Source organism: Xenopus tropicalis, chromosome 5 (assembly GCF_000004195.4).
Source record: "Xenopus tropicalis strain Nigerian chromosome 5, UCB_Xtro_10.0, whole genome shotgun sequence".
Classification (NCBI taxonomy): Eukaryota; Metazoa; Chordata; class Amphibia; order Anura; family Pipidae; genus Xenopus; species Xenopus tropicalis.
The window spans coordinates 90,338,863-90,879,434 of NC_030681.2; the positions used below are offsets into that span (position 1 = coordinate 90,338,863).

At 37.8% G+C, this 540,572-nt stretch overlaps 6 protein-coding genes across 27 annotated transcripts; 4 read left to right on the forward strand and 2 right to left on the reverse strand.

Moving 5' to 3' along the window:
- The first annotated feature begins 69,345 nt into the window (after positions 1 to 69,345).
- Positions 69,346 to 175,215, forward strand: impg1 (interphotoreceptor matrix proteoglycan 1). Its single transcript, XM_031902889.1, has 17 exons — positions 69,346 to 69,581; positions 89,554 to 89,775; positions 92,185 to 92,351; positions 94,339 to 94,367; positions 97,646 to 97,716; positions 110,386 to 110,462; positions 113,055 to 113,204; positions 115,405 to 115,463; positions 118,342 to 118,362; positions 119,605 to 119,834; positions 122,356 to 122,429; positions 123,857 to 124,547; positions 156,494 to 157,305; positions 158,647 to 158,863; positions 162,313 to 162,523; positions 170,063 to 170,123; positions 175,052 to 175,215. The coding sequence occupies exons 1-16, from the start codon at positions 69,515 to 69,517 to the stop codon at positions 170,106 to 170,108; spliced, it is 3,144 nt and encodes a 1,047-aa protein (XP_031758749.1). The 5' UTR covers positions 69,346 to 69,514; the 3' UTR covers positions 170,109 to 170,123; positions 175,052 to 175,215.
- An 8,156-nt stretch (positions 175,216 to 183,371) lies between these two features.
- On the reverse strand, positions 183,372 to 305,812 carry myo6 (myosin VI). 12 transcript variants are annotated; one of them, XM_031902672.1, is made up of 37 exons: positions 305,577 to 305,812; positions 275,896 to 276,037; positions 272,782 to 272,851; positions 264,325 to 264,398; positions 261,523 to 261,652; positions 260,757 to 260,862; positions 259,473 to 259,528; positions 258,498 to 258,595; positions 255,057 to 255,221; positions 250,882 to 250,962; positions 248,836 to 248,844; positions 245,892 to 246,072; positions 242,584 to 242,728; positions 232,316 to 232,473; positions 230,474 to 230,565; positions 226,177 to 226,249; positions 225,471 to 225,598; positions 224,543 to 224,638; positions 222,694 to 222,864; positions 221,021 to 221,059; positions 218,116 to 218,209; positions 213,634 to 213,764; positions 213,378 to 213,455; positions 211,972 to 212,101; positions 211,063 to 211,153; positions 210,105 to 210,255; positions 208,388 to 208,596; positions 208,202 to 208,280; positions 207,167 to 207,324; positions 200,367 to 200,408; positions 199,913 to 199,942; positions 196,023 to 196,061; positions 194,543 to 194,646; positions 191,526 to 191,657; positions 190,337 to 190,363; positions 185,384 to 185,602; positions 183,372 to 184,294 (listed from the first exon to the last, which is right to left on the reverse strand). In XM_031902672.1, exons 2-37 carry the CDS (start codon positions 276,010 to 276,012, stop codon positions 184,095 to 184,097), a joined length of 3,903 nt encoding a protein of 1,300 aa, XP_031758532.1. In that variant the 5' UTR covers positions 276,013 to 276,037; positions 305,577 to 305,812; the 3' UTR covers positions 183,372 to 184,094. The 12 variants fall into 12 exon arrangements, with proteins under 12 accessions (XP_031758532.1, XP_031758531.1, XP_031758534.1 ...); XM_031902671.1 differs by having other exon boundaries at positions 275,896 to 276,040; XM_031902674.1 differs by lacking the exon at positions 199,913 to 199,942 and having other exon boundaries at positions 275,896 to 276,040.
- A 15,218-nt stretch (positions 305,813 to 321,030) lies between these two features.
- senp6 (SUMO specific peptidase 6) lies at positions 321,031 to 365,680 on the reverse strand. Of its 4 annotated transcripts, none has more exons than XM_031901493.1 (24): positions 365,263 to 365,680; positions 362,296 to 362,386; positions 358,705 to 358,768; positions 357,183 to 357,325; positions 356,241 to 356,345; positions 353,754 to 353,771; positions 353,526 to 353,596; positions 352,975 to 353,126; positions 350,288 to 350,666; positions 345,493 to 345,725; positions 343,876 to 344,043; positions 339,373 to 339,406; positions 338,321 to 338,512; positions 335,377 to 335,603; positions 334,559 to 334,662; positions 332,354 to 332,470; positions 330,889 to 331,008; positions 330,578 to 330,670; positions 328,573 to 328,964; positions 327,235 to 327,335; positions 326,474 to 326,562; positions 324,690 to 324,758; positions 324,449 to 324,599; positions 321,031 to 321,571 (listed from the first exon to the last, which is right to left on the reverse strand). In XM_031901493.1, the coding sequence occupies exons 1-24, from the start codon at positions 365,294 to 365,296 to the stop codon at positions 321,362 to 321,364; spliced, it is 3,357 nt and encodes a 1,118-aa protein (XP_031757353.1). In that variant the 5' UTR covers positions 365,297 to 365,680; the 3' UTR covers positions 321,031 to 321,361.
- Positions 365,681 to 373,983: 8,303 nt separating this feature from the next.
- filip1 (filamin A interacting protein 1) lies at positions 373,984 to 469,819 on the forward strand. Of its 8 annotated transcripts, XM_031902130.1 has the most exons (8): positions 374,173 to 374,188; positions 385,020 to 385,075; positions 424,791 to 425,057; positions 436,176 to 436,349; positions 437,309 to 437,487; positions 462,603 to 465,408; positions 466,856 to 467,077; positions 469,512 to 469,807. In XM_031902130.1, exons 3-7 carry the CDS (start codon positions 424,797 to 424,799, stop codon positions 467,060 to 467,062), a joined length of 3,627 nt encoding a protein of 1,208 aa, XP_031757990.1. In that variant the 5' UTR covers positions 374,173 to 374,188; positions 385,020 to 385,075; positions 424,791 to 424,796; the 3' UTR covers positions 467,063 to 467,077; positions 469,512 to 469,807. The 8 variants fall into 8 exon arrangements, with proteins under 8 accessions (XP_031757991.1, XP_031757988.1, XP_031757989.1 ...); XM_031902131.1 differs by lacking the exon at positions 385,020 to 385,075 and having other exon boundaries at positions 373,984 to 374,188; positions 466,856 to 466,913; positions 469,512 to 469,819; XM_031902128.1 differs by lacking the exon at positions 385,020 to 385,075 and having other exon boundaries at positions 373,984 to 374,188.
- A 10,163-nt stretch (positions 469,820 to 479,982) lies between these two features.
- Positions 479,983 to 497,459, forward strand: tmem30a (transmembrane protein 30A). The gene is given in 7 exon segments (NM_203802.1): positions 479,983 to 480,234; positions 485,054 to 485,167; positions 486,141 to 486,248; positions 492,733 to 492,820; positions 493,613 to 493,756; positions 494,783 to 494,992; positions 497,080 to 497,459. Coding segments are annotated over 7 exon segments (1,098 nt in total). The 5' UTR covers positions 479,983 to 479,994; the 3' UTR covers positions 497,274 to 497,459.
- A 6,983-nt stretch (positions 497,460 to 504,442) lies between these two features.
- Positions 504,443 to 510,328, forward strand: cox7a2 (cytochrome c oxidase subunit 7A2). The gene is made up of 4 exons (NM_001112728.1): positions 504,443 to 504,475; positions 506,337 to 506,426; positions 506,544 to 506,628; positions 510,108 to 510,328. The coding sequence occupies exons 1-4, from the start codon at positions 504,458 to 504,460 to the stop codon at positions 510,164 to 510,166; spliced, it is 252 nt and encodes an 83-aa protein (NP_001106199.1). The 5' UTR covers positions 504,443 to 504,457; the 3' UTR covers positions 510,167 to 510,328.
- Positions 510,329 to 540,572: the final 30,244 nt, after the last annotated feature.

Consider the following 540,572-nt stretch of genomic DNA (forward strand, 5'->3'; position numbering starts at 1 on the left):
AAATCCTCCAATATAAATGAGTAAGCAATCATAAATATGTCATTCGGATGAAACTAATAAGCAGGTAACTAATGTACAGCATTCCTACACAGTGGAATAAAATATAATATTCATTCATTATTCACAGTATGGTCAATGAATATACCATACACAATAATCCTGCTGAGTAGAATGAATTGAGCAAAACCTTGAAATTCCACTTAAGATTTAATATTTAGGAAAGTAATATAAAAAACATTTTGGGAAATAAATAGTCTAACAAACACCCTTGCACACAACATTCTTCCCTATGTTGCCTATAGCCACAGCACCTCACTGAACATCTGAATGCAGATGCAGCACCATACAATGTGTCTCATTTGCATTCTGTTATTTAGTGTGGTTCTGGGGTTACTGTCAGTATATGGCAGAATGAAGTCTTTTAACTCATGCGTTCTGGAGGGGTTGAATGGAAAAAAAGTCACCTCTCGGAAAGAAGAAAGATGTGTGCATAGGCCCTAAGTGTGATAAGGTGGGCCTCTTCCTGAAATAATTTCTTTCAATAAAACAGGGTCAGACTGGGGTGTCTGGGGCCCATGAGGGCTTTCCCCTAAGGAACCCCCCACTCACGTCACAGACCTTCATCCCCCCAGTTGTGAAATTCCACCCCACCCTCCTGTGCTCTGCATCGCTCTACTTGCAGCCTATTTGCACGGTGAGGGAGGAGCACCTGGGTCAGAAAATGTGCAGGGAATGGGACTGGGTCGGCAGGGTTCAAAAGGGCCAGACCCACAGGGTTTTTTCGCGGTGTCCTGCTGGCCCAGTCCAACCTTGCTATAAAAATAGGCAACACTGCAAAGAAAAGTGCTCACACCACCACATTCAGGTATTTATCTGTGACTTAACTGTGTTAAAAAATCATTAAAAAGCATTCAGTATCTATGGTTCACACATTAATCAGGATACAGTCCCCAAAGGGGTTCATTTTACAATCCAAAGACATGCATAAAGATTTAATCTAAGACTACAACGATTAATTTAAAAAGTCCCAAAATAAACCGAAGGGAAAAAAGGATTACTTTTACTAATATTGAAGGCAGCCTTTTCAAGGGAAGAAGCATGTCTTCAGATTATGATATATCAGCACAGCCTGTATTGACATATGCTTCATTATATTATGTTCTCATTAATCCTATAAAAATGATTACCTTTTAAATTATAGACAGTCTATTTTAGCATATCTATCTATCTATCTATCTATCTATCTATCTATATTTTCTATGTCAACCTGGAAGACATTCCTTTTAATCAGTAGCCTACATCATAGTAACATAGTAACATAGTAAGTTGGGTTGAAAAAAGACATACGTCCATCAAGTTCAACCATAATGCCTATATATAACCTGCCTAACTACTAGTTGATCCAGAGGAAGGCAAAAAACCCCATCTGAAGCCTCTCTAATTTGCCACAGAGGGGAAAAAATTCCTTCCTGACTCCAAGATGGCAATCGGACCAGTCCCTGGATCAACTAGTACAAAGAGCTATCACCCATAACCCTGTATTCCCTCACTTGCTAAGAATCAATCCAGCCCCTTCTTAAAGTTATATAATGTATCAGCCAGTACGACTGATTCGGGGAGGGAATTCCAGAACCTCACAGCTCTCACTGTAAAAAATCCTTTCCGAATGTTTAAATGGAACCTCCCTTCTTCTAAACGGAGTGGGTGCCCTCGTGTCCGTTGGAAGGACCTACTGGTAAATAAAACATTAGAAAGGTTATTATATGATCCCTTTATATATTTATACATAGTTATCATGTCACCTCTTAAGCGCCTCTTCTCCAGTGTAAACAGACCCAACTTGGCCAGTCTTTCTTCATAACTGAGACTTTCCATACCCTTTACCAGCTTAGTTGCCCTTCTCTGGACCCTCTCTAACTCAATAATGTCCCGTTTGAGCACTGGAGACCAAAACTGAACAGCATATTCTAGATGGGGCCTTACCAGCGCTCTGTAAAGGGGAAGAATAACCCCCTCCTCCCGTGAATCTATACCCCTTTTAATACAGCTCAAAACCTTGTTTGCCCTTGCAGCTGCTGCCTGGCATTGCTTGCTACAGCCAAGTTTATTATCTACAAGGACTCCAAGGTCCTTCTCCATTATGGATTTGCCTAGTGCAGTCCCATTAAGGGTATACGGGGCTTGCATATTTTTACATCCCAGGTGCATGACCTTACATTTATCCACATTAAATCTCATCTGCCACTTAGCTGCCCAGATTGCCAGTTGGTCAAGATCCTGCTGCAGGGATGTCACATCCTGGATAGAATTGACTGGTCTGCAGAGTTTTGTGTCATCTGCAAACACTGATACATTACTCATAATACCCTCCCCTAAGTCATTTATGAACAAATTAAACAAAAGTGGACCCAGTACAGAACCCTGAGGGACCCCACTGAGGACCTTATTCCAAGTAGAGAATGTACCATTAACAACCACCCTCTGTACCCGATCCTGTAGCCAGTTTTCTATCCATGTGCAAACGGCTTCACTAAGACCAATAGACCTTAGCTTAGAAAGCAGTCGTTTGTGGGGAACGGTATCAAATGCTTTGGCAAAATCCAAATAGATGATATCTACTGCATCCCCACTGTCCAGCTTCTTACTTACCTCATCATAAAAAGCAATTAAATTGGTCTGACATGACCTGTCCTTCATAAAGCCATGCTGATTACTGCTCATAATGGCATTCTCCACTACATAATTTTGAATGTGATCCCTTAACAAGCCTTCAAATAACTTGCCCACCACGGATGTCAAACTTACAGGCCTATAATTGCCAGGCTGAGATCTTACTCCCTTTTTAAATATGGGAATGACATTCGCCTTCTTCCAATCCCTAGGTACCATACCTGATGAAAGCGAGTCTGAGAATATCAGAAACAAGGGCCACTGCAATTCTGCCCCTAGCTCTCTCAGTACCCGAGGGTGTATTCCATCTGGCCCAGGTGCCTTGTTTACATTTATCGTGTGTAACCCTTTAAGCACCATATCCTGTGCCAACCACTGTGTAGTTGGAGCTGAGGCAACAGTGAAGCTATTGGGTGGGACTTGGCCCACTGGCTCCTCTACTGTATACACAGAAGAAAAGAACTGGTTAAGCACATCTGCCTTTTCTGTATCCGCTGTAACCATATTGTTATTATAACTCAATGGGGCCACACCCTCAACCTGCATCTTTTTACTATTAATATACTTAAAAAACTTTGTGGGGTTAGTCTTGGCCTCGGCCGCGATGCGCTCCTCATTTTCTATCTTTGCCTTCCGGATTGCTGTTTTACAACACTTGTTATAGTGTTTATAATCATTAAACGCATCTACTGTCCCCTCTGACTTATATTTCTTAAAAGCTTTCCTTTTTCTCCCTATTAACTTCTTTACCTCAGAAGTTAAACTTCTACTTTTTCTTATTAATGGAATAAATTGAGAACAGTAATGATTTAATATCATTTTAAATGACAACCATTTCTGCTCTGTGTTTTTATCAGAAAACATAATGCCCCAATCTATGCCCTGAAGCGCTGCCCTTAAGGAGCTAAAATTTGCCTTCCTAAAATTCATTGTCTTTGTTGCCCCCGTGTAAATTTGTTTCCTGCACCAAACATTAAATGAAATAACATTATGGTCACTATTACCCAGGGGTTCAACCACTTGCACATTTGCTATACGTTCTGGGTCATTAGAGATCACTAGATCTAGTATAGCATGGTTCCTGGTTGGCTCCTCAACAACCTGTGACATAAAGTTGTCATGCAGTAAGTTTATAAACTTGTTCCCAGTTACTGTCCTGGCAGTACTATTGCCCCAGTCAATATCAGGGTAATTAAAATCCCCCATTATTATACATCCCTTTAAAATATCATTACAGGGAATGTTATATATGTTTGCAGCTTATTTCACCCCATTCTTAATATTTATAAATATGAGTTGACCTTACTTTTTACAGACCCTTTGCTAGCATGAGCCACCAAAATGCCAAATCCTGGTCACCTAATCAAAGTAAAGGAAGAACTGAACATTGGTGTGCACCAGTGAGTCACTGAATCCCATTTAGTATTTAACCTATGCACATGGCTTAAAGGACAAGTCAACCCAAAATATAAATTTGGCCTAATAATTGCCTAAAAAATATTTGTACGCTGAAGCTGGTATTTGCCACGCTAGTGGATATCTGTTTGTAAGGTTTAGGAGTTCAGTAGATACTTGGAAGGGCAGTTCGATGTAATCTCTTCCCATAAATGCATTAAAGAGGTGTTCATTGTTCTGTCCTGTTTAATTAAACCAATATTAAAATCCATATTCGATCAAAACAACTGATAGTCTTTTATATATACTCTGAAATAACTGGTTTTTAAATTGAAATTAAGCATTGCAGCATACTAAGGAATAATGTGAGGGTAGGGGCAGTATTACCTTCAGAAAATGGTCATAATTGTGGTTTTGAAACCTCTTCAGTTATTACATATATTTTTTTCAGCTATTATACAACAATTCCTGGGTTCATTGAAGACTCAGACAATTCAATTTAAAACATTGTTTAATATTGAAAAATGCACTGTACTTAAAGTATATGTGGATATATTGCCGTACATTTGCCCATTGAGAACTAAGCAATTAATTATTTCATACAGTATCTGTATGAGTCATCCCCTGGATGCAGATATTAAATTCACATTCTTATCTCATATACAGGATGTTATTAAAAAATCTTTGACAATTTCCAGCTTTTTCTAAGAAGGTATAAGTAATATGTTTTATTCATAATAATTGACTATGAACAAGAAAGAAAGAAAGAAAGTGAAAGAAAGAAAGAAAGAAAGAAAGAAAGAAAGAGAAAGAAGAATGGATGTATTTCCAGTTTGAGGATCTTGTCAGGACAGAAGTCATCTTATTGTTTGAACATAAATTTGTAGATCTGACTTGTTTGCCCAACAAATTTCTTATCCAACTTTTTCCAGGTGATCAAATAAATTATAGTAATATTTTTACAATGATATTGTTCACATTCCAAAGACTTTTTAGTTCCGTTGGTTTCAGGTAGTACATCAAAAACATGGACAAAGACATTTTTCAGTTGCTTTCTATTTTTTACTTTTTCTTTTTTTAAAATAAAGATGTATTTATCTAATATGGAAGTGGAAAGTTTCAAGTTGTTGCAAAAGAAAGTGAATAGGCAGGTAAAAAAAGGAAAACTGGACTTGTGCTTTATTTATTCAAATGATAAGCAACTGACTGTAAACCTGAATCATGTGTAATGCAATAAAAAAAGATACACAACATCAACTTTAAGATCCTTTCTTTTTACAACAACTAAGTAAAAAATATCAAAATGTAGTTTTGCCATTGTAATTGTGCTTATTATTGTTGGGTTTTAGACTGATAATTCTTGATTATGCTTTGGGTCATCTTTTAGCAATGTTGTTATTGTTTGTTTATTACTGTTTGGATCTCCTGTGTGTATTAATGAATTTAAAATGATTAATTCTTGGCTGTGATTTCTTCATTGTATTTGTTTACTTACATAAATAACTGCCTATGTAGTAGTGAGTCTTTCTTTGCCAAAATATCTCTACAACTTATGGGTATAATATTTTTACCCAATATTATTATTACATATTGATATGATTAATATAAAATGCATTCAGCATCAGTTAGGAGATGAATCTATTTTCACAAGCTTAGTAATTCAGCCAATAAATCAGCCCCAGTGTGCTAAATAAGGTAAGAAGGTTATTGGAGATAATATGTGAGTGCAGACACTTTGAATTAATGTGAAAGATGTTTAATGTACAGGTACATCCTGCATAAACCTCAAGTTAATCAAGAAGAAGTAAAAAAGACTCATCTAAAGTTGCCTCAGTAGAGGAATAAATTTACTTTAATATAGCCATGGATCAGTCCCCAGATCAATACTGCTATTGCACTTACAGTATTAATAACAGCAATGCTGTGCTGTGTAAAAGGGAGGCAAACCTTTAGTGAAATGAACCTTCCATTGCAACTGGTGTTTGGAGATAATCCACAGCATCACTCTTGTTGTAAAAAAACACTTAAGCAACTACAATTTCTAATCCACAATATCTCTTGTAAAGTACCTAGTCTAGCGTAGTCAGCCTAACGGAGATCTTCCATATCCTTTTTATGTTTAGGCACCCTTCTGTGGATTCTCTCTCTTTCAGCAGTAGGCTTTTGGCTAATGACTAACAGCACTAAATGTTTTTGATGCTGCAACAGTTTTTAAACATAAAGAAGTACCCTATCCTCCTGAGGCCACCAGACGGCCAGTGCAAGATCTTGAGGATTTCTCCAAAGCATTTCAGTAAAGAGTCAACCTATTATGTGATTATAGATTACATAACCACAGGAATATATTTTACCACTGCAATATAGCACTTCAATTTGCTAGCCTGCCTTTGCTAGTTACAGCACCTGAGCAATAGAGCTAATATACTGAGCATGGGCGTCCGCAGAAAATTTTCCAAGGGGGGGCAAGTAAGCTAGCATCATCCTGCAACAGATAAATATATATATATATTTTTTTTTTTTGCAGGATGATACTAGGGGAGGCTAAATATGGCCCATACACAGACTGACCTACAGCTAATGTGACACTTAGTGGATTCACTGCTGACGTAAAAAGTTAACCTCCCAACTACCTCTTGCCGTTCCCACTGACTCCCAGGGATACTGTACAAAAGTGTGGGTGGGGGTGCTTTTTTTTTTTACCCTAAAATGTTTAGTATTAGTAGTAAAAGTATTCATACGCGCACTTCTGTTAGGGGATCTGCAAACATTTGTGTTTGGGATCAGTTAGCTTAAAGGGGTAGTTCGCATTCGAATTCACTTTTATTTTTAATGGTTTTTCAGTTATTTAGCTTTTTGTTCAGCAGCTCTCCATTTGGTATTTCAGCAGCTATCTGGTTGCTAGGGTCTTATTTACCCTAGCAACCAGGTAGTGATTTAAACAAGAGATGGGAATATGAATAGTTAAGGGGCCTACTTGGAAAAATAAGTAATACAAAATTATAATAATAATAAAATTGTAGCCTCGCAGAGCAATATTTTTTGGCCCCCATTTGAAATCTGTATAGAGGCAGAAGAGAAAGGCAAATTATTCAAAAAAATTAATTAGGAAGACCAATTGCAAAGTTGCTAGGAATAGGCCATTTTATAACATACTAAAGGTTAACTTAAAAGTGAACCACCCCTTTAGATGTGTTTATGTTAGTTTTATAGCAAGAAAGGCAGTGGGTACTGACTCCCCGTATTTACAAACCCAGCACATTATATGCCATGAGGAGCAGTGGGTACAGATGGCAGATATTCAGGCCCTGGCACTATAACACTGGCACTGATACACAACATTGGCCCCACTGTAACTTACTATAAATGAACAAAACAATGACAAAACAAAAAAAAATAGTAAGTGCAAAAAACAACAACACATATATAAACACACAATGAGCTTTTTCAGAGGGAAAGAGTTAACTTACCCTCCATGTGTTAGGGTAGGGGATAGATTATAAATTAAACAATTTAATGTCAGCTAGTGATTCTTTAGAACTGTATAGTGCCTGGGTGTAGTGCCTGGGTATAGTACCTGTGTATAGTGCCTGTGTATAGTACCTGGGTATAGTACCTGGGTATAGTACCTGTGGGATGAAAACTGCAGCAAAAGTTGAGAGTTGGTTCTTAGGTAAAGTTACAGCTGCAGATTCTTCTTTTCAGTCTTTATTTCTGTTTCCAGTTTGCAAAATCTCCCGATCCCTGTGTGCATCTGTGCTCTGATTGGTCAATTTTACTGTCTGTCAAGGAAGCTGTGCTCTGATTGGTGAATCCACAAGAAGAAAGATCCAATCGGAGCACAGCAAAAACGGGCTTGAGGGGAAAGTGCAGAAACGGAGTAAGGTTTTTGTTTTTTTTGCTACTTTTCCAGGGGGGGGCAAGTGCCCCCTCTTGCCCCCTTCTGTGGACGCCCATGATACTGAGGATGCTGTCTAGCTGGTTGTTCTTTTCCCTGATGGAGTTAAAATGCTAAAAAACACAAAATGGTGAAGACAATGCAGAAAGGTCGAAGCTTAAAGGAGAAGGAAAGGCTAAGTCACTTGGGGGTGCCAAAATGTTAGGCACCCCCAAGTGACTTACATGACCTACCTTGTACCCCGGGCTGGTGCCCCCATTAGGAGAAAACAGCACCAGCCCGGGGCACCTGTAGACACCGCTTCCTCCTTCCTTTGCGCGCTGCTGCCGAAATCCGTGGGCCGGCGCATGCGCAGTAGAGTGAAAAGCCGACTTTAATGTTTAAGTTCGGCTTTTCACTCTACTGCGCATGCGCGCGCAAGCGAGGAGGAGGCAGGTAGCGCCGGCAGCTGCCCCGGGCTGGTGCTGTTCTCTCCGTACGGGGGCACCAGCCCGGGGTACAAGGTAGGCGTTCTAAGTCACTTGGGGGTGCCTAACATTTTGGCACCCCCAAGTGACTTAACCTTTCCTTCTCCTTTAAGGCTTTCTGTACCTGGTAAATTCTTGTAATAAACAATTTGTTTTTATTGACTTGTGATATTTGTTAGTATCTGCCATATATCCTGAATATTACAAAGGTGTAAGTGGGGTACGTGCACCTGAATTACAAGTTTTTATTACTCAGCCTCTACGCTAACATAGATAGTCTACTTGTGGTATGGTTATGTTCCTACTTCTCCCCCTGTGGTAATATAGTCACCCTGTGTATTTCTGCTAATACCTCCTTAAAACGAGTTAAAAAATAATGGAGGACGAAAAAGATGCTGTCAGAATTAAAGATGGATGCCATGCATATCACCCATGAAAATAAAAGGCTTTGGTTATACCACTGGGCTTCTCCTTCTTCTCCATAAACACTGATGATATTATTACTGCATTTGTCATAACATTTTAAACAAAATTGAAAATGATAATAATTGCACAGAAGAATGTCACTTTAAATGAAGCTAATATAGTTAGGGTTCCTGACCGCCGACTCTAAATGTAGTAATCCGTGGGAGCCCTCCTGCCAGGACAAAGACGTATATACGAGAACAAGAAGGACACGACCATAATGGAAGTTCAAACTTGTTCAGTTTATTCGTTTTAACTTTGGCGCATGCAGTAGGGGGGCAGTAGGGGGCGCCGAATGGGGGCGGCCTCGGGGCGCGTCATTTAGAAATCCGGCGCTGCGTGCAGATACAAAGGAATCATTATAAAAAATAGAGTAGAATCTCATTATCTTCAAGGATGGCCTTTTACATAGGACACGATGAGTAGAAGAGGCGTTAGTACATAGATACAAGATAAAGTTGTTTTTGAAGGCTTATATTTCGTAAGGTGCAAACTGTGCAAGGGCACTATTTGGGAAAAACAACTATTATGGGATGTTCAAGCCCTGCTGTTTGCTGTTACAAAATGGAGATACATTTCTAAAATGGAGTATGATATGCTAAGCATCATAGTGTATCAAAGTATCAAAATACATGCAAATATGAATATATGATTATATGAATATGAGAGTATAGGATATTATGTCAAACCTCACAAATATGGGAATATTTAATATGACAGAATTACTCCTCTGAAGAGCATTTGATGTGTGGTAGATGCCAGGAGAAAAGTTCAATGACATTTTGATTAATGTACTTGGTAAATGCCTGTGGTGCCTTGAATCTTGCATCTGTCTACTGGAACTACATACATTGGGAACGTTTACTGAGGAGAAAACCATAGTAATTTAGTAATTTGCCACTAACAGGTAACAAAAGTGATTGCACAATAAAGAAGTCCTTCACTCAAAAATGTTTTTTTTACACAAGTTTAAAAGTTATTTGTAATTGATTGCTGATATGTTTTTACTATGCACATACAAACTAGGGTGTAGAATGTGACTTTGCTTTCAATTTTAGATATTGCCCTGTTTACTGCAAAAAAATTACAAAAGCATACATACTTCTTAATTAAAACAATAGTTATTTATTGACCAATGAAGTATGCTAACCTATTACTCAGCTTGCTGGCAGCATTATTTCTGGATTCAGAGCCAGGAGAACAGAGAGTTTAAAAAGCCAGACAGGTGCTGCCTCAGTAGCAATTACAACTTACAAAAAACTATAAAACTGTTAAAAACTTGTTCAATAGTGATGGGTGAAATAATTCGCCAGGCAAGAAATAACATGTGCAGCAATTTTTTTGACACACAACATTTTTGCCAGTTATAAATTTTTTGCCATTCCGCGAATCTTTTAAAAGAAATTTTCAGCAAGGCCAAACAGCACAGATTCGCTCATCACTAGTTATCAATGTACGTTGGAAAGTTGCCTAAAATTAAACTTTTTTTTGACTGTGGAAAGAACAGTTTTTGGTTGGACCCCAGTTTAGTTGAAAAACGTATATTACGCATTTTGTATTTTCTGTCGTTAAAAGACCAGCAAAAAAAAAATATATATAAAACCTAGTATTGTATATATTAATGCCTCCTTTAAAGTCATTTGTGTGTGTGTTCTTTTTTATGTTGTGTCTTTGTTTTCAGCTTTGGTATCCGCCATTTTTTTACCTTTGATCAGTCTAAACCAGTGATCCCCAACCAGTGGCTCGTGAGCAACATTGTGTTCACCAACCCCTTGGATGTTGCTCTCAGTGCCCCCAAACCAGGTAGTTATTTTTGAATTCCTGACTTGGTGGCAAGTTTTGGTTGAATAAAAACAAGATTTCCTACCAAATAAAGCCTCCTGTAAGCTGATAGTGTGCATAGAGGCTCCCTAATAGCCAATACTAGCCCTTATTTGGCACCTCCATGAACTTTTATGGTGCTTGTGTTGCTCTCCAAGTCTTTTTACATTTGAATGTGGCTCACGAGTATGAAAGGTTGGGGATCCCTGGTCTAAACTCTATCTAAACTCTACTTCACTACTTGAGTTAGGGGCCCACTAAATAACTCTTAAACATAATCCAGGTATTTTATTTGGTATTTTATTTACAGGTCCCTGAATTTCAGCACTTTAGCCACAGCCTTTTGTATTGAGAACACACTTATTGAACTTCATTGCAACGTTTTTTGATTTCTAAAATAATTTAGATGGAACATATGACATTGCAATGTAATAAATAATGAGGCCTTTCTGGACAGGTAGAGTGATGATCACCAAGCTGAATGCAGTAGTTTTGTATAAAAAAAGAGTGACTATGTGTCATCACTTTGCAGAGTAAGCACAATTTGTTTTTTGCAAACAAAACTTGAAAGAGGCCCTACACATTTTTGTTGAAAGGGTATTTCCCATGTAGTCTTTTAAACAAAATTCACAGTAAGTAATGATTCCCTCATTAACATTTATGAGATCAGCTGAAAATGATGATTCATGAAGTTTCTATCTTTACCTACAAAGCCTTTTGCAATCGTTCCTGCCAGTATGATTTTAGGAATGGCATCACCTCCTTCCACTTGTTGGATCTTCTGGAAATAAATATGTCAATGAAATCTTTCATGTTATATATCTTTATACTTAATGAAGTGCTACAGACACAGTTGGCAACAAACATCTTATTTCCTAATATCCTGCTGCTTCATTCTCTTTTTATGTTCAGGAAATTTAATGTAAATATAAAAAAACATCCCAGCTATTTCTTGTAATTGCCTTGTGAATTATTTGAATACATATCATCAGAGGCTTCATGAAATTTATTGATACTTTCCTTTTGAGGCAAGATTTTTCAGGAACAGTCTGTTAATAAAGGAAGTTTTGCTTTTATATAAACACTGTCTTATACAGACAATGGAATGTATGGAAAAAGTAAAAGTCACAATAATCATATTCATATAAACTAGTACCCATTCAATAAACTAGTCACCCAAAATGAGTATTTCTTTTAGTGATAACAGAATTTTAAGAGAAATGAACATTTTATTAAACTTGTGCTACATGCCATTTAAGAATCCGCTATTTAAGTTCAAGCAAATAAATGTAAAACAAAACAAAAAAATCAACGTATGCAGATTTTTCCTTAATATCACGGAATGTGGCATTTTAGCCTACAGCCTGTTGCCCCATCTACTGCATATCAACCCACAGTACACACCAAAAATAACTGTTTGTTGAAACAGATGTATGCATTCTCATAGATATTGAACAAAAGTACAAAAGGTATCGTAGCCATTATCCAGAATGCTCTGAATTATGATAGGGCCATCTAACATAGTTCCAGTTTAAAGGACAAGTCAACCAAAAATATATATTTTTGCATTATAAAAGTAAACATAATTCTAAACAACTTTGCAATATACATTTTGTATACATTTCCAATGGTTTTTGAGTTATGTGTATTTATAATTGCTATTAGAAGCAGTGTTTGTCTGTCCTTTTCTATTCTCTGCCCTGGTGGCTCAGACTGTTGAAACAATGTAACACAAGGCAGCAGACTGACAGACTTGACTTGCTGGAGGAGACTGACCTTTGCAACATTGTTTAAAAAGTAACAACCAGGAGTTCAGCAAGTGCTGCTTTCAATAGCAATTACATTTACAAATAACTTTTAAAGCACTGAAAATTTTCACTAAATCCACATTGGAAAGTTGCTTGAATTTATGTTTTCTTTTATTAGGCAAAAACTTATTTTTGGGGTTGACATGTCCTTTAAACAAGTAATTCAAAATTGATTTACTTTTTCCTGTAACAAGTACTTTGTTCTTGATCCCAATTTTTTTTTTCTTTTTTAGCAGACTTAAAGTATACAGATCCAAATTATGGAAAACTGGAAAACCCCAGGCCCCAAGCATTCGGAATAATAGGTCCCATAACTGTATATACTGTAGTATTGCCATTTAAGCAGCTTTAAGTAGCTACTAATCTGCTTCCTCCATACACATGCAAAACACATGTTTTAATTTCTTCAATCACCATGAGTAATTTAATGCTAGTCTGACCAACTGATTTCACTGATTTTCCAAACACATGCTAAAAACTTTAAATCTATGGTTGGATATACTTTATAGGTCCCATTCACAACTATTTGCACAAGAACAAATAATGTGCGTCAGGTGGGAGAAGCTTCATTTCATTTGTTTGCATGGAAAGATCATGCTAGAACTATAAACAAGTATCCGCATAAATGAATACAAGAAAGCTAAGCAAAAAGCAATTGAATCCTTACTACTTCTGTATGTGCTTTAACAATCCAGCAATAATCTACCCTTTCTAGCTATAATGCATTTTAATAAATGCATACAAATTGGATATGATTATGGGGCTTAGAAATGGTCAGTAGAATATTTCCTGGGTGGTATCATAAGTAGTACCAATTTTAATCACTTCAAGATTACTTTTCAGTTTATTTCCTGTATCAGTTCCTGTGTACCAAGGTCAGTTGTAGACTATGGTGAAAAACTGTAGAAATAGTTTGAGCAGTTTGTACTCATTTTTGTTAATGCCCAACTATTAAACAAACCATAATACACTCTGTCAAATACAGAGCAAAGCAAAGTCTTAACAGAGCTGATATGAACAATCATACCCTAGATAGGAGACTGACTTATTCTAGGCATAATTTGGACAATGAAGCAGACTTACATACTGGATATGAATTTGAAACAGTCAAACCAAACACATATAAAAGTGCAGTGTGCGATGAAGCACTGCTGTGATATTATCAAAGTAAATGTTCTCAAAGCTCGTATCTTGTATCAGTCAAATGTGAAACATCTTTCCCTTAGAGTTCTGAATATGAAAATAATCTTGTTTTAATCATGCATCCGTCTCCTTTGCTGGATAAATAGATGTGATTTAATTAAACAGAAAACTGCACAGCACTTTACTACAAAGTACAGATATATCCTTACTGGTTTCTGCCACTTATAGGGCAGCATGGTGGCTCAATGGCTACCTCTTCTGCCTTGAAGTGCTAGGGTGTTAAGTTTAATTCTATCACTATCTGGAGTTTGCATGTTCTGCCTTTGCCTGTTTTGATTTTCATAAACATAGAGGCAGGTTAATTGACCTTATTGTATGGGAACCTTAGATTGTAAACTCTAATGATGCAAGGACTGACATGATAAATAATCTTTGTTTTGGGCTACATACCGTAAATGGATCAACATGGTATAAATAATGGCTAAAATCAGTAGTAAATAGAGGGCCAGTAGCACCAAACCTGTAATAATTTTGCTCCTCAATCAACTAGTAGTTAGGGAGGTCCTTGGGCAAAAAGATTAAACTTGATGGATGAGTCTTTTTCAACCTCATTTAATATATTACTATGTTATATATAATTGGTAACCAGGGCCTGAATGCTACATGATTCTTACCACAAAAAAGCCTTTTCCTTGAGTGAAACAATGCATCACGGACAAAGACTGAAAAAAATAGACAAGTTTGACATCTGTATTACTGAAAGATCATGTTCAGAATATGTCCTGAAGAAAAATAACACAAGCAATGGTTAGCATGGGTTTATGAGAGATGGAACTTGTCAAGGAACTTGTATTTGCTCTTTATGATGAAACAAGCAGAAAAATTGACAGCTGGGATTTTGTATAGATCTTCCTTAAAACTGCAAAGACCATTGATGCCACATAAATAATTGCTATATAATTTATGATTCATCGGTCCTGGGAATATGATATGTCACTGGACAAAAAAACTAGAAGAAGAATTATATTCTAGCAGTAGTTATCATTTATTCATCTTCTAATTAAACTTAATAGCGCTGAATCACAGAGGTCTTCATTGGCACAGCCTTCAACAAAATAATTAACAAAAGATGATATTCATAAACTAGTGGTTGGGGGGTTTTCATAGCATCTAATTTTGCTGGATATATATGCAATTTATCTTTCATATTATGCCATTCCACAGAAAGGCAAGGGGCAGCAAAATCCAGAAAGTTTAAAATTATGCAAAGGCCATCTCCCATAGACTACATTTTAAGTTTTCATTTTTAACAATGTATATATAAAATATAGCTCTTACAGATATGTTCTATGCTCTTGGATGAAATGACAGCAAAAGTTACACACTAATGGTCATTTTCCCCATTTCGCAAATCTTTGCAAAGATTCACAAATTTTTCAGCGAAGCGGCGAAAATGACAGTGTTTTTTATGTGTGTTATTTTTTTGACATGAGCGGCAATTTTTTTGACGTGAGCGACAATTTTTTTGATGCGGGCAACAATTTTTGCCAATGGCAAAACACAGAAATTCACTACAAATCTATGCCTGGCGAAAAAATTTTGCCCATCACTGTTACACACTGGTAAATACTTGTGTTCTCTGAGTATCCACCTGCAGGATAAAAGGTGATTTGTCTGCCAAGCACACATTTTCTATATGTGCTGGCAGGAAAAGCCTCCAACTGCAAAGCGTGTATGTAATACATGGTTTGCAGTTAGAGCATTTCCCTTTGCATCAGCAGCTTTTGCTGGCTCTGCAGACGGTTAGGAGTGATGAAAATCACGTTGCAGGACCAACCTCCAAGCAGCAGACACAATCAGATCTGCGTCTGCTGCTTGGAAATACGGAATTTAAATGCAAAATCCATGCCTGATGAAAAGATTGGCTCATCACTAGTCTTTACCCATTTCAGTATTGAAAAAATAGTCTGCAAGAGAAGTCAAAAATTAAAAATACACATCTTTATTATAATCCATTAAAAAATCATGCCCCATGTATGCAGCCTAAAATACTAAATTTACTTAGATTTTTTTCCCAGTTTGGCTATTTATGTAATTTACCCATTTCAGCTCTAAAACTCACAGGGAAAAAACTAAGAAAATAAGAGTACAGTTTTATTCCAGTTTTTAACCCCATATCATACTGTGATACATACATTTAGCAGCTTCCCTAGGGAGCTGAATTGATGTGAAACAACATGTTTTACATTACAACTCAACTACATAGTTCACAAAATGTATCTCTAGTTACCAACAGTTGCCAGAAGAAACTGGCATTGATATTAGCCAGGATCAAAATTCTCCAAGAGGACATTTAATAACGTTTGGAGTTAACTGTCCTAAGAAAAAAAAATTCTCAATATAATATTAAAGAAGAATGAAACCCCATTAAACAAATATGGGCCCCTGCACAGCCCTTCTCCAACCAATCACATCACTGAAACGCCTATGTAGGCCTATCCTTCCAAAATTATTTGCCAAATGCAGAGCTGAGCAGTGGGTTGCCTACAGTTTTTGCCACCAACACATCATGTCTGAGTCTCAACAGATCTCATTGCCCTTCAAAAGCATGAGCACTGAAAGCATATGGGTATTTAGTGTGCATACTCCTGCTTTAAGGTCAGAGCAGAGAAGATTTAAATAAAAAGGGCATGGCCTGTCCACGTGATTCACAGCTCTGCTTTCTATTTTTAGTTAAAAGGGCTCAAATATGAGTTTGGGTGATGTAGCTGTAGGAAAAACTGTTAGGCACCTCCCAGTGGCAGTATTCACTTACCTGATACCCAGGGTTTGTGTTACCAGAAAACTGTACCGGCCAGGGATACTTCTGCATTAGCACCATGGAGCGGCACAAAGAAAGAAGCAGGAAGAGGATAACTTACACAAAAGTACACCAGGCCAGCTCAATTTGCTGCTAACAGGGGCCCATCGGATCAGCTAAGTGATTGCAATTACATTTTATCTCTTTTAACCAAGAGATACCATAGAAAACATGAGTTACCAATTCAAACATTCAGAACAATATCTAATACAAGAACCTCCGTCAACAGTATTCTCACAGCCAACTCTCCTTGGACCACTATGAACAGACTGAACAAGATTCTCAGACCTCAACTTGATGGTTCCTGCCTGTATTAACGCAACAAGACCAGAGAATAATAACGGACTATAACATGAAATGCCTGAGCAGACTGACTTCATAACCTTTTTTACTTTCTCTACTTTCTCTCTTTCTAGTTATTGTTCTAGTTAATATGACCTACTGTCTTCTTCTCTTATACTTCCATATACACCTATCTTTAACCTTGATTGACTAAGTAGCACCAGGCAGCACACCATTGCTATTTTCTAGCCTGTCAACCAGTAAAATGGACCCAGGAAACATCACCAGCACTGAGAGGCCAGGACTGGCCCTCACCGATGGGAACCCCCATATACTGATGATAATGGTTAATGTTTTCATGCACTGCTATTTTGGTATGACTAATACTTGCACAGACATTGCATAATTTGATTTACTCTTACTGTCAAATAGGAACATAATATGAGTGTGCTGTCATGGTTTGCAAAAATCAAAATGAAAAAAAAAAACAAAAAACATGAGTTAAAAGAACATTTTTACCCCCCAGTGAATTAACCTTTCCTTGTCCTTGAAATAATTATTTAGGGAGTTTCTCATGTTGAAAGGATTATTTGTACAACTGCATTATATTAGTTTACCAAGTAATATTGAATGTTCATACAATCTTATTTATTATGAGCCTGGGAGATTTTTAAAACTTGGAAAAGCTATCGAAGAGGGCAGTTTATAGTTCTTCATAATGTGAGATAATGTATACAATGTTACATACAGTGGTACATTCGTAATCTTGGTAATTCTGCCAGTTGGTCATACTCTCTACAGCAGGGATCCCCAAACTTTCTAACTCGTGAGCCACAGTTAAATGTAAAAAGACTTGGGGAGCAACACAAGCACCATAAAAGTTCATGGAGGTGCCAAATAAGGGCTAAGATTGGCTATTAGGCAGTCTCTATGCACACTATCAGCTTACAGGGGGCTTTATTTGGTAGTAAGTCTTGTTTTTATTAAACCAAAACTTAACATTAACTGTAAAATTAAATGGATGAATACCTTTTTAGGAATTTAAAGAAAAAAGAGTCAATCACATTATAAGCAAATAATTCTAATTTTTAAAAATAATTTTCTTTTTCTCTGTTATAATAAAACAGTACTTTGCACTTAATCATTATTGGATGCAAAACAAGCCTATTGGGTTTATTCAATATTTATATGATTTTTTGCAGACTTAAGTTATGGCTATCCAAATTACAGAAAGATTCCTTATCCGGAAAACCCCAGGTCCCAAGCATTCTGGATAACAGGTCCCATACCTGTATGAAGAAGTAATTCATAATGAATTAGATCTAGAGAAACTTTCTTTCCACAAAAATATTATCACCTTTTATAGGGAATTTTACCAAAAAGCCTCTGGAATTACCAAATAAAGGAGTATAGGTAAGTAAGTGTTTATTTAAAAAGGTTAACCCTCTATGGACCAACCATGCATATTTTAAGAGATAATAAGCGGAAGGATAAATCACGACCCGTGATTGCTATTTTTTTTGCATGTCTGTGTATTTTTGTATGTATTTTAATTAAATGCAGCATATATGTAGTCATTATAAATGCTTTTAAACATAAATGTATGATCCATATGTTATTTATTTCTGTTCTAGGTTGATTTTTGTTCCAGTGGGTCAGTATATGACCTAGGGAGCACAAAACAAATATTCATTAGGAGAAAGATGGACTTCTTACATCTGCAATAAGGTATTAAAGGTAGGTCACATGTGAACCTCTATGATTAACAAATATATAACATATTAGATCAAAAGCCTAAAAATATTTATATTTCCACTTTTGATTTAAACATGTTTCATTCAATTATGTATTCTACATGAAGTAAACTGTAAGAAATGTTTGCAGCAAAAAAAGTTGTAATTTAGTATCACTATTATTAGAGTGGGTATGTGAAGATTTGAGATTTTTGAAGCTTTTTTAAAGCTCCTTAAACTTTATGTTGTTTCCTATCTCTGTGTAACAGAAAAGGCTCGCAGTATAGGCTGTTTAGTGCCTTTCTTTAGAGTGAAACCAACAGTGCATTACTCCTTGAAAATGTTTTATATCAGTACAAAGTGGGCATTGCAATTTCATTACTAGTGTTTGGTGCGTATAAATGGAATCATTTAAGAATAAAATTTTTAAAAAAAAGCAAACCAAAACTGAGTGGTAGAGAATGCCTGGTAATTGCTTACTAATTTGATTGCATTTGATCCCTATCGAAGACAGCAGCCAGCATCCCTAGCTTATCTAAACAGCAGTCAACTCAGAAAGACTCAAAAAACAGTAAAGTGCATAAATACCTGTAAAACACTTTATAGGGGCAATATTGTCAACATGTGTTCAATGAATAGGGCTTGTGCTGAACATACTGGTTATTGTTTTGTTTTTTTTTCAATTAGCTTTTTATTGATTTTTGACAGGTATATAAAGGATACAGAAAGGTAAAGGAAGGAAGCAACGGGTAAGTATAGTTTACACAATAATAGTAATGTATATAACATGACTGGTTATTGTTAAATTTTACATTGTTCAACAATAATATTAGTTCAGTTAGGATTTAGAGACATATTTTAATGATAATGAAAAATGTACTCAGTATTATGTGTAAGAGATGTTCTTAATACAGAATCGTAATTCCCATTGAAGATAGTTTTATTTTGTTTTAGAGGTGTACTCCAGGAAGGGAGGTTCCCTGGTTTCTTTGATTAAGATCTATATATTCAGACCAGGATCTCCAGTTTTGGAAATGTTCAAGTATATTTCCATGTTTATATGCAATTAACTCTTCCATGTTTTTAGTTTCTTCTATTAAATGAAACCACTCTGATATTGTTGGTGGGCCTATTGTTTTCCATTTTCATGGAATGATTGCTTTTGCTGTTGTAATAATATATTTGATCAACAAAATTGTTATTGTTTTATTTTTCTTATCATATAATAGTAGTATTACTGTGGAGCTAAGTTCAAGTTCTTTTGGAAATATTTTCTCAATTACTTCTTGGATAAAATTCCAATAACAATCTAGTTTTTATCGTACCATAAATGTTCATATGACCCCCTTCCTGCGTTGCATATATGGTTATTGTTTAGCTAAACGGAGCAAAGAACAAGACTAAAGCTGCTGCATGTTTGGTCTTTCCAAGGAAGATTAACAGAGCACATTAAATTACCTGTTCAGCTCAAAACTCTATCCATTACACTCATCAAAAACTAAACAATGTTCAGCACAAGCCCTATTCATTGCACTCATGGTGAAAAAAGGGGTACTCAATATTATCAAACTTCTTTGTTCAAACCAAAGCCTTTAGTAAGGAGTTCAAAACTGCAATTATAATGTAATAATGGGCAATTAATTACTCATGTTGCAAATTTTTGTCCATATTGCAATATTTTATTTTATTTTATTTTACTTTTTTTTTACATTTCCCATTTATATTAATGATCTGCTAAATAAAACCCCAGGCATATTTGATTGGGCAGTATTAGTACAAACAATCTGAAACAAACTAATATGGATGTGTAATGAAAAGAGCAACGTTTGCTACAGGTCTAATCGCTTATAACAACCAATCAACAGGAAGTGTTTATTGTTCACCTCTTTAAAAACATTTTATTGGTTTATAAAGATTACTGTTCATGAAAAATCTTATGGGGTAAGTATGCAATGTAGGTAAATATTTTGTGGATGAATCTGAGAAACTGGTAAAAATAGTATTTCCTTATAAATACCAGTTTCGCTTAGCTATAAAATACATTGCAGAGCGCAATTACTAATTAATGAATTAATGATAAAAATTCATAATTAATTTATCTTTACATTTAACATGCGCAGCTGGCAAGTCTTGTCAAGCAAGAGGATATGGTATTAATAATAAATTGTATGGCGGATATATATTCTTGTTTATCTGAACATGATCACTGTAGAAACAAGATTGCAGAATGATGATCAAAGAATTGTATTTAATATTTCATTATATTAAATGGCTTTTAACATCAAGCAGGGAAAGGAGACACAGGGACAGTGTGAGGGAGGAGTGGCGCCATTTTAGGCAGCATCTCTCCCACCTGCCCTATAGGTGAGATCATGGTAGTGACCTGTGGGGGCCCACTTGTGTCCATAGTGTTTACTTGTCACAGTGGGCGGTGGAATGCTTGCTCTGGGGGTTCACATGCTCATCTGCCCCCTACGGTGTTGGGTGTCCGGCATGCCAGGCAGCCCAGGAAGTGGTATAGCAGTGGTTTTGGGCAAGCATTGCTTGCATATGGTTCTTTTCTCAAAGTTGTAAAACATCTTGGTTGATAAGATGATGTTAATGTACATGTATTTTAATCTGTAATTAGGGCTCAACCCCCTTCCCTATCCCAAAACCTGGATGTCATTATTTGTGTCTTGGGGAAAAAGGGTTCCAGAAAATGGATATATGCATAAGGTAAGTGAAGGGTTGAGTTGGTGGTTATCCTTCCTGTGGGGGCTTGAATCCTCATGAAGTAGGATTAACAGGAGGGACACACAGCCACACAATTTTTCCCATTAAAAGTTAGGGTGGACCAAGTACACCACACTGTAGGCATCATAACATCTGCTTCATATGTATCCATTGTCTTAAATAAACTTGTATAAACTTGTATATATTACTTTCTATTGGTTGCATCCAGTATTTTGGTTTGTGTCTGGTTGCTGGCTTTTAGCAGGAGGATTAGGATATTAACTCTCATGTATTGTGACAAGTATCATACATATTGGTAAGCAGCAGCTAGATGAACCCTACTGTATGTATGCTTTGCCCCTATAAATTCCTTTAGCTCAGATTCACATATTAAGAAGTATATAGGAGCAATCTGCTGCAAGGTCCTTTAGGGGAGCAGCAAAGATGCAACTGCAATTGCAGTATTTAGCAGTGATTTTTTTTCTACTGTTTGTTTTTATTGTTTCATACATCTGTTGGCACCTTTTCAGATTTTGTTGATTAATTTTACAAACAATTAGGTTCAAAGTAAGAAACCAAAAGCAATGAAGATGAAAACATCTTTATAGTTGAAAAGATAAACATCCTTGTGTACTTAAGCAAACAAAACTATAATTTCCTGTCAGATTATACACAAAAAAGAATGAAGTACAGAATAGTATCTCTGACAAATTATTTATGAGTATGGGATCAGTTATGTAAAATACCTAAAGGATTCTACAATTTGAAGCACCATTATAAGCTACTTACAGCATTTTAACATAAGGATTGTTTTACCAACAACATGGATTCATACAGCTTTACAGTATTATTTGCGTAGAATTATTTGTTTATATATAGCATTATTGTATTTCCAGATATTGGGTTCCTGGATAATAGATCCCATACTTACTTTTCCATATTTACATTTTTTTATATTTACTGAGCTAATTCAACAGAACATGGAAGTGATTTTTGCTGTGATCTGATAAAAAGATTTGTTGATCAGATCTGTAGCTTTAAAAATATTGAGGTTTAACTCTTTTACTGCCAAGCACGTATGGCATACGTGCTGGCAGTAAAAGGGCTTAAACGCCAACGACGTGTCTCATACGTCGTTGGCGTTTAAGCGCTGCTCTCTGCAGCGGCGGCATGTGCCGCCGCTGCAGAGAGCTTCTAACAATGACAGCCCCCCCTGGGCAATGTGCCAGGGGGGCTGTCATCAGGGTCCTGCGAGCCGATCGCTCGCAGGACCCTCCAGGAAGCAGCAGACGCGATCGCATCGCGTCTGCTGCTTCCTGCTTCCTCCCTCTCCCCCAGCGCCGGCCCAACTGAGGAAGGAGGCAATCGGGTCTTCAGGAACAGGTAAGGAGTTTTTTTTTTCTTGCATTTACACACTTTTACACACTTATACGCACATTTACATACATTTATACACACTTACATACATTTTCACACACTTACAGCACACATTTTAGCATTTTTTTATTTTTTTTTTTCATTTTTCACACTTTTATACACTTATTTACACTCATATACACACTTACACACTATCACACAACTTTTACACATGTACACACATGTATACACAAACACTTTGGTTTTTTTTTGTTTTGCTTTTTTTTTTTTTTTTTTTTCATTTTACCACTTTTTTTTATTTTCTTTTACCTAAAAACTGTTTATTTTGACAGCGTAACTATTGGATCAGATATTCTGGCCACTAATTACACTGTCATGTAACTTATTTTGTTGTTTCACTGATTTGCACAATTTTTGTGGTTTTATCACATTTTATCCCTATATAAGTGTTCCTGATCTGTTTTTAGCGTAGCTTTGCCAGGTGTAACTTTGGTGTTCAAAAATAACTTTACCTATTTTGAATTCATCAGAATGTGTACTTTCCAAAAATATATGGTTTTCTGGGGGTCACTGTATAGTTAGGGGGGGTTACTGCACATAATACACTGACAGGGGGCTCTGTGTGCAAAAGCTGAGCTGGCAGGCGAGAAATCCTTATGCGCTATTTTCATTTTGGGTTCAGTACATACCGCAGACTTTGGTATATCTATGCATATTGGGCATCAAACTGTTCAGTAGGCCTCTGGTGTTCCTATTTGGGGTGACTTGCCTTTGTACGCAAGAAATTGTGTGAGATAAATGCGGCAAATTGCAACATTTTTAGGCGATTTTCTGAAATGTCATAAAAACCGATAATTTTAGGAAAGCTTTGCGGCTTGGTACTTTGGTGTAGAAAGGACTCTTTACCCTTGTTGGATTTGTCAGAATGTGTACTTTCCAAAAATATATGGTTTTGTGGGGGTCTCTGTATAGTTAGGGGAAGTTTTGGCACATAATAAACTGACAGGGGGCTCTGTGTGCAAAAGCTGAGCTGGCAGGCGAGAAATCCTTATGCGCTATTTTCATTTAGGGTTCAGTACATACTGCAGACTTTGGTATATCTATGCATATTGGGCATCAAACTGTTCAGTAGGCCTCTGGTGTTCCTATTTGGGGTGACTTGCCTTTGTACGCAAGAAATTGTGTGAGATAAATGCAACAAATTGCAACATTTTTAGGCGATTTTCTGAAAAGTCATAAAAACCAATAACTTTAGGAAAGCTCTGCAGATTGGTACTTTGGTGTAGAAAGGACTCTTTACCCTTGTTGGATTTGTCAGAATGTGTACTTTCCAAAAATATATGGTTTTGTGGGGGATCTGTATAGTTAGGGGAAGTTTTGGCACATAATACACTGACAGGGGGCTCTGTGTGCAAAAGCTGAGCTGGCAGGCGAGAAATCCTTATGCGCTATTTTCATTTAGGGTTCAGTACATACCGCAGACTTTGGTATATCTATGCATATTGGGCATCAAACTGTTCAGTAGGCCTCTGGTGTTCCTATTTGGGGTGACTTGCCTTTGTACGCAAGAAATTGTGTGAGATAAATGCGACAAATTGCAACATTTTTAGGCGATTTTCTGAAATGTCATAAAAACCGATAACTTTAGGAAAGCTTTGCGGCTTGGTACTTTGGTGTAGAAAGGACTCTTTACCCTTGTTGGATTTGTCAGAATGTGTACTTTCCAAAAATATATGGTTTTGTGGGGGTCTCTGTATAGTTAGGGGAAGTTTTGGCACATAATACACTGACAGGGGGCTCTGTGTGCAAAAGCTGAGCTGGCAGGCGAGAAATCCTTATGCGCTATTTTCATTTAGGGTTCAGTACATACCGCAGACTTTGGTATATCTATGCATATTGGGCATCAAACTGTTCAGTAGGCCTCTGGTGTTCCTATTTGGGGTGACTTGCCTTTGTACGCAAGAAATTGTGTGAGATAAATGCGACAAATTGCAACATTTTTAGGCGATTTTCTGAAATGTCATAAAAACCAATAACTTTAGGAAAGCTCTGCAGATTGGTACTTTGGTGTAGAAAGGACTCTTTACCCTTGTTGGATTTGTCAGAATGTGTACTTTACAAAAATATATGGTTTTGTGGGGGATCTGTATAGTTAGGGGAAGTTTTGGCACATAATACACTGACAGGGGGCTCTGTGTGCAAAAGCTGAGCTGGCAGGCGAGAAATCCTTATGCGCTATTTTCATTTAGGGTTCAGTACATACCGCAGACTTTGGTATATCTATGCATATTGGGCATCAAACTGTTCAGTAGGCCTCTGGTGTTCCTATTTGGGGTGACTTGCCTTTGTACGCAAGAAATTGTGTGAGATAAATGCGGCAAATTGCAACATTTTTAGGCGATTTTCTGAAATGTCATAAAAACCAATAACTTTAGGAAAGCTCTGCAGATTGGTACTTTGGTGTAGAAAGGACTCTTTACCCTTGTTGGATTTGTCAGAATGTGTACTTTCCAAAAATATATGGTTTTGTGGGGGTCACTGTATGGTTAGGGGAAGTTTTGGCACATAATACACTGACAGGGGGCTCTGTGTGCAAAAGCTGAGCTGGCAGGCGAGAAATCCTTATGCGCTATTTTCATTTTGGGTTCAGTACATACCGCAGACTTTGGTATATCTATGCATATTGGGCATCAAACTGTTCAGTAGACCTCTGGTGTTCCTTTTTGGGGTGATTTGTCTTTATCTGATCTTTATCAAGAAATTGTGAGAGATAAATGCGGCAAATTGCAACATATTTATGCGATTTTCGAAATGTCATATAAATCTGCAAACTTAGGAAAGCTTTACAGCTTGGTACTTTGTAGCAATAAGAAATATTTACCCATTATAGATTCGGGGGGATGTGTATTTTCCAAAAATATATGGCTTTCTGGGGTGAATGTACTTTTTTTGTAGCATTATCCCACATAAAGGATGTAAATGTGTTGATTTTGCAGGAGCTGAAATGATAGATCATATGGGGGTATGTTCCCATTGGGGCCCCTACATGCCACATACTTAGGTAAACCTATACATATTGGGCATCAAACTGTTCAGTGGACCCCTGGCGTTCAAATTTAGGGTGTTTTATCTTGGTACCTAACACTATGTGGGAGATAAGATGCTGCAAAGTGGAAGCTTTGAGGGGATTTTTGGAAATGTCATCAAAATTGCTAACTTTAGAAAAGCTGTGCGGCTTGGTACTTTGGAGTAGAAAGACATGGGTACCCATTTTAGATTCGGGGGAATGTGTACTTTCCAAAAATATATGACTTTCTGGGGTGAGCGTACTTTTTTGTAGCTTTATCTCACATATAATGATGTAAATGTGTTGATTTTGCAGGAGCTGAAATGACAGAAATGACAGTATATATGGGGGTATGTTCACATTCGGGCCCCTACATGCCACATACTTGGGTAAACCTATACATATTGGGCATCAAACTGTTCAGTGGACCCCTGGTGTTCAAATTCAGGGTGTTTTATCTTGGTACCTAATGCTATGTGGGAGATAAGATGCTGCAAAGTGGAAGCTTTGAGGGAATTTTTGGAAATGTCATCAAAATTGCTAACTTTAGAAAAGCTGTGCGGCTTGGTACTTTGGAGTAGAAAGACATGGGTACCCATTTTAGATTCGGGGGAATGTGTACTTTCCAAAAATATATGACTTTCTGGGGTGAGCGTACTTTTTTGTAGCTTTATCTCACATATAATGATGTAAATGTGTTGATTTTGCAGGAGCTGAAATGACAGAAATGACAGTATATATGGGGGTATGTTCACATTCGGGCCCCTACATGCCACATACTTAGGTAAACCTATACATATTGGGCATCAAACTGTTCAGTGGACCCCTGGTGTTCAAATTCAGGGTGTTTTATCTTGGTACCTAATGCTATGTGGGAGATAAGATGCTGCAAAGTGGAAGCTTTGAGGGGATTTTTGGAAATGTCATCAAAATTGCTAACTTTAGAAAAGCTGTGCGGCTTGGTACTTTGGAGTAGAAAGACATGGGTACCCATTTTAGATTCGGGGGAATGTGTACTTTCCAAAAATATATGACTTTCTGGGGTGAGCGTACTTTTTTGTAGCTTTATCCCACATATAATGATGTAAATGTGTTGATTTTGCAGGAGCTGAAATGACAGAAATGACAGTATATATGGGGGTATGTTCACATTCGGGCCCCTACATGCCACATACTTGGGTAAACCTATACATATTGGGCATCAAACTGTTCAGTGGACCCCTGGTGTTCAAATTCAGGGTGTTTTATCTTGGTACCTAATGCTATGTGGGAGATAAGATGCTGCAAAGTGGAAGCTTTGAGGGAATTTTTGGAAATGTCATCAAAATTGCTAACTTTAGAAAAGCTGTGCGGCTTGGTACTTTGGAGTAGAAAGACATGGGTACCCATTTTAGATTCGGGGGAATGTGTACTTTCCAAAAATATATGACTTTCTGGGGTGAGCGTACTTTTTTTAGCTTTATCCCACATATAATAATGTAAATGTGTTGATTTTGCAGGAGCTGAAATGACAGAAATGACAGTTCATATGGGGGTATGTTCACATTGGGGCCCCTACATGCCACATACTTAGGTAAACCTATACATATTGGGCATCAAACTGTTCAGTGGACCCCTGGCGTTCAAATTCAGGGTGTTTTATCTTGGTACCTAATGCTATGTGGGAGATAAGATGCTTCAAAGTGGAAGCTTTGAGGGGATTTTTGGAAATGTCATCAAAATTGCTAACTTTAGAAAAGCTGTGCGGCTTGGTACTTTGGAGTAGAAAGACATGGGTACCCATTTTAGATTCGGGGGAATGTGTACTTTCCAAAAATATATGACTTTCTGGGGTGAGCATACTTTTTACTAGCTTTATCCCACATATAATGATGTAAATGTGTTGATTTTGCAGAAGCTGAAATGACAGAAATGACAGTTCATATGGGGTATGTTCACATTGGGGCCCCTACATGCCACATACTTAGGTAAACCTATACATATTGGGCATCAAACTGTTCAGTGGACCCCTGGCGTTCAAATTCAGGGTGTTTTATCTTGGTACCTAATGCTATGTGGGAGATAAGATGCTTCAAAGTGGAAGTTTTGAGGGGATTTTTGGAAATGTCATCAAAATTGCTAACTTTAGAAAAGCTGTGCGGCTTGGTACTTTGGAGTAGAAAGACATGGGTACCCATTTTAGATTCGGGGGAATGTGTACTTTCCAAAAATATATGACTTTCTGGGGTGAACATACTTTTTACTAGCTTTATCACACATATAATGATGTAAATGTGTTGATATTGCAGAAGCTGAAATGACAGAAATGACAGTTCATATGGGGTATGTTCACATTGGGGCCCCTACATGCCACATACTTAGGTAAACCTATACATATTGGGCATCAAACTGTTCAGTGGACCCCAGGCATTCATATTTAGGGTGTTTTATTTGGTTACTTTATGACCTGTAGGAGATAAGATACTATAGACTGGAAGCTTTGAAGCGATTTTTAAAAAAAATCACAAATTTTGATAAAAACCAATAACTTTAGGAAAGCATTGCGACTTGATAGTTTGGAGTAGACAGACAGTTGTGCCTATTCTGTATTCCCCAGAATCTGTTCTTTCCAAAAATGTACAATTTTCTGGGATAAACCTTCTGTTAGTGGAATTTTGGCCTTGAAATCCAAAGTATGCAGTTTTTTTGGAGCAGTGCTTTGGGAATTTGGTAGTGTACTGCTGGGAGTTTTTGACCTATACAAGTGAGAAATCTCCATAAAACTATATATATTTGGTATTGGCACATTCAGGAGACATGGGACTTTCCAAATCAGTTGTATATTCGTGCATAAAATAATTTTTGTTTCTAGTATGTGTGATTATATTATGGAAAATTTGATTTTTTTTGCATTTTTAGACATTTAGAAGCCTATATCTTGTTACAGAATTGGAATTACACAAAAATTCTACCATATTTTGAAAGCTTAGGTTGTTCTGAAAAAAACGATATATTGTTTTCCTTGGTAAACTAAAAGTCCCCCCGAGGAAAGGCCCCTAAAGTGAAACAGTGCAAAATGTTCAAAAACTGTCTGGCAATACAAGTTCCGCTTTGACCAAAATGGCTGGCAGTAAAAGGGTTAAAATGGACTTGGCATTGGTGTTTCTGCTACCACACAGCTTTTTACTTCATGGACAATTTGCCAAACACTTTAATATTTATTTTTTGGGTCTCTATATTTTACAATTGGATCAATCTCATGGCCCTAGTTATGTTTGATGAAACATTTAATGGATCAATAAAAGCACGAAAGTTGTGCATTCTGTCGATTAAATATAGATTTTCTGCATATAATATGCACAAACTGTACCTGTAAAACATGCAGTTTAACTCACCAAATTGCTGTGAAAAAATCTCTAGTATATATTTTATCATTGAAATTCCTCTCTGACCTTTTGAGAAGGCCACAAAGTTTGGAAGTTTTGGGTGCATATGGTCAGAAAATGTGTCCTTTGCTTGAAAATGCTTCTGGCAACATCAGTTATGCTTCTGTCATTGACAAATACTCTCTAAGTTCATTCAGTCAAATGGCAAGGTAATCAGTCTTGGTCCTGTGACTTTAAGGCTAATACCACATTCAGTATTTTCTCCATCTTGTTTTTAAAGTGTGGTCTAAAGTTTTAAATGGCAGAAAGATATATTATTTAGAAAAATGTTATATTCCATGTGCTGAACAGAAAGCTTGAGACATAGGGGCTGATTTACTTACCCACGAATGGGTCGAAATGAGTCCGATTGCGTTTTTTTCGTAATGATCGGTATTTTGCGATTTTTTCGTATGTTTTGCGATTTTTTCGGATTCTTTACGAATTTTTCGTTACCAATACGATTTTTGCGTAAAAACGCGAGTTTTTCGTATCCATTACGAAAGTTGCGTAAAAAGTTGCGCATTTTTCGTAGCGTTAAAACTTACGCGAAAAGTTGCGCATTTTTCGTAGCGTTAAAACTTAAAAGGTGCAAAGTTTCGCGTAAGTTTTAACGCTACGAAAAATGCGCAACTTTTCGCGTAAGTTTTAACGCTACGAAAAATGCGCAACTTTTTACGCAACTTTCGTAATGGATACGAAAAACTCGCGTTTTTACGCAAAAATCATATTGGTAACGAAAAATTCGTAAAGAATCCGAAAAAATCGCAAAACATACGAAAAAGTCGCAAAATGTTCGTTTTCAAGTCGGAACTTTTCCAATTCGGGTCGGATTCGTGGGTTAGTAAATCAGCCCCATAGTGTGTATTTTTAGGCAGTGGAGGAAACCTTCCAGTAAAGCTATAAGAATAAAAAAAATTGTGGTTCCCACAACCCTTGTGACATAAGGAGAAAAATAATGAGAAAATGCAGTTTGTGAATATGCCTTTGTGGTGCCATTAAAAAGAGATACCACAGAACCATATTTTAGTTCAGTGACTTTTACAGCTTTTTTTATTTTATCCAGTATATAATTCCTGCAAGAGAGGAGAGAAGTTTATAGACCATGTTTATGATAGCAAAACTTTAGGGTCCAGCATATCATATTGTTAATGTTCAATGAAGTTTATGAAGATTTTCCTTTTCTCAAAAAGATGTACCAACTGCAGTTTCATTTTAATAAAAAAAGGTGTATCTTGGGGGGGGGGGGGTTTACTAAAACTCTATTTTTTCAAGTTTATATTTTTTAAAACCACGAATAAAACTAATTTCCATGATTAGCAGTCATTTATGAAAATATCCAAACTGAAAAAGAGTTTACAAAAAAAGAGTTGTTCAAAAGTCATCAAAATTGCGTCAAAAAACCCGAAAACCTCTAAAACCACGTAGCAAAAAAAGATCTTCCAGTTGTAAAAGGAACATTTTTTTTGCCATTGACTTTTATATGATCTCAAAAGGTTTTATATGGTGTATCTATGCATTCAGAATTGTCAAAGTTTTCTCGCATAACAAAACGCAAAAAAAGTGGGGTTTTGGTTTGGTTTGGTTTTGGGTTTTGTTATCAAAAACCCCAAACCAAAAAAATCAAGTTTTAGTAACCCCTGAGAAATTCACAAAACTTAAATTTTGCCAAAATGTACTGGAGTAAATAGAAAGGTGAAATTAAGTTGCAGTTGAGGTGTTTTATACATTGCTCAACATTGTTTGAGAAGCTCCATTCCATTCTGCAACAACTGCTTTTCATAGAAAAAAATATCCAAAATTGTCCAATTACACTTACCATCCCTGGAGAGCACACTCCAATCAATTTTTATTTTGGCATACAATAAAGCTACAGCAGTAATCTATAGAAAAATACATTAATGCCAACATTGACTTATCTTCTGAACAAACATTTGCTGGATTGGTGCACTGTCTGAGGCTCTGAAGCTCAAACTATGTACTTTATGAAGTACTTGTTGAAGAAGAAATATGACAACTGTCTCCTCAGGCACAAAATAAACTGGAATATAGGGGGAAAATTTAAGTCCAGAGACTGGTCAGGCTTGAAACTGAGAAATAACACGATGGTGCATGAAATTTCCATTTGCATTTACTGGAAAAAAAATAATGCAAGAAAATAAAACATGTTTGACAAAAATGTAAATATTTATTGTTGAGACACGGTGTTGTTCAAAATAGACATTGTTTAGGGTTACTAATGTAACTTTTAGCCATAGGCAATACTTGATGCTATATATAGAGAGAGAGAGACAAACATTTTTGTATTAAGTGAAAATGTATGTAAAACCATTGCTTTGGCCCATTTTGGGAACCTCCCCCCCCTGAAATGTTGGATATACATAAATTTTCACTTGATAAAAAACTTATTTTAATTACGTCTCTTTGTTGCTGCAGGCAAAAAAAACATATTTCACCACAAAAACATTTTTGTTTGCTCATCACTATTTAACTTGTGTATTGAGATGGTTGCTAAAGGCAAGTTCTTAGCATGAATACACCTTGAATCTAATGATTAATGTCAACTGTGTTTTGGGTCTGAGAATATTAAAGTGAAGTTTTCCTTTAAAGAATAGATTTCAAACCTCTGGGATGTCAGGTCAGTATATTATGTATCAGGTGTCAGAAAGCCATTTGATATATCATTGTGGTGATGTTTAGATAAAATAATCTCCAAAAATATTTTTATATGCATTTGGCTTTCTGTATTAAGAAATGTTTGCTACATTTATAAAGGAATCCCATAAATAAATTATAATGAGCATGATTATTCAATTGATCATCTGATTGGAAGTCCCCTTAAAGCAAGTAACCCCAATGCATTGACAATGACAAAACCCATATTCAATATTTTTTCGATAATAATTGTTACAAAAACAAGGTGTCAGTATCACATTTTGGCCAAAATATGTAAGCTCACATGCCATGCCAAGGCCCCTCATTGTCCTACAGTGCATATTAGCATTCTAAGTCTGTAGTGCATTTCAAATCATTAGTTGGTAACAATGTTGATTATGACAAGGGGACTCTTTAATTGACCCTTCTAACAGTGTAATCTGGCTGCTGATCCTTTGGATCCCCTGTCATATATCCCCTGCCTTTATAGCTCCAGGGCTTTCCTTTTTTAAAGGCAGAAAATGTGTGCTGGCAATCATTTTCCTACTTCTCCATCCTTACATGTTACCTAAGGTAAGTAACTGAAAATCACCAAACTGCATGAAATTAAATAATCAAGGGAGAAAAGGGTCACAAGTTCATGGTCATACTTATCATAATAAATGAATTGATTCAAATGTAAATGAAATGTTCACAGCTATGGGTCAAGCCCTATTTTACTTTAGTTCACCTAAAGTCTGATACACAGATTTGTCCTGTTCTACTCTGTTATTGACCTCTGCTAACAGTATGGCTATGCTAAGAGATGCTTGAAATTCATTCACATTTATTGCATACAAGTAGACTGGGTGGAACTGTAATATAGCCTAGACTGAGGCCTAGTAGTAATATTATTGGCAAGGGCTCAAATATATAATAAATTTATGTCATATCACAGAAGGGCTTGAAAAACTTGCAATAAGAAAGTGCTGAGTGGTTGAAGATATATTTGCAATCCAATTAGAAATGCACACTTCTGCTACACTGTAGTGAGAATATGTGATACTAGCCAATATCAGAAACCAGTGGCTTGAGACCTAATAATTTTGTTAGGAATGGTGGGTTTCACTTAGTCTACGGCCACACCAAGCTTATTTTTGGCCCCTGTGTTCCCATTACTCTATCCCTGTGACTGCCACTTTGTTGGACAGGGTGCAGGCACACAATGTATTTCAGCAACAAAATGTGAGGATATGCATCTTGGTGCTGCAATCCACTCCTTGTGCCTGAACCCAGGATAACAAAGTGACTCCAGGTGCAGGATAAGCTGATTGGAGCATATTGACTGATTCTTGGCCTGTGTTTATTTGCAGTCTGCGAATCAGGCTGGTGTGGCAATAGCCTTAGACTGCATATAATGCTATAAATACATGATGCACCTTGTCCTTACAAGGACTGATTCAATTAAATTTGACCATTAGAACAATGTTTCTGTGCACTGTTATAGCAGGAGCACCACTCTTCAAGTCTCCTAGTTCAATCTTTGATGGGTGGGGAAATGTTGGTTTTAAGATGGCCCTACATGTACTAATAAATCTGTACAAAACTGTGTTTTTTACTATTTCTGGCAAATATATGCTGCCCAAGTGATCCCAACTGATATCTATGTACCATGGATATTGGCTGTTCTAGCTACAGCTCCTTTTCACTTCCTTCTGTTCTGATGTTCAGGCTGTTGGCCCAAATAAATGGAACAATAGAGGAGTTGCCATACTTGTATGACCTGTGGGCCAATTGGTCTGATACATATGGGATCGGCCCATGTATGGCCAGCTTTCCTCTTGCTTTATCAGGACTCAGGGACATGCTGTGACTGACAGGTTTGTGTCTTAGCAGGAATGGCAGGAAATTATGTTCTTTGTGGCTGCTGCCCAATCTTTTTTTTTTTTTTTTTACTTTTAAATACAGGCAAGCAGAGAACTGTTTTCTCAATTTCAGCTTTTATATTCCAGGTTATAACTCAATTTCAGGTTATATTACAGTTAATGTGCTTTCCACTAAATCTAGGTGAGATTCCCAAAAAACGCTGAGCAGCCTTTACTGACCTGCAATGTTTTAGCTTGTCACAAACACTCCTTCAAGTTAAGTCCATCTCCATTACCAGCGACAGTTTAGATTCCTTAGCTGTCTGCCAGATGTCTGCCTTTTTATCACTCTGAATCTCTTGTTTCCTTTACAAAAGTAAAAAATTCTGGTCAGTTCCAGGTGTTTTTGCCAAATATTCTGCATCTTCCTTATTACTTCCAACATGTGGATTAAGTCAGTCATTTATGAAATGTGCAATCTTTTTCTGGCATTTTTTGCTATTTAGCCATTAAATAAACAGCCAATGGGTTGAAAAAGAATTCTACATTCACTGTATAAATTATATAAATCTAATTTCCTTCATTCTTTTGGGAATCAGAATTAACGCAAGCAGATAGGAACCAATTTGCTATAACTGGTATTAAGGAAAGCTTTGCATCAACCCCTAAATCTAATATATATGCCAGAATGTGGGACCTGATGCCCATGCACTGGCTACACAATTATAAGCAGTGAGGAGAGATGGGGAATGTGAGGAGAGCAGTGATATTAGAGAAGTACAGAATAGAAAGAAAAGGTGATTGCTATGCCAGAGGCACAGAGGTAGGGCAGGCAATGTATGATTGATAGCTGATATTTTTTTAATGGGGTTATAACAGGTATATATGTTTTAATTTAAAATAAATAATTGGGGCTTTATGTTTAATTTTAGGAGGACTTTTATTATGCAGCTTTTTATGTCTGGGTACAGGTCTCCTTTAAAGAAGAAGGAAAGGCTAAGTCACTTGGGGGTGCCAAAATGTTAGGCACCCCCAAGTGACTTAGATCGCATACCTTCTACCCTGGGCTGGTGCCCCTGTACGGAGAGAACAACACCAGCCCGGGGTAGCAGCGATCGCTTCCTACTTCCTTTTCGCTTGTGCGCGCATGCGCAGTAGAGTGAAAAGCCGAACTTAAACAAGAAACTCGGCTTTTCACTCTACTGCGCATGCGCCGGCCGACGGATTTCGCCGGCAGAAGAGAGAGGAAGGAGGAAGCGCTCACTACAGGTACCCCGGGCTGGTGCTGTTTTCTCCTAACAGGGGCACCAGCCCAGGGTACAAGGTAAGCGATCTAAGTCACTTGGGGGTGCCTAACATTTTGGCACCCCCAAGTAACTTAGCCTTTCCTTCCCCTTTAATGTCAGCTTTTCTTAAGACATGCACTTTATACTGCTGTCATGCCAATTTTAAAGGCACTTGGAACTCATTTATAGATAACTAGGGTCACATGCAATCTCACACATTCTTACTCTTAAACCAAGAGGCCTGTCTTCTTTAGTTTTACCCAGGTATGCTTGGGGGCCACTTTGTGGCATGAAGTGTTTAGTATAGCCACAATGGTTGTGTCAATTGTTTTGCCACACGCTACATACAGTTAGTGATACACCCTTTTTTGAGTGTTGGGAGGTATGCAGTGATCTTTCTGGCATGTCTGGGGCAAATTCAATAATCTGAATCCATTTCTTAGTTCCATTTCTTGTATGTTTTATGGTTTTATTGTTTTACTGTGAGCTGAAGCTGGCAAGGTATGTTGAATAGTGATAAGTGAATCTGTCCTGCTTCACCATAAAAAAAGACAGAGGGGATTGATTACATTCCCTGCTCCCCTGCTTTCCAAGAAATTTAGTATTTATGCCAATGCATGTATTTTTACAGCCAGTGTAACATCTATACCAGAAATAATGGACATGGTGCATCCCTAGTATTACACTCTAAACTCACTTTTTGATAAAGCTGCCCCTTAGTGTTATATTAAGATAGGCAGAAGGCATCAAAATATGTTTTCTGTAGGTATTAAAAGAAAAACTATACTTTTAAAATTAAAACAATGCAAAATGTATATCATAATGTTACCTAATTAAAATCTTAACTAATTGCCATACATATAAGTAAATATTGCCCTTTCAATCTTTTACCCTAAGCCACCATTTTGTAATGTTCTATGTACCCCCTCAGAGATCACCTGACAGGAAATTATTCAGATGCTATCTGCTAACATGGAAGAAATGTGGGGGTAAAAGACTGATCTCTGTCTATTCTTTGGCTGATGTATCATAGCATGTACAGTATTTGCAAGCCTCATATAATCCAGGAGGGGGGCTTTAGTATTTAAAAGGTTTTTTCTGTTTGGGATTATGCAGTGTAACGTACTATGATAAAATGTAATTTTTATAAAACTGGTTTATTTAGATGAAGAAATGTTTTACATATGGACTATTGTATGTGATATATGTTTATAGAGAACTGTAATGTTCAGGGGTATAGTTTCACTTTAATAGTCGCCAGTGTTTTCATGGTTTAGTCTAGGGCCACTGGTTCCAGTGATTGCAACATTAAAAGGGGGCTGTCACCCTTAGAATTCCACATTCTAGTTTATTGTGTTAGTTGAGCAAAACAAACTTGCCTTACACTATATACACCATTAAATCTTGTTTCCTTTAGCCTTTTGGAATCAACAATTAAAACATACAGGCAGGCACCATTTTGTGGAAACTGTTATCGAGGCAAGCTTTGCATTAGCCCAAAATCTCATGTATGCACCAGAAAGGAAGGGGGGGGGGCTGATGTCCCAACCCATGCACAGGCTACCCAATTATAGACAGTAAGCTAAAAAATGGACAATATGAGGAGGTCAGTGACATAAAGGAAGCCTAGAAATGAAAGTGAAAGTAATTGCTATGCTTGAGGCATAGAGGCAGAGAAAGCAACTGACAACTGAGATTTTTAAATTAGTTTATAACCGATATGGGTTTTGTGATAAAAAAGGAATTTGGGTTTCATGTTTAATTTAAAAGGGACTTTTATTATAAAGATTTTTGTGATTGGGGGACAGGTCCCCATTATGGCTATCACATGCAATAATGTACTTGACAGTCCCTTGCTTTTATACTGGCTTAGCACCAGCATGGTAATGCCTCTATGCTCAAAGTGAGATCTGTGCAGAGTGAGAAGTTGGAAAGGTAGTTGTCCACAAATTCTTAGCAATATATATTAAACACTGAATATATTAATATTTTTAGGCATGTTTTAATGCATTTTTGTCTTAGTATTAAAAAGCCCTTTCAATGAAACTTAAAACTGTATAAGTAATTGAAAGAATTTATGTTCTGATCTAATCTATATCACAGAGCAATACTGAAGTGAAAGCTGAAAGATCTAACCGCAATTTAAAAATATGAGTCAGCCGGCTTGTTGAACACAGTTACAATAATGATGTGTTCCTCTGATGGTACTTGAGTGCCATGCACTTTAACAGAGCATTTATGCTGAAAAGCATTATGGAGCATATGCTCTTTGATGACCTTCTTTCACCCATGAATTGTACTTTTCAATAGCACTGATTGGAACCACTTTACAAGAAAATTCCCAATGCTTGCAACTGTGATTTATTTTTTTGGGGGGACTCTCCAATCAACAGTACTTTATGGTTTATTGTTTTGAAGCTCCTTAAAGTGAAAGAGTCCAATTCTCCCTAGATAATGATTTATGGGAAACATAAGCAAACATAAGGCTCGGAAAGATTTGTATTCATGAATGCTACAGAGTATGTCACCCAATACAACATAGCTTTTATGAAACAAACTAACAAAACTAAGGGGCGCATTTACTAATCCACGAACGTCCGAAAAGCGTCTGAATGCGTTTTTTTCGTAATGATCGGTATTTTGCGATTTTTTCTTAAATTGTCGCGACTTTTTTGTAGCCGTTACGACTTTTTCGTAAATTGTAGCAACTTTTTCGTAGCCGTTACGACTTGTGCGAATTGTCGTGACTTTTTTGTAGCCGTCGTGCCGAGTACGCAAGTTTCGGATTAATTCAAGCTTCAGTATCGTGACTTTCCTTGGGCCAGGTTGGAGCTGCAGAGTGCCATTGAGTCCTATGGGAGGCTTCCAAAATCATGCAAAGTCTGAAAGGTTTGCCCGCCGTTTACGAGCGCTCAATACGAAAAAGTCGCGACAATATACGAGCAAATCGTAACGGCTATGAAAAAGTCACGACAATTCATGCAAGTTGTAACGGCTACGAAAAAGTCGCGGCAAAAAATACGAAAAAGTCGCAAAATGTTAGTTTCCAATCCGAATTTTTCCCATTCGGATTCGGATTTGGATTTGTGGATTAGTAAATGTGCCCCTTAGACAACTATCAAATAATAAAAAAGATCATATGCAATAACCCAAAAAAACAAAATGATTGTAGAACTTTAGTTTCATAAATAAAATAGATTAATAATTTATTTATTAATAAAATAAATATGATCAATTTAGTTTTTGGGTGATAACACACAGTCCTTTATTTATTTATTTATTATTTGTTGTACACAAACATTATTTTAAAGTGTTGGCAAAAGTAAAATGGCAAGGCTAAAATGTTTTTTTATCTTAAAATTCAATTTTAATATAATGTTTATTATGGGATTGTTTATTATGAGTCAATCTTCAGTTTTTCAAAAATTTCAGCAGTTATCTGGCTGCTGGGGATTTACCCTAGCAACCAGGCAGAGGTTTGAATGAGAGACTGAACTATGAATAGGAGAGGACATGAATAGAAAATTATGTAATAAAAAGTAACAATAACAATAAAATTGTAGTCTCACAGAGCAATCACTTTTTGGCTGCCAGGTTAGTGACCCCCATTTAAAAAAAAAATATATATATATATAATAAGAAGAAGGCAGTATTCAAAAACTATAAGAAATAAAAAATAAAGACCAACTAAAAAGTTGCTAAGAATCAGCCATTCTATGGTATACTAAAAGTTAACTTAAAGGTGAACCACCCCTTTAATTTACAAAGGCAAGTGCACAGGACACATTGCCATGTACCGTATGTTACCCATAATACAGTGTTTTACTAAATATCACCAGTCCTGTGGGCATATGCAAAAAAGCATGTTGGTAATTTGCACACAAAAGTCTTTGTTAGCTGTTTCCAGTATGCGTCAATGATAGCAATTGCCTGTGATTTACTAGGAACAAGTCAATTACATGTGTTCATGGAGCACATAAAGGAAACTTTGGAATTAGTTATGGACCAATTTATGGACCAATTTCATTAACCAATGTATTACACTATGCAATTATATTTTCCTGGCCATCCCCTGGCAGCATAACATTTGGGTTTATCCTCTACCATACTGTCAGGACACAGAAGGGTTAATAAAGCAATGCATTAAATACCCACCCCTTCCTGCCCTCCTCAGTCTTTACCTGATGTTCTGGACAGACAATGAAAGGGTGGGCATGCTGCCAGGGAGGATGGCCAGGAAAAGAAAATCTCGGTAAGTATGAATTGATTTTCTCCTTTCCTGGCCATCCCCTGGCAGCATAACATTTGGGTTAGTACCCAAGCAATTGACTGGGTGGGAATAAAGACAATATTGTGCTGATAACAGAAGAAAGTTTATTCAACTCCAGCCACTGCCTGGAGAACTGAACGCCCAAACTGCGATGAAGCAGTAGACCTAATATCTAACTTATAATGTCGAATAAAGGTATTAGAGGTTGCCCATGTAGCTGCCCTGCAGATTGCTTCAGGTTGAGCTCCCGCTTCTGCTGCCCAAGACGATGCAATACCCCTCGTCGAATGGGCTCTGATTCCCTGAGGCACTGGCTCCCCCTGCTCCTTGTAAGCTTTTTGAATTGCCATGACAATCCATCTTCTCAAAGTTGCTGTTTTTGCTGGTTGTCCCTTTCTTGGTCCAGCTGGAATGACGAATAACCTATCCGTCTTTCTCACATTCTCAGTCTTCTGTAGATAGATCTGTAAACAATAATGGACATCTAAAGACTTCCATGCTGCCCCTTCTTGGGCATTCATATTTGGGACAAAGGCTGGAAGAATAATTGGTTCATTGATATGTAACGGGGAAACTACCTTGGGCAAAAACTGCAATATTGGTCGAAGAACCACAGAGTCCCCTTTAAAGACTGTATATGGAGCTCTCGCAGATAACGCCTGCAACTCGCATGCTCTCCTAGCCGATGTTAAGGCCACTAAAAGGATGGTCTTGAGTGTCACGTCCCACAGCGAAGCCTGATCTAATGGCTCGAATGGTTTCCCAGTGAGAGCCTTCAGGACTAATGGTAAGTCCCATAGAGGAGATAAAGATCTAACAGGTGGCACAATCCTCACTGCTGCTTTAAAGAACCTAGAAACCAAGGGTTCTTCAATAAGCCTTCTCTCCAGAATAGCAGACAATGCTGACAACTGTACTCTCAGAGTGCTCAGGCTAAGACCCCTGTCCAGGCCTCTTTGTAGGAATTCAAGAATCTCTGGAGTCGTTGTATTCCAGGGGTCTATGCCCTCTTTAGTTGCCCAATCTCGAAACACATCCCACGTTGCATAATATCTTTGAGATGTATTCGGTTTCCTAGACTTTAATAAGGTATTAATGACTGCCTGAGAACATCCCTGCTGTGCTAGCCTTCTCCTCTCAGCCTCCAGGCCATCAGACTCAACCCTGAAGGATTCGGATGCCACAGGCTCCCTTGGGACAACAGATCCTCCCTGATCGGCAGGGAAATTGGCTCGCCCTGGACCATCCTCCTCAACAGTGGATACCATGGCCGGCGCGGCCAATTTGGTAGAATTACCAAGGCCTCCATCTGAGTGTAAAAGATCTTCTGCAACACTCTGAAGATCATCGGGAAGGGGGGAAACACATACGCCCACAAGCCCGTCCAGTCCTGGACTAAGGCATCTGTAGCCACTGCCTGGGGACAAGGAAACCTGGAGAAGAACCTCTGCACCTTCCGATTCTGTATTGTCGCCATAAGATCTATTGTTGGGCAGCCCAACCTGGTGGTGACCCAGTTGAAAACCTGGGGATGGAGACTCCATTCCCGACTGTTGATCCTCCTCCTGCTGAGTTGATCTGCCTGGAGATTCAACATGCCCGGCACATGAAGGGCTGTAATGTCCATTAGATGGGCCTGTGCAAATGTCATAATAGGAGTCAGCTCCTCCATCATAGCACGACTCCTGGTTCCTCCTTGTCTCCTGATGTATGTGACAGCTGCCACATTGTCTGAGCGAATCCTGACAGGGAGAGAAATCAATTTGTTCTGGAAAATCTTCAGTGCACAATTTACTGCCCTCAACTCGAGTATATTGGATGGTAGATGAGACAGATCCCTGCCCCATCCTCCCTGGGCTGAGAAGTTCTCTACATGAGCTCCCCAACCCAGACCTGAGGCATCTGTGTAGAGTTCCACATATTCTGGCTCCCGTAACGGAAAACCCCTCCTGAGGTTGACAGGTATTGACCACCACTGCAGATTCTGCTTCAGGCTCACAGGCAAATGAATCTTCTGATTCCAGTTCTTTGTCTGACGATCCCACTGGGTCAGAAACTCCAGTTGGATTGGGTGAATCTGCCATCTTGCCCACTTGACTAACCCAATTGTGGACGTCAGGGTACTTAAATACCTCATAAATTGCCTTGCAGACACCTGACCGAATCGGATCATTGCTGATGACATCTCTGTCACCTTGAAGATTCTGGTTAGAGGAAGGGAGATCATCTCTATGTCTGTATCTATTTGAGCTCCAAGATACACTAGTCTTTGCGTTGGTTGTAAATGACTTTTTTCTCTGTTGAGGACCCAGCCAAACCGTTCTAGAGTAGCTGCTGCTATGTCTCTGTGTCCTTCCAAGGTATCTTTCTCTCTGGCGACTAACAAAAGGTTGTCTAAATATTGATATATTTCCAGACCCTCTTCCCTGAGTTTTGCGATGACAACTACCAACACCTTTGAGAATGTCCTGGGGGATGTGGCTAACCCAAAAGGCAGGCATGTAAACTGCAGATGTTGATAATCTATGGAAAATCGGAGGAACCGCTGATGCTCTGTGGCCACTGGCACCTGTAAATAAGCGTCTTTCAAGTCGATTGTGCAAAGCCAATCCCCCGGACGTATTGCTGCTCTTATGGTTTGTATTGTTTCCATCTTGAAACTCTGTATTTTGAGGTAGTCGTTCAGACGTCTGAGGTCTAATATTGGTCTCATCTCGCCCGATGCCTTTCTTATTAGAAAGAGAGGAGAATAGAAGCCCTTGCCTTCTTCTCCCTGAGGCACATGAACTACTGCTCCCTTGGAAAGTAGATCTGTAATATACTTTTCCATCACTATCCTGTTTAAAGGGGAAACTGGAAAAGGAGTGTTGATAAAATTGTGAAAAAGAGGTTTGTGGCAGAATTCCAGTCGATACCCTCTCTTCACGACTGAGCAAACCCAAGCATCCTGTATCTCCTCTGCCCAAACCTCCCAAAACTGAAGCAATCTTGCCCCAACCTTGGGAAGATGGACTAACCCCCTGTCATTGGGACTTCTGCTGGGACTTGGGAGATCTTGGGTTCTTGTTCTTATTGCTTCGAAAAAGACTGGACTGTCCTGCTCTCCAAGAAGATGAACGAAAAGGCTCCTTACCAGGCCTATATGATCTGAAATCTTCTCCGATCTGGTCCTGGACAGAACAGAAGAAAAAAAAAGACTTAGAAATGATTTCCTCTAATGCTTTACCAAATAGCATCTTCCCTTCAAATGGTAATTTGCATAGCGCATTCTTTGAGGCTGTATCTGCGAACCAATATTTAAGCCAGAGGGCCCTCCTTGCCACTACAGCTAAAGCCATTGATCTCGCTGATAATTTAGTCAGATCTCCTGCTGCTCCAAGACAAAAAGCTGTGGACAATTTTAAATCTGCCAGGGATGCCAAGATTTTTTCACGGGGCTCACCTCCCCTGGTCATTTGCTCTATATCTTCTATCCAAATGGACAGAGCCTTAACCACTGACACCAAGGCTATAGAGGGCTTGCACATGGCTCCTGTTGTCATATATAACTTCTTAAGCTCTGACTCCATTCGCCTTTCCATCGGATGCTTCAATGCTGAGACATCATCAATTGGAAGGGCTGTCTTCCTGGATAACCTGGCCACCGGCGCATCCACAGTTGGAGGACTATCCCATAGTTCCTGTGAATCCGGAGGAAAGGGATATAGCTTACCAAACTTGGCCTCCACCGGCACCCTCCTGGACATCTTGTGCCACTCTGAACTCACAACATCCTGCACCTCCTTGTGCACTGGAAAGGTGTGCTTTTTCTTTTTGGCAAAAAATACATTAGTCGCTGACTGATCATGCTCCTCTAATGCTAATGCACGCCTCACTGCCTTAATAAGGTCTGGTATATATTTCATATCAAAGAAGGAAGTTTCCTCTTCCCCTTCCTCTTCAGATGAACTTAAATCTGACTCTATATCCTCAGGCACATCAGGCTGATTTGACTGGATTACAGAAGGAGCCACTTGAGCAGTTGTTGCTTCCTGAATGCCTAGTGAAACAGCCTGCTTAATCCAGGCTAATATATCCTCCTGTGACGTTTCCCTGGATGTTGATGGGGTCTGTGATAAATCTATGACTGGAGCACGCTTCTGTGCTGGTGGAATGTCTGTATCTCCTTCTAAGATCTCAGCCACACATTCCTTGCACAGCCTCTTGTTTGGAAGAGCAGGCTTCTTACAAGCTTTACAGGGTCTGACATCCTTATCTTGTGACCTCTGCCTTTTCCTGGCCGTCTCTTCAACAGGGGTAGTATGCCTACAAGCGATAACAGCCATTAATAACACACTTTTTTCGTTGCAGTACAACTGACAGGAACAGAACTCACCGAGTAGGAAGGGGTGGGTATTTAATGCATTGCTTTATTAACCCTTCTGTGTCCTGACAGTATGGTAGAGGATAAACCCAAATGTTATGCTGCCAGGGAGGATGGCCAGGAAAAGAAAATCTCGGTAAGTATGAATTGATTTTCTCCTATTTGCATCCATAAAACACAGCTCGAACTTTATCTTGTGAGAATGAATCCGAAACCTGTCTCCAGTGTTGTAGGCATTGATATTCAGATTTGCAAATGCATATCTAGGTCTCATTCTTGGTCTCATATAATAGTTCTACAAACATCTACTATACAAGATCTACTGTACAAGATTGCAAAAAAAAGTTTTTAATAAACATTTGAAAGGCGATGGAATGCTCACTGATTATGATTTGCAGGTATGATGGTAAGATTTTTCTGTATTTTTATTGTCATTGATTTACTACATTCCCAAATTAGATGGTGGAACACAAGAATATCAAACACGGCCTGGGAAAGTTGGAAAAGATATATCATGGTACTAAAATAAACAAAAAAAAGTTAGAGATTAACATGGCAGTATCAGAACCTGACTGCCATTACCAATGTTGCAGTTGCAGTCAGGACCATGGTAGAAGCCAATTTCAGAAAATCCAGTATGCAGTAATGAAGTGCGGGCCAGCCCGAAACCCATGGGTCGCGCAGGTACGGTCGACGTACACATCAAATATGTGGACGACGGGTGGGTGCGGGCCAAGCTCTTCCTGCCACCCTCCCCACCAACAACCTAACTGTACCCTTCTGACTCCGGCACCGTCTATTTATTGGGGGCAGGAAATGCACAAGGAACCCTCACAAAATGATTGCAAGCTTGGCTCCAACTCTACAAATATATAAGGGTTGATTCACTAAAGGTCAATAAGTGTTATTGCATGCTTTTTTGATGCGAAGAAAAATGCGCGATTCATTAAAGTATTATCGCATGCGCTAAGTTGCATATTGTGTGTTAAATATCGCGCAACCAAATGCGTTAATTTAACGCATTGCATTAATTCTCACGCAGAAATAATACTAACGCATGATTAACAAACACTTAGACGCGCTAAATATCGCATTAGTCTGTGCGAAAATTAACACCTACTTGGGGCAGGCGGTAATTATAGAAAAGTACAGTTCATGAGCTTTTGGCAACACAATAAGGGCTTTGCAGTGTGATTTATTCAAGTATGTGTTGGCCCTAGAGTGATGCTTCCTTCAGTTTGCAGGGAAATGGTCATTTTCAGAATAGTAGTTTTCTAAAAGTAATGGCATGTATGGCTAATATGCGTTTTTTTGCACACGGTGACAATTTGTTTGTGCTGCGTAAATTAGTGCGCGTTGCGCCAAATACTGCACGAAAATAGTCTTTGCAGCTTAAATAAGGCAAACAGCATTGTGTCTAAATTAAGGCAAGTATCCTTTTAGTGAATCATGCGTTAAGACGCAAAATATAAGACGCAATAACATTTTTAACACATGCTATAAATAGCACTCGTTTTAACGCACCTTAGTGGATCAGCCCTATAATGTTTATTTTTAGTTTATTTTTAAAATTTCATTTCTAAAAAGTTGTCTAAATGGTTAAACAGCTACACTCTTCTATAACACCTGCTCCAAAATCTACTAATTCAGATCAAATTGTTATACATGTATTTTATTATTTTGCCTATCTTAATTATCATATTACTCATTGGATAGCTCCTCTTTTTATTATGGTCCAACAAATAATTCATTGTTTTTATTTCATTTTAATCTATTAACAAGCTTTCATAATAATTTCTGCTTCTAATATATATTCCTTTATTTGTCCACATTGATCTTTATTATCCTACTGAGAACAGCTACTTATTGTAATGTATTTACTCCTACCTAACCTCAAGGTCAGAAACTCTGTTTTTTATTTTCACTGACATGGCTTCTTCTATTAAGATAATTTCTCTTAAACGAAAAGTCATGGGAAAACATGATGTGTTTTTTTTTAAAAAGTTAATTGAGCTTCTCCTGCAGAATCCTGCATTGAAGCCCATCTTTAATTGAGCTTCTCCGGCAGAATCCTGCATTGAAACCCATCTTTCAAAAGTGCAAACAGATTTTTCAATAATGAATTAATTCACAATAGAACAAGGTTAGGGTGGGGGCTGCATGACACTGTGCCTACAGGAGGTTGGGAATGGTTTGAGAATAGTGATGAGCAAATCTAATCTGTAGCACTTCGCTGAAAAATTAGTGAAACGGCAAAAAATATGCATAATGCGGCTACTGCGCAACCTTTTTGATGCTTGCGACTTTTTTCTGCCCTGTTTTTTCTGCCCTGTTTCGCTTCGCCTAAAAATTTGTGAAATGACAGCAAAATTTGCGAAACAGTAAAAAATTTGCAAAACGTGTTTGTCATGTGATGTGGAAATTTGCTGAGAATCTATGCCAGCCAAAAAAATTTGCTCATCACTACCAGCGACTTTCAAAGAGATTTTCAAGCCTTCATCCCGTGCTAAAAGGAATACTGTCAAGGGAAAACATTTTTTTTTTTCAGTTCATAAAGCTTCTCCAGCAGATTCCTGCAATGAAATCTGTTTTTCAAAAACACAAACATGTTTTTATATTTTATTTTGAAATTTCACATTGGGCTAGCCATATTTTTAATTTCCCAGGGTGCCACAGTAATGTGATCTATGCTTTGATAAGCTTCAGTCACACTTTACTGCTGAGCTGCAAGTTGGAGTGATATCCACCCCTCCCAGCAGCTGATCAGCAGAACAATGGGAAGGAAGCAAGATAGCAGCTCCTAGTAGATATCAGAATAGCACTCAATAGTAAGAAATCCAAGTCCAGCTCATGACTATTTACACTAACTTATCTACACTTTTACAGGGATATTGTCATCTGAATAAAAAGAATACTTTTGGCAAAAAAATTTAATATTGTATTAAAGAATATTATTTTGTGTTTTTTTACACTTGCATTGAGGAATACATTTCCTATATTGGTATTCCGCAAAACACAAGTCCTGTCTTGCTTTATGGCAGGCACCATCAGGGACATTTTAATAAATGGGCAAAAGGAGCACTTGCCCAGGGCCTACCAGCACACCTTTTATCTGAGATAACTTTTGGCAAAGAAGCGTCATTTTAATCTACTGGATGAGCTCTACAGTATGGTTATTTTGGTTTTTCTTTGCCTTTTTTTGTGGCATCACCATTTCATCATTTTGTTGCTAACAGGGCTGTTGGTCCAGGGTGGAACACCTGGGAATCATGTCCACTCATCATGTCAGTACCTGCAGACCATTTCTTCATTGCCTGCCTTGCTATATTAAACTTTACAAGATTGAGGGTTATTCTATCACAAATTCTTGGTCCAGTGAGGGCCCACCAATTTTGCCCAGAGCCCACAGGTACCTTAAGGTGGCCCTGGGCACTATAAATATATACTTCTTTCAGGGTCATGACCAGCATTCCACAAGACAAACCTAGATAAAATACCATCTTTTTAAACATTTGCCATGCTGCTCAAAAGTGCCTGTGGCTGTTTTAACAATGGAAGTGAAAGAGATAAGGAAACAGCTGTGGGAACAGAAACATTTAACATTTTCCATACACTTTTCATAAGTTTCAACAAAATGAAATGACAAATAAAAGGGAAATAATTGTATAATTACTCTATTCTTCTAAAAGGTAAAAGGTATTATCAGGAAACCTTTGTCCAGAAAGCTCAAGAAAACAGCAATATAATTTCTTGTGTTTCATATTCAAACAAACAAGCTAGGATAAATAAAAGTTTATAAAAAAAAAAGTTAGTAGTCTTAAGATAAGTTGTTTCATATTATGGAAACAGGAACAGTATATGCCTATACACAAAGTAACATAAGCAGCATAAAAACGATGTGCACTGAAATTGTATACTGTCTATTATTTTTAATATAAAAATAAGTATCTTTGAGAGAACTAGACCCTAAAAATGAATATGGCTAAAATGCTATATTTTATATACTGTATTTACTGCAAATTTTGTCTGCAACAGTCACATGCTCAGTGTGCTCTGAGTAGCTGCCAAAAGCTGAGCTTGTAGCAAATTATCAAGCAGATAATAAGGTTCATCAAACTGTCATATAAACTGATGCTACAGGGCTGATTATTAAATTCTAATGCTAATTTCACTGGTTTCAAGCTGCCATATAATGTGAATCTGAATAAATTACTAATCAGCCTTGTATCATGACATTTATATTCTATATATACAGTGTATTGTGAGTCGGTCCCTAAGCTCAGTAAGTGACAGCAGCACAGAGCATGTGCAGGGAATCAGCAGAAAAGAAGATGGGGAGCTACTGGGGCCTCTTTGGAGGAACAGATCTTCCCTGCTAAAGGGCTGTGGTCGCCTTGGGCTGGTACAGAAGCCCAAAGCCCAACATTTCTGCCCTACTACTTTAATTAGGCTTTAGTTCTCCTTTAAGCTGGCCATACATTGGAAGATTTGTTAGTTTGGAGAGGTCACTAAATGAGCAGATCTTTCTCAGATATACCAAGCTTGATGTGGGCAATATTGAGATTATCTGATTGTTTGGCCCAAGGGTCAAACCATTGGAGCACAAGAAATGTAAACTCCTGGGTGTGAGAACTGCATCGATGATCCAATTCAGTCCTCGCCCCAAGGAGATTTTTAAACCTGCCAATTTTCAGAATGATATGAGTTGAGCAGAATGTTCAGAGGGCCTCTACACAGGCCAAAAAGGTGCCAAATTAAAACAATATGCAAAAGAGTTTTTTTTATTGAAACTCTTATTAATTTGAACGCATGTAAAATGTGGGGAAATTAATTGATTCTCCAAACATTTTTTAATAATGCTATAGACTGCTAAACAATGATTTAGGTAAACTTTTATTACAAACAATTAGTAATTAATCTAAAAAATATGTTCTTCATAAATTAAAGATTAAAACAAAAAGGGGGGGGGCATTTATCAACATTCAGATTTTCGTGCTTTTAGAGTTCCACGAATGTCAGTGATTTATCAAAAGACCCAAACTGAAAAAGCATAGATGATAAAAAGACGTGGAAAAAACAGGAAAACCTTGACTTTTTCATATTGTAGCACAAACGTAAGCATTAAAAAACCCCGAAAACCTCTAAAAAAATGAAGAAAGAAAAGATCTTCCAGTTGTAAAAAAAAACACCTACCACTGACTTCTAATAATTTGTAACAAATCGTAAAAAAAAAAAAAATTCAGTGACAAAATCATATTTTGGCGCAAAAAATATGAATTATGAAAAAAAAATCAAACTTTAGTAAATATAGTGTTTGAAACTTAAAAAAATTATTTTCCTTACTATATAACGTGGGCTAATAGAGCTTGCACTCAGGTAGGGGGAAACAATAGTCATTTCCCTAAAAATTCTCAGAGCAGGCAGCCATGCTGGGCGACATGCATGTGCAGAATGAGTGAGTCTCCTGGCTTACATGTGAGGTAGGAGTGATGGAAACGCCATCTGGGCTAAACCGGTCACATGCATGTGTATAATTAGTAATTTGGGGCACTCGCTCATTATGGCCATGCAAATGTCCCACATGGTAGCCCACAGCAAGAAGTGCCTGCTATTGCGGGTGACTTATTGCCTACAGGGGGCATATGTTTAGAAATAAACTATTTCCCCAACCGAATGCAGGAACGTAAGCACCTCTGGTGGGGGGAAACAATGTTTTATGATAGGTAACCTTTAATTTGTTCATTCATGTAAGGCATCTTCTTTTGTTTTGTTTTTCAATTTAAAATATAAAATTTATTGTAAAATGATTCAAAACTGTTCTTATCAGTCTTGTTTAAAGCCATTTCCATTCTAAAAATGATATTGCTGTTCTAGAAATTTGACATGACAATGAATCATTCTTTTACTTTGAATGCAATATGCTCATTAAACACACACATTAATCTAAGTTAAAATATAAAATAAAGTATCTATACATAATTCAGAAGACATAGATCCTTTCATTTATCCAGGCTTAATAGTACTACATAAGGTTAGGATCTTCAAGCAGGCCGTAATCAACGTGCTTTGCACTATTTACTTTTACAATGTAAATTCTGCTTAATGAACAATATTACATGGCAAACTATGAATTGTTGTGCTTATTTTTTGCGATTTTTCCATACCCCACCCCCTTAGGGGCTGAGCTTTTAAGGCTTTTCTTTTTGTATTCAGAGGTAGGGTTATTCACTCAAAAAAAATATTTTCTCAATATGTGCTTAATTGTTACTAGTTCTGTGGGGCTGTTCTGAAAATCAAAACAGTTTATGCTGCGTGTTATACCTGCAATGTGAAGAAACAAATGGGAATTTCCCCTGTATAGGAATGCACTGAATAAAGGATTCAGCTGGGATTTAGCAAATCCTGCAAAAACTCCTAGGGCTGAACTGAATCCAAATGTTTAGCCAAACCAAAACTGAAACCTTAAAATTGTGTGTTTACAGCTTTGAACAACTGACAGCAACATTTTTTTTCTCTATATCATCATATACAATTTTTTGATCTATATTTTGTTTAAATTTGAATATATACATAAGGTTTCAGATCTGATTTGATACTGGGACATTTGTAGAGTTGGTATCTGGCTGAATCCATAGAAACAGCCATAGAAACAACACAGTCGTATAAAATTGCTCATATAAATTAAATAATAGCACTAATAAATAATGATAATATATCTAAAATTTTATGTGTAATTCAATCTAAGCATACAGATGGGCACCTCTTAATCCTTAGTTAAGAGAGCATGCCAATCAAAGCTTAAGATGATTTTCCCAGGAATTGAATGAACAGCAAATAAACAAATGAAAAAAAACATGATCTTACGGTAATGAGTAAAGGAAGACATCACATAAAACAGACATGCATGTGGATGAATGCACAAAAAGACTTAAACACATATAGTGGTGGAGATAATAGCAATTATCTCTCCTGCCACCTGTATACATGAATGCTGACTTTGACTGGTTGTTGAGTTTCTTCTATACCAGGTGGCTGGGCAGATAAGCACTATTATCTTCAAGAGCAATAATATATTGTGTTCTGTTGAAATAAAATACTACACAATCCTGTTTTTCTGGTTCTCAAGGTTTGAACACCCTGCCTGTAACTTCTTTTCGTACTTACATAATTCTAAAAGTGATTTTAAGTATATTTATCAATGTTGGTGGTAAAATAATAAATTGCTTAGTTTCCATCACAAAGCAGGGGTAGACATTCAGCTATACTATGTCCTACCCCTTCCTTTAGTAATATGATAAATAACCAAACACTAACAAACATCAAATGGTTTCTATTTTACAAGGAACAATTTATATATTATAAACTGTGGCAATCAAATATTATTCATCAGAAATTAATACATTATTTTCTAAGTGTCTACCCATTAATGAAGAATACTTTAGAATTTGTCTTGACTCAGGATCTTATTCATTTCTCATTAATGCCTTCCTCATGGACCCAACAGTGCCATCACAGGAAAATTTTTTACTTGACTAATGCTAAGTATGTGGAAATAAAAAAGCATATGCAAACACTCATTTTTCTACAGTCTCTCTCTGTTTGACAAAGCCAAAGCATTCTGCCTCATTGGAAGCTGAAAAAGACAACTGTGGTTCATAAGGAGATAAGTATAGTGCACAAGTGCTTCTTCATTTTGCTGATTAATGTAGTAGTCAAATGTGGTCAAAACATTATTCTTATTCCTCCTCAACCCCCCCCCCCCCCCAGTGAATCCAGAAGTCCTACCACATGAAAATAAACAGCAATTCCAGCAAGTGACTCAGAACACAATACATTTATTTTAAAAACAATTTGTTTAAAAATACAATAAATTAACACACAAGGGTTACAAAAATTGAAAAAAAAAAACACTAGGATTATAGGGCCCTGCTTGCATGAGTTAAGAATCTGAATCAAAGTATAAACTGGAAGAATTACTACTCTCATCTTTTCATTTACTACAGTCAGGTTCATCTAACAGATAATTTACTATTGACAATAATTCAACTGTATTTTTCTCTTTTGGAAAATGTCATCGCCTGGCAGCAACAATACAGATCAAACACGTTAACAATTCATGTAATGCAAAACCCGCCCCATATAATGTAAAACAAGTACTGTCGTGCTGCAGATTGTTTTTATTGTTTTTAGGGCTTTTTTTATATTTATTGGCACAATAATATATTTTCTGATAATGTGAGTTGACAGAATAATAGAGTACGAGCGACATTTTTTCTTTTATTCTCTTTTATAATTATTTTGTCAAAATAAATCAGTTGTAATTGTACATTTTACATTGTTAGTATTCTGTGCGCTACAAACAACTTTAACACATTCTTCCGTTGTGTTACTGATTATATAAGGAATTTTTAGAAAATTTAATAGACAAACTGCACCATACTGTCATTTGGATATTTTATTGTGGGCCAAGTTAGCCAACCTCTGTGAAAAAATATAACTTTCAGCTTTGTTCATTTAACAGTTTCTTACACTTTTTCATGTTCTGGCTGATTTCAATGCATCACAAATTACAACAAGGTTTGATTAAGATTAAACTGCAGCATTTCAAAATACTTATAGTCTTTACAGATTTAAAAAAATATATATATATTTTAAAATGTTAAAATGTTTTGCATTTCTGGAGACCCCTTGCATTCCATATCAACCAATGGGATCAGAGCCCTCCCCCTGTCTATATAAGGAACTGTCAGCTGTCCAGGCAGCCCTTGCTTCGTGGGTTTGTAGCTAGTGGATAGAGAAAGAGCATTTCTGAGAGAATTTAGCAAATTTAATAAAGGAGTTTGAGTTTATTAGTTAACGTTAGTACTGACAGATGCTGCCCATGTTTGGAACAAAATGCAAACAGTTTTAGCATAGTGCTTCCCCAACAATATAGGGTAGTGTATATATTGTTGCACAGAAAAAAACCCTAAACTGCAAGGTAACTTTCAATTTACTTCAATGCACGGTATCAACAATCATCACACAGCCTTTCCAGACTCATCAACCTTCTGTGAAATGGATCTACATTCCACAGTAAGTAATCTGCAACACAGCCCTTAATATAGATATGTTGCAAGTGACTTGCTGTGTCAATGCCCATGTTTGCATTTAGAAGTCATTCCAATGCATTGGCTACATAAACTTTTTCACAAAAAGTTCCCTCATCACTACTAAAAACCTGTAGCTTGCTCTGGCAATCTGCAAGCTACAGTATTAATATTCCATTGTATTAGGAGTGGTTGGAGATAGTCCCTAGCCCCCTTATATTTATAACAGATATGTGTGCACATAGGGCGATAAATCCCCATTTAATGTTTATACAAAAATACAATTCTTTGTGTAGTGTCATTGATCATTAGGCTCAAGACTTTTATATTTCTAGAGAAACATCACTTTGCTACTAAGCAGCATGTTTTGTTCACCCATATTCAGTGTCATCCCAATAGAACTGCTTATTACACCCTTTTTACATGTAAATGACCGTGATCATTTTACATGCTGTATTTACTGAACACATTGGGAGGATTAACCCCAAGCCCTTTCTATCATTTGGTTCTAACCATTCAAAACTGAAGTCATATTTCACAGGTTGTAACAGTGACAAAAGCTGCATCAGTTATAATAGGTTCTCTGGATGGCCCACAGTGCAGGGAGGAAGGCAGTAACAGGGCTAGGAGGAAGCAGGAAGCGAGACAATAGGTAGGGGAGAGGAGACACAGGTGTAGCGCACAAGAGAAGTGGCGCCATTTTGGAAGCATCCCTCCCACCCGCTTTATAGGAAGGGTTAGAGTAGTAACAGGAGGGGACTCACTCGGGTCCAAAAGGTTTTGTCACGGTGGGCAGTGGAATGCTTGCCCTGGGGGCCTATGGCCATGGATTGTTACAGCTGAATAGCCGACTGGTGCTGATGCAGGCTCTTGTTGGGCATGGGTCCCGCAAGAGGGGTGACAAGTTGGTTACCTGGTTCTCACTTGCCCATCTGCCCCTTACGGGGTTGGGTGGCCGGCATGCCAGGTAGTCCAGGAAGGAGTATAGCAGTGGTTGCTTGGGCAAGCATTCCTTGTATATGGTTCTTTTTTCAAAGTTAAAAAACATATTGGTTGGTTGATAACTTAATACATTGATGATGTTAACATAAATGTATTTTAATCTGTAATTAAATCTGTGACCTTCTCTATCCCAAAACCTGGATGTTATTATTGTGTCTCGGGGGGAAAGGCTTCCAGAAATGGATATACGCATGAAGGAAGCTTAAGGGTAAGTTGGTGGTTACCCTTCCTGCGGAGACTTGATGCTGCCCTTGTCATGTATAATTCCCAGCCTTTCCCTTAAGCGGGGGTACTTTTATGGCATGACTGTGCTTTTCTAGTGTTAACTCAAAATACAACTGCCTCATACCATGGAAGTGCTCTGCCTCTTTGTCCATCAGTAACCATCATTACTACAATAAACAAGATGCTTTGTAAATCTGGCCCTTTCTAATTTCTGCAGGTATATGGGAATTAAAAATAACTTCAGAACACTATGCAAATCTGAATGTATTGTCCCTTTACTTTATTTTAATACTAAGCTTAGCCAGAATCTATAGCACTTATTTTCTGACCATGTTTTTTCTTAACCAAAAACATACAGAAAAAACAGAAGTTATTTATCTTTGACAAACTAGATACATTTGAACATATTATTATATTTCATAATATGAAAAAATGTTATTCGTATGTATTACCACTGTGTTAATTTTGCATGGTAAGCCGTGCAAACTTTTTCAAAGTAAGACAATGGTGGACATGTGTACAGAATTATTGCAGTATTTTACATTACAGTGTCAATTACATGCAGAATAAAAATCAATTCTGTGCTGTACAGTTAATTTATTTTCAAGCACAAAGCATGCATAACTAGATGAAAAGAAATATGCTTAGCTATACTTAAAATATTTATTAAAACCCAATGCAGGTAAATCAATGAGCCAATTTTACAGTTTTCCCCTAAGTTAAGAAACACAAATAATATTACTCTATGGGAACATGGATCAATGTGAGCTAGAAAATACAAAAATACTTTACTCTTGCATAATTTAAAGTAGTAGTGTCTTTGTGCATCTCAGAATAACTCTTTCCTAGACACAGCCATATAATGAGGACATTGGAAAATGCGGATAACGGGGATAGAAATAATTATGTCCATAATGAGAAGATATTCTAGAAAACTGAAATAGATGAGGGTAAGCAAATTTAGCATGAAGACCAATATGCTGAAATGCAAGAGAATACTGCATAAAACTTTGTACAGTCTATCCACCACTAAACCCCCAAATCCTTCTCAGTTGAGGAGACCTCCCCCCCCCCAAAGTACAGATGTATGTATAAGCATTCATGTTATTTATTAATATTATTATTATATCATAATTATATAATAATCAGTCCGTCAATTCTTGATTACCCTATTCACCTCAACTCAATGTCCGGATAACTTAAGTGACCCATAATTACAAATTGGCCTATTCTTGAAAACAAGCATGATTTCTTTAATGCATGGAAAACTCCTCCACCATTTTTAATATCAGTCCATCCTTATTCACAGCCTAATTTAGCTCTCCCATGCTAAATGTTGACTGCCTCATCATCCTGCAGTTGTTCTCCATCCCCAGCACCTCCCAGGTCCTGCTCTGTAAGTAAGTGGGTACTGAATTTCTGACCAAGAGACCCCATATCTCTAGTTACCTGGTCACACTGAAATTAAATGACATTAAATTACAATGGGTTCAGTTGCTAGACCATAAATTCACAAAATACCTGTAGAGGTAAAGCCACCTTTGTCTATACTATCACCATTCCCCTCTACTATGAGATATTTAAGATTATTCGTTTTTGGCTTGATGAAGATAATTGTTTCACTGAAAACAACTTAAGATCAGGGATCCCCAACCTTTTTTACTTGTGAGCCACACTCAGATGTATAACGTGTTGGTGAGCCACACAAGCATGAAAAAAAGTTCTTTGGGGGATGCCAAACTGTGTCTCTGTGCTTCCAAAACTTGCCCCCAAGCCAGAGATTTGAAAATGGGCACCTACTTTGAGGCCACTGGGAGCAACATCAAAGGGGGTGATAAGCAAGATGTTGCTCACATATTGCCATCTTGTCATCTCACTATGGCTAGGTGAATAAAATAATGTAATGCTATGTATTATGAGAAACAGTAACATCAAAAAATGAAAGTGCTTTAAAGTCATTATAATATAATGCACTGCAGCACTCCAAAATATACAGTATGCAATCTAAAACAAATAATTCTTGCTTTAGCTGCAAACTTAAAAAAAGCGTAACTCACTTTGTGCTTGGGTGTTTTTCTACAGTCAAGTAAAGTTGCCCCCAAGGGGGATTTATAGTATGAGCATAATTTTACACTGTGTACTCACCCCTATGAATAAAACATCTATAATGGAGATTTATGTGAAATCACAATGTCAATGTAGAGGTGTCAATAAAAAAAAGGCTGATCACTCTAAGGGTCCCCCAGCCATTGGACGGCAGTCCCAGCCTAAATGTCAGTTAGAGTGATATTTTGAATCTTTGGAGACTTGAAAACTCCAGATCTATAGCAGGGTCAATGCCATGATAATGATTTTACATATCTGCAACCCTGAGCACAGTAATTGGGGGTCTTGATAATAGCAAAGCATAGCTACATATAATTTATATTTTGTAACAAAAAGGATTGCCATATTCACAGCGATAGCAGAACACACATGGGGAAATGACAATAATATACAATAATGTATTATATTATAATAGAATAAAGCTAGAATATTTTAGAATTATCTCACATTTACATTTTGTTATAAAATTCAGGCACACATTTTCCTAATTGCTAGGAAAACTGGGTTTGTGCAGCGTTTGCTTAATTGCACTTGTATTAGTAGAACTATACATTCTAGGGGTGATAAAAGAGGTAATGAAAATAAATCAATGTTTCTTTAATTGTGCAGAATATTATTTCAAGTCAGGAACTCATATTATATATTTAAAGTAACATTATTTTTCTATTTTTTGAAATCTCACTTTGAACCTTTTGGCACACTTGCAAATGGGAAGATATGAAATACCTAGACAAAAAAAAAAGAAACTGTTTTCCAAACTGTTTTTGAAACTTTTCAAAATGAAAAGAAAAAAAATATGTTTTCATACTGTGTGAATATGTAGTTAATTGCCGATATACTCAGAAATGTGGAAAAATTGTATTGCTACTGACAGATGCTAGACAGCCTATTATTTTGCCTGAAACTTATCATCACCTTTAATGCACCAGTTTTGTCAAGTTGCCAAAGTGGGAATATTAAATAGATAGAACATATGTTTTTATTGTCTCAGGCAGCCAGTTACAATCAAAATTGTGCATGCTCATTGATTTTGTCTAGTCTCTGCAGTAACTTACACAGTGGAAAATGTTCTGCCTTCATTTTTTTCGTTACACATACTAAATTGTTGGTATTATATTCTAGTTTAATCACATATGTTATGCAATAGCCGTTAAAGGGATTTGGTTGCAATAACAATACAGTTCAAATTTTTAGCGAATTTTTAGTTAATAAAAGTTGTGCTTTGAGTTTATAATAATATATACTTAATGATCTCCAAAGTAAAATATGATATCTAATATGTGCGATGGTTTACTGGATTAAATATACTGTATATATATACAGGTATAGGATCCCTTATCTGGAAACCCATTATCCAGAAAGTTCCAAATTACAGAAAGACTATCTCCCATAGACTCCATTATAACCAAATAATTCCAATTTTTAAAAATAATTTCCTTTTTCTCAGTAATAATAAAACAGTACCTTATAAGATATAATTAATCCTTATTGGAGGCAAAACAAGCCTATTGGGTTTATTCAATATTTAAATGATTTTTAGCAGACTTATATGGTATATGTATGGAGATCCAAATTACGGAAAGATCCCTTATCTGGAAAACCCCAGGTCTCGAGCATTCTGGATAACAGGTCCCATACCTGTATATGTACAACATTTGATACTCATTAATATTTCTAAAACCTGCAAGCATTTTACTGATAGCAGTTTATGACCAGCAGATGGGGTGAGAGTGAAGGCTGCTTGTAGTACTGTGGAATACAGTACAGGGAATAATTGTACCCATTTCTGTGCAATAATATACCCATGTAACCCATGTTCTACTGTATAGCAGGCAGAAAAGCATCTCATGAGCCCTTTTGCAATTCACTATCTTTTTGTTCTTTGGGCCCTGCCCTACATGAAAAAAACACAGAAGTTTTTTCACCCTATCAATACAGTGCTGTTTCATGAGTGACATGCAGGGGAGGCACATAGGCATGGTAAAGTTGGCAAAGTTATGGAGTACTGAGGGTGGGGGCTGCATTTTTTTATTTATTTATTTTTTTGGGGGTGGGGGAATACTGGCCTTCCTATATTTTGTCTTTCTTTCCTGTTAACCTAATATTGGCATTAAGTGTAACTGTCAGCAACCAGTTTGATAATAGCACTAGCCAGCGGGCAGTAAGTATAAGACTGCCTTACATCTACTGGCGCTGTGCTCCTTATACCGAATGTTTTACAAAATACTCGAAGACCCTGAAAACAGACCCTAAGTACTAAGAGGGTGATAGTCTCTACCCACAGGACCTCAACACCCTCCCCAGTGCTACTCTTGGTAATATCTTTAGTGCTTGGCTGTAATTCGGCTTTACATAAAGAAAAACTCTTTTTTTTTAATCCCTTTGTCCCTCCTAAAATGGGTGTAACCATCTACATTCCCACCCAGTCACATGTTGCATCCCCCCAGGTCTTAGTGATACCTTGTATAGCATACTTTTCTGTACATACAATTACCTCTAGCTCTCCCATTTTGCCTGACAAGCTCTGTGAATATGCATGCAGACAGAGGTGGCTACTACTTTTTTGGTCTGATGTTTACATTATTCATAATTATTGTATATATAAGTTACTTATCCACAAATATGTGCACAAAAGCTGTTTCTACAACTTTCCTAAAATTAAAAAATATTGCAGTTTACAGCCCAGTAGCTCTAAGATGCCCAGAATTAAAAAAGCTAATATGAACAGGATTGCCTTTAGAATAATCTAATATAGGTATGGAACCTGTTATCCAGAATGCTAGGGATTTGGGGTTTTGAGGAACTTTCCTTGATTTGGATGTCCAAACCTTAAGTTATTTAAACATTAAATAAAACCAATAGGATTGTTTTGCCTCCAATAGGGATTAATTATATCTTAGTTGGGATCAAGTACAAAGTACTGTCTTTATTACAGAGAAAAGGGAAACCATTTTTAAAGGACAAGGAAAGGCTAAGTCACTTGGGGGTGCCAAAATGTTAGGCACCCCCAATTGACTTAAATCTCTTACCTTGTACCCCGGGCTGGTGCCCCTGTTAGGAGAAAACTGCACCAGCCCAGGGTACCTGTAGTGTAGCGCTTCCTCCTTCCGCCTTCGTTTTGGAAGGACTAAACGACAGGCGCATGCGCAGTAGAGTGAAAAGCAGACTTCTCTGTTAAAGTTTCGGCTTTTCACTCTGCTGCGCATGCGCGCGCGAACCAGGAAGGAGGAAGCGCTGCAGCTACCCCGGGCTGGTGCTGTTCTCTCCTAACTGGGGCACCAGCCCGGGGTAAAAGGTAAGCGATTTAAGTCACTTGGGGGTGCCTAACATTTTGGCACCCCCAAGTGACTTAGCCTTTCCTTCTCCTTTAACATTTTAAAATATTTGATTAAAATTGAGTCTATGTAAGATATCCTGTAATTTAAAGCTTTTAGGATCTGGTTTCCACATAACAGATCCCATGCTTGTACCAAAATATGTTTAATGGAGAGACCCCCAAAACATCAGACATATATTTATACATTTACATGGCTGATATTTTACACTCTGCAAGAGTGAATCTTAATTAACATTTTCTACATCTTTCTCCTGAATAAACAGACCACAAAATGTACATTATAGATAAGCATTTTCTTTTTGACATTCCTGCCCTGACTCAGTGTCTAAAACCCTATTGTAAAGATTATGAACATTTTAAGATGGGTAAATATATGTTTGTAATCAAAACTAGCTAACCCAACAAACGACTGCTAAAATAGTTATTTTACACCATTTCCAAAACTACACTTGAAATTTGCAATTTGCCTTTAAACTTATTTTCAATAAATCCACAAATGTCTAGTCATTTATTAAAACTTCCGATCTGAAAAGGCATAAACCAAAAAAATAAGGAAAAACACAAAAAAGCATGCTTTTCGTATTGTTGCACAAATGAAACAGTCAAAAAAACAGTAAACCTCCAAAACGATGAAGCAAAGAAATATCTTCCAGTTGTAAAAATGACACCTGCCATTGGCTTTTACATGACCTTGACAGCTTTTAGATGGCATACTTTTTCTGTTGGATTTGTTGTAGTTTTGTCGAATTTTTGCACAAAAAAACACGAATAGTGGAAAAAAATACTACCTTTAGTAAATGCCCCCCAGGGCAGGAAGTGTGGAGCCATATTCAGTACAGAGTTGAAAGAGCTTCTATAGGGTGCATGAGTTCCATATAGTGACACAGATCCAACAATGGTCATAATGGTCAAATCTCCCCTATTTGTGGAATGCAAGTTAATCTGGTACCTTTTTTAAAGGTGTATTTTTCTGCTTAAAATACATTAGAGCAGCGGTTCTCAACCTTGCTAAGGCCGTGACCCTTAATACAGTTCCTCATCTTGTGGTGACCCCCAACCATAAAATTATTTTCGTTGCTACTTCATAATTGTAATTTTGCTACTGTTATGAATCGTAATGTAAAGATCTGATATGAATAAGTATTTTACACTGTTATAAATTGAACATAAGCATAGTGATTAATCACAAAAACTATTTATTTCTAATTTCAAATAAATAACATTTTGTCTTAAAGGAGAAGGAAACCCTAAAAGTAAAAATGCCAGGTTTTATAATATAAATAAACTGAACTTATTGCATCAGCCTATTGCACCAGTTTCAGCTTGTCAATAGCAGCAATGATCCAGTCAACTTTGACTGTGAATGGGCTTCTGGCAAGTGCAAATGGGGTGTCAGGTAGATTTGGAAAGTAAGATGAAATTTTGTCTGCAAGCATGTGCAAGTGTTCCCCCCATAGACAGTAGCCCGCACACAAAGTGCCCCCAATTGCCTCATACACAGTACCCCCCATAGACAGTAGACCCCACACACAGTGCCCTCATAGAAAGTACCCCCAATTGCCCCCATAAACAGTACATTCCATAGACAGTAGCCCCCACACAAATTGCCCCCAATTGCCTCATACACAGTACCCCCCATAGACAGTAGACCCCACACACAGTGCCCCCATAGAAAGTACCCCCAATTGCCCCCATAAACAGTACCCTCCATAGACAGTAGCCCCCACACACAGTGCCCCCAATTGCCTCATACACAGTACCCCCCATAGACAGTAGCCCCCATACACAGTGCCCCCAATTGCCCCCATAGAAAGTACCCCCAATTGCCCCCATAAACAGTGCCCCCAATTGCCCCCATAAACAGTGTCCCCAATTGCCCCATAAACAGTACCCCCCATAGACAGTAGCCCCCACACAAAGTGACCCAATTGCCTCATACACAGTACCCCCCATAGACAGTAGCCCCCACACACAGTGTCCCCATACAAAGTACCCCCAATTGCCCCCATAAACAGTGCCCCCAAAAACAGTACCCCCAATCGCCTCATACACAGTACCCCCCCATAGACAGTAGCCAGCCCGCACAGTGCCCCCAATTGCCCCCACAGAAAGTACCCCCAACAGCAGACCAGTGATCGTCGGCGCCTCCTTCTCTCCTATGCCGCGGCAACAGGCACTACTATAAGGTTGCGCCTCGTCGCTGACGTGTGACGTCATACACATGGGCGCAACCTTATAAAAGGGCCTGTTGCCGCGGCATAAGAGAGAAGGAGCCGCTGGCACTGGTGAAGGTATGTTGTTGCGCAGAGTGTGCATTCTGCGTAGGGAGCGGCGGTACTGTCTGGGTGCCCCCCTGGGAGTTGGTGCCCTACGCAGAGTGCGTCCCCTGGCGACCCCTGGAAGAAGCTCATTCGACCCCCAAAGGGGTCGCGACCCCCACGTTGAGAACCACTGCATTAGAGTTTTTGGGTGCTTTTTTGCAGCAATTTTTTGCTTCAAATTTTGTTGGTGGTTTTCTGAAAATATTTTCCAATGGCAAAATGTGGAATTTCATTGCAAATCCATACCTTGCAAAAAATTTCACTCATCAGTACCTCATGAAACTGGTAGGGCAACTTGAGAGAAAACAAACCTCAGTCTCCATTGTCCCTAAGAACATCACCTATAAAATACACTTACTGCATAATAGATTAGCAATTAGCTCAGCTGCAGACTTGATGGTTATGCAAGCAATACCATTCTGAAGCGGCATTAGTCAATACATAATTGCCATGTCTTGGAAGGAAATGTGGATTTGTAGCCTCCACATAAGTGCTGCTTAATCTAAAATATTCACTTCAGATTTGATCTCTAATAAAGGAAAATAACAGAACTACTGTAGAAAATTATAGAGAAAAACATTATCTCATATATGAGAATATGGCGGCCAAATTAGGGTGGTTTTCATTGGTCAAAAGAGGCTAAACATTAGATATGGTTAATTTATCTATTATTTTTACAATAACTTTTTGGTGCCTTAGTCCTTGGTAGATCTTCCCAGATGACACAAGGCTAACATTTAGATTACTAAACTAAGTATAAGAGCGCACACCCAAACAAAAATTGGGTGGGGTGCTGGAACACAGGAGTCAACCCATTTAGTTACTCCATAAATATTGCGGTAAATTAAAAAAGGTAACCACAAACTCCAATAGTAAAAAGTAAAGAATAAATGTATTAAGCACAAGAAAAATTATATAACAAATAAATACAAAAGCTGTAATGTGTTTCGACCCATAAAGGGTCTTCATCAGGGGAAGAAAAATAAAAAAAGTGGCTAGTAAGATTGATTATAGGCTTATTAAAAACCATGGTAAATTTAAAGATGTGAGTCACGTGTGATAACATATTTTCCCATCATTCACTGGTATACAATGGTAAATATTCAGAGGGAAGGAGCTCTCAAAGAAATCACAAACCTTGGGATAAATGCCTACATTCTGTTTGTTTTATACCCTCTGAAATGTGTCAGATCACAGAAATTCAAATAACATAAACTTGGTTTATTCAGGGGGTCACTTAGGGAGCTCAGAGAAATATGTTATTATATTATTATTCTGTACAAAACAAAGGCACTACATGTCATTGTTTGAGACAATTCCCATGTTTCAATTGTTAACTGGTTCTCTGAATGTTTTATAACATGTTCAGTTTTTCTATAATTTTTAATGCTGCAGATTATTTCTAACACCATATTCTCCTTGGGCTAAAACCAATCAAGGTGTGTGATTTTACCTTGAGGCATAACCACTGTAGACTGAAGACATTTTTCTTGAATAATGAAGCACAAGGCCCTACTTCTGTAAATCAGCAGGGTATGTTGTTTCATACATCCGGCAGCAGAATTTAAACAGTGGCTGTTCATAACAATAGTTTCCTTTCTGAATGGTGAAAAAATAAATAAATTAAGCAAGTACGAGTTATTCATGCGGAACCTCTTTCATCCTTTCTGCAGGGTGACACTTTGTATTCTGTTCCATCTACGCATCAGGAAAAGACGGATTGTTTGTAATTACATGAATGCCTCAACAGATTGATATGTAATGCAATTTCTACAGAGACAGAGAAGAGACTCACTGTGGATATGATTCATCCCATTACCTATAAAGGTGACCAATTCATTTTAAGCATTTTTAAAGCATTTCTTACCCAGCATATTGTTATGCTTAAAACTTTGATGGTGCCTCATTGAGCTTCAACTTCAGTAATGGCGAAAATTTTAAATTGAATTTGAATATTTATAATTCACATTTGCACAATAGAAAGCTGCTGGATACACGGAGTATTCCTATTGGCCGTCTCTTTTAGTAACTTTCTTTCATTCTACTAAACAAAAGGGATGGTTGAAACTTCTAGGTGACAGTCACAAATCTATGTGTGAGTGCCTGCTGCACTCTTTGGTATGAGTTACAGAGAAAGAAGACTTAACCAGCAGATTAATTATATTATATTAAGTGGCCTGTTAAAGAATCTTACCAAACTGGAATATATATATCAGTATTTATACCAGTAAATATTGCCCTTTTCCTTGAGCCACCATTTTACAATAGTCTATGTGCTCTCTCAGAGATTACCTGACAGGAAATAATGCAGCTCTAACTGTAACAGGAAGAAATGTGGGAGTAAAAGACAGAACTTTGTCCTTTCATTGGCTGAAGTGACCTAACATGTATGTGTGCTCTTAGTTTGTTTGTGTGCACTGTGAATCTGTGGCTCTTAGTAATTAAAGGAGAAAGAAAGGTAAAAACTAAGTAAGCTTTATCTGAAAGGTCTATGTAAATACAGCCATAAGCACTCACAGTAATGCTGCACTGAGTTCTCTGTCAAAAGATTTGTTGTGTCTGTTTTCCTCTGCTAGAGACACGCAGCTCTATCCCCTCTCCCTTCTCCTGCTCCCCCCTCCTTCAAGAATGCTAAGAACTCGCTCCCCCCTTATGTGCATCTGAGCCAATCAGCAGGAAGCTGACTCATATTCTGACTAACTGAGCATGTACACTTGGGGGCCGATTTACTAATCCACGAACGGATCGAATGCGTTTTTTCCGTAATGATCGGTATTTTGCAATTTTTGCGTCGCCGTCACAACTTTTTTGTAAATTGTCGCGACTTTTTCGTAGCCGTTATGACTTGCGCGAATTGTCACAGCTTTTTCGTCGCCGCCGCGAAAAAATTGTACTGTCGCGCCAAGCTTCAGTATCGTGACTTTCCTTGGGCCAGGTTGGAGCTGCAGAGTGCCATTGAGTCCTATGGGAGGCTTCCAAAATAATAAGTCGGAAAGGTTTGCCCGCCGTATACGAGTGCTCAATACGAAAAAGTTGCGACAATTCGCGCAAGTCGTAATGGCTACGAAAAAGTCGCGACAATTCGCGCAAGTCGTAATGGCTACGAAAAAGTCGCGACAATTCACAAAAAAGTCGCAAGGGCGACGAAAAAATCGCAAAAAATACGAAAAAGTCGCAAAATGTTCATTTCCAATCCAATTTTTCCCATTCGGGATTCGGATTCGTGGATTAGTAAATCAGCCCCTTGGTCTGGGTCTCAGTGCAGGAGTGAGGCATTATGAGAACTTTCTTTACCCAGCTCAGCGTTTTTTCTTCCTGTTTGGCTTCTGATCATCTGAACAGGAGAAATATGGGGAGACTTAAGGGCACTATTGAGACAACGGAAGGTATGCCTGCAGCTTGAGATTAACTCTTAATTAGCCTTTCCTTCTCCTTTAAAATGGCGATTTTCTATTTAGAAATTCCCAGTGGCACTTTTTTTTTTAGGAAAATGGTGTATTTGTATTAGAGTTTCACATACAGTATGAGCTGTTCTATGCAATATATTTTTATAGAGTCCTACATTGTTTTGAGGTATAGCTTTCCTTTTTCTGTACTCCTGGGACATATTCACTCCATCTCTGCTAGTGAGCTTTAATTATCATTAGGCTGTATGTAAATATTTTTGGCAGTATTTATCTGATGCCCACTATAACTTAGTTCCACTGTTGGATCCTTTGGTAACCTAGCAGGGCAGTCAGACTCAGAAGGTTAGTGCTGAACTGAATCCTATGCTCACCATCACATGTACACTAAGGGGCAGATTTATCATGCTGTGTAAAAAATGACAACAAAATTCGCCACACATAACCAGGCTTCATAGCATAAAAAATGGTGTAAAATTGGCAGACTTCTCCAGTTATTTTACACATCTTTTTATGCTGTTTTTTCAGTAAATTTCATTGTACACAGCATAATAAATAGACCCCTTAGTGCGCCCAGTAGCAGTAACCCAAAGCAACCAATAAGATGTTAGATTTTAAGCAGGTGACCAGTGAACGCGTCTTGCTGATTGGTTGCTATGGGTTAATGCTCCTGGGCAAACTTAGTGCCTTTTAATACATGACCCCATAGATTTTCAAAACCTGGAGAATTGTTTTGCTTATCTGATGACCATCTTCTTTATAAAACACTGTGCATGAAGATATTCTCAACATTGTCTTGGCACATTTTATTGAAGACATTCTTGTTGATTTCTCTGCCCCTATGCATCCACATCCATATGAAAATCAGATTAGCCCTTGGGCCTTCAGAGATAGTAGAGATGATATAAGATTTGCTCAGGCGTAAGTGTATGTTAGTCATATATGTTTAATTAATATTTCACTTATGTATTAACTGCTATACAATGTTAATGGCAGCCATATTTTCTTAAAATAATTATCAGCAGTGGATTTTCCATTAATTATAGCTTACAATTAAATGCATCAGAATCTAGGGACAAGCCTACTCCTTGATAGCTCTCTGCTAACCATTATGTTTATGATTAGCTGCTTCTTCTTTGATTTTATGCAAACTTGGTGAACAGAGACGGATAAAAAAGACATATTTTGAATAAATTTGCCTTGTGAGGGAATAATCACTTTAAATTATTCATGGAACAGTATTGCCAGGAATATGTGAGCTCCCTGTCTTTTTCATAGGCATTTGTAACTAATATTGTAGCCAAATAGTTTCTGTATTTTGTTGTATTAAAAGAAAACATGATGGCATGCAATACAAATTTAATGTCTCATGCTGTGAAGAAAAAATATTAAACTGAAAACACATAGAGTAATGTTCTCTATCTGGTCTGAACGTGAAGAGAAATACAATATATTTCACGCCACTCTAAGCTTTTTATATTGCTATGAGAAGTGAAATATCTTTCCATTCTATTGATTTGTTATTAAATGATAGATGTGCCCACATTATAGCCTAATACCATTCAGCAATTATGAACTATTTTCAGTTGTTCTATTTTTATAGCTCAGTCTTCTTTAAACAATAGCATTTTACAAACTGTTATTAAAATGTGAAAATAGCCGAAGAAAACCCCATACCTTTCTAAGAAGCATAATAGTTTATCTTTTTAGGGGCTTACTTGATAGTGGTTCACCTTCTTCCTCAGTGACAGTAATAAGCAGAGCATTAGCTGATATATCCAGATATACTTTTAGCCTGTACTATCACCCCAAAGGGATGTTCTTGTGTGATAAAGACTTTTTGTTCTTGAAGAGGTAGAAAGGGCAGTTTATCCTCCAACTAATTTCAACTGGGATGAACACAGTGATTGATGATATTGGCCCTATTGTGTGTGAACAGAGACTGTAAGCTCTGCTGGTGGAATGTGACTATATACCTGTTTTACTCAAAGGTTACTGAACTGTCACTCCTACAATTTATTAATGACAAAACAGTATAAGCAAGCCAAAAATATACAGGAATCTCTTTATGATAACAAATAAAAGACTGGTGTAGCTCTAATATGTGGTATCTGTAGTAATAAATCAACTGTGTTTTTTTTAAGACAGTCATCTGACTGGCTTTCTCAACTCAGAATGACTTGTACAAAGATCTTCCTGCAATAAAAACCCTGGAATGTTGCTCCAGTCAGCACAATCTGTTTATTATAACTAGCATGGGTTCAGAGATCTCAGGTAAGGTATTGTGGCACAATTGGAGCTATAAGGTGTTATCAAACCGTCCAGTGAGAGGTGACAAAACAGCACTGAATTTAGCAGAAAATAGTGGGCTTATTTATCAATTTTCGAGTTTGTGAATTTGTTATTCTAAATCGAATAAATTTGCACATTGAATGGTCATTTATTTATTAAGAAGCAAAACTCATTGGAATGAAAAACTCGAATATATTGAAAAAGAGAGTATGGCTTGACTTTGCCTATGACAACTCCCATTGAGTTCTATAGAAACTAGCAAGCTTTTAGATGGCGAATTTTTACAATCGAGTTTTCAGGTTTTTTGCACTTAATAAATACCAGACATTGAGTTTTTGAACCATAACTCGAGTTGTGGAATCACAAAAAAAGGTCAACTGTTGATAAATCACCCCCTAGATGTTGCACCACCCAACTCTATTCAAGCTTGATTTTTTGGTTTTTACATATATTGCTTCTTTAACACCTCTTTTGAACCAGTCGTCCTCCCTGTCCAAAATGTGAACTTGGCAGACTTCAAACATGTGTCTTTTTTCTTTAGAAGTAGGTACACAGTTTCTGGGCCTCTGGCTGCCCTAAGGTGGTTTGTTAGATGCCCCCCCCCTACCCATTGCCAACCTTTTGGAGCTTCAGCGCAGGTTGTAGGCCACTTTACTAGTACAAAGGTCAATTGCACTCTTTGAACGAGAAGAACAAAAATTGCAATATAAAAAAAAGTGGAATTTCAGCTCTTAAGGGGGTAGTTCACCTCTGAATTAACTTTTAGTATGATATAGACATTAGTATTCTGAGATAATTTGCAATTGGTCTTTATTTTTTATTTACTATTTTGTTTTTTAGTTATTTAGCATTTTGTTTAGCAGCTCTGAGGTTTGGTTTTTTAGCAGGCATCTGGTTGCTAGGGTCTTATTTATCTGAGCAACGACTCCATGGTTTAAATCAGAGTCAGGAACATGAATAATAGAGGGCCTGCATAGAAAGATAAGTATTATAAGGTAACAAAAACATTGTAGCCTCACAGAACAATAGTTTTTGGCTGTAGATGTAGTAGAGGAAGGCAAATAATAAAAAAAAAACTATAGCAAATAAATATTAAAGACCAACTACAAAGTTGCTAGGAATAGGGCATCTTATAACATATCAAAAGTTAAGCTAAAGGTAAACAATCCTTTTAAAGTTACCAGGAGCGGATTTTTGTCAACCCTGGTAATGTGTTGGGCATTGTCACTTGAGGCAGGATTCTAACCACCCCTAATAACAGTACAGAGAGTTCTACACAGCAAATTTTCATTAGTGCAAGGGGAAATCCCACTGCCTTGGAAAACATTAAGGGGTATATTTATTATGCTGTTTAAAAGTGCAGTAAAACATGTTGCACGTAGCAGCCAATCAAATGTTTTGCTTTGGTTTTCTAACTGTTGAGATCTAATTGCTACATCACCGGTAATGCTTCACCGCACTTTTTACACAGCATGATAAATATACCCCTTTGTGTAGAAAATCCGATCCAGCAGCACACAAAAATAGTGAGAGCTGTGTTTTATTGTGCCACAAATGGGCAATGTTTCAGGCTTACCACCGGCCCATTTTCAAGCCAATCAAGAGAATCAATAAACGGCTGGTGGTAAGTGTGAAATGTTGCCAATAAAACACTGTTTTAGCTACATTGGTGTGCTGCTGGATTGGATTTTCTACATCTTCAAATGTATAGTTAGTATCCCTCTGATTTCAGTTTTATTTTTAATTTAGGGCTTGATAATGAGTACTAGATTGAAAAGACAACATATACGCAATAGCATTACTATGAAGATGATTTTGTATCTTTAGATTCAAGTATTTTCACCTGTCTGCTGTTCAGGTATGTGACTTGCACGTGATTTGCACCTTTTTTTAGTTTTACTAATAATCTTCCACTAGGATTAACACATGTCACTCAAGCAGGTTAATAAAATGCAGACAGCCCTTCCAGCTGTCCCCTAAGAAGGATTATGTCTGAGCATCAGATAAACAGATTGTTTCGGAAACAAACACGTTTGTCATGTGGTCACTCTTGTTACAGCCAGAACAGAGCATTAGGAGACCAGCCGAATTTGAGTGTTCCTCCATGCTGAACTGAATGGCTTGCCACTGACATATTTTATGAATTGAAACTTGGAATTTACTACAGTCACTTGCCTGGGAGATTAGTAACAACATTTCTGACTATTCAACAGTAATTATGGTGTGCAAAGGGGGACTGGTACTAATCATTATTTACATATCTATTCACTGTTTTGAAAATAAAGGTAAGTAACCAATAATTTGCACCAAATTAAAAATATCTTATTTATATATATGCACAGTGTATTTATTGATTATATTGACTGGGAAAACCATAAGTAATTGCAATGTACATTGTATAAGGATTCATGTATTCTGTACATAAGTACTGTACATAAGAAAGTTTTCCATTTAAGAGGATGATTTATCATATGAACAGGAGACAGTTTATATATAATTAAAATGATTATTAATGATTTAGGCAGCCTGGTTAGTTGGCTTGGATGTCCTTTAAACAGCATAATAGTACATTGCTGCAGTCTTTAGTGTCAATGTGACCAAATAATCACTACAAATTAAATACAATAACTCTTTTAAAGAACATCTCTTAACTAATCATCTGAAAATAATGGTTAAGATGTACATGCATAGAGCTAGATATATCTACTGCAAAGCATTGCTTCACACATGTAAAAAAGTCTCACCTCATAGCAATACATTTGTTAATTTGTTTCTGTTTAAAAATATAGATACATTTGTTTGCACAATAAATATTACATCTTTAATTATAAAGTAAATATATAATTCTACTTACAATAAATGGATAGATTTTTTTTTTCAAATTGTATATTGTCTACTCTAGATGGTTATCTCTTATACAAGGTGCAAGATAAATTATTATAATAAACATTTTTGTACTGTCTACTTTACATTATATATTTACTTGGTAAATTAATACTGATTTGGTCCTAAGACATCAGTAAAGCGCTCTGAATTTCAGTTTATAAGCCTCATTGTATCGTTTGTCCCTAGAGTGTGACGTAGAGGTAATTTTTCATATTTAAACCATTTTGTCAAAAGACAACAGTAAATGACAAAGGGGAACATGCCATTATTTATGAAACATAAATTATATTCCGGTGGCGCAAAAAGTCACAATTTTCAATGTTATAATCATCGATTTTATAAATGAGAAAAAGCGTTGCATGTTTTTAATCTTGTTATTTGGCCTTCAAGTTGAAAAAGCAAAATGCTAAAGTGACATTTACTGTTTTCCTGATATGTTGTTATTCTGACTGATATGAAGTAAGCAAACTATAGGCAAGATAATTTGCTACGGAATACACAGACGTTCTCTAAAGTATAATTAAGGTTATTAGTAACGACTGTAAAGCTACCTCCAAGTGATAATGTAGAATTTAATGAAGGCATGCAGTAATGGGATGTGCTGATGTTTCTCAGTATATTTACGTTCCTAATGTTTCAATTTGCTATCATTAGGCTTTAATTTTTATATAGTAGTATAAGAATATTAAATTAGTATAATCTGAATACCCAAAGCAAATTCATTTTTGCATATTTTTTTCTATGTAATTTCCTAAGGAAAAGATACTGAAGACCTTAACTATTCAGGGCATAATGTACCATATGTAAATCTATGATTTTTCCATATATACTGCAGGTTATTCCATGTATTTTTTTGCAGAAAATCATTATTTATGGATATCATATACTGACTCCGAATTCCATCATTTTGCAAACAAAGAAATGAGATTTGTGTCATTCTGCAGATTTAGCTAATCTGGTGAATCTCATATGTTAAGAAGATTACAGTGTCAGAAGCTGTTAGCGACTCAAAGCAATTGGAAGCCAATTTTAAAGACCTAAGAAGCTTTCAATGAAAGTATCCAAAAGGTCAACGGAAATAGCATTAAAGAAAATAACAACACAATCTGATATGTTTTATGTAAACTGGTTCCCTTCTTATATAAGGATTTGTACTTTCATCTGCATCTTCCCCTCTTACACTGGTACTGTGTATTGTAAAGTTTGGCCTACAGCCTACATACTTCTCTTTCCCTTTCTACCCCCAAAGTACTTATTGAGTTTGCTAAAACCCCATAAAGCTGTTAGGTTTTAGTTTCTTCACTTCTAATATAGTAATATTGTACTACATTGTAAGACAATTTGCAATTCTTCTTAATTTTTTATTATTTTTAGTTTTATAATTACATGTATGGGATCCATTCATTATGCAGAAAGTTACGAATTACGGAAAAGCCATCTCCCATAGAATCCATTATAAGCAAATAATTCTAATTTCTAAAAATGATTTCCTTTATTCTGTAATAATAAAACAGTACCTTGTACTTAATCGCAACAAGGTATAATTAATCCTTATTAAACGGAAAACAGTTCCATTGGGTTTATTGAATGTTTACATGTTTTTTAGTAGACTTAAGGTTTGGAGATTTGAAATAAGGAAAGATCCCTTATCCAGGAAACCCCAGGTTCAAAGCATTCTGGATAACAGGTCCCATACTCATATTTAAACTTTTGTCCAGCAGTTCTCCACTTTGTAGTTTCAGCAGCTATCTGGTTGCTAGCATCCAAATTACCTTAGCAACCAGAGAGTGGTTTGAATGAACAACTGGTACAGGTATCAGACCCTTTATCCAGAAACCCATTATCCAGAAAGTTCCGAATTACGGAAAGGCCATCTGCCATAGGCTCCATTTTGATCAAATAATTCACATTTTTAAAAATGGTTTCATTTTTCTTTCTAATAATAAAACAATACCTTGTACTTGACCCCAACTAAGATATAAATAATCTTTATTGGAGCCAAAACAATCCTATTGGGTTTAATTACTGTTTAAATAATTTTAATAGCAGACTTAGGGGCACATTTACTAACCCACGAACGGGCCGAATGCGTCCGATTGCGTTTTTTTCGTAATGATCGGTAATTTTGCGATTTTTTTCGGCGTCTTTACGATTTTTGCGTAAAAACGCGAGTTCTTCGGCATCTTTACGAAAGTTGCGCAAAGTCGCGATTTTTTCGTAGCGTTAAAACTTGCGCGAAACGTCGCGCCTTTTAAGTTTTAACGCTACGAAAAAGGCGCGACTTTGCGCGCAAGTGTTAACCCTACGAAAAAATCGCGACTTTGCGCAACTTTCGTAAAGACGCCGAAAAACTCGCGTTTTTACGCAAAAATCTTAAAGACGCCGAAAAAATCGCAAAAAATACGAAAAAGTCGCAAAATGTTTGTTTCCAATCGGAATTTTTCCAGTTCGGATTCTAAATCGTGTCTTAGTAAATCAGCCCCTTCAGGTAGGGGATCCGAATTACAGAAAGACCCCTTATCCGGAAAACCCCAGGTCCCGAGCATTCTGGATAATGGGTCCCACACCTGTAAATGAATAGGAGAGGAGCTGAATAGAAAAAATTAGTAATAAAAAGTTATAATAACAATACGATTGTATTGAAAAGTTGCTTTAAATTGGCCAATCTATAACATACCAAAAGTTAACTAAAATGTTGTGTTGTGGAAATTACCTAGAAAGTTCCATAAAATCAGTGGGCATATTGCACTTATCTTCATTTGTTTCTGCTTTGGGGCATAAGAATGATCTGCTAGATGCTTAGCTCTGTTTCAACACTTTTAAAAAACAAGTGGACGTTGTGTATACAGAAGTGATGAGAAGTGATCTGTCCCGTTTTACTTTGCTGAAAAAATTGTGAATCTTTGAAAGGATTCACAAAATGATGAAAGATTTGCGAAACGCAGAAAAAAAATTGTTGCTCGCGTCAAAAAACTTGTTTTGCATGTAGTGTTTTGATGCACATGACAATATTTTTGATGTGAGTGACAGTATTTTGTCATGTGGCAATTTTTTTCCGTATCAGATGTTTGTGCCTGTTTTTCAAAAAAAAAAAAAAGGTGAATCCATGTGTGGCAAAAAATTTCGCTCATCACTAGTATACAGTAGTAATTCTTATGAACCACTAATGAACGTAGAATAGATAGAAAAATATCTCTGCCAGAACCTGTTTTTACTTATTGATAACTGTTTTGGGGTGTGGGAGATACATAATATGAAGTTTTGTTTACTGATACAAGGCTAGATTCTTATGATATTCTGTACATTGCTAATCTGTTTATGTTGCTAGTAAGCAACAATGCAGATTTAATTACTTATTGCAAAAGCATCTATTTTGGCTTTAGTCCTATAGCTCAAATTGCAGCATCATATTTAGCACAATGGCTGTTTTATCTTATTGTTGCTTCACAGCACATTCAATCTTTTCAGACTCTGGGGGCATTATGCATGATGCTGTAGCCAGAAAATAGTTAAAAATGGCTACATTATTGTTCATAACACTTTAGGATCATTTTTGCCCCTCGCAGAGATTAAAGGACTTCTTTTACCAAACCTGATATAAAAAGAAATGGTATTTCTAAGCACCCAATTGCCCTTAGCAATAGGTCCAGGAGTCTCTAAACTCTGCTGCTCTACAGTTTACAGTTATCTAAAGCAGGAAATGTATTGATTATGTGTCAGGTCATATTTCTAACTTTGAGTAATTGCCATTGTTTCAAAGTACTAGTATTAAGAACAGTGTGCCCCGGATACTGAGTACATTGTCTAATGAAAAATTCAGTGATTGATTTATAAACTTTGTATGTCAGTTTAACAGCCTCGTAGTTGCTAATGGCAAAACTGGACAGTTGTGGGTTGTGAGGTGTACCAAATGTTTGAGTTTATATTTGCTATCCTTGAGCAACACAAAATCAAAAATAAGTTTTTTGTGAAAAAGGTTATTAAAGGTTGAAATTGCTGTTTTTCTGCTAGTAGTCTGTGGTCAAACACATGCATTTTACTGAAAAAGCATTGCTGAAGCCAAATATGTACGTATGCTTCTAAATTAAAGATGTGCTTAACAAATTCCAGATTCCTTCTTGTGCCTAACAATACCTCATTGTCCTAAAGGGTGCATCACAAAGCACACAGCAGGGTTAACCTACTAACAATGGGCAATAACTCAGAGAAATCATTTTATAATTAATAAAATCATCATTAATAAATAACCCTAGTGTACCAAAAATGTATGATCAGCAAGCTCAGACCAGACTTGCACTTTAACCAGAGAATCAATATGTCTGTTTTAATACAGACAAATTCATTAGCAAATCAGTTATTCCAGGGGCACCAAAAGTTGGGAAAACCAACTATTAAGATGACATTTTTGCTGAAATCTTACAAAATATTTACAATGGAATACATATAATCTGCACATATTTTAATGATCTGCAACAGTTTGCAGGCCTAACTTTATATTCAGGTATACTGATGTGCCTGTGGAAACCAAGATCAGTGTTATCCTTGTGCTTTCTGGGACTCTTTATGGATGTCAAAGATGGACAGTGAAGAACCAGGACAGCATATGTATTTGCTCTCCGATGTTAGCAAAATTTTTCACTCCAGTGTATTTGCATGGAAAAATAAAAATTGCAAGAAAAACTTCCATTGCCTTCAACATATTTTGCAAATTTTCATCAGGAATTTTTCTGCAGACCGATTAACTCATCACTGGTAGTCTGCTAAACATGGTATCAGAAGATACCATTGTCAGGTTTATGAACTAAGTAACTGAGTAGTTCTGTTATTCCTTAAGAACAAAGGCCAAACATTAACTAGGTACAAAGTACTCCTAGGAAATATTTTCTGTACACGCGAGAGACTGTCCCCTAGTTTTCTAGGGATATTTTCCCCAATCATGTGACATTGCATAGTGGAGATTAGATCTAAAGGTGGCCATACATGTTTAGCATTATTTTACACCACCCTGGGAATAATTCCGGAGGTTAAAGGAATACTGTCATACTTTTCAATGCATCAGTTAATAGAGCTTCTCCAGCAGAATTCTGCATTGAATCAGTTTTTCAAAAACACAAACAGATTTTTTTATATTTAATTTTGAAATTTCACATGGGGCTAGCCATAGTCTTCATTTCCCAGTGTGCCACAGTCGTGTGACCTGTTCTCTGATAAACTTCAGTCACACTTTACTGCTGAGCTGCAAGTTGGAGTGATATCACCCCCCTCCCAGCAGCCAATCAATAGAACAATGGGAAGGAAGCAAGATTGCAGCTCCCAGTAGAAATCAGAATAGCACTCAATAGTAAGAAATCCAAGTCCGACTTGTGACTTCTCCAGGTACATTGGAGTGAAACATAACAGTATCCCTTTAAAAAAATGCCAAGAATCTGTGTTAAAAACAAAATATAAAATTACAATAGCAAATGCTAAACGTTTTTAAAAAAAATTAACAGTATTTTAAGGTACATAATGCAGTTATAGAACATAAAGCACAAGGTTGAAGGGAATTAGTACCACACAAACACAAGAGGAAGCTAAAATTCTGGAAAGTTTTCTTTCCAAGGACTATTTTGCATTTAACAAGTTGCGATCAAGGAATAGTTCAAAGTCAGGAAGCTGCAAAGTGTTACAGTCCCTAGCAGTAGATAGCCAGACATAACAGAGACACATCAAAGTGAAAGTTTCAAGTGTGAGTTCTTAGAAGCGATATAGAGATTCTGGAAATTGAAATTCCAGTTGGTTATATTTATTGAACTCTGTCTCAACTGCCAAGCCATACAGATGTTTTTGCATTATCAATATTAATCTGTGATTTATTACTATGTACATTATGTTAGTTTCAGCAGCCAGCAGCAGGTATATGACCAGATGTACAACAATACTGTAACTTCTAATATGGTGTAGAATGTTATTTTCTTAGCACTCTTCTCAATAGTCTTCATGTTACATTTTGTGTAGTTTTCAAATTATTTGTGTTCTTCTTCCTCTTCCCAGCTTTCAAATGGGGTTCACTGAGCCCAGCAACCAAAAAACTATTGCTCTGTGAGGCTGCAATTTTATAGTTACTTTTTTTTACTTAACAAACATGCAATTCATAAAACAGAAGGTGGGTCTTTCTAACATCTTTAATTTAAAAATATGCTGCTTGTCCTAATCATAATTATAACTCCCCAATATTCGCAAATGGATCTTATAATATGAGATGGTCACTATGCGTAGTCGTGTGTGACTATAGTGTTGACGATAATTTTGCAAATGTAAATTTGCAAGTGGCACAAACAGCGTGTATTTTTCTCAAAAGACAACCACAGCATGAATAAAAAGTTAAAATTATGCTTGCACAAATAAATGCATGAATCTGGTCTAGCTTTTAAAATACAAATATGTGCTAGTTTCCTGGTTTTGACCCTCTGGCTTGTTCATGAGTTATGAGTTTGTCTCATGATTTTTTCTACTTTTTTTCTGACCTTAAGGTAAGACCTGGTGACTGAGGGCCACATACTGGTATCCGCATATTGCATTATGTGACAATATGCTCCTTAAGACAGTACAGTGCATTATCTTTTATAGCAGTTTACAATTCTCTGTGGCAAACTGCAACACGCTCTATTTCACTCTTTTTTAAATATATCCCAATGGGTTGTACCAAGTTAGACATAGACGAGAAAAAAACAGGTGTTTTTATATCTTTTCTTTATTAGATTCAACAGGACAGGCAGAAACAGTTTTCAGCAGCAATTACATTTTTATTAAGATCTATGAGAAAGTTCCTTAAAGTTAAATTTACTTATATATTGCAGAATTTTATATTTTACTTACCCTTATAACAGTTGGAAATCAGTGTAACACAAAAAAACAAATTACTTATTAAAATAACTCTCTATAAACAAAAAAAAATCATCTACTTAAGCACAGTGGTATATCTCATAAAAATAAATAAAAACAATAACATTATTCCACAAGCTGCAGATACATAAGTGATAATAGCTTTTACATTTCATAATCATCAGCCATTACTAGAAACTATAAAATATCACCATTAGGAAATAGTAATGAAATCATACACTCAATGCAAACATACCTACATACTGTTAATCCCCAAAAAACTTCTTTGGCCAGGAAAAACCCATTCCATGATATTTTCCACAATGCGGTACAGGATCACTGTGCGTGGCGGTTGTGTGAGAATATAGTTCTGTTTTTCTGCCACCAACGTGGCGGCATAATGCAAACGCGGAGCAACGCAATTTGCAATCCATATTTAAAAAGCTCTTAAGGACAATCGCAGCATTAATAAAACTTTTGCAATTAAGCTTGCACATTTGATGCAGCAATTCTGTCTGGGATTTTAAATATAAACATGCACAGGGCAAATATACTCACTAAGTGAATCATTCCGAGATGAGCAAAATTTATAAATAAGCCCTACGTCTTTTTTTTTTTTTTTTCTTTATCAATATGAACATGAAATAAGGCACTTGATGGTTTGTGCCTAGGGCGGTAACTTTAGGGGGGCAGCCCTAGCCTGCCTATATGGTAAATAAAGCCATGATGTCAGATCCAGTGATGTAATTGCGCATGAGCCAACAGGCTCCCACGAATCCAGTGCCTAGGGCAGCATCGGACCAGAAAACGCTACTAAATATGAATGTGCTTAAAATCAAATAACTAATAAATATGCAGCCTTTCCCCTTCCAGCTTTGGTCTAGCTATGCTTACTAGTCCCAAATGTTTTTTTCCATTCTCTGCTGAGCAATAATATATTGAATATATGAATTTATATATTGAATAATAAACCTCTATTATAAGTGAACAAGGAGTTACATAACCATATTAAAACACAAGGCACAAGGTGCTTTTATGCAGGTCATGGAACTCTTCATATTTTACAGCAGGGGGTGAATAATTTATTATAATACACAAGTTTCAGTAAGTCAAGTAACAAAAGTTACATCACCGAGCATCGATTATAACATCATGATGACATCACTAAGCACCATTTATAAGAATATATTTTACAGGCAATTTTAGGCTCTTGTGTATTAAATGGATATCATTTACAGCATATTTATTGCTCTTGTGTATTATTATTATTATTATTATTATTATAAATATGGTTTCTTGCATTTTGTGGGTTTTATATTATTGTGTTATGTGATCAAATATTAACATGGAATCATTTTTAGAAAGTTGCAAATGACAACTATGAAAGTTAGAGTGGAAGTAGCCCCTGCAGGTAAAGTCTTTCTTTGGTCCATGTAAAAATGAACTGACCCTAACACCTTTGTGCAGGCATAGGCATAAGTATAAGGTGCCCAGTGACTGTCACTTCTACCCTGGATGGGGCTGCCAATCAGGAAACTGCAGGTGAATTTGCTAGTTTTCTCACATTTAATTGTACTGATTTTTTATTTTGTTGGTCTTCTTGTCTTTTGTAGACATTTTGTAGAAGATGTGTGGATATTACCAGCCCTATAGGCAAACTACATTCCCCCTATATAACATATTTCTTAATTAGTTAATGCATACCAGAATTTCCTACACTTTCCTTGCTGTTCTTATACTTTAATTTCTAATTTAGCTAGAACTGTATGCTTTAATCACACTGTAGCTGGTTTATTCTTTCTCCAAGCTGAAGATGCTGCATTGAAAACAGCAAGTACTGTTATTCACTCCTGACAAGTTAAATTGCCTGGGGCACCAACGTGTCCTTGCTTGATCTCTCTTTCTGTCAGTAATTTTTTTTTAATGTTTTGCAGAATCTTGGGAAACTTTGAAACCATTTCATATATTCAGCTGAGAAAAAAACATGAAGTATTAAATGTACAAATAGAAATTTCTGTTCCAATTTAAAACAATTACTACGGTCCTATAACATTTTCAAACTGACTGTATTCATAGAATACATAGATGAAGCAATCCCAAATGTGCAGCAAAAGTATCTTGCTTGGGAACAAAGGGCCCAAATGGATGTAGCTGCACAATAGGTTTTAATTACAGAAATATCTTTTTAGTAGGCTCTCCAGTTATTGCTTTGTTTCCTCACATTTCTACATAATGCAATCATAATTGGAGCAATCTAGAGCAGGACAATTTAAATACAATGATAACAAATCACTTATCACAATGCCATACCATGTTTCATTGGCGGTATTATTATTCCCCTGTGCTGAAAAGAAAATGTCATTACTTCATTCTCTTTTACCACATGCTTTTATTGTGCCACGCAGTTCTCTGTTTCATCACAATCTAGTTTTATTGCAATTGTATCATAAATTGTTTCTGTTTGTTAAGGGTCACTTTTTGTTAGATGTTTTCATTTGAATCCCATGCCTGTGTCACTGACACTGGGGAAGTTGCAGGAACTGAGGATGCTGGGATAGAATAGAATAACAAAATTCTGTAAACTTAACATAATTAACAATGCTGTATAAAGCATTAGACCTACTGTATGTGTATTTTACTGTTGCCACTGCCTTGTATTGCACTCTCCATCTTTTGAACTAATTATCTAACTCCTAAAGGATGTTGTAAGCCCATGTTTCTCCTCCTCAGCAATATGAGAATTGGTAATTTGTGTCATTCCTGTAATTGTGTTGTTGTACAATGAGTTTGTTTAGGGTTTAGTGCAGTCACCAAGTGGCACTGTGGAGTACGGGAAGCTATACAAGGGGAAGAGCAGTGGGCTACTTCCTCTTTGATGAGAAGAAAATGTAAATGATGTCAGGGAACCCGAGAGAGTACCAAGAGAGCAATTAGTTAGAGACAGGTTAGCTTTGGAGAGCTTGCTGTAGATGGTCAGAGTTTGTGATAGGCAACTTAGTTGAGCAGCTGAGGTTCCAAGAGGCAATAGAGGGTTCAGTGCCTTGCCATTACCTTGCCCAGATAGGGACCCAGTAGAGAAGGGACTAGGTTAAGTAGGCTCTAGTACCTCGAATGCAAGGCTAACCCAAGTGCTAAAAGCCTGCAGCATCCCTGACATGAAGGAAGAGACAGGGAAGAAGATAGTAGGCAAGGACCCAGCAGCCTGAAATACCTTATTCTGTTTTATATTGATTGCTGGCTAATTGTTCGGCAATTTCCATTAAAAAAAACTGTACTTGTGATTCTTAACACAGTGTTCCTGAACTTCATCTGGAAATTTGTGTGACCTTCCAGTTTATTTGCTTCTGAAGTGTGTTTTACAAGTCCCCTTTGTTGCAATGGTAGTGTTTATACAATGCGGCTAAGTATTCTCAGACTTTACTGGGCACCAACTTACAAATATCTCTTGAGCAGTTTTTGTATTTTTGACCACTGTGGCTATTATTGGCAGGGCTGCAATTGATTTCTATCTTTGTGGCAAAGATGAACAACTCCATCTTTACATTTAATATACATGTTAATTCATATTACCAAAAAAAATCTCTTTGTTCTGATTAATGCTTGTACTATTAAGATTAATTAATAATATGTATTCCACTGTTTTGTTCAAAGTCACTAACTAGATTGCCCGACCCGCTCTTACGCTAACTTTGGCGTAAATTACTGATTCTTTCTTTAGAATCCTTTTACCATGTAATAGTCCTTCTACAACTGAATGGACAGTAACAATATTTTGTCCTTTAAGGTGGCCTTAAACATGCGATTCTTTTGGGTTTTCCATCAAAATATCCAAAGAGATGGATATTGTAAATTTAGTCGTCCATGGGTATTTTTGAATGTCAGATTAACTCTTTTCATTTTTGGAGCCAGTGTTACTGCATGTATTTGGGTTGTGACAATTTATAGGTTTTTTGGAGGCCCGTAGCAGGAAAATATATACCTTTTTAGGGGAGTTATTGTTCATAAGGTGGTGGGTTCTCACACAGTACTTTCCACGGATGCCCAACAAGCAAAATAAAAAATTTTTCAATTTTACATGGTTGCTAAAAGTTACTCCCTATGTATCCCATTTTATACATTTATAATGGGGTTCAAAAAGTGAAAGAAGCGATAAATGTCCTTCTGGCTTCTGACAAGGCACGCAGCAATTTCTGCAGTATAATATTCAGCTTAATTCTGCACATAGAAATTTGGCTTTAGGGATAAAAATGAATCTACAGGAAAATGCTGTATCTAAATTGGGGATTACTTTACAACACAGTTCCAGAGAATAATTCATATAAAAATCATCTATTAAAAAAATGTTGATCTTTTCTTTGCTTCCCACATAAACATTGCAGGGATATATTTTTAGCTGTAACTTGTAGAGGTCACTTTGGCAGCTTAACTATAATGTTTATAAGCATTGTGTCTCAAAGAAAAGAGGGGGCACCAGGATTTCTACAGTTTTTAAGTCTTTTTACAGTCTTTAATGACTTTAACGTATTTGGATTAAGAAAAAAGTAGCAAATTTTACACTGTTTCACATATTATTCTGCACGCGAACCGGGACGGATTCACTCATTACTACTCACGGGGAATAATCTGAGAGTGTATATAACTTTTAAACTAGAGGTTTAACTCTTGTGCAGCTATTCTGCCTTTGAGTTAGTTTTTTTTTTTGCCTTTGAGTAATTAAAAACAGGGACTTACATGGGGGGGTGGGGGGTTCAGATGTTGAGACCTTTAGAAGAATTTTAAGTAATGGGGCCCTATGGACAGAAATACAGGACCTGCCAAAATTACCCTCCATGCTAGTGAAACAATAGCTTTTTGTTTGCACAAAAATTAACATATATTATTATTATTTGTTATTATTAACATTTATTTATAAGGAGCCCGCATATTCCGCAGCGCTGTACAATAAATGGATATCATACATTGGACATACAAAGTAACATATAAAGCAATCAGAAGAAAGCCCTTCCCAAAAGAGCTTACAATCTACAAGGAGAAAGGGTTGAGACACAAGGTGTGGGAATGGGCATGACCAGAGTTGTGAGAGGTGTGGCACAGGGTATTGCTTTTAGCAGCACACTGAGGTTATGTTAATCTAGATTAGGGTAAGCTTCTCTAAATAAATGCATTTTTAGAGATCGCTTGAAGGCAGAGAGATTGGGAGAAAGTCTAACAGTTTGTGGGAGCAAATTCAGAGAAGGGGGGCAGCTCTTGCAAAGTCTTGAATGCGAGCGTGTGAGGAGGGAATGAGAGAGGAGTTGAGGAGCAGGTCAGTAGAGGAGCGTAACAAGCGGGTTGGATGGTACCTAGAGATAAGTTCAGAGATGTAGGGTGGGGCAGAGTTATGAACTGCTTTAAATGTGAGAGTCATTAGTTTGAATTTTATCATGAATGGTAGGGGAAGCCACTGCAGGGATTGGCAGAGCGGCATGGTAGAGGAGGAGCGGTTGGAGAGGTGTATGAACCTGGCAGCAGTATTCATTATGGGGACAGTCTTTGGAGGGGAAGGCCAATTAATAGGGAGTTACAGTAGTCCAGGTGAGATATGATGAGAGAGTGAGTCAGAATTTTGGCAACATCTTGGTTGATAAATTATCGTATTTTGGAAATATTTCTTAGGTGAAAGTCACATGATTTGATAAGTGATTGTATATGAGGAGTGAAGGACAGGGCAGAATCAAGGATAACCCCAAGGCACCGGGCCTGGGAAAATGGGGTGATGGTACAATTGTTAACTGTTATAGATACCTCAGGAACAATGTGGGCGTTGGATGGGGGAAAGAGAACCAATTCAGTCTTAGAGAGGTTTAATTTAAGGTAACGTTGGGACATCCAAGTGGAGATAGGGGACAGGCAGGAAGAGACATGAGTTAGAAGCTCTGGGTTGAGATTAGGAGATGAAAGATAGATCTGAGAATCATCAGCATAGAGGTGGTACTGAAAGCCAAAAGAATTGATTAGTTTGCCAAGTGAGGAGGTATAGAGAGAAAATAGTAAGGGGCCCAGGACAGAGCCTTGAGGAACCCCGACAGAAAGAGGCAAGGGAGAGGACGATTCACCATTGTAAGAGACACTGAAGGATCTGTGAGATAAGATGAAAACCAGGATAAGGCAGTGTCACGAAGGCCAAAAGAGCGGAGAGACTGAAGGAGAAGAGGGTGATCCACAGTCTCAAAAGCAGCCGAGAGATCGAGAAGTATTAGTAGCGAGTAGTGTTTTTTGGCTTTAGCCGTTAGGAGGTCATTTGTTAGTCGGGTTAGAGCAGTTTCGGTGGAGTATTGTTGTCTAAAACCAGATTGTAGGGGATCCAGGATGTTATTGTCAGAGAGGTATAGTGTCAGTCGGTTGTAAACTAAGCGGTTGAGTAGTTTGGAGATGAATGGGAGCAGAGAGATAGGTCAGAGGTTAGTAGAATTGGAGGGATCAAAGGAGGGTTTTTTCAGAATAGGGGATACAAGTGCATGTTTCAGATTCCAGTAGAGAGCGAGAGATTGAATAGATGAGTTAAGGCTTTGATAAGACAGGGGTTGGTATTATGTAGAAGTTTGGTAGGAATGGGATCAAGTGGGCAGGTAGTAAGGTGGGAGGAAGACAGCAGTTTTGAGACTTCCTCTTCAGTCACTGGGGAGAAGGAGCCAAGAAGAGACTGGGTAGCATGTAGGGAGGGAGGGGAATGGTTATGGGGATTTAGTTGTGCAATGTCACTTCGGATGGTGTCAATTTTATTTTTAAAGTGCTCAGCAATAGCTTGAGCAGTGACTGAAGCACACGGAGGGGGCGGAGGAGGGGGCAGCAAAGAGTTAAAGGTAGAGAAGAGTTGTGCAGGTTTTTTGGAGAGGGAGTTAATGAGTGCAGTGAAGTATATAATTGGATAGAATCTATTACAGTTAATTAAAATATCTGAAGTCTTTTTCAATTTGTGTAATAAACATAACTTCTGACCAAGTAACTTAAAAATAACCTGAGTTTTCCTGAAACTTAAGTGTTAAACAAGACATAATGTAGATATATGTATATATAGATAGTTAAACCCCAATACTACAATTAATTCGGCAAGGACAATTGACTATTGCGACAGTCTGTGAAAGTGTGCCCAATCTATTAATTCATCACATTTCCAACATCTTAAGCATCTGTAATCCAATACTATCCTTCTCTTATGGGATTCACACTGTCAATAACCTGATACCACAACTGATTACAGAAGGCTTGTAATAGATAAATGTGCTTGATGATGTTGGTTAGATTGATTGCATTGGTTGGATTTTTGTTTGATCCTATATTAGACAGTATTACACATGATAAATATGAAAAAACAACTCATTTTAGAGTATTTACAAATCATCATACTTTCCAATTCTATATATCTTCTATATAAAAAAATCCTTTCAATTTGTGTTTCAATGATGAGCCATAATAGCTTGAATACCCATGTATACCGTTTTTTAAACCATTTACTTCACAAAAACCTGTATCATCCACCAGGTTGGTCCATAATGGTACTCTACCTATATGACTGTAATTGTTTAGGGCCAGGTACATTTTTAACAATGTTCTATCCCAATCTGGCATCACAACATTTTTTCTGTTATTCTATTCTGTGAAATAGTTACACTAACACTTTGCTGGGGTTGTTGAATCCCAGTGGCTGAGCTTGTAGTACCAGTACACAGTTTGGGTCGCTAGAGGCGCAATGTGCTTGTTAGAACTACATTCCTACAACAGTGCCAGGAAGTATTAACCAGCCCCACTTCTTGCTTGCAACTATAGCTGGATGCAGAACTATAACTGATAACAGTGCCAGGTAGACCTTAAGATCGACTCGGAAGTTTATCTGCCCGTGTGGGGCCTAAAGGCCTCCCTAACCGATACCTGGCCAAAAATTGGGCAGATTTCAATCAGAGAGGCTTGATTTTTCATCAGATTGGCTCATTGATGTGGTCCTCGCTACAACTTTTCCTAGGGTCAAATGATTGCATTAGCACGATAATGCCCACCCATATTGCCAAACAAGCAAATCTTACTGTTTAAGGCCATCTTAATCTTTCCACACCACCCTAATTCAACATATAAAACCTGTTTGCTCAGGCAACTAGTGAACAGAGCCAAGATCTCTAAAAAGCTGTTGATTGGTGGAAGGCTTCAGATAGAATTAATCCCCTCTCCTTGCCAGAGTGGCCCTGACACACTTCAACCTTAACACCAGTATTAAGTTGATATTTATTGATTTTATTTTTAGAAAAATAATCATCAAGAAAGGTCTAAATTACTCTTTGTGGTGTATAGCATGCCAAAATCTTATTTAAACCATTACAACATTTGCAAAATGTACTATATAGAAGATTCTTTTTTGACCATCCAGGCAAAGTGCTTATGGAATTGAATCAAAAGCATATGGAGGGGGCGGTAGAAAATGGAAAAAGTAACTTGCTATTGTGTATACAGTATTATTAAATACTGAGATATACTATTCTGAGAGGTTTATTGTATTCAGTATATTATCATGTATTTTCTATAGTCTAATTATAATATGAGAGAGCCATTGGTTGCTTGCCAAAGGTGAATTAGAAAATACACTTAATGGACATTTCCACTGCACTGCTTGTGGCACTGCCTTGCTAATAGTTGGGAGGCTCGTGTTATATGTCTCTCTCTCACATTTATTGTAAATGCCCAATTTAAGTCCAGAAAAAGCACCTTCATTGTTGCTGAGTTTATGAATCACAAAACTTTTTCCTTATGCACATTTTCATTTCCAGCTTAGCATTAAAAATGCCTGCAATATATTATACTGTAACCCTATCTTGACTAGAAAGGTCCAGCTAGATTTAAGATTTAAGAGCATCGGTTACATTAGACCAGGATGGGCCTTTGCTATTTGGAAGGATTGAAGGGGAGATGTAGTGCAAATTAAATTTACTTATGCTGTGTGCTAAAATAATAAAATAAAGGACAGCAGAAGGTTCTTGCAGCAAACAAACATTACTAAATTTATTGTCCAAGACAAGTGCAGTAGGGTAAATATACTCACAAATCCACAGAGTATAGAACAAATAGATAATCAAGGTTAGTGTAAAGGCAGAACAGAGACAGCATGATGTGACATCATGTGGATACAGCTTAGGAAAGTTTGTTCCAATGCCTCATGTGGCCCAAATCCCAAACAGCACACATGGATCAGGGAGAAGACTATGGAGGTGATTCCCTCGTCAGTACTGCAGTCCCTTTACTTAGCTAAGCAGAGCCTAGGGGAGAGCTACTTGTAAGGGGATGAAATAGAAAATGTATTTCATTAATGTAAATGGTTAAAACTATGTGAAGGGCTAGCCAGCAGGTGACATCAAGTCCACCTGGAAACCTATATAAGGCTGGTGAGCCACCCCTGTTAGTGTAGACAGAGAGGGTAAGAGTTACACTAGCTTGTCCCAGGGTCCCCATCAGGAGTTTTGGGCCCCAGTGGTGCCCCAGTGATGATAGTGCACCAGATAGGTATTGTTAGTATGTAGGACTAGGGTAGTGGCCTGGTAGGTAAGGTGTAGAGAGACAGGGGTCCTGGAGGCTTATGTGAAGAGAAGTTGTGACAAGTGATTGTGATTGTTTCCTGCTTGGTTTACTCCAGTCTGCCTTGTGCGCACTTTAATGAGTCTGTAATAAAGTCAGTTTTGTTTCAATGCGCTTCGTGTTAACATGACTGCTGTATTCAGCAAAGGCCTACACTGGTTCCAGGGAGAAGAGGTAACAACACTGGTTACCAAGTTAACATACTCCTTGCTATCAATCCTTGTTGGCGCATAGGCTGCTCTTTATAGCTAAATCTATCGATCTTATGAAGAGGACCGAGTTGCCTCAATAAATATACAGGAGGTATTGGCTCTATTCTCTGGAATGCTTGAGACCTGGGGAATTTGAAATCACCAGACCTTAAGTCTGCTTAAAATCATTTAAACATTAAATAACCCCAATAGGATTGTGTTCTTCAGTCAAAAGCAATTTCCTTTTTCAAGATGATCAGGGTTTCATCTGTTAATCAATGGCTGTTCTGGTTTCTTAGTTACTGGTGATTCTTAGGGATCAGTTCTGCTTATCTCTAACATTTGTGACCTACATAATGAAAACATCTGAAAAGAGGTAACAGTATTGAACCATTATATATCCGTTTTTAGGTGTCTATATTGAGTAAGTCCTTCAAACACAGAGTTGTCCTACTACCAATATGCATATGTTTCCATGTGCCTACACAACATGTGAGCAGCTCTTTCTTGCTCTTGATAAATTCAACACACACATCCTTTATCCACTGTCGCAACTTGGCTGAAAGATAGAATCACTTCCTTCCTGAAGTTAGTAATGAGGACAAAAACAAAAGGTTTTTTGTGGACTACTATCTACAAAAAAAAAAATTCCTAAAATTCTTTTACATGCAATTTTAATTTACTCTGTGCACAAAATGAACATAGTGTCGTCTTTGTTTAAACAACAGATAAAAGATGGCTGAACACAGGAGACCCAAAAACAAACACACTGCAGTAAAAACTGGAACTTTCTCAAACATTTTTATATTTACTGAGTTGAAATAACCAGTATGTCATGATGCTTGATCCAATTTAAGCTCCCCTAAGCACCATGGGATTAGAAAATTATTTTCAAGAATTTACTCTGCATGGGTGCCTTTTGCTATTTTCTTACTTTACTAATCTGTGTCTTGAGAGGTGCAGTATCATAAAAATCTTATTTGAGAACAAAAGATAGTGTTAAAAGTTAAAAAATTGTGTTAAAAGTAAAAAATGTTTTATAGAAAGGTTGTTTACCTTAGTTCTGCAATACATATGAATATATGTAGTGAATAATGTACTCCCTATTGTAAAATATAAGGATATTATTACCTTAATTAAGTTACCAAGAGGTCCCACGACCATACAATAGCTTGAGGCCCAAGGCCATGGTCATGGAACCTGTGAAGGCCAGTAACATCTTTTTTTTATTGGACTGCTCAAATTATAATTGCTCAGGGAGGACCCCTCATAGTTATTCTCTTGCTGAACTTTCCTAATTTGTATTGTGAGCTTACAATTACCAGCAGGCCTCCCTAAGTAGATTGTAAAGGGAACTGGTACTATAGTTATTTAACTCAGTAAAGCTTTTAAAAATCTTTGATATGCAAAACTCTGGAAAGGGATGTTTGTTGCAAGCTGTCAAAATATAATTGTCTTCAGCATGTTTGTGATGCCTCTCTCACATTGCAGAGTTTCAGGGTTTTCCCAGAAAAAAATATTTTTAAATACTTTCTCCAAAAATTAGTTCCAGTAAAATTGTACAATGCATAACCTGGGTAGATTGAGAAGCAAGCAGGTTTACATGTATACTATGACTAGGGCAATCACTGACTGTGGTTAATCTCCAATTAACATCTCAACATGTTATTGTAAGGATATTCTGTTAAAGATTATGCATTAAGATACAGTACAAACCTGTTTTGGTCCCATAAAGCCATACTGGAGTCATGAAATAATATCTCCTCCATGTGAGGCATATTGATTACAGCTTTGATTATGACTTTGGGAGTCAGTCGAATGAGATTTTATTCCATGCCTTTAATATTGCAAAGGTCACTGAACACTGTTCATTTATTCATAGCAGCTGTGTGATACCTGCTCCCACACATTAACTGTATTTTTTTTTCTATGTATATAAGTTGTTTACATAATAGAAGGACATTGTCTGATAAGTTCTTGAGTTTTTTTGGAATTAAAGATTCACGTTTCCTTTCCTTCCAGTTACATTTGAACTGTTTTATTTATTATTTTTATAAAGTGCGGCCATTTCTACCTATATTCAACTTAGTTACATATAACAACATTTACTATAGTTATGATGCACCAACTGAAAATAGAGCTTGTGTATTTCACAGGGAGGGAGATAGAAATCATCGCAAGATACACCGAATATTAATTATTCGAGAAAAGGAATCAACTACAATATATACATGCAGGGTCAGACTGGGGGGTGCAGGACCCACCGGGGCTACTGCCCCAGGGGCCCCGCACCCGCAAGGTGCCTCCGCTGGCCACTGCCCCTACAGGGGCCCCTGCCGCACACCCCTAACCCACCCCCCAACGTCCTCCCCTGAACACGCGTATGTGAAACTCGTCAGGGGAGGACATCAGCAGCCAGGGGAATCAGCTACAGGGTTGGGTCTGGGCCGCTGGGGCCCACTGGGTATTTTCCCGGTGTCCTGGTGGCCCAGTCCGACCCTGTATACATGTATGTATAGTAGCAATGTCTGCTTGTATAAACTAATAAAAAATATATTTGAGCACAGATTTTTGATTTGCATAGGCGTATTTACAACCCATTTATTATATATGTCTAGTTTATATACATCATGGCAAAGTATGAACATAGTGCAAAATATCTTAATGCTTTTACTCTTGGTATTTATCATTAATTCAAATATAATTCCGGTATTTTCAGAAATTATTTCGAAATCAGTACATCCTGGAAATCATATAACAGATACTCCTCCATCAAAAACATCTGTGAAGATACCTAGAATTTCAACTATACGAAGACTCTTTGATGTAAAAAGACACAGAATAAAGAGATCGTCGGTTTTCCCAGCAGGAGTTAAAGTATGTCCCCAGGAGTCCTTAAAGCAAGTCCTTGACAGTCATCTGGCATACTACAAACTAAGAGGTAAATATATTCTATTTCTCCATAATTGTGTGTGTACTTTTGTATAGAACATGATAAGATTCTTTCTGATTTATTTAAATATGTGAAGATATGACGATTTATATGTTCAGAAAAAATAGCTATTACAGCCTACCATTTCTTTTGTAAAGCTATATTTTTATGCAACTATAGATATTTAAAATAGTTTTGTTATTATTTCGTTTATGTATAACTGATAGGACAAAAAAAGAGTAAATATTATGGGGTTTTTTTTAAAAAAAAGTTATATTTTTATATATTGTTTTAAACTGAATTGAATGGGGAACCACATCAAAATAATTGCTTAAAATATTTGCATTAAATGCATTGATCAGGGGAATACAAGAACTGAAGTGTATATTAGTTGTAAAGCAAAGGGCTGCAGAGCAGGGTGGGTAATAATAAAATGCAATGTGTGTGCTGTTTTTGTTGTACCCCGGGCTGGTGCCCCTGTTAGGAGAAAACAGCACCAGCCCGGGGTACCTGTAGCGACGCTTCATCCTTCCTACTTGCGCTGCTGCATGCGCAGTAGAGTGAAAAGCCGACTTCTCTGTTAAAGTTCGGCTTTTCACTCTACTGCGCATGCGCGCACAAGCGATACAGGAAGGAGGAAGCGCTGCAGCTACCCCAGGCTGGTGCTGTTCTCTCCGAACAGGGGCACCAGCCCGGGGTAAAAGGTAGGCGATTTAAGTCAAGTTGGGGGTGCCTAACATTTTGGCACCCCCAAGTGACTTTGACTTTCCTTCTTCTTTAAATAAGTTTAAACCCAGTAGGATTATTCTGCCACAAATAAGAATTAATTGTTCTAGAACAAAATCCAGGTAACTGATATCTGGCAAGAGGTTGTTAAGTTGCTTACAGAAATACAGAAGAAAAGCATCTAAGAAAAGCAGTGGGGAGGGGCTGACATTCATAGGGGAACTATGGCCTTCCCGTAACTTTCAGGATAATAGAGTGTTAAAATGGATTGTAAAATTCTATTGTTTCTACCTGCATATCTGATGATTGAGCTATTAAGGTTAGTGGAGTGGACGAATGATCTTTCCTGCAATTGTTATTGTAATGTGTATGGCGGCCTCATATCTTATATAGGCTTTTAGGTGGCTTTTGGCTGGCCCTACACATAACTTAACTATTTCTATTCTAAAACAAATGGTTTGCTTTACCCCTTTACAGATTTCAAGATTCTTGCATGTATTTTTCATAGTCAGTGTACAAAGAGATTTCAGGCACACTTTGGTCAATGAATTCTATCCAGCATATTGTAAAAAATGAATATGATAAACAGCATGAGGGAACTTTGTTTTTTGTAAAATGATTTGGCTAATAGAACCAATAGTGGTTGTGTTATTATCTTAGTCTGTATTATTTAGAGTTGTCAGAAGATCTTTGTCTAGTGGCACCTTGCTTTCCAATGCTACCAGATATGGGTTAATGTACAGGTTTTACAGAGATGGGTTACACATGAATATTTAAGAAGACTGGGTGATGCTGACATGAAAAAAAAATATTCATGTACAATAAAAGTTGCCTATAGGTCATGTTGAATTTTTTTTTTACTGATAGGGCTGCTTTTGTAAGTAATTGTTACTTGAAGTTACTAAACCTTACTGTTTTGCCAACCGGACTGTCCCTTCTCAACCTGTCAGTTATAGCTTCTAATGCTAACAAATATGGCAGCCCCCCCTATACAGGAACACAGGCTATCAGATAGGTAATGTGAAAGCATCAGGCAGTAGATTTACAGCAAAATTATAAAGCTTATGCAAAGACAATGTTAGGATAGATGTAAAAAAAATGCAATTTCTTGTGTCTTTAAAGGAGGACTATACCCCTAGAATGAATAAACAGCTGATTGATATTAATAAATATATCCGTAATAAATATTGCCCTAGTACATCTTTTCCCTTGGGCCACCACTTTGTGAAGGCTGTGCACTCCCTCAGAGATCACCTGTCAGGAAATAATGCAGATCTAAGTATAACAGGAAGAAGTGTGAGAGTAAAAGACAGAACTCATTAATTGGCTGATGTGACATAACATGTATGTGTGCTCTTGGCTTGTTAGTGTGAATCATGTGTGTTTCTGTGAATCATATGTTTCCAGGGGGCAACCCCTAAAATGTCAATTTTCTATTAAGGATTACCCAACAGTACATACCAATAAAAAAGTAAATTAAAAATGGTTTATTTAGATGAAGCAGGGTTTTTCATATAAGCTTTTTTATGCAATATATTTTTATAGAATAGAGATATTGTTTGGGGTATTAGCTCTTTAGCTCTGCCAATGTTTGGATGTATAGTATAATCTTTATCAGTCAAATCTGTGTATATCAGTATTATTTTGCAGTGAAAAAAGGTTTACCCTGATATATTTTCATTTCATTTACAGTTTGTCAGGAGGCAGTGTGGGAAGCCTATCGGATCTTTTTAGATCGGATTCCTCAGACAGCTGAGTACCAGAGATGGGTAGATGCTTGCCAGCAAGAATCCTTTTGTATTTTTGAAATTGGGAAAAACTTCAGCAGTTCCCAAGAGCATTCAGAAATAATACAGCAGGTGAGGTCTCAACTTTTTTCCACGAGCATAAGGTGAATAAAGTCACTAAATATGATAAGACTATCCTCCATATGTAATAAAAGGCACAAAGCTTGCCCAAACACGGTAACCTATAGCAACCAATAAAATGTTTGTTTTGAAATGAGTGCCCAGTAAATGCTATGCCTTTTTATTACATAACTTCATACGTGTGTTATTTGTTTAAAAAGATATGCCCATTATTATTAGAACAGGTCCCCCACGCATTCCAGATAATAGATCTTATACTTAAACCATGATTGCTTTCACAGCATCTCAGCATGCCTTACATATCTCATTGTAAGGAAAACAGGGACCCATATGAAGGTTTTTTCTTTGAAATTCCCAGGTAATATTTTATATTGTATGCAGTAGATACACACATTTAAAAAATTCAGCCAGTCATACTATATGGAGAAGGAAAGGAAAGGTAAAAATTACTGGGTGTGCCAAATGTTAGGCACCCCCAGTGACTTTAATCGCTTACCTTTAACCCCAGGACAGTGCCCCTGTTAGGAGAAAACCACACCAGCCCAGGGTACCTGCAGTGAGTGTTTCCTCTCCCTTCTTTCTTCTGAAACCTGAGGCCGCTGCACACACAGTAGAGTGAAAAAGCCAACTTTTTTGTTAAAGTTCAGCTTTTCATTCTACTGCGCAAGCGCATGAAGATAGAAGAAAGAGGAGGAGACACTCGCTTGCAGCTACCCATAGCTGGTGCTGTTTTCTTCTCACAGGAGCACTGGCTCTGGGTAAAAGGTAAGAGATTAAAGTCACTGGGGGGGTGACTAAAATGTTGGCACCCCCCAGTGATTTAGCCTTTCCTTCTCCTTTAACTTCAAACTGGTCTAAATCACAAGGCAGGAGTGGTGCCTGGAATTTCCACTGAGTTTTAAAAGGGGATTAGTGCCCCAGTGGAGAGAGAGAGGTTAGGATTAGTCCCATAATTGACCAGATGGTCACAGGAATGGTGCTGTCAGTTTTGATTAGTTTGTCAATAAATGTTGTACAGTTTGAACAAGATGTTATGTTCTTTTAGCATTCAGCAATGTTTATTCATTTATTCGCTGACCTCCTTCTGCTCATATATTTCTTAAAATCTGATGTCCTTGTACCGTTTTGCTTACCCACTGAAAGCAGCATTTTGTGAGATTATAGCTGGCCAAAAAGGAAAATTAAGTCATTCCTCATGTGAAACAACTAATCACTCACTAGAAAGCTTAATACCTTTTAAAACTGACTATAAAAATATTATTTGGATGTTATTGGCACTCAGATTTAGTAGAAGGAGGGTGCAGGCAGGGCTGGAAGGCTGCTCTTCGGATGACTGCATACACAGACATTCATACAACACACAACCCACAAATGGATTGATATTGTATCAGTTGTAAAATGGTCTAATTGCCAAAAATATGAGCCTGAACGTGTATGCAGCATTTTGTAACTGGAATATAAATTTTTAAAAAAATGCTTCTGCTGACACTTTAAAACTTCTAATTTAAACTGTTCATGCAGGCTTCACATAAATATCTCTTTTTGCTATAAGCAGATACATGGCTATAATTGCACTTTTTCGTTTATGGAGTTTATATATTACACTGAAAAAAATTGAAATCTAAAGAAACGGCACTATGCCTCCATACACTGGCAAAATGCTGATCTGTTTATAGCTTATAATAACATTAATAATGCATTTATTTGTCATACTACATAACTCAGGGACAAAATGATAACACTGTGAAAAATATTTAGGCAGTAGCCTATAATCAGTAAATTAATGTTAATATCTTTGCATATTTTGAATAAATCACTTTGTTTATTCCAAAGTGCTTCCCAATAAAGTCTTGTTTCAGCAGGTTAATGTAACAAAGCACCTGCCTTGTTTTCTGTAATTATTCCTTGTTACTTTGGATGCTGATGCTGAAATGTCTGGTGTATTTTATCATAGCAATAATTTGTCTTCTTTTTCCAGAGAGTGAAATATAAGACATTTACAGAAAGGTAGGCAATGCAACTTTATAAACCAAAATATAAATCTTGATATGATTGTTTTTTATATAACAAAGGATAAATACAGGTATAGGACCCATTATCCAGAATGCTCAGGACCAAGGGTATTCCGGATAAGGGGTCTTTCCGTAATTTGGATCTCAATACCTTAAGTCTACTAAAAAATCAATAAAACATTAATTAAACCCAATAGAATTGTTTTGCATCCAATAAGGATTAATTATATCTTAGTTGGAATCAATTACAAGGTTCTGTTTTATTTCTACATAGAAAAAGGAAATCGGTTTTAAAATTCTGAATTATTTTATTAAAATGGAGTCTATGGTTTCCGGATAAGGGGTCCGATACCTGTATAGGAATTTGGATAATTCCATTATTTGTGGGGTTTTTTGTATTTTTAAAAGTTGTCAATTTGGATATATATTGTCAAGTCAGAGTGTTTGTACCCTATTTGTGTTTTAAGCAAATAAGTAATTTATTTAAATGTTGAGTTTTGGGTTCTCATAATCCAATTTTGGCTTTGGAACTCCAAAGCCTATATTCATGAATTTCTGCCATCTACAGATACCATATTGTTATAAAACTACAGTATACTATATCCCACTCTCTTGCCATTATTTCTCTGCTTTACTTAATGTCATTTTTACCATTCCCAGGCCCCCTTTTCATTTCAACCTACTATTTCACTCCAGCAACAAACTCTCCTCTCTCTTATATTTTTTGATGTTCCAGCTGTTTCTCCTTTTACTCTCCCATATCACCCAGTTATGTCCCTTTACAGGAATAGAAAAACATGCATTAAATAGGAATTCATAATTACTGTAATTTACTGCTTTATATTTTCATAGATTCTCCTTATCTGAATGTAACTAGAGATCATTTACAACGTAGAAGGCATGGTAAAAAGTATAAATAAGGATAGCTATCTGCCATGTTTTTGCCCTTTTCACACTAGTTCAATAGCCCCTGGTCTCTTTCAAAGGATAGAGACCTGTGACCACACCATGAATACAGTGCTGCCTGTGTTCTGCAGTGCTGTATTCATAAGGGGTGGTAGTCCACCCCCCCTGCCCCCAAGACTTCCTTTAACTTGAGCATAATTCAGACTGGCACATTAGGGGATGGTGCACTTCTTAGGGTTGATTCACTAAAGTGCGTTAATTATTATCGCATGCTTTTTTGCGTTAAAATCGACGCGTCAATTAGCGCGCAATTCACAAACACTTGATTCACAAACACTTTGTGAACGCTAAATATCACATTAGTCTATGCGAAAATTAACACCTACTTGAGGCAGGCGGTAATTATAGAAAAGTACAGTTAATGAGCTTTTGGCAACACAATAAGGACTTTGCAGTGGGATTTATTCAAGTCTCTGTTGGCCCTAGAGTGATGTAGCCCCCAGTTTGCAGGGAAATGGTTATTTTCAGTACAGTAATTTTCCGCAAGTATTGGCATGTATGGCTAACATGGCGTGCGTTTATTCGCACAACTATTTATATGCACTATTTATATGCTACCATTTATATGCGGCGACTATTTATACGCGGGCGTTTATTAGCGCATGTACCATCCAATACCGCATGAAAATAACGCATGCAGTATTGCGTGTAAATTAACGCAAGTATGCTTATAGTGAATCCTGTGTTAAGTCGCGAAAATTTAGACGCGATTACATGTTTACAGCACGCTATAAATAGCGCACGTTTTAACACACTTTAGTGAATCAACCCTCTTTTGTCTAAGGTTTTTTTATATGACTTTTACTGCCTCAGAATATTATCTCATGCAATTTACATAATGCATTGCTGCCTGCCAAAAGGTTTGCATCAGGCTTAGTAAACAATATGAGATAAATCCTTTAGATATTTGTTTTTAAACAGGTGAAAAGTAAATTCCCTTGCATGTGGCGTGGTTACTTAAAGATGTAGTTCACCTTAAAATTAATTTTTAGTTTGATGTAGATAATGTATATATCAAACATGTATATATATGTATATATAGCGAACCCAGGGTGGCACCCTGCTTCAGCTCTTACCTCGGGTGCAAGGTAAATGATTTAAATATCCAAAAAAGACCAGCAACACCGAGTTATATTCCAAAAAGATCAATCGTGTATTAAAAATGCATGAACAGCCAATGTTACGTGTTGGTCCCCATTGGGACCTTTATCAAGGCAAGAAAGGTCCCAATGGGCACCGTAACGTACAAGATTGATCTTTTTGGAATATAACTCGGTGTTGCTGGTCTTTTTTTGGATATATATATATATATATATATATATTGTTCAGCTTTTTATAAAGCAGTAGATTTCAGTTTTGGAATTTCAGCAGCCATTTGCAGCCATCTGCCATCTAGCAGGCAGGGAGTCTGAAAGAGAAACTGAAAGATGAATAGTAGATGGCCTGAAAAGGAATATAATGAATATAAATTAACAATAACAATAAAATTGTAACCTCACAGAGCAAATGAGAGAGGCAGAAGAGAGAAACAAATAATTTAAAAACTATAATAAATGAAGACTAATTGAAAAGTTGCTAAGAACAACACTTTCTATAACATATTGGACCTCCCCTGTAAGGTCCCTGTTTCATAATACACAATAAATGTTGTGCTGTCCTACATTTCTTCGGTGAGCTTGGATATACTAAGAGATGTACAAACACTAGTCTGACAGCAGCATTGATGATTTATAGAGCACTTAATTCCTAACACTTGTTGAGAAGTGCCCGTTAGATGCATATGTTTGAAAGCAATAGGAAACAATAATCTTGTCTATATTCTATCATGCTTTCTACTAGTTTTTTTCCCATTAAAATGTATACAAGATGTCAAGAAATTTGCTTTAAGCATAAATAGAGATACAGTGCATGATCTAATTCATAGTTTACTTGACTGATTTTCAACAAGTTCCTTTCTTGGATTTCTACCATTATACACTCTTGTAAGCCGCCAAGTAAGTGTCTGATGAGAATTTATCTGAGTACGTGACAACCATAAAGCCAGTGACACGGCTCAGATATTTCTGCCTGACTATGTACTGCCTATCTTAACAATGAACTATTTGCTAAGCTCGTCAGTATCAGGGATCTTTTGGTATTAGTGTTAGAGTTCTTTCTGAATTCAGAGCGTGCAGTTCAATAAATCTGGCCTATGTTATCCTCTAAGTCAGTGCAGCTTCTCTTATGCATAGAGTGTGCTTTTTTTTTTTAGTTCTTTTGTAATATCTTCAGTAACTACAGAGACTGAAATGACATATTATTCTTTAGGAAAGATGAAATGATTACAGAAACCACTTTGTCTCCTGCTGTTATTGAGGATTCATCTTTTTCTACAAATGGTAAGTAATCAGAAACCTATAAGAAGAAATCAGATTGTGGAATTCTTTTTTAGATTCCATTACTGCTTTTATTCAAGCTTTAAGTTTGGAAATCATTGACTGTAAAGGTGTGAGCTGTACCTTGTGTTACAGTGACTGCCCATCGCACCCGATCAGTAACTATATATGTTTAGTGAGTTGCAAAGTATTTACACATTGACCCTTAAGGTTCTTAATTTACTGGACAACAAATCCTACACTGAAAGTTTGTAATCCTTTATATAAGCACAAAAACTCAAACTTCCTTTTTTAAATGTCATATTGCTTTATGTTGTCATAAAACACCACTTCTGTTTTAATGTGACCTTTCATTTGGAATCATTGAAGCACTGAAGCATGAACCTTCACCCAGTCTTCACAATTTTAGCAATCTGAAATAGGTTCTAACTGTATTTTACACTATCCATTGTTCCTTTTCTTATAACAAGAAACTGAGCCCCTGCTGATGGAACTCATGCCACATGATGCTTTCACCAGTATAGGTCAGATGCTTGACAAAAGGTGATTGGGTCAGAAACATTAGCAACTCAAAATTAAATAAGTATTAAGTAGAAGATCTTTGCTGCAAGTGTACTCCCTCCAGTGGAATACATTCTTGCTTAATTGAGGCAAGGTGGTGCCTTGTGGGGCTTTGTAGTACAATAAAAGAACATGAAACTATATGGCTATTTTGGCTAATGTCTGTTGTGCACCAGAAAGGAAACATGTTTTCACTTTACACTTGGATTTGTGTTTAAGCAAAATATATGTTGCAAATAAAAGGTAGATAAAAGGTTCAGCATAAGGACTGGGTGATATGAAAAGGTTCAGCCGAAAAGTGCCCTATTTTGGATGAATGACCATTATTAGTGTAGGTGACCCATAGGGTTAACATGTCCCTATGGCTTTAAACCGTACAACTTCCTTAGTCTGTGCTGTTACTGGGCAAAGACCCATGTATCAGTTTATAGTTTTGCCTATGTGTTTTATTGGTTAACAGGGGTACCACTCTGATATAGTGCTTAGCAGGGGGATGGGCCTGCCTCTTTGGCTGCATCTGCTGACCCAGGTAGAAGTCCACTGAGCCTGGGATCAACAGGGCCCCAGTAAAGTGAGTACCCTTGAGGCTGCATCTAACGCTAGTGAAGTCGGGGAACAGGGACCCCGTGAATGAGGAATAGTAAGTGCACTTTCTAGGAAAGTGAGATAGTAAGATTAGGTAGAAAAAGTAGTTTCGGCTCGCACCAGGAGAAATTAGCTGGAAGTATTCTTCCATACAGGCATTGTTGCCTTAGAGCAGGACCACAGTTGAGACGCAGGTATCAGGTCAGTTTCTATCCCTGATCCATAGTTGGCTGTGAGGGATCCTTGGCTGCTAAGGGACACCCTGAGGATACAGATACTTGGCCAGGCTACTCTCCACAGGGAGGACTCGCTGGTTGGTAGTCCTTACCTTCCCCACCCTCAGCTGAGGTGGGCTATACAGGGGACACCATATTTTTCTACCTTCTGTGCAACTGCCTGATATCTCCTCTGTGTAAGTATTGCTATAACCCTGTGAATCATAGCCTTAGACAATAAACAAGTTATGATCTGGTTTACCACAAAGAACCTTCTGGTGCCCATTTGTTATGCTGCACTGCACACAGTTACAGTGGGTCGTAGTTGCACTACACCATAGCTCCGTTTGGTCACTTCCACTTAGCGAAGGCCCATCCTGAAGGATTGAGTCGCATGTGCCCCATGCTCTAAACCTACACTAGCCGTGCTGTTGGCTTGGTTACAGCCAAGAAGGAGTTACATTAGGAAAATCTATGTTCATCAGGTTTAGTGCACACACAGGATTACAGTAGGCACAGATCTAGGTCTAGGTGTCATACACCTATTTCGAAGTAAAAATCCTATTTTTTGGACTGCAGCTATAAAGACACGTGAACAAGCTATTTACTGTATATTGGTCTTGCCTTTATAAAATAACCTTGTGCTTTTCATTAATTGCAATCAGTCAGGGACGGACTGGGCCACCGGGACACCTGGAAAAATCCCGGTGGGCCCTGGTCCTAGTGGGCCCCAGCGGCCCAGACCCGACCCTTGCCGGCGCTCCCCCTGCCCGGCTGTTCCTCCCCTGACACATTAAGTTTATGCTCGCTCGGGGAGGACGTCGGGTGGGGGCCCCTGCAGGGGGGGGGGATTAGCGGACGGCCGGGGCACCTGCAGGGCCCCTGGGGCGGGAGCCTTGGTGGGCCCTGCAACCCTCAGTCCAACCCTGCAACCAGTTTAAAATACCTGCAGCAGTTTGCAGTCATATGATGTTCCATGTGTCTTTCTCCCAAAAATAAGCAACAATGCCTTTATAAAAACTCCCCTATGATGTTACCCTTCTAAAACATCTATTAAAATGATAAATTAGTGCACCCTAGTGATGGAAATATTATTTACTATACTGTACTTATACTGATCTGTTTTAGGCTTTTTTCATAGACTACATCATTAAAAAAAAAGAGAAAGACAGAGAGAACATTTTCCCCATAATCATTTCTAATGACTGCCATTTTCTTACTTTCTTTCCACACAGCTGTTCACGCTGTCTGATTTCTTTGCACATGCTCCATTCTGCTTCTCCAAATATGCTGGATTTTATGCAAGAAAATCAATAAGCAGCAACTTATTCATGTAGTGGTTAAAAAATAACTAACAATGATCATTCAGAAATATGCAGTAGTATATTGATATTCTAAAAGACCTAAGTGGCCTAAAATAGGAAGTAATGTAATAAATTCTGATTCAAAGAGTATATATTATGTAATACATTTTTTTTCATTATGAATATCTCATCTTAGTGTAATCTGTACTCTTTAATGCTAGTTAAGGTTTAAATCAAATCTTTATTCCAGTCATTAGGAATACACACATTAAAGGAATACTGTCATGGGAAAACATGTTTTTTTCCAAAAGGCATCAATGAATAGAGCTTCTCCAGCAGAATTCTGCATGTTTTTCAAAAGCACAGCTTTTTTAATATTTAATTTTGGGATTTTACATGGGGATAGCCATGATCTTCATTTCCCAGGGTACTACAGCCATGTGACCTGTGCCCTGATAAACTTCAGTCACACTTTACTGCTAAGCTGCAAGTTGGAGTGATTTCACCCCCCTTCCTTCCCCCCCCCCCCCCTAGCAGCCAGCAACCCCATCTGGAATTATAATATTATAATATTCCAGATATCTGTTTTGCAACATATTTATATTTTTTTACTAATTATTACATTTTCATATTTGTCTTGTACCTGACAAATTAATGCTTGCATTACATCATTTTATTCATCAAGACAATGTCTCCCGAAAGGCTACTGTATCTGTTTTCTTTAACACTGAACCTTTACTTTAACCACTTGTTCACCTTAAATCAGTATGAAATTACTGTGACACTGTGCTTGTGCTGAACTTGTTTGTAGCAAAAATACAAACGTGAGGATTTGTGGTGCATGATATAGCCTGGAGTTTGACTGGTGGTGAAAGGGTTTTCCCTCTCAGCCAGGTAAATAAGAAAAGGGGTGGCTCTTCTCTGTAATGTAAAGGGGAGATACTTCTCCTTGTGTTGCCAGAGTTGTGTGTTTGTGTGTAGCTGATGTTATACTGGGCTGATTCTCTGCCTGCAGAAAAACAGTGGCTGAGAATCAGCCAAGAATCAAAATCCCTACATTGGCATCAGCCCTCTTCCTTGCCTGCACCGGTACCATTGTGCACCCAGATATTGGGTCCCTGCACCCTGGCCAATGCAATGGTGTAGGCAAAGAAGGATAATACCAGCAAAGGGGCTGATTCTTGGCCTGCATTTTTCCACATCAGCCTAAGAGTGAATCCCATGGCTTAAGGTGCCCATACACCTTAAGTTCCACTCGCTTGGCGCTGTCGCCAACCGAGCGGATCTTCTCCTGATATCCCCCAAATAAGAGAATCCAGGCTAATTCGATCTTTTGGCTTGGGGCCAAATGATCGAATTATTATGTCGGGTATAGGTAAAGTCGGTCCGGGGACCACATCAACGAGCGGATGCGGTCCCTGATCCGACTAGATTTTTTAACCTGCCCGATCGAGATCTGGGCAATTTCAGGCCAGATATCGGTCGGGCAAGCCCGTCGGTAGTGCCTATACACGGGCCGATTAGCTGCCGAATCGGTCTAAGGGACCAACTTCGGCTCCACTTCTGTATAGTTGCGCATGCCACTGCTCTTTATTCTGCAAGTGTGTTCAGCAGTTGCACTAACTGTGACAAATCATCTGCAATTGCATCAGGCGCAACCTCCCCTTGCAAGCACAATGACACTGGAATTCTGGGAAAAACATTGTACTATGGGAAAAATGCTAATTGCTAAATTACTAATTTGCTCTAAAATGCTCTAAATTGTACTTTGCTCACTGCACTTGCGGAGGTAAATTACCCCTCTTAAGTGTTCACTGTGAGCTGTGAATAACAGAGACAGGTAGCTGCTTGTTGTTTTCTGTTGCCTAGACCTTTTAGGGGGCACTTGTGAGGGAAGGTACCCTAACCCATATAAGGTAGTTCACAAACAAAGAAGAAGTTAATTTCTGTATTGTGGCCAATGAAGCCTGTCAAAAATGTCTGACAAAGACCTGTAAACAGACTGTATTGCTGTATTGCTATGTAATAAAGAGAAGTAAAAGTCCTGTTATATGACAATATTGGTGTCCCTGTCTATTCTCTGCTCAGAAATCCTGCTTGCCTTTCATTACTAAAGCTAATTTTCCCATACTACTAATAAAAATGCTTTTATGAATTGAAAGGTTTCTATCATATTTTTCTTCCTTGCAAGTTCCCTAAGTCTATTCTGCTACGGCTTTTTATTTAAACTATGAACCACTGTAATTCAACTTGTCTGGACTTTTTTAGTTAATGAATTTCTTTCCTTAGAAAGCTTTCTATTAAAGGCAATTCAATTAGAAGTACCAGTTGATTAGATAAAGCCTAATGGGGAATTAGCAATGCAGTTAAATAAGAAAGGCCACTTGATTAGACAGACTCTAATATGGTAGAGATGGGATGCCAATTCAATCAAATGGAGAAGTTCACTCTCATAGTAAACAGCCTGATACTTTGTCAGCAATTTTTTTGCACAAAGACCAAGTTAAATTCAGCTTCTTGAGTGTGTGCGGCCAGGGAGGAGATAGTTCCCATGTTGGTAAGGGATGGCATAGCCTGTAATGTGAAGGCATTACCTCTGGAACTCTAGCCCTGAATCCCTCCGTAGGGAACACTCACCCACTCTCTTTAAGAAAAAGCTCAGCTGTTACCTTCTGGAGCACTAAGACATTATCTTGCCTAGTCCTGCGCTTAAGGGCAAATGCCCATACCTGGTGCCTCCTACCTTCCGCTTTGTGCCTGTATGTTACCCAACCACTTAGATTGTAAGTTCTACGGGGCAGGGACCTCCTTCCTACTGTGTCTCATACCACATGACACTTATATATATATATATATATATTTATATATATTTATTGTATTTATTTATTATATCACTTGTCCTCCCTGTGTGTAATTTTGTATTCTGTAAGATTGTACAGCGCTGCGTATCCTTGTGGCGCTTTATAAATAAAGTTATACATACATACATACATACAAGGATCCCTGTCAGAGTGCATGTGGGCAGCACAATGGGTAGTTGATATTAGCTACTCTTGGCTGGGCATGCAAATACTGGCAGCTGATCTTTCTCCTGTTTAATATTTTCTGTACAAAGCATTGCTTGTATATATATTAAATCTGAGTTGATGCACATGTCTCTGTTTTTATAAATGTATAAGTACCCAACTCACAACTTATGGAGGGATTGGTAATCAAAAAATTAAAGACACCCAGTAACACAAAGTAAATGCCAGGTTGGCAAGATAGCCCAGCAAAGAAATGGTTGGTGGAAATCACAGTGCCCTGATTCCCACTTTTCACAGCTGACACATGATGCCATGATTCATGAAACTGTGGTAAATTTCGCGAATGGGTGAAAAATTTGTGACACAACTTTTTCCTCACTGACTTTTTTCGCCCATTTCACAAAATAATGTGCCAATGGCGAAATGCAGAACTTCGCTGCAAATCCATGCCTGCCAAAAAATTTTGCTCATCACTAGTGGTGTGTAGACATACTGGTTTTGCAATTGTATGGCTGTGTATCTGCTCATCCTTATCAGACTGGGGGCAGGGGTGTAGGAAACATTTATTGGTGGAGTGCACAGCAAGAGACTGGGGACAGAGCAGGTAGGAGGTTTCTGATGGGGCAACGCACCGCGGGATGCAGGAGGTCTGACTTGATGGTGGAAGGAGCAGAGAGTGGGATGGCACTGGAGACGCAGAATTCAGACGGTTTGGGAGGGACAATTAGTAATAGACCATTAAGGGCCAACAGTCACAGAATTATCAAAATATGTGTTGATGGAAAACTTGAAAAAAAGCTAAGAGAAAGTTTTACCATATGTATTAATAATACCCTTGTAGTTTTAACCAGAATATCTGTACATAGTTTGGGCAAGTTCAGCAAGGATCACTAGGTTAAGTGCAACCTTCCCTACCAGAAACATATATAGTAGCCAATAGACACCTATTAGAGAAGACAGCAGGGTTACTGGCTCTTGAAGGAATCTGGTAAACACCTTGCTGATGCGTCAACATGTCTTGCCCATTCCTTTTACTTTCTGATTTGGCAAGGGCCATTTTTCTCTTTTCACAGAGAAATGTTTTAACCTTTTGTAAGGAACAGTTTAAACCGTTTTTAAGGAACTTTTTTAAACAATGACAAAAACAATATTATTATTACCAGCTATTGGAAAAATGTTACTTTTAATCACTGTGTGTAGAAGGGTTGTGGTCACAACACTACTGGAAAGGAAGAATCTATAGCAATCAAGGGGCATGCCACTTTTTTTCTCATAGATGGCTGGGACAGCAGTGAAGGATGGGTTTGCTATAGTTTTTTTTTTCTAGGGACCTGAAAAAAGAAAGAAAAAGACAAAATAAATTATTCTCCAAATAAACACAGATTTGTAAATGAGAGTTAACTCTATCATGCTTTCTGCTAGCCACCAGCTACTTAGATAATTTAGAGGAAAATGTTATCCTGGTTGTAAATGGGACCTATGTTGCATGAATTTTGCCTTGAATTCACTAACACATGTGAGGCATGTACTACTCGCATGGAGCAATCTGATACTACATATTTTAATTTGAAATATAAGTAGCTTGTTTTATATAAAGAATTCTTCATTGACAGCAGTAGCAATAGAATCTGGAGTTTATAAGCAGCCAGATGCTCCTGATAGAAAATAAACATAGCCATAGTTATAAGTATTGTATACTTGTATTTCCCTTTTAGGTATGTAAGTCTAAAAATAAACAGTCAGTTTGTACCATCTGCCTTTACTAACAATGAAGCTGAAATTTTCAGACAGTAACTGGTTAATATGTTTCTTAACTGAGTTATTCTGAGTCACTTGGCAGAGTTGCTTCTCCTTAGTGGTAGGAGATAAAAGAAAATTAAAGTATTTCCCTAAAGTCTTTCAGGCTAGATTTGATTACCTAAAGTACAGATGGCTGTTTATTATAATGTACTTTTTAACTATATTACATAAATTCCATTGATGTCATTGCAGTTCTGTTTTTATTTTACTGCAATCAAAAGACAAAACATTTTTATGGATTTTACTTTACACCCTCATAGTGCTGTATTTGCCACACTACGCACCGGACCTAAGTGCACCTCCAGTGTGCGTAAGTTATGTCACGTGCACAGCTGCGTGTGACATATCTTCTGGTTATGTGTGACATCATTTCTGCCGCCATGTTACAATGCGCACTATGCCTCTTACCCCCACAATTCTACAATTCTACCACCAAATTTAGAACTAAAATCTCAGGCAAGGGCCACCCTTCTAAAGCTGCTGCACAGGCGCCGGGGTGTCTCTATATAAATACGGCCCTGCTTCTTTGGCATTAATGTGGCCATACCAAAACCAACCTTGGGGGTTATTGGACTGATGAACTTTTCCTACAATAAACTTATGCACTATGCAAGATGGATGTGTCTCTTCTATATTTAATCTCTATAACAGGCTTATCTTTTAAAAAGTTTAGGCTCATGGCACACAAGGAAATGGTAGGCAAGGTGCCACATCTGTTTTTCCGCTTGTGATTTACATTATTACTTGTGGGAAATCATTTGGAGGAGATTAGTCACCCACGATACTGAAGATTTATTGTGTACCATGAGCCTTATATGTAAAATGAAGATAAGGATTATGGATTTACTTCCTGATAATATCTGGGGCCTCCTGTAACTGGCTTTGCCAAATGCTGCCTGCTAACAGTAAACAGCTTATACCTATTGCATCTTAAGTAATGGTCTACGAAAGTCATATTAGCACTGCCATCTTCTGTGTGGCACCTATAAATAAAGACAGTTGTTTTTGTTTTGTGCTAATATTAAATGATTTAAATAGATATAAACAAGTCTGGTGTGCCCACTTTATGACATTGCTATTAAACTACTGTGTTGCTTGATATTTTTCTTGCTAGTTACATGACGCCTAAATATACTGTAATTTGTTGTTTCTCCTGCTTGGCATATTGTTTGAATATCAGAGGAGAACCATAGGAGGTGACATTGCTAAAGGGCAACACAGTGCACAGTGTAATCACAAGATTACTATGGCTTTTGAAACTTACAATAAAGATATCATAAAATAAATATTATATAATAAAACATGTATAAAAATTAATAAAACCGAAAGCTGACAAGCAGTATATTCTATTAGGTACATCAAATATAATGTGAAAAAGAATGTTTTCTCTCTATTCCACGCAGCATGTCCATTATGCTATATTGTCTGTCTGACTGAACTAAAAACAAAATCATGCAAATGACTGAGGTTGAATCAAATTGTTCATAAGAAGGTCATTTGGTTTGGACAAAAGCAGTCTAAAATTTTATAAAGCTCAGCATAGATTCCTGAGAGCATGTCAACCATGAAAGCGTTCAAATATTTAAATAAGAGCACAAGAAATAGCACTATATTATACACTTACAATGTACACATACAGTGCTGTCCTTTAAAATGTCTTCCATGGCTCAGGAGAACATTCCAACCTCTGTCATTTTTTTTGCAGTTGCGTCAAAAAATGTTATGGTGTCAGAAAAGTTTTGCGTGTCAAAAAAGTTGTGTTTCACAAATTTTTTACCGTTACGGGAATTTTTCAGAAGTTTCTGTAATTTTTCGGCTAAGCGAAATGAGACAGATTCGCTTATCACTAGTTACAGGTTTTCTTCTCATGGAAACTGTAAGGGAAGACCAGCTTCCATAGGCTTTCTACACCAACTTTGCACACTGCACAGGTCTTCTTTTGCTCAATTTTTTGGGCACCATTAGATATTACTTCAAGGCATTAAACAATACATTTACTACACAGTATTGAGAATATTTACTTTATTTTGTTATGGTGCACAGGCATGTAATAAGTTATAGTCAGTGGCAATGCTCACTAACAGGTATCTAGTACCCCATAATATAAGACCCTCCCAGTGGTATGATGCCCCTCTTTTTCCCTAATCCTGTCTACTTCCCTACACCTGCAGGTGACACCCAGGGTAGTAACCCTTCTGCTATCTTTGTTGGAGCTACTGGCTGCTTTGCTTACTGTCCACAGCCTGAATCCCACTCCTAAAATGAGCTATTAAAGGATCTAAAACCTAGCTAGTTTTATCTTCTTCTACTATGTTTTGTCAGCACTAGCCAACTCCTTGCAACAGGACCAGCGGGTTACTGGGATAATCTCTTAAGGGCTCTGGCACACGGGGAGATTAGTCGCCCGCGACAAATCTCCCTGTTCGCGGGCGACTAATCTCCCCGAATTGCCATCCCACCGGCAACAATGTAAGTCACCGGTGGGATGGCACACGCTGCGCAGGCGATTTCGGCAAATCGCCGAAGTTGCCTCGCGAGGCATTTTCGTCGATTTGCCGAAATCACGCCGCCACGTGTGCCATCCCACCGCGGGCGACTAATCTCCCTGTGTGCCAGAGCCCTAAAGGGACTCTACATAATTAAAGATTAGCAAAAGCTTTAACTTCCTACAATATTATAATTTATTTATATGCAGAACATGTTGCACATCCCTTCCTGTTCCATTTGAGACAGTGTCCTGGTCAAAATCAAGCTCAACACCCCTTTGATACAAGGTAACAGTGCTAACGGTTTCAGTTAGTGTCTCTTAAAGTGCTGTAAGACAGACAATACTGGAAAACATTATTCCCAAACATAAACCTAGGTAATGAAAGTATGCAGTGTTCTAGAAAATATCTGTTCAAAAATGGATCCATTTGAAAGAAGTGTTAGGTGCAAATATTCCTTCATGTATAAAGATGTTATTACAAGTGCCCTTGATCTCTATAAAATAATGTATCATATGCATTGTTTGAGAAACTGCTATGTGCTGTGTGTGCCTAATGTCCCCCAGGTCTGGTTATTTTCTCAACCAAGGCACTTCAGAAAGTAAGCTGCAGAGTTTGAAGTGCAGGCAGGGATGTTTAAAAATTAAACGGAGTATCTTCTAAACCTTGACAGATGCATCGTGTTATGCTATTTAGTAATAGAACTGCAATTATTATAAATGGAACAAGAAAAACGAACAGTTTATGCAGTAAAATTGTTTGTTATTGTGTACTCTTTCTGCAGTCTGCTATTATGAAGTGTCAGACAGATTTTTGCTCTTTTATATAAGAATAATAGCATAGCTGTTTGGTGGACATGAATGGCATTTTATAGTTTCCAACAATACTCTGCAAATTGTTTGCTTTCCTTTGTGTCTATTTTCAAAAGGTTAATATTTTTTCATAATTTCTGTTTTCAGATCTTACAAAACATTTAGAAGAGCATATTGTAATCCCATTACTACCTGCAAATGTCTGACCCTTTTGAGTCTTCCTAATTCCAACATAAAGCTGTTTATAATGTTTTTATATTTTGTTACTGAATTCTTTCATTTTTATTTAAATTCTTTCCACTGATCTGTGTTTTTCTTTGAGTCTGTCCGTGAGCTTAGTTCAAAGTTCAGTTGTAAGTGTGACATTTCATTTAAAGGTGGATTTCACCCAAAATAATGTTTACTATAGTGGAGATGATCCAATGATAAACAATAAGTCATTTTGCAGCTGCTCTGTAATAATGATTTATCCCTTCACTGATGCCTGTCTCTAACCTGGCATTTGGATTACTATGGATACTGCCCCAGACAAACATAGATCAGTCTATTGTGGTTGTTTTTAATCACTAACTATCCTCTCAAGGATTTTCTTGCAGACTTTTCTTGGTGATTACTGTAAAAACAGTAAAATAGTCTTACTTGGAAACTGTGTTGATTAGGTATTTCTGAGAAGCCTGAGCGTGCTCTTTGTATGGAATACTATTATCGGATACATGACAAGGGGACTCCTCAATTTCCCTTCGCCTTCAGCCATCCCTCTGAACCCCATTGTTACATACATTAATAAAACACCAGGAGACGGAAATGGGTAAAAAGAGGCCACAGCATTTATTTACATTTTATCAAATAAATAGGACCTTGCCAGCCTCACCCCAAGGCAATATTCAAAGCCAGAATTCCATAAGAGATCGCTACTATGCTCTGCTGTTCCTTACTGAAGACTTGAGATCAGCACTATGTCATTATATCCACCACTGAGTATTAGGCTGCCTCTACCTACAGAGAGGATGGCCCCAAACTCTGCTACCAGCAGGAGCTGCATCTCCCACCATGAGAGAAGTTCAGCAGCCCTGCTGCCGGTCCTGAATCTGCAGTGCCTCGATGATAGGAAATCCAAGCAGGCTGTCACCTAGCACAAGCAGTAGTAGCGTCTGTATAAATCAACCCACCGTGCAGTCAAAGGAGAGAAGCTCCTTTCTCCCTCTTCTAAAATTTCCTGTGCAGTACTCTGGCAAGGTCCTACTGCTGCTGTGACAGAAACAACTTAAAATACATTAACATATATCCACTGTTTTGATCCAGAGGAAGGCAAAAAACCCAGCCTGAAGCCTGTGCCAATTATGCCTCAAGAGGGAAAAAATTCCTTCCTGACCCCACCTGGCGATCGGAAAATTCCCTGGATCAAGGATTTCACTTTTATTTAACATAAATAATACCATGCAGACTCTCACATTCATACTGTATAGTGTTACCAAAACCACAATATAACAGTGCATATAGGAAAACATTCACATTCTGTTATTAACAGATAATATGAGAGCATAAAAAAGAAAATATCCTGGCATTTTACAAAATATGCAAAAAAGAGGGGAGGGTGGGTGGGATGTTTCTACCTGTTCAGAAGATAGGAAGTGAACTCCTTCTTTTGTGACATCATATCCCTATCCTTCTCCACCCCCAGCCCAGCTTTTTCCCTCCTTAACATACTGCTTCTCACCCAATCACAGCTGCATCTGATTTTTCAATCTTTAAACATAAACCAGTGTAATCTGGCTGCTGGTCATTCGGATCCCTTGTCATGCAGCCCCTGCGTTTATAGCTTCAGGGCTTCCTGGTTTTGCATAATGAGCAAGAGTTTAAATAATTATTATTCTTTCTTGTAGATCTGTCCATGTCGCTTGAAACCTTGAATGATACACTTTTAAATGAAATCATCAGTGACACAAAGGAACCTCTAAAGGTGAGGAAATCCTGAAGCATGTGTTTAGGTTAATCAATATTGCCGTTAGGATTCTTATGGTTATTGTCAGCATTTTTGCTCCAAGAATATCCATTTGTTTCATAGTTATACAAGCTCACCAAATGGCTGTACAATAACACATGCCTATCCAGAATTCCAAAGTAATTGTATCCACTGCAACCAATGACAAAATTTTGCACTCACCAACATTAGGTGAAAACATTTGTTGGAGATTTTGGCACAGTTTACATAAGCATACTATATAATAGAACCCTGGAAACTAAGGTATAATCCATCTGTCTCTTATGGCATGCAAGGGTAATGGCACTGAAAATCTTTCTTAGCCAAGTGTTCCCTTGTAGAAACAGTGGACGCTTCATTACCTATCTCTGGGCCCATTTTACCACATACTACAGGACCAGAAGCTTAATTACGATTTCTGTTACCCTCCCTTAGTAGTTTGTGCCTGAGTAGTAGTGCATAATTAATATGCGACTATTCCAAAGCATAAGCACAAGCCTACTTCTTTCCAAATATTATTCTTTGCAAGGAAATCATTAAGTTCTCAATAAAAGATGTTCATCCTTTATCCAGGGATATACTCCACAACTCATATAGCCTGATATCTATCACTTACAGTATATTTCTATATTGAGTCTTATAAACTGCTGTTTTATAAGGTTTAAGTCATTTGGCCAGATAAGTAATCACAATAAATTACAAATATGATTATATGATTTATGAATAGTATACCATATTTGTCATATAGTATACCATAATATCATAGCCATACCAAAAATGCAAGTAATTCCATGTGGTACATTAACTCATGGGACAATTACACCTGTGTTCACCTATTGCAATGGACATGCAAGTGAGTCAAATAAGTGGTTTGTTATTTTATGACAGTCAACCTCTGTAAGGCTACATATCAGTCCTCTTGTGGTTTTGATCTCACAGGTATGTGAAGAACAATTGATGGCATTTGTCCTCAATGTGGGCCCTACAGGCTGACACAAACCTTCACTGTTGTCTCCACAGATACAAGAGAGCTACTATTTGAACTTCTTAAGATAGATTTTACATTATAAGATATCTTTAACATTATATCATAGTTTCATGGGATCTTTTACATCACAGCAGACAATCTGATTTGATCTACAAATGATAGCAATAGATGATGAGAAGAATAAGGCAAATTACCCTACACAATATCTTATCTACAATGAAAGATAGATGGAAAGAGGGGCATTGATAACACCATACAATGTTTGAACATCTAAAACATAAAAATCATACCATGGACAACAACTTTCAGTAATTTATACCAAGTAACTAAATTATATAATAATTATAAATGGGGTAAGCTTCCTAGCCACAATTTCCTAGACATAATATTTGATGCTTAAGATACATTTTGAACAGAATGTGATTTGGATTAAATGAAATCAAGATCAATTCTATGTTGAGCAATGCTTATGTTTTTCTATCCAAAAGACCCACTTACCTTAAGCTGAACAAGTCAACATTAAAAAGTGTGGAGAATTGTAAGCTGTGCATCCCATCTCCCTTAATTAAATTGCTTTCCTCTGTAAATAAGCAGCTTTTTCTATATACACTTGATTTAAAGGAGTCTGTTCATGATAAGAAACTATTTTGCATGTTTTAAGAATACAGATTAAAAGCACAGTAACCTTAATGTTTTTCTTAGCCTAACCCTTTTCCTACTAAAAACATAGAATTGACATCCCTGCCATGGGGTGTTACAGAGTTCCAGTTCTACCTTTATTTGTAATAATGGAAAACCTACTATCCTGGAGTAACACCAGTGGCTGGAAGGGAAAATAAATGGTGCCTGGTAACAAAATGAAGGGGTTATGTTGGCCTTAATTGGCATCCTTCACTTCTAGCCACACCACTAGTTTAAAATGAAGTTCTGTTCAGCTGTAAAATAACATATTGCTAAAAATGGCCATAGATATTACATACTGACTAAAATGTAATTGGGAGAGCGCCTTATTTGATCTTTGGCAACAGGTTTGGAAGATCATGGGACTATGTAAGTAAAGTAAGTTACACCTTTATAAAAGCAAGGGAAAGTCTGATACAGGAATATAATTATATCAGTAGAGATCTTGGTGAATGAACAAAAAAGAGCAAAAGAGACCACATTTGTATCACTGTGCTTTTTTATGAAGTTATCAACATGAAAAAATGGCAGTACAAAATCTAGTGATCCCAATAATAAACAAACGGGGAGTAAAACAGCACATCATAATATATACCACCGCAGCTAAGGACAAAAAGCATGCAGGAAAGTAGATTTACAGGCCAAATGAGAGTCAACCTGACATTTCAGCAATGGAGATTTTCACTCACAGTGACAGGAATATAATAATAGACTTTTTATACAGCATATTGTTTGTATAGAAAAAAAATAAAAGGCAAACATATTTATAAATGCTATGTTAAAATCAAATTGTCCTCAACATGGAAATATAAATCTAAAACGATCAATGCATGCATTTATTGTTCCTCTCATAGTGGATAGTTCTGAATTGTTATAAAGAAAACTTTTTTCTTATTCTACAGGAGCTTGAGGTAACAAACCTTGTTCCTGAACAGCCAGTGCAGCAGATTGTGGAATTCACTGTTACCCTCACTAACCAGGAATTTACAGATGAACAAAGAGATCCCAGTTCACTACAATACCAAGAATTAACCAAAAGTTTTCAACTACAGGTCAGTTTTTTTCATATTTTCACAATGTAGTAGCCAACAGTATAGCCAAGTACACCGACAATTGCTCTTAGATGTATCTACCACTGTATCCCCTGGATGCTACAGTATCTGTGACCAGCAGCATTTTCTTGTAAAGTACCCATCAACTGGAATTTCACTGAGCTGTAGTTCCTAAGCACATGTGAGGTAAAAGGGGATGGATTGCACTTGATGATAGAACACTTGAGAAAGGCCAAGCTGCTAGACCAAATCCAAAGCGGAAGAAGGATGATAAATGTATCCTTCTTGTTTACATAACCTTTTGTAAAATCCTCTTTGCTTTGACTTGAGTCATGAAGTACTGTAACTGGGAAGGGGGAGATGGGTAAATGTATTGCTATGACTGAGCATGTACTTGGACTGGTAACAGTTTCTTCATACAGAATAATCATATAAATCAGATGGTCCTTTTTAGTCAGATAAGAAATATAAATATTTAACTTCTGGTTAAAGGACTAAAGTCAAATCATTTTGCTTGTTATGTGATTACTTGAGATTACTTGCAGATTTTGAACTTATATAACCAGGAATTTATTAATTTATATATCTCTCCAACACTTTCTATGTAGTGAGCCATAAAGCTATCATATTACATGTTTGAGGGCTGGGTTATTATATGATAAGGGGACTCCTCAATTGCCCTTCACTTTCAACCATTTCTCTGAACCCCATTGTTACAAACCTTAATGAAACACCAGGAGTCAGAAATGGGTAAAAAGAGGCCACAGCATTTATTCACATTTTATCAAATAAATAGGACCTTGCCAGCCTCACCCCAAGGCAATGTTCAAATCCAGAATTCCATAAGAGATTGCTACTATGCTCTGCTGTTCCTTACTGAAGACTTGAGATCAGCACTATGTTATTATATCCACCACTGAGTATTAGGCTGCCTTTACCTACAGATAGGATGGCCCCAAACTCTGCTACCACCATGAGAGAAGTTCAGCAGCTCTGCTGCCGGTCCTGAATCTGCAGTGTCTCGATGATAGGGAATCCAAGCAGGCTGTCACCTAGCACAAGCAGTAGTAGCGTCTGTATAAATCAACCCACCCTTCAGTCAAAGGAGAGAAGCTCCTTTCTCCCTCTTCTAAAATTTCCTGTGCAGTACTCTGGCAAGGTCCTACTGCTGCTGTGAGAGATATTTAAATACATTACCATATAGCCACTGTTTTGATCCAGAGGAAGGCAAAAAACCCAGCCTGAAGCCTGTTCCAGTTATGCCTCAAGAAGGAAAAAATTCCCCCCATGGCGATTGGAAAATTCCCTGGATCAAGGATTTGACTTTCATGTAATATAAATTATACCATGCAGACTCTCACATTTATACTGTATAACATTACCAAAACCACAATATAACAGTGCATACAGGAAAACATCCACATTCTGTTGTTAATTTACATTATGTTATTAATAGATAATATGAGAGCATAAAGAAGAGAATATCCTGGCATTTTTTTTGAAATATGCAAAAAAGAGTGGAGGGTGGGTGGGATGTTTCTACCTGTTCAGAAGATAGAAAGTGAACTGCTTCTCTTGTGACATTACATCCTTATCCTTCTCCACCCCCAGCCCAGCTTTCCCCCTCCTTAACTTATTGCTTCTCACCCAATCACAGCTGCATCTGATTCTGCCAATCTTTAAACATAAACAGTGTAATCTGGCTGCTGGTCATTCAGATCCCTTGTCATGCAGCCCCTGCGTTTATAGCTTCAGGGCTTCCTTTATTATTATAATAAAAATCATACAGAGCATTCAATGAAGTAAATAGACAGTTGGACACCCCTGATCTAATTAACTGAACCAAACGATTCAGTGGTAAATAAAGTCTCTAATGTAAACAAGACATAAGACCTTTGCTTATAGTGCATGTGAGGTGGCTGAAATGAAGAAAGGTGGGGATATGTAAGATGATGCCTTAAACCAAAAAGTATTGTGCATGCCTGACATATATTAGGGAATATGGATTTTTGACATTATATTCTATATATCTAACATGCTATCAGAGAAGCATATAAGTTAAAGCAGCTAAAGCATTGCTTTTAGCAGTAGCAGAGCATTATCAGTTCCTGAAATGTGTATAATTCTGTGCTTTATTTTTCTGCTCTGATTAAATGTTATAAGAATTATTTTTAAAATACTAATATCTGTTTTTGTTTAGATGGAAAAGGTGTTTGAAAAACTCCCAGGCTTCAAAGAAATATGGGTCGTAGGATTCCGGTAAGGTTAAAATGAATTAAATTGAACTAGTATTATGTGCCCAAAGTTGTGTCATACATTGCTGGATAAAGGTGATAGGGCATTGGAATCAATGTGTTAAATATAAGAACCATGACCTTGTCCATCACATCTTTGCATTTGCAGTAGAGCTTGTCAGTCATATGTACGTTACACCAATGCAATGATTTCTGAAAAGCTCAGTACTCATTCACCTTTAGTAAATACAGAAGGTGAAAAGACAGATGACAATTGCCAAGGGATTAAGGTAATCAATAATGTGGAGCTGACGTATCCTAGCTTTCCCAGCTGTTGGATGGGTGGTATTAATATTGCTTTGTGATAAGTTGATAAAATTGTATTTGAAATGCAGTGGAAAAAAAATGACATTTTGCTCTCTCTGACATTTATACACATACTGAATGCATGGATCCCTGGTAATTATATAAATGTATTTGCCTGTATTTTCTTCTACTTGAATTAGTTGTAATGCTCTAACTCTGTCTTTGAATTTCCTACAATAGAAAAAAATGACTTTTTTTACATGGCTTCAAAAAATCCATATGTTTTATATTGCAATCACTGTGGAATTGTAATATGGGCCTATTATATATGCCTCAATAACAGGATCATCTATAACCTATTTTCTCTAGGCTGTGTTCCAAGCCATAGTGAAAATACCCTGCCATAGACAACACTGGGAATTGCCTTTGCTTAAACAAACATAGAGACAATTATCAGTAAATGATCAGCATTGTCTTTTTCTTTAGCTGTAACAAGTAGCTCTGTGTGTCTTCACCCTTGTGATACACAATTAGGCATGTAAAAGATGCAGCAGGATAATACCTGAAAAAGTAATGTCTGAAGAAAAAAATGTTTAGAAATTAGATAATTATAGAGGTGTCAAATGACTCCTCTATTTGGAGATATTGGCAACAGCAGATATCAACTGACCTGGGCATAGGTCTGATCTAAAATCAATAAGTGGACAGTGCACCATGTAGAGGCCTTGCTTGCTGGAAAGCCCTCTGATATTGCATGGTTTTATTGCTGTTAATAAAGCATTGATATGGTTAACTGTTTAAATAAATATATTCAGATACTATTATTTGCTACAGATCTCCCCCCTGGCACTTAGTTAATTAGCAAAAAGTATAAAAAAAAAAAACAACAAGAATCCTGAACCGCAAGATAGCACCCCTGAAACAAATGGCTCAAGATTTCTCTCTGTCCTTGGTTTTGTTTTCCTGTAGCTTTTGAGACTATCCACAGAACTGATGGGCAGAATACTGTTAGCAAATCCTTACAGAACACAAATTAAATTGCTGGGTTTCTTTCTTGTAGGTATTTCACCCTTATCAATGGAGACACAGTTCCATTATTTTGTTATCGAGATTCTAGAACATACATTTCTAATTGTTGGACTAATGTGAATGAATATTTTGATTCATATATTTCTATAGGATCCATGCTTTTATTAAAAATACAGAATTATTATGTGCAAAATAACAAGCAGTGTTTAATGGTTTAAAACAGCTTAATTGTTGAGAAATTTTAATGATCTCTCCAAATCTGACCTCCACATAATTAAAACAGAAAAATTTATGTTCTTATCTTCCCGTAGGAAAGTCCCTGTCCTTTTCCAAGGGACCATAAATTAGCACATTAAAGTGATCTGCTGCTATTCCAGTAATGGTTTTCTAATGAATGTGCTGTTTCAGTATGACCGAAAGGTTTGCCCGCACATAACAATGCATTACACTCTAACATAGGGTTGTTGCTTCTACAGATTATGGTGTGCTAATATTTTAACCATGTTATACTCAGACTCAGGCCATAGGCCATCTCTTAAGGTGGCCATACACGGGCAGATTTTAGCTGCCGATTTGAGTCCTTTAGACTGCTTTGCCAGCTTATCTGCTTGTGTATGGGTACCCCCGTTAGGCCTACCCAAACGACATCTGGCCTAAAGTTGGCCAGATCTCAATCTGGCAGGTTTGATTTTCTGTTGCATATGGGATTGCATTGTCTTGTTGATGCAGTCCTTGGTTCATTTTAATTAATTAGCCAGATATCGCCAAGCAAGTGTAGTGCAACGTGTATGGCTACCATTACTTGTGTTTAGCTCCAGTATCCAAATTAAGGTTTATAGACCACAAATGAAGGGAGTTAACGGCACCAATAAGGAATGTTATAGTAAACCCCATGCAGAACTGCCTGTAAAATGTGCATAATTTGGTATCAAAACCAGTTGCTGTTAAATAATTCTATAATGACATCTTTATGGGTGGGCTTTAAAAAAATATGCACACTAGATCAATTGGACTAAGCATTCTGCTTAGGAAACTCTTGTTCTGAAATAAGCCAAAAGTCTATTGCTTTCTCATCAGTACAATAACCTGTAACTTACCAGTGTCAACCAAAGAACCTTCTGCATAAACTTCTACACTACTGTGTTCTTGGGATACTGTACAGGCAATGTAAGTAAATACATGAAGATTGATGAAGAGGTGTATAATAGTTTATTCATATATTTTGTTGCTGCTGGTAATATTAAGTTCTCTGATTTACTCAGTTTCCCAAATTGATTCTATTCTTATATCCAGATTTGGTCACATACAGTAAGGGTACAAAAGGTAATCAGACACCAGGGAACACTTCTGAAAATCATGAATACCTAAGAATAGCTTTGTATTGATACAGTATCTAATCCAATATTATTTCAGAACTATAGCATATAAAAAAAAGGTGGCCAGCAAGTGTGTGTGTAGACTTCAAATTTCCAAATGTAACTTACAGTATTTAGTTCTATGTCTATGGAAAAACGTATGCTTTCATAATAACTAACTATACTGTTCTTCATTTATGCTACAAAATGAAGACAGAAGAAGGAAAATGATGGGTACGTCGCAAGAGGCCAACAGCATTTAAATAACACAATAGCAATTTATATGAAATTACCAAAACAAAAGCGTTTTATTCATATGTTACACAATGAGTAATGTAAAGTTAATTAGACTGTAATTTGAGAAGTCTTTTTTTGCATAGAGAAATGAACAGTATTCAGAGGATTCCAGCTATTTTAGGTAAAGCTGGGGTACTGACAGATATAGCCACAATTGCGCATAAGACCACATATTTACTATATAGCACAGTGGTATATAGCCCTGTCTTCCTGCCTTCCCACTGCAGCCAGTCATTATTACTTGATGTAGTTAGGAAGACCAGGGTAATAGAAGAGGGTTCTGGTCAAATATAAATAGAAATGGGATTGCCACAACTTGAAAGAAATTTTTGTACTTTAAGACTTAACATTTGGCCAAGGGTGCTCCAAAAACTTAGGGCCAGGGTAAATGCCTATCCTCCCAGCAGACCACTGGCGAGTTTTGCTATACACAAACTGATCTTGACCAATCGACCCCTGATCTGATCAAGTTGGCTGCACATTAATCCCTTCGGGCCAGTGATCATATGTATATATCTATTATTCTGCCATAGAATTTGACTGGTTTTGACTCCTACACAAAGGCCGCTTTTGGCCACATTGTTTTTTTTAATTGTCTTATTGGACTGTACTGTGTTAATTTTTTTTACTCATTCATTTAAATTTTTTCTTGTATGCATAAGCCATGAAAGTGTGTATGTAAAGAATTTACCAAACTCCCAACTGGGGAACCCAGAAGGATTCTTACAGTTTAATAATTTCACCATTTATCAATGCATTCTTGTCTGTCAGGAACATATTTCTGACAGCTCAGTAGACTACACTATACTTAATAAATACGCCCCAAGTGGAATGTCAGAGCACTGATTTATATATGGCTGGAAGTGAGTGGGAACCATATGACTTAAGGACGATAGAAAATAACTACCTTGTTCAAGCAGATACACTATTATCTTCCATATTAATATAAATCAGTTTCTTAACACTAAACTAATTTACTAAGTATTGTACTTATCAGTACAAAACCTTTATTTCTTCATGATAGTGCCTGTTTAAAGATGTGCAGCTCATATGTAACCTCTATGCTATTTATTCTTTAGTTAAAGGTTTAATAGCTCCAAACACTGTTTTAGCCTACTGAGATAAGAACAGCTCACTGTAATACAAACTACGCATACTTGCTTTTTTTTCACCCCACAGATCTGATAGCATTGTAGTAGGTTATGCTGTGGTCTTTGAAAGAAGCTTTGACTCTAAAAATAACATTGATGAGACTCCTACTATCACATCTAACAATGTTGAGAATGGCAGTATACAAGAGCCAAAAGAAATGTCATACACTGTGACAGAACTGCAGAACATGGTTGCTATGGCACTGAGGGATGATCAGTCTTTACCTGTGGACCTCCACACTCTTTGGTTTGCTGATGGTAAGTACATAAATTAATAGTGAATACCTCTCTTAAGTTAACTACTAAGCCACTAGAATTAACCGAAGGTCTAGGAAAACTACACAGGCTATACTCCATATGTAATGAAATACATTTGTCAGGTGAAGTAACCCAAAGCAACCAATAAAATGTTTGCTTTTAAGCAGGTGAGCATTATATACTATCTGCTATAGGTGATTAGACTAGTGGCAAATTAGGCACCTTTACTACATAATCCCCTAAAATTCTTGCATTTCAATGAATACATTTGAGTCAATGCATATCAGATTGCTCTTTATATAATTAGATCCTTTTACTTTATTGCAATGTTGTAGCAATGTTGCACTCTCGTGACAGAGGTAGGATATCAGACCATGTGTGTGTTGGTTGGTCTATAAGTAGTTAAAAGTATGATTAGACTGAAATGTTTTTCCAATTTTTTTTTTTTTTTTACTAAAACACATCAATAAATCTGTGTAAAAGGAATTACACAGAGACAACAATATAAAATAAATGGTATATTTACAGAATTTGTGTAATTGTATTGTATTGTTGAATCTATTCCATCCACTAAAAAGTACTAGGTGAGTGTGTTTTTCATGCTGTTTAAATACCAGTTGTTTAGACAGCATTCTGTGGTGCAGCATGCTGTATTTATATGATGTTTCTTTCACTCTATATAAATAGGCCCAATAGATTTCCACAAAAAATACGCTGAATCAGCCAAACAGCTTGTCATGTTTAATAGACAACACTTGAGTGAGTATAGGATTTTCTTCTAACACAACCCAGCAAATACTTACTGTACTTAAGAAATGTCTGTTCCATAGCAGTGTTTGTCTTGCCCATCATTCCTTTTAAAATCAACAAAAAATCAATCTGAAGCCAGCTTTATTTTGCACCATCTACTATATATGAAGGAAGAGCTTGTGCTTCTTTGCATATTTAAATCTATTGTAACCCATCTGAGCAAAATAAACTCAAGTGTTCGAATTTAAAAAAAATGTTTCAATACATTGCTGGAAAACTCAAGAAAAATATTCACAGGCATGAAAAAATAAGAAAAATGATTTTGCCCTGAACTTGACTTTTAATAAATTCAAACTATGGGGCAGAGTTATCAAAGTGTGTGAGTTCACCACAGAAAATTCCACCACTCTCTATTCATCTCTATTGGGGTTTTAGAAGCATAATTAGCAAATGGTGAATGCTAATGTTTTACCCACCACACTTTGTAAAATCTGCTTTTTATTCTCACTTTTGAATTTTTGTGTGGCAATCAATTGGTCAGTCCTGTAATGTCTATGTTTGCTCAAATATCTATCCAGACCCTTCCTAGAAAGAAACAAAATAGGTTAATTTGCATTTTACTGTGAAGACAGTTAGGGAAAATGGCTTGCAGCAGGGGTCCCCAAACTTTTTTACCTGTGAGCCACTATCAAATGTAAAAAGAGTTGGGGAGCAACAAAAGCATGAACAAAGTTCCTGGGAATGCCAAATAAGAGGTGCAATTGGTTATTAGCCCCTAAGTGGACTGGCAGCCTATATGAGGTTCTGTACTGGTTTTTATACAATCATAATGTGCCTCCAAGTCAGAAATTAAAAAATAAGAACCAGCTTTGAGGCCACTGCGAGCAATTGGTGAGTTGGTGAGCAACATGTTGCTCATAAGCCACTGGTTGTCACTGGCATACAGGGTTGTTTTGTCACCTGGGCATTTTTAGCTCCATTAGAAGGTGATAAAATGCTTAAAATTATTTTCCATTGACTTTGAATGGAAATTGCTGTTATTTAGCAAAAATCATTGAAGATTAATAGGAGTGTTCATAGTATATGCTAATGTCTTGTTTGCCAAAACAGACAAAGTCCCAAGAAGGTGCTGCAATTTTTTTGTCCACAGTACACCATTTCCCCAGAATTCCAGCATCATTGTGCTTCGTAAAAAATTGGTTCAACATTTTGGCCAGATAATTCAAACTAATACTTGAGCTAGTTAATAAATACATGCAATTGTACCTGGGTCAAAATTAGGGATGCACCGAACCCAGTTTTTCGGGTTTAGGGATTCAGCCGAATACCGAACCAAATCCGGAAACTAATTAGCATATAGGATTTGGAGTCGGTTCAGCCAGGACCATAGATTCGGCCAAATCTGAACCCTGCCAAAAAAGGCAGAATCCTGGCCGAATACCGAACCGAATCCTGGATTCGGTGCATCCCTAGTCAAAATAAGGCAAGACATAGGAAAGTATTCACATGCCCCTCAACTGCACACATTTTATGTGGTTAAATTACTTATTATACACTGAAGCAATCCATAAAAGGATCCTTATACCTAGTCAGTTAGAGGTGTAATATACAAGCCTCCTTTGTACCACTGAGCACTGTACAGCATTCTCCATAAGGTTAACAGCTGCATAATTCATTACAACATGCCGTAAAATTGCTGGTATTTTTTGATATGCTTAAAATATTCACTTTATTATTTTTTTTTTGACAATGTTTATCTCTGCTTCTATAGATCCAGAGAAATCATTTGGTCATTTAGAAACTGATAATGAATCTCTGGTGACCATACCACCATCCAAAATCAAGGTATATTTGTCTTTTTTATAAGTAGTTTTATACCAATAAAATAAAGTTAAGGATGCTATCAAATGAAGGTGTATAAAGAGAAAACAACTGTATAAACATCCTATATACTGTACATGCAAGGACTTGTTGGCATAATCACAGCAATGTTTTTAGACCTGTTTGGTGTCTTATCAAGCTGGCAAAGGACCAAGTAGATCAGAAACATCACTGTTATTATACCAATGTGGAAATAAAGGTGGTTTTATGTACCTTGACCATATAGTGAATGCCGGATGTCTGTTAAAATAAGTAATAATAAGTAATAAGTAATAAATAATAAGTAATAATAAAGTAATAAGTTGTTCCTAACTTCTCTGCATGGATACTTGCCCAGTTCCCAATTTTAATGCCAGTTTGGGCTATTTTTCTGCAAAGCCTGCAAGTGTCAATCCTGTTAACTGACAGCACAGTCACTAGATAGCACTGGGTGTTTCAATTGATTCCGATTCACTTTATTCACATTGAATGTAAAGCAATTTAGAGCAGTTTGTCGCCATTCCAAGGAGCTACAAAACACCAGTGCTTCAAAAATGTCAAAATCACCCTATCTGCTATTGCATAGAATCAAAGTTCCTCAACATCATTGCGACCTTTTTAATGAAAGGTAACAGAGGAATGGCTTAAAGGTGTCTCATGTACTAACCCTAACTCTATACATTTTAGAGTCACTGCTACAGGGAGCTTATTCTTTGTTATCCTAAATATAGGGGTTGCTTTGTAAAACAAAGACCAAATTAAGTTTTGCCTACCTTATCTCTTCTAGTATTATCAGTGAAAAACCATGCTCCTCATTTTACCACCTAAAAAAATAAGGGGGTCATATAACGTAAAACTAGCCTTGTTTGAGTACCAGCCTCCTGCTGAGAAAGAAAATACACATATTTTCACCTTTGCTAGTTTTAGTGCATGGGCTGTCATAACAATTTCCATCATCCACAGATCAATTTTCATACACTTGTGTCTGATATATACATAGTGGGAAAGGGCACTTAAAGTACAATCTTATTGTACACCGAATTCAATCCATGCTCTGCAATAAAAAAAAGTTACAGTTTTAAATTTCTTATGCAGTTTCTTATCTAAAAGAAATAAAGCTCTACAGGATATTTAATAGTATCTCATCTACTGGAAATGAAAACGGATCTCTTTAGAATATAGTTTCCTACCCAACTTTACATCCTGTTGCATTTTGCTGAAAGTATGGTAGGATTCTGAACAGTTACTGCTTTATTCTGCCTGTAGAAAGGCATTTTATGCATGCATGGGTGAACTACATCCAACATTAATTTTTATATATAAAGTCCCATCTGGAATCAAATGCAACACATTTGGATACACAACATTACAAGTTTCTGACACTTACTTGTTTGTTTCTCTTTATTTGGAAGGGTGAAGCTGTAAATGCAGAGCAGCCACTGGTTAATCCTATTGCAGTGACAACAGAACAAGATTTCAGCATTCCTATGGATTTTTCAACAGTACATGTGCCTACAGAAGGCATATCAACACTCAGTGCAGAACAATATCAGTCAAATGAGTACCATCAACTTATACCAGAAGATAATTTTTCAGATTCTTCAAACATTAAAAACAAAGATATATCCATTGATGAAGCATATGATTCACATATCAATGAAAATGATATCAATGACCTAGAAACATTGAATACAAATGTAGTCACCACACCAGATAATCAGCTGTCTTACAGCCATTTTACAGAAGCAGAACATATATCTTTTAATGAAGACGACCTTGTCTTGGTTTATTCAACAGTCGTACCTCATATTGAAAGCTTCACCCTAACTGAACAATCTGAACATAACGATGAAGAAATCCAAGAGTTTAATACAATAATGTTAAGCAACACAACAGATATAGAACTTTTAAATGTAAAAGACCTCCTAGAAATATCTGGTGATTCTTCACTATCAAGCACTGAAAATGCCCATGGTCATATAACTTTGGGCCAGACTGAGGGAGAGTCTTCTGTGGAGACATATATTACTCCTGCTTATCCTTTTGCCATGGACATAAAGAATATCACAGATTTTCCTTTGGTAGACCATTTGGCTGGAAAAGGTACAGTATGTGAACTTATTCTTCAGAATCCCACATTGGCAGCCTGTTGACCATTATTTACTGTTGCTCAGTAAGTGTAAAGAGTGTGGTCAGGCCCAGATTTGTGGCAAGGCCACAAAGGCCCGGGCCTAGGGCGGCAGAAATTTAGGGTGTAGGTGGGCGGGGCGGCCTAGGGGCGCCCGGATTTGGAATCCGGTGGCGGGTGTGGTGCTTTAGTGGCTAGGGAAGGCTTGTATGTTCTACCAATAATTGCTGCCTTTAGGTCATAATTATTACAAGCAGTGTAGCATACATTATGTTACCAATGTGTGTAAATTAAAAAAATATATGAGCCATGCATATTTATTAAAAACCTACACAATTTATTAAAAAACCTACACACACAATTGTAGGAAGCCTTTTTCATTTCATTGGCATTGAGAAAAGATGGTTAATAGACTGTATAGCATGGAAAATTATGTAACTCGCATATATATTCGAGAGTGCTGGTCCCTTACCAAATATATATATATATATATATTTGGTAAGGGACCAGCACTCTCAAATAAAAAACAACAAAATGTATTTATTTCACATATAACTTGTGTCCAACACGTCGGTCCACATTAGGACCTTTTTCCTTAAGTGGACGGAAACGTTGGACACAAGTGATATGTGAAATAAAGACATTTTGTCGTTTTTATATTTGAGAGTGCTATTCCTAACCAAACATAAGTATTTCTTTTGCCTTGTGCCTCAATAGAACGTTTGGAGACAAGTGCACATTTCCCAATTTCACTGATTTGATTTAACAATTAACAAATACGTTTACCTCCATTTAAAGGTGATTTCAATTTTCCTGAACACAACTTGTACTGTGCAAACTACATTAGCCTTTGGATAAAACCTATTCACAACCTGTTTTCATGTCATATATAGTAATTATAGGAACGCATCAGAATCTTATTCTCATGCATTATATAAATAGCAGTGATTTTATGGCATTTTCTGCCCTCTACTGTCAGTGGGGAGCCTAGGTAATTATATAGGCAATGGATAAAATTACCCTCTGTGAGACATCCTTATTGTACTTCTATATGTGTGTGCATAGTATGACTAGTAATTATATCCCTAGTTTCTTTTCTTTAAAGTCAAAGAACTTGTCACATTTTTCCTTGAAAGTGTTATTTAAAGGCATATTCATAAAGAACATTATTTGATAATATACACATAAAATAACATGTTATTCTCTCCTTTCTAAACATCAAACTGTACTACCTCTATTACTCCTACTGAATCACTTACTTCATTGCTGTTCAACACTGCAGGGCATAATTATGCAATATTCCTGATATGCCCATTCCCAGAATATAGCAAAATGTTGATATCTTGTTGAGCTCTTGGACAGGCTGAAAGACATATTGAAAGTGCAACCCTAGGTCTCCAAATGCAAAGCTCTGACATAGTTTATTGTAATTTTTGGACCACATTATGTGTATATCATAATCTGCTAAAGAGTAAGCTATTTTGTGCATCTTAAAGGAACAGTAACACCAAAAATTGAAAGTGTTTTAAAGTAATTAAAATATAATGTTTGCAACAGAAACGCTACTATAGTTTAATATAAATAAGCTGCTATGTCAACACGGGGGCAGCCATTGAAGCTGGGAAAAAGGAGAAAAGGCACAGGCACATAGCAGATAACAGATAAGCTTTGTAGAATATAATGGGGTTTTATCTGTTATCTGCTAAGTAACCTGTGCCTTTTCTCCTGTAAATGGCTGCCCCCGTGGCTACACAGAAGCTTTATTATATAAACTATAGTAGTCTTTCTAAGGAAAACACACCAGTTGTACCAGTACAGAACAGAATTACATTATATAGTAATTACTTTTATACACTTTCATTATTTGGTGTTACTGTCCCTTTAATGTGGGCTACCTGTTCCTTTGAGTACAGTAAAAGCCATAAGATATTTATGCCATTCATATAAAGAGTATTTAATTAAACGTTTAATACACTGAGCATGGCTACAGCTTAGAAGCAGCTTCTAGAAAAATAGTCAATTTTTGTCATACTGTAGCTACATTATGGACAATATTTTACCCTGCTATGTAATATGTTAGAAATACAATATTGGTAGATTGTATTTATTACAGAAACAATCTTTCATAGTTCCTTCTTTTTAATCTTGAATATAAAACACTGTATCATAGATTATTCAATCCTCATCACATTTGTATTTATACAAGATACTACAGATTTCTCTGCTGAACGGAATAAACCCTGTTGTTGACCTCAGTAGACCACATACCATATGCCCCTGCACAGCTCCTGCTGGTTGCATGCAAACTGTGCAACTGTTGCCTAAGTTACAACAGTCTAGCAATATATCACACACATCTGCATAATTCAGCCAACAATAAAATTAATTGTTTTTAAAAGAGAGGTGACATCACTTCCTCTGGTCAATGAACCATAAACATCTATTCTTGAACTAAGGGGTGGTAGTATAATGAAGTCTATTAAGAAATGAAAAGTGCATTTATCAACACAAACATGGAAGCCAGGGAAGCCATCAGAGGGAATGCAGCATCTATAGCTGTAGGGGATCCAATAATTTCAGGGTGACGGTATAATGAAGAGATATAAACAATTCATTTCATGATGCAACTATGGAAGCAGGCCAAACACTAGAGGGGATACAGGTTCTATAGTTGTTGGGGATCCTATAACTTCTGGGGCATTACAAGTCACATTTATACTGGTCCTTAAATAAATAACACACACACATTTCAGTGTTTTATGTGTATGTATATATATATACATACATACAGGTATGAGATCTGTTATTCAGAAACCCATCCTCCAGAAAATTCCAAATTACAGAAAGGCCATCTCCCATAGGCTCTACTATAAGCAAATAATTCTAATTTTTAAAAATGATTTTGTACTTGATTTAGCTAAGATAAGATAATTGACCCGTATTGGAGGCAATAAAATGTTTAAAATCATTTAAACATTAAATAAACCCAATAGGATTCTATTGGGTTTATTCAATGTTTAAATTATTGTTTAGCAGACTTAGGGGCTGATTTACTTACCCACGAACGGGTCGAATGGAGTCCGATTGCGTTTTTTTCGTAATGATCGGTACTTTGCGATTTTTTCGTATGTTTTGCGATTTTTTCGGATTCTTTACGAATTAAGTTTTAACGCTACGAAAAATGCGCAACTTTTCGCGTAAGTTTTAACGCTACGCAAAATGCGCAACTTTTTACGCAACTTTCGTAATGGATACGAAAAAATCGCGTTTTTACGCAAAAATCGTATTGGTAACGAAAAATTCGTACAGAATCCGAAAAAATCGCAAAACATACGAAAAAGTCGCAAAATGTTCGTTTTCAAGTCGGAACTTTTCCAATTCGGGTCGGATTCGTGGGTTAGTAAATCAGCCCCTTAGGGTATGGAGATCTAAATTATGGAAAGATCCCTTATCTGGAAAACTCCAGGTCCCGAGAATTCTAGATAACAGGTCCCATACCTGTATATATATATATATATATATCCTCCTTCAGAAAGCACTCACGGTATTGAGAAAAAAGAAAATATTTATTTACACAAAAATGTCTACGTGTTTCGATCCATATAGGATCGTCATCAGGACAAAGACAGGAAGTGAGGTGCGTGTTTAAATGTAGATGCTATCCAATCAGTGTATCCGTGTAGGTAAGCTAGTGTTACCCCATTATGTGCCCATAAAAAACACACAGTGTGTCACTATTGTGACCAGTAAATAAATCTATTTAAATATAAAAAACTCTCCAGTGTGTAACCAACATATCTATTTCATTTAAAACAATCAAACAATCAACAATCCTTTTTATAAATATATCCCCACTAAAAAGTGAAATAAAAAACATATTCAGAAAGTATTCAAATTAATCCCAAATTAATAGAAGTGTTAGTGCACAGAACTACTTAATATATAATATCACTAAGATCAAAACTAAATATGGCAAACAATGTGTTAAAAGCCATCAACAGAGTGACATATAAAACTCACGTGTTAAAATGTGATCTAAAACACATGAAAAAGATTTTTTGAGACCTATAGCGTTAAAACCATGAATTAAAAAGTAGACCGGTATTATGGGACCCAAAATTGTTACTTAAGGCTCAATACATAACTTAACAGTCCCATTTCACAACTTATCATTATACTGCAGGACCTATAAGTGTATAGCACCTAGCCACCTCCCTTTATTTAGTTGTAAAGGCATGGGCAACACATTAGCTAACGTGTCAGGCCCTATTACTGCCTAGCAATTCATAAGGACAAAAGAAATAGAGAAGCACATTAAGTGCCTTCTCCCCAAAACATAATATGTCAATACCCATTGCTGTAATATATAGATATTTAAAACTTGATTTGCCCTAGACAGTGTAGTATCACTAATAAACATCATATATCAATACCCATTGCTATAATGTGTAGATGTTTAAGACTTAGTTTGCCCCAGACAGTGTAATATCCCTAATAAGCAACATAATAAAATAGGACAATAATAATCCCATTCAATCACAAACTCTCACGTGTTATCAAGTCTTAAGAACAAATATAAACTCAATTGTCTCATAAGAAGCAGGAGAGTGAAAACATCTTGTTCAAACCGCATGGGGCAATGGTATCCAATCTTCGAATCCATTGGGCTTCTCTCTGTAATAAAAGTTTGGATCTGTCACCCCCACGTGTCAAGGGAGGGATGTGATCAATCAACATCACTCGCAACATTGGCAATGAGTGTTTATGCTGCACAAAATGTCTTGCCAATGGGCTATCAGAGTTTCCGGACGCCAGGGCTGCACGAATCACAGACCTATGGTTGTTCATCCGTGTACGGAACATGGTAATACATTTTCCTATGTAGTAAAGGCCACAAGGGCACATAATACAGTATATAACGTATTCAGATGTACAGCAAAGCCTGTATCGGATAGTAAACCTTTTCCCAGTATGTGGGTTGGCAAACGTGGGCCCTGTGATCAAACATCCGCAGGTCTTACAATTGCCACATCTAAAGCATCCAAATTTACCCATCCTCAGCCAAGTACCTGGCGATTCAGATCTCAAGTCAGTTACCATAAGCATGTCTCTTAAAGATCGCCCCCGTCGATGGGCACACACAGGAGGTGACATTTGGGTAAAAGGTAAACTGGAATCCAGTTGAAGAATAGGCCAGTTTCTCTTAATAATCCTATTGACATCTTGACTTATGGGGGTAAAATCACTTACAAAGACCATATGATCTGTTTGAATGTCTGTCCGTTTAGCTTTGGAGGCTTGACCCACAGCATTCTCCTTTGCTTTCTCCAGTTCAGCATTCAGAAAGAAAGCAAAGGGCTTTTAACACATTGTTTGCCATATTTAGTTTTGATCTTAGTGATATTATATATTAAGTAGTTCTGTGCACTAACACTTCTATTAATTTGGGATTAATTTGAATACTTTCTGAATATGTTTTTTAATTTACTTTTTAGTGGGGATATATTTATAAAAAGGATGTACACATATATCTATAATAAGGATATATACACCTGTTGATTGTTTTAAATGAAATAGATATGTTGGTTACACACTGGAGAGTTTTTTATATTTAAATAGATTTATTTACTGGTCACAATAGTGACACACTGTGTGTTTTTTATGGGCACATAATGGGTTAACACTAGCTTACCTACACGGATACACTGATTGGATAGCATCTACATTTAAACACGCACCTCACTTCCTGTCTTTGTCCTGATGACGATCCTATATGGATCGAAACGCGTAGACATTTTTGTGTAAATAAATATTTTCTTTTTTCTCAATACCGTGAGTGCTTTCTGAAGGAGGATATGTCAATTTGTGGTTAGCACCCGGTTTATATTTACTGCTTTGGTGAGTGCCGATTTTGTGACTGTATATATATATATATATATATATATACAGTACACACACACATAGGCATTCCTATATAGAGGTAGGGTGAGTAAGTTCAGTATTTTAATAACTTACTCAGCAATGTTCTTCACATCTCAATATAGCATCCTCATTCTATTAAATTACATCCTTTTATCTGTCTGTGCAAGAATGCATTGTTTTCTGTTGTTTTCTTTTGTATACATGTTTTTTCCCAAAGATACTCCGTGCTAAAGTGTCTGTGCCTGAATATGAATTGCTTAATCAAGACACCTGTCACACTGTAACTCCATAAAATAGTCTAGTAAACAAGGGATAGATCGCTGAGTTCTACAATAAAGCGATACAAGTTTTGAGCTAAGTTAAAGGAAAATGTTTCAGAGAAAGGCACAATGCTAGAGGATTTCAGCTGCAGAAGAACATTGTGGTGCAAAGGGTATGTGTTTGAGATGATGCTTGTTGGAGGAAAGGCGAGCGCTGAGAGACTTGCCATGGTATTTAGTAGGACAGCTGCAGCTGCGAGGAGCTACGCACAGTTCATGTTTATTTAATGTAGCTGTCAGGAGTTCCAAAATTGAATTTCTCTGCTGCAAGATGAAAGATTTACTGTAGCTGATTATGTCGTAACTTTAAACCTGTCATACCACCTATTTCTTCAAAAATAGCTTTTTTAACATATCAAATTTCTTTTGACTTGCTGAGAAACAGAGCAATAATTTTCTAGTTTAGAGCAAGCGAGAAACATCCTTGGGGTTATGTACATAGAATTGATGCCATAGTTTGGCAGCTATGTCCAGAAAACCACATAAACAAATCACAGTTAATATTTATTAAATTATTGCCTTACATTTATTGCAATATACTCCAAAGAAAGGTTTTAGCACTTTACCACTTCTTGTTGTGCAATATCTTCTTTATTAAGCCAGATTAACTACACACAGACCAACATTTCAGGGGGTCTTTACCTTCCTTTGTCAGCCTTACCAGTATTGCTGCAGGCCCTTAGTTTAACCACAGCCTAAGTCAGCAGAGTGCACTTTAACCCAGGGCTTCTTAAGTGAGCACTAACAGGCGCACATTTGCCATCCCACCGGCTACAATGTAAATTGCCGGTGGGATGACAACACGCATCGATTTTCCGAAGTTGCCCGAAGTTTCCTTGTGAGGAACGAATTTACATTCTTGCTGGTGGCATGACATGTCAGGGAGATTAGTGGCTTGCAAAAGTGAAGATTTATCGTGGGCAGCTAATCTCCGCATGTGCCACTACCCTAAGGTGTATTATTGGGCACAGGGGTGGGGGCATTCTGCTGATAAGTCATTTAAGTCTAAGGACTTAAATGTTTCATCTATCTATGGAAATCTCAAATGTCAAAATTAACAGTTCAAGCAAATCGGGATACGTAGAATTAGCCAAAAAAAGCAACCTTAGAAAGCATGCAAATTATTGTTTTCATCAATTAGTGTAAGCAGCTATTGAAGTTATTGGTAATCGGTGTAGCTTTTGTCTGCATTCACTCTTCTCATTTGTCTATAAGGTTGGGCAAAGATAGACTTATTATTTCCACATTTACTCCCTACTGGGAGATATTCATACTAGACAATTTAAAAACCCTTCTCAGTTTTGGTATAAACTGCCATTTTCTGAAACAGAATACAAGTGCAATTATTGTTAGTGCAGCCAATAGTCAGCTTCTCCCAAATACTTACACCAGATAGGATATGCCATTGTTTATTTAAACAACTAGAACACCATGCAGTTTCACAACTGATTAAAAGCAATACATAGGTTGCATTTCAACATCATTATTTCCTTCTATTTTTTTTTAATTGATCCTTTTAAGGCCTGCTGATGGCAATCCCAAAGTCAGTGCAAGCACTAGCATTCCTGTTAGCCGGGGTCAGAGAACACCAAGTTTAGGGAAGGAGAAGCTGTTTATATATTTTCTCTACATGTGTGGGTATGTGTGTTCGAGCAAACCCAAACACATGCCACATTTTTACATTTTGTAAAAATGTGTGTTTATGAGTGTTGTTCTGCTGTTAACATGTAGCTCTGTGGGCATTACATACAGTGACAACTTATCTGATTCATGAATTAAATGGAAATATACAGTGTTTGTTTCCACACCAGTCTGCGGAAAATGATGGGTTTTATTATATTCATCAAAACTATCAGCAAGATAAAAGCTGACAGACTGTATTTTGTGTCTGACAGATTTGGCTGTCAGGGTAGGGTAGCTTGGGAAGAGAAGTTTACTCAAGTGAAAAGATGTCATGGAACATTGGAACATTGAAAGATTGGAATGTACATTGTAAAATGGTTAATGCACCAGGTATAATTTCTGCTTGCAGAGTACTCTGATTTTCAAGATATTACATATAAAAAATTGTTTATGAATAATTTTACAGAGCAGACACGCTCCTAAGGGAGCAGCAAATATTCAAGTGTTTATTCAAAATAATCCACAGAGGTAGAAATGTAAACACACATCAAAATGGTTAAGTAGACTGGCCATTATTTTACCATTGCTGCATGCATCAGCCAATTAGAAGCATCACTGTGAATGGCCAAACACCACTAGACTTGGTACTTTACTAACCTTACACCCACTTCCTATTCCCCACATTAACATATTTTGGATAGTAAAAGTTGCAGAACTAGGAACTAGGCTAGGAATAACAATAGTTTAACATATATCAAAATGTTTGTAAATCAGTATGATATAACTATTACAACAATCTGAATCCATCCACACTTTTCTCGCCTTCTCTAAACTGGTATCTCAAGGCAAGTGGCCTTGGGTCTTGATATCCCAAAGGGAACCACTAACCATTCTAACACCAAAACAATGGGATCCTCTAAACCTTATCACTGTTCCAAGGCCCATCACCTGAGCAAAAGAGGCTAAGAACTTAAAACTTATTTATGCCCACAATTGCAGTGGGCTGCTTGCACTATTCCCTGTTGTCAGTTGCACTTTATAAAGTCACTTTCATTAAAGGTACTTGCATAAAAATATGCTTCTTGCTCCTCCCTATAGTTACACTCGGTGCTGCCTTATGCTGCTGTGCAAGCTACTGTGGAGCTACTGTCAGGGTCGGACTGGGCCACTGGGACACCGGGAAAAAACTTGGTGGGCCCCGGCGCGCCAGATCTGATCCTTTTTGCTGCTTCCTCTGGCCGCCAATGTTCTCCCCTGACGTGTTTCACTTATGCATGCTCAAGGGGGCCCCTGTGGGGGTGTGCTGGGGACGCAGCCGCCGGGGGCACCTTCCCCAGTCCGACCTTGGCTACTGTCACCTCTAGACCAGCTCTTGGGTTTTCAGTTGCACCAATAAAATAGGCCGGCCACTTCACTTGCATGCCAAACACTGCAAATGACAGCAGTAAACACAGCAAATGGTGCCAGATGGACTTAGAAAATATCACTTTGCTTACTGCACTTGCAGACATAAATGAAACCCTCTTCACTTCCTTTTGCTATGTCAAACCTCCAAGAGACTCTCAAAACCATTCCACCTTGATAAAAATGTAGAGATAGAAAGAAATAAACAAAATATTGCTTTGCATGACTTGCTGCCCCAAAACCAAAAGTATAACCTATTCCACCACCTTGGTCTGACAATAAGACCTCCCATTGTAGTTCTACATGAAAAAATTCCACTCTGTAAGAGCCTCCTTGACCATCTAGTCTGATATAATGATGGGGGGGGGGGGAGCAGCCACCATCTGAATATCAAAAAAGGAAAATAGTAATTACCAGCACAGTTAATAAACCCATCTATGTTTGCCATTACTTCACAGCTACAACCCCCTAACCATTCACAATAAATCAGTATCACATATTATATTTTCTATATTCTGCTCTGCCATAACTAAAATGTACTTTATGATATGGATACATTTGCAATTTTTTAAATAAATGTTTTGAAATGTTTATTGTGCAAATGCACTTAGAGCTGCCAGCACATTCATCTTAATACTAGTAAGAAACATCTACATATTTAAGCAATTTAAACCTTTTGAATATATGCATTTTAAATAAGGAAATGCAGAAATAAATTGTTGCGTTTAAAATATTTGGTATAGAGCTATGCAGTTCTTTTGTGAATATGTCAAACAGTATTTGTCAGTTGCCTTTCCTTAGGCCAGTGATACTTAACCTTGCCAGACTGTATACAAGAATATTAAAGCTATGGAATTCCCTAAGGAGAACTTTTCATTCAAATCACTGAACAGAAAACAATAAGCCATATCGTAAGATTAAAGGACAGACAGTCTCAAATAGGATATAGCAAGATAAATGGCCCTGGCTTGGGATGTTTTGCTAGCGTTGCCACAATTACCAATATTTTATACATTATTTTGATACATATTTCACATTATTTTGATAAATACTAGGCTCCTGCAAATATCTCATGAAGAATATAATAGAGAAGAGACTATTATATGGACACATATTACAATGTTACCGACTGCTCTTTTCATTGTTAAAATCACCACCTCCAACCTTTCCAGCCTTTGCATTCTGCAGTTCCTGTATTGTTGCTTGCAACTAAGCACAAAGGGGCAAGGCCTTGCTTAAGGGGTAAAGTAAATGACCCCTAATGTCTCTACCTTTTTTATATTATCAATCTACTGCCAAAGTATAATCACATATGGAGTATTACTTACCCCACAATTAATATACAACTTTTCTTTGCTCTATTATTATTCTCATTTTACCAGGCTACAAAAACAAGTCAGAAACCAGCCCTCCTTCAGTCAGGACTATAGTTCCCATGATTCCTTGCAGACTTGGAATTGAAACCTTGACTAGAGAAGAGCTAACTACAAATACTGTGCTTTAGTGGTATAACTAGACAGGGAACAGAAGAGAATTTTAAGATAGACAGTAAATTGTTCATGACTTCCTGCCCTAGCAGAGCTTACAATCCTATCACATTCGCATATAGTTAAGTCAATTTTATTAGAAGCCAATTAACCTGCCTGTATGTTTTTGGAGTGCCCAGAGAAAACCCATGCAGAGAACTAACAAACCCCTTGCAAATACTGTCCAAATCCTCAAAGTAGAACCGCAGCATTGCAAGGCAGATGTGTGGGCATCCCCTTTACATATATATAAAAAAGGCAACATAGCCTTGCAATATACAGCAACACATTAGTAATACCAGGATCAATATTATCACCCCTTCATTCCAAATATCCAGACTGCACAGCACAAGTCTATGAGCAGGTGAAGCTGCCTGTAAGCATTTGTGTTTCTTAGTGTTGCTAATTATAGTTACATTCTAATCAATTGTTTGATGTAAGTGTGTTGTACTCAAGCACAACGTATTCATTGGGGCCAGAAGGCTAAGTGAAATGTTTATATATAAAAATCTGTCACTAAGAAAATAGCATCCATGTTTATTGATAGTGTATAGTTTCCATTTTAAGGGTTAGTTAAAAAATAGTTAATGGATCTTCAAATTCCACTGCACAATCACATTAAGAAAAAAATAACATGTGTTTGTCCATACCTTTTGAGATGACCCTTACTCCATACCCTCTATATCATTTGCAATGAATCTCCCCAGAGACACTGTTTAGTTTTGGTGTAATGCAGTTAGTTAAGGTACAATATAGCCTACTTTATAAGTAGGGCTTTTGTAACTTTATTTTTATAAATATGCGTGCCAGTCTAATTTAACTAGCAAGATAAATGACCCAGGCTGAGGCTGTCTTCCATGTAAACCTTTGCTTTTTATTGCAGCTATATATCAGGCATGTTCTCAAAGTAATGAAACACATCTGACCTGGAGCTGCAGAGATTTCAGCACAGCTATTTATCTAAAGTATACTATTTTAAAGGGGAATACTGGAGGGTAGGTCTACCACTAACTGTGATTGGGGTCAGAGCGCTGAAAAGAAGGACACTAAAAAGCAGGGGAGGAGGGAACTGGGCCTTTATACCCTACTGGTAATGAAATGTATAAGGTATCACTTTCACTTGTAGTAAAGAAATATATTTCAGGTATAGGACCCATTATCCAGAATACTTTCCAAATAAGGGGTCTTTCTGTAATTTGGATCTCCATACCTTAAAGGTGGCCATACATGTAGCAATTTCCCACCCTCCACTGACGTTCAGGGCTGAATCATCTGATATGGAGGTAGAAACAATAGGAATTCTACCTCCTTCTGCCGATTCAGCCCTGAACATGGAATTTGCTCGGGCACCCTAAGTGGTGGCCGATCAAAATCTTTTAACCTTGCTGATCGACGATATCAACAGTCTTTTACGATATCAATCGCCTCCTTGAGCCACCATACACGCACCAAATATCGTACGAAACGAGGTTTTGTCCGATGTTATCGGTGTGTGTATGGCCGGCTTAAGTCTATCAGACAATTTAAATACTAATTAATCCAGTAGGCTTGTATTGTTACCCATAAGGATCCATTATGTGTTAGTTGGGATCAAGTACAAGGTACTATTTTATTATTACAGAGAAAAAGAAATAATTTTTAAAAATCTGATTTATTTCAGTAAAATTAAATCTATGGGAGAGGGCATTCCCATAATTTGGAGCTTTCTGGATAACAGATTTCCAGATAACAGATCCCATACTTCTCTTTTAATTATAAGACTATATAAGTCATTTTTAGTAAGTCCTGTTTTTATTATTGCAATGTGTACCAGGGATGCACATATGATGTGAGGAATAAGCTCACGCTAATTCAGACAAGGATATTTTGTCAGACCTTCCCCTGTGTATACATAAAAATATATGAATCTTATTAATATTTAGCACATAAACAAATGTGAAAGGTTGCAGAGCATTACACTCAACCCACTATATCAATCGTACAATTTGTTTTTAACCATGTATTCTTGATTTTAGTCTTCATTAAAAATGTTTTACACATAATTCTCAATTTGCAAAGAATTTGACACTTTGAGCTACTTCTCACATAGAAGCAGTGATTGGTCAGTATCTTCCCCACATCCCATTCTGACCTAACCTGATTTTCAAGATAAGGAGTTGAGAAATAATCAAATCAAACCAATCAAATTTCTTTATTTGTATTATCAGACTGGGTCATTAGTTGTAGTTACTGAACCTGAATTATAAGTGAACCTCAGCATACACACAAACCTATACTGACCTATCTATATACTCACATACATAAACCCTATATAACAACATTAATACTAACTGTAGATATTAGTATCACAATAGCCTTGGATACTCTGCTTGTTCAAGAACTCATCCAAGCCCCTCTTAAAGGCATTAACAGAATCAAATGGAAGCTCCGTTCCTCTAATCTAAAGGGGTGGCCTCTGGTGCACTCGTTTTTATGGGACAAAAAAACATCCCCCAACTGCCTATAATCCCCTCTAATGTACTTGTACAGAGTAATCATGTCCCCTCGCAAGCGCCTCTTTTCCAGAGAAAACAACCTCAGCCTCGACAGTCTCACCTCATAGTTTAAATCTTCCATCCCCTTTACCAGTTTAGTTGCATGTCTCTGCACTCTTTCTCCCAACCCTCTCCATCCCATATCCATCCCCTCTCTCTCCATCCCCTCCATCCTCTCTCCATCCCCATCTCTATCCCCTCTCTCTCCATCCTCTCTCCATCCCCATTTCCATCCCCATCTCCATCCCCTCTCTATCCCCTCTCTCTCCATTCTCTAAATCTCCTCCATCCTCTCTCCATCCCCATCTCCATCCCCTCTCTCTTCATCCTCTCCATCCCCTCCATCCTCTCTCCATCCCCATCTGTATCCCCTCTCTCTCCATCCTCTCTCCATCCCCATTTCCATCCCCATCTCCATCCCCTCTCTCTCCATTCTCTAAATCTCCTCCATCCTCTCTCCATCCCCATCTCTATCCCCTCTCTCTCCATCCTCTCTCCATCCCCATTTCCATCCCCATCTCCATCCCCTCTCTCTCCATTCTCTAAATCTCCTCCATCCTCTCTCCATCCCCATCTCTATCCCCTCTCTCTCCATCCCCATTTCCATCTCCATCCCCTCTCTATCCCCTCTCTCTCCATTCTCTAAATCTCCTCCATCCTCTCTCCATCCCCATCTCTATCCCCTCTCTCTACATCCCCATTTCCATCCCCATTTCCATCCCCATCTCTATCCCCTCTCTCTCCATCCTCTCTCCATCCCCATTTCCATCCCCATCTCTATCCCCTCTCTATCCCCTCTCTCTCCATTCTCTAAATCCCCTCCATCCTCTCTCCATCCTCTCTCCATCCCCATCTCCATCTTCCATCCCCTTAGTTGCACATCTCTGCACTCTCTCTTTCTCCACTCTGGATAGTTGTATTTTTGCAAATATAAAAATACTGAGTGGAGATTTCTATATATAGTAACTGCAATACATACTGTACTACATACTGTAATTTTACTTGGCAGTGGTGATGGCTCATAAAATGGGCTGTACTGCTTGTTGGTCCACCAATGTTTCTTTTTGTTTTTAAAAAATGCCAAGACTGACATATTCTGACAACATATTTTATAATGACCTTAGCAACCTATCCAGGTATCTACCCAGTTTTAATATATGGTTCCTAAATAGTTTTTCAACTATTGGTCCAATGCAAACGTATATAATTATAAAGTCAGTATTAGGAGTTGCATTTTGGGTTAACCAGCCCTTAATATACGCTACAGCCCTAAGAACAGGGAAGTCATCTAGGATGACTACTTCCTTTATGGTTTTTTTTTTCTTTTTGAAAAAGTAATTTTCAGTGCTCTGTGCTAGAACTATGTTCACAATAAATACATTTTTTACTTATGTTCTTAATAACCTGTTACTGGATCTCTGATAATTTTAGACATACCTTTTTAGCTTCCATGCCAAAGCAATACCTAATGATTGCTCTTTGACATGTACCCCATATTAGGGATGCACTAAATCCAGTACTTGGTTCGGAATTTGGCCTTTTTCAGCAGGATTCAGATTTAGCTGAATCTATGCCTCTGGCTGAACTGAACCCTTAAAGGAGAAGGAAAGGCTAAGTCACTTGGGTGTGCCAAAATGTTAGGCACCCCCAAGTGACTTAAATCACTTACATTTTACCCCGGGCTGGTGCCCCAGTTAGAAGAAAATCACACCAGCCCGGGGTAGCTGGGAGCACTTCCTTCTTCCTGTTTCTCGTGCTTGTGCATGCGCAGTAGAGTGAAAAGACGAATTTTAACAAGAAAGTCGGCTTTTCACTCTACTGCGCATGCGCCGGCACAGGGATTTCGCAACAGAAGAAAGAGGAAGAAGGAAGCGCTTCCTACAGGTACCCCGGGCTGGTGCGTTTTTCTCCTAACAGGGGCACCAGCCCGGGGTAAAAGGTAAAGGATTTATTCACTGGGGGTGCCTAACATTTTGGCACCCCCAAGTGACTTAGCCTTTCCTTCTCCTTTAAAATGATGGTGGTCACAAACACCGAATATGAAAAATGTTCACCACACACAGTTCTCTTTAACCCTTTCTTATACTAATTTGCATTTGCAAATTAGGATTTGGATTCAGTTTGTATTTACTAGAATTTTTCGCAAAGGATTCAGGTTTCGGACAGATCTGAAAATAGAGGATTTGGTGAATCTGTACCATATTTGTATATCACAAAGACAAATTGTGCTTTATGAATGTTCTAAAACGTTTACATGTTGGGCTTTCTAATGGCTGAGCACAGTTACTTGTCTTTGTTTGTTGTTGTTTTTTTCGGTGGACTCTTTAAAAGAAAATGGATCAAGTGTAATTCTTTTATTGAGATTGTATTTTCTCTGCCAGTTGTTTTTCTTCTGTTATGCCCATTGATGTGGGTAATGTAAAATACATTTCTCAGTAGCTGGTTATTTTAGTTAGCTACAGGTGCAAAGCAATTTCTTTTCAAATAACAATCCCCAACCTGTCTCAATGGATTAACCACAACTCCAATGTAATTACTTGAGTCCCAGTCCTTTGTGCCTTGTGCAGCTAGTTTTCTTGCATGTTTAGATTATATCTGAATAGAAAGGGAGCTTTCAAACTAATTTAACTTAAAGCATGTTAAATACTGACCCTAATTATACCCACCCTATTTAGATTCATTACTAAACATTAAGGTTGTGCTCAGAAACATGCATAATTAATATCCAATAAAGATGCACGCTTTAAACAAACTTCTATTTTGTCTGATCCCATCAGACTCATAAGCCCTGTGCCAGTGTGATGGCCTGTGTCTCTTGCATATAAACTTATATAATTGGCATTAGCCCCTGAGAACCACTGTAGATTGCGCCTAGAAACAAAATATAAAATATTTTATTTTTAAAATGTGTATAGCAAAACATTTTAGAAAACCATAAAGGCTCAGTGTAGCCGTGCCTATTGAACCAGGGGAACAGTGGAGCTACTACCACTTTCATATTCACTAGAGACAGTAGCGGTACCCTTGGCCCCCTGCGTTAATCACTGCCGTTCAGTTGGACCAAAAGAATAGGGTGCACATGTCAATCAAATGCCAAACACAGTAAATGACACCACAAATACCAAGAAATTACACCAGGTGCACAATTTCCAACAAAGCACACGTGCAGTTGCATTCATTTTGGCAAATCAAGCCTAATTGCGGTAAGCACAGCATAATTGCCCAGCACATTGTCCCCTTGCGACTACAGTGACACCGGAATTCTGGGGGGAAAGCACTGTAAAATGCTGAAACAAAAGAAACAAACTTGCAGAGAAGTAAACTATACTGTCTTTAAAACACCCAAATGCAGATGAATAGTGAGCTAATTTTTTGTCAGGCATGGATTTGCGGCAAAATTCCGCATTTCGCCAATGGCAAATTTTTTAGTGAAACTGCAGCAAAAATATGCAAAAAAAATTTGCGTGGAGGAAATAAAGTCCCATGCACAAAAAAAGGAGTTGGAAAAAATGCCCATAATGCATGTGGAGTGAGAAAAAACTTGAGAAAGAATGCCCATTGACTTTAATGTATTTGGAGTGAGGAGGTGCATGTTAAAAAAAAAGTTTCATGTATTTTTCAGAAGTTTAACAAACTTTGCAGCGGAACAGGACAGATTCACTCATCACTACTGATTAAAATAAATGGTGTATCTGTTAGGCCGATAATAGAAAATAGACTGAAGTATCTGTTACATTTGTACCTCTGTATAGTACAAAGGCCCCTCATAAAGTATTAGTGACTATATAAAACTAAAGCATCAAAGCCTGGGTTATATTTCCATTCATTGTAGCAGAAACCTTTCTACGGAGGTAACAGGTGCTTCAGTCTAGTGTATGCTTTGTTATTGTTATGTTATTGTATGTTAAGCTAATACATAAACTTATTTACAATATATATATACTTTTGTTTATACTACGTGAGATTACGCAAGTTATATTTTTTAATATGATTAAATGTTTTTGACACTTTTATACAACAATCACGCGCTGTTGTTTCTTAATGTATATTGCTACACATGCTGTCTATTTTTGGAACAAAAGCACTTTTTTTATTGGGGTCGGGTTTTACATGCACACCATTTTATGTGGGTTTTTTTTTTGCTTGACAAAGGTCACTCAGTGTGATCAAAATGTTGGGCAAAAATGTAATTATTTTTTTGTTTAATAGATGTGAGTGCTATGCTTTTGTTAATCTAAATGCATATATTCTGACCCTGTAGCTGCACTTTCTCTTTAAAGTAATGGAGAAGTGCTTCCAACATATATAGTACTTTGCAGATTGTATGTTTGATATATAATCCCTAGGGGATCTCTGTTTCCCAAATTGGAACTATAGATGCGCAATGCTCCAATCACAAAAGGAAATTCATTCAGCTATAATGCACTCACATCATATCAAGTATGCTGTCTTATCTGCCCAAGGGAAGACTCAACAAGATCCTAAGGCCACATACAAAATATTTAAAGTTTTCTATAAATTTTGTGTTTTATATCTTGATGGATTTTTCACACTAAACCATATACCACCTATGTTATAAATGGCACTTTGGAGCATATTTATCAAAATGTAAGTTTAGAGCGTAATACATGAAAACGTACCCATATTTTATTCATTCTTACGGGCTCTTTAAATGCGTATTTATCAGTGGGTGAAAGTTAGAACTCAGCATTTGATAAATATGCTTCTAAAAATCCCATCGGAATGAACAGATTGTCAATAAGTTTTTAAGTATTAAGCTCTAAACTCACATTTTGATAAATCTACCCCTAAATTTGCCCAGGTGCAGTACCTATTAGATGTTTGCTTTCAAACAGGTGACCAGTAAATTCTACCTGCTGACTGCTATGGGTTGCTATGGGCAGGGCCGCCATCAGGGGGGCACAGGGGGTACAGTTGTCCCGGGCCCGGGCGTTTATAGGGGGCCCGGCTGGGCGCTGTTACTGTTATCGCAGGTGTCCGCTGTTATGTCCCGAACTCTCCGCTGCATGTGCGCTTTTATAAGGTTGCGCTCTGTGCGTACTGACGTCACACGCACGGGGCGCAACCCTATAAAAGCGCACATGCAGCGGGGAGTTTGGATCATAACAGCGGACACCTGCGATAACAGTGATACAGCCCGGCCGGGCCCCCTTTAAACGCCTGGGCCCGGGACAAATGACAGAGTTACAGGATGCAGAAAAATTCTGGCGGCGGCTGCAAGGGGAGGGGACTGTAGGATGCTTGAGGGGCCCTGGGGGAAGGTGGGGGATGCTTGGGGGGGGCCTGGGGGAAGGTGGGGGATGCTTGGGGGGGGCCTGGGGCAAGGTGGAGGATGCTTGGGGGGGGCCTGGGGCAAGGTGGAGGATGCTTGGGGGGGGCCTGGGGGAAGGTGGAGGATGCTTGGGGGGAAGGTGGGGGATGCTTGGGGGGGGCCTGGGGCAAGGTGGAGGATGCTTGGGGGGCCCTGGGGGAAGGTGGAGGATGCTTGGAGGGGGCCCTGGGGGAAGGTGGAGGATGCTTGGGGGGGCCCTGGGGGAGGGAGGAGGATGCTTGGGGGGGTACCCTGAAGGAAGCAGCAGGATGCTGGGGGGAGCTGAAGAATGCTTGTGGTGCCCTGGAAGAAGCAGCAGGATGCTGGGGGGAGCAGAAGAATGCTTGTGGTGCCCTGGAAGAAGCAGCAGGATGCTGGGGGGAGCTGAAGAATGCTTGGGGGGGGGGCCTGGGGGAAGGAGGAGGATGCTTGGGGGGGCCCTGAAGGAAGCAGCAGGATGCTGGGGGGAGCTGAAGAATGCTTGGGGTGCCCTGGAAGAAGCAGGAGGATGCTGGGTGGGGTGAGCGGGAAGAAGCAGTAAGGAAGCAGCGGAGAGCGGGCCATTGTATGGGGGGCCCTGGCTACCAATGTTTTAGGGGGCCCTCGCTACCAATGCCTGTGTGTCCCTTGTATTAATGGGAGGGGCCATTGGGGGCGTGGGAGGGTGGGGCCCAGAAAATTTTGTTGTGAGGGGCCCCGCGATTTCTGATGGCGGCCCTGGCTATGGGTTACTGCTCCTGGGCAAACTTAGTGCTTTTTATTACATAATACCATTAGTCCATAAAATACAGGCACAAAAGGAATACACAAAACAAAAGACACTCAACAAGAGATACAAATAAAACTTAAATTCAATTTAGTTTTATGTTTTAGTGGTTTACACAAGCAAACCTAGAGAGAATACAATTAATTACCTAGGATTTGACCTTAAGTATGTGAATTAAAACAAAATAGAAGCAAGTTATAATAAGGGCACGAAACGAGGAAACTTTGAAAGCATAACATTCCAAATAAAAAATAAAGTGGAAAATGCAATTACTCTTTCAGCATCATGAGAGATTAACAGAAGATTGACAAGAGAGCAGAGAAGTGAAGTAAATGGATTTAAAATTATAACAAGTTTCATGTTCTAGGGCTGTGCATTGAATGACTAATGGGTAAATGTCATGGAGTAGCAGGACATGATTATATTTCCTTTCTTCGTGCATTTTGCTTCATATATTAATGAACAAAAATAATCTAATATTGCCCTTTTACTTTTCATAAAACCCCTATATCTCTGCTTGCCTGGGTGTAAAGTTTCATTTACAAATTAGCTTGGCCTTTTAAGATGGCAACAGGAACGAGTGCCTGCCTCATTTCGTTATTAGTATACATGGCGTGGGTTTGTGCCTCCTTTTTAAAGCGTGGTTGAATCAGAGCCGCGCATTTTATAAAGACATTGAAACTGAAAAAAGGAAAATTTTACCCCATGTATTTTATTAAAAAAAAAGAAAGCCAGATAAAAGGAGTCCTTTATTTTAACAATAATGCAGAAGGCTTTCTGTCTTTATAGTAGAACTTGCCTTTTGTAGCACTGAAAGCTGTGTTATGCAGATAATGGAGGAAAGTGACAGCTCTCTGTAGAAAAAAGTATGGGTTTGATGCTAATGCTGGGTTCCTGTGGGAGTGTGAAGTGACTGCTTTCTTCTGAGACAGTGTAGTGTTCATTGGCTTCTGGTCTCTATGTTCTGCCATATGCCTGGACAAACTAATTACATATTATATTCAGCAATAATGCTAGGCAATAACCAATATGCAATGAGACATTATTATTATTATTATTATTATTATTATTATTATTATTATTATTGTTGTTAATAATAACAATAATAATAATAATAACAACGACAACAATAATAATAATAAGTAAAACAATAACAATAATAACTACCCTACAACAGGAAATTCAGGATTCACGTTTGGGGCTTTATTCATTATCTTTAAAGACACAACATCAGATTTAAAAAAATGAAAAACCTCACAAACAATTGAAACCCTATCAAAGGCATAAAGTCCTGGGAATAAATTGTTGGAATGGGTGACCTCTTCGAGTATATCTACCAGAGAACGATTAATCAAAAACATGTAGTGGCGCATTTGTTTCACTGAATGGTGTGTTGGACAAGCAGACATGCTCTACAGAGGTTTTTTATATGATTGGTTAGGACTCAACATTTGCACAGTATCTGCACTTTGTTATTGAGCATACATTGTTTGTGACATAAGGACTCTTACTTATTGTGAAATTAGATTGAAACCATTTTTTTTACTATTATTTTTATTGAGCTGGCCACCTGAATGCTAAGCCACATTGGTTCCAGCAATGTAAATCCCATATAGTAAATGTAACTATTAAAAGCTATTGAGGCCTGTTGTGTTCCCACAAACCCAGCTATGTCTCAATACATAGCTCTCACTTCCTCCCCCATCTAGTAACTGGACTTGTCAGTTAAGATAACCCTGGGAAGGACTAACTCAGTTAGAAGAGGATAAATATACTACTATACTAGAAAATAATCCTATATACAATGACTTTTAATATAGACTGGAGAAAAGGAAGTTACTGTAGAGCAGTGATCCCCAACCAGTGGCTCGTGAGCAACATGTTGCTCACCAACCCCTTGCATGTTGCTCCCACTGGCCTCAAAGCAGGTGTTTATTTTTCAATTCCTGACTTGGTGGCAAGTTTTGGTTGCATAAAACTCGGCATAATGCCAAACAGAGCCTTCTATAGGCTGCCAGTTCATTGGCTACCAAATAGCCAATAATAGCTCTTGTTGGCACAGCATGTTAGTGCAGATTTATCAAAATGTGAGATTAGAGCTTACCACAGAAATAATCACCCATATTATGGGCTTATTAGAAGCTCATTTATCAAATGGCGAACTCTACCTTTTACTCATTAACAAATATACGTCTTAAATCCCATTGAAATAAATAGAAAGTGGGTGAGTTTTTCTGTGGTGAACTCTTATCTCACCTATTGATAAATCTGCCCCATGTTTTTCTGAAAGCCATAGAAAATCATATTCCAAACATAAATAATGAAAATTGCAAGTGTGTCTTTATTTCAAGAGGTCAGAATATGCAGATAGAGCAATTATTTCACACTTGAATTACCAGGAAAATTGTCAATGGCGAGGTGTCTTCTATAGGTACACATACCTACATGCATTGCTTATACTGTGAATGATAGGTCAAGGGAGTAATGTCAGCTTGGAGGATGTGAAGCTACTATGCCAGTTCTGCTTATTGATTCTTTCTACTGCATCACATGCAGCTTATGGCCCAGTTGTGATCATTTAGCTGGAGGGCAGAAAACAAAACAACTTTCAATCAATATTTATTGAACTTAAATCTGCATCCCCCATTGTGAAGTCCATATCCAGGCAATACACTCTGGGGTGTCTGGGGAAATGCTATTTAGAGGTTCTCTGTTTATATATCCATGAAACAGAAGGCAGAACTTTGACTCATCATTTTGATGTTAGGAACCACTAACAAGCTACTGTCCCTTGCTTTGATTTTTTCCAACAGTGCTCTGTCTGTCTTTTATTCTACAGTATATTACTGCTGGTCATTTTGCATTGCACCTTTAACTTTCCTACTTCTATTAGCATTCCCTGTTGGCTAAATCAACCTTTTTATGTAATAAAAGTTACACAGCTTGCCAGGTACAATAAGCCATGGCATATCCTTTTTAACAGATGACCAGAAAATGCTTTATGCTGATAGGTTGCTATTGGTGACAAGACTAGCAACAAACTTTGGACATTTTATTACAGAATTAAGTTCCAGGCACTTCAGCTTTCTCCTACACTTCAAAAACATACAGGTAGTTTCTGTAGTTTCTAATTAAACTGACCCAGTGGATATGCATTTTATGAATATGATAGGGACAATGTCATTGTCATTGCCCCCACCGCTTGTCATTGTGCGAGGTTTAAGGGGCATGGAACCCAACCGGGTTGCCTAGGGCGACCTGTCATCTTGGCCTGCCCCTAGATGCGGGTTGGGCTTTTTGTTGCCGAAAAAGTTGTGAGTTTTCCAAGAATTATTATGTGACAAAACTTCAACAATTCTGAATCCAAAAATACTAAATCCATAAATGTAAAACCTGTTGAGATCATGTAGAAGTCAGTGGCAGATGTCTCTTTCACAACTGCAGGAGCTTTCTTTGCTTCATAGTATTAGGTTTTCAAATAAAAATTAGAAAATGTTAACTTTAAGTTAATCTGTCCCTTAGGGTCAGATATATTATTAGTCAAATGTCAGATTCAGGCATTAAAAACGTAAGTGGTTTTCTTTGAATCAGTTTCTTGATGCATAATCTCTGTTAAAGGAGAAGAACAGGCATTTTGGCATTTTATTGCCAATAGATTAGCCACTAGTGCAAGCTAGAATTCTATATTTATTTTGGAGAAAGTTTTACCATACCTGAGTGAACAGCATTAGAAGCTCCCTCTGTTTAAGATAGCAGCTGCCATTTTTGGTTGGTCTCAGTAACTTCCATGCTGCAGCTCTGGCTTCTGTTAGTTCAGATTAGAGCAGAGAGGGGAAGGGGAGGGCAGATATGGGAGGGGGAGAGATGAGCAAGCTGTGCAGACTTGTACCGTGCCCTAATGGATTTTTTCTGAGAGAAGGTAGTCTGATCCTGAAGAACATGTGTACAAAAAAGAATGAAATAAATCCTGTGTTTCTTCTGATAGAGGACTCAGAGCAGCTTTTCTGTGAGTGTTTTATGGCTTTATTTACATTGACCTTTCTAATAAAGCTCACTTATATATATATATAAAGGCTGAGGCACACACTTATAGGGATAACAACCTGGATGCAAATCAGATAAACAATGTAAATATGTAAAAGATGCTGATGCACACCAGGAAAATTTAATCAAAAAAAGATACTTATTTTATTTAGATCATATATATATCTTATCCTTTCTCAAATTTTTCTTTGCATGTTTTTCATGGATTAATGGTGGGGGTTATATCAAAATAAATTTTTAAGGGTATAGTCACCCTCAAATGGCATTCAGCTTGCTCATTTCCTTCCCTTGGAGCATCTTTTTCTAATCTAAACTACAATGTGCGCTGAGCACTGTAAAAGTAATTTCCTTCAATCCAAGATAGAAGCGCAAGAGCACTTATGTGGGTAAAAGCCTGCTCCTTACTGCTCATTCAAAGAGCATATCCATCTGGATACAGCTGCACTCTGCACCTTGGGCTGGCTCACTAAATTGTGCTTCTGAATGACACACACTCAATTTTGGAGCACATGTACCTGCAATTCATCTTGGTACAGGGCAGGATGCAGAATGCAAACAACAAAATGGATTCTACCTATGTTTTTGTACTTTGCACCCTGCCTTGCACACGCTCTAGTAAATACTCCCCTGAATTTACTAAACATAGAGGGGGTGTTTTCTTGTATAAATATATGTGTATTTAATCATTTCTATAATAATCAGCAAGAGCTGTGATTATTCTGATTCATCTTGACTGGTCAAGCTGCAAAGAATCTGTTGTGCTCTTTAAATGACCCACCATTTTACTGCAATATATTATTTCTCCTTAGGGTTGAATATGTAAAATACAGTATATTCTCAGTATCATAGGAATGCTTCTTTTTTAATATATGGCAGCTTCCTTATGATTATGCCCAGAATTTCCTTTTGATCGCTTACTTCCCATTGTCACTTTCAATCAGTTTTGCATTAGTAACTGTAGGAAGATTATAAGTCCCAGGATTCTGTATTATACAGCTGAATGTGCTGCCAATAGCCCTTTATGATATCATTTCATGGAGAACTGCTAGACGTAATTTAGCTTTGCACAGACACTGCAGCAGCAGCAGCAGACATTCCAAGGTATGATAGGGAAAATAGAGTTCATTGTACATTGGCAAATAACAAATGGTGTGCGCTAAAGTTTTGGTTGCATTTCAGTGTTCACTAGGGCTGTGCATGTAATACAGATATTTCCATCTCTTTATTTGCTTTTGCATGTGTTAACATTTTTAATGTTTCTCCCAATCTTAGTGCAGTGGCATGGAAAGTGTGACCTTTAGTGGTAGCCATTAGTATTCATATAGTTAATCCTCAGTAGAAGAATAATATCCTTTTGTTGACAGTGTGACAGGTTTCAAAATTGGATCCTTGTTTCTATACAGGAGCTTTTTATTGATGTGGAGGAAAGCACTGTTAGGTCCCTTTGATGATGATGGGTTAAATGATTTCTCTTACATTCATTTTTTGCTCTGTCTCTGATTTGACTTTCATGAATATATAAACAAAGCAAATGGTAAATAATGCAAATCTGTACACAAAGGCTGGAAATAATTGCATAAATAGAAGAACTTTACACATTGCAGCTTAAATTACTTTGCGGCAAAGAGAAGTTTTTCTGTTTTAATGACTGTAGTACACTCTGGAATAACAATGGGAAGATGAAGGGCATAATTGAAAAAGAGATGAGCAAAAGGATAAGGCGAATTTAGAAACCCTATAAATTTTGTCGACATAAAAGCAATATTACAATGTGCATCTGGAAAAAAAGTGATGGCATGTGCCATTTTGGAACAAGCTTTGAGAAAAATCAGCATGTGGGGAAACTTTATGCTTAGATTTCAATGAATGGTCCTTTTACTTACAGTCCCTTGACATTATACCCTAGTCTAGTGTATTATAGAATCATGTGTTGTCTGAATGGTTAGGGCAGGGGTCCTCAAACTTTTTAAACATGGGGCCAGTTCACGATCCCTCAGATTGTTAGGATAGGAACCCAATAAATAGAAGTTTAGGGTCACCACCGTCTGTATTAAAATAGCCACAAAGTAAAATTACACCCCTGCATTTGTTCACGACAAATTATCATGCACAGCAACCTAATATTTATTGAATAAAAGCAGTGTCTAGTTTCCTCACTGTCACCTCCCCACAGTATCAGCTTTTCTCCCACTTTGTCCTCTGATCTTCTATATATGATGTCAGCTCTTCTTCCATTATCTCCTGGCCACAGTAAACAACTTTCTCCTCCAATACGTATAGTCACCTCTCCTTGTGATATCATCTGCTATTTGAAAAGTACAGAATCAGCTCATCTTCCACTGCATTCCCCCCTCTGGTAAATAGGGGTTTTGCACTTATCTGTAAAATCCTCCTCCATTCATTAAAATGAATTTATTTACATTTTAACATCACGGAAGGCAACTCAGAGAATGGTATGGGAAGGCTAAGGGGCAAGTGAAACAGATCGGATAAAATAGATTATATGGATGAAAAAATATAAATTAGCCTTTGTTGTCTCTGTATCGCCCTATGTACTTCCTAGCATAAGGAGCTATGCAAACTATCTGGCTTAATAGAAATTTAGCTTACCTCCCTAACCCAATGTCAAATGTAACTTTCAGTTATGTATCTTGTCAAGCATTGTGGGTCACTGTTCAAACCTTTTTTAATCACCATTACAATTGCCAACAGGGGGTTTCTATTTATAGGTTTATATTGAACATTTTAAAATCCCCAGTGCTTGTGTGTCTTCTGCAGACTGTAGTGGTGTCCATGCAACTATGTAGCAGGTACATTTTATAGGTGTTTGGTTTAAAATAGATAGGGTTAATAAGACAGCCCTACAAATATGACAGATCTAAAATAGATCTACTCCATGTCCTATTTGTAATGAATCCAGCAGATTGCTGATGACATTTGCTTGCAAACCAATGCAGTGTATAGCATTCAATATGAGTGGCAGATGGATTGTATAGTACAAGATCCACTATGAAGTGCAGGTATGGGATCTTATATCCAGAAACCTGATATCCAGATGGCTCCAAATTGAGGGAAAGCCATCTCTCATAGATTAAACAAAAATACAGACATTTTAAAATTGTTCCCTTTTTTCTGTAATAATAAAACAGTAATTGATCCCAGCTCAGATATCAATTATCCATATTTGAGGCAAAACAATCTTACTTTATATAGAATCCTAATTTATATTAAAATTAGTTTAGTAGACTTATGGTATGGAGATCCACATTATGGACAGAACCCCCCATCCATTAATTCCCAGGTTCCAAGTATTTTGCATAATATATCCTGTATCTAAAAAAGGCATCCATAGAAAAAAGTGTAATAATGACCTTTATCAGTAATATTTTTACTAGAAACACAGCACACTGAGACAAATTATAAAATGTTTTTTAGGTCCCTTGTGTTCCTTGCATAGAACTAAACTACACATGCATCTAGCTCAAGTCCATGAAAGGAATACATAGGAGCTGAAGAAAAATAGCAGTGCCACACTCCCTATTCAAGTACCTTGGGCAGTGTACTTTTTGTAAAAGAAGAGTACAGACTAGAGTAGAAGGTTAACCTTTTTCTTATTGAGGTTCTTAAAAACTTCACCCCTTCACCCCCCTTCCCTTGGTTATTTTGTTTGGATTGTCCATCACTATGCAAAGGCAAATGGTTTGCAGATTTTTTTCATGAACAACTTTTCTAATATTCTCCGCTTAAGGAGAATCTCAGCTCTTTAAAACTAAACAGTGAAATGGTGAGATGTCTGCAGACTTTCCAATTATTTAATCCCTAAAGACCAAGTGAAGGGCTGCTTGACATGTTAAATGGTATAAATGTTCTGTGATCTATGAGCTAGTCTATGCATCTATAGAGGAATGTTACCTTGACAAAAAAAGACTATTCTTCAGACAGAACATTTTCATTGTTCAGTTTTATTGATATCTTGATGTAAGGGACCTTTATAAAAGAATATCATAAATATGAAGAAAAGACATAACATTTTAATCCCAGAAACCAAAGAGTCAGATTTCACTGCAAAAAAAAAAAAGGCAAAAGTTGTGCATTGCATTTTAAGTGAAAAAAGTGAGATTAGTACAGGCAAGCAAACTGTTTAAAGTCATATAGATAAGATTTCATATGTACATGTCAGAACAAACAGTATGGCAAGCTCTTATACACTAACACTTTTAGCTGTATAGAAAGCAATATGTAAAATACAGCAAAAGGGACACCTACAGGTCATTTGTACAAACACCACAGACCTGTATTAGTTAATGCGAAGAAGCCCACCAACATCCATTAACAGCTATAAGGAAGACTAGTCTAAACTTCCTCCAAGCCCATGTGCAGGACTGATCATCAGTAACTGGAAACATTTAGTTGCAGTAATGGCTGCCTATGGGGGGCACACTGGTTACTGAAAGCAAAGGTTCATATACTTTTGCCAAACATAAATATATAACGTTGCATCATTTTCCTCAATAAATACATAACCAATCATTATGAATTTGACTGCTTAATTGAGTTCTCATTATCTAGTTTTAGGACTTTGGGTGAAAAACATATTTAACGGCATACTTATGGGCTCCAAATTTTCAAGCACCACTGTATGTCATATGCCCAGTATGACTGTGGTTATTATGATTATCAGGATGGTGGATGGTGGGTGGCTGGATATGCCCCATCCAGCCACCCATGTACTTGTATTGCCACCATCTGTGGAGGACAGCCAGACCAGTAATACATCATATTCAATATATAAGCAATATGCCGGTTGCCAGTCGCTGCTGGGAATCGTGTAATAATGGTACATAGTTACTACAAGATTTGATGTATTGCTGTAAAACAAGAAAAAGTTTCAAGGGCATAAGAGATTATACGAGCAACCCATCATATTATGTTGTTTTCAATGGAGAAAAGATGGAATGACAGAGAAGGACAATAATCAGGAATGGCAACAAATGCTTAATTGTGTGTGAAAAAAGAGAGAGAATTTTTCGGTTTTAGTAAAAGATGGGCGATTCCTAGACAGATATTGGTCTTGTCATCCTGACAGAATGTCATCATTAACTGTTCTATGACATGCACATTTCTCTTCTAATTCACATTTTAAAACCATCATTAAACATATAAATGTTATAAATGAGACCCATTTTCTGCAAGGTACTTACACAGACAGCGGCATACCATTCTATGCCAATTACATGTTAATATGTAAACACATAAAAGCAACAGACCAAAGACCTTTGCTTTTTCATTATATTAAAAGTGTCTGTATTTAAACATGCCATGGACACAAATGGGTTAGGATTGGCTGTATGTGTGTATTAGTTTAGATCTTGAGTTTACAGCAAAAGGAGATGAGATTGTTTTGCAGGTTATATCTCTCAAGTCGTAATGTTCTAAAACATGTATAAAAGCATAGTTTAAAGCACTGAGCCAAAAGTGTGGCGTTTTTACTAAACAATAGGAGGACTATTGGGCAGTATGCTTTTTAAATTTTGACTCATAAACAAAAATCTTCCGCACACCACTTACATACATGTTCTCAGAGGGTGCTTAACTTCCACAGCCGCTCCCAAGGCTTTTTTCCATGTATCTTTGCAAAGGGGAAGAAGCACTCTAGTCTGTCGGCAATGCCTTTAAATCATTTATTTGCAGAAATGGACAAACAGCACAAGCTTTCGGGGGGGGGGCCCTTCTTCAGGTGCAGTTTAAATTTTGACTTGCATTCTCCTTTAATAATGCTTTGTTGATTCCAATATCTGTAGCTACAAAATATGAATTGCTCCTAGTTCTGAGAAATGCATATAAGACATTTGTGTCCTCTCTATGTCACAATGATACAATCTTATTAATGTCAGTTAAGGTCATTTTGTGGAAAATCATCAAAACATTGCCTTGCAATCTTCACAGGCATCTTTTTGGAGGAAATAGCCCTCCGTTGGCACCCTTCTAAAGAACACTCTTAAAATATACAGTTGAATTGAAGTGTCTTATAGTATCTATTTGTTTTTAATTGAACAGAACACATTGGGGCTGATTTACTAACCCACGAATTCGAATCCGAATTGGAAAAATTCCGATTGGAAAACGAACATTTTGCGACTTTTTCGTATTTTTTGCGATTTTTTTCGGCGCCTTTACGACTTTTCGGAAATTATCGCGACTTTTTCGTTACCAATACGATTTGCGCGAAAAAACACGAGTTTTTCGTAGCCATTCCGAAAGTTGCAATTTTTTCATAGCGTTAAAACTTGCGCGAAAAGTTGCGCTTTTTTCATAGCGTTAAAACTTAAAAGGCGCGACGTTTTGCGCAAGTTTTAACACTACGAAAAAATCGCAACTTTTTGCGCAAGTTTTAACGCTACGAAAAAATCACAACTTTCAGAATGGCTACGAAAAACTCGCGTTTTTCCGCAAAAATCGTATTGGTAACGAAAAAGTCGCGATAATTTTCCGAAAAAATCGCAAAATACCGATCATTACGAAAAAAACGCAATCGGACGCATTCGGCCCGTTCGTGAGTAAGTAAATGGGCCCCATTGTGTTAATATCAACCTGGTGCTGATACCACTAACTACTGATTTTATTACTGCAGCACAACCTAACGATACCAAAACTTTAGACTTACCATGCTCAATACATTACATTATATGCTTAAGCATGTGTGAGCGTGGACTCATCATTTTTTGGAATTGGTAGCGTCTTAATAGTATTAAAGCAGTATTTTTTGGGTTTCACAACCAGGAAGAATGGAAGATCAATAGGAGTGAATCTGAAAAGAAAGATATAGAATTGAAAATAAAAACTATAAAACTGAACCCAATTACCCCATAGCATTTTCAGTTGTAAGATGGAAACTAAGTAGGGCTGCTAATACTTCAAAAATAAGTAAGGAAAAGAAACTGAAATGTTGCATAAATTATGTCACTCATTAAAATCCTACGGTTAATAACAAAATGGCATCCTCTTTAAAGGCAGCCCTTGGCAATACAGGGATGGCCTTTGGAGTCCTTGATCTGTATGGCTATTCAGTGTGCATCTAATAGTTAGAGGGATAATTTGCGTATATGTCGGACAGAAGTGCAAGAGAGCTATAGAGGGGAATGGGTGCACCCATTAGTGTACAGGCAGGCAGCATGTTAACCTGGAGAATAAATATGCTGTGTACTACATGGTGGATAACTGTCCTTATGCCTGCTACAAGTCATTCTGCAAGAGTCAAGGACACTAGGGGGCACATTTACAAAAGCACGAACGCTCGAGCATTCATGCGAAAACTCCAAGCGTATTTTCGCCAATTTTTTCAGGCGTCCGCACCACGTTTTTGCACGGCGCACGACTTTTTCATATGCCACACGACTTTTTCGGACGTTTGCACGAAAAAATCGGAAAGGTTTTACCACTGTTTACAATTGTTTGGTACGAAAATTTTGTGACTTTCGGATCACCAATACGATATTATCGTGACTAATGCGATTTTTTTGTAAGCATTTTCGTGATATTTGCGATCTTCCGAAATTTTCGTTTCCAATACGATTTTTTCCCATTCGTGATTCGGATTCGTGGATTAGTAAATGTGCCCCTAGGACAGTGCACTTTTCTTACTGCCTCAGTGTTCTTAAATGACCCCTTAGGTCTGTCATAGAGCTGTTGCTCAAGCAACCACAGATCTCCCCACCATAACATAAGCAGTTGAGTACAAGTCATGGTTCATATTATTTATGTTCCCTGTGATAATGTGATCAGGCTGATAGACTCTTGTTCCAATAACTGAGTTAACAGGATACATAAATCACAACTGACAGGCACAACCACACTATAAAACAGTTGTCATCAACAATATCATATAATCAAATAATAATAGGTACAACAGTGGCAGGTAAGAAAATGGACTTGCATGACATGAATTACAAAAATCTATTTATTACAAAATGTAAACATATATCCTGGTTTTCTTTTTTAAATGATATCCCCTTTGCAATGAGCCCTCTGTATCTGGGGTTAAAAAGACCTCAATGTCCTCTCTTAAAAAATGTCCAGACACTGTTGTTGATGGCACTGGCAAAAAAAGTTTTTTGCGGTGGTACATAAAAAATAAAGCATTTCTCCCAGTACAAATCGTGATGTAATGAAAGATTAGCAACTGATTGGGGCCTGATCTTCACTGATACTAACCGCACCCAGGCTCTTTAACCAACAATGGGCACTAACCAGTAGCAATAAATTAGGCAGAGTAATGAAAGTAAATGTTTTATAGGTTGTCATGGGTTAATAAAATTGGCCCCAACGTGTCTTGGGTAATGTGTTGTAGAAACACAATTTAGTCATTGAGGTCTACTTCTTTTACAAAACATATAAGCGCATTTTATGTATGATTTATGCCATTACATTCTAAATTTAATTTTTTTATACAGATAAGCTACTTATATCTGAGATGGGGCCATCAGGTGACTATGAAGAGGACCTATCATATTCTCCTCCCACCTCAACATATCCTGCTTCCATGTTCTCTGAAGACAGCATCTCACCTACAGTATCACTTTCTGCTAGTACCATTAAAACATCTGCATACATAGATTCAAATGATATACTCTCTACTACACCAAGCATTGGAATGCAGTTTGAGGGACCTACCATAGACAATCCAAATAAAAGCTCTCAGCTCACCGCTGCTTATGAAATAACAAGCCCACCTGTTGCACCAGTATCTTCAGAAGTTAGTGATGAAAAAACACTGACAACTTCACCTCAAATTATCATACCAAATAGTTCTGAAAATAATCAGCATATTACATCTGCATACCTTCAAGGTGACATGGCAACTCCACCAGTGACATTCACAGACATTTATAACACTAATGATCCTGATGCCATTGAACTGGGTTTCCTAACACCAGTTCTAACAGACCACAGAAGTGAAACTACCCTTGCATCAGAAAACCTAGTATTTGAAGTTACAACTGGGGTTGACAAAGCTACTATAAGAAGTACAGATGAAAATGAATATAGTACTGAAGATATATCTGGTGATGGCAGCCTCTTTAGTTTGACCTCAGAATCATCTGCCTTGGAGCATTCAACAACTGGCTCTGATGCTACAGTCAACAAAGGCAATGAACTTGTGGTGTTCTTCAGCCTTCGAGTAACAAACATGCCCTTTTCTGACGATCTATTCAATAAAAGTTCCCCAGAATATAAGGCACTAGAACAACAATTTTTATACCTGGTGGGTACATTTTAATTGTAAAAAGTAGAATATTCCCTCTTTTTTTCTTCTGACTCATTCTAGACTATAATTTTCATCCACCTGTCTTCTTTTGTCATTGTCTATGGTGGATTATCTAATGGAAGCTATTAAAAAATACAGTACAAAAGGTTTCTCAAACTAGAAGGAACAAATTAAGTGAATTGTTAAATGTCTTTTCAAAAGAAAATACAGTAATCGCAACGTGCCTCAGTTGTAACAAAATGTCTTGTGTTCCCAATAGTTAATATGTAATTACAGTACAGAAGTGATACTTGACAGGCAAAGTATTTCTTTAATTTAATGGAAGTGTCTGTGACTTATCATTCAGTACAACAGTAATTTGTGTAGAGATTTCTATTGTCAGAATGGTAGCTGTGACCTTGGCATGCATTTGCAGCATTGACCTCCAGCAGTATAAAGATGGGGTAAGGCACATGAAGCACCCTTCACATCTTAATTACACTGCCACTAGAGCCTTGCCCAAATCAATGAAGACAGCCATATTTTTCACTATAATAATTGTTATAGACTGTTATGCCCGTGTACACAATTGCCTCAGGATATGAAAGCAACGTCAAGGGGTGTAACAATAGGGAAACTAGACCTTGAAACTGCCTAGGCCTGGCTTCAGACTTTAGATAACCCAGCACTGCAAATACAATACAGGTATGGGATCTATTATCCGGAATGCTTGGGACCTGGGGTTTTCTAGATAAGAGAGCATTTCATATTTTGGATCACTGGACCTTACGTCTGCCAAAGATCATTTAAATGTTAAATAAGCAGAATGGGATTATTTTGCAACCCAAAATGAAACCCTTTCTAAAAATCTAAATTAGTAGCTTAAAATGGACTCTGTGCAAGATGGCCTTTCCATAATTCTTATGTTTCTGGATATCAAGTTTCTGGATAAGGGACACAATACCTGTATATGTTTACAAAGCAGTTCATCTTTTAAACATTTGGTGGGATCTTGAAAGATTTTGCTGTGAGGCCCAGAAATGTCCAATTATGTCACTCACTATGGCAGCTTACACTGAAAGCAAAACTCATTCCAAACAATATAGTTTGATCTCATACTGTTGTGTTTTAAAATGAATTACTTAAGTACGATTTCTGATATCACAAAATGACACTAGAATAACACCGATTCCAGGAAACATAGAATCTATGTAATGTGTCAGCAACATGAAATCCTATGTATGTTATGGATATCTGGAATAAATCCTCAAAAGATTTCAAGTACTGAGATAATAAACTTGCATTTTTTTGTCATCATTAATAATAATCAAGCATTTAAATGACTTTTCCTTTTTGCAGTTGCTCCCATATCTTCAATCAAATCTAACAGGATTTAAGGAAATCGAAATCCTGAACTTCAAAAAGGGAAGTGTGATTGTGAACAGCAAGTTGAAGTTTGCTAAATCCGTGCCCTACAATGTGACAAAAGCTGTTCAGTGTGTGCTGGAAGATTTTTGCAATGCGGTGCAGCTCCTCAATTTAAAGATTGATAGTCACTCACTTGACATTGAACCTGGTAAGAATATAAATGATGTTACGAATAACAGGATTAATAAGAACCCCATCTGTTTGTTAAAAATCATTACCAGGGATAAATCTGAAATATGTAAATATGAAACATTTAAATATTAATTTACCAAAATATTAATATTCTACATTCTAAAAATAAAACATTTTATGTTCCTTTCTCACATTTCTGGTGGTTTAGGGTCCAGAAACAACAGAGAGGCACAGGAACTTATGTTTGACCTAGTTTAAAAAGGAATAGAAGAAGAGTATTTGTTATCCAAGTAGGCTTCCTCTGCATTTACATTATCTTTTTCAAAAAGTAGCGAGGCTGCATCTGAGTGGCATATGAAATTGACTTTGGTAAAAAATAATAAAAAAAAGATTCCTAAACGAGATATCTTTAAAGAGTAGAATCAACCTTCCTCCATCTTCCCTTATTGCAACATCTAACAAGCACTTAGAAAATCTACCAAGCAGCTGCCCTGAATTGTGTTCTGAAGGGAGGTTTGTAATAGAATCTACTGCCACTGCTGCTCAGAGCACTGATCGGGCAACTCGTAATTGCTAAGTGTGTATTAGTACATGCAATAGAAAAGGTATGGCCAGTTTCACAGTCTTCTAGCACAAGAATGGATTTAGCCATGTGCCCTAGAGAAAATGGTAAGTGCCTACAGCAAACAGTGGAGAAGGGAGGCCGATGGTCTAGTGAGATGATAATAAAGGTAGGATCTAGAGGAAAGAAGCAGACGAGGGAGTAGAAGACACAGAGCATAAGTGCAGTGTGAAAGGTTGAACAAATGGGTAAGTCTAATGGAGTCAAAGAGAATGAATAATGGAAAAAAAGAATCATGGACTACAGAGAAAATTAATTAATGGATTTAGCCATGTGTCCTACAGTAAATAGGACATGGCTATAAAAAAACAGCAGAGAAGGGAGGCTGATGGTCTGGGTGAGAGGATAACAGAGGTAGGATATAGAGGGAGGGAGCAGGCAATGGAGCAGAAGACCAAGAGCATAAGTGCAGTGTGAAAGGTTGAAAAAATGGGTAAGTCTAATGGAGTCAAAGGGCAAAGGTGTAGCAGATTAAACATGAAAAGGGATATTAAGAATGGGAAGAGAAAAGAAGAAAGCAAACAAGCACAGTGAAAATACAAAATACAGAAAGAAAGAAAGTTTGAGTGAAAGTAGTAGATTTTTTTCCTATCCCATGGAAAGAGATAGTAAGAGAATATTTATCTCCCCTATAAATAACATTGTAATTATGTATCTTTGTTACAAGCCCGGTGGTAAACCTAGCACATAATGAGTCTAGGGCATCATGTCAGTTGCTAGTACCTGGTTACATCCGATTATAGCTGTGTCTGTATAAATATTGGAGACATAAATGTGCTACTGTATTTAAATGTAAGGCAGGCAATACAAAAGTACAAACTCTAATGTGATAACGCCCACTCCTGTAAAGAAGTAGGTGTAATCATAATTAGTACTAATACAAGAGTGACAAACATTTCTAATTGGTGCATACTCTGAAAGTTTGAAACTGAATACCTAGCAGTGCAGTACCAAGCGTTCCTCCTGCAGAAACTCACAAAGATGCAGAAATGGGGAAAAAAAACAAAGCAACTGACTGCAGTGGTTGTTGCACAACTTAAGTGTGTGGCTCCCTTGTTTTCCCATTGATATGCCTCATAAAAGACACTTACCTGATTAATAATGACCAGCGATAAAATGGAATAGTATAACATTACTAACATATCTTTAAAACGTAATGTTGAAAATAAAAAATGTTTGTTCAATATTAATAAAATATTTGCTGGCTAATCATGTTTTTAAAAACAGGTTTGAGCTTCATAACAAAAATAGATCATTGGAATGCTTAGTGTCGCAGTGCTTTGCTTCTCCAAGCAAATTGGAGCTTAATAGCATTTCTTTATTGTGCTCACTCACACCAGGGTTATCATTTTCCATATTCAATTTAAATTGTATTAAATAATCAGCCATAAATTTGTTGTTTGTCTCTCTGTGTGCTGTGCTGCTGTTCGATGATGTTAGAGAGCCGTACAAATGAATTAGTGGGCCATTTGCACAAGTTCAGCAAAAAAAACAATAATGGTTTAATTAAAAGGCTGAAGTAGCTCCAATACAGAAATGATACACAGTATATCATTCAATAATGCAATATAAATAAATACACTTTGCCAGGAAATCATCTCTGCAAATATTGATGTTGGTGAAGAGCAACTGAGCAGTGGGGGTCACCCATCCTCCTTACAGCAAGGTCCTCTGTTGATTTTAAGTGATTTTCTTTACATTTTTACATTAATGCTCAAGGTGTCTACTTTCATATTTTAACTTTTTTTTTTAAAGAGCCAGTACAAAAAATATATATTTATTTAAATGACCTGAACCTAACAAAAACTGAACTAATGATCTTTCCGTCTAAGCCCGGTCGATTCGGGGCGTTGTTTGGGGGTGATCTTTGACTCCTGTCTCTCCTTCTCTGACCATATTAACACCACTGTCAAAACCTGTCACTTTTTCTTGCGCAATATAGCCAAAATCCGTCCCTTTCTCTTTACCGCAACAGCTAGGCTGCTCATGCATGCTCTCATCCTATCCCGACTTGACTACTGTAACCTGCTACTAACCGGCCATCTTTCCCTCTACAGTCTATATTAAATACTGCTGCCAGAATTCTCCTCCTCTCATCCAGGAGAGTTCAGGCCCTTCCCCTGCTAAAGTCCTTATCGTGGCTTCCTATTAAACAAAGAATATCTTACAAACTTCTTCTCTTAACCTTCAAAACCCTGAATTCCTCTGCTCCTCACCACATCTCTTCCCTTGTGTCTCCATACGTTCCTGGCCGACTCCTTCGTTCCTCGCAGAGCGATCGTTTGGTTGCGCCCCCCACTACTACTGCTGTTTCCCGCCTTAAACCTTTCTGCCTTGCTACCCCTTACATTTGGAATGCCCTCATCAGTTTATATGACCAGCCTCATTTTCTGCTTGATATTTTGTGGCAACCCCTAAGTTCAGCTTCCCAACAGCTGCTCAGAGCCCACAGAGCATGTGCAGTGTCCTGAACAGTTCTAACAGAATCCAATATGAAACTTGAGGCTAGTGCAGTCAGTTTAGTATATAAAATAAGGCAGTTTTAGCCATATTAATTTTTAGGGTTTGTTTTCCTTTAAATAGCCAATTCCAGTAATTAGAAGGGATGCCTGGATACTTATGGCCATATAGTGCATCATACATAAAAGTATCAAGGATTAAAGAACAAATTGAAAGATTTTAAACAGGTATAAAATCATAAAAAATCTGCTCTTTATCTTCCAGTATTTCACAGTATCTACTATTATTTAAACAGAAAAAAGCCAAACAAAGCAAAAACATTTACTTCACTACCCTGAAGATCCCTGTAAAAGTGATTGACCATGTTCCTCTTTCTATTCCAGCCGACCATGCAGATGCATGCAAATTTATGGCATGTGACGAATTTTCAGAATGCTCAATAAACTCCAGGACAAAAGAGGCAGCCTGCCTGTGTAAAGCTGGTTACAAAAGCCTTGATGGGCTACCATGCCAAAGTGTTTGTGAGCTGGAACCAAACTATTGTGCTGATGGACAGACCTGCGAAATTGTCAAGGGGCAAGGAGCAGTTTGTAGGTAATATCCTGATGATCTAATGTATTTAAAATAGTCTTTGGTATGTTAAATTGCCTTTGTAATTATTGTTACAAACTGTCCCGATAGTGTACATATTCCACCTTTCTATAAGGTATTTTCCACCCTTGGGTTTATTCTTTCTTGTTTTAACTAACTAATTCATTTTTTGTTGACAAGTAAATGAAACATTTTTTTAATGGCTTTCAAATTTCTTTTTTTAATTATCTTTTTATTGCATGATATGCATAGAACTCAAAATAACATAAAAGAAGAGAGACAAATTAGAAAAGATAAAGTAACAATACATCAGCATAGGAACACAGACTATACCGGGAATGTCAGCTTTACAAAAGGGTTCCTTTTAAACTGCAGTAAGAAGCAGAACTTAGATGGGGATCACACTTCACACCATTGGAAGTCACGAGTCTATCAAGATCCTATTGCAAAATTGATATCCATCCCTTAAATTCCAATATGGCCCTCATCTCTCCCAGATCATAAAGTCTTATATTAAATGAAACAGAATTAAAGAGAAGGAAAGGCTAATAAAGAGTTAATCTAAAGCTGCAGGCATACCTTCAGTTCTGTCAATAGTGCCCTTAAGTCTCCCCATATTTCACCTGTTCAGATGATCAGAAGCCAAACAGGAAGAAAAAACCCTGAGCTGTGTAAAGAAAGTTCCCATAATGCCTGACTCCTGCACCGAGACCCAGACCAATTGTACATGCTCAGTTAGTAAGACTATGGGGCACATTTACTAACCCACGAACGGGCCGAATGCGTCCGATTGCGTTTTTTTCGTAATGATCGGTAATTTTTTGACTTTTTCGGCGTCTTTACGATTTTTGCGTAAAAATGCGAGTTTTTCAGCGTCTTTACGATTTTTGCGTAAAAACGTGAGTTTTTCGTAGCCATTACGAAAGTTGCGCAGAGTCGCGATTTTTTCGTAGCGTTAAAACTTGCGCGAAACATCGCGCCTTTTAAGTTTTAACGCTACGAAAAAGGCGCGACTTTGCGCAACTTTCGTAATGGCTACGAAAAACTTGCGTTTTTACGGAAAAATCGTAAAGACGCCGAAAAACTCGCGTTTTTACACAAAAATCGTAAAGACGCCGAAAAAATCGCAAAAAATACAAAAAAGTTGCAAAATGTTGTTTCCAATCGGAATTTTTCCAATTCGGATTCGAAATCGTGTCTTAGTAAATCAGCCCCTAAGAGTTAGCTTTTTGCTGATTGGCTCAGATCCACATTCTTAAGGGGGGGGTGGGTTCTTAGCATTCTTGAGGGAGGGGCGAGCAGGAGAGGGGAGAGAGCAGAGAGCTGTGTGTCTCTGGCACATGAATTACAGACACAACAAATCTTTTGACAGAGAAGTCAGTGCAACATTTCTGTGAGTGCTTATGGCTGTATTTGCATAGACCTTTCTGATAAAGCTTACTTAGTTTTTACTTTTCTTTCTCCTTTAAAGTTTATCAATAGTAAAGGAAACAGCTGAATTCAGTTTTACAAAGATGAAGTTTATTGAAAGGAAATGTAGTTCTAGGCAACTTTCCAATATGCATTAATTAGAAATGTTTTTGCATTTGAAATCACTGTCACTGCACACATGGCTCTGAGGCAATGTTGCAAGTCAGCTGATTAACAGAACTGAAGGAGACCCGACTCCTTGTTACATGGTGCTATCTGTGTGTCCAAAGACATTTTTATGGCCATCTATGAGTAGATTGTAGCATTACGTTTACATTTGTAATGGGGTCATTTACTAAGTGCAGTTCAGGATGCAGTGTGCTAAAAACAGGTGCAATCCATGCAAGAATTGCAGTACCTGTGATCACCTAATACTAATTACTACTACAGTGCTATATGTGTTCAGCATTTTGGGTTCAGAATAGTGAGTCAGGCACGCCTAGGCATCATTTATATATGTGTATAAATCAGGCCAAGCCACAAGAGAGACCTATGCTTACTTCCTGCAGTAAGCAATAAGGACTGTTGGTTCAGTAAGGGCAAGGCTGCCTTACACCCACTGGTACTAGAAGTGGTTTGTTTCCAATCTGATGGTAGATGCAGAGAGAATTATCGAATTGTTTGGGAGGGTGCCGATCCCTCCAGCATTGGGCCTCTCATTTTTGGAGTACTAGGGTGTGTGAGGAAGGTTTCCAATCAGTCTAGATGCAGAGAGCAGCCAGACCCTGTCCACAAGTGCTTCCTAAATAAGCACTAAGGGGCATATTATTGCACTATGCCCCATTAGAGTTCTTGATCATTATAGACTGATTTTAATTGATTGGGGATTTATCATTTCAAGTAACAAATGTGGCCATATTTGATTGAACAAATTGTGGCGAATCAATGTTTTTTTGAGCTATCATCTAGAAGCACTATAATAAAGCATTGATTAAGTAGAAAAAAGGGACTTTGTCAAGAAAATGGCTTGACATCTTAGACCAGTCGAGTTTTGAGGAGCCAGAGATAATATTACAAAATATTTGTTTTGTTGAAATCGATCAAATTGGCCTGTCATCTGTTCTGGAAATATTCTTAATTAGATCGCTGGGAATGCTGCAGGAAACCCAAAGGATTTCTCTTTCAATCTCTAATCTAATCATATTTATACACTTGGCTCATATCAGCCCTCCCACCCCCACCCTATATGGAGAGCCCATTTTGCTATATTGTGGATACATGTTTTCTGGTATCATGTTTTGTTATTTATATTCTCCAAAATAAGTCCTAGTGTAAAAAATGAAAAAATAAAGATTAAATAGACTCTTTTAACATGGTGACACCAAGAGAAGGATTAAAGAGCATGGTTACAAATGCAGAATATTGTGTGTTGACATTAAACCAGGAAAGACTAAAATATTTTATAGGAAAGCAAAGAGCAGCCAAGCCATCAGAGCGGTCTGAATTCTCTTATTTATTTGCACTGCTGCATCTCCTCTGACCTTTCTTCACTGCTGTTATTTTGTCATTTTCAAACTTTCACTAATCTTTGTAATAAAAAATACAACACACGGCATATACCATTTAAAAAATGATTGAAAGGACAGTCGTTGATAGAAAACACTTAGTAATAACAAATGGCCAATGAAAATACCAGCTGAAGTATATGTCTCCATCAATGATTCATAAAATTATTCCTCAATTCCCTGTCCAGAGAGATGAATGCGATGTTTGCTGCCTAACCTTGGACTATCACAAATCTTTTATTTTTTCAGCAAATAAACATTAAGAAGGATATTGTATAAACATAGAAACCAAAAATGATAATGAAATGGTTATGTAATATGGTACAATGAAGTAAATACAACATAAAAACCACAGCTGACCACTTACAGAAATCTTTTTGAGGTTTTTTATCTAAACCAACCAACAACCTTTGGCAAATTAGCCAGCATCCACCCAAAGGTAAATAGGCAGTAAAATAAATGAGTGACGGAAAGAGCCAGAAATGGTAGAATTTCAGTGGCATGCCAACTAGGAAGGATAGGAAAAGGCCTAAGCCGACCATACACTTGAAAATCTGCCCGTTTGGTGCAGTTGCTGACTCTTTCCCTGATATGCCCACCCTAGGGCCAAATAATAGGTTTGCAAAAATTGGGATACAGGCTACCAGGTGAAGACTGAATCAACAAGCCAATGTGGTCCCTGATCCAACTGGAAAATCAAAGCTGCCTGATCAACACCTGGCTGATTTTTTTAGCCAGATATTGGTTGGGTAGGCCCATTGGAGTGCCCCATACACAGGCAGATAAGCCACAGAACTGGTTTGAAGTGCTTAAATCAGCAGCATGAATCTAGTCCTGTGTGAAACTCTGTATTTTGGCATTAGGTAAAGTACTAGAAAGGATTTAAGTCAATACTGGGAGTCACAGAGGCCCCAAATGCCCCCTTACCAATCCACTGCCTATGGCATCTTGCAGCAGCCTCCCTGGCATTTGTCAGAACCCACAGATTTCTGGTCTGGGTCCAATAACTGGAAGCTGCAAGGGATATTTTTTAAATAACTGGCGAATGAAGAATATAACTGTGAGAAATGTCAAGTGTGAATTTTTGTTCTTATTTATGCTAATTTTTTTCCCATTTACAACTTGTAAAAACTATTTTATAATGTTATTTATTATTCCCAACATATTAGGTTGACAACTTCAATACAGGTATTAAAAAGTAACCTTTTTAGAATAAATGCAGTTATTCACAGGCCGTTTAGCACTCTGAGAAAACTTGCCTATAAATCTTTAAAAACCTCAGTTTGAAAAGCTTTGTTTTGTATCTATAAGGAAATCTTATGCTGGGCCATAAAAAAGCCACAACCAGCTGCAACCCGCATTCTTGCCACAATCAATATAGCAATCAACACTTTGGAGCTCAGATACTAAAGAATAAAATAAATGTTAATTGCCTATACATGTCCGGTATCAGACCGAAGCCATAATATTTCAATCAAGTTTGGTTCCAGATTGCTTGATAATATTTCAATCTATAATGTTCATGGTAAGAGCTAAAATTTAATATTGTGGAAAATCAGGTCTGATTGCTAAAGTAAGTATAAGTGTGTTTAAAGAAACATTGAAAGATCATTTACAAAGTGCCAGGCAGCGTGTACCCCATAAATACTGCACAGCCTGCATTCAGCAGCAATGTATTAAAGGGGGTTGTTCAACTTTAAATGAACTTTTATTATAACGTAGAGGGTGATATTCTGAAACATTTTGCAATTGGTCTTCATTTTTTTTATTATTGTTTGTTTATTTTTTTTATTATTTGTGATTTTTGAATTATTATGTTTGAGTCCAAACTGATCTAGAATACAGGCAGTGGTTTAAATGAAAGACTGGAACATGAATAGGACAGGTAAGTAGTAGAAAGTAAGTAAAAAAAAAAAGGTAACATAACTATAGAATTGTAGCCTCACAGAGGAATAGTTTATTGGCTGCTGGTCAGTAAACCACCCCTTTAATGTAGGACAGGTAACGCTTCTTTTGTCTGTGAGTTAAACACCCTCCCACAAAGGAATGTAGCTTTCTAAACATAAACAAATGTTAAATATGGCTGCCCCCACTCATCTTGATTAACAAATGAAGAGAAATGAGCATTGGCTATCATGTACAGCTGCATATTTAATAGGGCGAAAACATGCCCCATATCACCTTGATTAGACATACAGACATTCTCTTTAACACTTTCTTTGGGTAATCAGCCATCCATTGTTACTATGAACATTTTAATTAAATATCATTAAGAATACTTATCGGGAAGTTTTGGTATCAAATGTGATGGCTTCAGCGTTATACATGGTACGTATAGGCTACTAAAACTGCAGAGAGAGAAAAGCCATGATTTGCTCTTTGAGCCATTGTTCTCAAGCTGACAATGAAAAAGTCTTCATTATCTCAAATAACATGACTGTACTGGAATAGTAGCTGAATGATTTGCTCTACAATCAGGTGCAATTATGAGCCTCTTTTTATGGCTGCCATTTATGACTTTTGTATTTATTAATGTGTACCACTTAGATGGGTTATCTGCAGCTCTCCAGCTGATTCTAGATTTGCTAGTTGGTGGAAATACTAAAACTAGCTAAAACAGCTGTACTCATAAAATCTTATGAAACAATTTTCAGCAGATGTATGCGGGCCTGCCAATTCCAACCAATAGCTATGCACCACAGATATTGATCGGTTCATCAGTCGGGAAGATTAGAAAATTTCATCTGCCAATGCACTATATTGGCTGTGCATATTGCACTGGAAGATAAGGGAGTGAATTGGAGGCACAGTGCCTCTTCATTCACTTCCTGCTGTTCCATCCTCTTTATTCACTTCCTGCTGTTCCATCCTCTTTATTCACTTCCTGCTGTTTCATCCCCTTAATGCACTTCCTGCTGTTCCATCCCCTTCATTCACTTCCTGCTGTTCCATCCCCTTCATTCACTTCCTGCTGTTCCAATCATGCAGACTGTCAGCCTGAAGTACAAAACAAGTAAAAGTTGGTCATACTACTTATGGTAATGGTCCATTTGGTGGATGGGCTAATTGGTTGGACACCATACAGTAGGGTGACCAGTAGGGGTGCTGCTGCCATGAGGCAAGTTGAGAAACTCACTTCAGGCAGCAGCGCTCCCAGTGTTACCAGGGGTGGCAAAAGCCTCTTCTGATAACTTTAAGAGCCAAATTTTAGTTTTTAAAACCAGAAATTTGGCTCTGCTAGCTGGACCCCCTGCAGCGCTGTAAAGATAATTGTGGGGGACAGCATCAAAGGAGCATCCCCAGGAACCAGAAATGCCCCTGGTCACCAGATCACTTGAAAATTCAGGGACACGCCTAACAAATACATGTTGCAAGGCAGCACTGATGACATTTAAAACGCACTGCAATCATTTCAGCTCTGCTAGCTGGATTTTTTTAGACATGTCCCAGAATTTTCCAGTGATCTGGTAACCCTAATACAGGATCTGTCAGTGTATAGCCACCTTAATAGTTTTAGTTTCATACCACTGCCAGTCATTTCCTGTACCTTTTTTTGTTGTAGGGATGTATAGTGATTTGCAAATGACAAGTTACATTTACAACTCACTTTCAGTATTAAGGCACTTTAATGTGTCCTGAAAACATTTAGAAACTGCAGTATACCATTGTATTGGGGTTGTTAGACTGGAAAAAATATGTCTTTTGTTTTGCATACGTTTATATACAAAAATAATAGATTCTAATATGGCAGGCAGTGTTGAGCAACCTTGCAATGCCACTTACATATTTTCATAGTGATGTATTATTTCTGACTCACAGGTATGTAACCTATTATCCATTTTAGATGTCTCAAAGTTAAACACTGGTTTTACAATGGAGATCATTGTTCAGACATTACAGTACAGAATGTAAGCATCACTGTTATAATTGCTTCACTTGGAACTCTGGTTCTGGGGTTTATTCTCATCAAACTTGGAAAACTGTATGGAGGACACAAGCACAAGTCACAAAAGGAGTAAGCCACAAAAAGTTTTATTAAAAAAAAACACATATAAAGAGAACATGGTTGGATATCATAGCACATATACTCACACAGATTGCAATATTTTGTTATAGAGTAAATGTCAGCAGCCACAGACTCCTGAATTCTGGAAAAATAAGCCCAGCATTAAACCATGATGAAAGTATGAAAACACCTTATACCACTACAAGTGCCTTCAACAGTTCTGCAAGGGACACTGATCATAGAGAGCTGCACACACTTCAACACACGCAGCAAAGTGTTAGGAGGTAAAGGTGCCTGGAAGGTCACCTCAATCTCTTTTAATAATATATAATTGCATGCAGTAGTGTAGCTGCTACAGTCTCTATTCCTTTATACAAGACGTGAGAAATATAATGGTAATTGGCTTCTAATGCATCCCACATTTATGCTTTCAGAACGCTTTTCTGCGGAGCCTAGCAGCTTCTGAAGACAGGCTCCATTTCCCAAACCCTAGCTACAATGGTTTTTACTATGATTTACTATGCTTAAATATATGTATATCTTTTATGTGTTTTTCTGCAGGTCACCAGAAATTTCCTTTGAACCAAAACTGAAAACTGGAGTATGAAATTTTCTTTCACAGGTTTGCAATGCCATTTTTAATTTTAGATATGGTATGGGTTTTTGTCTGTTCTTATTTTTCCCCTGTATAGGAAAACTATACCCCTAAACAATGTTGTTCTATATAAAAATGTATTGCATATGTAAAACCCTGTTTCATCTAAATAAACCTTTTTCATAAAAATTTACTTTTTTAATAGTATGTGCTATTGGGTAATCCTAAATAGTAAACTGCCATTTTAAAAATGTGTGTGATCCTGAGGGAACACACAGCCCATCAAGAGAAAGGATGCAAAGGCAATATTTTCTGATAGATAGATATATATTCTAGTTTGGCAAGATTCTTTAACAGGCCACTTAATATGTTATAAACTGTTTCATTCTGCAGGTATAGTTTTCCTTTATATGCAAGAAATGTTGAAAAAATAGCATGTTTATATTAAAGGAACAGTAACACCAAAAAATTAAAGCGTTTTAAAGTAAATGAAATATAATTTACTGTTGCCCTGCACTGGTAAAAGTTGTGTGTTTGCTACAGTAACTCTACTATAGTTTATATATAATAAGCTGCTGTGTAGCCCCGGGGGCAGCCATTCAAGCTGGAAAAAAGGAGAAAAGGCACAGGTTACATAGCAGATAACAGATAAGTTCTGTAGAATACAATAGTGTTTTATCTGTTATCTGCTAAGTGCCTGTGCCTTTTCTCCTTTGAATGGCTGCCCCCATGGCTACATAGCAGCTTATTTATATAAACCATAGTAGTGTTTCTGAGGCAAAACACCAGTTGTACCAGTGCAGGGCAGCAGTATATTATATTAGAATTTCTTTCATACACTTGAATTTTTTTGGTGTTACTGTTCCTTTAATATAAGAAGAATAAACATGTCTCTATTGTGTTATCTAACCGCATAGGGGGGCGCTTATGCCATGAGGCAAGGTGAGAATCTTGCACCAGGCAGCAGCACCCCTCAAGTTACTGGGGTGGCAAAAAGCCACTAGCACTAGCCATGCGGCCCCCCCCTGGACCCCCTCTGGCGCAGGAAAGGTAATATATGGAGGGGTAAGGGTAAAAGGGGGCAGCATTACAAGACAAGAGCCGTCTCAGGGTGGCTCATGGATTAGAATCACTCCGACCCCATACTGAGTTCACGTTTTCAGTGTAAATGTAATCCTGACACTTGTACAGGTGCTGCTGAGCTTGCAATTCACTGATTTACAAAATAGCCTATTTATTTTACAACTAATGATCACAGAATAGAATTGGATTCAATTATTCCTTAAAATAACTTGCAAACAGTAAGCCATTTATCTCCAGAGCAATTGCCACTTAGAATCAGTAATGTGTAGATGAAGTATATTGCATTAAATCAGCAATCAGTTAGAAGCACTGGCTAGGATTTGTAATCTATAGATAACTACATCCGGTCAATCAATACATGAAGTGATTCACAATGTGCAACTTACACAGACTAAAGTTTAGGCACTTATAGATTAACTGACCCAAAAGGTTTGGACTGTACAGAAACATGCCGAGTGTCATCAGTCTATAGGGAGTTTATACATTGATCAGGCAAACAGAGACAAAAGCCGAAATAACTTGAGGATTTAAGTGAAACTATGAGAGAGAGTTTGCTATTTACATGACATTTAACACACAAATCTTAAACCTGACAGGGAAAATTAAATGTGGAATGTTGTCCTGATAGGAAAAGTGACCTCTACATCCTAAAACTGACAAAAAGGATTCCTTTGTACTATGGGCCAACCAGCACTGACTACTGACTGCCAATGGCTGACAACATTGACTTATTATGCAAACTTATTCTAACTTCTAATATTTTGTATCTCTCAAAGACAGACTCAAGCAAGTTTAGCTAAGGCATTAGAAGCTGATCATTCCTTTATATATATAGCAGCGGTTCTCAACCTGTAGGTCGGGACCCATTTGGGGGTCGAACGACCCATTCACAGGGGTCACCTAAGACCATCGGACCATCGGGTCACTGCATTAGGAAGGTTGAGAACCACTGCTTTATAGGGTCCTTATTGCTCTGACAAAAAATCTAGCAGTGTTTGCATCACAGATTTTTATAAAGGCTTTGCCACATTGTCAAGATCATGTGTCCACTTGTTAATATCATTTTATCAGGCTAATGAATTTACTAGAAAGACAGATCTATTATGATCAGAAACAATGGAATGAAGCATTAATTAAATATTAAAAGTATTTGTATTATTGATAGGAATGTGTAAGCATTACACAGTTTTCATTTTTTGATCTGCCCAAAGCCAGCCCCACACCATGGAAAAAGTGTCATTACCTTGTACAGTAAGGAAAAACTATCTATCATCTATCTATCTGCACACACACAAACACAGTATGTATTTAAATAATGGCAAATTGACAGTGAGGGGCAGAAGTAGTGGCACCCAAAATACATTAAAGTGACAGACACTGGGTAGTGGCAAATGTTAGTAGGATAGATAACTCTACAGTCACCCCAAAGCTTCTGTGATTTGTAAAGCATATTTTCCCCCTGTGCGATTAGTGTATTTTAAACAGGATCCTCCCCCCCCAGTCAGTATATATGAAAGCAGCAGACAACATTATTTTATTAGGAGGCATGCACTATTTACTACCTGACAAAAAGCCTTCATAAAAAAAAAACTGCAGGTTTCCTAGTGGAACACACTGCCATTTTGCAGAGCTATATCACTCAGGCTGTTTTTCTAGCCCTTGGTTATTTATTATGTAAAATGTATTCAATGTGACTTTGCAGAATCCAGACCAATTAGAAGTCAGCAGCTTTGTTAATTATAATATGGTAGTAGTAGATAACAGGGTCAGACTGGGGGGTGCAGTGCCCACTGCGGCTTCTGCCTCAGGTGCCCCTGCACCCCCCAATGGCCCCGCTACCTTCAGCCCCCCCCCCCGCAGGATCCCCCAACACTCTCCGAACCGTTTCCCAGAGCGCGCCTAAATTAAACTCACCTGCGGCGCATGGAGGGGAAGGAGACTGGTGGATCGTGGAAGCGCCCTGGGGGATTCGGGTCTGGGCCGCCGGGGCCTACCGGGTTTTTTCCTGGTGCCCCAGCAGCCCAATCCGACACTAGTGGATAAAATGTAAGAATAGTGGGGTTTTTTTTACATAAAATGTATTTTTGTGTATGAAATACAAGCTTGGGGCTGAATTTAGATTAATGGTGAGGTGTAGCAAAACGATATTAATGCTAAAAGGTTTCTTTTTTTTCAGTATATAGATAAGAGTTAAGGCTGAAATGGAAAATGTATACACATTCTAAGGATAAGCATTGCTTTCCTTGAGCCCATTACAATGAAGTATGCAGGGAAATATTGGCAGACTATGTATGGAAATATAGTTAGAAAAACAAGGTTGGTTTACTGTGAAGCAATTCTACTTTTTAAAAGATATTCCAAGGCTAGAGCAATGCAGATGAATAACAGGGACTGTGGTCAGGTTTGAAACAAATCTCAGCATGGCCTGTTGGAAATGCAGAGTACTATAGTTTTACAGCAGATTTACACTAAAGAAATTATTGTACTAAAAATTAGCAGACTTTTTTTCTCTACAAAGTGAAAAAAATCCCTTCACACACACACAAATATATATATATATATATATATATATATATATACACACACACACATCACAGAATGTTTGGGGAGACTGTAGTGTATATATATATACAGGTATATAGCGAACCCAGGGTGGCACTCTGCTTCAGCTCTTAGCTCGGGTGCAAGGTAAATGATTTAAATATCCAAAAAAGACCAGCAACACCGAGTTATATTCCAAAAACAATCAATTGTGTATTCTCAAGAAAGGTCCCGATGGGGACCGAAATGTAACGTTGGCTGTTCATGCGTTTTTAATACACAATTGATTGTTTTTGGAATATAACTCGGTGTTGCTGGTCTTTTTTGTATATATATTATATATATATATATTTATGCCTAGAGACAATGTTCTCATTTTATCCCATGTGGCTGTTGTATCCTTCAAGTACCTTGGTTGCCTAAGGCAATATTAATTTGACATAAATCCATACTAACAGCAAACCAGATAGATGTATTGGGTTTATTTAACACAAAGGGAGCTGTCATTGATATAAAGTTGCATCCACACTGGAGTGCAATCTGCAAAGTCCTTTTTCTCATTTCCTCATTATTCCAATCCACTCTTTAATCTCTGTATTTCTTCTTTTAAATATCTGTAATAAAGATCTTTTGTGCAGAGATCACATTCCCTATGCACTCTTTATTGCTTGGTAGTGCCAGAAGTCTGAATAATTAGGGTCCTTTAGCATAGTTACACAAATGCATTTTGTGCTAAACTTGATCATAGCCTATGATTAAGTGCACTACAGCACAAACATGTTAGGCTTTTTATGGACACGTAATGCTTAATATATATACGTTCTTACTTCATTAAACCATCATAGTTGAATTTTTTTTTTTGGAGTGCTTGTCTAGATTTTGATGACATGGTCCCAGTGTTTCAACTGGTGAGTTCATACCAATTGCATTTTCAAGGGATCATTTCCATATCACTTAGCTCATGCCCCAAACCAAGGATGTCAGCAGATTTGGTGATGTTAAGATTTGTACCACAAGAGGATGCAGAATGAAAGTTTCTGTAGTGTCAGGAGGCACACTGAAGGTAGATTTGCAGCATTTCATGAGGACTTTCAAGGTGGTTTGACATATACATTTTTTCCTTGAGGCCAGAGTTTAAAAAGATATCTTGTAACGCTTTCTACAATTTGGATCACCATACCTTTTTTGTTAATCGAAAAACATTTTAGCTTCCAATAATTCCAATAGTGTGGTTTGGCTACCAATAAACCTGTACTATAGCTGCAAGCCATTAGAAATTTATACCAATTTATACTATTTATAGTATTTATACTGATCCCTTTTTCTTTCAGATTGACCTCCCAGAACAAAGGAAGTTAACAAGATCTTTTGAGAAGAGATATATATTTTTTGATGTTGTTGTTTATTTTGTCTGAGAGAATGACACATATCTCATTTATTCCCCTGTACAAATGGTATACCAATTCATACATAAAGAATAAACATCTCAAAAAAGTGTCATTGCCAAATTGGGGCCCTGGAAAATTTGCAGTTCCACTAGTCCATGTCCAGTGAATCCCCAAACAATAAAAAAAAACAGAATCAGAGAGAAGGAGTTCTCATAATCGGAAGCAAAGTAACCTTTATTTATGACCTTAATTTATCACCACACCCCAACAAAAAGAAAGAGCATGCTGTTAATCTCCTCTGCTATTTTGTCTCCTTAATGCATATTATATATATATATATATATATAATATATATATATATATATATATATATATAGTCTTGCAAAGAATCGGCACTCACCAGTATTGGGCACAGGCTGGGTGCTGACAAAAATAATACATCAAACTCAACAGTAAAAAGCACTCACAGCTACAGCATCAATCAGGTCAGTGATTTATTTCAGCATACCATCTACGCGTTTCGATCACCACAGGATCGTCATCAGGATATATATCAGGATATATATATATATATATATATATATATATATATATATACACACAGTATATACATGTGTGTGTGTGTATTTTGCCATGTGGTATGCCAGTATTCATATAAAAAGAGGTGAGGGTGTTAGCCCTGTGTGGTTGCTCATTACTAGGTTACAGGTTTCAGCGGGAATAGAAACCAACCAATTTAGTATTGGGTTTATTAAGGCTGATCAGGGCAGCATGAGACACAATGCCTAATACACTTTCAAACATTTTTAAAACCATATTTGGAGGATAATGGCATACTCAGTAAGACAGAAATGACTAGGTTTCAGCATAAGGTCTCTACAAGGCCATTTAAATGTGTCCCTACAAATCATACAGGCAAGATTATATGGGTCATGTATGAATGCAGCTGCAAGTTCAGCCCTGCTAATATTACTAAAACACACACTTGCATGCATTTAAATACATTAGGTGCAACTGCAGCAGGCACAAAACCAACAGCAGTCTAAATCACGCCATGCATTGTGGGGACGTGATTATTTCCATCCAAATTTGTACTTTGCACTTAAAATTAGCCTTTTCTATTTCTAAGGGAAATCCTCCCTGAACCCCCTGGCACCACATAAGGAGAAAGTTGGAAGAAAGTGCCTTGGGAAACAATACAGACATTTATTTCACCAACTGAAAATCGTTTTTGCAGTAACGTATGCTGAAAAAGGGGAGAGAGATCTTACAGCTTGCCAACGCTTTCTGGCGTCAATAGTTTTTGTTTTTTTTTCTTTGCGTGGGTTTCTTTTGTATGAATGAATAATGCTTGCCACTTAAAACCTCATCTATTTTTTTTAAAGAACCAGAATGTGCGCAAGGAAAAAAAAAAAGCGACTGGTGCAAGAAGCCATGTGCGAGATTAAGATCTCCCTTGTGTTTTTAGACATCAGTTTCCATGAAGACAATCTTTGATAACAAATATTTCCCTAAGGATTTGGAGCTGTTTCTTGTTTGAAAGCAAACATGTCATTGGTTGTTATGGGTTAACAGAAGTGAAGCATTACTGCATTGCTATATAGCAAGTTAATGAGAACAATTAGCACCCCGGTGCACTTTATCAAAGTCAAATTAATGATATTGTATTATGAAAATGGATTTGCAAAATAATAAGCACTGCTATTTTAATTGGAGTTTAAATTAGTGCCCATGATATATATCTTAACCCTCTGGTTTTAAATGGGAGCTACAAGTGGCTGGAGATTTGAAGTTGAAAGGGTTAGATTACCTTTAAATGAACTTTTAGTATAATGCATATATATAATATATATATATATATATATATATATATAATATAATGCATATTTTGAGACAGTTTGCAATTGGTATTCATTTTTTATTATGTATGTCTTTTTTTAATTCTTTAGCATTTTGTTCAGCAGCTCCTCAGTTTTGCATTGCAACAGCTATCTGGTTGCTAGGGCCTTATTTACCTTAGCAACCAGGCAATTGTTTAAGGAGAGACTGGAATATGAATTGGTGAAGGATTATTTATAGATTATTTATAGAAAGATAAGCAATAAAAAGTACCAATAAAAAGTACCAATAAATAACTGCTGTATAGCCTCAAAGAGCAAAAGTTTTTCGGCTGCTGGGGTCAGTTACAACTAAAATGAGTCCGAAGATGAAGACAATTTATAACTATAAGAACTAATGGACACCAATTACAAAGTTGCTACGAATAGGACATTCTTTAACTCACAAAAAGTTAACTTAAAGGTGAACCACCCTTTTAATAGCAGGAAACCAAAGTATTTTATTAGTTCAGAAGACTGCAGGCTGCTGGGTAATGATCCCAAAGTTGCAGGATCTAGACTGATACATGTCGGCTAGAACTCTGTGCGTGTTTTGCAGCAAATATACTGTAAAGTGAGTTTCTGCTAATATATATTTGGCTCTCATAGAAACATTGGTTCATTTTTGGGAAATCGCACCATGTATAATAATAATAATGCAAACACTCAGTACCCTGCCAGCTCATGTCAATCACATCATTCTTGGAGCCAGTAATATCTCTCTGTGTAGAGATGAGAACGTACAGTACTTATCTGATCCCTAAATATAAGGTGTATTACATTTATATTACAAGACTATTAAAGAAAATATATAGATATTATGATACCATCTTAATGTAGAAACTATTAAAGCTAGCGCAGTTTCCTTAAAGCTACCAATAAGTCATGTCTGCAGTATCTGCTTACCAACTATGTTTTCTTATCTGTGATGGACTTTTTACTTTCTGTTCTCAATTTATTGACCAAATAAAATGACTTCATTACTTGTTATTTGTAAATGCATTTGTGTATTGGTTTGTTAGTCTTGGCCTAGAGCTTCGAGTCACGTGTGAGAATGGGCTTGCAGATATAATCCCTAGATGTCCCTGTTGGCATCACTGCAATCTTACTCCTTTAAAAAATGAATATAAAACTAGTCCTTGGAAGCCTAAAGATGTTGGGAGCAATCTGTGTGAGTTGGAAGTGACAGACAGATTAAAGGAATACTGACATAGGAAAATATGATTTTCTAAAGTGCAAACAGATTTTTTTATATTTCATTTTGACTTTTTACATGGGGCTAGCCATGGTCTTCATTTCCCAGTGTGACGCAACTATGTGACCTGTGCTCTGATAAACTTCAGTCACACTTTTCTGCTGAGCTGCAAGTTGGAGTGATATCACCCCCTCCCAGCAGCCGATCAGCAGAACAATGGGAAGGTAGCAAGATAGCAACTCCCAGAAATCCAAGTCTGGCTTGGGACTCCTCCAGTTACATGGGAGTAGGAGAAACAATAGGTTACCTGAAAGCAGTTCTAATGTGTAGCGTTGGCTCCTTCTGAAAGCTCAGACTCAGGCACAATGCACTGAGATGGCTGCCTACACACCATTATTACAACTTATACATTTGTTGGTTAAAGAATAAAAATTTTAAATGGTAGAGTGAATTATTAGCTATGTAAACAATGTAATTTAGAAATAAAAAGTACTCCATAAAAATCAATACACAATCCCATTAAGAGTGAAGAGTTTCAGAAGCTTTCTGCCCACATGGTACAAGTAGGTAGGTACAAGTAGTTGGTACTTACAAAGCCACTACGTGGGCAAGGCACCAAGCTCTGTCTGGCTGACGAAGCTTATGATTACAACTTTTTTTTATGAAATGCTTTGCATTCTGTGAATGAGCCCAGTACCTGAAAGCTAATCATTTTAAACCAATTGCATTTTTTAGCTCCAGGACCTTGGGACTTTTCCCCCAGCTCCGCACCGTACTTGCATAAGAACAGCATTCAGTGCCGCTTCAATAAGCAGGCATAACAGAAAGCATTTCATGCTCACAGAAAAGCATATCTTCTCTAAACATTCAAGCACATTTCCCTTCCCCTGCTTATTCAAGCAAAGCAAAAAGGTGAAAAGTTGTATTCTTTCCGACTCATTCCATTATCACTTTGCAATTAGTTTTTCCGGCATTATGCGAGGTTTCATTCTAAGCACCATGACACCTTTGTCAGGGAATGTGTTTATTTTCTAACAATACAGTACACTTTATGAGAGATCATTTCAGGTAAAACATAAATAAAAAAAATTTACAGCTGAGATCAAGTTTTAAAACCAACATCTAATAAAATCTATATTATTCAGGAGAGAACACAAAGAAAATTGTTCCACACAAATTAATTCATTTCATAATGTTGAAGTAGGTGATTTTACCAACTGAAAGCCAGTGCCATTTTATTCATGAGCAACGTCAATGGGCAAGTTAGTGGAATATATTTATCATGCTGTGTAAAAAGTGGAGTGAAGCATTACCGGTGATGTTGCCCTGGACAACCAATCAGCAATTAGATTTCAACAGTTAGAAAACCAAAGCAAAGCATCTGATTGGCTGCTATGAGCAACATCACCGACAATGTTTTACTCCACTTTTTACACAGCATGATAAATATATTCCACTAACTTGCCCACTAACAACCCTTAAGGCTGTGCTTGTTAATGCCACACTGCTCACACGTGTTTCTGATACAGATACCTTGCACTAAGGGCATGGGTCCCCAGGAAATTGTAACATACAATTTAAAGGGGTGGTTCGGCTTTAAGTTAACTTTTAGTATGTTATAGAAGGCCAATTCTAAGCAACTTTTCAATTGCTCTTTATTATTTTTTTTTTTTCTAGTTTCTGACTCTTTCTAGCTTTCAAATGGGGGTCACTGACCCCTGCAGCCAAAAAGCTGTTGCTCTGTGAGGCTACAATTATATTGTTATTGTTACATTTTATAACCTATTTTTTTTTTATTCAGGCCCCTTCCTATTAAAAGAAAACTATACCACCAAACAATGTTGGTCTTATATACTGTATGTATGTATATTATTATTTAAATGTATTGCACAAACAAGCACATATATGAAACCCTGCTTCATCTAAATAAATCATTTCATATCAATATACTTTTTAGTAGTATGTGCTATCGGGTACTCCTAAATAGAAAATTGCCATTTTAAGAATTAAGGTCCGCCTCCTGGGATCATAGGATTCACAGTGCACACAAACAAGCCAAGGCACACATACATGCTAGGCCCCATCAGCCAATTAATGGACAGAGTTTTGTCTTTTGCATCCACACTTCCTCCTGTTACAGTTAGAGTTGCATGATTTCCTGTCAGGTGATCTCTGAGGGAGCACACAGCCCATCACTAAATGGTGGTTCAAGGGATGAAAAAGACAGTATTTACTGATATATATTCCAGTTTGGCAAGATTATTTAATAGGTTACTTAGCATAATATAAACTATCTGTTGGTTAATTATTCATTCTGGGGGTATGGTTTTCCTTTAATACCACTCCCTGGTTGCTAAGGTAATTTGTGCCCTAGCAACCAGATAGATGTTGCAACTCAAACCTGGAGAGTTGCTCCAACAAAAAGTGCAATAATTAAAAAACTATAATAAAAAATAAAGACCAATTGCAAATTGTCTTAAAATATTACTCTCTACATCATACTAAAAGTTAACTCAAAGGTGAACAACCCCTTTAAGATGCTCCTTTGATGCAAGGCCAACATCTAACAACTCTAGCCAGCATTTTTTAAGAGTTTGCTTAAAACAAGTAATTACGTACAGGCAGGTTATAATTTAAGACACTTTTTATAAATGTAGATATTTATCATTAACAATATAAACTAATTCCCTCCCTTCTACATTGCTGATATCATCAATAAGCTGATGCAGTTCTTAAGATTTACACAGTGACACCCCAGGGGGGCTACCTTAGATGTGGTGAGGACAAGTCAAAGTGCAATGCATTCATTCCTTAAGTTGCCTGCTGTAAATTTCATTTTAACATAAACCTATCGGTGTTGCATTCAATTTCAACCTAATTTAAACACCAGTCTTGGTCTGAGGACTTCAGTCAGTTAAATAAGTGAATGTGTTGATAGGAAGGTTGGTGTAACTCATAATAACAAGTTATTGTTATAGCAAGAAATAACTATGGAGCCATACTGGAAGGGAAGAAGCTGGCCTTTACGAAAATGGCATTCAGAGAACACCATAAATCAGTGTCAAAAAGAAACCTCATTCAATCACATTTTCCTCACAAACACCAGGTTAGACAAGTTCTTTTAAGGTGCATATGAATGAATAAACAGTAAATGGCTGAAACAAATGGAAAGACAGAGCACTTGCTATCCCAAATGATTTCTTGGTATGTATTAGGCAGATGGCTGAATATGGAATGAACCATTGTAAGATACCTAAAAATACTTCAACATACTGTGAGTCTTTTATTTAAAAAAAAAAACATGTGGAGTAGCCATTGCTCCATCTGTATGCATTGTCAGTTAAAGTACATAGCACTTTGTTACCACACATCAAAGCGCAGTTTAAGACTGTTTAACAATGTACCCTACTGTATGAACTCTAAATATACCTTTCTGCTATTATGGGACAATATACCAGTCACATATTGAATCAGGAATGGTTCTAGGCCTCACTGCTATCTTGATACAAGAGTCAGCTCTTGAAATAACAACCCCTGCGTCAGTATCTTACCATACGGTGTCTGTTTTTCTCTCATTGCTTCCAGATTTGAAAATAAAACTATATTTATTTAGTTAAAAGCATCATATTCAAGCACTTAAAAGAACTGTCTCACTTCAAGCAATAGTACCAAATGCTTGATAAATGAGTCTATATCCCTGTTTACATTTTTTTGCCATTAGTCTTATTTGTGCTGTCATAACATACTCACAGTTGCTCATTGATCTATATGTGCGCTACATGGTCATACAGTAACGTTTCAATGACCAATTAAAGAAAAAACCAAATAAATATTAGTGGTAACAACAGCCACACACTTTTTACTACAGAACAGAAATCATAGAACTGACCTGCAAGGCCATAATATTGTAATAAGTACTAGGGATATGCAAACACATATGTTTCTACTTTAAAACAAAAAATTAGGTAAAATCCAAATCATTACTTCAATAAATACTTTTAGCAGTGTAGTATGATATTGTATATGTAATTATGTGTAATAAAGCTGGCCACACATAGAGCTCAAATTGATCAGCCAGGGCAGCCCCGACCTCATGTTTCCAAGCTAATGAATTAAAATCAAATTAGAGCTGCTTAATAATCTTGAAAATGACATGGGCTGATGGTCCAAACTGAGAAAGATCACACACTGATTCTAAATTAGAAGCGGTTGCACTCCTTGCGTATCCGGATTCTTGCAGAATTAATCATATTGCACACAATGCTTGTTAAACCATCTAATCAAACCATTAGATCTCTTTAGCAGGCATTAAATTGGAACTCCACACAAAAAATGACAGTTTGCATAATGAATGAATGTAGTTCTAGGCAATGTTACCATATACATTAATTAAGCCTTTTATAGTGGTAATGTTATTTGTAAATGTAGTTGATATAGACTGTTCCTTCAGACTCAGTAAACTGTAGCAGTATCCATTTCTTTCCAAGCCAAGACTCCACTTCTCACAAAGCCTTGCAGGTTAAAGGGGGAACTCTGGCTTCAGAACCAAAATTTGCCCTACGCAACACAGAAACCCCTAATATACCTATCACTGTAATATGTTCATTCAAATCATATGAATAAATACCATTTTTATATGCCGAAATCCAGGTGCAAAACCTTTTTGCCTTTCTGCATAATTTGAAGCCCTGGCAGGGAAGGAGGGACTAAAACATTGATGTCAAATTGATGACAAATTGTAACAACATCTCCACAGCATGCAGGACACAGCTTACAGACATGCTTTGCACTGTAAGGTTCCTTTCCTTACTGACATCACATGTGCAGGGAATTGTGGGATTTGGCGGATACAGGCTGAAGGCAGGATGAGGACAGTCAACTACTGTTACATTTTCTTTGAGTCTCAAAGTAGTCAGACAGATCAGCAAGAGAAAAGGGGGCCAGGCTTAGGTAACTGTTCCAAACTATATTATTACATTAAAAATCATGAAAAGGCTATATATTTTTGATTGATGTATACTGAATTTATGAAATTAAAATTACATGTACTTTCCAAAAAGCTTAAGTTGTGTTTGGGTGGAGTTCCCCTTAAGTGACGGACAAGGCATTGTGGGAATTGGAGGCAGTCAGGTGTAGCATGGCAATGGCCTGTATAGATACTGCTTTCAACAGCAATAACATTCACACATTATTTTAAAATCAAATAAAATAGTTTATTTTGGAAGGTTAAAATGACATTATGGAATTGGTTTCATTATTAAGGGAGTTCCCCTATAAACAGGAAGAGCTGATGCAAGGGTGATGTGCGTATCAAGTAGAACAAGCTAGCATGGAGTACAAAACTAGATATTAATGGGAATGTAATTTTTGCTCCTTCTAGCAATTCTTCAGCAGGTAATACCGGCTGCTCTGAAAAGCAAACATTTGGTTCTTTGTTATGGGTTACTAGTCTAGGAGCAATCTCTGCACCTGTTCTCACTGCCCCCCATGGGACGTGTTTAAAGTAGCACTGTCTACCAGTATTAACCAGAAGGCACTCTCAGAACAACAGGTAGCATGAAAAGTGCATCATGGTTTAGTGTTGATTTAAATACATTGCCTCAAACATCCCTTAGCACACTGAACAACTGCATTATATATGTAAGGCCTCGTTTTCAGATGCAACATAAATAAAACAGTCTATATTTTACTAATAAAAAAGGTGCCTGCAAGGGCCACTTCACTATGAAACTACAACTACACCAAAATAAAACAACTAAAATACAAATTACTGAAGCCCCACAATTAATGAAACCTGTTCACTTTATAATAAAACTCTCTATTACAAGATTATGGAATGTTTTGCTGCTCTTGCAGAGGCCGAGTTCCCTTCTTGTCGGCTGCAAGACAGTAACTAATATCCATTGATTGAGAACTATTTCAGTAGATTTTGCAGCATTGCTGTAGCGTAAGTTGGCCGTGCTTGTCTACTTTCAATCGCGTTGCTCAGGTACTGAATTCCTCCGCAGCGCTCCCATATCTCTTCAAATTGTCGAGGTAAAATCTCAGCTCCCCTTTTTCTTGTTAACCCAGTTTCTTCTAGATTCAGTTCACACATCTCCATATCATCCTTCCCTAAAAAACAATAGAACACCTTACATTATTTAAAGAATTCTTTGTGTGGTGCAAGCAAAATTGTTCGTAGGGTGTTAGACCAGTGGATTCATTTTCCATACATGCACTAAACTTTTGGGATGTGCTGTTTTTTGCTTTGGAAAAAAACAACCTTTCTTAGAGCCAGAACAAGGAGGAGACACAAGAGGTGCATGGCTAGAACATGCCTAAGGGCACATACCTCTTTGCCTACCCCTAATTCGGCTTTTCGAAGCTGTCTGGCAATGAAAGATGAATGACGAGCACATCGATTCTATCACACATTGTAATGCCTTCACCTCCCCCGCACACTGCTCCTCAGCAACTCTCCCCACCCCAGCTCATCAATTCACTGTACATTTAACATTTTCAGGGGTCCAGAAACAAATGGGGAAAATGTAAAATCAGGGAAATGCATAATGCATTATATTTATATTGGCGGGACCACAGAAAAAAACATGTAAAATGAGGGAAAACTTAAAATCAGGGGATGTAAAATTGAAACTCATATAAAATAAACTCAATAGGTTTGTTTGCCTCAAATAAGGATTAGTTATATCTTAGTTGGGATCAAGTACAAGGTACTGTTTTATTATTACAGAGAAAAAGGAAATAACTGTTAAAAATGTGAATTATTTGATTAAAATGGAGTCTATGGCAGATGACCTGTAATTCGGAGCTTTCTGAATAATGGGTTTCCGGATAATGGATCCCATACTGGTACAGCAAAATGCTGAACACTGTGCGTGTAGAATTCTCCCATAGTTATAGATACTGTGTGCCTCTACATCTAGAATGACCCTGTATAACCCTGTTATACAAGACAACTTGTGACAGTTTTTCTGAACAGGAAATCAGAGCTTATTAAAATATTGGGGTAACTGTTCTAGAATTTAAGATCTGTGTGAAAAGAAAACAAAAAATATTAAGAAAATGTAAAACACTAATGTTATGGTGTACAGTAATAAAAACTATAAATGAGAAATGCAAACATTTGTACTGGAATATAGTGTGTGTGTGTGTGTGTGATATATATATATATATATATACACACACAGATATAATACTCACCGGCTACCAGCATAATGGGAGGTTTGTCTGGATGAAGTTCCATCTGCCGAGCTATCCAGGGACCATCGAAATGTGCGTACCACCACCCTTTCTTCTTGTTCTGCGGATCCTTGTATTGGTCAGCAGGACGGATGAAAGGAATGCGGAAGTAACGCTGCTGCCTGTTCATTTCGATCTCCTGTTGCCTAGCGGGGAGTTGCACTACTGGGTTCTGTTGAGCTATTACAAGAGAAAAAAATGAATGAACAAAATGAATATGAAAACTCCTTTTATCAAGTGGTTTAAAATTTTAAGAGATTTGCTGATTGCCATTTGTTAGGGTGAAACCGAAGCACACTCAGTGAAACCTAAAATATTCAGATAGCTACTTGAGAGCAGTAACATAATCTCCAAACAAATTGACAGTTAAATGATGGCTCTGACCTACACTTTTCTATCGTGCCTATATTTTTTCCTCAGCGGAAAGTATGGCATAATAGAAAATCCGTCGCACCACTCATTTCATACAGCTTTCAGGCTTCTTAGAATGACTGAAGCTCACTTACTCTGCCTTTACCATAACTACAGTAATATTGCTCACAATCATGCCTCTAAGAATGGATTTCTTATTTAGTAGAAGGGAAAGGCTATAAACACTATCTTTACCTAAAGACATGGGTTTTGGTATCAGATTCTCAGTCTGTTCCTCCATGTACACTTGTCAGAAAGGAAGAGAGGGGCAGATGCATTTGGAGAGACAGGTTAATGAGATAATGGCCCCGTAAATGTTACAGTGGATAAAAGTCATTTTAAATACACGTCTCTATTCATTTCATTCCTATCTAATATGTAGCAGACTAGAAAGAAACTCTCCCAGGTATTTACACCAACAACAGTAGACTTTTATTTCTTGGCGGGACAAGGCAGGAATGTTAAGAGGAACCTATAACCTCTACTTTTGTGTCCGACAACAAGCAAAACCCTCATTTTGCTCAGGGGACCAGACAGGAAGAGCTTCTATTTTCTACCCATCATTTTCACATTTTCATTACAGCAGTGCAAAGAAATCACAATCTTGCCAGAACTTCTTTTCGGTCATGAAGATTTGTAAGAGAGAGTTGAACGAGTGTGGGAAACCCAGAACTCCTCAGTCATTACATGATAGTGGCTATAAAACTGGCATGATCCTTCAACATGGGCTTTTTTTTAGATGTTCTATGATGGTTTCAGTCAGAATGTCTTCAACAACCTTGCATAATTAATTTTGGAGGAACAGTGACACCGTAAAAAGTATGAGAAACACTACTATTTTGTGTATACCTACATTGCTACACAGGATCATATATATAATTTAAATAGGACTAGATGGCACAGGTTAAATAGCGGAGAAAAGATGAGCTCTATAGAATGCCATTATATTCTACACAGCTTATCTGCTATGTAACTTGAGCCTATTCTCCTTTAAATGGCTGTCCCCATGGCTACACTGCATCTTATTTATATAAACTACAGTAGTCCTTCTGAAGCAAACACGCCAGTTTAACCAGTGCAAGGAAGCAGTACATTATATTTTATTTACTTTATTTATTCCTGTTACTATTTCTTTAAGGATATTGGAAGGAAGACTCTCTATATAGCCAAATTACCTAAGGAAGACAGGTAGACTTTAGCCAAAATGGACCATCCCTCGATACCCTGTGTCTATTTAAATTAGAGTCTTTAAATACATAGCCTGTTTGTTCTGTTGCAATGTATACAGCATCCTTTGAATAGAGCCCTGTCCAATCATACATCACCCCACTGATTGTTCTATTTTTTTTAAAGGAAGCCTCATAACTTAGTATAAATAAATCCACTGAGATGTCATTCTACTTACAACAGATACCTGACTGTGCTCACTCAGAACCAAAGAGCTACAGATCTCCATTTTTCATGTTATATAAATGTTATGTTATATATTATATATATAAGGCTTGGCCTGCTCAAATCAAAGACTACTCACAAGAGACTGTATTTAAAAAGTATCAGTGTTAACTACTGTATGTGGTGTACTGTATGATGTACTATACAATTACAATCTAGAGATTTCCTGATCCTAAGAAATAACAGCCCATTCACTGTCTTTAGAATTTCACTTGATTTCCTAACTAGTAGAAATTGGATAATACTTTTCAAACCCTGGTCTTAACAAAACAGCATTTCTAAAACATATTGATATTCAAATACATTTATCATGGCAACAGAGCAACAGAACTGTCTCTTTTTCATTTTATATAAAAAGGGTAGGACCAGAAGAAAATCAGAGTACAGAGGACCCATTATCCAGAATGCACGGGACCAAGGGTATTCCGGATAAGGGATCTTTCCGTAATTTGGATCTCCATACCTTAAGTCTACTAAAAAATCAATAAAACATTAATTAAACCCAATAGGATTGTTTTGCATCCAATAAGGATTATTTATATCTTAGTTGGGATCAATTACAAGGTTCTGTTTTATTATTACATAGAAAAAGGAAATCAGTTTTAAAATTCTAAATTATTTGATTAAAATGGAGTCTATGGGAGACAGGCTTTCCGTAATTCGGAGCTTTCTGGATAACGGGTTTCCGGATAAGGGATCCTATACCGGTATATACAGGGATGGCAATTACGGCTCCACAAAAAGCTCTAGAAAATGGGGGGTGTAAGCTACATAACGCAGCACAAAGGCCTAGGTTATATATATGACTTAAAATATTCAGTTTGTAGAGGTGGGCAAAAGGGCAGAAAAACTAGCTCTTAACTTACACATGAGCACAGTTAAATAGCACGTTTAATCCAGTAGAGGGCTGTGATAGTGGGAGATGAAACAGTAGAGCACAGAAATAATTAACACTTTAGTTGTGTAACAACCTTTTAATGACAACCCTGAAAATGTAAAAATAAAAATTCTTTTTGAAAAAACAAGGCTCAAAATAAACCTCTAGAATTTCTCTACATTAATACTTGCACTAAATACCCTTTTCTCACTAATGGAGGTTTTTAACAAAAATCCAGTAGATTGACATCTCGGGCCAGGATACAATGTAATGTGCGTCACACCGTGCATGAAATGGATCCGTCACAATGAAACCACAGACACATTTCACTTTAGAACGCTACACTCCTACTATCTTTTCAGACTTCAGTTTTTGTCACCCAATAATTCTGACAAGTCTATTTCTAGAACACAATGTAGTTGATAAGGCTTGCCTAGCATGGCACTAAGTCTTAGTGACATAAAAGATTTTAACACAGTGCTGATTTTCTAAGCATTAAATGAACAAAAAAAGTGAAAATCAATCACTATGGGTGTGCGCCTGCAATCAATAGCTGGGTGCTGTATGTTACACAAAGAGGAAGATATGATATATTTATTGAGTATATGCCCAAAACCAGAAGTTAGGAGGAAAATGATTAACAATGTCACTTGAGGAGATTAGTCTCCCCTGTAGGAAAACATAGGCATCGCTTTGGATTTCGCCCAACTTCTCCATCAATCTTCTCTTTAACGTGACATTGCCCTAAAGCAGGAGCCCCTAACTCCAATCTGTATCTCCACGGTGTATCAGTGAAATATTTCAGCATCTTTCCAGTGTCACCAATAAAGCACACTGGAGAGCCTTCAAAACATGGTAAAGCACCAAGTGGATAGATCAAAGGATTAGAATAGCATATGCTGTGCACTAGGGTAATTGATGTCCCTTTATGATGAGAAGGCTTCTATATACTTCAATTTGGACAATTCCTTTAGTTGTTAAAATTGACTCTACTGTTAAAGGGATTAGAGTGTTTTTTTCCCACTTTCATCCAAGGCCTTCCACCTATGGCAAAATAACAACAGTAACCATTTCCAACCACAGAGCTGGCGTGCCACTCCCATCAACTTGCCCCTCCACCACTAGAGTTAGAATGCATTGCGAGAAGCAAACCGGGCTTTACTGATTAGTTTTTCTTAAAAATATAAGTAAGAACGTGTGACCATAGCTTAAGAAAACATTCTGTCTGCTTTTTACACTGACCAATAAAATACTGTTAATGGCTTCAGTTAAGGGTATTCAGCCATAGCATTTAGTACAGACACACACACCTGTAAAACTGTAAATACAATGTAGATAAAGCTTTACTAGGCTGTGCATCTCTTGATTATATGAAGGGATATTCTGGCAGTACAGCTCCATTTACTGCAGATTTAGACCAAGAATTCTTTCCAGTCATATAAAAAAGACAACCAAGAATGTTGCTATGCTTCCCGAAGGCCAGTCTTATTAAAGCACAGAGTTAATTATAGGCAACTGAAAACCTGGCCAGTATATTTCATACATGCATCAGCAACAATGTTTTTTTAAGCATGTCACCGGACGCATTTCAATGGCCTTGCGTGAGACCAGCTACAGTAAATCTTCATGTTCTAAACCACATGGATGTAAGTCTATTTCTGTATCCAACACCATTTTTCTCTCTTCACATTAAGCTCTTTGATACAGTTATGTTTCACACAGAGAAAAAAAACCTCTAAGCACTTCATTAGTTATGAGCTATGTGTCATGTCAAGGGATCAGTATAAATGACATCCCCTCTTAGCACCCGCCTGACAATACATTACAGTTTCTCATACCACTGTATGTACAAGCAGTCATATCTGCTTGTCAGAGTTAAATAGTTCAGCGGAAGCGCTGCCATCAGTCACCGCCATGATTCCTTATATCTAACAAGCTGTAGAGCTGTAACAGCAGGTACAGTTACTGTTCTGTAAATAAACAGCACTGATCTATTACTTTGCTCATAAGACATTTCCAATATTGAGGCCATTTGGGAAAGACAAATAAAGTGGATATATTCTGACAGATAGTGTATGTGTTTTAACATAACTGTAGCAAAACTGGGTTAGTAGCAGCTTGGAAATGATCTCCCACTTCCCTTACGTTAGTTCCTTTACCAAATCGGCACTTACGTGAGTTGTTCATGAATGGGGCAAAATCTGAAAACAGACATTGTTGACATTGAAAACATGCATTGCACATGCCGTCAGTTACATGAATTACATATCGATGATCAGGCCTGTTAATGGGAAGGAATATTCTCGGTATTTAGGTTCATAGGTGCCAGCATGCAATGGTTTGCTTTTCTTCAATATATTACAAAGAAGTATTTATTATATTTCCATGGTATCTTACATATATTACATATACATAAATATTTTTAAAAAAATGTTATGTTTAATTAACTAAAATAATACATAGCCTGATATTTTGTTCTGAATAACAGCAGTATCCAGCACTTGGTTATAAGTGACTTTGCAGAGGCAATTGTGTAGACTTTTATAATAATGCATATAGAAAAATGGAAAGAATGGCAGGTTATACAAAGTGAACAGTAAATGACAGTCCTTGTGAAACAGAAGATAATCAAGGGAATAAATAGGAAATTTCCCTCTAACAATTTATACATTAGTTTGTGAAGCACCGTAAGAGCTTCCACTAAGATTCACAACCCTATTTAGAGGGTTTTTGAGGAGTGGATTTCCAGGAGACACAGCAGGGGAATACAAAAACAATATGGGGTTGTCCGGTGTAATTATAACAACTGCCCAATGTGTAACAAAAGACACTATATTTGCCCGGGTGTAAGAACCCATTGCAACCAATAAAACATTTGCTTTTAAGCTGGTGACCAATAAATGCTACATTCAAATTGGTTGCTATAGGTGGTAAGAACTATAAGAAACATTCCGCTATATATTACTTAATCCCTTAAAGGAGAAGGAAAATCACTTAGCTGGTGGTACCCAGGGCTGGTGCACCTGTTAGCAGAAAACTGCACCTGGCCAGGGTACTTGTGAGAGAGTGATCCTCTAACAAGAGGAGGTATTAAAGTGAAGAACTTTTAAAATCAGGTTATACTTTTGTGAAAGAGAGAAAAGTATGATCCATAAATGCAAAATCATAACTGTGCCTACAGAGAGGTTGATAACAGCATAGAATTCCCAACTGGAATGCTATAAATATGAGAAGTAATGACGAGTGTCATGATGACTCCTCTCTTATTCAGGGATTGCTTGTATTTATTAATATGGAAGCAGTATAAAGTGAATGTAAAGGATAAAGTGCTAGATCTCATTTTGTACATGACACTTTACTTACCATAGTCAGTGACAGATTTGGGGGCACGCTGTTCTGTGTCTGCATTCCTTTTCTTGTTCTTGGATTTCCAAGCATGATAAACTTTCAGTCTTCTGTGAAACTCTTCTCTACATGCTGCCAGGAGCTCAATATCTGTACAATTCAAAAAGAAAAGGCGTTATGGGCAGTGAGTCTATTAGGAGGAAGGGTGATGAATTTCAACAGTTAATCACTTTATATATTTCATAATAAATAGCCGCAAACCCAGTGATGCAAATTTATATGTAATATTGAAAACATTTTCTGTTCTCTTTGAAGTGTCAGCACCTCTGCATTGCAATTAAAAATGCAAGATATTATTTGTCAAGCAATTCCAGGGAGTTGCTAATCTGACTTAATTATTTAGGTTTTTCCTTTTTCTAAATGAATGCACTGTAGTCTATTGATATCCCCTTTTCATAAAATGACTTACTGTAAAGCCTATGTGTTTGTTTCACTCTGCTATTAATCCTATTAAAGGGTTTGAAAGCCTTCAGTGTTGTAAATAACCCATTTCAAAAAGGTCCCATGGCAACTCTGCCAGAATACTCTCCAATAAAGATAACAAGAATTTTCATAAAGCGTGACAGCACTGCTGCATTTAGCAAAGAAGGAATTAGATTTTAGCACCAGGAGAAATCGGGAAACAAATACATTCTGCAAGCTCAAAGAGAAAAAGCATTATAGCGTTTTTTTTTCAAAATGTAAGTGAAGCGATTTTTGCTGCGCTGGTACTAAACATTTCATATTGTTATTGATGATAGAGTTGCTAGTACAGCTATAAAATAAACAGAGCTACATATTCATACGGACAAAATATTGCTTTCATCCTACAGCCAAATATCAGCCACTTAAAAGATGGTTTTCACTGGGGTAATATATTTTCAATAATAAAAAGTAGTATCCTGTTGGGTGCTATATAAGTATGGGACCTGTTACCTGGAATGCTGGGGACCTGGATTTTTCCAGATAAGGGTTTATTCCGTAATTTGGATCTCCATACCTTGTCTGCTAAAAATCATTTAGACATTAAATAAACCTAATAGGATAGTTTTGCCTCCAATAAGGATTCATTATACAGTATCGTAGTTTGGATCAAGTACAAGCTACTGATTTATTATTACAGAGAAAAAGGAAATAACTGTTAAAAATGTGAATTATTTGATTAAAATAGTCTATAGAACATGGCCTTCCTGTAGTTCTGAGCTTTCTGGATAATAAGTTTCCGGATAATGTATCCCATACCCTTATATTATTTGAAGTGTTTTGGGTTTATATTTGACCATATTTTAAAAAAAACTGAAGAAACAAATCCTCACCCCATGTGTTTCACAAAGACACATTTACTGTGAAAATTTCAGAACACTGTGCCATAATTAACTAATAATTAAATCCAGCAGATCAATACATTAACAACAGCTTGTAGCAAAAGCAACATACTGCGGACTTCCATTACTAAGTACGCTTTGCGGAAAAACTCTTATCCCGAAATCTAGGCCACATACACGTTTCTAAATCATTCCCTTTAAAGATCTAATTGACTTTTCTGTCCAAAGTTTCATCTTTTCATCCTTTGTAATACACCATTAGAAGCTCTAGTCTTACCTGGAAAAGCCGCATAGAAACTGTTCAGTCCATTTTAAAATACAACAAGACAGTAAAGTCTCTAATGGCATGTCAGGAAGAATAAGTTATATGATGAAAGGAGAAATTAACCATTGAAAGACATCTACAGTTTTACCCATGTGACAGTGTTTTGGATCACAAAGAAAGGTTGCCCTCCTTAATCAGAATGGAGAATACGCAAAACTGATAATGATGCCTTAAAGCGCATGGACAGAACTTTTTCTAGGAACTTGCAGAAGGCATTTATGAGAGTACATAGATGTGAAAAAAGGGATTCAGGATGTAGAATCCACCTGAGAACTGCTACATCTAATTCTAAAATGCAGGATAAGAGCTCTGTGAGTGACAGAGGAAGATGAGGTAAAATTGGTTGCAGAGGAAGGAATTGTGCTATTTCTAGGCATAGTTAATGGGAAACACTGAAACAGCCAATAAGAGTGCATTATACAAGGCTGCCAGGGTCTGTTTTGCCAGTTTGATGCCCAAACATTGTTAGGTGAAATTCTGCCTACAGAAACATTAGAGAACATAGAATACAAGCACAAAACAGACAAGTATAACAGTATAACAAGTATAACAGTTTTTTTTTTTTAATACTAGAAACATAGTCATCCATATAAACAAATATCCTTTCAAATTGTCCACCTGCATAACAAAGAGTATATACATCCACCTATATGATTTTAGATATTGGGCTCCAGGCAGCTCCTTTTCAATTTGCCCATTGCTTTGTTTATGCTCAATCTACTCTAGCAGATTGGTAAATGTAGCTGTGGGGTAAGTGGATAGTCATGTGTGGCAGGGCTTGGGGGACAGCAGAATACAATGCTTTGGCAGTTGCACTATATTCAATGACATTCAGGAGTTAAGAGCAGGCACTGCTAGGAACTGGCATTAAGTGTTAGCATAAGTACAAAAAGTATTCAATACATGGCCGGAGGTAGCTATGTTTTGTTTGGATAATGGGGGCTGTGCCAAACAGTTCTGGAGCCCTGGGCAAATGGTTATGTTCTTCCGTTTTATGCAGATCTAAATAGGGTGGTAGGTGGGTGACCTATGGTAGGGGCACTAACACAACTTACTATAGCATTACAACAGGTTAAATGCACTGTCGGGGTTTGAGGCAAACTGGGTTGCTGTTCAGCATACTACAGGGTACCACATAGGAGCAATTATGTAGGTGATTCTATGGACAAGTGTCACAAAGGCAGAAGAAGGTGACACGGAGCACAGCATGTATTATTTCTGTATTCAGTTTCCTAAAACCACATATTGATAATTAAATGCCTTTTAAGAAATAACAATATGTACCCACTGTAAAGTAAGATTATATTCACGAATGGAATAGGTTGTTTAGCAGTCTGTTAGCTTACCGCATGAAGTATTGATTGCATCTCGTAGCTCTGCATATTTCCACTTGCTTAAATCATGTTTTTTGACAGATGCAGCAGATTTTGTAGCTTGGACTTGCCCACCCCTAAAATGGTGAGACAATAGTTATTATTTTGTACAAGTCATAGAATACCAATAAGTACCAAGGGAAATAATGACACTTGAAGGGGAAAAACAACTTTAAATCCTTGTTCAGTCTGCAACTAGACTAAAAAATACTCTCATAAAGTAACAGAGGGGTTATCTCTGGGTTTAGTCTGGAAAATGTAATAAAAACTCATTCTCTGACATAATGATTTTGCGCATCCACAGCTACATTTCAAGAATGTTAAGACCTCTATGATCTCCAGTGGTGATATACTGAGCACAGCAACAAAAGGCAAAAATGCACATAGAAATGACAATATAAAATGTCATTTTATTCTGGCTGGCTTTTCTTTTACATTAAAGACATGGTAATGCAGGTTTCTCTTTTTGTTAAAGGTTGAAGTTTTTTCCAGTTTACCATAAAAGAGGTTTTTTCTACCTCGAAGATGCGCAAAGTGCAAATACATAAACACAAAGCACCATCCATGTCCACATGCCCATCCGTGTCCCTCGCTGCTCTGACAGGGACCAGGTACTATTGCATACTAATGGCCCTAATAATATACCCATTTATGTGCTTGGTACATGTACCAGGCATTTACAAATGCCTTCTTGTTTTAAACCTGTATTATACTGCTGCCCTAATCACTCTGCAAAGTGGAGTATCTTGCATGGAACTTTTTTTGCTTTTATAGTTTTGCACAGTTTAGTATCACCAGCTAAAACAGAGCACTTTTAATGCCTGCCACCAGGTCATTAATAAATACGTTAAAAAGCAAATGACAAAGGGCAGACCCCCTGTGGTACTCCACTAAAAACACGAAGAAAATGATTCATTTATCACAGATCTTTCTAATATATCCTTTTATCCTAGTTCTCAATCCAAGTACAAATGTTATGTAAAGAAATTCTTTTTCAGAAAGTCGCACATTAGCTCGGAATTATCAGCAGAACAATGTAGGCATTTTTTACCATTAGGAGAAATGGCTGCTATTGCAAGAGCATAATGAGTAACTAAGTATATTTTAGCTCTTTTTGCAATAATCAGACTATTCAAATTAATTTAAATGTCTCATTTGCTGCACTGCAGTGGTTCATGAAGGCTGAACAGCAGAACTACAATAAGCAAGCTTGCTGTTATTCTTCCAAAACAAAGATGTGCATGCTACTACATGATTAGGTTTCTAGTTTTGTTTTGAAGTTTAGGTTTGTTTTTGATTGGGTAATTACTCTTTTCAATTACCATAGTCTAGAATGAAGTGAATTAAATATTGACTGAACCAAAAAACACTGATTAAAATATGATCATTGTGTGATGATTTTTTTAAATAATTTGTATATAAATTATATAGTTGATTTATTTTTGTAACCCACCTAGACAGAATATCTGTCATTTCTTTGGCCATTTCTTCCCTGCAGAAAAAGGTTAATAAATACATCTCATGTTAACCAAAATGTATGGGAAAAGAGAGAAATTATTTTAGATCAGTAGATTCCATATCTGTCCTCTGCCCTCCCAGCAGTGCAGATTATTCTGACAATACTGTAGCTGAATCGATAAGGGGGTGACTCGTTCTGGCTCTATGCTCCCTATTTCTCATTATCTCAAAATTTAAGTTTTCGGAGGCGCCTTGATAGAACTTTTGGAGTTATTATTAATCAATATGCTGTAAATCATAACGTCAGATAGCAAATGCTCAGAAGCACAGATAAAGTCCCAGCTATCTAATTATGGTAACTGGCAGAGTTTAGGATTTCTGACACTGTTAAATATACAATTTATACGTTGCGTAAACCTATGTGAGCTAAATGATGCAAATTCTACATAGAAATACCATTTTTTAGCACATTAAAATGCCCCAGGAACAAAAAATTAAAGTTTTAGACTATGTGTTTCCTACAGATAACTTAAATTAGATTTGGGTATGCTTAAAGCAATATTACATGACACTTTAATATAATTTTCATATTGTAACCACGGGGGGTATAATATTATGTGCATCTCTTTTTCAACCAGCCAAGAGTGATGATATGATGGCTGTCATAAGACAGGGCTTGGGGCTTTCAGAAACATGTTAACTCAAGTTACCAAGATGGAGACAAATGAAAATATTTCTATGGTTTGGTTCCCTTGGTGAGAAAGCTAGCACATTACAAAATATCACACATTTTACCAGGGTCGGACTGGGGGGTGTAGGGCCCACCAGGGCTGCCACCCCAGGGGCCCCCCATGCCCCTAACCCCCTGCAGGGGCCCCCATCCGACATCCTCCCCTGAGCGCTTGTAAGTGAAATGTGTCAGGGGAGGACATTGGCGGCCAGGGGAAGCAGCAACAAGGATCATGTCGGGCCACCAGGCCCAGTCCGACTCTGCATTTTACCATGTATGACACATTCCCTTATTGTAACAATCATACTTAATAACACAAAGTGATTTGTGTGTGACTAGGTTAAAGGTTAGGTTAAAATGTTTTGCTTGCATGGAGGATTTATTCTCTCTCATTTATTTATAAATATGCATACGAGTATGCCACAGTGTGCATATAAGAAAGGGACGTATTTATCATTTAGATTTATGTCTTGTTTTATAAAAAACTATATAACAGCATAAAACCTTAATAAACTGAATGTGTCAAATGTACAATGTACATATATGACATTAATATTTTTCTCACAATCTTTTTTCATAACTAAATGCAAGGGGTGATTCGCCTTTTATTCACTGACCCCATCAGCAAAAAAAAAAAAATGGTCTGTGAGGCTACAATTTTATGGTTATTGCAACTTTTTTATTACTCGTCTTTCTATTCAGACCCTCTCCTATTCATATTCCAGGCTCTGATTCAAATCAATGCCTGGTTGCTGGGGTAATTCTCACCCCAGCAACCAGATAGCTGCTGAAATTCTGAATTGGGGAGTTGCTGAATTAAAAAAAAAGACAAATAATAAAAAATGAAAACCAACTGCAAATTGTCTCAGGATATCTCTCTCTACATGATACTTAAAGTTCATTTAAGAAAATAGGATTCTGATAATGGAAATAGTGAAATGAAAAGAAAATCAGAATAGTTCACTGATGAGAAACTTCACTACACATGAATATCTAGGACAGTATTCTAAATGTACTGCTGACTAAAGCTTGAAAAATCAACCAGGCGTTGAGACACGTCCATTAAATATTAGGCGGATGGAAGATTTTTCTTTGAAGTGTAGCCTTCTTAATTCACTATAACCTTATTGTACTGGGTACAAGGAACGAGAAAATGAAACATAATTGGAAATCGAAGAGTGCTGTTTTCTGAGGAAAATGAAATCAAATCCATCTCGCATTCTGTACAGTATGCACTAGCCATGGCTCTGAACAAGTACATTCTCTTTCTGAAAACTTGTGTGCTGTTGGCTCTGCAGGTGGGCAGGGATTGGTAAAAGGAAATGAGAATCCTAAAAGGTAAAATGGTGCTGCTCTATTATTAAAGTGATGCTCACAAGAATTAAAGGCAGAAAACAGTTTACAGCATCAAAATATATCCCTTAGTTTGCAAAAGAAAAAAAAATCTGTTTAAAGGAGAAGTTTAAAGGGGTATTGTAGAAGGGGTTGTTCACCTTTGTACAACATTCACAAATCTAACAGTTCACAAATAAATGTGCAGTTGAATAGATATTCAGCTCAGAATCATCCCTCTGCTGATGCTTCACTTCTGCCCAGACCCTGTGCTGGGGGGTCAGTGACCCCTATAAACACTACAGTTGTTTTTTACTTCCTTATATAATGTGCAACAGTACTGGCAGCAGACTTGTCTCCTATTGGTTGTGTCTCCTGTCAGTCTGACACTGCTTCCTGTGCCTGTGACAAAGGGCTGCAAATCTAACATAACAGTATGTTAGGTTTGTGATATGCTGAGTCCGTTTGCCTATGCCTTTGCAAAGAAGAAATTAACCAATGACCTTTCAATTTCTGCAACTGGTTAGAGTGCACAAGCAACCAATGAATTGGTCTAATAGGAAAAAAGTAAGGGCAAAGCCTGTACGTGATGATGTAAGCATATAGGTAGTTCAAAATAGGCCACTCCCATCCCTTTAGGAAACTGATCAGAGAGAGAGAAGTAGAAGGTTTATTAAGATTTAGACATTGAAGGTGAACAGCCCCTTTAAATTTTAGGCACCACCAGTGATTGTAATCACTTACCCTATACCCCAGGCCAGTGTTGCTCTTAGCAGAATATGGCACCAGGCCAATGTACCTGTGAGTGATCCTCTTCCTTCTTCTTTCTTAGTGCCGCCTGTGCATGCTCGGTAGAGTAAAAAGCTGAACTTTAACAAAAAAGCCGCCTTTTTCACTAAAATGCACATGTGTTGGCCCCCAGATTTTGAAGGAAGATGGAAGGAAAAGGATCCTCCCAGGTACCCTGGGCTGGTGCAGATTTCTGCTAACAGAAGCACCACTCTGGGGTATAAGGTAAGTGATTATAATCACTGGGGGGTGCCTAACATTTGGCAACCCCCCCTCAGTGATCGCACCTTTCCTTCTCATTTAACTGCAGCTCTGTTTTATGCCTTCTACAAAGTCTATGGATCAGTAGGGGATGGGGATCAGAAATCCAATGCTGATCTTTTCTTTGCAGAAGGTTTTATGTATTTGTACTTTAGTGCTAAGCACCAACTCATTTCTATAGAAATAGGCATAATAGGACATTAGAGAAATTGTGGGCAAACCACAAAATGCGCCATAGTAAGCACACAGTATGGCATCCTAAAACACTAATGGGTATATTTATTATGGAAAGCATTGCAAACTTCTACAGGCAGATAGTCCTTCTCTTAGACTGGCAAAGCCTATTGGCTTCATTGTTACAGAATTAAGATGGCAAGGTTGTGCAAATATTTTTTTGCTGAAAAGTATAATTGTTGCTGTAAAAAAATATTTATGGTTATTTACGTATATAGAAGAATCAATTCTTGAAGATCATTGGAAGGCATAAGCTGAGCCAAATGCTGACAGCAGAGGGATTAAGATAACTGCCTTGTCTATATTAATGGCTTCCCCTAACTTTTACTTTAATACTGGAGATTATAAAAATATGCTTACATGAGGACATGGGGTGATTAAGAAAAGCCTGACATTTACTCCACCACATGAACCAGCGTGCTAATTACATGTTTATATGAATTCATTACATGGTTCATAAGGTATAAAACTTAAACTGTCATAAGTTCTGATTTAAATATTTTCCCCAAATATATTACATCATATACATTAAAACATACATTGTCAGTTTGGTTCTGTCTTCACCAGCTCTGGAAACAAAAAGCATACTAAATTAGTTGAAAACATTCCAAAATTAATTGGTTTTAGCCCAATCTGAACTGGTGTCATTCCATGCACGCCATTCCCTTTGATTTAGGATATAATCATCTCTATTTGATCTAGGGAAAGGATGATAATATATGTTTTACTTTAATCTTCCCAACTTCCAAGGGGAAACGTGATTAATTAAAAAATAAAATTACCAATAGTGAAAATTAACTTATTTGGCAATTATTTCAATTTATCCAGCTATAATTATTTATATTTTTTTTTTTTTTTTAGCTTTTTAGATTCGCTAATGGCTTACTATCCTGCATTGATTGGCTGGTAATTGCATTGCATGAGTTATGGGTAATTAATTCAGACATAATAACATTTATAGATGCATTTTTGTAGAGGAGACGTGCATCATACTTGTAGTTAACAGGAGAGGGCTGCAAGACTCCAACTGTATCACTGTAGAAGGAATGTTTAAAATTATTACTTTTCTGCTGGTTAAATTAGGTACAGGCTGACACAAAGTAAAGCAGTACATGAATATAAAGTTAATAGTAAATAAATATGTGTCAAACTTTGTTTTTCTCTTCTTGATAAGCATAGCATGATGTCCTGCATTCAAAAGACTTAGTGGCTGATTCATCAAAGTACAAGTTCGAATCCCGAAATGGGTGAAATTCGGATTGGATACGATAATTTCTGATGATTGCAAATATCACGAAAATGCTTACGAAAAAATCGTATTAGTCACGATAATATTGTATTGACAATCCGAAAGTCACAAAATTTTGTATCCGAACGATCGTAAACAGCGGGAAAACCTTTCTGATTTTGATCCTTCTGTGCATGATTTTGGAAGCCTCCCATAAGACTGAATGGCACTGTGCAGCTCCAACCTGGCCCAAGGAAAGTCACGGTACCGAAGCTTGAATGAATGCGAAACTTTTGTACTCGCTGCGACAATACGATTTTGTCACAAAGTACGAAAAAGTTGATGAAAATGCGCTCAGTACGAAAAAGTAGGATTCGTTCGATCGTACTTTAATAAATCGGCCCTTTTTTGGAAGAACAGCATTCTACTGGAACAGGAATTGTGGCTCTAGGTGTCAAGCCCATAAAAAGGTCACTTTATTATTTTAGAGGTGGGCCAATATGACCCTTATGAACATAGGGAAATCTCATCCTATAACATTATAATACATTTAATTTATAAACAAGAGGTGAAAAGGAGACAAAAAATATTCTAAACCAAATCCTGGCCTGCCAATCTCATTTCCAGAAAGGACCCCATCAAATAAAAAGGCTAAAGGTGGCCACACACGTGGCCATTTGGGATCTTTCGTGCGACCATCGGTCCCACGAAAGATCGTTCAATCAGCCACTAACCGTTCAGGGCTGAAACGGCAGATAAGGAGGTAGAAACAATAGGATTTCTACCTTCTTCTGCCGATTCAGCCCTGATGGCAGATTTTGCTCAGGCGCCTTCTATGGCGCCCGATCAAAATCTTTAAACCTGGCCGATCCGATATCAGCAGCCTCCTGCGATATTGGTCGACTCGCCGACTTGCCATACACGCACCGAGGTTTCGTACAATATTATCGGGGCGTGTATGGCCAGCTTAAGTTATACAAAAGGCTATAGGTTTATATATATTTGTATTTAGCAACATTCAGGTGTAAGAACCTCTTGCAAAGTTCTATGTTTAAAAAACACCCAGCCTTAATAATGGCTGAACATTACTTATTCAACTGGATTTGGCTTCCTTGATACCTCAATTAACACTTGTGCACTGTTATAAGCTTTTGTGCAGATCTTTCATTTGGAAAGAATACTCCTGTGTTTGAACAAACTCTCTCACATTTAAAGCTAGTTTGACAGCACGGAGGATTTTTTACAGTGAGAGCTGTGAGGTTCTGGAATTCCCTCCCCGAATCAGTCGTGCTGGCTGATACATTATATAACTTTAAGAAGGGGCTGGATGGATTCTTAGCAAGTGAGGGAATACAGGGTTATGGGAGATAGCTCTTAGTACTAGTTGATCCAGGGACTGGTCCGATTGCCATCTTGGAGTCAGGAAGGAATTTTTTCCCCTCTGTGGCAAATTAGAGAGGCTTCAGATGGGGTTTTTTTTTGCCTTCCTCTGGATCAACTAGTAGTTAGGCAGGTTATATATAGGCATTATGGTTGAACTTGATGGACGTATGTCTTTTTTCAACCCAACTTACTATGTTACTATGTTACTATGTTACTATTATGGTTTGTACACCAGAATCCACTATAACATGAACTGAAGATTTTAGCTTTTTGTATTGGTTTTTTTTGTGCAGAGTTATACTGTACATGTTAAAATAGACACACTTGTCATCCATGTTTAAGAAGCATTTTGGGACAGACAAAAAAAATGCTGCTTAACTGTAGGACACCAGTCTACTCTATGGAGTGTTAAGAGTTCAGCAGCAGTTCGGAGCAGTAACACCATTCTGAATTGTTAATTCCAAATCACAATTAAAGATTAATGATTAAAATGTTGTTTACATCTTTAAACATGTTAAATATGAAAGAATCATTTGTTACTGAGCAGTATCCATTAAGCTAGTGTCACACAGGGCTGATGATCGGCTCTTCTCTGACAGTGTTTCTATGCAAGAAAAGCCAATGTGCTCCCATCCACTCCTCCTCACTGTTGCACTGACAGGTATGGCATCAGAGCAGATTTCAGAGTAAAAAGCAAAATATTTTTTTTTTTTTTAAAACACATTCTATTGCGTTCCCTAGATTTTTGGTAATTAAATCTGCACCCCCACTTAGCTGTGGGTGCAACAGACTTCATTATCTCCAAAAAAGAGAAAAGTTTTGGATACACAACTTGCAGACTTTAGAGGGCTTTTTAAGAGCATGAATCATGAATATGACCTTTTTTCATTTACATAAATTTTACTTAAAAATGTACCTAACTGTACCTAAAATGTGGTATTGTTGTATAATGTAGCAGCAATACTGATGTGACACACTGATAGCCTGTGTTATTCCCAAACACTTTAGGGCTTAGTGTGGCTTGTTACATTAAATTGGGTTTGGGCACATACAAAATAATTTGTCTTAGAAATTATGATGTGATGTTTTTCATCACAAGGAATCTACAATACAATCTACACAAGCTTGAATCTAAATTCCTCAGTAGCAAGTTAGGGTAAGCAGAAATAAATCAAACTTGAAATCCCCATTGGATTAATCTGAAAATGCATTAATCACATCTGTGTCTTAGCTCAAAACCACCAATGCTTGCTATAGTTCACCTTGATGGGTGATATGTACCACTGAGTCCAATTATGTTCTAGCTTGCCTTAACATTGCTATAAAACTTACAGGGACCATGGGAACCACTGACTGCTTTGAAAAGTAACATGAAATATGGTATTAGATATAAGAAGGCTATTCGAAGGATGGATGGGGATGGATAGGTATGGCATGCTAAGGCTCAGAGCTGTGAGGCAGCCCGCTGTTGGCCACAAAAGCAGAGCAGTCAACCTGCCAGGGGACAAATGTGATATACAAACCCACAAAGGCAAAAGTGACATCACTGTGCATGCATGCTTAAAGCCTCTAAATGCCCCCTGTGCTGTAAAACTGGGGAAATTTGGTATGGAGGCTGGATACTGGGGGGGAAGGGGCCAAAAACAGCTAACTCCCGACAAAATCGTGAAAGGGTACAGGGTCGGACTGCAGGGCTCCCACTCCAGGGGCCCTGCAGGTGCTTGATGCCCCCCTCGCAAGGCCCCCCACCTGACGTCCTCCCCCGAGCGTGTAAATTTAATGCGTCAGGGCAGGAGCGGTCGGGCAGGGGGACCGCCGGCAAGAGTCGGGTTGACAGCTCTGCAGGAGTAATTGCTCACTACAACTGGCATACAGTATATCCACTTATTTGGAGTAATGTAATGAAAGTTTGCTACTGGTCTAATCACCCATAGCAACCAAAACTAGAATTAACAGGTCACCTGTTTCAAACATGTTACTGGTTACTATGTGTTACTGCACCCAGCAAATGTTATGACTTTTATTATAAATTAGGGCACGCCTCTTTCATGACTGATTTTTAAAAATAAAATAAAATAAAAACTATAGGGAAGCAAGTGTCTTGCTATATGACTGATATTTTGCTATGATTCTAGGCCATTTAGGTCACAGTGATTTGAGACAAGAAAGGTTAGAAAGGCAAAGAATACAAATAAATAGTTTAAAAGCAAGAAAGTGTAGGTAAACTGCATATAATTAGTAAAAGATCTTGTATCTGGGATGTTTGGGATCTGCAGTTTTCTGGATATGAGGTCTTTCCATTATGCAGATCATCAGCCTTAAAGCTACTTTAAAATACTGAAACTTTAGAAATGAAACAGATTTGTGGTAGTTCAGTTATCATTAAGTATAAAGTATTATATTTTAACTATAGAGAAAGAGCTAAGGAGTCAAGAATGAAAAATTACTTGTTGAAAAACTGGAAAATGCTATTGGCGTATTTTGAATAAAGGATTCCTGATAACAGATCCCTTACAGACATGCGAAAACTGCCCAGTACTAATTATAAGTGGATACAAATGAAAATTTGGTGGTGATGTTAGTGATTTATGACTAAACAATATATTATTTGTCTGAAGTGCCCATATACTAAATATCCTCCTGTGGCATTAATTTGAAGCTATTCCACAATTAAAGGTGGCCATGCAACAGCCCTTTGTGACTTATCAGTCAGTGTTTGGGGGGCTTCAAGCATCCTGACCACTCTGCTCTATTGGGCATGCTAGAAAATGCCATAGATTTATAACTGCATCAGCGTGTTGATGTGGTTTTCCCTCAGCAGGTCTCAGTAGGCCCCTATAATGTTGGCTTCCAGGCCAACAATCGGATAATAAAAGGAGCCAATGGAGACCCATTGAGGGAGAACACCAGTAGTTGTATAGCTAAAGAAAACAAAAAAATGAATTGTGTGGACCAGATGCATTTTGTGACACTCTATGAGAGGAAATTCATTCCAAACTGTTCATGTGGAAAATACCCAAATCTGCATATTAAACAGGAACATTATAAACAAATTGATAGAGTAAAAAGAATGTGGAATGCAGTGATGGCTTTGTGTTAAGACAGAGCAATTACAGAACATGCATTTTATTTTGCTCTGGTATCCTCTGGGAAGTGATGATTTCTTCACATGAAATGCTTTTAGTAAACTGCCATCTTCGGGGACCACTCAAGTTATGTTAGAAAACACTGATCTACACAATGTTTCACAATGCCAGGAGCTGCGCAGGGACTGTCTTCAAAATATTTACAAAGTTAGATTAACAAACCTGTTTTCTTCACTAATGAGAATGTTAGGCTAATTAAGCACAGAGGTTTTAACGGGCCACCAGTCAACATATTTCTAATTTACATTGCATATTTAGACACATTTGTTCTGGATTGTATTTTATTGCCCTCTATTACTTTAAACGATCAAATGTTTGCTCAGTTTGTTATATCACAACCTTTTAAGTACATTATTTGTATCCTTAATTAATCTGTACGGCAAAAAAAGAAAACTGCAATTAGATGAATGTTTTAGAAGATTGGCTACATAAATGCCTTACAGAGCAATATGTATACACAGCACTGACACTGCAGAACACAAAAGCCAGTATCATAACCCACAGGGGATGATGGGAGTTGTAGAGGCGGCGTATTGCTTGAATCAAGTTTTACTCTTGATCTTAGTAGGTAAACAAGGAAACGGCTGGATTTGTATTTCTGCAGTGTACACTATACAGATCATATACCTAGAGATGCAATGTCGGAAAAGACTCAAATACGGGGACTGGGGAAAGGGGGAAAGGAAACCATAGAAGCTTGAAGAAATGCATATTTTTCTAGTGCAAAATAACAAAACGCTAATATAACTAAAGGAAACCACAGAATCTGGAAACTGAAAACCTCTTAATTTAATCCCTTTGGTACTGGAAGGCATCAAAATGCATTTTATGCCCTTTTTCAGGGCTAAAGAAAGTAGGGATTAAAGCAGCATTGTGTTGCACAGGGACATCTAGACTAGTTTATGCTGTAAGGTTAATACATTCACAGCAAAATGACTAGAAGCTCTGTATAATGTGAATAAATTCATTCCACATCCAAGAGTTGAAATCTCAGAGAAAGTTCAGCAAAGTCACTTTTACAAAGTAAAGAAATGTTACTTGCTGCAGCCCTGAGCCTGAGATGTAAAGGCCACACTGTGCTGCTTTATGGCAGCTGAACTTCTACTTCACTGCAAGTGTAAATGACTTGAATCCAATCTATTTCAGCTCCCTGCAGTGGGTTACTTACGGGTAATTCCCCACCATGCTGATATCTTGCCTCTTCAGCTGGCATGCTTTCCCCTTTTGCAATGATTATTTAGTGCTTAAGTGTTTAGAGTTTTCATACCTAGCTGGCAGAAATTCACGGACTAAATTAAGAAAACAGTACACCCCGCAAGAAATAATTCAGACCTGTAACCCCAGATAAAAAGCCACCCCCCCACTATAAAATGTAATTTGTTATTTTCAAATGAATAGTAAATTTGTCATTTTACATTGTCTTTACTAAGGTGACCCATTTTGAATATCTCTGATTTACATAGTTAAAGGGGTTGTTCACCTTTGTGTTACATTTTAGTATGATGTATAGAGTGCCTTGGTCTTCATTTTTTATTATTTGTGTTTTTTTTAATTATTTCACTTTTTGTTCAGCAGCTCTCCGGTTTGGAATTACAGCAGTTATCTGGTTGCCAGGGTTCAAATTATCTTAGCAACCAGGTAGTGGGTTTGAATGAGAGACTGGTATATGAATAGGAGAGGAAAAATAAGTAATAAAAGGTAACAATAACAATAAAACTTTAGCCTCACAGAGCAATCATTTTTTGGCTGCTGGGGTCAGTGACCCCCATTTGAAATTTGGAAAGAGTCAGAAATAATTGAAAAACTATAAAAAAAAAAAAAATAAGTAATGAAGACCATTTGAAAAGTTGCTTTGAATTAGCCGTTCTATAATATACTTAAGGTGAACCGCCCCTTTAAGTTATATTAGGCAGCCTTTTTGCACTGCCCTATTTCTCCGATTTTGGCTGAGAAACAAAAGAAACATTAGCGGACAGATTTTTTTTTCTAATGGGCATATATATATTTCTCAGTAGCCCGCAATGAGAGTGATTTACCTGCGCAATGCAGAGTCTGGCCCATCCTCATTTATCAGCTCTGCCTCGCTCTGTGCAATCCTCATAGCAAGCTCCCGATCCCTTCGCTCTTGTTCAAGTATAGCCTGCTGCTGAGATTCCTCTTCCCGGTCCCGAGCCAGTTGCATCTCCACTTCAGCCTACAAACAGACCATTTTATTGCAGCCATCACATTCTGCCCTCAAACTATTTTCTTCCAATCAAATTGTTTATACCCTGGATACACATAAAGCAAATGTTTCCTAGCACAGAACTTCTATCTGTATTTACTCTTGGCTTTATGAGCAAGGTTTATAGATGCAAAAGTTATATATATATAAGCTTATACATATACCAAGGGCATTCCAGTCAAAGCATTTATCTGAATGAAAGTTTAAGCTGCTTTTTTGACACAGAACATAATTTCAAACTGACAGATCTCAAATGTACTTCTTGAACTGAAGCACAGCTACTGCAAGGGTCAAACTGAATTAATGGGAAAGCTGTTACACCCAAGTCATCCTTCTCTGTCACCTGGGAAATGGTGTAGAGGCTGCTGAAACAAATTTTGCCTGGTATCAGCCTTACAAAACCAGTTACTGTTACAGTTACTTTTATTTTAGAAAGATTATAGTTTTTTTCTGTATTAAAGTCTAGTTTTGAGTTAAAAGTTAATTAACCGGTGAAGTTGCCGATTCCTATGCTGATCCTTTTTAACAAGGAACTGTCTCCTGGGTGGCCATAACACACCTGTCTGGCTTTCCAAAATAAATGCAATTTTCAATTGTTAAATTTAATGAACAATAATAGCAATAATTTGAGTATAAGATGAGTTATCTGGAAATCCATTATCCAGAAAGCTCTGACTAGCAGGAAGGCCACAGACATTTTAAACAAATCGGAAGGTCTACCCCATTAGTAATTTAAAATTCAGTCTCAACACCAGTCCTTATTTTTACCATACAATCCCTAGTCTTTTATTCCTTAGATATCTTTGTTTGATGATTACACTTGATTGGATGTTTATTGCAAACTAACCTGAATTCGCTTTTCTTCTTCTTCCCTTTTTTTCCTCTCTTCTTCTTCTTGTTTTCTTTTTGCTTCTATCTCGGCCTTTCTGCATAAGAAGAAATAAACATGTCGCGTCAGGCTTTAGCTCCGATCAAAGAACATAAACAGAACTGCAATGCTAAAAGCACTAAGGTGCTGTATGGGGTTACTCACAGACGCCTCTCATTTTCTTCTTTCCTGCGAAGCTCCTCTTCAGCTTCACGCCTTTTCCTCTCCCTTTCCATTTCCTCCTGAATTTTGTGCAGACGTTCAGCCTCTTCTTCTTCTTTCTTTCTCTTTTGCAGAGAATTAAGGAGCTGACCAGAACTCTTGACCAGATTATCATATTCTCTTTCTATCTGCTCCCGGGTCATAATAGTGTTCTGTAAACAAAATTTAAAATATGAAAAGAATGAATGATTTACAAGATTGTGCCATTTCAGCAGGTAGACAAGGCCGTTTGTAAGCTAGCACAGTTCACACTGTTGGGGTTATGATGCGGAAATATGGACTGCGGGGTAACTTTAATAAATAATGTGGCGTTCTTTAAATGGCATCACTGATGTGATAAGTGGTAGGCTTTGCTAGTGGGCATCAGCTGCTTTTTAATGGGCAGAGAAAATAATGAGGATGGCTCGATGATTTTAAGTGGGTATAGAATAAGTTTACCATATTTTTAAAGAGCAATCTGGGGACACCTATAAAACTGTGGTAGGGCACCCATGCATACTTTATGACGCCTCTTTCTGGACTACACCCAGTCAAGGCCATGGCCGTTAAGTTCCATTTAATAAAAACAAAAATTAAATATGTTAGCATAAATATCAATGCGAAAGCAGCTCCCTGACAGCAGAATTGTGGGGAGGCTGATCCAAAAAAAGAGATATTCTTTAGCCAATTGCAGCTGGTGGGAATTCAGTACAGGAACACTTCTCACTGAGGACTAAGGTATAGAATTCATGTTGCCAAAGTGCAGTAGTTCCTGTGCTGAGATTTAGGGCACAAACGAGTTGAAACACAAACCTGCTAATAACATTTCATAGTTCTATCCAATTTAGCTATTATCTTTACAAATTATGCTTATTATTTTGGCCTCAGGCACTGCTCATTTTTAAGTAAACCCAAAAAGGCATATCTGGAAATATTTACTAACGTGCAAAGAGAACAAAAATCTGTGCAGTTTAGCATGTGTTTCTTTCACAATGTAGTGTTTTGCTCCAAAATTTCAGCACAAATGCATCTGTCACAAATCTGTGCCAACAAGTTTAAGCCTGATAATTTGGGCTGGTAACTAGATGGTAAACAACTGCACACTAGCTGCATATGTGAGAAACTGGGTGTCATGTGTGAGGACCATGGGTGTATGCTTTCCTACTTTTACATGTAATAAGTAGGACAGCACTGACATAGGTGATTGCTAGCTATACTTCTATATGTCAATGAGAGAAACAGTATAGAGTTGTTATCATTCAGATCCAGACAACTCTACTAAATACACAGAAGAGAAGAGTGAGCTGAAAGCATGGCTGGCAGTGGTCCTGGAACTGTTCAGATGCCAAGATAGCCTTAGGCATAAATGATTAAATATACCACTCAACATAAACACAAAGAGCCTAAAAATAAACCATAGGTCAGGATACTAAGAACATGCAATTTAAACTCGTAAAATTCTCATTTGTAATCACGGGATCCTGGCAACTTTAATGCAGCAAGGCCAATGTCTTACACCAATCTTCTCCAACATGAATCACGCCAGCGTTATCACAGACATGTACAACTCTACTGATGTATTTTCATTTCTATTCCTTGCTTAGGCAATCCTGGGCTGAAGGATGACATTTACATTATAAGAACAGACAAGAGACCCCTAATTCAGCTATAATTCTCTCACCTTTATCTTGGAGAGCAAGGCATCAATGGAAAGCTCCAAGTCTTTCACTTGTTTGCTCATTTCAGCTTTTCCTTCTTTAAGGGCATTCACAACTTCATTAAATTTATCCAACCTTTTTTTCAGAGTCTGCACCTTTACCATTCCATCAATGCTGTAAAATTAGGATTTTAGTATGAATGAAAAGCTTATAAAGTGTTTTAGCTGTTAATGTTAAGAACTGGAAGCCAAAAAATCTTTGCCCTTTCCCCTGCTCCCCAATTTTCATCCCTCACCTGTTTTGTCTTCTACATCACCAACCTGTGTGCCATCCTCCCTTGCTCAATTTTCACTTACCCAATATCCTCTGCTAACTCCCCCACCTGAATTATGTCCTTTCTCCCTTGTATACCTATATCAACTTAAAGTTGTTGTTATGTGCCGTTAACAGAACAAATATGAACCTTCCAACAGTGGGCAAAAACTCAAGACCACCCAAGGAATCACAGGAACATAATAGTTCATTCAAACCTTGCAAAAGAGATAAGACTGCCATTTAACTGCATATCAGGGATTAAGAGAAATATTTCAACATTTCTATTAAAAACAAAGCCCCCCAGCTACTTACACCATAAACAGCATCAGTGTTTGCTAAAAATTAAACCCAGGATGCAGTTAGTTTAGTTTATGGTATTTGTGTAGGAAACCTATAATTCAGTGTGCTATCTATCTGATATGAATTGCTCAATTTAGAATCTTTGATGGTTCTTACTGCACATAGGTACCCAACACCTGCTCTGTACAGATTTCATTTCCAATCCAGAGCTATATCAGCTTCAACTATATCCGGAAATCAACCTGTGATTGTGAGCTTCCCCATTCAGAAAATACAGTCAGCTGGGATGTCATTTACTTACATAAAAGAACGGAGATGGAGAATATAAAAGCCATTCCATTTTTTCTGCCTAATATCCTTTCTTACCGTGGTTTGTGTTTCTTTCTGCACAGCCACATACGAATCGTTTTCTGCATTTTAATGCAAGCTGAAGCCCGGTACTGAATCTTGTTTTTTACTGAAAGAGAACCATTTTTATATAGCGTGTTGGTGATTTAATTAGCATTAATTCAAATACTTCAATGATTAAGGCATGTGCTTAACATACTTTGCCTATTGCCTATTGTTTTGGTCATCAAAAATCTACGATTTTTGTTATTTTTTGAGCTAAACAGGGCTTACCAAGGATTGGTCCTTGCAAGTAAATGATTTGATTAAAGTATAAATTCCCCCTCCTCACTTTGTTGTGACTGTTTTGTAAGCGTAAGTACATTAAGCAGGGGCATTATTTGTGCACTGGTAATCAAATTATTCACCTCTAATGTTTGGTAATTTTGAGATAATAAAACCCAGAAAGTCTGTTGCTGTCTGACTATAGGGAACAAAAAAGCAAGCCACTGCTTCAACCCTGTATTTTCAGATTCTACCTGCCCACTGTAATTAGATGAACAGGGTTATGTTAAGGGCTATAGTAATAGTGGATCAAAAAGGTTTGGACTATGTTTGTATAAGAGCTTTAATTAAAAGGGGGAAATTATATTTATATAAAGGACCCACAGCAGCAATACCACAACATGATGATTTAATGATAATGTTAAAAAGCAATTTAAAAATGCAGTCAGTGCAATCAGTTTAAACCTCTCAGCCAACATCAAAACACATTCTAAATAAACAAATCTATGCTCCAAGGTATAAACATGCTCTGCATGCAAGTTTGAGATAGAAAGATTCATATATTTGTGACTATAAGGTTTTTATTATTGAGGGCATGACATTCAAACTGTTTAAACTGAAAAGTCCAGTCAAAGATACATCACCATTAAATAGCCTCCTTACATTTGATAACACAAAGTGCACACCACTGAACCTTTTTCCAGCGACTGCAGATAAGCCAGTGATTGACGCGCCTAATCAGCTCGGCTAAATGATCTGGATCAGATTTCATGATCTGATCAAATTCTGCAAACTGGAAAGGAAATAAAATAGGGAGAAGTAATTACAGATGAAAACCAGACAAAATATGAAATGCAGTAGAACTAATAATGGGTGTAATCATGTAATGTTACCAGTAAATACCCCCAATGAAAATCTTATGTATAAAATACTAGGCTATTTCTCTGTGCTCAGGTTTAAATGACCCTCTACACATACATAAGCCAATATGTGTATGGTTGTTAGAGCTTTACACACAGTAGAGTTAAAGAATAGAGAGAGCAAAGAAATGCTTCCAACGGCTGGACTGCATTTCTAGTATAAGGAAAGTATCCTACAATGAATTTACAAAAAACACAATACATACAATCCAAGGGGACATTTCCATTGTAATGTCAGCTGTGAAAATCAATACATGGCTTGTGGCAAATTTGAGAGAAAAAAAAAAAAACACCTCAGCAGCATAATAAAGTCCCAAGATCCCAAGCTTATTGGACTACTGGGCATAAAGGTATTTTTTAGTACCACTAGGCAAGAGCAGCTTTACTTTTCTAGAGAAATGCAATACAAGGCAAGTTTGGAGGCAGAATAGAAGCAAAGTAAAGCATATATTTTCTAAAAAAAAAAAAAAATAATAATGTGAAAGCCCTCTCCTGAAAAAATGGCAGTCTGTTTTTTTCTCTTCATAATTTTGGATTGAATACATGTTGTGGATGAAATTTTATTGTAAACACGCCCCACTGGAGATACTGTTTGCATGCAACCAAAACATGAAATAGTATTTTGCATTTTATTTATGTCTATCTCTAGCTTGATGCTTATGTTAAACCCCTATCCCATCCCCTACAATCCTATTGGGTCTGTGCAATGTTTACATAATTTTTTTATTAGACTTCAGGTATGGAGTTTCAAATTACAGAAAGATCCCTTATCTGCAAAACCCCAAGTCCTGAGCAATCTGGATAACAGGTTCCATACAAGTGCCAGGGATACTACGGATCTTAATAAAATCACAGGGTTGCCATATTAATAATATTTTTACTAAGGTGGAGGTTTTAAACACCTAGAAATATAATTTGACAGCTGCAGCAGAAACAACATGAGCACAATTTCACAGGGACTAATAACTCTATTCACTTGGCCAAGTATTCTAAAGTCCAAGAATATAAGAACGCTTTGCACATAAAATGATCAATATGACAAGGTTAATAATTCACCATATGATTTTAAATGAATGCTTAATTTAGAGTCATCAAATTTTAACTGAGGAACAGGGTATAAAAAAAAAAAAAGGAAATTTAGACGCTTACCTTGCCAGGTCTGAAAAACACCTTCGTTAATCCAAATTTGTAATCATTTTCATTTAAACCCAAGGCTTTGAAAAGAGCCTGTAACATAAAAGAAACACATTAATAGGCAAGAATTCATATCCCTTAAAACAGTCTTCAAAGCAACCAATGAATAATTCAATAATTCAAACGTCAGCCATTTTATAAGGTGATTTTTCATAACATGAAAAGAAGTTTTGGTACAATTAAAAAGAGGACTATTTGTGACATGGAATACCTTGCAGAAAAGTCTTGGATCCAAGCGAGACATTTTTGCAGGCATATATTTCTTGTACATATTGTAGAGTTCGTGGAAGGATGCTCGGGAAGGAAACCCACCCTGCATTAAGTCCAAAACAGACACCATGCCTATGGGAACAAAACCAAAAAAACCTTCAGTCACATCTAAAACTTAATCTTTACGCAGTGCATATTTATTGCCTATTATTTTAAGTTCTGACTTGTCCCTACATGCGCAAAAATGAAATAAGACACTCGGATACATTTAAAAAACAAAACAGAACTTTACCAATAATTTCTATTACCTGAAATGATTAGGTGTTGGGTATTTCAGATAAGGGAACATTTTGTAATGTGGAGTATCATGCCTTAAGGCTACTAACAACATTTGAACATAAATGCAATTATGTCTGTTTTGCCATCAATATGGATTTATGCTAGGTTAGTTAATATAGTGTACAAGGCCCTGTCATATAATTACAAAGGAAAAATAAATCAGTCACAAATGAAGAATTGTTTGTTTAAACAGGACACTACGGGAAATGAAATTGCCATCTCTGAACTTTCTAGATAACAGCTTTACTGATAATACATCTCATACTTAATGTAGAGAGAATATTTTCTATTTTCCTGCTTTAAAGTCTGTGTGCAGGGAGCTCAGTGAACGTGTCTTCTACAGAATGTGCTCTACTAAATATTAAACAGTCACATAGGGAAAGGCACAAATGCCTGAGAAGACTATGGGGCATATTTATTATAGTGTGTAAGTCAACATCACTGATGATGTTGCCCATAGCGACCAATAAGCAATTAGATTTTAACAGTCACCTAACAGAAACAAAAGCAAAGATCTGATTGATTGCTAGGGGCAACATCACCGGTGACACACTATAATAAATATGCCCCTAGGAGTTGCTCTCCAATAAAGAAAATGAAAATATGATAGGAGACCTACTTTGGCATTAACAATTTATTGGGTTTAAAAAATATGCATTAAGTTCCAATGTCTGGTAACTTATACTCTCAGCCTCCTTCAAGGTCCAACTTAATTATTTCAATTATTTTAGAAAAGCAATTGTTTTTGGAGAGGACTGGCTACCCTCCATCGTACAGTGCTTATCTAGTGTTAACTGCTGTATTAATGGCTATAAATAAAACTGTGCTATTGGATCTGTCATTACCAAACATACAGTTACAAACATTTCATAACTTTTAATGACCTTGCAAAGAAAGGCAAACAAAATAAACCTGTGATGCATTAGCCAGTGGGATCATATGGGGATAATTAACTTCTGATAAAGTGGGAATCCAAAGGGTCAGATCAAAGACTTTATGTTCAGATTAGTATACAACAACATACTATTTGGCAAAAATGATGTGTTGCAGCAAGAAATTCATGGCATATTATAGTGAGAGCATTTCCTCACCTAATTCATAAAAGTAAGAATAATTGGGTAGAAACATATTTACTTATAAAATTATAATTTCATTGGTGCTGGCATTGCATAGCTAGCTCATGGAGATGGCACACAACTAATTCCCCATGTTTTATCTGGTTAACATCAGAGGTTATGCGGTTACTTTGCATACAGGGCCATGTACCAATTATGGAACTGTAACATCTAAATTTGAAACAGTCTGCAAAGCTACTTGTATCTGAAGGAGCATATGATATGGACTCTACACTCCACCCTCGGGTCAGCATGCCACTCCTTCAATCAAAAATAGGAGTCCATCCTCTATCAATAACCCTGGACACCTTAGCTAAATAATAAAACTATTGCATAACTTTAATTACTTTGTTACAAGGACAAGTCAACCGATACATGAGACACATTGCTGGTCTAAGGCCAGTGACTTCATAGTCAAACCTAGTTAGGAGTTCAGGTAACTCCTAACTAAAACTAGCACTATCAAATTGAGCCAGAGTGGGCACCTTAGTCACCTTAGTCATGTTGACCCTAGTCCAACTCTTTTTCTCACCATGCTCAAAAATATTTACATGTAAAATTATTAAAGAAAAAAAAATATGACGAGAACACAAATCTTGAAAATGTTTTAAGCCACCAATTAGCAAATCCTTGTGATAAGTACAACTTGTACAAGAGAATACATTTATTCAGCTAAAAATTAAGAACATTTATAGAAATGACTTTGCAATACAGCTGTAATTCAAATGAAGGTGAACAGCATGGAAATAAATTGCCTGAGGCTCAAGCAATATTTCCTTTACATGTCAGCGCCTCAGCTACAGCTTAACTAAACTGAAACAAATCCTGTAGAATCAAGCCTGCAATGCCAAGCAGTTTTCCACAATATCTTCAATAACTTCTCAATATACCAATAAGGAACCTTTAAAAGAAGAAAATGTGTTCCCTGTTACAAATATTAACCTGGGGTGCCCATATTTTAAAAGCAAGCAAATATCTCACCCTTTACATAATGTTTTGCTAAACAATTTCTGAGAGTTATCAAAACATATGGAGTGGTCCACATTCGTAAATGCAAGTGTAGTGTACCCCTATTCAAACAAGCTAAAGTTAATTAGGAAAGAATAGCAAAAAGCACAGATATATTGCTGCAAAAATGCCCTTATACAAAACGTGGTAAATAAAGCCACATTTGCAGCAGTATATCTGCGCTTGTTGGTATCTTTCTGTAACAAACTTTCTTTAATTAACTACTGAGGATGGGAGCAAGAATATAAGAGCTTTATTGTTCAAAGGGGTTATTATACCAGCTCCCTATCTTTTCTTGGTTTGTCAGCTTATGATTTGGTTAAAATCTTGTTATAGATACAATGATTTAGGAATACCAACAAGACAACATCAAAATGTGGCTCAAGCTGAGTCATGGGGAAACTCCCAAATGGCTGGTAATATGTGCAAAATGGTCAACAAGGTAAATGAAGCCTCTCTCATTTCTGATGAAATCCATAAAAGAGAAACATGACAGTGACACCAGCATTTCCATGTTCAGTAGCAAGATGACATGATTGAAGGACTTCATCCTACACTCATATTTTGGAAACAACACATGAAAAGCAAAACATCTTAAATAATAGGGCTGCAATATTAGAATGCATTGGATACATCAGGTCAGGGCTATTGCAAGCAGAACATTATAGCTGTATATACAATTCCTAAGAGGGAAGATATAAAAGTAGGGAGTTACTCTAAACACAAAGTCATTCTCAGCATGACACCTAATACACTGAAGGAGACAGGCACAGTAGCGCAACAACAGGGAGAACAGACTCCTGTTCCTGTAGCTGGCCCAGTGAGAAGCCCGGCAAGGACCTTAAAAGAACATATTTCAAAGTATTGTATCTAGCCCACTCTGGCTGTGTCCTTGCTGAGTGTATACACACAGAGAGATTCATAGGTTGCATGCAAGATAGAGGGGGTATGGGCAAAAATATTTTCTAATATAAATGTTTGCCCCTACCTAAGGTTGAAACAAAGAATGGAAGGAATCAAATAACATCTTTATTCATATCAGTAAATCAGCTTTAAGCAAAATAGAAAATTAAAAATGCACAATGCAGTTACTAGTACATCTTTAGCGAAGGTAGGCTTTGTCCTGTTTAAATCTTTTATGATATTGTGGTATGTTAAACCAACTGCATATATCTGCTGCAGCTTTTCATATTGAATTGGGTTTTTATATTTTACAGCTACCACTTTACAACACAGATATGTTCTGAGGCATGCAGCAAAACTCAATTACTCACCCACTGTGGGTCATAAGTATACCCCATACTGGAGATCTTGCTTGGCATATTCAAATAACCCTGCAATATCTGACACAGTAGTTCTGTAACAGAGCTACTAATCCAACAGCCAGGTAGCAAAACAACATGGCTATTTTTGTAAACTGCATAAGATGTATAACATGTAACTAAACTGCATGTAAATATTTCAGGGGTTAGTAGATGTGTTTACCTCTCTGACACTGTTGGTACAGTCGATTTAAAGGCATTCAAGAAAGTGGTTCTGCTGATTTGTGTAAGTTTAACTGTGCTTTAGCAGGAAAAAGTGGCTTAGTTGGTTTTAAAGATTTAGATATTGATTTTTAGCACCTTTTTACCATACTAGAAACTGCAGCTGATCAATATTCTGTATGTGTGTATGTGGTATCCACCAGGCCCAGACTGGCAATCTGTGGATTCTGGCAAATGCCAGAGGGGCTGCTGTAAGATGCCATAGACAGTCACTGTTTATGGGGCTGGTGGGGGCTGTTTGTGCCTCTGTACTTGGGTCTAGTTTGAATCCGAGTCCAGAATACATGAAAGACTGTAAGATTCACTGGAACAGAAACTGATATGAATAAATGAATATGATGAAAAATCTCTGTAAAGAACATGTGGAGCTATATAATACAATGAAGCATGTTATATTAATATTAGCAAGATAAATGCAGACATTTATTTTCAATACAAAAGCCTTGTAGTAAAAAGCAAAAATATAAACATTATTACCTGAGCACTGTAGCTGAGATAAAATCTGTGCTCCTTCAAACTGATGACTTGTCATTTTTAAATTGGGTTTGATGCAGCGAATGAAGCTAGATCCCTGTGGGATAGTGAGTAAATCATTTGTTTAAAAAAAAAAAAAAACTGGTACATCATTTAAAGGTTTTACCAAGCCTAGAACTAGGTCATCACATTCTAAATGTGAACATTTAGATATAATTAACAGTCACTAAATGTAAAGGATGAAAATCACACACACATGCAATGCATTATTCTTCATTTTCCCAGCTCATCGGCTTAATATTTTGCTTTTCCTACAGTTCTTTTTATCTTCGACACTGATAGAGATCTTCAGAACACAGCTGGGATGAAAAAAAAAATCAAAAGGCTCTGAAGTGAAATGGATTATTATATTGGAAGCTGAAAATAGCTGCTCCCATGAATGTAATGTTTATTGATCATTCAGACTTGGCGAATTCTTTACAAAGTTGGCGATAAATGTCCTTGGACAGTCCAATTGCATAACCTTTTACAACACCTGTTTCAGTATAAATTTAAAGGTTGGGTTAGGGCTTGTGGTTAATATATTTTTTGCCATTTATTTTAATTAATAACTGTGTATGGTTTTTGTTATTTCTTGCACTAAATAGGAGAAAATCTAAAACAGAAATTAAACTTTGTCAACTCGGCATGTTGCCTGGGGGTGATCTTGGATGCCTCGCTCTCCTTCTCCGACCATATTAACACCACTGTCAAAACCTGGGACTTTTACTTATGCAGTATTACTAAAATCTGTCCCTTTCTTTCACCTGCAACAGCTAAGACACTAATGCATTCTTTCAATACTAACGAGAATACTGTAACCTGCTACTAACTGGCCTTCCTAACTCCCATCTCTGCCCCCTACATTCTGTCTTCTGCTGCCAGAATTCTCATCAAATATAGTACAGACTGCTCCCCTTATAGTGGCTTCCAATTAAATATGAAATAATATTAAATATTAAATAACTTTCAACCTTCAAAGCCCTTCATTCCTCTGCACCTCACTACATTTCTTCTCATGAGTCTCCATACATTCCTGGCCGACTCTAGGGATGCACCGAATCCACTATTTTCAGATTTTCGAATACTGAACCAAACTCATATGCAAATTAGGATATGAAAGGGCTAAAGAGAACCGGAGAAAAATTTTGCAACTTCCGTTTATGTGACCAAAAGTCACGTGATTTTAAGGATTTGGATTCAGTTCAGGCTGAGCCTCCCTAAGGGGCCCGCCCGCCCAATGTCCTCCCCTGAGCATGCCGTGGCCCAGTCCGACCCTGTCAGCAGTTCACTGAGAAGCCCTCTATATAAACAAACCCCTGGCATGCTAAAGCTAAAACCTGTTTATACTTTAAATATAGAAGCAATGTGCTTAAAAAAATATTGTGTTTTAGGGTGATTCATTAAAAAATTCTGCCAAAACTCTTCTATGCTCACACATCTGTTTCACTTTCTGCTGCCTCCTTTCCCAGGCTGTGCAGGGGTGCTAGTGGCACTCAGAACTCTGCACTGTCAGAAGTTAGGCTGACCTGATAGGGAACTTAAGCAAGTCTTTGCTTGTGTGACTGCTCGCCTCTGATTAGCTATTCCCCTCCTACTGTGCTTCTGGCAGGGACTGTTACAACACACCCATCCCTCATCTGAAACACAGACAGGGACCATACCATATCTATGGGGAGCTCCAATAAAGGGGCCATTTTTAGAAATACAAATTTTTATCACAGAGCAAAACCAGCACCCTATATTATTCATTATTGCCTACAAGATTGGGGGAGGGGTGGGTTAGTTATGCTATAGGTCTCCTTTAAGAGAATACTAAAGTAGGCAAAGCAGCAGTATTTTCTAGTGGACAGGAACCTATGTGTCACATTTATTTTTGGCCTATTAACACCCTCAGACTTGATGGCTCAACAACCTCTTGAAAAAAAGCCCTGCTTTTTGATCTCTTTGGTTGCAATTTAGTGATAGCAAAATATGTTGTATCTCCAATCCAAGGGTCTGAGCAGAGAAGACAACATGAGTTTTAGGTCCCCATTTCAAGAATTTATACACAGAACTAAGGGATTCTGATAACAGATTATTTGTACTTTTACCAAGACCATTTCCCCAATAACAAGACCCCACAAATATTCCAGTGCCTCTCCCTTCCCATAAATACAGCCCAGAAAACCTGCAACTTTTTAATCAAATAAAAAGTCCATAAAGGTAAATATCCTTGTGGAACTGACTGGACATGAGATGCCCCATTTAAAAACTACTTTATAATTCTCCTTGTTTCCCCTCACATTCTGCCAATCATCCTGCAGGGACTGTTTCCAGTTTGGTAATGGGGTACAGTTACCAGAGAAAGTAGAACAGAGGAAATACTTTAAGAAATTCCAGCTGGAACAGCTTCAATAACTATTTATTTTAAATGCAATCAGTTTGAAATCACTGCAGCCCTGCAACTTGCATTAATTAGCCTCAACCCTTATTTTTTTTTTTTTAGTTGACCTGGTTACCATACATTGGGAGAGAAAAATGCTTGCTAAAGTTTACCTTTAGAAAAACCTGGCTGAGTGGTGGCCAAAAATAATTTATATGGCTTAAATTGCTACTAATAATACAAGAATTATTATTTCATTGATTGCTCTCTAAGTCTGCAATGAACTTCGATATGCTGTATGCATGACAGCTGGAGGGTCCTGGGGGCCGACTGAACCACAAGAGGAAGACATCATTAATTTAGGGACAACAATTACGCAGATGCACAGGGAAATGGTAGTCATAGGTAATGCATAAAGCAAACACAGCCTCCAACCATAAAGCAGGGGCAATAACACTGAGGATTATTATTATATAAAAAATAAGAAGGAAAACATATACTCACTGTACTACGCAGTTTTTCCAGCAGCAAATTCAACTGAGTCTGTAAAATAAAAAAAAGTCTGTTAAACATAGCAAATAACTATGGATGGTCCATGTGCATTGGGTGGTTGGCATGCAATATGGTGCCACATATACATGCATTTTACCCAGCAGTGCATGTTTTTCATGATATTGGGGTTCATGGAAGTGCAGTCGGAACACAAAATAGTAAAATGCTGGAACACATATTAGCATTTCAAGGCAGTGTAGATATTAACTACTCACTAGCCAAGTGATGAATAGCTGTACTTAGAGCTATTTTCTGCAAGGAAAGCATACAAATTACAACAGAGAAGAAGAAAATATGTACTTCAGGAAAAAGCCAATGCTTTTGTATAGGGTATAAATACAATTCAGACAAAACATAACTTTGTGGCTGCAGGGCATGAAAGAAATGAGCAATCTTTCTATTCTGACAAACAGCAGAGTAACTGCTTTAGTCAGAGACTCGTGTACCTGCATTCTAACATCCTGACAAATAGCCCACACATTACAGACGAGAGCTTTTAGTACCTTACACACAGCAATCCTTACACTATTGAAACCAAATATATGTTAGATTTATGATGTGAGATGTGATAAAAAATAGCTGTCTACAAGTTAGTTTTCTGGCTATGAAATTTGTAATTACACTTTGTTTTTTGGTTCTTTTGACAAAGACCATTAGGTATAAACAGTGCTATTTGCATATAAATAGCCACAATTTAAACAGGCTAGTTAAATGCTTTTTCTTAATCTGTGTGTCTAGTGTATTTCATAGTATCATTTGCAGTGCTTGTTTCAAAGGCTCACAAAACCTTACACTGCAGGAAAATGGAGAACCCAGAGGATAGCCACATATATATATATACATATCAAACAATTTCCATGCCTTGACTGAAATGGAACCTCAGGATCCCTGTCCGTCCATTGCTAACCTCTGAGCCACCATGCATAATGAATGCTGTAGAACTCGGTCCAATGGCACACTGATGATATATACATACCACTACCTAAAATTTCTCAGGGCCATATTTTCTCAGACTTTGTGTGTACATGTGATTATAATTAGAGCACGAAAAAGCATTCCTGAATATTTAGGAACATGACTATTGTTTACGTATATATCTATATTCATTTCCATATCTATCCCACACTGTAGACGGTATAATTCTAGGTACATAAATATTCTATAGAGCTTTTGTGCCCTTTGGTTAGCATTGCACTTTCACATGTCCACATTACAAAAATATATACTATGTGGAGCACTTGCAAAATGATGGCCCTATTATATATGCTATAAAATATATTTTAAGATAAATGGATTAGATGTTCTCCGGTTCACATGCACAATTCACATTGTCTATAGAAGGACATTTTGTGCTGGTCAGTGATCAGGTTAATGTGACCATTAAATCAAGGTATGAATGCTGTAGAGTTCCTGAGTTTAAAGGTATCAAAATGAGGATCTGTGGTCACAGCTGATGAAAATCTGTTTCGTATTTTCAATTAGCTTTTTATGGCCAACTATTTTTCCTTACCTGACTTTCTGGAGTTTTCAAGACTCAACCAAGACAAATAGAAATTAAAGTCACAAATACTGACCTTCTAACCTTCTATATATCTATAATTCATTAAGCCTATTTCATATAGTACCTTGAACTTGTTGCCCACACTGATGAAGCTAAGTTTTCCTGTCTTCTGCTTCAAATCTTTGTGGTTATTGGCAGATTCAAATAACTCTCGGACAAATTTATCCTTGGATTCACATATGAGAGATTCAAGAGACATATGGAGTGCATCATTATTTTTCTCCACAAACTGGGTCTGCAAAGAAAAAAACAGGTAACAATAAGAAAAATGCCTAATGATATGTGTAAAAATATGTTTATGGTGTAGTAGCCCAAAAAAAGTGTACAACTGGTATAACCATGTGGAATTGCAGCCCATATCGTTCCAGGTCAATTAACCAGCTCATATACACATCACAAAGTCATCCTGATCTTATGTTTTCAATTATCAAAATTGATGCAAAGGAAATATAGTTCTGTTGTCAAATGATTGTTAAAGGGGACCTGTCACCCTAAGAAATAATTCGAAATTCTTTTCTATTGTGTTTGTTAAGCAAAATAAACTTCACTTACACTATATAAGTACTATAAATCTTTTTTCCTTCAGTCCTGGTATTGAACAATCACAGCCACAAAAAAAGCAAATGGCACTCAGGGCTGTAAACAAGGGAAAAACCCTTAAAGAATTTTTTATTGCGGAGGTGCAACGTTTCGGGGCAACGTGACCCCTTTATCAAGCATGATAAAGGGGTCACGTTGCCCTGAAACGTTGCACCTCCGCAATAAAAAATTCTTTAAGGGTTTTTCCCTTGTTTACAGCCCTGAGTGCCATTTGCTTTTTTTGTGGTTGTACTATTTTTGGAGGGTGCCGATCCCTCCAGCAGTGTGCACCGGGCATATAGATTTGGAGCGCTAGGGTGTGCGGATAAGGTCTCTGTGGTACCAAAATTGAACAATCACAGCAAATAGGCAGGTGCCATTTTGTGGCAAGCTTTGTATCACCCCAAAATCTTGTGTATGTTCCAGAATGGGGGACCAGATGCCCAGGCCCATGCACTGGCGAAGTAGATGGTTAGGAGGGAGGGGGAAAGTGAGAGCTGAATTGAAAGTTAAAGTACTTGTCTAAGGCATACGGTTTGGATGTGTTAATATAAAAATAAATTTGGGTTACTTGTTTAATTTGAAAAGGACTTTTATTATACAGCTTTTTATGTCTGGGTGACAGGTCCACTTTAAGGGACCAAGTCACAGAACCTAAAATTGACAAATGTAATAAAAGCTGCAAAGTTTGCTACTGGCCTAATCACCTATAAAAACCAGTCAGTAGTTAGCATTTACTCAGATTGTAAGCTCTACGGGGCAGGGACCTCCTTCCTACTGTGTCTCATACCACATGGCACTTATATATATATATATATATATATATATATATATATATATGTATTTATTGTATTTATTTATTATATCACTTGTCCTCCCTGTGTGTAATTTTGTATTCTGTAAGACTGTACAGCGCTGCGTACCCTTGTGGCGCTTTATAAATAAAGTTATACATACATACATACATACATACTGATCACCTGTTGAAAAGCATCTTATTGGTTGCTATGGGTTACTGCACCTTGACAAACTTAGTGCCTTTTTACATATGGGGGTTACTATAGAGTCTAATATATTAAACTGATTTAAAAAATACTGTGTATCAAGCACTTTCCCCAACAACCTTTCCCTTAAACAAAGTGGGGCTCATTTATCAAGTGGGAACATTTGCCCATGGGCATAACCCATCGCAACCAACCTGTAGTTGGCTTTTTTTCAGCCAGTTACAGGTAGTACAATAAATGGAACAATTTGATTTAATGTTTTCATTTGATGCATTTATTTGATAAATGTGGCTCATGCTTAAAATTAAAAACTCTGCGTGAAAAGATTACCGTTTCATAGCAAACAGCTCCTGCAAAATGTCTGACAATAAAGCCCTCGTCGTCTCGGATGTTTCTGTGTACAGCAAGCTTGGACTTTCTGGGGATCTGGAATGAAAATCAAAGCAATATTTTACATGTGGCAAATTCTGACCCGTTTAAACATTGTACGTGAAATAATCTGACTTGCACAAAAGTGAACATAAAGAAAGAGCATCAATTCATAAGCATCACTAGCAACAACTACAAGTTAGTATGTAAGCATGACTAGAAATGCAACAGAAACATAGGTTTGGGTCAAGGTGCCACTGAAATATACATAAATAACACTCAGCAATATCCACTTATGCCAGCAATGTCATCAAAATATGTTCCTTTTACTCAATTGTTTCTTAATACCTACATTAGCTCATGGATGTGGTAACAGTAACCATCCAAGCCTTGACATTTACCCCAACTGTGAAGCATTACTTAAGCTAAAAGCAGTAGCCATTATTAACCCAACTCAGAAGTATCCTTTTTCTACTAAGAAAAGTAAATAGAATAGACCTTAAGAGGGTTTTCCCCTTGACAGCTAACACCCAACATGCTTAGCCATAAGTGAGAATAAATTAAAATTTGACCCGAATGAGGAAAAAAGAACTGTGAGTCCGAAATGCTACATGATACTACTGTAATTACTTTAGAGCAGAGCTTGGAGGGTTATTTTTTATTGGACTTCTGCTATCAGAAAAGAAGCCTTGTCTGATAAATAAGTTTCTTGCTGGCCTCTGGAGTAATTCTGACCCTGTGGCTAGACAAGAAGAAATGTATGATTTGGAAACTGTGCAAATAAGAATTTCGTGCTGGGTGGCTCAGTACTTTCATTCCAAAAGCCTCCCATGAATCTGCACATCCCATGCCCTTTTCCTAATAAGTTTGGAGAAAAGTTCCAACTCACAGTGAGCCGGAAATGGTTCTTGTGCTTCTGATGAACTGCAGAAGTGAAGTGCTGGTCAGTTGGCTGAGGGAGCCTGTTTTCTTCATCCAGAATATCCAGGATACCCACTAGTTTTGCTTCAATCAGATCTACAAAACAGCAAAGCGGATGCAACAGAATGTATTGAATGGATTCACAAATATAAACAAAATGTGTTGCTTTCCCACTCAATAAGCAGATTTTAGATACCTCCAGTTAATTTATTTTCTTTTGGAAAATGTCACTCTCAAGCCTTTGTAGATCTCAGCCAAGGTGACAAGAACAGTGCACAATAAAGAGAGTCTGCTAGGTGATTATTTATCTGCCGTATACAATATGAAACATATAAGAATATTTTAGGTTGATACCAGCTCTCACACTAGATAATTATCTTTAAAGCAGAACTGCTGAGATACCTGGAGGAAATTAAACCCCAGGCAGCATTTCTAACCGCAGCAAATGCTATAGTAAAAGCTTTCAAATTAGGAAAGCATCTCTTGTTATCATGCCATCAGCGAATATGGACACATGAAAACAGCAATGGAGTGACGAATCACAGAGAGACAAAGAAAAGAAACCGAGGGACATGGAAAACAACGAAGCATAACAATCACACCAAATTATCTGCATCATGCTGCAGAGATCTGCTTTCCAGCATAGAAAAAATAAAATATTGACAATACAAAACCTATGCAGTCCTGGTTATCCACATAGTGCACTTCATTGACGCCTAGGCCTTCCTTCTGGTAAAGCTCTTGTTCCTAGAAATAAATAAGAAATTATCATGAGGTTTTTCAAATGTAGTGCTAATATAAATTACAAAATTGAATGAAAGGTATATAAAAAAATCATTGATCATGGGGGGGGTTACAGAATGATCAAATATGTAGGATATGCTACAATATGCCACTAGAGCCGAAAGAGAATAGTTAGGACAATGTAACCATAAAATGTAATTATCCAGGTGCCTAAATCCCTTTGCATCCCACCGTGCTTTGTACATGAAAGTGCAACAACTACAGAAGGAGAGAGGACCCTGCAGAAAAAAATTTTGCTTTATAGATAAGACATTCTGAAAGGGTTGAAGGAAAATTGACCCATAATCTAGGAAAGGGTTTAATAATCCCTGAATAATTAGAATGTTAGACTATCTCTCTCATCTTATAAAGCCAGTGATTTATGGACTTGGCAGTTTGCCATAAGTAATAAGCAGCCAGCATTAAGAACTGTACAAATGCATTCACTTCTATGAGTGATGGAGAAGTGCATTTACTGTCCTTACATAAACAGAAAGAGAACAGAATGAACACAATGTATGCTCGACACAATAGCTTTCTGTCTCAATAAATCCCTTTCTGCAATACCTTCATCTTTAAAGATCTCTACTTGTTTTTTTCTTTAAATGATCCCTAGGCAACTCATAAGGAGCTGGCGGAAAACTGAAACTTTAAATATGTTATATAAAAAGAGAGAACATGTATTTAATATTGAAAGGATTTACTAACTTCACCCTTAACACTATTAAAATTAAAGTAAAGTACACTTAATCTAGTAATTTCATCTCAAACTCTACCACTGCTGACTCACAGATCGCAAAATCTTATGCTATATACAAATATTCCAATTTATTTGCTTTATTAAAAACATTGATGGGAGTATTGAATAAGAAACTATTGAATAAAGCACTTTAAACATCCCTTTGCATGTATTGTAAGCAAGGCACTTAATTCAGTGGTACTTCCTACAATTGCCATTTGGTGCTATATGGTATATTCAGATATTCTTTGGTGCAAGTCTGTGTACACTTAAAGGGGCAGTTCCTACATTAACTTATAGTATGTTATAGAATGGCCAGTTCTAGCCAGCTAAGACTTTTTATTTTCTATTGTTTTTGAATTATTTGCCTTCTCTTTCTAGTTTTTAAATTGTGATTACTATAAAATGCACTTGTTTGGGGAGGTTGATGAGATCCTCGATTTAAAGGGAAGATCAAACCTGCCGATCAACATCTGGCCAATATTCAATCAGGTAGGCATGTAGGAGGGTCCCATACATGGTCAGATAAGCTGCCGAATCAGCCTCAAGGGCCCAAATCAGCATCTTAAATTATAATTTCAGTATGTATATGTTTGTTAAATGGGTTATCTTCCAACAGTTTTCAGGAGCTTATAAAAACATCTTGCTCTGGGGTGGAGTTATTTACACCACTGTATGAGTAACAAAAATGGGGTTGCTATTAAGTCACTTACTGTCTTCTAATCACAGATTCTATAAGATGTTCAGAGGGATGAAGAGCTAATTGAAAACTAAATGTCTTGCCTTATCTTAGTGATGTATGCATTAATGTATTATCTGTTATATGTATAGTGCTGACACATTTCCATAGCACTTTCCGGATAAGTTAAGGTCAGTTAACCTGCCTGCATGTTTCTGGAGAGTGGGAGAAATCCAGAGTTCCTAAGGAAAACCTAGCAGACAGTATGGGAGATACAGACTCCTTGCAGGCAGTGCCCAAGCTAGAATTAAATTCAGGATGTTAAGCAGAAGCTAAGCTACCCAGAAAGCCACCATGTTGACAGTCACAAGCTGGCCTGAAAACCATTACCACTAAGAAATATTAATTTGGTGTCAGTGACAAAGTTAGCCAGGGCTCAGAGCCGGCTCAGAGCCTAGTCTGTAACCTGGTTTTCATTTAAGGAGGGACAGTTTATTTCATGTTGGTGGCAGTATCGGGGTACTTCACTATGTAGTCCTAACAGGTAAGTTAGAACTCTTGGCTTGAGATGGCAAGCGATATCCTATAACAAGTACAATTACCAATCAACTAAATACTATTATTACCCTGTTCATTCATTATTCTTCATTATTCAATAGAATACAGAAAGTGAAATAAACAAACAATCCACTAGTTTCCATTGCCCTCAAAAAAACTACACTTTTATGCAATATGTCTTCTGCCTGGCATTATTGGTATTAAGCCTTAGAAAACCCAAATAAAAAAAAGTTGGTCATTCACAACCAGACATTCCCTATCTAGGAAAAGACCAATCTCACAATACACACTGTGAGCCAAACTTGTATGATTTAAATGGCATTGTGACTGTTACAACACAATATGCATAAGGTATAATATGGGAGAAAGTAAAGCAATGCAGTGATCATCCTACTATAATTCTCTGCTAAACTTAATTTGAATTCTTAATTTAATAGCAGCACAACCTAAACCTCTTATTTATATGTTAGTAATGTATTATCATCTTATTATTTTACCAGAGGCATTTAATTCTCAAAGCTGAAAGCGGTCTCATGCCATTTTGCCACCAGGTGTTCCTATCAGGAACAAAACCCGCAGAAGTTACAAAACTCTCAAAATCCCATTCTCTCTACTCTGCCATTTTAATAATTTCAGCACATTTTTGGCCCTTAGCTAAATGTTCACCAAACAGCTTGTTTTCATTTCCATAGTGCCAATGGTTTCTGTCAAAGTACATCTGTGTCTGAAGTGAGCTTCAAGGCATAATGTGAAATACCTGCTAATTTCTAGGTAACGGGCAAGGTATGGGCACAAATCCCATGTAGCACAGCAGATACAAGGACAGACTTAAATGATTTGTTACCAACCACAGGATAAAAGAAATGATGGGGCTATTAATAGCATCATTTTGGAAATCTCTTGCCAGCCCTGAGTGCTATTTAACTTGTGCACTTGTACTTCCTTGTATTCTGAGTACTTGCACTTCGTCTCTCATGTAATGTATATCATAAAAAGTGTAAAGAGCAGTCACACTAGAAAGAACCTGTCATGGCCTTTGATTCTGAAAAATGCAATACATTCCTGCAGAAGATGAAGGAGAGAAGACATGGTGAAATTGATAGATATACAGTATGGGAATATTTCTGTATATGTCACAAATCAAATTAACTTCTTGGCTCCTGCCTTTCAGGGTTTTCTTTCAGAAACCAGGCACATTTGCTGATGTGATGTATTGTACGCCATGCTGGCAAAGTACAAGTAACCTTTACTACTAAGAGTGATTTCCTTCAAAGTCTTTGCATGTACATACCGCCTTTACATTTACATGGAGACCATGACTCTATATGCTTTCAAAACTGCTTTAATAGTGTAGCACAAGTTTGGGAGTTCCAGCTATGGCTTTCCATCTACTATAGTATTAAAAAAAAATCTACTGGGAAGTGAGAATTAAAAATAATGTTTCCCATGCCTGCATTAACTGCTAATTGGCTAGTAATGGGCTTATGCTGCAAAAATGTATGTGATGATGTAGAAATGGAGATGGTCGCTGTTTTTAGGGGTGTTTCCTGGAACTGCTGGAATGAGGTTAATATTATCTTTAACAAGAAATCTTATGCTAATGGGAATGTTATCAATACACAGATGCAGCAACCCACAGGAAGCGATAAGATGCTTGCTTTTCAACAGGTGACCAGTAAATGCCACCTTTTAATACATATCCATGGAGTCTAAATAGATATTTTGGTAGCTACAATAACCCTTTGGTAAAATGTATATAAATTTATATGAATAGCCGCCCCCATGGCTACACAGCAGCTTGTTTATATAGACTCTAGTAGTATTTGTGAAGCAAACACAGCTTTTACCAGTGCAGGGCAACAGTACATAATATTTCATTTTTTTCCTTTCAACCAAAATTGAAGGGCATAATTTACTGTGTGCATTTTTATATTTAAAAACAGTGCCAAATGCTATATTGTTGTACTGTTTAATCATTATAGTGTTGGCGCTGCTAACGTAAATGTCATTTATAGATATTAACAGTACTTTCCCACTTCACTCAATCTTGGACATCACACAGGAAGGAATACGCAATGTGCACATCTAAAAGAAATTTAGAAATCTAAAAAATAAGGGAGTACAGCTAAAAGTTGTCTTATGCAAAGGCCTCCTGGCATTAAATAGGACCTAATGATTTTGTCTGACAGGTAACATTTCAACTTTGTCCTACCTCTTTTAGGATCCTTTCATTAAAGAACTGTTGCAGCTTCTCATTACAGTAGTTAATACAAAACTGTTCAAAACTGTTGTGTTCGAAGTATTCTGAAAGGAGAAAAGTGCAGTCAGTAATCTCAATATAGAAATCAGTCGATTTCAGCACAAATTATAATATAGCTAGTGACATTCTCATAACCATATGATCATAAAAAATGATAGTTTGTTATTAAAGAAATGGTAGTTGGAATGATAATTTTTGAAGGTATTAATTTCTAATAATACAGGTATGGGACCTATTATCCAAAATGCTTGGGACCTGGGATTTTTAGAAAAGGGATCTTTTCATAATTTAGATCTCCAGAGGTGTAGGCTAGTAGGCTAATAGATACCGCACTGGTGGGAAAGTTTTTTTGGTTTTTTTTTTTACTAAATATGCTACCTTCCAGCGTTAAACCACCTGCATTGGGAATTGGGAGAGGAGCTCCCAGTGTGGGTGGCCATGTTGTTGAGTATGCATACACATAATAAATATGCCTCCCAACTTGCTCATTATGCACATGCATGTGATGTAAGCTTGGCAGGCGCATAAGCCGCTCTTACGTCAGGTGCATGTGCATAATGAGCAAGCTGGGAGGCATATTTATTATGTGTATGCATACTCAACAACATGGCCACCTGCCCCTGGAGCTCCCCTTCCCAACCGAAGTGCAGGCTTTATTAGCACAGTTTGGGGGTGACATGTGCCCTTTAAAGGAACAGTAACACCAAAAAATGAAAGTTTATAAAAATAATTAATATATTATGTACTATTGCCCTGCACTGGTAAAAGTTGTGTGTTTGCTTCATAAACAATACTACAGTTTATATAAATACCCTGCTGTGTAGCCATGGGGGCAGCCATTTAAATTGAAAAAAGGAGAAAAGGCACAGGTTACTAAGCAGATAACAGATAAGTAGCATAGATTCCCATTGTATTCTACACAGTTTATCCTCTTATTTAACCTGTGCCTTTTCTCCTTTTTCAATTTAAATGGCTGCCCCCATGGCTACACAACAGCTATTTCTATTAACTACAGTAGTCTTTCTGAAGCAAACACACAACTTTTACCAGTGCAGGACAACAGTACATTATATTTTAATTATTTTAAAACATTTTTATTTTTTAGTGTTACTGTTCCTTTAAGAAATGAGAGATATAGTAGTCAAAGAACATTCTTAAAAGGGGATATAACCCCAAAAAACATAGTGCTTGGCCCCAGGTTCTACATTAAAAAATAAACCTATTTCCAATATACATTCATAAAAAATTCACACTGTTTTTATAAACAAAACACAATCCCTTGCCTGTGATCTCCCCTCACAATACTTTGTATTTATCTATTATCTCAATACCCCCTGTTTGTATAAATGTATTCTACTGTACAGCGCTGCGTACATAAGTAGCGCTTTATAAATAAAGATATACATACATACTCCACTTTCTCTGATTGCTGATTGCACTAATGCTAAATTTGGTCAGAAATAACCCTGCACAATTTTTCCTGCCCTCCAGAACTTGCAATAATAGTTCCGAAGTAATGCAGGCAGTGCAGTCAGCAATCAGAGCTAGTGGGTTAAAGGAGGGGATCACAGACAAGGGATTACACTTTTTATAAATGGTACAGATGAATAAATAAATGTAATTTAGAAAAAGGTTCCTTTTTTAATAGAGAACCTGGGACCATTAGGACCCCTGCCACCAATGTGTGTTTTGGCTTTTAACCATTAGGCCCCAGGGGGGAACCCGATAATTTTGGCACCATGATATCTGATGGCAGCCCTGCTAAAACCAGTCACAAAGGAGAGGAATACTTACCAAAACCAGCAATGTCTAAAACTCCAATGAAGAAGGATGATCTCTCAAAGGGAAAGCACTGGTTCACTCTGTTTACCACATGATCAAACAGATGGCTATAGATGGCTTTTGCAAGGGCATCCCGAGCATTTTCTGCCTGCTGAACTTTAAGGGGAACCCTAAAACAGAAATGGATTACAAAAAGCATAAAACTGTGGATACTGTGTTTTTGCAAAAATGTGTTATATAAGTCCATAGATGTCTATGGCTTTTCAGAATCTGCAACCTGGACGTGAAAAGCAGAACAGACATTGCAACTATTCATCCAATTATTTCCTTTACACACATGACATACTATGATATATTATGACTATAATAACTACAGTTCTTATAAACTCATGCACAGTTTTATTGTACCTGTAATTATGCAAAATGACTGCATTCACTGCACTAATCAATAGACATGGGTGATCCCATTTATTTCTCAAAATGAACTCAGACAAATCAGGAAGGGTACAGCAGCTGCTTCAGAATAAGTGCTATAAGCTATATTATACATACATACATAGAAAGATGGAAGACACATCATAGCTGAGTGCATGGAAGACACTTTATGGTGACTGCACATATAAACCTTTCCAATACAGATCATCTCTAAATATTTTTTTTTGTTTAGATGTAATCATTACATTCATTATACTGACCAACTGCAAAGTAATAAATCAATAAACATTATAGGGCTTGTGTACATCCAAAAGTGCAGTTGTGGTCCCCACACTTTCCCTGTAGTTGTGCTTAAAGCCACTTGCAAGTTTTTGCACTTCCATATAGTTGTGCTCGGTGCCGCTCAGTTCTTCCTGCCTTATTCAGAAAGCTCGGCATTACAAGATGGCCATCTTCCACACTACGTTTTAGGAAAATAATTTTAATGATAAAACACTACCTTGTGGTAATTAAGACGCACAAATCCATATTGTTGGGAAAACAATTGTACTGGATTTATTTAATAACTAAATGATTTTTAGCAGATTTAAATAATGATTCGAACTATGAAAAGACCCCTTATTAGAAAAACCCCAGGTCCCAAGCAGTCAAGATAACAAATACCATAACTGTAAAGAAAGTTCCTATAATGCCTCGCTCCTGCACCAAGAGCCCTGTACATGTGCAGTTTGTAAGACTATGAGGAAGCTTCCTGCTGATTGGCTCAGATCCACATTCCTAAGGGGGGGTGAGTTCCTTGCATTTTTGAGGGAGGGGAATCAGGAGAGAGGAGAGAGCTGCGTGTCTCTGGCACAGAAAGAGAAAGAGGCAAGAAATCTTTTTCTTTTGATAGAGGACTGTGAGCATTTCTGTGAGTGCTTATGGCTGTATTTACATAGACCTTTCTGATAAAGCTTACGGAGTTTGTACCTTTCCTTTTCCTTTAAAGCTCTTTTGTGACAATTTAACACAGTACAAGAGACTTCTATTTACGGAATACTGAAAAGCAAGAATTCAATCACAAACTTTCTTTCCAAAGTCGTGTCATGATGAAGCACAGTGTGTTAAGTAAAAGAACAAACTGTACACACACACACTGAATTATTTAGCAAAGGACTGTGTAGCTGACAACAGGTCGATTTTTCATTCTTGAGAATCTACATTTGGGGGATATCAAGGCACCAAATGTGTCAATGTATGCAATCAAAAGAGAAAAAGGACAAACTAAATGGTCTCAGTGAGATTCTGTTTGGATGTATAATTTATGTGCTAATTGCCTAGACTTTCATATAAAAACACAGGACTTAAAAATGAACGCTGCTTTAAGAGAACGTGTTTGTTGGTTTTTGAACGTTATTCAAACATTATTTCAAACTTGTGAGTAAGTCACTTTAATGGCCAATATTCATCAGCCTGTTATAGAAACACTTTATTATAAGAAAATACTACATCTATAAACATTTACATCTATAAACTATAAGCTTTATTAAACATATCCTGTGATAAGATAAATTGTGTGTGAAACCAATGACCCACAGAATTATTTATTTATAAGGATTATCTGCTGTATTATTTTTCTGTAGTTTGCGTATGTGCCATCAGATACTGCCGTATCACTACAGATATAGCTCCCTACAGTACAGTACAAATGCCATATATCAAGAATTGTTGAACATAGCACTCTTGATGAAAGTCCATTTATCTTGGGCTTCAAAATGTATAAAATATTGCCTTGAATAATTCATAAAAGAGGACTAGATAACAGCATGTCAGATATTTATAAAAAATACTGCAGATATAAGGATCATTTTGCTGTAAAAATAGATATGCTATAATAGACCAATAAAGAAGTGCATCTATCGTGTTAAAGGAGAAGGAAAGGCATTTTGGCCTTTTACTGCCAATAGATTAGCCACATTAGTGTTACTTAGAATGCTATATTTATTCTGCTGAAAACTTTACCGTACCTAAGTAAACAGCCCTAAAGGGTTGATCTGTTTAAGATAGCAGCTGCCATTTTAGCTTGGTCTCAGTAGCTCCGTGCTGCAGCTCTAGCTGCTGGTAGCACAGATTACACAGAGTTGGGAGGGGGAGCAAATTCTGATGGGAGACTTGTGCCCATGCTCTGAAGAATTTTTTTTTCGTGCCCATGCCCACGAAGTCTAATACCAAAGAACATGTGTACACAAAAAAAGAAAAGAGATCCTGTGTTTATTTTGATAAAGGATAAATGCAGTGTTTCTGTAATTTATTATGGGTGTATAACGTTTACCTCTTATATCAGTAAATATCCCATAGCAAATAGTCTCAAATTGCTCACAAATTAAGCAGCAGTCTTCAGAAACAGTGTTACGGTATTATGCAATAAAAGTAACAAAGTTTGCATCAGGTCCAGTTACTCATACTAATGTATTTGCTTTCAGCTTGTGGATGGTTTCAATGGGTTACAAGTGGAGTTGCTTTGATAATCACCCCTTAGTGTTAAATTAACAAACAATTAGAGACAACTGGGGGTACAATCCAATGCTTTTTACACAGCATGATAAATATACCCCTAAGGGTGTCTATGAGATTTAAAAAAGAAATGGTTTTATGGTCTGTTGGTGTCTCAATTTCTATCTTAAGCTGGCCATACACGCACCGATAATATCGTACGAAACCTCGTTTCGTACGATATTCGGTGCGTGTATGGCAAGTGGGCGAGTCGACCGATATCGCAGGAGGCTGCGGATATCGGTCGACTCACCGATCAGCCAGGTTAAAAGATTTTGATCGGGCGCCATAGAAGGCGCCTAGGCAAAATCTGCCGTCAGGGCTGAATCGGCAGAAGGAGGTAGAAATCCTATTGTTTCTACCTCCTTATCTGCCGTTTCAGCCCTGAAGGTTAGTGGCGGATTTAACAATCTTTCGTGCAACCGATGGTCGCACAAAAGATCGCAAATCGCCACGTGTGTGGCAACCTTTACTATGCCTTAGATTTCTAGACAAACATAACAGAGCATTAATTGGGGGAGGGTGGATGCACAATGTGAGCAATTTTCCTTTGTGCCAATAATTTTTCTGTGCATAGTTGTGCAAACAAATATGGGGTAATGAAATAAAAAGGTAAAAGTTTGCTACTGTTCTAATGACCCATGGCAGCATTTACTAGTCACCTGTTTAAAAAAAAAAAAAAAAGATCAGTTGCTACGGGTTACTAGACCATTGCCAGACATTGATATCGGCCCAGCTGCTAAAATCTTCTACAATTTTTATTTAGATTTTATTTTTATGTCATAGAATGTCTTTTTATAATGATTTCTAAACATGATATAGAGGGACCTTCCTTTCCATAGTGTATTTTCTAGTATAAAACTCTGATCCATCATTCACCATTGTGTGCTTGTGGTATCAACTGCAACATCATATATCCATCAGTCAGATGCCGACTGTGTTCATATACAATTCTGATATCTTTTTCATAACTTGACTGACTTTTATTAGACAGGTATAGAATCTATTATCCAGAATGCTTGGGACCTGGGTTTTTCCAGATAAGAGATCTTTCCATAATTTGGACCACCATACCTTAGGTCTGCTAAAAAAAAATTAAACTTTAAATATGGATTCATGCAGTTTAATTACCTTAAAGAGACGGTACTGTTTTATTATTACAATGAAAAAGAAAATTACTTTTGAAAAACAGAATTATTATTAATATAGATAGCTTATAACAGATCCTATATGGATAATGGATCCTAGAACTGTATGTGAAGTATGGAGATTTTATTTCACTGCGTCACTATCTACTTTGGTTCATAATCTAACTCTAACAGATTTTACTGCTTTGCTCTGCCTACTTTCTCTGGAACATATGCTATTTTAATGCTCCTGGCCATGACAATCCCATATTCGTCTTAGAAAGATAAAGTCTAGTTGTTAAGGGACTGGGCTACTTCAAGGTTGTGAAGCAGCAGAGAGTAAAAGCAGCAGAATTTTGGCTGCTATTTGTCAGGTCTCAGTTTGCCAAAAAAAAGGTGTTTTGGTGGAGGATGATTTGGTTTCATCTGTATTATTCAAACGCCCCATATAACAATATAAGTGTTTACACATTTACTGTAAATTAGATGTGTATTTAAATGATTTATCACAAAATAAACATATAAACTGCATAAAAAAACTTCAAACTGATATATAAATGCTGTGTTATTATTATGAAAATAGTAAGCCCCTGCACAAAGTACTTTTCCAGTATCTCCCAAATAATCTTGTGACGAAGAGGAGTGACAGGAACCTTATAAATAGAGAGAAGGTGCTGAACCTTGACTTTGTCTCATGCTAATAACAGATCAGTGAGGCTAATCCCTGAGGTTTATGTTGATTGACTGCCTGTCCTTTTACGTAATATAAGGAACCAATGACATTCAGGCATGTAGCAATGAATCAAAAACTCTGTGCTCTGGAAGAATGACATGTGGCCAAAAAAACATGACCAAAAAAAGTGGTAAAGTCAATACATTTGCCCAAGTGCAATATAAAAAAAATATATATATAATTATATATATATATATATATATATATATATATATATATATATATATATATATATATAAATGTATGTATTAATAAATAAGAAAAAATATTAACAATCCAGGTAGTATAGTCTCAGGTACTTCATAAATCAGTGGTACTAATATTTACAGTAGTGCCAAAAAACTGCAGGCTACCAGCATCACATGGATAAATACTGACATATATATTGTACCAATAAATGGGGTGCAGGGGCATTAATGAAGACTCATTCTAAGAAAACAAAAAAAGATAGCATCCTCTTGCCTACTTTAAATATATTCTTGTTTAATAGTTTAAAGATTTAAATCCAAGCAAATGATGTCCATTAAGTGATAAATGTGATGGAGATAGAATAATTCAGAACAGTATACTGCCTTGACTCAAAAGTGCTAGTTTTGCTGCATCATGCTCACAGGTTTGCACTAAAGATAAACAGTTTTCTACTGCCAAAGCTTCACTAGGGACTGGTAATCTGTGTAATCCATGTACTGAAAAACGAAAACTCATTCCATGCCTCTCTCAGCTGAAGTGGAACTCAACCCACACCCAACGCTAACCCACAAAATCTTGCCATTGTAGGACCCACACCCAACCCTGTCTTCCCGCTCTGTATGCTATTTCTGCATGTATCTAAGGTCCCAAGACAGGAAATCTTTGGTAGCAGAGGAACCAACCCAAACCCACAATGGTCACCAAAATTTCAAATCACAGGTCAACCCACACTTCACTGCTACATCCATATAGACAGATAGCTCTGTATGTCATTTCCCACTATGCCACTCTATGGAAACTATATGATCCCTTTTTCCAGTGAAATTAATTGTCACGCATGGCATGAATTTATAACACAACAAAGGTAGCTCCAAAAGATTAAAAATTAGGTTTTAGTAACAAATCTGAAAAGGAAATCATATGTATAATAAGCTCGCTGGTTCATCTTGAGGATTCTAGTGAGGGACAGTCCAGTGTGAGGTAGAAATGCACAGGCAAGAGTATTTTTGTATCTAAAAGCTACACTTGCCTATAATTAACCTTTTCCCCATTTTGCTTTTACATATACAATTAAAAAACAAAATTACAGAATAGGGATTAAGAAGCATGATAGGAAATGGTATTGCTTTTTAATGTCCTTCAAACCACCAACATGAAGTTTGTGTGCCAGCAGAGCAAACTGCATTTGTCTCAGCTCAAGTGTTGATGAAAAGCCATTAAGGCTTTGAAATTCTGTGAATTTGCTTCCATTTGCAATTCATATTATCCATATTCTCTGGGTAGTAAGGATGAGGGAAACAAGAAGGGATGAGCAGAACAGCTAATTAACTTCCAGCTTGAACAACTATTTGTCCCCAAAGACACAAAAGGGAAACCCACAGAAAAGCAAGCTAATTGCTCATGCAGGTTCACATTTAAGATTGCATCTGTATTTGTGCTTTTTCCAAGCCATAATCTGATTTTAGATAAAGCACAGCAATCACAGCATTAACAGTACCTAATAGAAAGTTTAACCTACTGCATTCAAGTAAACAGTTTCAAAATCTAATTAGAAGATGTACCAGTTATTATAAATACATTTCCATTACATTTGGCTGAATAACAAATACACAATAAAAACAATGCAATGTAATATCTAGAGACAAAGCAGAGCAGATAATCAAATGGAATTTCCATTAACTGCAAATTCTTGCAGCCAACACTTTGTTCCCAACTGACTAGGGCCTACCATAAAAATGTTACAGTGGCGTACACTGCGCCTCTGGGTAAATACATCTATTTTGTAAATGAACTGATAGAAATCTTATGAGCAATAGATTAATCTCAAGTCAGAGACATAAAAAACAGCTGGCATAATCAGAGAAAGTGAGAAATAAAACTGAGACACCAAAGGAAAAACATTCCATGAGCCACAAACTAGATATTAATGCTTAGAAGTAAGAAATATCAGAGGGGAAAATAATTATTTTGTAGAAGCCAAAGCCAAAATGATTGAAATTAAAGGATGTGAAATTGAGCACCCATAATGCACCAACCACAATATAACATGCCTGACTAATCTAAATTTGTGCATGTATCTACTTCTCTTGAATACATAGTAATTTCAAATGTATATTGAATAATGCACCCCCTGTTGTAAAATATAAGGATATTATAAGTCATTGTGACAGGGGCAGTAATGTTATGGTGCAGTGCTATATGTGGCAATTGGACCATCACCACAAGAATCTAGGAGAGTTCTGTCTGCTTTTCCTAATTTGTTTTCCTATGTGTATTCCATGACCTTCCGCAATTCCAGCATAAGTAGTAGGAAAACAACACAGTGTATTACATTAAAGTGGACCTGTCACCCAGACATGAAAATCTATATAATAAAAGTCCTGTTCAAATTAAACATGAAACCCAAATTCATTTTTATATTAACACATCCAAACCCATTATAAAGGCATTTAAAAATCCCAGCTGTCAATCATATATTGCTTGCCCCGCCTCTATGCCTTAGGCATAGAGGCGGGGCAGACAGTAACTTTAGCTTTCCATTCAGCACTTCCTAGATGTCACTGCACATCTCACTTTTCCCCTCCCTCCTCCTTATCTAACTGTGTAGCCAGTGCATGGGCCTGGGCATCAGGTCCCCCATTCTATCACATAAACAAGATTTTGGCATGATACAAAGCTTGCCTTAATAACAGTGTCCACAAAATGGTGCCTTCCTGCTTGCTTTGATTGAGTAATTCCAAGACAGAAGGAAACAAGATTTATATTATTTATATAGAGTAAGTAAAGTTTATTTTGCTCAACTAACAATATAGAAAATAATTTGGACTTATTTCTTAGGGTGACAGGTCCGCTTTAACTACAGACATGTCAGGAATAATGCACTGTGTACTGTAAACTGCATTACTAAAATACATGGCCACAATAATGGACACTGTTGTACACTTTAATAAACCCTTGACATGCCAGAAATACAGTGCAAGATATCAATAGCTCAGGTATACCCACCTTTAGTAAATAAACTTGACACGTTAGAACTAAAATAAACTAGAATACAAAGGGTTCAAGTTTTGAAAGCTGAAAAGTTTGCTACAGGTCTAATCATCTATAGAAACTGATCAGCAGGAAGCATTTACTGGTCCCCTTATGGGTTGCTACTGGTTATGCCAGCTGTTTTTTATGTCTCTGACTTGAGATTCATTTATTGCTCATAAGATTTCAATCAGTTCAATTACAAAATAGTGTATGTACCCAGAGGCACAGTGTACGCCACTGTAACATTCTTATGGTAGGCCGTAGTAAAGTCAATTGGGAACAAAGTGTTGCTGGGCTAAATGTGTGCCTTTCATTACATATGAGGGCGAGAAGTTAAAAGGGATGTTGAAGCTGACAGTGTACCTGAGGTTAACCTGTTGAGGGTTCATGGTGTTTCCATATTATGCTGATTATTTTAATTAAACAAGACTTTTAGCATATATAGTAGTTACTAAAAGGGTATGTGCCTCCTTGAGAGATAAGAACTTTGTATTATTTCTGTGTTCTGCTTCTCCTAGGAACGAAAGTGCCCTTTCTTTATATTCGCCATGAGAAGTGCTTAATTCCCCAGGCATTTTCTGACAGGCAGAATTACCACTCAATCACTTTATATATAGTCATAACATTACTGGAAAGGTTTTTCGCAGAATATCAAGCCCCACATCCACACATAGTAAGCTATAATTCTCTATGATGAACAGTAAGAAGAATATACTTCCTACAAAACTTAGGAAGGCATGCTTTTAATACAGGTATGGGATCCGTTATCCAGAAAGTTCAGACTTATGGGAAGGCCATCTCCCACAGACTCCATTATAATCAAATAATTCAAATTTTTATCCCAACTAAAATATAATTAATAGTTAATGGAGGAAAACAATCCTACTGAATTCAATTATTGTTTAAACGATTTTTAAGTTAACTTAAGGCGTTGAGATCCAAATGATGAAAAGACCCCTTATCAAAACCAGACTAAGAATTCTTGATAAACAGGTCCTTTACCTATTTATAAAAATTACAGGTCAGTATCGAGAGGGGGTAGTACCTAAACCATTCGTTCCTTTCTGAGAAATTACCAATATGAAATCGATTAAAAAAAGCCATAAATCAAATTCCTGAAGAACTGATTTAAAGGATTTAAGTAATGTGGCTTTAAATGGTTTGCATTTGGATTCCTTCTCACTACTAACCCTATGTTATGTGTACGGCATAAGGCATGTAAAGGCCTTTTTAATCTTGCTCATTTGTTTATGAAGGTTTATGCAAATTGTACATGTTTGTCTCATACATGAAAAAAAAAGGCAGATGAAGACAGATATACCCAGGACACACAACATTTAACAAAATAAAGGCCCAATACACGGACTGTTTCGGTAAAGTAAATATGCAGAAAGTGTTACTCTGAGTATGCTGGGCATTACTGCATGGCTAGTGGACCCAAGGGTTGGGTTCCTGTGCCAGAAACCTCTGAAATAAGAAGATTCTTGCAGCATTGGCAGTTCACTGCAGTTGACTCTGGAGGGACTAAGTAGTGTACCCCCCCCCCAGGCCTCTGTAGTGTTTTCACAGATGCTGTAGGCCCGCCTGCTACATCCCTGTCAGTGATCCTGAATATCCATATGGGAAATGCTTTTGCAATGTACACTACTAATGTCCATGGTCAGATCACTGACAGGGAGGCAGACTTTGCCTATGTTTGGCCAGTATCATAATTATGAAGTGTAGTCGCTATACAGACTTATACAGTATGAATCTAAGTCTTAAAATGTAAAAGGGGCAGATGTAGGGAAAACAGCTATAAGTAGTTAGAACTGCAATGGACTGCAAATTTACCAAATACAAATTTTGCATTATATAGACCTTAAGTGTACACACAGGGTATTTAATTGGTGATAATGGGAATGTCTGGAATACAGGCTTTCTTGTACATAATACTTTCCACTCAGTCTTCTCTGAAGAAAAGGAAAATGTAAACGGGGAAGAGCATCTTATACAGCACTCTTTGCTGCAGGTTAGGTCGCTCATTATTTTTATACTGGATTTAATAATGTGTGCATCACTTCTCATGTTCCAGCAGCTGCTGCACAGCAATGAGATAAGAAAAAATGTTTTCAGGGTATGGAGCTATTTTTTCCCATACCAGAGTGAAATGCAGCATCCAAGAAATAATGCTTTTGCCCTATGTTATTGTTTGTACTGATTTACAAATAAAGAGAGCTATGAGTGCTTACTTTATAACTGTGCCTTTGGTGCCCCCTGCTGTCGTGAGCATCACCCTGCTAGTGAGGCTAACCTGCAGATCATCTTGATCAAGGCCCAGGAGTTTAGCACAGCATTGTAAGGACTCGCTGGATTTCTTTCTCAGGGTACAGCCACCTGGTGATTGATAAAAAGAACTGTCACGATTAAGTCCTTCACATGGGTAAATAAGCAGTTACAAGCATTCGTCAACAACACAGGGGGATAAAATCTGACAAAAAACAGGTATTGAGTAATCTGCAGTTTTTAAAGCATTTATCTAGTAGAAATAAACACACATTATGTTACAACCATTATCATTTCAATAGCCCCATGTGTTTCTGTTACTATAATGGAATCAACAGGTGCAGAAAATTGTCAAGCAAATCTGATTACCAATGGATGTAAAGCAGCTTGATGTGAAAGGAACTGAAAGAAAAAAATCTATAGGGCTAGCATGTCAAGCTTACAGGCCTGCAGCTATTTTGGATTACAAATCTAAGAACATCAAACGACATAGAGCAAGGCACGGGTCAGGCCTTGCATGGCAAAGAACAATTTTTTGCATATGTGGAGTTCACCCATAGCACTGCACCCCTGTAAGAGGACAATTCTGGTTCCAGAGTGCCCATGGTGCCCGTTTCACTATGCCCCTTCAAGCCAGAACGCCTATGTTACATCATGAGTGCAATTTCTTTTCTTTGGTCCTGCATGTTGTTAAGCAATGTCTCTATGCTAACTGCCCAATTCTTTTGTTCTGACTCTTTTGTGAGTTCAGGATCCAAAGATATAAACTTTGTCATCACTCACCTCAAGTGGTCCCCAGTAACTGAATTTCCCCGACAGAGCCTTATGAACGAGAACATAACTCTGTCTAAAATTTAAGTACACAATAAATTCACATTCCAAAACTGGAAATATGTATGGGACCGGTTATCCAGAATGCTAGGGACCTTCTCCTTTCCTTCTCCTTTAAAAAATGTTAATAATTTGATTATTGAGTCTATGGGAGATGGCCTTCCCCTAATTCAGAGTGTGTGCATAACAGGTTTCCAGGCAAGGGATTTCATACCTGTAATGTATAAACTTAAAGCGTTTTATGGATATTGATCACATTTCCATATTTTAGCTGCTATCCCTCACCATAAAATATTGTTCATAATAAAACCCATTCTACCCAAGCCTCACATTGCCCTTAGCCCATTTATTGCTTAAAGCAATTTAAATCTCTCTGTGCGTAAGCAGTAAAACTTCAACCAGGAAATCAATTAACTGATGATTGAATTCAATAGGCAAAAAAATCTCAACTATAAGATACTGCAGATTGAGTCAATTAAACTACACTTTATTTTTTAATGAGTTCATAATTAAAATTATTAATAATCTAATATCTTAATAAGCTTGGAGCATACTCTCAGATTTGACCCTTAAACAAAAAGCATCCCATTGACTGGTCAAGGACAGAAAGGTAGCAGATTCAGAGCTTTGCTGCTTCAGTCAGAATATTGATCAAAATCACAGTAAAATAAACAATTATTGGTTTTAAATATATGAAACTGTTTCAGTTTCGGAGTTTTCAAGTTCTGTTATGCTGTGGTTGTTTGCAAAGCTTTTCATTTTAACCAGCATTTAAATGGTGCCCATTTACAATAGTGGCATAACCAAATATATCAATTAATAACTAATATCTATTATCCTGAATTCTTGGGACCTAGGGGTTTTCAGCATAAGGTCTTTCCCACAATTTGGGTCCCCATACCTTAAAGCTGCCCATATTTTACAAGATCCATTTGTTTGGTGATGTTGCGGCTCTTTGCACAATATGCCCACCCAAGGTGGGTGATATTGGGCTGATCTGATCATTTAGCCCTAGGGTCAATTGATTGTATCACAATGACAGGCAGACCATCGGGAAAGGACCACACCCAGGAGCTGATGTGGTCCTCAAGCTGTAGATATAAAATCAAACCTGCTAATTGCCACTAGTTCACATTTCAGGCAAATATTGGTTGTGTAGGCCCTTCGAAAAGCCCCATACATGGGCAAATAAGCTGCTAAATCAGTCTAAAGCGCCGGAAATGGCAGCTTAAATCAGTATATGACCACCTTAACTCTACTAAGTAGCATTTAATAAACAAAATCAGTGGTATAACTACTCTGGCCTAGCCCCCCTGCAGAAAAATCTTCAGAAGAGCCCAGCGCATAGTAGCAAACCCTACCAGCCCCTGACCCTCTTCCCTCCACCAGCTCTCTCTCTCATCTCCCAGCCTGCTAGCCTATAGCTACCTGCCAGCTCTCCTATCTAAGTATGGGCAGGGAGTGGGGATTTTTATGTGAGCAGGCCGGGGGACAAGAGAGAGCAGGTGGAAGGAAGAGGCCCCTGTTCCCTAAATCTGCTTCCTTTATTGTTACACCACTGAACACAATATGAGAGCCTTGTCACCATTATGGCTTGATGCTACTAAGTACATGCTACTGTTTTATTATTAAAGATGAAAAAGAAATACATTTTAAAAAACTGAATTATTTGCTTAAATGGGAGATGGCCTGCCTGTAATTTGGAGCTTGCTTGAAATAGGAGTTCCAATTTTTTTAAATGGCACACACACATGCAAAATGGCTCTGTACTTTTTGGAGACTGCATTTATTTGCATTATTAACCACATGCTTTGGTGTTTCTCAGTGCTGCATTTTTTAAAGCAATAAAAGTGTCAAGGTATGCTGGGAGTTGTAGTTTAACAACAGGTGGCCATGGGTGCTTCATCCCTGTTTTCACTTCTCTCTCTATAACAGTATAACTAGTAGAGTTATGATCAAGGAACAGCAAAATACTAAAAGACCATCCTGACAATAAAAAGATAAAGGCTTTTGTATGGGACCCTTTTGAAAAGGGAACAATGCCAATAACACAGGGTTGATTGTGTGGTCACTCTATCAACACAGCTACTGACTCCTGGAAAGGCTGGCACTGCAGTACACCTGCAATGCAGCAGTCTGGGAGCACTGAATAGCTATTGTTGGGAAGCAACCTTTACAAATCACCTGAGCAGCTGCCCTTGTCCTTTCCTTAGAATCTAAATTGTCATTTCATGTACTCAAGCACTATATTCTAAATTCATATTATTTAAAACCTACGTGTTTTTGAAGTGCTGTCATAATATACCACTGAACTGAATTCCTCCCAGAGCATTTATTTTTGCCCTTTAACAGAACATTGTGCTGTGTGCTTCAAATCAAGCTCAGGTCCATTCATAGGACATTTACACTAGTGTAATAATAATGGAAGAAAATGACATCTAACCAGAGGTACTCCCAGCTTCTTCAAAATCAATATTTCCGAGATGCAGGACTCCAGCAACCACTCTGAACAGATCTAGTTTCTCTGTGTCATCCAGGCCAATCTTTTTCATAGCTATGCACATTCGATTAAAATCTCCATGGTCATCCAGCAGAGGGTCCTTCAGTGCTCCATGCTTTAAGTACTAAAATACAATGTTCCCAGATATGGCAGTCAGCAAATGAAGCAGGTTCATGATTACCTTTTGCAATTCTGTACAGCTAAAATGAAGATTTCTCAACACAAAATAAAGTGGAAAACACACACATGCAAAGCAGGACCGCACAATAAATAAGCTTAACAGAGTTAAAAATTCCTCGAATGCAATGAAATAACTTTCTAGTGTCAGAAGTAGCTTTCCCAAAGAAGCTTAATATTTACAGCTTAACAAGGGCAGTGAAGTCCTTTATAAAAGAGCTCAAGTCAAGGGCAATGGCACATGGGATTATTCTGCACCTTTTAGCCTGTTTTTTATTAGCCAATAAACAAGGCACCAATGTTACCAAAGCAGCCCACATAGATATGAATGGTAAATTCCTGAGAAGTGTTAATGTTACCCCCTGTGAGGCAATAGCAGCCTGGGATGCTTTACTATCTTTTTTCATGTCAGTGTTACCTGACAAGCATTGACATGGGCTTGCCAACTTAAGTTAGAAGTTATGTGTATGATAAGTTAGTAACTGTATGAGTATGATTTAGGGCCAGGCTAACGTATTTATGCAATTCTATAAAATGCCTATTATTACCGGAATTCCAATTTAGCAACTGATACTTATATCAACTTGTAAGGTTGAATCAGTCTGTGATTGGATGCAGGTTGATTAACTCCCAAATAAAACATGAACAATGGCATAACTATTTGTAAAAAGATTCATTCCCCATCCTCTCAAGTTTTATGACTATGCCCTTAAAAATGCAAAGCCGTCTGTAAGGCCAGTGCGAGTTTAGTTGGACAGCAGAGTGATAGAAAAGCAGTTCGACACAAAGATGCAAGCACTAACTTAACTAAACCCATCAAATGTTATAAACTCCCAACACCATAAGTTGGCAGTCTAAAGATGCTTTGAGCTACACAGTTCACAAGAGCTGCAGTGCAAATTGTTAAAAATCCCTAACCTAAAGCATTTTTTCTTTGGTTAGTGGAGGTAAATGTATTTTTATACCATATATTTATATAGTGAGTGTCTCAAAAACCAAAGAATAATACATGCAGAGCAGTGTAAGGCTAATGTCCTACGGGGAGATTAGTCGCTGTGATCTTTAAAAAGTGAGTTCCAGTGACAAGTCGTTCGTCTTTCACTAACAAGCGATTGCTAGAGATTTCAACAATGCAGCGATTCCATTTCCCACAAATCAGTATGTCATATTCCATATTCCCATTTCCAATGGGGGAATCGCTAACAATCGCAGTGACTTCCCACCCAACGGGTTTTCCTTTAAGCAATTCCAATAGTATTGAATGACAATGCTTTCTCCGTAGCGATATGGGGTGATATACGATTCAAAGTAGTATCGTCGGTTTAGGTACTGGAGATTCATATCATTCTTTATGTAGAGACAAAACGAATGACTAGTCGCTTGAACTCGCTTTTTAAAAATCGCAGCGACTAATCTCCTCGTGGGACATTAGCCTTACTCTACTTTTAAGAGATACAAGGGGGACCTTTACGACCACAAGCACATTTGCATTTGTGCAAATTTCCCTCCAGTCAGTTGCATGTGAATCCATTCATTAAAGGTCAAAATGTGGTCCTTGAACTTCCATATAGTTGTGCTTGCAGCCGCTGCTTTCCTCCTGCCTTCTGTTCTTAAAGGAGAAGGAAATGTTGAATCATTGGGGGGTGCCCCAGTGATTGTATTCACTTACCTCAGGAATCCCCAACCTTTTATACATGTGAGCCACATTCAAATGGAAAAAGTGTTGGGGAGCAACACAAGAATGAAAAAATGTTCATGGGGGTGCAAATAAGAGCTATAATTGGCTATTTGGTACCCCCTATGTGGACAGGCAGCCCATAGAAGGCTCTGTTTGGCTTTACATTGGGTTTTATGCAACCAAAACTTGCCTCCAAGCCAGGAATTAAAAAGTGAGCACCTGCTTTGAGGCCACTGGGAGCAACATCCAAGGGGTTGGTAAGCAGCATGTTGCTCAAGAACCACTGGTTCGGGATCACTGACTTATGGGCTGGTGCGCTTATTAGCAGAAAAATGCACCTTCTTTCTTTGTGTTGGCTGCACATGTGCAGTAGAGTGAAAAGACACCCTTTAACAAAAAAGTCGCCTTTTTGACTCTACTGCACATGTGCACCCGCAGGATCGCAGCGGAGGGAGATGGAAGTTAGAGAATCGCTCGCCTGCATGTGCACCAGGCTGGTGTGATTTTCTAATATCAGGAAAACAATCTTAATCACGGGGGGGGGGGGAATGCCAAACATTTGGCACCCCCAGTGATTTTAATGTTCCTTCTCCTTTAAATGAGTACTGCTGTGCCAACTGACACAGGGGCACCATGGAGCTCCTGCCAACTCCAGACTAGGCAATAGCTTCAGGGCTAAGTGAGTACAACTGCATTCATTTTGATGCATCAGCCGCAAATAAGTCAGGGGCAATTCCCTCGGGTGAGTTGGGGATTCTGGGGGAAAATGCTGCATTATGGGAAAAACATGGCGCTTGTATTTAAAATTACACTTTGCTCACTGCACTTGCGGTCGTAAATGAGCCCTTGCTATTCATGCAATATGAGCAGCTGGACATTGTTATAAGTCTCAGAAAGTAAGAGCTTAAGAAGGCTGCACTTTTTCGCCTAAAACACAGTTACCATGCAGCTGCTAAGAATGTCACCCCACACTTATCTACACACAAGCAACACTAGACTAATAAATGCAAAAAAAAAAAAAAAAAAAAATACCTCATCCTCCTGATTATATATGGAAAAAGTGGAGGAAAAAAGCAGGTCAGATAATTACTTACTGCAACATTCAGTTCTGGAAACCTGGTTTCAAAGCAAATGGTAAAAGGCTAGAATACCGTGCAATCCCAGGAATATAAGAGGTCTTCAAAATAGCTCCTGGGTAATTATTTTAGACTTGCTATAAGTATACACATGATTAGAGACTTTTTTTCTTTGATTATTTGCTAATTTTCAACTCCATTTGTTCCCATCGAATATGCAGACAAAGCCTACAGCTAGCGCCATCAATTATCTGAAGTTTTTTTCTTCGTTTCTTTCAACAGCAAACTCTTGTATGATAGCTTCTAGCCGGCCCTGCAGTACATTATGCAAATGCAGGGCCCAAAGGTTAATAAAGAGTTGGGAACATCTCTGTGGTCACTTTAATAAATGACCCAGCTGCCAAGCTACATAGCTAGGGAAAGAGGGATTATTACCATATTCAATACTTCCTATCAGCATTTAGAAAAAGACAAATGGAAATCTGCAAGCACCTCGCTTATTACACACACCAGGGCATCCTATTATGATGGCCACATACAAGCCCATATTCATCTGCCCTGACAATTATTCTTTATCAAGATGTAATTAATTTAAGGTCAAACCTTTCCCCAACAACATGCAAGAGTTTCATACGTTAGTCTGTTCCCAAACAAGCAGATTCATTACATTCTGGGGTATATTATTTAACACTGGAGCCAAACATCACTGGTGATGTTGCCCATAGCAACCAATAAGGTTTTTGATTTCTAACTTGTAGGTGACCATTCAAATCTAATTGCTGATTGGTTGTTATGGGTAAGATCACTGCTGATGTTTGTCTTTAATGTTAATAAATACTCTCCTCTGTGTCTAAGGGATGTTGGGAAATTGCTTGTACGAGTATCATGATTTTCTTTCAATCTTTGGAATCAGGGATCCAATCAGAAAGCAGATAAGTTACACTGAATACAATGGAGTTCTACAGAGCTTATCCGTTTGCCACTATTTCACCTGTGCCATTTTGCCGTATTTCAATTGCCTCCATCACTACACAGCAGCTTGTTTATATAAATCTATAGTAGTGTTTCTGGAGCAAACAGACCAGTTTTACCAATGCAGGGCAATAGTACATAATATTTTATCTACCTGGTGTTACTGTTCCTTTAATAAACATTGGGCTAGTAATTACCAAGTATTTTGACACCCCTCATACAGAAGGTACAACCTGTGTACAAATTGCCCAGTTTACAACTCCAGAATCCCTTGCAGTTGTTCTAGAATTCTGGGGAAAATGGTACAGAAACACTCTGTGTCTTTTTTAATAGCTTTGCTCTGTTTTAATAAACAAGCCCAAAAGTCTCTATATGTGTGCAGCTATGAATGAATATGTTCTTGTTATTGACAGAAACAAGAATTCCCAAAGGTTTGCCAGCACAAAATTACAGCTAGTGCTACATAATTTGTACCGCTATACCCTACGGCCCTGCAGCGAGTGCAGGCTTGCTCTTCTGACTGTTAACTGCAAAAACATGAGTTATAATGGTAACAAGGTCTTTCCACAGAATAAAGTATATGTAGAGTATCTGCCACCTCGAGAGAAATACAATGGTTTTTTTTTATTGCTTACATGTGCAAGTTAGTCCACCATGTTTCCTGGCAGTTTTACAGATCTCTGAATTGAAGTTGGTAGCCGTAGTGGCAAACAGCATCACAGTTGTGGATCTGAGATGTGTTGCTATAACACTTCATTATTCATGCCTTAAAAGGCTACAAAAAGAGCACGTCCCACCAGCTCAGACCAGGGAATGACTGAAAGCACACATATACAATAGCTTGCAGTGGCAAGATATTTATTAGCACAAGGGTTTCCCTACATAGCCTCTTTCTTTCTGCACATGTCCTTTTCTATTCTCCCTGCATCTTCTCTCTGCATCCTCATTCTCTCATCTCTCTCTATGGGGAATATTTATCAAAAGCTAACAACAATTCACCACATTTCAGACAATTATTAATTTACCATACCTCAGGACTCTTGCGGTTTTGCAGAATCTGCTTATCAGTGTCTTTTGAAGCAAAATATCTTGTACAGCCACGATTGAGGTACTGGTAACGACAAATAAATTGAATTAATATGGTCCCAAAGACAGAAAAATACAATCATTTACATGCAAAGTATTTATTATCACATACCCAAAATTGGCCAAACCTTACAGTGTCTGCGTTTTAGCATTCATCTCACAAACTCCAAACACTTAAGTGCCAGAGCAGCTCTGAAGCTGCACAGTAAGGGAACAATGATATAATTGGCAGTTGAGTATGAATTGGAAAGCTATTCTGTAACATTATCATAAAAAGAAGTATAATCATTTTGTCCTGGAAATGTCACTCAAGTTACACTGTAATCTTTGGTTTTAATCGGTCTTTAGCTTTGCAACCTTGAGATGGCAAAAAAATAAAATCCACCTCTTTCCACATATATGTATGTATGTATATCTTTATTTATAAAGCACTACTTATGTACGCAGCGCTGTACAGTAGAATACATTAATACAAACAGGGTGTTAATAAGATAATAGATAAATACAAAGTATAATAATAAATACAGATAAATACAGCAGCAATAAGTTAAGAGTCGAGGACACAAGAGGAAGGAGGTCCCTGCCCCGTAGAGCTTACAATCTATATATAGACACACACACACATACACATTATCTATACGTGTGTGAATTAAATACCCCATATAGAAAAATACAAGGATATTATATGTCACCATGGAGCGCCATATGTAAGGACCAAATAAAACCCCTGTCAAACTTTGGAAAGCACAATACATGAACACGACATATCTGCATGAAAAAAGAGAATCTGTCTCATTCTAATATTTTACATGGGCACAAATGTGACTTTTAAGTAAGTTCTGCTTAGTGGTCTGTTTATTTATTTTTTTTTTATTAGATGAGGGTGTTTTTATAATGAGAAAAGAAATTAGCATTGCAGTAATAGTTATGAAAACATTTTTCCATGTAGCAAAAATATGTGCTCCCTGTTCAATACTGATACACAAAAGCCTATGAAGCCCTTGATCAGACGGAGGGGCATACAATTCCTGCCCGCGGGGATCTAGTCAGGCAGCCCTGAGTTAGAGGGGAAGGGTAGGGAGAATACAATCCTGTTGAAATATATCTGAGCTGAATTTACATGATCAACATTACATGAACAAGTGAGAGAGTCATTATACCTAGACTTGTTGTATGGATCTGCCTAAAACTGGCCATACACAGAAATAAAAAAAAAAAAAAAACTTGTTTGGGAAGGTCACCAAACTAATGGATCTTTTTTTGCCATCCAAATTATGAAAAACATGGTTTATTTTATCATTTAGCTACTAGACCAATAACTACCGTGTTTCCCCGAAAATAAGACACTGTCTTATATTTTTTTAAGCTCCAAAATATGCACTAGGTCTTATTTTCAGGGGATGTCTTATTTTTCCATGAAGAAGAATACAGTACACATTTATTCCATCGTTTGGGTGGGTGTCTTATTTTCAGGGGGGTGCCTTATTTTCCGAGGGGGTGAAAAATCGGGGGGGTTCCTTACTTTCGGAGGATGTCCTATTTTCGGGAAAACAGGGTATATAACACTGGTGCTGAGAAGCTGTAGGGTGAGGACCTCATCCCTGGCTTAATGCAGTGCTAGTTCCATGGTACTTTCTAGCCTGATTCTGACTGATATATGTCCTAAATGTATCTCTAAACACACATAGGGCAGAAATATTAAGTACAGTAAATAAGCATTGACCTCAAACCTCACCCTAACCTGACCTTGTGATTAACTCATGCCAGCCCCACAGTTTGGGAACCCTTGAAAACCTAGATTTTAAATTAGTTGTATATGTTGTTACCAAACCTTGCAAAATTTACAGTATGTTATGAAGTGTGATAATGCATTCTTAAGCATTTCAGATATGTCTAAATATGAGTTACATAAGTGCTCCTCTTACTGCAAAATGGGTAGTGGTAGTTTACCTTTTAATTGAAATGTTGGTATGGTGTAGATATAGACAATCTTAGGCAATATGCAACTGGTTCTCATTTTTTATGGTTTGGAATTTCCGCAGCTATCTGATTGCTAGGGCATTATTTATCCTAGCAACCAGACAGCGGTTTAAATGAGGGACTGGAAGATGAATGGGAGATGGTCTAAATAGAAATATACCCAATAAAATTTACCAATAAAAATAAAATTGTGGTCTCAGGGCTTCCAGGCTTAGTGACCCCCATTTGAAAGCTCAGATGTGGCAGAAAAGGAATGTAAATAATTAAAAAAAATTTGAAAAAACAAATAATGAAGACAAATTTAAAAGATGATAGGAATACGACACCTTATGTGAGGACTGTCCACATGAAGGCCTGTGTGCCAGATGAAGCCCTCCAATATATTTTTATATATACCCAGCATACCCAAGATTTCCACAGACCTCTTTGCATGACATATCTTTTTTATATTAATCTGGCCAACACACAAGCAAGAGAGGATGATTTGTCCATAGCAAAAAGCACAACCTCATGATATAAAAAAAGCTGTACATTTCTAGAACATTTTTGAAGATGTTGGTATTTATTAATTTCTGGCTGTTTTCAGTCATTTCAGTCTGCAGGTAGAGATGCAGAATCTCTACCAAAAGCTTAGTGTTAAGAACCCATATCAGCACACATGCCCTTTATCACTGACATCTTTTAGCTCTGTTGACTGCAGTACTTGACAATAAAATCAAAGTCAAGCACTCTCAGTGATGATAGCATGGATATTATCATTATTTTATGAATAAATATGCAAACATTTGTTTTCCTAAATTAAAATTAACGAAACTTGTCTTCTTTTATAAAACTGATGGAGGAGGGTTCTGTACTGTCAAAATTGATTACATTGTGTCTTAAATACTGGTAAGTGTAACCTTGCCATACGGCAGAGACACAGGCTGGGAAATTAAAAAAAAAACTAAAGCCTAAAGCAACAATATGGGCAGAAATGCTCCATTTTCTATATACTTACTGTACCAGCACCAGTGGTTTAGCATTCCCATAACAGTAATAATCTGTATGTCTCAGCAGCTGCACATCTTGGGAGCTGCAACTCCAGCAGCACAAATATTCACAGCTAAAGGGTTTGGTGGGCTTGTACAGAAACCTGTAAGATGAGGGGTAGCATTTCTACGCTACTTATGTATTGAGTTTTCGCTCTCCTTTAATGTAATACCAGACTATCAGGGCACAATATTTAACTATTGCAATTTTTCAAGCACAACACTACATTTATCCTTTACACAGACAGAAAATGATGGCACCTTATTAAAAAGCTCTAGATATGATTTAGAAGTATAAAAAGACATAGCAGATTGTCATGTATCCACAGAGACATCTACAGGACTAGCACGTTAAAATCTTATTCATAAGCTGCTTTCAATTTATCTTTTAAAGTAATTGCCATTTCAATAGCTCTGACATTTCTATTTGCTGCCTGAAGTCCGCGGAAAGACACCTTCATACAGGTTCAGTTTCAAAAGTAATCATCATAGATTTTTTTCCCCTAAGACTGCTCTGGAAGATTAATGTGCTCCGCCTGCAAGAACTACAAATCCAAATCCTGTTTGGTTGTATTATCCATTTGGAGTAGTCTCTGCAGCCTACAATGGCCATGTTATTACTTAGTTTGGGGGGAGGGGCAGTTTACACTGCAAGAATATATTTTCCTAATCCTAACATATTAAAACATAATTTATATCTTACTGAAGATAGGAATACATCTACATGCTGTCCACCCCTCAAAAATGCATAGGGGCAGCAGCAGGCCTTTCGATAAAACAGAGCCAAGATGTCCTCCAATTCATTTAGTGCGGGAGGCAGGGTGCAAAGCACAAAAAAATGGCAGATTGCATCTGTTTTTTTCCCCCCACTACCTTCCACAAATCGTAAATGACCCCCTCTGCAAACCTCAATAAAGAAAATATGTACCAGCATCTAAACTGCAGTAACTCACAAATGTGAATGATGTGCATATCCATATGTATTAACTGCCCTTGTTGTAGCTCTTGGTTTCTGGTTATCTAGCCATATGACCCTTGCACATAGCTGTAGATATGTATTAGTTTGAAGTCTTTTAAGTACTTTCATCAAGCACTTGAAAGCTATACATACCCTGAAAGTATCTGGGGAGCATAAGAAGAGTTTCTGACGAATGTCCTCCGGTGCTCCAGCACAAAGCCGGTAGAAGATGTGGTAATTCCTTTCATCTTGACCCTGCACACAGATACGAGACTTCTCCAGAAGATAGTGAGATACAAATCCACCAACTACAGAGTTCTAGGTAAGAAAAAACATCAAATGTCAAATAAGAATTCAAGGTAAAGTAGTAGCAGTGTTTGGAGCTAGTGGAAGAACAGTCAAAGCTTTTTAAACAAAAGAGATTATACACAATACATATACGCAGGGGTGATTCTGGGCCACATGAGGTAGCCTTTCTGATGCCACCAAGGAGGGGGGCTCATTGCTAGTGAAGAGAGGGCAATTGTGTCATGAAGTGGCTTTTTGCAGCCCATGGTAACCTGCAGGGAACTGCCACCTGAGACAAGATTACCTTACCTCTTGGTAGCAGCGCCCCTGCTTATAAGGAAAAATATTCAGACACATTTATGTAAAGGTTTTCATCTTTTACATAACTTAAAATGCCATATTTTATATACTGAACTTCCTGCACCAGCCCAAAGTTTTAGCATCTCAATAGCAGCAATGATCCGGGACTTCATATTTATCACGGGGAGGGGGTCACCATCTTGGAAAGTGTCTGTGACACTCACATGCTCAGTGTGCTCTGAGCAGCTGTTGGAGAAGATAAGCTTAGGGGTCGTAGCAAATTATCAAGCAGTAAAATAGGCTGGCCTGTCATATACACTGATGGTAATTGCACTGGTTTCTGAGCTGCGACATTTATATTTTACATTTACAGTATATTGTGATTTGGTCCCTAAGCTCAGTACCTGACAGCAGCACACAGTGTGTGCAGTGAATTACAGAAAAAAAGCTAGTGGGGCATCTTTGGAGACACAGATCTTCCCTGCTAAAGGGCTGTGATTGACTTGGGCTGGTACAGAAGCCCAAAATATAATGTACAACATTTCTAGTCTAATTCTTTAGTTAGGCTTTAGTTCCAGTTTTGCTGTAGCAGTTGCTTAGTATAGGCAAATACTTTGGTTTTTTTATGTGAAACCTTTACCCCTGGCTGCTTGGCCACAACCACCCCGGCTGCTTAGCCACAGCCACAGCCACTCTAATAGCTTTTCACCCCAATGGGGATATTTACAGCTATTGAGGAAGCAGACCCTGCGATCCAGACCCCCATCTCCCAAACAACCCCCATGGGATCTCAATGCTCTATGGTTACGCTAGTGTTGTAACATATAATAATGGCCATCAAACTGTGAGTCTGAGATCTGTAAGGCATTAATTGCAGGATAAGCACAAATATTGGCTCCAGTGATATTCAGAAAATAAGCAAAGTCAGACGGGGCCTAGTTAGATCAGGAAAGTATTTGCAGTCAATCAGAGATTATCTTCATTCCATCAGTGAAAGAACTTCATAATTACAGCTCGGCTGCGATTCACAGGTACACCCATCTTATACTAATGGTACTAAGAGCCAGTGATCGCTGCCTATCCTACCTGCCACTGATGTGAATGACAACTGTCTGTCAATGAGGTGGTTTTCAGCCTGGAAACACATATGTGCCATTCTAGGAGTGTCGACTCTGCATTAGATCAAGCTTTGTTTAAAATAACTGAAAAACTTATCGAAATGTAAGCAATGGAAAAAACTAAATGCCCAGGAAACAATATAGAGGCTATTTATTAAGAACCTAGGCAAAACTACAAGAGCACTAAGGGGCAGAAATGCACACCCCCTTAGTACTCACACACAGAGCACTTCCCAGGATCTGGCTATGCTCTGCAGAGCACATTGTCAGAGGGTGCATGCCGTACACAAGTACAGGACCTGGTTTTGCCTGCCTACACCACTGCTCATCACTGTGCATCTAGATGACCCAAGTTTTAAGACCCATAGATGTCAGAATGTAGTTACAACTGTGTGATGCCCCCCACCTGCCTCCCATGAATAAAGAGTTACTAATTGCAGGTGGCACTGTTTTCCTGGGGTTGGGACCCAGGTTCCTGTGCTCCACAATGTAAATATAATAGCTGTACACACCAAAAAAAACATCTTTTTGCTAGTAGAGATGGGTATTTCCAAGGAATTACATGGATCACACAAATCTACAAATCAAAGAATGATTTGGAATGACAAAAATGCTCAGACTAATCCTTTGGGCCTGCAATTAAGAGAACAAAAAAAAATTAAATCTACTTGCATTGCTAGATTATTCCCACGTCAATTAAAAGCACTTATGGACAAGAATAAAACTGAATAAAAGGGCTCTGAATATTATACAGTGGATTGCGTCAGCACAGAAGATAAATGAACTTGTTTGGCACTTTCTTGAGAAAGGTTACTTTCATTGTCAGAGGACTGCATAATAAAGGCTCCCTCAGCAACAGAATAACCTTTTCTGTGAGGCCAAAATGTACTCCACGGACACTTGGGAACCTGTATATTGTTTGTTTTCTGTTTATTTGAAAGAACAGATTGGGAGATAAGATTTGACAATATTAAAGGCTGTAACCTCAATAGCAAACAACAGCCAGAAAAGAACTCTCATTACTTACTTTTTTTTTAATGCCAGTCTAAGGATTTGACAAACACATTAAAGTTATGGCTATCAATACATGGGGCTTTTCAGCCAGAAGAAAGTTGCCTCTTGCTACTCAAATTCAATGGTGAATGCCTTAAAGCAATTAAGGAATTTAAAATTTCAAAACACTTTCTAGAGATTTTTAAGTTTCAAAAAAGTGAACAGGAGCCACAGGAGGTATTTTTGGGTGCTTTTTATCTACTTGGTCATGCCAGACAAAAGAAAATGCAGTGTTGCTCAACATTTACAGAACACAGACAGGATCAAAATCACAAAGTGTAACTTTTTTGGCAGAACTGTCCCCCCTTTCTCATCACCAAAAGGTGTACCAGTATATGCAAAAAAACTGTTCATTGTATTATTTTTCGCTTTGCATTAGAGGTCTCTTCATTTCTGAGACCTCTTGCAGCAATCTTAATGCATTTAAACAACGTTTTATTATGCAATGCAATATGCATGTTAAAAAAAAGATGTTCTTTGGCAAAACATATTAATAATTCAAGAACCTCAAAGCTCTTACCTCATTTGTCGTATAATTGAACCAAATAAATCTGCTTAGGCCCAAAAATAAGTGTTCATAATGTACCAACTTTTAATTCTTTTTTAAAAGGAACTGTTCTAAAACATAAAAGGCCCCTACCTTGTTATTCCTTTCCTATATTTTTATCGGTTAGGGCATTTCATTTTTGCCCAATGGAAATGTATGTGTTGATTGTTTAGTACTAATAAGAAACATTCATACTCAAAGCAGTATATTCCATATTTGATTACAATGGCCCCTTGTGTAAAGGTAGTGCTTTTACAATTCCAAAATACATTTGGTCTAGACACAAACCTTTTCGTTGAAGTGAATTTCTACAAATTTCCCAAAACGACTGCTGTTGTTATTGCGGACAGTCTTTGCATTTCCAAATGCTTCCAGAAGGGGGTTGGCTGTTTACAGAAAGAATAATTTATTGTTTGCTTAGTAAAAAAAACATATTATTCTGCAACAGAAAACATTGTTAACTTTATTCAGAGAACTAGAAGCTGCCATAATATTTGCTCTAAAAGTGAATTTCCTTTAATGGTCTAATGTAAGAATGTATACATAACAGAAGATATTAATGAAAAATGTAGCCTATTTAGTGGGGTGTCTTATTCCCATTTTATTTCTATCTTCTTTACCACTATAAAAGAGGATGTAGGTCAACAATATCAGAGACATAGAATTGATAAAACTTCCCTCCAAGGCAGGCAATTCACTGCAAGAAGGATACAAATGAAAATCCTGCCTGCTCTGTATATACCTGGGTCCCTGCTATTTGTTTAAACATTGAAGGATGGGTTGTACACAAGCCACAGGGCGCAAAATAATATATATAAAAAAACTTGAAATTCATATTTAAAATTACATGAGTAAATTGCTGTGTGTGATCTGCAGCAAAGGTGATGAGCCTGGTAACCTTTATCATCAATATAAATGTTAGTTTACATACTGTAAGTGGTTGTCTGAATTTTTTTAGCAAAAGCCCCTGTGGAGGTTGAACCCTTGGTCAGAGTCCCCCTTTTAATAATAACAAGGTTGCAGGTATAGGATATCAGTGTATGAGGCATTCAGCTATATATCCAAGAATATATAGGTGAGTTGGACTTTTTTGGTGTATCCATGAAAGCAAATATGCATTCTCCCTAAACCTTAACTTAACTGGTCATTTAGGCTGAGCAAGTGGAGAGCCTGCTCACAGACTGGGAACCACTGGTGTTAAATTATACACAGACCAGTGCAACAACTACAACATTAGATATGAAGTCAAGTTTACAAACATACCTTCAACTATCCTTTCATCTATGTCTTGTCCAGATCCATAAGACTCTGTTAAATACCTAAAAGCATAATTTGATAATTTAGGAAATAGCAAAATCATGTTTTTTAAGTTAGTTCAGTTTTTATGGCTGATCAGAGGTAAGGAAACCTAACATCATCATGTGAAATTGCAAGTACTGACTGGAGAGGTGTAAAGGTCCCTGCTGTTGCACTCTGACATAGAAAAATGGAGTGATAAATTAAATTTTTACCATCTGGCAGTCTGATGGACAATCTTGGTTTGTCAGATAATAGGAGAACACAACCTGACTGAATGCACACTGCCAACAATAAAGTTTAATGGAGGTGAAATAAAGGTGGCCATACACGCACCGATAATATCGTACGAAACCTCGTTGCGTACGATATTCGGTGCGTGTATGGTATGTCGGTATGGTATGTCGGCGAGTCGACTGATATCGCAGGAAGCTGCTGATATCGGCCGACTCGCTGATCGGACCAGTTTGAAAATTTTGATCGGGCGCCATAGAAGGCGCCTGACCAAAATCTCCATTCAGCGCTGAATCGGAAGAAGGAGGTAGAAATCCTATTGTTTCTACCTCCTTACCTGCCGATTCAGCCCTGAATGGTGTGTGGCGGATCTGACGAGAACGTTCATTCTAGGCAACAGATTCCTGTTTCAGCAAAATAATGTCCCCATGCACAAATTGAGTTTCATACAGTACTGGTTTAATAAGATAGGAGGAGAAGAACTTGACTGGCCTGTACAGAGTCCTGACAATGATTTGAGATGCCAACTGTGAATCAAGACTGATAGCCCAACATCAGTGCTCAACATCCCTAATGCCCAGTTAGCTTAAGGGCAAATTCTACCATTCTATGTTCCAAAATCTACTGGAAAGCCACCCCAGAAAAGTAAAAGCTGTAATAGCAGCAAAGGGAAGACAACAAAATACCCGTGGTTTTTGGAATGAGATGTTGGACAGACAGGTGTCCAGATACTTTTGGGCACATAGTATATGTATGATTTGCATATATAAGGAATCACTATCAAGAAAACCAGGAAAATAAACAAAATATTCAGTGCGTATCTTGTTTGAAATTTGTGATCTGCCACTCCAAAATATAATGGGCGAAGGTAAGCCATAGTCAAGTAACTGACAGTCACCAGTGAAATGTTTGCTTTTATGGTTTTATCTGTGTAAAGTAAAAAACTCACTTGCATAAGCAAACTTTTCTAATGTTATTATACAGCCCCTAGCAATGTTTTTCCAACAGTATACGTACCTAAGAACAAACTTCGTATTTTCTGTCTTCCCTGCACCTGATTCTCCAGACACAATAATAGACTGACTCATCTTTAGAACTTTCATGTCTCTAAAAGCTTTATCAGCTGGAAAAAAAAAAGAAATGATTTAATACTTTAATGTTTGCAATTGAAACAATGTCTACTTGTTATGTTATATTTGCACTTTGACTCGTTTGTATTTTCTCCTTCAGCCTTAAGGCACAACTCTTTATACTTCTATAACGGTAAGCAAAAGCTGTGTCTGAGCTGTATGCAGCACTGTCGCCTTTTGGTAGCATGGCACACAGAAAAGATAGTCAGGACATTCCAGGGGTGTCCCCTGGAATAACCCTAGCTTGCACATCATTCAAAATGCATTAAGCTGGAAGGTGCCAGAAGACACATGATGATAAATGAGCTAGAAAGACTTTACTAAGCATTAACAGAAAAATAAACTCATTCAAACTATATGGCAATATCTAGTTATTTATTGACTTAATAAGCAACCAAACAAAACATGACCCAGTGTTACACTAATTCACACGTTTACCGTTTTGTATCTTTTGTGCAGTAAGTGCATTTGGTCCTTTGATTAATTACTTTTTATCCAAACTGCAATAAACTACTGGGAACTCACAAAATATTTTTATTTAAAGAATAAACACAAATTTAGCCCAAATATAAATTGTTGTATTTAAATGGCACTACCTATAGGTATCTCCTATTTAGTACTTCAAAAATAATAATAATGTCACTGGTGCTTACCTATTGCATAAACATGAGGCGGCAGTGTTCCCAGAGATTTGCCGTGGTACTGCTTAATCTGTTCTGAAGTATATAGTTTTGGAACATCAAAGTATGGATTTACTGCAATAAGGATATTGGCCACATAGGTCTAAAGAAAAAAAAAAATGGACAACAGATTTAGTTGTTTAAATGCATGAGTGTGAGTGTAGAACTAACACCAGTAATTATTTCAGATCTAAAGCCAATGCCAAACTGGGCTGATTCTCAGCCTGCGGATAAACGCAGACTGAGAATCAGCCTCTATGCTGGCATCAGCCTTTCCCTGTGCCTGCACACGGAGACACTGTGCCGGCCTGGGTGCAGGCACATGGAGCAGATTTCCGCACAGAAATGCACAAGTATGCAATTTGGTGACAAAATCTGCTCTGTGTGTCTGTACCCTGGTTGAAACAATGGTTCCAGGTGCAGCACAGCGAAAGGCTGATACCAGTGTAGGGGCTGATTCACAGCTTGTGTTTATCCGCAGGCCGAGAATGAGTCCCGTGTAGCATGAGCCTAAGCCTGGAAGCTGGCCATGCATGGTTTAATAGTTTAATACATTCCTTATTCAAATCATAGCAAAAAGAAGCTAGGATACTACTGAAAAACATTCCTTGTACCATTGTTTCAGTAATACTCGCTTGCCACTGGAGAAACCCTGAGCTCTTATGCTGCAAAGCTGACCTATGGCCTTTGATAAAGATGCAGGAACAGAAGAGAAACACACCCCAGCCACCTAAATACTCCAGTGATCGTATATCTAAAGCAGAAAAGGCCATGCTGAGTAACTGTCACCCATTTGTCCTTCACATTAATACTTGTTTCATCAACAAGCTGCAATCTTTTAGATAACAAGAACAGAAGGGCATTTTATGTTTCTCCTCACACTGCTGAGCACAAATGAATTATCTATCCAAGCTAAACAACACAACACTATTTGGGAATAAACTGATCCTTGCAGCATTGGAAAACAAACAAACCTGTGCTGGGGAAGGCAATTAAAAAAAAAAATGCAGAACAATCAATAACACCAGAGGAAAAAAAAAGTCTACTAAAGAATACAGAAAGTACAAAGTTGGTAACTAGGTGTCAATTACCATAATTTCTCTTAGGAAACGTTTGGTGTCAAACATATATTGCAGCTGTCACTGTTTGGGCAGATGGCAAGATTGCTCTTCTGTAATTTGGTCAGAATTAATTAAGCAAAATAAGGTAACTCAATAGCAGAATAAAAGATTAACTTTGTCATTTGAACCAGTAGGTGTCAAACGACCTGCATGTATGCCTTGTATAATAATAGGAAAGAAAAGTCACTACCAGAAGCCAATTGTTACAATAGCAACAATCTATTCCCATATAACAATCTATCCAGCAATCCCAATGGCAAGCACAAACACAATGTTAGCACAAGCAGACAGGTTACATGTTACAGGAGAATGTGCATTAGCAGGTTACTCACAGTTGCCACTAGAAAAATACAGCTATGTAACTGCTTCACTAAAGGGTATAAGATCATGTACTAGTTTTCTTCTTTTTAAACATATAAGTTTGATGGCAGTCATACATATAAAGAGCAGAAAACTGCAATCAAATATACTTTTAGGTTGATAAAATGCTATTTTATGTGGATTCTGCACACAACAATAATTCTCCATCCTATAATAGAATGGTCAGTCAAAAGGGGAACACGTGATACTGATAACTATTCAATTAGATAGTATCCTATGAAAGGTACAGTATGACTAACCCACATAACTGTCATTAGGATGTGAAAAGAATTGTGATTGCCCCAGTTATACAAACAAGTGTGTGGACACAAAATCCAGTCTCTGCATTTTGGTCTTACCTAAATCAAAGTAACTGCAACAAATGTATTTCTAGCTATAAAAGTACAGAGTAACTATAAGGATATTAAGACTGTAAAGTGGTAATTTTTACATTGTAATGACCACTGCATGTACATGGAAATAATGCCAAAACTAAATGTTTTCCCAAACCAGAGAAGTACCAAAAAGCCATTTAATCATAGTCTATAATACTTGCAATGATACAAACTCTTCTGATGGTTACTACATTATTAATACACAAGAGCTATGAATATCCTGTAAATTATATCCTTAAAAACTGTGCTTAGTGATATAATTTCTATCACATGCCTCACTGAAACTTGTATATTATAATAAATAAAGTACCCCCTGTTGTAAAATATGAGGAAATTAGTTGCCTCTGCATTCCACAGCCGGTCTAAAAGCATTTGGGCAAACCCCGGCTAGGACCTGAATTATGAATATAGTGGCATTGTACTTGCTAAAGGATTACCCCTTATAAGGCCAGACATGCCCATTTCTGTGCCCACTCCACACATTTCCCTGCCCCAATGTGATGCCCAATTAAGGGCTGTGATTAGCTATCTGGTAGCCTCTATGGATGATCTCAGATTATAGGAGGGTTTGTTTGGTGGTACATCGTGTTTTAATGCAACCAAAACTTGACATCAAGCCAAGAATTCAAAAATAAACACCTGCTTTGGGGTCAGTGAGAGCAACATGCAAGGGGTTGGTGAGCAACATGCCACTGGTTGGGGATCAATGATCTAGACAATGTAATGTGCTCTCAGCCAGAATTTTTTTTATAGGAGATCAGACTAAAAGACACATAGGATTGACCAGCCCACCAGTCCAACATCAGAGAGCGTGTCAAGAGACACAGCTACAACATTCATTATGCAATAGTTGTATATTACCGAATTAGATGTCATGGGACATTAACATCAGCACTTACGTAAATTTTGTCTTTACTGTACCGCACTTGTATATTGTGAAGAAGTGTGGCTTCATTCAGATACATAAGAGAACCTGAAAAAAAAAAGAAATAATCATGTATTTTACCACTACAACAAATTATTTTCTTAAAATGGTCTCCTCGGAATTCTGAGCTTCTAAATAACGGGTTTCCAGAAGAGAGCTTCCATACCTGCACAACCTTTAGAAAATATGACATAATATTGTGTATTTTTAACATTTTCTTCTATGTGATGACACCTTCATCAGCATCACATTTCAAATTTCACATAGACTTGGATAATTTTATGAAAGTTCATATTATATCAGATTTTTTAATATGATATATTTGAAAGTTGTTTACTCTGTCTCAGTTATGCATTATTTTCTGTGCCACTAACAGGCATTTCCACACAATGTTCTCCCCATGTCTGTATAGGTTTCCTCCGGCTACTCCGGTTTCCTCCCACACCCCAAAAACATACAGGCAGGTGAATGTGATAGGGACCTAAGATTTTAAGCTCCTCTGGGGCAGGGACTGGTGTGAATTATGAATAAATAATGGCACTATATAAATAACAGGAAATAAAACTTTGTATTAAAGGAGAAGTAAAGCATGTTCCGAAATGCAGGCAAGTGCACAGTCCACCCAACCCAACTGCTTCATAAGACCACAGGTCTGCATGAAATGGATTTGCTGCTGCCATGTTTGACAAAATGTCATGTTTTTTATCATGTAAACAAGCATTTTAAGTATTTCCAGATCTACAAAAAAATCCCTTGACTATGCCTTGGTTATTGAACTTTGAACGGTTAATAATATGTGGATACCACACTCATGAGGAAAAGAGCACATTTCTTGGTTAATCGGTCATTTATGCAAGACTTTTAGTCAGATTAGAAAAGAATATTGTTCATCATACCATTTAATTATCTCAGGAGCAAAAGTTCTTCACGGTTTATCTGTGAAGCATTTTTTTGCCAACCAGAATCCTAATAAAATGTCAATTTGTCTACATTACAATATTTGAAGAATAGTGAGTCTTATAACCATTTAACTGCTTTGTGCTCAAACTCACACAATCCTCCCTAACAGTTAAAGGAGAACTATAACCCTGGGCGCAAAAAGCAACCTTAATTATCTATTATCTGTTAAGCTCATCTATCCCTTATCGCATTGTTTTTAAGTTTACGATCTGTCCCTATCGCTAACCACTAGCTAAAAATGCAGAGTAGCACAGCAGCATACCTGGCCGACATCTTCTTACCGACTGAAGACTCTTTGGGTCTCTCCACCAATACAAACCTGCTTGCACATGGGCAGTTGGAGGTAGCAGGAAATCTGCTTAAACTGCGCATGCGCAAGCAGGGTCCGTGTCGGCGGAGAGACCCGAAGTGTCTTCAGTCGGTAAGAAGATGTCTTACCCTTACCCCCTGTCATAGCCTTTATTTGCTATGAGATGCTGGATTTTACAGCTGATAGTGTGTGTGTGTATCTATGTATGGATGTATGTTTATATATGCATGTTTATATAATATGTATATTTATAAAGCACTACTTGTGCATGCAACATTCTACAGTAGATCAATACCTTAGTAGAACAAACAGGGGTAAATAAAATAATAAAATTAAAGATAAATAAAAATTATAGTTACAACGTACATTCAAGTTGAAATGCTACGAGACAAGAGGAAAGGGGGTTCCTGCCAAACAGAGCTTACAATCAAAGTGGGTGGCTCCGGGTGCAGGCACATCAATAAGATTTTTAGAGCAGTGGACTTTGGCTTTTTTCTACAGGCCGAGAAACTGACCAGTTTTGCAATGTCCTAAATAAAGGGGTTGATAAATATATGTGGATATCATCAGCATAGACATGATGAGCGGATGAGATGAAATGCCTACGGAGAATAACAACAGACCCAGTAGAGAATTTTGTGGCACCCCTATCTTAAATTGACTTTCTAATCAGGTTTTTAGCATAAGAGACAGTGATGGGTCAGTTAGAAATATGAAAAGAGAGCCAGGATGCAGCCTGACAACAAATATCAAGGGAATGCAAAATCTGCATCAGGAGGGAGTGGTTAACCGTATCAAATGCTCATGATAGCTCATGGAGGATTAAAATGAAGAAGTGACCTTTGGCTTTGGCAATCTGAAGATTATTTGTAATTCTACACAAGACTTGGTAGAGTGTGCAGATCAAAAGCCAGATTGCAAACAGTCTAAAAGATTATGGGTGTAAAGAATGTAAGTAATATGGAAAACAAAATTAATTCCAGGATTTTAAAAGAAAAGTGGTAGAAGAGAGACTGGATGGCAATTAGACAAACAGTATGGGTCAAGCATGGCTTTTTAAGGATTAATTTGACACAAACCTGCCTGAATAGAGAAGGAAAAGTTCCGGAAGCCAGTGAAGAGTTGAACATGAGAGTAAGAGCTGGAGTAAGCTCAGAAACACAGTGTTGGAGTAGATAGCAAGGCATAGGATCAAGAGAACAAGTTGTAATTAGGAGAAGAGAATTTGAGTGGCTTAGGAGGCTGTTACAGGATCAAAAGAATTAGGGCAGGCAGAAGGGGGCTTAGGAAAAAGCAGATAGTGTTGTGGCTCAACAGGTTTGTAACTCGATAGTACCTAGAACATGGACACATGCCAACATTTTTTTAGAATGCATAACATACCTGCAAGATGAGAATATTAAGCCATTCTATCTGGTGCAATAGGGCAGCGATAAATGTGTACTAGAGACTTGTAAAATTAAAAACCTATTTTACACATTTAGTTTACTGTTTACTGTAAGTATTTGTATGTACAGGCATCAGACCCCTTATCCAAAAAATTCCGAATTACGGAAAGGCCATCCCCCATAGACTCCATTTTAATCAAATAATTCCCATTTTTAAACATGATTTTCTTTTTCTCTGTAATAATAAAACAGTACCTTGTACTTGATCCCAGCTAAGATATAATTAATCCTTACTGGAGCCAAAATAATCCTGTTGGGTTTAATTACTGTTTAAATAATTTTATTAGCAGACTTAAGGTAGGAGATCCAAATTAAGGAAATACCCCTTATCCGGAAAACCCCAGGTCCCGAGCATTCTGGATAAGGAGTCCCATACCTGTAATCTGTTTCATGTATACACCCCTATTGCATAGCGCTGCAGAACATATTATTGTTTTATGAATTATTGTTAATAATAACATGACATAGTGGTCTATAGCAGCTACACCTATGCAGGCACAGTAACAGCAGCATTTTTTCTGTGCAGACCAAGAAATAGTAAATAATACAAATGAGGTAGTAGGCACAAGTGGTTTTGGATGGGCAAGGGCAATTATGCTTTCTACGAAGTTTTAAGAAGGGTGGCAAACAGCTCTGCACGCCACTATATAGTTTGCACCAAGGGCAGAGGTAATACAAGTTGCTGATTTCCACTATCTCATACCCCTGTTATTGTAAAAGATTGGACAGAATAATTTAAGCATTTATTAATACACATTACTAACAGACTTTAGTAGGTAATACCTACCTCTTGACAATGACTGAATAGTATCCTTGTCACATTTTTCACTTAAAGGGGGTACTCACCTTGAAATTAACTTTAAGTATGATGTACGCATTGATATTCTGAGACAATTTGCAATTGGTTTTTATTTTTTGTAGTTTTTCAGTTATTTAGTTTTTTGTTTAGTAGCTCCCCACTTTGAAATTGCAGCAGCTATCTGGTTGCTAGGGTCTTGCTTACCTGAGCAACCAGGCAGTGGTGTGAATTAGAGACAGGAATATGAATAGGAGATGGACTACATAGAAAGATAAGGAATAAAAAGTAACAATAAAAATAGAGTTCTAGCCTCACAGAGCAATAGTTCTTTGACTAGCGGGGTCAGTGACCCCCATGTGAAAGCTGAAAAGATTTAGACAAAAAGGCAAAAGATTTAAAAACGATAAATAAATAATGAAGACCAATTGCAAAGTTGCTAGGAATAGTGCATTCTCCAACATACTAAAAGTTATCTTAAAGGTGAACCACCCCTTTAAGTACTGTAGTAAATATTTCTTGGGAAATGCTGCACAATTTTATTCTAAAACAGAGAAGATTTACAAAACAAGGCTCCTCTGAGATCTTGCCCTGGGTGCTTAATTGTATAACAATGCACAGCAGCTTTGCCATGAACATGCTGCTTTTCCACAGGAGGTAAATTGATAAGCACTAGTAATTAAGCAAAACCATTAATTATACTTTAAAAGACAAAATCCAAAAATAAAATGTTTGTTCCTCACTGTTTTTCACATGGGTTATGCACCATTAGTAACAACAAGTAATTTTGCTACTATATCCCTAATGGTAACTTGGCAAACTAAATTGATGAACAAATATTGAATAGCCATATCCTATCATGAGCTCATATTCGTTTATCTCAGACAGCTTTCACTATATGCATTTGATGAATATTATATAAATTCAATAATAAAGATATAAAGGAGAAATTTTACCTCAATACAACACTGTCAGAACACTTTGTTCAGCCATGAAAAAGCAGTAAATGCAGAGAACTGTGATTGGCCCACAGTTTAATGAATTACTTGCCTTGGCATTCAACATGATGGCAAAGCTAGGAATATACAGTACTGTACAGGATACCTATAGCTGGCTTTTATCTCAATTGCAATTGCACTGTGCTGCCCTAAATAAGCTCTGGCATAAATAAAATTTGGTTTCGATTTGCTGGGTTATATGATGAAAGTGTTCTAGGTTCAAAGATCTGTTTCTTTGCAGCACCAGTACATAAGTAATCAATGATAAAAATGGAAAAGGTTCAGAAAGGAGTAACTAAATTAATAAAGGGAAATTAATAATTTAGCAAAACAGAGTTTGATTGCACTGAACGAAAAAGAGAGGAAGTATAATATAGAAATGCATGAAAAGTCAATAAAAATAAATCTTAGGGGATCCTTTAATCCAGATGTATGACTAGAAAACAAAAGGGCATTTTCTCAGGATTAAAAAAAAAAAACAAAACACTTCACATTCACTTAAAAAAATAGAAATGCAAGTGCCATTTCCATTTTGAAACCAGATTTGGTTTCATATTTTTTTTACATTCACATTATATTGTAATCCCTTCAAGCAAGTCAAACGGAAAGTGTCAAATCTAATATCCTGAAGAGCTTTACTTCATATTCTTAGATGCCAAGAGTAGGATAGCAAATTAAATGCCAGTGTTTAAATACCAAAACCATTCAGACCTAGCTTGAACTTGTTTATAGGCAGCAAATGTCACCATTTTCATTGCAAGTATATCTGACAGCTCTATACATATTTCAGAAGAGGATCTCTCAAACATATTATATATATATATATATATATATATATATATATGCCGTATATACTATTCTATGTAGATTAAGGAGGTTATACTAACATGAGTCTCCAACTGGACACAATTAGAGGCAGGAGATGGTGATTTTGGGAGTTTTAGGACTTGGAAAGGCAAAGTCACTTGGGGTGCCAAAATCGCTTACCTTTTACCCCGGGCTGGTGCCCCTGTTGGGAGAGAACAGCACCAGCCCGGGGTAGCTGTAGCGCTTCCTTCTTCCGTCTTCGGTCGCGCACGCATGCGCAGTAAAGTGAAAAGCCAAACTTTAACAGAGAAGTCGGCTTTTCACTCTACTGCGCATGCAGGAGGAAGCGCTCGCTACAGGTACCCCGGGCTGGTGCTGTTTCTCCTAACAGGGGCACCAGCCCGGAGTACAAGGTAAGCGATTTAAGTCACTTTGGGGTGCCTAACATTTTGGCACCCCCAAGTGAATTTGCTTTTCCTTGTCCTTTAAAACATGGAGTGGAAAACACCTAAGAATAACCCCATTTGCTAGAGGCCTTAGTTTGATCTTTTGTTATTTAAATTATATTGTAATTTGGTACTTTTCTAAACACTGCTTTAAAACCATCTAGAAAAACTGCTTTTCACTGTTCCTTATGTTTACAATTAATTTCAGGCTTTAACATGATAAAAGGGTATTTTTACCCCCAACATTTAGTAGCAGTGCCTCCTAATGATAGCTGAAAAATAGCTGCCTGACTGCAATTGTTATTTTAATGAGTAGAGCAAAATTGCGTGTTAATGCAAAAAAAAGAGGAAAAGTCACTTAGAGGAACTGAAGCTAACATTACCTAACTAGTATAAATAAGTGCAACTACAGTATTTCAAGCTTGGGTGGCTGAGGAGATCTGAAATACATATTCCTCTTCTTATTACAAGTGGACCCTGGCCTGCTGGGTCATCTGTGACAGAGAAAGCTATAAATACCAAAAATTATATTTTTCCCCTGACATTCTTTCCATAATGAAGTCATCAAATAAAGTTGACATATTACAGTATATTGCATTCATACACAAGGTGGTGACTTGTTCTGAACAACATTTTTTGTTCGTCGCAATTTCTAATTACTTGAACAATTAGCAGCCATAGCACTGATTAATGAATATAGCTAACCTTAATTATAGATATTGATCATTTGAGGTTTATAGCTTTTTCTTTTGTGAACTGGTACAGGGAGGTACAATAGGTCCATAACTTAAACATGCAAAGAAAGAATGGTGACTGCTTCAGTGCACAGCGGTTTCTGCCCTTTCATAGTAAATTATGCTAAACAAGACTTAAGCTAAGGTAATTGCTGGCAAACCAATAAGTATAATTAAAGAATACTGGAACCCAAAGAATGGTGTTTGCCCCATTACAGGAATGCCAGCAGGGAGGAGCTATTTCTTACTGCCTGGAACACTTTGGAACTGTATAGAAAACCATTACTTGAAGTAACACTATATTACTACTTAACACTACTTTAAAGAATGTGTTTTTTTGTTTTTTTGCAAGCTACTCAGTTATGCAGTGTATTTATAATTTTACATGGATTCTTCATTTTTATTTTTTTTTTTTAAATAGTGACAAATTATTTGTATGTGTTATTTGAAACAGAGAACTGTTTACCTGCCACAGTTCCTAAAATGTAAAATCTGTGTATAATATGCTTTGTATGTTACAGGGCATAAATGTTATAACAATAAAATAGTACTTTGCAGCACTCCAGTTTTAAGAAACACTGCACTGGCTTTTCTGCCAATATTTATCTTTCTCTGTATGCCACAGAATGTGTACTTTACAACAATGTGTTTATTTTACATTATATTTCTCTATTTTAGAAATGTTATTTTATGTATATGTAATATTTGTTTTTAAAGAAGCGCAATTATAAAGTAATTTAGGAATATTTAGAAAGCTAATATATATAAGGCAAAAAGAAAGACGCAAATGCTGACTGACACTGAAGCATTTATAGTAGTACAGGGTACTTGTAGGACTGTTCTTGGTGTCCAGATATGTAAAATCACAGAATATAAAAGTGTGCGTGCTTTCATTTTTCCTTCACTAAATAAACATAATTTTCCATTATGCATGTGTAATCAATAGATACAGCCATGCTTGTGACTATCACTTGCACGGGACTGTTTAAGGCAACAAAAGGTGTAAGGAATATATATTGCTCTAAAACAGGGGTCCCCAACCTTGTTGACCTTTTCGTGAGCAACATTCAAATGTGAAGAAGTTGAGGAGCAACATAAGCACAAAAAAAGTTTATTGACGGGGGTGTCTAATAAGGGCTGTGATTGGCTATTTGGGCAAACAGGGAAACTGAAGCTACTCCGTGTTTAGTGGTTAAAAGGTAGATAATTAGATTATCAGTGCACTGATAATTCTCTAGAATAATGTACTTCTGTTTATTTGTACAATGGTATTCTAAATATCAACCTTACACATACCATGCAAGTAGACAATTAATTTCCAAGTTTAACCTGTTTTGCTAAAAACAAAACAATTGATTTTTTTGTTATTAAAACAATGTGTATGTTCAGCTCAAGCCCTATTTATTATACTCATGTTGAACAAGGAAGTATACTATGTCTTTAAAACTGGGTCCTCTCTTTACTTAAGGCCGCCCTTAGTCCACGAGGATAAAATTAATTACAGTGCTACTATTTATACTACAAGGGGGTATCAGCCCACATCTATGTATCAATGGGAACCTGCAAATCACCCATATATCATGCCTAATCTAGACAGGATATACTTTCTAATACTTATGCTTAATACAATACTAGCCCCTCTAAACAAGGGCACAAAACTGAATGGAAGGCTGGTAACTGCTCCAACTAAAATTTCTTCCTTCTAGATACTACCTGGAGCAAAATATTTTTTTTTGTTAGAAATTCCATGTTTTTGAATAAAGACAGATTTGCATGTAAACAATATTTACAGGTTGGTTTCATTAAAAAAAAAAAAAAAGGAATTGTTTTCAAGATATATAAATGTAAAGGTAGCACTGCAAAACATCCCCTTTAGAAAAACAAATAAGTGATATGACCCAACATGCTCCTGCTAAACTCTGAGATACTCACAATTGTCTTCTACATGCTTGCTGGTGTCCTCTTCAGCAGGAAATACTTGGTTTATTGGAGCCAAGAATGTCTGTAAAAAATAAATCATAAGTCAAAATCCTTAACTTCCGCTCTTTTAAACAGATACAATATTTGACTTACCAATTATTTCTGATTTTATATTGAAAATTTGTAGGTGCCAAAGGTAGTAGAATTCCATACTGCAGGCAACAGTGAAACAAAATAATATATATGTGATCCTGTCTGTACCAAGTACATATTGTGCATTCCTCTATTTACAAGTGCACTGTTTGTTATAATATTGCTGTAAAGTACTGGCTAACTTTTGGGCACTACATACATACTTTTGGATACATATTGATTCATACCAATAAAGCTTTTGTGTCTATATAGTAAATAAGACATCTAAGGTACACAAGGGAAAAAACTCAATACACTGACACCTACAGTGGGGCGTCAGCTTTGAATTCTTATTTGAATTGAAGGTAAACATTATACAAATTGTGGCTAAAAGTAAATTTATTAAAATTTTTACTTTTTTAATGATCATTCCCAAGTGACAAGCACTACAGCAATCAAAGTGACATTTATGAAGCAACTATTCTGGAATAATAGATTAGGAAAAACATGTAAAAAATACCCAAAGTATCACTTTTTTTACCACAATGCATATGCACCCTAAACCATGCCTTTGTGCCTGCTACTAACAACTTTTTGCACTGCAAAGTGCTGCACTCATCATTCTATGCCAAGGTGCTTGTGTCTGTCAGGGCATACAAAAGATGCAGCACATGGGCAGGGTGTAGGTTCCCCTGAAACATCACTTCCTTACATTATAAGGCACAATGGAGGAGCACCAGGGATTGCAAAGCATTCCAGAGCCCTGTATATTGGGCTTTCTGCAGGTATTTGGAACAGATTTTGGCCCACAAAATGCATTATTATGCATTTCAGAGCTGAAATCCCTTCTTTGTGCTTGTGCCCAGGCCAACACAATGGCTCCGTTGCAGGCACAGGGAGAGAGGCTGTTGCCAGCGTAGAAGCTGTTTTCTTTATCTACAAGCTGAAAATCAGACCCATGTGGCATTAGCCTACTGGTACCGGCACACAAGTAATTTAGCCTCATGCGACAAATCTTCACTACCTCGGGTGACTAATCTCCCTAAAAAGCTTTCCCACCGGAAATAATGAAAATCGCCGGTGGGAAAATATCTGCGGCCCTTTTTCCAAGGTTGCCTGTATTGCCAGTGTTAAAGCATATCAGGGAAATTAGCCACCTGCAGTAGCGAAGATTTGTCACAATCGGCTAATCTCTATGTGTGCCAATACACTTGGACTATACTAGACATGAGGGAGCCACAAGGTGAATGGATACAGCAGTAGGTCAAAGACAAAATTAAGGACAGGGAAATGAAAAAGGGAAAATCATGACAAAAATATGTAGAGAAAGATAATGTGGAGATAACTGAAAATGGAAAGAGGCAAGAGACCTCAAAGCAGATGGCACATATGGAAGCCCGTATACTTCAGATTATATGATCCTGGCTAGCACGTGTATGTGTATACACTACATGTAAAAATAGTCCTATGTAACATAAGTAGCCTGCAGGCAAAAAAACAACTATGTGTACGTTGCCTTACCATAAAACTTTCCCTCCTTGTCCTGCTGCAAAAAATACCTTTCCAGCTAAGCTTATATTGACTCTACAGTCAAAAAAAATTATAGTAAAGACAAAGAACAAGTATTAAAAAGTGAGTTCCTTGGCTCTACTACTTTTTTTTTTTTTTTTTAAATACTTTTATTATGACCCTTTAATGTTGCAACAATGTTTTAGACTGTCCCAGTTAAGATACAATTAACATGGGACTTGGCTGTGTCTAGGGTTGCCACCTCACCCTTTTAATACCGGCCACATATTAACTCCACATACTGCATAGCTGGTTAGCAATTACTTTTGATGCATGCTGCATGGTCACACACATATATCAGTTCAGCCTGCAGCATAATTGCTATTTAACCATGCAGGATGTGCACATAATATGTATTAAATACTGCAATGTACCTGAGAAAAATGTGAAACATAATTGCAACTCTGAAACCATTCATACTAACCCCTAGTGTAAGTTTCACAGACACAATTTTTTACTAATATATATATATATATATATACACAGTGGATATAAAAAGTCTACACACCCCTGGTAAAATGTCAGGTTCCTGTGCTGTACAAAAATTAGGCAAAGATAAATCATTTCAGAACTTTTTCCACCTTTAATGTGACCTATAAACTGTACGACTCAATTGAAAAACAAATCTTTTAGGTGGAGGGAAGAAAACCAATAAAACTAAAATAATGTGGTTGCATAAGTGTGCACACCCTTAAACTAATACTTTGTTGAAGCACCTTTTGATTATATTACTCCACTCAGTCTTTTTGGGTATGAGTCTATCAGCATGGCACATTTTGACTTTGCAAGATTTGCCCACTCTTCTTTGCAGAAACGCTCCAAATCTGTCAGATTGTGAGGGCATCTCCTGTGCACAGCCCTCTTCAGATCACCCCACAGATTTTCATATGGATTCAGGTCTGGCTGGGCCATTCCAAAACTTTGATCTTCTTCCGGTGAAGCCATTCCAAATCAACAAAAGAATAATTCTATTCCCTAATACAGGTATGGGATCTGTTATCTGAAAAGCAATTATCCAAAAGCCCCAAATGATCAATTTTAATAAAATAATTCAATTGTATTTTTAAATGATTAACTTTTTCTCTGTAATAATAAAACAGTACCTTGTACTTGATCCAAACTAAGGAAGCATTAATCCTTACTGAAGGCAAAACAATCCTACTGGGTTTATTTTTAAATAATCTTTATAGGACTGAAGGTATGGGGTTTCAAATTACAGAAAGACGATTTATCCAGAAAACCCCAGATCCCAAGCATTATGGATGACAGGTCCCATACCTGTATATATTTTTTTTTCCTATTTGTGAATATACTTTGAGAATATACTTGCAATAGACTAGTGAATGCTTAATAATTCTAACATTCTCCCTTTTAAACAACAGCATGACATAACTTTGCAGAATATAAAAACAACTATGAACTCACCTTCCCCTTCTGATTAAGTGGTTCAATTGTTAAGGAGTCTGGCCCAATATCAACAATTTTGCCCAACTGAAAGCCATCAGTTGGATGCGGCGCCCACACCGGCTTCCCATCATCCATTGTTCTTAAGGAGGACCTCACTTAACTACTGCAACAAAAAAGTAAAAAAAGGAAAATAAATCTACCAATATCAAAATAAGACATATACCATATAAATATGTATACATTTGGAGCAATGGTCTGTAATGGCCTGCATCTACTGTTATGTTAAAACAATATAACTATATATTGCTTTTAGATTAAAAGGGCAAGGAAAGTCAAAGGCGTGGACTAACCCATGGTATTAGGGTAGTAATGATTTAGTCATGGTTTTTTTGTAAGTACCTTCAAAGAGCAAGGAATCCATTAGGAATTTGATGATATGCCTTCCAAACATCAGGAGTCTGTAAGTAGTTAATTCTACACACAAAGTAATGCAACCTCATCCCTAACTGGTTCCATTGCAAAGGGATGAACTCTGGGCCATAAAGTGCCTCTGTTTCTGTAGTGAGTGGTGGACTGACTCTCTAAAATCAGAGGGACTTCAAGCCCCAGAATCCATCACTTCATAATTGGGTTACTTAATATTGCATGTATTACACGAAGTGGATCTTCTGCTTTCCTCCCCGTGTTTTGTGTGCAGGTGGAGGAAAGTGAATCTGCTGTCTCCTTTCTGTAGCTCCACTGACAGGTAGGGCGTCAGCCTGTGCATATCTGCACACAGCATATTACGGTGCAACAATGCATATTTGTGTTTCCACAGATAGTGTTTATGCATCTTTTTTTCCATAAGTCCAAATAATGACCTTGTGTCAAAAAAGGGGGGTATTTTTTCACTTTCAGGTGATTGGTGTTTGGTTTGATACACACTGGTGTTAAAACAATATTGTGCTAGGCTTTGTTTTTGTTCTTATTCCTTTAGCCTGTGGCACTGACTGTTTGTATTTTGGCTTGGTGACCCAGTGGAGGAACTGTTAAAAGATAAGCAAGGAAAATCGAAGGGTTAACTCTGAAGGTTACCCCTTTATATTGTTTTTGGTTACTGGGTTTCATAAAACATAATTCCTCTTTACACTATATTGTAACATGTACTAAAGTCTCAAAACTACCCAGAGTGGATAATTATCACTCAGTGACATGGGACAAAATCTAACAATAACTGTACCATTAGAACATGGATTCAATAAAAGGCGCCAATATGTGAGGCAGCCCCTAAGGCAGTGTTCCCCAACCAGTGGCCCGTGAGCAACATGTTGCTCCCCAACCCCTTGGATGTTGCTCCCCGTGGTCTCAAAGTAGGTGCTCATTTTTTTATTTCTGGTAAGGAGGCAAGTTTAGATTGCATAAAAACCAAGGATAATGCCAAACAGAGCCTTCTGTAGGCTGCCCGTCCACATAGGGGCTATTAAGTAGCCAATTATAGCTCTTATTGACACCCCCAGGAACCTTTTTCATACTTCTGTTTCTCCCCAACACTTTTTCCATTTAAATGTGGCTTGCGGGGATCCCTGCCCTAAGGCATCCAATTACCAAGTTTGCTCTCCAGGATGGTGCTCCTTTTAGGGCAAAAATGCATGGCTCAGGGAAAGGCAGCACTTTCTCACCATCTTGATAAAATTTCCCAGTTGTCTCTCTTCCGACTTTTTGCCCAGGCCGGTGTACTTTTTTTCATAAAAGGATTTGTATTTTACAGTTTGCACCAGCATGCAGTGCAGTGTACAGTGGTGTGAAAAACTATTTGCCCCCTTCCTGATTTCTTATTCTTTTGCATGTTTGTCACACTTAAATGTTTCTGATCATCAAAAACCGTTAACTATTAGTCAAAGATAACATAATTGAACACAAAATGCAGTTTTTAAATGAAGGTTTACGTTATTAAGGGAGAAAAAAAACTCCAAATCTACATGGCCCTGTGTGAAAAAGTGATTGCCCCCCCTTGTTAAAAAAATAACTTAACTGTGGTTTATCACACCTGAGTTCAATTTCTGTAGTGACCCCCAGGCTTGATTACTGCCACACCTGTTTCAATCAAGAAATCACTTAAATAGGAGCTACCTGACACAGAGAAGTAGACCAAAAGCACCTCAAAAGCTAGACATCATGCCAAGATCCAAAGAAATTCAGGAACAAATGAGAACAAAAGTAATTGAGATCTATCAGTCTGGTAAAGGTTATAAAGCCATTTCTAAAGCTTTGGGACTCCAGCGAACCACAGTGAGAGCCATTATCCACAAATGGCAAAAACATGGAACAGTGGTGAACCTTCCCAGGAGTGGCCGGCCGACCAAAATTACCCCAAGAGCGCAGAGACAACTCATCCGAGAGGCCACAAAAGACCCCAGGACAACATCTAAAGAACTGCAGGCCTCACTTGCCTCAATTAAGGTCAGTGTTCACGACTTCACCATAAGAAAGAGACTGGGCAAAAACGGCCTGCATGGCAGATTTCCAAGGCGCAAACCACTTTTAAGCAAAAAGAACATTAAGGCTCGTCTCAATTTTGCTAAAAAACATCTCAATGATTGCCAAGACTTTTGGGAAAATACCTTGTGGACCGACGAGACAAAAGTTGAACTTTTTGGAAGGTGCGTGTCCCGTTACATCTGGCGTAAAAGTAACACAGCATTTCAGAAAAAGAACATCATACCAACAGTAAAATATGGTGGTGGTAGTGTGATGGTCTGGGGTTGTTTTGCTGCTTCAGGACCTGGAAGGCTTGCTGTGATAGATGGAACCATGAATTCTACTGTCTACCAAAAAATCCTGAAGGAGAATGTCCGGCCATCTGTTCGTCAACTCAAGCTGAAGCGATCTTGGGTGCTGCAGCAGGACAATGACCCAAAACACACCAGCAAATCCACCTCTGAATGGCTGAAGAAAAACAAAATGAAGACTTTGGAGTGGCCTAGTCAAAGTCCTGACCTGAATCCTATTGAGATGTTGTGGCATGACCTTAAAAAGGCGGTTCATGCTAGAAAACCCTCAAATAAAGCTGAATTACAACAATTCTGCAAAGATGAGTGGGCCAAAATTCCTCCAGAGCGCTGTAAAAGACTCGTTGCAAGTTATCGCAAACGCTTGATTGCAGTTATTGCTGCTAAGGGTGGCCCAACCAGTTATTAGGTTCAGGGGGAAATTACTTTTTCACACAGGGCCATGTAGGTTTGGATTTTTTTTCTCCCTAAATAATAAAAACCCTCATTTAAAAACTGCATTTTGTGTTTACTTGTGTCATCTTTGACTAATAGTTAAATGTGTTTGATGATCAGAAACATTTTGTGTGACAAACATGCAAAAGAATAAGAAATCAGGAAGGGGGCAAATAGTTTTTCACACCACTGTATGTTATAGATTTTCTTACTAAAAAGGCTGTTATATTTGCATCAGAAAAATACACCACCTTAAGCAAACCTTGTACTTTTAGTAAGAATGAAAAGGTACTCAGCTATTGAATAAATGTAATAGACATGTTAAGTGGTTAAAACAAATTACGTACACAAGTTGGTTGTTAACATATTTTTGCTGTTTTTTCCCGAGGCTCTTTTTATACTTCTTTTTTTTTTTTTGCATGGGGGCCTGGTGGCAGTACATGACGCCACTGGGGTGATATGTGTACAGGGGCCTGAGGGTCAGAGGTTGGACCTGCCTACTGTACAGGAAATAGATTTTTTTGAAGATAACCGCTTTCCCATTTAAGTTCATGGCTTTTCCTGCTGCAAGGGAACATCAGGTTAAGCGAGTTATTTCCCTGAAAACGAATACACGTTTAAGCTCTTTAACAAGCAGAAAACATAACACAAATTTATGTGAGCAGTGCTAATGTACACTGTAGGACACATTAGTAACTGATCCCTGTGAGACTTTGCTCATTACTAACACAGAAATTCATGCAGATAGTGGGGTCATTTACTGGCACAGTGAGTGCTCCTTAAAGCTCATTCAAATAACAGCTGCTTCCAGAGTCTGGCTGCACTCTGCACCTCACTACACTCACATCTGAATAAAAGAAAAGTTGCTAGGTGCAGAGCAGCACTGGATGGCTAAGGGTAGGTGTTCTAACTTCTTACAGGGCTCTCCCTAACTTGCACATCTGAATGACAAGGATTTAAGGCAGGGTAGCAGGTAAGGCATCTATATGCCCACAAAAACCATTAAATAAAAACAGTGCTATCAAATGCAGGAAGCACTTTTCTCAACAGCAGAACACATGTCTCTGCACTCCGGTTAGGACCACAATGTAGAAAGCAAGGTCAATTGCACCAATTTTTTTAACTAGATCAAACAGGGTAAATAAAAGTCAACCCACTGCTATATTGTTTAACCTTAGTTAGAAGCTAAGCAAGAAAATAAAGGCAGGGATTAAAGGACCTTTGGTCTATGAGAGCTGCAAGTCAAGGCAGAAAACAGCTCACTTATTGGTGTTGCTAGAGGCATTTGGCCTATATGTGCAACACAGAACAAAAACGGCACAATAGGGGTGTGGGTGTTTACACACGTGTCAGAAAGTAGAGCAAAGAGTGATCTTCGATCTTGTGCCAGATTATTATATACCAAGCAAAAACAAGCAACGGCATCTGCAAGTGTGTGTGTGTCTGTCTGCAAAGTTACTGCACAGGAAATGTTCTCTCAGTACATTTGGTATAAATCATTAAGCTACATTCTTTGGATTGCAAAAGCACCTGATTATCCCAGTAATATGCTGTTTGTTAGACACCTAAAACCGCCAAAACAAGATGTACATTGAACCAGACTTGGCTGCAGTTCACGGCTTCTAAGAAGTTTGGCAAAAGAAAGGTGCAGCAAGCACAAAGCCAACGGAGCACTAGTAAAAAGGCATAAATGAATACACCCCGACATTGAGATTTTACCTATTTTCATTCCCCAGGATATGATTATTAAATAATATGTTCTGATCCAGGAAGATGAATAAAAAACATTTTATTTGCAAAGTGGTCACCTTCCCAGGGCATTTTTGCCAGGTGTATTGGCCAGAATTTTTCTAGGCAATGCTCCTCTCCCATTCTAATGAAGCCTGTAGAACACTGTGAGTATGGGTTGTTTTGTGTGCCAGTGGGTTAATAGAGCCATCACTCCAATTGGGGAAAACAGTCCCTGCCAGCGCTAGGCCACCCAACAGTTGGGAACACCTGTGTGGTTAGCCATGTTTAGGTACATGCATGCACACAATAAGTACCACAACTCACTTATAATGTGCATGTGTGTATAAAGCATGTGAGGCTCATCCACCAGGCGTACGTCAGACACATGCGCATAATGAACAAGCAGGAAGACTCTATTATTATGAGCATGCACACTATTCAACATGGCTGCCTGCACCAGGAGCAGGTGGCCTAGCCCTGGTAGGAGCTTTTTTTCCCCCTTTTCTTTAAACTACTGATTCCCAAAACAGAGTGCAAGCTCTATTCTAGGCTTTCCCCATCTGTAACTCCAGGCAGGGGGTGAGGCAGTGAAATCACATGGGCAGAGTGGTGCTGAAAACCGTGCTGTCTGGGTCAAAACCCAGTAGGTGGCAACCCTACTCTATTCGCCTGCACCTCTGGTGGAAAAAACTATTTCAGGACTGTAGGTGCCCTTTAATAATGAAAAGCAATTTCAGGGTCACAGGTGCCCCTTAAAAAAAATAAAACTAACAATTGTGGTAGGAAGGGCCCAACTGTAGACAGCTATTTGGACGCATACTTCATTAAAGAATCATATAGTAGGAAGTGTCTGAAATCTGTGATTGATGATGTCCCCTTTACACTGCACTAGAATTTTGTCTGCGGAAATCACTGCCTTCTCTGGGGCTTGTCTGTTGTTAATCCTCTGTCTCCCATAGTTATTATTCTTAGATATGAGTTAGCTCTCCCGAGTGTTCTGGCAGAAGCAGGAATGGCCACATAATGAAGGAGTTTGTTTCTTCTCCTGTCGCTACTTCCTATCATGCTGAAGGAAGCAGGTGGGAGAAGCCAGTGGAGCTGAGATAGGAGGATGGCAGGCATCACAATGCAAACGGTGGTGGTGGCTGAAACAGTAATAGAGGCACGCAGACGTGTGTGTGAGTCTCTCTGTTATAAATGGCGTGTTCTGACCTAGAAATGTGCTGTTTATAAGAATATGATTTACAATTTAGTCAATATGGAAAACATTCTGTCCGCGAACTCCAGTTTAATAGATATGAGCCACATCAACATGGGAGATTCCCTTTCTACACCCTTTAATACTAGACATTAAATCAACTTATTGAATGGCTGAACTGGTCTGACCAATTATTAATGAATGCTGCATGGATGCATTGATGTTAGTGCTCTTTGCAGCCTGTATCTAAACTATTTATCATCTGCACATAATATGTCTCATTTGAACCCAGATAACTTTCAATTTGTCAATCTGAAAATTAAAAAATTTAATCAGCCAATGTACCAAACAAATGTAATAATAGAAAGGTAGCCATATCATCTGTGGTCACTTGCTCACCTAAGACTCTGCAATAATATTTCCACACATGATTAATGTCTCAAAGCAGGGTTTTTAACCTTATGGGATTTTTGTTTGGTGTCTGGTCTATTGAACTGAATAGCTATTTTTAATGCAGTAACCATTAAAAGTTACTAATGTACCACTAGTGTTGAACTGCAAATCACTACATATGTAGGTGTTGCATTTAAACTTCATCTGTCACTTGTATGGTATCTGTTCTTTTGGCCCATGGGCTAGCTTTATTCCTCTCTTGGCTGAAAGTGTGTATAATAAAATAAGAATAACAAGGGACTGGTACTGTTATTAAACAGTAGAATCTTGCATGTAGCAGTTTGTATACATGCAGCATACACTTTTAATTAACAAGCTGCAAATTCTACATATTGTAGATACTTGTATGATCTAAAAAGAAAAATAAATCAATAATGCTATATTATATATGGCATTGCAATTCTTTATTTTGATATACACTAAATTATGCAGGCTACGGAAACTGGCCAGTAGAGCACAAATATCTGTTGCCAACGACACAAGCATCTGTTACAAGAGAACATCTTTTAAGATGTTTATATACACAGGCACACAATTTAATTCATTCCGTGTGCAATAAAATGAAACAAATTATGTTTTCCCTTACCTTCCAAAAGGGTTCTGCTAAAGAAAGGTATATAAAAGATACTTGGTAGCACGCAAGCCTCCCTTGTGATAAATGATCCATGTAAGATCATCTTACTACAGCAAAGCTACAAGCTCACTGCTAACTCACCTCATTAAGTCAATTGGAGAATGGAACTATTTCAGGTTGAAAAAGCAGATGGGATCAGATCACAGAGCATCCTGAAGCACAAACATGCAAGATGTGATAACTCAAGAACTTTAAAATGCCACCAAATTAAATATATACATTTTCATTTACCTTGGCAGCTATTCCATAACTATGCTTACATTTTCTGTCTAGCTTGGGGATAAATTGGCATTAAAAAAAATATTCTCATAAAAGTTATTAAATGAAAAGAAAAAATACACTAAGGCTGATAGCATACCAGGCTGAAAAGTGCCACATGTGCTATAGTCCTAACAGTGTAAGTAAAGCAGGAAGACTTGAGATCCTGTCTAGCTAGTATGCAGCAGGCTAGCAGCCACAATAGCCAACCAGTTTCTCATGATTATCTCATGTACAGTCACTTAAGCCTCAATCCCAGCCTGAGTTCCTAACAACTGAATGCTGCTTATTGCTTCTCACCAGCTTTTGGTGGTTTAGGGTGGTGCAGAGGGTACAGCACTGCACTGAATAGGGTACAATGGGGTTTATAAACTCATGTGTTCCTGTGCAATGGAACACATAAATAATGTCACCGAATGGGATTACATGAAGAAACGCCAATGTGAAAGAGCCCTTGAAAGCTGTGTGTTAGAGTTGAGCTTTTTACTCTAGTGCACATGTGCACATGTGCACCTGGCACAACAACAAAGAAGACTACAACATAGTGCTCTACAAAATTACCCCAGGCTGGTGCAGTTTTCAGCTAACAGGAGAACCAGCCCAGGGTATCAAGTAAAATATGAAAATATGAAATTCAACACATTTTTGTATTCAAGAAAACTACCCTCACAATTCCACTGGGCCAATGGAATGAAGCCCATGATAAAGTGACGATAGGACATGAAATGCACAGGGCCTTTTGGAGATGTTAATTTTAATGTAACTTTAAATAAAGACACATTTTTCGTTTTGTGGCCCTTGTGGATCCTTTGAGTGCCCATGAGCCTATGCTGTTTGCTCCTTAAGCTAAAGGTCTGGGGCTTAAGCACCTGGACCAATGGTTCTACCTTATAAGTGTTTCTACAACTGGTCTTTTGAGCATCCCTTACTTTACATTCCACTGGATTGAATGACAGTTCAGCTTCACAAAACGTACTGTTTTACATAGCATGCCACAAACAGTATTTTTCACAACTGCTTTCTATTTTTACTGTTGAACAAATTTTCTTCTAATAGCAGTAAAAGTAAGCCAGGATGCCTCCTTTCAAATTTGTAACAATTGGATACATTATGTAGCAGATTAAGCCCCTTAAAAGCATGCTCCCTTACTTTACATGTCAATCCAAAAATTAACTCTTGGTTATGACTTATAAAGCAATGTTGCAAAGGTCAGTCTCCTCCAGCAAGACAGGTCTGTCAGTCTGCCAGCTTGTGTTACATTGTTTCACATGTCATAGCCACCAGGGCAGAGAATAGAAAGGATAGACAGACACTACTTCTAATAGCAATTATATATACAAATAACTTAAAACCCATTACAAATTTTGTTGCTGCGAATGATGTTTTCTTATTAGGCAAAAAAGTTTTTTGGGGGTTGACATGTCCTTTAATCTACAACTAAGAAACTGTTCAATCAATACATTTCATGTCATTTTATAACAAAAATGTTTTAGTTAAATTGTGTTCTAGATTAAAAACTAGTATACTATTTTGACTCTCATTCTTCACGGTTATTTCTCTTCAAATATTATATTTTTAATCTAAATCAAAACAAGTTTATTAGTGGATAATATATTCAGATTTCTGCCACAAGGTGGCATATTCAGTAAACACTAGTGATGAGCGAATCTGTCCCGTTTTGCTTCGCCGAAGATTTCGCAAATCGCGTGGCAATTTTTACAATCTGCCAATAGCGAAACATGGAAATACGCTACGAATCCATACCTGCCAAATAATTTCGCCCATTACTAGTGAACACTAATAGTAGAGGATGCTCCTGCTAATGTCCTAGGAAAATATTACTGCAATGATTCCTTCTAGTATATTTCGAATTTCCTTCTAAATGAAGAAAGTACAATACAATAAAGCAAATTTCTATCATAGTCTTCTTAAAGGGAAAGTTCACTTTTATACACATTTTTATATTATATTGTGTGTATTCTAGGCAATCTCTCAATTGGACTTCATTTTTTATAGTTTTTGAATAATAAGCTTTCCTTTTCAGTCTCTTTCTGAAACAGTTATCTGATCCTCAAGGTCAATGCTGTTTCTTGTCTGTCTACTCAAGCCCTCTTTTGTTTATCTTCCACTCTAACCTTGAAACTGCTACTTAGTTGTAAACAAGCCCTAGCATATAAATAAAATTCAAAAAATATAAACCATAAAATGCAACCGCAAAAGGCCGACTACCTTAATACTTAATTCCCCCCAAAACAGCAATAATGATAGGTGAGGCTTACTTCCCCTTGGTTTTTTTTTTTTTTTTTTTTTAAATCTTCAGCTTGAATTTGTCCCATATGAGAAAGATGAAAAAGGTGATGGCAGCTTGAATTCCTCTATGCGCTCAACTGGAAGTCATCTTCGTACCAATAACCAAGTACCTATGCTTTTTTCAGCGTCTGCAGCTTAATTATATGCTCACATCATTACCCCCAAACCTGTCCAAAGGAATAAATACATAAATTCAAGCTGCAGGTGCTGGGAAAAAAAGCTAGGTGCTTTAGGTCATAGATGCAAAGCTGATTTCCGGTTCAGTGCAGCCACAGAATTGGCCCAAATGCAGCTACACAGAGTGGGCATCAGACCCAATATGCATGCTTTTGCGTTTTTGAAGACGATCTCCGTTCTGTGTAGCTGTACTCATGCAGACACTGTGCCTGTCAATGTAGCTACATATTGGAGTGTATAGGTGCACATCCACTTGTCTCTACAAAATGCAGGCAAATAGAAGCAACAGTATGCCACATTTGACTGTGGCCTTGAGGCATATAATCAGCATTGCCACTAAACACTGCAGCTGCTCTTATTACACAAATGCCTTGGAAAATTCAATCACCTTCACAACAAAAAGGAATATTTTTAAAATCTATATGTCATATATGTAGTCATAACTACATTTGGTCCCTAGTTGTGAAAGGATTCTGAGAGTATTAGTTTCAAAACAGCTTGTAAGCCAGTGGCTGCTAATCACTAATTTACACAGAAGGAAAACGAAAATACATTTGGCATTACATTTACTGGCATTTGCTTTTTACCACTACAGTTTGAACTTAGAAGCCATGTAACAATTGCTTTTATGGGGAAACATTTTGCTTGGGCCAGCCATTTCTGAAAGATTTGTAATGTATTAGTGCAGATAAAATACTATTTTGTTAGTTGCAATACCACTTTTAACCTGCTTGACCAATGGGCAGTAGGCTAACAGTGGTACAGTCGATATCAGGTACTGGCAACGTGCCACCCTACACACACACTCTAATGGAGTATGTAAGTAAGCAAAGGAGCATAACAGGCTCAATAAATCCAAGGTGATTGTTGTAACACTTATCAAGGAGAACACAAAACAGAATATTCTGTAGACTTAAGTTTTTCTGTAGACATGAGTTTTTTATGTAGTTAATGGAGAAGATAAACCCCAGTTACCCCCATTTTTAAAAGCATCAGAATAACCTCCTCCCAAAATGAATCCAAGCTGTCCCCATGCCTTGCTCTGGGGTTGGTGGCCAAATCTGGTTTAGGCTCCCAAGAGTGGATTGCCAGAAGGAGTATGCATGCTGGAAGATGATTGGGTCTGGAATTTTATGTGCATGTTCCATATGAGACTATACAGCAAAGGTGGCATTGCTAGACATGGTGGCCATCAAAACCACTTCACTACTCTGCTTTCTTTGCTAGGAGGCAGCATTAGATCCTTACTGGAGTCACATTTAAAAAAATTTGATAATGTGGATTTTGTTTGCCCTTACACACATCACAGTATTCTAAGGGAGTCTCTTACAACAGGGATGTTCAACTTTCATGGCTGTAAATATTGTTCTATAACTGAAAGGAAGCTACTGGGACCAATGTTCCCTCTAATTTCTTTTATGGGGTCATGTGGGTAAAAAATATCTTTTATGACCATGCAATAAGCTCCATAAAAAAAAAGCCAGACATTTTTTGTTCCTAGCTGTGCATAAGGCTGCTGTGAGCCAACCCATGTACATCAACCCCAGGCAATAATACCTGTAAGGGCACATTAATTAAGGAGTGGATCATCCCTAGGCAATAATACCTGTAAGGGCACATTAATTAAGGAGTGGATCATCCCCTGGCAATAATACCTGTAAGGGCACATTTATTAAGGAGTTAAAGGTCAGTTGTTCACAAATTTACCTTTAAAAAAAATCCTGCACAACCAAACGGCATTGTGGAGTTGTATATGGTCCTTTCACTCATTTATAATTATATTCTGTCCAAAGCTCAACAGTGGAGGATTTTTGAATGGAATGTGGTGGGACTTTTATTATGTGCAGGACTATAAACACAAGTTTAAATGCCAGCTAGGATACAGTGGAACTTGAGGTTGGTAAGAATGTGTAAAGCAATCAGACTGGGGAAACAACCAGCAGTGAGCTTAGAATCACAGGGGGCTGATTCTCAGCCTGCCTTTCCCTGTGCCTGCACCCGGAGACATTGAGTCCACCTGGGTGCAGGCCACGGAGTGGATTTCAGTGTGAAAAACAATTGTGCAACTCACTGTGCCTGCTTCGGGGCCAATGCAATGGCTCTGGATGCAGGCACAAGGAGAAAGGCTGGTGCCAGTAAAGGGGCTTATTATTAGTCTGCGTTTAACTTATGTCTTTTTAATATTGGTAATATGAGGAACAAAGAAAGATTAAGATATAGGAAGAAATAAGTAGAATAGGAAAGAGTACAAAATAGTTGGTTATACATTTGACCAATCTACCAATATATGAATGTAATAATGATGGTTAGATACTTTACGAAGGCAACATACTCAAGTCACAACAAAAGGAAAAGCAAACTCTGGCAAGAAAGGAGTTCTTCAGATCAACGCTAAGCAGCAACTGATTGTTGTAGCTTATATTATACTTCTGCCAATTACAAGCAACTAGATCCTACATTTATGGGAAAGATATTTCCTTACCATGTGGAAAGCAGTATTCAAAGACAATTTGCAAATTTTCTTTTTCTTTTTAGCAACCAGGAAACTGGTTTGAATGACAGACAAGAAATGAATAGAAAAGTATAATAATTACCTGGACTCGGAATTAATATTGTTCAGTACAACCTAGTGCACTAATTTCCAGTTAAAGAGAGGTAAAATAAAAAGGTAAATTAAAATAATGAATAAAATATAGACTGGTTTACCTGTTCATTTAACATCTAGTGCATGAAAGTATTCTTAAATACTTTCATGCACTAGATGTTAAATGAACAGGTAAACTTCCACTTTACTGAAAAAAAATATAAAATTATATTATTGTTATTCATGGCATTGAATATCTGAAATTACAAATAATATTCAAACATTGTTTGAATAACATGTTTTGTTTATCACACCAGCCGACCCATGCCTATCATTTAAGAAAACAATGTGCTTAGCATAAATTCCCCAGAGTGCAGATATATAAATGAGTGTGACAGGTAGTTTGTCTTCTATATTAGTTCAGACTCGGGTAAATGCAGATCAATAAACAGCTTGATAAAGCTAATAGAATCTAACTTCTCACAGTGGCACAGAGACTTGCCTGCTGCACTAACATGCCGTCGCTGGAGCTCATATAATAGAAGATGACAGCACACAAGTGAGACTCCATTGTCAGTATTCATCACAGCGTGACGTGCAGTAAGGAAGCTAATATCTGTGCAATGAACTTTCCTAATGTCTTGAGGCAAACTAGTCTCCAAAACTGTCAGAGAGGGAGGGAATTCATAGGCTTCCATTATTTTTTGCTGCCGTTTGTTTACTCATGCCCAGTCCCTCGACAGAGACTGGTTAGCTGTTAGTTCATGATATAAGGCAACAGAAATCTAGTTATTATTAAAAATAAATCAGAATCATTTGATGAAACAACCAGAACTGGCCATACAAATTATCCTGTTGACGTAAATCTTTCCAATGGAAAGACAAATTGAATACTGGTTCTATACTCAAATGTTACTTATTTTCCTTAGAGTCTGAACAAATATTGATTCTGAAGGCCTCATTTACAAAAGTGCAAGTGAAAGAATTGAGCAAAATTTAAAGAAACAGATTGTGAATCCAAACCACTGAATTTTGCACTTTTCTGCAAGCCCCATACTAATGATCCACAAGTAAAATGGACTGCTTCTCCCACGTATACAGTGCCATCATAATTTAATAATCTGCCCTGTAGCATCAGTTTTTATGACATGGAAACCTAATTTTCAGCTGGATAATTTATGGTGACCCCTAAACTCAGCTTCTCAACAGCTGCTCAGAGCACTGAGCATGTGCAATGCCGCTGACACTTCTAACAGAATCCAAGATAGGGAGCTCCTGAGACCATTTTACTTTTGCACAAATGTTGAACTTTTAGGCTGCGCAATAAAATCAGTATATAAAATATAGCAATTCTAGCGATATTAATTTTTAGGGTTTAGTTCTCCTTCTCCAGCAGTATTGTATACATGAGGAGCAGGCAAGGAACACTACCCCGGCATCCACTTTGGCCACCACTCAGCTTGTGCATTATTCAGTTTTATTTTTTAACATTATTTAAAAAATAAATGCTTTAACATTGTTTGCCCTTATCATAATATTTTTTCCTGCTGTGAACAACTTTACCCTGCAGCAGCGAAGGATGTAGTCAGAAGAAAATTTCCGGTTAAGGGGAAAAAATTAAATATATTAACAATTGTAAATATTAATAAGAACTATTAGTGCAAGAGATTTACCAGACCTGCCCTGAGACAGTTTAACACACAAGGATGCTGTTAGCAGTGCTTTTTTTGCCCAACTTGCAGGTTTGTTACAACCAGATTTGTTACAACAAAGAAAGAACTTGCTTACATATGGCTTGTGGGTGCTTTTAAAATACCTTTCCCTACAAACTTCTCATTAGAGCTTTAACCTCTCAGTTCCTTTAAATATATCCAATCAACAACAGGGACAGAAGTTGATAGGAGAATACACATCCATCCACACCATATCTAGCATCATAGGTTAAAAGAAAGTCAAGGAGTTTTCCTTGTTATAGAAAGCTATTTATTGCAATGTTTAGCAGACTACACCCTCAGTGATATAGACAATGCGCACTGACCCACACCCCCTTATGACATTTCATTGGGCTCATAAATGCAATGAGATACTAGTTGATGGTGATAAAGAGTTTGTGGTCAGTCCATAAGTGAGCTAATGTCACTTTAGGCAAGGCTGACTGCAAGCTGGGCAAGTCATTCTTTCACAAGAAATAAAGCCAATAAAAATACATTTATGATGGCTCTTAAAGGAGAAATAAACCCTAAAGATAACTATGGCTAGAAATATATAAAAGCCATATTTTATATACTAAACTGACTGCACTAGTTTAAAGTTTCAGCATTTTTATAGTAGTAATGATACAGGTCTTTACAGTTATCACAGGAGCTCCTCATGTTAGATTCTTTTAGAACTGATCGGGACAGTGCATATGCTCAGTGTGCTATGAGTAGGAAATAAGAAAGGAGGATACAGTGGTCTGCAGTTAGACAAATGCTTATGTAATGCTTTACATGCGGCAATCCAAATGTGACTGAACTAAGTAACATAGCAAGTCAGGTTGAAAAAAAGACACACGTCCATCAAGTTCAAACCTAATGCCTAAATATAACCTGCCTAACTTCTAGTTGATCCAGAGGAAGGCAAAAAACCCCATCTGAAGCCTCTCACTTGCTAAAAAGCCATCCAGGAGAAGTTATATTAAGGAGATCTGTCCTTGGTAGCACAGATTTGCCAAATCTCCATCTGTGCCATTAGCCTTAGAAGGACTCATAATGAAGTGGGCAGGCAGTGCACATATAAAGCTGACTTTTGGAATATGACAGACAGGCTGGCTGGATACTTCTGTAATTACAGTGATTCAGGCAATAAGATGGGTTTACTAGAGGTAAATTGGGCAAAAACTTTGACAAAAAGTGGTTTTATCAGTGTCTAGGCAGCTTTAAGAAGTAAGAGTAGGTACTCGAATACCTACAAACTTTAAATGTAAAAAAGCAATGTCACTTTTTGATGCTACTTGTCCTTTAAAGGATAACTAAAGTAAAAGGCCCCTGCTTCACACTAATATTTTACAAAATGATTTTCAAATTATTATAGGATAGATAGACATATACACACATGTATACATTCTTAACCATATACAGGGGAGTATAGCTTCCTGTATCCTAATATTTCAATTACAGCTTATAAATGTAAAGTATCCAAGGCTGATTTACCCATAAGTTTCAAAACATTTAAGTCTGAGAGACACTGACATATATATTTTGTAGTGGTGCAAATTCATATTTTTCACCCCTAGAATAGAATACTGCGGCTGACATGCATATGAATATCTTAAAAAACAAAATCACACACATTCTCTCTTAGTTCATTTAACCTGTAGGCAAATAAAGGTGTGTAGATGTTTATCATACACACACAGCCCAGGCATGGAAGAGAAGTTTGTTAGGGCTCTGGCACACGGGGAGATTAGTCGCCCGCGACAAATCTCCCCAGATTGCCATCCCACCGGCGAAAATGTAAATCGGTGGGATGGCATACGCGGGCGACTAATCTCCCCGTGTGCCAGAGCCCTTACTGTTGTGCCCAAATCAAGAAATAAATCAATCAAAAGCAAATAAACTGATAGTTAAAGCTTTATTTTTATCATTAACATTATTAACACTTTTGTACAATAATGCCTATATATATATATATATATATATATATATATATATATATATATATATATATATATATATATATAAATATGGGCAGGCATCCAAAAATGGCTATTTCTAACCACAATAAATAAATATCTAGAGCGGAATCATTACTGTTTCTTCATTTGTAAATGCATAAGTTTATCCTACCATCTTAGAATTTACTGGGATTCACTGATTAGTAAATTATAAGTGGGTGGAGTGAGTGAAGCAGCAGAATGTCTTGCTCTGCCTTCCTACTTATAAAAACAAACTACATTTTGGCTAGCACACCCAAACATGCTCACATGGAAATATGTAATTATATGGGGAGCTGCTAATGTCACTAAATATGTAAATAAAAAACAAAACAGTTCAGCTGGATTGGTTAGAAAGCATGAATATAAGCAAATAATGTTGTAGGCTGCTGTATTAATACTTTAATACTGTACTTCCAACAGCCTTTAGGTTAATGTTACACGGGCTGATTCTCGGCCTGCATATAAATGCAGTCCGAGAATCATCCTCTATGCATTTTGGCACCAAAATCCACTCTGTGTGTCAGCATCCAGCTGACACAATGGCTGTGGGTAGCTTAGGAGCTGATTCTCAGCCTGTTTATAGACCTGATATTCCAAGCAAAATTGAAATCATTACAGTACAATCACAAAACACATTGTCCTTTTAAATGTGTACAAATCACACTTTAAACCTCCACTCTTGTGCAGTTACTGGTGGTCTTGTATGCAACATAACCTGAAACTCTTAATTATTTTTTTGCCTTTTCTGTTTATAATTATCATTCCTTATTTATACAGTGCAGACAGAGTTGCGATCAGTTGGTTTTACAAAGGTTAGAAAAAGGAAAATCTAAAAAGAAAAATCCTATTCATATACCAAGGTCTTAACTGAGGTGCCTGCAAGTATTGCAAGTATTCTATTTGAAGGTAAGAACAGGATCACTGTGGTTAAAAGTAAAACATTCAGTGAGTTAAAACACATGCACACCATTCCCCCCTTAAAAGGATAATCCCATTAAAGGCCAATTCTGCCATCTTGCAAAATCATGCACTAACAGTTTTAGAACTACAATATATAACATACTGTTTTAAAAAATAAATTGAGATAATATATTCATAGATATATATATATATATATATCCCAAATGCCTAATATGTGCAGAAAAAGCCTACCCACAATTGGAAGGTATGTAAGTGCATTTCACACACATTCAACTGCGGTTATTATTTGACAACCAGCATAATAGACTGGTGTAATTGCATAATGTATGCACAGTTACACCCAGCAGGATGGACTGTTGTAAGAGAGCAATTAGGTGAGGTGTGTAACAATTACTGAATGATTTTAGGACTAACAAAGTAGCTAATCCGTATACATAGAGGATTTGCATTAAGTGTCTGGTAAATCCATAGGTTTCACTGAATTAGACCTGCCACTTAAGGGATATGAAAATAAAAGCTCTGAATCGATTTTATTGATAGACAAATGAGCCAACACCTTTAAACTTTTAGGTTATCTTCATCCTTTCATGATCATATAAAAGAGCTGTCTAAAGCTATAAAAAGCACTAAGCAGTAGAAGAATGTAGCAGAAAATACAGGTAACCTCCATCTAAAGGCAATTGTATAATGTTACATGTTTTGTAGGTCAATCATTTCTGTGTTAAGATAAAAATTAGGCACTTTAAGGTGAAGTACCCAATGTGCATAATGCAGCCCATCTCCTAATAAATGGCATCCTAACAGCAGCTAGAGGGGCAATTGCAAAAGCTTGGAAAGCTAATACCCCTCCTACAGAACTAGACCTTTTGGAGAGAATAAAGTATATAAGTAGAATGGATTACCTTACTGCTCTTAAACACAATACTATAGTTAAGTTTCCATAAAGTCTGGTCAAACTGGGATTATGTGGATAGTGTAAAATCACATTAAGGGAAAGTAAGCCATATGTTGTATGACCTGAACTTTTGGTGTGACCTCTGATTTCTTGATTATTTCATAATTTGTTTATATTATTTTTATTATTATGTATGTTATGTTTTCATTGTTAGAATTTTCTCTCTTTCTTTTCTTTTTCTTCTGTATTTCTTTTTATATAATTAAAACTCAATAAAAAGTTAATAAAAAAAAAAAAGATAAAATTAGGCAGTGGGGGAAGTAAGCAAGTTTACTCAGCAACTTTGCAGCAACTCCTTACTATGGGTCTGAGTGGGTGAGTGAAATAGTATGTAAATTGTAGCCAGTGAGCCAGTTAGTGCCAATTAGATAAACAGCCCTCCACAGAGTGGGGGAGATGTCCCTGCTTAGCATTCTACACATTCCTTTTGTTTAAATGGCAATTAAAAAGCTATGCATATTTAGGAAGGGTGGAAAAACACAGAAACATAATATTATATACATAAGCTACAATAACAAAAACTGTGCTGCAATTGTGACCCAATGGTATTTTCATTACAAAAGTTAGCCAAAAATTTAAAAAAAAAATCTGGGCATACTATCACACAACATTTGGCTGCTGCAGACACCTATTGTGAGCCTAATGCATTGGTTAACACTAGCCTGCTGTGTTCTAAACTGCAATGTTTGTGTAGAATAATGAATTACTCATTTCTCCTAACACACAATACTCTCAGACAACAACAGAAGGCCAGAAACATGCTACAAGTGCAACTAGCTCTTCATTTATGCCAAACAAACATCAATGCATTACTTACAACAAAGTCTTATTTACTGATGCTAAAACACTAAGCAGTACAAAATTGTGCCCATACACAGTTCTTATGCCTGTAGCATAAACTACTGGATTAAAAATACAGACCTTAAATCTCAGGCAAGATTCTGTAGTGTTTTATTGCACTGGCCACATTCTGTGCAGTGGTGTAAATACTAATGGGGTTTCAGGAGAAGCTCACAGCTTTTCTGTCTCCAGGGGATATTTTTTCTCCAAAGACAAAACAAAGTGATCTCTAGAGCAAAGTCAATGGCCACTGTAATAGTAAAAAGCAATAATCTAGTAATCGGTCAGTTTATAAACAATGTTTGTTCCCACACAGAACACAGACAGTTCTTTGTATTACTGATTCAGCAGCTCACACCAGTTACTGCCCAAAACATTTCTTTCCAGCATGAATCTTCTGACTGCATGAGCTCCTTACATTTTATATCCCATTGCAGAGTTAGTACCACACCCTGAAAATTGGCATGATCAACTCTAAAATGTGTTTTTTTTCTGCAAGTGCTCATTATGTACACCATAAGCAAAAAGATTACAGGACAGCAATGTTTCTACAACCGAACGCCACATAATGGAATATCCATCCAAAAACTATTACACTTATTTGTATATATAGTCTCTATTGAAAGACGTACCTGCCTGTTTTGACTCCTGAAATAATGTTGCAACCCCCAGCTTATTATTAGATCTGGCAAGACTGACACTGACTGCAACTTTGTTTCAGGATCCAGGAGTCAAAGAACAGAAACAGCAATTTTCAATTATTTTAAAACCCACTGAAAAAATTTTGTTGGTTCAAAAATATAATTTTAAATGGTAGAGTGAATTACTTGCTGTGTAAACAGAGTAATTTAGAAATAAAAAGTATACCATAAAATCACGACAGAATGCCTTTAATTTAAGAAACATAAGCATTCATTCTTTCTCAAACATAGTGTAAAAAAACTACATGAGTCTAAAAGAACTCAATGAAGGACAACAGTGAGCCAAATTTCAAAACAGAAATACAGCCAAATGAAGCTGTCATCTTTGCAGTACACAATGTTGCAGCATTAGTAATAGTAGTATGGAACAGAGATAATCATATTGGTTTCACTTTGCTTGCAGAGAAAACACAGGTGGAGAGAAGCCGAGGGTACACCCATCTGACAGTAGCTTTAGACAGCCTACTTAGTTCATACAGTTAAATGTCACACTAAAATCAGCTGCCCAGACAATATTTGAAGGTAGATGGGCAAAAAGAGGGGTGGCAGAAGGAAAATGTTGCCTGATGTATGCGTACAACTGATTAATTCACTCGTTTTTCCAGTATTTTTTAGATATGTTTCACCTAGGTTGGGACCTATTTTCTTCCCCAGTTTTGTTGTTTGTTTTGCCCTTTAATTTTCAATTGACTTTTACACCTTTCTCTTTTGTTGTTACTTTGTGCCTTGGTCTTTCACTTGTAGTTTCATTATTGGAATTTGTAAGATGTAAACAATATATTAATTTAGAAAAATAGAGTGACTTTGTCCAAAGCAGACTTGATAACCTGGTTTGATTATGATGTATTAAATATTATGTAAATGCTTAGTGCTGTTAGAATACCCATCCTTAAGTATTTGATATTGTCACTAACAATTTAAGGGACTATTGAACATTTAGTTACAGTGTATGACCTCATTTGTGAGCCCATCTTAAGATGGTTGCATTTAATAAATATACAGTAGATTGAAAAACCATGTCCACGAAAAGTCCTTTATTGTGATGAGTTTTTTTTAATAGGTATTTAAAACTGGTATAACAAAATATGAATGTATATTCTACATCTTGAACTTAACTGTTCTCAGCAGAAACCGCATTAAGGTCTCTAGGTGTTACAAAGAATGCAGCAACACGAGCCACTGTCAGCTCTGGCAGTGCACCGAATTGACAACTATCTATAATGTAATAGTTGCAAATGAGATATAGTGAGATATTATTTGTGATGTCTTAGGGATTTCTTTTGGAGTCTTCACACATTCAGTTGTGAACCACCTTGGAGTTAAAGGAACAGTACCTCCAAAAAAAGTGTATAAAATTCATTACACTATAATGCACTGGTACAACTGATGTGTTTGCATCAGGAAGACTACTATAGTTTATGTGAACAAAGCTGCTGTGTAGCCATGGGGGCAGCCATTCAAAGGAGAAAAGGCACATGTTACTTTAGCAGATAACAGATAAAGCCCCATTATATACTACAGAGCTTATCTGTTATCTGTTGCCTGTTCCTTTTCTCCTTTTTCCAACTTGACTGGCTGCCCCCATTGCTACACATCAGCTTATTTATATAAACTATAGTAGCGTTTCTGTAGCAAACACACAACTTTTACCAATGCAGGGCAACAGTACATTATATTTGAATTACTTTAAAACATTTTCATTTTTTGGTGTTACTGTTCCTTTCATAACTGGCAGGATGGTATTTCCCTGTTTAGAAGGGCCATACACATTTAGGGGCTGATTTACTAATCCACGAATCCGAATCCCGAATGGGGAAAAATCGGATTGGAAACGAACATTTTGCGACTTTTTTGTATTTTTTGCGATTTTTTTGTCGCAACTTTTTCGTAGCCATTACGACTTGCTCGTAAATTGTTGCAACTTTTTCGTATTGAGCGCTCGTAAACGGCGGGCAAACCTTTGCGACTTTGCATGATTTTGGAAGCCTCCCATAGGACTCAGTGGCACTCTGCAGCTCCAACCTGGCCCAAGGAAAGTCACGATACTGAAGCTTGAATGAATCCGAAACTTTCGTACTCGGCGCGACGGCTACGAAAAAGTCGCGTCAATTTACGAGCAAGTTGTAATGGCTACGAAAAAGTTGCGTCAATTTACGAGCAAGTCGTAATGGCTACGAAAAAGCCGCAACAATTTACGAAAAAATCACAAAATACCGATCATTACGAAAAAAACGCATTCGGACACTTTTTGGACGTTCGTGGATTAGTAAATGTGCCCCTTAGATTTTAGTCCTCTTCTGACGAACATTCAGATATCAGTCATACGTTTAAATGCAACAATCAAAAACTAACATTCAGACTGAAATAGTAGGATCAGGATGTTCTGAACATGAAATAGTTGGCACCAATCGTACTAAAGTGACTTCCATTGTAGCTCCCCCAATGATACCATCCAATACACAATATGTGCACAGATTTTATCCTTATCCGACCAAAATTTTCTAATCTGTCCCATCAACTAAACGCCTGATGGCCATGGTACAAAAATTATTGAGCCCACAATTCTGAGCCCACACACGGCCTGAAAATCAATTTTATCGGTATGGGTAAGGCCAGCTTTAGTGGGCAATATCGGCGTTAGCATTCTTCATCATTATAAATTGAATAATTAGGGCTTGTGCTGAACATATGTTTTTGCCTAATATTGTATGTTAAGTACAGGTATCAGACCCCTTATCCGGAAACCCGTTATCCAGAAAGCTCCGAATTACGGAAAGGCTGTCTCCCATAGACTCCATTTTAATCAAATAATTCAGAATTTTAAAACTGATTTCCTTTTTCTAAGTAGAAATAAAACAGTACCTTGTAATTGATCCCAACTAAGATATAAATAATCCTTATTGGATGCAAAACAATCCTATTGGGTTTAATTCATGTTTTATTGATTTTTTAGTGGACTTAAGGTATTAAGATCCAAATTACGGAAAGACCCCTTATCCGGAATACCCTTGGTCCCGAGCATTCTGGATAATGGGTCCTATACCTGTTTTTAAATTTTTTGCACTAAACAGGCTGCAGGTAGTTGAAGGGAGGGGATCATTTATAAAGTATCTCAGTGGAATACTGATTTATTTTGACCTTGCTTGTTGGGACAGGAAGTGCCTACTCATTGCTAAATAAAAACTATTGCTTTTCATTGACCTCTGATAGCAAACATTTGTGTTTCCCAAGATAAGTTGTAATTACAGGTCCTTCACTGATATTGCATTGGCCCACACTACGTGAAAGCAATTTGGCATAAAGGTAGCCATACATTGGCCTATACTGTCAATCTGCTCATAGATCACAGGCAATATTCTGTAGTTGAAATCTTTCAAACTGGCTGTCAAGATCTTGACAATATGGAGAGCATAACTCTAGGGGCAGACATAAGTACTGTTTACCTAATTCCTGTAGTTGTGTTACTACTAACAATAGGATTACAATAGAAAAGTGCCAAACACTGCTGCCGATAAGTTAATAAGAAAAATAAAAGTGTATCCCAGAAATAGCACAATCCTTAGCTAGACATACATTTTTAAAAGTTTATGCTTTCTTATGTATGCTGTATACAAACAAATGTTTGTACATCTTATTACAGATAATTGACTAGATGTTCCTTAAGACCTCATTTTATAATTTTAGTTACATGTGAAAATGTGTCCTTACTTTCAGACCATTTATATGCAGTTCCCAAGAAGGAGCCTGTTTCAAAACCTGTTAGCAATATTAAATTGGAGGTAATGGGGCTTAGAAAACCAGTTATAGAGCATTCTGATCTGGTTGTCGCCATTTATTTTAGAGTTAATCAGGTTCTCACTCTGCATGAAACCTCAGTAGGTTGTGCAAGTATTGTAAAATTGACTAGGATTGTGTATCTCAAGTTTGAAAGGGTTATTTTTTAATAAGCATACAGTACTTAAGTTTATTCATAGTATGGCAGCAGAAACTGAAGGAGACCATGTTTTCTCAGGGGAGCTAAAGATTAAAGGGACAACTTACTGTATCTATGCTCCCCTCTGCTTCGCAATGTCACTGCTCTGGCAGGCACGGGGTCAGCCTGTGCACACTAGTCATTGTTGTATGATGCACATACAACAATGACTAGTGCTCCTCCCTGAGGGGTGCACTTAATTCTAGTCATGCACACTTGCTTTGAGATGACAGATATAGAGAAGATACTAGTCACTTCAGGAGTTATGCATGAGAAATTACATTTAAAAAGTGTACAGACATTTTGCATTGGTTCTATTTTTAACACAGCCTATTAGCTGCTCATATTCTTCTTTAACAGTGCATGTGAAACACAAATACTTTTTTATACTACCATCCTCTTTCTCTGGTCTTTGTGAAACAGTAGAATTATTTAGCGCTTTCCTCTCCTGAGCAAAAAGGAACTTAGTGCTCAATAAAGATCTATTCACCCTCTATAGTGTCTGTGCTCTCAGGCATCAAGTTCTGTTGCAAGGATGTAAAAATAGTTCACGCACTACATGTTTTGGTTAATTATTACAAAAAATGTCACCCTATTTGTGAAGATTAAGATATCCAAACCATTTACCATATTCCTTTGGGTAATGTGCAACTAGGACTAATAAATACATTGAACACCCTAAGATCAGTAGAAATTGATAATAACAGGTAGACTGCTTACAGAGGATATACCCTCTTGGTCAGCATGGGTTAAATACATAGGGCTTGTGTTAAACATACTTTTTTACCTATTGATTTAATCATGAAAATTTTATGGTTTTTGTTATTTCTTGAGCTAAACAGAGCAAACAGGGTAACTGAACCTTTTCTGTTTGGCTCTTGTTGCTATTTGAGACAGCATAAGAACATATGGAGGGTAACCACAACAGGCATATACATATCTTTATACTTTGAAGCCATTATAAGCTGTAAACAAAGAAAATGTGGCTGCCTATAGCCATATGTTACTGTCAACAGAAGGCTTCAAATGCAAAACAATCAAATGAGAGGTGCAAAAATGAATGTTTGAACCCAGAAGTGAATGAATGAATGAAATGGGAAGGAGCATAACTTATAGAACTTCCAACAAAAGTCAGAATGAAGACTATTTTCCAAAATAGTAATTTTTCACCTAATGTATCCTTGCAGCATGCTTGGGGGTGGGGTTGATACATGTCTTATCTTGAACCCTTAATCTTCATTAAGGGCAGATTAAGTTATAATTGATACAATAGTTGCTTACTTTCTGCAGATACAGCTAAGAAATATATCAACTAATGAAGAAAACTGCATCTGATTTACTGAGCCAGAGAGAGGAACATCAACATTTAAGGTTCAATATTAAAAAATAAAAAATATACAAAAAGAAGGCAAAAAGTGTTTGGAATGTGACCAACTTCTTTAAGACAAAATGTATTTCTGCAACAGTGATAACATATTGCACACACTGAAACACAGAACCAAGTGAGGGTAAGTAAACTAAAAAATATCCTTTAGTTGTATTTATAATATCTAAGGAATCCATTAAAATCACATGTAATCTTATCTGTGGGCTTTTGGATAATCAGTAGGAGTTGGCTCACAGGTAATCATCTGCATGTATTAAGTATGTAATTGATATAGACACAAGCTGAACAGATAAGTAAATAGTAATAATCCAAACATAGTTTAAGTATACACATTTTACAGTTAAGTGTAGGCCTTTGATAACTGAATCTGTGGTTGGGCTTCCTACGAAGATGAATTTGCATTAAACAAAAACTTCTATAGGGAACAATTTATGCTGTTAATGACGCTGATCTCACACACACAGATTATCATTTTGTAGAAATGAATGCATAATAACCTGTAAGGCTGATGCCACACGTGGCGTAGGGCTGATATTTTCGGCACGCGTAAAAACGCTTGGCGAAAATTCAGCCCTTCGCCTGCTACTTGTGCCTGCACCCGAATGGATGAGATACACTCGGATGCAGGCACATGTAGCCAATATACGCATGAAAACGCGAGAGAATGCATATCAGCCCTACGCCACGTGTGGCATCAGCCTTACTTTAAGAGAAGTTATTGATTTTATACAAAATAAGCTGGAAAATAATCACCAATATTTGACAGGCCAGGTTTTCAGTATTAAAGGAGAAGGAAAGATACACAACTATTTAAGTACACATACATTGTACTTCTTCTGGTCACATAAAGTACTATATTTTTCTTTTTTTAGCAAATACTTAAAATGAGTATAGAGCTCTACAAGTTGTTCCCGTTCCTTTTACCTAGCAGCTGCCATTTTTGCATACTGTAACGCAAGCGCAATACAAGAGGTGATGAGTTTAAGAGGTGGTGGGGGGGCTGTGGTTAATATGCCTTGGATGAGTGTTCTGCTGTTTAAAGCTTGCAATAATTGCACTGGTACAATCATTATATACAAGGTTTTGTACAATCTTTGTGTCCAAGAAGCAATCATAATAGCCATAGTTTTTGCAAACAGACAGGTCTGAACATATCAGTGAATCTCACAATAACAACAGAACAGCTGTGGCAAAGGATAATGTTTCTGAATGATTCTTGACTGGCATCTTTAAATGCATGGTCAGTCAGGCCAGCCTTTCCAACAAATGATCACATTTCCAGGATTGCCCTTACAGATTAATCTTTCTATACAGACAACAATCTGTTGTACAACCGTTCATTGGTTATAAAACAAGAAGTTTGCATGTACTGGATGCCTTGCACCCTATGCACAACCCTATGCACTGATACAATCTTCTCAGACAAATATTATAAGGAAGCTTTGGAAATGGCCTAAAGTATTGCTGTGCTGTGTCCCGGCGGCCCAGTCCGACCCTGATAGTGTAGAAAAAAGAGAAATGAAAATAAACCGTAGCTTGCTATAGCATACTGTAATACTGTATTTAATCTGGGTGTTTTTTTTTTTTTATAAAGTTCCTGTTATAAAAAAATGTGTTTTTGTGTAGTGCTAGCTATAGAGAAGTATTTATACAAATAGTACCATTTCATACCAATATGCACAAAGAGTGAGTCACATCAAAACTGGATCAAAATATCTGATAAACTTATAGATTACTTCTTACTTAATAGAGGTAAACACCTGCATAAAACCCCCAAGAAAAGATTGGCAGATTTAGTTGTTTTCCTGGAAGAAGAAATATGCACCAAGTGAAAAGTATGGAATTTAACTTCCTTTGATATTACAGAACCTGATCTACTGTCAAAATTCTGCAGAATCTGTAACATTCAGTAGGGCTGGACTGCAGGCTCTGACTCACCCTCCTAATATAATAAACACAATTAATGTGCACTTACTGGTTCTTACTACTGGTGCAATGTTAGGTGTGTACAGACAAAGGCTACGCAGGATTTCTATTTCTGAAGTAGTTGAAATCGTGACATCACTAGCACCTATTGCCTTAAGCTGATGTCCATCACAATACAGACTGGGCTGTGTTTTTCACCCGAGAAGGTAGGTTTCTCTGGCTAATGTTGTTGGCAAGGACATGGATCAGGAGGTCTAGTTGCACTGCTGTTACTGTAACATGTGATCCTTGCCTGCTATCTCTTCTTCTGAGTGTATGAACTCCTGTAGCTCCAGGTGGTGCACGCTGTTGCCAAATCCCCCTTAAAAGGGAGTTCAGAAAACAAAATTCTAATGCATGTGAACAGAAAAACATAAATCTGCCCCTTAATTTTGGTGGTTTTTAAGTGTGAAATTAGAGCTCATCATAAAAAACTCACTTACTATTCATTCATTTTTAGAAGTGTATTTATAAAATGGTGAACTCAAACTTTCACTCACTAATAAAAAAACTTTAAAAAATTCCATAGGAATGAATAGAAATAGTTTTTTTCTGTAATGAGCTTTTATTTCACACTTTGATAAATCTGCCCCTAAATATAATTTATCCTTGCCTGACAGGTTACTTAGTAATTCATTTTTTAGTGCAAGAAATCAATTCTATACACTGATTTTACAACTGATTCACTGACAGGATCAATATTAGCAGGGCAATCAACTTATGCTAAATTTAAATGAGTGAGTTTTTATAGTTCAGCCAGTTTGTTAATTAGTGGCAGAATGGATTACATCAGCAGTCACCCTTGTACTCTGAAAATGTTCATCTTAATCTTTAGCCTTTATGGCTCCATTGTAACTACAACAGATAGAAATGTCTGATGTGTATCATTCATACATACACTCAGCAATTAGTAAACGCACGCCTATCCAGGCCAGTGATTTGGTATGGCGAATGCAGAAGCTAAACATGCAACACCTTGACAGGGCTTCATAATGTAAAATATACAGCATATCCCTCTGTTTGCAATATGGTGAAGACACACAGAGCTACTAGTAGCTGCTACTTCATGGCTACAGAAATAGAAAATGCTGATATATATTTACTGATAATTGTCTTTATATCTGTTTTTTAAAGAGGCAATTCTCAGTATTGTCTATGGCAGAGTATTTTCTGGCTTTTAGTAGCCGTGACAAGCAGCTGCTACTAAGTAGCTCTGTGTCTCTTCACCCTTACTCCTGTCATTACCACACTGAGCAATTCATAAAAAAACTTCTTTAAGGAAGTCCAGTGTATTTAATGAGCAGCAATAGCTGGCATAGATAGAGATAGTAGGGATAAAGTAAAGTGACTACTCCAGCAATATGAAGAAGGGATGATGTGTCAGTCTTATAACATACACAAATCTAAGTTATTTGAACACAGTAGGTACACTTGTACCAAAGTTCACAAGGAAGAGCAAAGCTGTGAACAGTGATCCTTGATACAAGAATAATACTAAACTGTAATAGACCATAAAATAAAAAAGGATTGCATAATTCCAAGTATGTCTGTGACAGCTGTATCCTTTGAAAAAGCCTCAGCCAAGCCGGCAGTATGGCATCTCTGTTGGAGCACATATCCACAGGTGAATAGCCTGAATTCATAGGTGTGGCTGCCAGGAAGCATTATTACCCTTTTCAACTCTCGCCTCTCTATTGCTACAGAACGATAAATCTAATGCACTTTGTTTGCGAGCACAGAAAGAGATAAAGTTAAACACCCATTGGACCTGATCTTAAGTATAAATGCAAAGCATGAAGCAAAGGGATCTTTTTGGATGCAGACTAAGCTATACCCCCTCACTGGACCCTCTGGACCCTATCTGAAAACAAGATATTGTTTCCAACAAGGCACAAACTTGCAAACATGTTCCCTAGAACACATTAAAAGTAAGGGCACTTGCAAATCCCAAAGAGATACATTTAGCCAAAGAGTAATAGTTTAGTTATGAGTGCAGATTAAGATATACCCATTTACTGGACTCTCTGTAACCTATCTGAAAACAAGGCATCATTTCCAACAAGGCCCAAACTTGTATATACTTTATACCAGCACTTGTGTACATAGACACGAATTATGTTCCCTAGAACAGGCACTTGCAAATCCTAAAGAGATACATAATACCAAATACTAATACTTTACTGATGAGTGCAGCCATACAGTTAAGGGTTAACCTGGAGCTGGGTGTAGTAGACATGCATAAAATAAAGCCATAGTAGGTGTTAAACTACACTTCCCAGATTTTATCAAATATGGCAAAGGATCTGCGAGTTGTAGTTCAATCTGAGAGACAACTTTATGAAGCAGACAACATCAGGCACATTTCCCCTCAGATCTATGTAGTTAAAGGCAAGATCTCTAGGGAAGGCTTTGCTAGTGGGGAATTCAGGAAGTTCCATATTGGATCTCTGAGAGGCAGAGGAAACATCCTGGAAGAGAGAGAGGTCCATGAGGATAGGGAGGGGGTGGGAAATCGGGCTGAGTAGAGAAAACTGGCCAAAGTAGCAGCGCACACACTGACAGCTCCAGCGCACAGAGCTAGATACCAGGGAGAGTTATGGAAGAGCAGATCCCTGCGGGGGGCGGGGGTAGGGGGATGTAAGAGGATGCAGTGCAAAGATCAGCACTATTTATCCCCGGCCTTTACAGCACCGGGACTCTCTATTTACTCACCCCGACCTTCGCTTGCAGCCCCAAACGCACTCCGGCCAGCAACGATAGGATGAGCGGCCGACAAGGTCCAGAGCACCGGACTCGCTCTGTCTCTCACCCAAAACTCCTTCTCAGCCGGCCAGCTAAAGCTCCCCTCAACTCACCGCCCAGTGCTGGAGCCCAGCCGCTGCTAACGTCACCGGGCGGGGCCAATCCCACAATGTGACCAGGAAGGGAAGGCGGGGCCCGGATCTCAGCACCTGGACAGGGACAGGGAGGGGACAGTGGCCTCACCCAGTACCAGTTCTACTCGCTGTCCTACTGGTGGCACGGGGGATGGGTACCTGCTGGGGCTCCCAGATGGCTCAGCCACATGACCTTTTCCCCCTCTGTGTGGGAAACACCTGTCTGCTAATGTTCTCAGGGGATTTAGCTGCAGGGTAGGGAAATAGCTCCGGTGCGTGGGGCTTCAGTCTGGAGTGGACTGTAAATGATATGGTACGGCTGAGTAAGGCTTTTGGGGGGCTTTCATGTGCCAATTGGAGGGTGAGTTGGCTAAGTTGGAATGTAGTATGGTTGCAGTGGGCACCAGCTGTAGAAGAGTAAGGTGTTACTGTACCGGGCACTGACAGGCTATTCTAGCAGATATGGTTGCACCGCCCATAGTTATTGCTCTATCATGGAAAGGGCAAGTGCTGCTACATTAGCCATATCTCTGTCTCATCTACGTTTTCTTTGGCTGTGACCCCTTGCCCTGGCTTAGTCTTTACTGCTATCTTCTCTTCCAGACTAGCGGGTGAGCATTTTGCATGCATCTACCCACAGCCATTCTACCCACTGCCATTCTACCCACTGCCTTTCTACCCACAGCCATTCTACCCACTGCCATTCCACCCACTGCCATTCTACCCACAGCCATTCTACCCACTGCCATTCTACCCACTGCCATTCTACCCACTGCCATTCTACCCACAGCCATTCTACCCACAGCCATTCTACCCACAGCCATTCCACCCACTGCCATTCTACCCACAGCCATTCTACCCACAGCCATTCTACCCACAGCCATTCTACCAACAGCCATTCTACCCACAGCCATTCCACCCACTGCCATTCTACCCACAGCCATTCTACCAACAGCCATTCTACCCACAGCCATTCCACCCACTGCCATTCCACCCACAGCCATTCTACCCACTGCCATTCTACCCACAGCCATTCTACCCACAGCCATTCCACCCACTGCCATTCTACCCACTGCCATTCTACCCACAGCCATTCTACCCACAGCCATTCCACCCACTGCCATTCCACCCACAGCCATTCCACCCACTGCCATTCTACCCACAGCCATTCCACCCACTGCCATTCCACCCACAGCCATTCTACCCACAGCCATTCCACCCACAGCCATTCTACCCACAGCCATTCTACCCACAGCCATTCCACCCACTGCCATTCTACCCACAGCCATTCCACCCACTGCCATTCTACCCACAGCCATTCCACCCACTGCCATTCTACCCACAGCCATTCCACCCACTGCCATTCCACCCACTGCCATTCTACCCACAGCCATTCTACCCACTGCCATTCTACCCACAGCCATTCTACCCACAGCCATTCCACCCACTGCCATTCTACCCACAGCCATTCCACCCACTGCCATTCCACCCACTGCCATTCTACCCACAGCCATTCTACCCACTGCCATTCTACCCACAGCCATTCTACCCACAGCCATTCCACCCACTGCCATTCTACCCACAGCCATTCCACCCACTGCCATTCTACCCACAGCCATTCCACCCACTGCCATTCTACCCACAGCCATTCCACCCACTGCCATTCTACCCACAGCCATTCCACCCACTGCCATTCTACCCACAGCCATTCCACCCACTGCCATTCCACCCACTGCCATTCTACCCACAGCCATTCTACCCACTGCCATTCCACCCACTGCCATTCTACCCACAGCCATTCTACACACTGCCATTCTACAGACAGCCATTCCACCCACTGCCATTCCACCCAGTGACATTCCACCCACTGCCATTCTACCCACAGCCATTTCTACCCACAGCCATTCTACCCACTGCCATTCTACCCACTGCCATTCCACCCACTGCCATTCCACCCACAGCCATTCCACCCACAGCCATTCCACCCACTGCCATTCTACCCACAGCCATTCCACCCACTGCCATTCTACCCACAGCCATTCCACCCACTGCCATTCTACCCACAGCCATTCCACCCACTGCCATTCTACCCACAGCCATTCCACCCACTGCCATTCTACCCTCAGCCATTCCACCCACTGCCATTCTACCCACAGCCATTCCACCCACTGCCATTCCACCCACTGCCATTCTACCCACAGCCATTCTACCCACTGCCATTCCACCCTCTGCCATTCCACCCACTGCCATTCTACCCACAGCCATTCTACCCACTGCCATTCTACAGACAGCCATTCCACCCACTGCCATTCCACCCACTGCCATTCCACCCACTGCCATTCTACCCACAGCCATTCCACCCACAGCCATTCTACCCACTGCCATTCTACCCACTGCCATTCTACCCACAGTCATTCTACCCACAGCCATTCCACCCACTGCCATTCCACCCACTGCCATTCTGCCCACAGCCATTATACCCACTGCCATTCTACAGTCAGCCATTCACCCACTGCCATTCCACCCACTGCCTTTCCACCCAGTGACATTCCACCCACTGCCATTCTACCCACAGCCATTCTACCCACTGCCATTCTACCCACTGCCATTCTACCCACAGCCATTCTACCAACAGCCATTCCACCCACTGCCATTCCACCCACAGCCATTCCACCCACTGCCATTCTGCCCACAGCCATTATACCCACAGCCATACTACCCACTGCCATTCTACCCACAGCCATTCTACCCACAGCCATTCCACCCACTGCCATTGCACCCACAGCCATTCCACCCAGTGACATTCCACCCACTGCCATTCTGCCCACAGCCATTATACCCACAGCCATTCTACCCACAGCCATTCCACCCACTGCCATTCCACCCACAGCCATTCTACCCACAGCCATTCTATCCACTGCCATTTTACCCACAGCCATTCTACCCAAAAACATTTTACCCACTGCCATTCTACCCACAGCCATTCTACCAACAGCCATACTACCCACAAACATTTTACCCACTACCATTCTACCCACAGCCATACTACCCACTACCATTGTACCCACAAACATTTTACCCACTGCCATTCTACCCACAAACATTTTACCCACTGCCATTCTACCCACAAACATTTTACCCACTGCCATTCAGCCCACAGCCATTCCACCCAGTGCCATTCTACCCACAGCCATACTACCTACAGCCATTCCACCCACTGCCATTCTACCCACATACATTTTACCCACTGCCATTCTACCCACAGACATTTTACCCACAGACATTTTACCCACTGCCATTCTACCCACAGACATTTTACCCACTGCCATTCCAGTGCTGTTCTACACACAGCCTTTTTACCCCTCAGTCATTCTTCCTACAGCCATTGCATGACCCCAAAACATAACACTATAAGAGGCCTCAGGAAGATGTCCTTGCTTGCAAGCCCCAATCTTACCTGATTGCTACACATAGTGCAGAGATAGCAAAACTTCTCAGGTCCCTTGGATCTTGTCTAAAAGGGTGGGCACAATAAAGAATGGATATGTTTGCACTGGGGCCCATAGAACTCCAATTACGCTATTAACACCATTGACTGTTCACATAAGGCAATTTTTCTATTATTGTTGCCATGTTATATTTATATACAGCATCCCCTTTACAAAAACATATTAAGCGCAATACTGAAAATTGCCTCTGCTAAAACACATGAAGAGACAGTTATCAGTAAATGATCAGCATTGTCTATTTTAGTAGCCACGACAAGTAGCTGCTACTAGTAGCTCAATGTGCTATTGAGTGCCCTATAGGAGGAAGAAGCTCAGGAACCATGAAAAACTCAATATATCTGTCTTTCAGGTATGGTATAAATTTTGTATATATTAATTGTACACCAAATAAACGCCATCATGTGTGATACTGCCTATTGTTTGTATTAATGAAGAAACATCCATACAGATACTTTTTTATGTTGCCATCTCATATATAGTATGAACTGCTACATATCATAGCCTAGATCCAAAAAAATTGGAGTGTCAACCATTCTGTTCAAAGAATATCTAAGACAGAAAAGTAATGTTCCCAAATCTCACCCTATTTTAAGCTTTTTGTGGCAGGACCAATACCATTCAGCACATTAAGATAACTAAGAAAAAATGCCATTCCATGAATATTCCAGTAAATTGCAATGCCAAGATGCAGCATGTACTAAGTTTTGAATGATAAATGCTGCGTAGCACTTAGTTATCCTTTTGGTGTTTGCAGTACAGTTGCTTTTACTTATTAAGAAGTAGAACATTAGTGATGCTAGTAAATAGCTAATCTATTTGTGTCAATTATCAGCTAGGAACACAGGCCACAATTATTTGTTCAGCAACATAGAAATATGGAGACTTTTTAAACATGACATTTGCAAAGATGGAAGGGGTTACCATCAGCTTGTTCATCTGCAATAACTTTTAAATAAGCAAAGGGGCATATTTTGCAAATGGTGTCAAAGGAGAACTACACAGATCTATCCACTTGAAAGTGATTTTCAAAGTTTTTCTCTGAAAAACTTCCTGTTCACCCTTTGATAAATATGTCCTACAAAGTATCTGAATGGTTAAGTTGCTGGTTTTTGGCCCAAGTATTCTGATTTTTCATTGAACAATCCCAATTCACAGAGCACTAAAAGCATTTATGTGTTAATGGGGAACTCAGGCATCCACATAACACACATAATCCCCTAATATACACTGTAATCTATTCCTTCAAGAAGTTTGACTAAATACCATTTTTATATACTGAAATCCAGCTGCAAAATAGTTCTTATCTTTCTGCATCATTTGAAATCCTGGCAGGGGAGGAGGGACTAAAACACAGATGTTATAAATTGTAACAACTTCTCCAAAGCTTAAAGACAGCATGCAGGAACTGCATAAACCACAATGCATTGCACTGTGATGTTTCTTTTCTTATTGACATCACGTGCAGGGAATTGTGGGATTTGGCAGATGCAGGCTGAGGACAGTCGACTACTGTTACTTTTTTTTTTGAGTCTCAGATTAGCAGGAAAACAGGGGGCAAGGCTTAGGTTAAATGATCCAAACCATATTATTACATCATGAAATTCGGCATATTTTTTGTTGATTTAAATTGCAAAATAGTTTGAAAATATGTTTACTTTTCAAAAAGCTTACGTTTTTGGGTGGAGTTCTCCTCTAATTTAAAACACTACATTAATTTTTTGCATTAAAACCATTGTTACATCCAAAAATCGTAGACTTGATCTCACACCATGAGCAGATTCCAGCACTCACACACATACAGATGCCAGTGAAACTTCATTATAGGAATCCATCACAGAACTTTTGCTTGTAAGTATAAATGAGTCTCTCGAATAAAATGTAATTTATCCAGCCATGAGCCTTGTAAAGGCTCTTGCTTTGAACAATCCCTGTCCCACAGCAAGACGGGAAAAAAGAAGAGGCAGTTACATACTAATATATGTATTCCCCATGCCAGACAAAGGCAGGGCTATATGTTTTCAGGAGTAAAGAAAATCATGTTTTCTGTGTGAGTGTGTGTTTCGGCATTAGGTGATAATATTTATATTTAAATAACAGACAAACAATGAAGAGGAATCCTCCCTCTTCACAACACTCAAAATTAAACAATGAGGTAAAAAAGGAAAAGCAAAAGTTAAACAAACCAAGCGACAGATGGGATTGTTTATAGAGCTAATTGTGGGGAACTCTCTGGTGTTACTGTGATAAAACAATTCTTTGGGTAAGGGCACACTAAGGGGCTGATTTACTTACCCACGAACGGGTCGAATGGAGTCCGATTGCGTTTTTTTCGTAATGATCGGTACTTTGCGATTTTTTCGTATGTTTTGCGATTTTTTCGGATCCAATACGATTTTTGCGTAAAAACGCGAGTTTTCCTATCCATTACGAAAGTTGCGTAAAAAGTTGCGCATTTTGCGTAGCGTTAAAACTTACGCGAAAAGTTGCGCATTTTTCGTAGCGTTAAGTTTTAACGCTACGAAAAATGCGCAACTTTTCGCGTAAGTTTTAACGCTACGAAAAATGCGCAACTTTTTACGCAACTTTCGTAATGGATACGAAAAACTCGCGTTTTTACGCAAAAATCGTATTGGTAACGAAAAATTCGTACAGAATCCGAAAAAATCGCAAAACATACGAAAAAGTCGCAAAATGTTCGTTTTCAAGTCGGAACTTTTCCAATTCGGGTCGGATTCGTGGGTTAGTAAATCAGCCCCTTAGGGGCTGATTTACTAATCCACGAATCCGAATCCCGAATGGGAAAAAATTGGATTGGAATTTTGCGACTTTTTCGTATTTTTTGTGATTTTTTCGTCACCGCTGCGACTTTTTCCTAGCTGTTATGACTTGCGTGAATTGTTGCGACTTTTTCATAGCCATTATGACTTTCGTGAATTGTCGCGACTTTTTCATAGCCATTATGACTTTCGTGAATTGTCGCGACTTTTTCATAGCTATTACGACTTTCGCGAATTGTCGTAATTTTTTCGTATTGAGCTCGAAAAATTTGTGACAATTTGCGAAAAAGTCGCAAAATACCGATCATTACGAAAAAAAACGCATTCGGGCGCTTTTCGGACGTTCGTGGATTAGTAAATGTGCCCCATAGTTTTCACATTAGGTTTTTAAAAATGCAGATTCAAGCATAAACACACATAAAATGCAGCCCTGTAGGCAATGATGTAATACGCAGCATTGTAATGCCATGGGGTGCTTACAAGCAGATAGGGATGTAGCGAACCTCAAAAAAAAAGTTCGCGAACCTGTTCGCGAACTTCCGCCGAAAATTGCGAATATTCGCGAACTTTGCGAACCCCATAGACTTCAATGGGAAGGCGAACTTTAAAAAATAGAAAAGCCATTTCTGCCCAGAAAACTGATTTTAAAGTTGTTTAAAGGGTGCCACAACCTGGACAGTGGCATGCAGGAGGGGGATCAAGGGCAAAAACCTCTGAAAAATTGACACACGCCGTTTTTCGAAATGATCGGTAATTTTGCGACTTTTTCGTATTTTCCGGCGCTTTCGTAAAGTTATCGTAAGTTTTGCGACTTTTTCGGAGCTTTCGTAACGTTATCGTATGTTTTGCGACTTTTTCGGAGCTTTTGTAACGTTATCGTATGTTTTGCGACTTTTTCGGAGCTTTCGTAACGTTATCGTAAGTTTTGCGACTTTTTCGGATCATTCGTACCGTTATCGTAAGTTTTGCGACTTTTTCGGATCATTCGTAACGTTATCGTAAGTTTTGCGACTTTTTCGGAGCTTTCGTAACGTTATCGTAAGTTTTGCGACTTTTTCGTACCGTTATCGTAAGTTTTGCGATTTTTTCGGAGCATTCGTACCGTTATCGTAAGTTTTGCGATTTTTTCGGTGCCGGCGAACCCAAATTGCGAACATCACGAAAAGTTCGCGAATTTGCGGACTTGCGAACACCCGATGTTCGCGCGAATTAGTTTGCCGGCGAACAGTTCGCTACATCTCTACAAGCAGACATCCACCAGGCTATTCCATCTTATGTGTTTTTCTGCCAAAACACCAATATGCCTACAAAACTCCTATCCATGGAGCAATATGGGATCCACATAGCAGCAGATACACTAAGTGGTAATATGTTGCATATTTACAAAATGACATATTAGCAGTGTAGCATTCATGTAGTGGTTACTTTACATAATGATGCTGGGCCACCTTACCTCACATTTGAAAAATGTACATCATCAGCCTTTTATTAGAGAATTTACACTCAAATTCACATTTTAAAAAAATGCATAGTAAAAACACCCTGTGCGCCCTTGCCTTTAGAAACACAGTGAACACTAAGTGAGCAGGCAACTTATGTGTAAGGTTGGATTTACTAACTTGCCCCATGAACCATGCTGTTCCCCAGAAGCCTAACCTCTGGCTGCTGTCTCTGAAATGGACCACTCTGTTCATGCTGGGAGGTAGGACTACTGAAACAAGATAAAATTAGGATAAACCAGTGCCTGAGAGATACTTTGTTTAAATAATAGTTTGCTTTACAGCGAATATGTGAGTAATTAATATCTTGGGTTTTTTGTTTTGTGTTTTCTCAATCTCTCATGTCACAATCTCATAATATACAATGTCATATTGTCCTTTTTCCCTTCCCCTTTTGCCCCCTCTCTGTTGTGTTTTTCCTTTTCGGTTCTTTCCATTAATTTCTTCATGTTTTTGGCCCTTTATTTAATAATAAATGGTCTTAAGGCAAAGCATCTTTGAAATAAAAAGACAGAAGTCTAAATCAGTTACTGGACTAAAGGCAACGGTAAAGTGAAACCGCAAAGCCATACTATTTAAAGAAATATGGAAATGCTTAAGTTAATTTTTGTTTTAGATAATAACAAACATTTGGGATGCTTGGCTGAGGAGTGCATACTGAAAGGATTCAAAGGTTATAATTATAATCCAATACTGATTGGAAATGTCTTTTTCATGCATTTGCACCCCATGATTTCTACTGCAATGTATTTGTCAATGTATCTGGGTACTGGCTGGGCAGTGCCCTCAATGAGTAGAGGACATTGGGAATCAGACCCTGCAATTGCAGGGAGGCCCAGGGGTACAGAGGGCCCAGTGAGGCCCTAATTAATGGGCAATTTTAATATATCATGACAGAATAAGTCAAACTAAAAAAACATCTATTGCAGACTATGTCAAGTTGGGATCAGTCAGGGAAGCCAAACTGAGCACCTTTGAATGCACCCTCCCTGGCAGCATCACCATCTACTATCCAAACAAGGGGGAGGAAGGGGTGTTGTCAGCAAGAAGGCCTGTATTGACCACTGTAGTCCTCTCTTGTCCACAGAGGTAAAAACACACTTTGTGTAATATACCTGTGACCTTTGTTCCCCTTTATTACAAACAATAAGGAATAGATAAAGGATGTAAGAAAAAAATTATTTTGCAGAAACAAAGAAAATATAATAGTTTTTTTGAAAGTTTTTAATAAGGTCTAGTTGTATAGACTTAGTTAAGGTGGCCATACACAGGCAATAAAAGCTGGCAATCGACCAAGAGCCAAACAATCAGATCAATCTGATATCGCCCATGGGCATGTCATGGAATGATCTGCTTATATGGCAACTTTGTTAACTGTGGGGGTCTTTTAGTGTATGACTAGCTTAAAGAGCATGGCCATATAGTCCATAGCATAAAAAAGTGATAACATAAAAAGGCTATGTTAAATCAATTTTTAAGAAGTTTTAAAATAGCTGGACAAGTGAAGGCCTTTGCTTCCCTTAGTACTGGCAGAAGTATAGGCCATAGCCATCAGCATGCCGTAATCCAAGATGACATGTACCATTAGCAGTTTATTAGATAGTGGCAGATTGAAGATAACATTACAGCCCCTTCTTTTCTTTCTCATTAATTGTTTTTGCCTTTTATGTTTGCAGTACAATATATCCGGATTGTGCTTGCACATCTGTCTTGTAATTTGCAGCAGACACACTCTAGAAACAAGTCCTCTGGGAGTAGTGGTTGCCTGGGGCAGGAAGTAAGTAACAGTGAAAAGTTTAGGGATAATAATGCTCTTTAATTTGTTCCAGTTGTGTGAGCCTGAAATGGCACCATTTGGAACATCTTTCCACAACTTTTACATTGTATTCCTGATGTGCAAACTGGCCCAAATATATGGTTCTTGCTTAAAGGCATATCTCACATGAAATGTTTTGGTTGCTGTGCATATTTCTAGAACAATTACACACATTTTCCATATTGCATCCTACTGACTTAGTCACAGAAGGGGCTATTGTAGATGTAGGCAGTGGAGGATGAGGAGCCCTTCCTGCTACAGTGCCCCAAATATTTAGCACTCGGGGACACCCACTTCTAGAGACTCTCCCATCACACCTCGAACTTCACTCTTATAGAATTAGAGAGGGAACTCCACATACTATTGGGAGAAGAGACACTGACAGTAACAATGGCTGCCCAATGTGCCCCTATACCTATACAATGTCCCATAGAGAGAGAGAGGTAACACTTAAATGAACTAATGTACTGTGTCATTATTTTCACTGAAATGTATGTTAGTGGAAGGCCATGTAGATCGGGTGGTCAGGTAGTGGCCATAAAGTAGTTGTGGCATATGGGCCCCAATCTTACATTTCGACATTTAGAGCTTATGTCTAGGGCAAAGGTTTTAGGGGAACTGCCCTTGGGTACCTACAGCATATGTAAACAAAAAAACAAAACCTTTAAAAGAAAGTCTTTCAGTCCTTACAAGTTATTGCAAGCCCCCCTTCCTTATCCTGTCAATCCCTTAGGTGGGGGGGGGTGGGGAAGAACTGGTAATGTGCCTAGGTGCTAGGTGTAAATCTGATGCTACTGATATGTGTACTAGGATATATATCAAAAGTTAGGAAGACAATTTGCCAAATAAGATGTCCAAACTTCTGTATAAGTGCATAGAGCTATGAAAAGATCTTATTGAAAGTTGCTTTACAAAGCACAAACTGATATCAGTTTATGGGGCAATTTAACTTGGTGCTTGGGGTGAAAAGCGAGATTTGACTTTTTTGGTTGCCATAATTCCTTCTAAGGCAAGTGAAGTGTCTATATGCAGTTTAACTATATTTCAGCTCTCAATATCATGCATAGGGATGGCAAAGCCTTTAGGCACACATTCTGCCATTATGTGTACATAATAATATGGTAATGCTAAGGTTCAAAACCGCATTTTAAAGGGCCACTATACAATTAAGCTTTCCAGAAGAATTATTCTGGGGAAGAATACTTAGGTTGCACATGTTGTATGCTTTCATCATCATTTATTTATATAGTGCCAGCAAGTTACGTATAGCTTTACATTAATTTCTGACAAGGGAGGTCTTATTTAGCAAACGAGGGTTATGAAGTAAAAATAGGAGCAGAGAGAGCAGAGCTTGCAAAGGGTTAGAGAACATTTGAAACATACTGAATATGAAAACAATTCGTTAAGTCTTTAGTAAGTGTTTGGAAAGAAGGGGGGAGTCTGCTGGCTTGAGGCAGAGAGTTCCAGACACAGGCAGAGGCCTGAGAGAAGTCTTGCAGTTGAGAATGGGATGGAGTGTTGAGAGAATAAGGGAGGTATTTCTATCAGCATTACTAGCTTTTGCTTTGCTGGTCCAGTACAAAACTGCAGTCTGCATCATTATATACACAGTACTGTTTACATTCATGAAATATCATGAGACTGATTTACAGTTGTTGGTTATCTGCACCAGTGTAGTTGCCCAGAGCAACCAATTGGAATGCTGCTTTTAATTTCTATCTGGGGGTAGATCCAAATTAACCCTTTTCTGTGGTCAGCTGCACTTGTTTATTAACAGTTTTGTCTTATGTGAAATTAGTAATGCGACCTATATTCTACAAAGATAAATAGACTTTTATGTAGTTAAATCTCTGTTGGTATCAGTTATGTTTTAAGCTGGGTAGGACTGGACATGTAATATTGGCTAACAAAGAACTGATGTTCCTCAGTTTGTAGTGCAAAATGGGCTGGTAGATGGGAGGTAGAAAAACAAAACATCTCCCAGGGACTCTAAAATGTCACTTCTGCTTCAGAAACCACTCAGCAAATGCTGAGCAGAGATGCATACATTTTTTATGTAGAGTAATCTAAAACTTTTTTTTACAAGAATTACTAACTGACATTCTATCCCACCATGAAAACCAATACAAAAACAGCATCTAATTAGACAGTCATTTGATATTGTTGCCTGTGCACAGAGCCAGGCTTCTTCAAGAAGACATCATCTTAGGGATGCTCACACGTACAGATGATACCTCTTCCAAAGCTGAGCATTGTTTGGACTGCAGTCAGATTATTAGCACACAGATGGCTTCTGGCTGTTTAATGTGTTTAACAACAAATGTAGCAGGCTTATTATGATTGGATGTGCTGAGAAATAACAGTCTCATAAGCAAAGGCCTCTGGTCATCAGGTTCACTTTATTGTGTCTCTCATTTTAATTTTCCTCCTCTATCTTGGGCATGAAATGTGTCAATGCATTCTTGGCAGGCCCCAACAGACTGCCCTTAAAGGAACAGTTCAGTGTAAATATGAAACTGGGTTAAATCGATAGACTGCACAAAATAAAAAAACATTTTCAATGAAGTTAGCCAAAAATGTAATCTATAAAGGCTAAAGTGAGCGGTTATCTAACATAATAAAATAATAAACACAAGCGTACAGTACAAAACTTTTCTTTTTAAAAAGCTCAAGTTGTGTTTGGGTGAAGTTCCCCTTTAACTGCAATGTAATTTTACCTTCCTATTGACCAATGAGCTTTGCTGAAATTCCGCAATTTCACTCATCACTATGAACAAGCTCTAAGTCAGGGAGCTGCTGTAGTTCATCTTAGAATAAACTTTTAGCTTGTTGTAGATGGAGCAATTATTAGCAACGGTTTTTTAGTTTTTTTTTTTTTTTTTATAGTTTTTGAATTATTTGCCTACTGTTACAGACTCTTTCCAGCTTTTAAACAGGGGTCACTGCCCCCCAGCAGCTAAAAAACTATTGCTCTGTGAGGCTATTCAAACTGGTGGCTGGTTGCTAGGGTAATTTGGACCATAGCAACCAGACAGCTGTTGAAATTCCAAACTGGAGAGCTGCTGAACAAAGCTAAATGATTTAAAATTACAAATAAAAAATGAAGACCAAATGTAAATTGGCTCAGAATATTAGGCTCTACATCATTCTAAAAGGTCATTTTAAGTTGAACAACCCCTTTAAAGGGCAGGATCATTACTGTTATAGGGCTGCGGAAAGTCTGTGCTTGTACAGTACGTTCATTATCTCAAACAATGCTCTCAATCCAGCATGATAACAGAAATAAACGTCACATATAAAATTCTTAAGGCAAAAATGTTTAAGTAACAAATAATTATGTAATCTAAAAAAAAAAAAAAAAAATAGATTTTATTTAATTTTTTTTTTGGGTAGGGCAGACTACAGTCAAGATATCTTCAGCTGACCTACCAAACATACAGCACTTAGACAACTTTAAATTAAAGTACTACTCGGCTGCAGGGCCTTAAAGTGATACTGGCACAGTCCTAGCAAAATCCATAGGAATGTGTAGCTTTACTACAAAAAAACAAAACAAAAAACATTGTGCACTTTATATTCTTTCCTTAGAAAAGTGCCCCAAAACCACACTCAGCCCAGAAGTACTTGCTGTAATGTTCTGAAGAGAAGGCAGCAGGTGCTCTGTCTTCTACCTTTAGTCACCCTAGGCTACAAATGAGCTGATCCTTCCACAGGGTGGAGTAGAAATACAGACAGTAAAGCAGCCGACTGAAGGACTAAGTTGCCACCAGTCTTGGTGTTGCTTAGTTTCTAGTGACGCTGCTATTGCCCCTATAGCAGGGATCCCCAACCTTTCGTACTTGTGAGCCACAGTCAGATATAGAAAATCTTGGAGAGCAACACAAGCATCATAAAACTTCATGGAGGTGCCAAATAAGGGCTAAGATTGGCTATTAGGCAGCCTCTATGCACACAGCTTACATGAGGCTTTATTTGATAGTAAATCTTGTTTTCATTCAACCAAAACTTGCCACAAGTCAGGAATTCAAAAATAATTACCTGGTTTGGGGGCACTGAGAGGGGTTGGTGAGCAACATTTTGCCCCCGAGCCACTGGTTGGGGATCACTGCCCTATAGGATACCTGAAACTCAAAAATGGACAAATCACAGATAGTGATCTGTGTATATACACTATATCTTAAGGTGGCCATACACAGTAAGATTTGCTTGTTTGACGACCTCGCCAAACAAGCAAATCTTACTGTGTACGGCCACCTTAAAGGTCCCCATACACGGGCCGACTATAGCTGCCGATATCGGTCCCTTGGACCGATTCGGCAGCTAATCGGCCCGTGTATGGGCAGAACAGAGCGGCCTGGCCGACCGATATCTGGCCTGATATTATTTTTTTTTAAAGTTACTTGCTTCCCGATATCGCCCACCCGTAGGTGGGGATATCGGGTGAAGATCCGCTCGCTTGGCGAAATCGCCAAGCGAGCGGATCTTATAGTGTATGGGCAGTGTATATACACAGATCACTAAGATTTGCTTGTTTGGCGAGGTCGTCAAACAAGCAAATCTTTCCCCCGATATGCCCTCCTTGGGTGGCCGATATCATACTATGAATGACATAGGAAAAATCGGAGTAATGGGCCGATGCGTCCCCGATTCAATGAAAAATCAAGCCTTTTCCAGTTGACATCTGCATAATTTTTGGCCAGATATCGGTCAGGGAGGCCTGACGGAGGGCCCCATACACAAGCAGATTAGCTGCCAAGTTAGCAAGGAGAATGCAAGTCAAAATTTAAAAAGCATACTGCCCAATAGTCCTCCTATTGTTTAGTAAAAATGCCACACTTTTGGCTCCCCTAATCAAATATTTACTCAGTCACACTTACTTCACATTTTCTAGATCAGGCAGCCATCTCTAAAAAGGTATTCTCTCTTCCTTTCCCTCCTTGCTTCATACTGCACATGTGTTTCATTCCCTCCCCCCCTACCCTCTGCCAGATCTGCTTCTGATTGGCTGGTGGGCATGTGTAGTTTAGAACAGGATCAAGTTACACACATGCTCAGAGAATAGGAAGGCTGCCGCTGGCACCTACAGGAAGGGAAGAGAGATTTCAGTGATGTCACTGTAGTCTTCACACTGCTGTAGGCTGCCAGCACCATATCTCAGAGAAGCAAGCAGGGATCTGGGAATTTAGATATGCAGTAAGTACTTAGAAAGAATGCCTTTAGACTTACTTTTAATTTATATTAACCTTTCATTGTCCTTTAAGGACCCGAATCGGCAGCTGAAATCTACCTGTGTATGGCCACCTTTACTGGCATTAACATAACAGCACATGATATAGTTCACATACATACAATTTATAGATATTAAATTCATGGAACTTCACCTAATGCTAACTGCAACCCTCTGCATTCTTAGGCCACAGTCACGCCTGGTGTACATGTCTGTTTCTCTCCACTCTCAAATGCAGCTCCGTGTAGCTGCACTGACAGGCACAACACTGGCCTGAGTGCAGCAACACAGAGGGGAGATTGGCTCAAAAAACGCAAAAGCAGGCATTTTCAGGTCAATACCAACTGTACACATTCCCTTTAAAGACAACAAAAGGTATAAAATCAAGGAACATATTACAGATGAATGCTGCGATAGAGGAAACAAAAAAAAACCAAAGCAAGTAATAATACATGTTTGAGGTGTGATCCTATAAATATTTTCTTTTTATTTTACTTATAGTTCTTGAAGCCGTTAGTTAAGTATTGGGAAAGTACATAAATCGTTGCTAACAATAGGGGGTGAAGGATTAACGAAGTATTATAAATACAGGAAAAAATGGCCTCATTGCTATATGTACAGACCTGTTTCACTTCATACACTTTAACGCACTGGAAAGCGATTGTTTTTAATGACATTTAAATTAGCACTGCCCGTCTCAGAGACCTGTGAGCAGTGCATAAGTCATTTAGAGTAGGCATTGCAATCTGCAAATGGCAGTCCATTTAGTTGCCTGATCACTGAGGTGCAATTCTCAGTCTGAGCCACTGCTGATACCCGGCTCTGGTTTCTCCTGTGTAGCATGTTGTGTTGTGCTGAGGTCCTTGTTCCCTTTCTTGTCTTTGCTTTGGAGTCCCTGAAGAGTAAGGATAAGGTTGCGGATTTCTTCACGCTTTGTTTTCATTCTTTGTTGAGGGAACCAATCCATTAAATTCATAGGCAGATCAAAACTCTGAATAGGATTCTAAAATGAAAATTAGCATGCAGTTACTATCACTGCAACAAATTGTATGATATTTTAGAATGATATTTTCACAGGTCATCTAAAGCACAATAAACAATGTTTAAGTTGGAAAAAATTACAAATAGAGGAAAATACAGTTTATTCATTAACATGTGCGTGCTCTTTCAGACAGGAAAGTATATATGATATATATACAGTATATATTATATATTATTGTTAAACAATATATCTACAATAAAAAAAATTTTGAGAAAACATTGAAGGGTGTGCTGGCCACAGATGATTATTTTCTATACACACATAATTTTGGCTAGCACCCCGCAGAATATTGAGCCTTGGAGTGCGGACACCATTTGGATTGATATATATATATATATGATATATATGATATGATATGTTCTCATTAATCCTCAAGACCTTCATTTGTATATGCAAATTAAGGCACACTGATCGGGGGGAGGTTGTAATGTTGATGCGGGGGCTTTTTGTATAAGGGGGTGGGAAGGAGCGGGTGCACAAATGATGTGCAATTTTAGGTGCGGGGGTGGAACGCTCTAAGGAGAAGGGTGGCTGGGTTACTATTACAGGACACAACGCTGCACTTGATGGTGGGGTGATTGAAATATGCAGTGGGGGTGTGTGAATATCCTCGATCTGACGAGGGAAGTATAGAGCATTCCCTGTGAATGAATTGCTTGATCATAAGCACTCTAGCCCTTTTGTATAAATAAGTAGCAAGATATGATACGGTGTCTCCTTGTGCGAGATAAGAGTTGTTACAGATGTTGCAAATTTTCTGAGGTATACTCCCTGTCACTGTTCAGTTGGAGCTTGAAGTAGGGAAAATTAGAAACATTTTTTTTTACATTTTTCACGAACAAGCTAAAAGGATTGAGGAGACCGCCTCATACATATGCAAATAAGTCATAACAGGATTCTGGGAAGAAATTCCTTAAGGCTCCTAGAAAAGTCCCATTTACATGGGCTTTGTCCCATTTACATGGGTTTATCCTATAGGCTAAAGCTCACCCACTGGGTTTAAAGGAACAGTAACACCAAAAAATGAAAGAGCTTTAAAGTAATAAAAATATAATGCACTGTTGCCCTGCACTGGTAAAACTGGTGTGTTTGCTACAGTAACACTACTATAATTAATATAATAATATAATAAGCTGCTGTGTAGCCACGGGGGCAGCCATTCAAGCTGGAAAAAAGGAGAAAAGGCACAGGTTACATAGCAGATAACAGATAAGTTCTGTAGAATACAATAGTGTTTTATCTGTTATCTGCTATGTGCCTGTGCCTTTTCTCCTTTGAATGGCTGCCTCCATGGCTACATAGCAGCTTATTTATATAAATTATAGTAGACTTTCTGAAGTAAACACACAACTTTTACCAGTGCAGGGCAGCAGCACATTATATTTTAGTTACTTTTATACACTTTCATTTTTTTGGTGTTACTGTTCCTTTAAAGCAGAAGCCAGGATAATAGCTGATCAGATTCCCAACTACAGACCGGTTTCGCCCTTTTTGGGGCTCATCAGTGTAGCGCAGGGTTTTCTGATCAGCTTAGGTAGAGCCAGGAGTGGGGATTCACGAACAAGCTAAAAGGGTTGAGGAGACCGCCTCATACATATGCAAATAAGTCATAACAGGATTCTGGGAAGAAATTCCTTAAGGCATTTTTCAGAAACTCGCAACATTGTTTTGTGTCAGCCTCAATAAATCAGAGGCAAGTAACTGTTGCTCCATGGCTAATACTTAGACTGTTTCTCACCCCTTGCTATTTTTAATTGGGGTTTCTCCCTTTTTTTCTATGAGCACTATTTTGGGTTTTATTCTAATTAAATAAAGGTTAAATTTTAACTTCAGATTTTCTATCATTCTCTGACAGCCAATTGACCTAACAATTCAATGGGGTAATGATGCATGTAATTAAAGTCTACTAAGGAACACCTGTTTTGGTGTTTCCTAATTTGTTTTTTTGTATATATATACTTCATTTGCACGTTATCTGGAGGCTCTTATCTCCACTCTCATATCTCTTTAGTAAAATATTGTTAACATTTATTTGAGTTTAACAATTAAGGGCTCTGGCACACGGGGAGATTAGTTGCCCGCGACAAAACTCCCTGTTCGCGGGCGACTAATCTCCCCGGATTGCCATCCCACCGGCGACTTACATTTTCGCCGGTGGGATGGCAACTGATGGCAACTCGGGGAGATTAGTTGCCCGCGAACAGGGAGATTTGTCGCGGGCGACTAATCTCCTCGTGTGCCAGAGCCCTAAATGTGGAAGGTGCAGATACTCTCTCTGTACATTATATGCAAATTAAGATTAAAATTCTGTTCAGTATTCAGCTGAATATTTTATGAAGGATTTGAGGTTAGGACGAATCTCAAAACAAAGGAACAAAATCATTAATCATGTGACATCTATGAAGCAAACAAAGAGGCAAACATGGAACATTCTATTATATTATTTTAGGCAGGATTCTAAACAAAGTTCACAAGAGACACAGAAGCCTTAATCTTGCTTTAGCTCAGGTGCAGCTATTTCATTAGGCACCTGGTAGGGTTGTTAGGGTTTACATATCCTTGGATTTGCAAAGCAAAAACCTTTTGAAATTAAACTAAGTATTTTACCTTCTCAAGAACATCTGGCCCCAGTAAAGGGCATAATAGTTATACATGTCACAGAGTGTAACATGATGTGGTATATTTTATGCTACCTAAAAGCTAAGAGCTAAAATACTAAATAAAACTACAGCTCCACCAAGCTGACCTATACATATATATACATAAAATACAAAAAGAATAGCAACATGCTAAACAACAGGATTAAAAATGCCTTGTTGTAATACTAAGAAAACACACCTCAAAAAAGCTTTCCACGTACTGCAATATATAAACACCACAGTCACTAAAGTTATTTTGTTGAGGCACTCTGGGACTGGAACCTTTCATGAAATCTTTGGAAAAACTTCTTTTACTTCCTTTTCTGACTTCCCATTCCACCTCGAGATACCTGAAAAGAGACAAAATATGATCCAGCGTTACAACACATCTAGAAGAAGTGTCATTGCACAGGAAAAATGACCTCAAAATGTCCACTTACTCTCGTAGTGTTTTGACCACAGTGGAACGAGAAGGACCTTTCAGAGAATCCATCAAAAGTATACATGGCCTGCAAAAAAAAAAAAAGAATAATCAGAAAACAGAATAATTATCTCCTTAAATGAAAATAGCATCTTTAAGCCTCTGAGTGACAGTAGTGTTGAGGTTAGACACAAAATAAGAAAAAAACTAAAGTACATCCTACTATGAGCCACTATTGAAATCTAATTGCTATTTGTTTGATATGGGAAACACCAATAGTGATTGATTTCCTATGTTAGAGAACATGCACTTATGCACCGATACATATAATACCACATGCTGAAACCTATACATTTGCATTAACAGATATGTATAATGAACACATATAGCCACATATATTGCTTAAAAGACTGTGGTTAGAAGTTCCCATGTCCTTTTCTGTTTAGGCTCAATCCTTGCATAACAATCACCACCACCCAGCTAATTATATAGCCAGAACCATCATAGCAATTGCATCCCTCTGGGTAAAGTTCACCACCACAATTAAACTGATGCTGTTAATGATTGCATCAGAGGAAAAAAGTACTTTTAAAATTAAGTTGTTTTTTTAAATTTGTTTAATATATACAGGTACCAGGTGTATATACATTGTGCGCATACAATATTAGTGACCAAACTGGCTCTATTTGCATGGAAGTCTTCCATCTGTCCCACAAGCTTTAATCAGACATCCCTAGAGTATTTTAATGTCCCAACTGATCACCTTAAAAATAATAAAGGCTAAAAAAACTAAATGCAAATTCGCTAAGAATTGTAACAATAACAGTATAGAGAAAAAAAAAAAAAAAAAACTTGCAGGAATCCCATTTAGGACACAGCCATATATGCACAAAGGCAGCCCTTCAGATGCATGTGACATTTTGATGTGGATATACACTCAGTATATTGCTCACCTTATACACAAGTCTTAACACCACCATTGGGCACACAATTAAAATGGATCTCCAAGAATATAATCCATAAAAGAGGGGTTTTTTCTCGTGCGGAGCCTTGCCTTTTCATTAAACTAATTACGGAAAGACCCCTTATCCGGAATATCCTTGGTCGCGAGCATTCTGGATAACGGGTCCTATACCTGTACGTCATTTATTAAACTAGCCTGATAATAAGTGCAAGAATTATTTCCAGGGCTATATAACCGGTAAATAGAAGCAGGCTGATTAATTTATCTTCCCTGAAACCACACTGACATTATTGTATTTTTTTATAAACAAAACCAATGATGTTTAACAAGATTTTGATTAGTGCACTAAGTTAAGAGAAAATTGAGTTTCATTACTTTAAGGTCAGTTAACCCAGATTGCCAAAGCCAAAGTATCTATTATTTCTTCTTTATACTTTTTAAAGCATCACTCTCCAAAAACAGTACAGAAAACAGTCAAGGAACAATTGCAATGCTGCTGTCATTAATTGTTATTGAATAATAACTAAATTAAATGTTGCTAGAGGAAACATAACATGAAATACTAGAGCTAATGAAATTCAGTTGAATATGTAGATAATAAAATGTTCACTCTTTTAAAATAAGTATCAGAGAGACAATACCAAACCACAACAAAGGATATGACAGCTTTCTTTATAAATATCAGGGAATAAAAAACAAAACACTGCAGATGAAATTTACCTAAAAGGTGATGTCTGCTATAAAGGTTTATGTATGCAGACAGACACACAAATACACACGCTGAGAAAATCTACAGATTCTAAATAATCGCTGTCCTTTTCCAGAACTAGAGAACTTACTGCTTGCAGAAGAATTGCTTCCGATGCCAGTTTCCAGCTTCTGAAGTATAATTTTCATCTGCAAGCCCTGCGTCATCACTGCATTCGTCCTATGAGGTAAAGTAAAGTAAAGATGGCAGTTATATAAGTTATTGAATGTTATCGATGGCAGTTGTCAAAGCATGCATCACAGACATTCCTAAGGAACGTATCCCTCGCATTAAACCTGTGCATGAGTCCTCTTGCAAAATATTGCTTTATGGATTACGGCAAACCTATGGTTCAGTATGACCTATTGGTACCACTGAACATACTATTTAGAACCGTAGGGTGATTGTCCACAGGGAGATTAATCCCCCACTGTTAAAGCTTGGCTACCTTGGGTGACTAAACTCCCTAAAATGCCTTTCTACTACCAATAAAGTAAATCGCCGGTGGAAAGTCATACGCAATGCTTCATATTCCAAAGTCGCTTAAAGTTACCTGCAGGAGGAAACTTTGCGTGACATCAGAAAACTAAGCAACATGTATAGAATTCTACCTGTAATTTTATTGGCAGTACAACAACATTTTACGGAGATTAGTCTCCCACAGTAGCAGAAATTAACCACAGACGATCGTCCCCGTGGGCCATCACCCTTACATACAGGTTAATAGTAGAACAAATAATTCTGAGCCTGGCAAACAATGTTACCCTTACTCCTAATTAACCTAAGGTGAATACGATTATAGCACACTTACAGACAATGCTTACTGGTCATTGACAAAACAACACTACTTACCGTATTATCCTGATCATCAGAGAAATCTATGAATTCATCTTCAGATTTCTTAGCATCATCTTCTGTCTCTCTATAGCTTATCTGAATTCTGTGCAAACCATCTGCAAGTACAAAAATGACATATGATAAAATTACCATAGAACAACCATTTAAAAACTCATTTGATAAAAAAAAAACCAGGCTGCTCTGTAGCTATAAGAGTATTAATAATAGTATTTCAGATCAGTGACCTGTGAACTAAGGGCAAGACTGAGTTAGAATGAGAAATCTGGAAATAAATTAACAGTTTTAACCAGTGGTAATGGAAATGCTCTATATGCCACTGGCCTTAGTTTAAAGGAAACTAACACCCCCCATAACAACAAGCCCCCCAACCACCGGCCTCCTTTACGCTCCCCCCCACATAGATTATTACATGAAAAAGCATCCCATTTGTGAACCTGACATATAGATGCAAAGTAGTGAAGCAGAGTACATTGGTGCCATCTTTTGTGCCTTCAGATGCTATTCTGTCACTTCACTGATGGATGGAGCCTGAAGAAGCATGTGCAGTTGAAGCTAACCACAAACTAGCTCCAAGTGCGGCTGTGAATGCTGCATCTGTACATCAGGTACACAAATAAGGACACTTCTCTATGTAACAGACTCTGTGGGGAGGAAGCCACGCACACACAGAGTGGGGCAAAAGTGTATACTTTAGGCTTACACACCCAAATCCACTCTGTGTGTGCCAACTTATTCAGTGCACACACATTTAAGGAGCGGAGGGCAGCAGGTTAGCTTTTCTTATTGGGGAAAAAAACATTTTGTTGGAGAACCAGGGGTTCTATGGCTGAAAAGTGCTTGTGATTGCCTCCCTGTAGCTCTCCTTCACTTGAATGGCAAACAGGAAATGTAGGTGTGAGCCTTTATGGCATGAAAATGCTCAAAGTATTTTAAGGACAATACTTCCCACTGGAGTTAATGAACATTGTGAGAAGCAATCATGGGCACTGATATGTGCACTGGTCTCACAGTGCCGTTTTCCCCAATAAGAACTACTGCTCCTTTGCTGGCTCGGTTTAATCGATCTAAATAGTTTGACCGTGTTGGCAGCAACATATAGATAGAAACCCAAGTCAGTCACCAAAGATTCTAACTGGCATGTAAAGGGTAGCAAGGAAATAGCTCTTTATAAAATAGATGCCACTGTGTGAATGTGACAGAGATCTGGTGCAGGGACTGATACGAATGATTTATAATTTTTGTAACAGTGCTGTGAAATATGTCAGCACTACATAAAGGATAATAATGTCAGACCCATAGCCTCCAGCAGTAAAGATTCACCATTCAGCTTACCTGTTGGTTTTACTGGTGTTTTACACTCATTTGTTGTTCCATTTATATCATCAGTGCATGTTTCAGAGTCTGAAAATACAGATTTCATAGAAATGTCTACTTCTTGATGCCCTTGATCACTTTTTCTTGACCGATGCCTTGTTAAGCTGTGACTACGCTTAGCTCCCAAAGTATCAATAGCATCTGTCCCAGTGCTGAGTGTTTTCTTTAGGGGTGATTTAGAAGAACCACCTTCTAAAGTAGTCTCTGAAGTATTCTGAGGAAGAGAAGTACTGGTGTTATCTCCTTCTCCCACTGGAGCCGGGGAAGAAACTTCTTGATAGTAAGGATTGGGGTAATGCTCAGGCTTTTCTAATCCAGGGAAACAAATGACAGCCAAAAACCAATGAGCACTGCAAGTTAAAAACAAAATTGGTTCTTAAATGCTGTATAAATCAACAAACTTTGTATTGAGGTCAACAAACTTTTTGGACCCACTATAAGTTTATATATTGCTGGTGTACCTTAATGTGTGTGTTTAGATATCTCTTTACATATTTATCAGAGTCAATAATAGGAACCTATTCAGATATAGCAGAGCATATTAAATGTACACAGGATGAACAAATACAGAATGAAAGGCAGGACAACAATGGGACAGCTGTTTGTACAGCCCCAAGCCTATGCATAATGGCAGTTTGTACACAGTCTAAAGGTCCCCACACATGGGCCGATAGTAGCTGCCAATATCGGTCCCTTGGACCGATTCGGCAGCTAATCGGCCCGTTTATGGGCACTTCCGACGGGCCTGCCCAACCGATATCTGGCCTAAAATCGTCCAGATCTCGATCGAGCAGGTTAGAAAATCTAGTCGGATTGGGGACCACATCAACAAGCCGATGCGGTCCCCGATCCGACTAGATTTTCTAACCTGCCCGATCGAGATCCGGCCGACCGACTTTACCCGTGCCCATCATTATAATTAGATTGAATTACCCAAGGATTCTCCCGATATTGCCCACCCGTAGGTGGGGGATATCGGGAGAAGATCCGCTCGGATCTGCCAGTGTATGGGGACCTTAAAGAGTGTCAACTTTGAAGATTGTAAATAAAAGTAAGGAAAAGATTATAATATGTAAGATAAATATTACTGCTCTAAAAAAACATATTTAGTATTCTATATCAAATAAAGGGACCATATACCCCCTTTTTCAACACTGCTTCAATGAATAGGGATTTTGCTGAACATACATTTTGCCTACCCTTTAATCAAAAAATATCTATAGGTTTTGTTATTACAGAGAAGCCTCTGTATAAATACCCTCCCCTTCTCTTAAGAGCCTGTTATCTTTTTAGATAAAGAGCAGCTTTTCAATATACAGAGGCTTCTCACTAGAGTGCTGTTTATTTTTTTTACTTTGCTCCTTGTGATCACGAAGTAGAATGTGGCTTTAGTTTCATTTTCAAATTTTGTCCTGTTTAGAGCAAGAGATAACAAAAGAGACCACAAAACATATGTCCAGCACAAGTGCTATTCGTTGAGGGGGGGATATACTGTCCATTTAATTCCACAACAGAGAAGGGCAGGGTCGGACTGGGCCGCCGGGAAAAATCCCGGTGGGCCCCTGCGGCCCAGTCCGACCTTTGCCGGCGCTCCCCCTACTGACTGTTCCTCCCGACGTGTTCAATTTATACACGCTCGGGGAGGACGCTGGCCGGTGGCCCTGCGGGGGGGGTTATGGGGGCCCCTGGGGGGGTAGGGGACACGGCTGGCTGGGGCACCTGCCCCGGTAGGCCCTGCACCCCCCAGTCAGACCCTGGAGAAGGGTGAAAAAGAAGGCAAAAAGCATCAGTTTTAATCAAAACACTGGTGTGCAAATGAGTAAGTAAGGTCCTTGGACAGTGATACTGTGCGACTACCCCAAGGAATCAGTTTGATGCTCTACCCAATCTAGCCTTACAAAGTCAGAAAGGTGTAAGCAGCAAGGCAAATAATGTGTGATTTACATTTTAAGATTTTACATACGCTTCGTTAAGCGGAACAAATATGAAATCCTTTTGAAAAATGTCAACATGTCGAGTCCATGTTTTCACTCTTCCATGTCTTCTCTGCTGTAATCTGGAACAAATAAATATTTTAGAACCCACTGCCTATGTTATAAATAAATATTATTGCTCCAGATTTATTAAAATGCATACACTTGTGTTTAACTTTCCAGGGCAATTTCTTTGGAATATATTGGAAGTAGAATGATCATTTTAGAGGTTTACACTTACTTTGCCTTAGCTCCACCAGGCTTAAATCTGACTACTACTTTTAAAATAAAATATACTCACGTTAAGTTTGCAGTATCTTGTAGGTTTCTTCTTTCTCTTTGATTAAGTCTTTTATAGAAAAAAGAACTGAAAATATGTATTCTGTCTGCATCTTTTCTCAGCTTCTCAAGAACCAAATACCTGCAAAAAATAAACATGTAACTGAGGCATATACATACATTTGGACACTTGTTTGTGAATTCATTAAACATGAATCTTGCAAATTGACACACAAATAATTACAACTTTAGTAGAGAGAATGGCATATCAGTGCCAGTGAGATCAATGCTGGTATGGGATCTATTATTTGTTATCCAGAAAACTCTGAATTACTGGTAGGCCATCCCTTCAAAACAGTACCTTGTAGGAAAGCATATATGTCGTTTTGGCTTTCTGAAGTCGCCTCGTGAGGTAACTTCGGGCAACTTTGGAAAGCAGAAATGACGTATATGATTTACAGTGCCCTTGATATAAAAGTATTAGTTGCCACCATTAGCGAAGATTAATATGGGGGCGAATAATCTCCTTGTGTATCACCCTAGGAGCATCCCTATTGGAGATAATATAATTCTATTGGGTTTAATTCATGTTTAAATAATCTTTTATTAAGCTATAATTATTGTGATCATAATTACAGAAAGACCCCTTATCTGGAAAACCCCAGGTCCAGAGCATTCTGAATAACAGGTCCCATACCTGTATAGTAGTTAAAGTTCAACTAAAGCTTGTCCTTTAAATTAAAAGAACACGTTTACACAAAAGAGGACAAGAAACACTGTTTTTCTTTTGATAGAGGACTCAGTGCAGCTTTTCTGTGAGTGCGTATGGCTGTATTTACTTAAAGGAGAAGGAAAGTCTAAGACACTTGGGGGTGCCAAAATGTTAGGCACCCCCAAGTGACTTAAATCGCTTACCTTTTAGCCCGGGTTGGTGCCCCTGTACGGAGAAAACAGCACCAGCCCAGGGTAGCAGTGATCGCTTCCTTCGTCCTTGTTCGCTGCACGCGCATGCGCAGTAGAGTGAAAAGCCGAACTTTGAACAGAGAAGTCAGCGTTCCACTCTACTGCGCATGCGCCTGTCCCGGACATTTGCCAGCAGCGCGAATAGGGAAGAAGGAAGCGCTCGCGACAGGTACCCTGGGCTGGTGCTGTTTTCTCCTAACAGCGGCACCAGCCCGGGGTACAAGGTAAGAGATTTAAGTCACTTGGGGGTGCCTAACATTTTGGCACCCCCAAGTGACTTAGACTTTCCTTGTCCTTTAAGACCTTTCTGATAAAGCTTACTTCGTTTTTACCTTTCCTTCTCCTTTTATGCCACTATTATTCCATGGCTTCAAAATGCTGAGTATAATACTACTAAATACAATAAAATAATAAAGGGATTAAAAACAAATATGAATAAAAATTAATTCTATTATAAACTCCTATGATTTTTCAGCAGCAAATGGAAAAACAATGTATTTTATAATAAAACATAATAAACTTACTTTAAATAGAAATCTATTATTACATCGTTTAAAAACTCCCCTTCATTAAGACAATGGAGATCTTCATTAGTCACAGAGATTCCACCTTTAGCAGGAGGAGGTGGATAAACAAACAGCCTTAAATGAAAAAAATAAGTAAATTGATTACAGCAAAATTAACATCCCACCAAAAAAATAATTGCCAGTATTCACTGAAATGTAAGAAAACTGCCATAACAGGTGGATGATTGTCAAACCTGCTTCAACAGCACCTGCTACTTACTGTGTTGGCTTTCTGCATTCTTACACTGGATGACACTGAATATCTAATCCAGAGCTTTTCAATCCAGAATTTGCAAAACGCAAATACTCTGGTGCTTTGCTCTATAAATTGCTTGGTTTGTAATTAGTAACAAAACAGCCTTCCATTTTACAATTTTTAAGGCAAATGACAACAATAGTTACAATTGTAATATTTCTATACATGAATATTCCATCAGTCTGACAAGTGGTAAGATGAGTGATGCAATCTGGAAAAACTCAGTCAATTTTATCTATTTGCATCTGCAAAATTACAGCTCCTAAATACTTTTTCCATGACATATTGGTCAAGCATTCATCTTGAAGGTAAGAATATTCAACTGTTAGGCCAATGCCACACGGGCAGATAAACGCAGGCAAAGAATCCACCCCTACACTCATTTCTGATGTGCCTGTACCCGAAGCCATCATGTTAGCCCAGGTGTAGACACACAGAGACTGATTGTATATCAGTCTTTAAAGGACATGTAAAGCCTACATTTGCCTACAATGTATATCAGTTGGGCACATCCCCCCACCCAAATGGCATCATTTGTACTGCATGTATCCCCTCCTCTTGCCAGCACCATCACATTTTCCAAATAGCAGCTTTCACCCGGAGGCCATTTTTCATCTGATACATAATCAGATACATAATCAGATACATTCAAATCTGCAAACAGCATACACACACAGACCCTTATTCGGCATACATTTCATCAAGAATACATGCTCACACAGGCAGAACTGTCTGTGCTTTGTTTGAGCACTGTAATGGTAAAGCTGAGCTCAGAAGAAAAAAACTGAAGCAGACAGCTAGAGCTGAGTTTCTATGGGAACCGGCAATGCCATCTCTTCACTGCCTGCTAGACTAGAGGGCGTATTTGTAATCTGAGCTTAGAACAACTGAGCATGCCCACAAGCCAACAGCCAAAGCAAATTCCTGAGAGAGGGGGCTGAGTGGGTTTCAGGAGGAGACGGAAATCTAAGTGATTAAGGAGCTTGCAGCCTTACTTATTAACCTCTTGACAACCAGAGTGGCAGGGTATTGAAATATTTCAAGAGGCTGTTAACTGAATAAATTTGTGTGTGTGGGGTTTACATGTCCTTTAATAATATATGTTTTATATAAAATCATATACATATTCATAAGAATATTTTTTTATAAATGTCATGAACTTAACCCTCATATATTTTTGCCTGCTATGGGATAAGCGATTTATGTGAGTCAGCATTAGGGTCTCTCTATATTTGTATGTGAGTGGGTACAACCATACAGCTTACTTCTATATATGCATTCATCTTAGTGCAGTCAGTCTATGGCCACCAGGGATGCATACAGGAGACAAGTGAATGTCTCTTCTGCACACAAAACATCTACTCATACTTCCCAGACTATCCGAGGATAAAGAAACAAAGCATACTAATACAGAGTATAACAGTTTCTTAACTATGAATTATGCATGGTATATTTTTACTTATATGCAATTACAATACAGAAAATTCAAAAGTTGGATACAGAAGCAATTAGCATTTGCCAGAACTTATACTTAAGAAAAACATGCCATTGTAAAATACTAACTTGGCCAGGGCAGCAGGCGGCATCTGTTTGTGACAATGGAGGTTGTCAACTTAGTCATGTTACGTGGCATACACTGTCTGATGTCAGGGACAATAAAAGCTGCCATGGATAATTTATATTATGACAAATGCAAAAGGACGTCATCATGCTGTCAGCTATATTTTCTTAATTGATTTCTACAGAGGTAAATGCGGGATGATTTGGGGAATTAAGGTCCCACCTCCTGAGCTACTTAAAAATTGGAGGCACATAAGATAAATGAGTGGATAACAGTTCACACAGATACAGATTACCACACTACAAAGTTACATTGTAAATAATAAATATGGCAAGAAATTACTTACTTTTCAACTGGCCCTACAAACACTGTATGGGTGTCTCCTTCATCATCCCCAAAAAATTGAAGCTGAGAAGAGTTTCTTAATTTCATCCGTGTTTCTGTTCCAACCTGTATATATACAATTTTATTTTCAATAATTTAAACTTCCTGCTTTTACAATAACATATTTCTCTAAAAATAAAATATTGTTAAAAATATAAAATGTTTAATGATCAGCACATTGCCACAGATGTTAGCAGTATTGCCTTGATGAGCTCAAGGTTCAATTCCAACCAGGGCACTATCTATAAGGAGTTACTGAATGGGTTTCCTAGAGGTAATCGAAAACTATACAGGCAATTTAAAGTAGCGGAGTGAGGGGTTAACAAGTCTTTCCTACTAGGGACAATTCGTAAGCCAAATGTTTATTAGAAAATATAACATGTGGACATGTGAGAAACACACTTCCTTAAGTGATCTTTCCTTTTAAATTGTATTCTTTTCATTTCTGCACTATTTTGAAGACTGGTTGACAGATGGGATCTATCATCCATAAAAGCTTGCACAGGACTGATGACAAAGAAATACTACTAAAGAACTTTTAACGTTTAAATATCCCAGTAGCCTAACCGCATGGTGCTCCATATTATGGAGAGACATGTTATCCCAAAATCCCCATCCCAAGAAATCTTTATAATAGATCCCATATTCATGTTCTTGCAATTTATAGGATAGACAATGAGACATTTTACTTTCTTTGTTAGACTTAAACCATAAAATTAAAGTTCAGGTAAAAGGCATACACAAAAGCAACATTTCAGAACTGATAAAAAAAGTAATTACATTTTTCTTTAAGTTCTCCTTCTGTGTTGAACCCAGCATTGGAATGTCTTCACTGCTTTTTGTAAAAGCAACAAGCCTGCCATTGGCATCTTCAAATGGAATTTTAATGAAAAAGTTTGGCATACCATTTTTTTTACCTATAGTGTACAGAATTTTTTCTAACACTGCAGTTGCTTGCATGTCTGGAGCATTTTCAAAGATTAAAACGATGAACTGTTCTTCCAGATCTAGGGACAAAATAAATAGGTAAGAAATACAGGGACAGTTGCTAGAGAAATATAATTCTTGACAGGTTTCTTATTTATATCCTATTTCAGTGAACTGAATGCACTGTTCCAGCTGTCACTGTGGCGTTTTCTGGAATAAGGTAGCCCAAGGCAAACAGACTTAGGTTTCAACAGTAACATGCACATTTTAAAAATTCACCTCAGTATAAATCATCTGAAACAAAGAAGCAAAGCATCAATCTACCAACTAAGGTATCACAACTGGGGATCGATCAAGGGGGAACTGTCATGAAATCAAATGTTTAACGTAAGTTTGATCTCATGGAAATAGAACACATTTTGATCAATTAAAATTCTGTACTGCATCTGAAATAATAGAGTAATAGATTACGCATTAGTCATTTTTAAAGGACAATTAGCCAAATACATAATTTACGCAAAGGAAGCAAGGACTAATGATGCATTAAAATTAACTGTTCATAAAAAAAAAAATCAAAAACTTGCAAAGCCAGCATGTTAAAAGGCAGAATGCTAAAAGGGGGATAGTATAATGAGTAACATTAATGTGATTATTTCAGTGCCCAAATGTTTAACCGATTATATCTAGAAAGCCTCTTATTTTCATGAGATGAAGCTTAAACTGAATGTTTGTTCTCATGATACTTCCTCCGTTTAAGAAGTTAGAGATTCGGTCATGATTTTTATTATGTACTTTTTTATTTCTAAATTACAAAGTTTACATAGCAAATAATTAACTCTTCCATTTAAAATGTTATTCCTGATTCAACAAATGTATTTTTTTTTAACTTGGTGTGTAGGCAGCCATCTGTGATTCTGAGCTTTCAGAAAGAGCCAGCGCTGCACATTAGAACTGCTTTCTGATAACCTATTGTTTCTCCTACTCCCATGTAACTGGAGGAGTCCCAAGCCGGACTTGGATTTCTTACTATTGAGTGCTATTCTGATAGATATAATTTTTAGTATTCTTGCTATCTTGGTACCTTCCCATTGTTCTGCTGGTTGCTGGGGGGGAAAGGGAGTGAGTGATATCACTCCAACTTGTAGCACAGCAGTAAAGTGTGACTAAAGTTTATTAGAGCACAAGTCACATGGCCGTGACTTGTGCCACATAAACAGGAAAGTTACAAATTTTTCGCAGCACGTGCGGTTCTTTTTATGCCTTCTATGCCTTAGTCTGCATATGCAAATTAGGATTTAGTTCAGTATTTGCCCAAATCTTTTATGAATGATTTGGGGTTTGACAGAATCCCAAAATAGTTGATTCTGTGCATCACTACTGGAGAAGCACTATTAACTGATGCATTTGGAAAAAACATGTTTCCCATGACAGTATTTTTTTAAAGTCACACAGCAGTACCATCTTGCTGTTTTGCTTGGCCTGCCAGTTGTCAGAACAATTAATTTATTTTGAAAAGAGTCTGAGCTAAAGACCTAAGCAAAGAAGCATTAGGAGGTATAGTTCCCTTGGAAAAGGATTAAGGCATCTAGTAAATTGACACATACAGTAATGCACATGCTTTCAGAAAAAAAAAGATCAGGAAGACTTAGGAACCGCCACAAGGATATTTTAAAGAATAAGTAAACCTTTTTTTTTCTCATAAAAACAAAAAATAAAAATGCACAGACTGGCTCCTGCTGCCTCCAGGCATGCTCAGAAGGCTCTCCACTCCAACAACCTTGTTGAATTGAAGAGAGAACTGAACAGGAAGTGGGGGCGGGGCTTAACTCTGCACAAGGAAGCAAAGAAAAAGAATACCTTCTGACTGAGGAACCAGGTCAGAGAGAATGCTGGGACAAATGTAGGTAATTCTGGAGGCTGTTTAGAGTAATTTTACTCATTAAAAAAAAAAAAAAAAAAAGGCTTACTTATTCTTTAAGAAGCGATCAATCTTTATTCATGAATCCATTGAAACAGAGGGTGGCCCTTTATGTTAATGGTTTATTTAGATGAACCAGTGTTTTACTGATAGTTAATGATAGTTTTATATTAAGGACACCTAATTGTACACACTACTATTAAAATGGTTTATTTAGATTAAACAGTGTTTTACATTTTTGTATAGAGACATGCAATGTTCAATGGTACACTTTCCCTTTAATACCTATTACTGCCTTAATGTCTAATGTATGCAAGGTAATCTGGAACAAACCTGATAAAATGGACAAATAACTGAAACTACCCCTGCCACCTCCTATTGACTAATGAAGGCTGATTAATGAAGGCTGACTAATGAAGGCACTATTACTGAATGTTCTTGGACTGAAAAGTGCATTTTAAAATAAATTCTAACTTCTGTCTCAATGGTAATCAAAGGTGGTCTAAAATACCTTGCATACAAATTAGGCAATATGCGTACCTACAATTTATTGTACACAGGCCGATCGCCCCACTGACATATTTCAGGTGGTAGAGTAGTCCATAAAGCCATCTGCCTCTTCACATTCACTGGAATGGGAAGCTCACAACAATGCTAATACTGGCAATTTTCAAGCCAAAGGCTCTTGATCTGCATCTTCAGTGAATGGAAGTTGATAGGGAGGTGGTTTTAGGCCCTTCTCCACTAGCTGAAATACTCTGGTAGAGAAAACCACGAGCCGTCAATTTCAACTCCATAGTTAGTTGTGAAACCAAAAAACACTATCTGCACTCACAAAAAGAAAGTGATAATTTCATAGCAAATGATAACCATACTTACTTGCTGCTCTGCAGTCATACCATCCAGTACCATTTTCTCTACTTAATTTAAGATGGGATCGTAGGCTTTGACAAGCAGCAGGTACAGTTTGAAAGAAGACAACAGGGAGCTTACGAACTGCACACCACTCAGACTTTGTAAGTTCAGATGTTTTTAGAACTAGTTCTTGAGAGCCACCATTTTCAGGAAGAACTGCAAACAGAAAGTTTAAAACATAAATGTGCCTTAGATTAAAAATACACACACATTTGCAATGGTGGCTAAAGCAGCATAGGTTCTTACTTGCACACCCTGAACCCCCTCCCCCCTTTTTTCCCCATTCCATTCACATTTAAATTTCGAAATACTCCTAACTCTGTACCTTCTGAAATATAAAGTTATTTCTAAAGATACAAAGTTTCCAAAAGGAAGGAATCATTTTTCCCAAGGAAGCATTTCATAGAGGCTGCAGATTATGTTTGTGCGTTCCTCTGCATCGACTAGCAGTTAGGCAAGAGGAAAAGGTTTATCTCGATAGATGTGTGTCTGTTTTTAAACTAAATTACTATATTGCTTTGCAGTTTAATCATTGCACCATAATCCATATCAGCGAAATGTAAGAAAGTGCCACCTTGTGGCAAACACTGTACATAAAGTTGACTACATGTAACAGTAAACTCGAGAGTTCTTCAATGATTTTTATTGTCAACTTAAGGCATGGAAATCCAAAATATGGAAAGACCCCTTATCAGGAAAACCCCAAGTCCCAAGCATTTTGGATAACAGGTCCCATACCTGTACTGTCAAGCATTTTTTACTTTAATGCCAGAGAACATAATATAAAAGCATAAATATTTATAAAGCTGCATCATTATCTTTAGTATAAACTGGGAAGAAATTTGTGTAAAAGTTGCATTAAACTTTTCCCACAATATTTTACACCATTTTGCTGAAATGAAGGCAAACTTTACCACCAAATTTTGCTGGACAACACCAGATACAGAATAGTGTAAAAAAAATCTGGCATACAATAAATTGCACACCTATAAAATTTTTTAAAAAAAAGCACATACCTTCCCATTTTATCGCTATAAAGTCCATAGATAACTGTAAAGAGAAAAAAAAGCACTTATGTATATAGCTGATCTTATCTAACAAACACACTTTGCAACAAAATATAAGCATCCAGTACAGAAGCAAATATCAGGTACAGCCTCTGCATCCAGCTTCCTAGTGGGATACAGATTAAAGGACAAGGAAAGTCTAATAAAGAGTTAATCTCCTTTCACAGGCATACCTCCAGTGGTGTAATTGTACCTTTAAATTCCCTCTATTTCAAGCCCTTTTTCAGATCATAAGCCTCATTACTAATAGGCTAATAGAAATACTCATAATCCACCACATCTTCATGAATACCAAGACCTGGGAGCATGTGCAGAAGACAATGCATGTGCATTCAAAAGCATTTGTAAGCACTCTCATAATCAATTTTATTTACTTGTGTGAGAGCACACAAGATTCTGTAACATGCTTGGGTCAGGGGGCAGTTTAATACTGGCACATGTGCATAGTGTTCCACTTAGCCCTCACTTGCAGTAAAATATGAATATGTACTGGAAGCTGCGTTACTTCTCAGAGAGGCTCCAAGAAGGTGCTAGATGAAACACCCCACCCGGTGGCAGTACGTTTACCTAGATCAGCGTTTTTCAACCGCTGTTCCGCGGCAGAGATGTTGCCTGGTGTGCCGTAGGCAGGGCCGCAATTTTTACTTTCAAAGGGGGCCCGGCGATGCTACAGTTTTTCTTAGTAGCTCGGGCCCCCTTTAATAAAATCCGGGCCCTGTCATTGGTTGCGCCCCGTGTGTACGGGTGACGTCAGTACGCACAGGGCGCAACGTTATAAAAGGGCCTGTGTGCGGTCGCGTGTAGGCAGAAGTGCAGAGGCGGCGCGCGTGAGGGTAAGATGCTGCTGAAGCCGCCGAAGAGCAGAAGTAAAATGCTGCTGGGCACCAATGTATTAGGGGGGGGCCACGGGGCACACTGACTTATGGGGGCACTGCTGCTGGGCACCAATGTACTAGGGGGGCTGGCTCTTGGCACCAATGTACTGGGGGGCACTGCTGCTGGGCACCAATGTACTAGGGGGGCACTGCTCTTGGCACCAATGTACTAGGGGGGCACTGCTCTTGGCACCAATGTACTAGGGGGGCACTGCTGCTGGGCACCAATGTACTAGGGGGGCACTGCTGCTGGGCACCAATGTACTAGGGGGGCACTGCTCTTGGCACCAATGTACTAGGGGGGCACTGCTGCTGGGCACCAGTGTACTAGGGGGGCACTGCTGCTGGGCACAGAGTTAAATTTTTTAACATTTTCTAATGGTGGTGTGCCTCGTGATTTTTTTCATGAAACAAGTGTGCCTTTGCCCAAAAAAGGTTGAAAAACACTGACCTAGATAAGCATATGTGCATCCTGCAACTGCAAAAAAAGTGAGTCAGCCCAACGTCACCAATCAAGAAAGCTCAGAAAATCTTGGGATACAGGTTAATCTAGAAAGGGCTTCTGTAATAGGGAATCTGCACAGTATCCCTCTTTTTACCATTTTTGTTATATTGTTATCAGTTTTGATAATGCTTTGGAGAGTTTATATAGTTAAAATTACAGAACTATAACATAATCAAGTGAAAGTAAAGTGAACTTAAAAAAAGTAAAAATGGTTAGTTTGCCCCATCTTCACTAACAGTTTTGCCATGTATATATGCAGCCCACCTTTATAATAGCTGTGGCCTTCACTAAGTTTAAACCACTCTGTTTGGCCATCAGTTGAGCTTGATAAGCCTGGTCTAAAGGAAAGAAACTTGAATAATTTCATATGCATGCTTATATAGTTCTCAGACTATTCCTTGTGCACTATCCCTTGGCATTTAATATTTTCTTAAATTAACATTTTATATCTACCGTGGTTTAGCTTTTTTTTTGTTTTATTATGTAAACAGCACAGCTATTAGTCTTAAAGGAAACCCAAGACTGCCAGGAGCAATGCCACTTTGTCACAACCAAGTTACATAGTTACATAGGGTTGAAAAAAAAAAAAAGACCATAGTCCATCAAGTTCAACCCATCCAAGTAAACCCAGCACACACATCCTATACACTTATATACATAAACTGGTGCCTTGATTGTTTTTATGGGAAAAAAGAACATCCCCCATCTGCCTATATTCTCCTCTAATGTACTTGTACAGAGTAACCATGTGCCCTCGCAAGCGCCTCTTTGCCAGAGAAAACAACCCCAACCTCGACAGTCTAACTAGCTTAAATCTTCCATCCCCTTTACCAGTTTAGTTGCAGTCTATGCACTCTCTCCAGCTCATTAATATCCTTCTTAAGGACTGGAGCCCAAAACTGCACCGCATACTCAAGGTGAGGCCTTACCAGGGACCTATAAAGAGGCAAAATTATGTTTTCATCCCTTGAGTCAATGCCCTTTTTTTTTTTTTTTTTTTTTTTTTTTTATAAAAGACAGCACTTTATTTGCTTTAGTAGCCACAGAATGACACTGCCTGGAATTAGACAACTTGTTATCTACAAAAACACCTAGATCCTTCTCCATTAAGGATACCACCAACAAACTACCATTCAGTAGATAGTTTGCGTTTATATTATTTCTACCAAAGTGCATAACTTTGCATTTGTCAACATTGAACCTCATTTTCCAGTTTGCTGCCCAGTTTTCCAATTTTGTCAAATCGCTCGGCAAAGTGGCAGCATCCTGCATGGAACTTATAGTTTTGCACAATTTAGTGTCATCAGGAAAAATAGAAACAGTACTGTCTATGCCCACCTCCAGGTCATTAATAAACAAGTTAAAAAGTAAAGGACCAAGGACTGACCCCTGCGGTACTCCACTAACATTGGTCCAATTAGAAAATGTCCCATTTACCACCACTCTTTGTAATCTATCCTTCAGCCAGTTCTCTATCCAATTACAAATATTATGTTCTAGGCCAATATTCCTCAATTTGATCATTAACCTTCTGTGAGGTACTGTATCAAAGGCTTTAGCAAAGTCCAAGTAGATGACATCAACTACCATTCCAGCATCAAGGTTCCTGCTCACCTCCTCATAAAAGGTGACTAAATTAGTCTGGAAAGATCTGTTACGCATAAAACCATGCTGGCACAAACTTATAATATTGTGAACTGCAATGTATTCAAGTACCCTATCCCTTATTACCCCTTCCAAAAGCTTTCCCACTCCTGATGTCAGACTAACAGGCATATAGTTTTCAGGCCAGTCTCTCAGCACCATGCCAGACCTCAACGAATCCTGAAAAATTATGTGAAGAGGCTTGGCAATCACAGCGCACAGCTCATTTAATACCCTGGGTTGAATCCCATCCGGTCCTGGACCTTTGTTTACCTTTACATGTTCAAGTCTCTCTTGAATTTCCTCCTGAGTGACCCATGCGTCAGTAGCTAAATTACTAGAACTGGGCATATTATAAGGGAAGCCTTCATTAGCTGGTTCCTCAGATGTATCGACAGATGAAAAATAAGAGTTCAAAATTTCTGCTTTTTCCCCGTTTTCATCAACCAGCTTACCCCTTCGTGATAATAAGGTTCCCACCCCTTCTTGCTTCATTTTTTTACTATTCACATAATTAAAAAATAATTTTGGATTCTTTTTACTCCTAGCTGCAATATCCCTTTCCATCTCTATTTTAGCTTGCCTGATAGCTTTTTTGCATGCTTTATTTGGTTCCTTGTACCTAATGAAAGTTTCTGCTGTCCCAGCTAACTTGGATGCTTTAAAAGCACGTTTTCTTACCAACCTCGACACTAACACTTTTATTCAGCCATAAAGGTTTTGCTTTGTGACGTCTCTCCTTGCTTACAAGGGGAATATACTGTTGTGTATAGCTGCAAAGCAATGTTTTAAAGATGTTCCATTTTCCTTCTGTGTCTAACCCTATGAAAAGCCTTTCCCAGTTGACACATTGCAGAGATGCCCTTATACTGGAAAAGTCTTCATGTGTTTTAGTTACTCCCTTATAGAGCTGTCTCTGCAGCATTATCTCAAAGTAGACTACGACCAAGTTGACACAAGCCTTTACATATTCCCGTTAGCATTCCTCTTTTGCAAATATCAGTAGCTGAAACAGGTAGCAAAGGTAGGGGTGTATTACATAACTCTTGTGCCTGCCTGCCTGCCCCTAGTTCCAGTGCTTCTGTACCTCTTGCAGTCAGGAGGCCACTGATCATGGAAAGGTGGGGTGCAGGAGTCACCAAGTAAGAGATGTGTGAGAGGGCCGGTGATTGCCTTGAGTGTCCATAGCATTTGCCCAGCAATGACTACCCAACCAAGGTAGATTATTACAAAACTTATTGGGAGGTGGGGTTCACTAGCTGGAATGCAGGGCGAGTTGTGGTGGGGCTGGAAGATAGGGACAGGAATTGCTGTGTATTGTGGATCAAAACAAACAAAAAACACTAGAATTGATGCCACAAGGAATAACATTTCTGAAACAATGGAATTAGAGCATATAAATACAGCTGTGACAAAAAATACACTCACCACAACGTGCTCTATTGCTTCTCTATAAAATGACCCTATCCGTACACTTCGGCAGTTCAGGATAAGACTTTCACAGTTTGGATAGGGTTCTAGTGCAGGATCAGGTGGTGTCTCCAGAGTCAAAACTTTGCGTCTTTTAACAGGCGTACTGGTGACTGCATTACCAAACTGTTGATGAAATTTGAGAAAATGTATTATCTGTTGCTTGACAATAAACAACCTCTGTTACTTATGTATACTTATAAAATGAGAATATCTCAGATTAAATCATAACCAACTGTTACATGGAGATGTAGGAATGTTGCAACACAGGCCATGCATGATATTTTATACAGATCATCTACTTTAAAGTTCTGTCTGCAGATGAGTTACAGTAACACTTATTTTATGCTCAATGATGGGGCAACATGCACTTAACAAGCTCTTATAAGGGTGCTCTCCTCCTAGCTGTACTCTCTCAAAACCAGAAGTTAGTTGCTCCGGCATTACAGAGGATTTTCATCCTGCCTTGTATTATTCCTCTGCGCAATATATTTCTGTAAGAGCTGCGAGCAGTGAACCCAGCACCTAAGTGAGCCATAAATCTTCCTAGGACCACAAAATTTTTTTATTTCTTAGAGAAATAAATGACACTGAGGAAATTATACTGCCCTCACACACCCTCTTCCCAAACCGAAAAGCAGAGAGGCAAACAAAGCAAAGCAAGCTGAAAAAAAACCTCTTAAACCAGAGCAACTATTTTCCAATTTTAACAAGAAAGTGTGGCTCAGAGGAGACTGAAGCACGAACGTAAGAGCTTGTTTAAGGAGAAAGAAAGGTAAAGTCACTTGGGGGTGCCAAAATATTAGGCACCCCCAAGTGACTTTAATCGCTTACCCCGTACCCCGGGCTGGTGCCCCTGTACAGAGAAAACAGCACCAGCCCGGGGTAGCAGCGATCGCTTCCTCCTTCCAGGTTCCCTGCGAGCACATGTGCAGTAGAGTGAAAAGCCGAACTTTTAACAGAAAAGTCGGCTTTTAACTGTACTGCGCATGCGCCGACCGCTGGCATTTTCAGAAAGGAAGCAGGAAGGAGGAAGCGCTGCGCTCCAGGTACCCCGGGCTGGTGCTGTTCTCTGCTTACAGGGGCACCAGCCCGGGGTAAGGGGTACGCGATTAAAGTCACTTTAATCATTTAAACATTATTTTATAATAATTTGTTTTTTGCATATAGTGTCTTTTTTCTTAACTTTGGGGCTGGGCAAATATAACTGCTTGGATCCTCTAACTTTTGCAAGTAAAAGTATGGTGAGGATTCATAGTTAAGAAACATGGCATTATAGTGAGCTAATTTTCCACTGAACCCTCATGCTTGTAGGATTCTTGGTATAGCATAAGACGAGGAATGCATAATCCTAGAGTAGTACAACTCCCTGTATAAATAACCCTTTTATATGTAAATATTTATATAAAAAAAAAAACTGCATTTTAAATAGGGTGATGAGATGACATGCTCTTAAAGGAGAAGGAAAGGCAAAGTCACTTGGGGGTGCCTAACATTTTGGTGTATGCAATATTGGGTGGTATTCTATGGTTTTGGTAGACGGACTCATGTAAAGTCACACTTTAGTGTCTATACCTGATCTTTCATTTTTGCTTTTCGGGGTAATGCAGTGGTATTTGCAGCATCAGTGTTGCTATTACAAAACTTTTGCTCCAAAATAAAACTATTTTCCTTCAAGGCAGCTTCTACTTTTCCTGAAGAGGGAGCAGGTGAAGAGCATGCAGAATCAGCAGGCCGAGGCGATATGCTTTCTATTCGGTTTGTGCTTCCAGTGCTAGCATTGTCCTCATCATCACTAGACAGTACAACTACAATGGAAACAAAACAGTAAAGTTACAAGCGTCACACACACACACAACAACATGCAACATATTATTAGAACTTAAATAAAATTGACTAATCAGTTTAAACCGCATACATAATTATAGGTTATCCTGTTACTGCACATACATGGCATAGGGCTACATGTCTACATGATACTAAAAAAATTATAGGCTGGTAAACAAAGGGGGCATTATCTTAATAGTTAGTCTATTCATGTTCACTTGAAAAATTAAATAGGGCCTGTCACATAACTTGTGCATAAAAAAAGTACAGTACCTACCATCTTCTACATATGCAAAAGCTATGGCATACAGTAGAAACTTGGATTTTCAGGGTTTCCTACTGGCTGAACCTCTACGGAATAAGCAAGAATTCCCAAGAATAAACTAGGTTGTTATCTTACTAAGTGGATGCAATTGGGGATAAACTGTCTCAGAGTTAATGACAACATGGGCGAGTTTCATAATAAACGTAATAATTTTAAAAGCCTTTATTAAAAGGGCTTTTGACATAAACACCAATGACTTCTCAGGATGCCACTGGCCTTTCCTTAAAGCTACAGTATCCCTATACAGTGAAATATTATATTACCTTTTAAGCATTTGTAACAGTTGGAAACTTGACGGTATACCACCCTTGAAAGAGAACCCTAGTTCAAATACTAAAATAGTAGAATATTACACCTGTTTAGCCAAACGTTGTCTGCATGCCCATGTGTGTAATTATATGTGAGTTAGAATGCAAGCACAGGAAAAGGCTTATGGAACAGTGCGGGGGGAAAAAAAAAGCAAATAGATCAGGCTGTCACATCCCATTTTCTAGAGTTGGACATGGGGTATAACAGCTTAGAGTATAGTTTATGGATGAGGTACCTAAACAATGACAAACAAGTTAGAGATTTATAGGGAGGTCATTTACCAAGACCAGGAACAGATATGCAAAAGCAATAAGGGCCCAAATGCGCACTCCTTAATGTTCATACGCAAAGAATTTATGCTCTGGGTCTCTGCACCTTATGGTAGATCCATAAGATCTGGAGCGCAAACTACCTCACTCATGTGGATTGCCGCAGGTCTCTGTGCTCTGAAATGAAGCACAAAAACCTACGCCAATTCAACCAAGGGAGAAAGGCAGAGTAAAATGTGCAGAAAAATTATGCCTTGTCCTGATTTTTGCACTTTGCACCCTGTCTGTTGATAATTGAGGCCTAAACAGTTGTTAAAAAACAAGTGGATAGGGCCATTGGAAATGCTAATACCCCATGGAACTGATAAAGAATATTATCTGCATGCTACTTTCCTGTGAAACTGCGTTTAATTATGATTTTATATATATATTGTATTCATTTGAATGCACTATATTTTGTCATGTGATTAATTATACACTCAGATAAGTATTGAATTAAGAGTATTTTAGTTAGTTTAAGCATGATTAGTATCTTTTTTTTAAAATAAAAAGAAATCTCTCTATGCTGAAGGTTCAATTTTGAACAAACTTCTCAGTCCACACAGAACAGCAAACAAGGGGACATTCATCCTTTCTGTCCAGAAGAAAAAGATCCATGCATGAACTTCATTAAACCCATTTAAGGGAGCTAACTGCAGCCAGCTACTTATCAAGGCTACATAATGCCACAAAATACCCTGTTATAGACAATACTGAGAATGGTCTCTACTAAAACACATAAAGACAAATTTCATTATTGTCTATTTTGTAGCTGCGACAAGTAGCTGGCTATGTCCTAAGAGGGAAATTAGCCGCCCGCTAATCTCGGCTGTCATGGGCAACATACCTCCCTGAAATGCCTTTCCACCGGCAACAAAGTGAATCTCTGGCTTTGGAAAATAAAGTGACGCCTATGCCTTTCCACTGGCGATTTATTTTGTTGACAGAAGAAAGGCATTTTAGGAAGATTAGTCGCCTACAGTAACAGAGATTTAGCGACGAGCAATCATATCCCTGCAGGACATCAGGCTTAGAAAGTAAGATGGTGGCCGTGTATTCAGTGCATAATTTGACACAATAGACCAATACGGGATCTATTTTTCAGAATGATTGCACCTGGTGTGGTTAAGTGGTCTTTCTGTTTACATTTAAAATGTAAAAAACCTGAGCTACAACCTAAAAAGGCATTCTTAAAGATCATATAACAGCGATATACCTAATTTATATTCATAAGCAAAGCCCAGACAAATTTAAACAAGTATGGTGATATTTGACGCATATCGGCATAAATGCATAATAAAAAGACTATGCAACAATCTTTCATGTACGGTAATATAATATGGTAAAAATAATAAAAACAATAGAATGAATAGAAAAAATAATAGAAATGTTGTACACAACATTTTGGGCTTTTGTACCAGCCCAAGGCAACCACAGGCCTTTAGCAGGGAAGATCGTGCTCTGCCGATTCCCTGCATGTGCTCTGTGCTGGTGTCAATTACTGAGCTTAGGGAACAATGTCAAATATACTGTATATATAGAATATAAATGTGGAACAGTGATCATAACATGGTCTCCTTTGAGATAATGCTGCAGAGACAGCTCTATAAGGGTGTAACTAAAACACAAAATTTTATACATGCAGACTTTGCCAGTATATAAGGGTATCTCTGCAATGTATCAATTGGGAAAGGCTTTTCACAGGGTTAAACAGAAGGAAAATGGAATATCTTTAAAACATTGCTTAGCAAGTATACAGGTCAGTATATTCCCTTTGTAAGTAAGGAGAGGCATCGCAAAGCAAAACCTTTATGGTTGAATAAAAGTGTTGAGGTTGGTAAAAAAAAACATGCTTTTAAAGCATTCAAGTTAGCTGGGACAGCTGAAACTTTCATCACGTACCAGGAAGCAAATAAAGCATGCAAAAAAGCTATCAGGCAAGCTAAAATAGAGATGGAAAGGGGTGTTGCAGCTAGGTTTCATGCATAACAGATCTTGCCAGACTAATTTAATTGCCTTTTATGAGGAGGTGAGCAGGAACCTCGATGCTGGAATGGCAGTGAATGTCATCTAATTAGACTTTGCTAAAGCATTTGATACAATACCTCAAAGAAAGCTAATGATAAAATTGAGGAGTATTGGGCAACTTCTGGGTTCAACCCTATGTAACTATGCAACATAAGGCTAATTAGTAAATACTACAGATTTTAAGTACATGGCAGCTCTAAAACTAGTGTAATTAGCATAAGAAATTAATAATATGCCCTGCAGCATCACTCTCTATGACAGAGAAACCTCATTTTCTGCTTGAAAACTTCCTATGACCCATAAGCTTAGCTTCTCAACACTTAACAGATTCTAGTATGGTGACCCCCTGTAACTTTAAAGTACTGGATCTTTACTACTATAAAGATACTAAACCTTTAGGTTGGTGCGATAAGTTTAGTATACAGGTATGGGACCTCTTATCCAGAATGCTCGGAACCTGGGGGTTTCCTTCTTTGTTATTAGGATTGAATAGTATGCATAAGATTTAGTCACACAAATGCAGGCAAGCAGCATATTGCCATTTGCAACACTTCTCTGTTAAAAATTAGTATTTGTTTCTTAACCAATCCCTGTTTATGAGCCACCACCGTGATCACCTAACTGTAGCTGGGAAGGGTAGGAGCTACAACAAGGAACTTGCCACTGCTCCTGTATCCCTGTATAAACTATAGCAAGGGGTCCTCTGCACTCACGCATTCTGAAAAGATCTCCTATAACCCCAGTCAGGTAATGAACATCTTTGATCCGGTTATAGGAGATATCCCTGATCCATTCTTAGGGTCCAAAAACAGAGCAATGCTTTTTCAGGACTGCCCGAGCAAGGAATAACAAAGTGACTAAAAATCTTTAACAAAAAAATAAGGTAACAGATCAACAGAAACAGCAATAACTTTATCCTTCCTCGAGAGGTTTTGTCCCAAAGGACTATCACTTAGATACACAAATAAATAAATTACGAATCAATGCTTTTGGGAATAAGGTAAGTTAAATGTGTCATGCAGAAGTAATCATGTCTCTATGCTACATCTTTTTTAAAAACACTGACAACAATACAACAAAATGCAACAAAATTTGTTATTCCAATATTTTATATTACCTGAAGTATTTATTTACAAGTTAGGGAATAAAATCAGTTTGGCAGTTATTATAGCATTTGTACTTAATTTGCAACAAAACCAAATAATTGTGATGTTTATTTTCACACATTATACATTATTTTCACCAATTTTCATTGAAATAAAAAGGAAAACATATTTTCAACATCAAAAAAGGGTAGGATATAATGTGGAATAGAAGTTTTTAAGTTATACCTTGATCACTGCTTACCCTACAGATAAATTGTATTGTCAGCAGCTCCATGCTGTGAGTGCTGTTTTGAAGATTCAGCAAATTTATATTTATCTTTAGAAAAAAAAAGCAATCAAACTGGATTATGTTGCCACAAATGACTAAATCGTCAATGGATGACAAAGACATTTAAGTGGAAGACTTATATTATTTATATAACTATAACTATTATATAACTATATTAATAAGTAAAAATAATACTTACTTGGGTCATTAGGTTCTGACGGTCCTGTACTTCTTAGTCTCATGTTTTTTGTAGCTTTACTAATATTTCCTTCATTAGCAAGTCCAAATTTCCCATTTGCAGGACACTGCTGAAATCTAGGGGATTCGTGTTCCAAAAAAGTGTCACTGGGTGTCTGTTGGTTACATGACGATCTATAGAAGGTTTTAACTTTAAATCCTAGGTTGGCAGTTCTTCCATCAATTTGATGAATAGAAGGCCGAGATAAGGGAGAGAGTTCATTTAGTGCAATGGGCTGCTTGCAAAGTCTTTGAGAACCTCCAATACTTTGGCATTTAGTCTTTTTGTTTTCTTTTACACACAAAGCACAAAATTGCAGATCCTCAGTTTGTCTCATGAGCTATAGAAGTAAAAATGACATTTAAATGCATTATATAGTGCAAGTTTTTTTTCTATAACAAATGGCTATTTTCTTAAATAATAATAGATCTTATGAAAACAAAGATGTTTAAAAGGAACCTATACACATGAGCAACTAAAAAAAATATATTGCATAAAGCAGCTTATACAGAAGACCCTACTTTATCAAGGGCAAATGTATTTACCAAATATACTCCAATTAATAGGTCCCTTTTTAGGATATAAATTGTATGTTGGTGAAGTAATTATTCTGGGGGTATAGTTTTTCTTTAAGAAGTGTGTTGATAGTTAAGACTGCTATATGAAAAAAATAAACACACTGAGTGGTATTTTAGTTCTTTGCTTTGGTTTTATATTTTTAGGTGTGTAGATTTGTATTTTTTTTTTTTTTTTTTAAGCTGCTCTGATTGCTAGGAAAGTTGACTAAAATCTAGACTCAGTCAGCTCTGTGACTCCAGGGTAACTAAAAAACATAAAAATCAATATGATCATCAGACACTGACAGTGAGTTTTTAAACATTTTACCTTACTTGAAAATACTCCATTCTATTTCCCTATGAAAATGAGACTTAATGGATGATTTGTATTCTATTGTCACTTATGAGAAGAGTAAGAAAACAAAACCATAGGCCACAATCTTGTGAGTGTTGTACTCATTTAGATACTCAGTTCCTAGTTTTTTAGTATATGGACCACTAACAAAGTCAGAATATTTAAAAAAACAAAAATGGGTTGTTCCAGGTGCCACATTTTTAAGCAGCTCAAGGACACTGAGCAAAGGTGCAATAATCAGCCCCATATTTAAATTGCCTCATGATTAAAGTGTTTGTGCCATGGCATGACTAAAAGTTTCCTGGAAAAACATTTGGGGTGTTTTTTTTCATATGACATAAACCAGTCCTTTTTTACTTGAATTTCCTAAACCTGACTGTTTTGCCAACCTGACTGTCCCTTCTCAGCCTGTCCGTTATAGCTTCTAATGCTAACAAATATGGCAGCTCCCTTATAGAGGAACACGGGGGAACTGATACATATGGTAAAAAGCATCAGGAAATATTTTTATGCCAAGATTATAAAGCCTATGCAAAGACAATGTTATAAAATATTTAAAAACAGTTTAATTTCAGTATCAATAAGTAAGTTATCTCTAACTTTGTTAAGGACTAAGGAAGCTTTGGACTTTTGCTGACCCTCAAAAGGGTCTTGAACCAAAAATGTAGCACTTCTGAATGGTAAAGGCAGGACTAATGAGCTAATGGGTTATCATAAATAATTGACAAAATTCAATACTACATGTAGCAGGGCTTACATGGATAGCATTCCCTCTCAAATTTAATGAATAAGGGTTGTGCCGAACATACTTTTTGCATAGAGTTTTAATCACGCACAACAAATTCACAACACTCTATTAACAACAAAATAGTCATGACAAGGAATGAAAGAAGAGCCAAATATGGAGTAGCTTCAAGTTCCCTATTTGCCCTGTTTAGCTCAAGAAAAGCAAAAAAAAAAAACCTGATGTTTTTTTAAAAAACAATAGGCAAAGTGTTCAACACAAGCCCTATTCACTGAACTCATGTTGAACTAAGGAGACATCAGATGTTTAAAGGGGTGGTCTCTTTATTGTAGAATGTTCCAAGCTAATTTTTTTTATATATAGTTTTTGAATATTTGCCTTTCTCTTCTGATTCTTTCCAGCTTTCAAATGGGGTCACTGACCCCGGCACCTAATAAAAGTAAGCTCTATTTAGGCCCTGTTCTATTCACATTCCACACTCCCATTCAAACAACCCCTTTTATTTCCTGTTGATTTTTTCTCCATGTTTTTGTTTTGCAACAAATTCTAACGGCTATCTGGTTGCTTATAACCACGCAACAGTTCTGAGGTTAGAGGGCATGACAAAAAACAAGCAGTAATTAAATATAAGAATAGGAATACTGAACACAAAGCAAAACGGTTTGTCTGTTGGGGTCAGTGAGCCAAATATGACAAATTGCATTTTCAACTGAAAGCTGAAAAAGAGTATGCTATTAATTTAAAAAAAATATGCAAAACAAAGAATGAAGACCAACTGCAAAGTGCAAAGTTATAATAGGTCCACCTATGATGCTAAAAGTCAACAATAAAGATCTTCTTTAAAATCACTACTGTTCAGAGTGAACCTTTTTCTTCTTTTCTTACTGGAATTGTTTTGCCCAAAAGGAACCCATTTTTCAAGCTACAAATAGCAGCTATTAAGCACAAGTGCTGGCAGTCAAATGATTTAGACTTTTAATTCTATACAGACCTCTTGGTGGGTTAAACACATTTGTGGAGTGTGAGACAAAGAGATATCGGACTCTTGTATACTACTACGTCGTCTCTGTTGAACCTTTCTCTTTATCTTCTCTGGTTCAGATGATTCAAAGTCAGGTTCTTCTTTTCTTTCCTGCATGTTTTCTTAAAAGGAAAAAAACTATTACATGCAATTAAAAACTATTATAACAATTTAAGTGTTTCTGTGCTAAAAACATTACTAAATATCTGGAACAGTATAAAGCTTGCAGGTATTGAACACTTCAGTGATGTATGTTCTCTGAGTTTAAGTTTAAAGGAAGGCTAGCCAAAGTCCTTCAGCTTCAAATTGGAGGCTGAGATTCCAAAGAGGCCCTGGCATTTCAGGTAGACAGAGGGCAAAAGAACCCCCACAGGCCCAGTAAGTAATAAATGTCTATTGCATCTTAATCTACAGATTGCCAGTCCGGGCCAACATCGCAATAGGAAACTATAGTCACTGGTGTTTAATGTGTCAAGAAGAACAAAACAACATTTCGGGGTTTTGTCCCTTCGTCAACCTACCTGATCTTGGAGAAGTATGTACTCTTCCTGGATCAGATTCAACCTTTTGCACATGGGCTGGGTATTCCTTCCTTTACCAGAGGGAAGCAAAAATAATATAAAATAAAACCATGTAAGAAATGTTAAATAGCCAAGTGAAAAAAACATAAAAAAATAAAGCTAAGTTGCAAAACTGTGCCTGCTACAATAATCTAAAACATCATGCTTATCTTAATACAATCAGCTTACCTGTCCCTCTTTTCCAGACTGCATAAATGTGAAAAAGAAAAGAATGTCATAAATACAGACAGAGTTCAGAAACACTGTCATACATGTGTGGTCACTTATATGTAACCTTAAAAATACTTATATATTGTATAGCACACTATTAGTGGGCCTATTGGGATGTAGTTTAAAGGGGACCTGTCACGCTAAGAAATAATACCAAATGTTTTTCTATCATGTTAATTTAGGAAAATGAACCAGCAGGCAAGCACCATTGTGCGGACACTTTTATTAAAGCAAATTTTGAATAACCCCAAATCTTGTGTATGCACCAGAATGGGGGACCTAATGCCTATGCGGGGGGAGAGGGATTGTGAGGATTGTAGGGACATTTGGAAGTGCTGAATGGAAAGGAATTACTGCCTTATCTCTATGGCACAGAGGCAGAGCAGGCAATATATGAGTGACATCTCAGATTTTAAATACATTTATAAAAGGCATGGATGTTTTAATAAAAAACAAAACAATAAAAAAAGATTAGGTTTAATACTTAATTTGCAAAGGAAATTTAATATAAAGCCTTTTATGTGTGGCTGACAGATCCCCCTGAAAAAAAGCAATATGGTTCTTATTCACAAAGATGAAGCATTCTACAGATGAAAACCACTTTCCCAGCAAATATGAGCAGCCCTTGTTCAATGTACCGGATGTTTTTTCTAGCTTACCTAAGGTGTATGGCTGGTTACCTCAAGAACAGAAAATGTTACTAGATAATAAACCCAAAGAAAGGGTGTGATGTGTTTAATCTTATTTTCATATTTGTCTAATCTTATTTATTTATATTGGTTATAGTTCTAAATAAAATTTAACAAAAGAAAAGTTTTACTATAATACGAAGAAATGCAACAAATCTACAATATTAGCATTAGATTGAAAAGAGAATCCAATCCAAAACTACGTATTCAAACAATTTATGGAAAAAAATTGCATATGGACAAAAAATTGTCACCTTTAGTTGTCAATTCTCAGTATTGTCTATGGCAAGGTATTTTCTGGAGTTTAGCAGCCGTGAAAAAGTAGCTGCTACTAGTAGCCCAGTGTGTCTTCAACCTAAAAGTTTTAATTCTGTTCAGCCTGAAACTAGGATTCAGCCAAAGCCGAATCATTAAAAAAAAAAAAAAAATAATAATAAAAATACCCAAACAAATCTAGGATTACATGCACCTTAGTTCTTAGCATTTCTGAGGTAGGGGGGAGCAGCAGAGAGAAGGGAGCTGCGTGTCTCTGGCACAGGTAAAAGCTTTATCAGAAAGGTCTATGTAAATACAGCCATAAGCACTCACAGAAACGCAGCACTGAGTTCTCTGTCTTAAGAAACAGGATATGTTGTCTCTTTGTTTTCCTGTGCCAGAGACACGCAGCTCTCTCCTCTCTCCTGCTCCCCCTCCCTCAAAAATGCTAAGAACTCCCTCCCCCCCTTAGGAATTTGTGATCTGAGCCAATCAGCAGGAAGCTTCCTCATAGTCTTACTAACTGCCCATGTACAGGGGTCTTGGTGCAGAAGCGTGGCATTATGGGAATTTTCTTTACAGAGCTCAGCGTTTTTTTTCCTATGAGGCTTCTGATCATCTGAACGGGAGAAATATGGGCAGACTTAAGGGCACTATTGAGAGAACTGAAGGTATGATTGCAGCTTGAGATTAACTCTTTATTAGCCTTTCCTTCTCCTTGCTATAAAATTGTTTCAAGACTATAATTAAAAAAAAAAATAAAGTAGCTTTTTTGTTCACTTTTCCTAAGACTCTTCACACGCACACAGTGGATGCTGCAAAACATCTGGCGAAGAATCAGACAACCATAATATTAACTTTTAGATTTATTATATATTTGTAACAATGTTTATGATTTACCCTGATTTTCCCTGCTCAGTCTCTGACAGAAAGCAGATATTGCCTAGCTAGCAGATGGAGTTTATTGGATCAACTATCAGTACAGCGAGATGTCCAATGTTCTTAACAGTTGCATTTCTTATGTATGTTGCATGCCTATGTATAAATAATAAAGTTACTAATCGATAGCCAGGACTGGTGTGCTTTTTTCCCCAGACACTGTTTTTAACATTTCATTTTTTTAAGGACATTCTCTACTTACTGTAAATACAATAAATTGTACAGGTATGGGATCCATTATCTGAAAAATCCATTATTCAGAAAGCCCTGAATTACGGGAAGGCCATTTCCCATAGGCTCCATCATATAATTTGTATTTTTAAAAATGATTTCCTTTTTCTCTGTAATAATTAAACAGTGCCTTGCACTTGAACCCAACTAAGAGATGATTAATCCTTATTGGTAACAAAACAATCCAGTTGGGTTTATTTAATGTTTAAATGGAAAAAAAAGCAAAAAATGGAAAGAACCCTCAACCAGCAAACTCCAGGTCCGAGCATTCTGGATAACAGGTCCCATACTTGTACTACATAGCAGAGTAGGAAAAACAGCTGAAATCTACCTTTGTGCCGCAGTCTTGACAGTAGACCTTGGAATATTTGCATGATGGAAGATTCTGCCGTGTACCATTGTTCCACTAGAGACTGGTATATTTTGAGCATTTTCCCTGTAGGGGGAAAAAAAGTGTAAAGGACCTAACACACATTCACATGTTTTCATTCTAATTTACCGCACAAAGAAAACGCAAAGAACTTTCCTCTATCTTAATCTACAAGAAGCATATTTCAATAATATATAGGGAGATAGCCCCACATATGAACTCTTTGTTTATATTAAATTGCAGATTGCTCACAAAATTTACTTGGAGGAAGTGAATTTCCCAAATATTAACTTTGGACACTGACTTTATTTAAATATAAAGCCCTCTTCATAAAACTGCCCCACGTAGCCCCCCACTTGCAACCCTATTTGTCTTGTTAAAACAGGACTTTAACTTGAAATAAACATTCAGTATGATGAAGACAATGTCATTCTGAGAAATTTTGCTGTTGGACTTTACTGAAAACATTTTTATGTTTCAATCTGTTCAACCTGTAGTTTAAACTTTTAACAGGCTTCAACTTAGAAAGCAACAAGGTAGTGGTTTGAATGACCAATTAGGAAATGAAGATAAGAATGCCTCAGGACAGTAAATAGCATAATACAAATTACGCAAAACTAGTCTCATGACAAATCTGCTTTATTCGTGAGCACTTTGTCCAGATACAAAATGCTTGGATATATCTCTCCTATGTATATATGTCACAGATTATAAAATGAATACTGCCGGTTCTGTACAGCTACATAATGCTCAGATATGCCAGTGCATAAAAAGACAGAAGATATACTTCCCCTAAGCTCAACACAAGCAAACTGAAAAATAGTGCAGACTTTTGGCAACCTTCTGTAGCAGTGCACAACTTGTCATAACAGACATGTCATCTATTGGAAAATAATACTGTACCCAAGCTTTTTACTGGTTCCCAACATGTTTAATCCAATAGCATTGCCTTTCAAAGCTCTCAAGTGCAATGTTCTGCCTCTTCTTTCATATGTTCTAATAGTCTCTCCAAGAGCTCTGGCTGTTCCAGTTCTATGGTGTTTGGGCTAAAAAATAAAAGTAAAATAAAATATGAACATACAAGTAAATCTATATACAATAAAACTTACTAAAAAGTGAACTAGAAATTTGACACGTAAAGGAACACGAAAGCTTAACTAAAGAACTCGGGTAGAAATGTTGCACATTATGTTTTGGGGTTCTGTACCAGTCCAAGATAACCTTAGCCCTATAGCAGTGAAGCTCTGTGCCCCAAATATGCCCCCTGTCATGACTTGAGTTTATCAGAGCACAGCATCCTGGGAAATGAAGAATATAGCAAGCCCCATGTGAAATTTCAAAATTAAATATAAAAAAAATCTGTGTTTTTGAAAAATGGATTTTAATGCAGGATTCTGCTTAAAGTGATTACTAACACTAAAAAATTACTACTCAAAATATGAATGTACATAAAAAGTTGCCTATAGGTCATGTTGATGAGATTTGCTTTTGTAAATAATTGTTACTTGAAGTTCCTAAACCTGACTGTTTTGCCAACCTGACTGTCCCTTCTCAGCCTGTCAGTTATAGCTTCTAATGCTAACGGCCTACTGCTGGACAAATATGGCAGCCCCCTTATAGGAAAACATGGGGGATCAGACAGGTAATATAAAAGCATTGGGTAAATACTTTTATGGCAAAAATGAAGGTCATGCAAAGACAATATTATGATAGAAGTAAAAAATGTTTAATTTCTGGTGTCAGTATCTCTTTAAGAAGCTCTATTAACAGATTCATTTTGAAAGAAAACATGTTTTCCCATGACCGATTCACAATATACTGTATACAGAATATAAATATCAAAAATACAAGGCTGATTAGTAATTAATTTGGATTATAACTATATGGCAGCTCAGAAACCAGTGCAATTAGCATAAGAATGTAATACTTCATTCTGTAGTATCAGCTTATATGACAGGCCAACCATATTTTCTGCTCGATGATTTGCAACATTTATTATAGCGCGTAAGCCAACATCACTGGTGATGTTGCCTATAGCAACCAATGGGATCTTTGTTTTCTAACTTGTAGGTGACTGTTCAAATTTAATTGTTGATTGGTTAGTATGGGCAACATCACCGGTGATGTTGGCTTACAGACTATAATAAATATGCCCCTAATTAGCTTCCTAACAGCTGCTCAGAGCCCACAGAGCATGTAAGTGTTGCAACACTTCCAACAAAATCCAAAATGGGGAGCTCCTGTAACAGCTACAAAAGAGATGTTATTGTATATACAATATGAGTTTCCAACTTGAGATACCGCATGATGTATGGAAATGCTTCCTCTGAAACAGAAAAACAAATGCAACTCATTCCGCATGTGAAAATGTGGCAATAACAAAACTCTTGCTCTAATTCATAAACATAGAGCTTGTACCACATACCTTTTGTTCTGTAATTTGTAAGTCGACATCATCACTTTCATCTAAACTCAGCAGATTTGCTTCACTGCAGGAATGACATTAAGTTTTAATTAAAATAGCAGAAGGATTTAATAGTATTCAGTAAAGCTGGTCATACACTTAATGATTTACTTCCTTAAAGACAAATTTCAGTGTGAACAAAAAAAACCGTCTAGTGATCTTTCATCTGACATTGGTAAAAAATTGATTGGGTATGTTTGAGAATGTTCCTTGTTAACATTTAAATCTGTTCATTGTCCAATTGTTTGCAAGACCAAGCAGGAAGTTTCCCTAGCTTCAACTACAAGATATCTATTTAAATGGCCATTTTCGTTGATGGACAAATCATACTTTTTAACGATTGTGTCAGAATAAGCTTGGTCCTACGATAAGGAAAAGATCTTTTAAAAATCTTAACCTGTATGGCCAACTTAACACATACAAGGAAATTTACTGTGTACTTATATCTGTGACAAGTAAAAAAAATACAGATAAAGAGTATAAATGCAGATGAAGAATATTTACTATTAACTTTCTGTATGTTTAACTATGTATTGACCAGTAAAAGGTTTTCACTCCTGCCTATATTTTCTCAGAATTGTCAGTTCATCAATCTGTCTCTATATTAGGCAGGACATGGGGACAAAGAGCAAAAGAAAATGTAACAGCATTGGAGTTCAAATATCATAATCAAGAGCAGGCATTTTTTTTTTATATAAACTGGCATGTTTAAAGTGACAAGATATGCAAGGTTAAAAAACTGATGTGACAGCTGTTAATACACTTAATGGAGTTTCCCCTACAAAGCAACCTGCTAAGTTACAGAAATGCCGAAAAAAATAAGGTAATTGAAAAAAATGTACAAAAAGTAAAAAAAAAAAACAACAACATACTATAGGTATGGGACCCGTTCTCCAGAATGCTCGTGACCTGGGGTTTTTCTGGATCTTTCCGTAATTCGGATCTCCTACCGTAAATCTACTAAAATCATTGTTTAAACATATATTAAACCCAATAGGATAATTTTGGCTCCAATAAGTATAAATTATACCTTAGTTGGGATCAAGTACAAGGTACTGTTTTATTATTACAGAGAGAAATTAAACCATTTTTAAAAATGTGAATTATTTGATTAAAATGCAGTCTATGGGAGATGGCCTTTCCGTATTTCGGAACTTTCTGTATAATGGGTTTCCAGACAAGGGGTCCGATACCTGTATTCATACATGAAAATGATATTGAGGAAATATTTTTCTACTTCATTCTGGTATATTCTGGGACTCTAGCTGTTTGGATAGCAGAAAATTAGGCATAATCAGTGTTTCTTATCTAAATCATTAATTAAACCCTGGGTAGTTAAACTAAGGCTAAAGTCACACATATGGCCATAAATGCCTGTGACTGCTAGCGCCCAATGACAATGACTACAATGGAATTGACTTGTGAGTGTGAACCCGGGGCAGTTTTTGGCTCCAAAAATATGCATTTTTTCAGCCACAGTCTGGTTGGTGTACACACTAACAGGCAGATACCACTGTAGGCACTGGCATAAAAAAAAATGAAATGTGATATTAGCCTTATACTATAATTATATTTAATCATACACTTTTATTTATTTTCTTACATATACACAACACAATTTGTGCATACAGAATAAGGGGGGGGTTATGGTTATGGTACAGGTATGGATCAGTTATCCAGAAACCCATTCTTAAGAAAGTTCTGAATTACAGAAAGGCTATCCCCTAGAGCAGTGCTGTCCAACTTCTGTTGTACTGAGGGCCGGAATTTTTCCGACCTACGTGGTGGAGGGCCGATAATGGAAGCCAGTTTTGACCACTCCCCTTTTTGAAACCGCACCCACTTGAAACCACACCCATGTTATCACATGACCATACCCATATTAATGGTTGTAGTACAGCAAAAACCGGCCATACTCTGCCTGCCCTACCCTGCCTGTGTGTGCCATACTCTGCCTTCCCTACCCTGCCTGTGTGTACCATACTCTGCCTTCCCTACCCTGCCTGTGTGTGCCATACTCTGCCTTCCCTACCCTGCCTGTGTGCCATACTTTCACTGTGTGTGCCATTCTTGACTGGTTTGTGCCATACTTGGCCTGTGTGTGTCATACTCTGCCTGCCCTACCCTGCCTGTGTGTGCCATACTCTGCCTTCCCTGCCTGCGTGTGCCATACTTTCATTGTGTTTGCCATTCTTGGCTGGTTTGTGCCATACTTGGCCTGTGTGTGCCATACTCTGCCTTCCCTACCCTGCCTGTGTGTGGCATACTCTGCTTGCCCTATGATGCCTGTGTGTATGGCACACACAGGCAGCCTACAGTGACACAATGCTGGCACTGCTCCTACAGTCTGCACAATAACTATATATTAAAAAACTTTTTAATTAAAGTACCACCTCAGTATATGTTCTTTTTGTAGTGTGCAGGGATTATTTGTGGGTTTCTACTGCTCCTGAGGTGTGAACAGGGGAACAATGTGGGTGATTAGAGCCTGAGCCTGAGGTGTGAACACTGCAGGGGGTGAACAATGCAGAGATTAAAAGGTGTGAACAACACAGGGGATTACATATATAAACAATACAGGGGGATTACAGCCTGAATCTGAGGTGAGAACCATGCAGGGGGGGCAGTTAATCACAGTACTGATACCATTTTAAGCTTACACAAGAGTAAGCCATCAAAGCAGCCAGACAGGTGGGGGGCCACACAGAGGGGGCCCGCGGGCCGCCAGTTGGACAGCACTGCCCTAGAGCAGTAATCCCCAACCAGTGGCTCGTGAGCAACATGTTGCTCCCCAACCCCTTGGATGTTGCTCCCAGTGGCCTCAAAGCAGGTGCTTATTTTTGAATTTCTGGTTTGGAGGCAAGTTTTGGTTGCATAAAAAACCAATATAATATGCCAAATAGAGCCTCCTGTATGCTGACAGTCCACATAGGGGCAATTAATGAGCCAATTATTGCTCTTATTGACACCATCAGGAACCATTTTTATTCTCGTGTTGCTCCCCAACACTTTTTCCATTTGAATGTGACTCACAGGTATTAAAGGTTGGGGATCAGTGCCCTAGAGCAAGGGTCCCCAATCTTTTTTTACTCATGAGCCACAGTCAAATGTAAAAAGAGTTGGAGAGCAACACAAGCATCATAAAAGTTCATGAAGGTACCAAATAAGAGCTAAGATTGGCTATTAGGTAGCCTCTATGCACACTATCAGCCTACAGGAGGCTTTATTTGGTAGTAAATCTTATTTTTATTCATCCAAAACTTGCTACCAAGTCAGATATTCAAAAATAACTACCTGGTTTGGGGGCAACATCCAAGGGGTTGGTGAACAACATGTTGATCACGAGTCACTGGTTGGGGATCACTGTCCTAGAGACTCCATTTTAATCAAATAATTCAAAATGCTAAACAGATTCCCTTTTTAAATAAACCTTGTACTTGATCCTAACTAAGATATAATTAAACTTTATTGGTGGCAAAATTTTCTTTCGGGTTTATTCAATGTTTGAAATGGGGGAATTTTGCTCTCAACTCTAAGCTGTTTTGTACTTACTCTTTTTCGGTATCATCTTCGCTGTCTTCAGAGTTGTAAAAACCGCAATTACTAAACCCTCCATCTTTCTTTGACTGAGATCTATCCAAGGCTGAAATGAGAAAAGCACAGATCCAGTTAAAATATTAATAACCAAGTAAATATCAGAATATGTTAATATATATTTTAGGCATATGGTACACAAGGGGGCCGATTTATTAATGCACGAACGGATCGAAAGCGTCCGAAAGACGTTTTTTTTCGTAATGATCGGTATTTTTCCTTGCCGTCACGACTTTTTCGTAGCCGTTACGACTTGCGCGAATTGTCGCAACTTTTTCGTAGCCGTCCCGAAAAAATCGGAAAGGTTTGCCAGCCGTTTACTAGCGCTCAATACGAAAAAGTTGCGACAATTCGTGCAAGTCGTAATGGCTACGAAAAAGTGGTGACAATTCGCGCAAGTCGTAACGGCTACGAAAAAGTTGCGGCAATTCGCGCAAGTCGTAACGGCTACGAAAAAGTGGTGACAATTTGCGCAAGTCGTAACGGCTACGAAAAAGTCGTGACAATTCACGGAAAAGTCGCGACGGCAAAAATCGCAAAAAATACGAAAAAGTTGCAAAATGTTCGTTTCCAATCTGATTTTTTCCCATTCGGGATTCGGATTCGTGGATTAGTAAATCAGCCCCAAAGTGTGGAAAGCTACAAACTCAGATTTGAGCTGAGCATCAGCACTGCAGCCTTCTAGGTGGCGGTCTCCTTGAAAAAATTATTATTAAATATTATTTACTATCTACTTCCCTATAATTATAGCATGATAAAATGTATGACCATGTTCTTGTGCATCTGACGAGTGCATTTTCCATAGGAAAACCTATGTACTGAAAAAAGTCATATTCTGTGTTTATTCTGTTTTAAGCCGGCCATACATGTTCAGATTTTAGTCTTTTTCCGACTAACCTTTGGATATTGGTCTTATGTTTAAAAGCAACAATCTAAAACTAACTTTCAGACTGAAACTGTAGGATAGAACCTTTAAAATACAAATCGGAGGATGTTCTGAACATGAAATAGTTGTCAGACACCAATGGTACGAAAGTGACTTTTATAGTAGGACCCCCAAGGATATCGTCAGATCCACAGTACATGGGAAGTTTTTATCATTAACGACCAAAATTTTTTAACCTGGCCAAATGTCTAAACAACCGATCGTTATAGTAAGAAAATTATTGGGAAAATAATTCTCCCTCCCCTTCAGATACAGATTTTTCTGTCAGGCTTATGGCTGTGCAAGGGGCAAGTGGAGAAAAAATACTTCTTCCTATATTGGCACCTGCCCTCTGCAACTGACCTTGTAATCAGAGCTGAAGATTTAGAAGCAACTTTGGGTAACTGAAGTCAAAGGAATTATGTACCGACTCCACAGCCCAGGGTTGTGGACCCCACAAGTTGGAAGCAGTTTGAGTACCTGGAGTTGTAAGTACCATACATCAAGGAGTCTGATTTGAAGGATTTATGTGCCAACTTCAGAGCCCTGTCTGTAATTATTGGATCACAGTTGCCTATAAAATATAGCCCCACTCTGAACTCATGACCATTTTTACATGTATTTGCTGTTAAACACTTTTATGCATTGCATAAACTGACACACACACTATCAACAAAGAAGGGAGTGCTGATGCAATAAATACAATACATAACATTTTAATCAGTGTAAAACTTTTCCTTATATAATTGATTGTGCAAAAAGCAGCAGCTGCTTAAAAATGCTATGTAAAACAATCTTTGTTTTTAATGCAGGGATTTATTTGCCACCTAAATGTTCCCTGTTGATATGAATGATTTATGCCAAAAATAAAACATAAAATAATGGCATAAAATTTGGTAAAAAAAAAATATCCGCTTTACAAATCCCTCATTTATTTTACACTGCATTTAGAGGGTTTTTTCAGTGGGAATAGTTTTGCACAGCATTATAAACAGGCCTGTTAGCCTCATGCACAGCTGCCTTTTCCATGCAGTTGCAGTAACATTTCACTCCTATTAGAATTTGAAGCAGTTAATGCATTCATACTGCATACAGTCCAACTCAGCATTTTCTGAAATTGGCATGCATGCAATTACGTACCAAGAGATGCCATATGACTCCAGTAGTTGTGCATGAGACTAATACTGTACTTTTGGCCCAGCGGTGCCAACCCAGAGGGCACCATCCTCTGTGCCTCACAGTTGAGGTGTGTAGCTTTTTTGTTGTTATGGTTGTAGTTCTTTTCTCTCTCTTGCACAAATGACAACATGCCTGAAGGGTCTACAAGATGCAGATGCATTCCAAACCTGCATAGCAGACATTTCTCACTGTGCTGTGATCCATAGAGTTTTCCCGGCATGCTAAAAATGTATATGTAGAGTTTTTATCAAGCAGTGCCCAATATAGGCTGTGTTTGATCAATTAGCCCAGGGCTAGAACACAAGCCTATAGTACAGGCCTCTAGTTATTGTAGCAAAGCAAAATCCATCTTATCATGTGCCAGTGACAATTATTGTTATTTATCTGCTAGAAGGACTAAATAGATATCCCTGAATTCCAGCCACAAATAATGCAGAACCTTTAACTGACTGACAGCTACAAAGAAATTGCATAAAACAGAAACATTGCAGTCTGGAAATGATACCCCCTGCACACAAAAGCCCAACCAATGCAGCAGCCACACAAGCTGCTATGAAGAGCAGGGCAAGCTGCAATGGCTGGACACAAGGCAGAGACAAAGGTTAGATGCAAAGCCAGCAACAAGTACAAATAACCCTTATTCGTGCAGCCTTAAATCTGCACATCCCTATTAGCTTCAACCTGCTCGTCTCCGTCTGTTGTTGGACTACAACTCCCAGAATTGCCACACAATAACCTGCAAGAGACTCTATACGTACTGCAGGTGGCGAAAGTGACCAGAACAAGGGCACCGTTTTAAAAAGAAAAGGCCCACTTCTCACCTTCCAGAAGCTGGCTCCCTCCGCCGCCCGCCATCTTTCAGCTCACTCCATAGCCGTGAGGCGGAAGGGCAGCGGGGAAGGAGGCAGGGTAGGGGTGAATACCAGCCCGGTGCCTGTGACGTAAAATTAAGGCCAAAGAAAACCAAGTCAGCACGAAGCTTAGAAAACAAACAGGCCCCAACCGGGAGAAGATGGGGGGAGGAGGAGCAGGATCCACTTTGGCCGAGCCATGGAGGTGGAGCTTACAGACTGGCTCTGAGGCGACTCGTAGACTGTAGATGGCACCGCAGCGCCCTCTATACCTGAGGAGGATCTGGTCCCAATCTCTTGCCACAGACTGTTAGCTGTCCCTTATCTGAACTAAAACAGTGCCACAGGGCAACGACACACGTCTGTTTCTGGCTGCTGGGATTCGACATTTAGGAATGAATGGTAGCAATAGAAATACTGCCACTGCAGCTTCCCAAGCGACACCCAGGATGTCCTTATTCAGTATTTTCATGCAGGTGTTGATAATTTTGTGTTTTATTTTATTTTTAACCCCACAAGTGCCAGTTTTAGTTAGTTCAGGCTTATTCCAAACGGAAACCTGCTTGCCAAGAATAGGCGCCATATGCTCCCACCTGTGCCTGCACCTAAATGAATGGAATACGCTCAGGTGGAGGCACATGTAGCCAAAATCTCCATAAAAACTCGAGACTTCCCATTTTCTCGTGTTTTTATGTGGATATCAGCTACATGTGGCTGCACCCGAGCGTATTCCATTCATTCGGGGGCAGGCATACATAGGAGTGTATAGCGCGTATTCTCGGCAAGCAAGCACCCGAGCGTATTCCATTCATTCGGGGGCAGGCATACGTAGGAGTGTATAGCGCGTATTCTCGGCAAGGAAGCACCCGAGCGTATTCCATTCATTCTGGGGCAGGCATACGTAGGAGTGTATAGCGCGTATTCTCGGCAAGCAAGCACCCGAGCGTATTCCATTCATTCGGGGGCAGGCATACGTAGGAGTGTATAGCGCGTATTCTCGGCAAGCAAGCACCCGAGCGTATTCCATTCATTCTGGGGCAGGCAAATGTAGGAGTGTATAGCGCGTATTCTCGGCAAGCAAGCACCCGAGCGTATTCCATTCATTCTGGGGCAGGCAAACGTAGGAGTGTATAGCGCGTATTCTCGGCAAGCAAGCACCCGAGCATATTCCATTCATTCTGGGGCAGGCAAATGTAGGAGTGTATAGCGCGTATTCTCGGCAAGCAAGCAAGCACCCGAGTGCATTCCATTCATTCAGGTGCAGGCACAGGTAGGAGCATATGGCGCCTATTCTCTGCAAGCGTTTTTCGGCTTGCCAAAAATATATACGCCATGCACAACGTGTGGCATTAGCCTAAGGTAGAAAAATTATATATTTTTCAGGAGAACCCGAGCTTTTTAAATTTGCCTGAGTTTTGTGCATTTCCACGTCTGGAACAAAATTTAGAGCTCTAAATTCCCTCCCCCCCCCCCCCCCAAAAGAAAAATTGCTATTTTTCATGATATAGCGATTTTTACCAGAAAAATATTTTAGTTTAGGGAAAAAAACTGAACTGATTCAGAAAGCTCATGTCTCTCAAGTGTGCCAATATGAGATGTGTATAGTTTTATGGAGATTTTTGATTTCTATAGATCAAAAACTCCCAGCAGTAAATTACAGAATTTTCAAAGCATTACAGCAGAATATTCCTACTTTAGATTCCAAAGTCCAAAATCCTGGAACATTAGGTTTACCCCAGGAAACCATTTATTTTTGAAGAGTACACATTCTGCCAAATCTGAAATGGGTAACCATGTTTTTCAGCTCCTAACTCTTTATCTCCCACATAGCATTAGGTACCAAGAAAAGAATATCCTGAAAGCCAAGGGTATACTGAACAATTTGATGCCCATTGTGCATAGGATTACCAAATAATCTGGCATTTAGAAATCCCAAAAGAAAGGTAATGCATACAAATTGCCCCAGAGATTACTTCAGCTATTGAAAATTAAACACATTTACTGCATTTTTTTTTCATAAAAAACACATTCTGCTGAATGTAAAATGGGTAAATATGTCTTTCTACAGCAAAGCACCAAACAGCAAAGCTCCAAACAGCAAAGCTAAGCTATATGTAGTGATTTTTATGTAATTTCTAAAAAATTGTCTCAAAGCTTGCAATTTACCCCATTATATACCCCACATTTTGTAACGTACCAACATTCTAAATATGAAGACCATGGGCCTACAGAACTGTTTGATGCCCAATATGCATAAATTTAGCAAACTATATGGGGTTAAGAAAGCCAGTTGGACGACTGACTAAACATCTTCAAGAAAAACACAGCAAGCCCAGTTGATATGACCTATTCTATTACTACAGTTAAGTAACAACAAACAATGCGAAATGCAATATTATTACTAAAATCTAATAAAACCACTAGAATCATTTTTTTTCCTAGAGGAGCTGATTCACTAAGGTACGAAACTGAATCATGAAATCCGATCATTTCTGATGATCGCAAATGTCACGAAAATTATTTTTGTTTGAATACGAAAATTTAGTACTTACAATCTGAAAGTATTGAAACGATTGTTTGCGAATGCCGAACAATTTTTGTATCTGAACAATCGTAAACGGCGGGAAAACCTTTCTGACTTTGAACTTTCAGTGCATGATTTTGGAAGCCTCCCATAGGACTCAATAGCACTCTGCAGCTCCTACCTGGCCCAAGGAAAGTCACAATACCGAAGCTTGAATGGATCCGAAACTCGTTGCGACAAATACGATTTTGTCACACAAATTGTCGCAAAGTACAAAAAAGTTGCGCAAATTAAGTAAAAAATCGCAGAAAATACGCAGTTCTAAAACTTAGAAAAAATACAATTTTTTTGTATTCTGACTCAAACCTATATTGATGAATGTGCCCCCTAATGTTATTAGCAGTCAGAATCACAGTCTGAATATTTTTACTTGGACACATAATTTTTATGGACAGAAACAGACCATCAACACCTATGCAGAACCGAAAATAAAATAAAATGGCTAAAAATGCAGTAAAATCACTATAAATGCACCAAAAATGTAATATGATCACTGAAATAAAATATAAAAGGTATTGCACAGTGTAGGTAGAGAATACGCTATTCGCAATGTCAATAAGACCATTTTTTTCAGGCAACAAAAATCCATGATGCAATAAAAAAACAGGCACAAAAAGTGGGTGTGTATACATGTGTGTGCACTTGGCAAATTGTGTGTTATGCGTGCGTGTGCAAGTATGTGTGAGTGCTGTAATGTGTAAAAGCCCTCTGATCCCCCAAAAATGTATATGTCAGTGTAAATGATAGTGTGTATTTGTAAGGATACGTACCCTGCTGCAGTGACGTCAGTCCCCATCCGGCGTCTTCCAGTGTGCAGGCGTGTGCATTGCAATAGCGATGTTCATCTGCGTGCTGATGCAAAATCGTCACGTCATGATGCGTCATTACAGGGCGCGTCATTACGCAGTGCGTCTTTATGTTGTGCATCAATACGCAGGCAAATTGGCGCCAAAAGACAAGCTATTTAAAGCGGTTTATAGTACTGATCAGTGCCCGGTTATCCTGAAGCCTAGCCGTTATTTCTTGTTGATTCTCTGCTGCTGAGTTCTGCCTGTCGACCTTGAATCTGTGCTGCCCGTCCTGACCTCTGCCTGACTCTGAATCTGAACCTACGCTGCCTGCCCTTTACTCGAAAGTGTCTGACTACGCTTTGCCTTCTCCTTTGGTACCTCGTCTTGGTAAGTCGCTCAGGCTTCTCTCCACTCTCGACTCCTCCTGTCCTCACCCTGGGAGGCTTCGTGTTGTGTGAGCCGTTTGTGTGACACTAAACTTCGTGCTGTCCTAACCCTAGCTGGTGAGGAAAGCATTTGCAGGAAGGATCCAGTGAGAGGGCGGCGCTGGAGGGGGTCCAGAAAGTGCAGGCAACAGGAGACACGTAGTTTGCAAATGCCTGCTGTTGCCTAGGGGCCCCCCAGGGTCCAATCGTTTCCCGCCTCTGCTCATTATCTGGGGGATGGGGAGTGAGCAAGGAGTGAAGGAGTGGCTTTAAAAGTCGATCCTCTGCTCTCAGACCCAGAAGTGCAGCAGAAATTAAAAGCTATGTTCTGTGGCACTTAAGTACTTTTATCCACAGAACATAGTTTCTGCATTCTGTGGCACTTAAAGGGTTAATGTGTTTTATTCACTGGCCATGTTTATCAGCAAGGAGCGAAGGAGTGGCTTTAAAGGCCAACCTCTGCTCTCAGACCCAGAAGTGCAGCAGAAATTAAAAGCTATGTTCTGTGGCACTTAGGTACTTTTATCCACAGAACATAGTTTCTGCATTCTGTGGCACTTAAAGGGTTAATGTGTTTTATTCACTGGCCATGTTTATCAGCCATAATTCATTTCTCTGTAGTTTTATTCACCCCAGTTTTTTTATTAATCAACAGGGTTACTCAGGTAGTTGGGTTGATGGGCTCACCCATACACATTTATGCACCAGATGTGAAATATAGGTTTCCTTTAAATTAACTGGGTTGCCTTGCTGTGGGGGGTTTTGGTGTTCAAGTGGCAGAGGGCTTAAAAGAGGTACTGGTCTTAGCCAAGGTGTTGTGTGTAGAGTAACTGAACAGTGGTGATTGGGGGTGGGGTCATGCCTTGGGTGCCCTCATGTGTAGACACAACACTGTTTAACCTTTTTACTGCCAACGACGTATGGGATACGTCGTGGCAGAAAAAGGGCTTAACTGCCAACGACGTGTCCCATACGTTGTCGACATTTGAAGGTTTCTCTCTGCAGCGGCGGCATGTGCCGCCGCTGCAGAGAGTTTCTAGCGATGACAGTGGGGGGCTGTCATGTGGGCTGTCATGTGACGCGATTGTCGCAGGACCATCCTAGAAGCAGCAGACGCGATCGCATCGCGTCTGCTGCTTCCTCCCAATGCCGCCGCCTACTGCAGCCTAGAGGACAGAGGTGATTGGGTGCTTCAGGACAGGTGAGGTGTTGTTTTTTTTTTTGCACTTAAACACACACTTACATACATTTATACACACTTACATACATTTACACACACTTACAGCACACAATTTAGCAGTTTTTTTTTTGGTTTTTGTTTTCATTTTTCACACTTATATGCACTCTTATACACACTTACACACTGTCACACAACTTTTACACGTGTACACACATGTATACACAAACATTTTGTTTTTGTTCATTGTACCACTGTTTTTAGTTTCTTTTACCTAAAAACTGTTTATTTTGACAGAGTGACTATTGGATCAGATATTCTGACCACTAATTACACTGTCATGTGACTTATTTTGTTGTTTCACTGATTTGCACAATTTTTGTGGTTTTATCGCATTTTATCCCTGTATATGTGTTCCTAATCTGTTTTTAGCATAGCTTTGCCAGGTGTAACTTTGGTGTACAAAAATAACTTTACCTATTTTGAATTCATCAGAATGTGTACTTTCCAAAAATATATGGTTTTGTGGGGGTCTCTGTATAGTTAGGGGGTGTTACAGCACATAATACACTGACAGGGGGCTCTGTGCAAAAGCTGAGTTGGCAGGCGAGAAATCCATATGCGCTATTTTCATTTTGGGGTCAATACATACCGCAGACTTTGGTATATCTATGCGATTTTCTGAAATGTCATAAAAACCAATAACTTTAGGAAAGCTTTGCAGATTGGTACTTTGGTGTAGAAAGGACTCTTTGCCCTTGTTGGATTTGTCAGAATGTGTACTTTCCAAAAATATATGGTTTTGTGGGGGTCTCTGTATAGTTAGGGGGTGTTACAGCACATAATACACTGACAGGGGGCTCTGTGCAAAAGCTGAGTTGGCAGGCGAGAAATCCATATGCGCTATTTTCATTTTGGGTTCAGTACATACCACAGACTTTGGTATATCTATGCATATTGGGCATCAAACTGTTCAGTAGACCTTAGGTGTTCCTATTTGGGGTGATTTGCCTTTATCTGATCTTTATCAAGAAATTGTGAGAGATAAATGCGGCAAATTGCAACATTTTTATGCAATTTTCTAAATGTCATAAAAATCTGCAAACTTAGGAAAGCTTTGCGGCTTGGTACTTTGGAGCAAAAATAAATGTTTACCCATTATAGATTCAGGGGGATGTGTACTTTCCAAAAATATAAGGCTTTCTTGGGTGAGTGTACTTTTTTTGTAGCATTATCCCACATAAAGGATGTAAATGTGTTGATTTTGCAGGAGCTGAAATGATAGATCATATGGGGGTACGTTCCCATTGGGGCCCCTACATGCCAAATATTTAGGTAAACCTATACATATTGGGCATCAAACTATTCAGTGGACCCCTGGTGTTCAAATTCAGGCTGTTTTATCTTGGTACCTAATGCTATGTGGAATATAAGATGCTGCAAAGTGGAAGCTTTGAGGGGATTTTTGGAAATGTCATAAAAATTGCTAACTTTAGAAAAGCTGTGCGGCTTGGTACTTTGGAGTAGAAAGACACGGGTACCCATTTTAGATTCAGGGGAATGTGTATTTTCCAAAAATATATGACTTTCTGGGGTGAGCATATTTTTTACTAGCTTTATCCCACATATAATGATGTAAATGTGTTGATTTTGCTGGAGCTGAAATGACAGAAATGATAGATCATATGGGGGTATGCTCACATTGGGGCCCCTACATGCCACATACTTAAGTAAACCTATACATATTGGGCATCAAACTTTTCAGTGGACCCCTGGCATTCATATTTAGGGTGTTTTATTTGGTTACTTTATGACCTGTAGGAGATAAGTTACTATAGACTGGAAGCTTTGAAGCGATTTTTTTAAAATTTCACAAATTTTGATAAAAAAAGCATTGCGACTTGATAGTTTGGAGTAGACAGACAGTTGTGCCTATTCTGTATTCCCCAGAATCTGTTCTTTCTGGGATAAACCTTCTGTTAGTGGAATTTTTTTCCTTGAAATCTAAAGTATGCAGCTTTCTGAAGCAGTGCTTTGGAAATTTGGTAGTGTACTGATGGGAGTTTTTGACCTATAAAAGTGAGAAGTTTCCATAAAACTACATATATTTGGTATTGGCACGTTCAGGAGACATGGGACTTTCCAAATCAGTTGTATATTTGTGCATAAAATAATTTTTGTTTCTAGTATCTGTGTTTATATTATGGAAAAATTTTTTTTTTTCATTTTTAGACATTTAGAAGCCTATATCTTGTTACAGAATTGGAATTACACAAAAATTCTACCATATTTTGAAAGCTTAGGTTGTTCTGAAAAAAACGATATATTGTTTTCCTGGGTAAAGTCCCCCCAAGGAAAGGCCCCTAAAGTGAAAGAGTGCAAGCAGTTCCGCTTTGACCAAAACGGCTGGCAGTAAAAGGGTTAATACTGTCTTTTCAGCCTCTTAATTGCAAATATCCAATTCTGTTTGACACACTTCATATTTTATAATGATAACTTAGCTTTCAAGGAGTATAAAAAGATCAAGTAAATGTCAGTAAAAATGACATGAACATTATTCACAACTGTCTTGCGGCCAAGTGCTTGGGCCTCATGTCTGTCAGGAATAGAAGTACTTGTTCTAACTGGGTGAATGCATCGTTCTCTGTAACTGGCCATATGCGATAAATAAAAAAAAAGTGGGGGGAGAGGTTGCTTTAAGACTGAAAAAATAGCAGTTTCTCAGTGACTTTTTAGGGTTCTGGGTTACAAACCATGACAAAAAGCCCAAGAGTTATATATATTTTAGGACATTATGTTTCTGGTACAGGTATAGGATCTGCTATCTGGAAACTAGTTATCCAGAAAGTTCCAAATTATGGGAAAGCCTTCTCCCATAGACTCCATTATAAGCAAATAATTCAAATTTTTAAAAATTATTTTCTTCTTAATAATGTTATGTAATAATAAAACAGTACCTTGTACTTAATGTCAGCTAAGATACAATACATCCTTATTGGAGGCAGAACAATCCTACTGGGTTTATTTAATGTTTATAAAATCTTTTAGTATACTTAAGGTATGGAGATCCAAATTACGGAAAGATCACCTATCTGGAAAACGGCAGGTCCTGAACTTTCTGGATAACAGGTCCCATAGCTTTAGTGGCATTTACATATAGTAGTAGTATATGCAGTATAGTAATTCTAGGCAGAGTACTGTACTGTGCATGCACCCAGCTTCAATTGCCAGACACCACTGGTGGCATTGGAAGTATCTGAATAAATTCATCAACAGACTTCTTGCAGTGGTCTTACCAGTACTAGTCAAGTTAATAGTTGTTTAATAGTTAAGGTGCTTTCAATATAAGCAAGACAGAATGCTTACATATAATATAGAATAGTATAATATAGAATATAAATACCTGGTTATGTCCATTTAAATGACTCATATACATTTTTTGTATTACTTGTCTTTATAAATTATTGAGACTATCCTGTTTTATATCAGATGATCGTGCATTATATAGTTAGGGTCTTATATGCAGTGACAGAGGAAAGTATCAAATGTATCATGTTTGTCACATCATTGCATTCCATTGTATGAAGAATGGTGAAATAACTGTACAAAAAGAATGCACTTTTCAGCCAAAAATGTCTACAATGCAGCCTTTCCTCCCACTGATACAACTGAGGTTTATTTGTGCAATTTGCATGGTGCTTCTGTGGTTGTAATGTGCTCTGCATGGGCACAAGCATTACATTCTTCTCTTAAACTTGCTCAAAGCACTCTTTCAGGCACAACTGTAAGAGCCTTGCAGGAAATCAAAACAGTTCATCACTCAAGCACATTATTTAAGGACTGAAAGTCATCTTTTGGATATTGTTGCCTTCAGGTTTCAATGCCTGGAAAATTTTGGAAGACTGTAGCCATTGCTGTGGTAAGCAAATATTATAATATTGGTATTGTGGATATCTTTCATTGTCTAACACTTTCTTTAATATAAACAATTCATTTCTACTATATAAATATATAATTTGGAGGATTGTAATATTTAAGCATTAAATCTTGCTTACATAAATATGTACAGGTATGGTATCTATTATCCCTAACCCAATATCCAGAAAGCTTTGAATTACAGCATTGGCATTCACTATAACTGTTTCAAAACAGGACCCTACACATATTGTGGTCAAGCTGAGCAGTCACTGTATATAAAAATATTTTGGTGGGAGCAATGCAACAGTACATGGGGTTGCCCAATCTACTATACAGTACACTTGGAAAGCCTTTGTCAGGAAAGTTCTGCTTTATTTGATAAACTTGCTAATCATCTTTAATTTGTAATTGGTGGGCCATACTGAGCAAATGAATTAAAAATTACTATGCAATATTGTGTAGAGATGCTTCATACTGCTAATTTCAAAGACTTGTATAGCACCTTGTCATTTTTCTGTCAGCAGAAAAAAGCAGACAGAGAAAACAGTAATTTATCCCCCTACCTCCCTATATGTTTGTGGTTTAACAGGAGTTGAATCTGCCTGTCACTGCACATACAAGATGAATTTTGGGCAGAAATCCACCCATTGTGCCAGTAGCGTAGATAAAGCCCTTCCTAGTGTTTTCTGGAAAAAAATACAAGCCTTCCTATATTTTTATCTTTCTTCTCTTTTAAAAACATTGGAATAAAGCATCATTTTGCTGGCCAGGCCAGTAATATACCAGCCAGGTAGGATTATTGGATGTATGGAGTTCTTATTGGGCATTTCTGCAGTGATCTTACTGGTCATCTTACTGGCATAGCAGGGGTTAATGTTTAATGGAGTGCTAATTGGTTATTTTTGTAGTTATCTTACTGGCATGATATGCAGGTGCTACAGAGTGTTATGGGAGGCTTAGGGCCACAATATTTCATGAAGACATGGGGGCACTGTGTCTGTCTTCTGGTACACTTTGTGTGTCTGATACTGCCATTCCTTTGGTGTGTTTTTTGCACTAACTGAGAAAATGCTAGTATTGCACAAACCTGCATATGCAGACTTTAATGGCAAGTGCCTATCACTATGCACACAGGACATATTTCAGCTGGAAAAAACACAGTATTGCAGTATTTGGCTAATATCCACCCCATATGTGTGGTGGCAAACACTCTCTATTAAATTCAATGGCTGCCTGCATGTGGTGTTTGTGTTGTCTGACATTAGTTTAATAGGTATTTTATTACAATTTATTGCATTTCATCACTTCTTATTTAAGAGTCAGTAGAGTATAAAAAATTAAAGCTATAGCAACACTTTCACAATTAGCAGGTGAGTTTTTCTCCGCCAGCTGAGAAATTGCCATTACTGCTGTCATCTGCACATACAGATGGCCACTTTAAGTATAAGTTCCCAGTCTCTGTTCACATGGTATTGTTTTCATCTGGAAGAAACACATGTTGTTTTTAGCCAAAATTTACCCCATTGATAATGACAGTTTTTGTTCATACAAGTCATACAAGTACTCTATACACACTATCATCTTACAGGAGGCTTTATTTGGTAGTAAATCTTGTTTTTATTCAACCAAAACTTGCCACCAAGTCAGGAATTTAAAAACAACTACCTAGTTTGGGAGCACTGAGAGCAACATGCAAGGGGTTGGTGAACAGCATGTTGCTCACGAGCCACTGGTTAGGGATCACAGCTTTATAGTCTGGGAAAATCTCATCCTGCTTTTATACAACTGTATAATCTAACCATAGTAAATTCTATAAATCTAGTGTAAAAAAATCTAGTGTAATTTTTTAAAAAGAACATGGTTAAAAACAAACAGTCATTTATTCACTCACTCACTCATACATTCTAATGTATAACCACAAGATGGTACTATGTTCACAAACTAAGCTACTTTTTGCTGAATAAAAATGCACTGGAATCAAATACTTCATTATATATTTTTCAGCTTTGATACAACATGGATGTATGGTAAATATCTTTTCTTTTCCTACAAAATACTGGATATAAACATTATTAACATAATCAAAAATCAGATTAATGGGAACCATTAATGACTTAGCTTGCCTTCGGCACAGCAAAAACACAGAGCAGACTATCTATCCCCCTGTGAGATTACTGCAGTAGCTAAGGTTCAAGAAGTGAACACAAAGTTAGAAAATCAATTCTACTTTATACTGCACCTAAAAGAATTTGTGCTTCTAGATAATATAACACCAGTAAATAAACACATACATTGTCTCAACACATGCATTAGGGAAAATGAATTATTATACTACCATCTGTGCAAGGATGGGAAATTGGCGTGTAAACAGGAGGGGAAACAACATATTTTGATTGATGTTTAATTCTGTTTTTGTGTCTAACCTAGTTCTAAAATGATCCAAATAAGCATTTTGGTTACCAAATGCACGTCTTACTCTACCAAACTGGAAAAAGTCTAAGTTTTTGCTAAAATGATCTGGGTTGAAGTCAAATTTACAATAAATTCTTATGTTTACATTGTGCCAACCATAATATGTTGTTTCCATTGCTGTTTTCAGCCCTTTTTTCATCCTTAAACAGACAATTGTGCAAATGTTTATTTTTCCTAATGCATGTGTTGATGCCTAAGGTTATGCATTCATGCAAACAATAAAATTAAAATACACTAAATAAAACTGTTTTAGGGGCCTCCTTAATTGAAAAGGGTTTGGGGGTTATTGTGGATAACATACTGTTCAACTCTAGGCAGTGTCAGTCAGTGTCTGTTAAAGCAAATGAAATTCATCTCTTGCATAAAAAAATGCATTGACTTATAAGACAAAAGCATTACTGCAAAGACTTGATGGACAAACATTTAACTTTGCCTTTTTATATATCCCTGGTAAGGCCTCAGCTTAAAGGAGAACTAAACCCTATCCATTCCCAGCCTTCCCTCCAACCCCTCCACTGCCCCCCATCCGCAAAATCTATTGTGTTTAGAAGTCTCTTTGTGTGCTAACGGGCCATCTTCTGTCTGTCTTCTGATCCTCTTCTCTCAGTTGTCAGTACGGATCTTGCGGGAGCATGTGCAGTTGAACCTGATTCAGAATGTGGATGCAACTGTGAATGCTCCTCCAAGATCCATGTTGGCACTCTGACAGAAGAGAATTGGAAGACAGGGGAAGGTGGCCCCTTTGAACTCCGCTGTGCAAGTCTGCAAATTTATAAAAATAGGTGAATTTATATTAGTGCTGACTCTGGCTTTGATTGTATAATGTGGTGCCGAAATACTAGATATCTTGGATTCCTGGACTTACGGTCAGTTTTCTGGTTGTCCAGTTTCGTTTTTGCCAGAACAATTTGTCTGCTAATAGTTATACGGTATGCATTTGCATGTAATTTATTGGAACTTTTGTGTAGTAGTCCTATTTCACATAATATTTTGTCACTTTTTTATTACAGTGTACTTAGTTACAAAAATACAGTATGTTGCAACATTTGTTTCCGTTCTCAGTCCTTAGAAATGAATTGAATGCTTCAGCATTTTCTACACTGCTTATGGAAACTGCATGTGTGCTGTTTTGATTTAAATGTATATTTACTAATACAGACTGACACACACATTGTGTTTAATATAGCAGATGTTTATATCTGAATTAGAGTAAGTATACCAAATCATTTAAAAAAAAAAAAAATGGTGATACTTACAGTGTGAAATGGAGAGAGCTCCGGTATGGTTGATAGAGTACTACCTTGAATCACTTTTAAAACTAAAGGTGGGCGATATCGGGCTAATTCTAAGTCTAATCGAATTAGAATGGTCGGTATAGGCGCCCGTCAGTCTGAGGTCCCCGATCCGGTCAGGCAGGCCCATCATTAATGCCCATACACGGGCCGATAAGCTGCCGAATTGGTCTAAAGGACCGATATCGGCAGCTAGAATCAGCCTGTGTATGGCCACCTTAAGGCATGCTGCATGTTTAACCAACAGACAGAAGGGAGAGTGGCACCAGTGGCAATTAGCTAGCGAGACAGACTGCTCCATTGAGTGATGGAGGCTTTACACTTTTTTTTTCTTCAAATCTATGTTTTGAAAGCAATTTTTTAAGGATAGGTTACAAAAAAAAATAGAGAGGTGAGTAAAAGGGGTTAGGTAACAACAGAACTATACAGAACATATCCAGTTAATTATGTGATCAAATAAAAGTGTAATAATTTTACAAAACAAGCATTACAATCATAACAAATACAATGTCTCTGATGAGATCTCTCATGAGATATACAAACAATGCCAAATAGTGTTTTGTATTATCCAAAGAATCAGTGTAAATTAGACATTTAAAAGTAAAGTATTATGTAACACCAAGTTTTATTAATAATATTTAACCTATGATCTCCATATTATATAGTGATCAATTGCCTTGCATGATCTAGAGGATAATATAGCTTTCATCCCCTCAGATCATCCATATAAGTTTCCCATTCATCTATGGATGGGGTATTGTGGTTTTACACTTTCAAGGAATCAGTGTTCTAGCAGAAGAAAGTATTAATTTCATAAGTGGGTCTGAAATGATATTTCTGTTGTTAGTATCATATAACAGCAAACCACCACTCAGTCTATAAGTATTTTTAGTGTGCAGAGAAGGTGAATGGTTTCCTTGCACATGTTTCCACATGTTTTAACAGTTTAACAGTACAGCAAATATGTCTATATATACCTGTGGCTTTACTTTCCTGAGTACATTAAATACTTTTAGCAAAGTGGGTTGAGGTGGGACACTCACTCACAGATGCAAGAGGATAGGAACTGTGCTAGATGGGATTTCCAAAAAGTGTGGTCAGCTAATGAGACAAATCAATAACCGAACAACGAATTACAAAAGTTAAGGGTTAAATCTAGGAACATGGTGTCTCAATAACCTTAAATTCTAAAATTTGCACAACATCTTGCTAGGAGCCTACCAACCAGTATGCTGTGGCTAGGGCTGCCACCTTTTAGCAGCATGCACGCCGGCAAGGAGGCAGGTGGTAATGTCATAGGGCACGGCTAGTGACTTTGTGGGCAGAACCATGAAGTCATGGGACATCATGATCTGCGAATTGTCAGTCTTGGGAGTGCTATCTAAATTCCCTTCTTTGGAAAACCAACCTGCCCGGGTCAAACCCTCACAGGGGGCAACCTGCAGCAACTGATCATGCCTTAAAAAGTAATAGTGGCCCAACTTCTTTATAAAATTGACCTTCAATTCAGAATAAAAAGTTAATATACACTCATGTATATATCTAAACAAGTGCGGGTTTCTGGAATTTGTACACTTTGTCCCATGTAGCAAAGGAATGCGTTAAGCACAGCACATTTACTACCACTTGAAAAAGGATCAAGCAATATTGTAGTAGTAAAATTGTATATATAATGCCTTGCATAGAAGTTATATTTTTGCATTCTTATCCCCTTTAAAAGGAGATTTTGGTAACATGCATATGTGTGTCATTTGTAGCCCGTCAGAAATATTATCTGTTTGGAATCTGGAAACCATCTCGTTTTAAAGATGAAATGTTCTGCCTGAATTCTGGCTTCTTTCAGCTAGTGCAAATAGTGAATAAATATGCCATCACTCAGCCTTAGTCAAAGTATGTAAGTTCACTAGACTAAACTGTGCATATGGGTCCCAAAACAAGATATGCTTCTTGGCAAGTTAAAACAGATAAAGTAAACTGTCACCAAGGCACACAAGAGTTACATAACAATATATTCCTCTCATAAAGCCACTTACTTAGATATTCTGGTCATTATGTTCTGCCGCTTTGAAGATGTAAACAGAAATATCTATGCGTAATATAAAGTGCCTATTAGTACAGGGAACCATATTTGGTCACATATACTCGAAATGCTAACAATAATACTAGAAATACTAATATCAAGCAGAAAAACGGAAAGGGCCAATTCCTTTAGGTCCCCTTCTTTACTAACTGTCCAACATACAGGAAAGCAAAACTGTGTGTGTGAGGGAGTTCTGTACCAGCTTTCCTGAATAGTCTGAGGCTCTCATGAATAGAAACATGAGCAATATTTCCACTTTTTCTACAATCGTAACTAATTTATGGTTTTATTATCCTAACTGTCCTGTATCATTAAGAAGTAAGGAAGGCATAGAGCATACGCAGAAATACATACACAATCTAAAGTCAAAAATCTATTTCAAATCTAATACTTTGCTATGTGTCAGAGAATCAGAAAGACTGACATTTCCATGTTTTTCAGTGCATATACAATATGGCAATTGACAACAACAATAGAAATGTGTCACTTTTACAGGTGCAAAATCTTATTTTTAATATGATGTGAAAAGTAAGGTTCTTTACATATTAATGGAAAATGGTTATAAAATGTATCCCATTCCCTTTATCCCATTCATCTAATGGGTTAAATAGTAACAAGGCTATTTTGCCATATATATCAGGAGACATATTCCAAAGCTGGATATTATTAAATTACAAAGCAATCAAATTCTGAGTTTTCATTAACCATTGGCTCCATCCCCCTGTGTTCTATCAGTTATACTGAACATGAACTTATGCATCTGGAGTAAGTTACTGTCATTTACAATGTGTGTGTATATATGTTTTGATTATTTGTATATGAAAAATATAATTAAAAGTGTGTGGGCGCAAACAAGAAAAAAATACTTTATAATAATGTGCCATATATTTATTTTGGAAAATTACAAGATATGTTATTTATATTTGTGTTTAAATGAATAATGTGGTTTGCATCTGTATGCACAGAGGTCCAGTGTACTCTTACATTCTGTTCCAATGCTATATTTAATAGTTGCTCTCCTCTGAATTGTATATTTGGTACCATATTCTAATCTCATCATGTGTTATATATGATGCTGTTGGGTACAGAAATACAGGTTTGTGTATTCTAGCTTATACAAAGTGCATATGTAACAAAATAGGTCACAGGTTGCAAAATACCCACTTTGTGTGCCTGGAAGTTGCATCTCCCATGCAATATACAACTAATTTATAGAGATGCACTGCACAGGGTCAGTCCTTAAAGAATAAGTAAACCTTTAAAAAAAAAAAAAAAATCTCTAAAATTACTAATTACAACCCCCAAAGTAACATAACTTTCTCCCTGCATACAGATTTATTTTGTTTCTCTTTTACAAGCAGCTGAACTGCTTGTTGAAGAGAGAAGGAGCGCTCAGAAAGCAAAAGAGTTGGAGCTTCATGCTACACAAGGAAGTTCAGGTGCTTTCAAAAGAGAAACAAAATAAATCTGCATGCAGGGAGAAAGGTGTGTTATTCTGGGGGCTGTTAGCATAATTTTAGGGGATTTTAAAATAAAAGGCTTACTTATACTTTGAGGAAAAAACAAAGAGTGCTTAAGGCAGCTGCCAATAAGTATAAAACTTTCTCTGTTGCTTTGTGTGCTTTGCAGGCAAGTTGCTAAGCTGTGCCCAAATGGCACTTGCCTAGTGCTGTTTAGCGTTGATTCCATGCTTTTCTTAATACAATGCATTTCTTATGCAGTAGACCAGGGATCCCCAATCTTTTTTACCCATGAGTCACACAAGCCTGAAAAAAGTTCCTTGAGGATGTAAAATTTGGTTTGTTATTGGCTATTTGGTAGCCCCGTGTGGACTGCTGGCCTACAGGAGACTCTGCTTGGAGTAAAATTGTTGAGTAAAATGGGCACCTACTTTGAGGCCACTGGGAGCAACATCAAACGGGGTGGTAAGCAACATGTTGCTCAAAAGCCACCGGTTGTGGATAACTGCAGTAGTAATGGAAGGAAAATAGGTCATTCATTCTATACTAAAATTTGGGTCTTGAGCTTGAATCCCAGATTGAATTTTGGTCCCATTTAATAAAGTTTAAAAAACGCTGACCTATCATCTTCACATAAAGTTACACAGCACATGCTTTTAGCCATTTCTACAATGGTTAATTCTGACACCCATTCTTTTAGCAATCCACTACTACAATCATTATCATCTTTATTTATATAGTGCTACTGAGCAACAAGCAGGGCATGGGAATGAGTGGCAGCTCATCCCACAAGCAACTGACAACAGCAGACAGCTGATGATCCTATATCTGTTTTTGTCCTTTGACCTCCAGCTTTCCTAGAGCTGCTTCCTGTGCCAAATTGGTCCTCCTGCCATCCTGTGAAACTAAAGCAATCTTGTGCCTGTCTGCACCCAAGTAATTAACACACACATGTATACTAATGCGCTCAGTGAAAGTGCTAAAGTAAAATACAAATAAATGAATAAAACATGGGGTGTATGTAATACTGGAGACAAACATCACTGGTGATGTTGCCTGTAGCAGCCAATCAGCAATTAGATTCCAACTATCACCTACAAATTAGAAAACAAAAGCAAAGATATGATTGTTTGCTATGGGCAACAACACTGGGGATATTTGTCTCCAATGTTAAAGGAATAGTAGCACCAAAAAGTGTTTTATTGTAATTAACATATAGTGTTCTGTTGCCTTGCACTGGTAAAAGTTGTGTGTTGCTTCAGTTTATAGTTTATATAAATAAGCTGCTGAATAACCATGGGGACAGTCTTTCAAGCTGGAAAAAGGAGCAAAGGCAGATAACAGATAAAACACCATTGTACTCTACAGTGATACATTTTTATTTTTTGGTGTTCCTTTAATAAATACACCCCATATTGTATTCATGTATTTGTATTTACTTTAGTTCACAGCACACATTAGTGTACATACACACAACAAACTATTATAGTATGTGTACAAACTATAATAGCAAATGTTTTCGCTTGACACAGGTGGAATTCGATTGGTGAAAATTTTCATGAATCTGTGCTAGAAGTTTGCCATGTGTTTTGTTTCACTGGTGAAAAAAAAATTCAGAAAAAAACCCCAAAAAAACCCTCCCATTCACTCCAATGCATTTGGTGTGAGAAAAAACACCAAATGCAATGCATATAATGATGCTTTGTTCCAAAAATAGCTTTATTTAGCAATGTGACTAGTGTAAATGCTAATCATGTGTTGTATGTTTTATTGTTTGAGTGATTTATTACTTTTTTTTTTGCAATTTTCTGCATATTTGCATTGCTTATTTTGTAAGTAAAACATTCATTGCACGGTGAGACTAATGCATCTGGGGTTTTGACCTCCTTTCTCAATGTGAGATATATTTTTGAAAATGTTTTAAGTTCTTTTACTGAATTTTTAATTAATTGTGTAATTGGAGTACATATATGCATACTGTATGAATAATTAAACAATGCAACAGGCATGTGGCATATACATTTAGGCTATTACCCAAAATTATATGTCATCCATAAAAATTCATACAAACCATTATCATTTATGGGTCTATACATGTGCCACAGGCTTGTAGTCCTAGGCATACTGAGCAGCAAAATGTTTGGAAGACAATTACTTGGCATTTATAGTCTAGCAAAGTTTGGTAGTCTGGAGTAGAGAGGCATATTGACATATTTTATTTTCTAAATTATTAAGAAAACAATGTATGGTTTTCTGTGGCTGCTTACCATGGGGCCTCTTTGGCCTTACAATCTAAAGTATGCTAGTTTCTCATAGTTTGATTATTTAACTTGTACTGCTGTGGGATTTTGATCTATATAAGTCTGGAATCTCCATAAAAATATACTAATTTTGAATTCTCTTGGAGAATATAGGGATTTCCAAATCAGTTGTTTCTTCGTGCATATAATACATATCCACATTATGCAGAATTCAAATCACATGGAAATAAAGGCAGATTTTCTAGGTAAACCAAAACATTCTCAAACAAAATGCCCCTAAATTAATGGAGCAAACCTTGGTACATTTAAAAAATGGTCAATTTTTCCAAATCTGTGCTAGAATTCCGCCATGTGGTTTGCTAAAAACAACTGGGATTTTTCTCCAGAAAAAAAGTGCAAAAAAACAGCTTACATCATTATTATGCACCCCTTGCCTTCCACATCAACCAACTGAATCAAGTCCCTCCCTGTCTGTATAGAAGTGTCCAGGAAATGCGAATGTGGCGCCAAAAGGGTTAAAAAAACCCCCTGGCAACAGATATTGGGGCACTGTAAACAAGAATGCACATTTTTATTACCAGAATTCTGCAGACATCCGGTAGGTCTGCAGATTGTTGGCAATAATGTGAATTTGCATTCTTGTGTTACATGTGCTACACTGATACATTATTTATGGTGCAAAAAGATTTCAAGGCTTTGGGTCTGCCAGAAGTTAGTTAGAGAGACAGTATAATTGATTGCAATAACTATAATTTATGAACAATAGCTAAGTTGCACATTGCAAGCTCTGGGCAGTTATCATTAAGTGTCAGTGATAACTTATAGCTGATGTACAACAGCACCAGGAATGCTCCAACATCCTCAGCTGTTGACAAGCCTGACCATCTGAGAACACTAGTTATATTTAGCGCAGTACAACCAGCTCAACAAAGTCTCTGGCTTCCCAGTGCCCGAGGAGACCAAGAAAGAGGAAACGTTATCTCAGAACCCTACTGCCAAGCCCCCAAGAACACCTAGCAACAGGAGGGAAGATTAAAAAAAAACAACGAAAAATCCTTCATCCACAAATCTGGGTGGGTGTATCTGTGACCTCCTACTTCTCTATTAGGATATTTGTGAGAAGGGATTGCATTGTACCATTTCCTGCATGAATTGTGCTTCTGGCAAAATCAGCTCAGTGAGACAGGCAAATAACTGTGTGTGCTGGATGCTTTGTCAGACTGTAAGACTGAACGTGACTTGTACTATATTTATTCTGGGTTTCAAGTTAAGCCTGGGGGCTGCATGGTGGATCTACTCATTGGTACTGCACAGAACAGCTAGGTAAGGCAAAACTGATCTTTCTTCTAAATGTATTGCTAATAATTTGTATTTTTATGTGAGATCTATGAAATATATGTAGTTTAGGACTGGTGAATATGTTTAGACATGCTGTACATTCATTTTTAGATACACAAACAGGTACTGTGTGTCTGTGTCTGTGTTTACATGCTCACATTTATGCCCTCCCACACAGTACACTTAAAAAAGCCATCTGTATATATGTTTTACACACATATGTATATCTGATTATTTCAACACAAACAAGCTATTACCATACTTTATAATCTGGGAGAAAAGCCCAGTAGTCTTGCCAACCAGCAGTCCCTTTAGGATTTAACAGCTAACTACTTTCTCACAATCCATTTCCTATTTTCAAGGTCAAATGAGTAATATAGATGTTTAGAAGTAATGGAAAATGTGCTGATACAATTATAACACCGTCCCATTAGAATATATAAATATCGGGTAATGGCTTTAATATGCCTCAGTATTTGTAATATTTTTTTTTTTTAATAAATAAAAAACAGATGTTTTGTTTCATGTATTACATGGTTTATTTTAAGTACCTGTGTCATGGATGCTGGAGACCCTAACTTTCCTATTTTGTGCTTGGCCCAACTTTTGCTGGTAGTAACAAAACATTAAATTAGCAGTTTATATTGATGTAGTATCACTAGATTATGGGGTCAAACACCTGATTGGGTTACCCAAGATACTACACAAGCCTTATACTGTTTTACACATGAATGTGCTACTGCCATATTAGCCGTTTAGTTCTCACATACTAGACTCTATCATAGTTCCTTAAACTTTTCAGTTTCTGCCAGTTATGTGGAAAAATGTTATTATGTAATGTTCCCCCCACTGTTACTGCATTTTACTTTTTTCATATGAATATTAGCATATCGTTATATTATAATATATTATATATAATATGAATATGTTGGTTGCAGTTTAGCTGTTATCCTGTTATGCTGTTCCACATGCTCAAGGTCAGGGCCTTAAGCTTCAAAGCCTGATATTAATGGCAAGTAACATGTAAATTCTTTATTTCAGATAACAATAGTTTTAATCATAACATTATTGTTACTTGCTCTAAACCAGGGGTCCCCAACCTTTGTTACTCGTAGCCACATTTAAATGTAAATAGAGTTTGGGAGCAACACAAGCATAAAAATGTTCCTGGGGGTGCCGAATATGGTCTGTGATTGGTTATTTGGTAGCCCCTATGTGGACAGGCAGCCTACAGGAGACTCAGTTTGTAAGTACACGTGTTTTTTATTTAACCAAAATTTGCCTCTAAGCCAGAAATTAAAAAACAAACACATTTTTTTAGGCCATTGGAGCAACATCCGAGGGGTTGATGAGCAACATGTTGCTCCCTAGCCATTGGTTGGAGACCAATGCTCTAAACCCTTTACAAGTAGTACATGATTGTATTCTTGTATTGTATATCGTAACCTTGCTGAACCCTCATTGTTCCAGCAGGTCATGCTGTATGTTACCAGTAAAGAAACTGCTCTCATTGAGTCCTAGACATCACTGATTACTTCATTCTACTGTTTTTGTAGCGTAGGATCCTCAAGACATAAAAGTAACTGGGTGTAGTTGGTATAAGTGTGTTATATAAGATAAAAAACAGGTTTGTATCCCTATGGCTTCTTTACTTCATATGTTTTTAGCAAGTAATGCAATATACACTTTGGGGCACATTCATTAAAGTACGATTGAATCCGAATACAAAAAAAAGTGTATTTACTCTAAGTTTATGTACTGTGTGTATTTTTTGCGACTTTTTTGTTAATTTGTGCGACTTTTTCGTACCTTGCGACAATTTGCGCAACAGTTTGTGCTACAAAATCGTATTTGTTGTGCAGAGTACGAAAGTTTTGGATTCATTAAAGCTTCATTATCTTGACTTTCCTTGGGTCAGGTTGAACCTGCAGAATGCCATTGAGTCCTATGGGAGGCTTCCAAAAACATGCAGAGAAGGATCAAAGTCAGAAAGGTTTTCCCGCCATTTACAATCGCTCGGATACGAAATTTCCGTGAATTTCGGATCGTCAATACAATATTATCATGACTATTATGATTTTACCCATTTCGGGATTCAAACTCGTACTGTGATAAATCTGCCCCTTTTTGTTACAGCAAGAAATGAGTATAAAGAAGTGAATTTTCCTATAGCTTGTCTTCCCTTAAAAAAGAACAGATGTACAGATGTCAATATCTGTTTTTTCACCATAATAGGCAAAGGTTACATTTATATCTGTATCTTGAATGTGATACAAGCTTATACTGTACTTTGGTGCCATTAAGGTAGAGACAGAGAACTGCAATGTAAAATTCTGGAAGATTTTATTATTTCCTAAAATAGGCCTCAACATTCCTTTGAGAGAGTGACACTTCTTAGTACAGTTGTAGCAAATTTGGATTACAACTCATTATGACCTCATTGTGGTTAATGAATAGCAGATGCATATTTGTGGATGAAAATATAGGTATATTGTTTTTGACATGCATGATTTTAGGGCCAGAATTAAGTGAAGGCAGAGTTGCCTTGTGTCCAGGGAGCCATGATTTGGTAGAGCAGGAGGAACCAATGAGGTCTTTTCCCACTGCCTGTACTCTTTCAACTTAAAAGGAATCTTAAAGGGATTTGGCGCTTAGACCCTGGTTTTCTTAAAATTGCAGAGTAAGACTTTAGATGTCTATGTGATTGTATCTCGCATGAATGATGTTCAGCGGAACACCTGTTGATGTGCTCATAGAGTTATGGAACTGTACATCTGAGAGACGGCATTGCTTGCTATTGTCAGGATAATGGTGACTGGGTCACAATTTCAGCTTTTACAATGGATGTCTAAACACTTTGACCTGTTACTTATAGTGGAGCCTGTACCTGCTGGAGATGTATTGATAGTGGTGTATGAAATATCTGAGGTGGAGTGATCTGTAATGTTACATTTAAGTCTGTAGAGATTCAATTCAATGCACGTTCTTCATCAAAGTGAAAACCAATGAAAGAGTATTTTCTTCCATAAACATATCATGGCCTATTCCTAAAGTCACTACATAATTCCTCAGTATTTTGTATATTCAGATGCGTAAAGGTAACTATCATGGAATTGGATTAGCAGTTGCAGGAATGAGAGACAGGAAAACACTGGTGCAGTAAATTGTTTTGTGGTTTCACATTCCTGAGATTACCACAGAGAAAAACCTTATCATCCTATTTCAAGATACACTTGTGGGAAGCATTCTAGAACAGGTGCCAGAGGATACTTAGCATACTAGCAAAAAGTTTAGCTTTAAAGCTTTTTAAACAGTTTTATACAACTTTAAAGGAACTAAAAAAAATATAGAAAAAATACATAAATACCTACATAAAATTTGTACAGTGTTGATATATGGTCCCTACAAATAAGAACCAGTGAACCCTTTCAGCTGCAGTGATAAAGGGCTATATAATATCCTAATAAAGGTCAGGTACACAAAGCACATCACAGCGGTGCATGTCCAAGGAAACCAACAAAGTGGTATTGCAAGCAACACGGTAAAACCTGGACTCCTGGGGTACTGATACCATGATACACTGGTGCAATAAATTGTATTGTGGTTTCACATTCCTGAGATTACCACAGAGAAATCCTTATCATCCTTGTTCAAGACTGGCATGCGAGAAATATTCTAGAACAGGTGCCAGAGGATACTTAGCATTTTAGCAAATGGCTTTGTTTTAAAATAGTTTTTAAAGGAGTTTCACAGAATATTGAATAAACTGTGTCTTAAAACACATTTAGCATAGCTTCACAATGCACTATATGCCAGTGGCATAACCATAGAAGAAGCAGACTATGCAGTCGCAGGGGGCCATGACTGAGGGATCTGCTTCCTCTATAGCCGCTCCCTAGCCCCTGGAAATTCACACTCCCACTGTGAACTACAGACTTGAGGGGGCAGAGAGAGGAGGTAGAAGGTAGATGGTTAGATCACTGTGCACCAGGCCCCTCCAAAGGTTTTTCTGTGGGGGTGGTCTCGGCACCACATCATTACGCCACTGCTATATGCTGCTAAATGCAATTCCCAGTTCTCATTTCTCCCCTTGCTTACTTCTGATATTGCTTATCCCCACACTTTGGGGCACATTTAATGTACGAATACTAAAAATTCATATTTTTTCCAAGTTTTAGAACTGTGCATATTTTCTGCGATTCTTTCATTAATTTGCGCAACTTTTTCGTACTTTGCGACAATTTATGGGTTAAAATTGTACAGTGGCTTGTTAGAATGGCCCAGTCAAAGTCCAGATCTAAATCCAATCGAGAATCTGTGGCAAGGTCTGAAAACTGCTGTTCACAAACGCTGTCCATCTAATCTGACTGAGCTGGAGCTGTTTTGCAAAGAAGAATGGGCAAGGATTTCAGTCTCTAGATGTGCAAAGCTGGTAGAGACATACCCTAAATGACTGGCAGCTGTAATTGCAGCAAAAGGTGGTTCTACAAAGTATTGACTCAGGGGGCTGAATAATTACGCACACCCCACTTTGCAGTTATTTATTTGTAAAAAATGTTTGGAATCATGTATGATTTTCGTTCCACTTCTCACGTGTACACCATTTTGTATTAGTCTTTCACGTGGAATTCCAATAAAATTGATTCATGTTTGTGGCTGTAATGTGACAAAATGTGGAAAGTTCAATGGGGCTGAATACTTTTGCAAGCCACTGTATTTGTCTCAACGAGTATGAAAGTTTTGGAATTCATTCAAGCATCAGTATCATGACTTTCCTTGGGCCAGGTTGGAGCTGCAGAGTGCCAATAATTACTATGGGAGGCTTCCAAAAACATGCACAGAAGGTTTTGCAACTTTCAGATCGTACCACGATATATTCGTACGACTACAATCCGAAATTTTCATACTTTTAGCACACATCAGATAATATCGGATTTAATCCGAATTTTTTGTATTGTGCTTTTTAATGTCCGAAATTCAGACTTTGATAAATGTGCCCCTTTGTGTCTCACCCTTCTTTTTGATTGCAAGCTCTTTTGAGCAGGGCCCCCTCACCTCCTGCATTGGTTACTTGCTGCTTTGTATGTAGTTCTGTTATTTATTGGACAGCTCTGAAGAATATGTTGGTGCTTCCTAAACACGTTAATAATAAATACTAATTTACACTTGCATCTTTGCATATGTACTGCATGTTCACATTATAGCTCTTTGCAAAATCATGATCTGACCTACTAGGTTTCTATTAATTAAAGCAAGGAGCACTGTTGACAATGTACTGAGAAGAATTGTTATTAGAAATCTGTATGCTTGGATTTGTTTTGTTTTTTTTCTCTTTAAGCATAATTACTAAGGGGTGAAACAGAAGCTTGCAAAGCCCACCAAAGTAAAATTCCACTGCTCTATGTTCTCTTGTATGGGTTTTTTATGGACATATTTATCAAAGGGGGAGAGTGAGAATTCTCCCTTTGATAAATATGCCTGTAAAAATCCCATACATGTGAACAGCGAGCAGAGAGATTCATCTTTAAGCTCAGACTGTAGCAAACTCTGGTTCACCTTTTGATAAATATACAACGTAGCCTCATATTAGAATTCCCCAATATTCCTATGTATTTTGCTCAATCAAGCATACCTAACCTTAGTTATATATTAAATGGCTAACACCACAGGCAGTGTGGGATCATTTCTTTGGTCCTTATTGCGCATTCTTCATTTTTTTTTTCAAACTTTGTTGGTTTGCCCTGCTGGCACCAGACCACTTGGAAATATATTTTTTTTTGTGACAGTAGTTAAACTGTAGTGTTCTTTTGTTTTATGGATCTACCCATGAACATGTCTAGAATGGAAATAGTGGCTACACTGGATAAAATCTGATGAACTGTTGTTGTCCAGTATACCGTGGTATGGAGTCAGATTGAGTTAAAATGATGATGATGTCATGTAAAGAAGTCTTCAGAGCCTTTGGGAAGGTAGAAGATCATAAAACTCCTGTGATGGGCTGCCAGTTGGATAGCCATGATTTACTTGATCCAATCAATTATCTTGTGCAGTTACTTTCCGAAACATCCAAATAAACATCAACTGCGTTATTGTTCTTGTAATTACCTCCCACTCACATAACGTCTTATTTCTGCTTCACTAGGAAAGAGAAAGATATAGTGGTGGCCAACACTTAACTTTGAAAGAAAAGAGAAAAAGAAAACATTAAGCACACAACTACATTTTAATTACTATGAATGTTCATTGTTATCAGACTGAATCTTCTGGATCTGGAACATTGTGGCACTATAATGGAATTAAAAGCGCTCTCATGGTGAATGAGGATAGCAGCAAAACAGGATTTTGCTTATAAACACAGTAAAACCTCAATTTGACATACCCTGGTTTTAAGTTTTCTCTCATTTTACACTGTTTTTTTTTTGTCTAAAGTATAATGCATGTCCCTGATTTCCTGGATTTTAAATATAAAATGGAGTTCATTTGTACAATATTAGTGGTCAATTGGAGTGGTTTGCAAAATTAGATTGATAAGTTTTATGGCCCCAAACCCTTTCAGATAGGAGATTAATCATATCAGATTACACATCAGAGAACCACTGCAAAAAAATAATATGAATGAATCTTATTTTTGTTTAGCTCAACAAAAATCAAATTTGTGATTAGCTCCTAATCCCTTTGCTTCTTATTGAAAGCACAGCTGGTTTATTAGGAAGTCCAAGCATGCTTACTAACAACAAAGTGTCAGTTACCCCAATCTGATACTCAGATCTCATTACAAAGGGAAAGTCTATGTGCCCATTAGCCCATTAAAGTTTAAAAATGGCCAAGTATTTGCCCCACCCAAAAATACATTCTTAACCAACCATAAAACACGCCCCTATAATTCACTTACAAATATAACTACTAAGTCACACAACCAGTGACAAGTCCCTCCTTTTTCAAATCCTTGTATTTGTTTTATCTCACCTCGCCAACCTCCATTCTGATAGTTCTATATCCTATTTGTGAAAAATAGTGTATCCAAAGAGGATCAATTTTTCTAGTGTATATAACATAGAAAGAAGGAAACCAAAATACACATGTTATTTGGTACAATTAATATGTTTATGAAAAACCATCTTATGTACCGGCTCTAATAAAGTGGTGCCCACCAATAACATGGTTGAATGGTTATGTGGTTATCTCATACATAGGTGTCGCCTTGTGATTGGGCATGCAAAACATACATTTCTTTAAAACTAATCACTATCTCATTCCAATCTCTTCCCTAATATTTTCTATATTTGCTTAAATGGCATTTTCCCTTTTCAGTACTGTACCAGTTTTTCATCTCTTTGCAGTTGGTAGACATTGTCAACAATGTCAGCCGACAATACTGGAAATTGTTATATTTATAAGATACAAAGTATGCGTAGTATAATGTGTAGTATAATGTTCTTCCAGGTTTGACTGTTTTTAATTCCAGCATGTGAAATAATCCTGTTCCTGATGGAAGGCCGGAGGTTTTCAGCCTTCACCACCACTCAGTCTAAGAGTATTTCTTCACAATGGTGAAGAGTGGAGATTTATAGGCTCATCCATTGAGCTACTTATAGATGGCTACACAAATTGCAAATCAAATGACTTTACCACTTGTTTAGTTTTGTGATCCCCCCCTCCCGTGTGAAATTGTAAAGCCTTTTGGTATCCAGCAAGTAGTTCACTTACATGTAGCTTGTGGGTTTAGCCCTAATTGCAACTGGCATATTCATCTCTCAAAGTTACTTCTACAAATCCAGTTTATACCCTTTTTCTTGCTTCATACTCTGACTTTCTTTATGTTTTGGGGTTGACCTGAGCTTAAAGGTACTCTTTTGGATATGTTTTTTTTTTTTTTAAATTTAGCAACTAGTTAGGTAAATAAACCATTCATGGCATGTAAAGAGTTAGTTGACATGAGGGTTGATTCACTAAAGTGTGATAACGTTTATCGCATGCTTTTTTTGCGTTAAAAAAAAACGCGCAATTCGCTAGAGTATTATTGCATGCGTTATCGCATATCGCGTGTGTTAATTAGCGTACAATCACATGTGTTAATTTTACTGTATTGCGTTAATTAGCACGCAGAAATAATACTAACCATGATTCACAAACACTTAGAAGAGCTAAATATCACATTAGTCTATGGGAAAATTAACACCTACTTGGGGCAGGCGGTAATTATAGAAAAGTACAGTTCATGAGCTTTTGGCAACACAATAAGGGCTTTGCAGTGTGATTTTTTCAAGTATGTGTTGGCCCTAGAGTGATGTAGCCTCCAGTTTGCAGGGAAATGGTAATTTTAACAAAAAGTAGTTTTACGAACATAATGTTGTGTATGGCTAATATGGCGTGCGCGTGAAAAGTAGCGTGCTGCGTTAATTAGCGTGCGTTGCGTCAAGTACCGCACGAAAATAGTCTTTGCAACTTAAATAACGTAAACAGCATCACATCTAAATTAACGCAAATATCCTTTTAGTGAATCGTGCGTTAAGACAGGCGAAAAATAAGATGCAATAAAATTTTTAGCGCATGCTATAAATAGCGCTCATTTTAACGCACCTTAGTGAATCAGACCTATTGTCTCTAATTGAATTCTAAGCAAAGCAACATTCTGCCATTAAGGTAATAGATTTATGAGCAATATTATAATAAAAAGAATAAAAGAAAATATAATTTTACTACAAATGTTTACATGAAAGATAATCCCTATCATGCTATCTGAAATCTCTGTAATATTAAAACAGTACTTTGTACTTGATGGTAACCAAGCTGCATTAAACCATATGATGACAAAACAATACTATTGGGTTTATTTCATGTTTAAATGATTTGTAGCACCAGCAGGTCTGGTGATCCAAATAATAGAAAGATCCCTTATCTGTAAAACTTTAGGTCCCAAGCATTCTGAATAATAGATCCTATACCTGTATGTACCTGTATAAAAGCTTTGGAAGTCCCTGGTTTGGGTCAGACAGTAAACTAGTATATGTGTGTGAACTGGGCCATTGGTTGAACAGCATTTATGTTTTGACTAATAAACAATTATCCCACAAAACTAGCATTAGGTCAGATCAGTTAGCAAGGTGGCAAATATACTCTGAGGATTAAATACAGTAGCTGGTAAAAAAATTAATAGAATATTCCTAAACGGAGCAATGGGGACCTCTCCCCACTGCTCCCTATCGGAGTTTAAATGTGTGAGCTTGCGCCGCAGGTGGGGGTGGATGTGGTGACGAATGGGGGCGGGCTCGGGTGCCCGGATAAGAAATCCGGCGCTGGACACATAATACTTCATACAGTCGATAATTATCTACTTTTTCTGTTTTATTTAAAGTCAATGGTATGTATGTATGCATGTATAACTTTATAAAGCACTACTAGGATTTGTGGAGCTGTACAATTTTACAGTATATAAAAATTGCACACAGGGAGGAAGAGCATTCTAATAAATAAATCCCTGCCCTGTAGACATTTCATTTTAAGAGGGTGGATAACATACAGGCATAAATAGCAGGGCAAAAGTACACAAAGGTTTGGCAATTCATTCAAACTACTTGGATATTCTGTTCAATTATCTTCCCTACATCTTTGTGGACAATTTTAAAAAAGTGTTATTATAATGCAAAAGGAAATATGAAAAAAAACAGGAATAGAGAAAGTGTTTACAGATGTATTTGTGTTTTTGGACAACTTATAAACCTTATTTAGGCTAAAATATAATATATAATAAGAGAAGTTAGATTTCTTATTTTCTGAATTGGCAACACTGGACAAAGGAGAGCTATTTTTACTTATATAATGTAAGTTCTCATGGAACTTAGTTGTGGGCAAAGTGCTAAACCAGGGACAGATTTACATGCATTTTAACTTCCATGGGTTCCTTGGAATTTCATGGGAGACAACTAGATACTATCCATTATTTCCTGAACTCTTTTATTCCCACATATCCAGTAAGTCTCCACTGCTCAGCAACTTCTATAAAGTCATTTATCAAAGATCAAAAATGGACCAAAAAAGCCCTTTCTCTAACATTCCTTAACCAGTTTAAAAGCCAATCCAGTATTGCCACTGACAACTGCTATGTATACAATCATATATATGGCATTCCCACATAAGGGCTGAATTCATAACAGTCAAAATATAACAATCTTCTCCCATTACTGCAATAATTTTCTAGGAAATGAATAGAAAAAGAAGAATTTTGCAGCAAAGGAAGAGAGGAGCAACAACAGACAGACCTTTGATCTGTGGGAAATTATTTTCCATAGATCCACATAACACTCTATTCCATTAGAAAAAACAAAGACTAAACTGAGGACAGAGATGAAATATGTAACAGGATAATTCAATTAAATAATAATGCAATATTAATTACTTCTGAGAAATATGAAATTATTTGAATGAAAAACAATGTCGTAACCCTCACATGGACATACATGGGAAAACCACAGTTCTTACAATGTTTTACACTAACCCAATTAACTAATCAGTTTTTCTAAACGATGCATCTGTATATGTAACTTATGGATCCCATTCATCTTTTCTCTATGTTATTATCCTGAACTGCAGCACAGTGGTGTTGTTTGTGGCACAGACAGTTCTGACAAAGTGTCATAATCTAAAAATAGTCTCTGATTCACTCCTTTAAGTAAGTGTTTGTTGTTCCTACCAACAAGTCCAGGTGTCATAACCTAATATAGACCCCCAATAATGAAGAAAATAAATAGAAACAAATGATTGCTGATTGGTATTTATGTACAACTGGATATGCCTATTTGCCCATTTTAGTTTAAATTATTTCTTACCTGGATACATTCAGCCCTATTTTTGTGCTTACTCAGTATGTAGCACAACTTCTGTGTATATAGAGTGGGTAGAAGGTCCCCTTGATTGATCCCTAGCTTGTGCATCATTCGCATGGGCAAGTTAGCCTGGAAGTTTCCTGCCCATGGCAGGTGTTCAAAGGTAGTGTTGCCACCTTTCTAAAAGAATTTTACTGGCCAGTCATGGGGCAGGCACGATATAACAGGGGCAAAGTAATGATGTAATGGGGTGGGGCGATGAAGTGTAGAAAGAAGGAGGGTGGATCATGGGTAGCCAGGGGCTAAACTTAGAGTATTACAAATTTACTGACCTCTACATTGGTAACTTTGAAATATAGGTCCAAGCCTTGGCAGGTGTTTTACTGACTAGATCATAAAATACCGTCCCAGTTGCAACCCTAAGTACAGAGCTCCCTTGTGCCTGACACAACTCTGCACCTTGTTTTAATGCGGAACAAGGTGCAATACACATCCCACAATGGTATAGGCTCGATGCATGGGGCATATGAAGCACAATTTTGCTCCTCTTCTGTACACGAGTTATTTTATTATTTTTCATCTGATAAAAAAGGGTGCAGCAGCCCACATATTATTTATATGTAAACTTCAGTGACTGATTTACTGAGGGGCAACAATACTCATTTTCATGCAAAACATTGTTTTCATGATAACAGACATGTTTTAGCCAATATATTTACTGCTGAAGAGAATAGTCTCAAGGCGTTTTATGTAATATAAGGCGCAAGCAACATTTATGTGTGTGTGGTAAATGATCCTAATAGGCAGATTTTTTTATCAAATTTATCTCATGATTGGCATGAATTTGTATTTGTATAGCTTAGCACTTATTGTACAGTACCAGTATACAGTTAATGAATCTAACATACCTACGGTACAAAGGAAGGGTGTGATAATATTTAATAAAACAAAAAGCACAGTAGAGACTGAAATTCAGAATTACATCCCAGATCTGTTGGGTGGTTTGCAGACAGCCTATTGTTATTTTGAATACATAAGTGTCATTCATGCATAAGTATTCTATACCCCCAACAAATCTCACTCTTGATTAGTAACAAAGCAGTTGTTTTGTTGCCTGGTATTGCAGGTCTGTAGCTGCATTATAATGATGCATCTCCCTGTTCAGATTTTCCTGGATCTATAAGGGCACCTCATCACATTCGAGCTAAGACTTCAGGTATATTTTTAAGCTGAGGATCATTGCAGTGGTGCCAGACATCAAAGATGTTAGCTAGTGGCCATATGGAAGATGCCACAAACTCTGTGGTTGCTGCCACAGTAGAGATATCTGTTAATGTGCATTATTGGGCACCGTTGCTACTCTTCTGTAATGGGCACAGCTAGTGGTATAGGTAGAAGAGTAGGTATGAAATAACTATACTGATTATTGGTGAAGATGTTCATGGTAATCTTTTCATGCACCTCAATTTTGTTGCCTTTATAATCTATTTATAATCCTAAAACATTTGGTGACGGCAGTATTTTGGTAACTAGTGACACCCAGGGTGCTGACATCCACAGCATTTAAAGGCCTCTTGGTTTTCTCCTTGCCTAGTAGAAATGTCCACAACCTGAATTTCTCCATTCATTAGTGCCAAGCTGCCTACCTTGAAGAAACATGTGTCCCCCTATGTCCTCAAACCTGTTTACTATTTTGTCATCCATTGTGATTGAAAACAAACTTACAGCAACCCTCTGGCATATGTCAGAATATACAGATTGCCAGTCTGGGCCTGGTCTGCGATCATTTTAGTGTAACTGGAACAATCTTTTTTTCAGTGTTTCAAGAGATTGCATTTTTTTTGATCCTTAGAATCCAATATCTTCCTGATTTAACATCTGTTTAGGGGCTAAAGTCTATTTCTAAGCATATTTTAATGATAGCTGGATGTGTACCAAGTCCAGTTTCGAAATCTAGACATGGCACCAGGATGCTTGCTATCTGTTTAATATCAGAGCACAGCACTATTATACTGTATAGATAAAGGTTTCAGTGTCTCCTTTATTAACATATTTAGTAATTTTATGTGCATGTTTGATGGATGTACATTAACATTTTTACAGATGTTCCATCCATTACTTGAATTAAAATCCAAAAGTTCATTATAGAAAATTCAGTTATGTTCTCAGCACACTATCTTGCAACATTAAATTGAATCAATATGTGATTGAGAATATTTGCCTTGTGACATCACTTGGGGGTTTTTTCCCAGCCTTTTCCAGTACCTTTTGCTTGTCCAAGACACGACTGAGAAACCAGTATTTTCCCAGACACATGAGTAATACCAAGTAATAAAGAGGATCAGAACACTTGAACACTTGATTATAGTTTATCCCTAAGTTATCCCTATTAAGTGAGACATGAAATGCTTTTTATTTGTTTTTGACACTAATAAAAAAGAACAGAAAACATGAAACAAATAGTTTCACTTTTTTTTAGTAACAAATATTTTTACATTTAAGACTACTCTTAGGTATCTATTGGCCTAATAGTATGTAGATTCCTAATGACTTTACAAGGGCAATGGGAGTTGACTTACAATAAAAGCTAGATGGCCATAATAGCAAGTTTCTAACAATGAAGGGTGAAGCATCAGACCCTCAATCTGCAATATAGCACAAATTTAGGATGATAATCTAGATTGTAATCTCTTGTAAACCGGGCCCTCTCTCTAGCCATAAAAACATGCAAGTTCAGATTTATCAGAAACCTGTTAACTTATCAATATGTTTGTATTAGTATGTTTTGAAGAGCACCAGGAGGTAACCAGCACAAAACTTACTGGCTACTGAGAAACAGTGTTAATTAATATGCCACTGTGCTTTGAATGGTGCTTTTGATTGTATAGGCTTTTCCCATATTTTGTTGGTTTGGAATAGTTTGTCCAATTGAATAGCAATACCCCCAAAGGTTCCAAATAAGTATGTATAGTTCTAATTCCTAAAATGATAGGAGCTAACTGGAACATGGTTGTGTGTTTGGGAGTAATAAGCATGGTTTGGGCAGATTTCTGATGGGAGGAGGTAAGTGAACCTTTGACTTGATCTGGTATACTGAGCATATAGATATTTAAGGTGTTGGAATCTTTTTGGAGTTCAAGAATAATAAGAATAATAAGAATAATATTTGACAGGTCAAATTATGGATGAGTTGTTGTAGCAACATTATTATGCATATGTTATCAACTGAAATATGAAATAAGATTTAGCTAGATTAAAGTGTTGACTTTTAAGCCTCAAAAAAGAATAACAGTAATGATGCTTAGATCAAATTTATTTTATTCAAAATTCATATGTTAAGCTTTTTAGAAAGTTTCCTTGTGCTTCTCTAACAGAAATATTAAATGGTGTATATTCTGAATGTTTTTCCCCTCATGCTTTGTTTTCACTATTTTTAAAGCAGAGGGTCAGATTCTTGGGCTGCACTTATCCGTCTGAGAATCTGCTCCGTGTTACTCCTTGTGGCACTAGCCTAAAAAGAGCCATTCAACAACAGCAGTAAAAAAAGCAATACCTTATATTTCAGAACTACACTTCTATAGAAAATAAAAAAACAACATCATCAACAAAAGTTGTAGTGATTTCCATGTGACCAGCAAGAGCTCACATGCACCCTGAGAGTAACAGCATTAGGGAAAGTTGGTAGTACAATTACAAGGGAATACAGGTATAGGACCCATTATCCAGAATGCTCGGGACCAAGGGTATTCCGGATAAGGGGTCTCTCCGTAATTTGGATCTCAATACCTTAAGTCTACTAAAAAATCAATAAAACATTAATTAAACCCAATAGGATTGTTTTGCCTCCAATAAGGATTATTAATATCTTAGTTGGGATCAATTACAAGGTACTGTTTTATTTCTACAGAGAAAAAGGAAATCAGTTTTAAAATTCTGAATTATTTGATTATAATGGAGTCTATGGGAGACGGGCTTTCCGTAATTCGGAGCTTTCTGGATAACGGGTTTCCGGATAAGGGGTCCGATACCTGTATAACAAGGTAAAGAGTGACAGGAGACATTGCTTTTTGACATCTGCTCTCATCCTTCACTAAATAAAAGATGGTAACAGAGAACAGTGGATAACCAAAGTATTAAAAAAGTTTCACATGAACACATATTAATAGTGTTAGGCATAGGACTTTCAAAAAATTAATGAAAAATGGCACACTACTTGTGCTATTTGAGGTTTGGAGGCAGCAAAATTAGGGGGTCTATTAGTCACTTTTCCACAATTCGAAAAAACAGCAGCAAAAAAGTCACTATCTGAATTCAAGTTTTCTGAAGTAAATTTTTCAAGATTTATCAATCACATCTATTTCCAATTCAACTGGAAAAATTTGGCAGCTAAAATCTGGGAGGTTTATTTTCAACATGCAAACTATTTTAAGAATTGAGTTTTTTTATGATTAAGTTGATTTTGTAAAAATGAATAAAGCAACAGCATTTTTGTCGTAAGCTTTTTTTAAGATTTCAAGATTTGATTTTTTTTTTTTGTTGGTTTCATTTCCATGTTTTTTCCGCAATTCTATCTTTTTAAACTTTATCTCGAACAAAAATAAATCTGCCCCTAAACATATCAGTGCTGTGTCACTACCATACAATATAGTTAAAAGGGCAAATAAATCTGTATCAATTTTTACAGTCAGTAGGTCCCTTTTTTCTGCTAAATCTTTTAGCATGCAGCCATACACCCTAGATAGTAATTACTATGATTACTATGCCTTTGAACAATAAAGGTGGCATGAGCAGATTTAAACCACCTATTCAAGTCCTTCAGACTGATCTGTGTATGAGGACCCCCAACTGGGCTACCTGACTGATATCTGGGTGAAACTGGGCAGGTATCAATCAGGCAGGTTTGATCATCAATTGGATTGAGAACTGCATTGGCTCATTGAAGTGGCCCTCCGTTGTTGTTATCCAATCGTTTGATTGACCGCTTAATTGTTTGGAAACCTTGCCAAACGAGTGAATCATACTGTGTATGGCTAGTTTAACATGACTAGTCCCATTCCTTGTTGCTAGTCAAGGGATTAAATTACATATTTAGCTATGAGCCATACCATCATCTAAAAAAAAAAAATTACCCTGAAAAACAGTTTGTAAAATTCGGTTCATTAGATTAGTGACTAAAAAAACATTATACCGCCTTACATTCTAACATGATATAACTACTCTTATCTATTCATATATGGGAATATAGTTTATTCTATTTCCACTCATGGGATTTAAGCTACCTATAAAGCATAAAATGAGACATTATCATTGACTCGTGTTTAAATCATTAGTCTGATGAGGTAAAGGAATACTATGATCAAATGATTTTGGTTTTTTTATCCACCCCAAAACGTCTCATATAAAAAATCATTAGATTGTTGGTCTTCTGCTACAATAATGACATTTCAGACTTCCAAATCATTTTTGGGCAATACTGAACTAGAATCACATGCCTGGAGGAAACAAACAAGGACAACTTGACTGTTGAAAAATACTTATGAAAACAAGAAATCACGTGTGAGACTGTGTATCTTATCAGATTTGATATTATAGCATGAAAGATCAGATTTTGTAGCATTTCATAAAATCTTAAAGGGGTACATGACAGTGGGACAGATAGGTCTCCTATGTAGTTCAGGCCTTGAGGGTAATGTCAGACAGAACTTTGTAGCACCTGGATGCTATTGCCACTTGTGCAGGTGCCAAAACACCCTAAAACATGGAAAAGGAAGCATGTTTGCTCAACTATGCAGTCTTACTGGTTTCAACATGGCAATACTTATGCTTATCAATGCTAAGATATTTTCAGTTTGCCCACAAGAGAGACAATTACAGTAGCAAAACACCCCATCTTACATTGTTCTCTAGAACTGTCATTGTTTCTAGGTGAAAACATATGTTATTTTGCTAACATCCTATTATTCTGTGAGAATAAACCCTTCTACTCCAGAGCGAGGAAATGCCTTTTCTTATCTGTTACTTTATATAGAGTCTTTTTTATGCACCTTTTATCACCCCCTTTTAGGGAGCTGCATAAGGGGCTGGCACATTCAAAGTTAAGTGTATTAATACCTCTAATGTCACAACACTGGGAAGAATATGGGGGCAAATACAGAATTGAAACTACTTGGGAATCGGCTACGTAGACAGAGACCTGTGACTTTTAGCAAAGAAACAGACTTATACAAATAATCCATGTTTTTGTGGTGTCCCAGTGTTTACCCCTGTTGGGAAATCAGACCTTAGAATAACATGTACCAAGCATTAAAGGAACAACACTTCAGACCCAGTCGCAGAACACTTTGTCAGTTTTGACATCCTGCTACTTTTTTTTTACAGAAAGCAAAACAAACCAGGCCAAATTTCTTTCATGTGCACGTTCAAAGAAATAAAAGAATTTTTGGGCTCCGCTAACAGTGTAACAGAACAGAACTGCTTTTTGGCAATTGCCCCAGGGCTGTTTGTTGTCAGCACTGATAGGTTAGAGGTGAGAAATCCAATGTTATCTCTCAGCTATAACTGTCAGCAACAAGTATAAAACAAGCAGCAGCTGCACTCTACCATTAACATGAGACTGTAGCCAGCAAAGTCCAAAATAGCTTTTGAAGTCAGCCTGTGTTTTTGTTTAAATGGGCTTTAAAGGGAAACATACCCTATTTATAAGTATCCTTTATCATTTTCCCTGAAATAAAGCATGAGAGTATAGCATATTGTGTACAAAACATTAGCTCCTCCAGTGGTCATACAGTACAATGTAGCTTTTGCAGAACAATGTTTTGTCTAGTTAAGGTAAAATATATAAAAGATAAAAGCATTTTAATAAGCAACAGCAATTATATTTTCCCTTGAAGATTTCATCATTTTGTTAAAGGAAATGAGCTGGCCAATACAGAATGTTATCCTGCGTGCTTTAAGATACATGGTTCTCATATTATGAGAAGTAACCTCCTATATTTCCAGGCATTTTAATTAGTGCATTTCTCTCTTCTGAGAAGAATGAGCAGATCAAAGGTCTGGTATGAAATAAATGCAACTGGGAAGTGCCATGAGTAACCTTCAGTCAGTGGTTGTCATTTAAAAAAACTCACCATTGGGTATGACAAATGCATGATGGGGCAACAAATTGCATTTTCCACTGCAGTAAATTAGAAGTGACCTCAAGCAACTTGTGGCATTTTAAAGGGCAACTAAACATGGACAGCTTACATTGTTCTTAGGTCATACGGCTCCTTTGCTGCTTCCCATGGCCTGCCATCAACTCAATGGCATGCTACCTTATGACTGGTTGCTATAGGAGACATATATATTTCACTACAGGTGTCACCTAAGTTACCTTTCTACTAAGCCTTCTGGCCTCTTTATCTAAGCACGCAATGTAGACTGTATGCGCTAAAAATAAGCATAGAACCCTGCACCTCTTAACAGATCAGTACACATACACAAGGCCTTTAAAGGCTTTGAGAACGAGGGCTGTACTGAATTAACAGGAAATGCCAGATGACAGTAATTGATAAGAATTAAAGTTGGTCAATAACCCAATAAACTGATCTGAACATGGTTTAGTCCTTCTACATTGGCTTATTTTACTGTCTTTGTGCATATGAACATGATTATACCATTTGTTGTTTTTAATTTTAGAGTTCTATACATTGTTGACCAAGTCAGCTACTTATGTGCCTGTGTTATGGATCCAAATCAAAGGGCTACATTACTTAAATGTGTTTAGGGCTATTCAAATATTGCTAATATCGCTATCATACCATTGATGTGCTCCATTGCTCCTGGTCAAGTGCACCCTATATGATGTGATCATTAACATGAAGGCAAAATGACTGACTACATGGGTTAAAATTAAGTGTGATCTTTTGTATGGTAAGCTTAAAACATTGGCACTGTGATGCCTAAGAGAAGCTTTGTTCAAAAGTTATTTCGTCATAAATCAAAGGAAGCATTTACCAAGAAAGGTCACTGGTTTATAAGGTTACCTTTCAGAGCAATCATAGCTGCTCTTAGTTGTATAAACAAACAGAACAATTCAGATAATGTATGGCAGTATGATTGACATTTATAGGAAGTGATTTGAAGTATTTTTCTAGTGTTTAGTGTCTAGTGTTTCTAGATATGTCTCTATAGCCTTCATTTATGTGCCTCCTTTCTGTGTAGAGGTTCTGCTTTTGGAAGGCTTACTTATTAGGAGCAGACACAGTAAAGTGGGATCTTCCACCATACTAGTCAAACCTTGTTTCCTATAATCATGGAATCACAGCAAGCAGACAGGTGTCTTTTTGTTAAGACAAGCTTTGCATCATCCTGTAGATTGTAAGCTCTTGCAAGCAGGGCCCTCTGATCCTAATGTTACTCTGTATACCCTTATTTGTTAAACTTTTATGATCCCTGTTTGTTTAAATTTATTGTGAAGTGCTATGTAATTTGCTGCCGCTATATAAATAAATGATGGTGATGATGATCATCCCAAAATCTTGTGTATATGCCAGAATGTGGGACCTGATGACCATGCACAGGATACACAATTATAGATGGTGAGAAGGGAGGAATGCAGTGACATCTAGGAAGCACTGAATGGAAAGTGAAAGTGCCTGCCCCACCCTGTGTCTAATCAGGGATTCATGTTTAGGTTTAAAAAAACATTTATTATACAGCTCATATCTGGGTGACAGGTCCCCTTTAATTTGATTGTCACTTTGAACTACACTGAATTTAGCAATGGGTTGGCATAGAGCTATAAGGTGGCACAGAAATGGGCAACGATTTTCAACATCTCTCACTCTTGTTAAAAAATGGTGATGTTTGCAAAGTTCATTTTCTTAACATTTCTGGACCTCACATAAGAAGCTGTGCTGATATAGATAATTACAGACATGTTAGTGCCATATATATATATATATATATATATATATATATACTGTATATATCTGTATAACAATGAGCTGCTGCAGCTTCATATTTGTCTCTTATCCATGAAACAGTCTATGACCTAATGGCATCTTTGGAATGGGTATTAGACTTTCATAAATAGAATCTTCATTCAGCAAATGCAACTCAAGTCTAAAGCCTGAAATTTCAAAGAATTGTATAGAGTCCTATGAAAGAATATGCCTGGTATTTTGTATTGTTTGCCTAAGCTTCTTACATTATTATTATATTATTACAGTATTGTGTTTTGTTGTGGTAAAACAGATACATTGCTTTTTATAAATAATGTAATGATGTAAAAGGCAGCTTCATGTGAGTGCATTACCAGGATCTCCAGTCTGTCAAATCTCGTGCTTACAGACTGAATGCTGAAATGGTTCCCTTTTTAAATTAAATAGCACCCTGATGCTATTGTTTGAATCATTGCATGTCGACCACAATAAATCATCTACCCAGCGCTGCAGTCTTCAAATCCCCTATACCACCAACATATTTGCAAATGTATTTATTCTTTAGGAGAATAAATAAATTTGAATGTTCTTTATCATGAATAAGTTATGTCACCATGGATCTAACTAGCCATGCAGGACGTGGATTCAATATGTGACCGGTTTTAAAGGGGTGAGATGGCAACCCTAGTGAAGGAAAGAAAACTGTGTTTTAAGAAAAGGTTCTCATGTGTTAGGAGAGACATGGTGCTTCACTGGATGTGAAAGGAAGAGACATGAGGCTAAATATCGCATTAGTCTATGTTAAAATTACCACCAACTTGAGGCAGGCGGTAATTATAGAAAAGTACAGTTCATGAGCTTTTGGCAACACAATAAGGACTTTGCAGTGTGATTTATTCAAGTCTGTGTTGGCCCTAGAGTGATGCAGCCGCCAGTTTGCAGGGAAATGGGCATTTTCAGAAAAAGTAGTTTTAGGTTAATAGTAGTAGTAGTGTTTGGCTAATATGGCGTGTGCGCGATAAGTAGCGCATGTACGTTAATTAGCGTGTGTAACAAGTAGCGCGCTGCGTTAATTAGCGCGTGTTGCGTCAAATACCGCACGAAAATAGTCTTTGTGACTTAAATAACGCAAACAGCATCGCGTCTAAATTAACGCAAATATCCTTTTACTGAATCCAGCGTTAAGACACGAAAAATAAGACGCAATAAAAATTTTAACGCATGCTATAAATATCGCTCATTTTATCGCACTTTAGTGAATCAACCCTATAGCTTCTTGTGTTGCTGGAATGGAACCGTAGGTTGGTTCTGCTGAAGTCACAACAGTAGGTCCAATGTTTTCAATGAGGGCTGAAGAGTGTGGACCACAGTGTGAAGGTACCGTGAAGAGAGAGGTGACTGTCTGGGATTGTTTCCTGTGACGTTTAGACCCAATTAAATAGTAAGGTACAAAGGCCCTAAGGTAGTTTTCAGACGTGCAGGATTTATTTTTTTGTGTTGTCATCAGTATGGCTTATCAAAAGAATGTGGCAATTTTGGTGTCCCTGTCTATTCTTTGCTCCAAAATGCCTCATCTACCATAGCATACCATGTAAACACACTGGTAATATTGTATCACTAAATGGGTTGAAGGTACCTTTACCTTCATGATGTATTTTCTTATTGAAATAGCTTGAACTGAATGTATTTTTTATTCCTTTTTTTATGCATCATTTTTTGTAGGCATTACTAGCTTAGCTTTCAGATTTTGCCCTTCCAATGGTGTAATTGCTTTATGTCATGTTATCCACAAGTTTTATTTGCTCTTTTGCTCTCCTGCATAATACCCTCATGCATGGCCCTGGGTAGTGGGCTAATATTGTGAAAGTACTAAAGTAAAGAATAATGGAAGTGTGACTGACCTGGCCAATTCTGCTTTAAATGTACAAAAAAGGGAATTAATCATTGTCATTATTTGCAAGTGTACTTGGAAAGAAAAAAAGCTTTTATTCCAGTAAAATGAATCTCATTAGAATCTCATTAGTCATTAGAGGGAGTACAAAAAAGCAGGAACTCCATGATAATTTCCCTTTACATAAAGTGACAACTAAAATACAAGAACTGAAATCACCAACATACTCTCTTGTTGATTTCCTGTGTTCTTGGGTGCTAAAGTACCTAATAGCATATATTAATCATTTATCATAGAATTCTCAACAGAATCTGATTTTACTGCTTGTAACTATACAAACTTGAACAAAACAGAATTACCATTGTGTTCCAGGAAGTGAATTTCCACTTTCATTGCAGGTTCAAAACAAAATTCCCAGATGTAAAGTTAGATGATGTCATGTGCCCGGATGCAGTTCCCTTGTATATGGCCATGCTTGTGCTACACAATGCTACCTTGGTTACGATGTAAATATTGTCAAAATATGTGTGATCAGTTTTTATTTTTGATCCCTTTCCAAGTTAATATGTTTTCACTCACGCTAATAAAATTCACATAAAATGCCACATTAATTGCTTAAGTTAAATGAAACAGAAACTTTGTCTAAATACAACATGCTCTATCGTGCATGAAAGAGGATTTTATTTTAATATGCACCCACCTTTATTATATGTTTCAAGCTGTAAAGGAGAACTAAAGCTTAAAAAGGAATTAAGCTAGAAATGCTACACTTGAGGGGTCATTTACAAAGTCTTTAAACAGAAGTGCAAAGCCACTAAGGGGTACAAAATCAGACCCCTTAGGGCTAATTCAGGGAGTACTTCTGTATGGGGTCTGGCTGCACTCTTCATCTAGAACTGTGTAAGAACTCTGGCTTGAGGTGCAAAGCTCAGCACTGGCAGACATAGGCCAGCCTTGTTCTTACCTTCTGCCATAGGTCAGATGCCAAGTACAGGGCCCAGTTGCTCCATCACTGCTCTGTAACTTGTGCATCAAAATGACTTGCAGGTTATGGGGTGTGTCACTTTTAGTATGTTATAGATTTACCTATTCCTAGCAACTTTTGAATTGATCTTAATTATTTATTTAGTTTTATTGTTTTAGTTTTTGAATTATTTGCCTTTTTCCAACTCTTTACTGCTTTTAAATGGGGGTCACTGACCCCGGGCAGCCAAGAACTATTGCTCTGTGAGGCTACAGTTTTATTGTTATTGTTGCTTTTTATAACTTACTTTTCTGTTCAGGCCGTCTCCAATACACATACCAGCCTCTCATCCAAATCACTACCTGGTTGGTAAGGTAACTTGGACCCTAGAAACCAAATAACTGCTGAATTTCCAAACTGGAGAGCTCCTGAACTTAAAGTGAAACAACAAATAATAAAAAAAATTAAGAACAATTGCAAATTGTCTCAGAATATTACTCTCTATATTATACTTAAGGTTAACTCAAAGGTGAACAACCCCTTTAAGAGAAGCCTAGAGCACACTGTGCATGTGCAGCACCACTGAACTTCAAAATAAAGTCCAACATGATTAAATACAACTGGATATATAGAACTCAGTGTAACAAGAAGTCCTGCACATAATATAGTTGACTTGAAAATTTTTCCAGTGGAGTGTAACATTACTGGGACATTGTCAGACATTACAATGCCCAGACATTACACAGCACAACTAAAGAATTCAGAGAATGTTTATTGAGACATCTGTAAGAACAAAATTAACCTTTCCATGAAAATATTTTTGTATAACATGTGTAACAAATGGAAATAACTGCCAAAGATGTAAAGAATTGCATTGGACAGCTGATGGCGGAGGTGTTGATTCTGCATCATGTGACAGGGCTATCAAGTGAATCTACCAGCTCACCAACTGTGACCTAACCTTGTTAGCTATCCCTCCTAGACTAAGGGGCTGATTTACTTACCCACGAACGGGTCGAAATGAGTCCGATTGCGTTTTTTTCGTAATGATCGGTATTTTGCGATTTTTTCGTATGTTTTGCGATTTTTTCGGATTCTTTACGAATTTTTCGTTACCAATACGATTTTTGCGTAAAAACGCGAGTTTTTCGTATCCATTACGAAAGTTGCGTAAAAAGTTGCGCATTTTTCGTAGCGTTAAAACTTACGCGAAAAGTTGCGCATTTTTCGTAGCGTTAAAACTTACGCGAAAAGTTGCGCATTTTTCGCGTAAGTTTTAACGCTACGAAAAATGCGCAACTTTTTACGCAACTTTCGTAATGGATACGAAAAACTCGCGTTTTTACGCAAAAATCGTATTGGTAACGAAAAATTCGTAAAGAATCCGAAAAAATCGCAAAACATACGAAAAAGTCGCAAAATGTTCGTTTTCAAGTCGGAACTTTTCCAATTCGGGTCGGATTCGTGGGTTAGTAAATCAGCCCCTAATAGTACTGCTCATTTGTAATACAAAAGTCATTCAAATAACACAGAGGAAAAGTGATGCATTTAATGAAGCTGTCATTACGGTACACAGGGATACATTTATCAAAGAGTGACAACCCTGTGAAAAGATAATATAAGGGTTATTTTTCAATCCCAAGGGAGCAAGTGCAACAGCGCTAAGGTGCTTAGTACACACTTACTGAGCATTTTAGCCCTGCGGATTGCTGCTTTCTGCAATGAGTGTTGCATCAAAAATCCAGTGCTCAGTGCAAGGGGGGTGCAGCAAAAGGACAGAATCCTGATTCAGGCTACACAACCTGACACTCCTTAACTTGCAGGTCTGAACCCACTACCTGCCCCCCTAAGGATGAGGGAGGGGCAGATAGTGGGTTGGGGTGGGGGACACTTACATGCTTCCCCTGCCCTCCTCTCTTGGATAACATAGGCAGTGTGCTATCCGATGGGACAGTTGCAAGTCACTGCAGTTCTTACACAATGCAGGATACAGTTTGCCAAGAAAAAAAAAAAAGGCAAATTGCATCTTTATTGCACTTTGTGCATTACATTGTAAATGACCTCTTTTATGACTATTGAGTTAACTTTTAGAGGGGAATGTAATAAAAGTCAGTTATGGTAAAATGTCGCCATGCAAAAATTTACACCTTCTGTGCGAACAAATTTGCCTTTGCCTGAATTTTATATGGGCTTTGCAAACACGGAAACTGTTTAGCAACCACTTCCGACAGTGGAAGAAAGTTTGTGAATTTTATTGTTCTTCTTCTCAATGAGAAAGTTGTTAAGTTTCTTCCAAAAGTTTATGCCACCTTCAAGCATGCCTTAAAAAGTTTGCAATGCGCAATTAAAATTCGCAATGTATTAACATTCTAATGTACAATTACATTTCTAATTACATTTAGAAATGCAAATTTTTATTCCTATTTGTGCCCATTTTTTTTTTCTTTTATTACATTCTCCCATTTGTATGTTATAGAATGGCCAATTCTTAGCAACTTTTCAATAGGTCTTTTTTAAAAAAAAGTTTTCACATTATTTGCTCTCATCTTCTGACTTTTTTCAGCTATCAAAAGGAGGTTACTGACCCCAGCAGCCAAAATATTATTGTTCTGTAGCGCTACAATTTTATTGTTATTGCTTCTTTTATTTCCTTATAGAAGGCCATCTCCTATTCATATTGCAACATCTCGTTCAAACCACTGCCTGGTTGCTAGGGTAATTTTGACCCAGCAATAAGATTCCCTCTTTGTCTGTATTTTTCCTAATAAAGGTCCTGTAATGGTAGCCCTACAGTCCCAATCTATACTGTATATTCCTGTCTTTATCAGGCAATCCCTGAAAAGCTATAAAAAGGAAAAAGTTACCACTAATGATAAAGAAATATAGGCAATACAATTTAAACACTGTGTGTGACACTTAAAAACACAAATTATGTATTTTAATAATCATACTGCAAAATATTCTTTCATTATAAAATATAATGCATCAGTAATCTGATAGAACAGTGAATGTGTTGTTATGATTGAAGTATTGAAGGAAACAAGTCAAAAGGAAATGACTGCATAGTGCCTGCTTAGGCCATTGTTGTTGTCCTGGAACACTGGAGTTAGAATTCATAATGTAACCAGCTCAGACCTGAAACTTTCAGCTGAGTTATGAACTAGTATTGAGGAAACACAACAGAGCACAAGAAGGCCCTGGGGATCAGTTTCGCATTATGCAAGCATTGTTTGTCAGTATACTTGCTGTGTAGAAAGCTGGCCAAATGTGCCAATCATTTCTTAAAGCAATTTGATCATTTCTTATGTTTATTGGCCAATGGATATGTCCCATCAGTGAACTGTCTTCTTAAATGAAACTGTTAAACTGTTGGAGTAAAATAGGAATACAAGTCAACAGATGACCAATAGATGTTTCAGAGCATAGAGACATGTGGCCGGCCCCTTTGAATAAAGTGCTGCATGTGTTAGAAGCAAAAGTTAGTGAACGTCAAGAGGCTCTTGATGCTACTTCAGGCACTGATCTGGCGCTCGGTGCACAGAGAAGCATTTCTCAGGGAGAAAGTGCTTGGAAAGTGAGCACTAAGGGGCATGCTCTTGCACCCTTTAGTGTTCTAGCACTTGCACTGCAAGGGAATATGAAATTACCCCATATTTATATATTTCTTATAAACCCCCTTTGGGAAAGTGAAAGAAGTTGTTTAACTTTGTTTTTGTTTGATTAGATTTCCTATCCTTTAATTTCATGTAGTGCACAGCCAAGCACAGTGTGCATTTTCATTGATTGCTTCCAATATATAAGCACTAATGTTTGCCCAGGTGCAGAATCCCATAGCAACCAATAATATGTTTGCTGACCAATAAAAAATTCCTGCTATAGGTGACTAGATATGTAGAACCGCTCACCTTTTAGTAGAAGAACCCTAAAATGCCCATAGCAGTAACATAACACAACCACAGGGTCTGTTGCTACAGTGGTCCATAGTCCATAGTTAATTTCTCTAATTATCTTATTGTAAATAGATTTTGGTTTGTAAATGAGTGCTGAAAAAGGGAGGCTGGCTAAGTATTCTGTAATGGCATAATGTTATATTTCTTAACCGTACTTTAGTTTTCTACATTATATTTACATATACCATCTCCTTCCTCATCTGTACATCATTAACATTACCAGTAACCTTTACCATTGCACACAGTTTCACTAAATTATATCCTGTTCTCTCATACAACCCCCAGCTTATTTCTCTTGCTTATTGCTCTTTACTTGGACTTCTGCTTTTTATCTACTTTACTAAAGCAATGTATAAAACTTCTAGTAAGATTAGAACATCAATATTTATGTTCATGTGGGAAAACTTTTAAATACATGTTTTTATGCTAGCAACTAAATCTTGCAGAAAATGGAGAAAGTGCAATATTGCAGAAGGAATGCCAGCAGGGCTTTATTTAAGTCCAGTGCGGCCTTACACACCAGACCTCAGCCCACCCCCTCAGTCCTCAATCAGCAAATGTGAAGTAGGACCTACTGTACTGTGCAAGCGCTGATCATGGATATTCAGAATATATTTATGCCTATTTCAATTTACTGTATATGTAGGGATGCCATTTTCCTGGTTTTAAACCTGGACAGTCCAGTTTTCAGATGGACTGCATGGTTTAAATCTGGTTTCAGAGGTCTGAAAACTAGGCAGGACCATGCCCGGATTTGTGGAGAAGCCACAAAGGCCCGGGCCTAGGGCGGCACAAATTTGGAGGCGGCATGCCACCCCGCCGGACCAAAATTTCGCACATGTATCCTCTCTTTATGCATGCGCGCGTGTACCCGCTGTTTACGCATGTGCACTCACACGCACAGGGGGGGTGGCCTCGGGGCGCCCAGACTGGAAATTGGGCCCTGGGCAGGACTGTTCCCTTATTGATGTGAAATCACAGACTGCCACATCACAGCATACCCCTAAATCATGGCCACTTCCCCAAAACATCATTGACATGCCCCTATATGTATCTGTACCACTCCCTGATATCACCTATACTTCCCCCATCTGGACCTCACAGAAGTAAAAGGTAGCAACCCTACATATAGACACCTAAGGGCTACCAACCTAAAGCTGCCCCCTAGCCCTCCAGTGCCTATAAGGTAAATACAGCCCTGGACAACAGATTCCTCTATCATGTCATACTTTTATACGCTAAAACGTTTCTTACAATATTTGGCTACCTAAGCATAGCTGACCCCAGCAGACATACTGTGGGAAACCACTTTATTAAAGGGTCAATGCTTTGTGTAGAGGGATTATAGTTTATGAAGCTGCTTTTTATCTGTAATAGTAGAAATGGTTACATATCTGAAAAGGTCAAACAAAGTGCAGGGTTTAATGATTTCTAAATATAAAGTAATGATCCCAACAGTCGGTTTCCATCTGTTGTGGGCTGGATTTAATAGTATCCAGTAGTAAAGGCATTTCCGTTCCCCAGATCATTAAGGTGTAATCAAACCTGCAGAAAATACAATTTGGCTCTGTGACTTCCAGCATAACCTTCTGCTGCTGACACTCATTAAAAAGAACTGGCTGCTTCATGCATACTTGTCCTATTCAATTATATATATAATCAAATTGATTTTAGGGTATGGATTCATGTATTGCAATAAATCTAATCCAAATAAGTAATAATAAGAATCTCATTTAACCCAAATCATGGAATCTGGATGAGGTAATACAGTTGAGGTTATAGATTATATAATGCAAGAAAATCTTTGCATAACTTCGGCAAGGAGAGCAGCTATAGAGGAAGCAGACATCATTGTTAGGGCCCCCTGTCCCCCCAGGCCCTCCCCTAGCCACGGGGGCTGCTTCCTCTATAGTTATGCCACTGCTTCCCATGATTAATTTACTAATTATAAGTACCATATTTATATCAAGAAATGTATGTAGCCTTGAACTACACAATATTAAGGATATAATTATAGATTTAATAGGGCTGAGACTAAAAAACTAATGGTATGTGTATGTCATGGTTTGTAGGATGATTTTGGCCTTCCATGATCATATACTGGGGATCATGGCATTTGACCTTGGCAGCTCAGCAAACCACCACACATCCAAACCATCTACAAATCAGCACCTTATGCCAAGAGGGTGTTTATATCATTTTCTTAATGGCACATGTAATTCATGGGTAGATTTGATTTGTTAGGTTTAGATTGGTTTAGACTAGTATATGTGCTATGTCCCGATAATGAGTAAAAAGAAATCATTTTGGATTGATCTAAATATAATTAAAGAAGTCACTCTTATCATGTGATCCCAGCCCAGTCTTGTTGGTTGAAGAGCTTTATCATCGTGTTTGGAGAACAGTCTCATTTAGCTGAGGGATCTCTTAATCATCTGTATGGCCCATCATTGCAAGCCTAAGGGGGAAGACACACGGAGCTACTAGTAGCAGCTACTTTTTTCATGGCTACTAAACACCATAAAATACCCTGCCATAGACAATACTGAGAACTGCCTCTGCTAAAACACATGTTGAGACTGTTATCAGTAAATGATCAGCATTGTCTATTTTAGTAGCAACTACAAGTAGCTGCTACTAGTAGCTCCATGTGTCTTCACCCTAAAAAATCACAGATCAGAGTAAGACAAGATGTTTTTCTGTCTAAGTTGTAGAGCAGGGAATCACACAAAATAGCTCATGCTCTCATTTTCCTCAGTATTCTTATTCATTCCCCAAACATTCAATTATTTGTTACCCATTATCAGTCTTATTCAGTTCTTTTGTTTAATATAATAGCTTTCATTAAAAAATGTGTAGTTTCTTATAGTATTTTTCTCAACTGAAGTAAACTGATGAGTAAATACTGACTGCAGAAAGCTGCACAGATTGAGCAGAGCAGAATATATATCTATACATCCAGAGACAAAGGCGGAATTGTATGCACAGTGAGGTCACTGCAGTGGGTTGGTTAACTGGTAATCCATTAAACTTGCAAATCGATTCCCTGATTATAGCAGCAGGCAGGTCTCCCCAGCACAAAACACTTTATCATGGCAAAATGAATATGCAAAAGGGCCTTTGTATTACAGATACCCACACCCTATTATAATTGACATTTTGCCAAACAACAAAGCTGTAAACTAGTAAATTGATTCACTTTGACAGCATTGCTTTCCTGAGTTACTGAGGATTCCTTTACTCATTCCCAATACCCGTGCATGTAATGCCAGGAGAATAAAAGTACTACTGTTATGGAGAAGAGGGTGTTACAATTGGAAGGAGTGGCTTTAGTACCCCCCGGCAATAGTGCAGAGAAAGAGAAAGCATAGTTTGGTGTGAAGGATTACTGAAGGTGAATAAGCTCGGCCGAGGGTGAGATACACAGACATCACAAACAGGTAAGCAGCTACAAGGCCTAATGGAAATAGCTACATTTTCTTTAAGAATTTTGTGTGTCAAGATATTATCTAGGTTATGACACAGCAATAAAAGGACATGGATTTCACAATGCAAAGAAGTAAAAGGAGAGGAATGTGCTTTTGGTGCAAAAGAAATATAAACATAGGGGTCTCAAATACTTTAATGCTTTGGGTAATACAGTTATGCTAAACACATATACACATTTGCCAAGCACTGTGGAACATTGTTACAGTTTGGAAGTACAAATTACTGTCAGTTTCCTTCATATATTTTTTAAATCTGCACATTTATTAATGTACATTAAAGGAAAATGAAAGGTCGGTGGTCAGCAACATGTAAGGCTCCCCCATTCATTTCTTATTGCTTACCTCCTATCCCAAGCTAAGTCTTCTTCAAATGCGCTGACCTGGGCTTCTTTTGACTGTCCAAGCATACACACAGGACTGCGCATGTACTGAGATTTAACATGTACAGGGGGTGCCTGGGACACAGAACATAATGCGGCATTTACAAGTAAATTACCCTGATCAGTTAATATTTATCAAGAGAGGAATGGCCAGCCCACGATAAGAAGGAAGAAACTATAATCACTAGGGGTGGCTTACAACATGGCAACCCCCAATGATTGTGCCTTTGCTTCTTCTAAGTGAAACTCAGAGAATGGTCCCTTTCTGACATTCTGAAAAGATCTTGAAAACAGTGTATGTTGCTGCCCCCTTCAGCAGCAAACTGGTGGGAATATTCACAGACAACTTTAACTGGGTGCATATTTCTAAAAGCCAATGTCCCACCATTCTATTTACTTCTATGGGATTTTTAGGGGCTCATCAAAGCGTGAGCTCTCACTTGCACCCGTTCCCACTTAAAAAATCCTATACAAGTGAAGAGTGAGCAGTCTGTTTTATAAAAACAGACTGCTGTTTATAAACTCTGTAGAATATAATGGTGTTAGCTGTTATCAACTATTTAACCTGTGCCATTTAGCCCTATTTCAATTGCCTTCATTGCTATACAAGCTGCTTGTTTATATAAACTATAGTAGTGTTTTACCAGTGCAGCACATTATATATTTGAAACACTTTTGTTTTTGGTGATACTGTTCCTTTAATTGTAACATTGAGCCTAAAAGCTACTAAAATGCATTTAAATTCTAAATATAACAGGGTGGGTTTGCCATTAGTATTGATATTGTTATCATCAGGGCCAAGTTTCTGTCTACTGCAGAGTCAAAGCCAGTATGTAAAAGTAGAATTGCCTGTTTGATTAGTACTCATTGAAAAGGGCATAATTGTTACATATCTAATTGCGAGAACATCAGAACAGCATATAGAACAAATTCGTAAGCCTAAATGACATTATTTATACATGACATTATACATTGCAAACATTTCTTTTACATTCTCCATTGTATCTTTTATTTGGTTTGTGGAACATTTATATTCCCTTATGTATTACCCATATAATTGGCTATGTATAGCAAGGACCCATTGCTAATCCTATATAACTCTGACCATTCCTGTTTAGAATGTTGGTATTTTTAAGCTTGTGAAGGTCATTCTCATGGACTTATATTGAGCTTAGCATTATCAGGGGAAAGGTCTTGCACAAGAACAGCCAAAAATATGTCGCTCTTACACAATGGTATTTCTATGACTCATAAGTGACCCTCTCCTGAGAATATTAATCTAAAGAAAAAATTGGTTATGACTCGCACTGGTCTATTATTGTTTGGCTGTTTTTAAGCTGCACTCACATTGAAATTAAGCTGCTGTCGTCACCCCTGAAATAAACAGAATCTGCTGCATCCAAATAAACTTAGCACCCCAAAATTCTCTTGTGTACACTTGTCTGTCACTAACAAACTGCTGCACTGCTGCACTGCTGCTTTGCTTACACTATGGGGCTGATTTACTAACCCACGAAATCGACCCGAATTGGAAAAGTTCCGACTTGAAAACGAATATTTTGCGACTTTTTCGTATGTTTTGCGATTTTTTCGGATCCAATACGATTTTTGCGTAAAAACGCGAGTTTTTCGTATCCATTACGAAAGTTGCGTAAAAAGTTGCGCATTTTGCGTAGCGTTAAAACTTACGCGTAAAGTTGCGCATTTTTCGTAGCGTTAAAACTTAACGCTACGAAAAATGCGCAACTTTTCGCGCAAAACATACGAAAAAATCGCAAAGTACCGATCATTACGAAAAAAACGCAATCGGACTCCATTCGACCCGTTCGTGGGTAAGTAAATCAGCCCCTATGTCTAAAAGCTTTACTTTTGTCTAAATGACATTAACTTTTTTCCTCTGTAAGTGCAGCACGGTGACTTTATATGCAATGAATATCCTGTAAAATATATCTTAATAAATACTGCTTTGTGATTTTATCTGGTACTTAGTAATATAATTTGTGGCATATAACTCACTAGGAGTCTATTGCAGTCTACAAAGTGCAGTTGTTACCCATAATGCAGTATCCCCATAATTCTATAGTAACTGTGGTGTGTTCTGCGTTGCATCTGCTGCAATTATACCTTATGTGTCATAAAGAACGCAATCTTGTTTGTTTGTTTTATTATGCAAATTGGATGCTGGTAAGACTCTAGACACAAAATACTCTGGGTACGCTGGAGCTACCACCAGGTCCACCTATACCAGGTCCACAGTTGTGCACCACTCATCGGACTGGGGTGTCATGGTCCCACCAGCAAACCTTAGACCGCAGGCCCTTTCTCCAAGCCATTTTACCTTCTCTCTTCACTCACCTTCTTTTAATCACTACTCCTAACTTATTATTATCTATCCTCCCTTCCAGTTCTTCTCTTTGCTCTCATATAGAAATGGGAATGACCAAGGTATAGGAATACAAGGCAAATGGTTGGGTGAGCTGGAGGGCCCACTGGGAGTTTTCCTGGTATCTCCATTGGTCAGTCTGACACTAGACAGGATAGGTGCATTGACAAGCATGTAGGAGTGCAGGAGCATATTTGGAAGTAAGTACCTAAATAAATTGGGTGAATATGTGTTCTCCATTCCATCTATTTTAAAGCAGAAGTTCTTGCAGCTGCATCAGTATTTAGTATTAGTATTTTTATGTAATGGAACTCCTCTGTGACAAATATCTTATATTTTACAACAGTGGGTATGCTATTAGCACACTGCCACCTGTAAGTGCTGTTATGTACCTTAATCTCATGGGTGAAGACATACAGAGCTACTAGGAGCAGCTACTTGTCTCTACATCTGTTTTACCAGAGGCAATTCTCATTATTGTTTATGGCAGGGTATTTTCTGACGTTTAGTAGCTGTGAAAAGTGGCTGCTACTAATTAACTTCATGTGTCTTCACCCTAATACAGCAAAATCCTCTGTCTAAACATTCAGAAAAACAGCTCTGCCCCACCATTCAGACTTTCACCATTCAAACCTCCTACCACTGATTTACATTAAATAATAAAAGAACTTCCAATCACTACACTGAAAATGTACCTCTAAATAATGTAGTATGTAAGAATACTGTCACAGGAAAACATGTTTTATTTAAAATGCATCAGTTAATAGAGCGTCTCCAGCAGAATCCTGCATTGAAATACAATGATTTTTTTTATATTTAATTTTGAAATTTAACATGGGGCTAGCCATATTTTTTATTTCCCTGGGTGCTACAGTCATGTGACTCTGATAAACTTCAGTCACACTCTACTGCTCCACTGCAAGTTGGAGTGATATCACCCCCTCCCTTTCCCTCCCAGCAGCCAATCAGCAGAACAGTGGAAGGTAGCAAGGTAGCAACATTGCTAAAAATTGTAGATATCAGAATAGCACTCAATAGTAAGCAATCCAGGTCCGGCTTGGACTCCTTGTGTTACATGGGAGTAGGAGAAACAATAGGTTATCTGAAAGCAGTTCTAATGTGTAGTGCTGGCTCCTTCTGAAAGCTCAGACTCAGGCACAATGCACTGAGATGCACTGTATATAATACTCAGCACTGTCAGTGGTCTGTTGCCAACGTGAATCTTCTGTTAGGTGTTAGAACTGTTGCTTGCTGCTTCCTCTTGAAAAAACCCATTTGAATGGGCTTCAAACATACTCATAGGAAATGTGGTGGAAGCGCATAAAAGTGACTAAAAAAAAAAAATATAGTGCAATGCATTTTAAACAGCCATTGTCAAACTCGTCTTATGTTGGCATTTTGGCGTGCTGACACTTGGGTCTGGTGAGTGTTCTAACCAAATTGAGCCGGTGGAGGATACTGACCACACTTTGCACTTTATTTATCAATTTATGGCATTTTGCACTTTGCACTAATGGTCCCTAATATGGCTGTTTAAAACGCATTGCACTATATTTATGTTTTTTTGTTCACTTTTATGTGCTTCCACCACATTTCCTATGAGTACAATCAGTGTTGGACTGGGACCCCAGGGGCCCACCAGAAAACCTTAGACCATAGGCCCCCTCTCCAAACTATTTTTCCTCCTTTCCTCGCCCAACCTCTTTATTCTCCTAGTCTCTTTTATTTACTGTACATGCTAGCATCTATTCTTCCATCTATTTCTCCTCTTCATTTACATTTACAAATACGGAATGACCATATAGCAGGCCATTTGGTAAAGGGCAGGAGGGCCCACTGACACCAGGGCGCACCGGGAGATTTCCTGGTATCCTGGTGGGCCAGTCTGACACTGAGTACAATGCACTGAGATGGCTGCCTACACACCAATATTACAGCTAAAAAATTTAATTTGTTGGTTCAAGAATAAAATTATAAATAAAGTTTTAAATTGTACAGTTAATTATTTGGTACGGAAACAGTGTAATTTAGAAATAAAAAGTACACCATAAAAATCACGATCCCTTTAAATAGAAGTAAGGCAAATAATACTCAAATAATATATCCTAACTCTTCAAAATGTTATACCCCTAGAAGATATAGGTTTGACAAACAGAAGGCGGGACACATTTAACATATTCAGTTAAGCAATAACCACAGCATTTGGAAAACCATTATGTTTTATCCATATTATTGGGGATAAAGTTACACAAAGTGATAAAAGATACCCTTGATAGAGGATAGCCTTGAGCTGTACACCTGCAGGATTATGCCACAATATTACTTCCTGACTTTAATTTTCTGTCTGTAAAATGCAAACATTTGCTTATTATATGATGCATAAAATGCATGGTGTGTGCTGGTGATAAAATTCCCCCTTTTAGACGTTCTCCATATGTGCCAAAGATGCTAGATATATTCCCATTCCTACAGTTTGTATGATTATCCCAACGGGATAGGTTATGTATTGTGTGATGAAAACCTAGACATTCCCTCTTTTGGTGCCATCAACTGGACCGTGGTTGATCAACATTCCCTTAACAGATGTTGAAGAGGGAAAATCTCACACATGTTTTGCAGAGACTGGATGGTGTCCCTAGTGATCCATTTCATCACTTCTACCGAGCCTGACCTTTATAAGCTTGAACATGGACAAACCAGGAAATGCGTTGTGCTATAAACTTTTATTGTTCAGCATTCACTTTGGAAGGCGATCAAGATAAACATGTTAATACAAAATAACAGGCATTTTAAGTGCTATTATGAGAGAGGACTAAAAGAATTGCTCGCCAACTGTAAATCATTGTTTTTTTAAAGGTATTCAGAGAAATATTGTAAATAATTCAGTTGCATGAAGACAGACATCTAAGAATGAATTCTGTCTCTGTAAGCAATTATAACCATGAAGTCATCTTTGGTGCACTTGGGGGAGGCTTTTTATTTCTTGTCAGCAGTGTGTTACATTTGTGAAATCATCCAAACTACTCCAAACAAAATCAGTATGTAATGGGGTGTGTATGGTTCCTGCTTATTCTGCTTTAGGGCAGCTTTTCTAGCCTGCAGTGAGCACTCATTTATTAAAGGTTAATATCTACATGATAACATTGGCACTGTGTCACTGAGTCAACTGTATTGATCCAAAATGCCCTTCCCCACTGTTATTTTGTGAATGGATCCATACTGCCCTATGGCACATTACCCCCATATGTAATAAAAGGCACTAAATTTGCCTAGTAGCAGTAACCTATAGAACCAATAAAATGTTTGCTTTTAAACAGGTGACCAGTACATTCTACCTGCTGATTGGGTTGCTGCTCCTGGGCAAACATAGTGCCTTTTATTACATAAACTCACTCAGTGTTGCTCAGAAAAATTTGCTTTAGGGCAATATAGCACACCGTAGGGTAGCATATGCTTCCTATATTACACCTCTTGTCCTTACTGCAGTATGCAACCTTGTTAGAAGCAAGGGCTTATTTTGTCCACAAGTGCAGTGAGCAAAGTGCAATCTGATTTCCCCAAATTAACGCAAGCTCTAGTGCACTTCAACGCAAATTGGATGCTATTGTGTGAAAGTCCACCTGGTGTCATTTCCAGTGTGCCTATTGATGCTGCGTGGCAGTAGCTCCTGGGTTCCCCTGCTTTAATGGGTGTAGTAGCTTTTGATTTGTAACAAAAGGTAGGGATGGATAAGAGGTGCTGAGTGCAACTACACATAAGTGAAGGAGCAGTTTTACACAAAACTAGAAAAAATAGCTACAGCACACTTGCACTTAAAAAATTAGGTCTGGTAGGCACCTTGGACTTCAAACTCTGCTACCACAAGGACTGCTGTAAATAAGGAAAAAACTATGTAAAGTGCTGCTTAAGTGCTATATAAATAAAGAATAATATAGGTATGAGAACTGCTATCTTGAAACCCGTTATCCAGAAAGCATCAAATTACAGGAAAGCCATCTCCCATAGACTCCATTTTAATCAAGTAATTCACATATTTAAAAACCAATTTTCTTTCTCTCTATAAAAATAAAACAGTACAGGCATGGGAACTGTTATCTGGAAACCTGTTATCCAGAAAGCTTTGAATTATAGGAAGACCATCTTTATTTTAAGCAAATATTTCAAAATTTTACAAAATGTTTCCTTTCTCTCTATAATAATAAAACTGTACAGATACGGTGACCCACAATGTTGCCTCTAATTCCTTCTCATCTGTGTGCGCAAATAAATGCAGAGTAAATGCAATATTTTATGTTTTAATACAAAATTCTTTGTGTGCACCACAATTTGTTATGCGCTGGCCTTAAAATTTGTGTGCTCACACACGAGCGTGCACCTTAAAGGGAACATTGCTTCCCTATATCAAATGGCTGTATATTATGCAGGATAAATTGATTGCAGGCACTATGTGTATTGTATATGTCATTGTACATGGTCAGGTAGAAATATAGAGCAAATACTGAACCAAATTATGTCTTCATTTCCTAAACTGCAAATATTGGTTTTATATAAATACAGTATATATATATATATACACACAGTATATTTATATATATATATATATATATATAAAAGGGGTAAAAGGTAAGCGATTAATGTCACTGGGGGGGTGCCTAACATTTGCCTCCCCCCAGTGATTTTTACCTTTCCTTCTCCTTTAAGACATAATTTGGTTCAATTTTTACTTTAAGGATATAAATAGTAATGAGCATAATTTTTCACCAGACATGGCTTTGCTGCAAAATTCCACATTTCACCATTGACGATTTTTTTTGAGGAAACGACCGAAAAAATTCGTTGAGTAAGGATAAAGTGCTGTTCCGTCAAAAAAAGTCCTGGTTGCGTCAAATACATTTCGTTTGTGTAAAATAAAGTCATGGTTGCGTGAAAAAAGGCACGTTTTGCATATTTTTCAGCGTTTTGTGCATTTTCACAAATTTTTCCGCCAAAGCGAAATGGGACAGATTCGCTTATCACTAGATATAAATCATGTCTCTGAAATACTTGCAGTGCTAATAACCACGCTTATAATGCTGACCAAAGGGATGGCATCTAACTATCAACTACATTAAACCCACACAGTTGTAGGGAGAAGCAGCAGTTAAACTAGGCAAGAGATAATGTGAAGGAAAGAGAAAAATGAAGAAAGAATGGAGGGCAAGCAAGGCAGATATATACCTGCATTACTGAGTCAGCATGTAGATTCTGTGATTCTACAAGTGGTGTAACAGGACTGACAAGAAATATAGGCTTGAAAAATGGATCGCCCAGATGTTGCCGCACATATTGGGCCAGATCCATTTCCATGAGGAAGGTTTATCCTCTTATTCAATTGCAGATTGCCCCAATAGAACAAGATGCAATTCCATCTCACTGTTTATCACATGAAAACTCTATTGATGTCTAAGGGAAAACTGGAAATGATTTAGGAAAAAGTTTTCATGTGATAAACCATAAAATAATGTTTTCCCCTTGATTTGAATCTGGCTTGTTAGACAATGTGCCTGAACCCATTTTTTTCTCTTGTACTCTGTATGTAGATAGATTTATTGAAACCCTGTATTCAAGGATGTATAGAATGCAGTTTATTCCCACCAGAGAACAGACTATCCTCACTTGTGCTTCTTTCCTGCTATATTTAAACATGTATGAGACTTAAGGTGGCCATATTGCAGCTTACCGGCTCATGTAGGGGCAGCAACGAGGGGCATGCCTGACCAATATCTAGCCTGAAATTAGCCAGATATCGATCAGGCAGGTTAAAAGATTTAGTTGGATCGGGGACCACATCGGCTCGTTAATGCGGTCCCTGAACCGACTGCGCCCATTGCCGCTGTTATAATTTGATTGTTTTGCCCCAGGGTCAAACAATTGAATTAGCCTACATTTGCCTACATTAGCCGACCTCGCCAAGTGAGCGGATCATAATGTGTATGGCCACCTTTACATATTTACAATTGCTATACAATGTTTCCTACATTTTTGGAGCTTTATTCTATTGTTTTTCTTTGTTGAGCTGCTCTCCCCCCCATTTCTTGAGAATCTGTTATTTATTGCTGAGATCCAAGCCACAATAAAGCTGTAAAGCAGTACAGTACAAAATGATATCATCTCATGGTTAAACAAAGAGCAGGCATCTGCTCCTAAAATGGAAATGCTATGCGCTTTCTAATTAATGTATTTAGTGTAGGTCATCTCACTATGTAAGTAAGCTAAAAACAACGGCTTGGATCTCAGCCAGTTTATATTTTAGCGATGATGCAGCTAAACTAAGCAAGTGACTTCCCTGACAGGAAACATATGAGAATGTTTGTTTTTCCATTATGCAGCTTATGGCTGAGAGGTTGCTCTTCTGACTCTTCCTTACTGGCTCTATAGCTTTCTATAATAATTGGAAATATCGTTATTTTCCTACAAGCTGCACATGGAAAAGTTTAGCTGTTTATTGTGTTCTGCGTTCCATTGGTGAGACTTTTTTTTTTTTTACATTTTTCTTATGGAAAATATGTTTTTTTTTTATAAATTGGATGCTTACGTTAAATCTTGAAGGTGGTGGGTTTAGGACTTTTTTTGGTTCTCCTTTGTGGTCCAACATTTGGCCTACTATACCAACCATGCCGCCATGGTTATAACACTATATAGAACAGCAAATAAGTGTAATTCTCACCCTAACTGACCTTCATACTGAGCTTCCAGTAGAGCAAATATGCATTCTTCTGACTAACCTTCAGACTGAACTCCCTCAGCCACTACTCTGGACACCCATTGGGGGCAGTTGCACAGTTTATGAACCACTGCTTTAAGGTATGAATGGTATTTAATGAAAAATAAGTGTAACCATCTTTTTTTTCTCTTTAGGTGGGAATGAGGTCTCGAAACCAGGGTGGAGAAAGCTCATCTATTGGGCAGATCTCTAACTGCAATAATGCAAACGTGGTGGATGAAGGAACTGTCAAATACAACAACAAACTTCTTAGAAACAAGGAGGGTGATATGCAGGTTTCTGGCACTGTTAAACGGCACATGAAATCTTCTGGAGTTGGTGATAGGAAAAACAAGAAACCAAATGAACCAACAAAAGATGACCTAGTCAGGCTGCTGAGTGTCATGGAAGGAGAGCTACAGGTACAGTAATGCAGTGACACTAGGGCTGGATAATATTCTTGTATAACAAACAGAGTGTTACCATGTATGTTTTGGTGTATGCCTGATGACGTCTAAACAATATGATAATTGACAATATCGAGTGTTCGCAACATCTATTTCACACTGCTAACTTTGTAGCTCCATTTATTACTGCAGCCCAAAAAGGTTACAGTATTCACACTGATTTATTTCCATCTATCACAGGTCTAAAGGTTTCATTTGAAATGTGCTAGTTGAGTGTAAATATTTTTACCACATAATATTTATGTACACCAGTTATCTAGAATTCTCGGGACCTGGGGTTATCTGGATAAGAGATCTTTCTGTAATTTGGATCCCCATACTTTAAATCTACTAAAAAATTACTTAAACATTAAATAAACCCAATAGGGCTTATAACCTCCAATAAGGATTATTTATATCTTAGTTTGAGTACAAGGTACTGTTTTTAATAACATAAATAAATAAAAATGGGAATATGTTTTAAAAAAATTAATTATTTAAAATAGACTCTATGGGAGATGACCTTCCTGTAATTTGGAGCTTTCTGGATAACAGGTTTCCAGATAACGAATCCCATACCTGTATTATTAAATCATTTCAAATAAACTCTGTCCTCAAGACCCCAGGCTGTGATTATCAAGGTAAAATCACAATAGAAGCTGATGATACTGAAGCATAAGTGCAGAGTCTGAGCTTATAATAGTAGTATGAGCTTATAGTAACACCATTTGTTTATGTGGGACTTTAGAGATCAATTGCAGTGTTGCTAGTTCTAAACTTAAACTGGGCATGCACTAGGCATCAACTTCTTTGATGAGGTCACCTAATAAGCAGATCTTTGTCTGATTTGGCCACCAAAGTGCTGAACAAAGTTTCTACCACAGGGCTGTGCATCCTGGAGCCCATGATGTTTTTATCCTCAACAACTAACAGAACGCAGTCAGTAGACACTTAAGGGCTGATTAAAATTTGAGATCACTTAAAAAAACCATGAAATCTAACAAAAAACTTGAAAAATACATAAACATAAAATAAACTTGCTTGAAATCAGAACCAGGAGGATTTGCTATTCAGTAAAATGTAAGACCCGATCAAGGCTCTGAATTCTTTTATAATGCAGTTTAAATACAAGTTTAAATTAAATTAAAAAAACTTGCATTGAGGTTTATTTGTTCAGGCATCAAACCACTTTGAACTAACATGGGAAAAAAATGCCTAGAGAAGATTACATTTTCAATACCGCATGCAAATGGTCTATAAAAGTAATGTAATACATATATTTATTGCTATAATAACAAAAATGCCTGATGAGTTTATTGGTACCTGTACTACTGCCTCATTTTCATATCAAATCATTTGGAATTTTAAATATTTGCAGAGTTTTTAGCCAGGGAAAGTGAGGCCTTCTTAGCTGATGTAATTAAAATACATAAAACATTCAACTGCTGAACCAATTTGCTTCAGTTCAACCATAACAGATGCTGAGATGTTAAACAAAGCTCTATTACTAACACAAAGCAATAGAGATGTTGACTTAGTTCCTTCCAAGTCACATAAATCAAAGCGATTACAGGTAGAACCCTGAACTAACAAAACAAAGCACTAAATCATTCCATCGCTTGCTAATTCCCACCTATTGCTTCCTTCCTATCTTGTCGTCATCTCTTATTTTTCTGCTGAGCTGTCATCTCCGATTTTTTATTGTAGATACGAAACATTTGTTGAATGACTAATAGGCCAGAAGGTGTGTTCAGTTGGGGCAACAGTTTAAGAGACATTAAAAGTTTTATTTCATCACATTTAACTGTGTTTACTAATGGCTGCTTTATGCACTTGGAAAATTTTATGTGCACCTTTTTTTTCCATTTGGGTCTATTTACTAAATGGAAAACTTAAGGTGGCCATACATGTAGCAATAACAATCTATTGGTCACACAAAGATCGTTCCCACCCTCCACTGAAGTTCAGGGCTGAATCGTCAGATATGGAGGTAGAAACAATAGAAATTCTACCTTCATGTGCCGATTCAGCCCTGAACATAGATTTTGATCAAAATCTTTTAACCTGGCCAATCGTCGAGATGTCCGATATCCACAGCCTTTTGCAATATCAGAAAAAATTAGGTTTCGTAAATAAAATCGGTGCGTGTATGGCCGGCTTAAGGGTTTGTAATATGTCCTCCACTTTACATACATGAAATAAAGCATTACTGCTGCAAGACTTGGTGAAGAATGCAGCATTTTACTGAATCAGCCCCATGCCTGCTCAACTCTGCCTTGAACAAAAAACATACTGTACTAAACAGAAGAGTAGGTTCTGCCAATTAACAGCTCTTCTGTTATTGTGGAACTTCAACTCCAGCATATTCCCAGGAGCTTTCAGCAGGGCTGGGTCAAGTTACATGGGCACCCAAAGCAACCAATCCTTGATCATGCCCCTGTGAGCGAGCGTACGACCTGACAAAAAGGTGGTGAAGTGCTGAAGAGAGAGCAAGATAATTGCTAAAACTGAGGTCCTCCAGGACCCTGAACTATGGAAGCAGTGGCAGAAGATGTATGTGTCCAGCGTCCCCTCAAGCACTTAGGTCTTCTGCCTTCCCCTAGTTCTGGCCTCTGGCTTTCAGTCAGAAGTTGCAGTTTGGATTACCTTGCCCACAGCAAATGTCCTTCTTGCCCCAAAATCAGGCCCCCAATTACATAAATCTTATCATTCATCTTATGCTGTTTATTGTTCTGTACATGATTTATTTATATACACATAATGCAAATCTTTCATGTGGGGCCCAGCAACTGTCATAGTATCAGATCAAAAGCATAGGTTAAAACAGGATAAATTCTAAAGAAATCCATATTACATATTGACCATCTGTTACCTATACAGAAATAGGATCCATTATCTGGAAACCCGTTAGCCAGAAAGTTTTGAATTACAATAAGGCCATCTCCCATACACTCCATTATAAGAAAATAATTACTATCCTATTTGGTTTATTTAATGTTTAAATGAATTTTAGGTAGACTTAAGGTAGGAAATTCAACTACAGATTCAATAGTTATTATTATCAAGTAAAAAATGAATTCATCATTTAAAGCAATTATTTATTTGCTGAGGACTTTTTGTGAAAAAGTAATGAGGGGAGAAAAATATATTGATATGCCCTCTGGTGGTTATCAAGAGAAACTCATATATAGACACTTGGTAATTTAAAAGTGAACCACCCCTTTAAATACTGGGAGTTGCAGCTTTACAATAAGTCAGCTTCAGCACAGAAGTGCTGGGAATGCTTGTCAAGAACTACATCGCTACTCATAGCTCTACCCATTTTGGCAGTGGGAAATGACCCATAGAAATCCATAGCATTTTGAAACAGCATACTACTAGCTGCAATTATCACCTGCTGAACAGAATTTCATATGCCTTGTTTGTTTACATTGTCATCTTTTTACTTTTTATTATGTTCACTATGGTGTTTCCTATGGGTTTTGAATGAATTGCATTTGCACGTTATCAGGTTGTCGAGTTCTCTGACCCTGGCAACCAGGGTCGGACTGGGCTGCCGGGACACCGGGAAAAATCCCGGTGGGCCCCAGCGGCCCAGACCCGACCCTAGCCGGCGCTCCCCCTGCCCGACTGTTCCTCCCCTGGCACGTTAAATTTATGCGATCGGGGAAGGACGTCAGGTGGGGGGCCCTACGAGGGGCATTAGGGGGGCCCCTACGGGGGGGGGGTGGCGGCGCAGGCACCTGCAGGGCCCCTGGGGCGGGAGCCCCGGTGGGCCCTTCACACCCCAGTCCGACCCTGCTGGCAACAGGTCAAAAAAACTCAGTTCAGGATTCTCAGATACTCCGTTCAGGGCAAAAAGTTCTCAGGCTTAAGGCTCAAGCCCAAAACGGAATAAGAGAAAGGGTCCATTTAGCTAGGGACCTGCCATGATTGGTTGATGGTAGTTATCCAATAAGGTTGCTGGGATTTGTTAAACAACAGAAAAGGCCAAACCCAGGTTCACCAGAAACTACTCAACTTTCTCACTAGTTTAAAGGAGAAGGAAAGGTACAATCACTGGGGGTGATTGTAATTGCTTACCTTATGCCCCAGGCTGGTCCTCCTATTAGGAGAAAACCGCATCAGCCCAAGGTAGCTCTGAGACAGTGATCCTTTTTACTCAGTCCGTTCTTCTGTGCTTTAGCAGCATGGTGAGATGCCGACTTTCTTGTTAAAGTTTGACTTTTCACTGTACTGCACATGCACAGGCAGCGAGTCAGAAGAAGGAGGAGGATAACAAGCTGGTGAAGTTTTCTCTAACAGGAGCACCAGCCGGTGTTTCAGGTAAGCGATTACAATCATTGGGAGGTGCCTAACATTTTGGCACACCCCCAGTGATATTACCTTTCCTTCTCCATTAATCGCTCAGGAAAGTGAGTCTAGCCTAGAAGTCTCTGGTTAAAGTCCCAACTGTCTTACAATGGCAAAGCTGAATGCTATGGTCATAATAAAAGATGTACAGTAGGTGATAACCTGGTATGTACTCTTGGATGATGGAGTATTCTATTTTCCAAGATTTTTATGTTTTTAAGTACTGCTAAAAACCATATTAGCAATGTGTTTTCAGTAGGTGGCCATAAGTTCTTAAATGTATTTAAAGATTGCTTGTTAGTTGCGTTGAGGTTAATGTACCATTCACTGAACTTGAACAGACCTAGGTAATAGCCACAAGCAAACAGATCATGCCTATATCTGTCTACTTGAGAAAAGGTTGGTACATCTGTAAGAGGTCAGTGCTATTAGAGGCACCTGTTGCTTTTGATGAAATGCTGAAAAGAAGTATTGGCATATTGGCAAGATCCTTATTTTAATAGGAGCGCTTCTGACCTATAAATACTTTACAAGAGATTTACACTTGTTCCTACGTCAATAATCGAGTAGTGCCCAATTCGAAACGAAAGGAAAGGAAAGATGAGGAAAGATGAGCTGCACCAAGTGCAGTTATACAAGTTTATGGAGTACACATTTCGACACCTTAAAGGTACATTTACCTTTAAAGAAAGTAGTGTTATGTGCAACTGCCTTGGGGAAATTCCAGGAACAGCAACTGTACTTGCAGCATAAACTACAATTACCAGAATTCCAATTTGGTAGCATTCTGTTAGGAAGATGATTGTGTACTGGTGTACTGAAGTATCAAGGGTTACTTCTATATTTGACTGATCCTTTTGAAATCTTGATTTGACAAGATGGAAAATCCTACTGAACAAGGACTATATGGGGATGTGTTTTCCTTTTAAAGGAGTCCAGCACTGATGTTGGTGTAGCCCTCTTCCGCTACTGAAGGAAATCCTACACTGACTTCCTTCTTTTTAGCGCTACAGGAGTCCCGTGTCGCCGCTACATGGGAGGGCAGGTACTCTATATAATGGCGCGCCTCCACCCATAGTCAGAATAGACTGGACTGCAATACCCATCCTTTGGTTGATGGGTTTGTTTGCCAAACACTGTTACTACTGCAGATGGTTAGAGCTGCTGGGGGGACCACACTTATGTTCCTTAGAATTTTCATATACAGTAATAGCTGGAATCTTACAGCACCTTTCTCTCTTTCTCTCTACCAGCACTTCCTCTTCTTTTCTTTTCTGACTCTTTCCAGCTTCTAAATGGTGGTCACTGACCCCAGCTGACAAAAAACTATTGGTCTGCGAGGCTATACTTTTTTTGTTACTTTTTATTACTTTTCTTTCTATTTAGGCCCTACTCTATTCATAGTCCTGCCTCTCTTTCAAACCACTGCCCTACTCTATTCATAGCCCTGTCTCTCTTTTAAACCACTGCCTGGTTGCTAGGTTAAATTATATCCTTGCAACCACATTGCTGCTAAAATTCCAAACTGGAGAGCTGTAAACAAAAAGCTAAATGATCCAAAAACCACAAATAATAAAAAATGAAGACCAATTGAAAATTGTCTCAAAATAGCACTCTCTACATGATACTAAAGGTTAATTTAAAGTTGAACTACCCCTTTAAATAAACAAAGCAATACAGAGAAATAGAGATTTGTGATTAGAGCCAGATGAAAACATTATTCTACGCTATTGCTATGAATGATATTATAAAATAGGACTGTCCATCTGGAGGCCCAAAGGCTGGATGTAGTTCCGTCCAAGTTATTTTTTGGCTCCCCTCTATGACTATGGGCTCCATAGACTGCTGTGTATGACATCATTTTGATACAATCCAGCCCACAAGCATGTAGTATGTTAGCAAATAGGCTCACTACATGGAAAGAATTGGACAACACTAAAAAAAAAATCTTCTCCTCCTAGTTAGAGATGTTTTTGTCGGATATTTGCAATAATTTTTTAGAAGACAAAAGTGTGGAGACCTATATAAAAACAATGGTCAGATGTTTATTTTCTCCCATGTGTGCCTGGAATGACAAACATTATTAGTGATGAGCGAATCTGTCCCGTTTCAGCTAAAAATTTGCACAACTGTGAAAAACGCAGCAAATCCATGCCTGCCGAAAACTTTCCTTCAGCACTAAACATTATAATTGCCATTGTAGGTTCAGGTACAATTATACTGAGCAACACCAACATTATATGCACATGTATTCAGTCTTATGCATGTACAAACTTAGACTAACTTCCTTAAACTTATGCCACCAACATGGTCATGGTTCTGTGGTTGGAATTGACAGACTGAGGCCTCTTCTGCATCCTTTTAGTTTCACATCTGGAATCCCTAGAGGCAGCTTAAATGACTTCATCCAGAAAAGTCAGGGTCACAGTGGAAAGAACAGGTGTTTTAAGGAAATGCTACATTTTGTTTTCTTCTTCTATAGTCAGAGCCGCTGTTATTATGGAAATATCCGCTATCAGTGGATATTAAAGAGAAAACTTTGTACTATAACTTATCATTTATAATAAAAAAAATGTCACTATGGCAGGGATCCCCAACCTTTTATACCCTAAATGGGAAAAGTGTTGGAGAGCAACACAAGCACGAAAGGTTCCTGGGGGTGCCAAATAAGAGCTATAAGTGACTACTTATGTGGACTGGCAGCCTAAAGAAGGCTCTGTTTGGCATTATACCTGGTTTTTATACAACCAAAACTTGCCTTCAAGGCAGAAATTCAAAAATAAGCACCTGCTTTGAGGGCCAGTGGGAGCAACATCCAAAGGGTTGGGGAGCAACATGTTGCTCACAAGCCACTGGTTGGGGATCACTGCACTATGGCATACAAATTATGTTTAAATCACTTTTATGTGTATTAAGGTGGCCATACAGGGTAATCAAACTGATTTGGCATCTTATCCGCCCGTGTATGGTCACCCCCGACAGGCCTAACCGACTGATATCTGACCTAAAATTGGCCAGATCTCGATTGGGCAGGTTTGATTTTCAGTTGGTTTCGGGACCACATTGGCTCGTTGATGCAGTCCTCAGTCCGACAGTGCCAATGCCCACCATTGGAATTCAGTCGTTTGACCCTAGGGCCAAACCATAGAATTAGCCCGATATCGCCCACCTTTAGGGAAAAGATCCACTCATTTGGCGACCTCACCAAATGAGCAAACCTTACCGTGTGTGGCCACCCTTATTAAATTTTAATACAGATCAGAATTAATTTACATACTAGTCTTACCTGGTGGCTAAAAATATATAACTTTGCAATGTTTTAGACTAGGAAAACCCTGTAGGTACCTCCACCTTCTGATCAGGTGGCAGCTCTAGGGTTCCCTTTGGAACCCATGCAGCTAAAGAATCACACACAGCTGGACCAGGCCACTATCAATGAGTTTGTACCTGCAGACAGGTGTAATATAAAATACTACCCAGGCTACATTCTGCAGCTTGTATTCTCTTACATAAAGTGGATGGAAAAAGGAGGAATAGTAGTGTTGAATTATTATTTTTTTTGGAGAAAACAGTTTGCAGATTTTTGTCTTGGTTCCTATGCTAACCCTTCTAAAATGAACACATGGATTTGCTCAAGATAAGTTCAGTTTAAGAATATCCAATGTCTAATGTCAAATTTCAGCTCTCAGGCTGATATGAGTTGTAACTCACAGCATCCCTACACAGCCAATGGGCACACCTGCAGTAACCAATGAACTGCAGGGACGTCTGTGTATTTTAAATTGTGACTAGTATAATTCATGTACCAAAGGAACCGAACTCTGCTACATACTGACTTTAAAAGATTGTTTAGATAAGAATACCTAAGGACTAAGTGCTCCCAAAGCAAACTTCAACTTAAATCATATGTACTTTATGAAACATCTGACTGTTATTTCCAGTCCACATATCTTTGTTCTGATTTTGTTTGCCAGGGCTCCTCATAGATGAAGTCACTATTTTTCTAAAAAGAACAAACCATGGGAGATTTCAATTACATAATTAATTATCTGTTGTCTGGGGCTCTGCCAGAAACTTAGCAAGCAATGTCCCAAAGAAACAATAACTTCTCACTTCTACATGTTTCAGAGCCTTTGTGATCAAAATTTATTTATGTTCCTGAAACAGAAATAAATTATATGAAGAGGCTTATTTATTTTGTTTCTTTTATTTCTCCTCTTAGAGGTAGCTTTATCAACACTCTGATTTTAGTGGTTTTAGAGTTTTTTGAAAACATGAAAAAACTAATTTCCACTAAAACCGTAAAGGCATTAAAAAAAAATGCATACTTTTGTGTTTCCACGCTATATCCACTCTGTGTAGCTCCACACAGGCCAACCCTGGGCCTTACAATGAGGCTATAGGAGCAGATCTGTCAACCTCTGATGCTCGTATCTAGGGAAAATTTTTGTCGATGCCCGGAAGTGACATCACACGCATGTGAATGATGTCACTTTTGGAGGCGTGTGCAAATGCCTCTTTGAAGCCATTAATGGGGACCTGTCACCCTAAGAAATAATTTCATGTTATTTTCTATTACACTAATACACTATACAAATATTGTTTCCTTTAGTCTTACAATTGCACAGTCACGGCAAGCAGGCAGGTGCAATTTTGCGGGCACTGTTTTGCATCATCCCAAAATCTTGTTTATGTGCCAGAATGGGGGACCTGATGCCCATGCACTGGCTTCAAAATTAGATGGTGAGGAGGGAGGGGGAAGTGAGTGCTAAATGGAAAGTGGAAGTAATTGTCTATGCCTAAGGCATAGAGGTGGGAAAGACAATACAGGTATAGGACCCGTTATCCAGAATGCTCGGGACCAAGGTATTCTGGATAAGGGGTCTTTCCGTAATTTAGATCTCCATACCTTAAGTCTACTAACAAATCAATAAAACATTAATCAAACCCAATAGGATTGTTTTGCATCCAAAAGGGATTATTTATATCTTAGTTGGGATCAATTACAAGGTAAATCAGAAAAAGGAAATCAGTTTTAAAATTCTGAATTATTTGATTAAAATGGAGTCTACGGGAGATGGCTTTCCGTAATTTGGAGCTTTCTGGATAACAGGTTTCCGGATAAGGGTATCGACCTGTATATGATTAACAACTGGGATTTTTAAATGCTTTTAGGCTGATGTCAGACATGGTGTATTCTCGGCAAGTGTGTCTCACGTTTTTATGTGTATATCGGCTACATATGCCTGCACCCGAGCGTATCTCATTCAGTCAGGTGCAGGCACATTAGTGGGGCGTATTCTCGGCAAATGTTTTTCGACTTGCCGAGAATACGCCACGTCTGACATCAACCTTATAATAGGTATGGATGTGTTAATTGGGTTATTTGGGTTTCATGTTTAATTTAAAAATGACTTTTATTATACAGCTTTTTATGTCTGGGTGACAGGTCCCCTTTAAATGATTGCTTACTATGACATCTTCAAATGCTTACTGCACATGCGTTCCCAGAAATCAAGCAAAATTTTGGGAGAATGCCATGGGGTAATGGGAGACCAGGAGAGAGGAGCCAAAATAGGGTAACTTCCAAATAAGTAGGGTGGTTTGACAGCTCTGTAGGAGTAAGCGCATGAAAGTGGATCTGCTTTCTTCCACCTGTGTACAAACTGCAGGCAGAGGAATGAGGACAATCCACTACATGTGCAACTGGCCCTTGCACCCTTTCCTAAACAGGTTTATGGCAATACTGACCCCACCCTCCTTAATATAGCCATATCATTAAAGCTAATACTGTATGAGACTCTATATAGTAGACCTGTCTGCTAGAAAATTCAGCAGGCCAGCAACCATACTACAAATAACCCTAATAACGTTCAGGCATATAGGGCATTTTGTCACCTGCACACAATCAACCCTCATGTACTTAGTGATGTTTACAAACACATGCATCATTAATTGCAGGTTAAGTTGTAAAGTTTTATTAGCTGTGTCTGGCTATGACAAACACGCATTGATTAAAATCATTATTAAACCAGTTCAAGCCCCAGTTAGGTCTCTATTTTAGGTAGATATGCTATTAGATTTCATTATTGTGTTGTTTATTAAAAATGCCAATATTCATCCCTGCCTGCCTTTGCGGTAATATTTGAAATAGAAGCCAAAAAAGGTTTGCTTTGTGAATATTTCTATTTAACACTTAATACATAATTTATCCATATCGATATTGAATGATGCAATTCAATCAGAATGGATGTTTGGAGTAATAAATACCAAAGATTCAGAATTAGCCATAATGATCATAGTAAATATACCTCTCCATATATGAAAAATCCATGGTGCTATAAAGGGAATTAATACCCTGCAATGAAGGGGCCTTTTTTAATAAAATGCAGAAACCAAAAATTAGTTACAACTTACTATTTCTATATGAATAAAAAAGTTGAAGTTTTACTTTTCGTATTTACAGTACACTTTGTAGTGCTCCTATTTCATATATGTAACATAATTAAAACACCATTAATATGCACCTACATTGTGGATAGTACACAGTGGTGTTTCTTAGCAACTTGTTATCCAACATTAGTTTAGCAATCTGTATTTTTGGCAAACTGAGTGTATTATAGGAGAGGTTCTGGCCAATGAACTTAGCTCATAAACCAAAAGTCTTTTTATCAGGAATGATGTAAGCATGTGTTATATAATGAGCAGTTTCTCTAATCATATCATGTTACATTCCCACAGGCTAGGGAGGATGTTATCCATATGCTAAAGACAGAGAAAACAAAACCTGAAGTTTTGGAAGCTCATTATGGGTTTTCAGCTCCAGAGGATGTGCTCCGAGTCCTGCACAGAGATGCTGTCCTTGCTAAAGATAAATCCATAGGAGAAGATGTCTATGAGAAACCAATGGCAGAGGTAATTTGTCTAACAATTTGCTTTAAAGATGGAAAATATGATTTTATTCAGCCTTTAGCCTTTTCAAATATGAAAATCCACCTTGCAGCAAAATAAGTAATAACAATACAGGAACTATTTCCTAAATGTTTGAAACCTGGCGTTTCACAGCTAAGAGGCCTTACCATATTGTGCCTTTAGGGCAATAAACCATTTAAACATTAAAACACAGGTTTACACTAGTTAATATACCATTAAGAAGAGGGTACTGTTTTTTATAACTAATCAGACAAAATGCTGTATTGATTTATAAGGAAAATTGCATTGACTAAATACCATACCTGTAGAAAAATATTTGTGTTTTCACATATGAATCAAATAGATTTAATAAAAATGTATTTTTACATATAGCTATTATTTTGTTTGCAATTTCATTTTGCCTTGAAATAATATTGAAATTTCCCTGTTAGTAGTATATATAGTAGTATATAGATCTACATAGAAGTTTCAATATCTGTAATACAGGTGCACAAACTGTCCTCCAGAATGCTGGGGACCCGTGGTTTTCGGAAAAGGGGTCCTTTCGTAATTTGGATCTTCATATCTTAAGTCTATTAAAAATTATTTAAGCATTAAATAAACCCAATAGGATTGTTTTGCTTCAAATAAGGATTATTTAACTATTTATTTATTTATCTTAGTTGGGTTCAAGTACAGGGTACTGTTTGTTTATTACAGAGAAAAATAATTTTAAATTATTTGAATTTTTCTTTATTAAAGTGGAGTCTATGAACAAGTTTAAGTGCAGTCTTAGATAAGTTTTAAGGTTATTTGAAGCTATCCAGTACCTCCATATTAATAATGTTTAGGAGCTCTGTATTCTTTCAATGATTATATCAAGTATTTACAAGAACAAGTAATACGAGAGCAAGGGCAGACATTTGGCTAAAGTTGTTTAGTTTTTTTTTTCCTTTATTCAGTTGGACCGACTTGAAGAAAAACAAAAAGAAACCTACCGGCGAATGTTAGAGCAGCTCCTCTTGGCAGAGAAGTGCCATCGCCGCACAGTATATGAACTGGAGAACGAGAAACGCAAGCACGTGGATTACATGAACAAAAGTGACGACTTTACAAATCTTCTGGAGCAGGAGCGTGAAAGGTGAGGGTTTGAGCCAATCATAGCTCTATAGCCGGCAGTGATAATCAGCAAACTTACATATCAATTAAATCAAGTCACAAAGCAATTTCCAGGTTGTTAATTCATGCAAAGCTTCCCTCTAGCTTTGATATTGCTGCTTAAATTAACTGGCTAGGCGGGTTGTAAACTTAGAAGCAACTTTAATGGGGCTAGTCTTTTTCTTCAGGACCAATATTAGTAGGCATGATATTGTCAGTGTTATTAGGTTGATTTAATATATTTATGAAGAAGATATTTATTTACTTTTCCAACCAAAACATGGATGTTTATCTATTTCAGTCTCTAAATGTTTAAACACTTTTTGCTTGCTAAGAAGATTGATCCAAGTAGTCTTAAAGAGATTTTAAATGCTGCATTTGCATGTATGCTGTATTAGTACAGTGCCAGTGTCTGTGACCTTCCCATCCCTATTTTGTTATGAACCTAGCAATGACCTACAGTTTAATTATCAGACTTGGGAGGAGCAGAATAGACAACCAAATAACTCATATATAATTAGTGACATGCTCAAAATTATTTTTAGGCAAGATTTAACTGATATTAATGTTGAAAGGCTGGAGGAAAAAGTTTACATTGGTGCTTCACCGAATTGGAATCTTTGGGAAGCAGCATGCTCTCACTTCACAATTACAGTTTTTTTATGTGTTGGATCCTGGAACTGGAGACATGTTGGAACTGGACACATAGCTGAAGCCAAGTATTCTAGATATCAGGGATGTCTAAACAGCAGCTCTGAATCTGTTCTAGAATTACAGCTCCATGATCCCGTAATAGTCTTCAGCTGTTGGGGGATACTTTGAATTTAATTTAAACCACAGCTGGAGTGATCCAGGATGGATATCCATGTTATATATATATATACATGTATGTGTTGTGAGACCCAAAAATAGGATATTGTGCAAAGTGACCCTTTCTCACCCATAAACAAGTCGTAATAGATGATAAGAAGGATACTTTTCATCCACTCCTTTTTGTTGCATACTGCATAATGTTGCCCCTACTGATTTTTTAAGAGATATTATACCACATGGTCATTATTTTAGCATAACACTAAGGGGCAGATTTATCAGTGGTCAAGTTTGTTTGTGCTAAAAAAAAACTGTATTTATGGTTAAAAACTCAAATGTCTGGTATAAAATTTGCTGTCTGAAAGCTTGCGAGTTTCTATAGAAGTCAATGGGAGCTGTCCTAGGCAAAGTCAAACCATATTTTCAATTTAAGATATTAGAGTTTCCAATCTTTTTTCGAGTGTATAAACTTGAAAATTCTAGGTATTTGAATTTTTTATTTGAAAGAGTTTTCCTTATTAATAAATAAGCAAGCATTTGATAAGTGTGTTTAGAAAAACAAACTCGAATTTACAAACACAAAAATTGATAAATAAGCCCATAACAATCAGTGTGAAGAATAAAAGTGGCTGTACACATTCAGATTTTAGTCTTCCTCGACAAATGTTTGGATATCGATTTTACGTTTAAATTGAACAATCTAAAACTAACAGATGAAAATTGTAGGATAAAGGGTGTTCTGCACATGAAATAGTTGACAGGCACCAATTGTCCAAAAATTTCTAATCTGTCTGATGGTCTAGATGACCATTCGTCATGGTATGAAAATTATTGGGAAGATAATTTGGAGCCCACACACAGTACGGAAATCATGCCAAAAGTAGTTTTGTATGATTATATCAGTGCGTATTTAGACAGCTTAACAAATTGTCAAAGCAAGATATAAAGTTGACAACACCTGCCCATGTAGCTACATATCAGTGGGTGGACCCATTTGTGACTTTTGGCCTTGCTGGTTGGGAGCTATGTTATTTATGTTTTAAATACAATCGATTGCAGCGTCAGACCAGAACACTATCCTTTTTCCACAGCTCCTCACTAATTCTGTCCCAAGGCTCAGGCAAGTGATTTTAATGCCGTGATTGATGTTATTTAGAAATATTTTTTTAGAATTCTATTGACCAGCTACATATGGAGTAGATTTATTAAGGATCAAAGTGGGGAAAAAAAGAAAAAAAATGTTAAATTCCAAAGTGTAACTATTGTTACATAGATTTAGGAAATTAGCCCTATAGGCTAAGAATAAACAGCATTGACTTAAAGGAGAATGCAAGTCAAAATTTAAAACGCATACTGCCCAATAGTCCTCCTATTGTTTAGTAAAAACGCCACACTTTTGGCTCACCTAATCAAATATTTACTCAGTCACACTTACTTCAAATTTTCTAGAACAGGCAGCCATCTCTAAAAAGGTATTCTCCCTTCCTTTCCCTCCTTGCTTCATACTGCACATGTGTTTCATTCCCTCCCCCCCTCCCCTCTGGCAGATCCACTTCTGATTGGCTGGTGCACATGTGTAGCTCAGAACAGGAGACAGGATCAAGTTACACACATGCTCAGAGAATAGGAAGGCTGCCGCTGGCACCTACAGGAAGGGAAGAGATATTTCAGTGATGTCACTGTAGTCTTCACACTGCTGTAGGCTGCCAGCACCATATCTCAGAGAAGCAAGCAGGGATCTGGGAATTTAGATATGCAGTAAGTACTTAAAAAGAATGCCTTTGGGGGCGTGGCTTGCCTTGGAGCTGAATGGCAGCGTGACTGCAGAGCTCCGTAAGCAAATAACCGATCCTAAGCGATTTAACACCTAATGAGATGGGGAAACCACAGAGGACAAGACCGGAGAAGGAGAGGATGCCAGGGAAAAAACAACACTTGGCACAAACTGAGCTTACACCAATGTTTTTTAAAAGTAAAACGGACCGATCGACATCCAAGATGGCGCCCGCACTCGAGGAAGGAGAGGAGGACTGCGAATCAAACAGGCAGCCATCAGAGCAGGAAAGTGACTCTGAGGAGGTACCAAACTTACCCGCTTACCTAGCTAACCTTCCCTCTAAAGCAGATATAAAAGAAATGCTACAAGACGTTACAACTACACTTAAAGAGGAAATACTTGATATAAAGAGAGACATGATTTCACTAGCCACACGGGCAGATGACATAGAGCTGAACCAAAGTAAAATATCAGCTAACCAAAAAGCGGTCTATACACATATTAAACAACAAGACAACATTATACTAGAATTACAGAGGCAAATAGAGGACCAGGAGAACCGGAGTAGGAGAAACAATATTAGAGTGCGTGGGGTGCCTGAGTCAATACAAAATGAGGAAATACGGGCTGTTTTATTACAAATATTTAACAGCATCCTCAAAAAAGAACTCACTGCCGAAATAAAAATTGAAAGAGCACATAGAGTGCAAAAACCCAAGGCTGCACCCCTCAATGCTCCACGAGACATCCTCTGCTGCCTCCACAATTTTGCCTTAAAAGAAGAAATTCTTCTAAAAGCAAAAGACATTAGCAACCTTACATTCGAGGAAAGCACTATCAAACTTTTCCAGGACATTTCTAGAACTACACTGACTAAGAGGAAGCTTTTAAAACCACTTACTGACACTCTGCGAGAAAGTAACATCCCCTATAGGTGGGGATATCCCTTTTCACTTACAGCTACCAAAGACGGAACGACAGCTACAATTCGCACGCCAATGGACACGGATTTCTTCCTCAAAAAGCTACATCTTACTGAGATCGAACTCCCAGGCTGGAACCCAGAGCAAGGAAAGATCCCTGACTTATCCTTTGAGCTACAAGGCGACTGGACACAAGCAACTCCGAAACGTACTCCTCACACTCCGAGAACACCAAGGAACAGGACCAGACCTACTCACATTTGAAAGGACGGTAATTAACCAAAGACTATGGTAATAAACAGGTGAACTAGACAAAGCATAAGAAAAAAACAAATCTTGTTCACCTTATACCTAAACCCCTCTACAAAGGGCGTAAAATAGAACATAACACTTGACCTAATTGGTATAATTTGTTCAGTTCTTTTTGTTTTTCCTTTTCTTCTTTAATCTTCTTGCATGCTATTTTATTAATAATAGTTTTGTAATAGACCTACATTTTAATGTCTCACAAGTGAATTCCCAAATATCTCACTACATAAAGGCAAGCACAATGTATATTACACATTGGTGTACCAGGTATAGCGTAAACCAAAGCTAACCCTGATACTGCCCACATCCAAACCTCTCTATAAAAGGATAAAAATGGTAATACCATTTGATGTAAAGATGTACTGTTATTCCTGCCACCAAGTTAACGACAAGATCTAGTTACATTGGTATAACAAGGTGGTCTCTAATCAATACATGTTATAAAGGAAGGCATAAAACATCTTCCAAAAATAGATCACACACAGTAGTGATTAGGTGTTGACCCCCCCCCCCCCCCATCTCCCACACTACGAGATAAAGGGGTTCGGGAATTTGCTCTTATAGTAGAGAGAACATCCCAATAACGCTCCACACCTCCACCCAACCACGTACCCCCACGAAAAGAGTACATAGTACTCTAGCCGCTGCCAAACACCACAAGCTAAGGGGTACTACCCCAATAAGTCTAATGCGGCAATTGGTCTTAAACATGACTGTATATATGTTCACACGAGTTATCGTTTCCCTCCCAGTTAACCTTCCCCTACCCCTACCTACGTACCTCCAAGCTGACAGCAAGTGTATGCATACCGAAGCAATAACAACCCTAGAACTTTATAATGGCAGACACAAACAATAAGGAAGTACTTGAATGTAAAGTGGTGTCCTACAATGTTAATGGTTTAAATGAACCAGTCAAGAGGTCTCAAATATTTAATCAATGTAAAAAAGCCAGATACAATATAGTAATGATACAAGAATCACATTTCAAAGAGAATCATGTTCCTAAACTGACCCTGAATCAATTTCCCCATATATATATGAGTAATAACCCAGAAAAAAAGGCAACAGGGGTTATTACAATGGTCCACAAAGACTTACCCTATAAACATATAGCAACATTAGCAGACAAAGAGGGAAGATTCCTGCTAGTTAAATGTTACATTGGAGAAATGGTATGCACCCTGGCAAATGTATATGTACCCAATAACGGACAAATTACTTACCTGAAACAGTTTATGAAATCCCTAGAAAATTTCAAAGAAGGTCTAATTATCCTAGGGGGGGATTTCAACCTAGTGCTGAACCCACTGACTGATTCCTCCTCGGGTAAAAGTAACATATCATATAAAGGGTTAAAAGAAGTTAAAAAACTGTTTTCTGATATGCGATTAATAGATATATGGAGAACTCAAAACCCCACAGGAAGAGATTTTACACACTTTTCCAAAACACACTCAGTTTATTCAAGAATTGATTACATATTAGCTTCACAACATTGGTTACATTTATTCTCAAATGCTAACATTGGTAATTCTATACTATCAGACCATGCACCTATATCAATAAAGTTTATTATTAACAATACTAGCAAATCCGAGTTCACCTGGAGGATGAACGACTACCTTTTACATAAAGAACAGGTAAAAGAACAGATTAGGACATGCATTAGCCAAACAGTACAAGACAACACGTCCAACACAATCTCTCCATGCACGATTTGGGAAACAGTAAAGTGTGTCCTGCGTGGTCAACTCATAGCGATAGGGAGCAACCTGAAAAAAGAAAAAAACAAGGAAATAAATAGGTTAATAAAAGAAATTTCTATACTAGAACAAATCCATAAAGCAACCCAATCCCAACATAACTTCCTGAAACTCGAGAATAAGAGACTACAACTAAAAGCATTGTTAGACCAAAAGACATACCAAGCATACATGAGAAGCAAGCAAAAGTTCTATGAACTAGGAGATAAATGCAATAAACACTTTGCAAACATACTCAAAAAAATACAGCCCCAAACACATATCACTGCAATCAAAAACGGAAACAACACACTACACCACGACACTAAAGGTATAGCGTTAGCTTTCAAAGACTATTATCAACAATTATACAAAATAAAGGAACAAACCAACACAGCACGCAATAAGGAAAGAATAGATGAGTTCATAAATAGTGCTAAACTTAAACAGCTCGCTATAGAAGATAGCCAGCTAATAGATGCTCCTTTCACCCTTGAAGAAATTGAGAAAAGCATAGATAACCTTCCAGCTGGGAAAAGTCCCGGACCGGACGGCTATACAGCACTATATTATAAATGCTTCAAAAAAGAACTTAGCCCATTACTGTTGAAATACTTCAACTCCATAACACCAGACAATGGATTTCACCCCCAAGCCCAAGAAGCCCACATAACAATTATCCCGAAACCTGGGAAAGACCCCCAGCAATGTGCCAGTTACAGACCCATATCTTTAATAAATATAGATATGAAACTTTATGCTAAAATAATTGGTAATAGAATCAAACAATACCTACCCCTCTTGATACATCCGGACCAATCCGGTTTCGTACCTGGAAGGGAAGGAAGAGACAACACAGCCAAGATAATATCACTGATTCATCACGCCAAAACAAGGCGAATCCCAGCATTAATACTAACAACTGATGCCGAGAAGGCCTTTGATAGGGTCTCGTGGGAATACCTAGAGAGAACTCTAGCAGGCTTCGGACTAGGTCAAATAACTAGAAGTAGGATACTAGCACTATACCAAAATCCATCTGCAAGAATAAGGGTTAACGGAACATTGTCTCCCAAAGTCCAGATCTATAACGGTACTAGACAGGGCTGCCCCCTCTCACTAACCCTCTTTATCCTAGTCATGGAAACTCTTTTAAACCACATAAGAAACAACCAAAATATATCTGGGTTAGCCATTAAAGGGAAAGAATACAAATGTGCAGCATTTGCAGACGATCTGCTCATGTTCATAACAAAGCCTGTTATCTCCTTACCTAATACAGTTGCCTTACTCAAAACGTATGGGGACTTATCCAATTTCAAAGTTAACTACTCAAAATCCGAAATTTTAAATGTTAATATCCAAAGTAAAAATGTTATGGCACTAAAACAAAGCTTCTCATTCCAATGGGCGAGTAGAGGTATTAAATATTTGGGAATTACAATTACCTCAGATTTAAGAAACCTATACCAGGATAACTATATCCCCATGATATCATCAATACAAAACATGTTAAAAAACTGGAACAAAATGCAGCTGTCTTGGTTTGGGAGAGTACAGGCTACTAAGATGATGCTAATACCCAAAGTGTTATATTTACTACAAGTCTTACCAATACACATACCTATGGCTTATTTCTCAAACATAAAATCTATAATTACAAGGTTCATATGGGGGGGTTCCAACCCAAGACTTAAGTACAGTTTACTAACCCTACCAAAAGACAAAGGAGGAATTGCCCTCCCCAATGTATATATGTACTACATCTCCTCACACCTGGTACGAATACTAGACTGGAAAATAAAAAAGGGGAAAAAAGACTGGTGTACGCTAGAACAAGGGTTCGTGCCCATTCCCATAGAAAATCTTTTATGGAAAACAAAAGAAAAACTAATACAAGATATAGATAACCACCCTTTGATTGAGGCTACACTGAAGGTCTGGCACAAAAGTAAAGAAGTCTATAACTTATCAACTTACCCTCATGTACTACAGCCACTGATGTACAACGCAGACTTCAAACCCAGTATGGAACCAGGATCCTTTTCCAGATGGAGCAACTGGGGAGAGAGGATCACTAGAATCAGCGATTTTGTAAAAGAAAATAAGGTAATTTCTCTAGCAGAAATTCAAAAAAGATGGGGCACCCACCCCAGAGATGCCTGGAATTACAATCAGTTACACACATTTATACACACAAAAACAAACATTGGAACAGAGCACTAACTCCCTGGGAAAAAATCCTAGAATCTACTAATTTAAATACCAGAGTAGATAAACCACTATCTAGGGCCTACAAAACTCTAACTGATATCTCAATAACAAACCAACTACCCCACTGCAAAGCGTGAGAAAAAGAATTGAACATAGAAATTTCACCAAACCTATGGGGCAAGATCTTTAAATTAACCTACAAAGCATCAAGAGCCGCCAGAACTAATGAAGCAATTTACAAGCTACTAACTAGATGGCACTACACGCCAGCCAAACTACATAGAATGTATCCCAATAGCTCACCACTCTGTTGGAGATGCAACAAATTAGAGGGTACACACACTCAAATCTGGCTCACGTGCCCAGAACTGAAAAATTTTTGGAAGGAAATACTAGAGGTAATACAAAAAGTCACACAGCATTCCATCACAATAGATAGCGCACCCACAATATTACTATATATCCTACCAGAAAAAAATGACACATTATCAGACCCACTTACCTTACACCTCTTGCAGGCAGCAAAATCGCTGATTCCCCAGAAATGGAAGTCATCCTCCTCCCCAACAATCAAAGAATGGCTAACAAAAATAGAAGAAATCAGGAAAATGGAAGAGTTATCTCTACTAATACACAACAATAGTCATACTTACCGTAGAAATTGGTCACCATGGTTAGAATTTCTGAAAAAAATAGACCAATAAGGTATCAAGGAACTACATACCCCCCCAACAACATGCACTAAGACACCCTTTCTTACTCTAAAAACTTCTATAACTGCTTAACAAGATCACCTCTGTTAATTTATGTGTTAAGAATTTTTATAAGGCTGTATTACAACAACTGACCAGAAGACAACACCATAGAGTAGCAAGAACCTGCTGTCAGTCTAGGATTAATATGATTATGAATGTTAATGTTCAATGCAACCCCCTCCCCTTCCCCCCTCCCTCTTTCTTTCTGTATCCCCTCCTTAAAGTTGAAATGCAAAAATAAAGAATATATAAAAAAAAAGAATGCCTTTAGACTTACTTTTAATTTATATTATCCTTTCTTTGCCCTTAATGATAAACCTGTGCTAAGCGCAAGCAGCTCATGTTTTAATGAGGAAACGAATTGCTAAGTCTTATGCACAAAAATATTTTATTAGCCTTGCCCTATGTTGCCTTTTTCATATTTTTTTACACTGCTACACTATATTATTACTGTCTTGTTAAGGGAGCAGCAATATGCTCATCAAAGCATACTGAAAAAGAATCTGTGATTTCCTTATAAGCTCTGTGATTTCCTTATAAGTCTTGTTGACATACTTAATCCTGCGCTGATATGAATAAGGAACATATTGTCAGATTTAGTTAACTTTGCCAATGATCTGAGCCTCAAATTTTCTCAAAGTTTACAGCAGCCTGTAAAAGTCAACTGATGTCAGTATCTGATGTAGTTTCCTGATAGGGAGCTTTGGGTACCTGTTAGTGCAGATAAGAAGGTGAACTGACAATACAGAAGGTCTTCGCTGAGCCAAATATTGAGAGAGAGAAAACATTATTTCATGGTTTATCATGTAAAAACTAATGTACAAGATTCGGTTTGAGGAGAGAAAACTTTTCCTCTAATTCAGTTCCAGTTTTTCCCATAGGCTTCAACAGAGTTTTCAATGGGCAATATAATATAATATAATATAATATACATGTAAATTATGAGACAAAAAACATACATTTTGCCAACACTGTGTTCTTTATAGAGTTATCCTTGATAGATGTTCTTGTTGCAATGTACTCTGCCTCTGGGTTGTGATAGCTTGTAATCCATGTGCTGCAACTTTGGAGATAGAGGAGAAAGCAAAAAACAAGAATAAACAAGGAATTGTAAAAATGTATTGTATAAGTCATACACCATACAATATCCAATTTTTGTTGTTGTACAGAGTGGCATAATTATGGGAGGCATGACAGGGACCATTTGTTTTCAATAGAAATCAATAAACAGAAATACAGCATATAGGTTTTTTTTTAATGTGGGCACTTATCAACAAAGACAAAGTAAAGCAAGCCTATCATTTAAAACAATATTGCACAACCTAAAGACATATAGAATTTCAGATAATTTAGACAAAGGCAGCTTATTTATTGGCTTAAAGGTCTGAGTTATAGAGAAAGGGGTGATAAATGACCAAGGGTTTGTTTTCATTGGAAATGAAGCATTTTGGAATGGATATGATTTATCTGTTTAATACAGCCAAGGTTAATGTTTGGAAATCAGAAGGGAACTCTTTATTATCAGGACTATGCTAATGACATGAACCTATTGCTTTTAGTTTAAGAAAAGAGGTTAATTCCTTTCCCACAGATGTTCCAATGTCTTTTACTACAGAATATAACAGTTCTTATTGTACTGCTGAAGGCTATTAGACTGCCAGAATTAAATATGGACTGATGCAAGGAGAAATTCCCAAGCTTATTTTTAAAAGGCATTTGTGATTGTAGCAAATTACTATATGTAAATTATCCCAAATAACTTGCTTCCACTTATAACAGTGTCAAGCTCTACTAGTCCCTTCAGTTTCCAATTACACATAAAGACTGAATAGTGCTGGTTTAGGGAGGTTGTTGGCTGTACTGGAGGAGAGCATGTACAGTTATCATATTACAGGACACATCATGTGTGGTTGTCATCATAGGACAAACCATTCGCACATCTAGGGTACATTTATCAAAGGTCACAGTGTTTTTCCTGGTAACATTTTGTGTTTTTTCCAAAGGTCTAATGCTTTCACATTTATGAAGCTTTCCCCGACTAAAAACATTTCTCAACATTATAAAAACGGCTATTGACTTGAGACTTGAAAAAAGAAATAATGATCATTTATCAAGTCATTTCACCACTTCCCCAATTAGTATAACAGTTTTTTCTTTTGAGCCAAAAATCTTACCAATTCTTCCAATTCTGTCAGTTGTGGTTTTTCCTCTGTATGGAAATTACAAAACAAGCCTAAAGGACTAAAATAACCAAAAGCCTTTTGGTAAAAGTTTTTTACATTCAAGAAAACTGCTAGCAAAGTAAAAAAAAAAATGTTTTCAACTCTTCCTGAATCTGCACCTACAGGTAGCATCCTAAGACAGCATCATGATAAAGGTTACATAGCTGTGTGCATAAAGTATACAAGCTTTATCAGCAATGGCAGGATGTAATAATTAGAATATCAGTAACTTACTGATTAGTGAAATTCAATAAGAGATATCACAAAGCCCAACAATGTCACCATTTACAGAGTAATTACATTACATTACAGAGTAAATCAGTAGTTGGTTATTTCACTATTGTAAATGGTGAAATTTTAGCCCTTTGTTGTACAACCCTCTTTAGGGCTCTGGCACACGGGGAGATTAGTCGCCCGCGACAAAACTCCCTGTTCGCGGGCGACTAATCTCCCCGAGTTGCCTTCCCCTGCCATCCCACCGGCGAGAATGTAAGTCGCCGGTGGGATGGCACACGCGGCAGCGCGATTTCTGGAAATCGAGCCGCCGCGTGTGCCATCCCGCCGGCGACTTACATGTTCGCCGGTGGGATGGCGGGTCATGATAACTCGGGGAGATTAGTCGCCCGTGAACAGGGAGTTTTGTCGTGGGCGACTTAGTGGCTCTGGAACAGTCAGTTGTATAATTATTAAGCCCCAGCTACAGCAAATTCATTATCACTTACTGACAGGTTGCTGACAGACGCTGCATGATTTTACAGTCTGTCAGTGTGTGGAAGTGAGGAGACATGTCTAAAGATGTGACTGTGACGCTAATTATGTGACACCTTAATTATTTCACTGGATAGAGGTCTTTTAAAAGATTTGTGGCTATCACAGTTCCAAACTAACTTCATATAAAAGGAGATTTTGTATAAAGTCATCCATACCAATAGATACTAATGAGCAAACCTATTTCATGGCTGATCTAATAATGTTAAATAATGCTGAAAACTGTCAGCTACAGTCCTGCATAACCCTAATGAATATAGTTTCTCAGCCATATTTATATTGGGATGACGTAATCATGCATTCCATAGGAATGAGTGCAAATTATTTTGTCCATTTTAGAGCAATCACCTAATTACAGAAAATTTCAGCTAGGGCATGTTAGTAAATGATTTCTCCCTGCAAAAGTCACACTATGTGACTTTTGGATCTATAGGGGAAAATATAATAAAAGTCGGAAATGGAAAACTTTTTCACAATGCAAAAATGTATGCTTCTGTGCAAACAAATTTGCTTTTGTGCAAATTTTATATGGGCTTTGTGAACATGGAACTGTTTAGCGACCACTTCCGACAGTGGAAGAAAATTTGCGAATGTTATTGTTTGCAACCGTGTATGTAATATAGCTTCTTAATAGAGAAGTTGTTAAGTTTGCTCCTAAAGATTACTCCACCTTCAAGCATGCCCTAAAAAGTTTGCAATATGCAATTAAAATTCACAATGCAATAACAGTCTAATGAACAATATTATATTGCAAATTGCAAATTCTTATATGTGCGTATTTATATCCATTTAAGCCTTTTAGTACCTTCCCCCAATAATGTTTACTTATAGAACAAGCTTCTTTATCTGTGCTACACTCTCCATCGCCCACAAGTAGTAAGTCCTGGGGTGCAGGAAAATTTGATGCTAGCCAGTCAAAATGTTACAGGGTAACACTTCTGAAATAAAAAATAACAAAAGTGGTATAGAGATGATACCTTTATTAGCTAACTGAGATAACCATAGCATGCTTTCAAAACATTTTAGTTCCCTTTTCAAGCTGATTACCTAAGTCCTGGAGTAAATGCTATTTGGAACTTATTTGCACACCTATTGCAGAATTTGGTATGAATATAACAGGCAGCAGTTAAATGACCTTGTATTCTTCATCCATCATGTTACCTTAGATGCTGGTTGCAAACCCAATTTTTTTCTCCGTCTCCTCCTTAAATTTCTCTTAGCAAAGTGCATATTGGCTATGATGTGATAAAGCATTCCTCTCTCTTTAGTCATCCTGGCATCCAAATACATCTGGCTGCTCTTCCAGTGATGTCATGCTGAAACCACATCACCTGCAAGGGAAACTGATCTGCCAGTAATAAAGAACACAGTTTCTTAAAAGCAACAAAATCATGTAATGGATATAAGCAGGCCTAAGGCTTGTTTCATGCTTGTTATTGAAGACTCCTTCTTTAAAGGAAGAAGAACTAATAAAAATGGGGAACCTGCCACTGGGGGCCAATCATTTACTTTCCTACATGCTCATACTGCACCACACATCCCCAAAATGGGCAATTTCAGTAGTAAAATGCTGGGCAGCCTAAACTCCTAGCTTACTTTTATTGGTTAAGCTTATAGACAAATGCTGGTTGTTGCACTCCTCTACATTCTGCTCTATAAAAGCTTGCTATAGGAATAGTAAAATACGTAAAATCAGATTGCCTAATGCCTTGGCTCAAGAAAGGAGTAATCCCACATACCCAAGTACATGTGCAAGTGCAGGTTGTGGAGCAACATAGCCAAAGCTGACATCAGTTAAACTTAACTAACCCAGACTTAATAAGTAAAATAAGCATTTAAGGGGGATTCTGTTTTTATTATTATTATTCCCTGTTATTTATATAGGACTGCCATATTCTACAGTGCTTTATAAAGAATATACATCATTTACATCAGTCCCATGCATAGATGTAAACTTCCTCAGAGGGATCCTAAGAGCACTTACGCAAATAACAAATTCTCTATTTTTAGTATTTTCTGAGATCTTAGCAGTTTTTTGGTTTAAAGGACGAGTCAACCCAATATATAATTTTTGCCTAACAAAAAGAAAACCAACATTTTAAGCACATTTGCAATGTACATTCATTACAAATTGGTATTGGTTTTTGAGTTATTTGTATATATAATTGCTATTAAAAGCAGTGTCTGCCTGTCCTTTCTATACCCTGCCCTGGGGGCTCTGGCATTTAAAACAGTGTAACACAAGGCAGCAGACTGACAGACCTGACTTGCTGGAGGAGCCTGGCACTTGCAACATTGTTTAAAAAGTAACAACCAGGAGTTCAGCAATGCTGCTTTCAATAGTAATTACATTTACAAATATTTTTTAAAGCTCTAGCATTTTTTAACAAATTCATATTGGATAGTTACATAGTATTATGTTTTCTTTTATTAGGCAAAAAAATATTTTTGGGGTTTACATGTCCTTTAAGAGCTCTTTCTAAAAGTCAGCAATTGTAGGTTTAATTGAAAATGATACTGTCAGAATTAATACTTAACCAACAGATCATTTATATCATAAGTGGCCTTTTAAAGAATCTTACCAGATACACATATCTGTAAACATTGTGCTTTTATGTTTTATATTGAGCCACATATTGTGATATTCTGTTAGCTCCCGCAGAGATCACCTGACAGGAAATAATGCAGGTAATAATGTGTGCTCTTGGTTTGTGAGTAAACATAGTGTCTCATATGAGTAAGAAGGCAGATTTAAGAGCTTAAGTGCTTATCCAGTGGCACATTCTACTAAAAAAGTAAATTTTTCATGGAAAAGGGTTATCTATATAAAACCGTGTTGTCCATATGTTTTATGGGTTATTATTATTATGTGCATGGGTATAGTTTCCTTTTAACTTACCATACAGAAAGTACATAGATAGTCAGGGTCACTGACTGACACACAACCTTCAAAGAGAGCTATTGAGTCAAAAGCCTGGTACTGGCAATATAAAAATGCTGATATATCAGAAACCACTAATAATATAAAATATGGCTATCGGTAACTTTTGAAATGAACAGTTCTAGTACACATATTTTATGTTGTTTAAAAAGCCACATGCTGTACCATATGTTTCCAAATTCCTGATTGGTGGTATGCAGAAGATTAATACTACAGCATGTTTTCATTGAATATGACTGTTGGCCTGAATTTCATGTGGACTAGTTTTGCAGCTGTTTGAACTCCAATTTACTATAAACATATCTTTTGATATGGTGCAGAGAGCTACCCTTACTCTCGGAAACCTCAAGGGATGTGTACCTTTGAGAAGTACTTTGCACTTGATGTACATTAAACCCTTGTTATCGTATGTCGTAATAGTATAAGCAGTCACATATATTTACAATCAAAAGCTATTTTTAAAGCAATTTCCAAAAGGAACATTCTCTTCTGTAAAATGAATTTGTTCCTTGTAGAGCTCTCATACAAAAGCACCAAAGTAAAGTGAAAGTGGAACACAATGTGTAACCAAGACGTAAACCCATAACAAACAATTAGATCTTTGCTTTCCTAAATTGTAATACACCTTCTCATAATTCTGATCTTTCTGGATAACGAGTTTCCAAATAACCTATACCTGTACACTGCTCATACATCGTAATATTTTTGCTATTTGTAACTGCACATAAGCATTTAGGAGCTTTTGCTAGTAAATTAGGGCCTGGCCTAAATGGCAATTCATATGTACAAGGTGACTGAGTTCTTTTAGAGATATTGCATACTTTCTCATTTTTATGGTGTTATTTTATGTGTATAATGGAATTATCAAGTTCAGATTTGTAATCTTGGCAATGGCAGAATTGAGACTGTGTAAAGGGATAGTAATGGATATTCTTCTGGAGTGCGTTTTAGAAAAGAAACATTACTAAGAGTTGGCATGGCTTTATGGACAGTTGTCCTTGCCATCCTAATCTGATTAGGTTCTATAAGTACTCATGTATCTAACAGCATCGCGGTCATGCACTCAATGTCATATATTTAGTTCTGGTAAAGCTTTTGAAGTGGTTCTTAGTACCATTTAAGTATATAAAATGTCTGATTGGGTTAGACTTGTAAATTAAGTATCAGATCTGAGTCTTTCTTGGGGTTACCCTCTGCAAAGTCATCAAAAGCAAGTTTCTCACTAAAACTTAAGGCTAATGTCCCTAGGCTGGAACAAGCAATCTTTTGTGTCTGCACCAGGAGACCCCTGTGCCAGCCTGGGTGCAGGCACATAAAGTAGATTTCAGCACCAATCAGCAGTTAGCATTTACTATTTGAAATGCCGTCGGCCTGTATACATCATTTCTGGGGGAAATTACCTATGGTAGGCAGGTAAGCAGAGGATCAGGAGCATAGAGACAGGGACACCACTTCTGGCAAAATCACAGGTTTATTTGGGCAAACTCTTCCCAACATAAAGATTACAGGAACACAGTTCGTCAACATTTTCAACAAAATGTATTCAAGATTAGTCCCCTCTCTGGGTTCTCAACTTCTAGGGTAACTTTCACACTCTGGAACCTTTTCAGGGTTTCTCACCATTCCCAGTGACGTTCACACATCCATGGTGACACTCACACTCTTGAAGACTCAGGCTTCTCACTCAGCTCCCACCAGCTCACCAGCCTCTGGAACAATCTAGATTTTCCCAACTCTCATACACGTGGGCACAACTCTTTCTGCTCCTTGCAGTGGCATGCAGCACCCCCAGCCCCTCTGGGAGTTCCTAACACAGACAGGCAGCCATTCTGCCCTGTGCCCTGCTCTGAATGGCCCTTCACACTGAGTGGCCCTTCACACTGAGTGACCCTTCACACTGAGTGACCCCCAGGTGTGGGAGCACACCACTGTTTACCTCTCCAGGCAGCTCCTGTATACAGAGAAACTTGTATTACACCAAGATACTTGCAATAATTAGACCCCCCCCCCTTCTTCCCCAAACAAATGTTTTAAAGGTTAGCACTGAAGTACTTTACAAATACATCATCCTACCTCCTAAACATTATGGTGACCAACTGCCTAGGTGACTCTATAAAGCTTTCATGGACTGAGACTTTTTTTGTTCTTCATTAAAAAAACAATATTAAGTTGGGTGTGATCCAAGCTTTTCTGAGGAGAACTGGATGCATTTCAAAACTGTCAGCTCTTGTTCTCTTAGGTGGGATTAGCTATAAATAATGTCATGCACTATTTCGTGTAAGTCTTCCAGGACAACACATTGCCATAAAGCAAATTAGATGTGCAGTGTTTCAAGAAACATGATCTTCATCAAAATACTAAGCTTTTTATAATAAAAATAACATACTGACTGGAGAAAAAAATTGTAATGGCAAGGCTCCAGGCATTTTAGCTCAATGAATCTTTAGTGAATTACTGTCCGATACATATATGGCACTGTCAAAGTAGTATACCTGCTCATTTGTTAAACAGCAGTGTGCACTATTAGTTGCATATTTACTGTAAAGGTATTTATGGTCTACCTAACTTGATTCAAAGGGTGTAAAGCAGATTTATAAAAATGGTCATATAATAAAAATGTCAGCAAGACTGTAACATTTATTCCCAGATTGATTGAAAGCTTTGCCAATTTTGACTATACTTCCAAACTATCTGAGCATATATGTCACTTTGGTGGGGACATTTTCTATAGCAGTATAGTCGTAATTGGTCAAGCTTTCAACCAATCTGGGAATAAATGTTAAAGTCTTTATAAGGTACAGTCTTGCTGACATTTTTATTATATGACCATTTTTATAAATCTGCTCTACACCCTTTGAATTAATTTAGGTAGATATGTCACTCACGCGCTGAACACTGGAAATTATGTCAAGTGAACTTTCGGATTTGTCATTTGTGGTAGGCGCAGAACAATTGTGTCAAGTGTTTGGCCCCCTTGCAACCGCAATCATGTTGAATTTCTGGGAAAAAACACTGCATTGTGGGAGAAAACCATGTTGATTTTTCTCGGACTTGAACATTGCTTACTGCATTTGTGGAAATACAGTGTGCTACAATTATAAGTACAAAATACTCATATATAAAAAGCAGATAAAAAGGCGAGTTTATGTAAAAATCAATGTGAGTTGCAATATTATAATTCAAGCTAATTTTGCAATTTTTTAAAGTTGAAAATGAAGGATAGAATGTGGTTATGCTGCATTTAATTTTGATCCAGTTTTGATTTTTGTTTTACAAATAAGTACATATTTAAGATTTAATTTTTGAGTTTTCAAAAAACTCAGACCCCTTCCCTTTAATGACTCCTATGTCCCACCCCTTGGAAACTGCTGCTCCACAACTACAACTCCCATAATGCTGCAAGCCCACTCATGTTCTATTTGTCCCGCTGACATTGCACCAGCTTACCCCATGCCGACTCCATTGGGACTCCTTGTTTAATCACATGGAAATTTAAACATGAAAACGTCTGCTATTGTTTCCCATATGTGACCTGCCAGTATAAACCTCAGAAAATGCTGTTTACATGAATTAATATACAATCAGGCTTATTACTTAGTAAAAGACACTGTACAAGAGGCACTTGAATGAAAATTCATGTTAGGACATCCGAATATTGTTATACTCAGTATTTTATCAAACCCCTGAATAGTTAATTACATGGAACTGGCAGAATTCCAGTAACCAAGACAAGGTATTATTTTTTATTTTTTTTAAATGTTACACAATATTTTCAGTATTCCCACTACATCATCTGAATGGAACCTGTGCATGCATTTTGTATTTAACCCATTTTAAAATGAATTAAAAAACAAACCATATTGGACAAAGTAAAAGGGATCAGTCACAGTTTTCAGCCTTCCTTTTCCCCCCATCATGTCACCTTTTGTTAACACGCTATGTGTTTTAATGGCAGAGTGAACAACAGATGAATTGCAGGCTTCTGTTCTTGCCCACATAACACTGTGCATCTAGAGCTCAGCAAAACGTGGAAAGATTACAGGGTTCCAGCATTTAATACTAATAAATGGGAGCAACGTGCTGCTCATTAGCACATCATTAAGTGGAAAGAGACAGTTAAATGAATTTCATTTTTGATTTCTTTTATTCGCCAATCCCCCCTCCCACCCCCTTCCTTTGCAGAGACAGGGAAGCTCCAACAAGGATTTGCATTACAAATACTAATTTTGAACGATTCAGTTTTTTGTGCTCTGATCTGTCACTGTTTATCTGGCACACCAAGCCTTTTCTCAGAACCCCCTGTTTCATTTTATCTTGCCCTTTATTTAACATATAGACAAAAAAGATGTTTTGCATAAAATTAGAAATGATGATTTTCTTTTTTTAATTTTGTCTTTAAAATTAATTTCACTTTACAAAATGTAGTTTATGCCCTTAAAGCAACACATAAAGATTAAAAAAAATTTAAATAAATGTGTGTGGGTGGGGGAGGTGGCCCACAAAGTGTGTTTTGGGAAAGTATGCGTGCACGTTGCTGCTAACATGTGAATCCGGGGAGAGCTCGGCTGCAGAAAAGTTTCTAAGCAGAGCAGCTTTTTTTTTTTTGGTTTGGGGGATTTGCTGCCCCACCCCTCGGACTGAAGTGAATCTGCACAATAATGAAACATGCTAGTGGGGATGACATCATCAGTCAATGGTCCCAGCTCTTGTGCACAACATTCACCTTTTATTGTTCCAATGACATGGTTGGAATGTGATGGCAAATTCCGTAGGGAAAAGGGGCCAGGAAAAGGCCTGCCGAGGTTTCCGTGGAGAGTTGTGATGCCTTGCAAATTATCTGCTGCCTATGGCAAAGGTAAGCAAAAGCTGTTAGAATTACATGCACTCTGCTGCCTGTGACCTTGAGCAAGCCCTTTTGTTAATCAAGTTCTTCTGATTGAACTTGTAGCGCGTACAAGGAAAGACTCTTTGGCCAAGGGAGAATTGAAATTTCATGAGCACAGAACACAGGCAAAACTATTAACCTCATTATTTTGCTTCTAACCTAACAGGGTAGGCATGTTGATAACACAGTAGCGTGGATGAACAAAGGCTGTGTAATTGATTTTGGTGTGTGGGGCTGGTGCGTATCCTTATTGCTCAAGAGTTTATATTCAGTGAAACAAAAACTGCTTCTCAGGCTGCATATAACTGATAGTCAGTGGCACGAAAGTAATTGGACTATCTGCTATTATCACCTCTGGTCTGTTTAATTTGGCAGTTTTGAGTCAGAAACGTTACCAATTTCTGGAGATTTAGTTGAGAAACTAAATGTTCACTGTGCAAAACTGCAGGCATTTAAAAGCTATTAACAAGGTTTTTTAAAAAAAAAAAAAAAAAATGTGCCTAGCATTAATACACCAGTCAAGACTGCTTTGATAAATTGCACACATGATACAAAGTAAAGGAGCCCTGGAGTTTACACCTGCCTAAAATGGGAAGTTTGCCTTTAGATTAACTTTTGGTATGTTGTAGACAGTGATATTCTGAGACAATTTGGAGTTGGTCATGTTTTTTTAAATTGTGTGATTTTTTAATTATTTAGCTTTATGTTAAGCTGTTTTCTGGTTGCTAGGGTCCATTTTACCCTAGCAACCAGTCAGTGGCATGAATAAAAGACGTGAATGTAAACATGACAGGAACTAAACAGAAATATAAGTAACAAAATGTAACACTAGTACTAGAAGTTACTTCAACACACATTGACTAAGACCAAATGACATTAAATTATTAAACATGGCATTTTGCATGTACTTTATGGCTTAAAAGTAGAGTTTGTATTTGTGAGCATTATAAAGAACAGGTTTTATTTGCAAAATGAGTGCAATGTGCAAGAAATTGGAGCAGGTTGTTTAGTGGTGTAACTACTCTGCGCTGGGCCCCCATTAAATAAAAAAATCTTCAAAGGCGCCTGGAAAATATTTGCAATGATAAATTGGAAACAGGTGTTAGGTATTGGGTCCCCTTGCACCAAAGTGAGCTGCACTTTGTGTTTCATGCATGAAAGCAGTTTTACCTGATAACTGGTTCTCAGTACTACTCTACATGACCCTAGGGGGCACATTCATCAAAGTATGATTAAGTCCGAATACAATTTTTTCAAAGTTTTTGAACTGTGTAATTTTTGCAACTTTTTGTACTTTTTTGCACGACAATTTGCGCGACAAAATCGTATTTGTCAAAACGAGTACAAAAGTTTCAGACTCATTAAAGCTTTGTTATTGTGACTTTCCTTGGGCCAGGTTGGAGCTGCACAGTGCCATTGAGTCCTATGGGAGGCTTCCAAAATCATGTACAGAAGGATCAAAGTCAGAAAGGTTTTCCCAACATTTACCATTGTTCGGATAGATATATTTTGGGACTTTCGGATCGTACCATGATATTATCGTGTCTTTTCTTAAGCATTTCCGATCATTAGAAATTATGTAATTTAATCCGAATTTTTCCCATTTCGTGATTCGAATTCGTACTTTGATAAATCTGCCCCTAAGTATGGGGCAGGTGTGGTTGGATCCATTTTTGTGTCTAGCCTTTGCAAATTAGCTGTAGTATCTCAAATAAAATAATACCATCAGGTCTGAAACCCATTTGTTTTTGTCATTTTTATATTTTACCTTTGTGAGCTGGAAGCTAATTGCTATTTAGCATATTAATAAACATTCAACAGATTGGGTTGCATTGTCTGGCCAGCTGGCCATGGCTTTGTACTGTGCATGTTGATGACATTTGGCAATACTGACATGTAAAAGTGGGAGCTGCCTAGTTAAATGAAAACCAGCACAAACCTGTATTAGAACATTGGCTAGATTTTCTTTCTGATTTACAGAGGAAACCTAGCATTTTACTGTTTGTAGTGAGAACAAATCGCACACAAACCAATCCCACAAAAAATCACATATAGACACAAAAATAGCTATAGCCATTCGGTGTAGAGGTGGGATATTGCTTTGCAAAATGTGCACCAGATGGCACAATGAGGTCAGCTCTGCCAACAGTATATATACTTAAAACCAGATGCTGGATTTACACTAAAGAAAGAAAAATATGTAATCTAATCCAGAATTTTGCAGACATTTACAGGAACCCCTTCATGTAATTATGTCAGAAGAGCATTGTGCATCTCATCTATATGGCAGAAAAACATACAAAAAACTAAGCAAATTATCTCTTTACACATGCTTTGGATCACTCTGTATATACATAGATATTTTGTTCTAGCTTCCTTTTTTAAAATTATATTATTAATAAAGCTGTCATAGTGCAAACAGTATGAAACACAGTAAATTTTTAACAAAGTTTGTTGACCACATGACTTGTTTTATCCATACATGGATATCTAGATTTATCCAAAAATTTGTCTTGGCCTTGATAAATTATGCACACTGCATTGATTATCATAGCCTGTAAAACTGTGCCCATGCTTTGGCATGGACATACATGATACATATATGACTCTAAAGACACCAAAATTATCATACTATCTTCACAACTCTCCAAAAGTGAACTGAATGCATCACTAGGATTTGCTTGTATCATAAGTGCATGCAGTTTGGTTGCAAACCTGCAGTTTTGAGCTCATCTTAAGCTTTATGACGGGGAACCTCCAAACAGCTAAGTGGACTTAGCTGGACAGTAGTAATTATGCAGTAACACAGATGCAACAGTTTGACCTGATCATACGTATCAACTATTTTCCATTGGATAGCCCAGATTCTTGCAGACAAAATATGTTAGATTTTTTGGGTATTGTTTGGTGTAATGAGGGGTCTTTTTGTCCAGTATACAGACTCCCAACAGAAGAGTTGGGAGTTTTGTAACAGTGTGCGCTCATGTTTACCATGGAGTGGCTCTATGGATATATACTCTCACATTAATGTAAGAAGAATTATTTTGTGTAAAATATTTTAAATTATATATGTGACTTTACTCACACTTATATATGTATAATTTTAATATACAAATCAATAAATAAATGAGTAAGAAGTGAAGGAATGTATATTTGCTGGTTGGGTGTATCTAAGAGCTCAGGCTGTGTATTGGGAAACTTTGCAAATTTCACTTCCTAAAGCACAGAATAATGACATCACTTCTGGCAGCCAAGGAGCTCAGGATATGTGTAACAGTATCTTCTGAGAATATTACTTTATACACTTATAGACTTGAAAAACAGGCACAGAATGCAAAGGAATACAAAACAACAACAGCAGAAATGAAAATAAAATAGCATAGATGCTAATGCGTTGAATGGGGTGAGGAGATTGAAGAAAACTGGATGACTCTTACATTGTTGTGAGAGAAGGTGGGGGCCTGAATAAAAATAATCTTTCAAGTGGGACTGAGCCTAAGAAGTTTAAAAACGGGGATCTTAAGGCATACATAAGTAAAATAATGATAATAGTGATCCCCAACCAGTGGTTTATGAGCAGCATGTTGCGCACCAACCCCTTGGATGTTGCTCTCGGTGCCTCCAAACCAGGTAGTTATTTTTGAATTCCTGACTTGGTGGCAAGTTTTGGATGAATAAAACAAGACTTACTGCCAAATAAAGCCTCCTGTAAGTTGATGGTGTGCATAGAGGCTACCTAATAGCCAATCTTAGCCCTTATTTGGCACCTCCATGAACTTTTATGAGGTTTGTTTGGGGAAATTTTTAATGTAAAAATCTGAATGCTCAAAAAAATAGTGGGCACAGTGAGCAAAGGGATCCTTTTATTTTATGCCTTGTGCCTTTTAGCTTTGCACACTGAGCATTACATCCAAGATATAAGTCATACACGCATTTGGATTATTGTTACTAGCCTCTATATAGACAAGACAGAAGCACGTTTACTTCTGTAACCACAAACAATAAATAAAGACCACTGATTTTCAGGTCAGGTAAAGCCTACTTTTCATAGTATAAAGTACTAACACTTCAGAAGAACATTTCCAGTTAGGTCTTAAAAACAAGATTTAGCGAAAGGACATAAGCTTTTTTACATAGGTTTGTATATTAAAGCACATATAGCATTAAATAATGTAAAAAGGTTACCACATATACACTGTAAAAAGAAATATACAGTATTTAGTCTATAGGAATCACCTATTTATTTTGGGCTCAAGCAAAATGATGTCCTCTAGCAAGCAATGAATACTGTGCCCACATAATACTCTATTAAAATCTAGGGAAAAAACTGGAAACGAATTAGGAGAAAATTTTTCTCTCCCTGAATTGCATATTGCTTATAAGTTTTCACATTATAATCCTTAAATAATCTTTTCTCTTGGCCCATAGAGTTTTCTGTGGAGTCTTTTTGATTTGCAAAATTTTGTACCCTACTAAGGGGTATATTTATCATGCTGTGTAAAAAGTGGAGTGAAGCATTACCGGTGATGTTGCCCTTGGCAACCAATCAGCAATTAGATTTCAACAGCTAGAAAACCAAAGCAAAGCATCTGATTGGCTGTTATGAGCAACATCACTGGTAATGTTTTACTCCACCTTTTACACAGCATGATAAATAAACCCCTTATGTTCTAAAGCTGGTATTCCATTGTAGTATTGTAAACCACATCTGTCTCATATAGACATTGATATAGAATTCTAGATGATCTAGAATTCTGACCAACATGGTGCAGAATAATGATGTAAGATTTCTCTCAGGGTAGTTTTTCATTGAAGTTTAACAAATCTACACAAACTATTACAGATCACTCTGAGGCTATTCTCACGCAAGGCTGTTTCTTATCCGGTGTATTTCTGCAGGAACACCAAACAGCACCATGGACTGTGATTCTCAACACTGACTTTAATGAAAACTGTTTAACACAGCAGGTACTGGCATTTATCAGTCTGAAAGTGGGTTTTATTGCCAAAACCTGCATGCGCCTTCTGTGTTAGGCAGTTTCCATTAAGCCACATGCGTAGCTCAGACATTTCTCTACCAATTAAAAAAACACCTTCTCTGTCTTTAGCCTTAAGCTAGTAGTATATGGAAATACTGTAGTTTTCTCTGATTTTTTATTGTTTAAAAAAGGAGACTTATTCTTTTTGCAACTTTATTGTTATCAGTTCTATTGTGTAAATCTAACTTTAAACTGTTGTCTATAAAAAGGACCACCATATCTTTTTGGTTCAATGGAACTTTTGATAAAACATATCACCTACTCACAAAAGCCTAACAAAAAGAAAAGTGCAATTATGTAAATAAAAATATTATAGAAACTTTAAAAGTAATAATTAATTTAAAACTACATGTAAATGCTTTTACGGTAGTTTCATATCCTGGTGTTACTGGTCCTTTTTAGGCCGAGCCTTCAGTTTCACAATAATATGTATTCATAAAGCAGGAGGTACTGAGCTGACTATATAGCAGCACAGCCATCTTAGCAAAACGTTTTACTGCTTTTCAGTGCTCCATTCTTTTAGAGCCATGAAAAATATTTCATGTATTTTTGTTTCAGAAATTAAAGCACTCAGAACACCAAGTAAATTTCTGCTGGTGGTAATACTAAGTAACTTAACCCTAAAAAATGTCTGTAAGCTGCATAATTAAATTTACTTTTAAATAGTAACTAATTAAAATAAAAATTTACATTTATTTTTACTTTTGCAGGTTAAAGAAACTGCTTGAACAGGAGAAAGCTTATCAAGTACGGAAAGACAAAGAGTACACCAAGAGACTCAACAAAATTAGAGACGAATTGGTAAAGCTGAAATCTTTTGCATTAATGCTTGTGGATGAAAGACAAATGCATATTGAACAGCTTGGGCAGCAGAGCCAAAAGATACAAGATCTAACGCAAGAACTTAGAGAAGCAGAGAACAAGTTAAAAGTAGCTTGTGCTAAAGCTAATGAGGACAGCCAAAAACTCAATAAATTGGAAGAAGATCTTGCACACAAAACTTCCAAATATTTTCAAGAGCATGAAGAAATGGCTACTAAAGTGGCAGCGCAGGAGTGCAATAACAGACAGCTTAAGTTAAAAGTGGCAGGTCTTAATAGAAGGATTGAAGAGTTAGAAGAAGCAAATAGGGATCTTCAGAGGTCTGAGGAAGAACTAAAAGAGTTGAGAGAAAAAATATCTAAAGGTGAATGTGGAAGTTCTAGCCTAATGGCAGAGGTGGAAAACTTACGGAAGCGAGTTTTGGAAATGGAAGGCAAAGATGAAGAGATAACAAAGACAGAATTCCAGTGTAAAGAACTTCAAAAGAAACTCCATGAAGAAGAACACCATAGCAGAGAACTAAAATTGGAAGTAGAAAAACTACAAAAAAGAATGTCTGAACTGGAAAAGTTAGAAGAGGCTTTTACAAAAAGCAAATCAGAATGTTCCCAGCTACATGCTAAACTAGAGAAGGAAAAATCTCAAACTAGGGATTTGCTGAAGGAAGTTGAGGCTGTAAAAAGTAGAGTGAGAGAACTTGAAGCAGTAGAAGGAAGACTGGAAAAAGCAGAACATAATTTAAAAGATGACCTGACCAAGTTGAAATCTTTTACTGTGATGCTTGTTGATGAAAGGAAAATAATGGTGGCAAAACTAAAGCAGGAGGAAGGGAAAGTAGAGGAATTAAACAGAAACCTGAAAGTTGAACAGAGCAAGGTCATGGAAGTGACGGAAAAACTGATCGATGAAAGTAAGAAACTTTTAAAATTCAAATCGGAGATGGAAGAAAATGTATATAACTTGACAAAAATGAGAGATGAGTCACTTGGTAAACTAAGAACTGAAGAAGACAAGAATGCTGAATTAAGCTGTAGGGTAGATCTATTAATGAAAAGACTGGAAAATATGGAGGTGTCGGAAAAAGAAGCAGTACGAAACAGAGTGAAAAAAGGTTTTGACCAAGTCCACCAGGAAGACAACAAGTTGAAAGAGATGATTTTAGAGATTGAAAGGCTAAGGAATCGTCTTCAACAGCTAGAAGTGGTTGAAGGAGATTTAATGAAGACAGAAGACGAATATGATCAGTTGGAAAGAAAATTTCGAACTGAACAGGACAGAGCAAATGTCCTCTCCCTACAGTTGGAGGAACTTAAAAATCAAATTGCTAAGAATAAAGCCATTGAAAAAGGGGAAGCAGTAAGTCAGGAATCTGAGCTGCGTCACAGAATACGTGTTGAGGAATCTAAAAGTAGAGACTTAAGAGCAGAGGTGCAAGCACTTAAGGAAAAGATACATGATATGATGAACAAAGAAGACCAGCTTTCTCAGCTTCAAGTAGACTATTCGGTTCTTCAGAAAAGGTTTATAGAAGAAGAAAATAAAAACAAAAATATGGGTCAAGACGTATTAAATCTGACAAAAGAACTTGAGCTTTCAAAGAGATATAGCCGTGCAATAAGGCCAAGCATGAATGGCAGAAGAATGGTTGATGTTCCAGTTACATCTACAGGGGTCCAAACAGATGTATTGAATAATGACATCTCTGAAGAAGAAACACCAGCTGTATTTATACGAAAGTCTTTCCAAGAGGAGAACCATATTATGAGCAATTTACGGCAAGTTGGGTTAAAACCACCAACTGAAAGATCACCTGTCTTGGAAAGGTATCCACCTGCAGCTAATGAGCTAAACATAAGAAAATCATGGATCCCCTGGATGAAAAAAAGAGAGAACGGCACACCAGTGACACCTGATAGAACAAGTAATAGCAATACTAGTCCAGGACGGTCAAATGAAGTCTTCCTTTCACCAAAGCATGGACAACCTCTTCATATACGAGTTACACCAGACCATGAAAACAGCACAGCTACTCTGGAGATAACTAGCCCTCCAGCTGAGGACTTCTTTTCAAGCGCAACTGTGATACCCACATTAGGCACTCAAAAACCACGAATTACAATTATCCCTTCTCCAGGTGTTATAACACAAAAAACAAAAGCTGCTGACAGCCCAAAATCTCCAGAAAGAGCTATGTCTCCTGTCACCATAACTACCTTCTCAAGAGAAAGGGTTGCAGAAAGTGGAAGAACTACTTTCAGTGACAGACCAACATCTCCAGTTCAGATACTCACTGTATCCACATCTGCTGCACCATCTGAGATATCTGTGTCACCAGATTCACAGGAAATGACCATGGGCCGTGCAGTTTTCAAAGTTACTCCAGAAAAGCAAACGGTTCCAACTCCAATTAGGAAATTCAATTCCAATGCAAATATCATAACAACAGAAGACAATAAAATTCATATCCACCTAGGTCCTCAATTTAAACGAAATACTGGCACTTCTGAGGTCACAACGCCTGTAATTACAGTCAGACCAATGCATATTGGTACAGAAAACAAAGAAATTACAACTGGAACCGTGCTTCGTTCTCCTAAGACCAATCTGTCAAGTAGGCCTATGATGAACAAAGTGACTAGTTCCATTACTATAACTCCTGCCACAAGCTCATCCACTCGTGGAACCCAGTCAATGGTAAGTACAATTATGCAAAGTGGTAACAGTAGTAGTGGACAACAAAACCAATTTATGCTGGTTAAATTACAGTATATTCCTAAGTAATAGAAGACCATAAAAAACAGATTTCACAAACAAAATATTATGCTTTTGTTGTCCTATTAATATACTCAGCTTTTAATGTATTCTAATATAATAATGAATGCAATTGTAATGTGCAAAGTGCAATTTTGGATGCAGTTTGCTATGTTTTGCTAGCCAGGATTTAGCGTTTCTCCCATAGTTCCATCTAAATCGCTAAATCAGGTGGTATGTATGTATATCTTTATTTATAAAGCGCTACTTGTGTACGCAGCGCTGTACAGTAGAATACATTAATACAAACAGGGGGTTATTAAGAAAATAATAGATAAATACAAAGTATAACAATAAATACAGATAGATACAAGATAAATACATTTGCACTAAGTTAAGAGTCAAAGACACAAGAGGATGGAGGTCCCTGCCCCGTAGAGCTTACAATCTATATGGGAGGGTAACTTACAGACACAAATAGGCAAATGCAGTATAAGTGCTGTAGGTCACAGTGGGTGACACTACACTATAAGTGCTGATTCCCAGATCAGGTGCTGGGTGAGTGCTCCAAAAGGTAGTCTTTAAGTTTAGTTTTAAAAAGACTGGGGGAGGATTCTCTCCGGAGGAAATCAGGGAGGGCATTCCAAATGTAAGGGGCAGCAAGGCAGAAAGGTTTAAGGCGAGAAACAGCAGTAGTAGTGGGGGGCGCAACCAAACGATCGCTCTGCGAGGAACGAAGGAGTCGGCCAGGAACGTATGGAGACATAAGAGAAGAGATGTAGTGAGGAGCAGAGAAGTGAAGGGCTTTGAAGGTTAAGAGAAGGAGTTTGTAAGATATTCTTTGTTTAATAGGAAGCCACGATAAGGACTTTAGTAGGGGAAGGGCCTGAACTCTCCTGGATGAGAGGAGAATTCTGGCAGCAGTATTTAATATAGACTGTAGGGGTGAAAGATGTGAGTTAGGGAGGCTGGTTAGTAGCAGGTTACAGTAGTCAAGTCGGGATAGGATTAGAGCATGCATGAGCAGCCTAAGCTGTTGCAGTAGAAAGAAAGGGACAGATTTTGGCGATATTGCGTAAGAAAAAGTGACAGGTTTTGACAGTGGTGTTAATTGTTAAGCACAATTATGTGTAAACGTTTTGGCCAGACACAAATGCAGTAATAATGTTCAGAGTTGGAATTGTGCCACTGCTTGGCGTCACAGTGATGTCTGCAATGATTCTATGAGTGAGTGCAAGTACCTTGACTGAATAGTGTAAATTCTCACTGCATCCATTTTTGCATGACCATGTAAGTAATTGCTCAAATTGTACTTCAAAACTTAAATGAACACTCCGAAAATACCTTAACAATGCATCCAACATATTTTAATATTATCTTTTCTTTTTAGACATCACAGGATGGGTCATCCCAACGCCACACTCCCACCCGCATTCCCATGGCTAAAGGTATGAAAGCAGTAAAGCCAATAATGGCAATCCCGGGAGCAGGAAATCTGTCAAAATTTGAGCCACGTGGTGAGAGTCAGTCTATGAAAATAGAACTGAAGAAATCCTCAGCCAGCAGCTCTGCCCCTCATGGAGGAGGAAAGGGCTGAGGCTAAGACTCAGGGGTATGTGCAGGTATCTCTGCTACCATAAAAAGCAGTCCCCTGTTTCTTTCACAGGAAAGTTCTTAAATATTTCATATGCTAATTTCTCTGCTGTTGGATAGGCCAGCAGACCTATGAGCTGCAGGCCTGTTTAGCAGTGTTCTGTACGTTGATAATATTGAAGATAATCAAATAACCATGTGTCTCAAACTAAAGAAGTAATGCTTCTGTCCTGTAAAACATTGGTGATTGTCCCGCTATTGTGTAGGCAAAACAGGAATTTGTGTGTTCTGTCATCTATACGGAGGTGCAGCTATCAACCCATCAGCCATCTTGGCATAAATGTAGACCGCTCTAGCGATGTATTATATATCAAGATTAACACTGCAGTTTTTGTCTCCCGCACCGACCCAGTACTGATTTTAGCACATATAGTAGAGTAATATCTGCACCTTGCGTTGGGTGAAGTTTAGATACTATAAGGTAATCTTATACAAGGGGGGAATGCACACACTATAACATATCTTTTGCAACCAAAATTGAAAAGATGAAAGCGTTAATGTCAATGTTAATTCTTCTTAATATTTAACCAGAAGATATCCCTTTCCCCACCAGCTCAGATCCTAATTTAAATAACATTGTCTGTAAATGATCCTCAGATTACACTTCAAAGTCCAAATTCATCATCTTTAATGACCATGATGTTAGCATGGAGGAGCAGGGCTGGAACTCAGGGTTGGCAGGCATGTGCTTTTGCCTACCCCTAGTACTTTGTCACAGTGGTGTAACTATGGGGTCCCAGGGCCCCCCCCTGAAAAAAATTTTCTGTAGTTACGCTACTGCCTTGTCACAGCCCCTGCTCAATACCAGCACAATGGGCAGTGGGGCAATCAGGGGAATGTATTGTGTGCATGGGTGGTCTAGGAGTGGGAGGGGTGACAAGAGCAGGAGGTGTCTCCATAAAAAAGCCTTTCTACTCCGTTTGCACCTGCCTGCCCATATTTTCCCATATAGTGCTGGTGCAATGCAGTGTTTTAGAATTTTTAATCTTAATCATCACCATTTCTCCTCATAAAGGATAATGGTCCACCAGATGCTTTATCTTCCCCAGAAGTCTGTATTTTAATGGCAACAACTGGTCATTGTTCTTAGAGGCAAAGCTCGTCTCACAAGCCCTTAAGTGCACATTTTGGAGGTTGAAATCAGCCTGTTTAAGTAATAATAAGAATAATAAACTGGAATTCTTAGAAGTAATGCTGGACTCAGGGCCGGATTTGAAGTTCCCAAGGCTGCCCCTTTCGGCGCCTGCCCACCTCCTCCCTCCCGCGCGTGGCACAACTCGCATACAGAGCAGGGGGAGGAGGACGTGCTAAAGTTTCTGCACGTCCGACCCCCATTGCTCTGTATGGGAGTAAAATTTCCTTGCGGCTGGGCGGCATGCTGCCCCTAAATTTGTGCCGCCCTAGGCCCGGGCCTTTGTGGCCTTACCACAAATCTGGGCCCGGCTGGACTGTGAGTAAAAAAACATGTATTTCATGAAGTTTTTGCAATTTTTATTTCTTTAGTAAATAATCCCTTTAAATTTATGGATGCTCTTGATTAATGTTGCGTGTATGCTGACCTCTACTGGAGCAATTGAGTATTATACATTGCAAGTATAAACTGTGCCCTAATATTTTGCTATTGCTGTAGTTTTAATCAAGACAGAGTGTTTGCTCTGGCTCACTATTCTATGGAGTGGTTTTCCTTTTTAAATGTATAATTTGAATATAATGAATACTATTTGTACTATGTACTATTAATATCACAGTTTACGAAAAGAAAACTTCACTGCTCTTAATTCTCTTTTCTGCACTGCCGAATTATGAACTACTTTAATTATCCTTTCATAAATATGCCCCATGCTGCTATGCCCTAATTAGAGGAAAGGGTGTTGCTGGGTAATGCAGAAAGGCAAAGACCCCATGTTTGGATAAAAATGTAGAGGGGCCTGTTGGTTTTTTTTTTTTTTTTTGCCCTCTCCTATTAAAGTAAAAGTCCCTTTCTATGATGGCTGTATTGGTGGGTCCCCGTAGGTTAGTTTGGCTTGAATGGGGCTGTTGTACCTTTATGGAAATAGGTCTATTGGCATTGGGAAGTAATGTAGCATCTCTATACCCTAATACTCATGAAAAATAGTAGGGATTTATTTTAAATTTTTAAAGAAGACTAAACTACAAGGTTAACGTCTTCAAGTGGAGAAATGCATCCAAGGAAAAGACTGATGCAGACAGATGAAAAGCCATTATGTTGACCACGGTTTCTTGCTATATTGATATAAAACATTTTGTGTTTTTAAACAGCCTGTAAAACAGAAATTAATTTCTTCCTTCCAAATGTCCTTTGCATAACTAAATTTCTACTAAGCGTTACTGTAGTGAAATCTTTATAAAACTACTTTTCCTTTTCTTTCCAGAAAGTATAGTTATACATCAGCTACGCTTGAACTCTAGATGACATGGAAAGGCAACTGAACTGACGCACTTCTACTGAAATCCAGCAGCTCTCCTGATTTAAATGCTACTGATTCACGAGAGGAAATATGTTTTCATTGCAAATATTCTTGCAGGTGTTTCTTTAAGAACATTCAGAGATATTTTGACTTAAAGGTTTATATTTTATTGTGATGTTGTTACTCTTAAGACTTTGGTCTTTGCTGTTTTTTAAATTATTTTATAGTATCCTGAGATAATAAAAATAAATAGAAAGTGATTTAGCCTAAAACTATATTTTTTTATGATTAATGTGATTAAAATTAACAAGCAAAATATAAAAAAAAAACTTACAAAACAATTTTTTTTTTACAAACATTTGTAATACACTACTGAAGACAAAATCAAATCATCAGCCAGGTCTAACTATTAGATGAAGTCCAAATAATATTTGTTAGAGGTACCTGTACATTTTTTTTGCAGATATCTAGCAGCTGTTTTTTTAGCATCTAAGATTCAAATGTTTTCGAATGTATTCGAAAGTATTAGTTGAATAAAGATTGGTTATAGCACCAACATCAACATTTGTTACACAAATAAGCACTGGCGAAGTGCCATGCTCCACAAAACACTGGAGATATGTATGTATGTATAACTTTGTTTATAAGGCGCTACAAGAATACACAGCACTATACAATCTTACAGTGTACAACAGTACACACAGGGAGGGCACATGTTATAAAAAATTCAATGAATAAGTATAAATACACAGATTAAGTGCCATATGGTAAGAAACACAGCAGGAAGGAGGTCCCTGCCAGTAGAGCTTACGGTCCCTATCAACCCCCAATCCTCAACCCCATGTATGAATAAAATATCAGTGGCTAAGCCCAAGCCTTTATTCTCTGTCTATACCGTATATACTCGAGTATAAGCCGATCCGAATATAAGCCGAGGTACCTAATTTTACCTAAGAAAACTGGAAAAACGTATTGACTCGAGTATAAGCCTAGGGTGGGAAATGCAAAATAAATACCAATAAATAAATACCAATAAAATGACATTAATTGAGGCATCAGTGGGGTATATGTTTTTCAATATTTATTTCAAAGAAAAACAGTAAAATAGCTCTGTAAACGGAGAAGAGGGTCAACAAAAACAATATGAGTACTACCCCACGCTCATTGCACATTGGCAAACTGGCAGCAGGCCCAGTCCTGGAGGGATGTAAGGGGAAATAAGTATTGCTAGTGGGAGCCTAGGCCAGGGCGCTGGAGGGTCTGGTTGCAGGTGGCCTTATTTGCACACAAAGGAGAGAGGGTGCTAGTCTAGAGGGACCCATGGCACCCGACTCAAGTATAAGCCGAGGGTGACTTTTTCAGCACATTTTGGGTGCTGAAAAACTAGGCTTATACTCGAGTATATACAGTAACTCTTTCCTTGCTCTGTAAACACATGCTTTATAACAAGTATTGGATATATAGTTTTGTATTTTTACTTTTTTAAAGAATACAAACATATTTTTACCTTACTTGAATTTAAAGAACCTTTTACAGAGTTTTCCTTTTCGGATATTTGACTTTTGATTCCGCCAACCTTTTGATCTAATGCTGTTGTCATACAGTAAGAACTCGACAGTCACAGTGGTATAGGTCAGTAAAATCATACCTCCCAACATTTGAAAACCGAAAAGAGGGACAAAAAGAATTGGCAATTGGCAATTTTTTACCACGCCCACTTTTGTGGCCACACCCCAATTAACACACCCCATTTTTTTCTAAAAATACTCCTTTTATATAGTTGAAATGGCGGGATCAGATGCAAATGTGCTATACCCTCATACTGTACTACCTAAGGAAAACAAAATAGCAACTCCTACATATAAAATACAAATATAGAGAAAAGGCAGTCAGTTATAAGTGAGCTCTAACTATGTACCAGTTTTGCCCCCCCACACAGGGGAGACTCATACACAGAGCCCCCCATACACAGTGCCCCCATACACAGTACCCTTTATACACAGTGCCCCCATACACAGTACCCTTTATACACCGTGCCCCCCATACAGTATGCCCCCCATACACAGTACCCTTTATACACAGTGCCCCCCATACACAGTGCCCTTCATACACAGTACCCTTCATACACAGTGCCCTTCATACACAGAGCCCCCCATACACAGAGCCCCCCCATACACAGTGCCCCCCAAACACAGAGCCCCCCATACACAGTACCCTTTATACACAGAGCCCCCCCATACACAGTACCCTTTATACACAGAGCCCCCCATACGAGCTCCGACTCCTTGCGCTGCTTCTCTCCTTATGTGGCTCCTCCTCCGGCGGTCCCAGGCCCTTTTATAAGGTTGCGCCCCGTGTGTACGTGTGACGTCATTACGCACGGGCGCAACCTTATAAAAGGGCCAGGGACCGCTGGAGAAGGAGCCACATAAGAAGAGAAGCAGCGCAAGGAGTCGGAGCGCTCAGCTTAAGCCCTCTCATCCTGCTGTCGCGGATCGTTCTATGAATGTCCCGCATTTCCGTAATCTATTACGGAAATGCGGGACATTCAGGGAACTATCCGGGACAGCGGGATGCGCTAAAATGTAAATGGTTTCAAACATTTCCATGTGCACTTTTCTGTCCACAACTTAAATTCTCTTCCTTCAGACACCTGTGCAAATACACAAAATGGAACCTGTCTTTAAAGTATGCAGTAGTAAACTGGAGAAAGTAGTACATCTGGTTAACATGAGAGAACAAAATGTCACAAAAAACAGCCATTACAAGAACAGACAAAAACAGCCATAACAAACCGCTTTAAAATTGAAAAATATCAAAACATACTGTAGCTGCGCAGTTGAACTGCATCTTAAGGCTTACTAAAAATTAAACACCAGAACAGGTCCCCCCATGAACACAAAATTTGACATACCATACCCCTTGTGTGTGTGCTACACAAATGGTAAGCTAGCAGGGAGGTAGGATTTTCTGGGACAACAGGTTGAACCTAGCTACTATTATAGAAGTATTTTACTGAAAAGCAGGGGAGTAACTATAATGGGGAAACAACTGCTAGAGGTCCAGGAATTTCAGAGGGCCCTGTAGGACTGATACGTAGTCGCAATATGTGTTCATGGAAAATGTATTCCTAGTCATTTTACTGCTTGAAAGTTAATGTAGGAGACGCTCATATCATTCATTAAATAAAGCCTAATGTAAACAGTTCTTTTATAGTTCATAAAAGTGTCATTGGCCTTTCTGAGTTATCTAACACAGGTTCATCTACTATCTGCTAAGCTTTTAAAGCATTAATGCAATGTGCTGCTTGCCACACCCCAGCCACCATCAATTGCTTTTAGTATTTAGGGTCTGGAAAGTCCTTCATACACTTCCATTAGTATGTTGTTTTGTGTCAATACATTTTTAGTCTATTTAAAAAAAAAAAAAAAAAAAAAAAAATACCTTTTATGAAATATGCTGCTTCATATACAGGTATAATATCGGCTATCCAGAAATCTAGAAACCTCTGAATTATGGGAGGGCCATCTCCCTTGGAGCCACCTTTTGTAGCAATTACAGCTGCAAGTCGCTTTGGATAAGTCTCTATGAGCTTGCCATATCTTGCCACTGGGATTTTTGCCCATTCCTCAAGGCAAAACTGCTCCAGCTCCTTCATGTTGGATGGTTTTCTCATGTGAACAGCAATCTTCAAGTCTGACCACAGATTCTCAATTGCATTGAGGTCTGGACTTTGACTAGGCCATTCCGACACATTTAAATCTTTCCCCTTAAACCACTCAAGTGTTGCTTTAGCAGTATGCTTCAGGCCATTGTCCTGCTGGAAGGTGAACCTCCATCCCAGTCTCAAATCAAAGGCAGACTGACACCGGTTTTGCTCAAGAATATCCCTGTAATTATCACCATCCATCTTTCCCTTGACTCGGACCAGTTTCCCAGTCCCTGCTGCTGAAAAACATCCCCTCAGCATGATGCTGCCACCACCTGTTTCACTATGGTGATGGTGTTCTTGGGGTGATGGGATGTGTTGGGTATGCGCCAGACATAGCATCTTCTTTGGTGGCCGAAAATTTCAATTTTAGTCTCATCTGACCAGAGCACCTTCCTCCATACATTTGGGGAGTCACCTACAGGTGTTTTGGCAAACTCAAAACGTGCCTTTTTATTTTTACCTTTAAGTAATGGCTTTTTTCTGGCCACTCTTCCATAAAGCCCAGCTCTATGGAGTGCACGGCTTATTGTGAACGATTTCCATAGTATAAAGGAAAAAGTTGGTTTCAAAGCACTATTAGCAGGTGTAACAACAGTACAGGTATAGGGTCTGTTATCCGGAAACCCATTATCCAGAAAGCTCCAAATTACGGAAAGCCTGTCTCCCATAGACTGCATTTTAATCAAATAATTCAGATTTTTAAAATTGATTTCCTTTTTCTCTGTAATAATAAAACAGTACCTTGTACTTGATCCCAATTTAGATATAAATAATCCTTATTGGATGCAAAATAAAACCTATTGGGTTTAATCAATTGTTTATTGATCTTTTAGTTGACTTAAGGTATGAAGATCCAAATTACGACCCCTTATCTGGAAAACCCTTGGTCCCGAGCATTCTGGATAACAAGTCCCATACCTGTATACTCAAATCACGTTTAGTAGTTAAAGGTATAATTTAAACACAATTGGAACAACTTTTTGAACAAAAGCTGGGCTTACACTATGATCTGCCACTTATTATTGTGAGTTAATTTGCTGTGGGGAAATGCAAATATAATCACTAATAGAATCGGTTAACATGTGCTTACACAGTGAAAATAGCTTCTTGCAGCCCCAGGTGCATGCTGTACCCACTGCCCGGGCAGATAAATTCAAGAATGAAGAAAACAGCAGCACTCCGGTTGTTTTGAAAAATGTGAATCTTTACTAAGTGCCAAAGATTCACATTTTTCAAAACAACCGGAGTGCTGCTGTTTTCTTCATTCTTGCAAATATAATCACTGTGATTTTTGAATGACACCACAAGCTGTCAATGTGAAGGACTGCTTAATAAATTTAACAAACGTAACAAACATGTCTGTATGGTCTGATACTTCAGTCAATATCATTAGAACTTCTTGTCAAATTTAAAGGGATAAACGTGCCTATTTATACCCTATGGAATTATGATAAATTATCTGCTCTATAAGAAAAGATTAATCTCATAACCACAATTTATATAATTTGATTGTAACAAACTGAAATTGATACTGTTACATAAGTGTAAGGTGGGGAATGGAGATTAATACATAAATGTAACTTTTGAGCCAGCCTAACCCACTGGAAGGAAACTTATCAATATTATATTATATATAGCTACTTACCAGCCCAGTAAGAGGTTATTGACAGGACAGGTACATGGGGTTGCAATTATATATATATCAGTCCTGATGGTGTCTGCACTCCAAGGCTTTAGTATTCTATGGGGTGCACAGCCAAAATTCGAGTATTTAACATGAAATAATCTGTGGCCGGCACACCCGTAAAATTCAAAAAAATCTTTTTATTGAAGACTCATTGTTCAGAACCAACGTTTCGGTCCTCATTAGGACCTTGATAAAAAGATTTTTTTGAATTTTATGGGTGTGCCGGCCACAGATTATTTCATGTTTTATATATACAGTGGTGTGAAAAACTATTTGCCCCCTTCCTGATTTCTTATTCTTTTGCATGTTTGTCACACAAAATGTTTCTGATCATCAAACACATTTAACTATTAGTCAAAGATAACACAAGTAAACACAAAATGCAGTTTTTAAATGAGGGTTTTTATTATTTAGAGAGAAAAAAAATCCAAACCTACATGGCCCTGTGTGAAAAAGTAATAACTGGTTGGGCCACCCTTAGCAGCAATAACTGCAATCAAGCGTTTGCGATAACTTGCAACGAGTCTTTTACAGCGCTCTGGAGGAATTTTGGCCCACTCATCTTTGCAGAATTGTTGTAATTCAGCTTTATTTGAGGGTTTTCTAGCATGAACCGCCTTTTTAAGGTCATGCCACAACATCTCAATAGGATTCAGGTCAGGACTTTGACTAGGCCACTCCAAAGTCTTCATTTTGTTTTTCTTCAGCCATTCAGAGGTGGATTTGCTGGTGTGTTTTGGGTCATTGTCCTGCTGCAGCACCCAAGATCGCTTCAGCTTGAGTTGACGAACAGATGGCCGGACATTCTCCTTCAGGATTTTTTGGTAGACAGTAGAATTCATGGTTCCATCTATCACAGCAAGCCTTCCAGGTCCTGAAGCAGCAAAACCACCCCAGACCATCACACTACCACCACCATATTTTACTGTTGGTATGATGTTCTTTTTCTGAAATGCTGTGTTACTTTTACGCCAGATGTAACGGGACATGCACCTTCCAAAAAGTTCAACTTTTGTCTCGTCGGTCCACAAGGTATTTTCCCAAAAGTCTTGGCAATCATTGAGATGTTTTTTAGCAAAATTGAGACGAGCCATAATGTTCTTTTTGCTTAAAAGTGGTTTGCGCCTTGGAAATCTGCCATGCAAGCCGTTTTTGCCCAGTCTCTTTCTTATGGTGGAGTCGTGAACACTGACCTTAATTGAGGAAAGTGAGGCCTGCAGTTCTTTAGATGTTGTCCTGGGGTCTTTTGTGGCCTCTCGGATGAGTTGTCTCTGCGCTCTTGGGGTAATTTTGGTCGGTCGGCCACTTCTGGGAAGGTTCACCACTGTTCCATGTTTTTGCCATTTGTGGATAATGGCTCTCACTGTGGTTCGCTGGAGTCCCAAAGCTTTAGAAATGGCTTTATAACCTTTACCAGACTGATAGATCTCAATTACTTTTGTTCTCATTTGTTCCTGAATTTCTTTGGATCTTGGCATGATGTCTAGCTTTTGAGGTGCTTTTGGTCTACTTCTCTGTGTCAGGTAGCTCCTATTTAAGTGATTTCTTGATTGAAACAGGTGTGGCAGTAATCAGGCCTGGGGGTGACTACAGAAATTGATATTGAAATTGAAAATTGAAATTGATAAACCACAGTTAAGTTATTTTTTAACAAGGGGGGCAATCACTTTTTCACACAGGGCCATGTAGATTTGGAGTTTTTTTTCTCCCTTAATAACGTAAACCTTCATTTAAAAACTGCATTTTGTGTTCAATTATGTTATCTTTGACTAATAGTTAACGGTTTTTGATGAGCAGAAACATTTAAGTGTGACAAACATGCAAAAGAGTAAGAAATCAGGAAGGGGGCAAATAGTTTTTCACACCACTGTATATATATATATATATATAGGTTTTAGAGGATTCAATTAAAGGTGTTTTAATTGTGCCACTAAATTGTGATCTCAAGCTGCAGGCATACCTTCAGTTGTCTCAATAGTGCCCTTAAGTCTCCCCATACTTCACCTGTTCAGAAGATCAGAAGCCACACAGGAAAAAAAAATGCTGGGTATGGTAGAGAAGATTCCCATAATGCAACGCTCCTGCACTGACAATTTGGCCAGATCCATAGCGTGCACATGCGCACGCACCGGCGACGCTGCCGACAGGAGAGCGAGAAGCGAGTGTAAGAGGATGCTCTGTGACAGGTGAGCGGTGAACATGTGGGGGGAGTTGGGGGTTGGTGGCGGCTATACAAAACTCTGCTAAACTACAAAACTGGCCGGTGAGCGGCGGGGGTTGTCAGCGGCGGTTATACAAAACTCTGCTAAACTGTGTGACATGCTGTGGGGTAGCGGGAGGGTGTGGGCAGCTGAGCGGTGAACGGGGGGGTGGCGGAGGATACTCTGTGACATGCTGTGGGGTAGTGGGGGGGTGGCTAAACAAAACTCTGTTAAACTCATGTGTAAACGTAATAGATTACAGAAATGCGGGACATTCATAGAACGATCCTCGACAGCGGGATGAGCGCTCCGACTCCTTGCGCTGCTTCTCTCATGTGGCTCCTTCTCCGGCGGTCCCTGGCCCTTTTATAAGGTTGCGCCCGTGCGTAATGACGTCACACGTACGCATGGGCGCAACCTTATAAAAGGACCTGGGACCGCCGGAGAAGGAGCCACATAAGAAGAGAAGCAGCGCAAGGAGTCGGAGCGCGTATGGGGGTGCTCTGTGTATGGGGGTGCTCTGTGTATGGGGGGTGCTCTGTGTATGGGGGGGTGTTCTGTGTATGGGGTGCTCTGTGTATGGGGGTGCTCTGTGTATGAAGGGCACTGTGTATGGGGGGTGCTCTGTGTATGGGGGGGTGCTCTGTGTATGGGGGGTTGTTCTGTGTATGGGGGTGCTCTGTGTATGAAGGGCTCTGTGTATGGGGGGGGTGCTCTGTGTATGGGGGGGTGTTCTGTGTATGGGGGGGTGTTCTGTGTATGGGGGCACTGTGTATGGGGGCACTGTGTATAAAGGGTACTGTGTATGGGGAGGTTCTGTGTATGGGGGGGTTCTGTGTATGAAGGGCACTGTGTATGGGGGGCACTGTGTATAAAGGGTACTGTGTATGGGGGGCACACTGTATGGGGGGCACTGTGTATAAAGAGTACTGTGTATAAAGGGTACTGTGTATGAAGGGTACTGTGTATGGGGGGGGCACACTGCATGGGGTGCACTGTGTATAAAGGGTACTGTGTATGGGGGGCATGCTGTATGGGGGGCTCTGTGTATAAAGGGTACTGTGTATGGGGGGCACGCTGTATGGGGGGCACTGTGTATAAAGGGTACTGTGTATGGGGGGCACACTGTATGGGGGCACTGTGTATAAAGGGTACTGTGTATGGGGCGCTCTGTGTATAAAGGGTACTGTGTATGGGGGGCTCTGTGTATGAGTCTCCCCTGTGTGGGGGGGCAAAATTGGTAGATAGTTAGAACTCACATATAACTGACTGCCTTCTCTCTATATTTGTATTTATATGTAGGAGTTGCTATATTGTTTTCCTTAGGTAGTACAGTATGAGGGTATAGCACATTTGCATCTGATCCCGCCATTTCAACTATATAAAAGGAGTATTTTTGGAAGACAATGGGGTGTGTTAATTGGGGCGTGGCCACAAAAGTGGGCGTGGTCAAAAATATTTTTGTCCCTCTTTTCGGTTTTCAAATGTTGGGAGGTATGGCTTAATAGATTTTGACTTTCCTTGTCCTTTAATGGAACTTACTACACATTGTGGACCCGTGACTATACTATAGTGAAGGGTTTCCTTAATTATATTGTTAGCCCAGGATTTCTGGCATAATTGATTTCACCAGGTCCAGATTGAGACTCATAACAGACATTTCAAGCACACAGAGGCCCAACAGACCCCCATATTCCCAATAGTAACAGAGTATGCCATCTTAAAGCAGCCCCTCTGCCATTAGCCAGAATGTACATACTGTCCGTCTCTTATGTAACATACACATGTGTGTATATGTTAGGGCTGTTGAGGTCTTAGAAAGAATAACCCAACTAAATAGCATATCAAAATTTCTTGGAGTAATGTGTTAAACGAGTGCTACCCCTACAAGATGATTTCTCTGTTGTGCCTACAAAAATAGAAGTGACTTTTGCCATTCTGCCACCTGAGTCCTCAAAGTCTGAACGGCCCTAAAGCTAACCACCCCTTCTACCCCGAAGGCCTCTTAACTCCACTCACGTCCCTCTCTGTTTAGGGCCCAGGTGTAACGTTTTTTGGGAAATTGAGATGTAATTGCACAAGATCATGATTGACCATATTGTCTCTAAGGTGTGGCCAACTTCAAAGAAAAGAAAAAGATCTTTTCCTCTTCTAGGCCATAATTTCAGGGATTTGTATTGCAAATGGGCCAATTGAAAAGCAAACCGAAGAGGGGAAAATGTGAGTCTCTTTTTTGTATCTCTGCCCAAGGGGAACAGAAGTATGACACTTTCATTTACTGTGGCGCGTCTGTCTGGGCTTGTATCCATTTTAGTAAATGTTCACTTTAAACCTCTCAAGGACTTCCCAAATGTAGCCATTCAACTGAATCAAATGCTTTTTCTAAGGTAATTAAGAAAATACATTGTCTTTTGTATTTTCATTTAGTATTAAAAGGGTGCTTTGTTGTTCCAAAACGCCAAGGCTTGTATGGATTTAGTCATATTTCCGATTTAAGTTATATGTCTCTAAAAACAAGCACATAGGGGCATTCCAGAATCACAAGCTACTGTAAACAAAATGGTAACTTTTTCCACTATTTTAACCCAAACGAATTAAAAAGTTGCACACATTCTTTAATACGCTAGTTAACGTGAAGGTAAAACATCCCTTTAACATTAATCATATACTACATAACATACGCTAATTAGTCTGCGCCTGCGCAGTCATTACTTCCGCGTTTAGCCCTCTTCTGACGTAAACGGAAGTTGCCGGAGTTGCGGAGTTTGTTATAGGGAAGCGGAAGGTTCCGAATTTCTCAGCTTCTCTGCTCTTATTTACTAGTTCGGTAGAAGGGGATAGTTTCCGATGGCGATGAATTATAATGCCAAGGAGGAAGATGGACATAATCACACGTCGGGTGTTGGTCCTAATTTAGGGAAGAGCAAAAAGCCTGATAATACGGCCTTCAAACAGCAGCGCCTCCCTGCCTGGCAGCCCATTCTCACAGCCGGTACCGTTCTACCAGCGTTCTTTATTATCGGGATCGTGTTTATTCCCATCGGGATCGGCATTTTTGTCACTTCCAATAACATCCGGGAATTCGAGGTGAGGGGGCGCTCTGAATTAAGGTGCCATAGGGCGTGTTAGCAGGATAGACCCGTCGTGAGTTATGGGGGTTAAACAATATACTTTGAATTTAAGGTTATACAACATGGTAACGATGTATAGAAGTCCGTAACCAAACTAGTGTAGCTATAGTCACGTTGCTATGACAAGGCTTCCTTAGCTGATGCATTCCAAGGTTAGTAGTAAGGAAATAAAGTGATTTAATCATCTAATGGGGATGTGCCTGCTCTCAAATACCTTCTCTCTAACAATTTGTATGGTACTCGCTTGACTCAAAAAATAAGGGCCAAACCTGTCCTCATAATGTAAGAATGAGCGCTTATGGGAAAATGATTTGCTGTTGCACTAAATCTATACTGTCACATATAAGTTGGACCTGTGTGGCTGCAAGGGCCATTGGTGTTATAGGCACCTGTTAGCCGTACATAACCCTTAGTCACTGAATAACAATTAATGATTTTAATATATCGGCATGGGTCCTTTCAACTGCTTACACCAACGCTGTCTCTGTCGCAACATGAATAGTTTATTAAAGGAGACATATTGGATAAATGGGGAAAAACGCTTATTTTGTAGGCAAATATGAATAATATACGGTGCTGGTTTCCCTTTGGGCTAAACATTAATCCTATCTGTAACAATGGCCCCTTTATTGGAGCTCCCTTTAGATCCTCTCAGGTCCCTGTCTGGGTTTCAAATGAGGGGTGGGCGTGTCCTTACGGTCCCTGCCAGAAGCACAGTAGGAGGGGGAGAGCCAATCACAGCCCTGCACTCACAGAAGCACAGACAGGCTTCAGTTCCCTATCAGGTCAGCCTAGCTGCTGATTGATTCCTATCCTACAGTGCAGGGTACGGAGGGCCACCGGCACCCCAGCTCATCCAGAGAATTCAGCCAGCAGGATGTGGAACAGGTGGGCGGGGCTAGTGGGGTTTTTGTGGAATTTCTCAATAAATCAGTCAGAAACACAACATTTTTAAGCACAATCCTTCTGTATCTAGAGGAGTATAATTCACTGGTACATTCATAATTTTTATAGGATATGTCTCCTTTAACACACCATACTCGGCCTCAGTGTTTGCAGGGGCATATTAGTTCAACTGAACAATGAACTAGGCCAGTTTGTCATAGAGCTATACAGCTGCCACTGTAAAGACACAGGAGACACTGTGCCGTAGTAGCTGAGCACACAACAAGGCTACAAATGCAGCCTATTGCTGACTGCTAAATATTATTGTTCCTATAGCTTTTACAGTACAACAGGTTTCATGAACCTTTAGATGCTAGTAACCTGTGTTTTTCACTTTTATTTCATTATCATTTTTTTTATATGCTTTACATTTTTCCTCCACCTATGGTAAATACTCTTTAGCCCAAACAATTATAGTTTTGTGTCAGCAGTGTGTGTTAAATGTAAGATACTTACATACAGGGTCTTGAAAATGCACTTTCAGTAAAAAAATACAAATGTAACCTTACAGAGATCTGGTCAGAATAAGGCTGTAAACGCTATTTGCACTATGTTGTTGGTTTAGTGTATATTATGTATGTAACCAAAATAAAAAATTTGTTGGTTGGGGTTACTGATGGCTTGCTTGGTGATCTTAAGGTGGTCATACACAATATGATCTGTTCATTTCCCCCGATATGCCCACCTACGGTGGGTGATATTGGGCTAATTTGATTGTTTGTCCCTAGCTGGGTATATGGGCCATTGGACCAAGGATTTCATCAACAAGCTGATGCAGTTCCTGTTTCAACAGGAAAATCAAACCTGCCCTATCGAGAGATGGGCAATTTTATGCCAGATATTGGCTGGGTAGGCCTGTCGGGTGTGGCAAGCCAATCTTTCAGTGTATGGCCAGCTTTAAAAGCTAAAATGTTGCAGAAAATAGTTACTTCCTTGTCTAGTATGAAGCTCCACCCCATTATTATATTGAGCCCTCCTTCTCCTTTGAATAGGAAGCTGGGCAACCTACCTACTTGGCTGACTTCCTATTCAAAGGAGAAGGAAAGCTCAGTATACTGAAGGAGGCAGGACAGCTAGATAAGGAAGTAACTGATTTATATAGCATGTTTAAAGGAATTCTGGGAACTAATCCGAAAGAGCTCCAAGAAAATTCCATATGCATGTGTTCATCTTATAGGCTAAAGCTCACACACTGGGTTTTTAAAGCAGAAGCCACAATAAGAAAGGGCATCAGACTCAATCTATGGAGAGCGGTATATCATTATGGGGCTGTTTAGAGTCATTTTAGGGATTTTAAAATAAAAAGGCTTACTTATCCTTTAAGATGAACTCTTGGTGCTTCACAGTAAGGGGGAAGACACACGGGCGATTGGTTTCCGCAATTTTTCTCCCATAGATTATAATGGATGTCGCTGCCACTAATCGCTGGCATTTTCGCTGTGCAGATTAGTTGCCGCGACTTTTTAAAAAGTCGCGGTGACTTATCGCCCCGTGTGTCTTCAACCTATCTCTTCTGGTCAGTGTGCTTATGTTGCATAAGTTAAGATTACCCAACTCCAGAGTATAGTATGAACAAAATAAATTTTAATACACTAAAAGCATGATACACACTGGCTAACCAGCAACATTGTCAGACTCTGCATCTCATAATGCCAAAACAGTTAAAAGGTTTTTAACAAGAATAATAAGTAACACTCTCATAAAAACATCATTGTAGGAAAAAAAACTTGGAAACGTGTACCACAATTAAGTTATGCTTCAGCCATTTTGCTTAAGCTGACCATACACGCACCGATAGTTTCGTACGATATTCAGTGCGTGTATGGCAGCTCGGTGAGGCGACCGATATCGCACAAGGCTGCTAAAAAAGGCGCCTGAGCAAAATCTGCCTTCAGGGCTGAATCGACAGAAGGAGGTAGAAATCTTATTGTTTCTACCTCCATATCTGACGATTCAGTCCTGAATGTCAGTGGGGGTTGGAACGATCTTTCGTGTGACCAGTGGTTGCACGAAAGATCTTAAATCTCCATGTGTGTGGCCAGCTTTAGCCTGTGCAAGCTAAAAATCATGTGATGTGCTTAGCTGGTAGGTGAATTTGTTAAAGGAACAGTAACACCAAAAAATGAAAGTGTATAAAAGTAACTAAAATATAATGTGCTGCTGCCCTGCACTGGTAAAAGCTGTGTGTTTACTTCAGAAAGTCTACTATAATTTATATAAATAAGCTGCTATGTAGCCATGGAGGCAGCCATTCAAAGGAGAAAAGGCACAGGCACATAGCAGATAACGGATAAAACACTATTGTATTCTACAGAACTTATCTGTTATCTGCTATGTAACCTGTGCCTTTTCTCCTTTTTTCCAGCTTGAATGGCTGCCCCCGTGGCTACACAGCAGCTTATTATATAAATTATAGTAGTGTTACTGTAGCAAACTCACCAGTTTTACCAGTGCAGGGCAACAGTGCATTATATTTTTATTACATTAAAGCTCTTTCATTTTTTGGTGTTACTGTTCCTTTAACATTATGGTGTGACAGACAGGAGCATTTATGCTGGGTAAAAGAGGTTGTTAAAATGCCTCTTTCACACATCATTAGCTTAACATCATCGAAAAGGATGAATAACGTTTATGCTGTCTCGGCAGAAAACAATGCAATTGATTTCCTATTTGAAGTGTTAATGCGTTAATTCTAAATGTGATTGTATACTTTGAAGGTCATGTTTGCAAGGTATCTGAGAAATAGGAAGCAAGAAAAAAAAAAGAATCTAATGGAGATGTTTGTGGGCAATGTGTGACTTTTTAAACTACTAATCAATCACCAACTAAAAGTCTACATGTATATTTGTATCTTCTATTGGGACCCACTGCTTTAGAGAGAAGGATGAGAATGGTGAGGAAAACTGGTGCCGGCAGAATAAAAATGCATGCAAGATCCTGCATATATCGAAGCAATATTATTTTTGGAATTAATCTATGCAAGTAGGCTAGATTAATAATTAACAAAGATTTAATAAAATAGAGGCACATTTACTGAATAAAGATTAATATATGTGCTTGTTGGTATATTAAAATTACATTCAAATTAAACACAGTAAGAACATTTCACAATCTCTGTAAAAGCCTTGCCCTTTCATCTATTTGAAAATAAAAATACTTTCCTGCCCTTCCCTTAGCACATTTTCATGTCCCTCCCTTCATGAGCCTGATGCTTCACTTAAAGGAACAAAAAAAATGAAATTGTTCTAAAGTAATTGAAATATAACGTACTGTTGCTCTGCAATGGTAAAACTGGGGTGTTTGCTTCAGGAACACTACTATAGTTTATATAAATACGCTGCTGTGTAGCCATGGGGGCAGCCATTCAAGCTGGAAAAAAGGAGAAAAGGCACAGGTTACATAGCAGATAACAGATAAGACACCATTGTATTCTACAGGGTTTATCTGTTAGCTGCTATATAACCTGTGCCTTTTCTTCTTTTAAATGGCTGCCCCCATGGCTACACAGCAGGGTTTATATAAACTCTATTAATGTTTCTGAAGCAAAACACACAACTTTTACCAGTGCAGGGTCGCTGTACATTATAGTTTAATTTCTTTAAAATATATACATTTTTTGGTGTTACTGTTCCTTTAATGGCATTTTTACCATCCACATGGGAAGAGTAGTTTTGAATATACAAGTATTTATTTTTTTCTACGTTTTTGTTACACTTGTGTTATATTTTGTGTTTGTATATTTATGATGCCGAAGAATAATTGGAATTTCTGACCATGTTGTGAAATATTATAACTTTACACTTAAATGCTTATATTTTACTATTGTTTAGATTGACTACACTGGAATAGATCCCAGCAGTCCTTGCTACAAGTGCTTAAATGTCACCTTGAATGACCCACCATGTACTTGCACTATTAATTTTACTTTAGATTATGCATTTGAGGTAAGTTCTTTGATGTGTATGATTTTTGTTTTGAGTTGTTAAATTCTAAAAATGAACACATCGTGCTTTAATTTTCAGAAGCACAAAGCTGTGTGTGTTTATGCATAATTATTACATTATGTATGTATGTATCACATACAAAAATTATACATGGTAAAACCTCAGTTTTACATACCCTAATTTTATTTATTTATTTTTTGACAGACCAATAATTAACGCACTGCATTTTATATTTTCTTGGATTTTACACTATTTTTTCTTTTTTGGTCCTGTGAAAAAAGTAAAACTGGAATTTTAAATATCCTGAAAAATATATATCCTTATATTTTACAATAGGTGGATATTATCCTATATACAGCTGACGAAGGGGCTTGAACCCAGACAAATAGAAGTTGTGTAACATAGGCTAGTCCCCATTTGCCATTTGCTTTTAAGTGCTGCTATTTTTAATTTATTGAGCATTCATAGGGAGTGGAGTCGCCAAGATTTTGGCACTGGGAATAAATCACTGGTGATGCCTTGGTGTGCATGTGCTTTTTTTTTTTTTTTATACCTGATTTCCCAGACTGAAAGAAAAACAGGATATTCAGTCTTCACTACAGGGACAGGTTCCCTACTCCCCACTAAGGCTTACAGTGTGATACAACCCTCCCCTCACCTTGTTCCATTGTGAAGTGATGGGTTCTAGGACTAATTCTCTCAACTTTCCAGAATATGGAAATCAAAGTATTAGAATCACTTTACAATGGAACAAGTTTAGCGAGGGGTTGGGTTACACGTTAAACTGGTCATATACAGCAAAACCTTGGCCTGATTTGGGCACATGGGTGAAAGTTCAGTGTTAAATGCACCTTTTCTTCATAAGCCCAACTGAATGAGCTCATGTAAAAGTGGGCTGTACAGATCCCTTTTAAACACGTTGCTTTATGTGTACAGTATCAAAATATTTATATATGTTGATGCTATTTTGCAGAGCAATGTTTTTATGTATTATGGACTATCAAACTTCTATCAGAATCATCGTCGATATGTCAAATCCAGAGATGATAGTCAACTAAATGGAGACAAAAATTCTCTTACAGTAAGTACCATTATTGTTTTATTGAGATTTACCTGTCTCTTTGCAGAAGACTTCTTGGTTAGGTCCATCTATGAAAATATGGAGTGTCTGGTTACTCTCTTCATTCTCATACATGGAGCTCTCTGAACTCTATTTTTTGTGGTCCTACCTTTGAATGCATCTGTAATGCAGAGATGGGATCTGTTAAAACTCCAAATTAGGTGAAGGCCATCTCCCATATACTCCATTTTAAGCAAACAATTTGAATTATTATAAATGGTTTCCTTTTTCTCCATAATAATAAAACGGTACTTGACCCCAACTAAGATGTAATTAATCCTTATTGGAGGCTAAACATTCCTATTGGGTTTATTTTTTAAATTATATTTTAGTAGATGTAAAGGAGAAACAAAGTCATTTTACTGCCAATAGATTCGCCACATTAGTGCCACCTAGAACACTATATTTATTCAGGCGAAAGCTGTACTAGAGTAAAGAACTCTAGAAGCTCCCTCTGATAGCAGCTGCCATTTTAGCTTGGTCTTGGTAGCTTCCTGCTGCAGTTATAGCTGTTGGAAGCTCAGATCACACATTCCTAAAGGTGGGGGAAGTGAGTTCTTATGCATTTTTATGAGAGGGGGGAGCATAGTGCTGGGCGGTATACCGTAAAATACCGAATACCGTTTTTTAAAAAACCGATATTAATTTTTGAAATACCCCCATACCGGTGATGATCGGGTTGCGCCCCGTGCGTACATGACGTCAGTACGTACGGTGCACCCGTGCGTACTGACGTCATGTACGCACGGGGCGCAACCCGAAGCGGCACGGGCCGCAGCGCTGGCCAACTTGCTGTATGGGGGGTGGTGTTTATAAATAATAATCGTAATTATAAGGGGAAAGTGGGGGGAAAGCTTCCTGCTTAGCTGGTCACATGCTCCCTCTACTGGCGCCTCACTGGTACAAACCTCCCAAAATTGCACATTCCAAGTACAGAACTGCATGAAGCAGTGCTTCATATACCGATTTAGAACCTCCTGAGGAATTGTACCAACATGAGCCTTTCCATATATTTTCAACTTTGTTCCCTGTGGATTAAATACTAATTGTCTCAATAGCAATATTTAGGGGCCCTGGCCACCAATGTTAATTGGAAAAAAAAATACCGTCAAATACTGTGATACCGTTATAATCTTGAAAAATACCGTGATATAAATTTTTGGTCATACCGCCCAGCTCTAGGGGAGCAGGAGAAGGTAAGGGGAGAGAGGAGAGGACTGAGCAGACTCAAACCCCAAACCTGAAGGAGCCCTAAAAGAGAGGAAGTCTGATACCAAAGAACATGTTTCCAAAAAGGAAACAAGAAATCCTGTGTTTCTTTTGATAGAGGACTCGGTGCAGGATTTCTGTGAGTGCTTATGGCTGTATTTACATAGACCTTTCTGAAAAAGCTTATTTAGTTTTTACCTTTCCTTCTCCTTTAAGGCAGTGATCCCCAACCAGTGGCTCGTGAGCAATATGTTGCTCACCAATCCCTTGGATGTTGCTCTCAGTGCCCCCAAACCATGGAGTTATTTTTGAATTCCTGGCAAGTTTTGGTTAAATAAAAACAAGATTTACTATCACATAAAGCCCCCTGTAAGCTGATAGTGTGCATAGAGGCTACCTAATAGCCAATCTTATTCCTTATTTGGCACCTCCATGAACTTTTATGATGCTTGTGTTGCTCTCCAAGACATTCTATATCTGACTGTGGCTCGCAAGTACGAAAGGTTGGGGATCCCTGCCTTTTAAGGTATGGAGATCTAAATTCTGAAAAAGATTCCTTATCTGGAGGTCCCGAGCACTCTTGATAACAGGTCCCATACCTGTACTTTAGAAACATTATGTTGAATTTGAGTGGTACTTTAGGTTTACCTAAAAATAACAATTAGTATATTGTAGGACATAGCAATCAAAATTAAAATTACACATGGTCTTTGTTTTTGCATATAATTAATTTGTACATTCAGTTTTTAAAATAGCCATATTTGGGTTTTCCAGTATGAGGAGAAAATATAGAGGACAAACTATCACAATAAAAGATGCAAACCTAGCCTAAAGATAAAATCCTACCTTACTATGACATAAAACTTTCTGGAATACCAAAGTTATAGTCTAAACAGCCTCCAGGGAATTGAAATAGAAATGATCCCATAAAAACAAAATAAAACTTCAAACTGCTACATAGGGGCAGCATATAGGGGCACATTTACTAATCCACGAACGTCCGAAAAGCGTCCAAATGTGTTTTTTTCGTAATGATCGGTATTTTGCGATTTTTTCGTAGCTGTTAAGACTTTTTCGTAAATTGTCGCGACGTTTTCGGAACAATTACAACTTGCGCGAATTGTCGCGACTTTTTCGTAGCCGTTACGATTTGCTCGTATCTTGTCGCAACTTTTTCGGATTGAGCGCTCGTAAACTGCGGGCAAAACCTTCAGACTTAGCATGATTTTGGAAGCCTCCCATAGGACTCAATGGCACTCTGCAGCTCCAACCTGGCCCAAGAAAAGTCACGATACTGAAGCTTGAATGAATCCGAAACTTGCGTACTCTGCGCGAAGGCTACGATAAAGTCGCGACAATTTGCGCAAGTCGTAACGCTACGAAAAAAACGCATTCGGACGCTTTTCGGACGTTCGTGGATTAGTAAATGTGCCCCTATGTGTTGAGCATGTTAATTTTTATCTGCAGATTAAGTACAGATACATTATTAACAAAACCATTCCACCCCCCCCCCCCAACCTTACTCTCACAGAATTGTCAAACCCCTCCCTCACTTTGTTCAATTGTGCTGGGACAATGATTGGCACCGCCTGTTATGGAAAGCAGAGGGACTTTTTCCAGTAAAAGATTTATAGCTAATGAGCAATAACAAAGCAACCTCTAAATGTTTTATTGTGATAGGATGCAGTGCCATGGAATCGGCTCTTTAATACTGTATATACAGTGTTTTGTTTTTTTATTGTTTCCAATATTGATTAAAAATTGCATGAAAATAATTTGATATTAATGGCCTAAAAAATGTATTAAGATTTGCACAGAAACAATTCTCCAGAAGGCTTCAAAAAGGTTTTCATAAACCTATACTTTCTATTAGTATATAGGAATATATTTGAATCTATATCTTCAAATACCTGCTGGTATAGTTTTAAACAGACACAGAACATTGTGTTCCCAGAACATATCAATAAAGAGAGATTAATACCCCAGCAGATGAAATGCTTTAGAGCAAAGACAGAGGAGGCAATAAGTCACCGCGTTTTTTTTAAAACTCATTGCGGCGTCTAATCTCTGTGCACAAATATACAAGTTGCGCGTGCAATATATAATTAAATGTAAAAATGAATACATGTTTGATAAACTGTCACTTCATTTGTTTATTGACCTATTGTAGGCATCATAGAAAATGTATTGTAAGCTTACTTTCACCCATAACTTTAAAATTTGAAGACACTAGTTAATTATTTAAGTGAAAATAATCAATGCACATCAAAGGGCAAATTGCATAAAGCTCTTTTAATACTTGTCGTATTTACCTTGTTTATAAATACATTGACCTTATTTGATCTTCAGTACCTTCTGCTTTCATGGTATTTAAAAAGACTTCTTCAGTCACAAAAGCATTGCTTCAAATGCATGCTTAAAGGAACAGTAACACCAAAAAATGAAAGTGTATAAAAGTAACTAAAATATAATGTGCTGCTGCCCTGCACTGGTAAAAGTTGTGTGTTTACTTCAGAAAGTCTACTATAATTTATATAAATAAGCTGCTATGTAGCCATGGAGGCAGCCATTCAAAGGAGAAAAGGCACAGGCACATAGCAGATAACAGATAAAACACTATTGTATTCTACAGAACTTATCTGTTATCTGCTATGTAACCTGTGCCTTTTCTCCTCTTTTCCAGCTTGAATGGCTGCCCCCGTGGCTACACAGCAGCTTATTATATAAATTATAGTAGTGTTACTGTAGCAAACACACCAGTTTTACCAGTGCAGGGCAACAGTGCATTATATTTCAATTACTTTAAAGCTCTTTCATTTTTTGGTGTTACTGTTCCTTGCATGCACAGTAGTGTGAAAGGCTGAACTTTAACAAGAAAGTCGTCACTTTCACCCTACTGCACGTGAGCCGGCCCGGAATTCGGAAGAACAAATACAGCTACCCCTGTACGATTTTCAGGAGCACCAACCCGGGGTATAGTAAGAGATTACAATTATTGGCACCCCTAGTGATTTTACATTTCCTTATCCTTTAAGGTAGCAAGAGAATAATTAAGGTTTAGAGAGGATTTGCCTCCCCAAATAGTGATTACCTGATGTATATTAATATATCTTTTCTAGTATTCCAACGGAAAGCCGCCTGCAAATATCCTCCCCCAACAAAAAAGTCTTCGCTAATGCACTCTTCGCCCTGACAGGGTTTTTGGACTTGTCTGATCGATACCTGGTCTAAGGGCCCCATGCATGGGCCAGCTCAGACTCTCAGCAGCTTTTATCGGCCCTTGTATTGCTACTTTTCGGTTGAATACACACAATGCTTCTAGTCGCAGCTACTTGTCACGGCTACAGAAATAGACAATGCTGATCATCTACTGATAATTGTCTCTATGTGTGTTTTTTAACAGGCAATTCTCAGTATTGTCTATGGCAAGGTATTCTCTGGTGTTTAGTAGCTGCTACTAAGTAGCTCAGTGTCCAACTTTCCAGATTAAAGGACATGTAAACCCCACACACACAAATTTAATCAGTGAACAGCCTCTTTGAAATCTTTCAATACCTGCCACACTGGTTGTCCAGGGTTTAATAGTAAGGCTGCAAAATCTCCTTTATCACTTAGATTTCCTTCTTCTCCTGTAACCCACTCAGCCCCCTCCCTCAGGAATTTGCTTTGGCTGTTGGCTTGTGGGCATGCTCAGTTGTTCTAAGCTCAGATTACTAATTGCCCCCCCAGTCTAGCAGCCAGTGAAGAGATGGCATTGCTGGTTCCCATAGAAACTCAGCTCTAACTGTCTGCTTCATTTTTTTCTTCTGAGCTCAGCTTTACCATTACAGTGCTCAAACAAAGCAGAACTTTTATTAGAGACAGTTCCGCCTGTGTGAGCCTGTATTCTTGATGAAATATATGCTGAATAAGGGTCTGTGTGTGTATGCTGTTTGCATATTTAAATGTAACTGATTATGTATCAGAGGAAAAATGGCCACCGGGTGAAAGCTGCTATTTACTTTAGGAAACTGTGATGGTGCAGGCAAGTGGAAGGGGATATATGCAGTACAAATTATGCCATTTGGGTGGGGGAGAGGTGCCCAACTGATATACATTGTAGGCAAATGTAGGCTTTACATGTCCTTTAAACCAGCACCTGAGGCGAGAGAGACCAAAATTAAATCTAGTGTAGTATTATATTTAATATAGCACTCCGTGCAGTAAATCCTTAAGAATTAATTTAAATGTAGTTTCCCTTTTAAAGAGAATCAGTATAGTAGAAAAGGGATTGCACGTGTTCTAAATCAGCAGTCCACTCTCTTGTGGTTATATTCTTCACCTGGTAGATAGTAAGATTACCTACTTATGCATATAGCAGTGGAGTTCACTCCCCAATGGTTCAAAATCCTCCTCTGTTCAGATTAAAAAGAAGGCGCACTGTCCGTAGTGAAAACTGTTTATTTAACTAATAAAATAAGTTAGTATTGCACTCACACTTGATTAGTGTTTAAAAGCAGTCACTTATGTCCACAACGAGTCGCAGTCTGCAGATTTATATATGAGTAGGAGTTGTCTGTGTTCTCCACCTCCTCGTGGCACTGCTCAGCCAGATGTGAAGTACGTAAGTAGCTGTGTATGTCTTCACCCCTTTAGGGCTCTGGCACATGGGGGAGATTAGTCGCCCGCGACAAAACTCCCTGTTCGCGGGCGACTAATCTCCCCGAGTTGCCATGACCCGCCATCCCGCCGGCGAACATGTAAGTCAGCGGCGAGATTTCCCGAAATCGCCGAAAAAGACTTGCGAGTCTTTTCCGGCGATTTCGGGAAATCGCACCGCCGCGTGTGCCATCCCGCCGGCGGGATGGCGGGTCATGGCAACTCGGGGAGATTAGTCGCCCGCGAACAGGGAGTTTTGTCGCGGGCGACTAATCTCCCCCGTGTGCCAGAGCCCTTACCGCTTACTGAATAAACAGGCTGTATAGCTGCTTGCAGCACTTTGCGTAACTTTTAGTACTTCTTTAAAGGTACAAATGCTTAGTTATGCTAATTGCTAGCTTCTCCTTGAACAGAGGCAGAGCATATTATTATGTGAAAGATAAATAAAGGTAACTAAAGGAAAGATGCAGTAGACATCAGTGCTTGTAATAGTGAAGTTCTACATTCAGTAATTTTGTTTTGGAATCCTTTTATTAACTTAACCCCATATATAGTTTGTTTTTACACCTGAGTTATAATGTTATAAATTAATCTGCAGAACCCAAGTAAGGAGTGTGAGCCATACCGAACCAATGGAAGTAAGCCTATTGCTCCATGTGGTGCCATTGCCAACAGTATGTTTAATGGTAAGTTATCCCTGTATTAGGCTGGAACAAGAAAATGTAATATGATATTTGTTTGAACAGCTGACCAGTAGATGAAGGTTGCCTGAATTCAAATTTTCCACATGTAATTTTAAGGGTTTGGATTCAGTTTGGTCAGGCACTTGGATTCATTTGAATCCTAGCTTATCACTACTTATTGGTTGGTGTAGGTTACAAGACCAGTAGCAAACCATGCTCCTTTTATTGTATTATCTCATAATTGTGTTAAGTTTTACCATTGATTATATCTGCAGAATGTAGCAGTGTGCTGCCACTTTTTACCTTTTGTAAGATTAATAGTTTGCTTGTTATTGCACAGCTTCTTTATCGTTCTCAGGAAACCAGTTTGTTTATGTTTGGGAGTAAGCTTTGCAATCCAAAGATTGGTTTAGAATGCATTATGCAGCTTATTTATTATGGATTTTAACATTTATAGCACTCCTGTAGGTTAAAAATCAGTGAGATAAAGTAGAATAAGAAAAGGTCTTATGACAGGGCAACTTCGGGAAATTGTAGTGATGGGGAGATTAGTTGCCCGCGGCAAAGAAGATTTGTTGCAGATAATTGTGTTATTTGCAGTTGTTGACCAGACAAATCCATAATCCAGTTTTTGGTATTACTGGTTCTTTAATATGTAGGAGAATTTGGGGACATGTTAATAAGTAACAGGAACAGTTAGCTACAAGAGGGTACTGGTAGCAGTTAGCATGGTAGTGTAAAATAAAAGTGAAATGCCACATTGTTTCTCATTCCTATTTTCTTTTTTATATATAGACACACTAGTTCTGTATCAAATTGTGAATGGTGCAGAAAAACAGATTCCACTGGTCAAAAAAGGTATTGCTTGGTGGACAGATAAAAATGTGAAGTTCAAAAATCCCACTGGAAATGCAAGTAACCTAGAAGCTGTTTTTGCAGGTAAGTTAAGGAGCCCGGCTGTTTCTAATGTTTTTAAAAGAGTGTGTCATATATTGAACAGTGTTTTTTTTTTTTTTTTGGGAGGGGGTATAATTTTAGTTTATTCACTGCATGATCAATCAATCCAAAAGTACTAATGCTTTACATTCTGCTATAGATGAAATTGTACATTTAAATCTGAATAAGCACAGAGTAGCTGTTTTTTGTTTCTTGAATATTTGTACTTCAACTAGACATCAGTATATAGATTCTGTTGCTGTTCTTGTTGAGTCAGTGGCATAACTACATGGTGCCGAACCCCCCCCCCTCCACTGGTCATGTGCTAGCATTAACGGGCTTCTGGGGACATTTTCTCTACCCTGAAATGGCAATGCTTAACCTCTTTTAAATCTGGGACAACTGGAGCACTTTGCAAAAGAGCATTCCAGATTTTCAGAAGAAAGACATAGAAAGCTCACTCATCCCATTAGGATTCACTTGAAATCAGTTATTATTTCCCATGCATGTGTTACCAGTATTAAGCCGAATGTAAATTAATTTTAAAAATAATTTTGTCAGTCTATTTTTTTTTTTAATTTTATTTTTTTTAAATCTAAAGGGATTTGTGCAGTGGATGAAATTATTTTAGAATAGTTATTGAAAACACATGAATATTGACCACATCTGTATAAATCCAATGGATGACAAACCCACTACCAATACTAGCTTTTTTGGGGCTATAAGCAGAAACTAGTACTAGAGAGTAGAATATGTGAGCTACAATGTTCTACTTTATTTTGCTGTGTAGTGTTAAGCCAAAAGCTTTAGGGGCAACAACCCTTTAGGTATACTCAATATATTTGTGCATTTATTACCTGTCATTATTGCATTTTCTGTGCCTTTTTTTTCAGAATGCCCATGAGTCTGGATAGAAAAAAGTAGTTCTGATTGTGCTTATTTTAGTCACGTAAACAGCAAAAGATTTTTCTTTTTTTTTTTTGGGAGCTTTGTGTAATCTTGATCTCCTCCTTTCTGCATTTATTCCAGGTACAACAAAGCCAATTAACTGGAAAAAAACAGTTTATGAGCTAGATCCAAGTGAGCCCGATAACAATGGATTCATCAATGAAGATTTTATTGTATGGATGCGTACTGCTGCTTTGCCTACATTCAGAAAGCTTTATCGTTTGATAGAGAAGACTGATGCTACATATCCAACTCTGGCACCTGGCAATTACTCTCTTGTTGTTGAATACAGTATCCTTTACAACAATATTAGTAATTTAAATGTTTTATAAGGGAAATAAAGTTCATAGAAACATAGCTATTGTGGGGTAGCTGTGAACGAGCGATCCTCTTCATTCTGTCGTCTATCTTCCGAATCCTAGAGCCGGTGCATTCTCAGTAGAGTGAAAAGCCATCTTTTTTTGTTAAATTTTGGCATTTATCGCTACTGTGCATGCACAAGCGTGGTAAAGACAGAAGAACAAAGAGGATCGATGTCTCACAGCTACCCCGGGCTGGTGGGGGTTTTCTTCTAACAGGAGCACCAACCTGTGGTATAATGTAAGTGATTACAATCACTGGGGGTACCTAACATTTTGGCACCCCACAGTAATTGCACCTTTCCTTCAGGGCTGTGGAGTCGGAGTCGAGGAGTCGGAGGCAATTTTGGGTACCTGGAGTCGGAGTCGGCAAAAAATGAACCGACTCCTACTCCGACTAAATTTAAATGGCAATAAAAAAAAATAAATAAAGCAAGTGTAAATGTCCCAATTCACAAACAGTCATAATTAATTACTTCTCTGCTATAAGAATAAAGCCCAATGCACGCAGTGCATAAACGAACACGTTGAGTGACCATGAAGCATGCTTTTCATTGACTGTATGAATGTATAAATACATTAGCATATTAAAAACAGAGGAGTCGGAAGTATCGGAAACTGAGGAGTCTGAGTCGAAGAATTTATCTACCGACTCCACAGCCTTACTTTCCTTCTCCTCTAACTTTTAATATGATGTATACCCATGCAGGTGCTTTTTAAGAATGCATGGATTTGAATGAATGAATTGTAAAAAGTAGCCTTTATGATAGAGCCTCTGATATATTATTTTGCTAATAAAATATTTATGTATCTTAAAGTTGTGGTTCACCTTTACGTTAACTTTTAGTATGTCATAGAAAGGCTAAGCAACTATTCAATTAGCCGTTGTTATTTGTTTATAGTTTTTGAATTATTTGCCGCCTTTTTCTAACTCTTTGTAGCTTTCAAATGGGGGTCACTGACCCCTGAGTCAAAAAACTATTGCTCTTAGGCTACAGTTTAATTATTTTTGTTACGTTGTTACTTATTTTTCTATTCAGGCCCTTTCCTATTCATGTATCAATCTTTCATTCAAACCACACCCTGGTTGCTAAGGTAATTTGGATCCTAGCAACCAAATAGCTACTGAACCTCCAAGCTGGAGAGCTGACAACAAAAACTGAAATAATTAAAATTAATTACAATTAATAAAAAAATGAAGACCAATTGCTAATTGTCTCAGAATATTACACTCTACATCATACTCAAAGGTGGAAAACCCTTTTAGGGGGGCAGGTTACTTTTTGGCAATAGGGATTTAAAAATCGGCATTAGGGACTTTAACAGTAGGGACTTTATTTAAAGAAATCTCTAGTTTGTTTTAGTGCTTACCCAGTTACATGGGCAGAAGGCTGAAAGAGACAGAGCAACACAAGCTTCCATTGCTACATCTCTTCCTTACCCATTATCATAGTATTAAACATATTAACAATTAAAGGGGATTTATCTCAAAAATGAAAATTCAATATATGAGTCCTATGACTAAAATAAGAAACTTCCGAAATATAATCAGTTTAAAATTCTATCCTGTATTAGACCTACTTGTCAATCAAAATCAGACCCCAATTTCTATATGAAAAGAGAATAAAGAAAGCTTATATTACAATTTAATTTTTGTGATAGTTCCCCTTTAATGCTATGCAAAAGAGGAAAAATGCAAGGCACTCTTTCTGGCAAAGCAATGTCTGATTTCTGCATTCTGGAGAAGGGTGAAACCCTCCCCCCCCCATCTCCAGTGGGATATGGAAGCTCTTTTACTGAAAAAAAACAAACCAGTGCGTGGAGAATATAGTTAGCCATGCTCTAGAGTTCTTTTCTTTTATTACACTAACACTTCAGTAGAAGGTGGAGGAAAATATGTGACACATAATAAGTATTAATTATTGACTCCTGTGTATCTTGACGTCTAACTTTCTACATAAACATGTTCCTCTTTAGTGACACTATAAAAAAAGTTTGGCTTTCCTATATAATTTTTAGATTACCCTGTTCGCAGCTTTGATGGAAGGAAGAGGATGATTCTCAGCACCATCTCCTGGATGGGAGGAAAAAATCCATTCTTGGGAATTGCTTACATTACCGTGGGATCAATATGCTTTTTCCTTGGTGTTGTACTGTTTGTTATACATCATAAATATGGAAACCGTAACAATAGCGCTGATATTCCCAACTAATTGTTGATACAGTACTACTTGCATGTGCATCTGGGCAAATTCCACACTGCACAAAAACATGTATGCTATATTCCAGCTATAGTATTTTTAATGAGTGGGCACAAATTTTAAGGCCTTTTTATTTGTTGTAATCTGGGAGAAAACTAGTAAAGTATTGCTGAAATATGAAATATTGAAACTAAACTTGTGCTTTGTTTCAAATTCGTATTCTATATTTTGTTCTGTTCACTCTGTCCTTACATATGGAATTGCCAGACCGTATTCATGTTTTCTTTAATGTGATACTGGTTAGCTTTTTGCCTGTGTAACTTTTCCTCTGGCATCCTCCTTAACAGCAAAATGTGGATATACATTAGTGTTTTTTTTAAAAATGGATACAGTGTGCTTGTGAAATAATTTAAAATAAGCTAAGGGAAAATATAAGGAAACACATTTTTCACAGCTGCCTCTTTTCACCCAGGATAGTTAAGGATTAAATAATCTCCATGTCCTCATTCTCTAAATTATTTCTCATTCTTTAATTTTACTGTGCTGTGTAATTTCATAAGCTTGGGAAGATTTTTTTTTTGTTTTCTTTAATACTAAAAGACTGTTACAGTGCTACCTACTCTGATATGCACACTGGGTACAGAGGGAAAACTTGTCAGTCTATAGTAATAGACTCCTTATTCACAGCATCTTTGGCAATATTTGCCTGAACAGATCATACAATACTTTATAGCTTCCATCGCAACTTCTCGAGAAGGAAACTGTCAATACTTTGCCCTGATAGCGTGTTGAGTGGTTATTGATATCATTTCTGGTTTCCATGGGTAATCTTTCATTCATTATGCCTAGAATGTAATTTATTGCTTGTGTACATTTTTCAAAGTTTTAAAGAAAGAATATTTAAGTGCAGGTATTGAAAAAGATGGAAAATGTGTAATATAGCTTGTTGATTCTACTGGTCTCTTAGTTAACAAATTAAAGGAGACGAAAAGGTTAATCACTGGGAGGGAGGGGTGCCAAATGTTATGCAACCCTCCAGTGATTGAAATCACTTACCTGGTACACTGGGCTGGTGCTTCTGTTTAGCAGTAAAACGCCACCAGGGTATTTGTGTAGAACTTGATCTGCAGTAATCGCCTTCCTCTTCTGTCTTCTATCCTGTTGGCGTGGGCAGGCGCATGCACAGTAGACTGAACGTTTAGCTTTTCACTCTACTGTGCATATACACCTGTGCAAAGAAAGAAGAAGCGGAGAAAGTTTTCTTTCACCCCTGGAATTACCCTTTCCTTCTCCTTTTAGTTTCAGTACTATGCAAGGCAAATTACTTTTGCACATAGCTATTTTCTGGTGACAAACAATTATAATTTATTTGTCAAAGTGAGAAATTTGGCATAACAAATGTAACATATCACAAATTATCTTGCAGAGGGCTTTAATTTGCACTAGATACTGTCCTGCCTTGTTAAACTGTATAGATGTAGATTTTGTTGCCATAATTAACTGAACACAGAATCCTTTAAGATGTTTCTTATAGCTAGTGGTTCCTTTTATGTAAGTCAAGATCTCTCTGATTTTTCCTCACGCACAATCCAAGAGCCTGGTATAAATTATCTAGCAATCCTTTTTTTTTTTTCTATTTTAATATAGACTTTGTGTATACATATGCTCCTGCTATTTTTCTTTAAAAAGAAATACACCCAGTTTCTACCCTTATAAGAAATGTATCCACCCCTGTATTGCCATTCATTTAATTAAACATAAGCAGAGGAGCATTCAAAAGTGTTTTAAACTGGAATACTGAGATCCAATATTGTTTGAATGATGACCAAATATAAGCTTATATATAGTTTTAATCTTTAAAATAGCTTATTGTTTCTGAAGTGAAGCCTAATGGCATTAAAGAAATGGCTCTCACAACTGCATGAGATTTGGAATCACTATAATGTTCGTAATGTTGTTTTTGCTTTATTTGTTGTGCAGGTTAGTTTTACTTGTATATTATGTACTTGGTCCTGGGTCTTATATAAGTAATTAAAACAGTTATGTAAATGTTTTCTTCAATATCTGATATGCCTCTTAAGTTATTTATTTTTTTTTTTATATTAAAGGGTCATTTCATCTAAAATAAGCTTTACAAACACCATTTTATCCCAAAAAATATATTAAAAGACTAAGAGTATTGGCAGTGTCGGACTGGGGTGCCAAGGCCCCGCCAGAAAACCGTAGATGCTTGGCCCATTAACCCCTTTTCTCTTCAATCACTTTTTGTAATCTCTTATTTACTACTTTTTACATACTATTATCTATACTTTCCTCTACATGGTGTAGGCATACAAGGCAAATGGTTGGGTGAGCAGGAGGACCTACTGACACCTGGGCCCACCCGGAGTCTTCCTGTTATCCTGGTGGGCCAGTCCGACACAGAGTATTGGTATGTGCAGGTAACAATTCCCACAACAAGAGTGCAGGCAGTATCTGCCCATTGCTCCTTTGTAGATTATTTAAGACAAGTACCCTTTTAGGGCACAGTCACATGTGGAGTACAGTTGGCTTTTCTTTGCTCCTGCTTGTAGCTGCACTGACAGGCACTGCGTTGGCCTGAGTGCAACTACATGGAGCAGGGATCAGCTGGAAAAATGAAAAAGCATGCTTTGTTGGGCCATCAGCCACTCTGGCTGACAGTTTCAGTTAGTGGAGCTACACACAGGAGCATATAGGAGTGGAATCCCTTCTATTCATCTGCATACATAGTGGAGAGCAGTGGAATGTACAACACATGTGACTGTACCTTAGATGATCTTGTTCTTTTGCTCTTCAGTTTCACATTTAAACGGCTATATGTTTGCTAGGGTCACTGACAATAGAAACCAGACGCTTGTTTAAATGACATAGTGGAGGATGATTAGGAGAAAGTTTATTATCAAGGGGTCATTAATACAAACTAACAAAAATGAATTGCCCGACACCAGTGTCTCCATCAATTTTTTTTTTTTCTTCTTAACATTCCTTTCTACCGCCTGATTATCTGTAAGTGTTGGCCACATTTATCCTAAGTTTAATGCAATCAACTTTTTTTTTTTTTTTTAATTTAAACAGAATAATTTGTATAAAGCCTTGCAGTACCCACTGACCTGAATGTGTGTGTGTCCTCAACACTTGTTTGCAAGAATTACGTTTGGCATTTCATGTAGTAATGCTGTATGAGGTAGAAAAAGGATATGGTTCAGACATAACTGTTTACAGAATACTTTGCAGTCTAATGGATTCATGGAAGTGTGGTGAGAGATTTGTTGCAAAAAAAAAAAAAAAAAAAAAAAATGTTCAGCATATATTGTCCTGTTGTGTTTTTTTCCCCTTCAATAAAATCTCTTATTGAATGTGTGCTTTGTATTACTGTCATTTTTGTTGCAAACAAAAACTTTGTATAAATATAAAATTTAAAGGAAATATGACACACATTTTACCATTTATCATATGTTTATGCTTATCTTCTAATTTTAGGGTTGTGGAATTTAAGGATGAAACAAAAACTTATGCATAAAGTAAAATTGTCTAGAGCGCTCCTTATAAATAAGCACTTTCTAATGTTACACACATATACCACGGGAGCACTTACCCGCTCAGCTCCAGATGTGCTGCTAGCTGGCTGAATCCCAGATGAACATAACATCAGAAAGAATCTAGAAAAAATGCGGAGCACTAAAAGAGAGCTGCATTAAAAACATTTTTTATATTAAAAAAGTGCATGTACATCCATGGACCTTATGCTTAACGTGTTTCGTGGTCTCATGCCACTTTCTCAGAAGCATCATCAGCCCATAAATAGGAGGACATAATTATTTGACCCCTCACTGATTTTGTAAGTTTGTCCAATGACAAAGAAATGAAAAGTCTCAGAACAGTATCATTTCAATGGTAGGTTTATTTTAACAGTGGCAGATAGCACATCAAAAGGAAAATCGAAAAAATAACTTTAAATAAAAGATAGCAACTGATTTGCATTTCATTGAGTGAAATAAGTTTTTGAACCCTCTAACAAAAAAAGACTTAATACTTAGTGGAAAAACCCTTGTTTGCAAGCACAGAGGTCAAACGTTTCTTGTAATTGATGACCAAGTTTGCGCACATTTTAGGAGGAATGTTGGTCCACTCCTCTTTGCAGATCATCTCTAAATCCCTAAGGTTTCGAGGCTGTCTCTGTGCAACTCTGAGCTTGAGCTCCCTCCATAGGTTTTCTATTGGATTAAGGTCCGGAGACTGACTAGGCCACTCCATGACCTTAATGTGCTTCTTCTTGAGCCACTCCTTTGTTGCCTTTGCTGTATGTTTTGGGTCATTGTCATGCTGGAACACCCATCCACGACCCATTTTCAGTTTCCTGGCAGAGGGAAGGAGGTTGTCGTTCAGGATTTCACGATACATGGCTCCGTCCATTTTCCCGTTAATGCGAATAAGTTGTCCTGTGCCCTTAGCAGAAAAACACCCCCAAAGCAAAATGTTTCCACCCCCATGCTTGACGGTGGGGACGGTGTTTTGGGGGTCATAGGCAGCATTTTTCTTCCTCCAAACACAGCGAGTTGAGTTAATGCCAAAGAGCTCTATTTTGGTCTCATCAGACCACAGCACCTTCTCCCAGTCACTCACAGAATCATTCAGGTGTTCATTGGCAAACTTCAGACGGGCCTGCACATGTGCCTTCTTGAGCAGGGGGACCTTGCGAGCCCTGCAGGATTTTAATCCATTGCGGTGTAATGTGTTTCCAATGGTTTTCTTGGTGACTGTGGTCCCTGCTAATTTGAGGTCATTAACTAACTCCTCCCGTGTAGTTCTAGGATGCTTTTTCACCTTTCTCAGAATCATTGACACCCCACGAGGTGAGATCTTGTGTGGAGCCCCAGAGCAAGGTCGATTGATGGTCATTTTGTGCTCCTTCCATTTTCGAACAATCGCACCAACAGTTGTCACCTTCTCTCCCAGCTTCTTGCTAATGGTTTTGTAGCCCATTCCAGCCTTGTGCAGGTCTACAATTTTGTCTCCGACATCCTTGGACAGCTCATTCCCATGTTGGAGAGTTTGGAGTCTGCTTGATTGATTGATTCTGTGGACAGGTGTCTTTTATACAGGTGACTAGTTAAGACAGGTGTCCTTAATGAGGTTGACTAATTGAGTAGAAGTGTCTAACCTCTCTGTGGGAGCCAGAACTCTTGGTAGGGGTTCAAAAACTTATTTCACTCAATGAAATGCTCATCAGTTGCTATCTTTTCTTTAAAGTTATTTTTTCGATTTTCCTTTTGATGTGCTATCTGCCACTGTTAAAATAAACCTACCATTGAAATGATACTGTTCTGAGACTTTTCATTTCTTTGTCATTGGACAAACTTACAAAATCAGTGAGGGGTCAAATAATTATTTCCTCCACTGTATAAACATTTAATATAATGAATGAATAAAAGGACTGTTTTTAATGCATTTCTCTTTTAGTGCTCCACATTTTTTCTAGCTTCTTTCTAATATGTTAACCTGAAGTACATGAGTCAACAAAGCCTATTCTTTCCTATAGAGGCTGTACTCCCTTCCATGTAGAATCAACCAATGCAAGTGGAATGCATTTGTGATCCACCTATCTTCGCTGGTTGCATGCAACACAGTGAATACAGCCAGCTATAGGAAATGATGGACTAAATTAAGTCATGCATTCCCTTGTAGTGGAAGCCATTAGAATGAGCATTCTGACACTACCGAAAAATTCTTATGAACAAAGCATGATAAGGGGTATGTACTGGTTGCTCCAAAGGTAACCTGATAATGCAAACAGCAGGCATTAGCTTTTAAGTTCTTGTAGCTCTGTCTAATGCAGGGCTGCCCAATCACATTTATAGCACACAGAGTTTCCTTCATATCATTATGCCCCCCTGCTTTTAAACCACAACACATGTGACCAATATTTATTCAAGGCCAAAATATAAGGGGGTGCTCTAACTTTTTGTATATATGCATACACAGGCACCACATATGTGTGACCTGAAAAATTATAGAGGGATCCAAAACAGCCATTTTTCTTTATACTTTCCCATCTGTTAACCACTTTATCAAAATTGTATGTCTCTCCTCATTTCTCCATTATTATATCTATTTTCCCCTCTCATGCTCCCCTAACCATTCTAGTTTGTGGGGGGATGGGGTGGCACAGTTTGTCATGTAATGTGACCCATGCATCTGACATTTAAAATTGGTTGTGTAACCTGCAACAGTCAATTGTGCCAACCTTTACTTTCACAAAAGATTGTATTAGTGTATTGTATTGACACCTTTTCTGGAAATAAAAATACTGGGCTTCCGATATATTTTTTCTTCATGTACTGGTACAGGCTGGTAAAATACTGGCCAGGTGGAAACCCTCCTTGGGTGAATAGGTCGGACTAATGCCAGCAGTGGAACAGGGTCGCACCCCTTGATGGAGTATATAAAGAATGTTTTATTCTTTAATACAAACAACAAACCAGGCATACCTAAGTGAAGTAGAGTTTACACTGCGGGGCGGGGCAATTTAACACCTGTAGAGAAAAAGGATATGGAGTATGTGAACATTTGGCGTTAATTCTTCTGATTTTAAATTCTGACACAGCAACGTGCCAAGCGTGTTTGTAGAACGCGTGAATATAACATCTGATAGTTTCAACTAATTTATTGTTTGAAGGTTAACTACATCCTGGCCGGGCGGCGCATTCTGAACGCCTGTCATGATTCAAAGCCAGGTCTTCCGGAAAGTTAAAACTAATTTACCGATGGATAAAGCAAAGCACACGCCCCCAAGCAATGGCACTTAAAGGATTCCGTGCCCACAGATTCTATAAAAAACGTCTACGTCCACCGCGGCCATATTTGATACTGGCAACAACTATATTAGCACCACTTAAATGAAACTACGTGGGCCGGTCTGAATGGATATTTGCTTATGCGTGCAAAAGAATATATATCTTGCTAACAGTGTGATAGCTAAACAAGCCTAACGCATTCCATTCAAATAGTCTTCGACCCCAATCTTGACATTTGCCCTTATTTGATTGTCAAGCACGCCCTTCCTGTGACGCACAATAGTTTCCGGTTTAAGTGTACTTCCTTTTCCGCCGGGCTAGTGTCCTTGTCCTTTCTCGGAAGTTATAGGTTGTGTGAGGAGCTATAGAAGAAGCATCACAATGCTGCGCAATTTATTGGTAATTGTTGAGCAAGCTAACTCTTGCGGTTTAGGCGTTAATGATACGTGCATGGCGTGAGGAGGGATAGCTATAGGCTGCTAGCTGACAGGAATGTGACTTTATATCTGTGTAGCCCTCAATGACACAGGCGCGCTATAGTGAAATCCGGCGATTCATACTAAGCATGTTTTGCGCTTCTGTTCTGAAAAGCAAATGTACGTTCTATGCGCTAAGCTAATGCTGCTTCTGTGCGTCTGTGCGTCTGAGCTGCAGCTCCAGCCTCTAGCTCTTTGGGGGCGAAGAGCAAATCTACTTCTCAGTGTTATTCTCTGCGTTAGTTGTTATATCCTTCCTAACCTAATATGTACATGTCAGGTCTATATTTGTTTCTCTGAGTAAGGCAGTAAAGCATATACACAAAGATATTTGTATGCAATACGTGCTTGGGACGTTTGATATCAAGGAGCTATAGGGAAAGCCGTTCTATACATTCTAAAATGTTTGTTTTGTATGCATGTTTATATTCCAAAAAATGACATTTGATGCTACTTGTGCATGTACGTGTGCTGCCACTGGGCTACATTGCAAAACACTTGTCTTGCAGGATATAATTAGCTTTCTCATGATACAGAACATGTTCTTTTGCATACTGAGTAGGCAGTCACTCTGAAATAATTTTGAAGGTTGACTGGAAGCCATTTGTAGTTTGTGTATTCTACACATTTGTCAACATTTCTTGTCCCTTTTGTAATTGCAATTCTGTATTTTATCTATACTAGTAGCAGTTGACGGTACAGTTATGGAACCTGTTATCCAGAATGGGATAACTGGTTTTCCAGATAAGGGGTCTTTCCGTAATTCGGATCTCCATACCTTGAGTCTGCTAAAATTAATTTAAACATGAAATAAACTCAATAGAATGCTATTGGGTTTATTTCATGTTTAAATTATTTTTAATAATAGCTTAGCTGGGATCAAATTTAATTACAGAGAAAATGGAGATTGTTTTTAAAAATTAGAATACTTTGATTAAAATGGAATCTATTGGACACAGCCTTTCTGGATAACTGATCCCATCCCTGTACAAGGCAGATATTTAAAGCTTGCTAGAACATCTAGTTTTGTCTTCTGAAAAGATTTGAACATGATTCACGTATTACTGTAACATCTTTCCCTTGTACATTAATTTTACCTTGTAGGCTCTGCAGTGTACGTGCAGTTTCCTTACTTCCTGGTTTAGTTCACATACATGTCGTGTTGTGGTGGGAGGGGCCACACTTGCAAGTTTTGATTCTTCTGTGCTAAAGAAAGCTAGTATTGCTCTAAATCAGGAGTCCTAACTCACTTTTTTTAATTTGCTTTTATCTTAAAACATTTATTTTAGAAACTTTTCATAGTGGTTTTTAAAGATGCTGTGGGGTAGGGGTCTGAGCTACTGTAATGCACACAAAACTGTTTTAAATATAATAGGTCACACAAAACAAAGCATTTCAATGCTGTTTAATGTTTTTGTTGTAACACTTTTGAAAAAAAAAAAAAGGATTACTATGTGTCATGTAATACGCAGACCTAGGCACAATGAGCTCTTTTCAAACAACCCTCACACTTCACCTGATTGTCGCTGTTTTGACTATAATTAGATGTCCATTATGCAGGGCGTTTATCTAAAAGAGAATTGCCTGGCTAAATAGGATTACCAATTACTTTTTTTTTTTTTTTTATTCTGGTACGTAAAAAAAGTGACACAGCCACCTAGTGCCCCAACAGTTAACCGTGCATGTAAAAAGGGTTTAGCTACTTTATGTGTAAATTATGGTTTCTTCCTCTCTCCCTTTTCAAAATATTAATTTACACAAATTGTATATATCCTTATTACTAGGCTCTCCGTCAGATTTCCCAGCGGACCATCAGCAGTTCGACCAGGAGATCTCTGCAAAACAAAGTGCCAGAAAAGCAGAAGATTTTCCAGGTGCCAAGTGAAATAAGATAACACAATCCATTTAGCTATTGACTATTGTTTTTGTCAGAAAATAATGGAAATTTAAAAACATTTAATAACGCTCTCCATTTTTTTTTTTTTTTATAGGAAGATAATGGCATTCCAGTTTACCTAAAGGGGGGTGTTGGAGATGCACTACTCTATAGACTGACCATGGCTCTTACGGTTTTGGGTAAATATTTTATCATTTAAAACATTAATTTAGATTTCAAACTGTTTATCGTAAACCAATTATATTTTTGTATCAGTAATGTGAAAGGAGAAGTAAAGGCTAATAAAGAGTTAATCTCAAGCTGCAGGCATACCTTAAGTTCTTTCAATAGTGCCCTTAAGTCTCCCCATATTTCTCCTGTTCAGATGATCAGAAGCCAGACAGGAAGAAAAAATGCAGAGCTGTGTAAAGAAAGTTCCCATAATGCCTCACTCCTGCACAGACACCCAGACCAAGTGAACATGCTCAGTTAGTAAGACTATGAGTCAACTTCCTGCTGATTGGCTCAGATCCACATTCCTAAGGGGGGGGGAGTGAGTTCTTAGCATTCTTGAGGGAGGGGGGGAGTAGGAGAGGGGAGAGAGCAGAAAGCTGCGTGTCTCTGGCACAGGAATTACACAAATCTTTTCACAGAGAAGTCAGTGCAGCATTTCTGTGAGTGCTTATGGCTGTATTTACTTAGACCTTTCTGATAAAGCTTACTTACTTTTTACCTTTCTTGCTTCTTTAAGTGTTTTGTTTTTATTCCTTCTTTCAACTAAATAATTTTATGTTTAAAATGATGTTCCATGACATAGGCCTTAGTGTACCAGCCTAGAGGTACAGCAGTCCAGTAACAGTAAAAATATAAACCTGAATTTACCCTGAAGATTCCATATTTTTATTTTGCTGTGCTCCAACCATGTCCCTGTGCCTTCAAAAATCCCCAAATTCCCACAGGGCTAAAGAACATGAATATGCCTAAACCCTCATCATATATTGATTGGTGTAGCATGATTGTTGTAAAAGATTATCTTTATAGTAAGCAAATTCTGATCTTTGAAGTATGAGCAAAGACCAACAAGCCCTTTTCTTAAAGTCCCCAGGTCCATGCAGTTACTTGGATATTCCTGTTGTAATTCACAGCTTACTGGATATTGTGTTCTGTATGAGAGAGACAATTAATTTTATGAATTTTTAAAATGGTATAAATGTAAACAGCCAGTGGTAATCCAGTGGTAATCACCCATGCTTATATTTGTTGCAAGATGTGTTGTCTAACAGTTTGGGTGGAATTTCCACCAGCTTGAAAATGTAACACAACACCTTGGGGCACATTTACTTACTCACGAATGGGCCGAATGCGTCCGATTGCGTTTTTTTCGTAATGATCGGTATTTGGCAATTTTTCAGAAAATTGTCACGACTTTTTCATTGCCATTCTGAATGTTGAGCAAAATCTGGCGATTTTTTCGTAGCGTTACTACTTGCGCGAAAAGTCGTGACTTTTTCGGAGCCTTCGCGCCGAGTACGAAAGATTCGGATTCATTCAAGCTTCAGTATGGTGACTTTTCTTGGGCCAGGCTGGAGCTGCAGGGTGCCATTGAGTCCTATGGGAGGCTTCCAAAATCATGCTAAGTCTGAAAGTTTCGCCCGCCGCTTACGAGCGCTCAATACGAAAAAGTTGCGACAAGATACGAGCGCATCCTACGAAAAACTCGCGTTTTTTCACGCAAATCGTATTGGTAACGAAAAAGTCGCGACAATTTCCGAAAAGTCGTAAAGGCGCCGAAAAAAACGCAAAAAATACGAAAAAGTCACAAAATGTTCGTTTTCCAATCGGAATTTTTCCAATTCGGATTCGTGGGTTAGTAAATGTGCCCCCTTGTGTTTGTATAATGTGCAAAGGAAAGCATGTTCTTAAAGGAGATCTAAAGCATAAATTAAAGGACATGTCAACCCCAAAAATATTTTTTTCCCTAATAAAAGAAAACATAATTCTAAGCAACTTTCCAATATCAGTTTATTAAAAATTATTAGTGCTTTAAAAGGTATTTGTAAATGTAATTTCTATAGAAAGCGGCTTTTGCTGAACTCCTGGTTGTTACTTTTTAAATAATGTTGCCAGTCTCCTCCAGCAAGTCAGGTCTATTAGTCTGCTGCCTTGTGTTACATTGTTTCAAACCCCAGAGCCACCAGGGCAGAGAACAAAAAAAAAAAACAGGCAAACACTGCTTTTAATAGAAATTATATATACAAATAACTAAAAAACCATTACAAATATGTAATGCATGTATATTGCAAACTGCTTAGAATTCAGTTTTCTTTGCCTAAAAATATTTTTGGGATTGACATGTCCTTTAGGCTAGAAATGTTGCACATTATGTTTTTGGCTTCTGTACCAGCCCAAGACAACCACAGCCCTTTAGCAGGGAAGATCTGTGCCTCCAAAGATGCCCCAGTAGCTCCCCATCTTCTTTTCTGATGATTCACTGCACATGCTCTGTGCTGCTGTCACTTACTGAGCTTAGGGACCCACTCACAATATACTGTATATAATTTAGGGATGCACCGAATCCAGTATTCGGCAAGGATTCTGCCTTTTTTGGCAGCGTTTGGATTCAGCCGAATCCTTGTTCCTGGTCAATACAAATCCTAACAAGCGTATGTCGCAGCAGCGCGCGGCATCATTTAATCCTTGCATAATCTGTTTGGAATTTAGCTGAATCCCTTGCCGTGGATTCAGGGGTTCTGCCGAACTCAAAAAACTAGGTTTAGTGCATCCCTAATATAATAGAATATCAATGTCAGAATATAAGGCTGATTAGTAATCAATACAAATAATTACTTTATGGCAGCTCAGAAACCAGTGCAATTAGCATCCAAAATTAATAATCAGCCTTGTAGCATCAGCTTATATTACAGGCAAACTTCATTTTCTTCTTGGTAATTTGTGATGACCCCTTAAGCTCAACTTCTCAACAGCTGCTCAGAGCCCACTGAGCATATGAGTGTCGCAGACACTTTCCAAGATGGTGACCCCCCTTTAACAAGCTTGAAGCCCTGGGTCATTGCTGCTATTGAGATGCTGAAACTAGGCTGGTGCAGTATGTGGGTTTCACTCTCGTTTAAGGCCTGGTAAAGCTCAGGTGTAATCGAGAAGGCCCTCTTAGTCTCATTAATAGATGTTGTGGGTGCAAGGAAACTCTAATAGGTCTATTGCATTTTAAATAAATGAGTTCTTTAGGGTATGCCAAAATGCAAAACTTTTATTATTATTTTTTTTCCTTCCCCCACCCACTCACAAAACTATAATTTTGCACAACATAAGTACTGCTGAGTTATTCTTTGTCTTTTGAAAAGCTTTTTTTATTTTGATGCTGCTTTGAGGGGAGACCAATCTTTCAACAAGTGGTGTTAGGAATGTCTAGTTTAAAAATCAAATCACTTATTTCTGTACAATATGTACATTGATCCAGTAATGATTTCGGGATTTTTATTTTCTGTACATTTGTACAGATTCTTAAAAAAAAAAAATACGAATCACATCATAAAGTGAAAGGGATTTGTGTTGATCCTGGAATTATTATTGGATGAGTAATTGTTTTGACTGTGCACCACACAATTGCTTTATGAGAGTGCAGAAATTGGCTCTTATCTATCAATATGTTCTCTTTCAGGAACAGGATATGCTCTCTATGAGCTTGTTAGTGCTGCTCTGCCCAAGAAGAAGAACTGATTCCAACATTTTTCCAATCTGATCAAGTTATCTGTCCAATTCAGTGTAAATCATCAGGGATTGTTCTTGTCCTTGTCCTAAGCAGACTGGTCCATTTTGAGGGAACAATATTTATTAAAATGTACTGTGAAAGCTGCAGACAATAAAGCAGTTTTACATTACTGTCTTCCGTGAGTTTCTTAAGTTTGCTTATTCTCATTAATGCCAAACAGATGAATACAAAAAAAAATCAAATATGCTCTGCAAGAATGTTATTTTTTGTTTTTCAAGAGGGTTTTTGTGTTAATGCCATATTGAAAATTTTCCATTCAAGTACACTGAGATATGTGGTCTTTCTGCTCAATGAATGCTGGGATATTTGAGGGACAATTTTCTGGCCTGCAGGTCTCTGTTGCCAGTGATATTCCAGGCATTTTATTGCCCATTGGTGGAGCAATAAAATGCCTGGTATTACATTGTGTGCCATACTCCTGTTTCTGTCATTTAACATTTCATTAAAATGGAGTCACTGAGGAGTAGTAAGGTGGGCACATAGTATGCTTGTTTAGGAGATCCCACTGTAACAAAGAAATGAGTTACCAGTCCAGGTGAAAATTCAGGCATGCTTCTAATAGATGCATGTTGCTGATTGCTTTTTAATTAAACTGCAATTAGTGTAGACATGTGACAGAGTTTTTCACTGCAGCCCCATGCACCACCCCCACAGGAAAAATTTCCTCTTGGTACACTGTGATTATGTAAGTCTTTCATTCAGTCCTGAGTGACTATTGACTAAAAATCCAGAAAGTTGCTCTTCTGTGCAGCAAAATGCCTGGTATTGCATTGTGTGCCATTCTCTAAACCAGTGGTTCTCAACCTTCCTAATGCTGCAACCCTTAAATACAGTTCCTCATGTTGTGGTGACCCCCAAACCCTAAATATGTGTTTTCCAAAGGTCTTAGGCGACCCCTGTAAAGGGGTCATTCAACCACCAAAGTGGTCCCGACCCACAGGCTGAGACCTGCTGCTCTAGACTGTCATTTACTATTTCATTAGAGTGGTCACTGTGGATTAGTGAGGTGTACATATAGTATACCTGTAAAAGAGACACTACAAAGAGACAAAAAGTCTAACACAGTGATCCCCAACCATTGACTTGCGAGCTGCATGTTACTCACTAACACACTGGATGTTGCTCTGAGTAGCCTCAAAGCAGCTGCTGATTCTTGAATTCCTGGCATGGACTCGAGTTTTTGTTGCATAAAAATTCAGGTGTACTGACAAACAGAACCTCCTGTAGCCTGACTGTTCATATAGGGTATCCCCAACCTTTTTAAAAAGAGTTGGGAAGCAACACAAGCATGGAAAAAAGTTTCTGGGGCTGCCAATAAGGGCTATAATTGGCTATTTGGTAGCCCCTATTTGGACTGGCAGTCTACAGACAGCTCTGTTTGGCAATTATACTTGTTTTTTATGCAACCAAAACTTGCCTCCTTACCAGAAATTCAATAATGGACACCAACTTCGAGGCCACTGGGAGCAACATCCAAGGGGTTGGTGAGCAACATGTTGCTTAGGAACCACTGGTTGGGGATCACTGATATAGGGGCTACCAGATAGCCAATAAAAGCCCTTATTTGGCACTCCATGAACTTATTTTTTTTAATGCTTGTGTTGCTCCCCAACTCTTTTTACATTTAATTGTTACTCGTGGGTTTAAAAAAAACAAAAACTTGTGGTGACCCCCTAGCATAAGGTTATGCGCTTGTGTGAGAATTCAGGGATACCTTTAGTAGATGCATGTTGCAGGACTGATTGCATTTTAAACAGCAGCCCTTCTAGCTGGATGTGGATCTCTGTATGTTGGGACATCTTTGTTCGGTTGCTGTTCCTGGAAAAGATCTGCTGACCAAAGCACTGTTCTCACAGGCTTATTTCTCCCACCCACTTAAGTTTTTGTAGGGAAGAGATCCCCAAGACCACCCTTTAGTTGCCAACCCCTATGAATTTTCATTGTGTCCCATTCTGGTACTTTCTCTCCAAGAGGACATTTCTAGCTTCTTGTTTAACACAAGATGTTTTTTTTTCCTCCTCTCTCAAGGCAGCAATGCACTACCCAACCTTGTATAGTATCTGGCCAATTGGTCCATACATGGTATGGCTGCCTTTCAATTGTTCTGCTAATTCAGGTGCTGGCAGATTAGATTTTTAAACATGCCCGATCCCCAGATTGACTGATATCCACAGTGCAGAGATGGGGTCGGCAGGCTGCCATGCATGTGCTGAAAATCTTACAAAATGAACTGTGCTTTGTAATGCTGCAAGGTAATGTTATATAGCACAATAAAAAAAATAAATGCATTTTTGTACTTTTATTATATTACAAGGGGGGAATACAACATAACTACACTATTATTTTGTAGCAAAGTTCTGAATAAAGTCTGCTAAAAATATTTGGTGTATGTCTAATACCTCTAAAAAGAGCAATATGTAGACTTGCACAGTATTGTTTTCTGATGGGAAAAAGCAGAGGGCTGGCCCGCATCGGAATGACATTTCACCATAAGAACTACATTATGCCTTGCTGATTATAAGGGATTCTGCTGCCCTCTGTTGGTGTTTGCAGTCCCTTGCTTGCATTGCTTCTATTATAAATCTAGCTCTGTACTGTCCAACTTATTGGACAGGTGACTGGTTATTCCTCATATAGAATGTTTTAGGGCTGGATTCAATTAGGATAAAAATACTTTGGAGGTCCACATCTGGGCCACAGGCCTCCACCCTGCTCTAGCCTATAATTATTTTTACATTTGTATGTATGTACAGTATACACTTGTTTATATAGTACTACCTGCGCATGCAGCACTGTACAGCAGGACAGTGAACGTGCCCTCACAGGATTTCCTCTTCTCTTAAGAAAGCGGCGATTAAGGCTGATGCCACACGAGGCGTTTTTACGCTGCATATTTTCTAATTCTCTCAGCGGCTGAAAAATGCCCGATATCATCATCCATAGAAATAACTTGAAAAGACTCGAAGCAAACCACACAATGCGGAAATACGCTAGAAAACGCCTTAGCACGGATTTTTCAAGCGTTGGCCGAAATACGCCAGTATTTGCACAGCAAGCTATTCCTATGTATACACAAAGGCAGCTGGCATACCTAGCGGAAATACGCTGTGTTTTTTACTTTTTCGCACTATTAGCACCATGGAAACGGGATTTGCTACGTCACCAGTACTAGGCTGAAAAACACCATAGTCAGGGGCTGTGTGGCTTGTACGGCGTTTTTAGGCTGAGGAAATACGCAGCGTAAAAACGCCTTGTGTGGCATCAGCCTAAGGTAGAGATGAAAGAGAGAGCAGTAAATGGGGAAGGGAGCAGACTGGAATGTGATAGTAAATCTTTGTAGAACCAAACTGAAGGGGCTACAAACACCAAGCACTGCTAAGATTATGTAACACAGCAGTACTTAAATGAATGCTGTTTGCTGCAATGCACTCCAGCAGTGCCCTATCATTATTCCTAACTTCATTTTTGAATCTTTTATTAACTGAAAATAGCCGTCATAGAATAAGGGCTAAGTTAAGAGATTGTTTTGGTTTGATTTAACAATAAACAAAAATCTATATAAATTAACAAATGATATTGATGTCCTAGTATGTGCTATTCTGTTAAACATTAGCCAGTATCAGCTCTGACTAGAATTGGGCTTGTCCACTGTGAAATTGCGCTAAACCATGGAACATGGCAGGAAAATACCAACATTACAGTACATAGAGTGTAACTGCACATTCATACTGTGTATGTATATATACATGTAATGCATAGGTTATGGCTATGGGCAATTTTGTAAATACTTGCTTTAAAATTTTCAGCCTGCTTTCAATATGGAAGTGATATCCATGAGGATATGGCCACACCAGGCCACGTCATATGCAGGCTGAGAAACAGCCCCTATGCTCCGATCAGCCTACCCCTATGCTTGCACACGAATCAACTGCATCAGCCTGAATGTGGGCACACAGAGTGGATCTTGGCATCAGAATGTATACTTGCACTTTCCAGGTCGGAAATCTTCTGGGTCGACACAGTGGTCTCAGGTGAGGCATAGGGGTAGGCTGATTGGAGTGCAGGGGCTGATACTTGGTGTGCGTTTATCCGCAGGCCAAGAGTCAGCTTGGTGTAGTTGTAGAATGAATTCTAAGGGGCAGTTGACTGCTCAGGCTTGCAAATGGGGTTTAAAAAGCCAAGCATTTGTTTTTTTAAAAGGAGACATATTGTGTGAAAAACAATAATGTGCCAGTGAAAGGAATGTACTTTAGAAGGAATTTGCTTTAAAAAGGAGTGTTTTGGGGCTGATTTATTAAAATTTTTGCAATATCCCTACTAGTACCGTGCATTTGTTCCACTTCCTGCTGCCTCCTTTCCCAATTTGTGCAAAGATGCCAGCAGCACTCAGCACACTGCCCTATAGAATAAGAACCAATCAGAAGCTTGGCTGACCTGACAGAGAACTGAAGACTTAAAATGTCTTCACATAAAGTGATCTTTTTTAAAGATAATATTAATTTATAGCCCAAAGTAAAACCCGCACCACATATCATTCATTATTGCCTACAAAATAGGAGGGGTTTCTAATTATCCTATGTATCTTCTTTAAATACCCTCTAAAACCCGCCCTGCTTTTTATTTTTGTCAAAAAAAACTTTGATTCTTTTTAAATCTCATTTGGCAGCAAGCCTGAGCAACTGACTGCCAAAAATTCAGGGGAGTTCTGGAACTCACTTGTTTTCATCTACCCTTGCCTGAACAGGGAGGGAGACTTATAAATCTGCGTTGCTGGCTGCCTACTCCCCCATTTATTTATTAGTATTGGTCTTCAGTTTACATATGTGCAAGCTGTCTCCTTTCATTGCTAATTAAGTTATGAGGAAGATTTGTTCAAGAATTGTGCTCTAACACCCCATAATAGAGAGTGGCACTCAACTGATCGCATTTTATCGAACTGATACATACTGTATATCTACCTTAATACTGTATATACTCGAGTATAAGCCTATCCGAATATAAGCCGAGGTACCTAAAACTGGAAAAACGTATTGACTCGAGTATAAGCCTAGGGTGGGAAATGCAGCCGCTACTGCTAGGTTTCAATAATCAAAATAAATACCAGTAAAATTACATTAATTGAGGCTGATCGTATACTGTTTATTATTTACTGTGCTGTATGTGTTCAACTTCAAATTAATTAATAATAATTAACAGTATTCACCTGAATTAGCAACTCTGATCACATGATGTGGATATACCTGATCAGTATTGCTAATACCGGTAAATACTATACTTAGGTACCCTGGCGGGAATGGGAATCGCTGGCAGCGGGCTTTTGCAGGTCAGACTTTTGTGTGTCCCAAAAAAAGCGTGTATTTCACCCGCCTCGAATATAAGTCGAGGGTGACTTTTCCAGCACATTTTGGGTGCTGGAAAACTCAGCTTATACCTGAGTATATACGGTAAGTTTTTTTTAAAAAAAAAAACATTTTTCTTGCTGGAGAGTGTTTAGTCATTGTGATACAATTCAAACTGCTGGAAATAATTTAGAATACCCTAGTGCAATCAATCTGGCCCTTATTATGTTTAAAGTTCCTTTTCTGCAGGCCATACAGTGTATTTCTCATAGCATTAACTATAAGTAATGACTAATATTTCTGGCTAGACTTCATATGCTCAATTACAGCTGGCACAAAAAAGCAATGCTCTTAAAAACTATTAAGGAGTCTTATCCAGTTCTATTATCTAAAGCTGTCGATTAGAGTCTTTCAGGCCGATTTAGTAGTCTATCTGCCTGTGTATGGGTGACCTCCAACCTGACCGAAAATTGGGCAGATGATTATTGGGCCAGTTTGTCGCATTGGCTCATTGATGCAGTCCTTGTTCCGACAGCTCATAGTCCTGTCATTGTAATCCAATCATCTGGCCCTAGGGCCAAATGATCAAATTAGACTGGTGACACCCACCTTAGGGCGTTAGGAGAATGATCTTATATATCGTAAAGAACATGTCAACCCCAAAAGTTTTTGCCTAATAAAAGAAAACATAATTCTAAGCAGCTTTTCTATATGAATTTATTAACATTTTTCAGTGCTTTAAAAGTTGTTTGTAAATGTAATTGCTATTGAAAGCAGCACTTGCTGAACTCCTGGTTGTTACTTTTTAGACAATGTTGCAAATACCAGTCTCCTCCAGCAAGTCAGGTCTGTCAGTCTGCTGCCTTGTGTTACATTGTTTTAAGAGTCAAAGCCACCAGGGCAGAGAATAGAAAACTAGATAAACACTGCTTTTCATAACAGTTATATATATATATATATATATATATATATATATATATATATATATACAAAAAACTAAAAAAAACATAACAAATATGTAATTAATGTATATTGAAAAGTTGCTTAGAATTTTGTTTTCTTTTATTAGGCAAAAAATTATATTCTGGGTTGACTTTAAAGTATCTTATACCGTTTCGGCACCTGTACACAACTGTGGAGGGCCTTATTCTGTCAATGGTCAATTTCGAATTTTTGCCACAATTTGAATTTTTTTGTGCTAAAACATACAAATTTGACTTCAGGTTTCAAATTCAAATGTCCAATATTTATTAAGTGCAAAAAACTAAAGTAAAACTTCTGCATTGCAGACCCATTGAAAAAGAAGAGTAGCACATTATTTTGCTGCATTTAAGTTATTTTCAAGGTTGAATTTAACTGAATTTTTTAAACAAATAAGTACACATTTGAGATTATACAAATTAGAAAAAAAAATAAAAATGCAAAATTCGAATTTTAGTAAATAAGCCTCCGTTATTGTGACCAGTACAGGATAAACTATTATTTAATTTCTAGGAAAGCCATCTTCTACACGTCTAACTATAGTGTTTGCAAACTTTATTCTGTACAAGGAAACTTTGACAGTAGCAATAAACCCAAAACAACAGGTCTAAATGCTTGTGTACCACATTTTTAGATGTTCCTACTTCGCTTCCTATCTTTTAGAGGATATTAGAAGTACTGGAAAAAGGTTTGTACTATTAGTACTCCATAACTGTGGGGGTCTGCTTCTAGTTACGCCACTGCCCTTGTCCTGCTCAATGCTTCATTTCTTTAAAAAAATGCACCAACCTGGGGAATTTTACTTGCAAGCACCGAGCTGCCATTTTCTTTTGTGTCCCGGCTTCCCCAGTACCTAGTGAAGTTGGACATATGCGCAGTACAAAGATTGAAGAAAAAGTCCTTTACTGCTCATGCTCTCGCCCAGGGTGGTGCAGAGGATCCTGGGGCACAAAAGAGAATGATGGCACAACACTTGTAAGTAAAGCATTCTGAGTCAGTGCATTTCTTGAAGAATAGGAGTGCCGTCCTGGGGTAGGAGGTGATTCTACCTGGGGTAGGCTTCCAAGTGATTTTACCTTTCCTTCTCCTTCAATTAAAATTCATTTTACTTAACTTCAATCTTTTATTATGACTTGTATTAAGTTGTGTTTTTTTTTTAAACTTGGTATCGTAATAAACATATTTGTCTCAGAATAAAGGATGAGTACGTTATTCTGAATCATGGTGATCTGGGACTAATGAAACATGGATTCTGGCACATTTGCTGATTCATTGACTCTTTATGAACATATGCCTATTTTGTGTTCTGAATCATCTAACATATATTACAGACTAAACTTTTAGCTAGTCTCTGAACCACAAAAATGGCACAGGCTGGATGTCTGGTGTCTGTAATTGAGGAAATGATTCACTCATGGTCTTTAGGGAAGACCTTAAAAAACATCAGACTCACTTTACAAGGTATGTACAATATCTAAATTTTTCAGAATAAAGACATTTAATAGATTTGTAGCAGCAGCAGCAGTAACTTCAGATATTCTACAATGGATGTAAAGTTTACAAATGGGTTTTTGAAAGATACAGAATAGGAACAAAGAAGGGTACAGAAAGGCTTGCTAATGTGACTAATTAGAGCAGAAAAGTAAAAACACCAAAATGCCCTTTGCCAATACATTACAGACATGTCCTATAAAGTCTATTGTGCTGTTTTTTTATTAGGTACATGGTATCAGGAGACAGTAGGGGTCGCTCAAAGCAAAGGGGAAGATAATAATGCATTGTGCGAGTGAGTGAGATCTAAACCTGGACAATTAGAGAAATTCTCAGAGCCTGTTTAAATAAACGCCATACATCTATTCCACCCTAAGTATTTCTCTGTACTAAGCACAATTCAGCAAGAAGTTAATTTATAGTGGCTCTTTAATAAATGGCCCCCTGTTGTTTTATTTAGAGATGTTGTTTTCGTCTGTAAGGTTAATATTATCTGCGCCCTTTAAAATAATGCTTATATGTATTAATTGTATTACAATGAGTATTGACAAAATACTGGGTATTTTCTTGCTGATCTGTGGCTAAAACAATGGAATTCCCAAGCTAGACCCATGGAATAGTAAGGCTATGGGACCTGTTATCCAGAATGCTCAGGACCTTTGGTTTTCTAGATAAGGGATCTTTCTTTAATTTGGATCTCCATGCCTTAAGTCTACTAGAAAAATACCCAATAGGATTGTCTATGAAGATTTTCATTCATCCAGGTCATGGTATATCTAGTATAAATAAATTTGAAGCAACTGGACTTGTTTAGTAATCATTGAAGACGTTTCACTACTCATCCGAGCAGCTTCTTCAGTTCAACTGACTGGTATGCTGAGGACTTCCCATACCAGTCAGTTGAACTGAAGAAGCTGCTTGGATGAGTAGTGAAACGTCTTCAATGATTACTAAACAAGTCCAGTTGCTTCAAATTTATTTATACTAGATATACCCAATAGGATTGTTTTGACTACAATAAAGATTAATTATATCTTAGTTGGGATCACATACAAGGTTGTGTTTTATTTTTACAGAGAAAAAGGAAATCATTTTTTAAAATGTGATTTATTTGATTAAAATGGAGTCTATATGAGAGTCCATGAAGTTCAACCCTTCCAAGCAAACCCCAGCACACACAAACTTATACTGACCTATCTACACTCACATACATAAACCATATATTCCAACATCAAGATTTTAGCATCACAAAAGTGTTGGATACTATGCTTGTTCAATAACTAATCCAAGCCCTTCTTAAAGGCATTAACAGAATCTGCCATTACAACATCACTAGGAAGGGCATTCCCAAACCCCACTGCCCTCACTGTGAAAAACCACCTACACTGCTTCAAATGGAAGCTCCGTTTCTCTAATCTAAAGGGGGGGCCTCTGGTGCACTGATCGTTTTTATGGGGAAAAAGAACATTCCCTATCTGTATATAATCTTTTTCCAGAGAAAACAACCCCAAACTTGACAGTCCAACCTCATAGTTTAAATCTTCCATCCCCTTAACCAGTTTAGTTGCAGTCTCTGCACTCTCTCCAGCTCATTAATATCCTTCTTAAGGACTGGAGCCCAAAACTGCACCGCATACTCAAGGTGAGGCCTTACCAGGGACCTATAAAGTGGCAAAATTATGTTTTCATCCATTGAGCCAATGCCCTTTTTATACAAGACAGCACTTTATTTGCTTTAGTAGCCACAGAATGACACTGCCTGGAATTAGACAACTTGTTATCTACAAAAACCAGATCCTTCTCAATTAAGGATACCCCCAACACACTACCATTTAGTGTATAACTTGCATTTATATTATTTCTACCAAAGTGCATAACTTTGCAGTTGTCAACATTGAACCTCATTTTCCATTTTGCTGCCCAGTTTTAGAGATGTAGCGAAACTCACAAAAAAAGTTCGCGAACCCGTTCGCGAACTTCCGCCAAAAAGTGCGAACTTTGCGAACCCCATAGACTTCAATGAGAAGGCGAACTTTAAAAACTAGAAAAGCCATTTCTGGCCAGAAAACTGATTTTAAAGTTTTTTAAAGGGTGCCACAACCTGGACAGTGGCATGCAGGAGGGGGATCAAGGGCAAAAATTTCTCTGAAAAATACGTTGTTGACACAGCGTTGCGTTTTGTGCTGTAAAGGGCAGAAATCACACTACATTTCTAAACTTGTGTAATAAACTGCTTTAAAACGTCCGGCGTCTACATGCCAATCAAGTCGTGTAAAGGTTACAGCCGGTTCACATGCAAAGACAAAACGCAGCAGTAGTGGATACGGAATATATTATTGGTGGTGGAAAAACATCGCTCAGGTGATTTTATTGCAATGCAATGTCACTACTATGTGTAACGTGTTTGGTGCACTACTATGAATAACAGCAAACAGCACTGGACACATTAAAGAACAGTAAGTTAAATAAATAAAAAAAAAATTAATAAAAAAAAGTGATCTCTGGTTGGTGCTGGGGGTGAACTACTAGGAGCAGCACACCAGTCCCCAACACAGCTAGACTAATAGCACTGGGCTCTGTAAATTACAGTAGCAAAGTAAAAAAACACAAATAAAAAAAAAATGATGTGAATGTGTGGTTGGTGCTTAGTGCACTACTATGAGCAGCACACCTGTCTCCAACACACACAGACGGAGCTGCAGTACACAATGAAAAGAAGAGTAGCAGTAATCAGAAAATAAAAGCAGTCCTTACAAGGACTATTGGGTTACAGCAGATAAGATCAGCAGGACAGCTGCCCACAGCAGCTACATACAGAGCAGTAGAAAGTAGATTACTAGTCAGCAAAGCTACCTAAACTGTCCCTCAAACCCCTGCACAGCTCTCTCCCTATGCTAACTCATCAAGCACACACAGGCAGAATGTAAAATGGCTGCTGGGCTTCGGTTTATATATGGAAGGGAGTGGTCCGGGGGTGGTCCAGGAGGGAGAGCTGCCTGATTGGCTGCCATGTATCTGCTGGCTCTGGGGTGAGAGGTCAAAATTTGACTCCAGCTAAGGCGAACCCAAAATTGCGAACATCGCTAAAAGTTCGCGAACTTGTGAACACCCGATTTTCGTGCGAATTAGTTCTCCGGCGAACAGTTCGCTACATCTCTACCCAGTTTTCCAATTTTGTCAAATCGCTCTGCAAACTGGTATTAACCTTAAGGATTTTTTTTTACTGCCTATGCTGCTCTCCACAGTGGTGCATCAGTGTTCTGCCTGTGATTTCATTTGAACCTGCAAGCTTATTGCTCTATATTTGTGAGAATGCAGATATCCCTGTGTACAACTGTCTTTAATAAACTTCTGTTTGAGTTTGCTGCATGAACCTTCTGGTGTCCTTTATTTCTTATTTTAGCACACAATATACGTGTGTTGTAGTTGCTGTACACACCCATCCTGGTGTGTCAAGTGTACCCCATGCTCTAATCGTCCTAGCTGGTCATAGTCTGTTTTACAGCCAAAAAGGGGTCACCGTAGTATTTGCCAGGAATTATTTGTTCATCTCTTAATAGTCCCATTAGCTAAACAGAAAAGTTCATCAGGGAATACAATGTCATATACCCCCTGGATGGTTTGATTTATGCTGATCTTATTACCATACATCATCTGATCTGATTTGCATAAACACAAAACAGTCCTATGCTGGCATTTTACAAACAGAATTGCACAATATAATTTGCATAAAATTGGTGAGGGACAATATTACTGGAAAATGAATTGGCAGGTTTTGCCTACCCACTGGCAAGGTTTTATTTCTCCATGGAAATCATGTGATCAACAAGGTAATGTAATCCTTATCTCACTGGTACTGGAGCAGGGAATTTCTGTTGGGTTCGGCCAACAAATAATCAGAAGCTTTCCATTGTATACTTCTAGATTAAAGCAGAGCCCTGTGTTGTGTCCAAAATCATATTTTAATTCCTAGAGACAACTTCCATTTTTTTGAGTTTATTTGTACTAAAGAATAAAGCAAACTGGCAATCATATTTGGAAATGTGACTGGTAATTCAAGATGGGATTCTATATAGTGTTTTATTAGTAAGGAAGTTAATTAATGACTAAGCTTGTGCTTTCTTTCAGTTTTTTCACAAGGTCATCCCAAAAAAAAAAATCTTTTACAGTTTTCATCAGTTCATCCTGCTCTGCTTTGTTGTACCCTAATACACTGCTGTAACCAAAACAATCTTAGTTTTGCATTACTCCTATGTCATACCAGGAGAATTCAATAACACACTTGTTAATGTCAACAATCAAGTCACCAAACTCACAAATTCAGAAAAACAGTTTGATTTGATGCATGTTTATGAAACTCAGTATATACCAGAGAAATTCACAATAAAATGATTTTGTGGTAACGGAAAATATTTTGTTAATTTTATGACATCTACTACTCTTAGCAAACCGCATACTTAACATTGAACAAACATGAATTGCGTTTGCTTCAGAAAAGTTTTCTATTGGCTGTTGGTGCGCTATTATGACAGACTGTTAGTAAACATGTGGCTTTTGGGTCGAATGTTTATGTGACCCTGGCCAAGTACTGAGAAGTAGTTCCTGTTAATAAAATACCTCAAATCCTGTATTCAAGATATGAGTCCCAAAATGTTTATAAACAAGTTCCATATTCACAAGAAAGAAAGTTGGATCTCAGTATAAATAACAGTTTTAGTTAGAAAACAGCTCAAAGCTTTGTAATTTAAAAAAAAACCTGCATGTTTATTTAGTGCAAACAATGTAATGTTTCAAGTCCCCAACTTTGCTTTATCACTTTTTTGCTTTAATTTGCAGCCTTGCTAAAGCTAATGCCACACGTAGCGTATTCTCGGGAAGCCGAAAAACGCTTGCCGAGAATATACCTCGCTTAAAAATCTTTCTACCTGTGCCTGTACCTGAAAGCATTGAATACGCTCGGGTACAGACACATGTAGCCGATATCCACTAAAAGTCCCACGTTTTTTGGCGGATATTGGCTACATGTGCCTGCACCTGATCAAAAACGCAAAAAAGACTTCCCTGAAGTAACTTCTTTTGTGGATGCTGTGGAATCAAGTTAGTTTTTCACATGTATTCAGCAACTTGCATGCACATAATTATTCACACTGTGAAGCTGCAGCAAGATTGGTTCATTTAACCAGACAATTTGGTCAAGGTGGAACTTGTATTGCCAGTTTTTGAACATTTTGCACTTTTTCACTTTAGGGGCTTCTCCTTGGGGGGAATTTTAGTTTACCCAGGAAAACAATTTATCGTTTTTTTTTTCAGGACAACAAAAGCTTTCAAAATATGTTAGAATTTTTGTGTAATTCCAATTTTGTAACAAGATATAGACTTTTTAAATAACTAAAAAATCATGTATGTACAAAAATACAACTGATTTGGAAAGTCCCATGAATGTGCCAATACCAAATATATATGGTTTTATGGAGATTTCTCACTTGTATAGGTCAAAAACTCCCAGCCGTACTCTACCAAATTTCCAAAGCACTGCTTCAGAAAGCTGCATACTTTAGGCGCTTTGTTTTTAAATGGAACAATAAAGACCGGCTTTTAGCAGACTTCTTTATCAGGTGCGCTTGGAGCTCCTTCGGTTTTCGTCTGTGATTTTTCTTCTCAGCTAAGGGTTCGGGGCCCGAGCACCCGGACCACCTCTGGACCTTGGTGAGCACATTTACTTTGTTTGAATACCTTTAATGCTTTGGGACTAGTGACTCACTGGAGAGAGGGTCGGGGTTTACACACTCGAACCTTAGTGATATTGATGGTATGATTTGTTTAAATTGTCCCTACATATAAGCCGTTTTAGTTTATTTGTATACTTATCAAACCAATCAATTAACCTTGGGGCTTTGGGTTATATTTAGTCCAATGTGAATATACCCCCATATGATCTATCATTTCTATCATTTCAGCTCCTGCATTTACATCATTTTATGTGGGATAAAGCTACAAAAAAGTACGCTCACCCCAAAAAGCCATATATTTTTGGAAGGTACACATTCCCCTGAATTCAATATGGTTACACATATCTTTCTACAAGTGCCAAACTGCAAAGCTTTCCTAAAGTTGGCGATTTTGATGACATTTCCAAAAATCACCTTAAAGCTTCCACTTTTCAGCATTTTATCTCCCACATATCATTATGTACCGTATTTATTTAATGGGTTGAAATAAATTTGTCTATTTTTCAGTGGTATTTGATACTTTTTCTTAGCTGTTTTGTCCCTCAATGATTACTAGGGAGTGTTCTCTTTCTGCCATGCACTATAGTGTTTACTTCTCACGGTATTTTGTTTTTTGGGCCTGAATTCCTTTTTTATTTTGGAGTCCAAGTTGTACATAGACTATAGGGAACTATCACAGCCAGTCCTTGCCCAATTCTCAGTATAAAATTACTAATCCAACAATGTTTGAAATTACATTTTTGGCATCTTGCATAAACTAAGTTGTGGGCTCAACAGCCAGTGGTGCATACACTGTGAGACCACTTAATACATTCATAATTTGCTGTTAAACACAATAATAAGGCCGTGTTGGCAGGTTTCATGATGATAATATTATTGTTTTCCATAATAGTTATGGTGATAACCCATCAATCACCAAGGCTGAATAAAGGCTATTGCCTCTCCCAGTTTTAACAAGTTGTTTGCAGGTTAGGGAGAAGGAAATAAACATTTAATCAGGTACAGCACAGGGTACCACTAGGACACCTAGTAGAAATCAGGGGATTCCTGCTATACAACAGCCTTGCACTTTTCATCTTAATGCTCTATTCTAAACTACTGATTGAATTCAAAGGAACACGGGGCTACAACAGGAGAAAATATTGTATGCTTATTTTTTTATTTATACCACTGATTTGTGCCACCACCCACATGATGTACTTCTTATTCACAGATATGTGATTTGCAATTAAAAGCATTATCTATCTGTATTTATTTATGTCATTTTAAATGCATTGAATAAACAATTAGGGTTATGTTTACATGATTCATTGATTTGCACACTGACAATCATAATAGCAGCTAGATAGCTTAGCCAGTTCTGCAACTTTCATAATTCCAACCATAAATTAGCAAGACACAATGAACTGCAATGCGTTTTTCAGTTGAATTATGATGCCAGAAATTCACAGAATCTGAGGGGTAAGGAAATATGTAAAGCTTAGACCACACCAAGGGTTTTTTTCCAGCTTCATTGGCTCAAGCAATAGTAGATAAGAGCTTTAATTTCTGAGGTTTCCCACGACCAGCAGATCCCAAGAATCACTAACACCAAAGGATGCCAGAAAACATTAAAACTGAGGCAAATCATTAGCGATAATCAAAACAAAAATTAGGCCTCACATATCCAGCAAGGACGGGAATCTATCCAATTTTCTTGTAATGATAATTACTTTTTGGGTGCAGTATTAATGTGAAGTTGTTTCTCAAGTCACGTCCCAGTGTAACTCTATATAGCTTTTGCTGCCCCCCTTGCCTATGGGAACTTTGCCATCTAAATAATGTACCCACCCTTACTGGTCTACCAGTCTAGACCCATCCTGCAAGCTAAAGAAAGACAAGATAAAAATTTAGTGATGATAAATTAAAATGAATCAAAATAAAATTAAATGACAAGGAAAGGTGGATTCACTGGTGGGGTGCCAATAAGATTGATACCCCTCCAGTGAATCTAAATTTTTCCCCAGGCCACAGTTGCTTTTAGAAAAACTGCATTGACCAAGGGAAATAAGTAACAGAGTGCTGCGCTGCCATCTTACCCTATTCTCAGGCTTCCACGGTTTGGGCTTGCAACTATGCAGCAGCATAACCTCTTCCTACTGCACATATGCATGCATCTCATATTCTGACATTTACTGGCACAGTTACTTTACCTTTAGCAATCTAATTTTTTATTTCATTTTCGTAGTAAACTAAACAAAGCTTGCTGCTTGTAAGGAGGTGAAATATATTTTATTCTAAATATAGATAGTTAGTCGATATTCAGTTCAGCCAGCACTTAAGCCTGGCCTGTTGGGAGTACAACTGCATAAGCCTATATAAGGAAATGAAGGATCAGAGACTTTCTCTTTGGCCTAAGATTATTAACGGGCAGTATAGACATTTGCAGAGCCAGACCAGGTGGCAGCCTGAACCTTGTTAGGTGAAAGAGGAGTTTGTTACCAGCTAACTCTAGGAGTGAGAGATAGTCACAATAGCTAGTAAGAGTACTCTGTTGTGTGTGAGAAGTATTCTTGGTGTAGCGTCCTTGGGCAACTGTGTACCATTTAGCAATTGGAGCTTTCAGAAATATGTTAGAGAGAACCTAAGGGAACTATAGTGAGACAGCTCAGAAGAAACTCAGGCACTGTATGCTGGATATGACAAAGAAGTAAGGGAGAAAGCTTAACTGGGAGAGTAGGCCCCTTCAACAGCTAACAACACGCTGCTAATGCATGGTTTTACATGGCAGGGGCATTGGAGGCTTCTGGAAGAGGACCGCTATGTGTGTGAGGGAGGATGTGAGAGAATCCTCTGAGTAGTGCTTATTTTGTTTAACCAGTATAGTAGGCAGTCAGTGGTCCGGTCTGTCCCTGCTACACCAGCAAGACGCTGTCCAATAAAGTCTGCCTTAAGTCATTGCATTGCCTTGTGATGTACCTAATTCTTAAAGCAAAGGCCTTACCAGTTCCCTTTCCTGTGACAGCAGTTTACCAGTTAGAGCTAGCCCCCCATTACATGCTGATTTGATGCTGTTTGTGCCTCCACTGGTGCAATTTAGCTGTGTTACAAAACTGGCACCACTGTCAATACCAAAGTATTTTAGAATTTCACAATATTTTTCTAGTAGTTATTGTCCTGCAGAGAATAACTTTTTCGAGAGGTCAATGCTCCAAAGCTCAACAACTCATCCTTTTCACAATTAAATCTGCCTGACCCTTAATAATTGTTTCCTGGGTTTTTGTTTGTGTTTCTGTTTTTTTTTTTTTACAAAATACTTATGCCAGGAATGCAGTACAAATCTGGTTTGACATTTACATTTTGTAAAATATTTTAGGCATCCTAAAATAGTTTTCTCTTCATGGATCATCTATATGGATACCCTTTTCAGCATGTATTGTAACTGCTATTTGGGGTCAGCACACAATAAATTCAATGATTATCTCTGCTTATGTTGAAAAGAAAGGCAACTATTCCTGGCATTTTGTTGGGAAAAGTTGTGGTGATAAAACAAGAATGATGATCTGCTCATTTTTTTGGAAATGTCACAATGTCTTATCTTGTACTGTGCATTTTTATTCTGTTTATGTTTTCCCTTACATTGCTTAGACATTTAACAATGTATTTGATGTGTTCCTCAACCTAACATTTTTTTTCTCTCTGCAAACATGATGTGAGTCCCTAACAGATTCCACCAGCTCTAAGTGGTTGATTCCAGTTTAGTCTCTAGACTTTTGCAGTGCACTGCTAACAAGCAGCATGGATGAGTTGTTTCCAGTATGAAAAAATGTAAGGTTGAAGAAATTCACTCATAAAATATACATTTTCATTTACCCAGGTCATGATATAGACTAGAGTATTTAGTAGAATTAAGTCTAAGGGTAATATGTCACTGAGAGATTAGTTGGCAGCAACAGATCTCTGCTACCGTGGGCGACTTATCTCTCAGAAATGCCGACCGACAATAAAGCGAATCGCCAGTGGAAAGGCCTAAGTGACTTCAGAAAACCGAAGCGATCTTTGGATCTCAGCTGTGAACTCTTCTATTACATGTTCCTTTAATGCCCTCTGGGAACAGACTGTACCATTTGTGGTTCTGTGATAGGTTGATTAACAAGAAAAGGGATTAATTGTTCAACTATGTCAAAGTAAATTTATGATGTCTTTAAAAACTAGATAATTACTGTTCATTAACTACTTCAAATTATAATGACCTGCAGCCAAACGCTATCAACACTGCTTGAGTAAAATCACCTTTCTCCTCCAAATTTATCTGTGTGATTCATCTTCATTAGTCTGACAGAGGTGGTTGCTTTTTAGTGTAATGAATGACTTTTTGACTGAAGAGAGTACCCTGAGTGCAGTCAAGTGAGATTTATTTTCAATGTAGGGGTTTCGTATCATTGTAGTTAGAATTTTAGTCATACTTCTTAGAGTTCAAAAAACATAAAATAGTGTTTCATCACACAAAAAAGAGAATTTGTACTTCTTTCCTATTTTTTTTTTTCGGGTCTCACCACTGATACAAACCCTGCTGGTGCATGTGCAGTTGGTGGTAGCAGGAAATCTGCTTAACCTGTGCAAGCAGGGTCTGTGTCGGTGTTGAGACCCAAAGACCGTTCACTAGCCGGGAAGCTGTTGGCCAGGTACGCAGCTATGCTACTCTGCTCTTTTAGCTTGGGGTTAGCGAGAGGGACAGTTGTTAAACTTGGAAACTATGTGATAAAGGAGAGGTTAGGGGGGGTCAAGTCAGTGATAGTTAAAGGGAGTCCATTTTTTATAATAAAAGGTGTTTGAAGATTTGGAAAATACATTAAAAATGCATCAACCTTGCGGAAGTGAAATCTATGGTGGATGCATTTTTTTTAAATAAAAAAAGAATATATAGGCCCTCAGGTGCTTTATTATAAATGCGCCCCTGGGCACAGGCATATTTGTACAATATGTATAATACACCTCAGTAGAAAATTTTTAAAAGGATACTGGAATATTTTGGTGAATTGTGATAAATATGGCACCAAGTATTTCACCTGCACAACACACAAAAGGAAAGAAAATAATCGCTAGTGTGCAATATCAGTCTTTTGTTAATACTGTATATAAATACTTTTTACAAAAATACAGGGTGTTAGTACAACACCCAAAATATTTAAGTCCATGTGCCACGTCACGGCCCTTCATTACTTGCACAACATAGTTCATCTTGTTTCACAACAGATTAAGTGAAGTCTATTAGTAAGAGAAGTGCTCTTACTGATCTGTGATAACACAGCCCAAAGTGTTTCCATTTGCACAACACAGTTCATCTTAGATTCACAACAGATTAAGTGCAGTCGATTAGAGAGAAAAGGAAAGAAGTGCCACTTATGATTTATGATAAGGGGGCCCTGAGTGCTTTCATTTGTACAACGTAGTTTATCTTGGATTCACAACTAATTATGTGCAATAGATGAATTCTTAAATGAATGCAAATTTGAGAAATGATTTTTTTCCTGCAACAAGGTAACCCATAATAATGAAACCATTGGACTGGTAAGCTGAAGGATACTGAAGGTGTTAGCAATAAACAGTGGAATTTTGTTTATTTTTTGCTTACCATTGGGAAGATTTTCATAGCCATTAAGTTATAAAACATCACACAGTAACAAAGAAATAAATAATAAAATAAGTTCTACTCTGCACTGTTTTATTGGGTGGGTTGCAGCAAATGTATATTGTTTCTATTCCCTCTTTGGGTATATGTGTTTCTCTTCAGATCCACGTCACACCTACACACAGCAGTATCAATGCTCTTTGTTTCTCCCAAAGTGGAATTTGTTTTTTGAAGCAAATCACTTTTTTTTTTTTTTTTTACAGCAAATTAATGTATAGAAATGTCTATCCCTTGCTGCAGCTTTTGGTATATTTTGCTTCATCGCTCTATCATTATTATCATTTACCTGGCACAAGAATTTTCAAAGACCATAACTGAATAAAGAGTACCTGGTCTGTACTGGAATTGAAATTAGGCCCTGGCATTTCAAATACACAGAGGCCTGTGTATTTGCTTATTTTGTATTTTGCTTATTAACTGATAAAAAAAAACACTTGCCGTCTATCAAGTTAAAGTGTCTGTCCTCTCAGATAATAATTACTGTTAAATAAGCTGAAAATGTGTCCTAAAGACAACAATATAATTGCCCATAAATCTTCACCAGCTGCGCGTCAGACAGTTTATTTCTGAACTTATTATATCACATTACCATGTCTGTCTGAATTTTGCATATTTCACATTTTATAAATTTGATATATGACTTGCTGGCAGTATGTATGCAGAGTGCATTTTTTTGCTTGAGGAACCTTAACCCTGGGGACATGGCATATTGTGGCTGCACGAACACAAGAGCAGTTCTACTTGTTACAGTTAAAAAGCCCTAAAATTTTATTTATTAAAGGGGTGGTTGGTATACCCTGTATGAAGTTAAACATGTTTAAAAAAAAAATGCAAAGTTATATAAATGCCTGTTATTCATTGTTGTATTTGTATTATACTGACCGAACTGCACAATCATGTCTCCATATGTGGCACCTGCTACAAATGATTTCATAAGTATTGATTAACCGGAACAAGAATTTGGATAAATAGTCAGTTCAGTGAGAACATCCCTTATAGTTTTTTTTTTCAAAAACTCCTTTAAAGTCTATGAGGGAAAACAGCATTGAATAAGGAGACATGTTTTTCTCATTGAATTGAATCTGCCCCTGCAGCAGACAAGAGAGGTTGATGTACGGCACAATGGGAGACTAGCTTGCCTCCCTACCTCTTGGTGCGCCAGTCCCCAGGCTCCTCCGTTTAGACGCGCTCCAGCACGTACTGTCCCCTGGCATGTTCCCGGCATGCATTGTCCCTCGGCGCACACATATGCCCAGTAACTCTGCCGCCGCTCGCGCTGATGTCACTTTTGGCATGAAATTCCAATTTCAATATCGCTTCTTGTCTTGTTTCAATGCTGGGTTTAGAGTATTCTGACTTTGCTAAAGCCTTTGTTGTTCTGATTCCTGCTGATTTTTGACTCTTGTTCGTCCCTGGCTTACGAATCTCCGTTGCCTGCCACTGACCATTTGCCTGACTTTGACCTTGTCTTCGTCTGATCCCTTTGCTAACGAATTCTTTTGAAATAACCTTGCCCATGTGTAGGATCTCTGTCAACTCCGCCGCAGAAAGTCAGAGGTCCCAAAAAGGCGTTGGTGAATACCGGGGTTGGCAGGGCTCTCCTGCTACACCTAAGAGTTTACTCCTGGCAGTTTATGGGCTTGTCTACATTACAGTCCATAAAAGTTGACTTCTGAGTTAAAAAAAAAAGGGTACAAACGCAATGCAAAAACAGAAGTGAGAAGACAGCCATAAGGCAAGCAGGAAAGGCCCAGCTGCAGGCAAATACTAAACTGAGGGCAGATCTCCTCACGGAAGCAAACAGTAGGAATAAGAAACATAATACATACATGTATGTATGTATGTATATCTTTATTTATAAAGCGCTACTTATGTACGCAGCGCTATACAGTAGAATACATTAATACAAACAAGGGGTTAAAGATAATGGATAAATACAAAGTACAACAATAAATACAAATAAATACAAGTTACAGTTGCAATAAGAGTCAGAAACACAAGATGAAGGAGGTCCCTGCCCCGTAGAGCTTACAATCTATATGGGAGGGGTAACTAACAGACTAAAATGGGCAAATATAAGTGCTGTAGGTCACAGTGGGTGACATTACAATATAAGTGCCAGTTTCCAGATCAGGTGCTGGGTGAGTGCTCCAAAAGGTAGTCTTTAAGTTTAGCTTTAAAAAGACTGGTGGAGGATTCTCTCCGGAGGAAATCAGGGAGGGCATTCCAAATGTAAGGGGCAGCAAGGCAGAAAGGTTTAAGGCGGGAAACAGCAGTAGTAGTGGGAGGTGCAACCAAGCGGTTGCTCTGCGAGGAACGAAGGAGTCGGCCAGGAACGTACGGAGACACAAGGGAAGAGATGTAGTGAGGAGCAGAGGAATGGAGGGCTTTGAAGGTTAAGAGAAGGAGTTTGTAAAATATTTATTGTTTAATAGGAAGCCACCATAAGGACTTTAGCAGGGGAAGGGCCTGAACTCTCCTGGATGAGAGGAGGAGAATTCTGGCAGCAGTGTTTAATGTAGACTGTAGGGGGGAAAGATAGGAGTTAGGGAGGCCGGTTAGTAGCAGGTTGCAGTAGTCAAGTCGGGATAGGATGAGCGCATGCATGAGCAGCCTAGCTGTTGCAGTAGAAAGAAAGGGACGGATTTTGGCAATATTGCATAAGAAAAAGTGACAGGTTTTGACAGTGGTGTTAATATTGTCAGAGAAGGAGAGACTGGAGTCAAAGATCACCCCCAAACAACACATGGAATTGACATACATTTATGTTAAATAATGAATGCAAACAAAGGAAAGTGCTACTCTTTAAACTGTCCTCATCAGGATGAGATTGGAAATCAGCTCTTGCTTTGATGATTCCCATCTGCCAGTTGCTGTTATATAGTTTCTATTTCATTAGAATAGGAACTGGTCGTCAGGGACGGACAGAACCAAACTGCAGTAGTCGCAATGCCAATAGTGTCTGTCCAGAAGCCAAACCTGAGTTTTTATTTCCATTTAAAATAATGCATATTTTGGGTGATAACGGAGTTTTGATTTTGTAATTAGCATTCTTTTGCCTAATGGACCATGTTATCAAAAGACTCAAGTGCTACCTGATTATTGATTGATTTAGCTGTGTGCTTTATAGACATTAAAGATGTCTTTGATTTATTGGTCCCTGATGACCTTAATTGTTTCAGGATGCATCATTTTTATTTGTTGATTAAAACACATTTTTCTAAAATGACAAGAACCAAGTTACATTTTGTGCTGAAGTCCTGTTGACCATTTCCTTTTGAGAGGCATAGATGCAAGTGATGGACTGCAAGAAAGAGATATAGCAATACAATGCACAATAAAATGAACATTTACTTAGAGACTATTGATTCTGCTGGAGATGGGAGATTATTGAACTATTAGTGAACACGCCTAATTATGTTCTGCCAGTGAAATTAGCACTCTAATACAATGTAATTTATCCTGGATTAATATAACATGGGAGATTTTTTAAGGTTTCCTTCTGCCTTTCTGGCAAATAAATAATATAAAAGCTACATAAACAGAGTTGTTTCAGGGATATTCACTGAACTGAATATAACATTAAAGGTATTATTAAAGACTTGCTGCATTCTAGCTGCTTTCTGCAACCCATTTTGAAAACTGTACTGCATATCAAACATCAGAATTTTCTTATTAGAAAACTACATGGTATGTGATTCAGCAATAGCTTAGGCTGTCAAAACCTCTTGTAGCATCACTAAACTAAAATTTACTATTAACTTCTGCTGACCAAAAGTTATCGATGATTATTACTGTGGGACCCATAGGAATAGAACAGTGTGTTTAGATTTCCATAGCAATGCCCTATAAAAAGGAATTATGGCTCCAATATTTGGTAGTAAAGATGTCAGGATAGGAATTAAAGCTAGAAACTGTGGCATTTCTAAATGTTTTCTCCACTAGTGCCTGTTATTGGAAAAATGAATTGTTCTGCATTGTTTAAGTCTTCAAACATAAGGACTAACATAAGCAGTGACAGATAGATGAGAACCCCAGGAAGAACCAGCAAGGAAATAGCGACATGCCTGTATTTACAGACAGCATACATTAACTAGTACACTAATTTAAAAACAATATTCAAACATTAATACTGATTTCCAGGTATCTGAATCAGGGTTGTTGGACTGAAGCTTTAAAAACTGCTTGTGAATGTGCAAGGCAGCCAAGTATAAGCTGTGTCCTATGGAGTACTAAAAGTTACCTGGTGCACATGGCTACAACATGCCTTTGCTGTAATTGAGCTTTCTGTTTAGAGAAATTAAATGATGACCAAGAATAATGAGGAAAATGTTCTTGGAAGTGAATGTGGTAGAGATACCTCAGATGTTTTACGTCTTGCTGCTGTAGGCAAACATTTCAGTGAGTCATCAGCACAGTACTGACGCGCTTACTGCCAACAATAAAGCTTGTGTCTAGCTGATCTGCACAGACAAAACTATGGATCATCAGCGTATTTGATATTTTTACTCGTTTGCATTATGTTCCACACCATTACACACTGAAATGCAGAATGAAATGGCCCATGAAAAGCTTTTTCACAAAAATAGACAAGAGTGTTATTAGATCACTCCAAGGCTAATTAAAGCACAGTGGAATTGCTACTGATCTGGCCAGAAGACACAAAAAGGTTGAATTGAATGCCTGTAATTTTGAAGCCTGAAAAACATCTGTAGTGTTGCAAGGAGGAGGGAGCAAGGAAAAAAATACATTTTTCATTTTAAAAAGCACTTTCGGCCTTACTGAAGTGACACCAGGGTAAATGTTAATGTCTGCAACCTAAAGCATTTGTCATTCTAACACCTGTCAAGATGGAAACTTTGCATTTATATATGTGAGTAAAATGTTCCACTACCACAGGTGCAAAACAATGCTTTTGTATAATTTATCAACAGGATAGTGTTGCCAGTATTTTTTTAAGGAGTCTTATAAATGTTATTCCTTTCTATAGGGAGACACATACTTAATATAATACTTCGAATTTTAGGGTTAGAGCATAAGGTGACAGAATAATGCAACTTTCTATGTAAGTCCCGCTTATGTAACATTGTATGGATGCTCCACTGAATTTATTATAAAGTTACACCATCAGTATAGGTGCCAGAGTGATAGTGATAGCAGGAAAGGAGATGAAAGCCTCACTAGCTCCAATGAAGGGGACAAACTAAAGAACAAGGGGAGGTCATTAGTGTATCATGGCTCTTCACATGCAAGCATTGCCCCCAAATAACTGTCCAGGTCATCTGATTAGGACCTAACAAACATATGTAGTAGTTCAGGAATTTAACCAGAGCCTTTTGCATTACCCCAGGGATAATCATTCTCTTTACTTTCAAGAAGACTAAAATTTAAGCTGACTCACTTTATTTGGAATCTAATGTGCCAACCTTTTTCTGATTCAGACATTGTCAGCACAGAAGCAAACTTACATCTGCATGGATTACTTTCTAAAGCCTGAAATGGTCACTGTAAATGTTTACCTGTTCTCACTTTGGTCTGCTTGCGAATTTATAGTATCTTCACACATCATTACAAAGCACAAATGATCCTGTCTTTGATAAGTATCAAGATGCACTTTTGCTTGGGGAGACATGCATTTGCCTGGGCTGAACAGCAGGGGTTGCTCAGGTTGCATGATATAAGCACTCAGTATAAGATTTGCTAATATCATGAAATCTAAAAAATATATGTGTTAATTGCAAAAGTGTTCATAAGAGCAGTCTGAGAACTTTCAAGTCATCTTTGTGTATCCAAGTCTTTTATACTGTAGCATTTTAGCTGTCATTAAAAACCCAAGGGGAGATACAAAAGAAATTCCATTTGAAGCAAAAGCTGCTAATCTGCAGACTGCAACGTTTGGTTTAATGTATTGCTTGCGGGATGGCGTGTAACCTTCCAGGTGGAAACCAGATGCCAGATAGCACGATTGCTCCTCATTCATTTCGCAGGCTTTCTTGGGCCATTGTGAACAGTTGTGCTGCGGAGTGCTTCCCCAGCTGACAGCAAGTGTAACAGATAGCTAGTCTTCTACGTAGAACGTTATTGGAGAGGCTATATCTGATAAGCAATTCCATTTCTGTGAAAATATTTTTATTGCTAGCTAAAGTAGTTTGAACTTCGGTTATTTGAAATATGCAGAAAGATCTAAGATCATAAATATGACAGACTGGTGGAATGGAGCCAGATAGTAATGACTGGAGAGAAACTATTTGCTACAAAAAAAAAAAATCTGTCCTGCAAGTTAAAGATCTGAATCAAGCAGAAGTGCACTGACTTCAGCATTAGATTCCAGAGTTCCATGCTTGCCTGCAGTTGCTCTTCTATGTATTATGTCAGCACTTGACCTTAGTAGGACAGGCCCTTCTTTGCCAGGTCTTTAAACCAATCTCCTTAAGGATTGGGAGGGTGCAAGTTCCAAATTGTTTAGCTAGTCATTATTTTAAACAAATTGTGTATGCGTAGGAATGGATATTCTTACTTAAAGTTAACTATTAGTGCCCTATGCTTTAAAATTGTTCATTTGGTCTTCAGCTTATAGAAGATGAAACCAACACAGACAGTGGATAAGTATTTGCGGTTCCCGTTTGCCTCCTTTCACATTTCAAATGGGGGCATATAAAACAATTTTATTGTTATTATTTCTTTGCATTATTCATCTTTCCTATTTATCTTTCAGTCTCTCATTCAAACTACTGCCTGGTTAAACCATAACCTTGTTTCTGACCTTGGCTGGCACTCAGATGGTGTCAGAGGGGCCGTTTTAGGTGCTATATAAGCATGTTTAATGGGCTTACTAGAATTCTCAATCCACTCAGTATATGCCCAATAATATTATGTATTTGGCATTCATCAAATACATTGGAGCTTTCTGACAGACCTTTACGAACAGATCACTCAACTACTTAACTTAAGGCCAGAACATATTTTACTGCATATTTTTAGTGTCTGAATGAATTAGTTGCCCTTTATTACCTTAAGAATGCATGTTTGCTGCATGGCCTGTGCCTAATTCCTTTATACAAGGCATTAAAGCAATATATATATGTTGCATATTCTTTGTTTTTTGATGCCTCCTTATGAACCAGTGGGAGACATCACCCAATTTGCCTAGGCTGCCCAGTTTAAATTGCCTCTGTAGATACAGTGAGGGTCAGAATCAGCCAGTCTGTATGGCTACCTACAAGGATGTATTTTCATCAGTTACAAGTTTTAGTCAGCTGTTTATTCATGGGTGCAGCCACATTTCATCACAATGACTACATTAAACTGATCTCCCACAGAGATTAGTGAGCAAATAATTCTAATTTTTTAAAAATGACTTCCGTTTCTCTGTAATAATAAAACAGTACTCCATATAGGTGGCAAGACAGTATATATGTTAAATTTTCAGACTGTACAAATAAGGTGCATTACCCATAATCAAATGTTAAACGGAGATTAAGTTATCTATTAACAACACTTAGCAGAATAATATTTGGAATGATGGTAACTGAAAAAAAATTAAATTAAAGGAACAGTTCTGCCAATTGTAGAACATTACATTTGATTCCCTTGAAAGTTATTTGCAGTGCTCCAGACTACCACCGGGTTGTGCTCTTGCCCTACTAATCTCTGATTCTTAAACAGTTTTTACTGAATCACTGCAGGATAAATTGGAACTGTTATGCAGTTTAACTATATCTTCTTTGAGCTTCTCTCAATATCTGCATAAAATTGTCTTCATATCAAAAGTAAAAGTAAATGTCCTTGTGTTAAAGGGGAATAAAGCCAAAACTTACAATAACTGTGTGCATTCTTTATGCCACATTAATATTAAACAATTTTGCATTTGTATGTAATCATTGTGTTGGATGCATACACTATTGTTTTACAAATCATGTTATAATAATACATTCTTATTGGAATTACTTAATCAGCATGTTTTTATTTTTACATATAGGCACCCCTGTTAAAGTTGCTGCCCTAGACATGGGCCCTCAGGTGCCTATAAACACGGCCATTTACTTAACTCTCGTAGTGCCATAGCATGCATTATTGCAAGTATTTGGCCTCTAGGGATTACAATTTAGCTCCCAGTAGTGCTCTAACCCATATGGGCCCTAATGACTTTTAAACTTTAAGCAGTCATTTTTAGCATGGAATGCACTAGCTGTATATTGGGACAATTTATATAAATTGCTGAATTTATGAGCAGCTTTTGCCTGCATTCATTTACATCCCAGGTCCATAAAAAACAACTGCAAAATAGTTAAATTACAAGTATTCTTCAGTTATTTTCTGTCACTGTACAAGTGCAATGAATCAAGCTCAGCCAGGCCCTTGATTCCTCTGAAATCTGCACGCCTGAATCACTGTATTTCTGTGCAATATACCCTGTGGTGAGATATTTAACAAGTTGTGTCTGCGCCCAGAGGCTCTTGCTTGTGCATGCTAGGGCAGCACCCACAAGACTCTGGCTGTACGTTGCTGTGTGTGTGTGATCTTGCTGTGTTATTCATCTGTGCTGTCTATAACTTTAGATAATATTTGATCCTCATGAGTGATTTATTCAGCGCTGCCACTTTTTTTGTACAGTTTTTTTTTATTACTATTCTTGCCAGAATTTTTTGCCACCTTAATTAGTATAATTGAGTTACCCCAGGTCTGAGGTGACCAGTCACTGCCACTCTCTACTCTGCCCTCAGCCATTGCTGTTTCTGCTCCTCTGTGCTTCTGGCTTTGCTATTAAAAATTAAAGACGACTGTGCGTTCCACTGTGCACGGGCATCATTCATTTTTAACAGTGGAGTAAGTAGCAGAGCAGGGAGCAGTGATGGATGGAGGCAGCTGACTTGTGGGCAGGTCACAGGATCAGGACCCACCAGGATTTTTCCGGGTGTCCCGGTGGGCCAGTCTGACCCTGGATAAATACATAAAAATTGAATATTTCCACATTGAATATTTCCCCAGTGCAGAGCATAATGTTAACTATAAAAATTACTCTGCTATAGTTCTCATCTAGAACAGATAATATCTACACACCCTAAATGTTAGCCTAGTTGTAATTTCATTTGGGCCCCCTGCTCTGGTTTATGTATAAGGGGGTGCTCAGCATATTATTGTTCCTGTGATATTCCATGATAGATAGGTAGGTCTCAGAAGCACAGAATGGATATAACATGGAACCTTATATACACTATATTCTTGACTGCTAATCATAGACTGTGAGGTACTAGTACTGGTATGGAATCCCTTATTTGGAAATCTTCTGAATTACTAGAAGACCATCTCTCATAGATTCCAATTTAAGCAAATCATTTTATTTTATTTTTTAAAATATTTTCCTTTTTCTGTGTAATAATACAACAGTACTTGATCCCAATTAAGCTGCATGAATCCATATTGGTGGCAAAACAATCCAATTGGATGTATTTAATGTTTAAATTATTTTTGTAGCAAACTTAAGGTGGCCTTAGGGCCAAAATGACAGAATTAGCCTGAAATGGCCCACCTTAGGTCGGTGTATGGGGCATTACTGTGTATGGCCACCTTTAAGGAATGGTGAGCCAAATAACAGAAAAACCCCTAATGCTGAAAAGCCCCAGGTCCACTTTGCTGCCATAATTCTAGCTGCACTAGACTAGTGGTTGCCCATATTATGATAGAGCCATATTATGATGGCCATACAGTGACCAATGCTTGCCAGTATCTCATTGGCTTGTTGGCTAAATGCATGGATACAACATGAGGGTCCATTCATGCAGCCAGCTTTAACAATCATAATGGCAGGAAATGAAGATGAGCTCTCATACCAGGTATATATGTTTAATCCCATCAAGGATATCTAACTGCAATCCAGCTGTTTTAGCTTTAGCTGCTGTCTTCATTACACCATACAAATCCCAGCATTCTAACCCTGGCTTCAGCTGTCCTGGCAATTTGGGAGTTTTAGTCCAACAACTGATAATGCCTGCTCTAACCTTTAAGAGTTATATATTCACTAAACTTCTTTGGGATATAATGTGAAGATATAGAAGTGCGAGAAAAAAAATCTTGCAGTCACCCGATGGAAAGAAGCCTCTTGCTCCTAGAAATATTCTGGGTATGCAGCACGCTACCAATGTTGCCTAGAGCTCTGCGGCAGTTTGTGGCATGTAGCACTGGTGTGTATTACCTTTCTTTCTTCTGTGTTTTCTGGTGTGTGCTGTATCTTGTTCTATATGTATGATAGTGCTTATTCTGTTTAGATTTGATTTTAATTTATGAGGAGTCATGTATCACTCTTAGGGCAGGCTACAAAGTGCAATTAACTGGTTAAGAGTAAGGCAATGTTTGCCTTGTTTTTCACATTTTACATCCTGCCCCTTGGGTGAGTACCCAAAGACACAGGTCCTTGCTATTCAAAATGGCCTTAGGAACAGTTTGCTATACAGTTATATACAGGACACCCAGGCTGCGGGCAGTGCAGACAGTTTACCAGACAAGCACATGATGTGAGACAATTGAAGGGGACCCCTAGGCTTTTCCAGTTTGTCCATCCCCAATCCTCACTGTATGGTTCAGCTACCATGGGTTATAAGCATCTATTTTTTTCTACTCTACCAGAATTTCCTATGCTTCAGGCCAATTTTTCACCACTATTTTATTCATGATTGCTATTGTTCTGACTGCTTTCATATAAAAATGATTGTCAGTGCTCGAGGAGTGTGAAGAACCATTATTATTAGGGGTGCTGCTACCATGAAGTAAGGTGAGAACCTTGCCTCTGGCAGCAGCACCCTACAAGATTCCAGGGGCAGCAAAAGCCACCCCTGGTAAGAGACGAAATTCCAAAATTAAGCCAAAATTGTAAAAAATGTCAAAATGTCAACTCTACTAGAGCAGACAGTGCAATTGTGCTGACATATTCTGCAGTGCTTTACAAAGATTTCTCATCAAATAAGCCCCTGTTCATGTGATGCATAAAATCCAAATCCTATCACATGGGATAGGATACATTCAGAGTTTGAGAGGAAATCAACACAAGTACTATCCATTGCACCTCAGTGTAGCATGTGCTCCATTTGTATTTTATAAATATATACATATTCTGCAGAGATAATGTAGAAAAAACTAAAGTGAATAT

Bases quoted from the DNA above. Each gene is read 5' to 3' on its own strand.
- impg1 (XM_031902889.1), top strand. From the start codon at position 69,515: ATGGTGTGCAAAGGGGGACTGGTACTAATCATTATTTACATATCTATT. The intron at 89,776-92,184 runs GTAAATATATTC...TTTCATTTACAG, and splicing joins GGCATACTACAAACTAAGAG to TTTGTCAGGAGGCAGTGTGG. The intron at 162,524-170,062 runs GTAATATCCTGA...GTTTTTCTGCAG, and splicing joins GGGCAAGGAGCAGTTTGTAG to GTCACCAGAAATTTCCTTTG.
- myo6 (XM_031902672.1), bottom strand. From the start codon at position 276,012: ATGGATGATGGGAAGCCGGTGTGGGCGCCGCATCCAACTGATGGCTTT. The intron at 242,729-245,891 runs GTTAGATGTCAT...ATCAATCACCAG, and splicing joins AGAAGCTGGGAGTACCTCTG to GTGGCTGTACCCTGAGAAAG. The intron at 207,325-208,201 runs GTTAGTTTGCAA...GTCTGTTTGTAG, and splicing joins AAGAAGAAAAGCGAATTCAG to GCTGAAGTGGAGATGCAACT.
- senp6 (XM_031901491.1), bottom strand. From the start codon at position 364,661: ATGCCGGGAAAACTCTATGGATCACAGCACAGTGAGAAATGTCTGCTA. The intron at 358,769-362,295 runs GTAAGTACAAAA...TCATTCCTGCAG, and splicing joins GAAGATGATACCGAAAAAGA to TGAAGCAAATCTGCTGAGTT. The intron at 335,604-338,320 runs GTAAGTATGGTT...TTTTGTCCCTAG, and splicing joins GTATGACTGCAGAGCAGCAA to ATCTGGAAGAACAGTTCATC.
- filip1 (XM_031902128.1), top strand. From the start codon at position 374,150: ATGCCTGGAAAATTTTGGAAGACTGTAGCCATTGCTGTG. The intron at 437,488-462,602 runs GTGAGGGTTTGA...TTACTTTTGCAG, and splicing joins CTGGAGCAGGAGCGTGAAAG to GTTAAAGAAACTGCTTGAAC. The intron at 465,409-466,855 runs GTAAGTACAATT...TTTTCTTTTTAG, and splicing joins CTCGTGGAACCCAGTCAATG to ACATCACAGGATGGGTCATC.
- cox7a2 (NM_001112728.1), top strand. The intron at 506,427-506,543 runs GTGCCAAGTGAA...TTTTTTTTATAG, and splicing joins AAAAGCAGAAGATTTTCCAG to GAAGATAATGGCATTCCAGT. The intron at 506,629-510,107 runs GTAAATATTTTA...GTTCTCTTTCAG, and splicing joins CATGGCTCTTACGGTTTTGG to GAACAGGATATGCTCTCTAT.